The sequence below is a fragment of the Papio anubis genome, chromosome 1 (genome assembly GCF_008728515.1).
Source record: "Papio anubis isolate 15944 chromosome 1, Panubis1.0, whole genome shotgun sequence".
NCBI lineage: Eukaryota > Metazoa > Chordata > Mammalia > Primates > Cercopithecidae > Papio > Papio anubis.
The window spans coordinates 165,217,195-165,788,826 of NC_044976.1; the positions used below are offsets into that span (position 1 = coordinate 165,217,195).

At 34.9% G+C, this 571,632-nt stretch overlaps 1 protein-coding gene across 5 annotated transcripts; it reads left to right on the forward strand.

Annotated features, from left to right (window-relative positions):
* Window positions 1–28,330: 28,330 nt before the first annotated feature.
* KCNT2 (potassium sodium-activated channel subfamily T member 2) lies at window positions 28,331–440,093 on the forward strand. Of its 5 annotated transcripts, none has more exons than XM_009191034.4 (29): window positions 28,331–29,347; window positions 145,664–145,743; window positions 148,027–148,126; window positions 157,247–157,295; window positions 160,373–160,432; window positions 170,210–170,284; window positions 171,484–171,567; window positions 174,588–174,682; window positions 211,244–211,424; window positions 212,753–212,917; window positions 215,036–215,172; window positions 217,886–217,949; window positions 242,095–242,203; window positions 269,701–269,809; window positions 297,138–297,287; window positions 299,307–299,536; window positions 306,135–306,348; window positions 308,918–309,023; window positions 313,289–313,461; window positions 320,669–320,740; window positions 324,205–324,339; window positions 335,112–335,223; window positions 354,701–354,802; window positions 358,098–358,181; window positions 359,488–359,616; window positions 366,832–366,852; window positions 381,759–382,059; window positions 429,567–429,651; window positions 437,563–440,093. In XM_009191034.4, exons 1-29 carry the CDS (start codon window positions 29,253–29,255, stop codon window positions 437,672–437,674), a joined length of 3,429 nt encoding a protein of 1,142 aa, XP_009189298.2. In that variant the 5' UTR covers window positions 28,331–29,252; the 3' UTR covers window positions 437,675–440,093. The 5 variants fall into 5 exon arrangements, with proteins under 5 accessions (XP_009189298.2, XP_009189303.2, XP_009189307.2 ...); XM_021929115.2 differs by lacking the exon at window positions 28,331–29,347 and adding an exon at window positions 57,300–58,374; XM_009191039.4 differs by lacking the exon at window positions 366,832–366,852.
* The last annotated feature ends 131,539 nt before the right edge of the window (window positions 440,094–571,632 follow it).

The window sequence follows — 571,632 nt, forward strand, 5'->3', positions numbered from 1 at the left end:
CAAGCGATTCTCCTGCCTCAGTCTCCCGAGTAGCTAGGATTACAGGCAAGCACTACCACGCCCAGCTAATTTTGTATTTTTGGTAGAGACAGGTTTTCTCCATGTTGGTCAGACTGCCTCTTTTAATGTAAGTCGAACTCCCAACCTCAGGTGATCCACTCACCTCGGCTTCCCGAAGTGCTGGGATTACAGGCATGAGCCACCGTGCCCGGCCTTAGTCCTTTTCAATGTATTAGTTTTCCAGGGCTGTTATCACAAATTACCACTAACTGGGTGGTAAAAAAAAAAACACAGTTTCTCACTTTCTGGAGGTTAGAAATACTAAGTCAAGGTGTCAGCAGGGTCACGCTACCTCCAGAGATGCCAGAGAAGAATCCTTCTAGCATAGGGTGATTGCTGTCAATTCTTGTAATTCCTGGGCTTTCAATTGCATCACTCCAATATCTGCCTTCATCATCACATAGACTTTTTCATTGCCTGTCTCTCTGTTTCTGTGTCTAAATCTCCCTCTTCCTTCTCATAAAATCACCAAATCCAATATGACCTAATGTTAACTTGATTTCATCTGCAAAGACTCTATTTCCAAATAAGTCACATTCATAGTTACTGGGGGTTAGGATTTGAATGTACCTTTGAGGGGACACAATTCGACCTATGATATTCAATAAAAATCTCCCATAATCTTTTTGGTGCATTTGACACCACTGATCATTCCTTTTGAAGTTTCCTTTTGTCTTCTGTGATACTGAGTTCTTCTGTTCTTATTCTTCTATAACCTTGTTTAGCTACATCTTCTTTATTGTTTTGTCTTCTTATTGTTGTTTCCTCTATGGCATTTCCATACCTTGTATTTAGTTCTTTGTTTTCCGTAGTCTCAATCTCCATTCATATAGTCAGCACATATTGGCAACCACATATATTTATGTTTGGTGGGCATTGATTGTGTGGAGAAAAGTTAAGTATAATCCCCGACTTAGGGAGCTTAAGGTAAAACAAAGAGATACATAAAAATATGCCAAAAAGTGCAGAACTGAGTAGAAAAGAAACACAGATAATGGAAGGAGAAAGCTGTCAAGCTAGAGAAGACCAACTGAATTTTGATAAAATGAGTAAGTGTTCAACAGACCGGCTTTGTGGGTTTCTGCTCTGCTATTTTTCCCCTTGTTGGGAAGGTTTTAATCATGAAGTACATTTTATTTAATAGATATAAAATATTCATATTTTAATTTCTGTTTGTGTTAACCTTTTAATACACTTTTTTAGTATAGTTTTCAATGTATAGAACTGTTGCAAATAGAATACAGAGAATCCTTGAATACCTCATATAGAATTTCCCCTATATTTAATATCTTATATTACTATGGTACATTTGTCACAACAAATGAAGCAACGTTATAATTCATTAAAGTTTCTGGTTTACAATTGTTTCCTTATTTTAACCAAATATCTTTGCTCTGTGCCACGATCCCATTCGGGATATCACCTATTTCGGCATCGTGTCTCCTGAGGCTCCTCTAGACTGACCGTTTCTTAGACTTACCTAGTTTCCTTGAAAAATTTGAGGAGTGCTGATTAGGTATTTGAAATAACATCTCTCAGTTGGAGTTGGTCTGAAGTTTTCATCATGATTAAATAAGGGTTATGGGTTTTTGGAGAAGATTACTCACATGAAGTGTCATTTTCATTACATCCCATCAAGGATACATGATACCAACTAATTATGTTAACCTGAATCACTTGGCTGGAGTAGTGCTTGTCAGGTTTATATACTGTTTATTTAACTTATTTCCCCATTTCCATACCATGTTTATTTGGAAGAACATTACTAAGCACACCTTATGTTCAAGAGGTAGGACATTAAGCTTCACTCCTTTGAAAGGGGAATATCTACATATATTCTTTGTAATTCTTTAGTGCTGGAAATTTGTTTCTTCCCTCCCGTTAATTTATGCATTCAATAATTTATGTATATAAATATGGACTCATGGATGTTTAGTTTACATTTTGGGTTATAATCCAAAACTACTTTATTTATTTTGTCTTTCAAATTGTTCCAGATTAGGCCACTGGGAGATCTTTCAGATTGACTCCTGTATACTTTTGGCATGGCCCCATCATTTTATTTTTTTCAGTGCTTCCTTATTTTCTAACACTACCAGATAATCTCTGTTCATCTTGTATATTCCCTGCCTCAGTCCTAGAATCAGCCCTTTCTGCAAGGAGTCTTGTTTCCTTCTATTGGAGGATAGTTTTAGAAACCGAGATCTGGGTGCTGAATGTGCTTGTTGCTCTGTCACTACTGAGGTGTTATTTCTCGTAGGTCCTCTCAGCAAATAGAGAGAGGAAATGTACATATGTATACTAATCTATGTATGCACATATCTATAATAATTTCCATTTGTACCCATCCATATGTATATTAAGTTAACATGAGTTCAGACTAATGCTTCTGACTCTAACCCAATGCTACAAGATTTATTCTAGATTTCCTCCTGTTTTATGCAACCTTCCCTTCCAACAGTGAGAAGCTGACTCCTGCCATGTAACATCTATTTAATTTTGTTTAATAACAGTACACATGTATCGCATTTTGAGAATTATTCATTCTCACCCACATGAGAAATAACTTTGCCAGCTAGAATAGTACTTATGTACAGTTCCTTTTGCCTTCAGACTTACAGTTTCCAATAATCATCAAAGTTACTTAGATGAGCACCTTTTCCCTCTTCTTTAAGTGAGGTGATACCATACATTTAATAGAGTTAATTTTTAAATCTGAATTCCACCCAGAGATCCATCATCTTCCTACTTGATTATTTTTTAATTTGGATACATCAATGTTTACTCTTTGTGCTATGAAGTTTTTAAAATTTTTGTTGAAAGCATAATGTCCCATATTCACCACGATAGTAACATATGGTACTGCCAGCCTATAGAGTTGATCAATTAAAAATAAGAGAAATAGAATATTTTCTTTACCTCCATTTTTTACTTCTCCAACATTCTTTTCTTTATGTAGGTCCAAGTTTCTGACCTATATCATCTTCCTTCTGCCTGAAGTAAATCTTTTCACATTTCTTGCAGGTCTACTGGTGATGAATTCCTTCATTTTTTTGTTTGCATGAGAAAGTCTTTTTATTTCTCCTTTGTTTTTGTAGGATAATTTTTCTGGATATAGAATTCTGTGCTGATAGATCATTCTTTCAACACTTGTGGTATTTTACTCCACTCTGTTCTTGCTTTTGTAGTTTCTGATGAGTCGTCACTGCACTTCTTATCCTTGGTTCTGTAATAGGTAAGGTGTTTTTTCTTCTGGATTTTTTAAGATTTTCTTCTTTTTTTGTCTTTGGTTTTCTTAAATTTGAATATAATATTAGGAGTACTTTTTCAGTATTTATTCTGGGTGTTGTTGTCTAATCTTCCTGGAATTGTGGTTTGGGTTTATCATTAATTTTTTAATGTTCTTGGCCATTATTAATTAAAATTTTCTTCTGCTCCCTTCTCTGTTTTTTCTCCTTCTAATATTCTAATTATACATGGTCACTCCATTTGAATTTTTTCCAGAGTTCTTAAAGGTTCCTGACTGAGTTTTGTTTTTTCTTTACTTTACGTTTTTCTCCTTAAATTTAAGTTTGGAAAGTTTCTATTGACCTCTCTACAACCTCAGTGATGCTTTCCTTACCCTATTCTGGCCTACTTATGAGCTTATCCAAAGCAATCTCCATTTTTGTTACAATGTTTTTGATTTCTAGCACTTCTTTTACATTCTTTCTCAAAATTTCTATTTCTGCTTACATTATCCATCTGTTCTTACATGTTGTCCATTTTTTCCGCTAGAACCCTTAACATATTAATTAGAGTTATTTTAAATATTCTGTCTGAGAAGTCCAAGATTTGTGTCATATAAGTGTGGTTCTGATATTTGTTTTGTCTCTTCAAACTGTTTTTTGTTTTCTTTTGGTGTATATTGTAATTTTTTGTCAAAACGCAAAACATGTTATATCAGGTCATAGGAACTGAGGTAAATAGAGCTCTACTCTGAGGATTTATGATCTGATTAGAAACTGAATTTTATTTAATGCTTGCTGCAGCTATGGATGTCAAATAATTCAAATTCCTCTAGTGCCCTTGACTCTCCCTCCTTGACTTTGGGCGTTCCTAAGTATTTTTTCTCAAGATTCTGTGTCTTGCAGTTCTTTCATCTGTAATCAACAAGAGCTCTGTTGATTTGATGGTAAGGTGTTGGGGGAGGGGGTGTTTTGTATGTTTTGTAATTGTTCAATTAAATCTAATTGTGGGATGGGGGGCTGTATATTTGGCCTGTGATCTTCACAAGTGTTTTTTCTCATATAGTTTTTTTCTTTGTTTGTTTGCTTGTTTTGTTTTCAATTATCCTTCCCAAGGTGAGACAGAAAGAGTAGAAGAGGCTGGAGTGATAAGAATACCCTTCTCCATGGCTCTGGGACAATGCTCTGTTAAGTTATCTCCCTGGAGAGTTGGGATTTGTTATGGAAAAGATTCTGGGCATATTTCACAAGGATTACTCTTCCAATTCCTCATGCCAGAACAAGGTCTTTCTTGGTTCTTCATTTTGAGAACCTGGTGCTATTTCTGGAGGTAAAGCACACAAAAGTGTGTGTATGCTAGGAGGTGTGGGGTCCTGCTGAGTCTGTGGTCTCTGGGGTTTCTCATTTTCATTCTAGTCCACACTTGGTCTCTAGAAATTTGTCAAAATTATCATTTAATTCTTATTAGTTTATGGCTTCAGCTACTTTTGCTTGAGATAAGTGGACCTGGGCTGTGACTCTCTGAATTTACTTCTACAGATTTCAGGATGATGGTTTGCCTGCAAAATCAATTCTTTATTGGGCTCAAGAAAAGTCACTGATTTCCAATTTATCCATCTTTTCCTTGTTGTAAGAATAGGAGTGCCTACTTCTTAGATTTTGACATATGAGAGCTGAAAGTCCTTTATATTATTGACATGAATGTCTCAGTTGCTCAAATACATGGGTATCTTGATTGGGTATAGTCATCATGATCTTTGTCTTTGGCATCTAAAAAAGCTAGAGGAAGGCATGACAGAATGGTCCAAACCTAATATGTTTGCCTAGCTTGCACAATTGAAGCAATGTTTCAGACCAGGAGAATAAATAGTGTTTGGTCTTCTCACAGAAGAGTTAACCTAAGCAGGGGCACTATCAGGTTACTTCCAAGTTTAACAGCCCCAACGAAACAGTATAAGCCATTGAAGACTACAGAGGCTTAGACAAGAAAGTGCCATGTTCTCAAACTGACATAGGAGTGACAAAATGTGGCCCTGGTACGTTGTCTTAAACATTGCAAGTGCTTTTTAAAAATAACCCTTTAAAGGAAAACCAAGTCATGCTAATGACAAATCATCAATGAGTTTATTGACAAATCATCAGTAAATTCTAGAACAATATAAACTCTTTTTTTTTTTTTTTTTTTTGAGACGGAGTCTCGCTCTGTCGCCCAGGCTGGAGTGCAGTGGCCGGATCTCAGCTCACTGCAAGCTCCGCCTCCTGGGTTCCCGCCATTCTCCGGCCTCAGCCTCCCGAGTAGCTGGGACTACAGTCGCTGCCACCTCGCCCGGCTATTTTTTGTATTTCTTAGTAGAGACGGGGTTTCACCGTGTTAGCCAGGATGGTCTCGATCTCCTGACCTCGTGATCCACCCGTCTCGGCCTCCCAAAGTGCTGGGATTACAGGCTTGAGCCACCGCGCCCGGCCCTAGAACAATATAAACTCTTGATGCATGTTCAGATTCTGTTACAATGACGACTTTTGATAATGGCTTCTACTGAGAAAACTGCTTATGTATCACATTGCATATCATCCTAGCACAACTGACAAAACATGCTGACTTTGAATAAAGCCAAAATCCAAGGCATAATTCAAGGTACCTTGTTGGGAACTATTTGGACTATAATTCAAAGAAATTGTAAAGATGAGCTGTTGATTCATCAGCCATTAACTACAAAAAAGGAGCTTCAACACTTGACTGATTGTTTTGGATATTGCAGATAGCACATACCACAATTAAAAATTTTACTACAGCCTCTAGACTAATCAAACAGACTATCAGATTAATATCTACAGTTCATGGCTTTGAAATCAGTCCAAATATTAGTAACTGAAGCCCTGAAGCTCATATCTCCTTCCATGACATTGCAAATAATCTGTTTCTAGCCACAGAGCTGATTGAAACCTATGGCAAAAGACCATGCGTACTCCTCAGCCTCTAGAATTCATACTCAAGGACTTTCTCCTGCTACAGAGAAGTGCTCCTACTATTTCTCTTACAGATTTAGATTATCTCACCTCAAAAAATGTCATTACTGTTTAGCGGAGCCTCCAAATAGAAGCTAGAACTTGGCCATGCTACCAACTCCACCTTTCCACAAAGATTTCATGACTGTCTGTAAAATAGTCTGCATACAGAGAAAACAAAATCAGTGCAATGAAGCAGCCTTCCAACACAATAATAGACTAACAATAATTTATGGCATTGATTGCTCTTCAAAATGAGATGCACATCAAATGGTGTTCCTAGACGTCCCAATATTTACTGAAATTTACCTTTACGTAGACTTCTGGGCCAACACTCATAGCCTGAAAATATACATACTCAGGACTGTGTTTGTATGATAGCATAGGAAAGAGCTGGCCCACTAGGAACGCATGAGTCATGGAGTGGGGAATGATAAAATTTTGAGAAGGAACAGTATCCCTCCCTTCTTTTAATAACAGTATTGTTAAATATATGTGCCATCTCTCATTTCTTTTATTTTTTTGTGGCTACCATGACCTCTGAATATATATAGATTTTTTTTTAGATGCGTTTTTTAACCTCAATATGTGAAAGATCATATTGTTCAAAGTAAGGATACTTGAGCAGACATGAACTTGGACATTGACTGTGCCTCAAGTGGTTTTACACACCCCCGCTTCTGCCACCATGGACTACTATGAGAATAATATGGTGACTTTTGTTTCCCTGTAAAACTCACCACCCTGGAGAAAGGACATTCAGTCTGTCTATTCCCAAGAGAAAATGCAAACTTTAATTGGTTTGGTTTAAAAGTACTCAACCCTGAGAGATGGACGGGAGGATGAGAGCTCTTAAATAATTTTGTCTTTTGCTATTACACATATGTAAAAATAACCTGAAATACTCTTTTACAAATCTTTTGGGCAATGTCCCATAATACAAATCCCTTACAAATTTGGATATATTACATTCCACTTGATCCACCTTGTGGTTTCTCACTGACGCTCCACTCTCAGAAAATACTGTGCAACCCACTCTACTCCCAAACATACTGTGAAACCCACTACGGGTTTGTGTCAACCAGAGCTAAATTACTTACACATAATGAGTGCCCCCAGGGGATGAGAGACAAATATGAATGGTTTGGAGGCTCATTTCCTTCTCTCTCTCTCTTCCCCCACCCCCCCAGACGGAGTCTGGCTCTGTCCCCCAGACTGAAGTGCAGTGGCCCGATCTCGGCTCACTGCAAGCTCCACCTCCCGGGTTCACGCCATTCTCCTGCCTCAGCCTCCCGAGTAGCTGGGATTACAGGCGCCCGCCACCACGCCTGGCTAATTTTTTTTTTGTAATTTTAGTGGAAACGGGGTTTCACTGTGTTAGCCAGGACGGTCTCGATCTCCTGACCTCGTGATCTGGCGGCCTCGGCCTCCCAAAGTGCTGGGATTACAGGCGTGAGCCACCGCGCCCGGCCCCTCTCTCTCTTTTTTTTTTTTTTTGGTAGTATAACAAGGATCTGGCCCAGCTTGAGCCAATCTGGGGAGAAACAAGACGCTTGTCTGACATCAGCATTCTTGTCATTCAAGGTCTTTCCAAGTGCACTTGCTTTACAGATCTTGGCTGTAAGTATGCCTAGTCCCTAGTATTGTTCCTGAGAGTCCCTGAAACACTTTTTGCTAATTAAATTATGCATTTCTATATCCATCCTAAGCTAAGTTAAATATTTGTGACAAGAAAATAGGACACATTCTCTCATTCTCTCTCTCTCTTTTTTTTTTTTTTGTGATTCTCATTTCTACATCCATCCTGTACAGGTAGGCTTCTCCCTCATGGAATATTGGTCGTGGTCCACATAGACCGTCAATGTTTTGCCTATACTGTGAAATGAGAGCTCAGGGGATTGCTTGGAATCAGCTTTTAAGTTTTACCTGAAGATCAAATGTCTTTAATAGTTGCATGATTCTTCAGATTTTCTATTTCTCTTTTAATCAGTTTTCTCAACTTCTAATTTTTCTAGAAATTTGCCTATCTCATATGCATTTTCAAATATGTTGGCATGAATTTGTTCATAATTGTCTCATTGTGTTAATCTTAATATTATTTAATTTTGCCTGTTCTCTTTTTAGTTCTGCTTAGTCTTAATCTTATCTGAGGTTTACCTACTTTATTCGTAATTTCAAAAACATCAATACTCTCATTTAATTGCCAAAGAGGGTTCCATGGGTGTATTTAGTATCAAAACTGTGAAGTATAGTCCTACTGTTAGTCTTAAATACTCTCATTTCATTGTTTCCTATTTTTGTTAGGTTTAACGTTCGTTTTAAGGTTCCAATGCTTACATTCAATTTCATACTTAATTTTTCAATTTTTTTCAAATCTTAGATTTATTTCTAAGTGGATTTATTTTTTGCCACAAGTCTTTCCAAATATGGCTCTTCTGTTATCGAGATCTTAATTTTGATTCATCTTTTTTCTCCCTGTATTTCATCATCAAATTTTTAGGATAAGCTGTTGTTGGACTCTATTCCTTGATTTCCTGCACATTCATAAATTTGTTTCTTTTATACTAAAATGTCAACTTGACCGAATATAAAAAGTATTGAGTCACACTTCTTTTTTCTAAGGACTTTATGAATATTCCACTCATTTTTAGTCTGTGATTACGTGCAAGAGTCATTCAGATTTTTCTCCTTTCCATGACTTTCTCTGAATACCGATAGGGTACTTTTTACTTTGTAACCAATTTTAATTTAATTTCATTTACATTGTTAAAATCACAAAATAAGGTATATTGTCTTACCAAGTCAAATAACACTGACATATAGAAAAGAAAATATCAGTAGCATTTATATACCCCCTCCTTAAGCCAGTTTTCCACTTTTTAAATATAAATATTTATTGCTTACAACACAGTTAGAGAAAATGTAGAAATCATACGTCTAGGATGAATTACTATTTAAAATGTAAATACAATCATGTAAGCAACATGCAGATTAAGAAACACTACAAGAGTAGTAGCATTCCAGAAGTTCCTGCATGCCCCCTTCCATTAGCTTGAGTAACCATTAGCTTGACTTCTAACAGCTGAAATAGTTTTGCCTATCCTTTTTGAATAAAAAACAAGAAGTTATTTGGCAAAAATAAAATATGCATAGTCAGAAATAAAAATGGGATACAATATTGTTTGTATTTTGTGTTAAGGAAAGCATTGTATACAGTGTAGTATCACACAAAAAGGTATGTGTATATTCTTAATAATAATATTTGAATTAAATTTTGTGAGCTATGTGAAGGGAGGCTAAATTTTTTTTTTTTTTTTTTTTTTTTGAGACGGAGTCTCACTCTGTCGCCCAGGCTGGAGTGCAGTGGCTGGATCTCAGCTCACTGCAAGCTCCACCTCCCGGGTTCACGCCATTCTCCTGCCTCAGCCTCCTGAGTAGCTGGGACTACAGATGCCCGCCACCTCGCCCGGCTAGTTTTTTGTATTTTTAGTAGAGACGGGGTTTCACCGTGTTAGCCAAGATGGTCTCGATCTCCTGACCTCGTGATCGCCCGTCTCGGTCTCCCAAAGTGCTGGGATTATAGGCTTGAGCCATTGCGCCCGGCCGGGAGGCTAAATTTTTATACCTGCAGGTATCAGTGGTTGTACTTATGTGAAATCCTGGGCATTGAGAAAGATTTGGAGAAACCAGAACTTTCATATATTGCTAATGGGAATGAACATTGGTACAATTACTTTAAAGAACTCTTTAGCAGAATCTACCAATTTTGAAAATATTCACATGTTGCAGTCTATCAGTTCCATTCCTATGTATATATTTAAAAAATTTATAGGCATGTTCACCAAAAGACATGATACGTATTAAAATTCCAATAGCCCTTATGATGGAATTGGTGCCTTTTTAAGAAGAGATCCAAAAGAGCCTACTTTCTCTTAACCTCTCTCTCTCTGTGTCTCTCTCTCTCTCTCTCTCTTTCTCTGTCTCTCTCCCTTTCTCTCTCTCTCTCCCTTTCTCTCTCTCTCTTACTCTTTCCCTACCACATGAGGATATTGCAAGACGGCAGCCATCTGCGAACCTAAAGGAAGGTACTCACCAAAACCCAGACCATTCTGACATCTTGATCTTAGATTTCAAACCTTCAGAACTGTGAGAATTAAATGTTTGTTATTTAAGCCACACAATTTTTGGTATTCTATTTTAGCAGCCCAAATTGTCTAGGAAAATACATTACCCCAAACTACAATGCTTTATTACCACTCACCCACCCACCCACACACACACACACACACACACACACACACACAAATGCTAAAATGAAAAAAATCCCGTCATAAGGGCTCCACCCCCATGCCCATGACCAAAGGCCCCGTGCACTAATGTCATTCCATTGCAGGGTAGGCTTTCAACATGAATTTCGAGGGACATAATCATGCAGTCCATAGCACTTATTTAACAGTTTTATAATCTTCTACAGCTTTTCTTCTATGTGCATATATAAAGATATAGAGAGGATTTTTTTCTATGTTATCTTCATTTGTTATTTAACATTTAATCATGCAAATAATTATTTATAACATGTGTATAAGGGCATACTGTAAAATAAACCTACATCTGCTTAAGAAATTGAATGTTATCTTTGTAGAATTCTTGATCTATCTTTGAAATTCAATATTTTCAAAAGCATTTTTTTGGCTTTTAATCATCATTTTAAATTTATTATTAATTTTTAATTAATTCAGCTCCAGAAGCAGTGAGTTGAGATAATCATACTCTTCGGTTCAAAAGCACTTTAGTTGTTTTGTTTTATTTTCTTATCCTCTCTTATTGCCACTCCCTCTCTGATTTTTCTTTCCTCCTACCAACTGCCAAACACATTAAAATATTTGATGGATAAACATTAGTCTGCATGTTCTTCCAAAATATATGTTTCACTTTTTCATAGAAATTATTTTTCCTACACATCCTATACTAGCTCTTAAATTTTTTATTCTGTATTATGTTTTAAATACCTGTCATGTTTATATATATGTTGCTGCATAGTTTTCATAATGTACACCAATCACAGATGACTTGTCTATCCCCTCAGTGACAGTCACTTTAACTGCTCCAACTTCTTTCTATCCCAACAATAATGCAGTACATGCCTTTGTACATGTGTCTTTATGGGTGATTGTGAAGACATCTCGGGGTATAGATTTTGAGCTGCATTCCTTTTCCAAAAAGTTTATGTATACTAAATACAATTTTATACTAACTAATTGCTCTCTGGAATATCTACATCAGTCTGTATTCCAATACAGTAGACAAAGGTTCTTATATCCTTATATCTCACTATTGTTTTAAAATTTGTATTTCTGTAGTTACTAATCTATGTAAACATTTCTTCCTAAACTTCAGATAGTTGTTAGCTTTCTTTCCTTTTCTGTAAAATTCCTCTTCATATCCTTCTCTATGAAAAACTATACTTTTAAATTATTGATATAATTGATATGCATAAATTTCTTACGTATTTCTTACTTATTCTCAACTAACCCCTAATTAATTTTATGTATTGTAAAAGTCAGATTTTCCCAATCTGTCATTGGCTTGGTTTGTTAACTTTAACAGTTGTTCCTTTGTTCAGAAAAGGCATTGATTTTCTAAGTTTATTTTGTATCCAGCAATCTTTATGCATTCCTTTTTTTTTTTTTTTTTTTTTTTTCTGAGACAGAGTCTTGCCCTGTCATCAGGCTGGAGTGCAGTGAGGACATCTCCGCTCCCTGCAACCTCTGCCTCCTGTGTTCAAGTGATTCTTCTGCCTCAGTACCCCAAGTAGCTGGGACTGCAGGTGCCCATCACCATGCCCGCTAATTTTTGTATTTTGAGTAGAGATGGGGTTTCACCATGTTGGCTTGGATGGTCTCTATCTCTTGACCTCCTGATCCGACCACCTTGCCCTCCCAAAGTATTGGGATTACCAGCATGAGCCACCATATCCGGCCTTCATGCACACTTTTATCATCTTTAATAGTTTGCCTATGCATTCAGCTCCTCCAGTGTTTTTCTTAGTTTTATTGTTCTATATCATTTTCTTAGAATACAATATGCTGTCTTAACCTATAAAGGATTCTTTTCTTTTCAGAAAAGTATAGTAAATTTTTGAATTTTTTTTTTTTTTTTTTTTTTTGAGACGGAGTCTGGCTCTGTTGCCCAGGCTGCAGTGCAGTGGCCGGATATCAGCTCACTGCAAGCCCCGCCTCCCGGGTTTACGCCATTCTCCTGCCTCAGCCTCCTGAGTAGCTGGGACTACAGGCGCCCGCCACCTCGCCCGGTTAATTTTTTTTGTATTTTAGTAGAGACGGGGTGTCACCGTGTTAGCCAGGATGGTCTCGATCTCCTGAACTCGTGATCCGCCCGTCTCGGCCTCCCAAAGTGCTGGGATTACAGGCTTGAGCCACCGCGCCCGGCCTTGAATTTTTAAAATATGTTTTCTATTATCATATATGGATTACATAATTGGTTTTTCTCATATTCAGTAACAGCAATTATGCATAATTGTATTTTCTTTTTCTTTTATATGTATCTCTAATCTGTCTTATTTATCATTTTTAAGAATTCCACATTGATTCTTTCAAGTCTTTCTTTCATGTCCTAAAATATAGAACAGGGATAAATATATGTTTGTGTGTGTGTGTGTGTGTGTGTGTTCATGGTGGGGGGTGTATGTGTGTTTATATGTACACAACGCTGCTAATGTTGCTTTTATTTTTGTATTTGTTTTGTTTCTCTTATCTTTTTCTGAGCTCTGTGAACGTACTTTTCATTTCTGGTCTTATAACTGGTTTATGTTTTCTTTAAGTCTTTTGAACTCAAGAAGATTTGATTAGAAACGATCTTTTGGTTTTTGGTAATTGTTCTAGTCGTATTTTTAACTCTCTTTTTCTTCCTATATTGCTTTTTTCTTATTTAATTTTTAATCTAGGAGTATGCCATCCATGTTTGTTTCTTTCTGATTATTATTAATTTTGAGTGGGATGCACATATCTGGTTTAAATATCTGCTGAAATAAAATTCAAGATGAGAGATGTAAGCTAAAGCAGTGAACACTTAGGACATATCCTCATCATCTTCGTTTTGTCATCTCCTTGGTAATAGTCTCCACTTTCTTATTTACCTTTCTCATGTCTGCTGAGCAGAAAATCTTTGGAGTTTTCATTTCCACAGTAAAGCCCTATGTTCCAGGTGTCTGTGACATTTTTAGAATCTATTAATTTATTTTCTGCTGGCTTTGATTAGCTGTCACCAAGGTGATTGGGGTGTATGTACTATCATCTTGACTGATTTCTGAAAAGATGGCATATATATCTGGCTTCTTATTCAGCCTTTCTACACTCCTCAGTCTTACTTTATAATACTGTATCCTATTCTCATGTTCCATGTAAGATATCTTTGATCCTTTCAGAGCTGTGCCATCTATTTTGAAGAACCTCTGCACTATTTAAAATATCTCTTAGTGTTTGCACTTACTCTTGACACTTTTTCCCATTTTGGTCCCGATAATTTTTTATTTTTTGGAGTTTGTGATTTAAAATGTGATTGTCTCCTGGTCCCATTGATGACACAGCACTCCATATTTTTTTATACTTGGTGGTTGTTTCAGTTGGCAACACAGAAGGAGATGAATAAAATTGCAAAAGTGAAGAATGCTCAATTCATGCAGTTAAAAATGATGTAAAAGTAATTATTAAAATTATGTAAAACATTGGGCAAAATGTTTTTCATTGTTCAAAACAGAGCCTCACCCTGTTGCCCAGGCTAGAGTGCAGTGGTGTGATCTCAGTTCACTGCAACCTCTGCCTCCCGGGTTCAACCCATTCTCCTACCTCAGCCCCCAGTAGCTGAGATTACAGGCATGCACCACCACATCCTGCTGATTTTTGTATTTCTAGTAGAGACAGGTTTTCACCATGTTGGCCAGGATGATCACAAACTCCTGATCTCAGGTGATCCACCCACTTTGGCCTCTCAAAGTGCTGAGATTACAGGCATGAGTCACCATTCCAGCCCGGTTAAAATATTTTTAATTGCTTATCTTTGAAAGTCTGCTATTATTGGGAAATTTATTTTTCTATGGGATCAGATGGACTGATGATTTGTGGTGGGTGTGTAATCACTGCAGAACAAAATTTGGGACCTGAACATGGAATGTTAGTCCGTGCCAATTATTTGAAAATTAGCATCCAAAAAACAATAACATTTGTTCTGAAAAATTGTAAAGTTCTTTCACTACCTAGTTTTACTAGGAAAAGATTCTGGCATTGGGCCAATGATGACTGATAATTATTCATAGCACTATTGAAGAGATTGATGTATTTTCCTAGGAATTTTTTCAGGTGTAAGTGATAGAAATTCAGTTCTCTTAAGCAAAGAGATAACTTATTGATTCCTATGACTGGGTACTCTAGGAGTGGTGCTTGCTTTAGTCATAGACAGATCCAGAAGCTTAAAAATAAATCTTGTGTTGCTGCAAAGTGTTAGGTATTTTCGGACCATTCACAATATGGACAGACATAGCCCCTAGTTAGAAATCTAGCAGAGCAAGAATTTTTGTCTCCTGATATCCATACATGAAAGATTCCTCTTCACCATTGCTTATACTCTTTGAACCACATTAGATCATATGCCCATGCAAGTATATAGAAAGGGGTGGTAGAATACCACCATGATCTAATTAAAAACATAGGAGTTTTATATATAGGAACAGGATATTGACAGATGAAAATTTATTAATAAGTCCAATGTAATTAATTGGGACAAATATTATAATATCCTGAGTGCAATATGATCTCAGAATAGGCTTCACATTTCTATTTTGAGTACAGTATATGCAGGGACCCTGAAGTCTATTCTACTTTGTTTTGTTCTGAAAAGAACTGGACAAAGACAGACTAGACTATTTTAGTAATCTTTATTCTTTAGTTGTAGATTGGAAAACCAAAGACTTGAGGTATCTGTTCTGGTAGCTCTAGGTTTTGTTGGGAATCCGAGGTTTAAAGATATTCTCTTATTTCTGTTGGAAGTGAATAAACTAAGTCTTCAGAGCTTCTGACAGCTATCTTGAAATCACAAGGAGGGATGTAGAAGGAATGGCAATTGCATGCAGAAGAACTAAGTCCTTTGTGGCATCCATAGGTCACTATATTAAGCTTTTGCTAAAGCTGTACTATGTCCGAATTTCCCCATATGTGACATAATAAATTTATTTAATTTTAAAAATGACATTGTAGATCATATATCTGCTACTTACAATTCAGAACATCCTAAGGGATATACTGGGACATTTTGATCCTTGACCTTTATGAATAGTGGCAAAACCTCCTTGTTTGAGAATTTACAGTCTGCTAATTTGGATAAGTCATATTGACCTGGATGTTATTTGATGTTCCTCTTACGACTCCTCTTGCTCTAACTAACCGATAGAATCTTCCCCTTATATCTGACATCCCCACTTCACATTTGACTTGACTTCTTAACTTGGCTCTTCTTTCACAGTTCAGTTTCTGCACTATCTCTACTAAACAAAAAAGATATCTTTTTTTCCTTCTGGGTTATGATTTGGGCATTTATGTTTTCTCCCCTATTTGATGAATTGCTGCTTATTAGTTCACACATGACTTTAGCGTGAATAACCTGGTTTCTAGATTACTCTTTCTAATAATGGTTGAGCTTCATCTATGCACTTGGAATCGTCCTTCACCTGTGGTTGGCTTTATTAGGAACTTATCCTTAGGAAGAGTTTTAGCAATGAAGGGAATTGAGAATGAAAAATACGTGGGATATTTAAAAACAAGGTTATCTGATTTCCTATAATCACAATCTTAGCCTCATTTGACTCATGTTCTAGTTTAATTAAACTATAAATAAAATATGTTTGAAGAGTTGCCTGAATAAAACAGATAAGCCATCAAAAAATTATGGCCTTAGATAATTTGATCGTCAACTCCTAGGAAAACAGCCTATTCCTGATTCAGGAAATTAGTTGAAAACTCATTTTTGGCCGTCAGGTCATTAACATCTAATGGCATTCAGTATTTCTGTACCACACTGTGCAACCTGGGGATTTTCCCAGGGCTTAAGTACAAGTGAGCTTGTAGGCTTGCAGGCAAAAAGAAAGGAAATAGAAAGTGTAAAGCACAAAATAGAGTTGCTTTTTATTTCTGCTTCTTGATCTGGGTGAATGCCTTGTCAAAAATGTTAATAGTCCTAATATGCTGAAATATCATATCTTTCTGCATATTAATAGGTATTTTAATATGCTTTGCATTGATATTTGAGTGGGAGGTGGTGAATTTTTCTCTTAATTATTGATTTGGTTATGACATTTCCAGATTGCTTTTTTGCCATATCCTTATTTTTTGCAACCGTAAAGCTTGCGTGGACCCAGTGTAAAAATTGCATTACTCATTTAGCTCTGTAGCACATGTTCAGCTTGTTGCATCTGAACTCAATATGGTGCATATATTTTTTTGCTATGCATGTGAATGTAATTCAAGATGCTTGTTTTAATTTTAAATGCCTACATGCTCTGGCTTCTAACTACAGAATATTTAAGGTTTTCTGATTATCCATATTTATTATTTCCAGGGGAGTCCAGAAGAATCACTGAACAGCCAGATTTTTTTTCTTTTTAACTTTAGTACATTTATGTTGTTTCCGTTGCTCTGAGGGTACATATTATAGTTTATCTTTTTGGATATAATCAAAACTGTTCAACCTGTGGAGTAAAACTTGAAAAGCATAATTAAATTCATTAGTTGCTAAATATTGAAGATGAATTTATATTAAGAAAAAAAATTCTAAAAATGTTGATACCTATATTTTGAAAAACACATATAATAACAATAGCAGACAATGTGGTGAGCACCATGGTAAATTATTGATATGTATTAATGTATTTTATTCCCCCAAATAAGTGCTCTACTCCATTTTGCAGATGGGGAAAATGAAGCACAGTGAGTAAATTGTCCAAGGTCAAGCAGCTAGTAAATGCCAGTTTCAGGCTTTAAATCCAAATAGTCCAGATTCATAAGTTGTATATTGCCAAACGATATTGCTTCTCAGGTAGTTGATTAAAGTGAGGCAGAGGGGAACAGTGGACTAGGGAGGCAATGAGCCCAGGGGTGGAGGAAGGTAAAGAGTAAGAGGTAGGCTTTAGACTAAGCTATGCCGATTCTGGAATTCACAGCCCAAATGATGGAACTGCTGAAGAAGCTTTTCTAAGATTTTATGTGTGGGTGTGTTTGTATGTGTAAAAGATAGGATACAATTTTTGTACTCTTCAGGCTGGAGTGATCTGGGGGTGCAAAGGTAGCATTTACATTAAGAAAGAGATGCATGCTGACTCACTACTCTCAAATAATAGACATGCATGTTGAATAAACTAGTCTGATCTCAGATAGCTAAAAAGATGTAAAATCACTAATAATATATAATTTTTTAGATATCAACCTATTCAATTATATACCTACAGCATCTCATGTTCTATAATTTTTTTCTTTTCTTGAGCACCGAATACAGAATGTTCAAATGCAGCTAAACAGTTTCTGCTTGTGGCCTTACCTACTGACTTCCTCCCTTATCTCAATCTGTAAGTATGTGTATTCAATGTCTTGACAAAGCATCACTATTCTTGTTTTTCTGTTTCATTCTTATTTTTATACAATAAAAAATTTACAGGCCGGGCGCGGTGGCTCATGCCTGTAATCCCAGCACTTTGGGAGGCTGAGGCGGGTGGATCATGAGGTCAGGAGATGGAGACCATCCTGGTTAACATGGTAAAACCCCGTGTCTACTAAAAACTAGCCAGGCATGGTGGCGGGCGCCTGTAGTCCCAGCTACTCAGGAGGCTGAGGCAGGAGAATGGCGTGAACCCGGGAGGCAGAGTTTGCAGGGAGCCGAGATTGTGCCATTGCACTCCAGCCTGGGCGACGAGCGAGACTCCGTCTCAAATAAATAGATAAATAAATAAATAAAATAAAATAATTTACAGTAAGCACTCGCATATTTAATTATTTGTACACTGAAACTGCACAAATCAAAGTGTTAATGGAAACGGAGCTACCATTTAGCACTTGGAAGAGGTGAGTTACCTAAAAATAAATAAGAATATAAATTTGGTATATGATGACAATATTATTAATATTTACAATGTATCTTCATGGGAAAAGAAAATATATGAATATTAAACCACATAAGTATTTATATATAGCACACCGATACTCTTGATGTAATACTCTTCTGTATGACAAAGTATGAATTTTCTAATTTCCCGCCAATAAGCAACATTTTTTTCTTTGACTTATTGTCACGTGCTGTGTCTGTACTGTCATAGCACTTGCAATGAAAACTACTGTTAGCTCGTAGCTAAGGAGCATTGCATAATAATCAGGAAAATTTAATTTTCATGTTAATTTAACTAAAATATCCACTAAGTGATTTACTTTGACTTTTTAGTCTTTGTTTAATCGTCTTCAAAATGAAGAAAATATCTATCCTACAAATATAAAATATTTTCAAATTATGATAGATTTTAAACTAATGAATCTGAAGTCATTTTTAATATTGGAATGAATAGATAGTAACTGTATAAGTTGTTGATATATTTTAGACATAATTCAGCAATAATGTTTACAGTTTTCCTCTGTCAAACTTCTCAATACAAAGAATTAATAAAAATAAAAGACAATATTTCACATGTCAGTAAAACTTTCAATTAATAAGATATACTATGTATGTTTCTTCCTTTTTACAAGCATTATCCTACTTCTCAAATCAAATCCTGTATGGGAGAGGACCTAATAGACCTCAATATAAGGCTCTGACAATGTTTTCAAAATTTGCATACCTTAGTTAAGTATGACACATACAAATACATGCAGATACACACATTTAAAAACAATGTCTACATGTGCAATACAATTTTCCCAGATCTGAATTTTAAAATTTACGTGATTATCTTTTTGTTTGAGAGAAGGTCTGACTTCATCACCCAGGCTGGGGTGCAGTGGCGTTGTCTTAGCTCACTGCAACCCCCGCCTTCCAGGCTCAAGCCATCCTCTCACCTCAGCCTCCCGAGTAGCTAGGACCTCAAGCGAGCACCTACATGCCCAGCTAATTTTTGGGTTTGTTTTTGTTTTGTTTTGTTTTGTTTTTTTGTAGACATGGAGTTACCGTGACCACCTCCTCAGGTTTGGTTAATTTGCTAGGACAGCTCACAGTACTCAGGGAAACAGTTTACTTGTGTTTATTGGTCTACTGAAGAGACACTACAAAAGATACAGATGAACAACCAGATGGAAGAGATGCATAGGGCAAAGTACATGAGAAGGGGCGTGAAGCTTCCATGCCCTCCCTGGCACACCACCTTCCAGGCATCTCCATGAGTTTAGCAATCCAGAAGCTCTACAAAACCTGTCCTCTGGGGTTTTTATGTGGGTTTCATTACGTAGGCATGATTGATTACATTACTGACCATTGGTGATCAACTCAATCTTCTGTCTTGCTCCTCTCCCTGAGGTTGGAGATTGGGATAAAAGTTCCAACTGTCTAATCCTGACTTGATCTTTCCAGTGACCAGCCCTCATCCTGAAACTATCCAAGGGTCCCAACCACCAGTCGTTAGCATAAAAAAGACACTCTTCTTACTTCAGACATTTCAAGAGTGTTGGGAGCTGTATGCCAGGAACCAGGGACTGAGACCACATATATATTTCTTATATATCACAATATGAATGAAGGTAGTTGAGACTGGAGCAAAGTAGATGAATAGGATAGTGATAAAGCAATTTTATAATTTTATTTTTTAATTTATATTACCAATTGATAAACACCAATATCTGTTAGTTATTAAATAAAAAACTTCTTTCCTATGTATATTGAGAAGAACATACACTTTGGAGTCAGAAAATTATTTAAATCTTGGCTTAGCATCTTCTAACTGGGTGGTATTTTCTGAGCCTAAATTTTCTCATCTTTCGAATTAGGACAATGTTATTTATTTTTCAGAGTTGTTGTAAAGCTCCTGTAATATAACCTGGCACATAATAGTTATTCACACTGTAGCTACTAATGTTTTACCAATATTATTAGCAATGTTATGTTTTCAATCTTTGATAGTAACAAAGTTTAGCCTTAGTTCATTCGCATTCCCTTAGTATCTATGGGGAATTGGTTTCAGGAGCCCACACAGATACCAACATTTAACTCAATTCTGACACTGTCTACCTAGAGATAGCTTCTGGTCCTCCAATTTCAAATCCAAAATGTGTGAATTTTCAAGCCCCTTATATAAAATAGCATGGTATTTGCATATGACCTATGCACAATCTTCTGTGCACTTATATTGTCTCTAGATTACTTATAATCTAGATTATAAGTAATACAATGTAAATGCTATAGAAATCATTGATATCCTGTGTTTTTATTTATATTGCTTTTTATTTTCATTTTGTTATTTTTGGAATATTTTTGATCCATGGTAGATTGAATCCACAGATGAGGAATCCATGGATGTGCAACTCATGGATGTGAAAGACCAGCAGTATTTAATTTCTCATTCATTCATTAAACAGTTATTGATCATCCACTAATTGCCAGGTACTGTAGTAGCCATTTCTAAACAAGTACAGATACACCAATGCTGGAAGGATGGTCGTGAAGAGAGGTGCACCCTTCAATTTATCCAAGGCAGAATTTGGGACACTAGCAACATAAATATGGGAATATTCAATATTTTAAAACAACAACAACAACTGGAGTTTTCCAAACCTGATGGAGATTTTTTTCTCACAAAGAAAATATGTTTTGTAAGTAGAAGAATAATGTGGATGTGATTTCTTGATTGTTGTAGGAGAACATACTTCAATGTTATCGAATCACATTTGCCACTAAATAATTCCCTCTTTGGTTCTATGTTCTCTCTCCCCACAAAATTCAGTCAATGTGAAGGAGATTTAAAAACAGATAAATGAAGGTGTTATGTGTTATCATTAAGAGTAGTGTTGAATGGCATGTATATTTAGAGAGATACATGAGAAGAGGGAAAGAAACACCAGGAAGATCAGAGGATATTACTGTGAACACAGTAAAACATTAACTGTCTCCTGACAGGTTTTCATCATAAGGTTTGCATACATGTTTAACCTTGGCCACAATTTGTATTTTTAGAATGGCTGACAAAAAAAATACTAGAAGTGTTGGATAAATTATATTATGTATTGTAATATCTTCATACATAAATCTCTAAATGACTTTTCTTTGTATTATTTACCTGTGCTAACAGGGTAAAATTTGTGAATTAAATGTGATATTCTGCCTTTTTTATTTTATCTCTACTCCTTCCTCTTTTCAGTGTTGCTGAAATAAAAATGATTCTGCTCATGTAGCTGGACATGCTTGGAATATAGGACAGGTTTTGTTACATTTTTATTTCTGTAGATAGAATCTATTTTAGCTTGAATCAAGGGTCACAGAATAAAACTAATCAAGAAAATAGAGACACACGTGTCTCTCTGCTCTGGTGGGAGAAGTTGAATTCCCGTCGGTTTTGCTCCCACCTCTCCATTCATCCTTCTCCCTAGTGGTCTTTGGGCTCAGTCTGTACCCTCCTCTTCTTTCATAGTATAAGAACCAGGTGCATTTATCCTTCCTCAATTTCAACAGCCACCTACATGTTGATCCTTTCTAGTTTTGTATCTCTGGAAAAGTGTTTGCTCTTAATATTCAGACCCATATATTCAAACCTTCTAGAATTCTCCATTTGAGCTTCTGCAAATCGTGCAAAGCAAAATCATTTTCTCACTCAAACCTACTTCTGTATTCCCCTTTCATCCAACAGTAATACCCTCCACCTACTTCCTAATCCGAGAAGCCTAGGAATTGTCATTGATTCTTCACTCTTCATTAAATTTTACAATCTCTCCATTACGATCCCATCAATTCTGTCATTTTAATTTGTCATAAATCTGTTGTTTGCTTTCATGTGCATCGTCACCACTGCCTCATTTCAGACAATTGACATATCTGTACTAAAATACTGCATAGCTCATAAATGGTCTCCTTTCTTCCATTCTTGTCCTCCCCACCAATCCGTTATCTACACTGCTACCCCAGTGATCTTTCCAAAGCATGAATTGGGCTTTGCAACTTACCTGCTTAAAATCCTTAAAAGATTCATCATTGTCTTCAAAATAAACCCAACCTTGTTGGTATAGTATACAAGGCTCTTCAGATATGGTCCTTAATAAGTGAAGGTGCCAATCTTGCCATTTTTTCACCCTCCCTCTTTGGCTCTTCCTCATGCAAACCCATGTCCCAGCTCAAAGTCTATGAAGCTCTTGCATTTGCTAGATCCACTCATGCTTTCTCATTGCTGTCATTTGTGCCTGTATACTTTACTTGCTGCTACTATTGCCTCCACCTTACTCACCCAATTTTTTATTCTTCAATATAGATGTCAGCCTCTACAGAAAGCCTTCCCTGATTTTCCAAAACTGGAATCGTGTGTCTTTATGTGCTCATTAGCAGCACAGCAGCATGCACTAATAACTACTGAGGCTTATTACATTCTAGTTTAACTGCTGGATTATCTGTCTCTCAGCAGCTACTTACCCTCACTCATTAGACTACAAAAAGTTCAATTCATAGTAACCATTTAACACATTTTTATTGATAAAAAATAGTAGATTGGTATAAAACAGAATCGGTAAAACAAAAACAAAAACACAACAGATAAACCAACAAAAAGAAACCCATAGTAGAACAGACAACCACCTTCATAGAGATATTATGTAGCTTAATGACGTTATTTGAAGGGATATAGATTTTCAGGTCTTCTGCCTCAAAGATGAAGTATCTATACGTGGGTAGCCTAATATATAGTAAGTTTTTTTTTTATCTTTTTAAATTTTATTTTCAAATAGTAGTTACAGGGCTATGAAGACATAATCATTGACAACTTTAGGAATTTTATCACAAAAATGACAAATGTGATAGACACATATTTTGAGTTTTGGGTAAAAATCCCCATCATATTCTATGAATGCAACTGTATTCATTACACATTTATGAGTTCATCACAACTTAATTATTAACAGGGTGTTAAAATTGTTAATTAAATCATTCTTTACCCTTGGGAATGATTTTCTTTTTGTGTTAAAACATCAGTATAATCAATCAGTGTACTGGAAACCAGAGATTTTCAAAACAAACTTTTTTATTAAAAAGAAAAAAGAGAAATGAGAAGGTATCACATGTGTTTTCTAGAAAATTAAAAGAATAAAATTTCGAAAGCCAGGAAGCCATTCTCCTTAATCTTCATTTTTTTAATACTTACTCTACCTCATTGGCATAATCATTCAGGAAATTTTGGAAAGTTATTTTTTGTTAATGTGGGGAAATTTCCTCTATTGCTCTAACTTACACTAGATGTTGATCAGAAGATTTAAGAACATTAGTGAGTAAGATACAAAATTGCAATGTTCAGAACAAAGTTTAAAATTATTTCCAAAAATCAAATCTCATGTCATAATAGAATAAAAACATTTAAACATAGAGAAAGGAAAAGACTCTATGAGGTAGGCAATTAAAAGAGCACAGTGAAAAAAGGAAACAAAGGTAAAAAGAGTGAAAGAGGAAAACCACTTTTAATAGCAGGAAATGACATGATATGACAAGAAAAAAACAAGAGTAGAAAGACAGATGGGAGAACCAGAACTCAAAATTAATGACAAAAAAGAAGAAGTCCACCTACGGAAGACTGAAAAAAAAATACAAGGAGCAAAATGATCTTCCAATTATAAATGTGTTTCGATGACCAAAAATTGCTATATTTTAAAAAATGTCAGAATAGCTATATTAGTCTGTTTTCATGCTGTTGATAAAGACATAACTGAGATTGGGAAAAAAAAGAGGTTTAATTGGACTTACATTCCACATGGCTGGGGAGGCCTCAGAATCATGACGGGAGGTGAAAGGCACTTACGTGGCAGTGGCAAGAGAAAATGAGGAGGGTGCAAAAGGGGAAACCCCTGATAAAACCGTCAGATCTCGTGAGACTTATTTGCTACCATGAGAACAGCATGGAGGAAACTGCTCCTATGATTTAAATTACCTCTTACTAAGTCCCTCTCACAACACATGGGAATTGTGGGAGTACAATTCAAGATGAGATTTGGGTGGGGACACAGAGCCAAACCATATCATTCCACTCCTGGACCCTCCAAATCTTATGTCCTCACATTTCAAAACCAATCATGCTTTCCCAATAGTCCCCCAATGTCTTAACTCATTTCAGCATTAACCCAAAAGTCCACAGTCCAAGATCTCATCTGAGACAAGGCAAGTCCCTTTCACCTATGAGCCTGTAAAATCAAAAGCAAGCTAGTTACTTCCCAGATACAATGGGGTACATGTATTGGGTAAATACAGCCATTCCAAATGGGATAAATTGGCCAGAACAAAGGGGTTACAGCAAGTCTGAAATCCAGCAGGATACTTAAACTGTAAAGCTTCAAAATGATCTCCTTTGACTCCGTGTCTTACATGCAGGTCACACTGATGTAAGACATAGGTTCCCATAGTTTTGGGCAGCTCTGCCACTGTGACTTTGCAGGGTATAGCTCCCCTCTTGGCTACTTTCATGGGCTGGTGTTGAGTATCTGTCTTTTCCAGGTACACAGTGCGAGCTCTTGGTTGATCTGCCACTCTGGGGTCTGGAGGACAGTGGCCCTCTTCTCACAGCTCCACTAGGTAGTCCTCCAGCAGGGACTCTGTGCGGGGGCTCTGACCCCACATTTCCCTTTCACACTGCCCTAGCAGAGATTCTCCATGAGGGCCCCACCCCTGCAGCAAACTTTTGCGGGGCATCCAGGCGTGTCCACACATCTTCTGAAATCTAGGTGGAGGTTCCCAAAACTCAATTCTTGACCTCTGTGCACCTGCAGACTCAATACCATGTGGAAGCTGCCAAGGTTTGGGGCTTAAAACCATCGGCTGAGCTGTACCTTGGCCCCTTTTGGCAACGGCTGGAGCAGCAGGGCACCAAGTCCCTAGGCTACACACAGCATGGGGAACCTGGGCCCGGCCCATGAAACCATTTTTCCCTTCTAGGCTTCCAGGACTGTGATGGGCGGGGCTGCTATGGAGACCTATGATATGTCCTGGAGGCATTTTTCCCTTTGTCTTGGGGATTAACATTTGACTCCTTGTTACTTATGCAAATTTCTGCAGCCAGCTTGAATTTCTCCTCAAAAAATGGGTTTTGCTTTTCTACTGCATCGTCAGGCTGCAAATTTTCTGAACTTTTATGCTCTGTTTCCCTTTTAAAATTGAATGCCTTTAAAAGCACCCAAGTCACCTTTCAAATGCTTTGCTACTTAGAAATTTATTCTGCCAGATACTCTAAAATCATCTCTCTCAAGTTCAAAGTTCCTCAAATCTCTACGGCAGGGGCAAAATGCTGCCACTCCCTTTGCTAAAACATAACAAGAGTCACCCTTACTCCAGTTCCCAACAAGTTCCTCATCTCTATCTGAGATCACCTCAGTCTGGGCTTTATTGTTCATATCACTATCAATAATTTTGTCAAAGTCATTTAACAAGTCTCTAGGAGCTTCCAAACTTTTCCACATATTCCTGTCTCTTTCTAAGCCCTTCAAAGTGTTCCAGTCTCTGACTGGTACCCAGTTCCAAAGTCGCTTCCATATTTTTGGGTATCTTTTCAGCAATGCCCACTCTACTGGTACCAATTTACTGTATTAGTCTATTTTCACACTGCTGATAAAGACATGCCCGAGACTGTGAAGAAAAAGAGGTTTAACTGGACTTACAGTTGTTCTACATGGTTGAGGAGGCCTCAGAATCATGACGAGAGGCTAAAGGTCCTTCTTACATGGCGGTGACAAGAGAAAATGAGGAGGATGCAAAAGCGGAAACCCTTGATAAAACCATCAGATCTCACAAGACTCATTCACTATGATGAGAACAGTATGGGGTATACTACTGCCATGATTCAGATTATCTCCCACTGGGTCCCTTCCGCAACACATGAGAATTATAGGAGTGTAATTCAAGGTGTGATTTGGGTGGGGACACAGAGCCAAACCATATCAATAGCATTCCCTATATTACATTATTATTCTAATTTTCTTAAGTTAATGGTAAAAAAATTCACTTGGACAACTTCAAGACACACCAGAGAATCAAAATATTGTCAATGCAGTAGTTTCTAATTGGTTGAGCTGAGCACATTACTTTGTATCGTTTGTATGCTTAATGGCACACACTATTAGCTGAGTAGATTTTTTCTTATTTATTTATTTATTTATTTATTTATTTATTTATTTATTTTAATGTACTATTTGTTCTCTCCTAAACTGTTATCTGAGTATTTGGAAGCCAAATGACTAAGATTTTCACAAACGGTAAAATAGAGGCACATAGCTTTCTTTTAAGTAAAATGTTGCTTTATCCTCTAACCTCCAGCATCCCAGGACTAACAACTGATTGCTATTTTTTTCTTTTCTTAGTGTCTTGATTTTTAGTCTGTTAATGATATGTAAATATTTCAGATTTTCTGTTATCCAAATAATACAGTTAGACTATAACAATATAAATATTAACCTGGAACACTAAAAATACAATTAATAGAACAATTTTAATAGGAGATGATAAGATCTAAAATGTAAACCAGATCTCTCTCTCTCTCTCCCTCTCTCTCTCTCTGTATAAACTAATAATGTAGTAATATTACTTTCTTATTTAGCAAAGTAATTACAAAAGTTCATGCTAAATTATGATTTCATAAACAAACACATACCACAGGAGCGCAAGTATGGATGGAAAAAAACCATGCTTAATTTCCTAGGTTTAATAGCTTTTAATACAACTCCACATCTATTTGTTGAAATGTGGCTATTTTGAAGGTCCTGTGCTAGAGGAAGCTAAGCCACAGGGAGAGGGGAAGAGATGTAAGAAAAATGCACAGATAGCAGGTCAGGTTATAGTAAGCACTCCAGGCAAAATACCCACATGGGTTATGAAGGGTTCAAACAAAGGGATTCAAAGGAAGAAGGCATCATAAGCAGCTGGAAAAACCAAGAAATCTAATGGAGGATATGTCATTTGAGATGGGTCTGGAAGAATGAGTAGGATTTTGAAGATAGAGACAAAGGGTATGACTTTTATTTCAACTGCTATTTTTCAGGTTTCAGTAGTTATCATATTTCATTTGATGTTACAAGTTTTAGTGATTTCTTCCTTCATTTCTAGCTTCTTAAATAAACCCTCTGCTACATGACCTCTACGGAGCATTAATCATGCCAAATTAATCACTATTTTCTGGATAAGCCATATATTCTAAAAAAATCACTAAGACTCTACTCATACTATTCTCTCTGCTTGCTTCACGTTTCTTCCTTCCCTAAAGTAGGCTGCGAACGAATATAGAAGGCCTGGTTCATTTTCAATGTCTTCCTTGACCCCCCACCTCGAAGAAGTGTGTATATCTCACAGGTATTTCCAAATCCCTCTATATGTTCTTTGATTATTGTCTCTCATATTTTATCCATTTATCAAGGAACAAACTTGTTCCTTCACACAGAGAGGTTCTTAAGGGCAGGAGAAGCCATATGGGTATCCTCCCGCCTAGGCTGTCAGGTGGTCAGTATTCGGTCTGTATATACTCTGATGCAATCAGTTTTTGAAGGAAGGAACGGTGAGCGCAAATAGAACCAGAGCTTATGTAGCAGGGTTCATATAAGCAGTGGTTCTTACTGAAAAAAAAGAAAAAAAAAGACCCTGGTGAATCGGGATCACTTCTTCCTCCGCGTGAACCGCTAGTAGAAGCGGACCGAAGGCTGAGGCCAGGCCACCTGGAAGCCCACAACGCTGCTAGTAGCAGCAACAGCAGTAATAGCAACTCACTACTGTAAAATCCTCGGTGCGTTTCGATGTGCTTTCCCTGTCATCCAAATGCTTCTCTTCAGCGGCCTAAGGTGGCCCTTCATTTTTTCCCCGAGTTCAGGGAAACACCTCCCTTCTTTCAGAATGTGAGAAAAAAATGGGATTTTCCTGGGGCTGAGAGTGGGGATTCCCTTTCCAGAAACGTGCAATTTTTTCATCCCGCCCACCTGGACTGAAGGCGATCAAAGCGAGGGAGCTGGTGGCATATTGGAACACTCCAAACACCCTGGCCCCCCTCCTTCCAGAGAAGGGTCTGGAGCCCCGCAATCCGCTAATTAGCTCGCCCCCATTGGTTGTCCCCAAGGCACCCCCGTGCCGTCACTGTGCTATGCTAATGAAGGGGAGTCTCATTGGCTGGGCCTCCAGCTCCAGCTCCGCAGGGAGATTGCGGGGAGAGCGGGGTTGGACGCGTCTGGGGCCGAAACCCACCGCCCCCGACTCCCGCCAGCTCGGGGCTGTGCCGGGTGCAAGCCCGCTCGAGAGAACAGCGGCCGGGCGGCTGCCCTCTGGGAGGATCTGCCACCTGCCTTTAAGGAAAGTGCTTCACCATCAAGCGGCGCTCACTCCCACCCCTCTCCCCTCTTTCTAGGCACCGCGCGTCTTTTTCGGCGAAGTAACTTTTTATACTCGCCTCCCCCTGGTCCTGGGGACCAGAGGCGGTGCCGAGCCTGGGGGCGGTTCCTTGGCAGCGTTGATTCTTGTCAGAGCCAGACTTTTGCTCCTGGGTTGGGTTTGCATCATCCCCATTACACCCTCAGGAAAGAGGAGCCAGCCCCCTTTCAAGCCTTAGCTTCCGGCTCCAAGCCGACCCCCTCCCCCTCCCTGTCCCCTTCCCCTTCTCCCATCCCTCTCTCGGCCACAGCGTCTTGTTAGTCCTCTCCCTCTACTCCGCAATATTTTCTTTCTTTCTCCCTCCTCTCCTCCATTTGTTGTTTGATGTTTCCCACTCTTTGAGGAAAGATGGTTGATTTGGAGAGCGAAGTGCCCCCTCTGCCTCCCAGGTACAGGTTTCGAGATTTGCTGCTAGGGGACCAAGGATGGCAAAACGATGACAGGTGAGTGGTGTGGTGGAGGATTGTTCTGTAAATATTGCTGAAAAAGGGACGGAAATGGGAGGGCCGAAGTGGGGAAAGGAGGGAGAAAAGGAAAACGGAGCCAGAGAGGGAGACTAAGGCTGGGGGAGGGAGTAAAAGAGATTCTGATTTGTCTCTCCATTTTGACTCTATAGAACTGTTGCTATAGATAAGGAACTCCTTTCCTTTACACTTTTCTTATTCTTGCAAGGTATTTATTGCATTCATTTGGTGCTTATTTTTTTGTCTATCTATGCTTTTCTAGGATGTGTATAAGGCTGGTATCAGAGGTACAATACACCCAAATGGTATGCAATATCAGTTCCAAAAAATTTGCGTTTTTTCCTTAGGTGTGGTTAATCAAACTCAAAATTGCATGCAAGTTGTTTGAAAACGCACATTAGAAACTTAAAATCTCCTGAGTTTATTTACCTACTCCTTGTCTGTGTTGTCTTGAGTAGGTGTCTACTTGCCACTGGAAATTTTATGCTGTTTAAACATTTGGAGTTTTGGGTAGACAATTGGTTTAAATATGTAACAGGTAGTTAGTGAAAATGACAACCCTTTTAATAGAATATACTCACTTTGAACAGGTAACTCTGACCATTATGAATAATGGTGTTTGTATAACATGATACAACCTTTTCATAACTAGTATATTTTTTAAACTGAAACAGCATATATGTCTCAAAATTACAACTAAGTTTCAAAACTAGGATATTTATTGCTAGCAAAATATTGTTCATGTGTTTTATTTATAGCACTACTGCTTTGCACAAACTTCTGAAATTCCTCTGTCTATTTCTGTCTCAAGCACATTTTGTATTTCAGCGAATTTAGTATTTTCTGGAATAGTCATCCCATATATCACACGCCACATTTCTTTGTTTTAAAATAATACATGTATACTAACTAGGTTCTTAACTCAATTGAAATGTTTCATTGAAGTTTAGTTTAGTATTGATGTTCTATTTTAATTATATAAAAGACCCATTATTGGTCCAATCCAAAATCTGCTTCTCATTCACCACTGACCAATACACTCGGTTTCTTTTCTCCACCTTTTCAGCTCCCCATACCAACTCCTGTCTCTACACACCCAGGATTTTATCTTGAGCATCAATTATGGGCATCTTGTTTGGTCTCATATTAGTAATTTGAAGGGAGATGGATGTTTTGTAGAGGATATTTTGATTCAATCTCTTTTAGGCAAAAGCACACTTATTGGCTAAAAATGTAAAGAAGTAATACCAATTTCTCAGTATTCTTGTAAAGTGTTTGAGTAAACTGAAGATGAAGAAAATTTTTAAGTGAATTTGTAATACAAATTGACATTTAGATAAACTGTATTAGCCTGGTTAAATGGCTTTTTAAGTGTAGCATGGTGTTCCTAGTGACTGAATGTACACTTAGTTCCAGACCTCAGGATCATTATATAGAACAGAAATCCTCTTTGGAGAAAGTGTGAGATAGATTAAACACATAAAGCACATACTTTGGTTATAGTGATGGTATTGTTGCTTGCTTGTTTGTTTTAAATATCATATCCAATATGTTAATTTTCATGTGGTTGCCCTCATTTTTTTAAGGATGCTGCAGAAATATTTTAGTAATTAAGAATTTTGGTTAGTTGAACACTGCCTAAATGGATCACTGCTATATTAAAAAAGTTTTGCAGAATGGTTAAAATGTTATGTTATATTAAAAGTTCATGCTCGGGCCGGGCGCGGTGGCTCAAGCCTGTAATCCCAGCACTTTGGGAGGCCGAGACGGGCGGATCACGAGGTCAGGAGATCGAGACCATCCTGGCGAACACAGTGAAACCCTGTCTCTACTAAAAAATACAAAAAACTAGCCGGGCGAGGTGGCGGGCGCCTGTGGTCCCAGCTACTCGGGAGGCTGAGGCAGGAGAATGGCGTAAGCCCGGGAGGCGCAGCTTGCAGTGAGCCGAGATCGCGCCACTGCACTCCAGCCTGGGCGACAGAGCGAGACTCCGTCTCAAAAAAAAAAAAAAAAAAAAGTTCATGCTAGCCCAACTTTAACTTAAAAAGCAGGCCACATTTGCCACTAAAATGCGTTATTAAACATTTAAGACAATCATTCAACCATTTTTAAGGACTTGGCTAATTTTGTGGCTTCATGGAAAACTATTTTTTGATTTTGGTTCCATTTGTTGTTAATCTTTGAAGGCAAGATACTTGGAATCAGAGAAACCCAGACTTCAGTCCTTGGCTGTTTCCTTCACTAGCTGAGTGGCCTTGGGAAAGTCATTGAGCCATTATGAGATTCAGCAATCTTATTTTTTATAATGGGAATTATACTATTTATCTTATAAAACTGTGACAAGAGGAAGGATGGAGAGGTACAGAACTAACATTTAGTTGGAACTAAGTTCTCCCAGGTTCTTTTAACTGTGTGATATGTTCTCTCTTAGTTAATCCTCAAACTCTGAATAGCAGGTAATTATGTTAGGCACAAAGAAACTGAAATTTTGGTAAATTAAATACTTGTCTTGGATATTATACCTTACCAGTGTAAAGATGACTCTTCAGTTCAGCTCATTGTTATTCAAATCCCTCAAGAAATTCTTAAGTTCTTTTCATTTAATTTATTTGAATTTATAAGAATAATTTACAGCACCTAGCATTGTTTAGGTGCTCATTAAATGTTAGTTCCCTTGTTCACTTCTGATTTGCTGTTTGCAATCCTTTTTTTTTTTCCTTTTCAAAATCCTAAGCCAATATGTGGTAGGTGAAGTCATCTTCCTTGTCTATACTATGGTGACAAATTCCTCTTTGCAATTACACCTGAATAGCAAACTTATTCTACTCAGTTATCTTCTTGGACTTAATTTCTATAGAGTTGAGGAGGAAGCCCTCTTTCATGTAGGAGTAGGTAGGTCATTTCCAGCAACAGATACATTTAGTGCTCTGCCCATATTCTCAAAGCAACTTTCATTGAACACCTCCTGCATGAAGTTTTCTCCCCACTACCAACCTCAGGTGCACATAAGTCCTGCTTGGAGAAAAAGCTAGAGTGTCACTGAGTAAATAGACTACTTCTGAATCAATACTTTTGCTTCCTTGCTCCTCAGCTTGGATAATTCTGAAGCATATTCTACACGGTGTCCAAAGGGACTGAGCTCCATTTGCCCGCAGTGATAACTGGCTTAATACTGAAAGCTTTATTGGCTTCTGTCTCTCTTCTCCCCTACTGGTATTTTATTTGTGATCAATTCCCAAATAAACTGCTTCTGCTGCAATCCTATCTCAAGCTTACCTTCTGGCAGAATCTGAATCAAGATAGCTGTCTTCTGGATCTAGAGAGCCACATCCTTGTAATGATGGGGGAATTGTGTTCCAAATGTAGGAATATAAACACTTCTACCTTGTTCCTCGCTGTAAGAATTTCAAACTCCATCTTAGGTCATAGTTGACTGGCATATGAAAATGAATGAAGCATATCATAGATACTCAAATGGGTGTTAAGACATAATATTGATGGGCCTATTAGGATGTAGGAAGTATGTATTCCATACCATAGATTTTCTGTGAACCAACTTTGGATAAGTAGGTCACCTAAATTTATATTGTGCCACCTTTTGTGTAGGTATAAACACATACACATACACTGGCATAATGTACATGTAATGTATATAGCATATATGTAACAGATCTGCATTGTTTTTGTAATATATGTATTATAAAATATCGCATATGATATGCTAAAATTATATATTGTTATGTAATGCATCATATATTACAAATATATGTGATGAATAATATGTTATAATATATGTAATGAATATATATGTGTTTGTATTATCTTAATGCTATCCTTAGATAATTGCTTCTCTCTCATTTGCACTCTGATATCATTTTCTGAGTAGGACATATGGGAATAGGGTTAGACACAGCAGTGCAGAGAACTTAGCACATGGATAACACTACTTCTGTGAGGCCACAAAATAAATTTGAGAGTTGTTAAATGAGAATATTGCTTGTGTGTAGGGATGTCTTTTGTATATATGATGCACACTTACTTGTTTGACATCCTGAGTAAAAAACAAAAATCTAATTCAAGTGGTTTGTATGATATGTCTTTAATGGCCATGTATTCGTTCAGCTAATATTTGAATGTTTGCTACATCTCAGAGCCCCATTAAGTTAGGTTTTGGGACAACTATGGAAAGGAATATGAAATAGTGCTCAGTCTAGAGGAAGTCACAGATATGATAAGAGGTTAATTCACCCCAGAATATTGACAGTATTGTTTATGTTATGATGATGTCCTTATAGAATTTCCATTTTAAGACTGTCAAGAAGATTCTGTACCATTTGCAGAAAGGATATTCGGCATTTGCTTGAAAATAAAGTAGTTGAAGTCACGTATTAGAGATGGCTCAAGGCATTCAACATTCAATATTCAACTCCTGGCACCAAACCATCTTCCTGCCTTGGCCTCCCAAAGTGCTGGGATTATAGGTGTGAGCCACTGCTCCAAACCTGTTTTCTGTTTTAATATTTCTACGATTCACAAAGCAATAAAGATTTAGGGTATTCTCCTGCAGTTAAAGACTGATAAGTTACAGGTTTTCAAAGTCATCAGACACTTATACAAGCCTTCTCCTGTTTCATCATGATTTAGTAGTTTTAAACTTTGGAACACAATGCACTTAATGTGAATAAATTGTCGCAATTCCAATTACTGTTAATGGAAAATCCTCAGTTGTAGCCATAGAAGAGAAAGTCATTTATTTAATTAAGACCATTCTAGTTTTCAAAAATCAGGTCACTTGTTTCAAATCCAATAATTTCATGTATACCTGTTGTATTTTATAGGTGGCCTTTAGAAGTTATTAAAGGAAGTCAACGAATGCATTGTAGTTGTTAAAACGTTAAAGGATTTTAACACAGTACAAGTCAATCCAATTAACAGTTTAAGAGGTATTTATAAAAATAGAGAAATATTTCAACAGCATTTGGAATATGTGTAATTTTAGATATAAACTGCAAAATATATTGCTTTACATAATCAAATTCAGTTGTGAGAATGGGTTTTGAATTGGCATATTAAACATTTTACAAATTACTAATTTTATCCCCCATAATAAATTATATATTGTTTTGAAAAGCAGCCATTTCTTATAAAATATTTATTCTAAATTTTAAGTTCAGGTTAGTAAAGACAATTTTAAATTTTTGAGTGCTGTTAAAATGAATGACACATTATTTTTACTCTTTAATCAGATAGTGACATCAACTATGCATATACAATGTCTGCAAAAATGATTTAAGCATTTACTTTAGGAAGAGTTTAGACAATCCTGTGTTTCTTATCAGTATCTACTATATTATGAAAAAATCCACAATAGAAAATTAGAAACTTAAACAGGTAATGGTATAAAAAATAGACTTTGAATATATATAGGGTAATACATAAAATGCAGAGAAAAGTGTATTACTTAATAATTATTGTTTTTCAATCACTACTAAGAATTCAGACATCAATATTTTATATAAAACACACAGAGTTCTTTTCTTTTGACCAACTCTTATAAATAAAATTGAAATGTGACTTTTCAAATTACTGACACTTTGTTTTTAAAGTCTGATTCAAGTTAACAGCTATCATATATCCACTTTCTGTACTTGGTTATATATTAGCAGTACTTCTGTGAGTGACTTAATCGCTTCCCCGGGGTTCCACTTCTGAATACTGTCACATTCGGTATTATGTTCCAATATATGAATTTCATGGGGACACCAACATTGAGATCATAGCAATCAATCATTTTAGCATTAATGGTTCATCTGTTTTTATTAGAGTATTCATGTATTGCCTATATCATATTATTTATTATGCACCATGCTTGTCTAAGTTATCTTTAGAAAACAGAGCAAAAAGCAATATTTTTTACAGTGAAATGGTAATTAGTTGCTTTATATACTTATAATTTGAAATTAAGTTAAGTTGGCCTTTTCTGAGCAATATTTAATGTTGATCAGTATCCTTCATCAAGATGTCTTTTTTCTGAGTTTTAAATTTATAATTAAAATTTTCTCTGCAAAAGCAATCAAAACAATAAATAATTATCCAGAAAGACAATTATTTTTAATCTTTGACAATCCTTGATTGGATATGGGATTTTTTTTTTAATGGGTCATAGGAAAAAAACCCTGTTCACAGGATCTTAATCATTAGCAATTGAGTTGTAATTTAAGTAACAGACATCTACCTAAACATTGTGAGATAGTGAATAGGATAAACTGTGTCCACATTGATAACAATATATTATAGTCATCTGCTCAACTTCTTTTTGAAATTAGGATGGTTATGAATGTCAGACATATTACCAAAGAAATAAGACTTTTAGATAAAATATTTAGGAATAAAAATGCAGTATGGGGGCAATTTATCTTTTATATTGCTTTGTAATCTTATGTGGCAATTCTGAAAAAAAAATGAAGTAGGCTAACATACAGGGTCAGAGAATTGGTATGATGGCTATAAAATTGGTGAAACTGGCCGGGAGCGGTGGCTCACACCTGTAATCCCAGCACTTTGGGAGGCCGAGGCGGGCGGATCACAAGGTCAGGAGATTGAGACCACGGTGAAACCCCGTGTCTACTAAAATACAAAAAAGTAGCAGGGCGCGGTGGCGGGCGCCTGTAGTCCCAGCTACTCAGGAAGCTGAGGCAGGAGAATGTCGTGAACCAGGGAGGTGGAGCTTGCAGTGAGCCGAGATCGCGCCACTGCACTCCAGCCTGGGCGACAGAGCGAGACTCTGTCTCAAAAAAATAAAAATAAAAAAAAAATAAAATAAAATTGGTGAAACACCATCATTATAAGCGGATTAAAATAACCACTGTATCAGTAGAGCTACTTATGTTTTTGCTAAATAACATCTCCCTACAGAAACTTCTGACAGATGTGGATATATTGGTCTTCATCATTTCAAAATTTAAATGATAGCCTGCAGAAACCCTTAACAACATTGGCATCATTCTTTCACAGACATTAAACACCTACTAATTATCAAGAAGTACACTAAGCACTAGGGATAAAATTGTGAGCAAAACAGACCTAGTTCAGATGTAAATGATTTTACAGTAGTGGAAACCATATTAGATTTAAAAATACATACACGAACTTTAATTACAGTTGTGCTACGCTATAAAGGAGAATTGCACAATTTTATGAGAGAGCATGATGGAAGATGAGTTTAGTCTGGCAGATGAAATGGTGGTCTGGGGAAAGTTTTCAAAGAAACCTGTGTTGAGATCGAGGTCTAAGGATGAGAAGATGCTGGTAGATTAAATGGGAAATGAGTATTTCAGGCTAAGGAGCAGCTTGCCTAAAAGGCCAGTGTCGGGAGAGAGCAAGGCATTTTCAAGGAACTGAGGAAAGTCAGGAGGCATTTGGAAGTATGGGTCTAGAGTTCAAGAGACCAAACTGGGCCTTACATGTAGCTTGTTACTGAAGCCATCCATAGCTATGGAGAAAATCACTTACGGAAGTGAAGGGTGGGCCTGGAGCACTGACACAATTTCATACTCAGCACAAAGTCAAAATTGGTTGGGTGGGGTTGTAGACGGTAGGATGCAAGTGAAGGTGGGGAACTTTAAGTCCCTTCTCATCTTGAGTTTTCTGCTTATGTAGAGTAGAGATGGATACGCAGGGCCAGAAACTTCTTCAGAAGTAGAAGTGGTGGTGGTGTGTGAAAGTTTAAAGGTATCAGCAAATGATCAAACTTTATGAATAAACAAATTGTCAATATTGAGCATAGATACTGTTTTACTCTTGCAATTAAATAAAATATAGAACACTGTTACTCTGTCAAACATGCAATGTAATCCATATCAAGTATGGATATCTAATATATATGTATTACTATTATTGTGCTCCAGAACATAGAAACCAAGGGATTCACCACACCTGATAACCATGTTTTACTTTGTCAACCAAACTTCATCATTAGTTTTTTATTGACTAAAACAATCACTGATAGTGACAACTTTTCTCATATTATGTGTTTTGTCACTGTAGTTTTCTTAATTAAACACTCATGTAATAAAAACAAAACCTTTGTGCTCTTAGCAGCTGAGGTTCCTTTGCATGCCTTGCAGCCAACCACCCCATCTCTCCAGCTTACAGCTTTGTTTATGTGTATTTGGACTCACAATTTGTCCCAGCACCTGGGTATTGGAAGACCCTAAACCACTGGGATATTTCATTGCATACCTCTCATGTAGAAGAGTGATCATGTACATGCTTGCAGCAGATGAATAGAAAACTAGGCTCCATGGAGGCCAGAAAACACCGTGAAATGACATTGGATTTTCTGTAGCTGGTCGTATAAAAGCAGAGGAGTGAATTAGAAATTTCTGACCCTGACTCCTTAACAACTAGGTACAGCTAGAAAAAGCTAACTCATACATAAAGTCTTATATGTAGTATATTTTCAAATTAAGGAGGAACCACTGTACATACTTGAAAAAATAAATCATTAATATAAATGAAATAAATTAGTTCACCAGTGATATTAAACTTACTTGTCTTTCTTGACTGGGAAGTGGAAATGGCTTTGGAGTTTGGAGGTAAAGAGGTGAGAACCTGGAAAGCCCTTGGATGTGAGGCAGAAGATAATCAGCAAAAGAGGGAGACCAAGGACAGTGAGATTTCTTCCACAATTTTGCCTTGGATTGGACGTATTGATCTTAAGTCTTTTCTGACAAATAGAAGCAGTGAAGGAAAACCGAAACAGAACCCAATTGTCAAGCATGGCTGATGTGTAGGGGACACATCTCCAACTCTTTGACCTCTTTCGTCTTTAAAGTCTCAGCTGTACCTCTCTTCCAATTAGTGTTTCAGTAGTCTCAGCACTACTGCAATCATACCACAGCCTTAAAGGGTGAGAACCATATCCCTCTGTGTATGCATTCCTTGAATTCAGAATTGTATTACTTCCAATTTTCACAGTATATAAATATGGGTAAGAAATGGACTTTGCATATAAAGCCAGAAAACTGTAAATCTAAGAAACAGCGAGTTGGTTGTTCTTGGCTTTCTTGCACTGGACTTACATGGAATCATAATGATGAATTGTTATTACAAGGGCACACTTAGCCATCTTGTAAACCACTGTGTGAATAGGGATAAAAGCGGATTAACACATTTGGACCTCATTTAACTCCCTGTGGGAAAACTTGTAGACTGTCCACATATTACAAACAACTAGTTGTTAACAATGGGGGCCAGATGTCTAGTTTAATAATGGACAAGTCTGTCAAAAATTGAAATACTACTCTGTCCCCTAGGGATCAGATAGGCTGATCAGCAAGCTGCACAGGTTCCGTTAAGGAGTGATGGTAACGACTTCCGTCACTGCCACACTATGTGGTGATTACATTGACAAATTATAGATGGAAGCTGTCAGTATTTTGTTTCTATTTCTTACCTTTCTCTGCTCACAAGAGTTTATGTGCTATTTCATCCATTTCCAATAAAAATGCAAAAGATAAGGTGAAAATATATGATCATATTGAATATAGTATTTATCGTAACATCAGAGAACATTTACCAAGTACTTAGCATATGTCAAACATTTTTTCTAAGCAGTTACATGTATTACTTTATTTAATCTTTATACCAATTCTGAGAAATTCTGTTATTTTTCCCATTTTACAAATGAATCAACCAAGGTACAGAAATATATAACTTGTTCGAAGTCACATAACTTGTAAGAGGTAACTAGAATCTAATTATTATGCCCATTCACAATGCTTACAACATACAAAAATGTGATTTAATGCTATTTAAATAATAGGAAGAACAAAATTCAAACAAATTTAAAGGCTTTTGAAGTCAGAAAAATCACACACCTCTTGCATCTCCATAGGCCAGTGTTATAATGATTTGATTAAAATAAGTGTTAGGGAATTTTTGAAGTTGGTCATACTTTCTGAAAGAAAAACCCCTTTTCCCTCTACATGTACAGCATGGTTCTTCTGACAGTCTGGAGAAAGTAGAATGAAATGGAAAATTAGCAAAACAAAGGCAACGGTTTTATTTATGTGTGTATGGGAGTATAGATTATTATTGATTGATTGATTGAAATCGGGTAAAGGTAATTAGTATCCCAGGAACAAAATAAAAACAGTTGCTTAGCAGAATCGTTAATATGAAAAAGCAAATGAATGATAAATGAATCATGAGCATATATCAATCAAAAAGGCATCATGTAAGATCAAACAGTTAACTTACTGTTTTAAAATGTCCATTTTGAATGTTTTGGCCAGGGTCATTTATTTCTTTGCTACTTTAGTTAATCCACAATTATTATTATTATTTTATAGCTAGGTTTCTTTTTCAATGTTTTTCTCAGTAGGACTTTAGGATTTCCTGTTTATGCTTCTATCTCCTGAAGTATTTGTACCAGTGTGAAATTGATTTTTTTCTCAACACTGTACTGGTAATAATGAAAACACTATGCAGGAATGTTATGAAATTTACATATCATAAGGTGAAGTTACTTGATTTAGGGCTTAACACTTAGGCCTACTTATTAGTGTGTTCTGCCTGTTGTGAAGATTTGCAGTTGTTCACAGAAATTCATGCAATAGCACAGAATAAATAGAAAGTACAACAGAATGAAAAGATAATAAGGAAAAAAACCAAGTTAGGTGTATGTAGGTTCATAGTATGACTTCCATGAATTTGTATGTATTTACTGGAGATGGGTTGCAAAGTTAGCCAGAGCAAAGACAAGGGCATGACCAGTCGCATAAGACGAGGAATGAACTAGTAGTTCAGAAGAAACACAGCTTTCCTTGGGGCTCAAATTTAAAGCAAATTTATTCTGTGGATCTTTGGTTAGTGTACGGTATTCTTATCCACTCTCCTATCATGAAATAGCAAGTTTCATAAGACTCATAATATTCTCACTCCCTGGTGCTGATATAACTAGAGAGAATTATTCTCTTAAAGTAGATCTACAGGACACACCCAGTACTGTGTTTCAGGTATATCCTATAGGACAGTAAAAAAAAAAAAAAAGGACATGAGGTTACTGATTGATTATATTATTGATATATTGTGTACAGTGTACACTGCTCAGTCTTTCAATCTTCCTTAAGAACCTTTTAATCTTCCTTAAAAAAGTTTTTAACCTTCCTTAAAAATCTTTTTTTTTCTTTTTTAAGTGTAGGTGGCTTTGATTAATAAAAAAGAATGCAAAGAGATTGAAGTTACAAAGTTACATTCCTTTTTTGGGGGCAGGGAAGGGCAGAGTCTCCCTCTGTGGCCTAGGCTGGAGTGCAGTGGCGCGATCTTGGCTCACTGCAAGCTCCGCCTCCCGGGTTCACGCCATTCTCCTGCCTCAGCCTCCCCAATGGCTGGGACTACTGGCCCCCGCCACCACGCCTGGCTAATTCTTTGTATTTTTAGTAGAGACGGGGTTTCACCGTGTTAGCCTGGATGGTCTCGATCTCCTGACCTAGTGATCTGCCCGCCTTGGCCTCCCAAAGTGCTGGGATTACAGGCCTGAGCCACCACGCCTGGCAGAAGTTACATTCTTTGTTGAGAACCTGATATGTAAATATAGTCGATAGATACTATAATAGAATGGCTGTTCTTTGGTGGAGAACATACTAGGATTCTAACCAAAACACAAGCCTGAATTATGTTTATTCTCTCCTTTTTACCTATATTGTACTAATTAATTTATTTTCTTTTTCCACTGGTGTCCAAAGTAAATATACAATTTAATGTTCTATTAAGACTTTGTAAGGGCTGGGTGGGGTGGCTCATGCCTGTTATCCCAGCACTCTGGGAAGCCAAGGCAACAGATTGCTTGAGCCCAGGAGTTCTAGATCAGACTGGGAAAAATGGCAAAACCCCATCACTAAAAAAGGACAAAACACTAGCCAGGTGTGGTGGTATGTGCTCTAATCCCAGCTACTCGGGAGGCTGACCTAGGAGGATTGCTTCAGCTTGGGAGGATTGAGGCTGCAGTGAGCCGTGATCACACAGTTGCACTCCAGCACAAGACCTTGTCTCAAACAAACAAACAAACAAAATAAATAAATAAAAAGTCAAGATTTTGTAAGAATCTTGAATTTGGTTATTAATATAGCCCTATACAGCCATCCTTCTCATAGCCATGGGTTTTGCATTGTGGATTTAACCATTCATGGAGGGAAATTATTTTTAAAAAACAAATAATCCCATCAAAAAGTGGGCAAAGGACATGAATAGACAAATCTCAAAACAAGACGCACAAATAGCCAATACACATGAAAAAATGCTCAACATCACTAATTATGAGAGAAATGCAAATTAAAACCACAATGTGATACCACCATACTACCACAAGAATGACCATGATTATGAAGTCAAAAAACAATAAATGTTGGCATGGATGTGGTGAAAAGGGAACACTTTTACACTGCTGGTGGGAATGTAAATTAGTACAACCACTGTGGAAAACAGTATGGAGATTCCTTGAAAAACTAAAACTTGAACTACTATTTGATTTAGCAATCCCACTACTGGGTACCTACTCAAAGGAAAAGAAGTCACTATGTGTTTGAAAACGACACATGCACATGCATATTTATAGGAGCACTACTTGCAGTTGCAGATATATGGAACTGACCTAAGTGCCCATCAACCAACAACTGGATAAAGAAAATGATACACACGTATATATATATGTGTGTGTGTGTGTATATACATATATACATACGTATATATACACGTATATATACACACACACACACCCCCCCCATGGAATACAACTCAGCCATAACAATGAACAAAATAATAATGTCTTTTGGAGCAAATTGGATGGAGCTGGAGGCCATTATTCTAAGTGAAATAACTCAGGAATGGAAAACCAAACACCATATGTTCTCACTTACAAGTGGAAGCTAATCTATGAGGATGCAAAGCCCTAAGAGGGATATAATGGACTTTGGAGACATGGGGGGAAGGTTGGGAGGGAGGGTGGGGAATAGAAGACTATATATTTTGTACAGTGTACACTGCTCAGGTGATGGGTGCACTAAAATCTCAGAAATCACCACTAAAACACTTATCCCCATAACCAAAAACCACCTGTACCCCAAAAACTTATTGAAATAAAAATAAAAATTAAAAACCTACTATAAAAATATGAATGAAAAGCCAGTATAGTATTACAACTATTTATGTAGCATTTACATTGTGCTAGTTATTATAAGTAATCTAGATTTATACTTGTTGGGAGGGTATGATTAAGTTATGTGCAAACGTTATGTCATTTATATCAAAGACTTGAGCATTTGTGGTTTTTAGTATCCCCAGGGGTCCTGGAACCAACCAAAGAATGACTGTTTATACGTACATAGATAGAGATATATATGAAGTGCATGACTATTATAGCCAACTTCTGGTTGCTAAGTAATTCATATCATATGAATAACCTCAAACTAGTGCAGCTTTTTAATTTATCTATCACCTTTAATATCACCATAATTATTTCACTTATAGTGAATTAATATCATTAATTCATTACTATCAATTCCTTAATATCAATATAATTATTTCAATTCTCCATTTCAAAAACTTACAGTAGATTTGTACTATTTTTTCAAATTCCTTCCTCAATTAGGTATTGAGCTCTGCCTATTGTTTCTTGGTACAGTTTCATTCTATCTTATTTAAATTACTACAGCGCTTGCCAGCGTAGCTCTTTATTCCAGGTCTGTTTTATGCACCCTCTCTAAGGTAGTCTTCAATGCTTAACTCAAGCCTCAGTCAACCTATGCATTTTCATCATAGTCTTCTTAAACATGATTTTACCGTGTCATATTCACATTTAAAGACCTATGGTATGTCATTAATGCTATTATTTGAAATTTAAACTGCTCAGCTCAACATTCAAAGCTCTTTATTAATCGACTTTTCTTCCTAAAATGATTTTTGAAATTTGATCTGTGTATTTTTTCACAGAAATCATCTCTCTTTTCACAAGCTGATGTCTGCTTTTTGCTTGTGTCATACCATGATCTGAGGCTATCTGGTATCATGTCACCCCCTTTTTCATTACCAGACTCTTAGTTGGATGCAGTGCCAGAGTTATTAATGACATTTTGAAATCACTCCAATTAATCCATATATTCCACATGCCATTATTTTGTTTTATAATTATGCTTATATTTTTGAAGGTGTAACATAACTTTCTAGGGGTAAAACCAGGTATTTAATTCATTTTGGATCCTCCTACATTATTTAACACAAGTAGTCCATACAAAGTCTCCAAGAATTTTAGTTCTGCAGTATAAAGAAGATATTGCCAAAAGAAAAAGAAGTAAGTCACAGCTATGAATATATAGGCCACCACATATATACATATGTACGTTATTATAATAAAAATGAGTCATTTGAATTAAAATTCATATCCCCCTTAGAAACAAAATAGTTTTCAATGTTCATTCTAAGCCTAGGTATCATAGTTTAAGGTATTTGACTTGAAAATGTCTTCTCCCCATCTAATTTAATATTCACAAGGAGCTTTTCTGTGGAAATAGCAAAGCAGAATGTGCTTCAGTCCATAATTCATACTGTGACAGTTCAAATGACTGTTAAAGTGAATTCTGAAATTTACATAGGGAATTGCTCAGTGAAAACCATCAATCTGCTTGACAGCCAGCAGTGCCATTGTCCAAGGGACATGTGGAGGTGTTGTAAATTATCAACTCCATCTCATACTCACATAGGTAATGATAGTAATACAGAGTTGAGATGAACGGTATTGAATTCGTGTGTGTGTGTGTGTGTGTGTGTGTGTGTTGGTCTTCTGTAAAAATCTTTTTCTTTTCCTTATTGAGAAACAGTGCTTATAATAGTTTAGGGTCTGTTTAGTTTTGCAGTGTTAGTATGAATAAAGAGTGATTTTCTTGAAGAATAAAAAGTATGTGGAATACATCTGTGACCATTATCTAAACAACATGTTCTAAAAATTCAAATAGAAGGTACGTTATTCAAAAACATGCACATTCCTATTATTATATGTGTACAAAGTCAGATCTTTTGTGGGATTTTTTTGTTACATTTAAATTTTTAATTTTTGTGGGTACATGGTAGGTGTACATATTTTGGGGGTTCATAAGATGTTTGGATACAGGCATGCAACGTGTAATAATCACATCATGGAAAATGGGGTATCCATCCCCCCAAGCATTTATCCTTTGTGTTACAAAAAAATCCTATTATACACTTTTAGTTATTTTTAAAACCAATCCCACTACTGGGTATCTACCCAGAGGAAGAAAAGTCATTATACAAAAAGATACTTGCACATGCATGTTCATAGCAGCACAACTCACAATTGAAAAAAAATTGGAATCAGCCCAAATGCCCGTCAATCAAAGAGTGGAAAAAGAAAAAAAAAATATATATATATGTATATATACACATATATATGTATATGTATATATGATGGAATACTACTCAGCCATAAAAAAGAATGAATTAATGGCATTTGCAGCAACCCGGATGGAATTAGAGACTATTATTCTAAGTGAAGTAACTCAGGAATGCAAAACCAAACATCATAGGTTCTCATTCATATGTGGGAGCTAAGCTATGAGGATGCAAAGGCATAAGAATGATACAACGGACTTTGGTGACTTGGCAGGAAAGGGTGGGAGGGGGGTGAGGGATAAAAGACTACAAATTAGGTTCAGTGTATACTACTCGAGTGATGGGTGCACCAAAATCTCACAAATCGCCACTAAAGAACTTACTTATGTAGCCAAATACCACCTGTTCCCCCCAAATTTTATAGAAATAAGAATTATTTTATTAAATTAATTTATTAAATTATCTTAAAATAATTTTTATTAAGTTTAATATAAATTATTTTGTAGAAATAAAAAAAATAAAAAATAAAAGTACATTTAAATTATTATTGACTGTAGACTCCCTCTTGTGTTATCAAATACTAGGTCTTATTCATTCTTTCTGACTCTCTCTCTATGTATTTTTAAATATATATTTTTATATGTGTATATACATAGATATGTATCTGATTATATGTATGTATATATATACATATATGTATTTATAACTGTATATATGGTTAGAAAGCATTTGATAGCACATATATTAATATATAACTAACTATATATAAAATTATAACTATATACATTTATATATTTATATATAGTTAGAAAGTTATATATTAATATGTGCTCTAAATATAAATATATAAATATACAGTTAGAAAGAAAGAATAACATTATATATATAAATATATACATTTCTTTTTTACTTTTGTTACCCATTAACCATCCCCACCTCCTCTCCCAACACCCCCACACTATCCTCCCAGCATCTACTAAACATTGTTCTACTTTCTGTCTCCATGCCTCAGCCTCCAGAGTAGCTGGGAGTACAGGTGCATGCCACTACACCTGGCTAATTTTTTGTACCTTTTTGTAGAGACAGGGTTTCGCCATGTTGCCCAGGCTGGTCTTGAATTCCTGGCCTCAAGTGATGCACCCGCCTCATCCTCCCAAAGTACTGGGATTACAGACGTGAGTCACTGCACCTGGCCTGAGATCTCCTTTCAACATGAGATTTGGAGGTGGTGTAACATCTCAACCATATCAATAAGGAAGAGAACATACCTATGAGTTGTGGTTGAGGTGAACTCGATTTTACTGCCAAGTAACCTGAAAATATCAATTTAGGAACAGGTGGTTTGTTTTACTTAAAATTTTAAAGTAGATCAACCATCAGGATTTTGTGAGTGATGGAGCCCTTGCCTACCCCCAGCTCATCACCAAAAAGTCGTTTTCACCTGGAGGAGCATGTCCTACATTATCTGGAAGGACAGTGAAGAAAAGAACGAGGGTAGTGCCAGGGTCTGTGAGGAAGCAGGAAAGCAAGGCTCTGGAGGAGGAGTGCAGGCTTGGGGCTGTCACCTGAAACCTGGCCTCCACTGCAGTGACCGTTATACTATTTATCTTTCTTATAACAAGCCATCTCATAATTGGAATCTGTTCTGCTTGTTAACAAATATTATCTGTCAGTGGCTGGCATCTGTTGATCACTTGTGGCAAACGTGGGATTTCTATACAGTTCTTTTTTACCCTCACCCTTTTGTATTTTTGCTCACTTGGTATATTTTAAATGCCTTGTGTGAAGAAGAGCTATACTCGGTCAAAAGTGTGGGAAAAGTAAAGATTGACAAGTAGCAGCATTCTTGGCTTTATTCCTTTCAATATGTCCTTTAACATTTTGGTGATTTCCCAAAGACTAGAAGGTCACAGTGTGTTTACTTTGTATTTATTTTTTATTTGTGTAAATTTAAGGGATACAAGTGCAGTTTTGTTACAGGGATATACTATGTAGTGGTAAAGTCTTGGCTTTTAGTGTAGCTAAAACCTGTATAGTGTATGTACTCTACACACTATTTTTAAAACAACAATGGCTACAAAAATGGTTCTCTGGTGTTGGAATGAAGAAAGCAAGAGGAAAGTCAGAGTCACTCTGTTTAAAAAGTAGCATTTAGAAGGTTTAGGAGTACACTGTAGATAATACTTAGTAAAAATTGATTTAGAAATCTATATGCATAAATTGAATAACTCTTAATGAAATGGGATGAGTATGATAGACAGTAGGTTCAATAACTGACAGAATGAATGAAAGGGACAATTCAGTGTATTCAAAACACCTACAGACAGCCAAGAATATCAAGACTGTGGAATAGTAGGTCACATATAATCAGAGTTAATGAATAAATGTCACAAATACACATACTCATGTTGTATACTTTTATAAGAAATGGAACAACTTATTAGATTGATTATGAAGGGTCTGGTATCAGAGGGATTGGTTTTTGGTTTGGTAAACTCCCCAAAGAGAGATGGTTTCAGAATGGAAAAATAAGGAAACATGTTATGCTTAAACTTACAATATTATTTGCTAATAAACTATTCAAATAATTTTATTATTTTATTTTAAAAATACATTTTGAACATTTAATGCCAACACCTCTAGACTACAAATACTATGTTAAATTCTTTCAAGAACACTTAAAAATGTATAGTTGGTACATTTTAATGTGTGGAATTGTTAAAAGAAGAACATGTAAAATACTTTGACTATTCACACGTGCGCACACACACACATGCTGTTTTTTATGTATAGTAACTTTAAGGATTATGTTTATACAAGTGGAGTTATACCATAGAAGATACAGTTATATCAACTGATGTTTTCACTTAACATATTTTATGTAAACCTACTTAAATCCGTTGTTTTGTGACATGTATTTCTAAGTAGATTCCTAAACAAGATTACTTTTGATAGTATAATATTCTATAATATGAATATATCATGTTTATTTAATTGGGTGTTGTTAGATATTTAGGCTGCTTCCATGTTCATATTTTACATTCTTGTCTTTAAATACCTATAGGCTTTTGGGGGGCCTCACTGATGATTTACTAAAATAAATTCTTAAATATGAAATTACTCTCTTGAGGAATAAGAGTATGAACATTTCTATTTTATGGTGTTTAATGCATACTTCCATATCATTACCCTAGAAATATGATTTCATTCCTATATACAAGTAGTAGTCTATGTATTATTGTTTCTTGGTAAAAATTAATTGCTGCCCATAACTATACAACTTTTATAAATCATTGTAAAATGTAAGTTTCTAACATAATTGATTAGAGAAAACTATATTAGTCCTTTGTACTTTCTGGGTATACAATTGTATCGTTGTAGATTTGTATCATTGGCAAAACAAAGACAAACAAGGAAATTTACACAGCTTATGTATTAAGAATAACAATAAAAGTGACTGCTTTTTAAAAATCTCAACAGAATGTTTGCAATAAGACAGTTTTTGTTTTGCTAATAAAATCTTTGTTTTGCTGTGTGCTAGTAAGAAAAGTAAAGGAAAAAGGTTAATAAATCACACTTTGACATTGCCCTCTTGGAGAACCTAATGAGAAAAATAGATACTATTCATGTTTTTATTATTTTAAGTAAATCATCACATTTGTGGTGTACTGCACCCGGGGCATTAGGGCAAAAGCTTTTGCTTTAAACGGTTAATTTCCTTTTTTTTTTTTTTTTTTTCCGTCTATTTAATCCACATTCAGTGCTACAGAATATCACTTTTCAGTCAAATATTACAAATCAAATGTTCATGGACTGCCGACGCTACTAATAGCATGTTCAAATAACCTGCAGAAGTTGAACTGAAAGATTTGAGATATTCAAAAGCCACTCCCTCTTGAAATAGCGGTTCAGGTTAATAGTAAACGAGAATTTGCCCCTTACCTTGCCTCAGCCGATAGAAAAGGTTTTTTAAAGTATTGATTACAGTTATTGTAATTTTTCCACACTATCTTATCGAGGCAAGAATCAGGCAGGCATGGAGCTAGAGAGTGTTACCATTTTTGAAAAGATGAATAAAATTTTCTCTCAAATTAATTAGATATTTGGGAGCGGTGGAGCATGTCAGTATTTAAACAGGAAAATTTGAACTGTCTTAATTTTGCAGTGGACTTTTATTTTACTTTTCATCATGTTACTCTTACCCATGCCATTGTGTAGTCAATTTAATTCTAAAAGCAAATATCAAAGAGTTTGGGTTACATACTCTATGGGTTATTTTTGATACTTCTTTTTCATTAAAATAGAAGATTTAAGTTTAAAAGGGAAGTAATTTTTTTTTTCTATTGAGTGCTTACATAAACTTATGTCTATAAATTATTGTAATCAAAGTCTACAAAGCCAAATCTTATAGCCTTATATCTAAACCAGGACTCTGAAATTAGGACATGATACACAGCAATCTGAATAATTATATGGAATGTTAGTAAATGATAATACTTTGTGAATTCTGGTATTATTACTTTGGTAGCAATTAAATAATATACGTTAAAGGTCATATGCTTCTTTAATGCCATTATGTTAGAGCTGTTAAGGGCATAAAGTCTTAACCAACTCTTTCTGATGAGTTTGGTCCCTCTTCCAGTATTTAGTAATTGTGTAGTCTTGGACAATCATGTAATCTCTCTAGTTGTCTGTGCTCTCATCTGCAAAATGAGGATAATAATTTTACTGCTGTTGGTAGGTAATACGTAATTTATGAAAATTCCTTAGCTCAGTGCTGGGTAATAATTTCTGCTAAATGATACCTTCTTGGTCTTTAGAAGTCATCAATATGTTGTTATTTGATATTTTATGATTTAGAAAAAATAGTTTCGAAAACACATTAAGTGTATAAAGTGCCAGTTCTTGTTAAAATTTTATTCAAATTTTTTCCATGATTCGAATATATTCTATATTTCATTAAGTTGCTTTAAGGAAAGTAGAATCATCACAGCAGAAGTTTATTGCTGCTGTTCACGTTTCATAAACTCAGTCCATTTGAACGATATTATGCTAATTGAGTTTTAGAGAGTCAAGCTTCAAGTCAAATGTTTTTCTCTCATACTTGTGGAAAACAAGAGTTCTGTTCTCCTATTAACACTTATTAAATACTGTTATTATTATTCAATGTGGACACATTTTATCAATACAATAAGAGCTCAGGGGAGGAACATGAATAATATATAGTTTGTAATGGTAAGATACGGTGGAAGAGATTGTAAGTTGTACCACTTAGGGTTGTGTTTTTTTTTTAATGTTGGTAGCCTCTAAATTATTCTTCTCCAACTATTTCTTTCTATTCATGTTTCATAGTAGAAAAGGTGGTTTGATATTGGCTTTGCCAATAGCAGAGTAAGAAAGTGACTCAGTGATAAATCAGGTACTCTTATTAATGATAACAGAAATGAATAACAATGCATGTAAGAATTCTTATTATTCTAGCAGCAGGGGATGTCTAGATTATCAGATGACTAGTATCAAACAAATTTGCCCCCAAATGATTGAATTCTTAATAATATTACTGACAGTTTTAAAATTTTAAATCAAGAGTTTAAAAACCCCATGAGATTTTAAATAAAACAACAAAATGGGGAATTTAGTAGCAAGAAAAGAAGTGAACGGCTTGATTAATCTGCTAATTATATGTATATTAATTAATTAATTTCTTTATTTTGAGACAGAGTCTAACTCCATCACCCAGGCTGGAGTGTAGCAGCAGAATCTCAGCTCACTGCAATCTGTGCCACCCAGGCTCAAGTGATCCTCCTGTCTCAGCCTCCCGAGTAGCTGGGACCACAGGCACTCACCACCATGCCTGGACAATGTTTTGTATTTTTTTAATAGAGATGGGGTTTTGCCATGTTGCGCAGACTGGTCTCAAACTCCTCAATTCAAGGAGCTCAAGAGATCTGCCACTTTGGCCTCCCAAAGTTCTGGGATTGCAGTCATGAATCATCACACTAGACCTGCTAATTTTATCGTTAATAATTCAATAGAGTTGAAATTTATGTGCTTTTAATAAAAAAGTTTTGTTTATGTTTGTTGCCTCTATAAAATGTAACTGATGGGCTATAAAAACTAAAGTACTTGAAAGTATGAGTGTATCTAAAGTTTTAAATCCTGTACTTCTAGATGAGCTATTCCATTTTCAGTCTATGAATTACTAAGACTATGTCCAAGGAATTACACTGGTAAACCTAATGCATGAGTGAGTGAATGCTTTTTTTTTTTTTTTGATTAAAAGAAAAAAATACTCTAAAATAATCCCATTCCTTTTCTTGCTGTTATCTGTGAGTCATCAGATTCATTGTGTGATCTCTATAATAAGTTTTTTAATTAGTTAGCTTCCTATTGGCTGTAATAAATAGTTCAGTTATTTCCACTAAATTGACCTGTCCATTCCATTTATTTGGGCAATTGGATTATCGACTGAGTGGAATGACAAAGATAATCCATTAGTATTAATTGTTTAGATAAATATGTGTGGTCCAATAATCAAAATATAAATTAAATATATGTGTAGAAAACCTTCAAAGGAAACGTTTCTTTTCCTCTCTTCACAGTTTATTTACTCACTGCCTGTTACTTGATGTGTAAGTCAAGTCTTCTCTTTGAAGAGATAATTTGTGTAAAGTGTTTGACACAGAACAGGGTTGTATAGTATCTCGAGGTTATAGCTAATTCTTAACTTTCTGATCTTCCTCTTGCCTCTTCCTCACTGTTGAGCTTTCTTCCTAGTCTAAGATTTTGTGCTTATTATTTTATTTCATTTTTATAACTACTCCCTTGAGTTGTCATTTTTTAAATATCTCCAGTTTCTACAACTAGACTCCAAGTCTCTTCTACATCGTATTGTACTCATACTTGAAAATAATAAATGCTTGGCAAATTCTGAATGATAAGCCTCTACTGCCTGTGAATGGTCCTTGTTCTGAGTAGAACACATGTGTGCTGACTCTCCTTCATGGGGCCCATGCCTACTGGAAGCACCCTCTCCATTCGGAGTTCATCTTTGCAAACCCCACCCCCAAACAAACAAATGAAATGTTTTGCTTGGAACCCTAAGCAGAGTCTCCTGAATATTAGACTGGGTGACAAATCATGAACCATATTTGTACTTGGATAAAATTTAACCCAAATTCCATTTGTAATCTTCAAGCTAATTAACTTCCTCCTGAGTCCCAAGGTTCTTTTTCTGGCAAAGCTTATATATTTGCTATTAAAATAAAATCTGATATAAAAGTTGACGGGAATTTTCTTTTGACAACTTTATTTCTAGTTACTACAATGTTTGACAATATAATTTTCTGAGAATATGTTTATTCATCTGTACTCTTTCTGTCTTATCCTCATACTCTGTTGCTTTAATGGTCCAGGCATGCCCCTCTCTGCTAATCCTTTCTTCTAAGCCTACTGGTATGCATGCACCCTTACAAATAAATTTTCCAACACTTTCAGTTTTTTCAAAGAGAGTTCATCCATTCGTTAATTTGAATAGGACCCAAACTGTAACATTAGAATCTTTTGAATAAAAGCTGATAATTTTCATACTACTCCTCATATATCACAGGTTTGGAAATGTGTTGTCCCTCTTCTTACAAATTATACACCATTATATTTCCCTTTATTTGAGGCGTATGTTATTTGTTACAGCCTTTGCTTTTTTCTTGTCACTGTGTTTTGACCTTTGGTGATTCCTCCACAGTTATGGAGGGTTTGGATGGGAGTTTCTATTCTTTTTATTTTATTTTATTTTAATCCCAGATGCTAGTATCATTGTTTTCACATTCTTTGCCCAGCGAACACCCTGTTCCAGACACTGCCTTTATAATTCCTTTAGTTTGGTGACTTTTATGTCCAATTCTGCCCAGCACCCTCTTGTTAGGCTGGACCTGAGTATGACCAAGATTGTTTTACTTCTGGAAACTTATGTGACAACATCCCACCATGTAACTCTAACTTGTCCTTTCAGTCTTCACACTTCCTTACTAACACTAAACTGATTCATTTTTACATATCATCAAGACCTTCAGTACCCTATATATTTCCATGCTTTCCTGCCATTTTTAACCTGAACTTTTCTTTCCTGCCTCTTATTTACTCTTCTATCTTGTGCTGTCTTTCTTCTGCCCTATGGCTCTACTTATGTTTCTCTTAAAATCTCTGATGATCTTTTTCATGCCAGGTCCAATGAACATTTTTTTTTTCTGACTCTCCTCTTTCTCAAAACTTCCTTCTCTTGATTTCTATGATATCATTCTTCTTTGTTTTATGTCCTACTCATCTTATCTTAGTTCTCCTTTACAGGCTTCCCTTCTTTTATTTAGCACTGAAAACTATGTTTTATCAAGGATTCTTCCTTGGTGCTTTGTTCTTTTCATTTCTAGTTAACTTCATTTAAACTTCAATAAATGTAATTATATGTTGATAATTTCCAAAACACGTACTGTCTTGCTTCTCTGTGTGGAGCTCTAAAACTATACAGACTACTTTCCACTGGGTGTCTTTTCATGTTCAACAGACATTTCAATCCACAGTGTCCAAAATTAATTTTGTCATCTCTTCGAAACTATTTACCCTATGGTATTTTCTGTGTTTAGGTATGGTACCAACATGCAACCAGCCACCCAAGGCTTGATTATTAAATTCTTTTTAAAGCTTGGTTCACTACAGATCTCATTGCTTCAATTCATAGATGGCTCAAATAGCTGTCTTCAAGACTCCATTTTAATTATTACTCTTCTAATTAATGTGCCTGCCTTTCTCATCTGAACTGTAGAGAGGTATTTTAATTTTTCTGCCTCAGGTCTTCTTTCTGGCTGCCACTGGACAATTCCTCTGTCTGGAATGAATAACAACCTCTGAAGACATCCCACTCTACCTCTACACATCACATGATATTCACCTATTTTTTGACCAGTTATCACTTACATAATCTTTATCTCAGCATTTTAGGAAGGCTTTTTCCCTATGCAAATCTCTGTATTTTATAATCCTGTATAATTATATTTTATAATCCTATGTAATCTGTATTATCTTCTGTATTTTATGCTTTTCAAACTTTTATTGTACTCTATTTGTTCTACTTTATTTAGTTTGGACAAGCTGAAGCAGGTGACATGGCTCATCTGTATCCTTGCCTGATGCATCAATGCAATGTAAATGAAGTGGTGGTGAGAGAATAATTCAAAGGACTCAGTGTTTGAACCAAGCCTAGTCAATGCTGCTGTATCTTGGGTGTTTGTGGAGGCACTACATGAGTGGCCAGGCCTGAAGAAATTGGGAACTTGCCCTTATAAGGCAGCTTACACAACTTGCCCTCTATCATTCTCACCAACGCTTCAAAACTTCTAAAAATCTCAGCTCCACTTTGTTTTGCAAGTTTATTTTCCCTGCTTGCATAAAATTATTCATGGATCTTTAGCTCCTTAATAGAACATGCATGTAACATTACTTTTTACTAGCATTCTTCCAAGTACTTTACATGCCCAATGAGAAAGCATAGTATTATCCCCATTGTATAGCTGAAGAAACTGGCATAGAGAAGTTAAGTAACCCGTTGGTGATTACAAAGCTAGAAAGTGGCAGAGTCAGGAGCTTGAATCCTATTTTTCTTGGCCATTAGGCTTGCTGGAAGGGGATACTAAGATGTAGGAAGGGAAAGTGGAGATGAGGGTCTTTGTTGATTTTCCTAAAAAATGTGGTGTTATACTGGCATATGGAGAGAAGTTGATAAATAAATATTAAATACATACATGTTGGTTTTGAAATATATAAGACTTTTTAAAGTGTACCTGAAAAACTGGCAATGTTATTGCTTCTCCCACAGAATTTTCTTATAAGAGATATAATTTTCTTGAATTGTGAACATTGAGGCATTTGTAATGCCTATTATCCAGGTATCATCTGTCTATTCATGTTGTACACATCTACTATAATTTGGGAGAACAACAAAATGAAAGACTTAGTTTTCAAAACATAAGTAATGGAAGAAAGTGAATTTGATATTTTTATGACATGGCTTTTAGTAAATACTTTTAAAATGAATTGAAGTTAATTTATGCTTGAGTGGGATTTCTTTCTCTTTTTGGAAAGTTTTTATAAATAAATGAAAGCAAATATGTTCTTACCACTAACACTTTCCCCTCTGTCTTTCCCCCCATCTCCTTAGGATACTTGTGGAATGTCTTTAGAGTGAGTTGGGACACTGAGAGGACTTTGTATTGTGTTAACTTCATTATATTGAAATTTTGGAATAGACTCAAGGAATAAGGGACAGGAACAAATGGGGCAATACTCACCTGGTGGCATTCATTTTCAGTAAAGAGCAACTTTATTAAATTGAATGTTTTATTTTTGCTTAGTTTGGAATATACGTGTGTATTTCACATATATAAAAATAGAACTTTTTTTTTTTTTTTACTAAACTGGTCCAGATCTAGATATTTCTAGGCATATGGATTTTGGAGGTTACAAAATGAACTACTAAGAATAAGTATTTCCTATTTCCTACTCCTCAAGTATCATGTGAGAATAATTTTTCTATGACAATAAAAATAATGAAACACTACAATCTGACCTATATATTTTCTTGCAACAGATTAGCATTTATGTGATCTTATTCTAAGCCAATGTGATACAAAAAGGTAAAAATGCTAAAATAATGACTATATCACTTACATAATAATGTTTCAATGTTTAATTGTCTGAAAAAAAATGTATGTTTTGTAAATAGCTGTAGCAGCTATAGTCAAGATGATTTCTTGAGAAGAAATTACCTGTTCTTTAAAAAATGTTCTTGTCAAAATAATGCTTATACATAGCTCAAAAAGTCAGCTATTATTAGAAAGCTTACAAGAAAACAAGAACAAGTAAAACAACAATAACAAAAACCATCTGGCCTCTGTCTTCACCTTGTCAGCCTTTCCATGATGTACTTTTCAGAAAGAAACACTTTGAAGCTTTTCGAGATTTTTTTTCCCGGCTTCTGTTCTCTATAGTCAGTTTCTCAGTTTCTCAATTTTGGGGAGTATTCATTGACTTCTTACGGTGAAATACAAGGATTTAGCAGTCTATACCATCACAACACACATCTTCCACTCCCCATTCTTCCAATATAGTCATTATTTTTGTTTAGAGGAATACCATGTATGCATATCATATGACTATTTAAATTTTGCTCAGAACTGAGTAATGAGTATTATGATTATCATTTTCTTATTCAACGATTTTGTTTCTAGGGATTTATGCATTTTCATTTTGTTGTCTGCTAAGTTTTCTAGTTACCTATTGATAGTGTTTCACCAAGCACTGTAGTAGAACTATAAAGCCTTTCTCAGGGTAATCAAACACATCAGACTGTACCTGTAGGGAAGGTCCAGGTTACGCTGTGGAAAGAAGCAGTCTCAGATCCTCCATGGTTCTCTTCTGTGGAGTTACTCAGGAACTCTCTCCCCTCCCACTGAACCATCTTCAAGCTTCATTCTGTGCCCACAGCTCTCTGGGATTGTTTATCACTTTTTCTCTGTTGAGCTGGGGCTTCCATTCTATTAGTTCTTCCATTTAGTATTTCTGGAGCGGGCACTTCCATTCATAGTAAATCCATTATCTTAGGAATGCTCTTCACTTTCTTTACTTGAGTGTCCTATTTCCTGGATTTGTTTATTCTTTTGTATTGGTGAAGCACATTTTCCAGAAGCTTCCCTAGAAGTGGTTTCAGGAGGAAAAGTTTTGAGCTTGTGCATGTCAGAAAATCTTTTTATTCTACCTTTCCACATGAGTGGAAACATTTCTAGGTTGGAAAATTATTTTCTGTCTGAATGTGGAAGGCATTTTTCCATTCTTTTATCTTTCCATGCTTCTGTTGAGAGGACCATGAACATTCTAATGAGACTTGATTCCAGCCAATGAAAGCTGTATCACCACTTTTCTGATATTTCATGATGCCGTAACTTAGTGTAGGTCTTTTTAAAAACTTAACTGGGCTGGAGGTGGTGGCTCATGCCCATAGTCCCAGCACTTTTGGAGGCCAAGGTGGGTGGAGCACATGAGGTCAGGAGTTCCAGACCAGCCTGGCCAACATGGTGAAACCTCGTCTCTACTAAAAATTCAAAAATTAGCCAGGCATGGTGGCGCATGCCTGTAATCCCAGCTACTCAGGAGGCTGAGGCAGGAGAATCACTTGAACCTGGGAGGAGGAGGTTGCAGTGACCTGAGGTCGTGTCATTGCATTCCAACCTGGGTGACAAATGAGACTCTGTCTCTAAAAAAAGAAAAAAAAAAAGATTTTCTACTTTTTTTTTTTTTCACTTTTATTTTAGACTTAGGGGTACATGTGCATGTTTGTTATATAGGTAAACTTGTGTCATGGGGGTTTGCCGTACAGATTATTTCATCACCCAGGTACTAAGCCTAGTACTCAATAGTTATTTTTTCGGGTCCTCTCCCTCCCCCCACCCTCCAACCTCAAGTAGGCCCCAGGGTTTATTGTTCCCTTCTTTGTGTCCATCTGTTGTCATCACTTAGCTCCCACTTATATGTGAGGACATGCTGTATTTGGTTTTCTATCCCTGCGTTATTTTGCTAAGCATAGTGTATACAAAATGGGGGAAAAAAGAAAATAATCTACATGACATGGATAACATGTCATTGTACCTTTGTCCAAACCCATACGTTGTGCAGTACCACGAGTGAACCCTAGGGTAAACTATGGGCTTTGGGTGATTGTGATGTGTCAACGTAGGCTCATCCGTCATAACAACTGTACCTTGATGGAGAGGGATACTGATAATGAGGGAAACTATACTTGTGTAGCTAGGGGTTATAGGAAAAATCTCTGTACTTTCCTTTCCATTTTGCTGTGAACACAAAAGTGGTCTAAAAAAATAAAGTCTTTATAATACGTTCTAAAAAAACGTTAGTTGAATGCTATTTCATTTCTCTCTAATACAGAAAAATAACTGCAAGCTCTTTATGAATCAACAGGATTTGTTGCCTGAGGACTTCACTGTGGGTGACACGAGGAGTAGCTGATTATTTCCTTGTCACTCCCTCTCCTCCCATCCAAATCCCAAATGCCAATATTTTCAGTCTCTTGGGTCAGTCCCTCTAGATTTGATTTCTCTAATGGACCATTTTCTAGAAGCTTAATTGAAAAAGAATTCTTCATACGTTAAGTTGCAATGTGTAGACTTTAACATAGCCCCTGCAGTAGATAGACTTTAACATAAGCGGAAGTGCCAGCTCCCCTCCCTAATTTCTTTCCTTCCTGGCCCATTCTGGTCTACAGCTAGTCTGTTTCATCCTCCGTGCTCTGTGAGGTCAGGGAGTGATATTTGCATAATTCTGTATGATGAAGAAGGAGGGTGTTGGTTCTCAGAGACTTCGCAGCCATTCTGTTTTTTGCACCAATGCTTTCTCCACTCTTAAGGCTCCCAGTTCCCTGAGTGACTTGTCTTTCCAGGTACTGAGGTGCTTCTTCTTGTCCTTCTGTGCTACCTAACATCCTGTCAGTTCCGGGTCTGTTACAACTAATTGGTTTTTCCTCCTAACTATGGAGTATGGTAAGACTGCTGGTTTCCAAATTTTGATTCCAAATGAAAATACTTTAAAAATATCAATAGCACTTTTCTTTGAGCACTGTACTATATCAATGAGCTACGACAGCAGAAAGTGTAGCATTAAGTAAAATCCCATAATGTGCTAAAAGCAGCGCAGATTTCATTTCTCATTACCTGGTTTTCCTAATAAAAAAAGAATTTACGCATTTTAAAATAACATACATGAGAAACAGAGAAAGAGTTTAAAATTTCTGTGTATTACGTTTTTTGCTTCTTTGCATTTCTAATAATTTTTTGGGGTTATGAGTATTATGAATTCTACTTTTGGCAGATATTTTGGATTTCTGTAAATATTCTTGAGCTTTGTTTTAGAATATTAATTGGAGACAGTTTGATCCTTTTGGGTCTTGCTTTTAAGTTAGGCAGTACCAGAGCAACGCTCAGTCTAGCACTTATTCCCCGCTACTGAGGCAAGACCCTTGCGAGGACTCTAGCCAGTGTTCTCTGTTGCCCAGGCTGGAGTGCAGTGTCATAACCATGGCTCACTGCAACCTCTGCCTCCCAGGATAAAGCAATTCTTGTGCCTCAGCCTCCCAAGTAGCTGGGATTACAGGCATGTGCCTCCACACCCAGTTAGTTTTTGTAAGTTTAGTAGAGACAAGGTTTCACCATGTTGGCCAGGTTGGTCTGGAATTCCTGACCTCAGGTAATCTGCCGGCCTTGGCCTCTGAAAGTGCTGGAATTTTACAGGCGTGAGCCACCGCACTCTGCCCTCTTTCTCAATTTAAGCTGAGAAGACAGCTCGAGCTAATGATTCTTAGATTTTATGTATATATAAAATCTAATATATATATTATTTATTATATCTATATTTATATTATTATAAATATATATTAGATCTATCATATGTCCAAGTAATCTGTTGGTTTGCATGATGAATGTCTACATTATAGAAGTCAGCTGAACTGACAAATCTCTTATACTCAGAACAATGGTTGAAATGTTTTCCCATTAGGCATTAGGGGGCTCACAGCTCTGCTAGAGTCAAGGGACATAGTTTAGCTCTATGGACATTTTACTTATGACTCATTCAACATAAAACTGTAGTGTGTCATTATGTCCATTCTCTCAAAAGAAGGGTGTTAAATGAAATGAAAAAAAAGATAGTGTAGATACCATTGAATTATCCAAGTGAATGACACTAGATACAGTAGATACAGAGAATTCTGAACTTAAAAGGGAGTAGTTAAGAGAGTGTTCAATAATTGTATATCGAGAACGGTCAGTCATTGTTAGGGAGTTAAAGCAATGAGGATCATAGATCTTTGAAAATTTCACCTTGTATGATTGATTAATTCATACTATTCGCCCCATTACTTTCTTTGGGAAAATGGCAAACTTTCACTTCTAAAACTCTCCCTTTATACTTTCTTTATACTTTTATAATTTTCAAAAATTACTTAATTATAGACACCATGAAATTTATTTAGTATAGAAATCACTAAATAATGTACTCATATCAATTAATTATGAGTCTTTCTGGAATCTTTGAACTGAAGTCACCCTGTTACTTGTTGAAAACAGGGAGAAATATCTGGGAAAGACAGAGAGAGAGAGACTCAAAACTCTTCTTTATCTGGTATTAGTTTTTAAGAAAAAAGACAAAACCTTTCTTATGTATGTTTTTAAGATTGTAATATTCAATCGTAATAGAATAATGCAAGTAAAATTGTACATAAATCATATATATAATTTCTATAATAGCTTCAAAGTTTTATAGAGTCTATAATTTTAAACATAAATGTATCTCTTTAAATCATAAAATATTTTTGATCTCTGTAAAAAAGTTGTGTTATTATTGAAAAGGCCTCATCAAGAAATAATTTCCCTTAGAAAAACAATTAGAAATTTGGAATATTTAGCTTATTCTGCCTGAGGTTTGTATCTTTATTATGAAATAGGAATTTTGTTGTAAAGTGTAGAAAGTACTGAAATGCATGAGAGCAAATCTGGATTCCAAGTTTTTTAGTCTTCCCTTGCTACCTACTTCCTGGTTAGTTGTTTAACAGCTGTGACTCTCAGTGATTCCCTTCTAAAATGAGACAACTTTCACTCTCTTTCACTCTCTTAAAGGATTGCTGTGATAATCACGCTAGATAGTGTGTTTGAAAATGATTGGTTAAACACTTCACAAATGTATGGATTATTTGGTATGAAGATAGACTCTTAAGTTCATTAACATACAATAAGACACAAAATTTTATTTGTTGGTTTTTATTACCAGGATGCTTTTCATATTTACTCTATTTATGCTTCATAAGAGCCTACCCAAAAATTAGATATTATTTTCTCCTCTCTCCAGATTAAATAATAATATTATCAATAACTGATTCTCAGAAAAAGTAAATGATTTAATTAAGACCATGTAACTATGATGGAGTTGAGATTCAGACCTTGGTCTACTATACTGTATTGTTTCTTTATCAACCAGTTTTGTATACTTAACTGATTTTTCCATATCTTTAAAATCTCTCTCTCTCTCTCTTCCCCTCAGGAAACTAAGTATCTGACACTATTATAAGTTAATTAATGCTATTAACTTATTTGCAGGCCTCTAAGTGACTGAGAAAATAAACAAGAGTAACATACCAAGATAAAGTTATGGGTATGATAAGAGCACAATAAAAGAAAAGACCAAGGGAGGATTTGAAGAGAATGAGATGTTTACGTGAGTCAGGCGGTAGGAACATGCAAAAGGAATAGCATATGCAAAGGTAAAGAACAGTGAGGGAGCCTGGAAAATTTAAGGAACTAAGAAGCAAAGGGTGCAGTTTGGATAATGTCAGGAGATAATATTGCAAAGGTATGTAGGTTTCTGATCAACAAAGCATCCTATACCTCTCTCAAGTTTCTGGACTTTTTATGTTGAATTTGATGGAGAGGGAGAGATTTCTAAATGATTTTAAGCCATGAGGTGACCTGCTGAGATTTCTGTTTGGGGTTATGTCTCTCCTCTGCTTTTACTAAAAGTTAGCTTGACTTGAGTAAAAACTTAGATGATTAAGTTTGGCTGTGATGTGAAATATATGAAAAATAGATATAATTTCCTGTTCAAATTTCTGTTTGGGAAAGTTCTTGAAAGTCAATGAACCGTTCTTTAGAAATAAAAACAAATTGCCTATGCTATTGCACGTTGAACTTTTCATGAGTAATATTTTGCTCTGGTAAGAGTGCATGTGTGCATGTATTTTATTATATACTGTGATTAGAAATATGTAAGGCAAACAAAACAAAACAAAATCTAGGAGGAAGAGAATGGAGGGCATTCCTAGATCTTGTTTAAGATTCAGAGCCCCTGGATTTAAAAAAAAATCTGAGATAAATACTTATGGACATTATTTCCTGGGTTAAAGAATGATTTCACTCATGCAGTGAACATTTGTTGAAGTTTTACCATGTGGCACGCACGTGTTTATGAACTGTAGATACAGTGATGAAAAATATAGCACTCAGCACTCCCAAGTGGGACTAACTTATATTTCAACAACTGTGATGGATTGTGATAAATGTGATGAGGCTTTGCACATTAAGGAGGTTATTCAGACCAGAATAGGCTTGTCAAAATATTAAATTGAAGGAAATAATAGAAATTGCCAAAGTATTTATTCCTCTTAATTTTTTTTTTTTATTTTTTTTTTAAGAGGAAGGGTCTTGCTTTGTCACCCAGACTGGAGTGCTGTGGTGCAATCATAGCTCACTACAGCCTTGAACTCCTGGGCTCAAGCAATCCTCCCACCTCAGCCTCTTGAGTAGTTGGTACTACAGATGCATGCCACAATGCCTGGTTATTTTTTTTTGTAGAGATGGGGATCTCACTATGTTGTCCAATCTGGTCTCAAATATCTGATCTGAATTTAACCTCCCACCTTCGTCTCCCAAGGTCCCCGCCCTGATCTTCTTAATTCTATAATACTCAAGCATGGCACCTTCCTCTTAGTGTCCCACAAAGATGGAAATGTTCTATTAAAAGGAATTTGGACATAGTAGGGTTCAAAAAACAGTTTTCATGTTCATGGATCAGAAGATTTGACGTAGTAAAGAGTCAGTTCTTTCTAAAGTGATCTGGGATGAAGGCACTTTCTGTCAATATTAGCAAAGTTTTTTTGTAGATAAGTTTTATTCTAAAATGTTTATGGAAAAGAAGAGTCTTTGGAATAGCAAAAGCAATTTTCAAAAAGAGCAGTAATGTGGGAGGAATTAATTTTCTCAATATTAAGACTTACTATTTAGCCACAGTTTTTAAGACTTTGTATTTCTGGAGAACGGATGGAAACGCAACTCGGTGGAATCAAATAAGGAACCCAGAAATAGAACCACACTAATATAATGCTCAACTAATAATATGGCTCAATTAATTTTTAACAAACTAGAAAAGGCAGTTGAATGGAGGAGGAATACTTTTTCAATAAATGGCACTAGAGTAATTGGATATTTACAATTAAAAAAATATAAGTCCCACATTTTGCACAAAATTATTCACAATAAATCATGGAGTTAAATGTAAAATAAAAAACAATAAATCTTGCAGCAAAACAAATAAAATAAAATTTTTAGGATCTAGAATAAGCAAATAGTACTCAGATCTGACATCAAAAATATGATCCCTACAAGGAAAAAATAAATAGTACTTCATCAAAATGCAAATATTTTGCTCTGCATAAGACCTTGTAAAGAGGATAAAAAGACAACTTGCAATGTGGGAGAAATGTTTTCAAACCATATATCAACAATGGACTTATATCTAGAATATATAAAGATTTTTCAAAACTCCACAATAAAGAGGAAACAAAAAATATAGCTAGAAAATGAGCGAAAGATATGCGCAAATATTTTGGAAAAGAAGATACACAGATGGAAAATGGGCACATATAAAAGACCATAAGAAATATCATTAACCATGAGAAAAATGTAAGTTCGTATGACAATGTGATATCACTACACACCTATCAGAATACCTGAAGATAACAAAACATAGTGATACCTTGAAATTCTGGGAAGGATGTGGAGAAACCAGATCACTTATGCATTTCTGGTGGGAGTATAAAATGGTACAGCCCCTCTGAAAAATTGTGTGGCAATTCTTTATAAAACTGAAAATGAATATACATGACCTAGCAATTTCACCCTTAGGCATATGTCCCAGGGAAATGAAAACTGATTTTCACACAGAAACCTGTATACAAATGTTCAATGGCAGCTTTATTTGTAATAGCCTGCACCTGATTAAATAAACTGTGGTATATCTATACCATGAAATACTGGTCAGCAATAAAAAGGAAAAAGAAAACATAATTATTAATGCACTCAGCAAATTGGATGACCATCAAGAAAATTATACTAAGGGGAGGAAAAACGCCAGTTTCCAAATAACATACTTAACACTTATTTAACCTTCATGAATAACATACTTATAGGAATGGAGAGCAGATTAGTGATTGTCAGATATTAGGCATGGGGATGATGGTGAATGTGGTTATAGGCAGATAGTTTGAGGAAGTGTTGTTGTGATGGTACAGTTAAGTATCTTGATTGTGGTGGTAGTTACATGAAGCAGCATAGGTGATAAAATTGCATAGAGCTATATATGCACTAGTGAGTGCATATATATGAGTGCATAATATGGGTGTATAAATGCATTGAGTCCATTCATAATTGTTGAAATTTGAATGGGATATTTGGATTGTACCAATTTCAGTTATTCTGGTTTTCATATAGTACTATAGTTGCGTCAGAAGTTAACATTAGTAGGAGCTGGGTGCAGAATGCATAAGACATCCTTGAACACTTCTTTGCCCTACCTATGACTCTGTAGTCATCTCAAAATAAAAAGTTAAAAAAATATGAAATAACTGCCATTTGGGAAAAAAAACATTGTATATCTCCTCCATTAAGGATATTGTGAAAAATAAAATTATTGGAATTTATGAACATTTCAGTCAGTTTTCTGAAGTAGCTCATTCAGATCCCTTCCTTCCTTCCTCTTTCTCTATCCCTCTTCTTCCTCCTTCCCTCTCTTTCTTCCTCCTTTCTCTTCTTTCATATTTTATTTATTAGTTATTTAGTGTTTGAAACACTTTGAAGGATACTGGAGAAATGGCTTAAAGAAAATATGAAGATCATGTAACAAATCTTCAATCTAACTGAGTTCTACAGAGTAACTCATCAAAGTTGTTAAGATCATTTTCTCCTGGCGTGATTAGAAATCAAGACTTCCCATCATGAACTTTAAAAAAAAAACATGATGCAGCAATTAAATGTAGTGCTGGATAAATAAGCCTATCAAAAGCACAGTGTCTGCAAATTCCCATCACAGAAGGTACACTTGATTTTAGATCAAGAAATCCATGAAGTGAATAAACACACACACACATACAAATATCTTTATGAGTTATATTTTGTGCTTTCACAGAATTTTAAATGTGTCTGTCACAATTCTCTCTCTCTTTTTAGTATGTTTTTATTTTATCCTTAAATCTTAAAAATAGCCGTAACTCTCATATTTTTCTGTGTAGATTGTTAGGGCCATTCTTTGCAGTTAAATATAATAGACTGAATTTCTGTGAAGGATAAGCAGATGTTTTCTGTCTCTCTCATTAGGAAAGACATGGCCAAGTATCTGTTGTGTGCCAATTCAAAATCATCCAGTTTTTTTTGAAATCCCGAAGAGACAAGGCCTGCCATGGTTAACAATAGCTTATTTTATCCTAGCATCCATTTAAACCTGAGACACTAGAATCCCTTTCCATTTTCTTCTCTGTGTATACGGAGTAGAACTTATTAAAGTTTTCTGAGAAGCAGGTGTCATCATGCATCAAGAAACAACTGGAAATTATACATTAGACATTCTTACTCCATAAAAGCCTTTGCAGCAACTCTTCCGTTTTGGTTCCTATGTGTTAGTTCATTCTACAAAGTGCCTCAATAAATGTTCTTCTTCTTTTCACCAGATTTTGTTGAAAGTCTACATTAACCTACTATCTAAATGCATCATAGTACTCAATAAAATATAGCAGCCTTTCAATAATAGTATCCATCACCCTTAGAAAGCCTTTGCATTCCATAAAAATGATAACCTACAAATGATCCCACTCAAAGTGGTGATAGTGAATAGGAACTGCTGACAAAATGGCAAAACGTATGCAGTTCTCTCTTTTGAATACTTTTTCCTTAGTCTTTTCTGATTCACTTCATTGCACTCTCTTTATCTCCTAGAAAGCCAAGATTAAGACATCTAAGATTCCTTTTTGTGCATTGTTATCAAAGTCTTCCTTCTTTCCTAGATGCTGAGCGAGATCCTCACTTATTGCTTACAGTGACTAGGTCATCACACCAACATCTACTACTACCCAAACTTAGGCTACTACTCTCAAACTGGAGGATCCTATGCCAGGTGGAGCTTTCCCTGCACTGAGAGAAGTTCCAAGTCTCTAGTGGATCTTTATATTTGATCCAAAACTTGAACTGGCAAGGTTTAATTTTGGTGAGAAGGTTGGATGAATTCTCAGAATATGTCACTACCTTACCCTCTTATTTTATAGTCAAGGTTTGCTTTCATTTGGAAGAGACAAAGTGGTGAACATGAGCATTTCACCATGATTCACGAGCATTTCTGAGTAGAATCTGAGCCTTATGTGAGACAAGAGGACAAAGGTGTCCATAGAACCATTTCTTTCATGGTATTGAGAGATTGCCTTTCAGGTCCTGCTTCTTACTTTTAAAAGCTCTTTTAAGCAGATTTAAACATATGTACAATCAAGGTCCTATTTTTAGAATGGATGCACATTAACAAATATATATACCATTTCTACTGCTAAAATAAAATAATTGATATTTCTGTTTCATGAAATCTCAAGAACTCACATCACTTCTCCATGAACACACCTCATTCTCTGCTGAGCTGACCCTTTCCATGGAGGGATTTCTGCATGTCTAAGGGAATAATGAATCTGCTGGGTGTCTGGAAGCATAGATCTCAGAAGCCCTATACCTTCCCCTGAATTTGCACCATTTGGACTCTAATTTGATATGCATTAGGGAATGAATGATCTGTTGATCACAATTACCTTGTTTATAGACACGTGTTCCACAATAGAAGTAAACTAATCAATATGGTTAGTGACCAGGAATCCAGATGTCTTTTAAGACCAATTTTGACTTGTATTGACAAACTAACTTAACTTCAGTCCCTTGGAGATCAAAAATTGCACATGAAAGGACTTATTTTATTCATTCTCACATTTCCTTTGGCTCTCCATTCCAATTGGATTTCAATGCTATTATATTCTGAGATGTTCCCCGAAGATAGCTTTACCTCTCTCATTCTTTTTGCTTTAGAACATCTTGGGCACAGAAAAGTTTGGGGAATTTTTCAGTTGTTGTCCCATGCTGCCTCAATTCTTCCAACAGATACTGTAAATAGACCCCTAAGCATTTTTTTCTAATTGAACTTATTCTTCTATTTTCTGTTTAATACTCATGTGCCATCCATATCTTTGCAACAATATCTATTCTTAAAACGTCTATTATTTCAACAAATATGTGTTGAGCATGTCTCAGGTACTGTGAGATTACTATTCAATGTGTTGAAGCCATACAAAATAAGTAAATATTTCTGCCTTTATGGGCTTTACATCTTAGTGGGGAGGGGGAGACAAACTAATATAGGTAGTCTACCATATGGGACCATATCAGAACAGTGTGGTAGGAGTAGGCCAGGAGAGTGAGCTGTCTGTTAATGTAACTTACTTGTGCCTTCATGGCACTTATGTTAGAGGAAATAAAGACTTGGTTTTTTAGTGGAATAGGTCAGATGCAGCTATTCAATTGTTTATTAAGATGAACTCTCTGTGTTCTGTGATCAGACCTTTAATCTTCATCAAGATCCAGTAGCAAGTAAGAATCTATCTGGATGTTTCTGAAAAGCACAGTAGTTACTCACCTAAGAAGTGAGACTCCTAGGCATCCCCATTATATTCTTTTGATGAGGGCTTGTCGCATATTCTGTATAGCACCCTAATCTGCTGTATACACTTTGGGTATCATTGCATCTGCCAGTTTATAACATGTACAAAGTATTTTCTTGTTGAGAGAATCCTACTTGTAGGATTCTCTACTCATAAAGCTTTTCAGTTTACTTGGTATTGTGTCAGAGTGTAACACCAATATGTGATATCAAAGTGTTGGGATGAGGTTCCCACAAGTATGTCTAACTTTCTCCCTTTGCACATTTTCAGGTTCTTTTCTTTATATTATGATACAGTTTTTTTCCAATTGTTTTAAAGTCAGGTTTAGTCAGGTGAAATTAAAATTATGTAATCAAATGCACTGTGAAAATCTACCAATGCATATTTTAAAAAATGTAAACAATAAGAATATCAAATTCCAACAATTCTTCAAATTGGGATTATTTCATACTTACTGTACTTCACCCAAAGAGCAGATTATTCTTGCTATTGTTACTGTTCTTGGTTGTTTTTAGTGGAATGAAGTGTTGTCTCAAATGTTCTCGCCTATCGTTACACAAAGCTTCTATACTCAAAGGCCTTTAATTTTTTCTTTTTTTTTTTTACACTCCAGCGCAAGCTTCCTGGACTCAGGAGTCTTTTTGTTGGTTAGAACTTCTTAGCATAGCAGAAATTTCCTCTAGCCCTTGAGTAACTTTGGTTAACTTGGTTGAAGATTTCCCCCAATCTCTACACCTTTCTTCACCCTTGGAAGTTGTTTATCTGCCTCATAATCAAAACAAAAGCATGCCTTTATTTTTAATAGAAATTTCTAGCAGCATACGTAGTCTTAATCTTTTAGCTTTCTTCCCAATCTGGCCATTTTGGGTGAACATGAACCCCAGTTGCTTAAGTATGAATAGGGACTTGCAGTCTGAAGGCTGCCATTCTCTCCCTTCAGCCCTGCCTTTCCTGTTATCCTTTTGAATTAATTTCATTAACAAAATGAATTCATAGGGTTTTTTTTTAGCTCTCTCCAGAAGTCTGAACTCCCTCAGCACTGTTTTGCCATAAATAGCTACAGCAGTAAGTTGTTCCAAATGATCCTGAAGAAATCTATAAAATTTAATTGGTACATATCAAATAGAGACTGAAATAAATGAAATGATAGCTTTATCCTAATGTTGTGACCAAATACCAGATAAATTTAGAGTTGTATTACAATCCCAATAAAATTTAAAGTATTTATTTTATTGAAAATCAACATAGCACTATCAAATTAATCTGAAACATAAATGTCAAGAATATGAGGTCATTTTTTAAAAATAGGAACAGACACTGCCAAATATTAAGGCATATTTTAAAAAGACAACGTATTTTTTAAAAATATTTTATTCAAAAAAAATTTAGAAATTAATAAAACAATATGATCCTGAAATGATAGGAAGTTAACATAAGAATTTTCAATTAGAAGTAATCAATTAACTTGAAAGAAATAAATTTAAAAATATAACATCATAAAAATCAAATCAACTTAAAATTTTCAACAGATTGAGAGGCTAAATTAAAATAAAATCTTAGGAAAAGTAGGAGAAAGTAGAAATTGATATTTAAGATACCAAGAAAAGGATGGAAATCCTTTAGGAATAAAGTTGTAATAGCAATCATTCACACTTCAGTGACTCCTGCTTCATCCATTGTCCTGGATTATTGTTTCTTTAAAGGAAGAGAAAGTTATCACAAGAGAGCACATCAATAGATTTTACTGTACAGAGTTCTTTGACCGAGAGCTATGAATTTTTTGTCTGTGTGCCAAGCATAGTGTCTTTCTGGCATGCATTCAACCAGTATTTACTATTTGCTTTAGCTATGTTGGAACCTGGAGAAAAAAAAAAAACAACTCATTATATGACCTAAAGCAGGGTTCCCCAGCCTCAGGACCACTGACCGATACTGGTCCTGGCCTTTTAGGAACTGGGCCACACAGCAGGAGGTGAGTTGCCAGCAAACGAACATTACCACCTGAGCTCCACCTCCTGTCAGATCGGTGATGGCATTAGATTTTGTTTGTTTGTTTGAGACGGAGTCTTGCTCTGTCGCCCAGGCTGGAGTGCAGTGGCGCAATCTCTGCTCACTGCTAGCTCTGCCTCCCAGGTTCACGCCATTCTCCTGCCTCAGCCTCCCAAGTAGCTGGGACTACAGGCACCCACCAGCACGCTCAGCTAAGTTTTTTGTAGTTTGTTTAGTAGAGACGGGGTTTCACTGTGTTAGCCAGGATGGTCTCGATCTCGTGACCTCGTGATCTGCCCGCCTTGGCCTCCCAAAGTGCTGGGATTACAGGCATGAGCCACCGCCCCAGCCATGGACCTTAGATTTTTATAGAAGGGCGAACCCCGTGTGAACTGCACATGTGAGGGATCTAGGTTGCACGCTCCTTATAAGAATCTAATGCCTGATAATCTAGGGTGGAACAGTTTCATCCCGAAATCATCTCTACCACCATCTGTCTTTCATGAAACTAGTCTTTGGTGCCAAAAAGGTTGGGGACCATTGACATAAATAACACACTTTAATGTGTGGTAAATGCAGATGGAGATTTACTGGGTATTAAGAGAGAGCAGACAAAGGATACTTAACGCAGTCGAGATCAAGTCTCAGGGATTTTTGGTTTTGTTTCATTGCTTCCTTAGAGGTGATGCCTTCTATGCTGCAATATTAGAGCTGCTAAGAATTCTGAAAAAGACCGCAAGCAGATAAATTGAAACCTAACGCTAAAGGTAGAGTGTTATCCTGAACGCTATCAAAGTATTGGATAAAGAAAGGATTCAGTGCTGAGGGATAGTTAGAGATGTAAATGCTGTCCAGCAATTCCTCTGCTGTTTTCTATATCCTATTTCTACATAAGCCCCTTTGAAATGCTCTCCTCTCTCCTCAGCAGTCCTTTACCACCTTTATCTCTTTCTCCACAGAAGATCTAACTTTTCACTTCAGGGATATGACAGAAGCCATCACACAGGAGAACTCCCTTAAGTTCTTGTAACAACATCTAAATGAACATAGTCCCATATGAATTGCTCATGACAAGAGTAAGAGCTGTTCTTCCAGATAATAAATAATATGCCTTCTCTGGAACTCATCTTTTGTACTTACGAATCCCAACCATCAGTTATCCATCCTGTTTCTAAAAATTCTGAAAAAAAAAAAAAAATAGAAGATCCTAGATTTATGCTGACAACAGCACTTGCTATTTAACCTTATCATGCAGGGACTTAAATGCAATGTGATCAGAAGGTTAGACTTCAGGGAGGAGTGGAAATCTGACCTTTGCCCTTGACAGATAAGGAGATTTTGATGAGGTTACACTGACAAGAAAGCATTGTAGTCTAGTAGATGGAAGAGGGCATGGGAAAGAGAGTTGTGTTCAAGAAATGCTATATAGTCTAGTGTAGATTATTTAAAACATTAGTATTCAAGTAGAGGAGTGAGAGATACAGTTGAAATATAGAGTGAACTGTTTCATAATGGACCACTGTAATTAAGGAATTCATATTTAATTTTGTAATTAATATTCATCAAGTTTTTCAGAACTATATAGATTAATAACTTTTAACTGATGTCATATGATTCATGCATTTATTTGTGTTATTTATTGATGCATTTTAGTACATATTTGTGTTTATGGATCTTGTATGTATTCATTGATTGATTTTTCAAGGTACTTTATTTGAAACATTTGAAGTATATAATAAAAACCTAGCAAGATTTTTATCTTGGCTTAAAAAGCAATCTTGCAATATAGTAAAATATTAAATCTAATAATTTATTTATGTGCATTCTATACTTTTCTCCCGGAAGGTACCCATATTAACTTGACATCTTTATCAGGCATTCATTTGCCACATTTTGCTATGGTAATGATATACAATTTCCTTCTTATTTCTCAGGAAATGTCCTTTAAATAACTTTGTTACTTGGTACTAGCATGGTAAAACTAAAAAAAACCAGTTTATTCATTGTGAAACTATGGGTAAACTTCCATTTAGTGTTCATACAATATTCCTTCGTGTCCATTCTCACTCCCACCACCTTAATCTACCTTTTATTACTTCACACCTGCCCTGTGGAGAGGGCCTCCCAAGATAATACTTTCCTTTTCCAACCCATTTGATTAATCTTGCACACAATTGCCATATTCCTACTCATAAATATATCTTTGATTATGTCATTTCTCACTGAAACAAGTTTTATTGTGTATCCCCATTCCTTCTTCATGACTCAAAGGACACAATCTAAACTTTGCAACTTAACATTCAAAGACCACCAGTTATGACATCAAATTGCCTATGAAATCACTCAAACTGCTCTATTCAGGGCACTTTGCTACTTTGTTACTTTTTATGAGCAACTTTCCTGCCAGGAAGGTAATTTTTTCATTGTTTGAATCTGATAAAATTTGACCCAGAAATAGTCTCACTCTCCTTGGCAATAAAGGATTTTTAATGATCTGACTCAAGTAATCTTTTCCTTCACTGACTACTTATTTCTTTTTTACAAATTAACTTTTAAAATTGACAAATACAAATTGTATATATTTGTAGTTTATAAGATGTATACATTATAGAATTGCTAAATACAACTAATTAGCATAATCTCATCTCAAATACTTATCATTTTTATAGTGAGAAAGCTTAAAATCTACTCTCAGTGATTTTCAAGAATATAATACATCTTTATTAACTACAGTTACCATGTTGTACATTAAATCTCTTGAACTTATCCCTCATATCTAATATAAATTTTGTATCACTTGACCAACATCTCTCCAGCCTCCTCCCCACCCACATCCCCTAGTAACCACTCTTCTATTCTCTACTTTCATGGGTTTAACTTTTGTAAATTCCACTTATAATAAATGAGATTATGCAATATTTGGCTTTCGGTGTGTTTGGCTTATTTCACTTAACATCATGCCCTCCAGGTTCATTCATATTGTCCCAAATGATAATATTTCATTTTTTAAATGATGATAATATATATAACATATATATGAATATGTATAATGATTTGCATATATACAACATTTAAAACAGTTTTCATCCATTGGTGGACTCCTTGGTGGATTCCATATCTTGGCTATTGTGATTAATGCTGCATGAATATAGGAGTGCATGTATTTTTTCAACATGCTGATTATATTTTCTTTTGGATATATACCCAGTAATGGGATGACATGGTAGTTCTATTTTTTATTTTTTTGAGGTATCTCTAGACGGTTTTTCCATAATGGCTCTACTAATTCACATTTCCACCAACAGTGTGCAGACGTTCCCCTTTCTCCACATTCTAGCCAACACTTATCTTTTGTCTTTTTGCTAATAACCATTCTAGTCTGCATGAGGTGATATCTCATTGTGGTTTCTCTAATGATTAGTGATGTCGAGAATTTTTTCACATATCTGTTGGACATTTGTATGTTTTTCTTTGAGAAACCCATTTGTAAATTGGGTTATGTTTTGTTGCTATTGGTTTTTTTTCTTATTTATTTTTTGTATGTTAATCCTTTATCAGATATATGGTTTGCAAATATTTTCTTCTATTCTGTTTATTGTCTTTTTACTTTCACTCTGTTGATTGTTTTCTTGGGATGTTTTATATAACCCTATTTGTCTATGTTTTGGTTTTGTTGCCTATGATAGGGGTGATATCCAAAAAATTATTGCCCAAACAAAGGCCATGTAGTTTTTCTTCTATGTTTTCATCTATTACTTTTACAGTTTCAGGTCTATATTTAGGTCTTTAGTTAATGTGTGTTGAATTTTCTGTATAAGAATTCAATTCATTCTTCTGCAAGTTGTCCCAGCACCATTTATTGAAGAGATTGTCCTTTCTGCATTGTGTGTTCTTTTCTTCTTTGCTGAATATCAATTGACTTTTAATGTATCTATTTATTTCTGGGCTGCCTATTCTGTTCCATTGATCTTTGTATCTGCTTTTATACCAGTACTATGCTGTTTAGATTACTGTAGCTTTGTGGTATATTTGAAGTCAGATAGTGTGATACCTTTGACTTTTTTTCTTTTTGCTGAATATTGAGTTGACTCTTTGGGGTCTTTTGTGGCTTCATTCAAATTTTGGAATTGATTTTTCCATTTCTGTGAAAAATGTCATTAGAATTTTAATATGGATCTCATTGAACCTGTAGATCACTGGGTAGTGTGGATGTTTTAACAATATTAATTATTATAATCCATGAACATGCAATATTTTTCTGTTTATTTGTTTCTTCAATTACTTTCATCAGTGTTTTATAATTTGCAAGATACAGGTCTTTTACCTCCTTGGTTAATTTTTTTCCTAAGTATTTTTATAGCTATTATAAACAGGATTAAAATATTTTTTTCAGATAGTTTCTTGTTAGCGTATAGAAATCCTACTAATTTTAGTATGTGAGTTTGTATCCTGCAACTCCACTGAATTCCTTTATTAGTTCTGAGTTCCTTCAGTAGTTTTTTGGTGGGGTCTTTTGTATTTTCTATATATAAGATCATGTTCTCTGCAAACATAGACAGTTTAACTTATTTCTTTCTAATATGGATTAATTCTTTTTCTTGCCTAATTGCTTTGGCTAGGACTTAGAGTACTATGTTGAATATAAGTGGCAAGAATGGTCATTTTTTTTTTTTGTTCCTGATTTGAGAGGAAAAACTTTCAACTTTGCCTCATTGACTATGATGTGTGATGTGGGCTTGTAATAGATGGCCTTTATTGTGTTAAGGTTTATTGTATGTGTACTTTCTTGATACTTTTATTATGAAAGGATGTTGAATTCTTTCAAATTTTTTTCTGTATGTATTGAGATAATCATATGATTTTTGTCTTTCGTTTTGTTGATGTGATGTATCACATTTTTTGATTAGCATATGTTGAATAATTGTTGCATTACATGGATAAATACTGCTTAGTTATGGTAAATGGTCTTATCAATGTGCTATTGAATTTGGCTTACTAGTATTTTGTTGAGAGTTTATATTAACCATACATATTCCCCTAAAATTTTCTTTTCTTGTAGTGTCCTTGTCTATTTTTGATATGAAGGTAATGTTAGTTTCATAAGATGAGTTTAGAAGTATTTGCCCTTCTGTTTTTTGGAAGAGTTTGAAAGTTTTTTGTTTGTTTGTTTGTTTTGTTGTTGCTCTTATTATTGAGGATAAAATGATACAGATGAAGACCACTTCTTTGAAATGACAGACTGTGTTTGCAGGTGGCACCCCAAACAGATGGTTTTAATAACACAGTCACTCCCCAACATCTTGTGAAAATTATACTAAAGCAATCATGGTATTTCTTCATTACTAGTTATTGGAAAAGGAATGGGAGAAAGGTGTTGGAACAAAAATTCTAACTCCTAAAGGAGAATAAACAAAGCAAAAAAATATTCTATCTTTCCCTCATATTTCTAAGGCCTGATTTCCTCTCCTGGCAACTGGCAGGGCTAGGTATTAGGACCTAGAGTAATGTTCCTACATTTTTGGCAATTTTGGGGAAAGACTGAAAGTTAAAGGCATAGAATAATTACTATTCTTGTATCTAGTGTTCAAGTCCTGGATTTTAGAAACCTCAAATTTTGGGACAGTCTCTAAATAATGAAATATTTACTCCTTTATGTTAATTGTCTACACAGAAGGTCAGTGGACAACTAGGATGAGTTTAAACAAAGATTCTGCACTATACTTAGATGGTAGAGTTTAGCTAAATTGAAAAGAAAATATCTGATGTGAAAGAAAATAGTATTTTATTGGGTACTCAGGTGTTTGGTTTGGTTTCCTTGTTTACTTTTGTCAAGACGGCACATTCATTGTTAAAGACATTGAGCTAAAATAGAATTGTCTTTGCAGTAATTAGCAATTCAGGAAAAAAAAAAAGAGAGAGAAGAAAGAAATCAGAACCTTACTGTAATAACCAAAATACAATTCAATTCAAAATCAATGATATAATGACCAATTATTTTTATGATTATGATTATGATTATTTATTTTTTTCGCCCCAGTTCCCTCAAATTCAGTATTCAAATTTCTCAAACCTAGCACATGACTCTCCCCCATCCTTGCTTCTCCTTTCATGTCCAAATTTCTTGGAATACCATCTGCCATGTTATTGTAAACTAAAAAATAAAATTCTAAGCTCTCCTATCATCTGAATGGACCCCTCTTCTTGGCCAAGAGCATTTCAAAGTTAACCTGACAAATTAGTTCAGGCCATGATGGTAAGGAGGTGGACAGACATGTCTCAACATACCCTCCTTCATTTTGAATGCAGGCACAACTGACCAGCGTTAACATTAAAACAGAGATGTTAAGACGTTTTGTAGCAATAAGGTACCACATTCCAGCCTGACACTGGTATAGCATCACGTGACAGATAGCAGGTCCTGAAAGAAATCAAAATATTTTATTCCAAAATGTATTTCTTTGATGTATTTTGAAATGGCCCTGAAAAACTGTCTCTTGTGGGAAAAATCTACATTTTGTAGAGAATTCCTTTCCTTTTCCAGATCTTTTCCCTGATCCAGGAGAGAATTAACTAAGAGTCTGGCACCTTTTTTAAGTCAATAAGAAACATTTGCAATCTATTTTCTCTGAAGCTTGATAAGACTCATCTGCATATTAAGAACTTTGGTCTCTTCATCTCCTGATCTTAACCCAGACACTCCTTTCTATGGATTCCAGGTCTTTAGATAAACTCAACCAGTTGCCAAATCTTTTCATCCCTCTATGACCTGGAGGCTCCTCCTTGACTCCCCGGAGTTGTTCCGTCTCCCTGAAGGGAACCAATATGTGTACATCTTACGTGTATTGATTAATGTCTTATCTCTTGTCTGCCTAAAATATATAAAACCAAGCTGTATTCCAACCACTTTGGACACATGTTGTCAGGATCTCCTGAGTCTGTATCATAAGCATTTATATTCTTTCTTTCTCTCTCTCTCCCTTTCTTTCTTCCTTTCTTTCTTTCTTTCTTTCTTTCTTTCTTTCTTTCTTTCTTTCTTTCTTTCTTTCTTTCTCTCTCTCTCTCTCTCTCTCTTTCTCTCTCTCCTTTCTTCCTTTCTTTTTCTTTTCTTTTTTTTTTTTTTTTTTTGTCACCAGGCTGGAGTGCACTGGCGTGATCTCAGCTCGCTGCAACGTGAGCATTTCTTTAACCTTGGCAAAATAAACTTCTAAATTGATTGAAACTTGTCTCAGATACTTTTTGGTTTACATTATAAACAACTTAGGAGTCATCTCTATGCCTCTCATTGTGATATGCAACTCACCAGCAGATCCTATTGATCTTATATATGAGATATCATAAATACATATATTTCTCTCCTTTATGACGCCCACCCTATTCTAAATTCCTACCATTTCTCACCTGAACCCTTTATTAGTTAGGGGAGACTAGTCCATTCCTCTAATCTCTTTTATCCTTTACAGTCAGAGAGATGATTTTTTTTTTCCTAAAACTTTGACATTTTTTTTCCCCTTTAAACTTAAATGACAAATAGTAATAATATATATTTATGGGATATAATGTGATGTCCTGATATACATATAAGTTGTGGAAGGGTTAAATCAAGCTAATTAACATATCTATTATGACATATACATTTTTGATAATAAGAATATTTCAAAAATACTCTTTTAGCAATTTTGAAATATATAATTCATCATTACATCACTTAAAATATTATCTTAGAATATAAAACTAGCATATTTCCCTGCTTTTCACATTGAAAAACAAAGTCTTCCTACCTAGAAATTCTAACCACAAAGGCAGCAGAAAAAGGAAAACTTCATTACTGAATAAGTATTAAACTGGAATGTGATACACATCACAGGAGATCTATTAAGGTACTACAAAGATGGAAGGAAATTTTGAAGCCAACGAGGTACGGACCTTTATATAAATGTTTTGAAGATACACAACAACCTGTCCTCAAGGAAGAGGACTCGGCAACACCATTTGTCACAAGTAACTGGGGTGACCATGTGATGATTAACTGTCTCAGGAAGTCATTTTGCCACTTGGAGCACGGTACCTACGGAAGTCAGGCTCCTATTTTCCCACAGAGAGTGAGATAGGTAGGGATGTTACCCCTTTTGCTCTTCACATTTCAAAGAGATGGCATTCAGGTTCTTTAGAAAGATATTCATGTATCATAAAGCTGACAAAAAGCCTACCTAGCTTTTCAAAGGACTTATATACATTTCAAAGAGAAGATGATGTACTTTACAATTCTAATTTTTAAAAAGTAAATGAAGAAAAAAGAGGAGAGAGATGTCTCCATATTTTCAACATGGAAAATTAATCATCTTGTTTTTAATTTGCATTTGTCCTTACAACACCAAAATCATTTTAATTTCTTTAATACCTCATTGTTTGAGTGAAAGATTATTTTTCTGCTTCACCGTTCCGTTTACCTAATTTAGATTTCCTCATCTTTTGCATAACATTCCTTTTATTAAGTGCTGTCTCCTGCAGCAAAATTTAAGCTACACAAGCACAGGGCCTGCATCAAGTTTTGTTCACTATTGCTTTATGCCAAGTTTAGTGTAGTTCCTCTGGATGCAAAGCAAGCACTTTACTCATCTTTTTAGATGAAAGAATGTAAAAGAATAACATATGGGGAATTAAATTATTTAAAAAGAAAAATAATTAATCAAATATTTAGAATATTTATCAAATAACATCTGAATGGAGAAAATCTTCCTAAGATTAAAATTAAGACTGTAGAAGCAGTCTTTCTAAGAAAAAGAATGAGAAGTCTTATTTAACGTGTCCCGTGGGCACACACATACATACACATAGAAAATTAAAAGACGGATAATACACTGGGAAAATACAAGAATGGACTGATTGATGTATTCTAAAAAAAATTTCAGAGAATATTTTGTAAAGAACTAAATAGAAAATCCGGAAAAGATGAAATCTAAATATATTCTAACCACAAAAAGATAACCTCACTAAAAAACAGAGAAGTGCACATTAAAATGAAATGCCATATTTAATTGTGCTTTTTACAATTAAGCTGTTTAGTGTGAAAGAGGATATAGTAAAATAGAAACTTTCTTACTTTACTAAAATAGAAACTTTCTTACTTTGCTAATGGGAAGGTAAATTTGTGCAACCCTTTGCAAAATGATTTGTCAATATTTATCAAGAGCATTGAAATGTTCTACTCTTTGACCAAGTAACTCCACTTCTGGCAATCTACCCTAGGAACGTATCTTAAATGATATTCATAGTTCATTTATAATAACATAAAACTAGAAACAATCTAAATATTCAAAATTGGAGGAATGGCTTATTAATTCATGAAATCTATGTGTTCATGGGATGAGTTTCTGTGCAGGCGTAAAATACCATGTATCCCATTTAACATGGGAAATATGCTGTTTTTATTTTTTTTTTAAATTATTGCCAGGTTATGCATATAATATAGAATAAAATGAAAATATAAATTAATAAGAGAAAGAGCATTCCATTTATTTACTATGACTTATATTGAAGTAAACAGATTACATATAAAACACTTGTGGAAAAGACATGTTGTTTTCAAGTAATCTTAAAAAGTTGTACTTTAGATGAGATCAATATAGGACTATATTCAGTGATTTTTTTTTCCCAAGTTAAACAGCTACTGTTTATATACATTTAAAAAAAATTAGGTGTGACTTTCTTATGCATATCTCATTTGTATTTCAAATAAATGTGCCTCTTATGCTATTACTTCTTTTATTAAGATATTACTTGTTTACAAAGATATTACACCTTTGCATAAAAGTTTATATAAACTTGTGTGATGTAATTAAAGATTTATAATCAAATTTTTATACATAATAAAAATTCAAAAGCTCACACATTTGATTTAATGTGTATTTTTCAGGTTTACTACATTTCTGCAAAACAGTAAGAAATGTTTTAACTCTGAGAAAAGGTGTATCCACTTTATAAAAAGAGTAATAAGTAGAATACCTTCAGGAAAACACTTAGAAAAGGCGAGGATAAGTGATGAGTCATAACCTTATTTAAGTCAGCAGTTTGTCTTCTTGCCCTAAGCTCACAGCCTATTTGGTTTTTGTTTTGTTTTCCTGGCAAATTACTGGCCAGGTTTCCGAAGACATTAGACATTCTTGTAAATTACATAATAATTGCCTTGTTGCACTGGCTGTGAAAATATTATTCCTCCCATTTGCTGCAAAAGCTGCAAGCCCAAACAAAAACAAACAAGTAAAAAACACTCCCCATATTAATAAAAACAACAAAACAAAAGAAACAAAAAACTACACACACCCCGCCCCACACACGTTATTCTAGATTTTCAAATTATTATAAGATTGTCAGATATATCCTTACTTTACTTACTTTATCCTTACTTTATGATCTTATTAATTAATGATGTAGATTTTTCTAGATTTAATAATTTGATTCTACTTTCCATTTATGATTTGAATGTGCACATTTTCATGTGATATGAGAGTTACATGCACTTTTTCATGTGACAGATGAGAGTTACATGCATTTTTTCAACAGTGTAAAGCTGCCTTTACTAAAGTTTTTTTTGTTTCATTATATCGTGTAATTTTCTAATTAGAAATAAGAATCAATCACTCAGTCTATCTTAACATCGGCTTACAATTAAAAAGTGCTTTTTGGAAAGTGTACCTCATCCACTTTGGCTGGATGCTAATTTGTAACATTTTGACAACAGTGAGATAAAATATTACAGAACATTCTCTGTCAGGTTGTGCAACTTCTCACATTTTGCCACATAAGGACAATGAGATCTCATTGCTTTTTCTTAGTATTTCTGAAAGGCATTCTTTGATAAGGAAGTTAGATTTAATTTGGAACAAAAGATGCAAGTTAAAATAGTAAATTTCTTTCTAATTTAAAATAATGTAAATAACTGAAAAGTTGGTTTATTGACCTACGTGATCATGGAAATTACATGAGCTTATTCACAAACAAGACTTCAAAAAAATTGATTTTTTTTTTTAATTTACCCTCTTCAATAATCCTATACTTTTCTTTTTGCATACTTATCACTTCGGTGAGATTAGATGCTCAGTGGTAAGTAAAATGGAATAACATTGCTATTAATTAATACACCTTGTGCGCATGACGAATCAGACTGTTATTCTATTGTCAGCCCACCATTTTGTTTTTCTACATGAGATCTTGTTGAGTCATAAACTTTCTAAGAGGAGAATATTCACAGGGGCCATGAAAAATGACATCTTGACTATTAATTAAGACTAAGTTACAGTGTTCACTGAGACCGTTAGATTCCTCAAGAAATGATATGATGGCATTTGTTATGTTTTTAACATCCTCACTCAAAATTAAGATAAAAATCCAAATACTTTGACAATGCTAGAAAAGTTAAATTTTATACCATCCCTTTGTGTCATTCTAAAACAAGGAATGCTTTGTTAAAACAAATACATTTCTAATTTTTATGGGTACATAGTAGGTGTATATATTTCTGGAGTATATGAGATATTTTGGTGCAGGTACATAATGCATAATAATCACATCATGGAAAAGAGGGTATCTATCCCCTCAAGCATTTATTCTTTTTCTTCTGAACAATTCAATTATACTGTCATTATAAAATATACAATTAAATTCTTATTGACTATAGTCCCCCTCTTGTGCTGTCAAATACTAAGTCTTATTCATTTTTCCTAACTATATATTTTTTGTATTTATTAATCATCCCTACTTCCACCCTCTTTTCCCAATACCCCTCACCCCAGCATCCAGTAATCATCCTTCCATTCTTTTTCTCCATGAGTTCAATCGTTTTGATTTTCAGGTCCCACAAATAAGTGAGAACATATGATGTTTGTCTTTCTGTGCCTGGCTTATTTCACTTAACATAATGACCTCTAGTTCCATCCATGTTGTTGCAAATGACAAAATGTCATTCATTTTTATGGTTAAAGAGTACTCCGCTCTCTGTAAGTGCCACATTTTCTTTACCCATTCACCTGTCGATGGATACTTAGGTTTCTTCCAAATCTTGGCTATTGTGAACAGTGCTGCAACAAACAAGAGAGTGCAGATATCTCCGATATACTGATTCCCTTTCTTTTGGGTATATACCCAGCAGTGGGATTGTTGGACTCCATGGTAGCTCTAGTTTTAGTTTTCTGAGGAACTACCAAACTGTTCTCTATACTGCTTGTGCTAATTTACATTCCCACCAACAATTCTTCACATCCTCACCAGCATTTGTTACTGACTGACTTTTGGAAAGAAAGCCATTTTAACTGAGGTGAGAGGATATCTCATTACAGTTTTGATTTGCATTTTTCAGATGATCAGTGATGTTGAGTACCTTTTCATATATCTGTTTACCATTCGTATGTCTTCTTTTGAAAAACGTGTATTCAAATCTTTCACCCAATTTTAGTTGAATTATTAGATTGTTTTCTTATAGATTGTTTGACCTCTTTATATATTTATATATTTTGGTTATTAATCTCTTGTGAAATGAGTAATTAGCAAATACTTTCTCCCATTATGTGTGTTGTGTCTTCACTTTGTTGACTGTTTCTTTTCCAGAGCAGAAGGTTTTTAACTTGATGTTATCTCATTTGTCCATTTTTGCTTGGCTGCCTGTGCTTGTGGGTTATTACTCAAGAAATTTTTGCCCAGATCAACGTTCTGGAGAGTTTCCCCAGTGTTTTACTGTAGTAGTTTCACAGATTGACATCTTCGATTTCAGTCTTTAATTCGTTTTGATTTGATTTTTGTATGAGGTGAGAAATAGGGCTCAAATTTCACTCTTGTGCATATCGATATCCAGTTTTCCCAGCACTATTTATAGAAGAGACTGTCCTTTCCCCAATGAATGGTTTTGACACGTTTGTCAAAAATGAGATCACCATAGGTATGTGGATTTGTTTTGGGGTTCTTTGTTGTTTTCCATTGGTCTGTGTGTCTGTTTTTATGCCAGTACCTATCATGCTGTTTTGGTTACTACAACTTTGCAGTATAATGTGAATTCGGGTCATGTGATTCTTCCAGGTTTGTTGTTTTTGCTCAGGATAGTTTTTGCTAGCCTGGGTCTTTTGTGATTCCATATAAATTTTATGTATTTTTTTTATTTCTGTGAAGAATATCATTGGTATTTTGATTGAGATTGCATTGAATCAGTAGATTGCATTGGGTTGTGTGGACATTTTAACAATATTGATTCTTCCAACCCATGAACATGGAATATTTTTTTCATTCTTTTCATGTCCTCTTTAATTTCTTACATTAGTATTTTATAGTTTTCATTGTAGACATCTTTCACTTCTTTGGTTAATTCCTAGGTATTTAATTATATTTGTGACTATTGTAAATGGAATTGCTTTTTGATTTCTTTTTTAGATTTTTAACAGTTGGAATATAGAAATGCTACTGATTTTTGTTTGTTGATTTTGTATCCTGCGACTTTACTGAATTTATCAGTTCTAATAGTTTTCTGTGTAGTCTTTTAGGTTATTCCAAATGTAATGTTATTCTAAATATAAGTATCATCTGCAAATAAGGATAATGTGACTTCTTCCTTTCCAGTTTGGATGCCCTTTATTTCTTTCTCCTTTCTGAATGCTGTAGCTAGTACTTCCATTACAATGTTGAATAACAGTGGAGAAAGTGGACATTCTTGTTATGCTCCAAATCTTAGAGGGAATGTTGCCAGTTTTTTTTTCCCATGCAGCGTGATACTATCTGTGAGTCTGCCATATATAGCTTTTATTATTTTTCCCTCTGTCCCAAGTTTTTTAAGAGTTTTTATTATGAAAGTATGTTGAACTTTATCCAGTGCTACTTCAGTATCAATTTAAATAATCATATGTTTTTTATTCTTCCTTCTGTTGATATGATGTATTGCATTGATCAATTTGCATATATTGACCCAACTTTGCATCCCTGGGATATATGCCAGTTGGTCATGATAAATGATCTTTTCAATATAATGTTGAATTTTGTTTGCTAGTATTTTGTGCAGGATTTTTGTATCAATATTCATCAGAGACATTGGCCTGTAGTTTTCTTTTTTTGTTGATTCTTGTCTGGTTTTGGTAACAGGGCAATACTGGTCTTGTAGAATGATTTATGAAGTATTCCTTTCTCTCTACTTTTCAGGACAGTTTGAGTAGGACTGGTATTAGTTCTTTAAATGTTTGGTAGAATTCAACAGTGAAGCCATGGGGTCACAAGATTTTCTTGTTATTATGACTTCAATATCATTTCTTGTTATTGGTTTGTTCAGGTTATGGATTTCTTCTCAGTTCAATCTTGTTACTCCTTATATGTCTAAGAAATTATCCAATTCCTCCAGATTTTCCAACTTGTTGACATGTAGTTGATCTTAGTACTCACTAAGGACCCTTTGAATTTCTGTCATATCCGTTGTACTATCTCCTTTTTCATCTCTGATTTGATTTATTTAGTTTTTCTCTCTTTTTTCTTAGTTACTTTGGCACTTGTCAATTTTGTTTATTTCTTCAAGAAACCAACTTTCTGTTCATTAATCTTTTGTATTGTTTTCTTCATTTCAAATTCATTTATTTCTGCTCTGATCTTTATTATTTCTTATCGTCTACTAATTTTGGGTTTGGTTGGCTCTTGCTTTTATAGCTCTTTAAGATGCATTATTAAGTTATTTATTTGATGTTTGGCAAGAATTTCACGTTCATTGTATTTATAACTATTTCTAACGTTTCTTGAAGTAGGCACTTATAACTATAAATTTACCTCTTAGTACTGCTTTTGCTGTATTCCATAGGTTTTGGTATGTTGTTCTTCCGTTATCATTTGTTTCAAGAAAATTTTCAATTTCCTCTTAATTTCTTCATTGACCCATGGTCATTCATGCACATACTGCTTAATATCTATGTGTTTTTACACCTTTCATAATTACTATTGTTATCAATTTATAGTTTTATTCTCTTGTCAGAATCAATGCTTGATATTATTTCAATTTTTTGAATGTTTTAAGAATTGTTTTGTGACATATGGTCTATCCTTGAGAATGACTCATGTGCTGAGGAAAAGAATGCATATTGTGCAGCCATTGGATGAAATATTCTGTAAACATGTATTATGTTCATTTGTTCTGTAGTGCACATCAAGTCCCATGTTTCTTTATTGATTTTCTTTCTGGGAGGTCTGTCCTATGCTGAAAGTGATGTGTTTAAGTCAGCTATTAGTGTATGGAGGTCTGTCCCTCCCTTTAACTCTAGTAATATTTTGCCTTATATATTGGGGTCTTCCAGTGTTGGGTGCATTATATTTACAATCATTATATTGTCTTGCTAAATTTATCCATTATATAATGAGCTTCTTTTTCTCTATAGTTTTTGGCTTGAAATGGATTTTGTCTCATATAAGTATAGTTACTTTTGCTTCTTTTTTGGTTTCTCTTGACATGGGATATATTTTTCTATCTTATTTTCATTATAGAGGAAGTGATTTTTTTTTTTAAGCAGTAGATCATTGGATCTTGTTTCTTCATCTATTCAGTCACTCTATGTCTTTTGATTGGAGAGTTTAGTCCATTTACATTTTGTTATTATTGATAAGTAGGGAGTTATTCCTGCCATTTTCTTCTTTGTTTTATGGTTGTTTTGCATTCTTTTCTTTCTTCTCTCCTATTTTCCTGTCTTTCTTTTAGTGAAGGTGATTTTCTCTGGTAGTATGCTTTAATTTCTTGCCTTTTATTTTTTGCACATCCATTGTATGTTTTCTGATTTGAGTTGACCAAGAGGGTTGCAAATGCTATCTTAAACCCAATATTTTAAAATGCTGACAACTTAACACTGATTGAATAAACAAAGAAACATGAAAAAAAAAAAAACTAATAAAAACTCTACACTTTACATTTCCCTGCTTTTTACCTTTTTATTCTCTTTATATCTTATTGTACTATGTCTTCAAAAGTTGTTGTAGTTATTTTTGATTGGTTCATCATTTAGTTCTTTTGCCTAAGTCAAGCATAGTTACGCACCACAATTACATTTTAACATTATTCTGTGTTTTCTGTGTGCTTACTATTTCCAGTGAGTTTTATACCTTCAGATGATGTTTCCTTGCTCATTAACATCCTTTCCTTTCAGACTGAAGAACTCCCTTTAGCATTTCTTGTAGGAGAGGTCTGGTGTCGATGAAATCCCTCAGCTTTTTGGTTGTCTGAGAAGGTCTTTATTTCTCCTGCATGCTTGAAGGATATATTTGCCAGATATATTATTCTAGGGTAAAAGTAAAGCAGGAATGTTTTAGTTTTTATACACTACTATAAGGACTCCTAGAAAATGAAGAAACTCATGATTTTAAAAGTAAAACAATCAGTAACTCTGCTTTTTAAAAACAAAAATAATGTAGGTATGGGCACATGTATCAAGAGAATTGGGGAGTGTTTTTTAGAATTAGAGTGTGGTTTATTATTTCCCATTGGCATAAAAATATTTACCTTTTTTCTCATTTTTTTCTATTTATTTTATTTAGTTTCAAGAAAAGCGGTTGGAATTTTGTAGGTAACTATGTGATGACTTGATAGAAGAGAATAGGAAGGAGAACAGAATTGTCAAGGGTTTGAGACTCACTGTATTCATAAACATTTCTAACACATCACAAAATCACATTGTGTTTAATATAGTGACCAGATACCTTTTCCATTATATACTCCTTACAATGCATTTCACATTTTGTGTTTAGTTATAGGCACAACAATTCAAGGATACCAACCAGGGCAGGTAGAAGAGTGAATGTTTCTTTTCTTTATAAAAAAAGAAACTTAAGGGTAGAGAGTGTGGTGAAATTAAATGAGCCCACAGTGGATATTCTATAAGTGAATGTAACTGAGAAAGGAAACAATTTTTTCAGGTCATGATTCTTCCATTGAGTTGTAAAAAACTGCAGAAAAACACATCAAAAAAGAGTCGCTCCATATTTCAGAGTGGACTTTATCCTAATGAGATGGATTCTCTCTCACTGATCCCCACTGCAAGTGCCAGATGCTCATCTTTCATGGATGATTTAGAAGGTGTCTCTCTAAGGAATAGAAGAAAGTAGCCTCTAAGGGTATTCACATTTTGACTGTATATCACCCTACTCATGTGTCCCTAGCATACAAAAACTGCAGTCACCAAGATCTCAATGAAACAGCAAAGTAATCAAAGTTTATTTTGGTATTTCTCTTTCTCCACCAAATAATCCCCCTTTACAAAATTCTCTCATATTTAACATCCTCAGAATCCCCACATCTACCTGCCACTGGTTCTTCTATTCCATCTAGTCCTACTCTTTACACAAGCAATTCCAAATGTAAAATTTATGTTTGTTCTTCAAACCAAAACAAATATAGCTGTACTACTTAGTGCCTTTGTGTTACAATCCGATGAAAACAATTGAACAGAAATCACAGATTTAAAACATTTAATGATCCCAGGGGATATCTAAGCATGAGTTAATCATCATCAATCTCAAAGTAGTAGGCATAGAGGAGTCAAGTCCAGGGAACTTCCAACCTTCACTCATCTCCTGGAGGCAAAGTTGAATTTATTCCCTTCCTTCATTGACTCCCCTAGAGGCAGTGATGTAAAAGCATGCACTATGAACTGTGAACTGAGGCAGCATGGTCTGGCACAAATTCTGCAAATATCTCAAATAATGAATCATAAATATATGAATGTGAAGTGTTTTTTTTTTTGTGTGTGTGTGTGTGTGTGTGTGTTTAGAAAAATATCAGGAAAATAATCTCCCAACATTGCCTTTAAATTTTCCATGGAGTCCATCTGAATTTGCTTAGCAATCTCTCTCAGAGCTTCCTGGTATCATTTTTCACCCTTCTACTGCCCCCACAGCCTTTGGTTTAGAGAACAGAAGCATCTGCCTGACGGAAACAGAGGTTCCCATGATAATTGAGCAGAAAGGGAACAGAAGTTAGAAAGAGAGCATGTTCAGTTTTCTGGTGTCTGCTGACTGATTTATTTTAGAACCTCTACAAGTGGTCCTGTGCTTATTTTTAAGCCATTTGTACATGGATAAAATAAAAATATTATTTAGGTTTAACATCCTAAATGGTTTCCTATATGTTAACATAAGAGATATATTAAAGACTACAAAGCTAAAGCTATTTTCTTGATTGTGATAATCATTTATTATAATAGCATATACAACAGATATTACTTAAATGCAATCTAAAAATTTACATTTTTCTGACAGAGTGATCATAAATGTGCCATGGTTAAAATAAGAAATCTTCATTCTGTATATTTTCTTACACATGGTGCTTGAAGCAAAACAGTTAAGAAGAATCTAGACAATCCAAATGTTTGATTTTTCAAATAAATTTGCCAGGATCTTTGGGTTTAAAATTTTTTTCCTCTCACTCGTGCTGAGAAAGTGCACATACATTTTGAAATTTCGTCTATTTGAGCAATGCTTTTTTATCCTTTAAACTGATAATAAGCATATGGGAGTGGGATTGAATTGGAGACAAGCTGTTGATTTTTATTGAACACTCAAAAAATGTAAGGTATCAAAAAAATTTTTAACTATCCAATGATGGGCTAAAATGTATCAGAAGTTTAGTAAAGTGGTATGTCATTCTGATGTGGGGCCAGAGAAAGGAATAGATCTTAAATCATTTGTCAAGCACATGATACCTGTCTTTGGGGCATTCTCATCTCCATTTCCTTGCCACTCAGGCCTCTGTTTCTTTCTCAGCCTATTTCTGCTTAAGGCATCCGAAACTTACAGCCCATGAGTTTTCCTACTGAATTCTTTCCTTCTTGCAAAAGGTTGTGTGTTTTATAGCTTGCTGTTTAACCTCCATCATTATGCTCAGATCCTATTCAAGAAAACTCTGCTTTCAGCTAGCAATAAAAAAGAAATACTCAAATGTATCTGAATAAAAGACCCACATGGCTCATAAAATTTCATGTGCATTGTAAGAATCACCTTGGTTACTTGATGAAAATGCGCTTTTGAAGGCTGGTACCAGAGTTATTTCTTTTCCATGTTTAATAAACACTCCAACAGATTCTGATGCTGGTTGAGAAACATTGTTCTGGGATTTCTGTATATTACTAGAATTTTGGAAGGATTTAACTTAAGTCACAAGCAGACCAGAGATGAAATGTGATACTATGTATCACAGAGATGTTTGTGAAACTATGAGTGTCACATAGGTGAAAAAACAAAATACATAATAACATAATACATAACACATAGTAAAATTATATATGGTTTTACTCTTTAGCTTATTCTTACTCTCTAGTATGAGGGGCCTATTAGCTGTAAAATAATTCTGTGTTACTTTTCCCATGTGAAGTTTCCCACATCATAATTCACTTTGGAATACTTACAGTCAATGTGTAAACAAACAAACAAACAAAACAGGGTCACAATAGAGAAAAATGGAAGAATATAAACTGCCAAAATTATACATTTTATTGAATAGAAATTTCTGCATTTAGTTCTTAAATTCAAAGAGAAATTTTGCTTTATCAGAATATAGCAGCTAAAGGAATATTTTAAAGAACTATAAAAGCAGATCTCCCTTTAGCTACTCAGCACAGAAGTACAATACAAAGAATGTCTTTTTACTATTTTTATTTTTTAGTTATTATTATTTTCTTAAATTCTCCCTCACATCATCATTTTTGCTTATAATGTTCTACTTATTTAATGAGTACCTCCATAAAATTTCTTAAACTTTCCATTACTAAGTGTCCATGGCTCTAGACACTTAGAAATGCTGCATCTGTGGACCCACTATAGATGTACCAAGTCAGAATTGCATTTTAGAGTATCCCTAGTCAATTTGTATCTGAAATACTTTTTTTCTGGATGTTACCATACTGGAGTTTGTTTCTAATCTATAACTTTATGAAATGATTGATTCTTACTAACAATTTTCTAAAAGAAGATGTATTGTTTTTGTTCAAATTATAAATGTCCATTTAAAACTAAAAAATACAGAAAAATATAAATAAGGAAACTCAATCACTCAAAAATATTATTAATGTGATAATTTCAGACATTTCTACATATATGTAGATATAAAGAGAAATATGAATGTATGATGAATGGACTGATGGATGGATAATGAAAGGCTAAGAATTTTACCGAAATGAAATCATTCCATACAAAATATTTTAAAACGAAAAATACTATTTGAGTTGATAAAAACAAAGAAACTTAAGTGAAATTGAAAGTATTGTTGAACTTGAAGTAAATGTTTCTCTACGAGAAGAGCTATTAGATTTTACAAGTCATCTATAATGAGAACATTGTAAGATTAAATGTTTCAACTTTAGACATCCATTCTCTGTCCAATGAAGGATGAGAAAGTAAGTATCCACACTGCCTCACACCTCTACCTCCCAATTTTGTTTTTTTAAATAATGGCAGGATTTTTAATATTCACATTTGATTCCAAAATCATAATTTCAAAAGTTGTTTAAGTTTATTCCTATTTAGGGGTATAATTGTCTTACTAATAGTACTTAGCAACAGTATCTCCCATCTTTAGTTTTTAATTTTGACCCACTTCTTAAGTTCACATATTTAATTACATATTTTAATTTTCTCCACAAGGAAGTGTAATGAGTATTGTTTAACTTCTTGCATGCTTAAGAAAATACGTTGTCTTTTTACTAGAAGGCTAAATCCCATGGGTATATAGTTCTTTTGTTACTCTTTGTTGCATAATGCCGTAGATAATTCCTGTGTTTTCAGGCACTGATTTTTTTTTCCGTGGAAAAATCTCAGATTACTCTAATTTACTTATGCTGTCCTTGTACCTTACCAAATATTTATTACATTCTTTTTCTATGCATTTTAGTACCTCTACCAGAATATGTGTTAGTTTTGCAATCAATGTTTCATGATGTACATTGTGCCTTAAGTTGCTGATGATTCAAGGTTTCTTGATTTCAGTCCAATTTTCTTCAATAATGTCTTCAATGATTATTTTTGACTTTCTAATTTTACTTGTTCTCTTTTTAAGGGAAGTTTATTTATCTGTGTTTAAATTTTTTCTTTACTTCTGTTTCACCACAGTAGAATAGGTTTTGTAACAACTGGGAGATTTCATCATTCATTAGAATCTGATGCTTAGGTTTTTCCTTTTATACTACTACTGCTTTTGAGGAATTAGCACTAATCTTCTGTTTCCAAGACTAAGGCATGTTCTGAGCTGTGATGTCAGTTGCCACAAGGTATAAGCAGGGGTGACTTAGAAAGCACTCAGTGTTATGGGAAGGTGTCCATCTGTTGATAATATAAATGTCAAATTGCTGGCTGCTATCACTAGGAGGCCCATATGTTGCAAAGATAAGAAGAGTAACTAATTACACTCCATCTTTCAGAAGATATATAGTTTCCACTGTGCTAGAGACAAATGATGTAACACCAAATGTATGCATGACCAAAGACAAAAATAGACACATTTGACTTCTTTAAAATTAAAAACTTATGTGCTTCAAAGTACATCATCAAGAAATTATAAAGATAATTCACAGAATAGAAGAAATTTTTTTTTTTTTTTGAGATAGAATCTCGCTCTGTTGCCCAGACTGGAGTGCAGTGGTGCAATCTCGGCTCACAGCAAGCTTTGCCTCCTGGGTTAATGCCATTCTCCTGCCTCAGCCTCCCGCATAGATGGGACTACAGGTGCTGGCCACCATGCTCGGCTAATTTTTTTGTATTTTTGGTAGAGACGGGGTTTCACTGTGTTAACCAGGATGGTCTCTATCTCCTGACCTCATGATCCACCTGCCTCGGCCTCCCAAAGTGCTGGGATTACAGGCGTGAGCCACTGCGCCTGGCCTAGAAGAATAATATTTAACATGTAATAGAACAGACAAATGTTGGTGAGGATTTGAAGAAGTTACAGCTCTCATAAAATTGTTTGGTGCAAATATAAACTGATGAAGCTGCTTTGGAAAATGATCTGGTAATTCTCAAAGGTTAAACATAGATTTACCATATGACGCAGAATACTATTGGGTATATATACTCAAGAGAAATGGAAACATGTGTTCACAGAAGGCTTGTACGTTAATATTTACAGCAGTGTTACTCATAAGAGCCCAAATGTAGAAATGTGGTATGTCCATACAAAGGAATATTATTCAGTAATGAAAAGAAATCAAGTATGATACAAGGTACAATATGGATGAAGTTTGAAAACATTAGGCTCAATGAGAAGAGTCAGACATAAAAATATAATATATTGCATAATTTCATTTACATGAGATATTTATAATAGGCAAATCTATGAAAACACAAATTATATGAATAGTTGTTGGAGCTGGGGGGTGGGTAGGACTGAGAGTTCACTGGGGAAATGGATGCCCTATTTCTTTTGGGGTGCTGAAAATATCCTAAAATTTGCTTTGGTGATGATTGCATGACTCTGTTAATGTACTGAAACCTACTGAATTATACATATTCCATATGTAAATTGTATGCTATGTAAATTATATGGCAATACAGATATTAAAAGGAAAAGGCCAAGTGGAGCACAGTTTGGGGCCTTGCTTTCAGGTTCCTCCTTGGACTTGCTTAGCAATCTCTCCAGCCTGATCCTGTTTCCTCAAGGTCATGTCTTCTGTTCAGTCTCCCCTAAACTATTGGTATGTCCTTGTGAATGCACTTTCTCTTCCCCTCTACTCTGGTGATCTACTTCATAGTGGTGATGAAGAAAGGAGCTAAGCAAACAAAGGTGGTCTTATTCTCTCCTTATTCTCTTTTTAATTTTATAATTATGTTATAACTATATCCTGCTTACTTCTTATGGAAATGTAAATCTGAACCTGGACAATTTAAAAATGTTGGCGGGATTAGACCTGTGGGGAAACTCTCGTAATTTATAGCAATTATGAGAGGTTCCACTAGAAACTTTTAGCATGTATGAAGAAAATATAAATATATTTGAATCAAATTGTCTATTATCCAAATGTTAGGTTTTTGAAAGGTCCACTGGGCTAAGATTTTCAAAAATATTTTGGTAAGAATGAGAATTAATGTTTTTTCCCCTTTTTTCCTGTCCAGAAAATCATTTCATAAGCATTAGTTTTAAATCCAAACTTTTTATTTTTGTGAAAGCAGTCATTATTTCAAAGTTTTTTCTCAACTGCTAACATCCTGACTAAAACCACATAGCTTAGTCTCACAGGAGACATCATTTGTACTATAAAACAAATGTGATCATGTATAACAAGACATGAAAGTGCAAGCTCGTCAGTGTGCCTTTGTGCTGTTCAGGGCTTTCTTTTTCCACTGAACTTTATGTCTGAAAACAAATTAGGATGAAAAGCCTGCTCAGTGAGAATATGGAATCATACCAAAGAAAGTGCCCAAACCATCCAAGCATTTCTAACATCCAGCAACTCAATTTCAAATCAGTTTGTTTGCAGTTTCTAAGTCTAAATTTTCCCATGTTGCCCTTTCATCTTTCTAAATGCAATCCTGTTTAGAAGTAACAACACTTCCTATTTTCAGAAGAGCAATATTAGAAGTTGAAGTATATATTATTATTTTAAAAATATTTATTTGTGAATAGGTAGTACAGTCATGTGGTTTAAATTTTTAAGACTAGTGTAAACAAGAATAAACAGTCATTTGTATCTCTGGCTTCTTCCAGTTTACATTTCTAAAGACCATCAATTTAGGTGGGTTTTCTTTTTCCAATATATGCCTCAAAACATATTCTATACATCTATGATTAAATATATATATATTATTTTGTTTATACAAATGATGGTGATTGTAGTCTGTTTTGTATATTTCTTTTTTCACTTTTCAGGAAGTCATAGAGATATGTCTACAACAGTGCATCAAGTTTGCTTATGGTTTTAAAATTTGTGATGTGAACTTTTGCATGGGAATGCCATAACTTATTGCTATGGTGACCTTTCAAGGATATTTAGGTTGCTTTGGAGAGTCACTTGAGTTGTTGTTGTGTATGAGTGATTCGTTCCTTTCTATCTCTGAGTGGTATTCCATGGTGTAGATGTACTATAATTTAACTATTCAACCAAGGAAGCACACCTGGGCTGTTTCCAGTTTTGAGCTATGACAAGTAAAGCTGCTATGAACATTTATGTTCAGGTTTTTCGTGTAAATATACAATTGTATTTCTGCGGCATAAATGCCTGAGTGTGATTGCTGGATTATGTGGTAGTTCCATGTTTAATTTAAGAAACACCCAAACTGTTTTTTCCAGAGTGGCTGTACCACCTACTTCCCAATCAACAATGTATAAGGGATCCAGGTTTTCTATATCTTCTTAGCATATAGGGTTGTCATTATTTTTATTTTGGCCAACTGATAACTGTAACGGGTTTAATTTTTAAAATATGAAATATTAAATATCCTATTCTTTAAGAACCATCTAGAAAATTATAGAAAATTATTGTAGACATCCATTTTCCTAACATGGTATGATTCTTCAAAGATGAAAATTAGAGTTACAGATTATACTTTATGACTTTTTAATTAAGTTTGGTTCTGTCTGGACTTATTTTATTTCCCAGGATTTTCTTTTCCTCTACATCTACTTTCACAGATTTGAGAGTACTAACATGGAAGTAAGTATGATTTATTGCTTCCCACTCTGACAAAATTTATGTTTCTATTGTTATATAGCAAGAGACTTCAGATTAATAATACTTCATAAGATGTACACAAGACATTTTACTGAGATTAAACTTTAGTATTCTGATTTTAGAATCCTTACAACTGCAATATGTTAAAATGTTAATTCTCTAAGATATTGCTGAGAGACAGATGGGATAATTATCTTCATATCAAATATAATTGTTTGAAAGCTACAAATTAAATCATGAACCAAATTTCTCATGCATAAAGCTTAACTCTAGTAAATTCTGTTTAAGAATTATAAGCCAATAGCTTTCAAGACCAGCACAACTATATTTTAAATTAATATTTTGCTTATACATTTGCTAAATAGTTCATAATTTATAACTTTATATAAAATATCTCACCATATTTATTTATGTTGCTAACTTTACTGTGAACATGTACTATTCCTTAATGTTCCACCAGCGTTTTCTGTAGTTGACTTGTATCCTTCAGACTTCTGTTTCTTGGTCTTTTTCTCAGTAAGAGACTTGACTGAGTTAAATCCTCCTTTTGTATATTTCCTTAACTCTTATTTCGTAACACGTAGACTGACAGTTCTTCAATGCTGATCATGCTTTAACAGAATCACTTGTTTCTTGTCTTCCTGAGGAGGAGCAGGTATCTTATTTATTGCCATTTTCCCATGGTCAAGTTTGGCACCTTACCCCTAATAGGCATTCAATAAATCTATATATTTTTGTTGATTGGTTGAGGAATAAAATAATGGACTTAAAAATACCTCCCAGGCTCCTCAATCCATTTATATGTTAATTATTATTTCTGCAGTGAGTAATGTGCTCCTATTGCCTAGTTCTTTGAGGGCGAGCAGGTGGATGAACTCAGAAGGGGAATTATACAAAAAAGGTGTACTGTAGAAAGTTGTCCTGTGATCTCTTTTCCTCCAGCCACTTTCAGACATACTAGACTTATAGCTCCATCCCCTTATCCAGTATCCTGTCTTTTGGAAATTTAGATCTCTATAAAAATATGTAAGTTTTTACTTCAAATTAATGCGCTCTGAAGTTTTGTGTCCATAGATGCCGTGTCACCAGGTTGCCCCACATTCTTGTCCTGAAAAGACTTGATAGAATTTTCTGACTATGTTTATGGAAGGTAATGCATATTTGGGTCAGTTTGTAAAAAGTAATTAACAAATTCTAATTAGACAAAAAGCTCATTTTGGAAACTATATTTTCTTACTAGACTTTAAGCAGATTTTAGTTTAGTGTAAATGAGTTGGTTATTTAAACCTTTCACATTATGATTTTTTAAATGATAAATATTTTTACATAATTCTTGCTTTTGTAAATTATGTTTTATATACAACTGTTAACTAAATCTCTTAAATAATGATTTTTAAAATTATAAATGCTCTTGTATATTTCATTTTGTAAATGATGTTGTATATTTAATTTTTTAGGTGCTAGACACCTTGTGTTTTATCTGGAAAAGGGAATAATTGTTCTAAAATGTTTGACTACCTCATATCATAAAACATATTTATTTAATTATTGAGTAGGTGGCATATTTAAATATATTAATAATACATAACTATATAATGGTGCATGGGACATTATCTCTCCCAACTTTGTACTCTAATCAATTTTCATCTTTACAGCATATTTCATGTCCTAGTGGTTGAGTATAGAATGTATTATCAGATAATTAATAATAAATCCTGTGTAATCAAAAACTGAGTCTTTTAAGTGACACTCAAGTGTAACACATTAGTAGAATATAAAATATCTTGCTTGTTAGAAAAAAGATCAGCAAAGTTTTTCTGTGTAAACATCAGATAGTAAATATTTTAGGCTATGGGGTCATAAGATCTCTTATTAAATATACTCATTTATGCTGTTGTAACTTAAAAGCATTCTCTGATAATATGCAATGAGTATGTTTGTGCTCCCATAAGACTTTGCATATGGACAATGACATTTGATTTACGAGTAACTTTAACATGCCATAAAATACTACTCTTCCTTAGATTTGTTTTGGGTCATTTAAAAATAGAAAAAAAAAATCTTAATTTATAGGATGTAAAAAAGAGGCAATGGGCAGAATTAGGTCCCTGGATTTCCTGACCTCAGTCCGTAGCAAGTTATATCGTTGGGTTTATATAATGTAATTCATTTCATTTCTATTTTTTTCAAATGTATTCAACATATTGATTTAAAACATATTTACTGATTTCTTTGGTTTTGTATATTCTATTTATTAATTAGGAATTAAGAGATACAATGATTTTGGAGTGATAATTAGATAATAAACGCTTTCTTTTCTTTTTTTTTTCTCAGTATAGTCACCTAAATAGATTTATTTATTTATTTATTTATTTTTTTTGAGATGGAGTCTCACTCTGTCACCCAGGCTGGAGTGCAGTGGCACGATCTCGGCTCACTGCAAATTCCGCCTCCCAGGTTCACACCTTTCTCCTGCCTCAGCCTCCCGAGTAGCTGGGACTACAGGCACCCACCACCACACCTGGCTAATTTTTTGTATTTTTAGTAGAGACAGGGTTTCAGCGTGTTAGCCAGGGTGGTCTCGATCCCCTGACCTTGTGTTCCCTGGCCTCAGCCTCCCAAAGTGCTGGGATTACAGGCGTGAGCCATTGCACCCGGCCTAAATAGATATCTAATTTCTATTTCATAGCTGAAATAATGAGAAAGAGAGGGGATTAGACATATTTTCAAGGTTACATACTTGCTGAGAGTTGGGCTATAATCTTTATACATGGGTTTGTATGATTCTGTGTTTGCAGAGCTGAACAACTATTATTCAGCCACATTATGCTGCTTTCACTTTAGCACAGTATTGTGCTCATGTTTATGTGTTTAAAATTTTGTTGTTTCTTGGTTGGTATTCAATGCGGTTATAGTCTCAAAGACACAAACAGGAAAATTGAATTCATATTTATTTTGCATTGCATAATTTTCAGCTGAGTGATTTTGCTCCATCTAGCTTCCTTTTGAGGAGAATTGGATTGGAACACTGCCACATGAAGTTTGATATACAGATTAGTTTCTTTTTTCCCCAAACATTGTCCCCGATTTGAAATTATATTTACAATTTAAGTTTTAACTTTGCGATTTTAGTCAATTTCCTTTGGAATTCTTGGATTTTCAGAACATTTGATGATGCATCAGTATTAAGAGATTGTTTTTGACAGTGGTTAGAGAAAGAAGGAAATGTTCATATATGGAGATTATAAAATATGTAAAAGTGCATATTCTTTTTTCTGGACTTAAAAACTACTAAGAGTGATCCTTTTACTCAACAACAGCGTAGAACTATATTCATAATGTAGGTAGTATAAAAAATTGAGCTACCCTTAAAAATGGAATTCAACTAAGGCAACACATTTTAATTCACTTTATAATTCTTCAAATTTGATCATGCCTTTGTTGGATATACACTAATTTATTTCAATAAATTATTTCAGAGTGTATAAGACATTTATTCAATGTTTTGAACAGAGTTGTTAAAGTAATAACAACTAACAGCATGCCACTGTAGCTAATATAATCACTCATTTTATATATAATATATATAATTTTATATATATAATATACTTTTACTTAAATGTATTATATTTAATTATTGTTTTGTGGCTAGTAACTAAAAGATTTGCTGAATTACTTTTAGATGTCAGAGAAAATTATTTCATATCTGTTTCCAAAATTCAAAGCAAAATCTAATATTGAGATCATGCCATTGCATTTTATGAGATTGATAAGAGTTGCAATTATTACTTAATGACTGTCAAGATAAGTGAGGGAAATGCCACTTTTTTAGACAAGTAGTTTAATTGAAATAAAAGCTAAGTACTGTGTACCATTACATTGAAAACAGCTGGCAAAATGTGGGATGATGTTGTCCTAACTTGGAAACATTATCATTGTTAAAAACATTATTTGGGCTTATTTTTAAAATTGTGCCTACAGTGTAATATATTCATATTTGGAAATTTATAGAAATGTTGGGAATCTATACTCAAACATCATAAACTGATTGAAATACACCCATAATTTCACTTAATGTATACATAACAGTGATTTAAGAAAACCCATGAGGGCACTGTATTCCCAGCAGCCCATGCAATGCAAACACACATGAAGTACTCAAATATTTATTGAATGAGTTAATGTATGGCATCCACCTGCATGCTTTGTTTTCCCAAAGAAATATATTTTCTTATATTCTTACGTAAATTATCAGTAAAATAGTACTCATTTATTTTTAAAACAGAAAGAACCTAGTTTATCATGGATAATTTCATTAAAATGTATTCATTGCTTTTATTTTTGTGTTCATTTCTGATTTCTGTCTTCAAGAAGGTATTTAATAACACTTGATTAAACTGCATGAAATGCCCGTGTTTAGACAAAATATAAAACCATAACATAACACAAAGAGAAGGGTAACATTATGTTTAAAAAATTCAAAAAAGGATACATTTCATGGAAGTGAATATTTCATTTCTTAAGCTCTAATCTTCTTAGTACATTTCAAAGTTAATTTTCAATTGAGTGGTGCTAGAATAATAAGCAGAAGTTAGAACATTTTAAGAATAATTAGTGTGAGAGAGTCAGATCATCCTTGGAAAACTGAGTTATAATTTAGTAAAACAGAATTTCGGTATGACCTGTGTAAGCGAGATGGCTATGCTTTAGTCAGGAGTAGGCTGAAGTGGCTTTCTAGTGCAGCTTGACTCAGCAGTTTTGGAGCGCAGGCACACAACTCCACACATTTTGTAACCATGCTACATGAGGCACATTACATAACCATGCCATGTTAGGCACATTAGATGATCACCCACCTGAGCTCATCCTTGGTTTGTAGTCATTACAGTCTGTAAAAAGTATAATTACACTGCTAATGCTGTACACACAGCTTGTGGCTTGCACCCATGACTCGCGTCCAGGTCAGCTTGCACACACAGAGAGTAAAAGCCATGTCAAACTGTCTATGATTCTTTGAGTGTTTTTCCAGCTACCCATCACTTCACTGACTCCCCTTAGACCTCAGTTAGAACCTAACAATTAATTTCATGAACAGGATCCCCAGCTGGGTGAGCCTTCGGTCCATGCTGATTCCAGGTTTACCATGTAGCCACAACATGAGTTGTGGTTCCTGATGGCAGCTATACTGCTTGGATGGCCTTTGATGGGAACCTGGGCGGCAGTAGATGGGTCCCCCGTTTGCATGGAGAAGGCACTGAAGCAGCTGGAAGCACAGAACACCGAGATGGAATGAGTCTTTGCCGGCAGAGTTGGATGGGCATTTTTAACTGCACTATGAGAAGTACACACTCAGACCCTGAGAGATTCAGCAGAATTAAGGGTCTTTCAGGCACAGGTGGGGCACCTCGAGGCCTGGCTACACAGCTCAGGAAGAGTTAGAAGCTGCCATGAGTTAGAAGGCACAGGCAGGGCACCTGGAAGCCCAGCTACAGAACTTGGAAAAGGAATTACAGGCTGCTGTGAATGCAGACCTGGGTTCACACCATAAAGAAGAAGGTGCTTCAATTGCAGGCTCCCTCACCCCCACAAGAGATAAGAATGTCCCAAGAAGTGACACACTCACAGATATGGATACATTTGATTTTGGTTGGAGTGAACTGAGAGAAAATTGATAAGCAGCCCAGTGAAGTACTCCTAACTTTGTGGAGACAGTTGTCTTCAGAGAAGCAATTCTAGAAAATGCCGAAGTGGGAGAGGGTCATTGCTGCATGACCCAGTCCTGCCTGGCCATTTCAGTTCAAAGACTATGTGCTGCAACCAGGCAGGGGTGTAAAGCCTTTTAAACTGTTTGATGAAGGAACTGGCCAAGGTTCTCGGCGTGGGGAGACACCAGACTACCAGAGGTCACATGTGAGGTTTACAATCCACTGCTCCCCCACCAACATACCATGAGTGCTGGTGCTGGTAGACAATAGTGCAGATACATTCTGGGGGTGGATATTTTACATGGTTTGGTAGCTGTGCCATCTATCATAGACTCGATACACTGCTTAACAGAATTGGTTCAGTACCGCTATGTAGTGGACATGACTAATGCATTCTTTTCCAGAGAGCCAGGAACAGTTTGCCTTCATGGGAGAGTGACAGTGGACTTTCACAGTGTTGCCACAAGGCTATATGGATAGCCTCACCATATGTTATGGTCTTGTTAATGATACTGTGTTGGCCACTGATTCTCTTGCAGATTTTGAAGTGGCAATGCTCCCCTTGCCTAGAATTAAGATGATGAGGCTGAGACAGGCTTTCTAGCAGCCAAGTGGGCTATTCAGCAGGCACAATCCCCATGGATAATTAACCAGGGGCGCCCATTTGAGCTGGATGTGCACATAGCCACAGGTAGTTTTGGCTGAGGCCTACAGCAGTGCATGGAGCTCTTGAGAATACCAGTAGGCTATTGGTCCCAACTATGGAAAGAAGCTGAGCTCTAGAATTCATTGATAGAGAAGGAGTTAGTAACTGCATATGCTGCCCTTCAGGCTCATGAGAGTGTGGCAGGATGGGCTACAGTCATCATGCAATGAATTACTCAATAGCGGGATCGGTGCATTCATGGATAAGAATCCCCTGGACTGGGAAAGCAGCTAGTAACTGCATATGCTGCCCTTCAGGTTAGTGACAGTGTGACAGGATAGGCTGCAGTTGTCGTGTGGATGACTTACCCAATGGCGAGATGGGTGCGTTCATGGGTAACAACCCCCCAGACTGGAATGGCATAGACATCCACTTTAGCAAAGTGGGGCACCAACTTAGAGCAGTAGAGTATGCTGAGTATAAGCCCCTTAGCAGCAGAGTTGCAAGAGATCTTGGGACCTGTAGCCTTAATGCAAGATAAGGCCATGGTGCCTGAGGCACCCCTAGACATGGGTCTAGCCAAGGTGCTCCTGCTGCCTTGACTGCTGTTGAAGTCCCACCTAGTACTAACACCATATTGTTTGAAACTGGGTGTGGACAGTGTGATCAATGGGCTGAACTCAGAGCAATATGAATGGTGATCACCAAGGAAGGGACATCTATGATAATCTTCACTGTTAGGTGGGCAGTTTATCGAGGCTTAACCTTGTGGTTAACTACCTATAAGTTACAAAAGTGACTAGTTGGTCACCAGTCCATGTGGGGCCAGGTCATATGGCAAGACCTATGGTAGGAAAGATGACCTTCTTCACCAGGTATGGGGCTGAACAGTCACCTGTTGTTGTCTGCCCTAATGCCCATAACGATAGGGAAATAGAAATCTGGCTTAATGTATAAAGCAACATTGGGGTAATATCACGTGGAGTGGTTGGCGCCATAACCTGGAGTTTTTGCTCCCTGTATTATTGCTGTGGCCTTTGAATCCAGGGTTCCGCCCTGTGGGCATGTGTCCCTGCCTGGAGGATGCCCTCAGCTTAGGGGGTGGAGCACAAGGGAGATGGTTGCACTTTAGTCAGGAGTAGGCCAAAGCAGCTTTCTGGCACAGTGTGATTCAGCGGGTTTGGAGTGCAGGCACACAGCTCTGCATAATATGTATCCAACACCATGTGAGGCACATTAGATGATCACCCATGTGTGCTCATGCTTGGCTCGGGGCCACTATTGTCTGTAAAAGATATAATTACCATGCTAACGCTGTACATACGGCTTGTGGCTTGCACCCACAGCTCGCATACAGGCCGCCTCATGCCCAGAGAGTGAGTAAAAGCCGTGTTGAAACTGTCTGCGATTTCTCAAGTGTTTTTCCAGCTACCCGTCACCCCACCAACTCTCCTCAGACCTCAGCACCTAACAAACTGACATTTCATATAGTCATTGGCATCAGATTAGTATTCTCCATGAGCATAAGTACCTATAGTAAAAGGGTGTATTATGTATAACATCCTTATACTATAAAGTAGTAATGTTGGTAAAACCAAGGTTATAAAAATGTGCAAAGAAAATAAGCATGGTTCTAAAAAATGTTTTAGAGAAACTTTTTAAACAGCCTAAACTGGAATACATTTTACTGTGTTTTCTCAAATATTTGTTAGAGTGATTTTCAATTGTCATAATTAATTGGAATTATCATTAGCAGATCCAGGCATCCTGGCTCTCCAATTTCCAATGTGTTACTGATGCTATCTTTAAATTAATATTGTTTATGACAAACACTTTTACAATATGTAACAGAAGAACAACTGAAATTTAATTATTTGACATTTTAAGGATAAAGCCAAATCAAAGACAAAATGAGATGGTGTTGACCACATGGTGAATACATCATAATGACCTTACTTGATGAGGCCCATGGTACAGTCTTAAAATCTTCCTAGAATGTTGGGCCTCTGTTTTTGTGAAAACATCCAGAGTTGTGTAATTTCAGAGCAACTGACCCATACTTAACAAACTAAAGTATAACTGAGAAACAAACCTTAATGTTAGGATAGTGACTTTGTTCACATTAAATAATATGCATGGAAAGGAAAATTGTAATCAAAATTATACCTTGATAACATGGAGCCAAGTAAGTAAAGAAAAGGGAAGTGAGTGATTTTGAAGGATAGTTAGTAAGCAGTCCATCCTGTGGCTAGTCTCTACTAGGAAAATTATATTAGAATTCTCCTCTAGAATTGAGGATGCTGAGAATTCTTTCGCTTTTGTTTCCTTTCATTGAGATGATTCAGCAGAAAGATATCAGTGAAGTTGGGTCATTTCCGCAAAGTTCCGCAAAGTGACCTGCTTTTTCTTGAGTGGATTTTATGATCTATCTAATATATATCAAAAATATATAAATTCAGTTTTCACAGTTTTTGAATTTATTTTCTTTTATTTCTTGGTTTTACCTTTTAATCAAATTTTTAAGAAACAGGCTTCCTTTTTTTGTTCTTTTATGATTTTAAAGGCTAAAGATGAATGCCTTCTTTTAATATGTTTGTTCCACTTAACGCTAAATTAGTTCACAACAGTTTTCTTGGTCTTCCTATTTCCTTCTTATTCTTCATCTGAGAATAATTTCAAGACATAAGCATTTCTGTTGCAGCTCAAATAATTAATCTCCCAAACTCTAGCAAATACTATGTTAATAATAATTTTGTGGTTTGTATATATTTATTGCCTGGAGTAAGGTTTCAAAATGAGCAAATTTAAGGTAATGCACCCGGTCCATTGTGTAGTTTCAATGCAGAAACAATTTTCCACAGAGTCTAGTAGGAAATCAGCTTACTCCATGGAAAAATACACCTATTTAAGATTTTCTCTCAAAGCATAAATATACTGAAAATAGTTATTTTTCAAATGCACTCAACATTGAAATATGGGTAATCATCAGCTATGAGAACAGTCTTTGAATATGTGGTTTCCAAGGTAGTGCATTAATATATCTTAGGTAAAAAAGATTTTTCCTTTTTTTTTTCCCCCACCAATCTATTACCTTCCAAGTTTTTGTGAAATGAATACAAGAATACTGGATCCTGATGACAGGTATCATGCATTATCTTCAACTTGTGAATAAAAGCTAATTTTAAATTAACCAAATTACCTTTGGAGCTGACCATCTACAAGAAGAGAAGGCCTTCAGCCCAGGCTTTATGGTACTAGTGGAGAGGCCATAGTTACCTATCACCCACTCAACATACCCATTCTTTAGTGTCATGGATTTTTCCATTCAGAGCACTTATTCTAATGTGTAAGTAAACATTTATTGTTTTTTATTTACTTTCTGTTGCTTCTGGCTATGGTAAGAGCTCTATGAAACCAAAACCTATTTTCTGTTCCTAGCTTTATATATGATGCCAACCACAATAGAAGACATATGAATTATTGAGTGAATAAATAAATACTTCTGCACCCAAGTTGAGGATTATTTTTCCACATGGATTATTCAAAGAATTCCTTGATTTCTAACCTAGGAGAAAGCTAGTCAAATTTTCTCCAATCTAACATGGGAGAAAGCTAGTTCATATCTCTTGGGAGACTAAGGATTCCAGAAGATTGAAGAACTTGAAAAGTTTCCAAACGCATTTTGGTCTGTAAGAGTGCTGTCAATTAATGCCAGTACAACTAGTTCATATTTATAGTTGCTTCTCTGGAATTATCAGATTTCTCTTTTTAAATGATCCTCATCATTATGAGACATATAGACCTCTCCACAGAGAAATAAGAACAAGGATCTCCTTTTGTGATTGTAATTACCCCTTTTGTAAGGAATAATTTTCTTCTCATATATGCAGTCCTAAGAAGGCCAGTAATTATTGCATATTGGAAGAGAGTTTCATTCACTACATCAATAGCTTTCTCTTAGTCATTCTATCAGAATCACTAAGAAAGCCTGTGCTTCAGAAGATATTAGTAGGTGCAAGTAATACCTATATTGAATTATGATATTCTTTTTTTTTTTTTTTTTGAGACGGAGTCTTGCTCTGTCGCCCAGGCTGGAGTGCAGTGGCGGGATCTCGGCTCACTGCAAGTTCTGCCGCCCGGGTTCACGCCATTCTCCTGCCTCAGCCTCCCGAGTAGCTGGGACTACAGGCGCCCACCACCGCGCCCGGCTAATTTTTTGTATTTTTAGTAGAGACAGGGTTTCACCGCGTCAACCAGGATGGTCTCGATCTCCTGACCTTGTGATCCTCCTGCCTTGGCCTCCCAAAGTGCTGGGATTACAGGAATTATGATATTCTTAATAATCACCTTGATCACTAATGTAAAAATGCAAATTTTATTTCATACATGATTTATATTATTCTTGGTTACCCACAAAAAGATTAAAATTAGATTTAACCAGATAGAGATCTCTGCATGTGCTGATTATTTGAGAATTTTCTTTGCTTTTGAATTGCTGCTGCTTTTCTTTAGAAGGGGTAAATTTTGAATGCCCTAAATTTGCATGAGTGGAAATTATGTTCCCAAGATGATATGGAGAAGTTAGCAGCCTGAGCTCCTTTGTTTCATTGCAGTGTCTTACATTATAGGTTGTATGGTTTATGCCTTGGTTTATAAGAAGAGACTATGAGCTTGATTATTAATCAAAGTATATTAATAAAGTTGAACATTATCAATTAGGCATCCTTTCACATGTGGAAAAGTCACTTGTTTTGACTCAGCAGCAGAGAATCACTAAATACGCTAGAGTTTGTTCCTGGTGATACATTATTGGAGATTACAGTAAAGTCACAATTTTTCTACTCTCTTTTATTTTCATTTTATTTTATTTAATAATTATAATACACATAGAATTAAACTAGGTGTGAAAATTCAAGGCTAGAGTAAGAAACACATAATCTCAAGGATTATATGTAACTTCTCTTGTTTATATCAGTTCTTTTTACCTTTCCTGTTAATAAGACTCATGTTCCAAGTGGGAACTTGGAAATGTTAGAGTTCCAGGATATTAAGGTTAAAAATGAACTTAGCTGTTGAATCTTTCTATTGATGTTACTTCTGGAAACTCAAAATCAGGTCCAAATAAATTACATGGAAATGGTAAATATCACCTACTTTTCCCTGTTTCTTGCTTGGCTAGTGCTGGTGTTTATGAACTATTCAGAATCAGAATGAATTGTTCCTGGCAGTATGTACTGTTATGCCAAACTGATGTTTTGAAAAGATGTCTCATGGACTTAAGTTTTAAATCAGAATATTATTTCTGTTGATCTTCATTTTATTCATTGTGAAATAAATATGAACACGTGATAAGGCATCTCTTTCCTAAGATAGAAAAAGACTGATTAAAAATAAAGACTTTGTTGCTAAAAAAACCCCAACATTTTATTATAGAGTTGAGCAAAGGAAACTAAACTACAAATTAGTGTGTTTTGGTAGCTATAGATAATGGGCGTAAGAGAATCGACTCACAGATAAACCTATTTAGAATACTGAGATCTCCGAATTGCCACTTTCTGTAACTTCCACATGTTAGGAAATGCTGCTTCAGTCATCAGTTCTTCACTTCTACCAGCAGACATTTTAGAGTGTAATTACATTAAATTGCTGAAATAAAGACATCTCTAATTACTTCACGGAGAGACTCTAGTACAGACTGACTAGAGACTCTCCTGAAATAATCACTGAGCTCTTATTTCAGCAAACTTACCACAAATCTACATTTCTCAGTGATAATATTGTGTATCCTTACTGAAAGTCTGTTTCGGTGTGATTTTTTTTTTATTATTTGTGTTTGTCTGATAATAATGGTTATCATAAGAATACCATAAAGATATGAGGCAAAATGGGGAGAAGCTTTGACCTGTGAGTTCTATATTAAGTATTTCATATACATTCTTGTTTTATTCTCATTAATATTAGAAAGTAAGAATCATTACCGCCATATTACTTCAAGGAAACGGAGTCGCAGAACAGTTAAGGTGGTGCCTTCCAAGTCCTGTAGCAAGTCAGTCCATAGCTGGATTTAAATCCAAGTCAGTCTGACTACAAAGTTTGTCTTCTTTTATTCCATGTCATTTTTCTTGATGTTACAATACTCAGGTGGTAACTTGTCCATTTGGAAGTCTGTGAGGGGATTCTGCCATGAGAATGGCAAGAATATATTTTCACTGATGAGGTCAGTAGACATGGATGGGTCTAGCTCAGCTGAGTTGAAGAAAATGTCTCCAAAGCTGTAGATGGCAAAGCCTGCACTTGAAGAAATGGGACAAGTAACTCCCCACAGACTTTTCAGCAGAATAAAAGTTATGAGAATATTAGAGGACATGGTTCTTCATCTCTGGGCAGTGATAAGTTCAAGAATTTATGTTGTGTAAAATTGCTATTTACAGTAAAGCTTTGGCTTCTGATTCATCCTTTTAAGTTTGTGTCTGAAACTAACAAATAATTCTGGGAAATTGTCAGGGGCCGAAGTAATAATTAAATAGTAGTTAGGAAAAGGACATGATGTGATTTCCACTATGGCCTATTGTTAAATGATCTAATGTCATCAGAGAGTAGCTTTTTGAGTCTTCTAATATAACATTCAAAAAGCGGTTTTGAAGGGATAAACATTTTAGGAAGTAAAATCATAGTTAAATCTTGTGATAGAGATGTTATTAAGTATAAATAATGTTTCTTATTTTGTTAGCACTATATATTACATAAACAGTATGTGATCACTATAGGAAAGTGGAAAATACTGATTAGTGACAATTACTAGAAACTTAAAAAAAAACACACACAACATAATTTCAGCAATGCTAATAAGTTGGTGTATAATATTTACCAGTTTTTCTATATTTACATGTATATACTTTACCTAACCAGGATGAAATCAAATGGTATTGATGACCTATTTTTTATTTGTTCCTATATCGGTTTTCCACTTAATAGCACTTTATGAATAGCTGTCTATCATTAGTTGTGATTACAATACTATTTTGTACTGTTGATATACCAAAAATATTTAACTAGTTGTCTTTTACTGAACAGTTAGTTAAAATATTTAACTAATTGTCTGTTATTGCTTTAATTTTTCAATCAAAACAAGGCTGTCATGATTAAGACTTCAAAAAATATTTATATTCTACTTTGCAAAATTGTCATCATCTAAATCTGCTCCTAACATTTTGTTGCCTTTTAATGGGATTTGTATATTTTCTATATTGCTACATTTTAATGGATTTATACGTATATATATTTTCTTTGTGTATTCTGCCATTCCTGTTATGGCCACAATAAACTTCATATTTATTGTGTTTCTAAATGTATCAGTCATTTTGTAGGATGTAGTGTCTTCTTAAAATTTGACATTTCATACTCTTTGCTAGTATGAAATATGATTGCTGCATATTCTTCTGAGTCATCAGTCCTGTGTGTTTGGTGGACATGATCTCCATCTCATGGGAGATGGATGTTAAAATTAACATCTGATTTTGTTTACCAGAGAAAAGATCAAAGGTTATATTTTCTGAAACAAGTGGTATGTTCTGTATTTTGAGCACCGAACATCTTGAGACCAAATAAATGTAAAAGATTTTTAGAAAGAAGCCGAGAGGAATATTATGACAATTTATTTGCTATTAATGAATGCACAGTGTTCTGTAAAATAATCATGTTAACCAGTACACTGGTCTTCCTGCATCATCAACATTTCCTTAATAGTCTGCCAAGCAATGCTGAATCAAAGTTACCATTAAAGAAATTAGAATCAGCTGCTGAAGCTGAAATGTTTACATCCTATAAAATCCTTAAAAAATAATGATAAAAACACAAGCCTCCATTTCTTTGATCATGCTACTGGATGAAAGGAGTTTGTGGCTGTAAATAAATTTCTTTCTCTTGAACAAGTATCTGAGCAGAAGATCATAATGTCTCCACAGCTAGTTCCTTGCGGATCCACATTTGTGCCTTTTCCACGACTTCAGCCATCAATATCTGATTCAAGAAAAAGGTACTGTAGGGTAAGCTGTAACATCAAGGGGTTGAAATGATGAAAACAATGTTTGGATGTTTTTTGCTGACATGGATAAGGCTATAATTATTTGCTCTTATTTATTCATCTAAAATAGAGTGTTTTTCATAATCTGTAATTTCAATGAACTTACATTACGTGGTTTAAATATATTTCTTTTAATGATCAACAAGAGATACATGTTTCAGAAAACTCTCTTAAATATCAGTAATATTCAGTTTCGCGATTTATTTTTAAGTTACTTTGCAAAGTTGAGTACACACGTTATACACTGACTTTAAGCCATTACATTGCTCTCATTTGACCTAAAATCTTTTCTCTACCATTGCTATTTAAATTGAAGATATTTTGAATATGTTTCAATCAGCATTTTTTCCGAAAAGTTGTTCAATCACATTATTTAAGATTCATATTCAGGAGCTAAATATGTATAGCGTAATCATAAGCATGAAAAGTATGGGGCAATCTAATGCACAATCGTATCATGTCTGACTTTGTCTGCCCTTGAATGATTAGAATAGCTTTCTCTCAAAATGCCTACTTCTGTTCCTTTTATCAGTACATTTTAGGCCAGGCTGCCAGCATTGCAGATGGGGTTGTTACAAATATATTGATGTCACCAATCAAGGGAATAATTCTACCTAATGAGCGAGAGAAGTGTTAACCAATTTTTATCACTGACAGTCATAAGCCATCAAGAAGGAAATCTCTACTCCATTAATGATTGTGTTTTTTTACGATCAACACTTAAAACTAAAATGCTTCTTTTTAAAATGGACCATTGCTACAGTAAGTGGGTACGAACCCATGAGTAAAGATTTATTGCATTTCTTAGTAGCCCTTTAGTCACTAGCACCTTCTTTGGCTTAGATATCATCGGAAAATAAGAATTTAGTGCATGCCATTTCTACTTGATTCTAGCTTGAACAATTCTAAGAGAAGCGAGGAAAGGAATCATGTAATTTATTTTTTTCAATGGAAATGGCAGCATGGAATTTTCTGTTTTTCAGAGGAAAAAATAGAATAATAAAACTAGTGTATCAAAAGACCATTTTTCAATCTGTGTAAATACTTGGGACTACCCAGGATTGTAATATTGAGAGTAAAGTATTTGTTCACAATAATTCTACATCTGATTCTAACTTTCTAGAGAATGCTCATATAAAATCAAAAGGATTCATCTTTCTGTGGATTGCCAATGATCACAGCATGAGTGAACTAAACGAATTAGAAAATGGAAAATGAAACAGGATGTTTTGACAGAAAAAACATAACGTTTTAATTCGTGATCTGGAAGCATGTGTAATAAACATGGGACATGGTTCTATAGCACTAATTGTGGAAATTGTTAGATTGGTGACATTGCTGACGTTCCATTACTGACCATTATTCTGTTTATCAAAAATGCTTATTAGAGATAGTTAACTGAAAACAATTTGAGGCTAGAAAGTTGACAATTTAGGATTAAGGAAAAGTGGCAGAAGGAATTTGGTACATTAGCAAGAGTCATGATATAAGACCAGACCTATGTTCAATTCTTGCTCTGTCACTATGTGTGAAAAGGGTGTACCTCTGTTCATAGGAATTATGTTCCTTCTTGTGCACCAGCAAGTTTGCTTCACATTAAATTATTTAAACAAATTGGAACTTTTCAAATGGTAACTCAATATTTTCATTTAAATGAAAGTTTCTGAGTAATTAAGCATATATCCTTCATATGCTAGAAATATAGGCTAATTTCAAAGAGCACATGCTGATTCACAGGCAGAATAATGGTTTCCTATTATTATTGTTCCCCATGAAGGAAATTCAAGCAGCTTTTAAAGTACTTGAAACTGTAAAGATAATGGCCTCATTTTCAGAAAGTTTGTTAGATTATTAATATCATTCATTTTAGGTTACCCTGTTTTGCTAATAAAGTGTCATTACTCACATGTGAATATTTCTGAACATATTTCAGGTAATTTAACCTAACTTCATGTTAGTATAATGCATTTTTATGTCTGTGCTTCAACCTTTGTGTTACTAATACCTTATATTGGACAAACAGAAGACAAATTACTGAAGCTTATTAACAGCTCTCATAAGTTCTATGAAGTCCATCTTTTTACATTAAAATGAATAAAAGAGATAACTTGCCATTTCAAACACTCTTTTGCTTCTTCTACAAGAAGGTTAGAGATATCCTATAGAACAGTGGTCCCCAACCTTTTTGGCACCAGTGACTGGTTCCTTGTAAGACAGTTTGTCCACAGACTGGTGGGGCATGGTTTCGGGATGAAACTGTTCTACTTCAGATCATCAGATATTAGTTAGATTATCATAAGGAGCACACAACATAGATCCTTGCATACACAGTTCACAATAGGGTTTGCAATCCTATAAGAAACTAATGTCGCTGCTGATCTGACAGGAGGCGGAGCTCAGGTGTTAATGCTTGTTCACCTCCTGATGTGGGCCTAACAGGCCACAGACTGGTACTAGTCCAGAACTTGGGGGTTGGCAACCACTGTTACAGAATGAACACACTGAGGAGTATGCAAAAAAGTGCTAGACACAGTGACTGACTTTGTGTTGTTAACATTTAAAGGACAGACAAGAACACATTGGATCATCCAAATAAAACTACATGGTGGCTGGGCGCGGTGGCTCTTGCCTGTAATCCTAGCACTTTAGGAGGCCAAGGCGGGTGGATCACGAGGTCAGGAGATAGAGAGCATCTTGGCCAACATGGTGAAACCCCATCTCTACTAAAAATACAAAAATTAGCTGGGTGTGGCAGCGCGTGTCTGTAATCCCAGCTACTCGAGAGGCTGAGGCAGGAGAATCGCTTGAACCTGGGAGGTGGAGGTTGCAGTGAGCCGAGATCATGCCACTGCACTCCAGCCTGATGACAAAGCAAAACTCTGTCTCAAAAACAAAACAAAACAAAACAAAACAAAACAAAACTGCATGGTTTACATGGTAAGGTTCTAAGACTCAGAGAGAGTAATACTGTATGTATGTAAATTGTATATGTATAATTTATGTATACAATAATGTAACATATAACATTTGAATGAACTGTGTATGTGTGCATTTATATTGTATATGATTTATATATTATAATTTATAAAATATAAGCATTGAACTTGTGTGTAAGTTTATATATATCATAGTATATATAAATTGTACATGAATAATTTTTATATAATTATATGTGTGAAGTTTCACTCATGCTGAGCATTAAGACTCTATCTTGTAGTTTTATTTGAATGACCCACTGCGTTCTTGTCTGTTCCTCAAACGTTAACGCAAAGCCAGGGACTGTGTCTAGCACTCTTTTGCATACCCCTCAGTGTGTTGATTCACACACACACACACACACAAGTTCTCATTATTTGTGCTACTTATGTTCTATAAAGTAGCCATCAACTCTGCATTAGTGAATACTAAACCACTACTTGTAGGTTAGTATAGGAATAGGATTCTATAAACCTTTGGTCACATTTTTGTCAACAAATATATAAACTTGTTTTATGTATATGTCTGTTTAAAGACACCTTTTAAAATATATATTTCTATCACATAATTAAATATATACAGTATTTCCTTATAATAAAACATTGGCCAAGAAAGTTTTCACATTTGCTGATTCTGGGTAACATGACTGTAAACAGTAATGTAAACTTTTTTGGCTTTCAGCCTCATAACAGTACTGCCTACTGTGCTTTTTTTGTTGTTTTTAAATCAGTTATCACCTCATGAATTCACAAATTTAGCTGCCTTCCCATCTCTTCTATAGCCTCTTTATGCACAATAAATGTTAGTTTAGCACTTTCTAGAGCAGGCCCATATACAGATTGGCGGTTATCTGGATGCACATTGAACTCACAGACAGCAGCCCTATAACTCATGACTGAAGAAAGCTCGTCTAACACACATGTTTCTCTGTAAGGTACATCACAGTCTTCTTGCAGTTAGTAACAGTAGCAGAACCTCAACATTACACTTAAGAGCTATTAAACGGGGAAACAAACAAATGCATAAAAATACAAAAAAAAAAAAAAAGTGGCACTATTAAGACCATGAAAAGGACACTGACTTACAGTATGAGAGCTGAAACAAGAAGGCAGAGCATGGCCTGGGTCAACTCCATCTGCGAATTTACTGTGCAGATAACTGATTTTTTTTTTTTTTAGTTTACATAAATCTACAAATAACTGTGAAAATATTACCATTGTGGTCATTTTCTGTCTGTTCACTCACTTTTTTCGACAATCAAAAACCACTGAATAGCTACTTTTTTTTGTGGTGTTGACTATTCTTGAAAATACAGCAAATCACCAAATTTCTTCCCTTTCTATTCTTCAACCATAGCAATATAAAATAGATGAGAAATTGAAGATTCTATAATAAAATACTCATCGTATTTATAAAAGTTGAAACCTAGTGATTTATTAAATTAATATTTTTTAAGCTAGAAGACAGTTCATGGAACATGAAATCTAAATTGATTGACTTTCCTATTTGTTGCTAGAAATAGAAGTAAAATGAAAATTTGATAGCTTGGAACTACAATAGGCAGATATGTCAAATATTAAATTTAATAACTCCACTATCAATATTATTTTTGTATAATGATATCCAGGATATAGGAAAATGAAGATTTTGCTTAACACAAAATGTATCTTATTATATATGACTTTAGTGTGAACTTCACTGTTTTACATCATATTATGTAATGTGTCTTGTATTTACATTTGAAACACGGACATTGACTGATATGGCATGATTTTGATAACCTCACTTATTGTATTTAATGAAATATGGAAAATTATTGTGTAATATGGCATTAGTGATAATTATTTACTTGCCATCCTCTTAAGTGCACATGTTATTTTATACCACTGGACATCCATTCTCTCATTTTTGGTAACAATTCCTGATTCCCCTCTGTAAAACCACTTTTTTTTCCCCCTTATTCTCAATCCAAGGACCTTAGAACCCTTCTCCACCCCATTCTCATTCAAGCTCCCAACAAGAATGTGTGAACCTGAAATAATCAAAATGATAAGAATCCAGTTCTAAAGAATTTACTGAAGTGTGAAGTTTAAGGATGGCTGTCTGGGAAACACAGACTCCGAATGAATGGGGTCAGTGTTCTGAAGTGGAGAACTAGGGTTGTACCTTTATAGGTAGAAAAAAGAAATTAGTAGGATTATAATATTTTTCATATAAAGCTGGTTTATGAATTACAACAATTTGATTAGTCACAGCTCGTTCCTTTTTGGGAAAGGTATACTTAACAGTTCGTCTTGAGCAACTTGATAATCATAGAGTCTTTCGTGCTATCTGATCTGAGTCAGGTGCAAGAGAAAAAAGAAGGAAGTTAACCTATAATGAGGGAAGGGAGCTTATCTCTGGTGTCATTTAATCTTTTACAACATTTTACAGGACAAAGTATGTAAGGAAAAAGTTAATATATAATTAGAGACACAATCACATTTTCTTTAAGACTCAAAATAATTGAAAATTCCAACAGCTTTAATTTGAATTATTTATTTTCACAAATGTTACCAGGCTAAGTCAATTAAGGAACTTTATCCTCTGACCTCAGTTTTTAATTTAAAAGTAGATGCATGGTTCTATCAGATGCTTTGAGACCCAATAGAAGTTTTTCTTGAAATTGTGGTCTAGACTCTCTTTATGGACTCAACAAGAATAAATACAATTTCTGGAGCAGTTGCAGACATCTTGCCACCATGAAGGAAAATCTGCTTCTGAATGAAGCAAGGGAATTGTAACTGGAGATGGAGAAAAATAAAATATTCGTGAATAGATGGGCTCCTGCTTCAATCCATGTCTGTAGGTGTCACCAGTCTAAACTTTTCACTTTTGAGAGGCTTTAAATTCCGTCTTAATTTAAGCTAGTGTGTCTGGAATTGGTTCCTTCCGGCGGGTTCTTGGTCTCACTGACTTCAGGAGTGAATCCGCAGACCTTCGCAGTGTGTTACAACTCTAAAATGTGGTGTGTCTGGAGTTGTTTGTTCCTCCTGGTGGGTTCACGGTTTTGTTGCTTCAGGAGTGAAGCCACAGACCTTAGCGGTGAGTGCTACAGCTCCTAAAGGTAATGCGGACCCAAAAAGGGAGCAGCAGCAAGATTTATTGTGAAGAGGAAAAGAACAAAGCTTCCACAGCCTGGAAGGGGACCTGAGTGGGTTGCGCTGCTGGCTCAGGTGGCCAGCTTTTATTCCTTTATTTGGCCCCACCCATGTCCTGCTGATTGGTTCATTTTACAGAGTGCTGATTGGTGCATTTACAATCCTTTAGCTAGACACAGAGTGCTGATTTACATATGTTTTACAGAGTGCTGATTGATGCATTTACAATCCTTTAGCTAGACACGGAGCGCTGATTGGTGCATTTTTAGAGTGCTGATTGGTGCATTTACAATCCTTTAGCTAGACACAGCATGCTGATTGGTGCTTCTACAATCCTCTAGCTAGACAGAAAAGTTCTCCAAGGGCCTCGCAACCCAAGAAGTTCAGCTGGCTCCACCTCTCACTAGTACAAGTAGCTTCTTTTTCTCAATTGCAAACTGAGGAGTATGAAGTCGTATTATACCCAACAACAACAACAACAAAAACTGTTCAGGCATCCAAAAGTTATTTTAAGAGTTAAAGCCTAAAATCTTAAGGTTTAGTGACTTGATTTCCACAGATTTTACTATTTGTATTAGGACATCATTGTGGTAAATGTATATCTGTTCTTCATCAAAAACTGCTGGTACCTCTACTGGTAATACTTTTCGCATATGTATTATCTTCCATCACTTATATCTAGTTTGTGTTTGGCCTGTAGCTCATTGATGGACACCTAAACTAAATTCATTTTAATTAGTCTTTAATTTTTGTTAACATAAAGAAGTTTACAAGCAATCTAGGATACAAAAAGGACAGAATTTGTAAATATGCATGCAGAAAATGAAAGCAGGTTTGGAATGGAGTTGCCCAGCATAGTGACTCTTTCTGCATAAGCACATTGTTTAAATATAAGTTACAGAGATTATTACATTCTGTGGTGTATTGTTAGACAAAACTATAAGTATTACTGGAATTTAATTAAGTAATTATTTATTTATGAATCTATTTATGAATTCCTGACTTTCATCTTTATTTTAAAATTTAATATGCTTTTAAAAAAACTTTTGTTTTAGATTCAGGGGTACATGTTTGGTTTGTTATATAGGTCATATATATAACATATTGTATATATTATATATATGTGTCATAGGGGTTTGTTATACAGATTATTTTGTCACCCAGGTACTAAGTCTAGTACCCAATAGCTGTTTTTTCTGATCCTCTCCCTCCTCCCGACCTCCACCTTCAAGTATGCTCTAGTGTCTATTATTTCCCTCTTTGTGTCCATGTGTTCTCATCATTTAGCTCCCACTTATAAGTGAGAACATATGGTATTTGGTATTCTGTTTCTGTGTTGGTTTGCTAAGGATGATGCCTTCCAGCTCTATTCATGTTCCTCTAAAGGACATAATCTCATTCTTTTTTATGGCTGAGTAGTATTCCATGGTGTACACATACCACATTTTCTTTTTTCAGTCTTCCACTGATGGACATTTATGTGGATTCCATGTCTTTGCTATTGTGAATGTTGCTGCAATGAGCATGTGGGTGCACGTATCTTCATGGTAGAATGATTTATATTCCTTTAGGGTATATATCCAGTAATGGGATTGTTGGGTCAAATGGTAGTTTTGTTTTTAGCTCTTTGAGGAATCATCACACTGCTTTCCACAATGATTAAACTAACTTACACTCCCACCATCAGTGTATAAGTGTTCTTGTTTCTCCACAACCTCATCAACATCTGTTATTTTTTGACTTCTTAAACATAATAGCCATTCTTACTGGTATGAGATGGTATATCATTGTGGTTTTGATTTGCTTTTCTCTAATGATCAGTGATGTTGAGCTATTTTTTATATGATTGTTTGTTGCATGTATATCTTCTTTTGAAAAGTTGATGTTTATGTAATTTGACCACTTTTTAATGGACTTGCTTGTTTTTTTTCTAATAAATTTATTAAAGTTTCCTATAGATATTAGACTTTTTTCAGATGTATAGTTTGCAAATATTTTCTCCCATTCTGTAGATTGTCTGTTTGCTGTGTTGATAGTTTATTTTGCTGAGCAGAAGCTCTTAAGTTTAATCAGATCAAATTTGTCAATTTTTGCTTTTGTTGTGATTGCTTTTGGTGTCTTTGTCATGAAATCTTTGTCTGTTCCTGTGTCCTAAATGATATTACCTAGTTTGTCTTTCAGGGCTTTTATAGTTTTGGGTTTTACATTTAATTCTTTGATCCATCTTGAGTTGATTTTTGCATATGGTGTAAGAAATATGTCCAGTTTCAATATTCTGCATATGGCTAGCCAGTTATCCCAGCACCGTTTATTGAATAGTGAGTCCCTTCCCCATTGCATGCTTTTGTCAGCTTTGCCAAAGATCAGGTGGTTGTAGGTGTGCGCCATTATTTCTGGGTTCTCTACCATGTTTCAATGGTCTATGTATCTGTTTTCATGCCAAGACCGTGCTTTTTTAGTTGCTGTATCCCTGTAGTATAGTTTGAATTCAGGTAATGTGATGCCTCTAGCTTTGTTCTTTATGCTTAGGATTGCTTTGGCTATCCAGACTCTTTTTTGGTTCCATATGAATTTTAAAATAGCTTTCTCTTAGTTATGTGAAGAATGGCATTGATACTTAGATAGGAATAGTTTTGAATCTGTAAATTGCTTTGGGCAGTATGACCACTTTAATAATATTGATCCTTCCTATCTATGAGCATGAGATTATACTTCATTTCTGGCCTCTCTGATTTCTTTGAGCAGCGTTTTGTAATTCTTGCTGACAGCTTTCACTTCTCTGGTTAGTTGTATTCCCAAGTATTTTGTTCTTTATGTGGTAATTGTGAGTGGGATTGTTTTCCTGATGAGACTCTTGGCTTGACTGTTGGAGTGCTAGGAATTTTTGTATGTTGATTTTGTATCCTAAAACTTTGCTGAATTTGTTTATCAGCTGAAGGAACTTATGGACTGAGACCATGGAGTTTTCTAGATAGAGAATCATGTCATCTACAAACAGGGATCGTTTGACTTCCTGTCTTCCTATTTAGATGCCCATTATTTCTTTCTTGTGCCTGATTGCTCTGGCCAGGACTTTCAATATTGTGTTGAATAGGAGTGGTGAGAGAGGACATCTTTCTCGTGTGCCAGTTTTCAAGGGGAATGCTTCCAGCTTTGCCTATTCAGTATGATATTGGCTGTGAGCTTGTCATATATAGCTCTTATTATTTTGTGATATAGTTTTTCAATACCTGGTTTTTGAGAGTTTTTAAAATCAAAGGATGTTGAATTTTATCAAAAGCCTTTTCTGTATCCATTGAGATGATCATGTGGTTTTTATCTTTAGTTCTGTTTATGTGATGTATGACATTTATTGATTTACATATGTTAAACCAACCTTGAATCCCAGGGATAAAGCCTGCCTGATCATGGTGGATTAGCTCATTGATGTGCTGCTGGATTTTTTTGCCAGTATTTTGTTGACAATTTTTGCATACATGTTCATTGAGGATATTGGCCTGAAGTTTTCTTTTTGTTGTTGTTGTTGTGCCTCTGCCAAGTTTTAGTATCATTTCTTTGATGCTGACCTCATAGAATGAGCTAAGGAGGAGTCACTTCTCTTCAATTTTTTGGAATAGTTTCAATAGGAATGGTACCAGATCTTCCTTGTACACTTGGTAGAATTCAGCTGTAAAGCTGTCTGGTCTTGGGCTTTTTGTGTGTGTTAGTAGGCTATTTATTACTGATTTAATTTCAGAGCTCATTTTTGGTCTGTTCAGGGAATCAATTTCTTCCTGGTTCAGTCTTGGGAGGGTGTATATGTTCAGGAATTTATTCATCTCATCTAGGTTTTCTAGTTTGTGTGCATAGAGGTGTTTGGAGTAGTCTCTGATGGTTATTTGTATTTCTGTGGGGACAGTGGTAATATCTCCTTTGTTGTTTCTGATTGTGTTTATTTGGATCTTACCTCTTTTCTATATTAGTCTAGGTACTATCCTATCTAACTTATTAATTTTTTTCAAAAAAATTAACCTCCAGATTAATGATTTTTTGATTTGTTTTTCTGTATCAATCTCTTTCAGTTCAGCTCTGATTCTGATTACTTCTTGTCTTCTGCTAGCTTTGGGGTTGGTTTGCTTTTGCTACACTAGTTTTTCTAGTTGCGATGTTAGATTGTTAATTTGAGATCTTTCTAACTTTTTGATGTCAGCGTTTAATACTGGAAATTTCCCTCTTAACACTGCCTTAGCTGTGTCCCAGAGATTCCGGTGTGTTGTATCTTTTTTTTCACAAGTTTCAAAAAAACTTCTTGATTTCTGCCTTACTTTCATTATTTACTCCAAAGTCATCAAGGAACATTTAATTTCCATGTAATTGCATGGCTTTGAGTGATGTTTTTCTTTATTCTTGATTTTAATTTTTATTGTGCTGTGGTCTGAGAGTGTGTTTGGTATGATTTTCATTCTTTCAGATGTGCTGAGGACTTTTTTATGTTGGATTGTATGGTCAATTTTAACTTGTGTGCCTTGTGGCAATGAGAAGAATGTATACTCTGTTGTTTTTGGGTAGAAAATTCTGTAGAGGTCTATCATATCCATATGGTCCAATGTTGAGTTCAGGTCCTGAATATCCTTGTTAATTTTCTTCCTCACTGATCTCTCTAAGACTGTCATTGGAGTGTTGATGTCTCCCGCTATTGTTTTGTAGGAGTCTAAGTTTCTTTGTAGGTGTTTAAGAACTTGTTCTATAAATCTGATTGCTCCTGTGTTGATTGCATATATATTTAGGATAGTTAGGCTTTCTTCTTGAATTGAACCCTTTACCATTATGTGATGCCCTTTTTTTTCATCATTTTTGTTCTTTGCTGGTTTAAAATCTGTTTTATCTGAAATTAGCATTGCAACCTCTGCTTTTTTCTGATTTCTATTTGCATGATATATTTTCCTCCATTCCTTTATTTTGATCCTATTGGTGTCATTGCATACAAGATGGGTCTCTTGAAGACAGCATACCATTAGATCTTGCTTTTTTTTTTTTTTTTTAATCCAGTTTGCCACTTTGTACTTTTTAAATGGTGAGATTTAGGCTGTTTCCATTCAGGATTAGTATTGATACATGTGGATTTGATCCTCTCATGTGTTTTTAACCAGTTATTATGCTGACTTTTTTGGGTGGTTGTTTTATATTTCACTGGTCTGTGTACTTAGCTTTGTTTTTATTGGCTGGTAATGGTTTTGGCTTTCCATATTTAGTGCTCTTTCAATGTCTATTCTAAGGTGGATTGATGATAACAAACTCCCTTAGCATTTGATCTGGAAAGGATGATATTTATCCTTTTCTGAGAAAGCTTAGTTTCATTAGATATAAAATTCTTGATTGAAGATTTTTTATTTCTTTAAGAATGTTGAATGCAGGCCAGAATGTCTTCTGGCTAGTAGAGTTTCTGCAGAGAGGTCCACTGTTAGCCTCATGGGGTTTCCTATTGAGAGACAGGACTAGCTGGAATTTCCTAGGCTGACTAAGAATTCCTACTCCTAGCTGGGAAGGTGACCACATCCACCTTTAAACAAGGGGCTTGCAACTTAGCCCACATTCAACCAATCAGAGAGCTCACTAAAATGCTAATTAGGCAAACACAGGAGGTAAAGAAATAACCAATCATCTATTGCCTGAGATCACAGTGGGAGGAACAAGGATAGGGATATAAACCTAGGCATTCGAGTCGGCAATGGCAACCCCCTTTGGGTCCCCTCCCCTTATACGGGAGCTCTGTTTTCACTCTATTTCACTCTATTAAATCTTGCAACTGCACTCTTATGGTCCATGTTTTGTTATGGTTCGAGCTGAGCTTTCGCCTGCCGTCCACCACTGCTGTTTGCTGCCGTCACAGATCCACTGCTGACTTCCATCCCTCCAAATCCGGCAGGGTGTCCATTGTTCTCCTGATCCAGCGAGGTGCCCATTGCCACTCCTGATCAGGCTAAAGGCTTGACATTGTTCCTGCAAGGCTAAGTGCCTGGGTTCATCCTAATCGAGTTGAACACTAGTCACTGGGTTCCACAATTCTCTTCTGTGACCCACGGCTTCTAATAGCACTACAACAGTCACCACATGGCCCAAGATTCCTTGGAATCTGTGAGGCCAAGAACCCCAGGTCAGAGAACACGAGGCTTGCAACCATCTTGGAAGTGGCCTGCTGCCATTTTGGAAGTGGCCCACCACCATCTTAGGAGCTCTGGGAGCAAGGACCACCCCCTCCAGTAACATTTTGGTGACCATGAAGGGACTCGAACCCTCAATCTTCTGAAATCTCAACTGTACAACATCTACTATGCCCCAATTTAGCAGGAAGCAGTTAGAGTGGTTGTTGCCCAACCTCCCCAACAGCACTTTGGTTTTCCTGTTGAGAAGGGGGACTGAGAGACAGGACTAGCTGGAATTTCCTAGGGTGAATAAGAATCCCTAAGCCTAGTTGGGAAGGTGACCACATCCACCTTTAAACATGGGGCTTGCAACTTAGCCCACACCCAACCAATCATAGAGCTCACTAAAATGCTAATTAGGCAAAAACAGGAGGTAAAGAAACAGCCAATCATTTATTTTCTGAGAGCCCAGCGGGAGGGACAAGGATCTGGATATAAACTCAGGCATTTGAACTGGCAATGGCAACCCCCTTTGGGTCCCCTCCCCTTATATGGGATCTCTGTTTTCACTGTATTTCACTCCATTAAATCTTGCAGCTGCACTCTTCTGGTCCATGTTTTGTTACAGTTCGAGCTGAGCTTTCGCTTGCTGTTTGCTGCGAAAGAAAACAGCACCACTGCTGTTTGCTGCTGTCGCAGACCTGCTGCTGACTTCCATCCCTCCAGATCTGGCAGGGTGTCCACTGTTCTCCTGATCCAGTGAGACGCCCTTTGCCACTCCCGATTGGGCTAAAGGCTTGCCATTGTTCCTGCACAGCTAAGTGCCTGGGTTCATCCTAATAGAGCTGAACACTAGTCATTGGGTTCCACGGTTCTCTTCTGTGACCCACGGCTTCTAATAGCACTACAACAGTCACCGCATAGCCCAAGATTCCATTCCTTGGAATCTGTGAGGCCAAGAATCCCAGGTCAGAGAACACGAGGCTTGCCACCATCTTGAAAGTGGCCTGCTGCCATTCTGGAAGTGGCCTACCACCATCTTAGGAGCTCTGGGAGCAAGGACCCCCTATTAACACTATGTATGTGACCTGCCCTTTCTGTCTAGCGGCCTTTAACATTCTTTCCTTTTGACCTTGGAAAATCTGATGATCATGTATCTTAGGGATAATTTGCTTGTGTTTAATCTTGCAGGGGTTCTCTGTATTTCCTGAATTTGACTTTTAGCCTCTGTAGCAAGGTAGGAAAATTTTCATGGACAATATCCTGAAATATGTTTTCCAAGTGGTTTGCTTTCTCCTGTCCCTTTCAGAGATGCCAATGACTCATATATTTAGCCTCTTTACAAAATCCCGTATTTCTTGGAGGTTTTGTTTCTTTGTATTCTTTTTTTTCTTTATTTTCATCTGAGTGTCTTATTTCAGAGAACCAGTCTTCAAGTTCTGAGATTCTTTTCTCAGCTTGTTCTACTGTGCTGTTAATACTTGCGATTGCATTGTGAAATTCTTGTAGTGTGTTTTTCAGCCTTTTCAGATCAGTTAGGTTCTCTCCTACACTGGCTGTTTCATCTGTCAGCTTCTTATCATTTTATTGATTCTTAGTTTCCTCAGATTGCATTTTGCTATTCTCCTGAACCTTGATGATCTTCATTCTTATCCATATTCTGAATTCTATTTCTGTCATTTCAACCAATTCAGACTGGATAAGAACCCTTGTTGGAGACTAGTGCAGTTGTTTGGAGGAGATAAGACGCTCTGGCCACTTGAGTTGCTCAAGTTCTTGCACTGGTTCTTTCTCATCTCTGTGTGTGGGTATTGCTTGAACTGCTGGGCTCCCTCTGATTAAAGTGGTAAAGTGGGGGCAGCACGGTATTGCTGGAGTCATAGGTCAGGTGGCCTTGCCCGGTAGGGAGAAGAGAGTACTGGGACTTGCATGGAGTACCATCTGATCACTTTTCTGTGAGGTAGGTGCTCTGTTCTGGGGGACTGGACCAACCTCTGGTCACCGTGGACTCCCAGACTGTGGAGACAGCAAGCATGAAGACTGTAAGACAGCAAATACGGCAATCCCCGCTCCCATTGGGAGTTCTGTCCCAGGGAGTTGTAGAGCTGCTACTGGCTCAAAAATGCCAGCTGTGGGGTGGTTGGAGAATTAGGCTGGGAGGACCCACCCAATGAGGAGGTATGAGATCAGGGACCCACATAACAAAAAGTCCTGCTGCTTTTCCATAAGGGTGCTGTAGTATGCTGGGGGTCTGCTCCAGTCCCTAGTCACCTTGGATGTTTCAGTACCTGAAGGTATCAACAGTGAAGGCTGCAAAACAGCAAAGATGGCGGCCTGCAGATCTCTCTGGGAGCTCTGTCCCTGAAAAGCTCTGTCCCTGTTGCCATCCCAAACACATTGACAGGGGTGGGTAGGTACCCTGCTTGACAGGTCCCACCCAGTAAGGAGGATAAGATCAGGGACTCACATTAAAAAGCAGTCAGCCTGCTTTGTCATAGAGCAGCTGTGCTGTGTTGGTGGTCTGCTTCAGCCTGTAGTCCCCTGAAACCCTCCAAAGCCCAAAGGCAAGAATAGGTAAGGTGGCAAAATAACAAGGATGGTAGTACACCCCTCCCTCTGGGAGCTCAGTCCCTGGGAGGTCTGGGACTGCTGCTGTCAGCTGGAAAACACTGGCAGGGGTCTTGTAGATCTTGGTGGAGAGATTCCGCCCAGAGAAGAAAAATGGCATCAGGGACTTATGTGAAAAAGCAGTCTAGCTGCCTCTCTATAGAGCTGCTGTGCCATGCTGGGGGACCACCACAGTCCCTAATTGCCCCTGATTCCCCAGATCTCTAAGGCAACAATGATTAAGGTTACAAAACAGCAAAGATGTTGGTCTGCCCCTCCCTCTGGGAGCTCCATCTCAAGGTGATGTGACAATGCTACTCGTGACTGGCTGGAGTTCCAAGCCAGTGGGTCTTATCCTGGGAGGTGCCATGAAAGCAGGGCCTGCAGACCAATGCTGCTCAGCCCCTGGATTTAGCTCCTTTCCCAGGGCACGTCTGACCTTCCACCTCGCTGAAGTTGCAGCTGCCTTTGCTGGGAAGCCTGGGCATCTAATGCTCCCGGGGCTTCGCATGTGCCTGACCAGATGCTCTGCGTGCCAGACTAAAAGCCCTGGTGTAGGGGTTCACCAGGGGATCTCCTGATCTAAGGTTTGCAAAAATCTGTGGGAGAAGCATGGGTCCCTGAGGTCACTGACTCATTTACTCACTAATTCCCTGGGTTGGGGAGGCTGCCCTGGCTCTGCGTTGCTCTAAGGTGGGCAGTCATACTGTCTTGCTTTTCTCCAATATCCTTGGGTCGAGTTGTTTTCTTGATAAATCCCAATGCATGTGCCTGGATGTTTAGTTCAAGGTGCTGTATTTACTTGCCCCTTCACTTTTCTCCATAAGGGTGGCAGGCACTAGCTGCTTCTATTCAGGATCTTGTTCTTAATCTTATTGTTGTTGTTGTTGTTTTTAATGAGGTAAACGTGATCTATTGTTAAAGTAAAATTGCTTTACAATAATTCTCAGTTATTTTCACAAAGTTCTTCTACAGTTAGGCTTTAATTCCATATCAACTTTTTCCTAGTTCTAAAGAACACATCTTCATTGTTAATGTTAAGTCAATGCTTGTTATTTTTTATCAATGCACAAATGAAATACACATATTTTCATAAGTACTGGACTTGCAAGCAAATTTGAATGCTATTAATAGTCTTCAGAGTTTATCATCTATTTTATATAGTGGAATGACTGACTGTTAATGGAAACCTGATAAACTTATATCTGGAGTTGAAAGACTTATTGATAGTGGTGGCAATGTGAGGTGGCAGTCTTCTCAGCTATTTGCAAGCCTCAGGGTCATGGATGGGACCATGCTGTAGTTATTCCCATAACCATGGCTGCTCATAAAGTTATCCTTATCACAGAAATGCTGGAAATCCCTTACAACAGGATCTCATAGTCCTTTTCCATCATTATGGAAATCATAGTGAACTAGGACCTAAAAGTTTCCCAGATATTCTTTTTTAAAACATATTTTACAGTTTTCCTAAATTAGAGACATGGATTATGTCAAGAGGCTGAATGTCTAGAATGTCTAGAACTCATCTGTTGTGGGTTTGTTTCATTTGTTATTTGAAATGAGCTATAATTATTTCTGTTTCTCTCTAAAAATTAATGATTTAAATTCAGACTTGCTTGGTGTGAGAGGTACCTCACCTGTTAAAGTACAAATGGTTTCATGATTCTAAAAGACATGCTTAGCAGAATTAATAAAGTTATGGTTTTAATGATTCATTAATAAGTACATGAAAATCATCCAAAATTAGAAGGAAATGAACTATCTTATATATATATATATATATATATATTTTTTTTTGAGACGGAGTCTCATGCTGTCGCCCAGGCTGGAGTGCAGTGGTGCGATCTCGGCTCACTGCAAGCTCCGCTTCCTGGGTTCACGCCATTCTCCTGCCTCAGCCTCCTGAGTAGCTGGGACTACAGGCGCCCGCCACCGCGCCCGGCTAATTTTTTGTATTTTTAGTAGAGACGGGGTTTCACTGTGGTCTCGATCTCCTGACCTTGTGATCCGCCCACCTCGGCCTCCCAAAGTGCTGGGATTACAGGCGTGAGCCACCGCGCCCGGCCTATCTTATATTTTTATATAGATATAGAAGAGCAATATACTGGTGATTTAAATATGTACATTGGTATATAAATACTGCACATATGTAAATACAAATGCAACACATTTAAATATGTAAGTTGATAGGCAAATACAATACATATTTATTTAAATGTTTAAGTAAATGTTCACATAGTACACATTTTTCCAACATTTTAACTATAATTTTTGTGAAGTACATTAGCTATTCTGAAAGTATCAGTAAGAAAAACACTTTTTTCAGTGGTTTTCCCCATATAGAAGAACATAGTGATACTACTACTGATTCATTTGGTGGACTACTGAGGGGAAGGCTGAAGAAGATTGCAGAGTGGGGATTCCAAATGTTCCAATATTAGCACACAAAAAGAAGGGATGACTGAAAATTAGAAAAAATGGTCAGAAGATATTTATAGTTGTCAACATGATTTTTACAGATAAAAATGTAAATAAGAACAAGAGGAAACAACAAACTTTTATATAGCAAACTTCATTCAGCACTCAGCAAATGTGTTGAGTACTTAACATGTGTATCTGGCCCTGTGTTGGGTTCTGAAAACATGAGCAAAATGAACAAAATAGAAATAATTCCTGCCCTCACAATTTTAGATCTCAGTAAGGCCATTACTGGCAGCTTTGGAGGGACACATAGCAAGAAACATGCCCTTAAATCAACTCTTGATGAGGCTCATATTTAGATGTTATTAATGATGCATTCCATCTGGTAGCTGCCTGTCTATTTCAGACTATTTTTGCTCATTATTTTTGCAAAGCACTAAGTGTAGAGGCTTCTACTTTGCTCAAAAAGAGTATACACCTTCAACATGGAAATATACAAAATATCAAAGTATGGAAATATTTCTAGAATTTACTTTTATTTCCTCTTTTTATACTTCTGTGTTCTATGTAGAACCAGTTATTTGGTCTCTAAGGTCCATTTGGAGGATCTAGATAATTAAAAAACAGTTTCAACACGTTATAATAAGTACTATTGTGAAAAGATTAGAGGGGACTGAGCAAGAACACATGTGTGTCACTTCACTAAGACTGGGGAGGAAGAAGGTTCAGGAAGCATCGAAAGTGAGAGCTGAAGGAAGAAGGACAAGGCCTGGAGGCAAGGCAAAAGAGAGCTTAGTTAATGTAAGAGTTGTTCATTGTTTTCCTTAAAAGTCCAAGTGAATATTCTCGTTGAAAAATTGTACGATAATTAAGTCTGGTTGAGGAAATAAAGAGATATCATAGTATGCTAGATTATTCATGTTATCCCCAGCAAATCAGAAGCATGCATTTTAAAATTAACAAATGTGTTCCTTTTTGGAGCAAGGTTATTTGGGAGTTTCTGTTTCTCAGCATAGATGCCAGATGGCAGAATCCACAGATTGCCAGCCTCTGCATGCTGATAGTTGTCAACTTTGGATGCTAACAGGGTGTTAGAAGTAACTATTGCAGAGTAACTTTTGATTCAGTCTATATTAGTGAGTATTCACTATGAATTAGGTGCTGGGCATACAGTTATAAGCAAAAACTGGTAAGTATCTCATCAGTGGAGCTTGAGGCTTAATCAAACTTTAAGAAGCTTTGTGATGACAAACTTTATTGTGACTTAAAACTAATTTGAAATTTTTATAGAATGCTGGATGCCATAATTAGAATTAATTGGGAGAAGAAAGGATAGGCATAGGGAAATTAGCAGGTAGATCGGAGTACCTCCTTTTTCAGACACAATAAGGTGATGGGGAGAAGAGAGTGGGTGGTTATTTCTTTTCCAGTACTTCCTTCTGTGTCACTATACATCACTCACCCTAGGGATCCAATCTGGCAGTTTTTGCAGTAATATCTAATTAAAGGTCATGCCTTAGAATAGAAGACTTTGCACATCACAGTACTTTCAATGATGTGAAATATTTTGTTGCTATTTTTGTAGATTGATAAATGGATGGAGTTCAGTTTGGGTTCAATATTTCCATTTTTTACTTAAAGTTTTGTTTTGACTTGTTTCACTGTGTCTTGGTTGAAAATAAATTATAATCTGAAGTCAAGTTTAAAAAGTTTAAATATCTTAGGTCACTATTGCTAGTGTCAACTGAACATGTTCATTGCAAGTATTTTTTGTTTTTTCTCTCTTATTCTGTTAAAACATTTTTACTACTTGAAGAACTTTAGATAATAATATTAATATGCACTCAAGTAAAAAGAGGATTCACGTATAACAACATGATTTTGGCTGAACCATGAGAGGAATAGATTTGATATCAGCTAATATGGAAAGGAGTTTTCAGGGAAGAGAACAAGGAATTTAAGTTTGGATATGCTGGGTTGCAGATGTCTGATAGAGATCCAACTAGAAATATTGAGTAGACAGTTTAATGAATATATGAGTTTGGGGAAGTGAATTGAGCTGGAAATATAAATTTGGCAATCCTGGACATATACTTGGATTGCATTTTGAGTGTAGCTAAAAAAAGAGGACTGTTTTAAGAATAGACAAAAAAGAACCAGCTGAGGTTACTTAGAAGGAGTACCCTGGAAGGTAGGAAGAAAATGGAGTGTCTGGAGTGCCCTGGAAGTCAAGTAAAGGTGATTCAAACATAATGAAATGATCAACTGTGCCTAATGCTGATAGAATAAGTACGATGAGCACTGATCACCAATATCTGCATTTTGCTATGTGTAAAGGTCACTGGTGCCTTGAAAAATTGCTGATTTGGTGGAGAGAGAGAATAGGTTAAAGAAAGCATAAGAGATGAGAAATTAGAGTCAGTGATTTCAGACCTATTGCCAACAAGTGTTGTAGCCTGAATTGTGTCTCTCTCCACCCGCTGATATTTATATGTTGAAACACTAGCCCCTAGTACCTCAGAATGTGACTGTATTTAGAGAGAGGGTCTTAAAAGAGGTGATTATGTTAACATGAGATTGTTAGGGTGGGCCTTATTCCAATCGGACTTGTGTTCTTATAAGAAGAGTTAATTTTGAACACATGTAGATATGCACAGAGGAAAGATAATGTGAGGGCACAATGAGTAAGCAGTTATCTGCAAAACAAGGAGAGGTGCCTCAAGAAAAATCAGCCCTACTGCACCTTGATTTTGGACTTCTGGCCTCCAGAACAATGAGAAAATAAGTTTATCTTTAAGCCACCCAGAATCTATGTTATTTTGTTATAGCAGCCCTAGCAAACTAATATTATAAGTCTCATTATGTCTCTCTGTCTCCCCTTCCATACTGCTCTGAACGATGACAAGACAGCTAAGTGCCTGTACCATCTATTTCTGCTGTAAGAAAGACTTTTCTTAGTTCATGCACTGACGATGTTGCCTTTAGGGACCCTGGTTTTGTGGGAGATTTCTGTGGGGAATTTCTGTGGAGCTTTTTGTAGGGGATGTCTTTGAAATGTTTCTGACCTGTCAAAACAGAAATTCCTTATCAGCAAAAATTGACAGATAACACCAGAGTGAACAGTAGCTTCAGTGATAGCTTATTTCTCTGGATTCTTATTTTCTTTTCTGGCTTCTAAGGACTTTCCTTACTTTTTGGCTAAGTCATACATGTTTTAAAAAGTGTGTGTGTGTGTGTATGTGTGTGTGTGTGTATGTGTGTTTATGTGTAATAATTTATTCAACATTTTTAGATGCTTCCTTCAGGGTTGGGGGAAGAGTTTCATGGGACATCTGGTCTACCATATTGCCAGATGCAGAATCCTGAATTACTTTTAAAACTTTCTTTGTGGCTAAGCAATTTCCTCTTATATTTGCCAGTTTAATCATAACTAGTTGCTTGGTTTTGCATCAGGTAGAGTTACTATGAAATTAATAGGCATCTAATAAAAGGTAATTGCTAATGCCTCTGGTTGGATTCTCTAGAAGTGGACACTGATACAAACTTTGTGTTGTAGGCTGTTCTGGGAGAGGTGGCTGTTTGCAGCTAAGGCAGACATTGAAGCAGCTGGCAGCTGGAGAATATCCAGCTGTTATTGATGAAGGAGAATCTGGGTGCCACATTTCCATGTCTATCACATCCACTTATATGATACTTAACACATGATAAAGTCTTAGGAAATAATATTTAACTACTAAATTAGTTGAAACTTAAATTGTTAGCCATTGTTTATTGTGTGAATAAGTTTTATCCAGAAAGTTTCTAAAATGTCTGTTTAGCTATGGTGATACATTTTATAATCTAAAGATGGTTTATAATCAGAAAAATATGTAATAACAAATATAAAGTAAATTTGATGTATATAATATAAGTTAGGGTTAATTGTGTGGGCTCCAGGCTTAGACTGCCTCGAGCAGTTCCATTGTTTATGATTTGCATGACTTTGGGCAAATGCCTCAGTCCCCTAATCGATATAATGGAGGTGGAGATTAAACAAGGCATTATGGCTATGTGCTCTGCATAGTGCCCAGGGGTTATTAGTAAATAGTTCCTCTTGATAAGTTATTCTCACAATTTATTAATATAGTTCTTAGCTTCTATTCAAGTTCTTTTAACTTACATGGGCTTCTTTTTAACTTTCTACATTCATATCTTGCATTTATCTGATTTGCTCCTTTTGTTCCAGCTATTTTTATTTCTTTTACTTCCCTGAGTGTGCTATATATACATATATTTACATATTTTTCTCTTTATATTTGCTATTTGTTAAATAAGAAAATATCTTCCACGTATTTTCTTACCCAAACTTGCCAATCATATTCATCATATTCTATATGGTTCCCTATCAAATGCCTACTAGTGCTAAATATTTGATTAATTTACTTATTGGTAGCATATGGACATTTCTTCTCAGATAGTCCCACGGAATCCTCCTGCCCATTTTTAATCAATACATTTACAATTGCTTTTAATCTCCAGAAGTTCAGAATTAATTTAGTTGCGATTCTTAGTTTGTGGCACACCCGCATCATTGTCATGTGGATAGACTTTATTTCATTCATTTATTACTTCATTATTTTATTAATTAACTTATTAAACATATACAGACAACTATGACACTCGAAGAACCAATATCTTATAAATAACTGAACTATAACTCTGGAATGCTGCACTGTCTTCTCTGGCCTTCCTCGCAGAGATAGTTTCTATCCCGATTTTGGCTTTTCATTCTTTCTGCTTTAAAAAGTATGGCTTAACAGATGTGTATGCATCTGTAAATAAGTTATTGTTTAATTTTTAAAATGTTTTTGAACTTTATAAAAGTGAACACTATGTTACATATAGTCTTAGACTTCCATCTTTCATTCAACATTATGTAACTAAGATTTATTGATACTGTTGCATGTAATCATAAATTACAAACTTTTACTGTAATTTTCCATTATATAAATATGCCACAAGTTATCCCTGTCAATGGATATTTAAGTTTCCTCTGTTTTGTATTTAAATGTGCTCTCATGACATGAGCTGCTTCCTTGAACCTTCTTTCTTTCTTTCTTTGTTTTTTTCAGAGTTTCACTTTTTTTTTTTTGCTCCGGCTGGAGGGCAGTGGTGCAATCTCAGCTCACTGCAACTTGCGCCTCCTGGGTTCAAGTGATTCTCCTGTGTCGATCTCTCCAGTAGCTAGGTTTCCAGGCACATGCCACCACACCCAGCTAATTTTTGTATTTTTAGTAGACATAGGGTTTCACCATGTTGGGCAGGCTGGTCTCGAACTGCTGACCTCAGTTCCACCTGCGTCAGACTCCCAAAGTGCTGGGATTACAGGCGTTAGCAACCACACCAGGTCCTTTGAATCTTCTCATACATGCATCTCAGTGCATGTGTTTAAGTTTATCTAATGCATTTATCTAGGCATGGAGTTGTTAGGTTGTAAATACATAAATATTTGACTAGATAATGCCACACTGTTTACCAAAATGATTGCACTGACTCCACTGATAATAAGAAAACCTTTGATTCACATTGTGCAACATTTGTCTTAATTACATTTTTTGATTTTTGCAATTAAATGGATATAAAATGTTACCTCACTATAGTCTTATGTATATTTCCTGAGTGCTAATGAGGTTTAACATTTCTCACTAAGTTTATTAGCCAATATTATTCTTCTGTGACATGCTAGTTGGCGTCTTTTGGTTACATGTTTGTTCTTAGTTATTTATTAATAATTCTTTATTCTTAATTTTAAATCTTTACCAGATATTTTATTCAAACATCTTCTCCCAGTTATGAACTTATTTTACTTTAAGGTTGTAAATAATTAATGTCTTTTATAAATTTGAGCTTATATAATTTTCTGAACCCATTAGTGAAGTTATTTCTTGGTTTACACTCTTCCTAGAGCAGAAATTTTATACATATTTTCTGTTTCTGTTTTTGTTTTGTTTCTAAAGTACACTTTCACTATTCAAAGTTCAAAAATATTAACCATTATTTTTTCATAAAAGGTTAAAATGTCTTTTAATGTTTCAGGAGGTGATTTAATCTATATCTATATACTGTGAGATAGAGATCCAACTTCTTTTCTGTTTGTTTCTTTACTGTTATTTTTTGCCACATAGGGAACCATTTAAAAAGAATCATTTATTTAATGCTTCTTGTTTTTTACTACTGTTCAGCCATACCACCTCTGTTATGTATTAATACTTATTATATGCATGAGTCAATTTATTGAATCTTTTTAAATTTCATGAATCAATGTATCCTTCTCTGTACTACTTCCGGAATGCCCTAATTACTGCACCACCATTTTTATTTATTTATTTTTTAAATTATACTTTAAGTTCTAGGGTACATGTGCACAACGTGCAGGTTTGTTACATATGTATACATGTGCCATATTAAAAGTCTTAATATCAAGTAGAGAAAATCTCTACTCTTTATTCTTCTCCTCAAACATCCAGTATAGTTTGATCTTTTACTCATTACAGAATCAGATTATCAAGTTCCACAAAATAGTCTATGTGGTTTTGATTGGAAGCTTATGGAATCTATAGATTATTTTATAAGATAATAAATAACATTTATTTTCCAAAGCAGTTACATCATCTTAAATTTTATTGGCCATTAGTAAGAAATTCTTATTAATTTGAGGAGGGGTTGTTATAGCATTTTTTCATATGATTAAAAACATATCCTTTATATAAATATAAAGTGAGAACATGTCAGAAATTTTATATACCTCATTAGTTAATGAAGGTAATAGTAATGCATTAAAACGGGTCCAGGAGCTTTTGTTAAGCTAAGTAATTCTAGGCAATGATAGAATAAGATTGCTGAGTTACCCCTCCACCTGTGCTTCCACAAATACAGTTGCCATCCCACACCAACTCCTAGTTCTACAGGCCCATAAAGAGTAACCTTCGAAATTATCTTTTTTGATTAGGCAGAAATTCTTTGGATGCCTATTAGACAAAACTCCATACATTAATGTCTTTTCCTTCACATTTGTACAGTATCACAGAAAATAGAAAACCACGTCCAGCACTGCATTGAAAGAGCATCTAGTAATTGCCTTCATCTACTTTCAAGTTCTGGATAATTTTTCTGATAGAACTGACAGTGAATTTTTCTTGAGTATAACATTTCCAAATTTTAACTATATTGTAATCAACTTCTCAGATAGTTTAGGGAAGTTGTATTGAGATGGTTTCATCAAAGAGTCTTATTTAAAATTGGCAGAATATGATCACCAGAGTTTTAGATTACTGCTATCTTCTTTGACATATGCATGTATTTAAAAATAACATTTAGATTTCATATTATTTAATAAAATTATAGAAAATAAATTTATTATTTACTCATTCTTTTTTTTATAAAATATAGATGTTTTAATCATTATTTATGAGACCAAATAAAACTTAAAGATCCTTTAGCAGGGGATTTGTGATTAAATGGTGAATATTATTATGGAGAAATGACATAAAGTCATTAAAAATGATGACATAGGCCTCATCTACTTTGACTAAAAATAATTACATTATGGAACAGCAGGTGTAGGAAAGCTCCCTTTATACCGTAAACAACAAATAATTGAAATGTCACTAGAAAGCTCATTAATGAATTAAATTATGTTTGCTCAAACTCACTTCACTTAGTGAGTAAGCTTTAACAGTATTTCAGGAGAGTGATGCTATAATTGAGTTATTTATCAGGCGTTAGGATCAAGGCTCTTGTGGTATTAGGGGGAATCTTTCAAGGTGGAAAACTGATTTAGAATGGTAAAAGTTCTTGACAAAGTGAGGGCTTTGAAGGAAGTCTTAATGAGTAAGCTACTGTTTGATAAGTGATCTGTTTGTGCAGGTGAGCAGATTATTTATTATCTCCAATAAATTGATCTGTAGGCATTTTCTGAAGTAAATAATGAAGTTCTTTATTGTATTATATGCTTATTTTTCCCAAGTAAATGATTATTGTAGGAACCAAACATGTCAAATTGAAATAGATGAACCAGTTTTTGTTTTTCCAATTATACCTTTATTTTAGGAACGTTTTGTATTATCAACACACTATAAAAGTTATGAGTTGTCATTGCCCTGTTGTATGTTTCACATATATGCTATGATTTTTAAATTTCTATAGCAATCCTGTTACATGGAAGTAATATCTGCATTTTACAGAGAATAATAGTTATCAGACCTGGTAATCAAATGCATATCCAAAGCTCGTGCTCATCTTCTTTAGCTCTTACACTATACTACAGAATAAACTAATTAACATACAAATGTTGTGGAAAACATATTTTCCCCAGAAAACCCATTTATATTTCATTTTTATTAAGTGAAATTATATTTGTGACTGTTTTCCCTTCTTCCTTCAAATTTTGTCACTTTGACTTTACATGTATTCCACCTACTACAATTTGCCTATTAAACGTTGTAGGTGTTACTTTAACTTAAGCGAGCGCACTACATACTAAGAGAAATCCTAAAGACATATATGTGTTCCAGTGAGCTGTGCCCATTACTGAATTGTGACTTCTCCGAGTTAAGTGCAAAATGGAAGAGACAATTTGGAGGGTTGATGTAAAATTGTGTGTTTTTGGTGGGAAGTGTTAAGTTAAAAAAAAAAAAGAAAGTGCTTCCTTCACTGCATATTAGTGTGTTCATGTAATTTCCAGTTTCATACAGATAGCTCTCATTGGTTGAACGTAGCCAGACTCTTTGAGACCTATTGGCTCCCTCTCCACAAATATATGTATTTCTGCTCATATTGGACTTTGCTATATTATTTAACTGTGCCATTCCTGGTAATCCTAGACTGTCAGATCATCTTTATATTTTCCTTCAAGATTTTACAGTGACTAGTGAAATATTCCCTTTTGAGTTAGAGATTACATGGTATTTTCTATACTCTTATGTATCGAGAAAAGGAGAAGAGGGTTTATGTGGTGTAGTTATGAAGAGTTGATTGGAAAGCTATTAGGTTTATTGTGGGGTTGTGGGTGCCTGTAGTCATATTATAAGCTTTTAAGTAGTTTCGTGATTAACAGCTTTATATATCTATAATGTATGTAATCATACATATGCGTGTGCTTGTTTACATATGTATATGTACTTATGTATGTATATATATTACCTTTGGGGCCTTTTGTGTGTTCATAAATAATGGGGAGGAGTGGAGGTGGGGTAAGAAGATAAACTTCGAAATAATTTAGGAGCATCTGCTCTTTTTTTTTTTTTCTTTTTTTCCTTTTCTGAGGTGGTAAGGATGTGTAATCCTTACCAAACATAATTTATTACAAGCCTAAATTCTGTATATTTTTCCTGCTCTTTATTATACACTTAATAGAATAAAAATGAATAAACCTTTCATTCTTTGCTTTTTTTTTCTTCTTTCTTTTCTTTTCTCTTTTTAATGGCTTGGCTCAGGCCTGCCCACCTCATACAGATGGGCAGGGGACATGAAGAGATGGAATGTCTTTGCAATTTAAGAATGACAGAATATACCTTTATAATTATTCTGAATTTCTTTATCTTTTGCTTTCCATGCTTAGATTTAAATCAAATTGGGGTTGCTTGGATTTAATTATTTTAAATAAAATGGGGAAGTACAGAGAGTTGACCCAGCAAATGAACATTGAACATAAGGATGTGAGTTTTCTAACTGAAAAGAGAATACTTTTTTGCATTTAAAGAGTGCTTTAATAGAAAAGTACTCTTGGCTGATTTCGTAATGTGTTTTACCATGGAAACCACAAGACTATTTCCAGTTACCTGCAAGTTGTGATTATTAAGGGCTGATAAGGAGAGTCAATGCAGTTATTGAGGGGCTATCGATAATATTTCTAATAAAAGAAATTGATAGTTGTTATTTATCCCATTTTATTTCCTCATTACCATTACACCACATGACATTGCATATGTATATGTAACATATATAAACACATGCATATATGTGCATATACATGTGTGTCTCTGTGTGTGTGTGTAGCTGAGTTCCCTTTCCAAACTGATATTATTTTGAATTGTACTTTAAAAATGCAGACAATGCTACTAAATATCATCAAAATTAATCTTTCCTTCCTTATAAGATGTTACTGACTATATGTGTTGAGTATGTTAGGCTTGAGTAATTATGAAAATAATTGGACGGCAAAAAGAAGTTGGGAAATATCTTAGGGAAAATTGAACAACATTTAAATTGCATTTCTCTGTGTACATAGAGCAGAGTTTGGAAACCAGGTAGAAACTCATTGAAAGCACTTGAGCATGAACTATCTTTTTTTTTTTTTTTTTTTTTGAGATGGAGTCTCATTCTGTTACCTGGGCTGGAGTGCAGTGGTGCAATCTAAACTCACTGCAACCTCCGCCTCCAGGGTTCAAGCAATTCTCCTGCCTCAGATTCCTGAGTCTGGGACTACAGGCACCCACCACTATGCCCGGCTAGTTTTTTGTATTTTAGTAGAGACAAGGTTTCACCGTGTTGCCCAGGCTGGTCTCAAACTCCTGAGCTCAGACAATGTGCTCGCCTCGGCCTCCCAAAGTGCTGGCATTACAAGAGTGAGCCACCACGCCTGGCCCAAAACTATCTTTTTAAAATGAAAAATAGATAGGAGGCTTACTTATTTATTTTTTACAAGCCTTCATTTTTATTTTAATTTTTATAGATTTAGGGGGAACAAGTGCAGTTTTCTTGCATGGGTATATTGTGTAGTGGTGAAATCTGGCCTTTTTGTGTACCCGTCATCTGAATAGTGAACATTGTACCCGTTAGATAATTTTTCAGCCCTTACCTCCATCCCACCTTCCCACCTTTCAAAGTCTTCGATTTCTGGTTTTTCATTCTGTGTGTCCATGTGTACCTATTGTTTAGCTCCCAGTTATAAGTGAGGATATGCAATATTTGACATTCTGTTTCTAGGTTATTTTGCTTAGAATAATGGCCTACAGTTCCATTCATGTTGCTGAAAAAGATATTACTTCATTCCTTTTTTTTATACCCAAGTAGTATTCCATTGTGTTTGTATGTGTGTTTGTGTGTGTATCTATATCTACCCCACATTTTCTTTATCCAATCATCCATTAAGTGGACACTTAGACTGCTTTGCTATTGGTAGTAGTGCTGCAATAAACATACAAGTATTTGTATCTTTTTGATATAATGAATGACTTCTTTCCCTTTGGGTACACACCCAGGAATTGGATTGCTGGATTGGATGGTAGTTTGATTTTCAGTTCTTCGCAAAATCTCCATACTGCTTACCACAGAGATTGTACTAACTTACATTCCTGCCAGTGGTGTTGCGCCCCCTTTTCTCTGCAAACTTTCCAATGTCTGTTGTTTTTTGACTTTTTATAGTACCCATTCATACTGGTGTAAGGTGGGATCTCATTGTGACTTTAATTTGCACTTCTCTGATGATTAGCATTGTTGAGCATGGTGGCATATGTTTGTGGCTGCATACGTTTGTATGCCTTCTTTTTAAAAATGTCTGTTCATATCCTTTCCACACTTTTTAAAGAGTTTATATTTTTTTCTCGCTGGGTTGTTTGAGCTCCTTGTAGATTCTGGATATTAGCCCTTTGTTGGATGCATAGTTTGCAAATATTTTTTGGCATTCTGCATATTATCTGTTTACTCTGTTTGTTTCCTTTGATGTACAGAAGAATTTTCATTTAATTAATTTCTATTTGTCTATTTTTGTTTAGCTGTGTTTGACAGACTTTCATTTGTTGGTTATCAGAAATTAAGTATGAATATTTGGAAATGGATGGGAGTCTGGTTTAGAGTCAATAATCACAGGGCAGACCTTAACAAACATGTCCCACTATTTATGGGTATAGCCCAGTATTTACGGGTGGATCTGTTGTTTACAATGTTCTTTTATAATATTTTACAAATGCTCTAGAATTCTACTACTAATAAAGTCTCAACTTCATAAGAAGGCAAGAAGCAAAAATAGAATAGAAAGACCAATATTCCAACTCTGTCCTAATCCTAGCTGTATGAATTTGGGCCAGTCACTAAAATTATGTGAATCAACCTTTTTTTTTTTTTTTTTTTTTTTTTTTTTTTCATGGAGTCTCACTCTATCACCCAGGCTAGAGTGCAGTTGTATAATCTCGGCTCACTGAAATCTCCACCTCCCAGGTTCAAGTGATTCTTCTGCCTCAGCCTCCCAAGTAGCCGGGATTACAGGCATGCACCACCACACCCAGCTAATTTTTATGTTTTTAGTAGAGATGGGGTTTCACCATTTTAGCCAGGCTGGTCTAGAACTCCTGACCTCAGATGATCCACCCGCCTCGGCCTCCCAAAGTTCTGTTATTACAGGCGTGAGCTACCACGTCCGGCCCAAAGTTTCTTTTTCTATAAAGTTGATATCTACACTACTCAAGTAAAAATCAAATAAATTAATAACTATACTTTATAAACATTTATTGAAATCATAGACAGCTAAAGATACAAATAAATAAACAAATATAAATTCATAAGCTATTTACAAAATCTGTAGGGAAATGACATTAATCATAAGGAAGATTAAGTTGGAATAAGAAAGAGTTCCCAAGGATTCACCTCACCATAAACCCAAGTTTTGCAACATCAGATGTTATAAGGAAGAAAAGTAAGATGAGGCCGGGCGCGGTGGCTCACACCTGTAATCCCAGCACTTTGGGAGGCCGAGGTGGATGGATCACAAGGTCAGGAGATCGAGACCATCCTGGCTAACATGGTAAAACCCCATCTCTACTAAAAAAAAAAAAAAAAAAAAAAACAAATTACACGCCTCCTGTAGTCCCAGCTACTCAGGAGGCTAAGGCAGGAGGATGGCATGAACCTAGGAGGTGGAGCTAGAAGTGAGCAGAGATTGCACCACTGCACTCCAGCCTGGGCAACAGAGTGAGACTCTTTCAAAAAAAAAAAAAAAAAGTAAGACGATTTTATCTCTCCCACCATACTATTGGTTCAGAGTCCTCATGGTTTGTAACAAAGAAAAAATTGGCTACCACACTATACCTTCATTCAGGAATTTATCTCTAAATCTTTAATGTCCAATAGGTCCTAACTAATATGTGGGATGCAAATGATATAAGCATGGACAAAACTCAATATGGCCCTTGCCCTCATGGAGTTTACATTCTAATGAATTAACATGGTGTGACTGAGAACTGGTACTGTCACCATTATAGAAAATGACTGTATTCGGATTGCCACAATGAAGCACCACAAACTTAGTGCTTGAAAACAACAGAAGTCGATTGACTGACAGTAATGGAGACCAGAAATTTGAACATAGGGTGTAGGCAGGGTCATGCTCTTTACTAAGGCTCTAGGAGAGGATCTTTCCTTGCCTTTTCTAGGTTCTAGTAGTCCCAGGTGTTCCTTGAGTTTTGAAAGTATAACTCAATCTCTGCCTTTGTCTTCATATGAACATCTTCCTTCTGTATATGTGTCTGTGTGAAAGTTTTTCTTTTCTTATAAAGACATCTGTCATATTTGATTTAGTGTTCATCCTATTATAGTATACTCTTGTATTAATTTAACTAACTATGTCTGCAATGACCTCATTCCCAAATAAGTTCGAATTCTGAAGTCGTGAGAGCTAGGACTTTTTTTTTTTTTTAGGGGGACATAATTCATCCCATCACAATGACCTTAGAGAAAATAGGATTAAACTTAGAATAATGTGGTACATTTGGAAAGGTATAATTTTTATTTTTGTTAGTAGTAAAAACAGAGTGAGGGAACCTTGGCAGTATACTTTCTCTTTACTGATCAAAGTCAGATCACCAAACCTGGAATTAACGGGATGCCACAATCTAGAAGCACAGAAATAACTCCAGGTGAAAAGTTCTTAGACATGATAGTTGTACTGGGAGCTATGTGTATTAACTCACCATTCAGATGTACATTTTCCAAAGGACAACGAACATCAAATAAATAGAGAACAGGACTTCTGTGCATCCATTGAATCTGCCTGCTGAGACCAGAAGGTCGAGGCAGAAAATCCCTTGTTTGAGATGAGTACAGTAATAAAAATCTCATATATGACTCCATGACCAATATTGCAGAATCAGAAAGAGGAGGGAAATAGCAAGTACCAAGTAGATACAGAGGAAGAACCTTCCTCTGATAATGATCTATATCTACTATAAGATTTAAAAGACTATCCACAAAAGTTTGACATCCTAAATAGGTGTCAAGGCATTAGCACTAGAAAAAAGCAAACTAGTGTTTCGGAAAGAATGGTGCATTGACAGCTTGGATCAGAATTATTTTTCTAGTTATTAAAATGATGAGACCTACTTTAAATTTACTAAAGAAGAATTTTAAGAGTGAATCAGGGAAATTGCACTGTAACAAGACTCCTGGGGAATTTTACATTGAATTCAAGTACCAGAACAAAATAATGAAAGGAAAATGAAAAAAAAGTATCAAATTAAAATCAACATTAAGGTAGTTGATATCATTAGGAAAAAATGATGACAGTTGCAAAAAAGATCTCTGCAGTATCTAAATTGTTTCAGACTATAGAAAAATCTGGAGTTTTTCAATTCATATTAGAAGATACTAGAATAATCTAAAACAGACATCACACCATTATGACTTTAGAAGAAAAACTGCTGAAAAAGTATAGGAAAATGAATCCAGCAGCAAATTACCTGAATAGTTTACCATCACAAAAACAACTTATTCCAGGATAGACAAAAACAATTGCATCATAGAAAAGCTGTTGAAATAATTCATCAAATCAGTACATGAAAAGAAAAGCAACAATATACTATTAACTTGATAGATTCAATACAGGTTTTTTATAACAATCAATACCCATCCATTACTGATATAATTTTTAGTAAAGTGTAAATATTTAAGCAATCCCAAGTTCAACAAAATACAATTGTTCCTCAGTAATCATGGGGATTGGTTCCAAGACTTCTGTGAATACAAAAATCCACAGTGCTTAAGTACCTCATATAAAATAGCATAAGATTTGCATAATAATCTATGCACATCCTCCGGTAAAATTTAAATTATCTCTAGCTTACTTATAATACCTGTATATAGTTGCTATACTGTATTGCATAAGGAATAATGACACGAAAAACAAGTCTGTATCATTAGGAAAATTAGGGGGGGGAAATAGCACTTAGTAGTACCTAAGTAGTACTAAATACTGAATAAAATATAAAAGTTATGTAAATAGTTGTTATACTCTATTGCCTAGCGAATAATGACAAGAAAAACAAGTCTGTACATGTTCAGTACAGATGTTGTTCTTGGTTTTTCCCAAATATTTCCTATCCTCAACTGGTTGAATACATGGATGTGGAACTTAATGGATACAAAGGGTCAAGGGTAATTAATTACTGCCAAAACACTAGAGGTATCCTCTTATAAGAAAGGAACACCACAATTATTTGACTTTCTTTTTCCCCAAAAGTGCTAGTCAATATAGTAAGGCATAAACAATGAACTATAAATACAGTAGTTCCTCAAATAATGCCATTTCATTCAACATTGTTTTGTTATAACATTGTTGAGAGAAAAATCTATTCCTGGTTGGGGTGGTGACTGTCTGTGTGGAGTTTGCACATTCTGTCCATGTCTGCGTGGGTTTTCTTCAGTTACTGCAGTTTCCTCCCATGTGCCAAACATATGCAAGTTAGGTGAATTAGTGTGTCTAAATGATCCTAGCATGAGTGTTGATGTTTGAGTGTGTCTTGCAATGTGATGATGTCTTGTCCAGATGGCGTCCTGTCTGGCTCCTTGAGCTGCTAGGATGGGCTCTGGCCACCTACCACCCTGAACTGGAACAAGTGGGTAAATAACCTTGCTTGTTTTCATTAATCTTTCTTGAATGTATGTATAGTTCACATTTATTTCAACCTTTAATATAAAAAGTATTTGGGTCTTTATTTAGAAGTTTGGTGACATTTTTGTGTCCAGTAGAAACTTAACTGTTGTTTACATCAGTTAGTCGATGGTAAAATTGGATTTGTTATCTATCATTTCTCTTAAAGTCACAAAGAAGCTATGGATGACATTAAGTGAGGTCTTAAAGAACATATCCATGACTGTCTGTCTAGCAAACCCAAGTAATAAATGTGAAAAAAATCACATGTAAAAGAGATCAACAAGGTAGCCATTTCCAATATCAAAACCAAAAAGTTAAAAGATTGGAACAAAACAGTTTTAAAAAGTAACTAAAATTATCAAATAGCCAGGAATAAGTGTCACAAAGAATATGTAAGATCTACCCAAATAAAATGTTGTTGATCAACATAAAAATAACTATTAAATAGGGAGAACATATTTCAATAGAAGATACCACCTAGCAATGATTGGAATTCCAGTATCTTTTAAAATCAAATACAATTGTTATTATTGTATTTGAATAAATGTTACAAAATTACCTTAAATTTTAGCTTTTGTATAAGCCTTTGACAAAAATGACATCTAAAAAACTGATGAGAGCAGATTTGCCCTAATTCAAAACTCTATGGTTCTGGGGAAGGTCCAGAAAGAGTACACTAACTTAGTGTAAGAAGAGTACACTAAAGAGTACACTAACAGAGTCTACTAGATGTAAGTAAATTCAGATAAAGTTAGATGGAGGTAGGGAGGTCAGAAGAAAAGAAGGAAGAGAGGGAGGCAAGATTAAAGGAAGGAAAGGAGGGAGGAAGGAATGGAGGGAGGAGATGAAACAGTGTTTAAACTTGAAAAAGGAAGCAGTGAGATTATATTTAAAACCAGTTAAAATCCTGAAAAACACTGGGAAGGGTAAACACTAAACTCTGAACTAAATATCTGGGTGCTAAAAAACTGTTTGGTGCTGAGGAAGGTCTCAAAAGTATATGCTGTCACTAACATGCCTTGCTGCTGGAAAGAGCAATTTAATACATTAAATCAATTTTTTTTTTAAAAGCTCTACTTTATACCATAACCAGTAAGCCTAAAGGACATTTTTTTGTGTGCCCAAAATAAGTCATGTATCAAAAAACATTTTGCTTGCCTTTTGGCTTTAAAAAAAGTTGTATAATTTCGTGTTTTAATATAATCCATGTTTCTCAATGATTATATTCACTCAGATCGCCAGACTCATTAAGAGTTTTACTTCACATAATTTGATAATTAGATTGGGATTAGGAAATTATTTAATGAGAGACTTCACACCATGCAAAATTGCCTTTGCTCTCAGGAAAGAGAAAGCCAGTGGCTTGCAAGCTGTTGTCCAGCCTTTGGCACATTTATAGGTATTGGAGAGCTCTCCACACTGATGGCCATTGCAAAGTTGGATAATTCTCATTCATAATTTGTGTATTCATCTATTATTAGTTCTATTTAATAGAGAATCACATTATGTGTCATTCCATTTTAATAATGTTGGTCACTGAAATATTTAAAGACAACTGTGACTCCTAACTCTTCATAATTATGAATTCTTTCTAGTTTCTTCAACCTTTCCACATGTGATATGTTTTCCAGATTCCTCATTATTTTAGTTAAGGTTGTAGATGACCTCATTTTAGTTAAAAAATGCTCCTCTCTGCCTGTAATCCCAGCACTTTGGGAGACTGAGGCAGGCGGATCATGAGGTCAGGAGATCAAGACCATCCCGACTAACACGGTGAAACCCCGTCTCTACTAAAAATACAAAAATAAAAATAAAAAATTAGCCAGGCATGGTGGCGGGTGCCTGTAGTCCCAGCTACTCGGGAGGCTGAGGCAGGAGAATGGCGTGAACCCGGGAGGCAGAGCTTGCAGTGAGCCGAGATTGCGTCACTGTACTCCAACCTGGGCAACAGAGCAAGACTCCATCTCAAAAAAAAAAAAAAAAAAAAAAACAACAACAAAAATGGCTCCTCTATTACATACCCAGTACTGAACTCCAATAGTATCTGAAAATGGAATCATTCTTATAAATTTGGTAATTCTAGGAAGCAAATCTGCATGGCCTTTGCTGAATTATTTGTGTAATAGCTGTATGTCCTCTCAAATTTGCTTATGTAGCCATAACAAATTTCAACTAATTTAGCTTTATCTCACTATTTACAGTTACTGTATTTAAAATGAACTGACTTTTCATTTGATAAACAAGGGAAACAGATCCAATAATGCATTTTCAAGACACCGATGAAGTTTTGTTTCTGTATATGTGTGCATGGGCTTTTGTAGCATGTATATGTATGTAGATTTGTAGATGGAAATGTTCTGCTAAAAGATATCATTGCCATTTTAGTGGCTTCTTTAGAAGTTCTTCTTCAACTTCTAATCTGGAGAAGTTATCGACTAAAGAGAATCTTGCTTACTTTAAAACAATTTTATTTAATGTATAAGGTGAAGAAGAAAAAACAAAGTAAGTGAGAATATGATAACAAGGAAATAAAAATAGAAATGTATTCTTTAGAGAGAAGATATAAAAGAACATTCAAGTATTTTAGAAGACACAACACATACAACTTGATTGGTAATTAATTTTAAAAATGCCCTGTTGAGGGGAACATCACACAACTGGAGCCTGGGGAAGGGATAGCATTACGAGAAATACCTAATGTAGATGACGGGTCGATGGATGCAGCAAACCGTACACATGGCACGTGTGTACCTGTGTAACAAACCTGCACGTCCTGCACATGTATCCTGGAACTTAAAGTATAATAATTTTTTTAAATGCCCTGTTGCTTTTGTAACACAAGAAACTACTTTTAAACTATTCATGGTTTTCCTTGAATAAGCAGAGTAATAGAGAGTTTATAGGATAATATAATAGTGAAATATTTCTCAAATGCATGAGTAGCTTTGTAATGTCAGTTGTTTTCTTTTCTGCTAGTTTTCTCTAAGGTATCTACTCTTGCAAAAAACAAAACCAAAAATCTCACCCCCTAAAAATGACCCCCAAACCTTATCTGGCTTACATGAATTACAATTTCAAAATGTTACCATATTAGGAAAAATGAAATTAAATATTTGTTTTTTGTGTAAACATTAAAATCCATTCTTAGCTGTTTTTGAAATTCTAACTCATAATAAATATATTTGAGACTGATTAAGGAAATTGAGTATTATTTATAAGTTACCTTGCACTGAACAAGATTTCTCTTTTCACTTAGTATTTTGAAAGTATTAATTATGCCTTACCAAAGGAAGACTGCTAGAATTTAGAGTATTTATTGTATTTATTAAAGTAATGTTATTATTTTAGACTGTTGATATTTTTGCATAGTGGATCAAGTATATAATATGCACTCTATTAATTTAGTTGTTTGCTTTATAATCTCTGTGGTAACTTTAACAATTCTATTTGCCACTACTACTTCTTGGTTGATCCATAAGTAAGAAGGTAAAGTGTTATAGAGTATGGTGTTCTAAATAAACTCTAGATGTAGTAAGGAACTGATTATTAGGCCCTGTCTTTTAAAATTCTGAATAAGTACATCTGGCATGGTGGTGCCCAGACTGAATTTTTCAAGCATCAGCTAATTCTTACACAGGGAAAAAAATGGGGAAAGCACTTATTCAAAACCCTTTCAAAGACACATATTAAAGACTTTTGCATTACTGCTGTTTTGAATAATCCATACCACTCATTACATTTATTAATACAAATAATTGGATTGACTGTGTATGATATTTAAAATGATTGTATCTTTAAAAGTAGAAAGTAACTGCTCCTCTCTAAATCAGTACTTGACTCAGTTCTCATTTTCCATGGCAGGGAATTTACTAAAATATATAATGCACTAAATCAAATAATTTATTTTAAAAATATATTATTCTTTAAGTTAATTAGAGAACTACAGATCAATTTATATTTGTTGCTCTTCATGAAAATAAATATATGATTGCTTACATACATTTACATGCTTTTATTTTCTGTTTGCAGAGTCCAAGTTGAATTCTATATGAATGAAAATACATTTAAAGAAAGACTAAAATTATTTTTCATAAAAAACCAGAGATCAAGTAAGTTATTCATTTCATTCCCCCTCTCTGTTCGTACATATATTTACTTCAAAATATTTCAACTGTGTAATCTTTTGCAAAATACTTTTTAGATACAGGAATAAAATTGGTTATTTTTTTCTAGCAGGTGGTAACGTTTTAGAAAAATATGGACACTACATATAGTGATATTAAGGCCTCTTGAACATCTTCAATTCTCCAAATTCCATGTCAATAAGTTGACTTCTGAGTAGACTATCTGGATTAGTAGAAACATTGAGGAAAATAATTTAAATGAGGGTCCCTCCATTTTAACTCTAAATATTGTAGTTTCAAAAAGCTCTGGCAGACCACAATGGGAAACAATTGTCTGATTTAGGGAAGGGAACGTTTAATATTTCCTAATCATTCCAAATAATAAGAAACATCTAGATTGCACTGAAATACACAGATTCCTATCTTTCTTAGCCTGGAGATTTTGAGCCAGGAAGTGTAGGGTAGATCTCAGAGTTTAACATCCCAATGATTCTTATCATCATACAAATGTAAGAAAGTAACAAAGTAGAACTTCAAGAATACAAAATTGGCATAGTCACTGTCCTCCTGAGCCTATTCAATGTTAGGAGTGCCTCTGATACTTGTTGCTTCCCAAAATGCCATATATGTTTAAAAAGTCATATGTAATAAGTCAATATGCAATTTTTTTCATGGTCATTGCTTAAAATATCACAAGGAATGGAAAGGCCTGCATTAGTCGGTGTAGACGTTAAGCTCTGTGAATTTGACCGCGAAATCCTGTCAAAATTAAGTTGTGCCTCTGTAGGTAGGATTCAAAGAGAGAAGCTTGACTTGTGGGAAGCTATCCAAATACTGATGATGGAGAATATTTCAATATTTAAGTCATACTGCTCAGATAGTCTTAATGACAGACTGGCCTCAAGGTTGAGACTGTTAGTAACTAACGCTTTTCTAACATGATTGTTCAGAATATCCAAGGAAGCCCCATAAATAGATATTACCTAAAGGGGTCACATCATCTGAATAGTTTCCCTTATTTCAGCACTAAGAGTCCTGTCTTTCCAGGCCAAAAAAGGTGGATGCATTGTTTGAATCCTTCACCCATAGTCAACTGCAACTAAGCAGTTATGAGGAGGCCCATTTCTATAAAACCAGCACAATTTCATTAATAATTTGAAAGATTTTATAAGGAAGTGAATCCATAAAATGTATTCAACATTTTAATTGGAAAACCTAGGAAAAATTTCACAATTGATAAGCATTGACCTTTTAACTGGTAAGAAATGTTACCGCAAGTACACTCACAATGGCAGAGCAGGACAAAAGAAGTGACATTTCATTTCTAGATTTTATTAAGTAATAATTATAAGGAAGTCTTCATCAAAATTTTACTCATAATGCATGAATCAGATATCACAGGTAATTACAGGAAAGATAATGCTCATATTAATCAGACTTTATGCATGTATTTTGCTTAATCTTAAATACTCTTCTTCATCATCATTGAATATTACAGGCTGCATAATTGTGACTTACACAGTTTAGAAGATACATCCATGGCAGTTTTAATTCCCACAAAAGTTTAAGATTTCATGGGTATTTTAAATAGTTAAAAATAGAATTTAATTTATTGAACTTTAAATGTATGTGTGTGTGAGAGAGATGGAGAGATTGTGTGTGTATTTCTCAGTGTATGCTATTCAGATTTCTCTATACTTATTTAATATATATTATTATATAATGAATAAATAACATATAATTATATAATTGGTATGTATTATAATTATATAGTTAATATTAAATATACAACATAGAACTATACAAATATAATTAATTTCTTTATAATCACATCTACAAGATTCTGTGAAGGTATAAGTTTTATAACTTGGCTTGTGAATTTGTAAGCAGCTAGATTTTCTAGCCAGTTAAACTTTATCCCAAAATTTATGGATATATAAAATACTTAAACTTATAAACATACTTTAATCAACCTTGATTGCACATACATTTTGTGGTTTCTGAATGTTCAAATCTAGATTTAGTCTTGGTATAAAATATGCACTCTCATTTGCAGTTCAAGTATTCTGTCAAACTCACTTTTTGTCTCAATATTCAGGTAATTAAAATTCAGCCACCAAGAACTTCAGAGAGTTTAGATAATTATAGTAGTGTAGCTTCTAAATACAATTTAAGTGTTGTATTTAAAGTTGATATTTTTGACAATTCTTTTTAGTCTTTTGTGAACTAAGTTCAAATGAAAATAAAACTTTTATTGTTTGTTTAAAGGTCTAAGGATTCGCCTGTTCAATTTTTCTCTCAAATTACTAAGCTGCTTATTATACATAATCCGAGTACTACTAGAAAACCCTTCACAAGGAAATGAATGGTAAGGTACCTTTTCCTGACCTTCAGCAATATTATTTTGATTCTTTTGGGTTGTATCACATTTTAAATTTAAAGCATGTTGTGTAGAGCTTCATTTTAAAGGATATTTTAGGTGTTTGTCATAAATAAAATTGATCTGATTTACAGGCACTTCATAATTCTTGTAGGTTCTTTGTAGGTATCTTTTATTATTTTTCTGTTTGATGCTAATATTGGACTGCTAGGCATAAAATTTTATTGCTAGCCAAAGTACATGAAGTAGTTTTTGTTTTAAAATGAATGAGTCTCTTTAAAGACTCGAATGCCTTTCTGTTCTTGATTTTCAGATACTCCCAAAAGGTTTACTCTACTGCATGCCAGTTTTATATTTTCATAATAATAAGTAGTTATTAACCTTCAATGGAAACACTCCATTTTATATTGGGAAGGAAAATTATCTTAAGACTCAGTTTTAACCTGTGCAGTTCTTTATCTTATTTGAGTTAAATGACACTGATGTATTAACTTGACTTATTTTGTGCTCATAATCGTGTTGCTCTTATTAAATTATATTTCTAGTCATTTGTGGATTTTTGTTTTTAGGTTCTGCCTTTTGCTGGAAACAGTAGGGAAAGGTATTGGTGTGTAATTGTATGCATAATATTTATCTCATCATCATCCTGGACCCTTGTCCAGCCTACTAAATATACAATGATTTTCAAAGCTGAAAACTTAAATTTGATGACTAACATCTGTACAATTATTTCTTCATGCACAAGTCTGCCTTAAGAAAATTAAAAAAAGGAAAGATAAAAGTAAAATGAAAGTGAGCTCAGAATCTGCATCTAAATGAATTGGTTACCCCTCAGCTTGTTTAGGTAGTAAAATGATTCTGTATTTGTTGAAAGGTTTGTATGTATTTAAAGGTGTCTATATTTATTTAATGTTAAAGATTAATAAGTGAGCTTTTATTTAATAAGCTGTGATAATTCTTTATAAAACTAATGAAATATAATTATGAGTATTTCACTGTATCTTTATTACTTAGCTTGTACCAGTCACATTGCTATTAGCAAATATATAGAGATGCACAGAAACATTCAGTATCCTCAGGAAACTTTTAATCTGTGAAAAAATTGTTTATTTTGGAGTTCCTGCTATTTCTGTCATTAGACTAGTTTTCTTATATGTGGTTTTTTTTTTTTTTTTTCAGTATATACTTCATCTTATTATTCTCACCTTATATATGAAGAAACAGAGGTTTTCTCATATTTGCCACTCTGCTTGGAGACCCTCGGGACTACTTATTATGCTTTTTATCTCTGTGTAACTCAGTGACCACAGGAAACCAGTGGGTTCCCATTCCCCCAAATTCCAACTGCATATTTAACTTTCCTACTTTGATGTCCAGACATTTCAGGCTCACTGTATTCCAATTAGCTTTTTCAGTGCTCTTCCACATCTCAGTGATTAAAAACTCTATCCTTCCCCCAAACCCTGCTATACTCACAGCCTTCCACATTTTAGCTGATAACAATTACATTCTAGAAGTTGCTTGTACCAAAAGCTTTAGAGTCATTTCTTTACTTTTCTGCAGCATATACAAATGCCTTAGAAAATTCTATCATTTCTACTTTGAAGATAAACCTGGCACACAATCACTTCTCAATGCCACCATGTCTGTACAAGCTACCTTCTCACACCTGGAGTGCTGCAGTAGCCTCCTAATTAATTACTCCTGCTAATTCTGCCTTTGTTCCCTTTTGATAGATTCTTAATGTAGAAGCTATTTGTGTAAAATATAAGTCACATCTTGATACGACTCTGCTCTGCTCTGAGTGCCAAAGTACTTACGATGGCCTTATAACTTCACCACCCACTACTCATCCCATACCCATTCTGCTCCAGCCACGTTGGCCCCTCTCTGTTCCTCGATCATACCAGACACACCCAGCTCAGGTCCTTCATAAGGGCATTTCTTTGTGTCCAGGATTCTCTTCCTTCAGATAACATAAGGTGCACTTCCTCAGATAATATGAAGCTTCCTACTTAAAATTGTAATCTCCTCATAAGACTCCCTTAATACCATTCTTCTTTTACTTTTTTTTTCTTTAGATCCTGTTTCTCTTTTACATATTCTACCTAATATTACTCATTTATTTGTTTTCTGTGGTATTCCATGAATACTAGAGAGGATATTCCAGGACAGCAGGGATCATTGCCTGAATCCCCAGAGCCTGGCACAAAGTGGGAAACAATAGTCATTTGTTAAATGAATGAATGGATACATGAGTAAAAGAAGTTCCTTAGTAATCTAACTTTTGCCCACTCCACCTCACCAGCCCCTTACTCCAGCTATGCTGAGCTACTTGAAGTAGCTTATACACTCTTCAGTCTCCCTTCCTCTGGGCTTTTGAACGTTCTTCTCCTTCTTCTGGGAAATTAGGTTTCCTGCCTCTCACAAGCCACACTTTTTTGACTTGCTTCTGGCTTCCAGGGCCTTCAGGAAAACAACTTTTTGGATAACAGTTAATCCAAAATCCTTATGGGTACTGTGCCCTGTAGCCCAGTTCCACTCTGGCTTAGGAGTGTCTTCTGGGTACTCTCCCACATACTTCTCTCACAACAGCCAAAGCATTGCCCTTGATATTGCCATTCACTTATCAGTCCTTTCTATGTGCTCACCAAGGGCAAGAACCATGCCGTGTTTTCCTCTGTAGCTCTCACACTAAGCACAGGACTTGGTAGGTCAGTGAATGCTGCTGAATTAATGAAATGATGCTCAGCAATTTTATTGATAGTGTGTTGTACAATAAAAATGATTGAGGACTACTGATGGAGATGTCAGTGTTATTAAAATGGTTCATGTAACAAATTATTCTACAATCATATCAGAATTATTTTTAAAATGTGGTGATTTATAAATAAAAAGTACACTAGCGAGACCTGAAAATCATAAAACGAGGCATGATGGAATCCTTCTAAGGGTAAAAGGGCATTTGGTGGGTGTTAGCAGAGTAAAATTATATTATTTGAAAACATTAAGAGGAACGAAGTTTCCTACAATTAACTTCTATGTAATATCACTAAAAATATTTGGCCATAATTATAGAGGATATACATTTGAAAAATCAGATTATGGTAATTAAAAAACATTTATGGTTCCATTTTGAATACAATGTTCTGTTTAGTTCCCATTGTCAGTGCAGTATTAGTTAATGAAAAACAGAAGTCGCCTTTATGGGCGCAGGCTCTATTTTAAAATAATGAGGCTAATTAAGCAAAGAGATTTATTTAATTAGAGCTTCTGACATGATAAGTCTGCAGATATTTTGTGCAGCTTTGCTTTGTTTTTAAATCCCTTTTAGGAATCAAAACTGTTATGAAAATGTTATAATATGGAAAACCTGAAGAATATTAAACTAATTTTACTCTTAATATATGATGTGTGAATGGCAAACTGTGATGTACATGCAATGTGTAGTAAATGATTTAAAGATGTTAGCAAAGGAAGCACACCTGCAGCATGTAGTTTATAAATTACATTGAAAGATGAGCCATCAGTATTAACTCATTGCCTGCTGATGCTTGCAGTTCATCGCTGTGTCCAAAGTCATGTATCTGTTTCCAATTTAAAAATTGTTGAAATGATCATTTGTTTTTAACATCAAGTGATAGAGACACAGGTAAGAAGCACATGAACAGGCTCCTATTTTATGGTATTTGGATTCCAGTTAAAATCAAAGCCTAATATAGCAAACAGTGTGTTTAAGTGGAATTCAAATTTTAAATATTATTTCTTCCTCAGGGTAACAACTATTAAAGGAAGAAATGGAATTTTGACAATAGCTCTTAAATATTTAATAATCAATAGGAATGAATATTTTAATGTAGATCTTTTCTTCTTATTTTTTTAGAATAAAGTAGAACTAAGTTCTCTAACAAATCTCAAACATTTAAAAGTATTTTTTTTTTGTTTACTGGAGTCTAATACTGGAGACTAATACTGGTGTTTTTGGTCATTGTGAACTTTTTCTCCATATAATGATTCACATACACAAACATACACACACAGAGACACACACACACACACTCACTCCATAACATGATAGGTGTTATATGTACAAGCCCCCTGCATTCTGTGATTTTGTGTTGTCCTAAGACCAGAATCTTTACATCCAGCTTTCAGAAAGTGAAAGAGAGCTTGGAGAAGGCATATATATTTTTAAAAATTATTGGCCAACAAACAACAAACATCACTTTTACTTGTACTTCATACTCAGATCCCATGTGAGAACCAGTTATATCATCATACCTTGACACAAAGACTGAGAAATGTAGTTGACTGAAGAGTGACTTTTTTGCACTTGACTCTGTGCCATGGAAAGGGGAGAATGAATGTTAATTAAAGCCAACTCTGTCACAGCCAATGTTATGTCTGGTGGAAGGGCCCTTAATGTCCATTCTTTCAAAGAGTTAGTTATTAGTCTTCTCTCTAACATCCTTGATAGTTGGTTGTCTAACCTGGGATTAAATATTTCCAATGTTTTGAAAGGATTCAAACACTGAAAAGTCTTTGTATCATACTGGCAAGACTCATATGCTTTCATATTTTGGTCACCTAGTTTTTGGATGCGTATTACATATTTTATGTTCGTCTTGAAATGTGGGCTTAGTATCATATCTAGTATTCAGATTTCACTGTATATTATGGTCAGGGGAGTTGTATAATTTACCCTCCTGTTTTATTTATTATTTGTTAATACATTACAAACTTATATTAGTTTTTTTTAGTGCTATTGGTCTTTGAGTTCATCTTGGGTTTGTGAGCAACCTGTCCTTTCATATGAATTATGTCCTGCATGTTAACCCTATTACTTTCAAATGCTTTGTTCTTCTGCTAAACATATTCACCCCCTGACTCCCACCTCCTCTGCCAAAGCTGTTCTCACACTTTTACCATCTGTTTTCCTACTTTTAAGACAGTTCATAAGTGTTCTGGGAAAAGTGGCCAAGGCTACATTACTAAGTTCCTGTATTTAACTTTTGCTTTTCCTTACATTGTTTGGTATGGTTCCTTTAGTTTTCATAATAATGCTTCATACATGAATTTTATCAACAGGATAGTCTAATTCAGAATAACTAAATGATATATATTTGAGTTTTGGTTTGCATTTTTTATTTAATTTTTGTATTTTTGAAAAGGGAAATTTGGTTTTATTATTTAAAAATGTTTCATGCATATTACTATATAGATATATATGACAAGGAAGTAAAAATTATCTTATATCACAACACCTAGAATAAGTATTTTTAGCATTTTTAATGACTAATTATTTACAAATTCTCTCTATACACAGACGTATAGATTATAGATAACATACACGTACAGGTATGACCTAAAGCAATATTTTAATGACTTTTTCCTTAGTTGTAATGTTTTTGTTGTTTTACTTGATGATGATGCATCTGCTACTTAAATTCTCTTCTTGTTGGATATTCAGGTAGATTCCAGTTACTCTCTTGCTATAAATCATACCAAAATAAATATTATTGTGCATGTTTTCTTTTCTCCTAGTGTTTTTCTGTCAATGAGATTAAATGTTCATTTGAAATTATCATTTGGCTGTCAGTTTTAGTTTCACTCCTCATTTATTTTGGAGGTTATCTAGGAATGTGCAGATTAGATCCCACATTCTTTTTTTCATGATAAATTCATTTTATGAAGGAGGGCTTGAACACTAGTTTTTACCAAAATGTTTACATTTCCTTCTCTGTATTTATCCAATTTAATGTTAAGGAAACTGATAAAAGTATGTCTTTCAATTGGAGATCTCCTTGAAATTTATATATCAGAGATTTGTAGAACTTTTTTTTTAATAGATTCTGAAGTCGATTTCATAAGACACAGTCTAGCCTGGAAAATAAGTATGTCTTTTTTAAAACTCTTATTTAAATTCTTTATGACATTTCAATTGTCTACCAATATCACAGACCAAAGAAAATGCTATTAGTTTGATGTAAGCAGACTTTTTTCAGAATTTTTAAAATATGAAGTTGATTTTATTACAAATTTCAGATATACACGTTAGAAAATTATTTCATTTGGACCCTTTAAAAAAGTATTAATTTCACCAAATCTGCTATACTGGCAGTGTAAAAGTCTTAAACTAAATTTATTATTATTTTTTCTAAGTTTCCACCTCTGCCCCTCCCCAGCCCCAATAGGCCCTGGTATGTGTTGTTCCCATCTGTGTGTCCATGTGATCTCATTGTTCAACTCCTACTTATGAGTGATAACGTGGTGTTTGATTTTCTGTTCCTGTGTTTGCTGCGGATGATGACTTCTAGCTTCATCCATGTTCCTGAAAAGGACAAGATCTCATTCCTTTTTATGGCTGCATAGTATTCCATGGTGTATATGTACATTTTTTTATCCAGTTTATCATTTTTAGGCATTCTGGTTGGTTCCCTGACTTTGCTATTGTAAATAGTGCTGCAATAAACATACGTTTGCATGTGTCTTTAGAGTAGAATGATGTATACTGCTTTGGTTACATACCCAGCAATGGTATTTGGTTGTATACCCAGGTCAAATGGTATTTCTGGTTCTAGCTTCTTGAGGAATTGTCATACTGTTTCCCACAATGGTTGAACTAATTTACATTCTCACCAACAGTGTAGTGTAAAAGCGTTCCTAACTCTTCATCATCTATTGTTTCTTGACTTTTCAAAAAGCATCTGCTATTCAATAAATGGTACTGGGAAAACTGGCTAGCCGTATGCAGAAAACTGAAACTGGACCCCTTCCTTACACCTTATACAAAAATTAGCTCAAGATTGATTAAAGACTTAAATGTAAAACCCAAAACCATAAAAGCCCTAGAAGAAGCCCCAGGCAATACCATTCAGGAAGTAAGCACGGGCAAAGACTTCATGACAAAAATGCCAAAAGTAATTGCCACAAAAGCCAGAATTGACAAATAGGATCTTATTAAACTAAAGAGCTGGTGCACAGCAAAATAAACTATAATCAAAGTTAACATCAGGCAGCCTACATAATGGGAGAAAATTTTTGCAATCTACCCATCTGACAAAGGTCTAATATCCAGAATTTACAAGGAACTAAAACAAATTTACATGAAAGAAACAAACAACCCCATCAAAAACTGAGCATTGTTTGTTAACATACATTTCTCAAAAGAAGACATTTACGCAGCCAATGAGCATATGAGAAAAAAGCTCAGCATCACTGATCATTAGAGAAATGTAAATCAAAACCACAATGAGATACCATCTCACACCAGTCAGAATGGCGATTATGAAAGTCAAGCAGATTTTACTAAGTCTATGTTAATTACCAATTTTCTTCGAAAATACTCACAGACTTCTGTTTAGCAACTCATTTTATAGGTTTTTTTTCCAGGGATTGCTATCTACTTAACAGTATAGCTTTTTTGGCACATACTTTTTCCATTTACAAAACTGGGGATATATCCCTCTTCACTCTGACACACCTTGTTATTGTCTGATTTCTCAAATGTTACTCAGCATATGAAAATGTTTTAGAAAGGACAGTGATACTGAATTCATAAGTTATATCTTTGCCTTTATTGGCACCATTTATCATTGCTAATTGGTTGCCTAGTTTAATATATGCATGTACTTAGCAAACCATTGGGTTTATAATGGTGAGTAAAAAAGATATGTTATTTTATCTTATGGAGCTTGTAATTGTGAGGAGACAGGCATTAAAGAAACACATTACAAATACATATAAAGCTTCCACTGAGATGAGTGACAGGAAAGGTGTGATGGATGACATGGCCCAGGAGATTAGTTGACAAAGTTGATCAAGTGGAATCCTCAGAGGGAGTTTCCCTGAAACACAGAGGGCTGAGCTGAGTCTTCTAGGATGAGAGGAGAGAATGTAGAAAGGGCTTGTAGAAGGAAGGAGTGTGTCCACTTGAATGTGTCTGAGACTGCCGGGTCAACTGTTTTGATCTTTTTCTAACAAAAGTACAAAGGCAATACACAATAGGGAATAGGGTAATGTGATCTAAAACACATTTTGAAAGAATCAGTGTATTTGCAACTTGAAGAAAAATGGTAGAGGGCAAAATAAGGTGCAGGTTTCCCACTGGTAGGTTTTTGCAAGCATCCAATTGTGAAAAATGATATCTTAGAATAAGGTGATTGTGGTAGTAGACATGAAAAGAAGCAAGTGAATTCTGCAGATATTTGGTTGCAGTGACTGAAAAGGTTTGGTGTCTAGTGAGTTTAGTATTTACAGATGTAGGAGAAGAAAGTATCTAAAAGGATGCTCAAGTTTTGAGTAGCAAAATAAAGTGGGATTTGGTACTATTTTATGAGATGCAGAAAACTACCATTCACCTGATTCTCTTCGGGAAAATGTAATTAGTTTCATCTTTTTCTGAATAGTGTCTATTGCTGTGAGTGACTACCATTGAAATGAACTGTGTACTAAATGATGTAGACAAAGCTAGGTTATAAATTGTGGAAAATTAGAATTAGAAGGATAGTAAGTGTTCTGATGTTCTTTCCAGAGCATAAGCCTTTTTATCATCAGAAAATATATTTTTAGGGAGTAAAGATGATTACTTCTTGTCTTGCCCAATATGTTAACCCCAGTCACACTTTTTTTCATAGTATGTTAAATATTTTATAGAACTTCAAGTCTGAAATATTATTGCCTTGTATACTCTTTTACTGACTTTTTTCTGATTATTTATACTGTTGAATTTTGTTACTCAAATATATGTCCTGTTAAAAATAAGAAAATCTTAGAGTTTACAGAAGACTATTAAGTGACTTTTCAGTGTAAAATTATCCAGTAAAGGGTTTGAGGTTATTCTGCCCTCCCATATCATTCTTTAAATAATGTCACATATTTTAATTTATTAACAGTGACCAAAAATGAAATTCAAAAAGTTTTTATTGGAATAGAAATGAATATTAGCATAAAGAAAGCTAAGGCAGAAACATTTTTTCAAATGTTAATTTTGGTATTTTATCTTTTTTATGCTAGCATTATTTTAATATTTCCAACTTTAACTGAGTTTTAAAAGTGAATAGATTTTTCACATTTAAAAAAATTAACTTACTATTATTCTTTTTATAGGTCTCATATCTTTTGGGTGAACAGAAGTCTACCTTTGTGGGGCTTACAGGTTATGTACAATTTTGTTTTGTCCCTATATCTCTGGGTGTTTTCATATTTCACAGAGAAGTACTATTGGAGAGCTTTTGATGTTCAAAATGAGTTTGTCTTTCTACTTGACTAATCTTCATGTACATCTTGGACTAATATTTTCATTTTTTTTCTCTTGTTTGTCTGAGCCTTGCATTCTACCTCTTGAGGATTTCATCATGATCAGAATTAGATTTTAAAGAGCTTGTGAGAGTTTGGAGAAAACCAAAGTAAACTAGTGCTTTAAGGCTCCACAGATTTTCCCAAACTACATTAAGTATTCTTGTTATACGATTCATTTAAAGTTAATCAAAGCCCATAACTGTGTTTACTTTTTGCCTTGTATTCTTAGTGTCTGCAATATGATAGAATATCAATAAATAATGATTTAATGAATGAACAAATGAAACAATGACTCATACCACCAATAGGGAGAGCTTAGCTCCTAAGCAACTCATCATGTAAATAAAACCAAAAGTATGCCATAGCATAAAAGGAGTCTTTAAGAAAGGCCACGAAAATATGAAAGAGCACATGTCTGATTTATATTGTTGAGGTGTTCCCTAGAGTCTTCGTTATTTCTTTGTTTTGTTTTGTTTTCTGTTGAATTTCATGCCCAGCAAACTTTTTGTAAGTTTCTATCTCCTGTACTTCTGTTTACTTCCTACCGATCCTTTTTATTTTCTGTTACTTTTAAAAATTACAAATTAATCGGAAGAATAGAATCACCAACATCAAAAAGAATTGGAGGTTGGAAGACACTTGAGTCTGGAGGAAAGACTTTAAGACTCACTGCTTAGGAGCAATCTTTAAAATACTTTATTTATTTATTCATAAAGTTGTATACGTTTATGGGGTACAAGTGCAATGTTATTACCTAGCTATTTTGCTTAGTAGTGAAGTCTAGCGTTTTACTGTATCCATCACTCAAATAATGTGTGTTACATTCATCAAGCAATTTCTCATCAGCCACCCCCTTCCTATGTTCTCACACTTCAATTTCTTCAATATCTCTCATTCTACACCCATTCCACATTCCAGATTTTTAAGTCATGCCTTAAAAGTCTGCATATTTGTATGTGATAATGAATTAAAATATGTGTACATTGTGATCATAACCATGAAATCAAGTTTTTTTTTTTTTTTTTTTTTTTTTGAGACGGAGTCTCGCTCTGTCACCCAAGCTGGAGTGCAGTGGCACAATCTCGGCTCATTGCAAGCTCCACCTCCCGAGTTCATGCCATTCTACTGTCTCAGCCTCCCGAGTAGCTGGGACTACAGGCGCCCGCCACCACGCCTGGCTAATTTTTTTTGTATTTTTAGTAGAGACGGGATTTCACTGTGTTACCGAGGATGGTCTCGATCTCCTGCCCTTGTGATCCTCCTGCCTCGGCCTCCCAAAGTGTTGGGATTACAGGCGTGAGCCACCACGCCTGGCCAAAATCAAGTTTTTAATATGGCTGAGTGTTTTATGGTTTGTTAAAGTCAAGTTGTTTTTTACATTGCCTTACTCTGACTTTTGTTGCAATATCATATTAATTTATAAATAACTCTGAAATTGTTGAAATGTTCTTTAAAATGTAGTCTTTTCATCTCTGAGCTATCCTTCAATTAAGTGTACATTTAAAATAAATTGTTTCATGAATAGCCGTACATTATCTTCAAATATATTTTGATCTACTCAAATTGCTTTTTGAAATAGTGATATTTTAAAATAACAACAGTGCTCTTTTTTAAATAGCACTTTGAGTAACATGTTAAAAATGCTCTAGAGATCATCTAATGCTATGTACTTCTACAAAAAAGCATGAGTAATTATGATTTAGCGGATTTATGGAGAAAATGAAAGAATTTGAGTTTTCTCTCATAATAATGCCTGGTTACTACACATACTTCTGAACATATTTTAGTTTACACTGCTAAGCATTTTGTCTGTTTTCTTATTGTTCTCATGTTTTAATATTCTTTTAAATTCAAAGATTTTATCCCAACAGAAGAAAAAATGTAATCTCCAGGGTATCTGCCATTCTCATTCAAATAGTCTTAAATCTCAAAAATCTATAAACATACATATTTACCTGAGTCACTCTTTGTTTATATTTGCTTATTAGATTCTATTTATCCATCCTAAGTTTGTAGAGTATTTAACACAGAATAATTTTATTATCTTTTCTTGTTACTTTTTGTGGCATAGTAATGTATTTTTGGTAGTTAGCAGTAGAGATGATGTATACAATAGAGAATATAGAAAAAGATAGAAGCATACATAGGAAGATAGGACTAACACTTCTATCTGCACAAGGGGAATTGGTTATGAAATTCATTCAGATAAAATCTGAAAGTATTTTGAAGTGCTAGTATGGTCCATTTTATTTAGTATTCAAAGATGTAGTCTTTTTATTTTGTTTGACATGGGTGATAGGATTGAATATACCATTAAACTTGAAGAGTGTATTATTTCTTTTTCTGGATTTTCTGAAGAGAAATGCTGATTTTGGTACAGATGATCATGCTTCTGGGATAGAGCGGTTATCTGTGGTGGAGAGTTATGTGTGATTTTATGTATTAGAAACACACACACGTAGCTGGGCATAGTGGCTCACGCCTGTAATCCTAGCACTTAGGAAGGCTGAGGTGGGTGGATTGCTTGAGCCCAGGGGCTCGAGACCAGCCCGGACAACATTGCAAGACCCCATTTCTATTAAATTTTTTTTTTTTTAAACTAAACACACACATAAAAGAACCTGTTCTTTATATATCATGTAAACTTCAGCCAGTCTATTTCAATACCACCTTTACATTTTGAATAATAAATAAAAATAGTTTATTAAGGAGTATTAGAATTTATGAAAACTAAGCTGTAGTACAGGAGACAGCAAACTCTGGCCAGCAGCCTGTCATGTGTGTATAGATGTTAAAGTTCCACCTAATAAGTCCTATTATACACCCATATATGTATACATGCACATATATTTAAATAAAATTAGTAGTATAGTCAAGAATATATATAATTTAATTGTATTGTGTTTTCTCATTAAGTTGCAATTTATCTTTCAGGTTTCAGTGGCATTGATAAGTCTGTTTGAAACAATATTACTTGGTTATCTTAGTTATAAGGTAAGTTATTTTAATTAGCAGTTTCCCACTGATAGAACACATTGGTAGTGTTTACTCAGTATTCCTTTATTTATAATTTGCACTTGAGGGTAAGGCTGACTCTTCTTGAGCCACTTTGTTTTGAGCCTCTCCAGTAGGTGATAAAAAGCTCTATTAATATGGTAATGTTTTCCTTGATGACTTACAAATGCTTTGCTACTTCCTATGGGTTTACTTACCCATTATATGCATGCATTAGTGAGGCAAGCAAATGGAATGGTTCAGCTTTATTGTATTCAACATTTTTTTTCTGATTTGTACACAAAATATTGAGAAAGTAAAAACATATCTGTTAGGAATTATTTTAATAAATTATCTTATTTTTGATAAAGCTTTGTTTGGCTAACGTGATTTAACAAATATTTATTGAGCTCCTATTTAATGGAGAGCTCTATACTTCACATGATTCTCTTCTCAATGAGTTTACAATCAGGAAAAGGGGGGTTACAGCAGAACATCATACGGATAATAATAATAAAAGCAGAATATAATAGGTGCTTCCAGTGATGTCAAAAAAGTACTGTGGGGTTTTATAGAGAGAGCTCATATCATAGAATGAAAAGGAAACACTAGTCCTTGAACCTCAGTGATTTCAATAAGGCAAGATGAAAAGACAGCACAATAGAGATTGATAAAATTCACAAAGGCATAAAGGAAGGACTTTACATGTAAAATTGGAGGAATAATAAATATATTTGTCTAGAATATGGGCATTGTATAGTAGCGTGTATTTTTAAGTTGATGGGAGATGACTACCACAAGATTCTGTAATTGAAATTCAGTTTTAGGAATATTAGTTCAGAATCTCTATGCAGTTCAGGTCAAATAGACATTATGGTGAAGTTCATGTGCTCAGTTAAGATATGTTGCAGTATGAAAGGAAAACTGACAGTAAGATTTTGGCTGGATGAAAAGATTTGCCAGCTTTAATGAAAGATTAATTATGAAGGTAGAAGCTAAAGAAATCATCAACTGATGGGTTGAGAGAGGCGAAGAGAAGGAAATTCATAACATTCTAACAGTTTCTGAGTTTTAATGACTGGAAATATGGTAGTAAAACTAAGAAACAGTTGTATCAAGAAAAAAGTCAGATTGGGATCCACATAGATTAAATAATGGAATTAGTTCTGGAGGTGATGAATTTCAGGTACTGGTGAACACACAGATAAATAAGGTATGCAATTGAGAATGAAATGCTGGAACTTTTGAGGGAGACATTTATTAAGACTTGACAGTCATGTTCATCATTAAGACTTCTTGATAGTAAAGGAAGCCATGAGAATCCATCATGGATGGATTAATCAACAGGGTGGAAACTAAAGCTTATGTTGATGGAGATGCTTAAATTGAGGGTTTGGGAGGAAGAACAGAACAATTAGGGAAGACAGAGAAGTTAGAAAAGTTAGCAAGTCATTGGAATGGTTGTCATAATCATTACTAATTTTTGTTAATAGCTTTTTCATCTACTCTATCAAGTGTACTCAAGGTTTTGTTTTCAGGGAACTCATATCTAGCACCTCAATTTCTTTCTCACTTTTTTATTATTTTTTGAGAAAAGGTCTTACACTGTCACCCAAGCTGGAGAGCAGTAGCACAATTATGGCTCACTGCACCTTCAACTCCCCCTGGGCTCAAGCAATTCTCCCTACTGTCTTGACTAGCTGAGACTATAGGTGCACACCACCACCTGGCTAATTTTTGTGTGTTTTTTTTGTAGAGACATGATTTTGCCTGTTGCCCAAGCTGGTCTCAAACTCCTCTGGTCAGGTGATCCTCCCACCTCAGCCTCCCAAATGGCTGGGGTTACAGGCGTGAGCCACTGCGTCTGTCCCTGTCTCACTTTTTAAAACATAAGAGTTTTGAAGTTAACGTTCTTCAGACTATTATTTAATTCTAAATTTAGAACAAGAAGTTTTTACAAACACACCCTTTTTTCAGGCTCACTTTTTTTTTCTTTTTAATTCTCATTATTGCCATCTTAAAAAAAAAAAACACCAATTTCTAAGGATGTCAGATTGATGAATAAGAAAGTATAAAAACAAAAGAATGACAGCTTTAAAAAATATAGGTAGATTAATTAAAATTTATGAGAAGACATAGGATGTTAGAAATGTCTGAGGAACAAAAAGTATTATATAAAAGCACGTGTGCTATGTCAAGTGTGAGAAGTCTGAGAAAAGGATATTGAGTTTACAAATTAGGAGGTCATTTGCTATTGGCTTACAGTAGGTCAGCTATAATGGAATACAATTGAGTGTCAAAATTGTTAAATGGAGAATGTTGTTTGACTGGGGCAGGTGCTTACTCAAAGTAGTAGGATGAAGCAAGGATGACTGCTTCGTGATAAAAAAAATCTGCATTGTTTAAAAAAGAGAGAAACTACAAGGCAGGAGTAAAATATTACAGGAAAGTTTGTAATAAGTAAGAAGTAAGTAAGCTGGAATAGAAACCTGAGGTTTAATGATTAGTTTTGGAAAGTCTCCATTCTCTTTGGAGAGTGCAGAAGGTGGAAAGTGGTGGATCAAGAAATAAATTAGAGCTAGGGAAGGGAAATGAAAGAACTTACACATGGTAACCACACATCCCTAAATTACCTAGAAAGTACTAAATCAATAATAAGCAATATAGATGAAGATGCTGAAGAAAGGTCTTTTAAGGGTTTATTAGTATATCTCCTTGTCAAAATACATGCACTATAAATATGTCCTGATTGATGAATCTGGATATTGAGTAACTAGAAAAATAAAACAAAATTAAAAAATCAAATAAATTAATATCCCAGATCTTATCTTTAATGTTCATTAATATACATGCATACATATGTATGATAAATGTCAAATGTAATATATAAATAATGGTATGCTTAAAATTTGGGCCTGCATGTTTTGGAGCAAATTAATCCTATCCCTTCCACTAGTACAGGAGTATATATAGAACTGTAACATGGCCAAAATATTAATCTACATTTGAAGATGCATTTGTTCCAACTTCTGGATAAAATGTAATATGAAATTAAGGTTGATGTTTTGCTAATAGAACTTTTAGCTCTAATTTTAAAAGCCTTTTAAAAACACGTATCCATTCAAGATAATTTTTCATTGCAATCATATGATGATGACATTTATAATCAATTATTGCTTATAATTTATAAAATTAGAGCAGAAAATTATAAGGCCTAGCGTGCAGAGCTAGATGATATATAATATTTCCATTTCAACCCTCATAAACATTAATGGCTTCGATGGAGGAAATGTAGACAGCAGTTAAGTCCAGTGTGTTACAGAGAAAACAGATAGGATAAATAGGAGTTATGTGACAGTAGAAGGATAGGTTGCTGTTAATTATCTTCTTTTTCCTTTCATAAATATAGTCTAATCTGTGAATCTCTTTGGTCCCTTCAATAGAGTGTTCAATAATTTTTTTAGAATGAGTAAACCAAGTAATTGGTAGTCTTTTATGGTCTCTAAATAAGGCATGTTTTGGTAGCAGAATTTAAAACTACTTCTTCCTTCAACATAGATTTTTTTTTTTTTTTTTTTTTTTTGAGACAGGGTTCTCACTCTGTTGCTCAAGCTGGAGTGCAGTGGCATGATTGCCTCTACCTCCTAGGCAGTATAGATCCACTTGCCTCACCTTCCTGAGTGGCTTGGGACTGCAAGTGTGCACCACCACACCTGACTAATATTTGCATTTGTTTTTTTTTTAAGAGATGGGATTTTGTTATGTTGCTTAGGCTGGTCTGGAACTCCTGGGCTCAAGTGATCTGGCTGCCTCCTCAGCCTCCCAAAGTGCTGGGATTATAGGCATGAGCCAACATGCCTGACTAAGTTAGATTTTTTAAAGAAAAGTACTATACAGACACACAGAAATGGATATTGTATTGCACCAGCAATTGTATCCACTGCTGATATTATTCTTTGATACTTATACTTCTGAAATAGTAATATTAATAGCAAATCCATATATAACTTTCTTGTATTTGTTTATTTATGTATATTTATAGAGAGAGATATATATGCCTATATGTGTATATATTATTTAAAAAATACACTTAATACAGCATTATACAAGTACTTTATAATTCTTGAAATTAGACATTCTAAAATAAACATAACTAAATCATTAACAACTAAAATAGTTTTAACTTTCATTGAGACTGTAGGTTTTGAAAACCAGGCTATGTTAAAGTGAAATTAGCTAGAACTATTAAAGTACATGTTGAGTTTAGCAGATAATGAATTAGCATCCATGACATGAACTTATTTTGTCTTCTGTCATACAGAAGTGCAGGTCTGTGCTTAAATCATCATTCCATTCATGTTTATAGCTAGTTGGCAAAACAAACATGGTAATCACCCAAAACTAAAGTTCTTATTCTTTTGTCGTCATAAATACCCTCTAATTCTTTATCAACTGCTTTCAAAATAAAGTTCTATTTATGCACACACATTCATTAAATCAAAAGGAAACAAAAACAAACTCCTGCACAATTTCCAAACCTCCACACATAAAAATTCATCATACCTAGAACCTTTTTGTTAAATCTCCAATTTTTTTTTCCATAATCACATTACAAAAAGCAACAATTTTGAAAGTTTAACACCATACTGGCTTATTTCTGGAAAAGAACAAAGAATTTAGTCCAGGACTCCTGAATACCAGATACTGTTGATTTTGCTTATCTTGCCCTGAAAATGGTAAATCTAAATATTGTTGGGTTTATATGCAGAAATACAAAATAAGACCGCCATAGCGTTACTACACTATTTTAAATTCATCCAAAGAAGACAAATTACCAACCTTGTATTAAATACTTTAAAATACAGTTATACTTAATATTTAAGAGTAAAAAGTATTTACAAGATGTTCCTTGGTCTAATCTGGGCATGCAACAAATAAACTGCTGTAACTAATTTAATTTTTAAAGTGCTCTTTAGGGTTGCACAGATAGTAGTTCCAAGATTCCATGTTTCTTTATGAAAAAAATAAAAGTGTGATGCATTTTAGAAAATCGCATATTTTCCTGCATTATTATTGGTTAAAAATGATGTGTCCATGCTAAATGTAGACTAATTGGATTGAGATTTCTTTATATTTTATTGAATTCTATCAATAAGAAGAGGAACATAGGGAGGACTGGCCACTGAGAGCAGATACAGCTACTACCCAGAAACTAAAGAAGTTACTTTTTGGAAGAAGAATAATGCTTTTAATCTCCTTCATGAAAATAAGATGAAATGAAAATGTATTTAATATAATTTTGAAAGGCATTGTGCTTGCCTTTCAATTTTATTTCTTGGTTTTCTTACATAGTGGCATTGTATGAATGCGTGCTTTTTTTCACCATACTAGCATTTATCCTTAGGTTTTTGTGATTTAGGCTTATTGGGACTCTTTCTTGGCCAATGAAACTTGTAGATCCTTTCTATATTTATGTTTCATTAGCTATTTTTAAGAAAGATAATTTATGGATGTATCTCATAGTTCAGAAGACAACCTGAAATCTTAGAATGAAGCTCAATGCATATAACTGAAAAGAGATGCATTTATTTTTAGCAATAAATACGTTGCCCCACTGTACAATTTTAGACCATGAAAATTAGTCCTCTGTGGGAAGTTCATTCATGTGTCACAAACTTACACAAACACACACATATATGCATACATGTGTTGTGAAGCAACAATCCATGGTTGACATAATGTACCAACAGTTTTTATTTAGGAGATTCAGACTGTCGAGCACTGTGCTAGGAGCAGAGCATGCAATCCTGAAATATACTTGTCCTGACCTTGACCTCACAGAGTTTAAAATGTTGTAATGTATTAAGTATATAAATACAAACTGACGTGAAAAAAAATGACGTGAAAGAAATTGATGGAGGATCAAGAAGCCTAATGTCGGGGGAGATCCTGCCTAGAGGGCATATGATGAAGGGGCAAGGAAAGCCTCTAAAAACTCAGATTTCGGTTGCGAGCTGAAAGGCAGGTATGAGTTAACTTGGCAAAGTGAAGTTGGAAAGAAAGGTAAAGCTTTTCCAAGCCTCTTGAAGAGTTATATGCAAAAGTATACATAAGTCATGTTCTAAGCAGTGAATATACTTTATATATTACATCTATGGAAGGAATGATCTTTAAGGTTGGAGATGTCAACAAGAGACAAATGAAATAGTGTCTTGTATGATATAATCACATTTTTGTCTTTGTCGTGTAAGTGTCTGAATAGTTCTGAAAAGTAGGCCTGTTCTGGGGTGAAGGTGCAGGAGATAGGTAATAGTGCAGTAGATGAATTGGAATGGGGCAAGAATGAAGAGATGGTGGCTAATTAGGCTTAACAAGTCAAAAAGTGAGAACTGAGCTGAAATAAAAACTAGAAAATCTCAAGATCTATTTACAAGTTAGTAGGTCTTATTGATAAATTATAGTGTAAGTATAACTATATTATAATGTGAAAGGAAAATTTAAAAAGTTTCTCCAGGATTTTTGGGTTGTGCTACTGGGAGATAAGTCAGGGAGCAAGTCATAAGTTTTGCTTTAGAAATACTATATGTAAAGTGCTTTTGAGGCATTGATGTGAAGCAGTGGATTAAGCAGTTGATCTGAGTCAGAATCTCAAGAGATAAAATACTGATTCAGGCTATTGATACAATACTGGAAGTCATTACTTATTTCTGCTTATTACTGATTATAAATTGAAGCTGAAACATGGATGAAATTACTTAACATTGGCATATAAACAAGAACTCTTGAATCCTTTCCTCCAGAAAATTTCAGTTGGCTCTGCAATTACAAGTTTGATCATTTCTACGTGATTACTTGAAGTATAAAGGTTTTAAACAATGCCATTCTTTCAAATGAGATCATTTGGATCCAATGGAAAGAAATGCAAATATTTAAGCTCCAAAAATAAAATAACTATATCAAAGAAGGGGAAGAGTATGTATGAAATAGCTGGGAGTATCATTTACTCATTCATGATATTAATTGAGCCCCCACAAGCATGTTAAAAAATTAGTTCACTGAAATGTTGCAGGTGCTTGCCAAGGGGATTAGTATTGAAGGTGTGGAGGTGTAATATTACAGCTAGGGGGACAGATGTGGGCAGAGGTATACAAGCATAAAGTAGCTTAGCTTGTTCAGTGATGGATATAAAATTCAGCATGGATGAATCTTTGGTTGAGTTCAGGATAGGGACAGAAACATCAAAAGTACAAGCCAAGCTAGTAGCCAGAGTTTAAATTGTGAAATTTCATGCAATACAGTGATGAGTTTGGATTTTATTATGTGAGCAATGGGAATTTGGCATTGTAGAAAGATTCTTCTGGCTTTAATGTGGAAGAAAAATCAGAAACAAACTCAACCTAGACAGATAATTAAATAAGAATCATAAAAGTCTAATGTGTTATAAATGGAAATGAAGAGAAGAGAGCCATGAGAGATAAAAGGCTTTTGTTTATATGAACTAAATTATACAGTGTGCCACAGTTCATACTAATTTTGCTGGGCATTAACAGAAATATCCTTCTATATCACTAGTAGAAATTGTTCCCATAACCTTCCTTTCTTGCTACTCAGATCAGTCTCTTCCTGTGCACAATCATTGACACCAAAGAAAAATGTAAAATGAAAAGTGAAAATACAATAAAGGAAGAGTAAGGCAAAGGATAACATTCTGGAAATGATGCCGTGTAAAAACTGATGAAAGAAATCATATTATTACCTACACAATTTCAAAAAAAAACATGGCATAACTATGACTAGTTATAACTCTTTTGTGAAATAGTCCTGATTCAGTGGTAGTAGGAAAAGACCAGTCTTTCTACACTTCTTCAAAACCATGCATCCTCTGTCTGATCCATGCTAATCAGATGACATCTCAGAGAGGTGCCATAGCTTTTCTGGTCTTTTCATTCATACAGCAAATCTCAGTTTAGTATTTAAGAAATTAGGATTGATATATGCAAAAATTTAAAATTCTCCTCTAAGAAAGCTTCTCCCTGTCCTCAATTCAGACCTACATGGAACAGGGAATTATCATGGGAGGCCTATCTGCTGTTTCTACTTCCTTTCTTATTTAATGCCCTTTAAGGCTAAGGAAGAACAGGGAATGAAGTGCAGTCCGTTTCTGGGTTGAAGTTGCCTGACTGGCACAGTTATTGTCTGATTTTTGGTTGTTCCGCATGTCAGACACAAGCTCTGGCTCTTTCTCCCATGTAAAGATTCTGTGGCCTATCTGGGGCCTTTGAATTTCCTGGAGGCCTCAGTGTGTCAGGCTAGCCACTAGTGCTCTGACACAGACCTTGGACTTCTCAGGTCCACCATCTGTTGAAGTCCCATTTCACCTTCAGCTACACAGTCTTATTGAGTGTAAGCCATTTTTAAATAACCATAGGTTCCATTCTTTAGGGTCTATATCTGGTTCCCAGAAAATAGGCACTTTGCCTTAAAATTGGAGAGATTATGTCCTGCTCTTACCCAGTCATCTTTTTCTTTGACTTCTTCATTTTAAAAAGTTTTGGGCAGTAGCCAAATACAGTCTCCATGTTGGAGCCAAGCTAAGTGGTTTGGTTCCCTACAGCCCTTTTCACTTAACTTGAGGTGATAAGATGCACCACAGCACCTGTAGTATCTCTGTAAGGAGGCATTCTCACTGCTTCCCTTTCTTCTAATTTCCCACTCCTTTACTGTTTTTATGTAGCCTGGATGAGAGTGATAAACTATGCTCACAAAACCTATTACTTAATTTCTTAGTACATAGAAACAATAGCTGCTCTAAACCTTTGCTTTGGGATGTGCAAGTATGTTCCATCAATGTAGTTTTAAGCCTTTGGGGCCTTAAGGAAAATTAATAAAAAGAGTCCCAGTTTTATAGTTAGTGTTATAATGGATAATTGGAGATTACAGGGATAGCAGATTTCAAATTGCCTTTCTAATACACAGATCTCTTCATAGAAGAATAAATTGCTTTAAAGGAAAGTCTGTGCTCATTATCATCAGACACCAATCAAGAAAGTTTCAGTGGTGACCTATTAATGTTAGGGTCAGCTTCACAGACATGTATTTTGTGCATAATATCAGGGTCAGCATAGGGTTCCACAACCAGAAGGTCTTCATGATTAGTTGAATGTTCTAATGTTACCTTCTTGAAATTATTAATTTCTTATTAGAAGGCCTTATATTTTTCATTTTGCACTGGGTCCTGCAAATTATATACTCAGTCCTGATTAATATGTTTGTATTATGTGGGTAGGGAGATTAGTCTAGATGATTGAAAAATACCTTCCTTTAAATTGTATTAATGTGAAAGCAATTTTAATACCAATGATTGTTAACAAGGGTATGTTTCACAAACTAATATACTTGATGGTTAGTGAAATCATTATTATAGTAAGTAAAACTTCAGATTGTCACTTTTTAATTGACTCTGTAGGTTTTGTTAGTGTGTTTTATTTTTACTAGTACATTTTCTTCCATGACATATTACTTGATAAAAAATGTTATGTGCAATATTCATGGTTTCTACAAACATTTGTTTTACTTCTTGAACTTACAAAATTGAGAGAGCACAATTACACTAAGAAAAATAATCTCTAAAAGTCATTGCTACATCTCTATACAATATTCAGTATTCTGTTAATGGAAGCATCCTTATTGCTAGAGAAATTCTAAGTGCTGTCTTTTTCCCCCTTTAATAAGATGCAGTATAATTGACTTTCATTTTTATTCATTCTTTCTTGGAAGGGAAACATCTGGGAACAGATTTTACGAATACCCTTCATCTTGGAAATAATTAATGCGGTTCCCTTCATTATCTCAGTAAGTCCTGAAAGAACCTTAAAAAACACTTTTGTAATTAGACTTAAGTAAAATCTTTAAATCTAGATACTGTTAAATAATATGGTAGCTAAGACAAATGGATTTAGACTTTGGTTAGAATCATGATACTAAGCAACAAGATAAAATTGACTGGATAACTGCATTGTGTAACTAAATGGAAACTAATGATTTAGTACAATAGCAAATAAAATATTTTAAAGAGCTATATGCTCTGGGGATGCCATTTGACAAATGTCATTATTGTTTAAAATTACTAGAAATTACTTATCCACTTATTGTTTATATTGTGGATTTTTTTTAAATAAGCCAATTGGAAACTTATTTACAAAAGTTTCTAATATGTTGAAAATATTTATCTGTGGTTTAGCCACAAGATTTATTAAGTCCAATTCTCTTTTTACTGAGGAGATTGCCAAAAGTCAGACACCCAACATTTTACTTCTTTTCAAAGTGCTGTGTGTTATCAGTTCCATGATGATCCTATTCAATTACAGTCCCATAAGTATGTAACTCAACACTTTCCTGTTGCAAAATTATATTTTAATCACAATTTAATAAAGTTGTAATAATGTCTGTTGGGATTATACATTGTAACACTTTATTTGAATTTTATTTGGGAGATTTTGAAAATAAGTAGATATTACCTGGAGCTGTTGCTCTCTTCTGATAATTATTTTAATTTGAGTGATTTATCTAGAGAAGCAACTGGGACTAGATTAAATGACAGGTTAACGAAATATAATTCTAATTGAACATAGCTCCCCAACATCACTTAAAGTGGTTTAACATAAAGAGAATAAGAGGCAACATTGTAAAAAGAGAGAGTACCTTCCCTCTTTGTTCTTACTTAATACCTCAAGTTACAGAGAAAAGAAAGCCAATGTCTATTACAAACCACCACACTAAAAGATTTAATGATAGAATTAGCATAGATATCTGCCATCTGGTGAGAGCTTATTATTTTCTTTTTGCTTCTGCAATAATTTCCCTAAGAAAGATTTAGACAATGAATGAAAGAACATATCAATTTCTTGCATTTTATTAATAGTGAGTTTACATTATTTGTCATGTTTTAAATTATTACACTTTCTTTAATAACTTTTTTTCTATTTCTTTTCAGTCTGCTGGGTATGATTTATCGCTTTGAGATAAAAGTCTAGTTTCGGTTTGTTTTCCAGATATTCTGGCCTTCCTTAAGGAATCTATTTGTCCCAGTCTTTCTGAACTGTTGGCTTGCCAAACATGCCTTGGAAAATATGATTGTAAGTATAGAAGTGAAGTGCAAATATGAAAAGATTTTTAAACCATTTCTTATTTTCAATGTTTAGACTAAACAGAAAGAGATAATTTAGGATCTAGTCTTGAACTTTCTTATTCTGCATTCTCCCATAACGTATAACTCATACTATTGGAATTAATTAAGCTGTAACTAAATTTTCAAGTGTTTCATTGTTAAACATATTTTAAATTAATTTAGGGTCACAGTCAATTGTTTCATTTAAATGTTTTTTTTTTTTTTAAATGAGTCATTTTGGTAAAATACTGTTAAATAATTAAAGAGATACATAGTATAAATTTGTAGGTTAACAGACCTTAAATGAACAGTCTGCTGTATCTTAATCAGAAGGAAAACTTGTAAAATGTCCATATTGCCAAGTTACTACCTTTGTAAGGTCCTATGACTGGTAAACAAAAATGGTTCAGAATTTCTCAATATCACTAAAAACCTTATTGGTTTTTGGACTGGTTCAGCCACGTGGCCAATCTTCAGAGTACAAATATCCTTCCCTCCCAAGGCAGTTTTTTGATGCATAATGGGACTCCTGGCTTTTGAGGGCTCACTTAAGTGATTTTGTTAAACTGCTCTTAATTGTAGGTAGTCTCATATTCAGTGAACATCTGTGGAGCTTCCTAAGATTCTATGTGGGAGCTAGAAGTCCCTCATTTAGAGTCATCCTTCTGGATTTGCTTGAGCGGGGTTCTGAGTGGGACATTAGGGGAAAAGGAAGCAAGAGGTAGAATAAAAGATGGAGAACTCAGAGCTGTGCCACGGTTGCATTTTGCCCAAGGCTGAATCTGCTTGGCGGCATGGTTTATAACTATGACCAAAACATTTTTACCACAGGTTTTAGTACTTCAAAGCTAGCTGTAAGGCATTGCCATTGAATCATTCATACCACAAATGTTAATACATATTCACTATGTGCTGAACAATGTGATAGGCAAATGATCTGACTTCTTTGCTGTTCTCTTTATCTGCAAAGAAAAGCACCTACAAGTTTTGTGATAATCAAATGAAATTATATATACATATATATATACACACAAAATGTACGCACATACATATGTATAATATGTGTGTATAGTATTTTATCTGGCACAACAAAGTAAGGGCTCAATATTATTAATTTTACTGCGTTGAAAATTATACTGGTTTGGAGGCAAACTTATTTTCCATTTAAATGGGTTTTAAACAGACATTATGACTACAGTTTTGGCCAAAGGAATATTTGGATAACATTTTAGTATTCACAACTGGATGAATGTTTCTAAACATTTGTATTGAGTAACCACTGGAGTCTTATGAAAGTACATGGCCAAAGGGTGGGAGAGTGTGGCCTGTGAAATGATTTGCAGAAATATTGGGCTGTCATAATTGCCCCGATGAAATACTGTTTGACTAAATATAGATTGCCTAAATTGCTAATGAATAAAAATATATCAAAAAAAAGTAAACTTATTTATTAATTTCTGTGTTATTAGTTGTTGGAAAAAATAACTCAAACAAGACAGGATACATTAGACAAATATTGACAGTAAAAAAGTCTGTTTTGCATTATTAATTTAAGATTCATTTTCCATTTTATTTCCATATCTCTTCTTGCCGGATGCTAAACTTGTATTTACTTTTCTGTTCATTAATACCTCTGCCATTAGAAACTAAACGGTGAGAGATGAAATCCAAATCAGTCAACTTAGTTATTTGTCTTCAAAACAGTTCTGTTTAAATAAGTGGTAGACACGTTAGTGGTAGATAAATAATGACTCATTGAGATATTTTTATTGGTGAAGTTAGTTATCTCATGCTGTACTGATTTAAGCCTAAGCGTTTATTATTTAAAAATGGAGATAAAAATGATACAAATTACAAAAATCCAGCAATCTACTGCATAGACTAAACACTAGTAATAATTTATATCCTTCAAATATTTTCTATGCAAAAATATGCACACATATCATACATGGAATAATAATGTATGTTTGCATAATTGGAATTTTTTGTCATATACTGGTATGTAGTGGACTAGTTCTTATGTTATTAAAATTTCTCCTTCAAATCAGTTTTAATGGATTTGGCTAAATTTACGTAGCTATCAATTTATGTAACAATTTTTGTATTACATATTTAAGTTATTTTAACATTTATGAACATTCATTATTTTATTTACTAAGTATTATAATTTTGTAATAAAGATGAACGTAAATATTGGTGCCCATCTCTTATGACTTTCATGTGGTTAAGTTTTCGAAATTATATTTTTGAGTAAATACTTAATGATTTAATGCTTGAAATAGATAGGATGTATTTCTGAGTTTTGACTTATATTACCAAATTGCCTTCTAGAAATTTATAACAAAGTACCTGAGGGGTAGTGCATGTGAGTGTTCACTTTTGTACATTAAACAACACTAAAAATTATTTTTTACTGTTTGCTATTGGAAAGATAAAATATAGTATATCATGAATTGACATTTATCATAATGCTAAATAATTTAAACTTAGAAAAAATTTGTTTATTGTCTTTTTCATTTTTTTTTCTTTTCAAGATAAACTATCTGGTCTAATTGATGTTAATTTTTCTGATAATGAGCTTTGTTTGTAGTTTCACTCATCTATTCACTCTTCCTTAATTAAACATACTATTTTCTGATCTTTTGAAATTAGGATTTTCCGTGAGAGGTCATGCTTAACATGTAGGGGTTTTGGGGGAGTAAGTGCAACACCTGTTCAGATGTCTGTAATGCAAGTAAACTGAAATTCAGTGCTTTGGTAGTCTTCCCATACCAATATCTTTGTACTATGCAAGCTTGAGTAAGTTACATTTAGATCTAAGCAAAAATGGAAATATGCTAATATTTCTGTTTGAAATACATGCATTGATTATGTATATATGTTTATGTACAGGAGAGTTGACATGAAATGTATTCTAAGAAATGTAATGAAACTCATGCATATTCAGTATTTATCAAAATTTACAACTTTTTTTCTGTATTATTTTAGAATGATCTACACAGAGCAATTCAGCGAACACAGTCTGCAATGTTTAATCAAGTTTTGATTTTAATATCTACATTACTATGCCTTATCTTCACCTGGTAAGATTGTACATATCAGAATTTGTGTTATGTTTCATTTACTTACAGTTTCTAAAGGAAACCGTATTATAAACTACTTTCATTAATAGCTGTCAATAAATAAATACATAAATATTCACCAAAAAATGTAACAGATCGCCTGCAGAAGTAAAAGCAACACTCTTTGTTCAGTCTTACCAAATAAGAAAGCACATACATCATTGCTATTGACACTCTGCAACTGATACATACTGCAACTCTGACATTTTACCAACTGCTGTAAACAGCCAAACTATGAGAATTTATGTTGCATGCCATAGTTGTCAAACAAGAATTTTTCCTTCAAACTACTGAAATAGAAGTGCCCTCATCTTTCTACATTCTTCAAAGCAGAAACACTGTTGAAAAAACTGTCCTTACGAATCACTGCTTCTGCCTCTGCCTTCTCTGCATGATTTTTAGTGTGCATTCAGGCACACTAAAATCTGCCAGGGCAGATTTATGGCCAGTGCAAGGCAAGACCTGGCCCTTCATTATAAAAACATATAAAATATGCTTTATTATAAAACCAATAATTTCCCTTTCTGGAAGTTCACACTCTGACAATTACAGAGTAATCCAATGTGAAATGTGACACTGGACATATGGATTCATGCAGATCCTTAATGAGAGAAAAAATGTGAACATCAAAAATGAGGTAGAATATTATGTTTGTGTTGCGGGAATCTTAGATATGTGTAATTGTGCTGTGACCTGGAGCTGACCCTACTGAGAAAGAGGAAAAGCTAATTAGGAAGTACTAAAAAAGGAAAAATGCACACATACACTAGTACAACTGAGCTAGGTATAAATATAGCTATACATGTACACATGTAAATATAGATATATAGTTATGACAAGTTTTTGTATCAATAGTATGTGGTTAGTAACTCTATGAAATGGTTTTCAAATATGTTTTATTGCATACTTTTATCATTTAAAAACAGTAGACCTGTTTTAGCATACTTAATGCCTTTAAATATAAAATAGCCTCTAAAATTGATATAGCCATCTTATCGCCTAATGTCTTTTTACCTTTCACAAACTGTTTTATGATTCACCTAGTAATTACCTAACTGCATTAATATGAAAGATTAATTGCAATTATTTCCCTTCTAAAGTCACTAAAAATTCTGAATTTCAATGTAATAACATTATTTGCGCAACTTAGGAGTTTTCTCATCTAACTTAAGGGAATGTACTTACAAATTTTGAAACAATTATGTTTGTATGGTATGCATATGCTAATTTTTCAATTGTTGGAAAATTAAAAATACTAAAATTAATGATTACCAAATATAATGTGGGAGTCTCTTAAAGTAAATTTAGACAAAGGATCATTGATATGTTAATGTGATAAAAAGGAAACTTTTTTTACATGATGACATTTAGCAGTACTTTTGTTCTGGAGGCATCTTCATCACAATTAATCTTCATCTGCAGTAGGCTTTCTATGTGCTCCTACTTTCTGCCTAGTGCTTCTATTTCTCGGGTAGTCTAGGTGGTACCTAGACAGATTTCACCATTTTCTTATGCCAAAGGATGCAGCAGTGCTAGAGAAAAGGTTATTCATTATTTATATGAAATTTCCACTATATAATGTATTCATTATTGAAATGATTTCCATTTCATTGTTTTATTTGGTATAATAGGTGTTTTGTGTATGTCTTGTGTGTGTGTGTTTTAGTTTTAAATAATTAAGTAGTGGTTTTGAGATATTATCTAATATTACAACTGTCACCAGTATGTGGATATGTCTCTTAATTTGCAATGATTATATAACATTAAGTTTAACTATATACAATTTTATTGCTTTTAATCACATGTATCGTAATATGCTCTTAAATTATAACAACTCAAGTGGATAAACTGAGGTTTGATTTCTTTGTGTATTCTCTGCATTACAAGCAAACGTCTTCATAACTTATGATCATCATCATAAGATTGAATACGTTTTGTTCAAGTTCAACATCAAAGGTATAATTACCAAGAAACATAAAAACAATGTTATATATTAGTTATATCTTGGTCATAGTATATCATGTAGGCTGTTTTAACAATGTGTCACACCACACACAACGTAAAATAGAAATATCCATAAAAATACAGCAACTTAAACAAACAGAAATGTCTAGGCAGTCTGTCTAAGACTGTTTCCCCAGCTTGATACTGCTGGGGAATAATTTTCCTTATATCTTGTTTCTCCCATTTTCAAAACGTGGTTTCTATCTATGGCTCAAGATGGCTGCCCTGTTCTTGCAAGTACATCCTAAGTCCAGCCTGTAGTTATGAAAATAAGACACAACTTGTACTTCAGGCTACAATTTGGTTATATATCCACACATGGCTGAAAGGGGGCCTGCGAAAACATTGTCTAGCTGGGTAGTAGTATATCTAACTGAATATTGTACTATCACACAAAAAAGAAAAAAACAACTGGAGACTGGAATAAAAAGAAGTCTCTTGGTACTAAGTGATAAAAGTCCACATGTACATTCGTTGTTTAAAACTTAGGGTTATCCTAGCTTAGAGCCCTTGAACAACTTTTTACATATCATTAAATGAGGATACTAATCACTCATTTTAGTACTTTTAAGGACTAACAGTACTTAAAAGAGTACTTTTAAGGTTGCTTTGAAGTGAGGATTAAATTAGATATAAAGTGTTAAGCATACAGCATGGCATATAATGTGAACACTTCAAAAGTTTTAGTTTTTTTCCATTTCAAATGCCTTCTTCATAAAAGATGATTAAATTCTCACGTGAATCCACAAAAACTAAATTGCTTAAAAATATCTAAACATAATATGTATCCTTTTAATAAAACTATAAGAGGGAACCACTATGCCTAAAATATATTAACAGGAAATATAAGAAAACATCTTTCGCCACTGTATTCAAGTTTTTAGTATTTCCTACCTATTTCTAATACTTGAGTCTCTCATTATCTCCACTAGGTTAAAGATAATGGTAGCATTGCTCTCTTGGTACATTTAATGCTTTCAATGACACATAGCCTTGCGACATGCCCATGGCTCCAGTTTTACTTCATTTAGAGTACTTTTAAATTTTGATCTTAGTGTCACATGACAGGTAAAAACCAGGGGCATGGTAAATAGGGAAATAATTTTAGGCCACAGAGAGGGGAGTAACTGCTCTGTAAAGATAAAAGTAAACTATTTTTGGACTATTTAGGAATTTTTCTCATGTGAATAGATTCCATCATTTATTTTACCACTTTCTGAATATTGAACCACAGGACATGTCAGAAACTAACATTGCCAAATCAGAACTTTTAATATGTGCCTTGTAACTTGAGCCTGAAATATTTGGATAAATTGGCTATATTGTTCAGGAATCTCAGAGTCTTAAAGTTACCTGTGTTGGAAAGCTGTTACATGTTTTTTTTAAAAAAATCTTCCCTTTACCATTGCAAAGAACTGTCATTACGCATCTGTCTACAAGAGGCACATGTTTAGTGCCAAACTGAAATAAAAATTAAGCTGCTGTGCTGACCCACTCTCTTTGGGAAATGTGCTCAGAATTGTTTTTTTCTGTCATTGTAATGGAATTGGACTAATCTGTCCACATATTGGCAGTGTATCCCTCATCATCAATAATACACACTTCCAAGACAGCTGGGAATTGTGATTCATTCTGTGTCTCTAAAACAAAGCAGAGTAAACTGGAACATCCGGGAATTAAATGCATGACTTTAGCTTAATTATCAACATATTGTAACCAATAATAAGCACTATCATTTATAATGAATTTGGTGTTTCTAATTTTACACTGATAGATTTATTTTGCAACTACTTTACTTCAAACTTTAATATTTTAAAATTTACATGTGTTTATATATTTTCATATTATTTCATGGGATTCTAACATAAGGAACTATATTATGTTAATTGATTTCCTGTTTTAGTTCAATGTTATAATTTCCTGTTTTAGTTCAATGTCATAATAATAATTGAATCAATTCACCTTCTCAGTCTTATTTCAAGACAAACTAAACTAATTTATTGTTTAAAACTATGATCATGTTAAACATGATTAACATGCTTAATTCAGAAGTACTTAGAATTTTCCTATGCATTGATTAAAACCTATTTAAACACTGGATGTTTAAGTTCTTGAACTCTATTTACTGGTTGAAGTCTAAAGGCAAGTAGCTGCTTGGGAAGTGGACAGTGAGAAGATAAGTGCTGTAGTTTGGATGAAGAATTACGACATGGTCTAATGGTGTTAATTGCCACTGTCATGATATTAGATTCCTAGTTTTTTTTTTTTTTTTTCCACATTAGTTTTTCTTACGTTATAAATGAATTACTGAAAGTGCTTTTGTCTGAAGATCTGGCAATTGACTAACAACTTTCTTCCTTATTCTTCCTGCTATGGTTTAAATTTTCATAATGGTTATGTATAAGTTTTGAAAACAAACAAAATAAGACAAAATGACAATAAGCGAGAAATGTAAAAGGAAGCAATAAAATTTTATACAAAATATAAAATATAATTATATGTAACATTCAATATAATCTCCATAATTAACCCTTATTCAAATGAGTCTCATATTAAGTTCTACTTCTCCATTTACTCCTACTCATCATTGAAGTCTCAACTTTTAGATTTTAGCTTCTCTATAACACTTTCTTGTAGTCTGTCTAAATTATGGGATATGGTCAAGGTTTATGCTTCTTCAGCATTCTAAAAACTGTGAAATATATAATGGTTCTTTAATTATCAGTGTTTCTTCTAGACTTTTATAATTCATAAGAGCAAAGACTCAATTTACCTTTCTTACCATTTTTTGGCCAGTGTCTCTTATGGTAGTTGGAAAATACTAGATGTTTAACCAATATTTGCAGTTGATAGAAAATAACATTCTGGAATAACAATACCCTTATCAAGTGGAAATACTTAAATATATTATAAGTTAAGCATCCCAAACCATATATTTTAAGAACATTGTTTTAAAACTGTTATTTTCAGTTAAGTTTTGTGTGAGATCATAAGAAGGAATTTTTACAGTTATAAGCCAAAGTGTAAGTCTGTGAAAATGACTTCTGGCAAAAAGATATGACGGAGTAGTAAAACTTTTGCAACTTTTTAATTTGGAAAACTCCCTTGGATATAATTTTTATAAATTACACACACATACCTTATAATTTTGGCCAATTTTGTCTCCATATAACCCCCAAATTTATGCCTTGAACAATTTCCCTTTTTTGCTTTTTTTAGAATTTGTGAGAGCAGAACAATGCAATAAAATTACTGAAACTGTTAGAGAGAAAATGGGCTTGCTGCCTGATGCACAGAGAAGACAATAACTATGGCACTTGATTTTGAGAAAAGAAGGCTTTATTGCAAAATTGGCCATGAAACAGAGAGACAGGTTCAAATCAGTTTCCCTGATTTTGGGCCTGAAGCAAGTTTTAAGGGGTTAGAGGACAACAGAAAGGATTTAGGAATGTTTACTTGACAGAGTTTGATTAGAGGGCTTCAGATGTGGTCATTTACAGTAAGCCATGTTGAGGCAAAGTGTAGCCCTGCAACTTCCAAGTCAAGGAATCCCTCACTTCTGAAAGTTTTCAGCATTCACATTCTAATTTTGTCCCAGTCTTTTGGTTCCAGATGTTGTTAGAGGTCAAAGCTTTTTCTAGGGCACATGCCCTGACTATATGACTTACAGTTTTTGGCTCTGTTTTACCTGAAAGATAACCTGACATTTTGTTATATCAACAGAGCAGGCCCAGTTTGAGCTGGTGCCGTGGTTACAGAACTAGCAACTGTATGGAGCATAAAAACAAATTGGCTAAATACTCACAGCATTGTCATAAGTGCCATCATGTTTTTCTCTTCCCATTATTGTTTAGTATTTTTAACTTTTCTTTTCTGTTTCTTTCTTTGATTTTGTTTTCTTGAAATTTCTATTTTACTTTTGTCTGATCTGAATCCTGATCCTCTCCTGAAAATCTGTTAATCTTCTATTATTTTGAAATAAAGAAAATCCATGTTCATACATTAGGATGCAGGGTAGGGCATGGTCACCTTTTATAAATTATTAAATGGCAAAGTATATTGACCCTGAATTTATGGCTAATGACATGATTTACTAATATCTTTTGCATAGACACAAAGATAGTGCTCAGGAGAGTGAGACATTTCTTTTAACAATAGAAAACCTGGTTTTATCATTATCTCAAAAAAAATTCCCTAGAAAATGTAAAATCCCAACATCTCAAATGATGATATGTTTCATGGGACTCTTAGCTATTAGGTATACAATCTATGGGAAATGGAAATGATTATTTGGGACAATTTAATTGGTATTCACTCAATAAATACCAAAATGCAAGTTGTGGGCTGATTTGAATGCTAATGTTTGAATTACAGGCATGGTTGAAAGTGTTAGATGCTTTCAGCACAGAATGCCATTGCTAATTAAGTTTTTCCAGTAACTGTGCACAGCAATGAGATTCATAGGGAGTATATGGGATATTAAACATTATTTATTCCTGCCATGTGACTATTTTTCTCTGATAACATTTTGTTGTACAAATTGACATTTGCCAGGTGGTAAAAAAGTTTGCAGTCTCAATATTTCCTTTCATTCAAATTAATATTTTCCTTATAAACCATGCCAAAGCTTGAAAAATTTGTACTGCCAAATGTATAGTTAACATTTTAGAAGAAGCGCATTTTAAGAAGCACAGAATAAATAATTTGCAATTAATATGCCTTTGTAATTATATACAGGGCCTATTTAAGTAAGCAAATTAATTATGACTTATAGGTATTTTGAGAAGGTAACATAAGAGTTTGTATTCAACTTCTTAATTAAATTTTGTTTTAGAATTTTGTAACAACAAAATTATTTTGTATGGGTTTGTGTCAAAGATAACACTTGAGAATGTTTTGTAAAGAAGCAAACTCCACAGTAAATTCTTAACTCAAATCCAACATTCTTCATGAGATTATCTTGAAATATTTTTTAAAACAAATGCATTTTTCTAAAAGAAATAATTAATATTGAAGTCTTAAAAATCGTAATTGATTTAAATTCTTTTATATTTGAAATATGTTCTTACCTAATATAATTTTTGTTTTATGTTATTTTCTGTTTTTTAATATTGCTTTTTAATTAAGCAGTCACCCATTCAAGAATGAGAATATTATACACCTATATATTTATTTTGTATATATTAACAAAATTATATATGACATTTTAGTAGGTAGGTTTGACCCACTTGCAAGTGGGGACTGAGATGAAATGTAAAATTGTAAGTCTCATCCTGGACGTTTTTAGTCTCACGCATTATCTGCACTGGGAGCTTTGCCTTTAAAAACTCAAAAGTTCCTATTCCCAGAACCTTATCTTCTAATTCTGGTTTTTATCACTGCAGAGAGCTAAAATCTATCATTGTGAATGGTGCATTTTGAGGCCATGACATACCTGGTGGGGGTTCTCTCACCTGTATTCTCAAGCAGCAATTGAGTGCAATCTCTTCTAGGTCAGGGCAGGCTGTTTGCTAAGTTAACTGCTGACTCCTTCTTATGAAAGATAGGTAAGAAGCCTTCGCTAAAAATAGATAGCTTAACGATCAATAATAAATGGTCTCCATTCTGGTTTAGTTTGTGCTGAACGTTTTCTGTTTACCAAGTGCATGCTATCTAGGTTGTTCTTAATACATTTACCTTATTTTCTTTCACCTCTTATTAACTTCCTTAATTATCCTCTTAATGATAATTGTCGTCACACCAGAGTGACTGCAGGGAGTTGCCTTTTTTTTTTTTTGGTAAGCTTTAAGATGTGATTGCCATTTGGAATAATGATAACAAACTCTGGAACCATGCAGTCCAGGGCTCATATTTTGTCTTTTTCATTAATCAATTCAGTAAGCATAACTTCATATCATTTAACTGCTCTAAGTTCAGTTTACTATCCATAATATGTAGATAATAATACTGTATAGAATTGTTGTGAAAAGACTGAGTTAATATATAAAAAGTAAGTAATAGAGAACACAATTCATTATATGAACCAATAAATTATTGTTATTATTATTTAATTTTTAGTGTGAGAATAGTGTTTTTTTGTGGGTAGGAGGGCTATGCTTGCATAAAAATGGACTTCACTGTTATTTTCTAAATTGTCTACTTTTTAATCAGTTTTATCTTCAGACAGCCTTGAGAAAGCACATAATAATGTGTGTTGAATACATGTGGAATACAAAGTTTGGGAGTAAAAAATTATTTTGTTTGGAAAATAGTTCACTTTTTGATTGGGATATCAGTTGAGAATTAAATTGTTTTGACTGGAAAATACAAAGAATTTTTCTCAGGAAACTTGTATTAAGACCAATCATTGTCATTTTGTGCCTTAACATCCACATGCATACACTAATATGTATTCTTTGGTTTAACTATATCGTGCCTACTCTCTTGAGGACTTTTAGGTAATTTTTCTAGAATATATTTCTGATATGCCTGTGTTATTTATTGATGCCTATTAAACACTTGGCGTATATCAGATTATAATTATGCTTACAGAGATGAACTTTGTTAGTACATAATCTTAGGAATCTTATGATGTTTTGGGAAAGTCATGTATGACACTAGTGGTATGAACAAAGCCAAAATGGACTGCAGAGAATGCACAATTTAATCGCATCTATTACTTTATTCCCCTACTAATAAATCACCAGAAGACACAAGGGGGCATAAATAAGAACTTAAAACTTAGGAATTGTTGAGGGCACTTTGACATCTAAAAACGAGAAGACAAAATCTGGAAGTAGTCAAGAAAGGTATATTTTGTTAATCAGAGAAAGAAGACATATGTAGAAGCAAAATACAATGGTAGCGCAAAAGACAGAATGGAGCAAATAGAATTGTATTGTTTTAATTTTTATGCTATACATAAAATGTTAAGTTCTGGAAACAGTCATTACAAACGCAATAAAATAAAATAAATCAAAGGGACTTTGTCAGTAAACCAATAATGGAGATAAAACGGATCTTTAAACATAATTAATTCAAAGAAAAATTGAGTGTCCTACTTAAAGTGTAGTAGAAAAAAACACGAAGACTTGGCAAAGTGCAAGGAAGACTCCTGGAGGAAGTCTGCTTAACACATCCTTTTCCTCCTCCACTCTGAATACCAGCTTCTACCTGTTCATGCCTCCTGAGACAGGCAAGAAAAGTGCCAAGAAGGAAGCTGTTGGGATATTTTTTGCCATTTGGAAACTGGAGAGCCTGAGACTAGAATAAAGCACTTGAGTGAGGACTGAATGAATCGGAACCAGAGAATTGTTTAAACTTGGAGATCCAGTGTAGGTGGACATCTGCTGGGGTGAATTTTACCAATCTGCCTGGCCTCCAAAGAGTTAAGGATGAACTAAAGAGCTTAGCCGAAGCCTCTTCATCTACTGAGAGTGGGAAATTTGAGAACAGGGTCAGAAAGGTTTCTTGCTGACGCCTCAGCCAGGGTCTCACAGCCAGTGTACTGTCGGCCCCCAGAAGCAAAGACGTCTCTGCTTTCCTGAGAATTGCCACCACTTGCTCAACAAGCAGCTAAAAGAAAATAATCATCTAAGAGGGCCAATAACCAAGGAAGGGAAAAACAAACAATAACCTAGATAGGTCTCTAATTAAATAGACTTGCTCATGGAAATAGAACACATTAGGGAATGGACTTGGAGGATGTATCTGGAACACCTAATCAATACTATAGATATTCATAAGAGAGAAAAAACAAAAGATAGAAAAACGATAATAAACAAATAGTAGGAAAAATGGTAGGCTGTTTTGCGGAAAGATGTGAGTCTGGAGATTAAAATATTAGAAAAAAACAATCATCTCAGCATATAGTGCTAAAATTATTTCACTCCAAAGACAAAGAGAAACTTGTCCAAGCTTCCAGTAGGAAAACAAAAGATTACTGACTGTTTTACTTATAAATTATGTACTGCTTATTTCCAAAAGGTAGGCAGATTGGCCTTCAAAGATGTCCATGTTCTAATCCTTGTAACTTGTGAATATGTTACGTTAGATGGTAAAAGGGATTTCAAAGATGTAATTAGGGTTACAGACATTAAACTAAGGAAATTATCCTGGGTTATCCAAGTGACCTAGTCTGAAATCATATGAGCTCTTACAAGAAGAAAACTCTGGGGCTGGAGTCAAATAAATGCACTGTAAGGAGAGATGAGGCAGAAGGGAAAGAGAGATGAAGTATGGGAAGGACCCAACCAGCCATTTCCAGCTCTGAATCTGAAGAAGACTACATGCTAGGGAATGTAGGAGTCCACTAGAAGGTGAAATTGACTCCTGGTTAGGAGCCAGGGAGGAAACAGTACTTTAGTCCAACAATCTCATAGAACTGAACTGCACACAACATGAGTGGTCTTGGAAGCAGATTCTCCCCTGGAGCTTCTAGTAGTGAGCCAGGGCTGGTCAACACCTTGATTTCTGCCTTGGGAAACTCACAGAGAAGAAACCGGCTGAGACCACCTAGACTTCTGGACTCTAGAATTGTGAGAAAATAAATTTGTGTTATTTTAAATGCTGTTTGTGGTACATTTTTTAAGTGCTGTTTGTGATTTTTTTTTTTTTTTCCTGCAGCAATAAAAAACGAGTACAGTTTTAATGGAAAATAATTCAACCCAGTAATTCCATTACTGGGTATATACTCAAGAGAAAATAAATCATTCTACAAAATGGGCACAGATGGGTGCCCATCTGTGGTAGATTGGATAAAGAAAATATGGTACAGATACACCGTGAAATACTACACAGTCATAGAAAAGAATGAAATCATGTCTTTTGCAGCAACACAGATGCAGCTGAAGGCCATAATCCTAAGTGAATTAATGTAGAAACAGACAACCAAATACTGCATGTTCTCACTTATAAGTGAGAGGTAAACACTGGACACATAAGGATGGCAACAACAGGCACTGGGGACTACTAGAGGAGGAAGAAGGGAAGGAGGACAAGGGCTGAAAACTACCTGTTAGATACTATGCTAACTATCTGGATGATGGGATCATTTGTACCCCAGACCTTAGCATCATGCAATGTACTGATGTGACAAATGTGCACATGTACCCTCAGAATCTAAAATAAAAATTTAAATTATATAAACAATAAAATTAATACATTTGCAACAACTGTTGTATCTGCTATACTGGAAATTCCAAGATGGTTCAAAAATAAGTATAGACATCAGAGAGAAAAGCCTGAGATCAAGAATCCCATACCCACTTCTCTAGATGTAAGAAAATTATTTCAGGAAATGTAAGGATTAAAAGAGTACACATTCTGTCTGAGAAAAAAATACTCAGGGAAGAATAATAAAAAAAAATGGAAAGATGACAAAATATGAAATTGGCTGTGCATTATGCAATGCATTTGTTTAATCAACATTTATTGAGAAACTAACACATTTCAGAACTTCTAGAGGGCTAAAGATAGAGAAATGAGCAAGTAGACAAAGATAATGCTTTCAGATAGCTTATATTGCATTCGCGATGGGCACAGATGGGAGACAAATAATAAATGTTTATCTTTTCTATGTTGAGTACAGATAAAAACTATAGGGAAAGATAGGGAGGTAAATTTCAGATAGTTTGGTGAAAGAAAGCTCTAAGGAGTAACCTTTGTGGCGACACGTGAATTATCCCCTCATTGGATGTGGCATGATCTAAGATATGACTATAGAGGTTGAGTGACCAAGAAGTGGAGGAAGGAAAGATTGTTTAATGTGAAAATGTTAAAACAACAATCTCAGAAGTCAGACTGTTTCAGAAGCATCCAGTCAAGAAAACAAAAATTGCTGTCTATTGGAAGGGGGAATTGGTGGCAAAATTATGAAAGTACTCAAGGAACACAAATAAGAATGTGAGATTGTTCCACTCCTGAACAGGAGGAATTAAGGTGAAATGATGAAGTTGTAAGTATCATGGCGCTGCCTTACAAGAATTTAGAAGCCACACAATCACTGACTTTGGAGATCCAAGGATTCAAAAAGCATCCCTCAATGTTGCTGCCACCACCTGAGTCAAAGTCCTCAAGTGCCATAGTGTTGAGGCTATGGAAAATCCACTATTGTGATTGGATTGCAGTCTCTGGCGTGCCTTCTGCTGATATACTCCACAGAAGCCCGGCTTCCACATGCATCAGCTGTTGGTGCTGTTACTTAAAAGGCCAGAAGAAGATAAAAAACAAAAACAATAACACAAACTGAAAAAGAAAAAATAAAACAAAAGCGGAACAAAACAAAAATAACAGGCCAAAACAGCTTCTCAGTTACTGTGATCGTTAGTTTTATGTCAGCCTCACTGGGTGACAGAGTTCCCAGATAGTTGATGAAACATTCTGAGTGTTTCTGTTAGGGTGAATTTGATGAGACTAACATTTTAATTGGTAGAGTAGGGCAGACTGCCCTCCATAATGTGGGTGGACCTCATCAGGGTGGACCTCACCCTCCTCAGTCTTTCTACTAGACTGACTTCAGACTCCAACACTGGCTTTCCCTGGGTCTCTCACACCATCAGTCTTCATAGTTTAGTAAGTCAATTCCTTATAATACATCTCTTTAAATATGTAACATACTGGTTCTATTTCTCTGGAGAATTCGGACTAACACTCTTCCTTCTGTATTCCAATCTGCCAATAGTGCCTCTTTGCTGACAGAATCTAACCTGAAGTCAAATGACAAGAGAGACAGAAAATTTCAGTTTGCAGACATAGTTTCCAAAACATAGCTGAGCCGTAAAAAGCTGATATGGAACTGAGTGCATACACAAGATTGCCTGTACATAGGTTGTTGAGGGAGTCATTTACATGAATGGAGATTCAGGCCATATAAGAGAGTTAGTGAAAGAGGGAGCTTAGTGGGCTATAGAATAAGGATAATGATTGGGGTTATAATCTGTAATTTTAGACTTTCTTGGTGACTAAAGAGAATGAGAGGCATATGGCATTAATCATCAATATATTTCACATAAAGGTGGGTTATTAGTTCTCACAGTTTCTTTGGATTCATCTAATAGGCAGCTTATAGCAATGAAGTGGTAATGTGATAGTGGCTGGGATTGGTGATATTACTGGAAACATGAAGAGCTTTATGTGCCTTTTAAAAACCTTGCAGATAGAACGCATGACTAAAGGATGTACAAGCATCTTTACAGAAAACAAGGGGAGTTATGGAGGGATCTCTTAAGTTTGTGTGAATTTGAACTTAAGAGGATATTATATTATTGGATAATGCAAATACTGTGCGGGAATACTTGTCTATTGCCCAGTTCTAATAACTATCTTGAGCAAAAGAACTAAATTATCTGAGCAAACCTAGGAGAGGGGAGAAGGAAAGCTAGGAAAAGTGTAATAGCATTCCAAAATTTTATTTGGGAATATTTATATTGTATGGTACAGAAAGGACCATATCTCCTTGGTCAATCTCCCCAAAAGAGGGGAAAATGAGTAACAACAAAGTAAAAAAACAAAAAGAAAAACAAAAAAAACAGTAAAAACAAATGATATTTAAATGACAAATACAAACAGATTAGTTCCTTCATTCCCCTAAACATAAAGGAACTAAATTTTTCTATTGAAGAAAAGAAAGTGTCTCACTGAGTAAAAACATTAATGCTCCATATAAGAAGTATATTAATGCTCCTTATAAGAAGTAGATTTTAGTATATTTAAGGTGGTAAAGAAACTTTGCAAAGGGATAACAAAAAAGTACAAATGAAAAGAAATAAGACTGACTGGCACGGTGGCTCATGCCTGTAATCCTAGCACTTTGGGAGGCCGAGGCAAGCAGAGCTCAGGAATTTGAGACCAGCCTGGGCAACACGGTGAAACCCCATCCTACTAAAATACAAAACAAAACAAAACAAAACAACAAAATTGGTTCAGTGTGGTGGTGTGCGTCTGTAGTTCTAGCTACTCAGAAGGCTGGGGCATAAGAATTACCTGAACCTGGGATTCAGAGGTTGCAGTGAGCTGAGATCGTATCTGTACTCCAGCCTGGGCAACAGAGTGAGATGATGGAGTCTCAAAAAAAAAAAAAAAAAAAAAAAAAAAAAAAAAAAAAAAAGAAAGATAGAGCACTAAAAATACAAATATTTATTAATTCAGTCAACGTAATTTTGCATTTCCTTCAGGTGCTAGAGCTGGAGCAGTAATTAAAATGATCAAAATCTTTTTTAACTTAGGGATAATGACAATAATCATTAGCTGACATTACATAATGTCAGCTAATAAAAAAATGAGAAAATAAATCTGTGGCAAGGATGGAGGCAGATGGGCTGCTTTTTTAGGTAGGGTGTTCAGGGAACTGCTCTCTAAAGAAGTGGAATTTGAATAGGGAAATAAATGAAGTATTCAAATAAACCATGCATATGTCTAGTTAAAGTGTGCTAGGCAGAAGAGGAGTCAGTGCAAAGCTCTGGGACAGAAGCTTTATTTACTTATTTGAAGAACACACTCAGAGAGACATTTTAATAAAAATGCTGTGGATACTATATGGAGAACAGGCCGTGTGGAGACAAGAGCTGTAGCAGAAATAATGGCTGGGAGGTTATTGTGGGACTCCAGGAAAGAGGTTATGAATTCTTGACCTAGAATGGTAGCAAGGAAGTAGGCAGTGATTGGAATTGCAATCTGCTTTAAAGAAAGAAGTGACACACTTTTGATTACAAACTGGATATAAGGTGTGAGGACAAAAAATCAAGAAAAACTTTGAGGTTTGTATTCTGGAAAACTGTGTGAATGATGGTGCCACATACATACAAGGATGAGAAAATCTGATAAGGAACCTGAAAAGGAAGGGAAATAAGGAGTTCATCATATTCTACATAACTTTTAGAAATCCAAGGGAAGATGTCTAATAGCCATTTAGCTATAGGATCCTGGAGTTCAGTAGAGGGGTTGGGATTAGTGTGTAAATCTGGTAATCATCAACATATAAATGATCACTAAAATCACAGGATTAGAAGAGAACACCTAGGCAATGACAAAGTGGAATCTCTGATTAAAAGTAAAACAAAACAAAAACCTTAACAGGGCAGTGGGAGGCATTATATAGGGATAAATGACACAAAGTATTAGTAGACAAGGTCTTCACCTGTGGTATCCAAAACACTTGGCCTTTAAATATACAAAGTAAAAATGAGTGAAAATGCAATAAGAATTTGATAAAAAATATAATTATAGCAGAAGATTTTTATAAAGAATCATATTACTAAAATGGATTTGAGAATATTTTTTATTTTCCACTTCTCCAAACACAGCCCTTTCTATACCATCCTACCCAGATGGTTCTCTATTTTAAACTATAGTCAACGTCAGAGCTTTTATAGTACATTTTTATTATTATAAAAGCATTTTCCTACCCTCAAGCAACTAAACTTATGCTGAATTCATACATCTTTTTGAAACATCATAAACTGTATTTTTCTTTTAAAATTCCTCATTTTTTATTCTTTTTTTCTTTATTAGTGCCTTTTCTATTACCTAACTCCTGAAATTATGTAGACATTTTTACATTTCAACTGAGTATAGAATCCTTATAATGAAGATTGTGATTCATTGCTTTTCTTCTCATGATTTCCTATTAGTACATTGTCTAAATTATTTCATCATGGATGATGAAATAGCCTTTTTCTTGTCCATGATCTTTCCCAGGATATTTTAAAGTATTTTGATTCAGAGTATGTCAAAATACTTATTTTAGCAATGTCTTCTTTTTCTACATGAATTGCTTAAACTGATGATATCTCTTACCCAGGTTAATATACCAGGGTTACATTATCTTCCACTAACATCTTGCTTTGCAAATATTATATAGAATATTTCTGATTTTCCCTAATAATCCAGGTTCATTTGGACACTTAATACTCTTTTATAGAGGCTGTCTGTTAGCCCATTGAATTACATTTATTATAGGTCTTTGTTAGGTCTTTATGTACAAGTTTTGGGTATTTATTTTTAGGTTCCTGGTTTGCTAGCAAATTGATTTTAGGATGTTCTAAATATCTCATTAGAATTTCATATGAGCTTGTTCCCTCTAGTATGCCTACTGTGAAGGTGGAAAACCACTTTCAATTCTCTGCTTTATAATTATATCTAATATTGACAATTGAGAGTGCTCGGTCTTCTTTTCTACAAGCCAAATATTCCCCAAATGCTTAAACTGTTCTCCCCAGGATTTGTTTGTTTGTTTGTTTGCCTTTCTCTAAATTTTTCCTATTTTATGATTATAAATTCAAATAGGGCCCAGTGCTGAATAACTGCAAAGATGCAGCTCGTCTATATAAAAGCGTTTTGTAATTTCTAAAGTGCTATTCAAACATGAAGTAGTATTTTTATTGCTGCAATTTAGGGGAAATATTTTTAGTTTAAAAAAATGATTGTTCTTCTTAGGTTTTATTTTTCACAGGGGCATATTTATATACAGCTATCTAGTGTGTCATTAGGTAGAAAACAAACAAACAAAAAGTCATGAGATTTGAAGATATCTTGGTGTACCTCTTTCTTGCTGTGTGACTTTAGTTGAATGACAGGTTTCCTGAGCCTCAATCTACTTATTTGTCAAACGGAGAAAAAAGAATATTATATAAATTTCAGCAATAGGATTTGGGGCAGCTTTTAAAATAGACATGAAATTGGATTATTATAACAGAAACAGAAAAAACTACAAGTCAACAGAGTAGGGATTAAGTATAAACATTGTATAAACATTATAAGAAGCTTCCAGGCCACACAGTAGAGGGCAAGTATGTAATTTTACCTAGCTCTCATTAGAAAGAGTAAATACATAGTTAGAGAAAAACAAAACGCACGTTTCTCAATGAAATTAATACTTTCCCTCTTGCAGAACTCAGGAATTTCATTATGTAGACAAAATAATACAGAAATGTTATATATAATAATACAATATGTTTTATATAAAATTTTTTATAATGTGCAAATAGCATTGGCTCCCTGCCTATTGCCTTAGAGTTTTGCTTGCGTTATCTCTTTTAATTCCTATAATAGCTCTGTAACACTGGGATACTTCTTATCTCTTGTCTATAGAGGAGACAGATAAGGTCGGAGGGAGTTAAGTGAGTGTTTAAGTAAGTTGGACATCAGAAGTGAGTCCGGGTTTCTCTGACCATACTCTGCCTTCTTTTTCATGCATTTAAGCCTTATCGGTAGTTTGAAAGCAATTCTTTTTTCAGGGGATGACATGTTGTGGTTAAAAAATTATGGTGCTTTACAAGATTCAACTTTATCCTAGGAGATCCATTAGAAAACGTAGAGCAGTGGAAGAATAATTTATACTTTCATTTAACTTTTCCTAATATCATTCTCTTTCCAGGCCTTTGGTAAGAGTTAGAGAGAAGGCTACCAAGGCTCTTCTTGCTCCCAATGACCTGCCTTCTCTATCTGCCTAGATGTTTATAGAGGTAGACGGATTTCAAGATCATCTAGAAGCTGATAACTGCAGCAGTCCATAACAACGTTGTTGATTCTTCTGTCTTTCCAGACAACTTTTTTTTTGGTCTATCTTCTCTGTCAGTTACTCCACTATTCACCTTATCCCCTAAAAGAAGTGAAAAATACTCGGCGTATCTGGAGTCCTCCCCTTTCTTCACATTGAGTATTCAATCCATTGACAAGCCCTATTGGCTCTACCTTCCAAATCTTTCCATGCAGCTCTGCACTGTCACTACTCCTTTTATGCTCCATTATCTCTTGCTTGGATGATCTGGTCTGTCTGCAGCATAATTGCTCCCTTATGTTTACCTCTCTGACCCCAACTTACATTGTACTTATTGTACTTTCTCTCTTTCAGTAGGCATCCTCACCACAGTTTTCTTTTTGTTCCTTGATGATATTATGGTGATTCCTGACGTGTGGGTTTTGAACTAAGTGTTTCCGATTCCTTGTATGTTCTTTACTTAGCTTTTGGCCTCCTTTAGGTCTTGGCTCATATGTCAAATACTTAAAGGAACTTTTCTTGACAATTCAGTTCAGGGTCTTAAAAATGTTGCTACACCATCTACCACCAACTACTCTGTAATACATTAGCTTTTTGTTATCTTCAATCATTTGCTTGTATCACAATTTTTTTCTTCTGCTAACATAAAATATGTTCTGGAAATGGAACTGAGTTTTTATTGTACATTTGAGGCAAATTATTTCATTGAAGATGGAAAGAAAGAGAAAGGAAAAATGAAACAGTGAAGCAGTGATTTTACTTTAAGTTCAATTTCATCCAAAGTGATTAATGATGAAGACCAATTAATGCACTGTATTATTCTTTTCATACTAGCCATGTTTTGAACCTTGTGACAAATATTTACAACAGGGATCAAAACTTTAGAGATCTACATTTCTAATGGGTAAAGACAGATGGTAGTAAAGAGAACGATATTAAGTGAGTTCTTTTACATTACATAAGTGGAAGGAAGACACTGTAGACAAATTTTTCACTTAGGAAAGGCAGCATAGCTTAGTTAAATTTCATATGATTTGGAACATTTGTCTTAGTTAATTAGTAGCTTAATAACTATCAGTGGTTTAGTTCACTAGATTATAAATGTGGTCTCCTTTCGATACAGAGAAGGACTCAGAATACAGTCCCTGAATAAACAAAGTACTTTTAGGTAACTTGCTCTCTTCCTAATTGATTTCTCTCAAAAATTAAGATATGTCTAATTTTGAAGATTTCACAGAGAAGGCTTATTTAACTTCCACAAAGTTGGGGGTAATTGATGAAAAGCTTTATTATATTTCTAGGGCTACCTCTTATGAGTAGAGTGAACCTTGGTCAAGATTTTTACCCTTACTGCCCTAAGATGCTACTTCTGTAGAGAAATGAGTTGGACTAGATCAATCAGTTGTTCCCAACCAGTAAGCTGAGATTCTGTAGTTTGCTCCATACCTATCATCAGTGTCGTCAGGGCTTTGTTATTCTATGACACTGATAATTGCTAAGAATGAGGATAAAGGTGATTAAAATAATGACCGTTAAATGATATTTTTAGTTGAATGAGTCTCCTGGAGTGAAAAAGTATAGAGAAAGGTATATTTATTGTACATGTTGGATTTTAAAAAAATCTATCTTTTGCTTATTTTTTTGTCATGTAATTTGAAAATAAAATACAGAATAAAAGCTTTTACTGAATGGTAGCATCTTAATTGCAATATTATTGCCTACTTTAATCTCCTTGAGTTTAAATAATCTGATATGGTAAGTCTCTTACAAATTTTCTAAAAATTAAAGTCATAGGAGCAATGTCCATTAGGTTAATGCTAACACGGACTATGTTTTCCAGTAACTCTCTTTAGTTTAGAATGTGTCATTGACCTTCCGACACTGCTCTTTGAACAAATATCATTGATCAGGAAAACAGTTGTAGTTTGCGGTAATTTTTTTTTTTTTTTTTTTTGGCTTAAGAGGCCATTCTGTATAGATACTGATGTATTTGATACTAGCTTACAAGCAATTAAATATACCATTGATAGAAAGGTTAGCTGAGTGCTCAAATGGACTGCTCAGCTTCCTTTCAACAGTGTTGTTTCTCACATATGGTTATGTTTGTATATTACAGAATTATCTGTGAATATTATAGTCCATGAAATGGATATAAGTTCATTAACTGTCTCTTAGAAGGGAGAAATTTTTTAGTTGATTTTAAGCAGAGATTATTATGAAACTGAAAGAGCTATCATTATGACAAAGTTTCTCTGTTGATGTACATGATATTTTAATATTACACTTTAATAACTGAATTTAAATAAGTAGTTACATAAAAATAAGAGTCAGTTTTACTGTGAGAGTAATTCTCATAGCTTACAATGTAAAGAGACATGTTAAGTTGTACTTTCTGTTTTAGTTTTAATGGTTAAGTTCAAACCATTTCTGTTAGAATAAAACAAAGCTTATTTTGTGCCTCATTTAATTTCCAGAAAATGTTGACTAGAGACTATTTGGTCTTGTTATCTGGCAGTAGCCAGCAAGATATTCTTGTGGAAATGCAATAAATGAGTACAAATCAGTTTAAATTAGCTGGTATTTATTTGGTCTTATTTCATATTTCACATGTGCAAGGACATTTAAATTGAGTGTTCATCTTACTAACTTCTTGATAGTAAAGAAGATGGGGTGTGTACATATTTTATTTTTATCAACTCTGTGAACATATCTTTAAACATATAATGGAAATTAATAGTGTGTAAGCTAATATTTCTATATTATTTCTTGGATATACACTTTACTTTTGAGGACTGAATGAGATAAGTAAAATAAATTTAAGCAAAAAGCAAAGTAGGTTGTAGAGAATAAAGGGCTCACAACTTAGAAAATCCTTTTACACTGAATTTAGTAGCATTTCTATATCTATTATTTGCTCTGGTCAGAGCTATAAATTCACTTGGGTGATTTTCATGGGCAGTCTTAAAAGTGATTTTCAACCTGAGACTAATAGTTTAGTGTAAATATATTTGCTTCTTGGGGCAGTAGAAACCACTCACAATATCAGTAGCTATTGATTTACTGATGACCTCAAACACTACCCAAATGATTTCATTCTGTGGCTTAAAATTCTTCATTTGTGCTGTTAGAGTCTTCAGGTTAATGCAAATATCTTAGTGTTGTATATGAAATAATTTATAATTTGTCCCTGCTTTCTTCACTGACCTCATCTACTCATATTTGCCCTACTCAAAATGCTTTTGTTTATAGTCATATTGCACCATAGTAATGCATTTTACAGTTGAGTTTTTAATGGAAAATTTTATTATATCTTCTTTATAGCCTTTTTTTAAAGTAAACTAATGAGAGGAAGACGAAACATAAATTCAAAGGAAAGCAGAACAGGCATTATGCTTGTTTGTTTTTGAAAGTTAAGCCTTAAAAAAAAGGAAAAGGGGAAACGTAATTCTTAGAACGATTGACCTTTTGTATTATTGTATTACTGGGAAGGGAGTAAAGGTATATTTAGAAAGGGATCTCTGCTATCACAGTGGGGTTCAGAAAAGCAGTGTAAGTTCTTTCTAATATTAAAGTCAGAAAAGTTTATTTGAAGAAATATTTACATGTGCATGGAGGCTATGAACATGCATGTGGACATGTGATACATACCTGTAGACCCACACGTATACTCCATAGGTAAACACACACACACACTCTCTCTCTCTCTTATTTATTTATTTTTTTTTCAAGCTCATTTCTTCTGTGAGCCATCATCAAATGATGTAGTTCCTCAGGGATCAGTTCTAGGTCCTTTTTAAGTTTCATCATTTCTTCTTATATTTTTCTTTCAGGAATATATCTTACATTTTAGTTATATTATCTGTAATTCTATAAATATAGCAGTATGGATAGTGTGTTATGATATGTGTCCATACAAATTAATATCTAGGGATGGCTAATGAGCTTGTGAAGGACTTTGATCAGGAACTGGTACCGACTATTGCCAGTTTCAAGCGTCAATAGTTCTGTGCCCAAATCCTTTCGAATTAACATAAGATGAATTAGAAATATTTTTCAAGACATATGGTTGGCAAGAAAATATTGTTTGTTTGCCTCTGCCCTTGTGTAATTGGATTATAAGAACATGGTGAGCACAGTAGCCCTTAGGGAACCTTTTCAAACCTATTTCCATTTAACAGCACCTTCGGTCACCTGATTCCACAAGCTGGTTATTGAACCTGCCTTTAGTACATTTTCATACTTTTGTGGTATGAACTTTTTTTTTTCCCCCCATGTGTTTGTTCCCATATGTTTGTTGATATGTAATCCTCTTTGATCTTACAAAATAGGGATTAATAACTATTTTATGTGACGGAGTTTCATGTAAGATTTGCTCTCAATGTATAATGTTTGGCTACAAGGCTGTGGAGGGCAAGGAGAATCAAGCTGAAGCCTCAATTTTTCCTCTTTACATTCGTGGTTACAAATATGCCCCCCAAATAACTTGAAAATGATGACCAAATAAATAGTCTTAGGTCAGTTTCTATGACTTTAATTACAACTTTTAAATGCAACTGTTTCTGTTACATTTCCTCTTAGACTCCTCAAACTAAATATGTCCAAAAGAAAATTTATATTTCTTTCCAAAATGTCCCCATCTCTGAGATAGCAATTACTGCTCATTCTTTTGAGCAATCCAGATACATAGGAGGCATTCTTAACACTTCCTGCTTTGTTACAGAATACACAATCAACAAATCCCATAGATTTTACCTTCTAAACATCCTGCAAATCTATCCACTTCTGTACTTCTTAGTCACCACCTTATTTATCTAAATGACCATAACCTCTTTATAGCAACAGCTATATATGTGGCTTACCTATATGCCCTCTGGCTCTATTCCAAACCATTCATCTCATGATGACCAAATGACCTTTGTGATATACAAATATGACTGTGTTGCCACATACTTAATACTTGTTAAAATATTCCATGTGTCTTGGGGTATAGGTAAAGCTTAATTTGTTCTGAATTTCTTTCATGAACAGTGTTCTCCCTATGTTTTTATTTTCACCCCACATCTTTATTTTTTCTCTGCTTAGGAGTCCTATTTTTGTTGTTTTGTTTTTACTTCCTCCATCATGATAACCTCCCTTCTACCTAGAATGCTCTGCCTTCTCTACTGAATAAAAGTTGAAAGCCTGATATCCTTTTTTATTTTAAGCATGACTCTTGCACTGAAGTCCGAACCACCTGCTTAGGTCAAATTTCACTATGAACGGAAATCATAACTCTGGAACCTCTCTTTCTATAGTTGTATACATATACATTAGTCATTATTTTCTATCTCTTCCACTAAAATCTAAGTTCCATCAAGGAAACAGTCATGCTGGTTTTTACATACCAGCTTCTTTGCCAGTACTAAGTACTGTGACTGACATTTAGTAGTACTCAATAAATAGAATGGAGAACAAAACTTTTTCAAATGCATGTGATCTGCAACAGAGCAAATATAAAAGCATAAGCACTTATATCTCACATTTTTCAGGAGAAGCAAATCCTATAAGTTTTCCAAGAAGCGAGAAGTAATAAATTAAAAGTGTTCTCATTTATTAGTAGAAAGGTAAAATGATTAAGTACTAGGTTGCCTTTATTTACTGTCTTATGTGATTTTGTTTTAAAAACATGAAAATAATTATAATAGCTTTTCTGTCAGTGGTACAGCAGAACTATTCTTTTTCTCAATAAGGGTTTAACCTCTTAATGTTGGAGTTTCATAGAATGGGAGTTTCCAGACGAACATGATGAATTTTCTTGATTATTGACTGTACCGTGCAATTGCCTTGACCATAATGGTTTTGTCTCCTATTTTCACCTGGTTTGATTTACTTTAATCATCCTTCTTATTCCATTGTTTTGTCTCTTTATTTGTCTAGTTCCTTCACAATTCACAGTGGGAAATACATTTTACATTAAGGCACAGTACGTATTTCTTAATAAATGTTTATGAATGAATATGAATAGATACTTTATATAGCATATGACCTAAGGATTCAACAGAACAACACACTACATGATTAAAAGCTCCATCTTTCCTACTAATGACAGAACCCCCCCCAATTTCATTTGTATACATAATAGTAATGACCCACAGGCTGAGTCTATAAAAAAATCTACAAAGATGGTTTAGCAGATGCTTTTATATTCTTTAAATCATTAATGATGAAAGAAGATAAAATGTAATAAATTGCAATTTAACATAATTTTGTTTAAAGAAGTATATTCTATAGGACTGACAATGGACAATGTGGAGTCCATTTAATTGAAATGTTTAATATAAGAAAGAACACTTAGCAGTCTGGTTGGTAAAGCCTTAGATAATTTCTGTCATATGCCTTGGTGATTCTTCTTTCATTAGATGAAAGAAAAAAGGGGGAAAAAAAAGTAGATTTTAAAATATATAAATTAAGAGAGCATTCAAAATGGAGGAATATTTTGTTAAAATGAGATTTAAGAAGTGAATACTTTTTAAATATTTATTTTTTTACTTCTAAGGGTAATCTGAAATGAGAGGCCAGCTATGATATATGTCATAAATCTTGATACTGCAAAATGGGTCCTAATACTTTTCAGTTAATGTGTTAAGATGTTTCATAGAGGTGTTTAGTTTCTTTAACTAAAATTATTCTTAATAAGATTGAACACTATTTCAGTTAACAAAAAGGTGGAATGTTAATTTTTTTAATGAGTTACAGTTTTGAGTCTTCCTTTCCATATGGCATGCTCAATTTGGTGAGCCACATTTCAAAATAATTGCAGTACTTAGGAAAAAAATCTGTCTTCTCCCAGCTTCTTTCTGAGCAGGATGAGGAAGCTTCTGTGCTTATCTAGTGCTTTGTTTGGCTGCTGTGGGGCTGTATGTATAGACTGTACCTTGTCAGAAATCTCAAGGTTCAGATTTGTAGAAACTCAGTAAAAGAGATGCTGAGTGAGGCATATTGATTTTTTTTTTTGGATCTGCGGAAGGAATGGTAGGTCATGCCAAAATGCATACTTACGGGTTTTTAAGTGGAATCAAATTAAGATGAAGGGTAGAGATGGAGAATTTTTAAAATGTTGTATTTTTAAGTTATATATTTGGATATCCATGAAAAAACAAAAAAAAAATTAGGGACTGGCAGTTTCATTATTAAATTCCTTTATGGAACAGTACTCCAGGGATGTGTAATCCACATCATAGACAAAGATGAAAGTTACTCAAGTCATTTTATGATTAAGGTAAACTGCGCTTCTAAAATACTAAGACAAAGCACAAACTATAAGCTCACATTCTCAAAGTTTATTCCATAAAACCCTAACTCTTTGAAATATTCGGTATAAACCGAAATATTTGGCAGATATGTTTGGTAAATCCTATAAAATTAATCCATCCTCAGAGATCCACAATAAATATTAGCTCACTAAAAAAATCTGAAAAGTCATTTGATAAAAAACTATACTTAACCCAGAGTTGCCAAATGTATTTGACTGCAGAATCTTTTATCTGCTTAATATTTACCGCCAAATTGGATTGTCAAGGAACATATACATACAATGAAATACAGAACTGAAGACAAAGTTCACTTTAAAATGATGGATTTAAAAATCCTGTGGTAATAAATTGCCAGGATAAAATTGTAAGTTCATTTAAATTAAAAATTAAAACCAAACAAAATATTAAACAAATAAAAAGACGCCAAACATTACTTCCCAAAGTGCATTTGAGGTAATGCACTTCCCAAAGTTTATGCACTTCCCAAAGTGCATAAACTTTTAATAAATGGGTATACTTAACATTCACAAAATATAAAATCCATAAGTCATATAAAATTAAATATCTGTTTAAATCTTAATAGTGAGTATGAATATATGTTTTAAGTAATATAAAAAGAGAAAATTCTATGGGAATTTTTTTCAAAATGTTACTCTTTTAAAATTTAGGTCTTAAATGTTAACATATCATGCTATTACTTACATAACTTAGTGACTTGTATAAATATACACATCTAGGATATATAGATATACTGTCTTTTATATAATCACAAATGAAATCCTTTCATTCAGTTAATCTCAGTGATAAGTAATCCTTTAAAACAAGTCACTAGCCTGATGTTGACATACTGGCACTAAAATAGTGCTTAATCTTTTTTCCCTTACTGCTTTTCCAAGAATTCGTTGTCAGTTTCTGTAAATGATGGCAGTCAACCCTCCAAAGGTCAACTAATCTCAGCATGACTATTCTTTGTAAATAGTTAAAGATTATGGGTTTACCTTGCAAATTGCCTAACTTTTCTTTTTTTTTTCTTTTTTTTTTTGGAGCCTTCTATGATGACCCATATTTCCACTTCCATAACCCTTGGGACTCGCAGCATTGAGAAAGGACACAATTATAGCTACTCATTAATCCGTGGATGGTGTCCTGCTGCTAATAAATTTGTTAGTGAATCCCTAGGAAGAGGGATAAATACTGTTTTCTTATCACCACTTTCTCTCTCTTCAATCCCCGACCCTATTGTTAGCAGTAGCATTTTATTTTTTTATAAAATAGAAACAAAAGCTTTATAACACTTTTGTGTATATATTTGATTCATTTTTATTATTCCATTTCTCTTATGCTGGGGCTATAAATAAATAACAAAATTACTACTGAATTCACTGAACATTATTCTATCCCAGACATTTCACAGAGCATTAGCTCATTTATTTATCATTATAGCCAATGAGAAGTTAATATTATTGTTAATACATTTGGTTTTCAATTGAGGAGCATGAAGCTTGAATAACTTACCTAGGTTAGCACTGTATTAGAAAGTAAAACTGTTTATTAATTTATGATATTATTAGTAATAGTAAAGTGAAGTCATAATCATTCACTTTAGATTTTAGAGGCTCTTTTTTCACACAGACTGGGTGAAAGACCTTTGTCCTATTGATGTCTGCATCTGCAACATCCAGTACAATACTTGGCTAGTAAACCATTAATAAATTTATTTGTATGAATAAATGTGACTAACTTTTATAATGTTAGGTAGCTTTTTTCCATTATAAAACATTTAAGTAAAATTTTATAGCATGTGTTAGTATTTATAAATGATTTTATTATTAGTTAAAATCTATAGGTATTTTTGCAATAGAGAAATTCTAATAAAAAGATATTCATTTGCAATTTTTTATTTGAAAGTAAATGACTATAAGTGAATTAGAGTAACTTTGATATATATTAGCTAAGCAAAAATTATAAATAGAACATGGTGTGATATTGGTTTATTTTTTATATTTTAGATTGCAATAAATTTTTTAATTTAAAATGTTTAGACAGGGGATATAGGACAATAAACAAAATGTGTGTTATAATTAGATAACTACCAAAACCAAGTATTTTAAGAAAGCTAATATATATATACACATATATAGTTCCCAGTCACGAAACAATACTAAATTTGATTGCTAGAATATATAAACATACCAAAGTATTTACTAAAATCCACCAACCATGATCATTTTTGCTTTAATGAGACATTATTAAATTCTCCTGCTACTTTTAATTTAATATGGCATTTAAATTGTTTAACTTGGTTTTAACTGACTGAAAAGATGCATCTCTTTTATGATAAGGCAAAATAGAATATTATGCTTATGAATGTGCTGTATTTGAGTACATTTTGTATTTAATTTATCAGAAAATCTCTGCTTATCATTAAAATTATTTCTGGATACAGACACAAAATAAGAACTCACCAAAATTCATTAATTATGATGAAAGAGAGGAGACAGTTTTCATTTAATAATAGCTCCAAAAACATGTGTGAATGAAACAAGATAACAATCTATATTACAATGCCTAATTATCACGTATTGCTTCAAATCTTTATGTAACATGTTTTAGGATTCAGAGATCTAGATAAAATAACTAATATGTCTTATTGAAATATTAATGTTTGTGCATAATGCAAATCCAATACGTTTTCAATTCTAAAACTGTCTTTGGTTTAATTATTATATAATATATAAGTAACAGTGAACTGTCTGTGTATCCACCTGTCCTGAAGGCACACTTTCTTCTCTTCCTTCCTACAATTAGCTGAATTATTTTTTGAAGAGATGGTTTATATATAAGGATATATCTTACTTGAATGATTACCACAGAGCAGTAAAATAAGTCTTTATATTTATTATCTTTGAAACATTTCGAGTTGTGTTGCCGGTAACCAAAATAATATGCAATTAAACAATGTTTTACACATGTTGTGTATAGGTACTCTATAATGGGTATCAGAAAATGATGCTATGACTATATAATGTGAATCAGAGCAGTCTATTTTCTGTTTTTTTTTTCCCCCCCCGAGACGGAGTCTCTCTCGTCGCCCAGGCTGGAGTGCAGTGGCCGGATCTTGGCGCACTGCAAGCTCCGTCTCCCGGGTTCCCTCCGTTCTCCTGCCTCAGCCTCCCGAGTAGCTGGGACCACAGGCGCCCGCCGCCACGCCCGGCTAATTTTTTGTATTTTTAGTAGAGATGGGGTTTCACCGTGTTAGCCAGGATGGTCTCCATCTCCTGACCTCGTGATCTGCCCGCCTCGGCCTCCCAAGTGCTGGGATTACAGGCGCCCAGCCTAATCTCTGTTTTTAAATCAAACTTCTCCATATCTTTGTATCATTTTGTAAAAAAACTCTGAACAAGTAATTTTAAAAATACTCTTTAAATGAAATGTTTAGGATTTGGTGAGGCTTGAAGACAGTTTTTTCTTAAATAATGTGAACATTCTACCTTTAGGATTTGATAAGCTAGTGAAAATTTCTGCAAAATTCCCTTCTAAACAATTTCAACTCTTTCAGGAGGTGATTTTTTTTTTTTTTTTTTTTACATAAAAACAAGATAACAAAAAGGGAAGTAGTTGCAAAAGTTAATGGGAAAGTGACAATGGAGTCCAGATTGTATACCTATCACAGGCAATTCTGTCTCTAATATGGAGTAATTTGTTTCTTCCATAAAACATAGCCTAGACAGTTGTCTGAATGTTTTAGTATGTACTGAACTGATTGACTGAACTTTTATCAGAGTATGCAGTATTCACTGAAACATAACAGGATTATGAGTCAAGCATTTGATTTGTAAGTCTACATGGTAGCAAAGTTAATCATAAAAACTTTTGAAATACGTTATTGGCATAGACTTTTCAGAATGAAATGTGACTAAAATAAATATATCTTATATTGGAATATGCAATTTTTTTATAAAAGATAAATTTTTAGTTTATTATTTACTTGTACATTACATATGTAGAATGAATTTCAATAAGTAAATCAAATGCATTTCAAATTCCCCAATTTTTCATTTATTATATTTAAATATTACTACCTGAAACAAAAGCTGGAGTTATAAATGCTAGTTACTAGGAAAAGTAAAGCCTATTTTACTTACTTTTAGTACTTGACTATTTCAAATGATATTACGTTAAGTAAACAGTCCAAATAGTGAAGGTGAGATAAATGAGACAAAAGTTTAAGAAAGAAACAAATTAGATCCAGATGCTGTATTCCATAATCATATATATATATGGAATATGTATATATATATATATATATATATATATATATATATATATATAGAGAGAGAGAGAGAGAGAGAGAGAGAGAGAGAGAGAGATAGTATCTACTGCTGAATAACAAAGCACCCCTAAACTTAGTGGCTTAAAATAGCTAGTTGGTTATTTCTCAAAATTCTGTGGTTGATTTCCAGGGCTGATTTTCTGCCAGTCTCACCTTAATTACTCTTTCAACTTAAACAATCTGATGGCATGAGAGGAAATGGAAGATATAGCACGGCCCTACTATCATGTCTGGCAATTGGAAGAGAACCAAGTAGGACATCTTAGTTCTTTTCCACATGGCCTCTCATCCTCTAGTAGACTGTACCACCATCTTCACAGTGTTGTGGTCTCGGGGTATCAAGAAAATGAGAAAAAGAGCTGCAATGTCTCTTAAGACTTAGCATCTGCAACCACATGATGTCACTTCCATCATATTTATTGGTCAAAGCAAGTCGTTAGTCCAGTTCAGATTCAAGGACCTGAAGACATAGACTTCATATCTTGATGGGTGGTACAGGAATATTATATTGCAAAAGAAGGGTTTGTTGAACATATGAAGACTTGATTTGTTGGCAGCTATTATAATATTCTATCAAACTACAGACTATAGAGGTTTCTTTAAACAGTGAGAATCCCGCAGCTTTTTGAACCTGAGGTTGAGCTGTGTTTAAAGAATATGAATACTGCCCTTATGAGTACATTATGTTAAAAGGACAGACAAAAGACCTGAAAGCACAGTAGGAGACTTTTCTGATAATTTAGGTCTGGAAAATAAATGTTTGAATTAGGAAATACATATTTTAACTATAATCAGAGATTGGCTTTTAATGCATATTCAAGCAAAAGTAAGCATTCATTATTTGAATCTTTAAAAATATGTAAGTTATCTTCCTTTTCTATTTTCTAGTGAAGTATAAAGAATTTAAGCAAAAATTGTTTACACTGTCAAACATATGTTATTTTAAATAAAATTTTAAAACCTGACTTTACAGAAGTATTATACAATTCCATTTTTGGTAATACTAGGCTACATCTGAATATTCTCATAATTAGTTTGGCAATATTCCATAGGGGCAGCTGTGCCAATAAACTGATATGAATCAATTCCTTGGTTTAAGTGTGCTTACAATCTGGCAACTCACACAAAATTTGTAAGCATAAAACGAAGGCGATTTTGCTGGGCCATTTTGGAGACCTGAAGTGAAAAAAGGAAAAGGAAAAAAAGCAAATAAACTCACACAAAAGTTGTAAACAATTAAAATGATGATGTATATCTTCCTTTCTCTCGTCTGTCTCTTGATCCTTTTATTTATGTACCTACCCATCTACATAACCATTCATAAACTTATTCTTGACTGTACCAAAATATGTGTGTATGTATATATACATATATATATGCATAAACACAATAGAATATGTATGCTACGTAATTTAGACAAATAAGGAGATTATCTTAAAAGGCTGGGAAAGGAACTTCTGGAAAGTAAACATTGAATATTTATTTCTTCATGGTTGTCATAATTGAGCCATGTGCTTAGTGTACCCGTAAGCCATAGTGAGAGTTCACAAATATACACTGATTTTTAAAATAACTTTATAGGGGTATAATACATGTATCATAAAATTTACTCATTTTAAGTGTAAATTCAATATTTTTTTCATGTATATTCAAAGTTATATATATAAAGTGATATATGCCATCACCTCAATTCAGTTTTAGAACATTTTCACCACCACATTCCCACCAACAGTCCCAGGCAACCACTAATTTGCTGGCTGTTCTCTGGATATTTCGTATAAACAGAATCATACAACATGTGGTCTTTTATATCTGACTTCTTTCATTCAACATGTTTTTGCAGTTTATCCAGAACTTGACCTCTTTTAATTTTTATTTATTTATTTGTTTACTGAGTAGTATTCCATGATTGTATTAGTCTATGCTGCTATAACCAAATTCCTGAGGCTGGGTAATATGTAAACAATAGAAATTTCTTTCTCACAATCTTGAAGGCTGTGAAGGCCAAGATCAAGGTGTTGGAAATTTAACATCTGTTAAGGGCCTTCTCTCTGCTTTCCAGAAGAGGACTTAATACTGCATCCTCCCAAGGCAGAAGGGCAAAAAGGGCCTAGCTGGTTCTGACCTACAATTTGATAAGGTTGCTAATTCCATTCATGAGTGCTCTACCCTCATGACTTTTCATCACCTCCTAAAGGCCCCAATTCTTAATAACGTTGCATTGTGAAATTTAAGTGTCAATGTGAATTTTGAAGGGGACACAAACATTCACATCATAGCCTTCTGCTCCTGGCCCATCAAAATGCATGTCCTGCTCATATAGAAAATACATTTTATTTCATCCCAGTAGCCCCTAATGTCTTAAGTTGTTCCAACACCAATTCCAAGTCCAAAGTCTCATCTAAATATCACCTAAATTAGATATGGGTGAGACTCAAGGCATGATTCATCCTGAGGCAAATTACTCTTCAGCTGTGAGCCTGTGAAATTAAACAAGTTTTGTGCTTCCAAAATACAATGGCGAGACAGGCATAGGATAGATTCTTATTCTAAAGGGGAGAAATAGGCAAGAAGAAATGAGTAACAGGTCCCAATTAAGTTTGAAATCCAACAAGGAAAAAACATTAAATCCTGAGGTTTGAGATTAATTTTTGCCTCCATGTCTTGACTTCTGGTCACACTGGGGAGGAGTTGGCCCCCATCAGGCCATGGGAAGCCCCATCTTCTAGGCTTTGCTTGGCATAGACCACACAGCAGCACCTATAGGGTTGGGGTCTAGTATCCCCAGCTCTCCCACACTGTCATTTCATGCTGGTGACTACAGCTATGGGGTTTCAGGGATAGCTCCACCCCTATGGCTCTACCAGGCATTGCTCTAGTGGGGACTCTCTGTGTGGCCATATCCCTGCAGTAGTTCTCTTTCTTGACCCCAAGTTCTCCAAGGCATCCTTTGAAATCTGGGGAAAGGTAACCATGCCTTCACAGCTTGTGCCCTTTGTGCACCTGCAAAATTAGCACCACATGGATGCCACCAAAGTTTACCATCTCCGACTCCCATAGCAGCATCCTGAGTCACTCTTGCACCTGCTTGACCAGCACTTGGGGTGGCCGAAGAGCACTGCACCGAAATGAAGAAAGCCAACTCTTGAGGCCCCAAAGGTGTCCTGGTTTCCTCTGTTGAAACTGTTCTGCCCTCAAAGTTTTCACACTCTAGAGCTGTGATGAGAGTGACAGTCTGGAAGAGCTCCAAAATGCCTTCAGGGTTATTCTTCCATTGTCTTGATGAAGACCACCTGGCTTCTTTTTATCTCACAAGAGTCTCCTTATCACATGGTTGCTTGGACAAACTGTTGGTGTTTTTTCTGGAGCACAATTTTTATTTACAATCTGACTAGGCTGACTATTTTCCAAATTATTAGGTTTTGCTTCTCTTTTGATTATAAATTTCATCTTTAATCCATTTCTCCCTTCTGGCATTTTACTAAAAGAAGTCAAGAACCACAATACATCAACCTGAACACTTTGCTTAGAGATGTCTTCTGCCGCATATTCTAGTTCACCACCTTTAAACTGTGCCTTCCACAGACATAATTACCCAGTTTTACCAGTTTGTAATAAGGATGACTTTTCCTCCAGTTTCCAATTAGATATTCTTCATTTCTGTCTAAGAACTCATCAGAAAGGTCTTTACTGTAAGTATTTCCCCCAATATTCTGGTCATGATTGTTTAAATAATCTATAAGAAGAGGTAGGCTACTCTCCTCTTCTGAACCTTCACCAAAATTGCCCTTAAACGCTGGAAATGTAGGCTTTTTTTCTGGCATGTACCCTAAAATTTTTCCTGCCTCTATCCATTACCTAATTCCAAAGCTGCTTTCACATTTTTAGGTATTTGATATAGCAACACCCTATTTCTCAGTGTCGATTTCTGTATTAGTTCATTTGTGCTGCTGTAATAAAATACTTGAGACGGTAATTTGTGAACAACAGAAATATATTTCTCACAATTCCAGAAGAAAGGGAATTCACGATCAAGGGCTCACAGATTTGGTATCTGGTGAGAGCCTTCTCTCTCACCAAGATGAGGCATTGTTGCTATGTCTTCACACGGCAGAAGGCATAAGAGCAAAAAGAGGACTAGCTAGTTCCCTCCAACACTTTTATAAGATTTCTAATCCCATTCTTGAGAGCTCCAGATTTAATCACCTCCTAAAGCCCACCTCTAAATAATGTTGCATTGTGAATTTAAGTTTCAACATGAATTTTGGAGGAGACACAGACATTCAAACCATATCAATTATACACTGATTGCTGTGTTGCAAATCTTACATCTTCCTCCAACATTGCACAATATATTTTATTATTCGTAGTCTCACTTTACTGTTTTTTGCTAATAGCAGCATTATTCTTAATGTTACTTTAACACATTTCTAATTTGAGGACATTTAACAACTTTTACACTGCTCCCTTCCTGTCACCTCATCAATAGCTTTGTACAAATGATTGATTCATTTAAGGACTTGTTTTAAGAATGGTTTGGTGTCTTAGTCCATTTTGTGCTGCCGTAAGATAATACCTAAAACTGGGTAATTTATAAGAAATGGAAATGTATTGGCTCATATTGGTTTTGGATGCTGGGAATCCAAGATCAAGGTGCTGGCAACTGGTGAGGGTCTTCCTGCTATCTCATAACATGGTAGAAGGGCAAAGAGAGAGAGGAAGCACACATGAGACAGAGAGAGAGAGAGAGAGAGAGAGAGAGCATGTGAGGGAGCCCATTCCCAGGATACCAACATTAGTTCATTCATGTTGGTGGAGCCCTCCTGACCTAAACACCTCTTAACGGTCTCACCTCTTAGTATGGTACAATGGCAATCAATTGTTTTTTTTCCTCTGATAGCATTTTATTGGATATGCTTGAATTATGCACATTCATAGCAATATATCATAATGAAGTCAGTGTATTCCTTTTTGGGGGGAAGCTTCTTAATGTTAAAAGCTTCCTAAGCATTATTTGCTAGAACACAGTTTGAATAACAGTGTAACTATGTAGTCTGATTTTATATATATATATATATTTTAATATACTTTAAGTTCTAGGGTACATGTGCACAACGTACAGGTTTGTTACATATGTACACATGTGCCATGTTGGTGTGCTGCACCTATTAACTCATCATTTACATTACATTAAGTATATCTCCTAATGTTATCCCTCCCCCCTCCCCACTCCCCACTTCATAATAGGTCCTGGTATGTGATGTTCCCCTTCCTGTGTCCAAGTGATCTCATTGTTCAATTCCCACCTATGAGTGAGAACATGCAGTATTTGATTTTCTGTTCTTGTGATAGTTTGCTGAGAATGATGGTTTCCAGCTGCATCCATGTGCCTACAAAGGACATGAACTCATCCTTTTTTATAGCTGCATAGTATTCCATGGTGTATACGTGCCACATTTTCTTAATCCAATCTGTCACTGATGGACATTTGGGTTGATTCCAAGTCTTTGCTATTGTGAATAGTGCCGCAATAAACATACGTGCACATATGTCTTTATAGCAGCATGACTTATAATCTTTTGGGTATATCCCCAGTAATGGGATGACTGGGTCAAATGGTATTTCTAATTCTAGATCCTTGAGGAATCGCCACACTGTTTTCCACAATGGTTGAACTAGTTTACAGTCCCATCAACAGTGTAAAAGTGTTCCTATTTCTCCACATCCTCTCCAGCACCTGTTGTTTCCTGATTTTTTAATGATTGCAAAGTTGCTTATCAGCTTATGGAGATTTTGGGCTGAGATGATGGTGTTTTCTAAATATACAATAATGTTGTCTGCAAACAGGGACAATTTGACTTCTTCTTTTCCTAACTGAATTCCCTTGATTTCTTTCTCTTGCCTGATTGCCCTAGCCAGAACTTCCAACACTATGTTGAATGGGAGTGGTGAGAGAGGGGATCCGTCTTGTGCCAGTTTTCAAAGGGAATGCTTCCAGTTTTTGCCCATTCAGTATGATATTGATTATGGATTTGTCATAAGTAGCTCTTATTATTTTGAGAAATGTTCCATCAATACCGAATTTATTGAGAGTTTTTAGCATGAAGGGCTGTTGAATTTTGTCAAAGGCCTTTTCTGCATCTATTGAGATAATCATGTGGTTTTTGTCTTTGGTTCTGTTTATATGCTGGATTACATTTATTGATTTGCATATGTTGAACCAGCCTTGCATCCCAGGGATGAAGCCCACTTGATCATGGTGGATAAGCTTTTTGATGTGCTGCTGGATTCGGTTTGCCAGTATTTTATTGAGGATTTCTGCATTGATGTTCATCAGGGATATTGGTCTAAAATTCTCTTTTTTGGTTGTATCTCTGTCAGGTTTTGGTATCAGGATGATGTTGGCCTCGTAAAATGAGTTAGGGAGGATTCCCTCTTTTTCTATGGATTGGAATAGTTTCAGAAGGAATGGTACCAACTCCTCCTTGTGCCTCTGGTAGAATTTGGCTGTGAATCCGTCTGGTCCTGGACGTTTTTTGGTTGGTAGGCTATTAATTATTGCCTCAATCTCAGAGCCTGCTATTGGTCTATTCAGGGATTCAACTTCTTCCTGGTTTAGTCTTGAGAGAGTGTAAGTGTCCAGGAAATTATCCATTTCTTCTAGGTTTTCTAGTTTATTTGCATAGAGGTGTTTATAGTATTCTCTGATGGTAGTTTGTATTTCTGTGGGGTCAGTGGTGATATCCCCTTTATCATTTTTTATTGCATCTATTTGATTCTTTTCTCTTTTCTTCTTTATTAGTCTTGCTAGCGGTCTATCAATTTTATTGATTTTTTCAAAAAACCAGTTCCTGGTTTCACTGATTTTTGGAGGGTTTTTTATGTCACTATCTCCTTCGATTCTGCTCTGATCTTAGTTATTTCTTGCCTTCTGCTAGCTTTTGAATGTGTTTCCTCTTGACATGAGTTTTGGAGGGGACAACATTCAAACCATAGCACTTGGAAATTGTTAACTCCTCAAGCCTTTTACTGTCTCTTCTTCCTAAATTATAAAAAAAGAAAAAGAAAAGACTTGGTATTTTGGTAGGGATTCAGTGTAGCGATTTCTGATCTCAATGTTCATTCGGTGTCTTTGTGTATCACCCATGAAATTGTCTGTCCGTTTTACAAGTTACTCAAATATACTATGTGATAAATTAACTACCATATTTGGTCACTAATCAAAATAAGAGCATATCTGGTCAATGTAGGAAAATAACTTACTAATTATGTTTTTCTTAGAAAAATATATTATAAAATATAAGAGCCTGACTATTAAATCGCTTTATGAAATGTGCTTTGGCTTTCAACAGAATAATGATGAGAACTTTTATGTCCCATTTGAAAGATTTAAGTTTAATTCATATTTGTTTCTTTAGCATTTGTGGGATCCAACATCTGGAACGAATAGGAAAGAAGCTGAATCTCTTTGACTCCCTTTATTTCTGCATTGTGACGTTTTCTACTGTGGGCTTTGGGGATGTCACTCCTGAAACATGGTCCTCCAAGCTTTTTGTCGTTGCTATGATTTGTGTTGCTCTTGTGGTTCTACCCATACAGGTAAACATAACCATCTTACATTGTATAAAAATGTACAGAGACATGAAATTGAATCCTCCACATTTAATAAGAAATGGAAAGTGGCTTATCTATCTAACAATAATTTACTAACACATATTATCATTACATTTAAGCATTTACATAAATTACTGCAGAAATGTCATTTTACATTTTATTAGAAACACCAAGTTGTTTCTTTTATCCTTCTAGTCATAATTGATGGCGCTCATCTTATTTCAATCCTTCAAGATTTTTTTTAAATATAGAGTACTTAATTATATTAAATATAGAATAATGTAGTTTTAAATTATAGGATGTTAGATCAAAGAAATAAAGTTGTGAAGGGTTGATTTATCTTGGTTCTTCAAAATAAACCACAAAATCATACAGTGCAATGAAGACAAATCGATTACTTGTGTTGGCCAAATAAAACAAAATCTGGGCCAGGTACAGTGGCTCATGCCTATAATCCCAGTATTTTGGGAGGCTGAGGCAGATGGATGACTTGAGCCCAGGAGTTCAAGATGAGCTTGGGCTATAAGGTAAAATCCCATCTCCACAAAAAAAAAAAAAAAAAAGAAAAAAGAAAAAGTCTGAACATGGTATGTAAATATTATGTGGCACTTTGGGGAATGAGTAAGGAGGTTGCAAAGGGACAGATATATAAATGAAATTAAAAATAAGTAGATGCAATCTCTAACTCTTTCCTATAATAAGCCCTGGGTGTCCATGTGTGGGCAGATCAGAAGCAGGCTATGGGGAAATGCAAATCAAACTTGCATATTCCGTTGCAAAACTTTGGCTGCAATGTTTCTGAATAGAATACCTACAAAAATGGCCTTCCTACTCCAATAAATCCATGCATGTCTTTCTTCCTGACATCCCTCCCTTGCACCTTTCACTTTCCTCAGTTGCTGGCTACTATACAGCTAGAATGTGGCCTTGTGTGTTGTGGTAAGAGTAACTCCTATTGCATGAGATGTGGTTAGAACTTGACAGAGAATGTCGGAAAATAGCAATGAGGCTTTTCTGTTTCACTCAGCTCTACTGGACATAAAGCAGAGGTACAAACCTCTTTGTGGCCTGTTATTATGTAATAGCAAAATCATGTTAATATGTTTCCTTAGAGACCTGAAGCCCCTGGGAGGCATTTGCAGCCCTGTAGAAATTATATGAAAAGTCTGTTGTTGAAGGGGAACACTGACAATTAGAATCTCAATGAGTTCCGTCTGGGAAATTGAAAGTACTTAATAAACAATAGATGTATTGCATTGATTAATTTATTTCCTTACCTTGTTTTTCATTCATATGTGGAAAATATATTACAGTTTGAACAGCTGGCTTATTTGTGGATGGAGAGACAAAAGTCAGGTGGAAACTATAGTCGACATAGAGCTCAAACTGAAAAGCATGTCGTCCTGTGTGTCAGCTCACTGAAGATTGATTTACTTATGGATTTTTTAAATGAATTCTATGCTCATCCTCGACTCCAGGTACATTTGGCTTACGTTATGTACTATACTGGATTGTACCTACTAACATATTGTCAAAGTCAATTAACTGATGGTGCAGCCTGCTTTGTGGAGGATTTTTATTTATACAACCAAATATAGAAAGAGTAAATGAAGAACCACAAATATAACCAGGAACATAGAAAAAAATGCTGGAGGAATACACAGTATTTTAAGTTTCCTTCTGTATCTACGCTAAAAGACAGATGGAATAATGTTAATGGTACAAAGAAGATTTTTCTTTGAATTAAAAGATTGCTTTTTCTCCCTTGGGTAGAGCATAAATGATATTTTTATGAAACAGTGAATTTTAAGATAAAATATGATAAAACAAGAAGGAAACCATTTCAATATCATCTGCTCAGTTAAATACTGCAGAATTTTATCAAGGATTGCTAATGGAAATGTGGAAGTCTGGGACTTTCATTTTTTTTCTTCTGTTTCCTGAAGTATAAATAGGTCCTATTTGTATAGCAATACATGATCAAAAATTGGACAATAACTAGGTGAATTGAGAATATGAATTAAGAAGAAACTTTTTTTCTGTCTATGCAGATGAAATTCTTGAATATTTCCACTTTCTGCTATGGGCCACGGCATTAATCTCCTTTCCTGATTACTGCACTTAATATATTTGAAGGTCTTGTATTAACTCAACCAATTTGTGTTAAGAAGTTGAATGACTCTAGACTTCAAGACAATGCTTAGTATATCTAATTATCCTTTCCTTACAAAACATAGAAATATTGATTTGTGAATATTTTGGAGACCTTTATAAATACTATATTTTTGTGTTTTAAAACACCTAATTTACAATTGATTCTTAAATGGTAGAATCATTTTGTTCTGTCTTAAATGACAGAATCATTTTGTTCTTATTCTTTTCTTTTGTTTTCATTTCACTCTTTTCATGTTAACTTGAATTTTTAATAGCAACTCCATACTTACTTGTTTTTTAAAATTATTTATATTTAATTAATTTCAAGCTTACTTATTATAACCCATAAAGAAAATCCATTTGGGGGAAAATTCTGATCCCATGGTTTATTAGCCTGTTCTCACACTGCTATAAAGAAATACCTGACAGTGGGCAATGTACAAAGAAGAGATTTAATTGACTTATGATTCCACCGGCTATACTGGAAACATGGTTGGAGAGGCCTAAGGAAACTTACAGTCATATGTAATATGAAAGGGAAGCAGGTGTGTCCTCACATGGCCAGAGCAGGAGGAAGAGGGTGTGATATACACTCACTATCAGGAGAACAGCAAGGGAGAAATCTGCCACCGTGATTCAGTCAACTCCCAGCAGGCCCCTCCCTTAACATTTGGGATTACAGTTTAACATGAGGTTTGGGCAGGGACAAATATCCAAGCCATATCACACAGTCATTAACTTTGTCTAGTATCAATGTAGAGAATTATTTAAACTCCAGAAATTCCTAGTAGATATATTTCACAGCGGTAAAATGGTGAAAGTTTACCAGAGAATTTTAATTTCTATAGATCATTGTTTTAAACCGTTTCACCACTCAGATGTAATTTTCTCCAAATGACCATATATTTATAATATTTTGATATAATGTTCTTTTAATTTATTTTGTCAGTATTTTCAGTGTTTTTATGGATCCTTATTCATTCAAATATCCACCAGAAACTGTTTAAAATTATTGTATCATAATTATATAGCCAAATGATATAAATCGCTACCACAGTTTTGATCCTAAAAGTAATGAAGTAAATGTTTCTGCCTGGTGTTCGATGTATATTTTAGGATCAGTCTGTGGATAGAACTAAATCTTCACAATGTGAAAGTGTGTGCCAGGTATAACCACTGATTACCTTCCCTTATGCTCTTAGTAAGATTGAAATAAGTTGAGATGAACTTATTGGTTTATGAGATTTGTGTATGTCCCAGTTGTATTTATTATGGTGTAATGCTATTTAATATATGCACAGGTTTTAAATGTGAAATTTTATTAGCAAAAGTTCATTTCAGTTTTATCATATTTCAGGTTTTTCTTAGATATTTTATTTTTCAATGTAGCATAGCATAAAACATTATTTTTTCTATTCCATTGCCCATTTTGTTTTGAATAGGATTATTATGTGGTGATTTTGTGTCCTACTGAAATGGATGTACAAGTTCGAAGGGTACTGCAGATTCCAATGTGGTCCCAAAGAGTTATCTACCTTCAAGGTTCAGCCCTTAAAGATCAAGACTTATTGAGAGCAAAGTAAGTATCCCTGCCTTTCATCTTGCAGCTTACAGTTTTGAGTGACTTAATATTTTCTCTTTCCTCCAAATTTTAGCAATTTTCGGTGTTGCAAGATGTGTTAATGTTTGAGTGTAGACTTTTGCCTTAGCCCCTCTGCTGGCCAAACTAAAAGGTTAAAAATGTATCATGAAATCAGTGTGTTTACTCCTCTTTTTCAGCCTCATCTCAAGGCAGAATTGTTCAGCAGACTGTGACCACACAACACAATGAGAAAAGTGGCCCAGTATAATTATCTTAAGCTGTCAGAGATTCACAGAGGCATCTAGACTCACTGTTAGAGTAGTCTCCAAATCCCTGGATACTGTTTTTATCCCACATATAAAAATTGTGGGCTAAATATGATGTGACATACCAGTGCAGTGTGAGTTAGGGTTTACGTTTTAAAGACCTTGCACTATGTATTGGACAGAGAGCACTTGTGTTCCCTGGGGTCAGAGACAAAATGGTTGCTGTGGACTAGAGGAATCAGAAAGGTGACAGGTCTTACTTAGCTATCCTCTTCTTTTTGTGCATGTACCAGGCAATTTGTCTTAAAGGTGACATGGTCTTAAACATTTGTCACAAGTTAACGAGTTATATCATATGAGCAGAGTGTGAGTATTATTGAGCAGAGTGTGGACACCAGGGAAACAGAGTTTCTGCAAAACAATGTCCTTAGTTTCAGATGCCGGAAGGTGTCTTCAACAAAAGTGGTTTTGCTCAATATTTTCTGCTGTTTTTAAAGTTTTAAACATGTCTTCATGTTTATCCTTGAGTTGCCCTACATGCCCTTCTAGATTTAAAAGTCTCCCCACTGAATTGAATATCATAAGTGCTTTATACTTTTTTTTTCTTTCCTGGATAACCTGAGTGTGCACGAGTGGGTGTGTGTTTGTGCCTGTCTTCACCGTGTTTGCAAGTGTGTGTGTGTGTGTGTGTGTGTGTGTGTGTCTAGTGGGTGTTGGAAAAGAACAGAAGAAAAGTCAACTGTTTTGTGGAACAGACTTCCAGACTCCTTTGTGCTGCATAATCCTTCAAATGATGACTGGATACCTAGTCAGGAACTCTGATGTTACCTTTGATTTATATATAATGAAGTCAATTTAATGGAGTATTTTTTCACTGATTTAACTTCTGAAACAAAAACATCACGAAAAACTAGCAGGATATAATGAGTGTTACCTAATTGGAAAGTTACATTTCTTTGAGAGTATATTCATCTTTTAGGTGGATTAAATATATTTGTGGTCAGTGTACATGTGACAGTTCTATAAGTCATCAGATTTTCCCAGCACATCAGGTAAACCCTGGCTTTAGGTGTTTAGAGTTTGCTATCTATACTCATTATTTGGGTGTGCTAGAGAAATAGACGCTTAGATACTACTATAATCTAGATCTTTGTATTAATTGGCGTAGATAATCAATATTCCTTATTTATTGTATGATAACTAAGTTCTTCACACAGTAAGCATGAGTAATATTCATATTATGTCCAATATGAATTTGTGTAATATATGGTGGCTTCTTTCTATCTAACAAATTTATCTGAGTTATTGGTATAGCTATTAGTATCTAAGCTATATACTATTTAGGATTAATATAACTAATTTATTACTAATAGTCTTAAAATGATCTCTTGGTAAAAGCAATCATATTTACAAGAAGAATTCCTCCATGGGAATAAAGGAAAAGTGAAGGGAATGAAGGAGAGAGAGAGGTAGCTGGCTGGTCATACTCAAAAAGCTATTTTAAAAAATAAGAGTGACGCAGTATCCATTTTTATGTTCATTTCCAATCTTAGCTTCCTATAAAAGATTTGGGATTTAATATAAACTAATACATTTTTCAGTGCAATTCCTTATGCATAGAGCATGGAGTAGGATTCTCCAAACAAGTTTCATAGGTTAGTTGCATGAGTTTTGAATTGCTTCGTTGAAAATGGTATTTAGAGAAAGTTATCCAACACTCATATTATCTTAATAACCATGGCACAACATCTTCCCACAACTGTTTGGTTTGGTCTTATTTCAAAGACTTTTATATTTCCTCTCCATAGAAATTTTTTTTTTGGAAAATATTTACTTTATTACAGTGAACCACAGAGATAAATCATTCCTCATTTTGAAAATAAACATTCCTGTGCTTTTGGAACATCATGTATCAAACACTAAAATATACTGTGTCTTCATCACTAAACTTAGGAAATATTGAACCCTAGCATGAGGGGAAGGGGCTTGGGAAAGGATGAATGATCTCCAGGAAGTATAAATACAGAGTAGAGTTTGACTTATGAATACAGAGAAGCTGTATTCCACCCCTCTTAGTTTGATTCAGACATTACAGTTAAAATACGATTAGTCATAAAATAAAGACCATTATATCCCCTTAATTTACTCAAAGCATGCATATAAAATACATTTAATAGTAAAAAGGAATAAAGTTTGACTTTTATTAACTTTTGTCATAAAACATTGAGTTATAATAGACAACCCAGTAGCAGATTTTTTTTTTTTCTTCAGAGTCAGATATAGTTAAGATCTACTAGAAATTCAACTTTCATTTAAGCTTAAGGATACACATGGTCTACATGTACATTTTGTGCAATATATGGACTAAAGACTTAAATTCTATTTTTCAGAAAACGTGTAGATATTTCAGTGTGTGATTATTTTGTTTTTCCGTCTGTATTTAGGATGGATGACGCCGAGGCCTGTTTTATTCTCAGTAGCCGTTGTGAAGTGGATAGGACATCATCTGTAAGTTTCTAAAATCTCTTTTAGTAAGTTGTGCTTTCCATTTTAAAATATTTTTTTTAAATTTGAATTTTTAAAAATCTGCCAACATTAAGTATTGGTGACCTTAAAGTTTTACTAAAAGGAAACAAGTATTACAGAGCTGCCTTTTCCTTAAGAACAGTTGTATCGATTGTATTAACAAAAGTGTTTTTCAAATAGTTTCTACAAATACTCTCATAATCTGTTGGTCAAAATGAATCATATATAAACAGAACTAGACCCCTTTTTTAAATTAAATATGTCTTATGAGTTGTAGTTTTGTTAAAGTGGCCTCAGTTTTTTCAACCTTAAGACAAAACAGATGGAACACGCATTAGAACCAATTGGAGAGTTTCTTAAAAATATGCATTTGAGAACCTTCTATTCAAGATATTTGGGTGCTAATCAACAACTTTATATTTTTAAAAGCTCCCCAGGTAATTCTGAAACACATTTCAGTTTGGTAACTTTTGCTTATATGATATTTATGATGCAATTTGTAGTTCCACAGTTCTATTAAACTTATAACTAAATTAAATTGTATAAAGCAAATAATGGTATAAACTGTATTTTAAAATTTTTCATTTTATTACTTTTAAAAGTGCTTCATTATTTTATGTTCAGTAAATTCTACTATCTCCTGTGTTTATAAGCCATTGACTCCATCTGTAGCCATTATCTGTGGTGTGTGGACATATGAGAACAATTGGTGGTTTTTATAGCAACTGGGAAAAGGCAAAATGTGCATAAGTCTTTCAGGTATATGTTTTATTCTCTTCTGGAGCACTTAATAGGCATACTCTTTTACATTAATCTAGGACTGTAAGTTCTGAATGGGCAGGCTCTGTGTTGTCCTCATTCTAATTTACCTAAACTTCTTATCCATGTCTAAGATTTTAAACTGATTTTCTCATCTTTCATTTGGAGTGACAGCTATTAGCTGAATTGTGGCCGTGCAAAATTCTTATGTTGAAGTCCCAACCCTTAGTACCTCAGCATGTGAACTTATGTGGTGATAAGGTGTTGAAAGAAGTAATAAATTTATAATGAGACCATTAGCATAGGCACTAATCTAATATGACCAGTGTCCTTATAAAAAGAGAAAATTTGAAGGCAGCCATATATACAGGGAAAACACCATGTAAACATGAATTTGGCAATATACATGCCAAGGAGAGAGGTCTGGAGCAGATCCTTCCCTCACAGCTCTCAGGAAGACCCAACCCTGCCAACACCTTGATTTCTGATTTCTAGTCTGTAGAACTGTGAGACAATAAAATTCTGTTGTTTAAGCCATCCAGCTTGTGGTATTTTGTTTGGCAGCCCTAGAAGCTAATAGAAGAGTGTAGACCAAAAAATGATTGGAAAACTTTAAAAATATTTTTTGAAATATATATATATAAGAAAAAGTATCTGCTCCCCGCTTTCTTCACAATTACTACCTGAATTCAGATCAGACTGATTCATCAGTTCATTTAAGCACTACTTTAATCGTCTTTTAATTGGTTCAACGTCGTAGGTACTCCAAACATGTTTACCGAAGAAATGAATTTGAACGGAAGATAATCAAGTGTTTCTATAATTGATTGACTTATGTCATTGTGAGTGTTGTGCCCGTTCGAGTGGTAATTTGGCTTTAAAATATTTTCAGTTTTTCAGTATGTGTACTATCTTTGTGTAACAAGGGAGGTGTAAGCATTAGGAAATAAATACATAATACCTTCTAGGGTACCCTTTATAATGTGAATTTGGAAGCTTTTAGTTAATCAAATGTATTCTATTTTTTTTTTTTCCTGACACTACTAAATTGGAAGAAATGAGTAAGAAGATTTACACCTATAGGGACAACAGATTTGGTAGATGAGAAAATACTAATTTTATATTAATAATAATTTTGCAAGCTGCAAAGCAGATGGATGAGTGGCAACAGTGAAGGAAGTAAAAATTTAAGTTGAGACAGGAAACAAATTAGAAGCAAGCTGCTTTTTGCAACGGAACCTCAACAGTCTCAGAAAATAGAGGTACCAGATGTCTCTGAATGTAGGGTTATATGTATGACTAAATATATGAATACTGGTTATAAGTCTGTAAGAAAAGTAAGTTCTCTGAACCCCTCTACATATCCATTGCAGGTTACTTTCCTCATCCTGGTAAAAGAGTTTTGGAGAATTTGATCCAGGGATACTCTCTACTCAGAAACACCACCTACAGTTAAGAGTCTAGGTACCATGCTAAAATTAAGGGAATTAAGAGTAAGTTGCCTCAGTGAATGCCTCTGAGAACTGTTACAGCCTGATCCGTATCTCTATTGATGTTGACACAAGATTGGAGGAGTTTCCTCAGGGGAAATGATTCAACACAAGATAAAATGCCTTATATCAATCAATCAAAAGTGTGTGCGTCTCTGTGTGTGTGTGTGTGTGTGCGCGCGCAGAGATATGAAACCTGGTGTTCCCTAGTGCAATATTAAAAATTGATAACTCTAAAATAAAATCTATTTGAAAAAAGCTCTCTGCCTACACTCAAATACTAACCTCTTTTGAGTGCTTAACTCCTACTTGTATTCAGACACCAGACACAGGGCTTTGAGGACATTTCTAACAAGAACAAGAAGGAATAAGCAACAAACAAAAAACACATGCACAAAAAGAGAAACTCAGAGGAAACAAACAATACCATATAGTTCTGGGAAAATAAATCAATCTTAAAATATATATTTAATAAATATTCCTAGTTATATGAGAATATCGTACATACATAAAACAAGTATAGTAGACTAGATCACAAAACAAAACAAGACATTCAGTGAACCTGAAAGAGCTCCTGAAAATTAAATCTAGCATAACAAATGAATAATTTAATAAAAAGCCTAGAAGGTAAACCTAAGGACATTGAAGAATGAAGAATAATAAAATAAGCAATAAAACCAAATAGTGTAAAAGAAGAATTTAAAAGGTGAGAAAATTATGGTAGCTAAGGAGAAGCAATATCAATATAGTAGGAATTTAAGAAAGGGATTTTATGAAACACTGGGGTAGAATATTATGAAAGACATAATGCACTCAAATTTTCCACACAGAAATTGTCAAATTGAGAGGGCCCAGTCATTATACAATTAGGACTAGAGAAGTTCTGTGCTGGTCAAGAAGAAGGAAACAAAAGAAAAGCCAAAGTAAAAAGGAAAAGGCATATGAGGAAGAGGAAAAATAGGAGAAAAAAGAAAATATTCAAAACTAAGGGTGGAAAGTTAGAATGTCTTCAGACCTCTCATCAGTAATGGCAGAAGACAGTGGGACAATGCTTTCAACATTCTGAAAGGAAATATTTTTTCACTTAGAATTTTGTATCCTGGCAAAAGTTTGGTCTAGTAAGAAGGTAAAAAGAAGTTATTTATATAAACTAAAGATTTTAAAGAATGCACAACTCTCTGGAAGCTGCTGGAAGATGTGTTTACCAAAAACAAGGAGTGAGTGAAAGAGAAGTAGCCTCAGGGGATCCAGCACAGGAGAGGATGAAAATTTCCATACTAATGGTGGAAGTGGACCCTAAACAGCAGGCTCTCAGTGCCAGCAGTCAGACCATTGTGGGGAGTGGAGAACTTCGGGAAGGCCACTTCTGGGGAGGAGACCAAGCTGGTGTTACCTGATGTGGTTGAGTGTATTGAGAACAGCTTTCCACTTCTGGTCAGGTGTTTTGGATTGCAATGCGTCTCCCCTTTTATTTTCACTTGTTGGAGCCCTAACTCCTAGCTCTTCACAATTTTACTGTATTTGGATATAGGGCTTTTAAAGAGATAATTAAGTTAAAATGAAGCCATTAGGGTAGACTATAATCTAATATGGCTGATGTCCTTAAAAGAGGAGAATAAAATAATAGGATATACAGAGATATCAGGGGTGCATGTGCACATAGAGTAACCAGGTGAAGAGGCCAATGTCACAGGCCTCAGAGGAAACCAGCTATGATGGGACCTTGTCCTAGAACTTCCAGTTGCCAGAACTGTGAGAAAATAAATGTCTTTTGTTTAAGTCATAGAATCTGGGTTGTTTTTGTAGTTGTTGTTGTTGTTTTTGAGACTCGAGTTTTGCTTTTCTTGCCCAGGCTAGAGTGGAATGGCTCGATCTCAGCTCACTGCAACCTCCACCTTCCAGGTACCATTCCTGGCCAATTTTAAAATATTTATTCATCTATTTATTTTTATTTTTATTTTATTTATTTATTTTTGTAGTTTTAGTAGAGATGGGGTTTCTCCATGTTGGTCAGGCTGATCTCGAACTCCTGACCTCAGGTGATCTGCCCGCCTTGGCCTCCCAAAGTGCTGGGATTACAGGTGTGAGCCACCATGCCCAGCCAAATCTGGGGTATATTTTTAATGGTAGCCCAAGCAGACTAATGCATGCCAGATTCTAAATTAGTAACGAGTGGTTAGAAAACTAACAAAGGTCAAAAGAGACAGTTAGAAAGGAAAACAGATCACTCAAGATTGGAAATATAATTATAGCACTCAACATGCCATATTATGAAAAACAGCCATAATAATGCAAACACTGAAGATTAGTTTTAAAAAAATTATTGAACTACAGTCATGCACCGCATAACATTTCAGTGACAGACTGAATATACAATGGTAGTCCTATAGGATTGTAATGGAGCTGAAAAAATCCTATTGCTTAGTGACATCATAGCTGTTGTAACTTAGCAGTGCAGAGCTTACGTGTCGGTGATGATGTTGACGAAGATCAATAGGTTATACCCTATAGCGTAGTACGTGCTAGGCTGTGCCATTTAGGTTCTGTAAGTCCAGTCTATGCCCAATGACAAAATCATCTAATGATGCATTTCTCAGAATTTATCCCCATCGCTAAGTGACTCATGACTTGTATATTCAAAGGATGGGAAAAGGGAAATTCAGAATGAGGGATGAGAAGAAAGATATACCCTTTTGTTTCATAATAGAAAGCTAGTAGATAATAATTTAAATTGAAAAGCAGGAAATAATAATAAAATCAGTTAGAAATATGGAAGGAGGTTAAGAGAATACCTAGTTTTGGGGCTGTAAAGGGACTGCCTCTGCGGAGTGGAAATATGGTGTGAGAGTAGGAAGGAGAGAGGAGGCTGCACTTACATGTTATGGAACTTGTCTTTTTGGACTATGTACGTGTATGGGTTTGATAGTATTTTTAATTAAATGTGATTTAGAATATGCCTTGGTCTAGGAAAAATTCATTAATCTGAAAAATGCGCCATTAGTTGTGAGGAGGTAAGCAGGCTTCTTGTCACATAAGCTTCATGTAACCCTTGAGATGTCAGTATAAACATGGGTAAATTTGCAGTTGAACTGCCTGTATTTTTTATATATGTACTTTTTTTGTATTTCAATAAAAATCTATTTACAAGAAAAAGTGGCAAGCTGGATTTGTTCTCCAGGCCCTCATAGTTTGCTGACCTCTGCTATAGATAATTAATATTGTTTTAAATTTTCTTCTGTGGGTATATAATAGATGTATTTAGTTACGTTAAGTGAAATAAGCCAGGCACAGGAAGGCACACATTGCATGGGATCTAAAAATCAAAGCAATTGAACTCATGGATAAAGAGAATAGAAGGATGGTTACCAGAAGCTGGGAAGGGTAGTGGGGCAGTGGTGATGAGGAGATTGGCTTGGTTAATGGGTATAAAATAAAATAGAAAGAATGAATAAGACCTACTATTTGATAGCACAACAGTGACTATAGTCAATAATAATTCAATTGTACATTTAAAAATAACTAAGAGTATAAGTGGATTATGTGTAACACAAAGGATAGATGATTGAGGGGATGGATACTTATATATTTTTTAATTCAACTTTCATCTAAACTTCTAATTAAATTATTCTGTCTTACTTTTACTTATGAATCAGGAGAAGATATAAGGCATGCCAAGTGAAGCTTCATAAAATAGGTAGAACTCAACAGCTGTTATACTTTCGCAAAAACTGTTTAGTAAAACAGGTAGCATATATAGCTATGAAAAGTTTAGCAGAATAGAGAGGGGTCAGTAGGTAGAGTAGTAGCCCCCTTATCCACGGGGAATAATTTCCAACATCCCCAATTGATGCTAATTATTGGTATAATTACCGATAGTACCAAACCCTATATATAGTATGAACAAATTTCTTTTTTCTTCTTTACAATTTCATGGATACAGGATTCGGTCTTATTATAGATCTTAGCAACCTCATCATATGATATTTTTCTTTCCTTAACTTGAGAACTTTCACCTTTTCACTTCAAGGAGGCACTTGACGGCTTCTTTTTGGCATATCCAAATTGGCAGCATCGCTACTCTTGCACTTGGGGCCACTAAGTAAAATAAGGGCCACATGAACACAAGCACTGCAATACTTCAAGAGCCAATGTGATAGCTAAGACGGCTAGTAAGTGGCTAATGGGTGGGAAGCATATATAGTGTGAACATACTGGACAAAGGGATGATTCATGTCCTGGGTGGGACAGGGTGGGAGGGAGTGAAATTTTGTGCTACTTAGTATGGCATGTAACTTAAAACATATAACTTGTTTATTTCTAGAATTTTCCTTTTAATATTATTCTGTCAAAGTTGACCTTGGGTAACTGAAACTGTGGGAAGGCAAAACTGTAAAACTGTGGATAGGGGGACTATTATAAAAGGAAAACAAGTAAATTTTTAAAAACCTACCAGGGAAGTCAGTGTCAGAATTGGGGCATCTTGAACAAAGGGACAACAAGAGAGTGCCTTTGAGTCCTGGCAACTGGGTAGAGTTTTAGGTCTTGATAGACAGAAAGGGTAAGGAAGAAAAACTCATGTTCATGAGCGGTACAATATCTCTGCTACTTTGGCAAAGACTGGAATCTCTTTTAATTGTTTTATGTTTGGATGTACAGGGACTCATGGAAGTGTCTACAGCCCTTGGAGAGATAGAAGGTTTGAGGGACTTGGTTATAAAATAGAAAGCAGACTATTCCTAATGTGCTTATATCTGGACACAACAATAGGCTGTATCATTCACCTCTTTTTTAAACCATTTATATGTATATTGGTGAGCACAATGATTCAAATAAAGAAGTATAAAAATTACGCATTATGCTAAGTAGCTAACAGTGTTAGCATAGAGGACACCACATTGCTTGGTAATTAACATTCTCCCATTTAATATATTGTTTCTTAGGAAGGATCTGGCATAGTTGCTGATGCAAACACTACATTATGTCTTATACAGAGGTTGATTAAACAATTCTCTCAAACGCCACTACTCCTCCTCCAGCATTTGGTGTAAACTCAATCAGGGTAGTAGAAATCTTTGCTCTTTGATTCCTCAAAAGTTAATAAATGCATGTTTTTTCCAATTTTCACAATGTCGAGGTCTGCTTGTTTTGTTTGTATCATTCTCTAGGGACTGTATGGTGAATACAGGAGAGCTTGGTCCAGATAATTTCTTTTAGTTGCCTCTCCCCAAGTAAGTTGTTCTTGAAGAGAATAAACAATTCCTCCTTTGTGATTAAACAGTACTGCTACAATTGAATCATTTCACATGCAGTAAACTTTTCTTGGATATTCATTTAGAAGAAAATGAAATGTTTTGACGTTGGCCCTTAATATGATCAAGCCAGTGTCACTGTCATTTTATGTGCTTCCAGTACACAGCCAGTGTGTTGGGAGGGTCAGAAGGCCTGGAATCATAGTATGTTCTTACCTTATGTAAAATACTCTGACTTGTCTAAAGACTGTCAGGTCTCCCTTTTCTTAAACTCACTCACACTAAATAGTTGAACCATATGGAAAAATTATGGATAATTATTTAGGTGAAATTCTCTTTCCATCTTACAAGGTATAACAATCAAAGCTTATTCATAGGCTCCATACTCTTCAATATGGTTGAAAATTGTGTTTAAACCACTAGTAAGTAGTGAGAATAAACAGGAACATTTTACACTTTACCAACACAGTTAAGGAGAACAACAACAACAAACTTTTACTTTGTTTGCAAAAGTAATACACAACATCAGGTCAATTACATGGAATCTTGGGGAAATATTTGTTAGGTTGATAAGATTGAGCAAATTTCTTTTTCTTCCCATAGCCTCTATTCTAAGAATAACATTGTAAAATTAATTAGTGAAATGTTTATGATTCCTTAAGAAAGACAGATTTAGAATAAATTTTAAAATGTTTATTTCTGGTTAGAGCATTTCCAAAAATTACTTTTAATTGATTAATCTTGCAGTATTTTCTGACTATTAGAAAATACTGCAAGTCTTAGAATTGTAATGTACAGAGTATAACGTAGTTTTTTATAGTATTTTGAATTAGAATAATCTGTTACATGTAAAACTATATTTTTTAAATCTGTATAATTGAATTGTTAATATTAAGCATAACTTTGAAGCAATTTTCCTCAATGTTGTTCTAAATCAATCCGACACATTATGAAATCTTTTTTTACATATATTATGATCCTTGGCATGGTACAGCTTTTGAAAAACATTGATTGCACACTATTTTTAAAAAGTACATATTGAATTATTATTGCTGAATTTGTAAAATTAACTGAATAAGTTATTTTGTTGTTTTAATGACAACAATGTTAAAATTAGGCAAACACTGCCAGTCCTAGAATTGGTCTGTGTATATTTTTCTGATTGGAGAGGGGAATTTCTGAATAACATTAAAATGCAAAATTAATAAGTATTACAAATATTCTGCTGTGGAATTAGCAATATTTTACAAAAAATAAATGTATATCTACATAAAATTTTGTATTCTTTATTAGAAAAACAGTAGATAATCATGAATTTGAAAGTGCCATAGCAAATGACTCAGTAAATTTTTCTTTTTTCTTTGAATGGCCAAAATTATTTAGAAAAATTATTAAGTGTAATTTCACTGTGATCAAAATGCTTTCTGACTACTCTAGATTAATGTTATTTAAAAACAATAAAGCACATGACATATGCTTTTTAAAGAAGATGCCCAGTTTTTTTTATACGATGATTACATTTAAAGATTTGGCAATCATTAAAAAGTCAGGAAACAACAGGTGCTGGAGAGGATGTGGAGAAATAGGAACACTTTTACACTGTTGGTGGGATTGCAAACTAGTTCAACCATTGTGGAAAATAGGATGGCGATTCCTCAGGGATCTAGAACTAGAAATATCATATGACCCAGCCATCCCATTACTGGGTGTATACCCAAAGGAATATAAATCATGCTGCTATAAAGACACATGCACACGTATGTTTACTGTGGCACTATTCACAATAGCAAAGACTTGGAATCAGCCCAAATGTCCATCAGTGACAGACTGGATTAAGAAAATGTGGCACATATACACCATGGAATACTATGCAGCCATAAAAAAGGATGAGTTTGTGTCCTTTGTAGGGACATGGATGCAGCTGGAAACCATCATTCTCAGCAAACTATCACAAGAACAGAAAACCAAACACCGCATGTTCTCACTCATAGGTGGGAATTAAACAATGAGATCACTTAGACTCGGAAAGGGGAACATCACACACCGGGCCCTATTATGGGGAGGCGGGAAGGGGGAGAGATGGCATTGGAAGTTATACCTGATGTAAATGACGAGTTGATGGGTGCTGACAAGTTGATGGATGCAACACACCAACATGGCACAAGTATACATATGTAACAAACCTACATGTTGTGCACATGTACACTAGAACTTACAATAATAAAAAAAAGAAAAAAAATAAAGATTTATAACATCATAATGCTAATTACCTGCAAAAATCTTGCAATTTTTTAGAGTTGTAGTTTTAGTCAACATTTCTATTATTAGTATACATATTTTAGCTCATTTTTCTTCAAGTCCAATTAATAAAAAATTGAAAAAAATGATCCTTTTTTTTGACATTTAATAAGTCACTTTCATGTGGTCAAGCATTTTGTGCATATTATGTCATTTAATACCACAATTTGTTCATACATGAGAAAACCAAGTCTCAGAGATGTTCAATAGATTTCCCAGAGTGACAGTCTAAATTTTACCCAGTTTAGTCCAAATCCCAAACCTCTACCTTTACAACAAACTTCTCCCCATGTTGATAATAGCTTAGCTTATTATTCAAATGGCATACATATTTGAAAATAAAAGTGGTACTACTGTTTAAATATTATAATAAGAATGACATATGTACATAGTTTCTGGTATCAGCTCTCTGTTCTACTCCTTTCCATCCTAGTTTATCCCTTAAAAAATATATATTAACTTTGTATCTATTAAATTATTAATCTACTTTACATCCTTGCCCTGTAAGAAAATGACATTTTCTGACCTCTTTTTTCCTCTGACTTTCAGTCTCAATTTTTCATTTCCCAATTTTCATTTTTGAAGTTACATTTGTGCATTTGAAGACTGATACCGTTTACCTTTTGTTCTCTAAACAAAATGAGGACGTCTGCCATTATTTGATGACTCTAAGTGACGAACCCAATAAACATTTAGAATTGCATGAGTATGAACATATTGTTTATTGAAGACCCAGTGATCATTTTGATTACATTTTCTTTTTCCTTTTTTGTGTTGCTTTACTCAAAATTTTCAAAATCAGCTATATATTTTATGTGTTGATTACCATACTGTACATTTGTGTGTGCTGGGGATAGGGGGCTGCTAACTTATTTGTAAAGCTCCTTTTTACCACTCACTATTTTATTGTCTTGTCATATGTTTACAGGTCTTAGTTTATCTAGCTTCAAATTTCTAGGAGGCTAACTGATGTAATCTGTTGCCACCCACTCCAAATTGAGCATAGTATTCTGTACAAGGAAGAAAAAGCACCCCAGTATAACATTATCTCCATTTTCAAATATGATTCCTTCTTTTCCAGTATTCATTCAACAAATATTTATTGAGTATTCTGTACCCCAAACACTGACATACTAGCTGAACATACAGTTATTAACAAAACAGTAAAACATTTTCATTCTCATGGAGCTTATCTACTAGTAGAAGTGACATTAAGTCCTAAGTGACATCTTATGTACTAGTAAGAATAGACATTAAATAAATGTGTACAATGTTAGTGAAAAGTATTAAATATGCTGGGGAGAGAGCATATCAAATGTTCAGAAAGACAGACATTATAAATTGAATCATGAATTAAAAATCATTTAGGATTAACCTAAGATAATCATAAAGTTCACTATTTATAGAACACATCAACACAACAGCATATTAGAGAGCTCATACATCATATCAGAGAGCTCGTACATCATCGTCAAGTATAATTTATCCATGGAATGCAAAAATAGTTCAACATACTAAAATTAATAACTGTGATAAACCACATTAATGGAATAAAGAACTTAAAAATATATTCCCATCTCAATATACTCAGAAAAATCATGTAACAAAATTTTCCATAAGAGTGTATCTTTAGTAAAAAACACAGTATATACAGGGATTGGTAATATCCACAATTTCAGGCATCCACTGAAGGTCGTGGAATATATCCCCCACCCCTGTGGATAAGGGGTAAATATTTTATGTAGAAAACTATAAAGATTCCAGAAAAAAAAACTAACTGTTAGAACTAATAAATCAATTTAGTAAAATTACTTGCATTCCTATATACTAACAATGAACCATTAGAAGGAAATTCAGAAAATAACTCCTTTTACAATAGCCTTCAAAAAGAATAAAATACTTATAATTAAACTTAATCAAGAAGGTGAAAGACTAGTACACTGAAAACTACAAAACATTGTTGCAAGAAATTGAAGGAGACATAAATAAATGGAAAATGGAAAGACATCCTGTGTTCACTATTTCCATCAGAATCTCACTGGCCTTTTTTTTTTTTTTTTTTTTTTTTTAACTGGAATAGTTAAAAACAATCCTGAAATTAATATAGCACCACAAAAGGTCCAGAATAGCCAAAACGATCCTAAGAACAAAGAAGAGAACAGGAGGTATCACACTCCGTGATTTAAAAATATGTTTCAAAGCTATAGTTATTAAAACCATATGATACCAGCATAAATACATGCATATAGACTAATAAAGAGCCTAAAAATAACTCTATGCATATATAATCAACTGATCTTTAACAAGGTTGTCAAGAATACACAATGTGGAAAGGATAGTCTCTTCAACAGAAGGAAAAAAGGAAGGAAGGGAGGAAGGAAGGAAGGAAGGAAGGAAGGAAGGAAGGAAGGAAGGAAGGAAGGAAGGAAGGAAAAACAGAAGGTGGGAAGAGAAGGAGGAAGAGAGCAATGAGGAAGGAAGGGAGGAAGGAAGGAAGGAAGGAAGGAAGGAAGGAAGGAAGGAAGGAAGGAAGAGAGGGAAGGAAGAAGGGAGGGATGAAGGGAAAGGAAGAAGGGAAAGGAAGGAAGGAAGAGACGGAGGGAAGAAGGGAGGGAGGAAGGGAAAGGAAGAAGGGAAAGGAAGGAAGGAAAAGAAGGAAGGAAGGAAGCAACAAAATAAAAAATAGACAGGTGGTATTATGTCCAACTAAACAAAATGAAAAACTTATGCATAGCAAAGGAAAAAATCAAAGTGAAAAGACAACCCGAAGAATGGGAGAAAATATTTGCAAACCATATATCTAATAAGGGATAAATTTCAAGACTATATAGGGAACTTCTATAGCTTAGTAGCAAAAACTGAAACCAAACACACACACACACACACACAAAAGGAAATAAGCTGATTAAGAAGTAGGCAAATGACTTGAATGGAAATATCTCCAAAGAAGACATACAAGTGGCCAAAAAGTACCATGTTTGAACAGATGATCAACATCATTAATTATCAGGGAGAGGAAATCAAAACAGCAAAGAGATATCACCTTATATCTCTTAGGATTGTTGTCAAAATCAAGATACAAAGAGTTGATGGTGATGTGGAGAAATTCAAAACATTGTCCACTGGTTGTGGATATATAAAATAGTGAAGCAGCTATGAAAAACAATATGGTGGTTTTTCAAAAACCTAAAATAGAATTGCCATATGACTCAGAAATCCCACTTCCTGTGATACATCCAAAGGAATTGAAATCAACATGCCGAAGAGATGTCTGTACCCCTATGTTCATTGTAGTATTATTCACAATAGCCAAGAAATCAAAATAAACAGTGTCCAATAACAGATGAATAGAAAAGGAGATTTGGTTTATACTGCCAACAGATCTACATTAGAAAAAAGTTGAAGAAAGTTCTTTAGCAAATAGAAATGATGTCTTATGACACTCTGGATTCACATGAAAAAATTAAGAAAGCTAGAAATGATAAATATGTTGGTAAATATAACTTGAAATTTAAAAAATATTATTTATTGTTTCAAGCAAAAATAATGACAATATTGTGGGATTTATAACAAACAAGTAAAATGAATGACATTCTAGCATGATGACTGAAAAAACGGAACATAATGTAGTGAGATTCTTTATGCATTATTTGAAAGATGGGTGTAATATATACTGGTGTATGTTAGAAACCTTAGGGTGGCCCTTAATAAAGATTTTAAAAACCTATATGATTAAGTGGAACAATAAATGTATTTAATGCAAAAGGCAGCAGTAAAAGGGAACAAAGAATAGATGGGATAAATAGAAAAATAAGAGGATGAAAATGATACACTGCACAAATACTAATCATACATAAGTGGAAGGTAGCTATATTAAGCAAAGAAAACTCATAGACAAGAACTCATACCAAAGATGAAGAGGAATACTTTGTATTGAGTAAAGGATCAGTGCATTAAATAAATAACACTCCTAAATGTGTGTGTGTGCTATATATATAAAGAAAACTCTCAAAATACATGAAGTATAAAATGGCATAACTGAAAGGAGGGGTAAAAAGCTACAGTTTGTCTTATAATTTTCAACACTTCTGTCTTATCAATCAATATAAAAAGGCGGGAGATCAGTAGATTTATAACAAACTTGAACACACTGTCACCAGCTTGATCTAATTGACATATGGAATATTATACTAAAAAATGGAATTCCAGTGTTCAAGCACACATGAAACATTCACAGAGATACATCATCTTCTGAACCATAAAAGATATGGCAGAGAATTTAAAACCTGCAGAATATGTTCTCTGATTATAATTGAATTAAATGAGGCATTAATAATAAAAACACAGCTGAAAAATACCCAAATACTTGGAAATAAAACAAAACATCCATAAGCAACCCATGAGTAAAAGATAAAATAAGAAGAACTATGATGAAAATGCAACACATTAAATTGTATGGAATGCAGCTTTACAAGCATCTGAAGAGAAATTTGTATCTTTAAATTTTTATATTGGAAAGGTTCAAAATTTAATAGGAAAAAGGAATTGGAGGCAACAATTATGGACTTTGAAAGTGTTTTCTGTACATGAGCGCGATGAAATCGGGCAGTAACTGATGGGTAATGTTTGATCAATGAAAGCTTTGTTTCCTCCTTTTCCTTTTTTCATTTTTTTTTTTTAGTGGGAAAGATTTCGGTGAGTAAATATGGTAAATATCTACCAAAATTGGCAAAATTGGTCATGAAAGAATATAATAGGAGGTGATCTTATGCAGGAATGGAAGGTTTTTCTTGGATAAGGGTGTAAAACTTTCATCCATTTTAACAAACGGGAAAAGAGTATATATAGATAGAGATGAAGGTATATTTGTGGCCCCATGGAAAAGAGCTTGTGGAAGTTGATTTTTCTTGTTTCCATTTGCTTAGTGAAATAACAGTTGAGATTATCAGGGCAGAGGGAGGCTCCGGGCCCTTGAGAAACACTGGCAAGTGGCAGAGGGAAGATTCACATCCCAAAGGAGCAGAGAAAGAATTTATAATGGAAAATCTTCTACAATAAACGTTCTAAGTAAAGAAAGGTCAGAGGCCTACAGTCTGGAGGAAATCTGTCTAATGTTTATTCACGCTGAGGGGAGAAACTTTGAGGCATCTTAGGTATTTGACTCCCAAGGCTTTAAGTTGTAACTCTGAAAAAAAAATGTTTTTATTCCCGGCTCATGCTGCTGACTTTCCTCTTAAATGTCAAAGACATATTTATTCTTGATTATTACATGCATTTTTGAACATATGGTATCTTAGAAAAGAAAGCAAACAATCACCAAGCACTCAGTGATTTCCCTTCATGTACCCTTCTGACAGCATGAGAAAAGAGCTGAAATAAAATGTTTGCTACGGAAACTTTTTCACTGTTTTTTTCAATTATGTTTTGTTTTAAGAAGATCCACCTCAGGCACTGAAACAAGCACACAATCATCTATACTATGTCATTCCCTGATGAAATGTACCTTAGATTCTTTTGGGAGATTTTGCAATTTTATTTATGTCTTTAGTCAACCCAGTGGTTAGTGACTTGTTTTCGAAAATATTTTCCTTACCATTCTCAAAAATCACAGAATTTTAAACTTGAAAAGATACCTTGATATCCTTAATATAACTGAGTTTTCAGTACACTCAGAAATAATTTTTGGTAAATTTTTGACAGATGTACATCACTGGACTTCAGTTACACGCTGTCAAGATAATCTGACCTCTTTACGAATCCCTTTATTATTCATTTGACATTTGTATACCAGTGAGTTTCAAGAGGTTTTTGGATAGTGTGGTCATGACTGTGTTAAATTGAGTAACTAGATCAGGGAAAATTCAAGAGGCTTAAGATCTGGAATTGGATTTGGTGTTGAGGGAAGTTTTCTTCAAAACCTGGGAGAGGATTTAAGTAAGTAGAACATACAATTTAAGGTATGTATCATTCTGGATGAATTACTCTAACTCAGACCAAGGACTAGGAAACACTACAGTGCTTCAGCTTTCAGAAAGAGTACAAAATGAGTTTAGCTACTCTACAAGGAAAAACAAAAAGTAAGCTTTTGAATTGGCAATAATATTGACTTGTTGCTGAGTCCCAAAATTTCTGGTAAGATTTTGATAATATATATGGAGATTCCGACAGGCAAGCAGGTTTTTATCATTAAGTATCTGTAAGGAGTGGTACATTTTCAGTCACAAGAGTGGGAATCAAAATCAGAATTACAGTCCCTGAGAGATCATTGAAAAAGCAAGGACATTTTTTCCTAAAACTAGAAGCCAAGGTAATGTTTCAGTCCCAGATACACTGTTAAATCCCTTCTGCTGAAACTTGGCAGGAGGACAAAATTATATTTACAGCCATACAAGTTTGAATGCTGAGGCCCAGAATGCTAGACCAAGTCTTCTTTTAATTTTTTGGTTTTTGACTTTAGTGTAGATTGTTCATGAAGACTAGGTCATTGTCGAGTCTATAGGTTTGGGTGAGTGATATAGTTTAATTAGACTACAACTAGTTGGCCTGATGTTCTACTTTCTAATAGCCAGCTATTCTATTGTAAAATGCAGCAACATATTTTAATGGTAGAGTATTTTTTAGTGATTTTGGCTGTTTTCTTTTAAAGTATTTTTATTTAAGAGCACTTTTGAATTATTTTTGTATTTAAAATAAAGATGTACCATATTTGAAACCTACTTCTCTGAAGACATCAATTACAATTAATCACAATGAAATGTACCATTTTCTTAATTCAGTCATAAAGTTAGGTCAATTAGTTATAGATGATAGATACTATGGATCCTCTGTATCAGAATTACCTTCAGTTTTTGATATTACCTGATATATGTATATGTAATCTAACCTTATACTTTTTAACAGTCTACATATGAGACCTGGATGTTCTAATTATGAACAAAATAGACCGTGAACTGAAGGTGCTTTTGAGTCCAATCTACTGTGAGGCCTTCATAGGGATTTCTGTGAAGAAATTGCTCTCTGGGCAAGGAATACATTTGGCAAGAATTGTTTATACAACAATACATTCGAATGTTTTCAAGATAGGTTTGTTTTCCAGATTGCCATAAGACTTTTTTTGTTCTTTATAAGTGTTTGTGATTAGTTTGTTCAATCACCTATACATTTTGGACAAATCTATCTACATGTATTATTTTAAGTTTTACAATTCAGTTTCACTTTATATACTAGTAATCTTAAAAAATAAAGTGTCCAATGAATAAGTTAGCAAGATATACTCAAAGTAGTGTGGTAAATACATCAATTTTCAAGTGCTGCAGATGGATTTTATAAATTAAAAATTGAAAGGAAACTGATGCCTTTGATCAAACCAATGTTTTATCACTTTTAGGTGACAGACTCTAATTGAGAGTCCAATAAAAATTATAAATTTATGGATAGGTAAATAATTCATGTATAAAATTTCATCTAAAATGTCTGAGTTCTTTAATGGGTTCTTGGATTTCAGTAAAATAATTCCTGCCATAGGTAAAGTTATTTATTGTAAGTCCTCAGAACAACAATCAATATCTTTTAGATAGTACAATTTATTAAGTTGAATTTTATGGAGACATTCTTCACTAATTTAATTTTTAGGCAAACTGACTTTTTGTAAAATGTTCTGTTTCACAGTAGCAATAAACATCCAGATGATGTGATAGTGTCCCAAATTACCTACCTTTATTATTACAGCATTTTTATTCTAAAGTTATCACAATAAACATTTTACTCTATGGTTAGAAATATGGAGCACTTTACTTAAGGATGAATTTGTCCCCAAGAAAATTAAAAAAAAAAAAAAAAATCAATCTTATCCTCTGCTTTTAGAAAAAAATGAAGTGAAATCGTGTTTCTTTGCTAGTTTCATTATCTGTATTAGGAAAATTTTTCTTTTGTATTTCTCATGTGATATTTATGCCATGTTATATAGCTCTTTTCCTTTTTCCTCACTTAATGATCCACTCGAAATTATTGACATTTGTTCTGTTTTGTGAGGGCATAAATTACAAATAAAACAAGGATTTCAGAATAGGTACTTTATCCCATGTATTCAGGCATTGAATTGAAATATTTACTGAATGCTTTCTATATGCCTAATGCTCATTGTATTATCACATTTAATGTTCAAACTATCGATATGAAGTAAATATTGTTTTTCTTATTCACCTGTGATATGCAAATGAATGTTAGGTTCTGGGAATAAGCTAGGGTGAGCAAAATGTAGACATGGCCCTTGCCTTCACAAAGCTTATAGTTTACTGAGGACCAACTTTTAAAAATGTTAAACGTTAGATGGGGTTAATTGTTTACAGAATACAATGGGATCAAGTAGCATCATCTATCCTAGTGTACCAGCAGTCAGAAGAAAAGGCTTCCTAGATAAGTGACGTTTTAGCTGGGATGAGAGGCATTAGTAGGGCTGAACCAGTAAAGAATGTTCTTGGCAAATGGTCCTAGGTGAGAAATGCTGGTTATCTGAGTGGAGAATGTGCATTATCACTAGGTGGAAGAATGCAAAGACTGAGGAAATAGTTTGGGAAAAGTTTAATAAAGGTTGTTGTACGCCTTGTTAAGAAGTTTGAATTTGATGCCGAAACAAAGGAAACCACTATAGGATTTTAACAATAAGAATTTTGGTTGGAAAAAAACTTCATCTGATAACATTACAGAATTAGTGAAAAAATGTTATAAAGCTTGAGATAGGCTGACTGGGGGGCTGTTGCCCTTACTCCAAGCCAGAAGTGATAAGTTTTTAGATCAGGTTATGGCACTGGTGCTGGAGAAAAGTGGAATCTATTAGATCAATATTTAGAGGCATAATCAACAAGATTTGAGAACTCACTAAATGTAAGGTAAGTGAGACAGAGAAGCTGATGATTTAGCATCTGGTAGTATTTTCCTTTGGGAAAAGGGAGGACTACCAGTAGCAAGATGGTTTCGGTTTGGGATAAGAATGTCAAAGGACAACCAAGTGTGTGATGTCAGATAAGCCAAAGGAGGATGTTTTAGGGAGCCAGTGGTCTACAAGTCAACTGTTGCCAAGGGTTAAGATAAAGAAGAAAAGCAAGTTGCACACATCCACTATACAATAACCAAAACTTCTGTAAGAAAAATCAGATCCATGGTAAGTTCCCTGTACTCATGTGTTTTGTAAGCTCTGAAGTGAAGATTAGAGCCCAATGTTGGTGACTCTACAGATCATGCTTTTCTCACTTACTTTTTAAAAAACAAACTAGACTTTTTGTTGTTATTGTTAAGCCATTTTAGGTTTACAGAGAAAATGGAACAAAAAATATAGAGAATGTCCATATCTTACCCCTTACACTCCTCTCCCCCTACGCCCCATTTTCCCATTTTTATCTTCCAGTATTGTGGCATATTTGTTGAAACTAATGAACCAATATTGATAAATTATTTAACTAAAAACCATAATTTACATTAGAGTTCACTCTTTGTATTGTATATTCTGTGGGTTTTGATAAATGTAATATGACATGCATTCACCATTATCATATCACAAAGAATATTTTTAGGGTCTTAAAACTATTCTCTGCTTTACCTATACATCCTTCCGTCCTTTCTTTTCCCCAACCTGGCAACCACTGACCTCTGTACTATCTCCATAATTTTGCATTACTACAATGACATATAGTTGAAATCATGCATTATGCAGCCTTTTCAGATTGTCTTTTTTTCACTTAGCAATATTCATTTGAGATTTTGCATGTCTTTTCTTGGCTTGATAGTGTATTTCTTGCATTGCCGAATATTCCATTGTATGGATGTAGCACGGTTTATCCATTCATTTTTTGAAGTTCATCTTGGTTACCTCCAAGTGTTTGTAATTATAAATTAAGTTATTTTAAGCATGTGCATGCAGGTTTTTGTAGAGACCTACATTTTCTATTCACTTAAGTAAATACTAAGTATCCCAACTGCTGGATTATTTGGTTAGAGTACATTTACTTTTGTAAGAAATTGTCAAACTGTATTCCAAAATTGATGTATCATTTTGCATTTCTTCCCAGCAATGAATGCAACTTCCTGTTGATCTATGTCCTCTCTAGTATTTGGTGTCTTCAGCATTTTAGATTTTAGCTATTATGAAAAGTGTTTACTGATATCTTACTGTTTTAATTTGCAACTCTCTAATGACATGTGTTGAATGTCTTTTCATTCTTCTAATCTGTATATGTTCTTTGGTCGGATGTCTGTTCAGATCTCTTGCCCATTTTAAATTCAGTTGTTTGTTTTCTTGCTATCTACGTCTTTGTGTTTCAACATGTTTAGTCCATTAGCATTTGATGTCATTATTAATATGGTTAGATATAGCTCTATCTAAATTGTTTTCTGTTTGTTTCCTCTGATTTTGGTTCCTGTTTTTCCTTTCCCACATTTTTTATTATTTGGTTTTGTAAAGTATTGAATGTAGTATACCTATTGGCTTTTTAGATATGCCTTTTGAATTTTTTTTTCTTTTTTGTGAGTGCTGTAGGGATTACAATACACATTCTTACTGCTTCATATCAGATTTGTGTCATTGTTATACCACTTGTTAAAATTATAAACTTGCATTTATTCCTTTTCTACTATCCCATGTTATTGTTGTTAGATGTAATAATTTATCCATAGGTTAGAAACTACACTAAACAATATTATACATTTTGCTTTATTCAGATTATATATTTTATGGAAATTAAGAGGAAATGTTTTTTATAGTCGCTACAACATTAAGCATTTGTTACTCTTGTTTTATTTCTGAAGTTCTTTCTCCCTGCTATCATTTTCCTTGAGCTTACATAGTTTTCATAAACTTTTCTTGTAGTATGATTCCAATGGCAGTACATATCCTTAGATTTCTTTATTTTAAAAAGTCCTTTATTTCACCTTCCTGTTTGAAGGAGTTTTTGCTAGATACAAAGTTCTGGTTTCATAGCTTTTTTTCCTTCATTCTAAACTTCAGAATTTTTTCCAGGGTGGTTTGGCTTTAATGATTTTTGATGAGAGTCCTTGGCCATATGACTCTTTCTTTGGGTGCTATCAAGATTTTGTCTTCATTTTTGTTTTTTAACAGTTTTAATACAGTGTGGCTAGGCGTGATTATCTTTTTGTGTATATAGTTTAGATTTTGCTAATTTTCTTGAACTTATAAGTGTATGTCTTCTACAAAATTAAAAAGTTTCTAGTCATTATTTCTTCAAATCATTTTCTGCTATTTTTTCTCTTTTGTTTTCTTTTTGTGAATTCAATTATATTATGTAAGACCTTTTTACCGTGTTACACAAGTTCCTGAACTCTGTTACCTTTTCCTTACCTCTTCTCTTTGTTTTTCAAATTGGGTAAATTCTATTGATCTATGTTCAAGTTCACTGACTCCTTTCTTCTGTCATTCCCAATCTATTTCAAAGCCCATATAGTGAATATGTTTTTTCATAAACTTCAGCTTTTTAATCTAAAAATACTTTCTATTACTCTGCTGAAATTTTCTTTTTTAATTACAAGCATGTTTTTCATTACGTTACTGATCATAGTTCTAGTAGAAGCTTTAATTCCTTCTCTGCTCATTCTAACATCTCAGACTGTCTAGTAGCTACCATCTATTGATTATCATTTTGTTTGTTTCCCATTCAAATAGGTCACATTTTTCTGGAAAGTCACGAATTAAATAATATTGCATTGTATTTTGTATATTGTGTTATGTTGCGGAGCCTTGGATTCTACTGTATTCTTCCAAAGAATGTTAATGCTCTCAATTTAGCACAGGCTAAGTTGCTTAAACTCAAAATAAAGAAAACTCCATCACCATTGGGGTTGGTAATGCTTCACAAATGTCAGCTCGGATTGTTTTTATGCTTCCCCATGCATTCATGGTTCAGAGGTCAGCCAAAGTTGTTTACACTCATTCACAGAATTTGTGGTTTCTCTTTGCTGCCTCTCCCTTTTCCTGTCTCTGGTGGCTCTGGTTGCTCCAGGCTCCATTCTCTTGTTGTTCTGGCAGGTTTTCTCTGGAGTTTTAGCCCACTTGTGAGGTTGTGGTAAGCAAAGCTGCCCTCAGGTCACAGCAGCAAAAACATGGAAATTATGACATGCAAGATACTTCCTCCAAGTTTTAATTTTCCTCTAAATTCTGCCTACTTTAGTTGATTTACTAGGGCCTTTATATGCTTGTTCTACAGATTTTTTAATAGTTGTCATATGCAAGGACAATTTACTGGGAGCTTATTCTTTCATATTGATAAGGCTCCTGACCTCCTCTATTTCTTCTTTTATTATTAATGTTACATTTTTTGCTGGTGTCAGCAGATAAGTCTCACTTTAAATTTTTTCTAAGAAATTCATTTTTCTTCTTTACCTTTTATCCTTAATGATATTACTTCTGCTACTACTAAGATGATACACATAATAAGAAAAACAACTTATGTTTTTTCAATAACTGACTGCCAACCTCTAATAAAAGGTGTATGTGTGTTGTCTATTTCACCACAGAAATCCTGTAAGATACAGAATATCTACAGTTTACTAATGAGGAACTTTAACTTGTCCAAGTCTAATTAGATATTGAGGGATGAAGTAGGGTTAAAAACCCTACAATAGCCCATTATCTTCAGCACAATGCTAAACATAATGAAATAAAATAAGATAAAAATCATAACTTGGCATCCACTTATATAGTGGTTTACTTTCTATTTTTTTTCCTTCTCCTTTAAAATTGTGTACTTCTAGTGAAAGAGAAATAACAGTAATCCTCCACTAAATTATCTATAATCCTCAAACCTCAGATTTAAAAGCATGTAAAATGGATTAACAATTATTCACTTGATGAATCTTAGTAGAATTATTAGGCTCATTCTGATATTTGAACATTTGCCTGTAAGGTGCATAAGGTCCATGTAAACCATGCTGGACTACCATTCATCAACTTTCATGTAACTTAAAGTTACTATCATATTTTGGGTTGCTATAACAAAATAGCATATACTGGGTGGATTATAGACAACAGAAATGTATTGCTCACAATTCTGGGGGTGGGAAAGTCCAAGATCAAGGAGCCAGCAGACCTAATGTCTGATAAAGACTGGCTTCCTGGTTCCTAGATAGTTGTCTTCTTGCAACATCCTTACGTGGCTAAAGAAGTGAGGGAGCTCTCTCTTGGATGTCTTTTATATGGGCATTAATTCCATTCATGATGACTGCCCTCATGATGAGGTCTATCAGAGGCCTCATCTCCTAGTGCCTTCACAATGTGGGGTAGGATTTCAACGTGTAAATCTGGGGAGGAAGTGATCATTCTGTCTATAGCAGTTTCCAACCATAAAAAAACAGCTTCTTCTGTCTGCATTTGGATAAACAGTCCCTTGTGCCTATCTGTATTTTGGATCTTCCTTTCCTTCCACTAATAGTGCTGTCAGATAGAACTTTCTGTGGTGATGAAAAATTTACATACCTCTGCTTTCTAACATGGCATCCACTAGCCATGTGCAGCCTTGAGTATTTGAAATGTGGCTAGTGTGATTGAGTAATTACATTCTTAACTTTAAGTTTAGACACTTCAAATTTAAATAGCCTTATGTGCCTGGTGGCTGTTATATGGACAGTGCTACCCTAGAGCATTTCCGTGCTTCCTTTTCAAAAATGTATTAGCTAACTCTGTGGCATATTTCTTTAATAATCTTCCTTGATTTTTTTCAATTCATTGAATTTATTGGGTGACTACTATGTAAAGGAGTTCGTGTTAAGCATGGTTTTGATTCCCTTCCTTAGTCTAAATGTCTTTTTAAAAACTTTTTTGATATATTTTATTATATCTAAGAGTTTTTTATGTCTTCAAACGTACCACACAGGTACACACACACACACACACACACACACACACGCACACAAGTCAAATTTCTTTTACCTTTACTATTATATTTTAAAAAGTAATTTTCTAAGCATGTTATTATTATACATATGTTTTTTATTTCTCCTTGGAAATTCCTATTACAAATTATTAGTTTTGCTACATGTCTGAAAACTTCTGACTGCTGGAATTTTCTAGGAAAATTATTTATAAGTCTGTCTAGCTATTTTTTCTCTTAATCTTTTCTAATATTCTAAGTGCTAGCAATTAGCTATGATTAAATTAGCTATTACTATCTTCTTCTATGGGAATAATAGGTATTCTTAACAAGTCTTCACAGTACTTTTTATGTTTAAGTTTTAACTATGAATGTGACAAAGCAAACTGATTGCTTATTTTTACTTTATATATTATAAAAATTGTAACTTATGATATTTTTATTTTGATCACTTCAGGATCACCAAACAATTTTGAGAGCATGGGCTGTGAAAGATTTTGCTCCAAATTGTCCTTTGTATGTCCAGATATTAAAGCCTGAAAATAAATTTCACATCAAATTTGCTGGTAAGTTTTTATCTTGCATGAGATCCATTGAATTTCCTGAAACTCCTATAGTGGTTTAAGAGTTAAGTCTCTGAACTAAGTGGCAACTTAAAATATTCAAGATTCTAAAGAACTGAAAATGATTATTAAAACTAATTTACTTGATATGAGAAGATTTATCCACTTTAATATGTTACAAGGTAACATTTTCGCTTGAGTCTTAATTTTTTTATGTAACTTGGTGATTTTAGTACCTTAACGTACTGGATACCTTACTAAGCCTAAATATATTAGCAGTAGTAGATTTATGCATAATATAGACACAAATTTCAAGTGCCATATCTACTCATTTATACATAGGTTTACACATAGATGGGTAATACTTGGCTATCGTTGGTTGTTTAATACACACATAAGCTGACCATGCAATAGACTAATACATTGAAATGTATTCAGGTATATTCAAATAGAGTTAATTTAGGGAGTAGATTTTGAAAAGATTTCAGAAAAAGATGCATGTGAATTTTTTGAAGGTACTGCTTTAAAAATGATAGATCACATGAGACTAGACTTTGAATTGTTAGAAAATTGAACAGCAAAATTGCATTTTTTTTCTTAAATGCTTCTATAAAAGCAAACGCTAATGTTGATTTAAGCAGTAAATTCATGTGCATGTATGTTTTCCCCCCAATCACAAATACCCCATGTTTTATATTATATTCTATCTTAAAATTCTAAAGCTTCAGAAGTCATTAAAATGTAATTCATTTTAGCAATGTGTCAGCAAAACGTATTTCCTTCAGAAAATGTGTTTATATATCTTAAAATTCTTACCTATTAGTGTATGACTTTGAAATGAAAAATTGTAAATACTAGGGAATTTTGATGTAATGATAAGAAAATTATGAAATGGTTGCTATTCAGTTTGCTCTAGCCTTCCCCAAATTTATGTCATCATTTTTTTTTTTTCCTAGCAATGTATAGCAAACAATTTAAAGTAATAACTTCCAACTCTGGTTGCACATTAGTAAGTTTTTGGAAGAATTTCTAAAATACTGATCATAGAGATTCTGATTTATACAGTATGATAGGTGCTAGGGCCTCTCGAAGACTATTTCTTAAGTGAAATTTGAAAATAACATTGGCTATTGTATAGAAGGCTTTGGGAAATTAAATGGAAAAATATGTGTAAAGTACTCCATCTACAACCTGTTACCTATATTGTTAGCATTCATCAAATGCCAATTGCTTCTTAAAAAGACCTTTGTAACTAGGCTATCTTATTTGTACTATTATTTAAGAAAAGAAATATTTTTGAAAAATTTTAAATATACATGGTTATGACTTGCTATGACAAAAGTTTTGAATGGCAGTAATGACATTAGCACTAAGTAAAATCTTAAAATGATGACTTTAAATTGGAGTGCCACCACTTAAGACAGGTAGATTAATATTTTGAGCCTTATTTCCTGTCTATTAAAAGGCCACAAGGATTATGTCTCTGTTTTATTGGGGTTAATAGTAAGGATTTAATAAATAATGTCTGAAACATATTAAGTGTTCTATAAATGGATATTGTATCAAGACCTTAAAACAATATGTATTTTAGAAAAACAATTTGTGATTTTGAATGTATTTTGACAAAAATTCAGAGCAGACTTCAGTTCTTTCTCCCTTCTTTAGCATGCCATTGGTATGTTTCCACAGAAAGATCAACTTTGCTGAAAAAGTCTACTGCTAAAAAAAAAAAAAACAAAAAACTATTTGCATTAATCTATTTTCTAATACTCATTTTGTCATTAGTTTAATAATACCATCAAAATGAATGAATTATTTACAAATTCTATCCCAACCATTTGTCTCAATATTTCTCACTGTGACACCTGATGAAATTCTTTTTGTTAGTGCCTACATTCTTTTATGACTGAGATTACAACATTTCAGAGGATCTCTTTTTATATTGTGTAAAGATGAAGGCAACCTAGTTTCATTAAAATGCCACAAAAAGAGTTTGGAGTGATGTATGAAGCTCTCAAAACAAAATCATATATTTTACATCTCAGCATGATGTCAAAAATTATGGACTTTTCCTTTCAAAAGGCAGTGTATCAAGCTGTCACTTAGTTTGTGTAAGAGATTGTTTAAATAATGGTCCTCAAGAAACCATGCTGTATGTGTCTGTGCCCTGTTGCTATGAGATTTTGCAGCTTTTTACCATGAAGAGGTGAAATCTATTTCCCCATCTTTGTATATAGAGTTTGCTTTGTGATTTGCTTTGACCAATATAATGTAACAAAACTTACACTGTGTAACAACAGAAGCTAAGACTTAAAAGGCTGTACTGGTTCTGCTTTTGCTGTTTTGGGAACATTGCTCAGGGACTACATATAAAGAAACTCATTTTAGCCTCTCTAAGAATGAAAAATCACTTGGAAAGTGAGGCTCATCCATACCAGCACCTCACCTGTCCAGCTCCCAACTTACTTACCAGCCAACCCAAGGAATGATGCTGACCCACAGAATTTTGAGAAATAAAATGGTGGTTAAGTCACTGAAGTTTGGAGGTTACTAGTCATGTGGCAGTAGATAACTAATACTGTTGGTGATAAAATAATAATTACTTTAATTTTAAATCATATTTACTTGACAATATTTATTATATTCCTGTCCTTGTACTCTCATATGTATGAAGTAAACAGATTCCAATATTCACAAGATATGAAATGAGACATTTGCATTTCCATTTATGTAAATAGTTCCTTTGGTTTACCCTAAACTGTGGAAATATAATCATGATTATAATTTTTGTTTAAAAAGTAAGCAAAGTTTACTTTCAGCAAATTGTCCTTTTTATAATAAATTTGTCAAAATAACATGATTGAAACTGCAAATTCAGGAGTGAGACATTTCATGGTGATGTAGTTGCTGTACTGTGTACTGACTGCATGACCTCAAGCTTCTTCAAATCTTTAAGCTCGAGTTTTTCAAGTTGTAAAATGGGGATGATATGAGAAGCAACCCCTTCATGTCATTATAATACTAAAAAGGATACTTGGAAGTATCTTTTTAATTTTTAAGCTACCAGTAAGTGATGCTTATTTAAGCAATTGGGATAATTTATATCCTGAGTGCCTATTTGTAATCTTCATGACAAATTTATATTATACTTGTATAGAGGAAAACTAGCTGGGCTTTCCCATAATGTATTACAAACAGTTTATGAGAGATACTTCAAAAGCATATAATTCTGAGCTTACACACATTTTCTCAGAGAATAGAAAATATAAGATACCTTCTCAACTCATTTAATGGGAATAACATAGCCTTGATACAAAACTCAGTGAGGATAGTTTTGGAAATGACACTTAGAGTCTAACTTAATTGGTTAACAGAGTTGAAAAATCATATAAAATATTTTAGCAAAACAAACCGAGTAATATATTTATAAAAGAATATATAATCACCAAGTTGAAATTATTCCAGAAATAGATCATTATATTAAAAGAGAATAACCATATCACAATTTTAATGAATGTAGTAAAGTATTTGAGACAGACATCAACATTCATTCACAATTAAAACTTAAAAAAAAATAAATAAATAAAAGCTATTGGAAAGCTAGGACCAAAGAACTTCTTATCCTAAGGCAAGTTATCTTTAAAATAACCAAGAAAAAAAATTATATTTAGTAATCACATATTGAAAAGCTGTCATTTAGGTACAAACATAGGTGTCTACTAAAACAACTTTTATTCAGTATTTTTCTGAAAATCATAAAAATGGCAGTGAAGCTGGAAAAAAGTAAAAGATATAAGCATTGGAACACAAGAAATAAAATTGTCATTGTCCACGTATCATCAAATTCTCTACAGGGAAATTGAAAAAGAATTTATTTCTTTCTATTCACGTTTTCCTTAGAGTAACTCATCTATTTGTATAATTTGCAAAATTAAAACTCTTCTTCAGTATCCACTATGAGCTTCAGTTTTGAATCTTGAACTGCATGGTCAATATCTCTTATTAGGTTTCTAACAGCCCTCTTAAAATTAAGATGTTGAAAAATAGTTATTGATTTTTCTCTGACCTAAAACCTGTTTCTCACCCATTATTCCCAGCACCATCTGTTTAGAACTCAATCAAAAACCTGTGAGTCATATTTTCCTTCTCTGCATCCAATCCCACATCTTGTCCTATGGGTTATATTACCTAATCCACAGTGGCATCACAACCCTACGCCATTATCATCTCTCACTTAGGCTATTTCAAAAAAGTCCCTTTTCATCTTTTTCCAGGTATTCACAAGTTGTATCTGTAAGCTTACTGCTGCACTTCATGTCCCCCAGAACATTTGCAACAGTGATTGCTGTTTGTGTATCACAGCAGGCAGCTCCATCTTCATACCTCCATTGTCAACCTAAACTCGTTTTCTTTTACCAGGACACAATGCCAATACCCTTTCCCCATATCATTATTTTTTAAAGATTCTTTCTTGTGAATAATTTGTGTCACCTTTTATGGTTCAAAAGTCAGATGGTAGTATAGCTTTGGTTATGTCAAATCATTTTTTTTCCAGTGAGAGACTTTTTTTACCAATATAATATTTTTGTTGGAAGTGGCAATTGGTACTGAAACATATGACAGAGGCAATGGCAGCGTGCCATAGACATGACTAATACAAAAATGTGTTTTTGTAACATCTTGTATTCTCTGTCAAACTCTTGTGGGTGCAGCAATTCTAGTAAAGCTTCTCTGGGGTCAAATATCTGATCTATAATCACCTGGGGAAACCTTATGCCTCCATGTTGTGGAACCCTTCGTAAATTCGCCTCCTCAGTTGCAAAACCAAGATTAAAGGGCACAATATTATGGGGAAGTTTAGTTATCAGACATGTTTCTGTAGCTCAACATTTAATCAGACTGAAATCAGCTTCATATTTTCTTCTCTACTGTGCATTTCCCAATCATTTAATGCACGCACAGACACACACACACATACACACACATGCACACACTCCAAACCATAAAAGAAAAAATATGTACTTTACTAGGAAGATAACTTCTTCATTGAAAAACCTTGAATGAACTTTAAAAATAAACCGTGCTTTCCAATTAATCAATTTCAGCTAAATGAAGTTTGCTGTTTGTCTCCTAGTCAGATGAAGTTACTCAGAAAATCAGTGGGAGGTGAATTATGTTTTAAGAGTAAATTAATAGCTAAATTTAGATAAACACAGTATCTCTATCTTCCTAATAAAGTGTTATGTCGTCTGTGAATATTCAGTTCCCTTAGGTTCCTTATCCAACTTTGTTTCAACTGTTCAGTCCTACTAAAATCTCCCACTTCATTTGAACAGATATGAGAAGAAATAAAAATCAAATCGGCAAATTTTCACCCACAAGTAGGAGTAAAGAATGTAAAAACAAAGGAGTAAATGAAAGTGTGAATTATCTATTTTCCATGCTTCCTTTTTAGTCCAAAGGCTACCCTTGAGATATTTTCCATACTTTGCTTATGGTATTTCATATATAACAGAATTTGATTGCAATTTGTTCATGAAAAATAGAACCATATCTCAACAGTAAAGTGTTGACTGAATGAAATACTTTGTACTTCACAATTCAAACCTGCCTAGAAGAATGCATCGATACTAGAACAGTAGGAGTTAGTTCTTCTAACAATTAAAAAACATTTTTAATTGCAATAAGAAGTTAAAAGTCCAAGCAGAAGTAAATGTGTTTTTAGCAATGTCATAGACAATATTGTTTAAACATGTGTCTTTCATAGAGCTTGATTCCCATTATAAAAATAATAATATTTAAAGTGCACACGCATATATGCACATATCTTGGAGAAATGATTTGACCACAAAATGAAGGTTTTCCTCAGCTTAGCCATCATCTATTTTGTACTAAATCACTAGATATTCCAATGCATCACTTTTTCCTACCCAAGAAAGAGAGTGGGAAAATATTTCCAAGCAATATAAATATTGGAAATCATCTTAGCTGTTTCTAAATAACATATGGATGTTCAGGCTTGACTTTCACCAAATGGTAAAGTGTGAGTTTTTCATGCTGAATGATTTCTTCATTTCCCATATAACACCCACATAGACATCATTTTAAACTTCATTTTTACAACCTACTTAAGAACATAATGCTTAGAGTTGTTATATTTTCAAAATATAAAACATTAAACCTTTGAAAATTCTCAATTTTTTGGATGGAAACCTTTTCTCTTTGACTTTTTTTATTATTGTGGAGATCATCAGAAACCACTTAACATAAGGCCATGTTCAAACCCAGCACTGTCTGGAGAATCTTTAACTTTTTATGCCATTCCTCACTATTTTTTACTTTCAAAAAATCAAACTTACACTGTTTAAAACAGTTATACAATTAAAAAAAAAAGTATTCTCTCCATCTACATTCAGAAACTGTGAACATTTTGCCACTTTTGACTAATCTTCTCTTTGTACGCATACACAAATACACACATATTTTTATTTCAGCAGAGCTCTCTTAAGTATAAGGAAATTCTGCTACATAACAATGCTAAAATTTTTACCCCTAAAATGGTCAATAATAATTTTATGAATCCAGTTTATATGCAAATGTTATCAATTGTCCCTCAGATTTTCCTTAAATCTGTATTTTAAAATTCAGTATTAAATCAAAATTTTATTTTTACTACTTTTTTAATTTCTTTTTAAACATTTTTATGAAATAGATTTAGATTTATGGAAAAGCAGTATAGATAGTACAAAGAGTTCTATATGCCCTCTACATCCCACAGCTTCTCCTAATGTTAATGTGGTATATATAACCATTGTCCATTTAATCAAAACAAGAAATTAACATTGGTATTGATTATTTTTAAGTTAAAATTTAAAAATTTAAATACTGCAAAAGATGTCCAAGCCATCTTTCCTGTTTATTTTCCTTGACATTTGATTAAATTGACACTGGACATTAGGTATTTCAAGCCATTTTCTTGTGGGCCACTTATGACTTTAATTAACTAAAATAATCTTTTTGTTTCTCTCTATTAATGTTTTTATAGTTGTATATTTTCAATAACCCAATTTCTTGGTTCTGAGTACCAGAGTAAAATAACGCTTATTTTTTTAGAAAGTGCCAGACATATTCTATCATATCCTAGGCCTATGATATTTAGTCTGCCAAGTATTTCCTTGATACAAATGTCTTATGAAAAAGACCAGGTATGCTCTCTTTCACTCTTGAATACTTCTTCAGAGCATTTTCTAGAGTTGTGCTATGATCAATGTGTTGTTCTAGGCACTAGTGACATAATGATGAACTAGATGTAATAAATGTTAATTCCAGTGGCAGCTTTTCTCATTGCCTTTACCTGTCACTTTTTAAAAAAGTCAATGCACTTTTGTATACTTCCCAAGAATACCCCTCACTGCTTATCCTTACTACAAAGAGCTTTAATTGAAGCCTTACAACCCCCCATTTCCTGCCCTTCACAACCTCCATGTATATCAAACCAATGATTCCAGTTATGCTCTAGTCTCACTGTATACTGCTTGATGAATTTAGTCAATCTCGTAGACCTACAATAGATAGTTAAGGCTTTCAGGATTTAGTTTCCCCATCCCAGAAGTAATTGGTTTTGCTTTGAAAAGAGTCTCCTAACATTTTTTTTTTTTTTTTAAATAAAAGAATGAATGAGATCTTAACAGTAGGATGGTCAGCAAGTGGAGATGACAGTTCTTATAATGGGATGTTAAAACTGTCATTGCCTCAAATCACCTTGCCTTGGAACTTCATATTGTGCATATACACACACACAAATGCGTATGCATCCGTGTGTGTACGTGTGATTGTGAATTAAATTTTACTAAGCTTTTGTTGGAGAAGTAATGTGAGAATAATGCAAGTATTAGGTAAAGACATAACATTTTAACTAGATAAAAAAATAACTCTAGGGGAGATGTTGAGTGCAGTGAGGAGGACAAAAAGAACCTCATAGGAGTGATTATTTAGGAAGCTATTATAGTTGTCCAGGTGAGAGATACAGAGAGAGCTATCATAATGGAAATGGAGAGTGAGAACATATTCATAAAACGTTTCATATATTTTCTGTACACTTAAAAGTCAGCTGACTGCAGCAACTAACGGAGATTGAGAAAATCATTTTATCTTTGCTACTCTCACTTTTTCATATATGTTCACATTTAATATGAATTCTGTTACAGTACTGAACTAATTGATTTATAGTCATTTCAATGTCTATTTAGCACCAGAATATGAGTTTAAGTGCCTTATATGTTCAGTGATTGTACAGTGCTTGACACATAACATCTAATTACTGTACTATAGAGAATATATGATTTAAAAGATCCACTTAAAAATGTGATGATATAACCTAGTAAAATAAAAAGTATGCCAAAATAAATGAAATAGTTTGTAAGCACACAAGTAATGTTCCATCATGTTATGGAAAAAAAATAAAAAAATTCTAGAGTAGAGAGTGACACAGAAAAAGAATACCAGAAATCTAAAAACAGCTCCTTGTAGTTTTTTTCTGAGTATTAGGTCACACATGTACAAAATGAAACTCTAAAAGCCAGTCTAAAAAAAACCGAAGAATCGTAAGTAGAACAATTCCCAGTGCTCAAATAGGGTGAGGAGATATTCACACTCTGAGCAGACATAGTAGAATGACCTTGGCGATCAGCAGGGCATTTGAAGTCTTATGAGATACATGGTTGCTAGTAAGGTTGACTTCCCAGATTAAAGGGTACTCTAAATAGAACAGTATCAGTTTTCAGTAATAAAAGCTTACCACTAACTTTTCAGTTTACAATGACACAAACCTATTATCTGTGTTTCTGTGGGTCAGGATTCCTGGGATGGGTTATGTAGCTCCCCTGGTCAAGGTCTCACCAGTCTGCAATGAAGATATCCACTTCATCTATAATCTCATTTGAGGTTTGACTTCTTAGAATTTTGTCTACTAACACTGCCCTTGAAAGCTTAAAAATCCAGCAGGCCTTCAAGATATCAAACCAATTCTACCAAAATGAAGCACCCCATTTTAAACATTTGTATAAAGTAACATTCACGTTGGCCAGTATCAATTGAAATGACTAGACATATCAATAAATGGGAAATTCTGACTGTGATTAAGGTAGAAATAAAACCTGTTCTGTACAAGCTTATATCCAGAAAATAAAGGAAAGGAGAAAAAAATTTATACTGATTTTGTAAGGCCAGCATTATTTGATTAGGCCAAAGCCAAAAACATCGTGAGAAAAGAAAACCACAAGCTGTTATGTTTTATGAACACAGATGCAAAAATCTTCCAACAAATCAGTAGCAAATCCAATTCAGTAACATACAGAAAGAACATACTGTTACCTCGTTGGGTTTATCCCAAGGCTACAGTAGTCATATAACATTTAAAATCAGAGCAGTTCACCATATTAATACATTAAAGGGGAAAATAAGCTATATGATCATATCAACAGATGCAACAACAGCATTTTAAAAATCAGTAATGTTTCTGACAAAAATTTGTGCATACTGGAAATAGAAGAAAAGCAACATCATATTTTTGTTATACTTGATGCTTATAGGCTGAGTACTAAACTCTAATATTGAAACATCAAAGCTGTGTGCTGTACTTCTATTCACACTGTACTGAAGGTCCTAACCTGTGCAATAAGGCAAATTATATAAATGTTAATGTACACGTTAGAAAGGAAATAGTAAAAATAGCTTTATTCATAAACTAAGTGAACATTTCTTTAAAAATGGTAATGAATCTATAATAAAGCTAGTAGTACTAATGAATGAGTTAGGAACATCAAAATGATTTTCCTTATACAGAAATCAATTTTATTTTTCTATGCTTGTAAAGATAATTTAGGAATTTAAATTAAATATAACCTTTAAAATTCTTCAAAAGTATTAAATAGATATGGGAGAACTTAATAAAATATGTGCAAGTCTCATATAAAGAAACATAAACATTGCTGAGAGAAATTTTTAAAGAGCTAAATAAACTGAGAATGAAGTTTATTTCAAGGGTTAAAAGATTCAATATTTTAACATGTTAATTATATCCAAATTAACCTATAGATTCAATACATATTTCAACTGACATTATGGCTGACACTTTGAAATATTAATAAACTTATTTTAAATAATATAAAAATATAAAGAAATGATCATCATAACTATGAAAAAGAACATTCATGTCAGAATATCTGTAGTACCTCTGTTTTGAAGCTTTATTGTAATACTAAAGTATTAAAGACAGCATGGAATTATCATAATGATAGAAAAATAGATCAATGGAACAGAATACAACCCAGAAGTAGATCAACTTCTACATTTTCAATGACGATGCCAAGTTAATTACCTTGGAGAGGAGATAATCTTCAATAGATAGTTCAGGATCAACTTTATATCCTTCTGGTGTGAGCCTTACCTCACACCACACACTGAATATTAAGTTGAAACAAATTATACACTTAAATGTAAAAAGTGAGACTACGAAATATCTAAAATAAAACACAGAGGAATGTTTTCACAGTCTTGACCGGCAAATATTTCTTAGCTAGGACACAGAAAAACCACAAGTCATAAGAGGAAAAAAAAAAGAAAAATTGGCTGTCATCAAAATTAAACCTTCCGCACTTCACAAGACAATTTCAAAGAATGGCGAGCCCCAGACTGGGATTAAAATATTCTTGGTGAATATATCTGAGTAAAGTTTGAATCCAAACATATGTAAAGAACTCTTACAATTCAATGTTAAGAGTCCAAACAAACCAATAAAAATAAGTAGCAGAATTGAACAGACATTTTATACACACACAAGGACAGACATACCAATGACCACTAAGCATATCAAAAGATTGTCAATATCACTAATCATCAGCAAAATGAAGATTGGAAAGCAATACCATTACACACACAGAATGCCAAACATTAAAAGGATTCTTAGTATCATGTGACTGAAGCTCTCATGCCCTCTTGAAGCTTACATTCTAGTGGGAAAGATGGTTTGAGCAAGAAAGTACTTAGATGGCTCCTAAGGGAAAAATGCAAGCATCAAGGAAAGCTTAAAATAGGGTGGACATACAGATATGATAGATGAATTTTGGCAAAGGGACATGTAAGTTATACACTGACACAGGAATGGGTTAGTTATATTTAAATGAATGCAGATATGAATGATTCCTGAATGTTGCCATACAGTAAGAAACCAAGGTAGAAAATGGTGTGGTGAATTAACAGGAACTGAAAATACTTAATATGACTGCACCAAGATAGAGGATAGTAAGAACTGGGATTGGAAAAAAGGTAGCGATAAGATTAGGAATAACTTTATAATTCACTTTATAAAGAAATATATAGTACTAGGTAGAAGATGGGTTTGTGGAAGATGATTATTTTTAATTTACTTATAGATTTTTGCGTATTCTCATTTTTCTAACAAAATCCAAATAATCAAGCATAATTAATACCATGATAAAATTTGTGAATGGTTATATCTAAGCAGTGAAATTGTTATTCACCTAATTATAACTATAGGTTATGTTTATGTAGACTATAATACTCCTTTTACATGAAGTAAAATATCATTGTTACTGTTAGCAAAATATATATAAATTTATGAATATGTGTTAGCCTATTGCTACATTTTATAATCCATGATCAATCTAATTTAATATTTTCGTAAAGCCACTTTCATTCATGCCAAATTCTCACTTAAGCCATCAAGCTATTCTGTATAATCAATCATAAGGACTAAATTGATAAATCTGCCAATAGCTATATCCTTCTTGAGAATGCTAGCTCTGCTTCAAATAAGGAATGAGAAATAAGGCAACTTAAAAAGTGGTAGCTATTTGTAAATATTGCCAAGGTGAATATGATTAGTGGAATTTCTAGGTTAAATGGTATTTGTACTTTCATGGTTTTTAATACACAATACCAATTTGCTCTCCAGAAATATATAACTTACCCTTGAACAAATGGGCAATATTAACTTTTGCCCTTTGATAGAAAGAAAAATAACATAAGAACTAAAATAATTATTATAATAATAGTGGTGGTCAACACATGTAGTACTTCCTGTGCAAGGGTTACTGTTCTAAGGCACTACTTATAGATTAACTCAATTCTCATTACAATTTCATAAGCTAGTATATTGGTTATATATTGCTGCATAACTACCCCAAAAGTTTGTGGTATAAACAACAATGTAAATTTGTTACCTCAGTTTCTGTGGGTCAGGAATTTGGGAGAAGTAATAATCTGGATATTTATGATGTTACAATGAAGATGCAAGTTATTTAGGGTAGTTGCAATTATCAAATAACTGCAGGTATTTGAAGGCTTCACTTGGGTAGAATATCTCTTTTTGAAGTGGTTTACTTACATGGCTCCCAAGTTGGTGCTGGCTGTTGGTAGGAGATCTTGGTTTCTTACATGTGGACCTTTCCTCTGGGCTGTTCGAACCTCCACATGATGTGAGAGCTGGCTTTTCCCAGGGCAGATGATTCAAGAGAGAGCAAGGCAAAGCCACAATGCCTTTTATGGCGTAGCCTTAGATATCAAACTTTGTTATTCTGCAATACCCTAATGGTTATATGGTTCAGCCCTAGTCTGCTGTGTAGGAGGGAACAGCACAGGCATGAATACCAACATGTAAGAGTTATTTGGGGCAATCCTGGAGGCTGGCTACCACAGACAGATTATATTATTATTACAATTTTACAGATGAGGAAACAGATCCATATATATATATATATATATATATATATATATATATATTTTTTAATGCTGAAATGGTGCCATACTAAATGATTGAGACAGGACTTGAATCCACATTCTCTGTCTCCAGAATGTGTGCTTTTAACAGATGTGTGGTATTGCCTTTAATTATTCATTTTAATTTTCAATCTTTATTTATTACACAGAGTTGTACATTCTTGTGTTTTTTGTCTAATTTTTGCATTTGTATGTAAAATTTATTCCAGTGACCTTATTTTCTGTTTGGCTATTTTTCCATCAGTTATAGGGATTTTTTATATTCTGAAATTAGTAGCAATTTGGTTTTTTATATACAGTCATGTGCTGCATAACGTCTCAGTCAACAATATACTGCATATACAGTGGTGGTTCCATAGACTGTAATACCATACCTTTTTCTATGTTTAGACATGTTTAGTTACACAAATGCTAACCATTGTGTCGCAATTGCCTACAGTATTCAGTACATTAACGTGCTGTACAGGTCAAAAATAGTGTGTGGATAGTACATGATTGGAATGTTAAAGTCATTTTATTTTGGAATCTGCTGATGTGAATACAGTATTGAAGAGTTGCATGGGCTGTTTTGGGGTAGTTGAAGTTGGTGATGTTGAAGAAGGGAAATTCAGAGTAGGTAAGGACCCCAACAAGACAAAGCATTTGGCTCAAGTGTCTCATAAAATAAGACTCCCTTTGCATTAAGAATTCCTTTTAAAGTGCATATTCTTCTTGGTGAAACTGAAATTTCAATCTTTTTAATATGTTACTTTATTCAGATTATTAGGTGAATATCTAGTTGATAGTAGCATCGACCTATTTGTCTGTCTGTCTGAATGTCTTTCAATCTCTTATTCTATAAGAATAGACATTTTGGGGGAAGAGGGAATGAAGATTAGGTTGTTATGGGAGATTTCCAAAAGATAACCAGTGGCCAAAAAGTGGGTTCTAAATACCTAATTCGAGGGATGATTTAATTTATTTTATTTTTTTACAGTTTTGTCCAGAGTAATGTTTGCCAAAAAACTGTTGTAACATATTGTTTTTTCTTTTCTTTTCTTTTTTTTTTTTTTTAAGATGGAGTCTCACTCTGTCACCCAGGCTGCAGGCTGGAGTGCGGTGGCACTATCTCAGCTCACTGCAACTTCCGCCTCCCAGGTTCAAGAGATTCTCCTACCTCAGCCTCCCAAGTAGCTGGGATTACAGGCATGAACCACCATGCCCAGCTAATTTTTTATTTTTATTTTTAGTAGAGGTGGGCTTTCACCATGATGGCCAAGCTGGTTTTGAACTCCTGACCTCAAGTGATCCGCCCACCTTGGCCTCCCAAAGTGCTAGGATTTCAGGCGTGAGATTATACGTTACAATCATACATTTGGCTGTGGGTTGTTGTTTGTCTGGGAGGATGAGGCAAACTTTAGCATCTTTCCTCATTGGTAAGGGAAGAATATGGGTGGGCTCACATAAATGCGTATTTCTATGTATTATTTATTGTTATTAAACAAAACTTTACTTGTTATGGGGCTATATAGCTTACTGTATGCTTTCCTGAGTCACTGCAATTGAAGTTAACAGCTTTAGTTTCTTCCTACTTTATTGTGGTATATTTGATAAATAAAATTACATAAATTCAAGGTGTACAATGTGATGATTTGGTATTCATATGTATTATGAACTTATTTACACAATGAAGTTAGCACATCCATCACCTCACATAGTTCCCTTTTTAATGTGTGTGGTTAGAATATTGAAGGTCTACTTTCAGCACATTTCAACTATAAAATACAGTATTGTTAACTACATAAGAATTACAGCTTTTTGTGATTGATAAAAATAACTATGCATTTTTATCTAATTTGATACCAAGTATAGCTAGCCAAAGACTTAACATACTTACAGGCGAGGGATTCAGACTCATGCCTTGTGACTCCAAATTCAATGATTCTTTAAATCAAGCACAGGGCAACACTGAATACATTTTCCAACTTCATGTTGCATTTCTGCAAGTTCTGGGGTTGCATTTTAGTCTTCATAGAATGCTTGATTCAAAAGTTTCTTTTTTGATTTAATGACAAGAATTTCCTGAGAGTTACAGTAAAAATGATATATAATAGAAGATATACTTGGACCCTGTCATCACTCCCGATGATTCCTGTCTTATTTATACTATTCAGCCCATAAAGTACCCAAATTCAATCTTCTTTCCATTTTGCTTATTCAATCACCCAGTGCTATAAACACTCTCCTTCCACCTCATCAACTCTTCTAATGCAGTGCTATTCAAAGTGTGGTCCAAAGACCAGTTTCATTCCACATACTTTTATCAAGCTACAACAAGATTAATACAGCAATTGAGAGCAGCATTTTAGAAATTTTGCTAGTGATTTGACATTGCCATGACATCCAAATGCATAATTAGTGGACTATCTCTTTGGAAAGCATACAGACTACTAAGCATATAGACTAATTTGGTCTTTCTCAAAATCATAGGTTAATCACATATGGCATGAGCTGCCCGTGTGCTTGCAATGGGTTACAACCCATTCTTTCTTTTTATTTTACAATTAAAAAGAAAAAGAAAACTGGCCCTTCATCACAAATAGCTTGAGAACCATTATTCCATCGCATCATCAGTCTAGTCTTCCTGTGCCTCAGTTCCATTTCTTCTCTTTTTCTCTCTTTAAGGAGCCTGAACTCTGTAGTCTGCCATTTCATTCAGTCAGCCTCATGTCAGTGTTCTGACTTCCTTTGTTTTTCATTTTTTTCCCCATAGCTTTTGATCAAAAATAAACACACATGCAAACAAACAAAATTCCATGTACATTGATCTTTTTTTTTATTCCTTGACTGCACTCCTGGAAAAACAATAACACCCAGTGGGTCAGATTTGTGTCATCATAAACTCACGGTCAGGCAGCTCAAAGCGGCCCTTAACGTTGTGGTTTTTTGTTTTTTTTCTTTTAATCAAACTATTCTCTTGCTCTTGTAATTACTATTTCGTATCTATCTCATTTTATAATACACAGAGATATGAGAAGCCAATACATGAAAATTTCCTTAAATTTTGCAACTTATTTTCCAAATGTTAATTTATGTTCACTTATTGCTTCCTGCTTTTTCCTATTATAATTGAAGGATTTCCTTTCCATATATTTGCTGAGTGCCCCATTGCCTCATACCGTATCAGCAACCTCAGCAATATTTTTCCTTCCTTAATCTTCAGATTTCTTTCTTTGTTAATATATTTCTATAAACACTTCCGTTTCTTCCTACCCCTCCAATTTTATTTTTAAGAAATTCTGCATGCTTTCCTTGCCTTTCAAACAACTTTTCTTAATTATCCTTAAAATATTTGGTTAAACAGTCCGGGCGCAGTGGCTTATGTCTGTAATCCCAGCCCTTTGGGAGGCCGAGGTGGGCAGATCACGAGGTCAGGAGATTGAGACCATTCTGGCTAACATGGTGAAACCCTGTCTCTACTAAAAATGCAAAAAAAAAAAAAAAAAAAAAATTAGCCGAGTGTGGTGGTGGGCACCTGTAGTCCCAGCTACTCAGGAGGCTGAGGCAGGAGAATGGCGTGAACTGGGGAGGCGGAGCTTGCAGTGAGCCGAGATCGCGTCACTGCACTCCAGTCTGGGCGACAGAGTGTCACTCCGTCTCAAAAAAACAAACAAAAAAAATTGGTTAAACATCGTTTCCTTAAGTGATGCTTTTTTCATTCCCTCAAAGCAGGCAAAGTATCCTTATATCCTCTTAACACATATGCATTTATTTTCTTTTTACCATTTATTGCAGTATTTATTTGCTACTAATAAATCTTCCAGAGATCTTCCAAAATATTTTTGAATCAGTTACTCAAATGATTTCAGTTTAGCTACAATATTGTGTTTTGTGGTTGAAAAGGAATGAAACTGATCTCAAGGGCAAACTTGCCTACCTTCCCTCAAACTTCACTATTACATGATAGGTGTTTGGGGAGCTCGGTGGTTGTATTTTCTCAGCCATCAGTTCAGTGTAATGGCTGCTCCAGCCATTTGTTCATCTGGTAGCAAGTGGTAATCTTTAAGTGGTTTCTAGAGAAGGCAACACTGCTACATTATGTTACCTATTTTAAGTGCCGGTTAATCAATTTTAGAGTTGTATAGCTTTTGTAGAGTTCTTTGTAGATAGTTTGAATTTAATAAGTAATACATTTAGCTAAGTTACTTCACTGTTCTGAGTATCTGATTGCTTATCTGAAAACTACTTTACACAATATGTATCATAGAACTTTTGTGAGGTTTAATAATATATATATCACTTAGCATGAAAGCATAAATATTATTTGGTATTATTATTTTATTACTAAAAAGAATCTTCAGTAAGTATCTTTTATACTATCAGAAGCTGATAAAGAATACTCTTGGTTAGAACCTAAACAAATTGGAATTCTGAGGAAAATAATTTTTCAAAAATTATTAAGACTGCTGTGTATTTGTGAAAGGTATAAAAGAAAAGGAGGTTAATGAAATTAAAACTGTTTTGCACTAGATGGAGGAAATTTGACCCCCCTTTTGAGCATTTAATAGCTTGAAACATCAAAAAAGATTATATTTATTGTACTAAAATAAGTATTGAAGCAATTGGAAAAACAGAAACATGTTTTTACTTGTATTATTGAAACGAAATAAATCTGTTTTACAGAGAATTGCAAATCTCAAATTGGGTTAGATTCTATGCATTTAATAAGCATTCTTATATTTAGATCTGGTGAAACTAAGTGACTTTTAAAGATTTACTTAAATCTATTCTTAGCCACTTAGTGGTTGAATGCCTCACAATCTTTGAATTGGTAAAGTTTCTGACATGTTCATATGCGCACGCACACACACACACACACACACACACACACACACGAGTGGTTATTTTATTGATTAAAGTAACAGGATCAAAATAAAACTCACTTGATTGCAAGATATTATCCATTCTTGTATAAGAAAAAGATACATTTTTTTGTAGCAATAAACCCACTCTTGCTTGTAAACAGAATCTAATAAGCAAAGGATATGGGAAAGATTTTATAATGCAATTTAATCAGTTGGTCTATTTAATAAACTTTTTCCCCATAAAATAAAAATGACTAACATTTAGATTTTAAAATTCACCCTGGTTCATTTTTTCTGTTTAAAAGCCATTTTCCAAAGGATATTTGATTTCCGTAAATTAAAACCCAGCACTAGATTGGTTTACTGCACTTTCCACTATTTACTGTTTTCCAAAGAGCTGTTACCTAGCAACTGCATGGAAGAGGTTTCTGGTACTTTAAATCATACAAGAGCTCAGAATATAAGGTGATGTAGACTTTTAAGAAAATATTCTGACTTGTTTTAATTATCAATTTTATTTTTCATAAGGTAAAAGGGACTTGAAGACAATTTTGATTCTTATCTATCAATAAATTTGCATCACAATTGTAATTTTTTATTTTAGAAGCTTTTAAACTGAAAATGACAGAAATTAGAATAACAAAGAAGAAATCAAGAATCTTACATAATACTACTATTTTGAAAGTCATATGCTTCTAAAACTCTTTCCCACCTGTTGAGGTAGTTTATATTGACAGTTTGATGCTTATCTTTACACACTATTTTCTGTGCATATCCAGAAACACATACAGGCATACACATGAGCATTCTTGCAGAATTCAGCATTTTTACAAAAGTGAGACCATGTTTTAATTGCATAACAATGGAATTATGCTATATTGTTTTGCCACTTACATTTAAAAAATATACTGTTGGCATTTGTTTCAAGATAGTTTACTGAAATCGTCTTTTTATTTTAATAACACAGGATTGTGATGATCCATAATATTTGTTTAGAATTCTGATTAGCTTTTTTTTTTGAGAGGGAGTCTCGCTCTGTCGCCCAGGCTGGAGTGCAGTGGCACGATCCCGGCTCACTACAAGCTCCACCTCCCGGATTCACACCATTCTCTTGCCTCAGCCTCCCGAGTAGCTGGGACTACGGGCTCCCGCCACCACACCCGGCTAATTTTTTTTTGTATTTTTAGTAGAGATGGAGTTTCACCACGTTAGGCAGGATGATCTCGAACTCCTGACCTTGCGAGCTGCCCGCCTCGGCCTCCCAAAGTGCTGGGATTACAGGCGTGAGCCACCACGCCCGGCCCTGATTAGCATTTTATACTCATTTTCTATTTTTTTCCTCAGATAATTCTATGAGGTAAACACTATTGTAATTCACATTTTAGATATAAGGCCAGTTAGGCCTAGGGATTAAGAAATTTGCCCATGGCCTGGCACACTCACTGGTGATACCACTTGATCACTTGATCTCATGTGCTTATGTCTTATCAAGCAATAGTGAAGAAAGATCTAAGTCCGAATAAACAGAAACCCTTAATGGATGAGAAGAAAATACAAGATAAGATACACATATGTATATCTTGTATTTTATTATATCTCTCCATATATACAGAGAGAGAGAGAGAAAGTCTCACTCTGTTACCCAGGCTGGAGTGTAGTGGCACGATCTTGGCTCACTGTAGCCACTACCTCCCAAGTTCAAGCAATTCTCCTGCCTCAGCCTCCCAAGTAGCTGGTATTACAGGCATGGACCACCACACCTAACTAACTTTTTGTATTTTTTTTTTTTTTTTGAGACAGAGTGTCGCTCTGTCACCCAGGCTGGAGTGCAGTGGCCAGATCTCAGCTCACTGCAAGCTCCGCCTCCTGGGTTCACGCCATTCTCCTGCCTCAGCCTCCTGAGTAGCTGGGACTACAGGCGCCTGCCACCTCGCCCGGCTAGTTTTTTGTATTTTTTAGTAGAGACGGGGTTTCACCGTGTTAGCCAGGATGGTCTCGATCTCCTGACCTCGTGATCCGCCCGCCTCGGCCTCCCAAAGTGCTGGGATTACAGGCTTGAGCCACCGCGCCCGGCCACTTTTTGTATTTTTGATAGACACTGGGTTTTGCCATGTTGGCCAGATTGGTCTCAAACTTCTGACCTCAGATGATGTGCCCGCCTCGAGCTCCCAAAGTTCTGGGATTTCAGGCATGAACAACCATGCCCTGCCACATATAATTTTTGAATAGGAAACACTTTCTTCAACAAAGGAGGGGAATTAGAAGCTAGATGGAAAAAAATGACAGATTTATATTTGATAAAGAGGTATCTTTGTATAATCAAAGCTGTGCCTTTGTCATATATGTTGTCTCACCAACAAGAAGAAAACAGGTTAGGAAAAGTAGTTTTGTATACAAAAAGTAATCCAGAGTCTGTACATTCCTGCACATTGTCCCATCAGACAAACCCTGGTAATGTGGCCATATCTATCTAAAAGGGAAACTGAGATATGTAACTTCTACCAGAGCAGCCATGAATCCAGGTAAAATATAGAAGTGGGGTGAGGGGAAATAAGAGTCTCTATTACTAAAAAGAAAGAAATAGAAAATGAATACTGGGGGCGACAGTAATTTTAGCCATGGTTCAAGTCTTTAGGCACCCAAGTAACCATACATAACATTTTATATATATATATATATATATATATAATGTTGTTTATATATTATATATAATGTAGTTTATATATTATATATAAATTATTATATATTATATATTAAATTGTATATATTATATTGCTGTTATATATGTTAATTACACATATAATGTTGTTTATCTATATAAATGTTTATTTATACAGATAAATAATGTTGTACATCTATATAAACAACATTATACGTAATGTTGTACATGGTTACTTGAGTGCCTAAAGGCTTGAACCATGGCTAAAACTACTCTCTCCCCTAGTATCCACTTTCTCTTTCTTTCTTTTTAGAATGGCATTTATATAGCGCCACTAAAACTTGGAGTATTTGACATAGGGAATAAATGAGAAAACTCTCATCCATTCCCTACGACAAATAATCCAAGTTTCATCAAATGCCATATGCAGCTCAAAGTTCAGGATATCTGGACAATGCAGAGTCAGATCTAGATGTGGCTCCTAATAATCTAGCAATATACACATTAATAAATTTTCTAGGTGTTCCCAGGACCACTACCCCATATAGATACACAATAGTAGAGGAAGAAAGCTGTAATAAAATAATAGTTTTTGGAAAACAGAAGAAGAAAATGCACAGTAGTCATTAGTCCATAGCATATCCTGTGGCACGTGAATTAAGAAACCTCCAAAGAAACATGTAAAGTTCCTTAATGAAACCTTGATTTTGCTCTTTAGAGAGTAATTCCTTTGTCCATTCATATGCATGGCTCACTATTCTCTGTGGTCACGCTTGAAGTTGAAATTTGGGTGGATTTCTTCTAGGCCTCTCTGCGTGTCAGTAACTGCGTTCAAAGTTCTTTTCTAAGAACTTTGTTAAACCTGACTTACTGGATTTTGTTGCCCTGTCCACATCGCCATCTTTCTTGTAATGGTGGATACCGTGTTATTATCTGAAACAAGTTTGAATGTGAAGGCAGCACTGCACTTTAATCTGATTTTGTCACAGGTCTGTCTTTATTGGTCTGGCTGGGAAGTCTAAATTAGAGGCCTCTGATAAAGGCTCTGAAAGGGAATGTCATCTCCTGATATTTAGGATACAGTTCACTTTTTCAATTCTGCAAGTATCCATTTTTATACATTTTTAAAATTTTTGATCATAAGAAAACAATGTACTACTTAAGAGAGTTCTATTCCCTTCTCTTTCTGCTTGCAAAGTGATCAGTTCTTACCTCATATCAGCTCTCTATGTATTGCTGACTAAAATCAGCAAGGTACTGTGAACAAACATTAGTATACTTGCCCTTTTCAACCACCTCTTCTAAACGTCTCTCTGTTGAGAGGTGGTTTTTGGATACAAAGGGGAAAATGGGTCGTAGGGGAAAATAGTAGTTACTGTTACTGATGTATTTCTACATTATGCATTTCTATATTATCTAAATTTTATAACTTTGTCTTCTATTTTTAACTAGAAAATTATTTGATAAAAATTGGCAATTTATGACTTGAAATTCTCCCCCCTACACACACCAAAAAAATGTGTATCTGATAAACTGAAAATGTGCTCGATCTCCCAACACACTGTCACTCTCTCCAACATTGCTTGGTCATACTATCTGATGATGTTTATGCCTATGAAAATGATTCTTTCGATGTTCTAGACTAATGTTTCTGTAATTTCTATTCTTTCAGTGTTATTGCTCAGCTCATCCTAGCTCAGCAAAAATTTCTAGGGTCGTAACTTAGATCATATCATTACCAATAAACGTGACTCTTCTGTCATCTCTAATCCTAGCGTCTCCTTCTCTGACCACCACTTCCTATCTTTGTAGTTCACTCCCTCTAATGAAGAACTTCAACATTCTTTTGACCATACAAGACTTACAATTCATTGTTCTTGCCAAATCTTCCCTGCCATTTACACCCAGAGGTCTTGTCTTCCTTTCTTAGCCTGCTTGAATGTCATGGTACATTATTAATGACCTACATCTTCAATTCACCATCAATGACTTGACCCTCTACATTAGTTGGACTTGTTTGTCAAAAGCCAGCCTTAAGTCTCACTCTCTATCTTCTTGGTGTAAACTTCCATGCATTTTAAATGTAGCTAAAGGAAACAAAATAAACAAGCAAAAGGCAACCTGCAACCTCTAAACTCCAAGCTCTTCCTTAATCATCATTTCCACTTATTTTGCTAAAAAAAAAAAAATCACAGGAAGAAAACCAGAACTTTTATAAACTTCCACCAACAAATCTACCCACCCACCTGCATTTATACTAATATGTTCTGCCGTCTCTCCTCTTATTTCAGATAAAAAAATTTAGCACTAATATGAGAAGGGGCATGGAAAAGGTGTTAGTATGATTACCCAAATTCTGACTCTCTATGAATCATATTTTAAGGATATATATATACACATATATATGTATATATATACGCATATATATACATATATATATGCATATATATATGCATGTATGTGTGTGTGTGTATGTGTATATATATCCTTTATGTTTTAGAATTTACAAAAAGCCTCTAAACCATTTGGCAGATCAAACAGCACTGTTCAACAGAACTATTTGTAATAATGGAAATGTCTATGTATGAACTATCCCATACTGTAGCTAGTAGCCACAAGTGTCATTGTGCTATTAGGATGTGACCCGTATGATGGAGGAATTGAAATTTTATTTGTATTTACTTTTAATTTATTTAAATTTAAATAACCACATATGACTGGTGTCTACTGTATTGGATAGCATAGTTTAGAAGGGTAGAAGGGTAATAAGTTGTTGAAGTCAAAAAAAGTTGCAAATTTAAAATTTTATTTGAGAATCACATAATTGCAATTCAGGGCATACACACAGGCTGGAGTGGTCTTTGGTATGTCTGAAAAATAAATAGAAGGTTGGGGGCGTTATTTTTAAAATAAATGTTCTATATTATTTTGAAAAAATGGCCATTGGCACTGAAGAAGCTTTTGGGAACTGGCAATCTTTGGTGAGTAAAGGTGGTAGGTAAAATTAGTTTCAGAATCATGGCAGCTATTAACTAAAATTGGTCTTAGGGTTACATCAGGCTGTTTTAGCAGCTGTGCTTGTGGCAGTTTAATTCTTGGAATTGTTGTTAATGTGCCCTGACTGCTTTTTCCCCTTGGCCTCTCGACTCTGAATTTGTTACAGGACCAAAGGGTTCATATGCCCACTACACAATTACATACCAATACGCTGAGACAAGAGGGTTAGCAGCAAAGAAAGAGTTTAGTGATTACAGTAGACCCAAGCAAGGAGACAGGAGACCCTCAAATTCATCTCCCTGAGGAGATAGAGTTTTTAAGTACATGGTGGAGGTCAGGGGGATATTGGGATCATTGACTGGATGGAGTAAGAGGCATGAAATAATCAGAATGTGGAAACAGTCTTCTTTGGTGAGTCAGCTCTTCTTGGGGTCATAAAGAGTAGCTAGCATCAATGGGGGTCCTTCAGACCAGCTGATGTCAGTAGTTTCACCAGTATGCAGAACCTTAAAGAATATCTCAAATGGAAAAGTTAATATCTTACAATGCTTAAGTTGTAATCTCTAGAGCACTTAAGGGATGCTATAGCCTTGCGACAGTGTTTATGTGGTTTGTGGACAATAGGGAAACAACTACGAGGAAGTGGGTCAGAAAGTAAGCTGACCTAATGATTCATGCTGAATGGTGCTGCAAGCTTGTTTTATTTTCATTTCTCCTCCTTCTTTCTTTTTAAATTAGTTTTATAAAATTTATAGGAATGTTTTTATTTTAGTTGGATGTGTCAAGAGTAACCCAATTTACATAATCAAATCTTACAAGGTAGAATGCTGAAGAGCTGGAAAACATGAAAACCAATTAGGAAGTTGTTAGCCTAGAGGAAAGAACACCAGAGTTTGAATAACAGTTCCCAATTCCTTACCTGTAGTTCCAAAACAAGGAATCTCTGAAACATGAAAATATTTTCTGTATTCTTGGTGATAAAACATGAAATTATCTGAAATTATTTGGTGGTAGTTCCTGCACTGAACTGCCATGAAGCTATTTAACCCTTTATTTTTTCTACTTAGTATGAATATTCACACATTTAGCTGTAGAAACAATTATATTTTTAGGAATAGGTTGTTCCTTGGATATGTTATATAGTGTCTGGTAGATGAAACACATTGCCTTTCTAAAATCTGAAATTTGATATCTCAGTCATAAGAATTATGGATGTATTAGAAACCCGTAGTAAGTAGTGAGAATGACAATGGGGAAAAAAGAGAGAGAGGGGAATTTGATTATATAATCCATAAACTTTAGCTGTTATAATGTATTGGGAAATGAGGGGCAATTAGTATGAAGGAATATTTTCAGTATTTTAATTCAGGCTAAGGATTAGTGGTTAGTTCTAAAAAATGTCCCAAGAGGAAGGATGGATTTGGACCTGAGAGGACAAGTCTAGATATACAAGCAGTTCTATTTTGCAGATTGAATTTTAACCCTCTGTGATACATGCAAATATTTTTATCCAGTTGAATAGTCTATCATATCTTTTTCCTTGTATTTTCCATTCATAGAAATTAAATAGCTTTTTTAATGAAAAGAATACTGAATTTACATTTTGTCTAACAAAGGCTTTCATGATAATTATATATTAACTCATTTATCTAAAAAATGATTATTTTCTCTGATCCAATACTCTCTTTTTATAATAAATATTTTGCAACACTTCCTACACTATTTTGAAGTGAAATTCAGAGTAAGTATAACTATCTATACACATAAAGTATAAAAAATTAGTATAATATTCTAAATCTAATATGAAAGAAAAAATGGAAATAATAATAAAAAGCATGTTTTTTAAATATGTAAACACTCAGGCATGAATACACAAGAAGATATTGGGAAAAAAAGACACTTTTACCAATGACAAGGTGCTAGCTTTTGACTGATATGTAACATATATTAATTTTTATTAATGAGTCACATACAATGCTAAATGTAATAAAGTAAATTTTCTCTTAATTTACACCGCGGTGCATCCCTAGATAATTCAGCGTACAATGGAACAGTGCACACATACTTTGTGTTTATGTGTAAAATTACCACCATTGATGGTACTACATATATTTTTTGTTGAAAGGGCTGATGGACACTGTAAAACTTTTACCAAATGTAGAAAAAAGACATATGCAAACACAAAAATGACTACCTGAAATTTAGGAGTCTTTTGCTTCCTTCTAATTTTCTCTGATTAGTACATTTTTTGAAACGTTAGCCAGTGCATCAAAATATTCCTACAGCCATTGTCCTCCAAACTCAGATGCACACATTTATTGAAGAAAAGGGAGGAGACCATTTTTTTTTTTTTTTTTTTTGCTTTTTCAACTATTGAAGGAAAATACAATGAGATATTTTCAAAGTATCACACATCCATCACGTTTTCTCACATTTCCCTACTGAAAGAAATAGGGTTTGTGCACTGTAGTAAGGAAAAGTTAATAACTGCATATGCTACATTGCATATATGGTAATCATACCTTCCAAATTTTCTGTTACAGTTTGAAATTTTAAAAATTCTGTGTCATAATAAATGTACATATTTTTTCTCAGATCATCTGTTTTAATTTTTGAATTGAAATTTATGGGTCCTCTATGTATTGATATCATATGATTCTACAGTAATAACATTCCGGGTTTAGCAGTTTTGTCGCTCTGTTTTCACACATTGGGCATGCACACTGAAAATTATTTTGAGATAATATTGAAATGATAGTTTAAAGACACTGTTCTTTTGCAAATTTTATGTACACTTCTCTGCATTCAAAATTGTATCTAGAATCTGCTTGCAGATTCTTTCCGGCAAAGCAATAAATAATCTGGTTATGTATTTTAAAAACATTTTAAGTTAATTATAATATATTGACAAGTGGGTGTGGAGAGAGAGATTATTAGTAGAAACTTGATATTTTTAGAGTAAATCCTGACATATATTCATAGTATGTATTTTCTTCCATAAAATGTGAAAGAGAAACAATAAAAAATGAAAACAAAATAAAAAAGTAGTATGCTTTCTCATGTACTAAATCATATTATAAAGATAGGACAGAACTAAGGTCAGTGTTTGTCCAGTGCATGTGCTAAACCATTTCCCTCGTCACCTTTTCATCTTTCTTCATAAATTGTATGGTGTTAATGGGTTCATTTTATAGATCTGGCTCACTGAAAAATTTGATCTTCTATTTCTTAATTTTGTTAAAACTGCTATTTTTCTGCCTGAGAATATTTATTTTCTTAGAACTTTAAACCTTCTCTTTATTTTTAATACCAGCTCTACTTGTTTATTTGGGAAAGCAGATTTTTGTTTTTTCCAAAATAAACACTATTTACTCACTTTTTAAAAACCCAACTTCTGTAGAAAATAGAATATCTGGCCTCTGGACCCTCTTTCCTGCATAACAATGCTTGGCCTGAGTAGCGTCATTCTCTTTAGATGTGGCCTGCACCTTCTCATGTGCTCTCATTTCTAACACTATTATTTTTATGTGATTGAATTTCAGCAGCCATTTATTATGTTTTCTGGCTGGACCCTATCATCTTTTGAGTGTATGACTTTTAGGTATTTGGAGTTAAAGTACAATTTCAAGTTCAATTTATTTTAACGAATTCTATTGCTTGATATTACTGTTATTTTCATAGTATCAAATCTATTTCTTCTATACTAGGCACATATTATCTGCTAAATCTTTAAATAATTATTTTCTAAAATTTATGCTGTGTTATTATGAATTTGATATATCAATACTCTTCTAAATCAGTACTGTTGTGTTTTATACCATAGAATGATCAGAACAAAAGGAGACTTTATAAAGTATTTGATATATTTTAGAACACACCTCAAACCCACCTGCTAGGCATAGGAAGATTAAGCATTTTACCAAAAGTTGCCAATTTTGTTAAGACAGGGTTAAGCATCTTAGCAAAGGTTGCTAAATTTGTTGAGACAGGAGTGACCCCCACGCCAGTCACTTAACTCATACTCCAGTGCTCTCTCTGAGGAGATATATTTCCTGGGAATAAAATTGCACTTGTAAAAACATCTCTAAAATAAGTATGTTTATATTGAGACTTTTGCCATTTTATTCATTTTGTTTTATTTTCTATACTTTATTACTCTCCAAAGGTAAATTATTCTAATTTACCTATTTTATTTCAAACAGATCATGTTGTTTGTGAAGAAGAGTTTAAATACGCCATGTTAGCTTTAAACTGTATATGCCCAGCAACATCTACACTTATTACACTACTGGTTCATACCTCTAGAGGGCAGTAAGTATATTTTTTCTTTAAGATAACCTTTTAAATTATATAAAAAACAATAAGAGCAGTTATGTGATTTAGAAATATAGAAGGCCAACGTATACAGCTAGATATGTACCTATATTTGAATTTGTGTGAGTTATCTTTATCTGATAGATGAATACAGACATATTAAGGAATCCAAGACATAGAAAATTGACAGTGGTTTGCTGTCTTTTCTCAGTAGTCTTGAGATAGTTTGTTGCAATTTATTAATAAATTCTAAGTGCCTGCATCATTTGTTAGGCCTAGGATTAGGACATGATTTTTATCTTAAAGATGAATACTTATGCAGCAAATGAAACATTTAATTAAAGGATTCTGACGGTTATTAGTATAAGAACTTAAAGTCAAATTTTTCTGTTCCTGAGGTAAGTTTTACCTGAAAGCTTAATGTACACAATTGATGTCAAAATGGCAATTTTATAATAGAATAATAACAAAATAGTTGTATAAAATTAGCTAATGCAGTATAAATCACTTTTTATATGCATTTCAAGGTTGGAGAAAGTTATACCATTAGAACCTTTTCTGTTCTTCTTTATTTTGATAGAGTTTTATGAAACACAGAAGTTGTTTTTGACTAAGATGATCAAAGAAAATATAACTAGTGAACATAGTCATTGCTCTTAAAGAGACAAATGTACTTCATTTCATACCTTGTCATATTTCTAATCTTATATTTCAGACAAAATGTTGATTTTCTAAGTAAATTCCACTTATACTAGTGGTTATGATTACTCATATTAAATATTAAGTAAGTTAATTGATAATTGTTTAAGTGTCAAATCAAATAAATCCAGAAAAAGGAAAATTCTTTCTTGAGATTTATTTATAGATGGATAAGTTGTTAATTTAAAAGTAGTAAATGCTCAGTGGTATTCTAAATTAGATTTTACTGTCTTACTTCTAATTACCTAATTGGGATGGTAAGATTTTCTTAGGAGCCATTTTCTCAAAGTTGTGAATACGAATATTTTTATTCTGTACACTAACAAGCCTTTAATCTGTGCAATGTAACAGGATTAGGAATGACATTTATTTTCTTTGCAGAAAGGATTTGTCATTTGGATGCAATTAAATAAAGTACTAAAAATTATTTTAACACCAATTAAGTGAACATTCATAGAACTCATCAAGTGTCTTCATTATTTTTCTGTAATATCTTTAATATCTTTGTACAGATTCATACAACTATAATGATGACTATTTAGGCAACTGCATTGTTGTATACTTGAATGATAAAATAAGTTCCATAAACACTATATAACACAGCTCATGACTCATGACTGAAGTTAAATTGCCTTGTGCATCTCCTAGTAAATATTATTTATTGACAAACAGTATTGCCTGGTGAAAAAGAATTATACTTCACGTAAGTTAAAAAAGGATTTTAGTGATCCTTAGAATAAGACTTTTCCCAATGTACTCTAATGAATTTTACCTTATTAAAAAAGAAAGCAATGTTGTTGAAAACATTGTTATATAATTAAGGATTTCCTTTAAATAAGAGTGACTTGCAAAATTATTTCACAACTGTGTCACAGTAAATGTTATCATCCACCATAATAACTTTTTATAGCAGATTTACTGAAATAAAGCTTACATACTATACAATTCACTCATTTAAAGTATACAGTTCAGTATGTTAAAAGTATATTCATAGAATTATCCAACCGTCACCACTAAATGATTTCAGAACCCTATAAAGAAATTATCTACCCTTTATCATCACCCTGCATTTCTCCCCGCTAATTCTTGCAGCCTTAGGCAACCACAATCTACTTCTGTTTTTATAGATTTACTGCAACCTCCACGGTAGCTAGGACTATAGTCATGCACTATCATGCACAGGTTTTTTTTTTTTTTTTTTTTTAGGGACAGGGTTTTGCCATGTTGCCCAGCCTAGTTTCATACTCCTGGACTCAAGTGATCCATCTACCTTGGCCTTCCAAAGTGCTAGGATTACAGACCTGAGCCATCATGCTCAGCTGAAATCATTTTAGTATATTTTGCAATACAGTAAAGAAATGAACATAAATAATGTTAAATAATTTGGTTTTGCTTTAGATTCAGGGGATATGTGTGCATGTTGGTTCTTGGGTACATTGCCTAATGGTAGAGACTGGGCTTCTAGTGTGCTGGTCACCCAACTGTTGAATATTGTACATAATGTTTTTCAAGGTTTATTCATATTGTAATATGCATCAGCACTGTATTCCTTTTTACAACTGAATAATATTCCTTTGCATGGATATATCACTATTTTTCCACTCATCAGTTGGAGGGCATTTGGGTTGCTTCTAACATTTTCACAATGCTGTTATTAACATTTGTGAAAAGGCTTTTGTGTGACATAGGCTTTCATTTTCCTGGTCTATATCTAGGAGTAGAATTGCTGGGTCATATGGTCACTCTGTTTAGCTTCTTTAGGAACTGTCAGAATATTTTTCCAACGGCACTTCGATTATCATCATCAATATATCAGGATGCTACTTTATTTACATCATCAGCAATATTCGTAATTATCCGCTTTTTTTTTTTTTTAACCATAACCATCCTAGTGGGTATGAAGTGGTCTCTCCAGCAACTTAGGCAGTACTCTAATACAGTTCCCAAGGCTGATTAAAACTCTTATGATATATCATTTTCTTTTTATATTTTTTATTATGTTAATTTCAGTTCTAGCTGACCTGTCAGTCATAAAATAACTTATATTACTTCAGATAACTGTGTTCTTTATATTTTTAGAGAGTTCATTCTGTATTTTAATGCTTCTCAATTTTTTCCTCATTTTTCACACCTGTGTTCACTTTATTTACATTTGTGTGTTCAGTGCTCGTGGCAGTGGCGTGTCTTGTTGTTGATTAAATTAGCATTTTGATTTATTTGGCAATCTTGTCAAAAATAAGTTTATTCTCAATGAACATAAATTTGTTCTTTAGAAAAAAATCACCTTTGAACATGGACCATAATGATTTCCACAAGGAGATGCTGGATTATCAGTCCAGTTTGTTAACATTCAACTGGCCCATCCTAATGACATTTCATCTTTACCAGAATTTTAAAAATTTAGCAATTCATTTTCTTTCTCTTTCAATTTGCTTTCACGAGAATATTTAATTAGTCCCATCCACGAGGTAATCTTTTTCACCTCAGTAAAAATCGAGGGGTAAGAAAAAGAGAGAATTGATAAGAAAAATACTGCTTAGTTAGAATTTACAGAAGTTTGCCACTGATTAGATATGAGTGTAGAAAAGAGAGAGGGGGAAAAAAAGAAAATCTCCTCACTTATTGACACTGGACAGTAGAAAATAATGAAGTACATAGTTGGCAGAAAGGAAAGTGGTTTGTTATTGGATGTATTTGCTTTCTAATGAAGACATAATGTGGTAGACATTGCTGCACACTCGGTTCCTGAGGCGGTGGATCATGCCAGTCAGGCTCACAAAGGTGAAGGAGGAAGTAGTAGGGATTTGGGAGAAATGACAACTTGAGACTATTTTCTAGGAATTTATTATTTCTAGGAAATAGAGTGAAGAAAAGGAAAGCAATCATAGTATAGCATAATAAAATAAAACTGAGATAGGATTTCTAAAAGGAACTGGATTGTTAATAATATAGATGATTCCAGATTAAGACTGAGCAAGCTTTTTGGAGGCTGTTCTCTGAGGACTTGTGAAAAAACAATTTCGACAATGGGGATTTTCTTATTGTGCGAAAGTATGAACAAATTAAGGGATGATAAGAAATGAAGTGTGGTTGGAGATTGGTACTTCATTAGGTTTGCTCGTTAATCGAAGAAAGAAAAATAATGAAAGCCCTATTGCACAGAAATGTTAAGGAAAGCTTTTTCTATGTACACAAGTATTTCTCTATTTTTGTTTGCTTTTAATGTTTAAATTTTAAGTACCACTAAAGAAAAAGAGATTGAAAACGCAATGAGGGAGTAAAGGATGGGCTCCAGAGACTGGAATGTTTCTTCCTGATAAAGGGAAAATCATTTATTCCTTAGGAAGTAATGGGGGAGGCAAACGGTAATTTACACTAATTTTATTTCTGTACAATAAGGAATACTGCATTAGTTAAAAATGTGTTCTGCCCCACGTGATGTAATATCTCACTGAAAGTAGGAGTGGTGTTTAGTTTACACCTTAAAAACTATGGGTTCAGCATCCAGAGCAGGCTATCTGACTCAATGACGTCATCAGAGCACTTTGTTCTATTTTCTTATTCCAACATCTTTACCCTATAGTCTTTACCCTTCAGGGTTCTCTTATTGTAATCATAAAATGCATTCTCTGCTTCAGGCTAGTCTTCTAGGTAGGAAGATGGAAGAATGACAAAGGGGCAGATTACTGCCAGCTGAGGCTATATTGAAGGCTTTCCATGAGTCCCACTCATTGTCTTTTAACATATAATTGGTCTGAGCCCTGTCACATGTTTCCAGACATATCTCCAGCATCCTGAAACATTAAGTATTTTAGATTTATAGCTTTTTAATAGAGAAAGGCAAGAGGAGAGTGGTTTATAAAACATTTTGGAGTAGTCAATACAGTTTCTGTCATTTTGTCACAGATTTGTGATTATCATTAAAAATTATGCATGGCAAAGAAACTATGTTTTCTTATTTTGCTTAAAGAATATAAGTATATTTCACATATTCAAATGTGGGCTTGATTCTAGTTGTATCTGTTAGCTATGTAAATAGTTATAAATTATAAAATCTATATACATCTACACATGTATTTACATACAAATACATACATACATTTATTTAGAATTGGATGTTATTTTTTAAAAATTGTTAGGTTAAATATCATAGGAATGAAATGGTAAATCAGAAGCTCTTAGAAGGGGATATATTGAATCATACAAACAACTGAGATCACCTAAGTTTTACATGTGAAGTGCCACGAAGGTCATTGACAGTCATTAAAGAGAGAGCTCAAATCTGGTGACGCAATCATTCTACTGAAATAAACATTATGTATACCCATGGTACAGTTACTACATGATTTTTTTTATAGATATTTACCTGAATTTTAATGTTTCCTGTCAAAAACCAAAACCAGTCATATTATTATTATTATAAAATGTGTTATACATAAATTTATCTCATTAAAACTGCAGCTAAAATTATACTCTTCAGGAATCAGAAATCCTAATCACAAACAAAATTCTTTCTGTTTTGTAGTAGGCATACTGTAGCCTCAGGAAGGAAATGTGGCGTAGAGGAAAGAACACTGGTTTTGGCAGACAGAAATGGTTGACTCATTAACTGCCAAACCCAATTAACATTGAACCAACCTGCTCCATTTAATTTTCAGTCATATTATATGGAAAGTTGAGATAATTGTTATCTAATCCATTTACTTATTCACTTATTTAGTAATTAGTCATTGAATATTTACTGTGTGACAGAACGATTTCAGGTGTTCTTTAAAAACCAACGGAAAAAATCTCTGCTCTTGGGGAGCTTTTATTCCAATCGGAGAGACAAAACAAACAATAATAAACAAGTAAAATATAAATATTTCTGCCAGAAATAGTGCTATGGAGAAAGATTAAGTAGGGAAGGGCAATGAAGAGCACAAGGATGTAGCAATGGGTTCAATTTAAATGATACAGTCATTATATGACTTCATCAAGGAGTTGATATTTAATCAATGACCTGAGCAAATTAAAGTAATAACTATGCACATATCTGAGATAAGAGTTTTCCAGGCAAAAGGAAAAGCAGTGACTCTGAGATGCAAGCACATCTGATGACTTGAGGAACAGTAAGAAGACAAGCATAAGCCGGGCGTGGTGGCTCACGCCTGTAATTCCAACACTTTGGGAGGCCAAAGCAGGCAGATCACGTGGTTTCGGGAGTTTGAGACCAGCCTGATCAACATGGAAAAACCCCATCTCCACTAAAAATACAAGATTAGCCAGGCATGGTGGTGCATGCCTGTAATCCCAGCTAATCAGGAGACTGAGGCAGGAGAATCACTTGAACTCGGGAGGCAGAGTTTGTAGAGAGCCGAGATGGCCCCATTGGACTCCAGCCTGGGCAACAAGAGCAAAACTCTGTCTCAAAAATGAATAAATAAATAAATAAGACAATAAAGAAGATATGCATAAATAGAGCAGAGTGAAGGAAGAGAAAGGTAGTAAAAGTTGAGATCTGAAAATAAAGCATGGGTCAGGTCATGTAACATCTCCTAGGCCATTATAAGAATGTTGATGAACATACAAATTTGGCTATCATGAGCATATAAACACCGTTTAAAGCCTTGAAATTGGATGAAGTCAACTCACAGGATTACTTTGAAAATTATGTAGCCACGCCCAGCCATAGCAATTGGTCTTTAGTTGTCTCATTGGCTTTGTTAATTATCAGTCAGAATCTATAAAAGTAAAAGTCAGTCTTTTAATTTGGTATCAATATTGGCAGTTTGAGAGAGACAGGAGAAGACAAAACAGGATACCCAGAAAGACATGCTGTATTTGTGATGGAGTAGAAAAAAAGTCCCACACCTTGCATGTTTGTATTTTATATCTAAATCAGAATATTCCTAGGCCTATACCAAAACATCACAGTTCCATGACTATAAGAGAATAAATGTTCATAATTTTATGTAGTTTTTTTTGAACAATGACATTAATGAACAAGAGTAGATATTAGAGTGTAAGAACAGCAATGGCGTGCTTTTAACCATGACCAATCTTTTGATTCACTGTCTTAAATATTATGGAAATTAGAATTAAATGTATTTTGAGAAAAAAGTGATTTAAATACCTATAATATTGAACCTTTTTATTTTCAAGTGATACATTATTCAGTCATAGATTTTTATAGAAGAAAGCCACCATGAGTTACAGGAAGTATAACATTCTTTTGTCTGCTTAAAAGGTGTATGTTTTTAGTGACCATTTGAAAGTGTATGTGGAGGAAATGAACTATATAAAGAATTGAAGAGGCCTTAAATAAGAAAAATGCATTTGAAAATAAAGCAGAAGACATAAATATTAAAAATATAGATATCAGAGAAAATCATCGTTAACTTCTATAAGTTTAAGCAAATAATAGTTGCTATTAAAATACTGACAACATATTATGACAAGGATATTTTGAAATAACGTTATTTTGATTTATGAGACCAAAGAAAGAGAAGGTTTCAAATACTAATCAGTTGGTATATGATACGAATGTATATTTGAAGTACTTTGAATGGATGAAAATATTTAAGAATTCCAATGCTATATTTTATAAATACATTAAAAGTAAGGGGAAGCTAATTTGCTTTTACATTGCTGCAGAATTATTTTTAAAAAGTTGCAGTATTGTAAATATGCTCCTCAGAGGGTTATTTCATAGGAAGTTCTTCATTAACTTACGGGGAAAGTATGTTATTTTCACAAACAAGTTCAAACAGCAGATCTAGATATTGCCACAATGCTCCTTGTGAAATGAAAATTCTTATAAACATTAGCTGTCAAGTTTATCTGTTGTGTTCAAAGTAATTGGTGTCTTTAAAAATAGAAAAGAAAAACAGAATACCTGATTTACATTTTTTTCTTAGCTTTCAAGATTTCATTATGCCTGTATTCAATTGCTAAGTTTAAAATTATAGAAAGATAGTTTTGTTCAGTTTTCTCTCATGAGCATTTAAGCTTAAGGGAATTTTAGGATTCCTCAAGTAACTATTTCAACAGAGACTGCTTAATAATTTTGCAAAATCTACAGCCACAGTGGAAACACATTAAGCCAAAACGCAATGTAATTAATTTGTGTGTATGCTGTATAAAAAGTGATTCTGTAATTTCATATGGCTGCCAAATTTGTGTTCCAAGGCAAAATTAATGTTTTTGGGTGGACGTTAATACTTTTCCTGAAAAATAAAATCACATATTCAAGGGAGTTCGGAAATATTAGGTTAAACATATTTTTAATGACATTTTAAAAACCTTTTAATTTGAACCAAATTTTTTTTTCTTTTTTCTTTTTTTTTTTTTTTTTTTTTTGAGACGGAGTCTCGCTCTGTCACCCAGGCTGGAGTGCAGTGGTGCAATCTTGGCTCACTGCAAGCTCCGCCTCCCAGTTCATGCCATTCTCCTACCTCAGCCTCCCGAGTAGCTGAGACTACAGGCACCCACCACCACACCTGGCTAATTTTTTGGATTTTTAGTAGAGACGGTGTTTCACCGTGTTAGCCAGGATGGTGTCAATCTCCTGACCTGGTGATCCTCCCGTCTTGGCGTCCCAAAGTGCTGGGATTACAGGCGTGAGCCACCACGCATGGCCTAATTTGAACCAATTTTAAACTTACACAAAAGTTGGAAAGCCAGCAGAGTTCACACATACCCTTCCCAAACATAAACTTCCCTTAACATTTACCTTTTATAATCATAGTGCAGTTATCAAAAGAAGGGGTTAACATTGGTACAATACCATTGACTAAATTATAGGCCTTATTTGAATTTTATTTTTTTCATTAATGTCTATTTTCTGTTCCAGAACTCTAAGGTCCTGCATTGCCTTTAGCTGTTATTTCTCCTTAACCTCCTCCAATTTGTAACACTTCTTGTGGATGAGATTGGAATCAGTATAAACTCATGATTTTCTATGTATATAAACAAAAAAGATAGATACAGAAATACAGATGTGCCTCCCATGTATATCTGCTAGTATATATACTTACAATTCCTGACTGTGTCTCCGAGACAGAATAGAGGCAATGACATCTCAGTAGCAATGAGCAAACATGTCTTAGTAAATTTGTGATGCTATAGAAGAATACCCGAGACTGGGTAATTTATAAAGACAGATTTATTTTCTTGGGAAGTCCAAAATTCAGGGCCGGAATCTTGTGAGGGCCTCCTAACTGTGTCATCCCATGGCAGAAGGCGGAAGGGCAAGAGAGTATATGTAAAAGGGAGCTAATGGGGAGGATGAACTCGTGTTTATAACAAACCCATTCTCCAGCCATAGGATGTTAATCCATTCTATGAAGCAGAGTCCTATGAACTAATAAGGCCTTATTAGGCCCCACTTCCCAACACTGTTGCGTTGGACATTAAGTTTCCAGCGCACGAACTTTAGGGAACATATTCAAATCCTAGCAGCACTTAAGGCTCAGCTCTTGATTGGTAAACATCATCCTCCAATATAAACATCCAGGGCTCCTTGGAGTATTGGTTGATTCCAGGAATGGGGCAGGGAAAATACAAAATAAGCCTGAAAAATGTTGTCGTGGCAGAAAGTAAGGAATTGCTCAGAATATGGGGACTGGTCAAAAGAAACAACATGAAAGAGGTCCTAATGGGCTAAGGTGGAATCTTTGGGCAACAAAATAAATAATGATATTAGATTTTAACCCATAAAATAAAATAAATATCCAGTAGTCCATTCTAATATAAATAAGTAAATAGGGGATGAGGCATAACTCTTTCTTACTGAAGAATTCTGGTTAATAAATGTAGAAGGAAAGAGAAAAATATGAAGTCACTATTAGGCAAACACTACAGTAATAATTGTGATCCTCAATGAGTACTAATATTACAGGTGAAAGTTTGAGGAGAACTAATATAATTGTGTGCTTTTGATATGTCTCCCTAAGATAGTTAATAACTATGAAGGGAAAATTTGTAACTTTATCATGGAGAAACCTGGGAGGCACCATCTTAATTTAACCAAGGGATCAAGTAACCATAATCAATAAAGATGTTTTCATGCTGCCTTTCCTATGATGCACTAAGAAGTTACTTTGGTATTCCTGGCAACATTTTCTAATCATGTAAAAACATCAAAACACATCCATATTGAGAACATCTTGCAAAATAACTGCCTGAATCTCTTTAAAATTTCAAGTCTTTAACAAAGAAAGACTGAGGAATTAAAAATTTATTTTAAAACCTTTAGTCAGCTTAACTTGAGGGGTTTTAAATATTTGGAGATAGTATTTTGACTGGAGGACTTTCCCCCTCAAAACCTTTACAAAAATATGTACTTGGAAGAAAAGAAAGGCCAACAAATGTCAAATAAAGCAATGCTTTGTTCTGTCTTACTGCCTTGAACCCCAATTCAAAGCAGAACTCTTAAGCATCTGAACTACACCAGACAGAAGCCTTCAATGTTTCTCTGACCATTAGGCTAATGAACTCGGATGAAAATTAGCCATGAGATCTTCCTTGTCTGTTATGCTCCGGCATCCAGAATCTCCAAACACTGTGATAAGGGAAAATAAAAAATCCATTGTCATTTACCATCACCAGAAAAGAAGGACTGAGAAAGACCACAAGACAGGAGGAAAGCAAGGAAGGAGGCAGAGACAGGAAGATAGGAAGACTTTGTTTCCCTTGAATCCTGAGCTCCTCACAGAGGCCCCAGCGAATCAGCTGTCATGTGAAAGGAGGAGAAAGTTTCTTAAAAGTAATAGGGATTACAATTACCACAATGACTGCAAGAAAAAAAAAAAAAAAAAAAAAAAAGATTGGGGTAGCATGCTCAAATAAACTATTTTTAGTTCCCTTGGAAGTTTCACACTCAAAAACTGTGACAGAGAACTATATAACTATATTTTGTAACCTGGCAAATCTAGTTCAGTCACCCTCCTCCTTAGGGGAAAGAATAAAGTACCAGTGAGGATGAGAGGCATTTTGATTTCCTTTTAGAGTGAAACACACACACACACACACACACACACACACACAGTTTAAAGTCTTAATGTGTTTGATTGCTATAAATTTGCTAATTATTAGTTGGCATATAAAACTTGAACTTTATTTGATATAACTTTCTTAAAACTGAGCCTCTATTTTCATTAACAGATTAAAGTATGTTTTTGAGTGGTTTCAGTCAGATTTGAAGGTATTAACAGACTTGTTTTCCAAACCCCACTTCTCCTTCCCACTCCTACTACCCCACACCACCAGCTACCTGGTGACTTTCGGACTACAACAAGGTAGGGAAACGCCCTTTATCAATGGGTGTGTAATGGATCCATGACTCATTCTGGTCTCATAAACTTCTCAGGTAGACAGTGTAGCTACTCATTATCTAGCTGCTGACAGCAGCTAATGTCATCTTCTGGCAAGCTTCCTGGTGAGCCATAAGTCTCATGCCTACTTCTTGTTTTGAGGACACACATCTGCCCTACTTACTACTTCACAGAGCTTTTTTATGAATGGGCTCCTGGGATCCAACTACTTCTCAGTCATCTCTGATTGGTTGTCTAGTTGCATCATTCTGGTGTCTCCTTAGGCTTCCTCAGGTAACCTTTGGGGCATATCCATTACCTCATCAATGGATGTATGAGAAAGATATGTATATAAAGCCTCTATCTATGGCAAACTCTCATCTTCCTCTAGGTGTGTGTGTCTGTGTGTGTGTATGTGTGTGTGTGTGTGTGTGTGTATGTGTGTGGTGGGGGGGTGGGATGCTTGTGGTGACTCTTATCTGGAAAACTCAACCAATTCTCTTAACCTACTTCATGCCCCTGCATATCCCCTTCATAGGCTGCTGTTCAGCTAACTATGTCCTGGGAAAAAATGTGAAACTTTCTGCTGCGTAGATTTCCAAACGTGGAAAGGCCTTTTTCTTATTTCCATCCCATATCCTTTCCTTTCTTTCCTCTCTAGGATATGTATTTCACTTCATCAGGATACTACATAATGGTTAATACTTGCTCTTCTAAAACTCTCCCACCTTGCACTATTCTGCTCTAACTTACATGGATCTTCGTGGCTATAGGATTAGTTTGCTAGTTCTGCCATAGTAAACTACCACAGACTGGGTGACTTAAACAATAGAAGTTTATTTTTTCACTGTTCTGGAGGCTAGGAGTCCTAGATCGATGTTTGGTTTCTCCCGAGTCCTCTCTCCTTGGCTTGCAGATGGCTGTATTTTCGCTGTGTCCTCACATGGGGTTTCCTCTGTTGCGCCCACATTCCTGATGTCTTTCGTGTGTCCAAATTTCCTCTTCTTAGGAGGACACCAGTCAGATTGTAATAGGGCCCACATCAACAGTCTCAATTTAATCACCTCTCAAAGGGCCCAATTCCAAATACAGTCATATTCTGACATACTGGGCATTGGGCTTCAACATATGAATTGTTGGGGGATACGCTTGGCTGAAGAACACCCTGGAGGTGGGGACACCATGGGTTCTAATAAAACACATTTACCAACTGCTATTGTTGTCACTATGCAAATAATTCTGCCAGTTCCACAGAAGCCTGCTTCTTTAATCATGGGAACTAAGTAAGATGATACGTAATCCCCAATTGTCCTTTCTCCATTTGTCCTATGGCAACAAACAAACAAGAACAACAAAACCTACAACACGGCTGGAGATCTGAGTGGAGGTAATCACAGGAAAGGAAAATAATGGTAATAGTAAATAATAGAAAATTGGGTTCTTAAACTTACTTTTTTAAAAATATAAGGCAATGTGTATTGAAAATCTATACAGAAAGGCATTTTATTAGATGTATCCCAAAATCTATTTGACTGAGAAATGTTTTCTTAAGCAGACTCATTAAAATGTCAACAGGAATAAGTATTCTATTACATATTTTGAGGAATCTGGATGTCGACCTTTGTCTGGCAGTCCCATGCTTGGAAAGTGTTTAATAGCTCAGCATTCATTATTCAATTAGATCTAAATATATCTGCTTTATTTCTTTAAGACTCTCTATGCTCTAGTACTAATTTATTTTTGTATCCTTATCTCTTGTGATTCTCTTATATATAGCATGTACTCCAAATTACATGATCCTAAATATACTTTGTGGTTTCCGCCTTCTACATCTTTTTTTTAATGCTATTTCCTCTGCCTTCCTAGAAGGTTTTGCTAAATCAAAAATTCCATCTCTTCATGAATATTTTTAATCTCCCTAATTCAGTGTGATTTCTTCCTTCTATGAACCTGCATAGATGTTACTACATTCTGCCAGAGCAGGTATCACGCACTTTTTTTCTTTACTTATGAGGTTGTAATTTTGTTCAATGTGGAGAACATATCTTGCTTATCTTTAAACCTTCCATAATGTTTTTCACAACATAAATCTTCAATAAATATTAGTTAAATAAATGAAATGAAAGATGCACTAAAGGATTGAGATCATTTTTTTTCTTTGGTTCTATGCCCTGGTTCCAAGTAGTTTAGGAACCATATGCATTTATCTGCTCTCTCTCATGAGACTCCATTGATACAATGAAAAAGAAATTTTTAATAAATTGTAATCTTTTATCAATGAAAAATAAGTAGAAAGAGTGAGAGTTGAATGAATTTCTGGGAGATGGAAAGTAAGCAAAGCAATATTTTCTGTTGGAAATCGCAGCCCAGACTTTCTTTAAAGGGTGATATAGTAAGACAAAATGCCAGTCCCCAGTGAAGCTTTGGGGTACAAGGTGCCTAGAAAAAGAGGGCAAATATTAATTCAAGTTATGTATATTGAACGAGGACTTACACCTCTTTCATGAATCACAGTACTATTTCCCTGCAGTTAAGTCTAGCCAGACATTTACCATCAGGAAAAATAAAATTTTTCCTAGAATAATTTAAAGAAAATGAAGTCCACCTTAGCAGATAATTTGGAACTGGGTTCCAGTTCTCTATAATCTGGTATTTGAGAGGCTCCAGACTGAGTAGTCTAATTTCTTCGTGCTTACTATAAGGTAAAACCTACCATTTTACAAATCATGTTCACAGATAAAGGAATCCATTTAATGTCCGTATGCCTTGTACTCGAAATTTGAAATACGGCTCTTGTTATTTGCTGAATATCAACATGCAGGATGAGATGAGAGAAATATATCCAGCCAAAGGATGGCAACTACTTCTGTTTGTACTGAAATTGTCTGGGGTCTATAGCGAAGGTTGGGCGTTACTTACACTCTTAGTAAACATAGAGTTTTAAAAAAAAAATGACTATAATATTTAAAAGGAAAGTCAAATATATATTTTGGAAACAAGGAGAGTTTCATTAAGTGAAAACAAAAGTACATTAATAAGAGATTCAAAGATGTATTTGAAAAGTAGAATAGTACAAATAATAATTTAGAAGACTATATTGAAGTATCATAAAGGGTGGTGATGATTGTTCAAAGGAATAAAATCTTATAGGTTTTGTTTTTGTACAGGCTTAAATACTTAACTTAAATTTCTGTTGACTATGATTCTGGAGGTGCCGATTTTCTCTTCAGTATTAAGGGGATAAAAGGGCCATAACAAATAAATACGCAACTCCAAAAGAACTTAAAATGATGATTATTATTCCCAGGAAGATTCAAACAGAAGAGCAGTTGTGGTGCAGAAATGGAGAGGAAAGACCCGTTGAAATTAAAGTGATTGCTGAAATTAAAAAGAAAAATTTGTTTTGGAAGATAATCTCACAGAAATATTGAGGATTTTAGATAAAAATGCAGAATTGGAATATATAAGCAAAAAGACTAGAAGCACAGGAGATCAATCCAGAAGATATGATATCTGCTTTGGTAGCAGTTCCACCAAGAGAGGATAGAGAAAATGGTAGTTAGAAATTATAAGAGAAGAGGAGAGACTCAAGGCTGTAAATTGAGTGTGAGTCATAATAAGTGAAAAAAAAAAAAAACCACTCTTAGATTCTTAGCATTGCCAAATTATAAAACACTAATGATGAAGAAAATTTTCTGAAAAGCAAAGAGGAAAAAAAAATAGTATTGATAAGAGTTTTTAAACTTTAGACAAGACTACACATAGCCTAGTTTTAAGTGTAAAGAGAAATATAAAGGAATATGGAGAGTCACAGAGTCATTGGGAAAGCAAGGAAGTTACTCTTTATGTTAAACTTGCGTAAACAATTCTCACTACCACACCAAGCAACTAACCAGATAAAGGAGCTTTGGTCTCTAAAAGCCCCCAGAACAATACTACCTCTACTAGCCATTCACTGCAACACAATGGATGCCTCCTACCCTGCCTGTTTCCTCTCTTAGCTCAATTCCAAAACAAATACCTACATTGGTATCTGTTTGATGGAACCCAGGCCACATGTCTGCACCACAGCTAGAACCAATGATTCCTAAAATTTACCACTAAAAAGGGGTCTAAATTAGAAAAATCAGGCCCTCAGTCTCAACAAGAGATTGGAATAAATTGAAAACAACATATAGAATGGAATGCATCTGTTTATTCTCCCAGCTGGAAAACAAAATCGTAAACTCCAAGAAATAAAGAGTTTACGGTAAAGCAAATTAAAACACGCCATAATACAGAGCAATAAGTAGTCAGTCAGTCAGGGAAATTATTTGAACATTCTTTCTGGATGACTCAGGGAACTGCAGATAAGGTCATATAATTGAAGCCCTCCATTTGACTCTACAGTGAACTCTATTGCAATCCACATAATCATGTAATCACTGCTCACAGGCTCTCTACTTTAAATCTGAAGTCATAGGCTTATAGCTAATAAACAAAATACAAATATTTACAACTTCAACAGTGTTCACGATTTAACAAAGACATCTTGAAATAAAAGTGAGGAGAAGATATGGAAACGAAGAGGGTAGCTAATATCATCCCCAGGTTCCGAAATAGAAAATCAAGACTCTGTCTATAGTTAGTGAAACAGAATTTTAAGTATGGTAAGTTAAAAAATACCTAGTAAATCAGAGATTGCATATGAAATAAATTCTACCAGTAGATAGGTTTTATTTGGCCACCAACATGGTGTCAACACTTTTTTTTCTTTTTGAATTGTTTCTTCGAATTTGCAGTTCAATAGACATCCAACAACAAATTCACCACAAGTTTGAACACTACTTATTGTCCTGTATCTGACCTGATTCGTGTATTTACTTTACTAAATGTGCTCTGTAGACACTAGAGTCAGAACATTGGAAAATAGAAATGAAAAATAGCAATATGATTATATAAGCAACTCTGGGGAAATTCACTGTGAAAAACACTATTTTCTCTTATATCTTACAGGAGGAGGTCAATAAGTAGTACCTACAATAATAGGGTATTAAATGTGGTAACATATTATTAAGAAATGTCTTAAAACTCTTTGAAGTAAGTTTAGGATTTGGAAGCATGTGTTTTTAATTTTTTTTTTTTTTTTTTTGGTCAAAATTTAAGCTATGAATGAGAAAATAGCATTTAATTAAGAGTTAAAACATTATCATAGTTTGGTCATTTATTTAGTCATTTTATAAATAATCATCATATGCATCCATACTATGTAAGGTACCATGTTAGGACTTTGGGGAATATAAACTTGAATACATTGTGATCACAAATCAGACAGTAGTCTGATTAACAGGTGATTACTCAGACTAAGTGCAGGGCAGGATACAATTTAACATTGCTTTTATACGTATTTGGAATGTATTGCAAATTTCTCCTAATGGATTTATTTTGCTAATAAAGATTCTTTTTAGTTATGGTAAGATTAATTACTCGAGAAGAAGTCAAATGACAACATGGAGAGACAGCAAAAGTGTCCTAGTTACAATTATTTTTAAAAGTGCAAATGATAAAATGTAAATAACAGCAATAGGAGCTTCCTAAGTTCCTATATGTCTATGTATTAATATTGATGGAATATATCTTTCCTAGAAAATTCACTACAATGTTTTAAAGTAAAGGTACAGATATAGCAAATGCACGACTTGAAGCACTTGAACAGAAGCAAAGCATATGGTATTCACTAAGCAAGCAGGCTGTGATCTGTGCGAGACAGGGGAAAGTACAATGTAGCCATAAAATTTTATTAATGCTGAAATAGAACAGTTTAAAATCAGTGAGATATAACTTATTTAATAATGGAATTAAAGAGCTGAGGATGCAACTCCAGTATTGCAAGTGAATTTATTTTTTCACCTGACAGTTTAAAGAGTAGATGAAAAGTCTTAACGCAATTTTAGGATATTTTTTGTGTGTGGTGATAATGGGAATTAAATGAACACTTCAAAAAACCCATTGGAGTTATTGAAGGAGAAACCAACATTAAGGGCAGTGAATTTAAGCTAATTTCATGTACAATCAACCTTTTAAATCTAACTTTTGCACTCTTTTTTATTTCTCATTGAAGTAGATGCCTTTCAAAATGGTGTTCATTGTTTATGATCAGTGTCAATAATGCTTGAAAACCATTTAGCATTTTCCTATTCTCTCCACTTTTGACGGCCATTTTTCTTATCCTGAAAATGGCAAACAGCTTTCTGGTTCCATCTGGTGGTAGAAAATTGATTACCATGCTTTATATTGTGTCTGCAACTTTTAATCTTAGAACTCAGATTTCTAATTTGATGCTTGGTGACCTACAATGTTGGGGCAGCTCCACTATTCAAGAACTGGAATTCATAAGCATCTTCCTAGTAGATTAAGGTGTCTTAATTTTTTTTTTTTTTTTTTTGTTACTTCTATCTGGAGTTCTCAAGTACTTTTCTTTCTAAATATTCTGCATCTATACAGTCAGTTCTATCTGCAGACTGACAAGAATAAATGTTCATATAATATAAAGTTATGTGTTAGCTGTTTATTTTGTAAACTCACCTATTTTGGAAGCTTCTGTGTACCCCACATACCCCTGTACCGTAAATTATATTTATCTTTCCAATGGCACAGGCTACGATTTGTCAGAATTATTTATTTGACCTACAGTGGCTAAACTGTAGAGTCCTAACATTGCTAGTAAAAGCACAATTATAATACCATTTAAATATTTTAATTTTTAAATAAAGTTTGCAATAATTGTGAAATAATGTAATTCATGAGTGCAGAAAAGCACCCTGGGAAGTATACAAACAAAAAATGGTTGCAACCAAACTGACATTATTTCCATAGATTATGGAATTAAATGAAGTACATTAATTTTAATTATATTTAAACCTTTTGGTGACTTATTTTAGACCTTTAAAATCTCCTTGCAATCAATATAGTGAGTTAGTATATTATCTTCTTCAAAATAGAGTATCGATAAAGAAATTTATATTTAACTCATTTGTTAATCTTATTCAAGTACAAACTTGAATGAAATTCTTTCCTAAAAATGTCAAAATATTTCTATAGTTACATATATGCAAAAATTTCCGTAGTTATATATATGTAAACACTTTTACTACATAGTGAAGAATGAATTATATATCAAACTTATCTTGTGACAAGGTGCTCTTTATTACAGTTCATGCAAAGATAACTTAGTTTGATAATAAATATAAATATATAAAAGTAACTGGTATGACAATTTGTGTCAATTTTGGTGAATCTGAAGTAAATTATGTATCATCTGTTTAGCTACATTATATAGGATCAAAGAGAACAAAATGTACCAGCAAACTAAATCCAAGGATTACAATGTAGATAGAGGCGCTTAAAACAGCACATATGATGCTGTGAAAGAGGTACACTCCCTCTGATGATTACATTTTACAACTTTAAAGGCAGTGCTTCATAACACCAAGGCTGTTCTTTAGTTTATCTCTAGTGTGGTGGCATTCTTATATGCATAAAGAAAATATGAAAATTAAAAAATAAATTCTACTTCGTAACATCTATTAATATGAATTTCACAAAAACATACAGCTTCATAAAAACATACGAAGTCACCAGTATAATAAGATTTTGTGCTATTTTATTAAAATTGGGACTACTTTACTGAGCAGGGTAGTATGGCATATCCTGAAATAAGAAAAGAGTAAGGCCGGGCGCGGTGGCTCAAGCCTGTAATCCCTGCACTTTGGGAGGCCGAGACGGGCGGATCACAAGGTCAGGAGATCGAGACCATCCTGGCTAACCCGGTGAAACCCTGTCTCTACTAAAAAATACAAAAAACTAGCCGGGCGAGGTGGCGGGCGCCTGTAGTCCCAGCTACTCTGGAGGCTGAGGCAGGAGAATGGCGTGAACCCGGGAGGCGGAGCTTGCAGTGAGCTGAGATCCGGCCACTGCACTCCAGCCTGGGCGACAGAGCGAGACTCCGTCTCAAAAAAAAAAAAAAAAAAAAAAAAGAAAAGAGTATGCAACATATTAAGACTTCAATATATTGTATCTGGGACAGGAAATTTCAATTAAATCCTGTATTTCTCCCTTTGGAAAAACTGATATGAGGAAACTCTTAAAAACAAAACTATATAAGGTTCTTTTACTGCATTCAGAGGTCTGTGTTGAAATACATTTCTGCAAAGAGCAGATCCAACTACTTATTAGCTAACAGCCCTTATTCCACTTGGTTGATTATGTTGAAGTGCAGGAGACTAATATGTGAGTTAGTACTTTCTGCCAATAAATAACCATTTGCCTTGAAGATGCAATCATGGGTAAGCGAGAAATATGCAACTTGTATTTAAAAAAAAAAATTGTCCAAATTGATTTACACACAATCCAAAAGTAAATGGAGCAAATAATATCTTTACCTTGGAAACAATAAACAGAATGGAATAAACATATCTTTTTTGTGGTTTGTGTTTTCTAACCAATACTTACTATGCTGAGAGAACTGTCATGTTGCCCCTGGTTTGGTGATTATAACCCAAAATTGAGGACAAAAAATGAGTCAAGTATTTTATTTGCTAATCTTCTTACCCTTCTATAAAAAGAGATGATCGGAGAGGGTGACAGATAGAAGAGCACAGTGGTTATGCATCCACTTCCAGCCAAGTGAGGTGAGGTCCAAAAAAATTACTTATTACTCATGGAAAATAGGATGTCTGCCTGCAGTAGGAGCTAACATCTCATTTGCCAGTTAGACATCTGCTTATGTAGTTTCCTGAGATTATTTGAACATGAGAGAAAAAAGAGAAGGAGATGGCAAGTCAGGGAGATGACAAGTCAGGGAGTAGAGACTGCTGTAGAGCAGCCCATACTATTGTGCATGAGTTTCCTGAAGCACAACAGATAGTTTACAAAGGTTTGACCTATCTTTCTAGTACCCTGCCTACTCCACCAAGTGAGGCAGCTCAAGAAGCTAGAGTCTATAGGGTGTACTGCTAGGAAATAACAAAGAGTGGAATGCAGTTTCTTGCTTACCAGTGATGTTATACAGAGGCCCAACTCTCACTCCCCAAAAAACATTTTCATGTCTCTATAATATAGGCATCACATGGTTACCATCTTCATAGAGAACAAAGATGACAGTTAGAATTAGCCTAGAGAGCAGAGACATCCCAGGGAGAACAAACCTGAGCTAGTAAGATTGGAGCTTCAAATTTGATAGGCCTGGGTTGGGTTTAAATGGAGTTCCAACATGATTTTAAAGAAATGGGATCTGCCTAAAATATTATTACATGATAGGAATGGGAGATCTGAAATTGCATGGCTGAAGGTTACAAAGTCATGGAATTTGTAATTTATTTACTTCACTAGACTTCTTTTTTCCTTTTTCCCAAGCAATCAACTTGTCTTCCAATATCCTTTCCTTCTAATTTTTTTTTTCCATTAAGACATTTGTTTAGGGTATAAAAATGTAAAGAATAATAGACACAAGCTTCTTTTCTTTCCAAGATGTCTCATCAAAAATTTTCTAAGGCTCTCATGACTGGTATTGGGTATTAGGTGCATGAACTCTACAGCATGCCCCTTTATTCAGAGGGACTAGAGACCTAAGGGATTCTTTCTTTCTTTTCTTTCCTTTGTTGCTCAGGCTGGAGTAGCTGGGATTACAGGCATGCGCCACCACACCTAGTTATTTTTTTATTTATTTAATTTTTTTTTATTTTTGTATTTTTCGTAGAGACAGGGTTTCTTCATGTTGGTCAGACTGGTCTCAAACCCCCGACCTCAGATTATCCACCTGCCTTGGCCTCCCAAAGTGTTGGGATTACAGGTGTGAGTCACCGCACCCGGCCAGGATTCTTTCAAATATTAAATGTATACTGTTCTTCTGTACTCCATTTGTTTTTTTAATATCATATTTCATCTCCATATTCTATTATTTTTTCCCTTTTTTTAAAAATCCAAGATCATTAAAAATAGCTGTAGCTAGCAATGATTTTGAAAACAAATGTGGACATAAAGTTTACTAGGAAGGATTCTTTACTATTCAATTATCAGTCAATATAGTAGAACAGCCTCACAACAGTATGAAATAGATAACAGATTATACTATTTTAGAGGTTGGAGTGTACCTCAAGGTTAACAGTTAGTAAATACACAAGCCTCTTATTTCCCCTGAATGTTCATTTAATTGCTGTAAACACATCTCAAATCTTTATTAAATGGTTTTTCATAATTTTCAGTGAGCTTCCCATTCTATACTTTTTGTCCATAATATTTATTGTGTTTTTACTGCTGCTATTTTAATCTAATTATAACATTAAATTGATATAATATTAAATTCACTTCATGTCTATTAGTGATTATGAAATTCCGTGTTTTTTTTTAAATTCTAATGACACATTTATTATAGAGAAAGTAATTCGTTAGACCTAAAAATTATTCTAGTGAAGGCAAAAGGAATTATTTAATTAGAAAAGCAGAACATTTAGTAATTGAGCATTGTTAGATTATTCTTTGTTCATTTAACAAAACATATATTAAGCTCTTCCTCTGTGTCAGAACTGATGTTGCATCTTGGGTATATAGTGGTAAACAATACATGCTCCCTTTTCTCATAAAGCTTATTTCACAGGGAAACAAGATATGAAGAATTAATTAACACAATCTAATGTTACAGTATTATGAAAGGAGAAGTACACTACAACAAAACTGAGGAAGTAATGATTAAGCTGAGGGTCAAGAATGGATAGGCCATAGGAGGTAGAGAGAAAAGTATTGTGGAAAATCCTAGACATAAGAGAGAGTGTCTTGTTCAGGATGAATTAAAGACTTCTAATGGCTGATGTGCGCAACAGAAAGCAGACAGAAGTAATAGATGAAACCTGAAAGAGTCATAGAACAGGTCAGCAGGGCTTTGTAATGACAATTTTTCAAAGTTTAACTTTATCAAATGGAAGACGGAAGCCCTTTAGCATTTTCAATGGGAGAGTGACATGAAATAATTTGAGATTTTGAAATTTACTCTTATTACCTTACTATAAAAGGATTTGTGAAAGCATTCACTGGAAACAAGGAAGTGAGTTAGGACTGTTTTAAAGGTGTAAGAATTGATGATGGAGAAAGGAATAAACAAATAGGTGAGTACAAGTCACACCTGGGTGATAGAATTAAAGGATTTGCTGCTATAAGAAGTTTGGAAAGGCACTATTTATTTATGTAATTATTTCCCCTCATTCAAAATCAATTTTGAATTAAGTCGACCCAGATACAAAAAGTAAGAGAATAAGAAAAATAGAAAATTGGGATAGTACAGTAAGCTGAAGACGAATGATTTTTGGACTTACAGGACGTAAAATGTCTTGCATTACTAATAAAGGTACAAAAACTTGGCTTTTAATATCCTAGTAGCCTGAAGAATGGAAACAAAACAGCAGAAACATTCACACTGAATATTGGAGTTCCTCAGAACTGACGTTCCTGAACAAAGTGCTGACTTTTAAGCTGGAGTGTCTGAATTGAATTATTATTTGATCTACCTATGCTGGCAAGATCATCAAAGCCATTGAACCTCAGTTTTTTTATCTGCGAAATGGGGATAATAGCATATATCTCACAGATTACCAGGACAATAAAATTCTTTCATTAAGTAAATATTTTTGAACATCTACTGTGTCTTAGAAAATGTTCTAGTCACCAGAAATCCTCCAGAAAACAGGGTAAACACCAGGGCTCAGTGATTCCACTGCTACGTTCTGCTGAGATTAGTGTTGGGTGAGATGTTGTGGCAGAAATAGAGGGTAATTAGCATACAAATGAAGATATAATATGTCGCTAACATAAAGATGTCAATTTCATCCAAATTTATTATTTGAATTCCATCCCAACAATCATACCAACACAACATTCTTTTTTAAAACAGATAAGCTGATTCTAAGTTTACATGACAAAATGAAGCAATCAGAGAAGCGAGGAAAATTTTGAAGGACAATAATAATGAGAGAGGATTACCTTATATACCTAAAAATAATGCACAGTTACAATAATTGAAATAGTGTGCTATTAGTGAATGCATAGAGAAGAATCAATTAACAGGCTACAAATTATATGTACTTCTAATACAGGCACAGATAATTAGGAATTTGGTATTTGATAAAGGAGTTATTTTAAATTAGTGAGTAAAAAGATAGATTATTCAATACATTGAGTCATAGAAATGGAAAAATGATTACTTTGTGCCTAGGTAAAATATTAGTCCTAAAATATTAATAAGTGGGGGCTAGGGGAAGCTCATATCATGTAGACCAAATGCTACCCTGAAACACTGCAAGGAAGCAGTGAAAAATATACAAACAAAAAGCTAAAATTATTAGTACCAATCATGGTGGTTTTTTTTTTTTTTTTTTTTGCCTTTTTGTGATGCATTTTATTTTTTATTTATTAGAAAATATTTCAGGCACTCAAAAGGCCTAAGAATATTATCATGGACACCAATGTACCTAGCATTCCAGATTTAAAAAAAAATAAACATTCCAAATGTTTGTGAAACCTCACATACACCATGTCTGTTTGACATCTTCTCTCTTTTTGTAAGACTTAGTTTGCTGTAAAGCTGAATCTACAGACTATTCTTTTATCTAACATTTTGTATTTAAGATTTCCCCATGATGTTTTGTAAGCACTGGGACTTGCATTTTCACTCTTATCTATATGGATATTTATTTGTTTGTTTATCTATCCATATTTCTTTTCACTGTTATCTATATGGATATTTGTTTGTTTATCTGTATTTCTTGTGGCTAAGAAAATTTAAGATTGTTATATATTTTTCTCTTCCATTAGCAAATTTTTCAAGTCTACCTTCAGAACATACCCAGAATCTAACATAATCCAAACCATTATCATCTAGGTGGATCATTGCAAGAAGAAGGGATCATTGTCCCTTCTTCAGTCTGTTTTCAACACAATGACCAAAGGGATTTTATAAAATATGAATCGGACCTTTTGTACTAGTCTTAAAAAATCTCCGATGATTGCCAAGTCATCCCAATGAAAGGTCAAAGCCATAGCACAACTATTTATAAAGTCCTACATGATCCCTCCTCCCATTTACTTACTTGTGGACCCATTTTCTCCCCCTCCCTGAATTCCAGCTAAACTCGCTTCCCTGCTCTTCCTTAGCCACATCAAGCATTAACTCTGTCTCAGGGAAGTGCTTGTAGCTCCTTCTGGCTGTAATGGTGTTCTCCAAGACCTCTCTTGCCTTCTTCAAGATTGTTACTCAAATATCATATTTTCCCCAGTCACACTATTTACATTTTATTCTACCTGCTAAAATGTTAGCTCCCTTCCTGCTTTATTTTTCTCCCCACCATTATCATCTCTAAACACAACACAATTTGCTTTTTCTTGTTTATTGTTGGCCTTCTCTTACTAGTGATTCTATGAGACAAGACATTTTTACCTTTTTTGTTAACTGCTCTAACCTTTGAATCTAAAGCCTTTCCTGACATTTCACAGGTGCTCAATAAATATTTTGTGTATTAGTTAATGAGTGGAGACTGGATATACACACCAGCATTACATGTTATATTGATGTCTAGCATTTCTCAAGCAAATAACATGAGCTGAAAATAACAAAACGTGTATATTGAAAATTAGATGAATTTAGAGATTCAAGGTTAACTATCAGAGGTTTTGAAGAAATCATAAAGAAAAAAAGTTCCAACAAAATGACATCCTAAAAAATGATGCTGCCTGAGGGGCAATGTGCCAGTATAAAATAGCAAGGCAATAAGCAAATTATTTAAGAAAATTTATCTGAACTGTCTTTGTCCGATTCCATCCCTTTCTGTTCCCTTCCAAGTTACCACATTGTGTTCCCCTGTCAGCTTCTGGAATTAGAGTTCTAATTCTCTTGAATAGCTTTTAGTACCCTTGCATGACAATTAGTTGACCTCATGCTGGCTTTTGAATCTCAAACAAATACTGATGAATTACCAGCACCATCTCATACATTTTCAGCCTTTCAGATAGATTCTGTTCTTGCCAAGTATCATCTTGCCAAATAGTAATGTGGTACATAACAAAAATAACTTTATTTTTGTTTGCCAAAGGGAACATTTTTTTCCACCAGGGACAATCATTCTTAGGAAGTAGTAGCTAGATGTAGTCATATGCAATCAAAAATCAAAACTGTTTTATATTGTTTTCCTATTTTCAAAAATACATTAACGTTATGGAAGAATGGGTACAGGTTTTAAAAGCATTATTGTTTAGTAAGTCGACTAGGTTTATTTAAAATGGCTCTGGAATTTAGCAATAAGGAAGATGTAACATCAGAGTAATATTGGCAGCTTACATTTACTAAATGTTTTCTCTGATCCCAACATCTCCCAAATGAGTTCTTTGTATTACCTCATTTTATCTAACCCAATGAAGCTGATACTGTTTTTCACTGAAAAGATAATCACTGAAAAGTTAAATAACTCACAAAAGATTGTAGAGTTTGGCCAGGGCCAATGGCTCAAGCCTGTAATCCTAGCACTTTGGGAGGCCCACGCGGGTGGATTGCCTGAGGTCGGGAGGTCAAGACCAGCCTGGCCAGCATGGTGAAATCCCATCTCTACTAAAAAATATAAAAATTAGCCGGGCATGGTGGCAGGTGCCTGTAATCCCAGCTACTCGGGAAGCTGAGGCAGGAGAATCGCTTGAACCCAGGAGGGAGAGGTTGCAGTGAGCTGAGATCGTGCCATTGTTCTCCAGCCTGATGACAAAGCAAGACTCCATCTCAAAAAACAAACAAACAAACAAATAAGATTATAGAGTTTATAGAGTTGGGACTCTGATTAGACAATCAAACTCCAGGGACCGGGCTCTTAACTCTTTAAGCATACTTAAGAAGGAATGAGGCAGAAATGAGGCATACTTAGAAAATACAGATATTTTTTAAAGCTTATTGACAATTTGAAAATATTGATAAATGTTACCTTCCTAATAAACACTTTAGAAAATACTCAGTTCAAAATGGCTTTTAAAGTCCTAAACATGGCTGTAATGCCTTGTGATCTGTTTTTGATCCATTAAGAATCTATTAGAGATTATGATAAATTATTTTGATTTTTATATATGTATCATATTGCTTCTAAACTGTGCTTTTTTGTAGAGTTCATAAGCTTCATTCAGCAAAGGTAAATTAATTTATTATATAAAATGAGAAATAAGCTACTTATATATCCATTATAAATTTCTCATACATTGAATTTTTAATATATTTCTAAAGCCACTGAGTTAGGCGGGCAGTGCAGAATGTTCCAGAACAAAAGACAGTGCACTTTTTGTGGTAAACTTATCTTTTTTGTAAAAATACTTTTGTGGGATGTCTTTTGGAGATTTAGTCAGTTCAGGCTGTTATTACAAATTACCACAGCTTGGGCATTTTATAAACAACAGAAATTCATTTCTTACAGTTCTGAAGGCTGGAAATCCAAGATCTAGGTGCCAACATGATTCAGTGCTGGTGAGGGCCGCCTTCTGAGTTTTAAACAGCTGACTTGTATTCTCACATGGAAGGAAGATAGCTCTTTAGCATCTTTTTAAAATGCACTAATTCCATTCCTGAGGGCTCTACCCTCATGACCTAATTGCCTCTCAAAGGCCCCACCCCCAAATACGTTAATAATGGGATTAGGATTCCAACATGAATTTGGTGGTTACAAAAATATTCAGTTAGTGGGAGAGACCCTTACATTTATCACAGAAAACTGTCTTTTCTTGACTGCTATAGAATTGGAAGAAAGTTATTGCTATGATATGAACAAAAAATAAAGGTAGATATTCTATAAAATCAAATTGATAAATTGAGATACATTTGTAATTTTAGGTATAAAGCAAAATAAAATACCTACAGCAGCCACGCAGGTATCATAGGTAAGATAACCTTGGCCATATTATGGAGACTGTACAATAAATTTTAGAATATATGCATGATAGGATATGTATAAAGAGAGACTGAAAGTTAAGTCCTGTATCTCAATGATTCATTATGAGAGTAAAGCTCTTCATTAGCTGGATCTTGAAAAGCTCCCACTTTCTAGAAAACTACCATTTCTCAATCATATATATATATATACACACTATTAATTTCAAATTTTTTGTAGAAACTCTTGCATATAATGTCATCTTCAGAGTTCAAAGCATTACTCAGCTGCTTCTTTGGATTGTGCTTGCCAGTTCTTATACAGTTGAGAAACAGCTCTATGACAACTGTTTTTTAACCACATTCACTGTGTTTTCTTTTTGTGTGTGTGTATGTGTGTGTGCTTGTGTTGCAGAGAAGGCCAGCAATCGCCAGAACAATGGCAGAAGATGTACGGTAGATGCTCTGGGAATGAAGTCTACCACATTGTTTTGGAAGAAAGTACATTTTTTGCTGAATATGAAGGAAAGAGTTTTACATATGCCTCTTTCCATGCACACAAAAAGTATGTCTCTGCCTCAGAGAAAAATTAAAATATCAATCAGTCAAGCATACCATGTGGAAACTGTTTTCAAAAATAGAATGCATATTGTGCTCATGTGTTTAGGCATTCCGAAATTTTTGTCACAATATTACCCAATGTTGAAACATTTGAACCCTGGTGGCTGTATGGTCTCTATAAGACTGTCAGGAGTAAATTATAATTTATTAGGAATATTTCATTTAGCAACTTTTAAAGTCTTTTTAAAATATATATATATATATATATATTTTTTTTTTTTTTTTTTTTTTTTTGAGACGGAGTCTCGCTCTGTCGCCCAGGCTGGAGTGCAGTGGCGCAATCTCGGCTCACTGCGAGCTCCGACTCCCGGGTTCACGCCATTCTCCTGCCTCAGCCTCCCGAGTAGCCGGGACTACAGGCGCCGGCCACTGCGCCCGGCTAATTTTTTCTATTTTTAGTAGAGACGGGGTTTCACCATGGTCTCGATCTCCTGACCTTGTGATCCGCCCGCCTCGGCCTCCCAAAGTGCTGGGATTACAGGCGTGAGCCACCGCGCCCAGCTAAAATATTTTAATCCATTAAGAATTTACAAACACATGAAAATCTTCTTCACAGACCTGAATTTTAAGATGTTGATTAGGAACCAAAACAAAATAACACTAATATTTCTAAAAACTATACATTAAAAAAAAAAAAAAATCTCTGATGGTGGCCCTTGTTTTGACCTGAGAAATAAGTTAAAAAATAAATAAAACTACCTTCCAATTTAAACGTAGAACTTTTTTTGCTTTTCCTTTTTGGAAAAAAAAAAAAAAGGATTTACTTAAGAAATAAAAATGTATGTATATAATGAAAATAACATATTATCTGTATTAAATGTTTTAATGTAACACATTTTGGAGGATTTACAATATACCTATATAGTCTACTAATCTATTTTGTAATATACAGGAACCCCCAACTTATGATGCTTTGACTTACGATTTTTTGACCATGATGGTACAAAACAATAGCCATTTGGAAGAAACCATACTTCCTGTATCCATACAATCATTCTATTTTTCACTTTCAATAGAATATTCAATAAATTACATAAGATATTTAACACTTTATCATAAAACAGGCTTGGTATTAGATAATTTTGCCCAACTGTAGGCAACATTAAGTGTTACGAGTATCTTTAAGGTTGGCTAGGTTAAAACTATGATATTTGTTAGGCTAACTGTATAAAAAGCATTTTTTATTTAATAATATTTTCAACTTATGCTGGGTTTATCAAGGTATAACTTTATCATAAATCAAGGAGCTTCTGTATTCTACTTTACTTCTCAATGTAATTCTATTGATACATATACTTTTATTGCTTAAAAATATCTTTAAACTTGATTTAATTTGTAACACTTTAAGGCATGTTGAAATAAAAAGATTCAGGATAATTTGTGCTTTCAGGAAGCCCCCAAAAATACATAAGACATTTTTTGAGGATCCTGTTACATTTAAAGATTGCTATTTTTTTCTGACTAAGTGCATACCTATTTTAGACTGTTTAAAAATATATAAATTTTTTCCTAAAATTTAAAGTAAACCAACTATGATAAATTCAGGGACCCTGGTTCTCTTTTAGGTGATCACGGGTAAGTTTCTTTCCTTTGGCCAACAGTTTTAAGCTTTTTATTTTATTTTTTTACCAAAGTAAGAAATGCTGTTTATGTTTTTTGACCAAAGTAAAATTGTTGTAAAAATTTGCAGAATAATATTGCCCTTAGTGTATACATGCACTCATGTTGCTTATGTTCTTCCATTCATTTTCATTAAAATGTAAATTTATAGTGGTCATAATCAGCTAAATTAGTTTTACAACACACTAAGCACATAGTTTATTTTTCTGTAAAAATGAGGATCTTGAACTTCTAGGATCATTTCAAACTTCAAAATGCTATGATTTAAAACTTTTATTTTCCTCAGTCTTAATAATCATTTACTAATTTTCTTACAAACTCTTTTTTTTTTTTTTTAATTAAGGTTTGGCGTCTGCTTGATTGGTGTTAGGAGGGAGGATAATAAAAACATTTTGCTGAATCCAGGTCCTCGATATATTATGAATTCTACAGACATATGTTTTTATATTAATATTACCAAAGAAGAGAATTCAGCATTTAAAAACCAAGACCAGCAAAGAAAAAGCAATGTGTCCAGGTCATTTTATCATGGACCTTCCAGATTACCTGTACATAGCATAATTGCCAGCATGGGTAAGTATAAATGAATTTGAAAATATCATTAATTTATTCCAAAAATAAAAAATAATGATAGATACAAATGTGTTTCGATTTTTGTTAGAAGTTTAAAGCAAATTTCAAGCATGCTGCATTTTGCAAACTAGGTATGATTAGGTATACAGAACATTTCTAAGTTGTGAATTTTTTAAACAATAAGATATTAGCCTACTGTGGTGGCATGGGCCTATAATACCATCTATTGCAGAGGCTGAGATGGAAGAATTTTTGAGGCAGGAGTTTGAGAACAGCCTAGACAACATAGAAAGACCCTGTGTCCAAAAAAAAAAAAAAATTTAAGATATTACACAAACACAACCAACAATCATTTTATATTTCCCATAAGCTCCATACACTTTTTTTTTTTTTTTTTTTTTTGAGACAGAGTCTCACTCTGTAGCCCAGGCTGAAGTGCAGTGGCACAATCTCGGCTCACCTCAAGCTCCGCCTCCCGGGTTCACGCCATTCTCCTGCCTCAGCCTCCCCAGTAGCTGAGACTACAGGCGCCTGCCACCACACCCAGCTGTTTTCGTATTTTTTTTTTTTATAGAGATGGGGTTTCACTGTGTTAGTCAGGATGGTGTCGATCTCCTGAGCTCGTGATCCACCCGCCTGGGCCTCCCAAAGTGCTGAAATTACAGGCATGAGCCACCGCGCCCGGCCAGCTCCATACACTTTTATATTTCTTTTTTAAATTCTCTTTGTAATTATCATCAGCAAAGGTTATTTCAAATATGCTTCATTTTCTCAAAATTCTCTTTCCATCTCCACCTCATTCTCACCATTGAACTCGGCTTCTATGACACAGAAGAAAAAAGATAAAATAAAAAAATATCTTCATGCAAATAAGAATTTCCTTACGGTTTGGCTACCAAACCATCTACAAACCTACGAACGTTTAGTATCTGTCACAAGGAAAATGTGCCCTTTTTAACATACTGATACATTCATTTATTCCATGAACCATGCTCTTGTTCCTCCTCAGAGACTTTACTCTGTAATCTATCCTCATTACCTAACTTCATTTTCTATTCAGAATCACTGGCTGGTCTCTCTCTCTCTGTCTCTCTCTCTCCCTTTCTCTCTCTCTCTCTTTCTCTGTGTGTGTGTGTGTGTCTTCATATCTCTGTGTGCACCTACACATGTAATTTTGAACCTTCTGTGATAACAACTTCAGAGACAAATTTCTCCAAAGTGTTGTGTTTAGTGGCAGACTTTAGATTTTATTGTTGTCCTATATCCATGATTCTATCCAGTTCAATCTGACACCTGCAGTCATATCACTGAAACTATTCAGGCAAGATCACCACTCTCCTCTTTGTCACTACATCTAATGATTGTCTTCACAGTATATGACAAGAATATTGACCATGTTCTTCCTGAAACACTCTAATGACTTGTTTTCTGCATTGTGCACATTCATTTTCCTTGTGTGGTCACGTCTGTTCTCATGGATTCAGTTGTCCAAAAACTGATTATTCCTTTACCTAAAGCATTAACTCAACATCTATTTACAGCAACAGGAACTGTCTACTGGTTATTTCTATTTGAGTATTGCGGGAAAAACTAGCACAGCATATTCAAATTAAACTGATCTCTACACTCTCATTCAACACCATTTTCTCCTTCTCCTTCTCCTTTTTTTCTTCTAAAAAACAGATGACAACATTATCCTTTGATTTATAAAGTCACAATTTTGACTTTTCATACCTCATAGTTAACCAAATTCTATGAAATCTGACCAGTAGATAGCCCCTAGAATCATTCAGGTTTTTTTTCCATGTCCACCACCAACATCATCGTGGTCTGTGCCTCCATCCTCCTCTCCCTGAACTGCAGGATCAACAACCTTGTCTTCTTTCCATGTCTCCAGCCTTGCCACCCTACACTCAATTCTCCACCCTGCCACCAGAGTATAAAAATTTAAATACAATTTTGATAATATTTTCCTGAATAAATCACCTGCTTTATACTACCCATTGGAAAAAAAGTCTAAATTCTATAGTGTGACTTATCAGTAGGTTTATAAGTTCTTGTTTGCATTATGCAATCCTAGTTTTCTTAAGTTCTTGTTTGCATTATGCAAATCTAGTTTTCTTAAGAATGTTCCAGTTTCTTAGGATTGTTCCAGTGTATATAATTGTCCTGATGTAATTATTAAAAGAACCCCCTTTTACTCTGCAGTATCCTAGTTTAGAAAATAAATTACTTAGTCATTTTCTTTATAGGCTTTTTATTAATGATATTTTCTGACTTTTCTAGCCCCACATTTTACCACACCTTTGCTGCTCTCCTAAGCTCCAAACATGCTCACTTTCTTTCAGTCTTCACTAATTTTTTTTTCACCAATGGGCCTTAAAACATTAAGTTTCCTCTGGCAGGAGCTATTCCTCACACCCCAACATTGCCTAAGTAAATATCACTCCCTCCAAACACAATGGTTCTACCTAGACTTTCTTAGGTAATTCTATTTGTCATTTACATATGTTTATTCTACAGTAACAATATTCATTTTTTAATGTATTCAAAAAGTACTTATTGTGTGCCTAATATGTACCCAAAAAGGTATTTATTGAGTACCTAACATGTACCAAGAACTCTCGTAAGTATTTGTGATAAAACCTTAGTGAAGAAACAAAGATCCTTCATTCATAGAGCTTACATTCTATTATGGAGAAGACAGGAAATAAGCAAAGTATATATAAAAAATAAATATGTTACTTAATATGTTAGTGGGTTATAAGTTATAAAGGAAAAACTAAAAGAAGAAAACAGAGCTAGTATAGGAGATAATTAATTTTGGGAGAAGCAGAGTTTTAAATGAAGTGGCTAGTAGGCCAGAAGGTGATGTTTGAGCAGATACCCGAAGGAAATGAGGAATTAGTTCTGAGGAGGTCTGGAGAAAGAGCATTCCTGGCAGAGATAACAGCTGGCACAAAGGCCCTAAAGTGGGAGCCTGGCTGGGGTGCCCCAGGAACAGAAAAAGGGCCCTTGTGCCTCAAGCACAGTAAATGCTGGAAGAGTAGTAGGAGATGAGGAGGAACAAGTAGAAAGAGGCCAGATCCTGTAAGGATTATTTAAGTCCATATGAGGATTGCAGCTTCTACCCTCAGTGAAGTGGGAATTATTGCGAGGTTTTATGCAGAGCCATTGACCTGATCTCACCTATGCTGACTTGTTTTCGTACTCAACTCAGGCTGCTGTTGAAAATAAATGGTTTGGAGCAAGGATCAGACTATTTTCAAGTGGAAGTAGTAAGAAGGAGAAAATTCTGGATGTACTTTAGGATAATCAGGATTCCTTAACAAATGCAATTGAACTGTGAGAAAAAGAGAAGTGTGAATAAACGTAAGGTTTTTGGATTAAGCAACTGGAGAAAGGGAATGGTCATAAATTGAGAGGAAAGCCTAGGGGGAATGCAGGTTTTGGCGGAGCGGGGGGAGGTCCAGGGAAGATAAAAGAGTATTTTGGAACACCTTGAAGATGTCTAACAGGAAGTTAATGTAAGAGTCTAGATTTCAGGAAAGAGAGAGAGGCTGAAAAAGTAAATTTTTTATTTCTGAGCTTATGTATACATTTAAAGCCATAAGACTGAATGAAGTCATTGAGGAAATAAGTACAGGCAGGAAAAAAATAAAAGACAAAGAACAGACCTCTGCAGTATACTAAGATTAAGTGTCAGGGGGATGAGAAGAAACCAGCAAAGGAGACCAAAGAGGAGCTACTGGCAGGATAGTAGGGAAACCCAATGAGTCTGGTGTCCTGGAATCCAAGTGAGCTAAGTGCATCAAGAGAACACCATGGTAAGCCATGTCAAATGTTACCAATGGGTAATATAACGTAAGGACTGAGAAGTGTCAATTGACTTTAGCAATGCAATGATCATTGTTCACCCTCATGAGAATTGTTTCAATGGAGTGGTGGTGGACAATGCTAGATTGGAGTGCACTTGAGAAAGAATGGTAGAAGATAAATTAGAAACCATAGGTCTGGACAGCTCTTAAAACGTCTCACTGCAAAACGGAGAAAATAAATGGAATTGTAGCTTGTGTTGAAAGTACAAGCAAGTAAGAAAGGCAGAGAGATTGAGGGTTTGTATAATAGATTGTATGTAATTATAGGCCATGGAACTTAATTTAAGTAAAGAAGTGAAAAGATGTATTTTGGTTAAAAAAAGACTGAAAGGATAGTGGATTAATTAATTCTAATTCCAGTGAAAATCAAGAGGGAAAGAGCTGGAAAGTCAAGGTATAGGTGTCAAAGAGTGAGATGCCAGAAGGAGAGATGATGTGCAGCAAGTAATAATTACAAAAGCTAAGATGTGACCATGAGAGTGAATGACTGAAGAGTGATAGTAAAAAGAAAGCCATTACTAGAGAGCAGGACAAGGAGCTGAGTCTGGAATGTTGGAAGAATCATCTATGTGTATGGTGAAACTGCCAAAAATCAGGACAGACATTGTGGAGAGACTACTAATGATGCAAGAGCTAAACTGTCTGGGTGTATTCAGTTGCATAGGTATAGATATGGGGAATATGGAGAGTTTAACTTAACCAGGGTTCTATTTTGTCAAGAGGGTGGAATGAATCAAAAGTGTATCAAGGGATCCAAGGGTATATGCAAGAAAATAAATCATAATGCTTACACATGGAATTTAAGATAGGTAAGAAGAGAAGAGAGAACATCGAGGGAATGAGAGAGACAAACTCTGGTATCATTAGTAGAATTGAAATTCCATCTTGGTAAATCATAGCTAGTGTTGGAAAATCAGTGAGAATGACCTGAACAAACAAGAAATAGTGGTGGTCAAAGAGTGAATTTATAAAAATGTGTGCAACATTGTTTTTATTGGTTATAACAAAGTCTAATAAACTACTATGGAAGTGAAGGGCTGAGATAAGGTAAACATTTCTTCAGTTCATGTTATTATAATGAGGAAGAAGGTTGGAAGGTCAGAGATTTGAGGAAAGAGGAATTTTAAATAGTCGTGTGCTGCATAAAGACAATTCAGTCAATGATGGATGACATATACAATGTTGGTCTCATAAGATTATAATACCATATTTTTACTGTACTTTTTCTATATTGAGATTACCATTGTGTTAGAATTGACTGCACCACTCAGTATAGTAACATGCTGTACAGATTTGCAGTCTAGGAGCAGTAGGCTATACCATATAGCCTAGGGGCAGTAGGCTATACCTATACCAAATAGTAATAGGCTATACCATACAGCCTATGCACCATATAGCCTAGAATAGTGCTACCTCCTCTAGGTTTGTGTAAGTATACTCTATGATGTTTGAATATCGAATAAATCACCAAATGGTAGATTTCTCAGAACATATCCCCCCTTTTAAGCAACGCATGACTGTAATTTTTTCAAAGAATGGGACAGAGCAAAGACAACTTTTAGAAGGATGACCAGGTGCCACTGAGTGCATAAATGAAATGAGTAATTATGAAATATGATATCTTTCATCATTATTGTCTCCAGAAGGAGAGGAACCTCAATTTTTCATAAATGGATATTAAAATTAATTTTTAAATTTCAATAAAATTCACAAAGGGAATTGCTTCTTCCTCCTTCTATGCCTTGAGTGCCTCAACTATTCAATATCCTTAAGCCACTTGGGCTTGGGCTTGCCATTCTTACTACCTCCAGGTATTTCCATGACTTGTGTGTTCGTTATTGTATTTCAGGTCAAAAATCAAATGTCCTAACTTCATAGTGGCCTTCTTTCCTACCAAATAAAAATTCCATTCCTCTCCCTGCATGCTATTGATCATTATCTACAATTATCCATTTATTGGTCTACTTGCTACATACAGCTTTCATCTCGTAGAAACTTTTTGTCTTCTCTACAGATCTCAAGTACCTGGAACAGTGCTCCCCATATGTGGCACTCAATAAATATTCATTTAATAAAAAATAAGTGTAACACATTAGTAATTCCGATATTTTAAAAAGTGGTCACAAATCAATTACAAAAAGATAGCTCGATAGAAAAGGAAACTCTTGAACCCGGGAGGCGGAGGTTGCAGTGAGACGAGATTCTGCCACTGCACTCCAGCCTGCAGGATTGAGCGAGACTCTGTCTTCAAAAAGAAAGAAAAAAAAAAAGAAAAGAAAAGAAAAAAAGAAAAGGGGGGAAGACATAATGAAACATTCGCAAAATGGACATGGTCAGCAACAAAAGAATACATTTTAAATAAATATAAATTGAAACATCAGGATGTACTTTTTCACTTTAAGTTTTTATATACTTCAGGATTTTACAAATCTTATGTTTCATGATGTAGAACAACACTCTGCAAATACACTTTTGTGCAAATAGAGATTTTTTTGTCCAGGAAAATGCCCGCATGCAAAAGAAATACTTAGCTATTAGAACTAAAAATACACACACATAAATGTGTGTGTGTGTATATATATCTGTGTGTGTGGTGTGTGTGTGTGTGTGTATATATATATATCGATTATGTTCATTATATTTCATATTTCATTTAACCTTCAACACTAGTGATCAATATGGCAAACGCCTTGATAAATTTTCATGTTTTATTGTTTTAGGTACCGTGGCTATAGACTTGCAAGACACAAGCTGTAGATCAGCAAGTGGCCCTACCCTGTCTCTTCCTACAGAGGGAAGCAAAGAAGTAAGAAGACCTAGCATTGCTCCCGTTTTAGAGGTTGCAGATACATCATCGATTCAAACATGTGATCTTCTAAGTGACCAATCAGAAGATGAAACTACGCCAGATGAAGAAATTTCTTCAAATTTAGAGTATGTTCAGATACTCTGAGGAGTAAGATTACTGGGCTTTGTGCTAATGTCTTTAAGTATTTTCTTTAGGTACCTTCCCACTAGGTAAGGAGCTAATGATCTTTCCTTCTGAACATCATAGTATCATGCCTATATACTTCTACCAAAACACACTGCTAGTAGCCAGTATCTCAAGTTTCTGGCTTCAATATATATTTCCAGTCTCTTTTTGCTCTTAATGTTTTATTCTCAAGGAGGAAAAAAAGATATAAATCAGTGTTCTCAAGATATAAACTTCATTTTCATAATTGTATGCTTTTTATAGCATATTGTACTTTATACTTTGAATTTACTTTATTACACATTTGTATTGAAGTTCAATTATTCAATGAAATGAAAATGCAGCCCCCTCCATTAAGCTTTCCTTACTTATCTCAGCGTTCAGCACTTTCATACACTATGCATTAATTAATATTTTAAATGTATGTTAAAAAGGAGTACTGTTTCCCTTTTCTAAACTTCAATAATAATAGAGTATCAATCTATATAGTATTAATCACATTGTAGCCTTCAGTAGAGTTTGTTTACAGGTCTTATTCCACATATTAAATTGTCATTCTTCAGGAAAACACAGCAGTCCACAGCCTTGACTGTGGAGTCCTAAGGACATTGTTTGCCATGCCAGTTCCATTTGATATTGGTTATGTACAAGTGACTTTAATTAAAACAAAACAAAACAAAACAAACAAACAAACAAAAAAAACACTGGTGGCTGGGCACAGTGGCTCACACCTGTAATCCCAGCACTTTGGGAGACTGAGATGGGTGGATCATTTGAGGTCACGAGATTGAGACCAGCCTGACCAACATGGTGAAACTCCATCTCTACTAAAAATATAAAAATTAGCTAGGAGTGGTGGTGCATGCCTATAATCCCACCTACTTGGAAGGCTGAGACAGGAGAATCCCTTGAACTCAGGAGGTGGAGGTTGCAGTGAGCTGAGATCCTGCCACTACAGTCTAGCCAGGGTGACAGTGTAAGACTCTGTCAAACAAAACAAAACAAAAAAACTGGCCAATAATTCACCTGTAAACTCAGTGTAATTACTACTTCATAAAGCTATGAAGTGATTACTTGAGGTAATAGAGAACAAGTGCTTATGCCAAATCAATGTTTTGTGCAGAGTAAGTATTCAATTACTATTAATTACTATTAGTCGTAGTATGGTAGTATGGGTATTAGTGGCATTGGTAATATAATCTCTAACATTTCTTCCAGTATCTTTAAGTAATATTGAATTGAACTAAAAAGAACTTAAATATCATTGATGCTTGAAAATATTCTTTGTTTTAATTTCTCCCACTTAAAAAATTATTGTAAGAAAAGTTGATGTACCCACAAAACCAAATCTATTCTCCAAAGAAATTAATGGATAGAGTCCTCAAATATATTTGGAATCTAGGATGGGAACAGGGAGAGGTTTGGCAACCAGTGTCTTCACAGGAAACGGTGTTTTGGAATGCGATTGAAATTCTTTCTTTACACTTCTTAAAAATTGAGAGGTAATTTTTTTTTTAATTCTAGAAAAATGAAAGAGATGTTGCAGTAATTGCAGAGATTACCAACTTCTAAATTTACAAAATTTTACCCTCTAATTTTATCTCTCAGTCAATGAAGTTTATTTCCTGAAAACACTGATTTGCATATCTTCTTTAAGATAAAACAGTTTTAACTAGGTCTGAAATTTTATGACTTAGCAGGTAAATTTGTTAAAACCAAACACTCTTATTGGATAAGGGAATATTCACTAAATTTTATTTTGTTGCCTAATTTTCATTTATGCTGCTGCGTTTTAGAAGTTTCATTCTGAAAGTCAGTATAGCCGAAATATGCAGTTGGCTGTTTTTTAAAAGTCGGCAAGCTAAATGTCTCTGATAATGTTTTAAGCATGATTCTAACAGAAACCATGTTTTTAACCAATTAACTCAGTTATTGATCCTTTTCAGTTATGCATTTATGTCTACTGAATACAGATAGAGCAAATCATAATAATGCATTTTGCTTTAAATGTATGTTGTAAAAATTAACATTACTTTTTTTTTTTTTTTTTTTTTAATAAAAATCTTCTAAGCTGTGAGTTAGCAAACTTTTTCTGGAAAGGAACAACCAGTAAATATTTCAGGCTTTTTGACCCCTGTTGCAACTACTAACTCTGTTATCAAAGCACAAAAACACCTATACACAATACATACGTGAGTGAGAGTGGCTGAATTACAATAAACCTTTATTTATACATTCTGAAATTTGAAATTCATATAATTTTCACATGACATGAAATACTAGTTTGACTTTTTCCAACCATTTAAAAATACAAAAACAACCCTCAGCTTGCACAACCATGTGGTGGGTCATGTTTGACCCTGGGGCCACAGCTTGCCTACCTCTCTTCTTAACTACCTCTTTATCAAAATATAATTGCAACACAGAGTTATTGATTATAATGTTATTAAAACAGAGGAACATGTCAGTAACTTAATTTGCCAAATTTGCATGCCTTATCCAAGGGTAATATTTTGTGTTGTTTTACAGATATGCTAAAGGTTACCCACCTTATTCTCCATATATAGGAAGTTCACCCACTTTTTGTCATCTCCTTCATGAAAAAGTACCATTTTGCTGCTTAAGATTAGACAAGGTAAGTACTTGTTGCTGCTATTTTGTTCACAAAATAAAATTATAGCATTTTATAATGACATAATGTAAGTAATTTATACAGCATTTTGATTACAATATGTTTAAGGGGTATTGGTATTATCTTTTCCATTGTAAATTTACATAAAGTGGTCAGTTTTACTTTTTTAACTGCACTGATGATTACCCAAATGCTTTAGTCTTCTACTGAATTAGCCTAATGGATCTGCTAGTCATGTTGTTAAAGAGGAAAATAAGGTACCAAATCTCATCCCTACGAACCCTCAACATCCAAAATCTCCAAAAATCATTGTGGCCAAATGTGCATTATTTATTTTACCATTATTACTTTATATCTTGCTATGGAACCCCTTGACATGATGGGAAGAGTAAGTCCATGTGTTAGACACAAAGATTCGTTTATGACTAAAGTGAAAGCTCATATTAGAGTCTTGCCTAATATTTCCTTTCTCAAAGTTTTACTGTCATTTTTGGACCAAGAGAAACTGTCCAAAAGGTAAAAATTCTAAGAATGCTAGAGGTTTTATCTTTTTTCACAGTGCAACTATTGGGCTTGACTGGTATGAGTTTATTCTCTTGAAGAATAACAACACTGATAAAAGGAAGAACCTTATATTCACAGCCCCTAGAGATTCAGGTGTGCCACTAATTCTAACTAGGAACTTTTTCTTTTACGTTACATTTTGAAGTTACAGTTAAAATCTCAGCTCTCCACCTAGAAGTCATGTAAAATGGGCAACTAACTTCACCAAGTTTCAGTTTCCTCACCCATAAAGTGGGTATTATTTTAATATGAACCTCATAGGGCTCTTATAGGGATTATATAATTTAGTACATCTTTAATAAAGTGCAAGAAACTTAATAACTGAGTTGGTGCTTAATACATTTTGTTAATATTCTTGCTATTATTTTTTATATGATAAATATTATAAATTTTGACTGTTACTATCAATCTTGAGGCAGAAGACTTAGAGAACATTAGAAAATTCTTGACTTTATTTCCCTGAAGTTGCTTTAAGAATCTTTGTCATTACTCTGAAATATTCATCTGGGCCCATTGAGATGGATGATTCTGTCCTTCGAGACCATATTATATATATATAGGTTTCATTGTATATATATAGGTTTATATATATATATACATAGTGTGTATATATAGTGTGTGTATATATATAGGTTTCCGTATATGTATATAGGTTTCAGTCGAATGATATTCTGTCCCTCAAGACTGAATATATACATAGGTCTGGTTCAAAATATATATATATATATATATATATTGATCTTGAGGGACAGAATCATCCATCTCAGTGGACCCAGATGAATACATATATTTATATATTTACTTTAATATTATGAAGCACTTGACATTTCTGGCCAGCTATGCATTTTCAGTAACATTAACAAACCCTAAATTCAAGGCCCTTCCCCCACATTGACTCCTTTTAAGACTAATATTATTTATAATATTTTTGTTATTTTCTTTATGGATAAATCTTAATATATGCTTCAGTCACGACAAAACTTGGATTCACTTCTGGTTTTATTTCTTTTAATACACAGTTAAAATAGAAAAAATATTACGAGACAAAAAAAGTGGAAATAATTTATCTCCAAACAGGGATCCCATTCTAACTGAAAGGCTAAACTTTCAGAGAACAGGATTGGTGGAGGCACAATAAGAGGATCTTTTAATATCAAAATATTAAAATGCTTCATTTACCATATTAATGAAGCAAAATTTCTGGGTGTTGCTGATTGACTAGTAATACCTGGAATTATTGGTTACTTAGGTACCATTAGACTGATAGAAGGTGGTCTGCTATGTAAATGAGCACCCACTTTGGGATTATAGGAACAGTATGGGATTATGCAGCTGACTCTACTGTGTCTGTGAAGTGTGTGAGTTGGGATCGCGTTATCCAATTTATTCTGTGTCAGTATCAGTGGGGCTGGTGTCCTGGTCAGTGTTTATGAACACTAAATTCTCTGTTCTCTGCTCTTTGTTTCCCTATTAATTAAACTATTTCTAAATCTCCTTAGGGAAAGTTATTTTTTCCTTTGTTGCTCTCATAAATATTGACATCCTGTTGACCCAAACATCAGCTTAACACTATTCTTGTTGCATGCGTGATCTCTTTCTGAGTGACTTTATATTACTCCAGATTCTGCTTATAGTTCTCCAAGAACCCTTTCAATAAAGACTTGTTGCCCTTGTTCTTACCATTTCCTTTGTTCTCCATTCTTTCTTATACCTTAGAAGTTCCTTCTGGATTCATTTTCCTGCTTCCTAGATTACCATCTTTAGAAATTCTGTTAAAGAGATGCTATTGGTGGTGAATCCTTTTAATTATGGTTTCCCTTCAAATGTTCTTATTTTGTGCTCATTCTTGAAAGACGGTTTACTTTGTGTCCAAGTCCAGGCTACTAGTTTAGTTTTTTTTTTTCTTTTTTCTTTTAGCACTTTAAGGACTTTACTTACTGCCTTCTGTGCTCCAAATAATGGCTGAAAAGTCAGCTACCATTACAATTGTTTTTTTGTTTGTTTGTTTGTTTGTTTTTGCTGTTGTTTTTGTTGTTGATGTGGCTCTTTTCTCTGCATCTGCTTTTAAGATCGCATTTGGTTTTTCATCACATCTCAAAAACTCTCAGTCAATATTTGCTTGAATAAGGTATCTTTGATTCTCTCTTAGCTCTTTTTCAGATATTCTGATTAAGTAAATGTTAGATATTCTCACGATAGCTTCCAAGTCTGAATTTTTTCACCCTAGGTTCTGTTTCTTTTCTTCTCTACCTTTTGTTTTGGTTTCTATCTTCCATTCTGTCCTTCACATGATCCCTTTGGCTTTAAATAATCTTTTGAGTTACACTCTTTAGTTGGAGAAGATACAGAGAAATAGATTTAGATATTATTTTTAACATCTACCTGCTAGATGTTATTTTAAATAGACTCTTGTTCTTTTCTCATGCTTTAAATGCTTTCTTTTATTTCTTTGAACATGTTAAATGTGCACATTTTGTATTCTGAATTTAATCACAAAATTCATAGTCTTTGTGGGTCTAGTTATCTTGTTATGATTGTTTCTGTTTACTCATGGTGCCTTGTTTTCACCAGTGTTTTTTATTTTTTTTTATTAAAGAATAATGGCAAAGAATATTCCAGAAGTGTCTGAGTATGGTGGCTCATGCCTGTAATCCCAGCATTTGGGGAGGCTGAGGTGGGTGGATTGCTTGAGCCCAGGACCCCATATCTACAAAAATACAAAAGCAGTTGAGCGTGCTGGTGCCCACCTGTAGTCCCAGCTACTCGGGAGGCTGAGGTGGGAGAATCACCTGAGCCTGGAAAGTTGAGGTTTCAGTGAGCAATGATTGTGCCACCTCACTCCAGCCTGGGTGACAGGAGTGACGCCCTGTCTCAAAAAAAAAAAAAAAAAAAAATCAGAATATTCCAGAGAATTAACTAATCTCAACCCACATGAAGAGATCAGAATATTCCAGAGATTTAACTAATCTCAACCCACATAAATAAGAAATGCACATAAAGACATGTAAAAGTAAAATAGCAGAACATCAAAACAGTTCTCCATGCGTATCATTTAGCTGAAAATAATATTGGGTTAACAATGGTAATTCTGTCAAATTCTAGACTCCATGAAGTAGCAAAACGCCCTTAGCCCAACGATGAGTTTTTGATAATGCTTTGTTCTTGTTTTTCTTGGTGTTATTGGGTATTTTACTTTAGAGTATTTGCATCATTACCTTGCCAGCTCAACTATGTATGTAGACAGTTAGGGTTTTTGTTTGTTTGTTTGTTTCGTTTTGTTTTTCACTGTTTTCTTTTCTTCATCACTTTAAGCATTCGGTACTGGGAATGTTCCCCAAGTTATGTAATTATGATATTACTATATTTCTGGAAATGAAAGTCAGAGAAAATAAATTTGTAAAAGTGTATACCTCAATGTCTTCTAGCAGCAAGCTTTAGTTTACGATAGAACAAGCACACACACAAAATGTTGGCACTTTCAGCATCAAGCTACAAACCTGCAGTTCGTTTTCCTTGGCCATGCATACTTTTATTTCTTGCTGCAGGCTGCAGGAATGAGCACAGAGAAATGTAACTATTTTCAAAATTATTAGAAAATAAGGATTTACATGGTTAAATTTTACATTTTCATACAAATTAATTTTTTTTCCAAATTTTAATGGAGTATAAAAATGACATTTCAATGTATACTTTTTCTTCTGTAGAGTTGCCAGCATAACTATTATGAGGATGCAAAAGCCTATGGATTCAAAAATAAACTAATTATAGTTGCAGCTGAAACAGCTGGAAATGGATTATATAACTTTATTGTTCCTCTCAGGGCATACTATAGACCAAAGAAAGAACTTAATCCCATAGTACTGCTGTTGGATAACCCGTAAGTATATTTTAATATACACAAACAAGATAAACTGTATTTAATAGTATATTAATGTATATCAAAAATAATTGCCTGTAATATGCTGGTAGTATTTTAAATCAGATACATTATGGTACATGATTCATTGGGAGTTATATTCTGTGCTGTGATACAAAATGTATCATTGAATATGATTTTGTTTCATAAATACTACTTAAAACTGGGATATTCTGAGAATTTTATTTAAAACTGTTTTGCAAGTGGTCATCTACTCATAATACCACAGGAAACAGTCCACTGAAATAATTACTGCAATTTTCCTTAAATTAATCAACTAGCCTGACAAATCTCTGCCAAAACTGGACAATTTTTTTTTTGTCTTTCTAGAGAACCATTAATTATCAGAGAAGCATTTACTGATCCATTTTTATATGTTTTAACACAAAGCATCATCAGAGGTTATTATGATCGGACCATTGTTAAACCATACATTCTATGACATAGTGGAAGTAATGCTATACCATGTGCATTTATTTTGAAAATATTGGATTGGTTTACTTTTGTTAAATGGGACTACTTAAGCATTTCAAAATTCTTATGCAAATATAAATATGGGTCACTGAATGCGACGGTCAAAGCCATTTTATTCTAAAATTATAATATCCGTCTCTGTGACTGGAAATTAGTAGCAGGTGGTCTTCAGATTAATACCATATTTTAGGATTGTCTCACTCTCCTCATCCATTCTAATGTGATGCAAATGTCAAGATGAACTATTAATAAATGAGGCCAAATTCTGTTGCCTTGTCTCTGCCTTTCAAAATTATCAAAGTTCTCCTTAAGAGAGACATCTCCCCAATACATTATAACTTTATAGTGTTGCTTATTCTCACTATACCAATATCAAAATGCTTATTAATGCAACTTTCTTAGCATCATCATTATAAGAATAATCGACTGCAAAAATTTATCACACTTGTAGAATTTTCATTTGAAGAATTTTTAGATATGACTACTCAATGACGTTTTCTATACTTCTTTGGCATCTAAGGAAAGTTGAGGCATATTTAGGGTAAATGTAGGGGAACAGAAACTTGGACCAAATTTCAGAAGAAATAAAAGCTTGTTAAAATAAATTTCAGAACAATCAAAGTTGTGTTGTGGGACGGCCATGGCAATGCAGTGTTTGTAAATCACTTCTTTCAAACATAACCTTAATTCTGACGCATCTCTGGTAGGAAGCTCCAAGGAATTGGCTGAGCTGCCACACAAGAGATGCCTAACGATGTGAGTTCAAATGTGTCAGCTTTTGCCTTCTTTTGCTTATGATGAGTCCATTGTCCTGAGAGTGGAAGTTAAGACAACGGCATTTGCAAACATTGCGTTAGAGTAGCTCCATGTTGTATGGCTTGGATCAAACTGGATCAATTCAGGTACCAGGTTACAGACAGGAATATAGAAAGTGGATTGAGAAGAAAGTGGAACTGTGCTTACAGCATTGTTCTGATAGGACTAAGGACAAAACTGTACATTCCTCCTGTTTACACAGTTTCAAGATAAAGTTGTGTAACTTTATCTTGATAGATGTGTAAACCTCCCTACCAAAAATCAGTCTCTTCATATTTGGGACTGGAGTTCACTCTATGAACAGAGATGGACTCCTCATTTTCAATCTTCAGTCTTGCTAGGTAATCTTATCTCAAATCTCTTAAGTCTCCATTTTCACCATCACACAGGTGACAGGAGCTAAGCAGTGTTTTACTTGTATGTTTTATGTAGATTTTAGAGTCGCTATAACCAAATCAATCCCTTTCTGTTTGGTTTTGAATAAACAGGTTACAGAAATGTCTGATTATTGAATGACTGATTTATTTGTATATTAAGATTAAAAAATCAATTCTGTGTTGTTCAAGATTGATCAATGATCAATCAGATTGATCAATGATTGATCAATCACAGAACAATCTGAATACTCCGCCTCTGTTAATTACTGACAACCAGTTAGTATTTCTCTATAAACATATATGTGGCTTTTATCAGAGAATAATTCATATGAATAAGACCATAAAGATTATTCAATAAAGTTAATACTATTTACCTTTATCCTCTGTTCATAATTATAATGACTATTGGTCATTTACTACATGTCAGTCTTCATACTACACACTTTAATTTACATTTAGTTGCACAAGTCACATATTGACATTACAGTGATGATTTAGTCTTAGAGAGATGTGCCAAACAGTTTAAAATCTCAAATTACGATGTAAACATTTAAATAAATCAAAAGCTGTGTGAGGTGGCTACAACGCTGTCTCTTATTTTAAGAGGATGTAAAAGAGACACAAAGAATGTGAATGACCTTTTTCACGGTCAATTCTTGGATTAGACCTTTCTACGAAATTTCTGTTTTATTTTTCTTTCAACTTACAGGCTTTTGATATATGAAAAATACATGTTGCTTGCTCATACTTTCTGAAAACAAGAATATATCTTAACTTTGGATTATTTTTGCATTGAAAGTTCCCTTTGCCTTCCTAATGGCTTACATTTGGAAATCGCCAACAATCCACATTATATTGTTATTAAATCATTCTTGTAGGGTTTGACTTTATTTCAAAGGGTTAGATTGAAAGTGCATGCTGGAAAATCTATGAGCTTTCTGTGTACTTCCCGAAAGTAGTGTCAAACATTCTTATTTGTTGTCCTCTGTTCCTTTGGTTAAGAGTGAGGAAACTAAAACTAAACACCAATTAACAATGTTCCAGTAAGTTTTATGCAATTCTTTTTTTTTTTCTTTCTTTTTTTTTTTTTTTTAAAACAATGAGATGCCCATTGCTCTGAAATGGAGAACATTTTGCAATCTATTCTACAATATTACCAAAAAAACGAGGCTTTCTTCTTTACAATACTTCCATGTTATGGGAATTCCTACAATGATGATCGCATACACTTCTAGAATTATTAGTTAGTTTTGAAGGTTTGACTTGGCTTTAATTTCACATGCTTACAGCTGAAAATCAGTACATGGCTATTTTTAAAAATTAGTTGAAAGTCCAATTAATTCAATATAACAGAAATAAATAATAGCAGATGTAATAAGCAAGGAATTTTAAAATGTAAATTAAATTTATAATATTCATACACATAATATGCCAAAATAAGTGTTCACAATGTTTTCAAATATAAAGCTTTCTAGATCTCAATGTAATTAAATAAAACTCAGTCATATTGAAAAGCATCTTTCAGTTGGTACTGGTTCATTAGAGCTGGTGTCAGTTCTGATCGGTTGGCCATCTGTTCTGTTTGGTCTGTTGTGCCATACTGATTTTAAATATTTTGATTACCACCCCAACCTTAAAGGTCATCTAGTCATTTTTAACATCATGTCATGTGAAAGACAGAAAAGCAAGTCAAAAGCTAGAATATATTATCCAAAGCTACATAAGGATGAAGTGAAAGATCCAGGCTTTTGCTCTTAATATTTATCAAAGTCTTGTTCACACTCTCCATTTATTAAATCAATCTTCTTTCCACATATGGTGCCAAGTAAACTTCAGCTTATTTTAAAAGTAATGATAAAATGTCTGATGTCAGTGTTCTTATTTTTAAAATTCAAACTTTAGACTCATTCAGATCTGAGATAAGTTCTAAATTTATTCTCTTGATAGGTCTGTTAAATGTTACTGAGTCTTTTTCAGCCACATTTTTCTGATTTGTAAAATGGTTAAAACATTTCTTTAAAAGCTATTGTGAGATGAGGTAGATAATGTATATAAAATCCTAGTGCAATATCTGATTCATAAAAGGAAGATGCGAAACATCATTGTTTTCTTCTGTCAATCAAGAAAATAACACTGTTACTATTCAAACTGATGGAAAGATTTATATGAAAACCCAATTAATGGAAAAGCACACTTATTTAAGTAGTTAAAATTAAACTACTTTCATATTGTCTAGCAAGGGATAAACTACGTAAAAATGGAATTAGGAAATGTTAAAATAAACTATGCTCATAAAAGCATACTATACTCATTTCTTGAACTTGAAATAAAGAAATTAAATTTGTATTGTTATTAGTTAAATGGGAACAAAATAATGGTCTTAAATTTTACTAATTCATACAAATTTGCAAATCTTTTTTAATTCCTAACAGTCACTGACTAATATTTGAATGACAACTTTTACTATGAGAATTTCTATAAGAATATGAGGCTTTTGGCTCATAAGTAGTCATCTTTTCTGGTAGAATTGCAGTTAAGACTCATTAATGAATGTGCTCATTTTTCTTCTGTTTACTAACATCAGTTACTTTTTGTGTTTGTTGAATTTTTATTTTGTTTATTACCAGTTAGTTTCAGCCTGTGTTGTTTTGCTTTGTTTCGGTTCATGTATATTTATTCCTCCCTGAATCTATTTTTTTTTTGTCATGTTTACCTTTTTAATTGATTATAAAATACTTCTTTATATATTAAGCAACTTTGGTCTACAAATTTTGTATAAGTAACAATTTTTCGACATTTACTTCTTATTAATCTGTTTGTAATGAGCTATATACTTAAATCTGTCAATCATTGTCACCACTTCTCCTTAATGTAATTCCTAACGTAAATAAGCCTTCTCTGTTTAGCAGTCAGATTTTAAAAAATGCATACATTTTAATCTACTGCATAATATTTTTAAATATAAAACTCTTCATCAGTACTTTGAGGACATAATATAGGAAAAGGACATCTAGTTTTAGGAATATTTTGTTTTTGTTTAATGTTTTTCAATAATAATGCTTCCCAATGTAAAGGTTGTGCTTGCCAATTAGCTGCCTTCTAATGATTAAAAAATTGTTTTATTATGAGCCTATGATATCATTTATGTTACTCACTTACTAAGCAGGTCGGTGCCATGAAAACTGTTGACAATGTATTTAGGTGAGCTGGCATGATACATGCAAATGCAGAATTTATTTATTCTTTATGTTTCAGATTTCCTTTTAAGCCACCTTTTTTTAATAGCTATAGTAGATAAATCTATCTGTTATACAAAATTAAATTTTGCAAAAAATACGGCATAGTAGACCACTTACCTTAGGTATCTTTCATCAGGATTATATATTTAGCATGGTTCAGGTGCCTTCATTTACCTTGTAACATAGCTGCTCTAATTCATGTAAGGATGAACCATGCTACCACAATACAGATGTTAAAGCAATTTCCAAGGATTTGGAACATTGCTTGCCCATTGTAAGTACGTATTTGTGGTAAAATTGCATGTGACTGAAATTCATGAGTCTCTTAAAGAATAACAATGATTAAATTTGATGGCCAGTTAGCTTTTATATTCTCTGTTAGACAAAGCAACAAAATAGAAAGGCCTTATCTTCATTTTTAACTCTAGTAGAAGGGTTGGCATAAAATCAAGACTTACTTTGTCCACAGTGACCTCAACACACAGGCGAAGGAATTTTTCAGATCACCACAACAGCTCAGTGTTGCCCCACTCTTGTGGTACCTGCATCCTCCTATGTGCTTCTCCAATTACAAGACAGGGTGAGAGAGATGTGGAGGGTTTTGAATCAGCAATTAAAATAGCCCTGCTAATTTTAAGAAGCAGGACAGTGCCTAGAAAGAGTATAACTAGAAATCTCTACCATAAGGCACTATCAGAGACTGCTACTGGAGTTTATATTTGGTTATAATATTTGTTGAAAACATATATCAGGATCTTTAAAACTGTATATAGGCTGTGATCCACTAATATCTCTTCTATAAATGTTTTGGGATAATGATAAAATATCAATACTTAAAAAAAAAAGAAAAGAAAGTCTTCGGAAGATGTGAACACCAGTGTTAAATACAATAGCAAGGTACTGCAAAGAACTGATAACTGCAGTATTTCACATCAAAAAGTGAAAATAACTTACAAAATAAGTAAGTGAGGATTTTAAGAATGAAGTGTGGTACATTTGTAAGATGTAATAATATTGGGTCATTTTAATGACTACAAAGAAAATTAATGATAGGAGAAATTGAATCAAAATTAAAATAATGGTATTCTTTACAAGTTTTTTTTTTTCTTTTAATGTTTTGCTGTATTGAGCATTCATTTTCTTCAGACTGTAAAGAGCTAGAAGGATGACCAACAGGAGAGAAATAAGTCAGGGAGAGAAAAAAAGTTCATCTAGCCAGGGAGGCTTGTAGGTACTATAGTTTCCTTGGCCTAGTATTTTCCTCTCCTCCTCTTACGCTGAACAAACTCCTACTAATCCTTTAACATTCAAATTAAATATCAGCTCTATGAAATGTTCCTCAATTCTGCCTCCTAAATATAACATATTGTTTGTTTTTTACAGATTAAAATATGTAATAGAATTGTATGATTTTGTACAAGAATTTTTAAAATTCTGTATTTCTTATAAGTTAACAGGATATTCTTTTGCGTAAGCCTGAATGTATTAAAATGTCTATTAAATAAAATTTTTGGATACATATATGCTGAGTCAATAGATACCTGAAGAAATTAATAACTTTGTGAAATGAATACAATAGATTAAGCAATTTCTAAGGAAGCTTTCTGGTTTATGGTTCTTTCCTCAAATATGTATATAAGAAAAGATTTCAGTCATAAATGTTTCCTCAATAATATATATTGAGTATACTAATAAATTTTTAAATGCATTACTTTCATTATGATTTTATATAATACGTATTTTGCATGAGCATATATACTATATTTATTTGACAAACTGATATATTATATAGGGCGTGTTGTGATTATACATCTATCCCTTAGAGAAAGTGGTTCTTAATAGACATGCTTAATAGTTGCTCACTAATAGGCATTAGTACCTATTGCTTTAAATCATCTAAAAAAAGTATTAATTTTTTATTTTACAAGGCCTCCTCTGCGTAGATAACTTTTAAATTTATATATAAGATTTCTTAGTCATAATTAAGAATATCAATTCTGTATTTTTGTAGAATTATGCCATAATGTTTCTGATTTAGAAAGCTGAAATACAACTTGTTTTTATAATTCTGAGGCATTTTATGATTCATAACAAGTGCAAATGACATTTTCTAGTTAATGTTAAGAAAAAAAGCACTAAAATTAATTTTGTCAGCAGTGTTGAGTTTTGGAAATACAAACTAAGTCAACTTACTTCCTTTCCCTAGAAGTGCTGCCACTGTTGTGACATTGTGTTTCATTTTGTAACCCATCTACTACTTAGGCCAGATATGCATTTTCTGGATGCAATCTGTTGGTTTCCAATGGTTTACTACATGGTGGGCTCTATTGACAAGTAGGTGACAAAATCTTTGGCACACTAACTAGTGTAGTGTCCTGTGGTTTGTCATGTGCTGTGCCTTGTTACTGCATGATGAGTGTAATTTGCCGTGTCAGTATTGCAAATATGATATATTTTGCATGTAGAGCTTATGTTCTCGTGTTATACATCTTGTATTAAACTTTCTAAGCAGTAATCTATTGTTGAATTAAAACAAATCTTGCTGCATGTCAATTTTGTCAGTTTTGCTCAGTTTCTAATGCTATTTTTAGTTTTGTGTCATCTATAACAACGTTATTACTATTGACATAGTGTTAGAGAAAACTAAAGTTGCAATATTGTGATGCATTGATAGCATTACGATAACTTCTGGAAACTGAAATAATTTAGAAATGCTCATTTTAACTTAGATTTATAAATTAGAGCAATTCCTTTAGAGTTTACTTTGGTCACATGTCAGAGTTTATAATTTCTAAAATATTTGTTAATTAAAAGGTCATATGTGTTTAACACATTAGTAGTTAAATACAAATTCTTATACATGTATCATGGTGACATTAAAATATATATATAAAAATAAAAGATCAAAAAGCTAATATACTTGAAATAATATGTTACTTTTCCACCTCTAAATAATGTCGGCCAGAGCCTTCAAAATAAAATGCTAAAATTTACCAGTTAAGAACTTTAATGCTTACATTTTATCCTGTAGATGTTGAAGAAAACAAAGTTTTGTAACTTTGAAAGTATTTAGTGCTGTGGATACGTTAAAGGTCAACCAGTCTAAAATATGTTTAGCCTCCATTCTATATTAATATAATTTACATCATCAGGTATGATAATACTAACCAAGTAAATAAACTGTAGTTAGATGCACTAAAATTGCTATTTAAATTCTACACATGTTTTATAACCAGTCATCTTTTTTGAAATCTTTTGAGATGATAGTGTTCTGTTAAAACTTATCAGAAAAACAGTATATCTAAAAGCTAAAGAATAAACGTCCCATCTATCTTTTCTGATGTAAACTATGAAGTGGATTCTTCCTCCGTAAAAGTATTTATGATGAGAGAATAAAGAATTGAGAGGATCAAATTACTAGGGACAGAAATAAAACAGAATTGGCTACAAACAGCTAATTATTGGTCTGGGGACTGTTATGTTCATGTAACAGTTCTCCTCTTTTGCTTGTGTTTGAAATATTTCTTTAAAAATACCTCTTTGAATGGATTAAAACACATTCATGAACACTTCTTTACACTTACACATTTTACATTCTAGTCCTTGCAAAAAGGGGTCTTAGAAAGAGATAGAAAGGGAGGCTTTGCCAATTATTCCTATAACTTGTTTTCTGTCTAGATTGACTTTCTTGTGCTGCCATCTGCTGGCCACGCTGTGTAAAGCATCCATGCTGAGGAAAAAATAAGGCAATGGCCTTGCACAAATTATGATGGACAGGAGTTATAAGAATAAGTTGGCAGCCTACTTTAAAAAAAAAAAAGTGCAGCAGTAAATAGGAAAAGAATAATATAATCTTAAAACATAAAAAATGAAAAAACTTCTACATAGTTCAGAAATATTATTCCAAATTTATTTATTTTCTATGTAGATTTAAATTCATAATTAATGATAATTTGCCAAAGTTATGAGTAAACTGTAACAGCCAGTATTTTTGAGACTGGAATTAATTGATACATGTGGGTATAGGTAACAGTTAGCTATGTAGCACGGGTACTCTCAAAGTGAACTTTTGGTCAAGTGTTCACTTCAACGTCATTGAATTATTGATGGTTAAATATTCATCTTTCCTATCTTCACTTCTATGCATATATACTTATCCAGTCACTCTTATCCTCGACTACCCTATCCTTTCCTTTTCCTATATAGATAATTATAATGGAGATATTTATTAATGAAGAAAAAAGATTGTAAAAACTGAAATATGAGAAAGTGATGTAAAATTATAATAAGGTGATGTGAAGACATATGACTTAAGCGTCATTTTGATGGTCCATAAGGGCCATACCACATTCATTTTCCATCTAACTCTTTCTTTTTTAATGTATTTAATAAATTAAGAAAAATTATGATACATTTCCTGAATAAAAGAAAGACCCAAGTATCCCTAGGCATTTAAACTTGAAGGTCATCATAGTGGTTGGATGTTATGGTCCTGGCCCCTCTTATCATAGGAAATTTATTTGGAATAACATTCTGTTTCCACAGTTTTAGCCATAAAATCTCTGCCACAGACCATTGTTCCTGATTCAAGCGAAATATTTTTTCTGGACTACTCCTGGGGATCTTGGACTCAAGGCTTTGGTAATACCCTCTCGCCTAATAACAGAGTAAGAAATCCTGCCTCCCACCTTCCCATAAAAGGAAAATAATTCCCTCTAACGTGACATGGCTAACTCAACCAATCATGCACTTGGAAAAGATCCTCAGGGACTTCACTCTTCAATTTTAAAACCTAAGAGAAACTACTGCTCTTTAAGCTTTAAACATCCTGTTATAAATCAGAAGATACGGAAATCAATTAACCTATCTTTTCTTATCTGTCTTCAATCAACTCTGTACCTAGAACATTCTTGTACTCATTCAAGTGTAGTCTCCATTATCCAATTCAGTTCTACTTTTCTAGTTTGCATGAAGCAGAGGCAATGAGAGTAATGGTTCCCTGTTTCAGCTTTAACGGTAAACATTTTCTTTTAATTCATTGGGAGAATGATAGGTAAGATTTTTTTTTTTTTTTTTTTTTTTTTTGGTCAGTGATAGGAAAGAAGACTGACTCTATTTTAGCTCACAGGTATGTGTTTCCTACTTTAGCAATTACTTCACCCAGCCAAAGAAATCAGGTTACTCAAACACTTGCTCAAAAATTTAGGCTGGCTAAACAGTAGCCTTGCATACAACAGAATTTGTATATTTTACATGCTCTTGGTTGTGTAGAACCAATCTATAACACATAGGTCTTACGTAAAGGAATAATAAACATTTAAAAATAAACATTTCATAGTTTTATATTTTTTCATTAGGCTTACCATCTAAATTAACATAACACTTATTTATTTCTCTCTTGCCAAAATTACTTTAGATGTAAAAAAATGTAAATGTCGTGTCTTCGAAGTAGTATGTAACTGTAAAAAGAAATTTCTAACATGCTCTATTTTATTGCAAAATGGATGTATTCCATATTTCATGGATATAATTAATAAAATTATTAAAGAAAACATTTTAACACACGTTTTGAAACAGTTGAGATCTAATGATGTGTAAACTACCCAATATAAAAATTATTTCATATTAGTAGATAATATTGTATCATAATTCCCATTAATAGCTACCTGTGCACACTCTGTAAAAGCCACCTCTAAAGGCAACTTATGTAAGCACAGGGGATAGTGCTAGACTTTAGCACTGATTATAACCTTATGATTTATTCAATGTTTGTTTTTCTCTGTTGATTTTTATCAAAGCCTAGATGACTTACTCAGGTGTGGAGTGACCTTTGCTGCTAATATGGTGGTTGTGGATAAAGAGAGCACCATGAGTGCTGAGGAAGACTACATGGCAGATGCCAAAACCATTGTGAATGTGCAGACACTTTTCAGGTAAGTGGCTGAATCATCCAACCCTGCCACTTACTTTGTGCTAAACATTGGTAAAATATTTGACACTGACTCTGTGTGAGGAATGAACATGAGACACATCGACTTTATGTTCATTTATTCATTTGCTTTTCATAAAGTAAATGTTTATTGAGCACGTCATGTATGACTGGCACTGCGTAAAGTTAAATTTTTAGCACCAGATCAGTAATGCTTCTCATAAAATAAATTGAATGATATATCAGTTTTCTCAGATAGTTTAACAGTAGCAAATTCTTGAAAATCATGTGTACTAGTAGTCATGAGTTTTGACAAGCAGCCCATGTTCTCATATTGGTATTATGCCTAGCAGTGACCAAATATTTACATTTACATACTGAATAACTAAGACTGAAAGACTGCACAGCTGGGAACAGGTAATTTACCCATGTTAAGAGCAAAGTCATGACATCATTTTCACTATTTTCTTGTCTTTTATTAATTAAATGTACCCATTGAGTTCATTCATTGAATTTAATTTAATGGGGATATGAAAGCCCAATATGGTTATCTTTGGGTAAGAGTAAACAATCGCGACCAGCGAAAGATCTGTGCTATAACTAAAGTCAAACTCCTCTGTCATTCAAGTCATCAGTTTCACTTGGAACAATTCTCCCTAAAATCATATGAAAATTTAAATATCAAAAAGATCATTTTTTTAAGTTGTATGAGTTTTGGCGAAGCCTGAAGGAAATATGTGAGCTACCAAATTACAGAGGTAAATGAAACAATATCAATTTTCTCATCATCCATGTTCCCTCCACTTTCATATTGTAGCAAAGCGTATATTGAGGTTAATTATTTCACTTTCTAGTTTGAGTTCAAAATTCAAAGGAGAGAGCCTAGATGTGTGTCTGTGTTAAGTTGCCTATTTGTACTATGATTTTAGGCAAATTACTTTTCTTCTCTACCTCTCAATATATTAATCACAATATTATTAAAGATTTAGACATATGCAATACCTTACTTAGCATATGCCTGGTCATTTTTCATTACTTAATAAATATTAGCTATTAATATTACTAGCAGTATAATTATCACTTCCATGTGGCAGAGTGGAAAAGCCACTGACCTTGGACTACATAGCAGCAAACTTTATCTGGTACAACATATATCCTAGAGGTTCCAGCTGACAGTCACTAACTTTGTGACCTTCCTAACCTCATTTAGATTCAGTTTTCCTCATCTCTAAAATGCTGCAGAAAATAACCCACTTTGCAGTGTTAATGTAAAGATTAGAGGTCAGTTATTTAAAGAATCTGTCATAGCAGCTGGAAAATCTACAATGAATTTGCATAAGAACCTCTTGTTCCAGAAGAAGAAATACACGCTTTAAAGTTATTATAATGCAGCAGTTCACTTAGAATATACCTAACTAGTTAACTAGTGAGCTGTATTAAACAGCACATTTTTAAAAGACACTATATAAAACTCGTTTAAAATATTACATATATATAAACATTCTTTTCTCTAGAGAATATAAAAGAAAATTACAAGGTAGAAAATTAATTCAAGGATGAGATTTATAGCCAGCGAGTAGGGTAAAAATCATACTTTTTGATTCCATGCTTGGCAAAAGCTAATTATATAAAAGAAGATCCCAGGTCTTTTTAATTAAACATGTTATTTAAACTTTCAATTTACCATGAATTTTATTTCTATTATGGTGATGTTTCTATTGATTTAACTTTTATTATATATTCTCAGGATGAATTATTTTGATTCCAAGATAATAATAAATCTCTGTCTTACTGAGAGGTTCAAAGGCTGTAATTAGTAATTAAAAAAAATTAACTCACCATAGTAATTATGGACAGATACACACATGGCGACTAGTTGTTCAAAGGCTATGCTTCTCTAAGTACCTAGCTGAAGATGTGATTACCACTTGTTGAATGAATGAATGGATGTATGAATGAACTAATTAATAACTTTGGATACCTTGACTATTAGGCTTATCTGTCTTCAGCAGTATATTTTAGAAATTATATAGTTTTTATGGTATATATAGTGATCTAGACTGAATAGTTTTGAGCAGAATTTTTCAAAAGAACTATTAAAAACACAAATTGCAAAGAAATTACCTCTGTTCTCTCCTTTCTTATGCCCTATCATGACATTACTATTATTTCTCCAAGTATATGACAGTATTTTTTAGGAAAAAAACCATATAAAACTTTTCTGTGTGTTGTATGTTAAGCTGCTAATCTGTGTGTGCTAAGCTAGGCTAGTTTTACATTATAAAAAAGTAAGACAGACATTTATAGATTTCTATGATATAAGAAGTATCACTTATGCAGATAAATGACCAAAATTATTCAGACTTGGGAGTTGCATTTTATAGATGTAGTTAATTATCGTCCTCCAGATCACTCTTATGCATTCCTTGGAGATTTTAGTTCCTGATTTACTATGACTTTTGGCAACCCTGATTATCATAATTATTGATGATTTCAACAATCTTACATAGATAATCCTTTGAATATCTGACTTTCACCACCCATTCTCATGGTCATAGCCTAAACCTTGAACAATGAATAATTTTACACTCCACATTCTCAGTTTCTAGCATTCAACACTCTGAGTAGTGCTACTTATTTTCTATCTAATTTCTTCTAATAGCCCCAACTCTTAATAGTCCTTTGACCACACTGGATCCTGTCATCCACTGATCCTACTACCATTTTACTTACCCTTATCACCTTAGGGCTTTTTCCCTTCCTTACCCAGATTCAAGTCTACGATCAATCATGATAATCACTGCTGCACTGAAACACTCAGTGGATAATTACTGATTATCTGCTACACACTGACACTGATCTCAGCTCTCTCCCTTTTCTCTCTTCCTCCTACTCCCAGTTTTCTCTCCTTTTAGGTTCTCTACCCACCACCTTGCATGAAATTCCTTAGAGGCAGATGACAACATTCCAGAGGTAGGATCCAGTTACCCTCATCAGTAAGCATCAGACAACTAGAAATCCAATCACAATGGCTGGATATCAGAGTATTTAGGATTCAAGTTTTGGACCCCATCCCTAAGAGAACTAAATTCTTATACATTAATTATGCATGCGGAAATAGTATCTTTAAAATATTTCAGCCAATCCTTATATCTTAGAGAACACCATTCGTACTCTCAATTGAGAGCCAATTTCTAATTCGTTGATTGGTAAGGCCTATGACATTGATAGAAGCACAGATAACAGAAGTAATGTTGTGTGAACATTCAGATTAAAAACCAAAGTTGGCCACCTTAGATGATGAAATAGAATGCCAGCCACACCTGGTGTTTAACTTAAACCGATGCATCCACCTATCACATTGTTTATTTTGAAGTGTTTAGAAAAGTAAATTACAGACATCATGAGAGTACTAGAACGACCTAGACAAGCCTTTTATTTATCACTTACCCTGATTTGTTCTTTCTCTCATGATGAGTTTTATTGTTTCTTTTTTTCTAATTAATCATTTTTTTTCCTCAGGGAGGGGGTGCTCTTAGTAGGCCTTTAAAGCAGCAAACTTTCTCTGGGACTACCTCTACTGCAGAGGTTCCACATTCTCTAGAGGAGTAGTGTATCTCCACTCCTTTACTCGGAAAAGACTTCTTGAATCCTGAGCAATTGGCTCATTACCTCCCCAGACGCCATTGCCATTTCTGCATACAAAAGACAATAAGGAGATAAGATCTTCCTGGGGTTAGATCCTGTTGTACCTCTCTCCAAAAAAGGGTTTGTATTTACACATCTAATAGAAGACACTCAAGTAAGCCATCCCAGTATAAAGAGCTCCTCAAAAGTGAAAAAAAAAGCAAGTCCTCAATTTCAAATTGAAATGTACCCTTCTAAAGATAACAGGACAATCATTACCATTAGAAAACATTGCACGTTTTCATGTTTGTATGAACAAGTACTAATATCTAAACAAAGTTTAAACTCGCAAATTAAAATGTGCTTTGGATTAGAAACAACAACAGTAAAAAGTCTATGTCAAATTGATCTACCAAAATATCCTACTTGGTGGCTGTTTGGCATGTCACTGGCATCTGTCATTACTTTCATTTTACTGAGAAAGAAAGAAACATTTAGAGAAATGTAGTATCTCATCCTAGCCCATCTAGGAAAACAATGACAGATTCAGGCCTATGACCAGAGTGCCAAGAAAGACAAGAGAACTTTATCTAGGAGCTGGAAAAAAAAAAAAAAAAAAAAAAAAACATCTCTTTGGAGAGCACACAGAATAATGTTTAGGGCGGAATGGGTAGAGAATTTGTATGGTAAAAGTCCAGGTGTGACCTAGTTGAGAAGTTCCCTTGGGTTGATTTTGTTTTAATACAAAGATTTTTGGTTGCTGTGTTTGCTGTTGTTTTCTAAATGTAAGCTGACCACACTTGTAAGATAATGAGCAATGTCAATGAAACAGTCATGGATTGTCATCTGTTTGGAATGGAGCAACTCCCGCATTAGATCTATAGTAGGACAGGATCTATAGTAGGACAGGATCTATGGCCATGCCTGCAATTGTGATTTGTTCATGTATCATGCTTGGCCCCTATGTTTATTGGATATCTAGTAAGTGTCAGGACTAGACAGGATGCTGTGGCGGCAGTAATGAACAAGCTGGACATAGCTGGTGGCCTTAGAATGCTAATAGTCTAACAGGGAAGATATTAAGCCAGTCATTTAAATTTTTAATTAGAGAATTATAACTGTGGCAATTATTGGAGAAAATATATAGAATTGTATATAGACCCAGATAACAAGAATATTTGCTCTAGTCCCATGGGTCAGAGAATGTCTTCCTGAGGAATTGATAATCTTTTACCTAAAAGTGAAGAGAGACTAAATGGGCAAAAGGATGGGTAGAGCACATTCCATATGGGGCAGCATATAGGAAGCTCTGAGATCCCGATAGTGACTATTCAAGGACTTGGAGCAGAGCAAGGGGAAGACTGGTGCGAGGAGGCTGAAATGTAATTTAGAAGTCATATTTTCATGGCTTTGTAAAGTATGTTCATAAGTTGGTCTGAATTTTAAGAATAACAGAAAGTCATTGAAGGATAGAGAAGTTTAAAAGATAACTGCAGGTGCAAGGTAGAGAATCGTTTCCGGAAAAGAAGGAGTGGGTAAGAGCAGACCAGTTAAGAGACTTTGGCATTGCCACGACTATAAAGGCATAGAAGGGCAAGTTTTGTTTATTTGTTTTTGTTTTTTAAAAGAAAAGAATATTGTCTTTAGATTAGCACAAGTAGTCATAATCTTACTAAGGAAACAACACATACCTGCATATGGAAAATGACAGATTTCAAAATAATATGACCGTAAGTATAAGTAAACAATTTAAAATACTCGACGTGTATAAATACAAGAGTGATGCCTTTATACAGCGAAAACTACTTTTAATGTTTAGATTGGTGATGGTTTACATGGATAAGATTTTTGAGGATTCAGAGGATTCCTGATATTTATCATACTGTCATTTATTACTAACTCAGACTTCCTGAAGTATTTTTAAATTATTTATGAAAGATTACATACATTTTTACTTGTTTTAGTGTTGATAGTCAATTGCAGTCCAAAAATTCCAATTAGTGTTTTATGTGTATCTAAGTGTGTCTGTATACCTCCTATTAATGTATACCCCTGTTATTTAAAAACATTATTTCCAGCTACCATGGCAAATTAGAATTTGTAGTGTAACATATAGCTCAGTATGTAATATTTTGAATAAAATGTCATAAACATTTTCCAATGTTCTTATATTTGTGTGTTTTGCTTTATGATACAATACATCTAGTTTCAGAGTTCCCCCAGTAGCCTGTGAAATAGAATATATGGTATATTTTTCATCTTTATATTGGTTAGTAAAAATATGTATTGAATAAATTAATGCAGGGAGAGAACTCTTCCATAGATATTTTATACAGCTCCACAATTATATTTGCATCACTGAGTCAGAACACGAAGTAATTGTAGAAAAGTTTTAAATAGAACAAACTATATCTTTTTTTTTAATTACAGTGTTGCTCTATTATGTTCCTAGTGCCCAGGGAAAAGAGACTTATTATTTCATTTTAATTCTAAAATGTTCTACATGCAAAATGTATTTAGCTCATATTAAGACACGGAAATAGGTTTACGTTATTAGTGTTTCAAAGGAGCCTAAATAAATCTATTAGACAACCAAATTTGTAAATATAAAATATTATAACTGAATACAAGTAATAGTCTATGGATATAAAGGGCGTTAACATACTGTTTCATTATATAAGTATTAGTTCTAGATTTTTCACTAGGTGGCAGGCTTAGCTAATACTTTCAGTTTCTCAGTCCAAAATAACATAAATGTTACAGGTTCATTTATGTAGAACAGAAATGGGAGCCACATCAAGTAAATTATGTTGTCCTGTTTAATTTCAACTCCAGAAGTCACTCAAATACAATGACTGGGTCAATCAATCGTATTTTCACTCACTCTTATTAAGACCCTAAATATTTCTAGCTACATATATGTGTATATTTCTATTTGATAGGATGTGTCATAAAAGGATAATAAACAAAAGAATCCAGGTAACCACAACTTGATTCAAAGTGAAAATACTGATTTATATCAAAGATAAAATACATATTATTTAAGGGAAATAAAAATGTTTCAAAAGTTAAACTCGATTTTCATTAGTTTGTAACTACATTTTCCTCATAAATTCTATCTCTAGCCTGATATCTCAACACTGTTCTAAATGTTCTTCATAATTTATTCATTCACTAGTGTCTTAATGCTACTTAATCTAGGAGTGTTGAGTCAGCCACAATTTATCACCCCTAGAAAAAATACATATATCCTTATAATTTGTGAATTTGGCCGAGACGGGCGGATCACGAGGTCAGGAGATCGAGACCATCCTGGCTAACGCGGTGAAACCCCGTCTCTACTAAAAAAATACAAAAAACTAGCCGGGCGCGGTGGCCGGCGCCTGTAGTCCCAGCTACTCGGGAGGCTGAGGCAGGAGAATGGCGTAAACCCGGGAGGCGGAGCTTGCAGTGAGCTGAGATCCGGCCACTGCATTCCAGCCTGGGCGACAGAGCGAGACTCCGTCTCAAAAAAAAAAAAAATAAAAATAAAAAAAAAAAATATTGTTTCATCTATTATATTATAGTGTTTAAAGTCAGGAATCTTACTTTATGTATTTATCTATCTACTGGAGATCAGAACTTTCTGATAGTAAAAAGTTGATAATTATTCATTAAGGCTAAATGAAACTATAAAATGTTATTTTTTTAAAGAGTTGATTTTTAATATATGAAACATGAATCTATTGCTAGATATTGTTAATAATTTATTTTGTTTGGATCATCTGTGTTTCCTTACACTGCTCTATCTTCCTCTTTATTATAATGGTGAGTGGAAGCTTCAGCACCTAATGCTGTGGTGTGACCCAGGCCCTGCCACCTACTAGAATGTTACCTTGAACATACTATTTTGTCTCTTTGGGCCTCAGTTTCCTCACCTATAAACTAATAATTGGAGGTAAATCATAGAGTACTTTTTGCAGTTTGAAGAGGTAACGTGACCCTCTCGATTTCTAACACAAATTGAAAACTATTGAGATCCAAAGAAGTCAGGCAGATAGAGTTAAAAATATTAGGCAAGAGGATGTGACTTTGGTGTAGGCAAAAGTGGGCTTTTAAAATCCACCCTTGAGAACCTTGGTCAGGAGCCATACTGGACAACCACAAGACTTGTCCTATAGGGCTTATCTCTCCTCACAGCTTGGCACAGACCAGCACACATCTAAAGACACTGAAAAGATAGAGTCAGGGTTGAGACACACACCCTCAGCTCTTCCTAGGGAAAGAGAGGATACAGATAGAAACACACGAGGGTTCCTACCTGATGTGAAGATTACATGAGTTAACACATGGACAACTCTTAGAGTAGTACTTTATAGTTATTGTTCTATGGACATATGTTACCCATCGGAGAGAAAAAAAAAAAAGGAAAAGACAAAGAGGAGAACCTTAGATCCATTAATTTTTCTTTTTAAAGTTTAGTACATGAATGTGGGATCTATTATCTGCATGAGTCCATAGGGCTTTGTGTTCATTGATTCATTTTTGTCCTATTTTTCATTTTAGTTTCTGTTTCCCCAGATGATTGAATTTTGTCTGTGACAACCATATATGGTGAATATCTTTAGTGACATTGTTATTTTAAAATATTTCTTAAATAAATACTTTTAAACTCCCAGATGGTATGAAATTTGGCAGTTGGTGGCATTTCCCAGGCCTACCAGATGGAGTTTGCCAGCCAAAAGTCAACAGACATTTTTTTCCATCAGGCCACTTTTCTAATTTTTAACGAGTTTTTGAGAAAATAACTTTTATTTATTGAATGTACCATCATGGATGACTTTTGAGTGAGAATAGAGCTGCTGAAAGAAAGTCCTGTGAAATATGGATACTATAGTGTTTCTCCGTAAGCTCATCTAATTAAATTTCGTGCCCTGTTCATCAAGATTTCATCTCAAATGCACAAACATGAATTGAGAAATTGTTTACTTTCACAAAGATTTGTTAATTAAAGGAATATAAGGTCATAGGCACTGAGAGGGAAACCTTGCTTTCTTGGTGTGACAATTTATTAAGATAACTAAGGCATGAATAAAACCAACCAGGAAGCTTGAGAGGCCAACAGGTAGTTTAATCAATAAATCAAACACTGGGGAGCCGAAGTGGAGGGGATGATTCTGACTTTAAAAATTGTTTAAGTTTCATCTTGAATGGATTTGAGAGCCACTTTAAATATTGGTTGTGATTTTGTAGTATAGAGATTCAGGAGAAAAGGAAACAGAAAAGAAATGGCATTTCAGGCAGAAATAACAACATGAGAAAAATAAAAAAACCTAAGAAAATAGTAATAACCATTCTAACTAGGAAACAGTACCTTTCGTATATAGCCACTAGCTTCATGCTTTGCTACATCCTTTCTTTGCAGAATCTGATATTTAGAGTTTCTGTAATGAATTTAAGGTCACAGAACTATTGAAAAAGGTATCAGTTGCACAAATAAAATTACTGTATTTTTAACATTAGAAGTCAGCAAAAGAAATTATATCCTGGTTATTGTTTTGCTGATATTATTTTAATAACGATTATTACAATTTACCTAAATCAAGAACTACAATACTATTTATTATCAAAATGAAGATTAAGCCATATATTACTGGCTATATTTCTTCCTTTTATTAAAAGATTTCACAAAATACCCAAAGATATCCTAGCTCTCAAAGGCCTTGATTGTGTAAGACCCAATGTTAGTCCATTTGGGCTCACGGCCAAGAGGGCGTGTTAAGTTTCGCAGATAACTCTGAGGAAAAAAACAAAAAAACTCTTCGTAAGGATGAGTTAGTGTCTTAACTAGAATGGTGACTAAAGCCCAGTGGAAACACGCCTGAGAGGCAGGTAATCAGAGAAGCCTGGTCTGAAGGCTGAGAAAGGCCTTGCTGGCTGCAGAGCAGTAGGGTGGGCCCACTCTCCCCAGCAGGAGGGAGCAGTCCTAGCAAATCATCCATCAACCTGCCGGAGTTAGACCTGAGGAAAGGTAAAAACTCATCTGTAACACTGGGGTTCAGGGACAGGGCTCCCATCTGAAAAGAAGGATGTACCACATCAAGCACTCAGGCACACGGAAGTAATAGCACCCTCATGACTGAATGAGCATACATTCATAAAATGAGAGCAGCAGGAGTTGTTTGTTCCTGAGCCACACAAACAGGCGGTTTATATTCTGCATATCTGCAGTCAGTTCTAGTCCCTGAGTTCAAGGGATGGTTCAGCCTAGTGATGGGAATTGTCAGTGGTCATAACTTGGTTTAAAGACATATCATATGGAAAACAAAGCTGATTATCACAGAAGTGGCTGCCACAGAGAATATCAAAATATTTAAACAAGGAAAGCTACCAGGGATGCATAGATATCAGGTAAGGATCAGATCATGAACAACAGCAAAAATAAAAAGCATTTATTGTGGTATCATCCTGCCTCTTTTCTCTGGGGGGAGTCAATCTTGTGTGAGCGTATATGTATGTGTGCTCGTTTTGGTGTATATTTGAGAGTGTCAAATGGGAAGAAAGCTAATGTGAAGCCATGGGACCTGTGAAAAAAATTCTCAGGAGACTTTTGGGGAACACTATCAGTGCTTTAGCTTTGGCCCCGATTCATTACAATGAAATTTTATATAAATGATTTCCTCGTCTCAGAAGTTTGTTATAGCAAGATTTGACATATAAAAACTGCACACTATGAGAATAAGGGGCCATAGGACATGAAAGAGCTCACATAATAGATGAGAAGCTCATTATGTGAAATTTTTGCCCATCAGCTTATTTATCTTTACAAATTTCTGTTTCAATGCCATCGCAAAGTAACCTTGTAACTTCTTAAATCACCTTTATGAGTTTCTCTTCTATGCTGTTCCATAATTGTAAAGAGAAAATGTCTAATAAAAGCCAAATTACTTTATTTTTCTTATTGTGCTAAAATGTCTGTTAAAATATTCTTTGGGAAATATTGTTTCATTTTTCCTGCATTGTACAGAAGATTTTATGTGGCACTGCCTGCTGTTGTAATTGGATATAGTTTTATGCTTAAGGCTAGGAATCACTCACTCATAAATATGTTGTTATAAAAAATACCATATTGGATTGTTAGTGTAATGCAAATGTTCTTTTGAAATGTAGGTTGTTTTCCAGTCTCAGTATTATCACAGAGCTAACTCACCCAGCCAACATGAGATTCATGCAATTCAGAGCCAAAGACTGTTATTCTCTTGCTCTTTCAAAACTGGAAAAGGTAAGACCCCACATTATCAAGTAAATTAGATGTAACTATCTTTATTCAAAAATTAACTCTGTAAATATATAAATAAAAATGCCATGAGATAGTAAAAATAAAATGCTGTTTTGAATTTCTGTTTGGGAGATGAAATTCTAGTTTACAATTTTTTAAAAAATGTGAATTGACAGATTTGAACAATTTATATCACAGGTAAATATGATGGAGATATTTTGTTCTATTATTATTAAGTATTAAACACATGATTTGTGAAAGAATGCAACAGAAATGTGTATACTCACTTATTTGCTATGTCATGAAATCTATCTTTACACAGGGCTTTTCAGTTTCCAAAAAATCCTTAAGGTCTTAAAAAACTATAGGCTTTGTTGAAAACTGGCTTCCCAGATGTCACCAACACAACCTGACGTAAAGCTAAGTTTATTGCTTACCTAGGTAGGGGAGACTGCCTCCCCAACAGAAGTTTGGCGAGGTCTCAGAGGGAGGAAAACAAGGTCAAAATTTAGTGAGAACTGGAATTTAATTTAATGATGATATTTCAAAACAGAGACTTGATCGGGACTGGGAAGAGATCCGGATAATGCTAATAGAGACAATGGAATTGCAAAGTAATGTTATATAGTCAGAAAGATTTGGTTTCCATTTTCAGTATACAGGCTGAGTGTGGGTGTAGATGGTTTTTGCACTCAATTTTTACTTACTACCAAATTGTAGTGTACTGAGAGAACTAGATGTGAAAGGAAAAAAAAAAAAAAAAAAGATCCAGTCTTACACACGTAAAATGTGTTAACCTGGGTGTAGTGGCTTGTGCCTATAATCAGAGTGATTTGGGAAGCTGAGACAGGAGGATCCCTTGAGCCCAAAAGTTCAACGCTGCAGTGAGCTACGATCATGGCAGTGCATGCCAGCCTGGGTGGCAGAGTGAGATCCTGTTTCTAAAAATAAATAAATAGTTAAATCTAGGCTGTTTTCATTTCTTATAACAATATAAGAGGTAGAGAAAATGATGCCTTATATTTTTTTGGTTAGTTATTTCTGTTATGACAGACCAGACGCTGTCCTAATTCCTGGGAAACATATTGTTGAGTAAGGTGGTGTCTGTACCCTTATCTACTGATTTCTCCAAAACTAGTCATACACGTAATGTTTATAGAGCCTTACCCTGCTTTTTCATGGCCATAGGGAAATTGTTGTGCCCTGCTTCCAGATGTGGAACTCAGTTTGAGGCTAGATAGATACCTCTCCCAAGATTATACAGCTACCAGTCCAATTCAGTAAGGGAAATGTAAGGCTATTAATATTCAGGACAGAGAATTTCCACTATGCCACATCACTTTAGCAACATAAAAAAAGATGGCAAGCTGGGCTAAATTGACTCCGATTCAAAAGCAAACTAAATAATCAGAAATCCAGCAGGAATCCGTGCTGGCATGATGGAGTACAGCCTCCCTCATGGTAAATGAGGTAGAATCACCTCGTGCTAAAGAAGCCGGGCTCTGGAGTCAGATTGGTCCAACTCGCCACTACTTTTGAGGAATGGAAACTGGATAAATTATTTCATAGCCTTGGGATTCTTATATGGAAAATAGTGGTAGGAACTATTTTAAATAGTAGGGTCATTTTAGAGATTACAGCACGTAATCTATGCAAAACACTTCGCCCTGCATTTGATATATAATTAGTACTCAAATAAATGGTACTAAAATCTTAATGATAGATTTTATATTTGTTGATATTGTCACCAATAAGAATTTTATTCTGTGTATTCAGATTGTTGACGAGTCAGTTGATGTAGCAAGGTCATAATTGTGGAAGATATTTTCAGTATTTGTTAGCATTTGTGTTGACATGGTTGTGTGCTTATTGCATTAGAGGAAAAGAAGAAAACTATGAGATATATATGCCAGTCAGTTACATACATCTCCTTATCCAAAGGAAAAATAAAACTTAATATCTTCGCAGCAAACAAGAAAGTACAATTAAGACCCAGGTACCTAGGCTAAACTCCCAAAGAGAGAGACACAAGTTGCCTTCCTCCTTGATGTTCACATTTCAAAAAGATACCCCCAAGGCCCACAAGAAAAACATTCCTGGAATGCAAAACTGACTACAGGTTTATTTAACTTTCCAGAGATTTGCATCTATCTCACTGACAGAGAAAGGATTTCCAGTTACAAGTTTTTGACAGGGAAAGAATTTACAATTACAAGTTTTCTAAAGAAAATGCTCCAAGGAAAGGGGAAGGAACTTTGGTCATCAGGGTAATTTTTTTTTATTTTTTATTTTTTTTGAGATTTGTATTTGCTCTCATACCTTTTAGATTTTTCCCACGAAGAAAAAAGAAACTCAATACATCAACATATTTCCAAAGTATTCAAGGATAGAAAGATTAGAGGAAGTGGGATTGAAATCAGTAGTTTGAATGTTATAAAGCCGTGGAAAATTATTTGATCCACTTGTTACCACATTATGTTAAAGTTAGGATTTTAGAAACTTAAAAATTTAAAAATGTAGAAACTTTTTAGTCTTTTATATTCTCGTGGGTTGAATCTCATGCCCATCCAAAAAAAAAAAAAAAAAAAAAAAAATGCTGTCCTGGGGTCCTAACTCTTACAGATGTGGTCTTTAGAGAAAGGCAGTCAACTTCAAAGGAAACCATAGGGTGGTTTCTAATTTGTAGCTCACTGACAGTTTTATTAAAAGGACGAATTTAGATACAGAGACAGACACACATTAAAGGAAGGCAATGTGAAGGGAATCAGAAGACAGTCCTCCATAAGCCAAGGAGAAAGGCCTGGAAGAGATCTTTCATTTACAGTCCTCAGAAGGAACCAATCTTGACAATATCTTTATTTCAGATTTCTTGCCTCCACGACTGTAAGACAATACATTTATACTGTTCAAAAAGCCCAGGCAATATTACTTTATTATGGTAGCGCTATCAAACAATGTTCCATGAATGATATGATAAATCTTCCAATCAAGTTTTTTTTTTTTTTTAAATCATGACTATTTACTGGTATGACAGCTAACACAGTATTTAATTATCTCTCCGTATTTGTATTCTGGGTGCAAGAAGATTTTTAGGATTAGAAAACTGATCTCTATTTCCAATATTTAAATAATCAGTAGCTTTTTCTATGGTTATTGTTGGCTGAGGGATACATGGATTTTTATTCTTCCAAACAATTATGAATATTGTTTCCATCTATCTATAAGTAGATGCCCTTGCACCTTCACAGGTGAGACCTTCACCTTTAGAAACACAATTAAGATTTTATATCCTGGCTGGGTATGGTGAATCACACCTGTAATCCCAGCACTTTGGGAGGTCAAGGCAGGTGGATGACTTGAGGTCAGGAGTTCGAGACCAGTGTCGCCAACATGGTGAAATCCCGCCTCCACGAATAATAGAAAAATTAGCCAGGCGTGGTTGTGTGCACCTGTAGTCCCAGCTACTCAGGAGGCTGAGGCATGAGAATCGCTTGAACCCAGGAGGCAGAAGTTGTAGTGAGCCAAGATTGAGCTATTGCACTCCAGCCTGGGTGACAGAGAGAGACTCTGTCTCTGAATAAATAAATAAATAAATAAATAAATCAGAAATAAACAACAACTTGGCTGCTGACACAGTTTTTTTGCTACTAAGTGGTCTTCATTCATGTTTTAGAAGTGGCAGGATTTATAGGGATAGGTGTGGAATGTTAAACTGTATTATTCCCAATTACTTTACTTTTGTGATGATTAAGCTTTGATGTTTTCCTTATAGATCTTGCATTCTAATAAATATTAATATATGGTTTCTATTGGTATCAGAAATAATATTCTGTAAAGATTTACTGAAAGTAGCTATGTAGTGAAGAATATCTACTGTAAGGGGATATAGGGGTGAAGATAAAATTATCCCTTTGCCCTCCAAAGGTTTACTGAAACTCACAAAAGGCAGATGAATAGCAGAAGTGGCATGCAAATTTATTAGCACCCATGCGGGAGAATCACCAAGTAATTGCCCCACCATGCAATGGGGTGCACATGGTTATATACTTTTTTCCTAGAAGAAAGGGAGATGAGAGGTATGAATGATTTGGTGGGGACACATAGTAAATGATCTTCAGGAAAATTCAGTAGACTTGAGGAACATATAATATGGCCTGGGACAAAATCTGTTGGGCCCACAGAGCAGACAATGGTTTGTGACAAAAGTCTGTTCAGATGTGTTGACAGACTTCAATCTTGCTTCCTGTGATGTGAGTTCAGTTAATTAAAACTCAAGGAAGAGACCAGAGTAATTGTTTTCTTCTTTGGCAGGTCCAGACTTTAGGCCAATAAGGGAACTGCAGAGAACAACTTCATCCTGTGCTTTGGGAGAGAAAGGATTGAGAGGAGGTTGTAGGGCGGTGGGGAGTCAGAGAGATCTTGAGAGGCTTCTTATTCTGTTCAGCATGTCAAGGCACTATATTTTGGGGTATTAGTTTCTGAGCTCCAATAGGGAGAAAAAAATTCTCACCCATTATTATAGGGGCAGAGGCCCCTATAACAAAAAACAGATTAACAAGAGAGAAATATAACACATTTATTGAACATAAATAATATGTGACAGATGTCTTCAGAAACAAAGACTCAAAGAAACAGGGAAATCTGTGTATTTATATATCTAAGCATGGACAGCTGTACAGCATTATGACTGTCCAGCATTATGATTGGACAAAGTGGGTATCATGATAATAAATTAGGGAGGTGACTTAGCAAGGCCTATTTTTCAGATCTTCTTGGCGTCTCTTTGTCTTCAGATATGAGGACATTGCCCTCCTCTGAGTACAGGGGGAACCCTCTGGAATGAGGATCTGATGACCTACTTTCAGTGGAAGGTCAGCTAAGTTTTATGGCCTGCTTCAGGGAAGGAGGGGTGAGAGAAGGTTAGAGAATCCATCCTGCTGCTGCTATTTTCTCACATGTCAAGCTGACATATTTTGGAGTAGCATATCCTGAATCCCATCACCACAACACTGTCTTTCAATGAGAAATGGAAAGAGCTAAAAACGTGGAAGGATAACTAGTTCATAACAACAACATGAAAAAATATTGTGAAATTCATTGATTATTCCTTGCTATCTTGAGGAACTCCCTTTTCCACTGTCTTCTGTCGTCCCTGTCTTTCCACTCAAGCTTCTTCTCAAGCCATCATTACCTATGTGACTTCAGAAACATACCCTCCTTGCAGCCTGTGTAATTTTTGTAGTCTACTACTTGCTTACGCAGGTTTGAGAAAGTTTGAAGATTTTCATGCTTATGAAAACTTACAAAGACTAAAGGTTTTTCAGAATATATTTGTCTTTCTGTGCCTGACTTATTTTTCTTAACATAATGACTATTATGTTAAGAGAAATGATACATGTTGCTGCAAATAACACTATATCATTATTTTTGCAGATCCATAATATTCTGTTGTGTATACATATCACATTTTCTTTAGCCAGTCATCTGTTGATAAACACTTAGGTGAATTCCATATCTTGGCTGTTCTAAATGATGCTGTTATAAACTGGAATTGTAGATACCTCTCTGAAATACTACTTTTCTTTCTTTTGGATGTATACCCAGCAGTGGGATTGCTGGATCATGTGGCAGTTCTATTAGTTTTTCGAAAAAATCTTCATATTGCTGTCCATAATTGCTGTACCACTCTGCATTCTTATACAGTCATAAGCGTTCCCATTTCTCTGCATCCTTGCCAGCATTTGTTATGTTTTGTCTTTTTGATATTTTGATAATAGGCATTCTAACTGGGGTGAGATGATGTCTCATTGTGGCCTTGATTTACATTTCCCTCATGATTAGTAATGTTGAACATTTTGTTGTTTTGGGGAGAAATGAGCAGGTTACCTTCTATTCTGCCATCTTGGTAACAGTATTTGTGCCCATTTTCTTTTTCATCTGACCTTTCGTTTATGTTTTGTCCACTTTTTTGCTGATTTTTTTTATGTTATCCTTGTCTTGGATATTCACATCACCATTACAATTTTCTCAGTGATGCTTTTTGTGTTTGAATGTCATTGACACTTCTCCCAACAAAGTAGGTGTAACAAGTGTAACAGGCAACAGTAGAAGAGCTACATAGAGATGGAGAAGGCAAGGAGAAAAAGAAATGGAAAAGAAGAAAACAGCAATAGAATAAAAGGGAAATGTTTGTCTCATTTTCTTCCAAAGGCTTATTTCTTTTCTCTTGCTTTGATGTATTTCACAAAACCTTTTATTAATGTGTGTATCTGTGCACAATTTGCTTCAAGACTGCTTTCTTTAAATTTGCTTTTGAGTGATCACCATTCCCAAATGATGATCGTAATCACAATATACAATCATATGATAATTACACCCCATGTAAGAAGCAAAATAATGAAAATCTGAGATGACTAGGTGGTACAATAAAAATAAATACTTGGTCTTTGTCCCTGGTTTCTGACTCAGACCTTCAAAACTCCTTGTAATTTCCTGTGTGATAGGAGTGTTTTTTGTCATTCATACTTTTCAACCATACTAGATGCTATGGCAACAAAGGGACTTATGGAGGGGCACCTCTATAGGCTGGGGTGGGCACCAGAAAAAGGAAGCTCTGATTAAAAGGTTGAAACTTTTAGCCTTTACCCTCAACTCCAGGGAGGGGAGAAGGGCTAGGGGCTGAGTTTCAGCACATGACTAATGATTTAGTTAATCTTCCCTGCATAATGAAGCCTGAATAAAAACTCTGAAAAATGAGGCTTGGATTGCTTCCTGGTTGGTGAACATGTTGACATCCTGAGACAATGGGGCACCCCAACATCACAGTCATGGAAGTTCGTGTGTTTGGGAGACCCTTTAAGACTTTCCCCCACATACTTTTTCATCTACTGTTCATTTGTATTCTTCAAATCATATGTATAGTGCTTTTGTTGTTCTGTGATTTATTTCAGCTAATTATTGAATCTGAGGGTTTTTGGGAAGCCCTATATATGTAGCTGGCTGGGTAGGAATACAGTTGGCTTGAGGGCACCTAGGCCTTATGGTTGGTGTTTAAATTGGGCACAGTCTTCTGGGACTGAGCGCCTTAACTTGTGGAGTCTTTGCCAACTCCGGGTAGTTAGTGTCACAATTGAACTCAATTGTAGGATGCACACTTGATACCAGAGAATTGGTGTCAGAATGCAGTCATGTCTGTAAGTTATATATTACTTTTGTAGTCAGTGGTAGAACAAAAGATAAGAATTTCTACCAGTGATTGGAGATACCTTCTGGGAGAAATACAATAAAAATGTCATTTTTTTCCGATATATTTTTACTATAGAATAGCAAGAAGGCAAAATTTACACATTCTCAATTTAAACTCAAGTGAATAAATATTTACTGAGCACATACTATGAGCCAAATGCCTTGCTGAATGCTAGGCGTTGCAACATTGAAGAAACCACATAGAATTTATAATATGATGGGTGACACAGATATATGAAAACAAACAAAAGCACATCGTCTTACTAATTTGTTCTGTCCAGACAACTTAAGCTACATTTTATTCATAATCTAGGTTCTGGAACAGCTGAGTGGGAGTTTGGTGCTACCTGCCAACACTGAGTTTGATTCATTAAGAAAGATTCTTATCCTGTTTTTAAGAAAATATTTACCTTGTCTCTATATTCATCCAAAAAGAATTTGAAAAGAATACTAATCAATCTCTGTTTCTTTAAATGAGGAAAAACATTGCCCTACCTATTCTAGAAAAGTTATAAGTACAATTTATATGGATAACAATTTTAATGTACAAACGTGTCTATTAATAATATTTATAGGATTGTGATTTTACGTAATAAGCCTAAAGTCTTCACATTATACCACGAAGACAGTGCAGTGCATAGCCAGGGAGGACATTCACTTCAAATTCAATGAAATTAGCTCCCAATGGAAGAATGCAACACAACTTCTGTATATGTGTCTATTGTGAAGAGGAAAATGTACAACGAATTGTTAAAACTATTAAAATCAAAATAGTAAATGCAGAAAAATAATGAATTTATGTAGCTAAGTTAATTAAATTGTTTGAATGTGGAGATCTTACAAAGTTAATTATTTTATGAAATAAATAACTTATAATACAGTAGTTAACTGTTTATTATTCTTAGGAAGTCCAACAATTGTCTTTTCATAAACTTATACACACACACACACACACACACACAAACACATATCTATAGAAAGAGAGAGAGAGAGATTGCAGAATTTATTTAACTTCTTGATAAATGAAAGAAACAAAAATGCTTGTAAATCACAAAAAAGAAAGTATCATCTAGGATGACAAAGGTTACTTTTGGGTGTGCTTTCTTTTTGAGATGTTAAAATAGTATCACATTAGATAAGGACATTAAACCAACGATTTTCCTACTTATTACTTCTCCCTCTACATTAAGAAGTGTGTCCATCACTACTTGATTCTGTTTTGCTAGTCTGCAAGGCACTACTCATTTTTGAATTCACAGTCAAAGAGAGTACAGTACATTTATTCAGCCTTCCATTTGAAGGTACAGAGAACTGCAGCAGGAACCCTTGATTCACAGCCCAAGTTGAATAAAAGAACATTTCAAAACATTAAAACCAACAGAGTACCAGATTTATTATACTGGGAAAATGAACATTTATTTTGAGTTTATTTTAAGTATCTTTCTTGTTGCTATAACCTGTAGACGAATTACTTGAGAGATTCTGTGCTGAATGCTGTCATTATATTTAGCTTGAACTAATTGGATACAGGCTCAGAAAATGTTCAAATAATTCGTTACTATTTTCAGTGAATAATTTCTCCACAAGATGTAGAATTTGTATTATTTGTATTTAAAGTCCTTCCAAATTCCTTCCAGTAATATATTAGGAATCTAAAATTATAGTCTCCATATACTTATTCATATTTGTAATATATTCATTATCATAATCAAACTCAGTTTAATTGAATAGGGACATACTTAAATTACTGTTAACTCTTTTTGGAAAAAAGTTTGTTCTTAGCATCTTTGACTATTATTTCATTTTTTATAACTTCTATAACTATCATATTTTCTTATTTATTTATGTAATATTTGTAAACTTAATTCTTGGGGCTTCAAACTGTCCTCAAATCATAAAGTTAAACTTAGGAAAGTTTATCTTTAATACATCAAACAGATAATAGTATATTTATATATAATTTCATTCTTTAGTTTGAAAATGATTTTGATCTGTGGGACCCATTACTGAATGCAATTCATCATGTGCTCCTGTGATTATAACAAGTCATCATGTACTCAGGTGATTATAACTGATTTAAGCAATATTTTAGAAGTGTAACATATGGAACAGTTTTGATATATCAAACCAACAAAATAGTCTAGACTCAGCAATGGGTCATTCATATGCACTCCTGTTAATCTTTCAAAGTCATGATATAATTTACATTGACAGCCCTCCATGTCATAAAACTTACACAAAAGATGTATGCATCCTTTGTTTATTTTCTAAGGACTCAGATATTTAAATATTATCTTTAAATTTACAGCCTCCCTAACTTAAAACTGATCTCTTGAATTATGATTTTTATGTTCAAAAAAAGACTTCCTAACTTAACGCTCATCTCTTGAATGATGGTTTTGATGCTCAATAAAAATATTCTTTTTAAATGTTTTTGCCTTACTCAAAACGTAGCTTTTGCACTTATGCTGTAGCTAAAAGGAGTGGAATATCCTGCTTAATTCTTATATGAAGACTATTTTCTAACCTTTTCTGTTCCAAAATTTTACCCAATGGGGATTGCCAAATGTTTCTGTAGACATTTTGAGTGGTTCAAATTCTCCATCTCTTTCCTTGCATTTAACAATTTTTTTTTTGTTTTTGGTTTTCAGATTTTCCCTTATCGTGAATATTACTGTTGACTTTCCCTGTTTTTGTTATTTTTAGATTTATAGTTGTATCTTAAGAGTTACAATTTTTGAACAACAATAAATCATACAGAACTTACCTTTATTTGTGTTTTTAAGTATTATAGGTACATATAGCTTATTTTATAGTTTATAAAAGCACAAGAAAGAACACTGGTTTTAACTTCTCCAAATTATCATTTTAAAAAGTACCAATGTTTTATTCTTTTATTTTATATTTTTATTTTTAATTGACAAATAATTAGTACAGTGTGACATTTATATATCTACATACATACACACACACACACACACACATATGTATATATTTACAACAAGGTATGATTAGATTAAACTAATTAACAAATCCAGGACCTCACATACTTACTACTTTTGTAGTGAAAAGATTTAAAATCAACTCTTTAAGCAATTTTGAAATATACAATACATTATTATTTATTGAAGTTAGCTTTTTTTTTTTTTTTTTTTGCAATAGATCACTAAGCTTTTTCCTCTTAACTGAAACATTGCACTCTTTTGATCCACATCCCCTTATGCCCTTCCACCAGTCTCTGGTAACCATCATTCTACTCTCTACTATGAATTCAACTTTATGACATAATTCTTTTCTTTTTTTAGGCAAAATGGTATTCCACTGTGTATATATACACATTTTCTTTATCCATTAATCTGATGATGGACGCTAGATTGCTTCCATATCTTCGCTATTGTGAATAAGGCTGCCATGAACATAGGAGTGCAGACATCTCTTCAACATACTTTTTCAGTTTATTCGAATATATACCCAGAAGTGAGATTACTGTATTGCATGTCTATTTTTAGTTTTCTGAGGAAACTCCATATTTTTTTTCATAATGGCTCTTGGCCGGGCACAGTAACTCACGCCTGTCATCCCAGCACTTTTGAGAAGCCGAGGCGGGCGGATCACGAGGTCAGGAATCAAGACATCCTGGCCAACATGATGAAACCCTGCCTCTATTGAAAATACAAAAATTATCTGGGTGTGGCAGCGTGTGTCTGTAATCCCAGCTACACCGGAGGCTGAGACAGGAGAATCGCTTGAACCAGGGAGTCGGCGGTTGCAATAAGCTGAGATCGCGCCACTGCACTCTAGCCTGGCGACAGAGCGAGATTCAGTCTCAAAAAACAAAAAGCAAAACATAATGGCTGCCTTAATTTACATTCCCACCAACGGTGCAAAAAGTTCTCTTTGCTCCACTCCACTGGCTAACACTTACATTTTGTCTTTTTGATAGTAGCCATTCTAACAGGTATGAGGTGATATCTTATTGTAGTTTTAATTTGCATTTCCCTGATGATCAGTGATGTTGATCAGCTTTTCCTATACGTGTTGGCCGGTTGTTTACGTCCTTTTGAGAAGTGTCTCTGTAGGTCCTTTGTCTTTTTTGTGACTCGGTTATTTGCTTTATTGCTGTTGAGTTGTTTGAGACCTTATATATTTTGGATATTAGCCCCTTATCAAATGTATTATTTGCAGATATTTTCTCCTAATTTTCTCCTACTCTATAGGATGTCTGTTCATTCCATCATTATTATTATTATTATTATTATTATTATTATTATTATTATTTTGAATGTGCAGAAGCCTTTTAGTTTGATACAATCCCAAATGTTTGTATATGTTCTTGCTGCCTGCGTGCTTTTGGGTTCCTAGACAATAAATTATTGCCCAGAGCAATGTTGTGGAATACTTCTTCTATGTTTTCTTCTAATAGTTTGACAATTTCTGGCCTTACATTTAAGTCTTTGAGTTGATTTTTGTATATAGCATGAGATAAGGGTCCAATTTCATGCCTTTGCTTGCAGATATCCAGTTTTCCCAGCACAGTTTAGTGAAGAGATGATCTTTTCTCCATGGTGTTGCCTTGGTATCTTTGTTAAAAAAAAAAATCAATTGACCATTAATTCATGGGTTTATTTCTGGGCTCTTTATCCTGTTCTATTGGTCAATCTTCCTGTCTGCTTTTATGCCAGTGCCATTCTAGTTGGATTACTATAGCTTTGTAATAGATTTTGAAGTCAGATACTGTGATGTCTCCAGCTTTGTTTTTTGTTTTGTTTTGTTTTTTTCTCTCAAGATTGCTTTGGCTGTTTGAGGTCTTTTGTGATTCAATTCAAATTTTAGGACTGTTTTATCTAAATTCTGTGAAAAATGACATTGATATTTCAATCAGGATTGCAGTAAATCTGAAGATCACTTTGAGTAGTATGGATATTTTAACAATATTGTTTCTTCCAGTTTATGACCACAATATCACTTTAGATTTGTGTCTTCTACAATTTCTTGTATTACTGTTTAATAATTTACAGTATAAAGATCTTTTACCTCCTTGATTACATTTATTCCTAAGTACATTTTTTTTATGCTATTGTGAATGGGACTGATTCATTAATTATTTTTTCAGGTCATTTGTTTTTAGGGTAAAGAAACACTGTTGACTTTTATGTGTTGATTTTGTACCCTGCACATTTGCTGAATTTACTTATCACTTCTGATAGCTTTTTGGTGGAGTAGTTAAAGTTTTCATATATTATAAGTTCATGGCATTGGCAGAGACAATTCTACTTCTTCCTTTTCTATTTAGATGCCTTTTACTTCTTTTTCTTGTCTAATTGCTCTGGCCAGAACTTCTAATACTGTGTTGAGCAAAAGTTGTTTGCATGGGCAACGTTGACTTGCCCCTGATCTTAGAAGAAAAGCTTTTCACTTTCTACCACTGAGTGTAATGATAGATGTGAACTTTTTATACATGGCCTATATTATGTTGAGGTACATTTCTTCTATGCCTTATTTATTGAGAGTTTTCCATCATAAAAGGATGTTGAATTTTGTCAAGTGCTTTTTATACTTGACCTTGCAATATTTGATTTTTAAGTGTGTCCTCAATAAAATCATATATCCCTGTAAAATTGGAAAGTTTTGTTAATTATTTTTGTATGCTAAGAACCTAGTTCAGTGCCTGATTCATAAAAGTAAATTGAGAAATATTTCTTGGTTGTATTACTTAGAATTGTCTCCTAAGCCATAGAATATTTTGTAGTCAATTAGAAATGTTCTATTTTTTAAGACACATTTAAAGTGTATATTTAGATTACTTACTATGTTATTTTCTGATATAATTACTATTCACCCAAGTACTTTTAAGCAGGGTTTGAGTTAGTAGATCTCTAGACTCATTTCTAAATATTTTATCTTCCAAAGTGTAAAATAAGAGCCTTTTAATGGAAGTAATGAATGGAAACCAGTAAAGTGAAAAATTCTGGCCAGGTACTGCCATGATCTATGATATCTGATTCTCCTAATTTAAAATAAGTCAGAAATGCAGATTTTTATATTAAATGTTAAATGTTGGAACTTACTAAACTTCAATAAATTTAGCCAGTCCAAATGAAACTTCTCTGTAGTTGAGATTTGGACTAATTGCTGCCAGATCGTAACTTCTAGCCATATGTTGTTTTTTTGAGACACAGAGAGGTAGGTTAATGATAGTGTCACAAAAATCTAACTGGATAGGAAAGACTAAGTATTAATCATCCCTAATTCTTATTTTTCATATGTAAAGTCAGCATGATAAAGTGCAATTAGTAAAATTAATCCAAATTCTTCATTGTCCAGAAGTAAAAGAGAAAGTAATTGTGTAATGTATTCTTATCAGGATGGAATCAGATGCTTGGAATCTTACTTTTTTTTACATAACTTTAAAGTCAATAGGTTTTGAAAATAGTGTCATAAAAATCTTCTTTTTTTTCTCTGTAATGAAAGTTAATAACAAAAGGACAGGAAATCGTACATGCAAAGTGATTCTCACAAGCAGAAGGGCAGCATCACTGTGTTTGTCTGAAAGGATTTCATAGGGTGGGTAGAATGATACGTATTTTGAAGGATGAGGAGGACCTGTAGAGATGGTTTTGAAACAGAGTTTTGACCTACAGAGATTGTTTTGATATCTCTTATATGAGATTGTTACCCACAGTGAGTTGGAACCCAAATATGAGGAAGACATTTTTGGTATTTAACTAAATAGTCAATCATCTGACTGATAGTCTGTGCTGGGAAATACTGAAAAGTTATCCTGGAAAGCAGTTTGGGAGCTAAACCTTAGAATGCCCTGAATGCTAAGTCTTTGGAGTTTTTGATGCAGTGAATGGGAGTCATGGCAAGTGTTTTTTTGTTTTGTTTTTGTTTTTTTAATTATACTTTCAGTTCTAGGGTACATGTGCATAACGTGCAGGTTTGTTACATATGTATACTTGTGCCATGTTGGTGTGCTGCACCCATCAACTCGTCATTTACATCAGGTATAACTTACAATGCAATCCCTCCCCCCTCCCCCCTCCCCATAATAGGCCCTAGTGTGTGATGTTCCCCTTCCCGAGTCCAAGTGGTCTCATTGTTCAGTTCCCACCTATGAGTGAGAACCCATGGCAAGTTTTTAAATGAGGACATGGGGGAGGTGACATCGTCAGACCTATACTTTTATGAAATTGATGTGAAATTTTTATGTTTATCTGAAAAGAGACATTATGGGGAAAAGGGAAAGAGTAAGTTATTTCAATAAATCAGGCATGAGATAATAAAGGCCTGGTCTAGGACTGTCGGGGTGAATATACTGATTAAAACTAAAGAGAGAATTCTGGGAAATAACTGACCTTAATGAGATAGATGATATATTTATTTAAGTATATTAAAATTACAGTACGTAAGTAAAAAAAAAAGTTGTGATATACAAATGAAGCTCAGGAACAGGATGAAATATATATATATATACATACACACACACACACATAGATATATGCATGCATAGATATATTCAAAGGTTGTACACATAAATGTATAATTGTAAAGCCTTAAGAAATATAAGGATTAGAGAGCCACACGGAAGGTAAAAAGAGCCACGAGGAAGGTGAGTTTAACCAAGGACTTTATCCTACGGTTCATAAAGGAGAGTCTAGAAAGGAGACAAGTCAGAGAAAATGAGCGAGAGGTCCAAGAGTATTCTGGAAGCTGAGGTAGAGTGATGTGAAAAGACAGAGCTCCAGAATTAGAACGTAGTTTGTCAAACACTGTAAGAAAGTTCAAGTAGGATGAACGCTGACAAAAACCACTAGATTTAGGAATTACATTATGATTGGGTCCAGAGGAAAGAATGAAGGAATGTAAAAGAATTATAATTGAGAAAGTAGGAGATGGAAACCAGTAATTTGTGCCAATAAAATTCTTGAATTTTTAACCTACCACACGGTTCTGTTAAATCCAATAATTTTATCATCTCATTCCATATGGTATTGATGGACACAGATTAAAGGAAACAAAATTTCTGCCAGAAACAGATGCCTTCTTCCAAGAAAGGCACATGTTCATGATAATAAAACAAATGGAAAAGTAAGTAAGACCAAACATTTAAAAATGTCTGATATATTTATTGATTTAAATGTCACTGGAATTCTTTTAGATATTTATATAAATATTTGTTAGGAAAAAATATCATCAGTAAAACTTCAATTGAATTCAGAATTCTACTAGGAAAGAAATATGATAAGTTTAACAAAAAGGAATCATAGTGTATGTTTGTACTAGCCACAATAGCAGAAACATTTATTGTAAAATGCAATAACTAAACACAGTAAAGTAAAAAAGCTTTGCATATTGTGAACATTACAATTCTTTATATTCTCAAACCTCCGTTAAAGAACCAAAGTGAGAAGAGAGAGGTATTGAGTGAACCTCAAATGTTTGTTTCTTGCTTCCAGTATATGAATGTTCTAAGCATAAAATTATACAATAAATTGTCTCTTGATGTAGGCTGCTAACATAAGTAGAAAAAAATTATTTATTTTTCCAACCAAATGTCACTAACTGTGTGCCAGGCATTGTTTTAGGCATTGTATAAGTAACAGAAAGCAAACTCAAGGTGCCTGCCCTCTTGATACATAGGATCTAGCTGAGATAGATTATTAATAAATTAAAAACATAAACAAGATGTAATAGGTTTCAAAAAAGCTATGAAAGTAATAACAGGTTATATTCAAGAGTAACTGCAGGAAGACATGTTTTAAATAAGGTGATAAGGAAATGCCTCTTTGGGGAAGTAATATTTGAGCTATAATGATAACACCAGCCTAGTCCAGTAAAAACCAGGGAAGTAGCATTATAGGAATAATAAAAAAATACAAAGTTCTTGAGGTAATATATAATTTAGCATATTCAAACAACTGATAATAAAAAATAGCTTTTAAATTGCTTACTATATACAGTACTTTTAGAGGTTTTATTATGTTTATTTTTTGTAATCACAGTGGGATGTAGATGTCAGTATGAATCCCAACGCACCATTATAAAACTGAGCAACAGAAAGCTTAAGTAACTTGCAAAAGATCATACAACTAGTAGGCGGAAACACTTGACTGAAACTATTGTATGTATTTTCAGAATCCAAGCTCCAAACGATTGTATGTTATATTGCCTGTATGATCCATATTTTTGGCAGGTAGACCTGTCCACCGGCGTCAAAACCCAAGTCCAAATCAACTTGTGATCTGATCTTCCTCCACACTTTCTATTTTACAGACGTCGCCAATATCTGCCTCATTATCTAGAGACCTGTGTATCATCCTCATTTTCTCTCTACTTTAGTTCCAAATTCAATCATCATATCCTCTTAAAATTTAATGTCTGAATGCATTCTGAATAAGACCTGTTTCTGCAAATATCACAGTAGAATGTACATTCATCTTTCACTAGCATTGCTGCATTAACACTATAGTTTATCTTGCTCAGTTTTCCCATGTCACTTCCTCATTCACAAGCCATTTTCCATATTGTCATCAAAGTGAGCATCCTAAAAACATGATCAGGTCACTCCTCTTCTTAAAAACACTTTAGTTTTTCCCCATTGCCCTAAAGATGAAATTCAAAATACTTAACATGGTTTCAAAGTAGGGTAACCATATGTTTTGTTATTTCTTAGACAGTCTCAATTTATATCATTATTTTTCAGTGTAATTCTCAATTACATCCCCACTATTCTAAAACATATCCTGGTACTTTAAGACCTAGTCCAAAGTTATTGCTCCAGTCTCATTTCTGACCTCTCCATTCAACCCATACACTTAAACTCTATGGTATATTCATATTGGATTGTTTGTAGTTCCTGAAGTCTCTCAAGCTTTTTTTTTTTTTTACTTCCACTAGAACATGCTAGGCATTCTGCTTATAGCTTTCTACTTATCATTCACTCTTCCCAAATTTACTGGCTAATTTCTACTCAGTTTTAGGTCTCAACTTAGACATCCTTCTAATTCAGCTCTCTGGCTTTTCTACCAAAAGAATAAGCTAGGTACCCTTCCTAAGTATGTACTACTACCTAATTATTACATATATTCACCCAAGTATTTTTGCCTATTTTGCTATTGGTACCATTCACAGCAGTGTAAGTTCTTGCAGACAAGGAAAATATCCCCGTTTGTTTAACTAGCTCCTGGTCCATATTCAACATATAATACTTCCATTAACTGGTAAGATTCTTTTAGTTCTATATAGGAGCTCTGTATTCCTAGCACTGAGGATGATTGATGCCCTACACAAAGTACGTTCTCAACACATATTTTTTAAGTGACTACTTTAATGCACAAATGAATACATTGGTGTTTGGGGCCTTTAATAGTGAATGGAACTAATTTTAATTAGTGTTGCTGTTTAAGGTGATATCAATAGGATTCAGATGTGTGGAGATGGGAAGAGTTCATTTCCCACAGGATAAGCACTGTAGGTTACAAAACAGTTCTGTATTTGAAAATATAGTGTGTCAAATGGTAATGTAATTGAACCAAGGAATGTTTGTTTGTTTGCTTGCTTGTTTTGAAGAGTAAACATAGCATCAAATTATCAGGGGTTCCAACACTTTATTCTGGCTACTCCCTTTAACTTGGATTTAACATATCATGGCTTGGTCTTCTCCAGAATACTTCTTACACCTTGAGAACTAGATTTGCCCTCAGATTCACAGGAAAACCTACCTATCTCACAATAAGAACAGCTAATTCCAGTCATCTCCAAGCCACTCACATGAGCTGTTCAAGTTAAGCATTCATAACACCTAGGTTTGTAAATTAGAGAATATATTATGATTTCATAAACATAGACAAAAATGTGGAAACACTTTCCTATGCTTTGCCTTACCTTCTCCCTATATCTCAAGTGAAGATGCTCTTATAGTGATAGTCATCTCAACTAGATAGACACTATAGATGCACGTGAGATGGATGGCTTCCATTCCATGAGATCTCACAGATTTGTTACATTAGAAACAGGAGCTTGCTTCTGTTGCCTCAAGAGGTGAAGGTTGATTTCTTATTTTCTCAGCTGTATAAGTATTCCTAGTAAAGAGAATTTGTCAACAAAAGAAACTAGAATTTTTGAGGTTGCCATTTGTTAAATAGAAGCTTAACTTACATTCTCAAGAAACTCTTCAAAACTTAAACAGATTTGACATTTGCTCTCATACCTTCATTTATTAAATGAAAAAAAAATGCAACAGAATTTTTAAAAAGAAACCATCATACATCATAACACCCCCCAACTCATAAGCATTCAAAAATACATAAACAATTTAGATGTGTGTGTGTGTGTGTGTGTGTGTGTGTGTGTGTGTGTGTGTGTATGATACACAGAAGATTGGTTGCAAACTGATATAGCAAATGCAATTTATCAGTTAGGTGGAGAAATGAAACTAAGATGATGAACAGCTAGAGACTACTGGATGTACAAAGCCTGTTTTAGTCTGTTAGGGCTCCTAGAACAGAGTACTGTAGACTGGGTGGCTTATAGACTCCAGATGTTTATTTCTCACAGTCTGGAGGCTGGGGATTCCACATTCAAGGTGCTGGGAGATTGGTGTCTGGTGAGGGCCCATTTCCTAGTTCATAGATGGCACGTGGTAGAAGGGGCAAAGAGTTTCTCTTTTTTAAAAGGGCATTAATTGCATTCATGAGGGTTCCACCTCCATGACCTAATCACCTCCCAAAGGCTTCACTTCCTAATACTATTACCTTGGGGATTAGAATTTCAATGTATGAATTTTGAGGGGACACAAACATTCAGACCATAACAGGTGCCTGTCTCCCTATTTTTTTGTTCTCACCCATGAGAATATGTAAAAGCAGGTCTTCTTTGCAGTGTTATGGTACATTGTGTGACCTTAGGGTTTTTTTTTTTTTTTAACATTTGATTCAATGATTTTTATTTGTTTCCATTATGATGTCTCTTCTTGTGTGAAGAGTAAATACATGCTTAACGCACAAAAAAATATTAACCCTTCTTCACTGTTGGGTATTTTAACTGAGAAAATGTGGTTGTGAAAACAAAAGGGCAATTTGAAAAATATAATTATCAGTGAAGTAACGACACATTTATAGCCAAGAACCGTATGGTAAGATTTTTTTTTACATATGTCAACACAATTTACTGAGGCAGAAATGAATGAAATATGGAATGCTCACAAATTTTTCTATCTCAAATTTCTGAACAGAAAGAACGGGAGAGAGGCTCTAACTTGGCCTTTATGTTTCGACTGCCTTTTGCTGCTGGGAGGGTATTTAGCATCAGTATGTTGGACACTCTGCTATATCAGGTATACAATATTTCTTTTTTTTCTCTCTAAAATGGTGGTTGTTTTCTGTTTTATTTAGATTTTATTTAAATGAGTAGTACTTCTAGTGTTTCACATGCAGCTATTAACTTAAAATTGGCTCCAGAAGTAATTCAGTATTTTATTTCATGTACATAATTGACATAAATGCTCCTATGAAACATTTTGTAAGAAAAAATATTATTTTTAACAGTGACCTATGGAAATTATTTCAGGCATTCTTTTGTGCCAGTGTTCTATAATTTTAATATATTTAATACATTTTAGTACATTTTGCATGTTACTCCAAGCATATTACTGGATTTAAAAAAGTTAAAAGATAATTACTGACTTAAGACAAACAGCAGTCCTTATGGTATACATTTTTTTCAGGTTTGATATAAAATACCAAATTGATGTCAATAAAGTGATAAACTAAGGACATTTTAAGAATCCACTGATTCTTGTCTATTTTAGAAAAATATGAAAAGACCGCAACAACTAACAACGATTGAGTTTGTTCCTGAATGCCAAGTTAACTTTTTTGTTTTATCATAGCTAAGAGGTTTGCAGAGATGTTTGTTCATACTAATACCATCTTTTTTGTCTCTGCCAGAAACTGAACAGCAGTACTATTTCATTTTCTCTGATTCAAGTAATCAATCTCTTAATATTTCCATTAAGAAGAAAGATATATTCGTAGAGTTTTAAATTATTTGATAACATTAATCTCAAATTAAGCATTTCAGCATTTTATTGTACCTATTCTTTTTGCTTATTTATGTACTGTCTTCTATAATTGCTTGACTGAACAAACTAATCCAAAGAGAGTTAAAGCTTTTCTGCAGACCTTTGGGCTAATTTTGCCTATGAGTATGCCTCTAGCAATGTCAGGAACCATCTGCTCATGTCAGTTGAGTGCCGGAGCAAACACAGCAAAGTAGAATAAATACACCCCTATTATCCCTAAAGTTTCCAGACATATTATCTGGGTACTACAGGAGGCAGGCCTCCCACTCCAAACGCTGTTACCACACACACATACTTCTGATCTCTCAAAGAGATTAAATTGCAGGGGATGGTTTATTTGAAGAGCAGTGTTGAAACTAAAGATTTTATATCAATAGGAGCCAAATGCTTGGGTGCAAATATGCACCAGTAGTTTTAAGATTTTTTTAGCCACAGTATCCTCTGTTTAAATAAAATCTTGTAACAAAATCTAATGTATAAGTTAAATAGAAGAAAAACTGTTCTAAAAACTGTTCTATAGAAATAGAAAGCAGTAGTTTTTTCTTTCTCTTTATTTTTGCCTCACGTTTATGTTATAAATAGAGATACAGGAAATTGCATGACTTTCTGAAACTTCTAAAGAAAGAGTGAACTAGAACTATATATATATATATATATATATATCTCTTTATATATATATATATAGACAGAGTCTCACTCTGTCGTCCAGTCTGGAGGGCAATGGTGCGATCTCAGCTCACTGCAACCTCCACCTCCCATGTTCAAGCAATTCTCTTGCCTCAGGCTCCCAAATAGCTGAGATTACAGGCATGCACCATCACATCTGACTAATTTTTGTATTTTTAATAGAGACGAGTTTCACCATGTTGGTCAGGCTGGTCTTGAACTTCTGACCTCAGGTCATCCGCCAACCTTGGCCTCCCAAAGTGCTGAGATTACAGGCGTGAGCCACGGGGCTCAGCCTAAAGTCTTAAATTTTAATACAGTAAACATATTATGCATTTCAATACATACCAGCATTTGTGTGTGTGTATGTATGTATGTATGTATAACTGAACAACATTTACCCTTTCTGCTTGTAATTTGCTGTATTATTTTCTACCTTACTGAATATACTCTTTTATTTTTTAAAAAATTGCTGGCATAATTCATAACTATTTTGTGACTTTTTTGAAAAACACTTAAGCAAAGGACTTCTGAATTAGTAAAATCCAGAGCATAATTTTTCTTCAGTGGGACTTTTGATCTATTGTCAATGGTTCTTGAACGATTGGAAATTATTTTCAGTCACGTTTTCTTTAATTGCTTACTAACAAAATGGGCCGTGTCTATAAAGACTATTCTAGCTTTCAAACTTTCCAATAATATAAGAGATGCACGTCACCCCAGGGAAATGTGATGATTCTATTTATTTATTTCATTTTGTTTATTTTTTGTTTGTTTTTTTTTTTGAGACGGAGTCTCGCTCTGTCACCCAGGCTGGAGTGCAATGGCACGATCTTGGCTCACTGCAAGCTCTGCCTGCCCGGTTCATGCCATTCTCCTGCCTCAGCCTCCCAAGTAGCTGGGACTACAGGCGCCCGCCACCACGCCCAGCTAATTTTTTATATTTTTAGTGGAGATGGGGTTTCACCATGTTAGCCAGGATGGTCTCAATCTCCTGACCTTGTGATCCGCCTGCCTCGGCCTCCCAAAGTGCTGAGATTATAGGCGTAAGCTACTGCCTTTATGTTTTAAAGACTCAATTTTAGTCCTGGTGTGTTGGCTCATGCCAGTAATCTCAGCATTTTGGGGTGGCCAAGGCAGGCTATCACTTGAGGTCAGGATTTTGAGACTAGCCTGGCCAATATGGGAAATCTTGTCTCTACTAAAAATACAAAAATCAGCCAGACTCCATGGCGCATGCCTGTCGTCTCAGTTACTTGGGAGACTGAGACAGGAGAATCACTTGAACCTGGGAAGTGGAGGCTGCAGTGAGCCAAGATCATGCCACTGCACTCCAGCCTGGATGACACAACGAGACTCTGTCTCAAATAAATAAATAAATAAATAAATAAATAAATAAATAAATAAAAAACCCTATCATGAATGTGGAAAGAGAATATGCAATAATGAATAATAAATGTAGTTTAGAAATTTATTTCACTAGCTTAGAGCTTAATTCTAAAAAAAAAGACTGAAATTTTTCATTGAAAATTTATTTTAATTGTTTCAATTTTTATGATAGTCACCATTTCATTTGGGGTTTTTGCTTTAAAAATTCTAAAAATGTTTTTATCATGCCTAATAACACACATAAAATATATGCATAGTTAGATATTTCTAGATAAAAATGATTTCCTGTGTTTCCTTATGAACAGCTTAACTATACATGTCTATCTAAGATGCTAACAAGATAGACTAAATTTACTTTTGTATGGAAGGTTAATAATTTGATATAAGAAATAATGTTTTAGAAGATGTTCACACTTCTAGCTGTTCTACACATCTCATACACATTTTATATATAGATATAGATTTATATATTGTTCATTTGTTTATATTGCAGTCATTTGTGAAGGATTATATGATTTCTATCACGAGACTTCTGTTGGGACTGGATACTACACCAGGATCTGGGTTTCTTTGTTCTGTAAGTTAAGAATCTCTATAATAGAAGATTGTTGTGATAGAAGGTTCTCAAATCTGTCTACCATGTACTTTGCTAATTCTTCCATGTCATATGTTATTTTTTGTATTGTGAATGAATCCAGAGTTGTATTTCAATTTTTTAAATTCCTTTAAAAATTTCAGGGAAAACATATTATTTTTACTTAATAGTCATAATAAATAGCCATTTTGTGTAAAATGTTGAATGAATTTGGCTGGTTGAGGTGGCTCACGCCTGTAATCCCAGCACTTTGGGAGGCTGAGGCAGACGGATCACAAGGTCAGGAGATCGAGACCATTTTGACTAACACGGTGAAACCCCATCTCTACTAAAAATACAAAAACTTAGCTGGGCATGGTGGTGGGCACCTGTAGTCCCAGCTACTTAGGAGGCTGAGAATGACGTGAACCCGGGGAGGGGGGAGCGGAGCTTGCAGTGAGCTGAGATCGCTTCACTGCATTCTAGCCTGGGCAACAGACCAAGACTCTGTCTCAAAAAAAAAAAAAAAACAAATAAGTTGAATGAATTTTTTTTTTTTAAACTGGCAATTTGAGACTGCCATAGGATACTATACTATCCAGGAAAATGGTGATCATGCTGTTTAACTCCTTTGTTTTATAAATAAGTATACTTTGTCCAAGTATACTGAATGAAATGATTTGGTAACAGTTCAGATTTACAAGAAGAAAAGGGGGACTACAATTTTTGTTTCCTGTCTTCTATCACTATGTTTATTCTACTATTCATCTTTCTCAATATGGATATTATTAGAACATTGGGTGGAACAAGTCATTATGGTACTAGGGTGTCTTTTGCACTTTATATTTGGTAACATCAGCAGACGCTGTACATTCAATACCAGTGGCAGCCTCCAGTTATTGCAGCATGCAGAATAGTTTCCATATGCTTTACATTTCCCAGTCAATTACCAGTGCTCTATTGCCTACTGATATCGAACTAATATAATGTCATACTGTCCTAAATTGAGTACTTGGATTTCTTAAGTTTGGTGATGCATAATAAATAAATTTAATACATGGATAAGCATGAAATATTACTTGGAGATTTCCAAATACTAATAATTTCTGCCTTTAAGAAGTGAAAAATGCTTGAGCCAGGGATGTCAGTTGCGGCTGCAGTGAGCTGTGGTTGCACCGTTGCATTATAGCCTGAGTGACAGAGTGAGACCTTGCCCCCTATAAAAATAAATAAATAAAGAAGTGAAAAGGTACCACTAGGTTTCTATTTCTGACACATTTAATATGTAAATAATTTGTGTGTATTATAGATGAAAATCACTGCGGATGACTTATGGATCAGAACTTACGCCAGACTTTATCAGAAGTTGTGTTCTTCTACTGGAGATGTTCCCATTGGAATCTACAGGACTGAGTCTCAGAAACTTACTACATCTGAGGTTTGGACATAACAATATATTCTTGTTTTGATGTTTAATCTGATGAGTGCAATCATTCATAAGCTTATAAACTGATATCTAAAAAATGCAATGAAAGTGAAAAAGAATGCTACCTGAATACGTAGTGTTAAATCTCAGAAGCAAATTTTTTTCAACTATGTGTTTTACTAAACTATGTCAGTATTCCAAAAAATATTGTTGGCTAAGCGGCTGTTCTAAGTCTATGGATGTTAGGCTTTAGATGACTTTTGTAGATCTAGGATTAGCTGTTTCTGGAAGATTATCAGGAAGCAAATTAACTATAAATAACCTTGAGATTCTGACAAATAAGAAAAGTGCTCAGGGCAAGCAACCTGGATTTCTAATATATGCCCCTACTACATATATTATCATTTTGAAGGAAGCAAAACAAATAATTTAGTAAGTGTTCAAATTCTCATTTCTCAATCTGTAGATGGATGACCACTCTAAAGCCAAAAGAAAACTCTAAGAGTAGTGTCAGATCTTCCTAAAGTAAACCTCAGTAAATTTAACAGCAAACTTGATCCTGCTAGTATGGAAGGAGAATCTCTGATAAGTTTATGAAGCTGAAAACATATTTGCATTTTGATTTGGTCACTTCATGTGGTTCATGTTGTTCAAAGCAGTTTTTATAGCCTTAGTATAATATCACCTTTTAGGTTAGACTCTTTTCTGAAATAAAGATTTTGGATGAATGCATCATTCTATCAATATCTATAAAATTATTTAACGTAAATTATGGTTTGTATTCTCAACAATTTTTTTTCTTCAGACACTCCAAAGTTATTACAAATTAAAAAGAAATTTTGGTTAGCCATTTCTTTTTTGGTATGATACAAAATTACCTCAACTATGTGGCTCAGATCAGACACATGCATTTCAGTAATTTATATGATCATTAAACCACCTCGTGACAAAATTAACAAATCCCTGTATAGAAAAGAACTTTATAGAAGGCATAAGAATAATGGGGTAGATTCTCGTTGTTGCTGTTAAAATTTATAGTTTGACACTTATATAAGTTACCAGCAGAAAATAGGTTAGTTTTTCTCAGGTGCTTCTTGGTGGTTTTACTGTAGCTTCCTTCAGGAGTGTTAAATGGAGCTTTGTGGCCAGGCACAGTGGCTCACGCCTGTAATCCCAGCACTTTTGGAGGCCTAGGCAGGTGGATCACGAAGTCAGGAGTTCGAGATCAGCCTGGACAATCTGATGAAACCGCATTTCTACTAAAAAACATACAAAAATAAGCTGGATGTGGTGGTGTGCACCTGTAGTCCCAGCTACTCAAGAGACTGAGGCAGAAGAATTGCTTGAACCTGGGAGGCAGAGGTTGCCATGAGCCAAGATCGTGCCACTGCACTCCAGCCTGGGTGGCAGAGCGAGACTTCGTCCCCAATATTAATAATAATAATTTTTTTTAAATGAATTTTTGCTGCTATCTCTCCTGCTGAGTCTGAGTTTTTCTTTTCCTGTGGTGGTTGTGGTTCACATTGCAAAGAATGAGATGAATCAAGACAAAATTAGGAATGATTGACTGGAAAAACAAACCAGACAGTTAAATATGTAAGATGTTTGTCTAGATAGGCCTAAATTTTTAAGGATACTGGATTCAAAACAATATTATTTAATTAAAGATTAAGAGAAGATCAAGTGCTTTCATACCCAAGCAATTAAGCACGATCATGATCTATTCAGGCTGCTATAACAAAGAACCATGGACTGGGTGGCTTGTAAACAATAGAAATTTAACTCTCACAGTTTTGAAGGCTGGGAAGTCCAAGATCAGGGGACCAGTTGATTACATGTCTGATGAGGACCTGCTTCCTGGTTCTCAGATGGCCATCTTCTCACTGAATTCTCACCTGGTGGAAAGGGAAGGGGATCTCTCTGAGTCTTCTTTTATAAGGCTCTCTCATGATCAAATCACCTTCCCAAAGCCCCACCTTCAAATATCATCAATACTGAGGATTAGGTTTTCACATATGCATTGTATGGTGATGGAGAACAAATATTCAGTCTATACAAATAATTTCTTATTTGACCACAGCAAGTACAAAGAAGATTTTCATGCGGTAGAGTGTTGCCATGTTTTGTTTTTTTTTTTAATCTCACATACATGCTTTGGGAATTGCAATGCAGTAAATTTCTGGCCTTGGTCAACTCCATGTCCATGTCAGTATTATGTATTATAATAATGTGCATATATTATGAAAAGACTTTTTTGTGCTATTGGCATTGAAGATAGGAAAAGGATAACTGGGTATTTGAATTGTCATCAAGGAGCATTTAACTACATTTAGTCAACTCTGCCCATACCAAGTAAAGATCATCTCTTTAAAATGCTTGTAATTTCTCAAATATCTAGATTATATTAAAAACATATATCATTGGGATGATAAAAAGGACACTGTTTTTAAATAAAAATAATACCTCTTGTTTTTCTGTACTGAATTCAGTCCATCTTCTGGCACTCATATTTTTATTAAAATTAAATTCTACCTATTGTAGAAAGAATTGAGGCAACTAACAAAGATAAACAATAGAAACATTAAGCACTTTTTACAACAAAATATTTTAAAAGGAACAGAGAAATTATGTTACTCTACTAGTATACCCTGAGTGCTACAGTTGAGCCTGACTTCTATTTTTAATTTCCTGGTAAATAAGGTAAAAAATAGCGATATGTTGACCTATATGGTAATCATGGTCCGAAACATGAAAGGATAAAATTCATCTTGCAAAAGATTTGTTTTTCTTGGTCATTTGTTAAAAGAATGAATATATTATTTGCTTCCTGAATTTGGAGATTTTACATACATGATGAGTAATATCTATCTTTGCAAGATGTACTTTTGCAAGATGAAAAAGTACCATTAAAGTGCATATCTCTTACATTAATCTTAAACGAAAAAAGTAGAAAGGAACATCAATTAAATCTTAACCCAATAAAGACATTGAGATTTTTTTGTATTTAAAGAAGAAAACATTTTTTTTTTTTTCAGATTGTATAAAAACACAGAAAAAGAGCTTAGTGGATCTAACAAAATAAAATTGACTCTGACAATTCACCATGTCTCTCAAATACCAGATGATTCGAAAACAAAGTTTTGAAATTTAAATAGCCATCAGTATTCAAAATGGCCCTGTTCTCTTACTTGAATTTAAAGAAAGACACTAGATTTCAGGAAGTAGAAACTTCATTCAGTAATTACTATCGGAGAGTCTATATTTTTGCTTAGTTTTCTGTCAGATCTCGATTTTCCTCAACAGTTCAGAAATCTTGCTTCTGTCACTCTCTCCTAAATGAACATATATTAAAGGTTTAGTCTATGGAAGTGGTCTGTGGCCTGTGGACCCCGGAAAGAGTTGAGGGCTAGGAGTGTCACACTGAATTCTGAATGCTAAGTTAAAAGATATATTCTGTACACTTTACACTTCAGCAGATTGGAAGACTCTCTCCTAGAAAAACTGACCAATCCAAGTGGAAGGGCCTAAAAATACAGATGGGGGAGATTCTTTAAGTTTAGTAATCCAGCCAGATCACCATGAAATGCAGCAATAAAAAGAATCTCACCCAGACCTTTCAGATAAATTATTAGTCATTTACTCTAAGAAGACAACTAAAAATTCCCAACAGAAGTGAAAAAGCTTATAATATGAAGTTCAGGAAGTTATTGATAAACTAGAGCAAGAATTCAAAACATGGACAAAGAGTAAAGAAAAGATAAAATTAGAGAACTAATCTAGAAGTTCTAAGATTTTAATCATAAGATTTCAAGAAAGAGGAAATGCACACAAATTGAAGAAATATTACTGTAATAATTCTAGAAAAATCAGTAATGTGTTAGTTTCCAATTGGTAAGGGTTACCATGTGTCCACAACAGTGAGTTAAACAGTGAATCACATCATCACCTTTCAAAACACTGAAGGTAAGGAGAGGATCCTAAAATCTTTCAGAGAGATGAGCAGGAAACCATAGGATAGGTCACATGCAAGGTCCTATTTGGGTTTTCTCAACAGCAATATCACGAACCAGAAGAAAATGGAACAATTCTCTCAAGATTTTAAAAGAGTATTATTTTCAAATTAGAATTTTTTATCCAGTCAAAGCAAACTTGTGTAAGGGTTGAATAAATCAGATGTCGATTATATGTATTCTCCAAAAATATCCTTCCCATGTCTGCTCTCTAAGGAAACTACTACCACCAAAATGAATAAGTAAAATGAGGGAGAAATAATGATCTTCAGGAAACCAGACATTTTATGGAAACCAGTGACAATAATGAAGTAAAGGGGATCAACAGGATGGGGATGAAAAGACCCCCAAGCACAAAAGGAGACCTAGAGCAGGTCAGAAGGCTTCAGAGAGAATTCTTTAGGAAGATTAAATCTATAGACTTCCTGATGCATCTCAATGTTTTAAATTAATATTAGACAGTAGTCAAAGAGTTCAGGATAAATTATTGCATGTATCTAAGTACATATCAAAGCAATTAATACAATAAAGCAATTATTGACTTTAGGAATATAACATCATTATCAACAATAAAGAATGTGTACAAGAAATGAATACTAACCACATACCTATATATCTCATCTGTAAAGTATACTTAATCATAGTATGTCCTGAATTTTGATCCAATAAAAATTGTGTTAAACTATTTTGAGATGATGAGGGCAAACGTAGTGGATTATATGGAAAAGATTGTTTATGACTCTCCTTGCAGAATGAGAAGTCAATAGATAAAAGCGGAAACTGAAAAAAGCATGAAATAATAGTCAGGCACATTCTATAGAAACAGAGAGAAAGAACAATATATCCAACTAAGAGGCAAAAGTAGATGGGTCTTATGAGAGGAAATTAAGAGAGATTATGCTATAAGCTGCTATTTTTGTAAACAAGCTATAACATTTTCTGACTGTTCAAACCATGCATGTATAACTAACAAAAACACTAATAGATATATAGGCATAATGTAGTGATGTCATACCCATTCATTAATTATTTGTTTAGTATATACACATTTAAGTGCTAAATTCTACTCTGTACTATGAAGAACTTTTATTAAATATCAACATCTTATATAAGGATAAACACATAATGTAAAGACTTCAGGCTTTGCTTTCTGGTTTATTCATGAAATTAAAAAAAAAAAAAAAAACTTTTAAAGGCAGGTGCAAGTTTTCATGCCACATCATTTTCTAGCCTGTCTTTAATATCTTCCCATGGTCTGAGTAGAGAAAACAAAAGTTATCATTTGTTACATCTCTAATATAACTGCTTTGGCTGTGGGGGTGGGAGAAGCACTGCCTAATGTTTAGCTGACATTTTTAAAAACACAAATGTTGGTAAAGAACATTGATAATCAAAACTAGTAACATTTATAGAAGGCCTGGAATACTATCTCATTTTTTTCTTACGTGGTGTAGATTAGTGAAAGGAGAAGTCACATAAACACAAGCAGAGAATAAAGTGAGGATGCACACAGTGGCTGGAAAACCAGCCTGTGGAAAACAGAGTAGAGATGGAACTGCCCATTCTTGATTAATCATATGTCCTCCGTGCCAGGAGAACTTCTACCACCATCTATATGTTTCTAGTTCAGGGAATTTCAACAAACATCAGATACTCCTGGCTTGAAAAACATATACAGGAAGGACAGGGACACATACTACTCTTAGTGGACAAAAAGGATCAGTATTTTCCTTCTCAATCCATAATACAAAATTATAAAATGCAAAAAGGCTCCCTGAAGTCATTTAGTGGCAAAACCTCACCTTAATTTTCATGAGATTATTTATAATGTTTATTTATTTCATTTAGAGTGAATATTTATACTTTTCATTGCAGAAATATTAATTTTTGAAAAAAAAGGATGCCCAGGTTCCACTGGGGGTATTATCTACCATACAGCATATAACATAGTATTAACTTTCCAAAATCTGAACAATTCTGAATTATTAAGCATATTTGTCCTTTGGTTAAGAAAAGGTAAACCTAAGTTTGCCTCCAGTTTTTCAGTGTGCAGAAAATCTCATTTGTTTGAAGTATACTACAACCAGTGAACATTTTACTAGAAACCAGAAAAACATCTTTTAAAGCATATTAATATACCAACATCATTTATAGTGTATGCAGTAAATTTGTGGAATGTGTTACCCTGAATTTTGGCCACTTTTATAGTGAATAAATCTTGTAGCTTCCAAAAATGTGCGTAGTGGAATAAGCATTGTCCCATCTGCCAATCATTAACACTTTACTATTAGAATGGGAAGTAGCATTTAAAATATATTATTAAGATAAGAATTTACCTACTATAAAATCTTATTAAGATTATTTTAATAAGGTTTAAGATTGATTGGTTTTAAAATTCTACCTGTCCATTCTTTGCTATTATTCTCTCAAACAACATTTATTCCATTGTGTCACATATAAAGAAACCTGAAATAGTTTCAAGAAACCCACAATCAAATGTTTATTATGCATTTCTTATATTTTCAATTATAGATAATACCATTATAATCTTATAATAGTAATACCACATGAGTTATATTACAAGTTATATTACATCAAATAATATACTTGAAAATGTTACTTTCAACTATTCAAAAATGAATAGACTATTGTTCTTTAAACTTGTAGACTAAGACAGCATGATTTTTATTTATAACCCCTACTTAGCTATGAAACATTGATTAAGGAAATCAATTATTTTAGATTCCATAGCCAATCTGAAAGCTCAGAATATTTCTGTCAACTAACTTAATTACATGTATATGTAGGAAAAAAAATCAATCTTACTGTAAGATCTGAAATTAAAAAATAGTACAAATATTAACACCAATAATGATTATTGAATGTCAATAATTATATCAAGTATTCTGTTATGACTATAGTAGCTTTATAAACTACTACTGATTATTTTATTCTTCTACAAGCACCACTTTTTCTATCAAACTTAGGAAGACAATTTCAGACAAAAACAATCTAACAAGACTGAATATTTAAAAATAATAGCTTATTCTTTAGCTAATTTGGTTCAAAAGCCCTATGACAAATACGCATGAAATTGGATTTTGTTATGTTGGTATATGTTACATTTTGTCCTTGTTGCTGATTGTTACATGTATGTATTGTTTAGTCATTGTTTAAACTGTGTTTTGTGTGTTTCTTTTTCCCTCCCGTGTGTCAGTCTCGAAAAATACCATCACAAGTAAGTATTTCCTGTTTGTTTCCCTTTCCTCAAATGGTGTAATACATTAATTCAGAGCTATTAAAGAAAAATAATATAAAATATTGAATTCAATACTCAGATTTTAAAATGAAATAAATCAATTAAACTTAAATGCGTATAAATGCTTTATTTTCAAATTAATGTACTTATATTTCCCCAGTAAATTTCCTGGAATTTGCCATTGTAAAGATTAAATTCTAAGGAGTGTTTATGTTTTAATATTTTTGTACTAATTAAAGTTAATAATGAAAGATATTTCAAGATATTATCGTGGTTTTTAAAGTGATTAGAAAACTAGTTTTCTTTTGCTTTTCAATTTTTTAGAGTAGGCCTCCTTCATCTACTATACAGGAGAACCCTTATGTTATTCTTAGTACATTCTCTAATTAGACATAAAAGGTTATAGATTTTAGACTGATTTATTTCAGAAGCTGTTTTACTTAACAAAGGTGTATGTAAATACTCTTAAGAATATTACTTATGTAATGTTTTACTTAACACAAGTTTTACTTAACAATGTTTTACTTAACAAAGGTGTATGTAAATATTCTTAAGAATATTATAGTGAGACTACTTAAGATCTCTCTTAGCAAATTTCAAGCACGTGATACATTAACTGTAGTTACCATGCTGTACTTTAGGTCTCCAGAACTTATGCACTTTATAATAGAAGGTTATCTTTAACCATCATCTTCCCAGTTCCCCCATCCTCTGGCCAATGGTAACCACCCTCCTACTCTTTTTCCATGAATTTGACTTTTTGAGAGAAGAACAACATGGATGAACCTGGACAAGATTACACTAAGTGAAATAAACCACATGTTTACAAAAGCTGTTTATAGTTTTTTTGGTCTTTTCTACACATCACCTTGGGGCGTTAATTGCTTCCTGTGGTTTCAACAATTCGTCTATGTTGATAGATGGCAAAGTTGAGTTTGTAGCTCTATCTGTTCTAATTCCTTAACATGAAACACGAATACTTAATCTTTATCTGGAAGATCCTCTCCATCTTGTTATCTACCAGAATTACAAATATTTGAGTAGCACTAGGCACCAAATGCATCCAGGTAAGTACTTAAAATGCATAAGTAAACAAAAGGTTTTTCAGAGGGTTGACAGAAAAACTTCATGGCTTTTCTTCGATTTAATTAATTTTGGTGGATTTAATATACCAAAACTCTCTTCTCTTCAATATCTTGCATAGTGAAGCCAGATTGATGTTCATTTTTCTTTATTCACATGATGAAGAATCTGTAACATATGTCTGATGCCTACTATTTCAAATAGAAATTTTTATTGCTGATTTTAAGCTCTTCTATCCCCCTGTCCCATTCCTGGACAAGTCACTTACCCAGTTATTTTGCCTGACCAATTAGCACTGAGCTTGGAACACATTGATCTGAGTTTAAATCTTGCCCTCTCTTTTACTAGCTGTGCCTGAACTTTGGCTATATGTAGCAGAGTGAAGATTAAGTAAAAAACATATTCTTATTTCACAAGGTAGAAAAAGGCAGAAATGTGTGCAGTGAGTTGATCAGAGTTAAAGGCAAATAATTCTGTGGCAAAGCACATAGAGTAACATAGATCTTACTTCATCATTCCTCATTGGTGCATTGTTTTGGGGTGCATGATACCACCTCAGAAAACGTTCATGTCAATTCACTTGAGGTTATAAATAAAATATATAAAGTAAATACTCCTGTGATTAAGTACTTTAATATTAGTCAAGCATAGCTGTGTTCACTAACCTTCCATGCATCCTAATTCACACATATGAACACACAAACACAAACTCACAGGCATATTATAAGTCTGAGCTCATCTATAATTTTGTTTCACTTTCTCTCTAACAAAAACTTTACTCTTAAATCTTTCTCTTACCTTATTTTATAATTTTTTTCTAATATTTTCTAGTTCTACTGATTCTTAATCTCATTCATTCTCAAACCCAGGAAAGCATTTCTTACTTTCATTATTTACTTACTTTAACTTAATAAGAGTCTCACTGGCACACTTACTAACAAGAGGCTATTTAATGCATCCAATTTATTTGACTTAATTTAACTACATAGTCATGGCTTTCTGTCCACTTAACGTCTTAAACTGCCTAAAGATCATTCTTCTACTTAGCAATGCCACAGAAAGTAAATTAAGCTTTTAATCACAGTTCCCTGTCAAATGGCTGCTAGTCTACAAAATGAAAACTGAAGAGAAAATTATAAAATTGATTTAGGTTCCCTAGGTCTTCATAAGGAAGTCATGATCTGTAAGCAGTGGTGTATTTAGATCCAAAGTATATTTTAGATAGACTATTTACTTAAGAATACAAATATTTGTATTTACCAGGTCTTATATTATTCTTTTCTTTAATTAAAGCATTGCATGTAACATAGAAATTTTCTTTCCACAGGCTCATTTATCCATTGGTTCTTAGATGCTGCAAAGGATAAGGGAATTATGCATGTGTGTGTGTGTGTGGTTGTGTGTGTGTTTAAAATGTTTTGTGTGTGGTTGGGGAGGTGCTGTACTCACGTTAGAACCACTATACTGGCTTTTGAAAACTTCATAGTTAGGTCTTTTCTTCTGGACTATAATATACTGAAGGTGATAGAGTGATAGCCCCTCTGGCCTACCTTATAGTGTGTAGGCTTTACACATACATGCACACACACACACACACACACACACACACACACACACACACCCGCATGTTGAAACCATTGCTTTAGTCTATATATTTCGGTAACTGGCCTACCTTATAGTGTATAGGTTCTACACTTACATGCACACACACATACACACACACTCACATATATACACATGCATGTTGAAACCATTGCTTTAGACTATGTATTTTGGTAATTCTGAAAAAGTACAAATTGCACTGCTAAGTTAACAGAGCTAGCAATAAAACCGTGATTCTGATGATGCAAACCATTTGACTGCCTGTATGCGTATGTTGAATTTGTGTGTTTATACAATGCTTTTCTCTTTGTTGATTTTGTTTGTAAGTCAATTATAGAGTCTAACATGATTCAGCAGTCTAGCAATACTCTTTACAAATATATATAAATATGCATAATATATACAAACATAAGCATACATACTTAATTTTGTTTGTGTGTAGAAATCAAATATGTTTTTATATTTGGCGATTTCTAGACATCTAGACATAAAATGAACCCTTTGGTTAGGGAAACCATTCCTTAGATTTCTAATAAATGAAAAGTTAATTATAATGAAATCAGTCTTGATTTGGGCCAGTCTGATTTAGACATTGGGTCACTATAGCCCATAACAAATAAATAGTAGATGGGTAAAGACATGTCTTGAGATCCAAAAACATAGTTACCAAATTTACAGCAATAATAATTTTGGTGCTAATAATATTATTTTAAAAGTTTGCATTCACTTTTAAAAGAAAAGCAATTCTGTACCTTCAGAAAAGATAAAAAAAAAAATTCCACTACTGCACAGTGAAGGAAACAGAAGTAGTCTGATTTCATAAGAAAAACAGCTAAAAAATAGTCATAGTGACATAAATGGAGCCATATGATGGAGAAACATGAGAAAAATAGGGCAATTTTATTAAGCATTTAAAATAAATTTCTGAACAGCACAACTGAAAAATTATGAGTACTTTAGAGAAAGATCATAAACCTTAAATATGGGAAATTGTTATTTGGAAAATTTGTTTCTCAGGGTCACCGGTAACCTCTGTAGCATACTTGTATGAATGCAAGATGCATGACCTGTATTTGAAACTCCCACCATAAGCATTGCTAAATAAACTAATAACGTTTTCTCAATTCTCCTCTTCTTCAGTGTCTTTATGATGATAGATATTTTTTATGGCACATAGATTAGAAGGAAAAAAAAGTTGTAGTAAGAGCTAGTTGATAATACCCAACACCTCATTTCATTCCAAGAAAAATACATCTTCCTTGACCTCCATGATAGTTAATTTTTGTATACATTCCCATATTCTTAATTTCTCATTTCTCTTCTGCTTACTGCTCACTGCTCCACAGCTGAGAATACTGAGATATAAAACTTGAAATAGCTTACCTCTAAACTATGCCTATGTTTTTATTACTGTATCCCATGTGCTTTGCATAAGTGCTCAATATATATTTACTAAAGTCAGTCACAGATATCTTTCTTAACATAGAATCATTCTTTCAAATCTGTTCACACTTACATTAATTCCATCTTTATACAATTTTATTTGTACCACCTCTGTCATTAATTTTGGTACCTATTATTTTACCCTTAATTATTATGTAATTGTTTATGATTGTATACCTTTGATTTTTTCACAGATTACAAGGTGCTAAGGGGATGAGACATGTATAGCATTATTTCTTTATTATTATTATTTACCTAGAACTGATGATGGTCTACATAAACTGGATATAGTTCTGAGGAGAATTTTTACCACTCCACAGAGGCAGTATGGAGAATTCACCCAAAATATGGTTTAGATGTTAAAACTGAGGATGCCACACATGCCCCAATAGTGTTTGATGAGTTTTCTTTGTTTGATTTTTGTTTGTTTGTTTGTTTGTTTGTTTGTTTGTTTGTTTTTTGTGAGGAGAGCAAGATGGACTCCTAAGTAGGTCTGAGGGAGCAGATCATTTTTGTTTTGGCCTTTATCATGATTAGAGGTTGGGTTTTGGGTGAGATTTCTCATGCATAAGGAGCGTAAACTTCCTGCTAGGGAAAAAGTAAGAAGTGCTCAGGCTTTCTTATCAACTTGCTTAAATATGGGGCAGAAGATTGTATAAGAGCTTGAAAGCTGTTACCAGTCAAGTATCAAAAATGGAGTCAGACACCGTTGCAGTGTACCCCTGATGCTGGATGGGTGACTGAAATGTGCCTTGTTTCATTTAATAAAATGCTCCATGAAGCTTGTAGCCTGTGGATAGTAGGGAGATGAAAGTTATCTTAAATGCCTTGTTCAAAAGCACAGCGTTGTGTATTTTGGAAAAGTGAAATTCATATCTTAGTCACTTACAATGATGTCTAGAACATAGAAGGTGGTGAGAATTGTTTTGATGAGCCTTGTATTATGGTCTTAAATGTGTATGTGTAAAGACACGTGTGACCTTGATTATTATTTTGTGTATGTATAAGGCAAGAGATTCCCAGAGTTCTTCACCCTGCAGAGGGCAACCTTGGATAAGGAATTGTTTCTACCATTGGCTGGACCAGATGGCCAAATCACAGGCAGTGACCCAAGAGTTTGTAGAAATGTGCAAGTGGGAACTGTTATTATCCAGGGTGTCTAGTGCTCAAATGACTCCCTGCTAACCTTTGGGTCCTGTCCTTTGTTAGGTCTGTCATTTTAAGGGATCAAAAGCAGCAGTTCTCGAGTGAGCTTCATCACATTTAACACAATACCACCATCCATGCACTGTTCACTTGATTAATCCAAGGGGCTCCCTAGGTTGCCAAGGGATTTAGGATAGGAGTGACATGCTCAAGTACCATGGCATATGACAGGTGAAACTTTCCCCTCTTGCAGGTGGCATATATCCAAGTTTGACCCTTTCCTATAGAGTCTTTGGTGGGTATGTCAGACTTGCAGGGTGATGCTTTCATAACCAAAGGCACAATGGGCCACTGAGTGCAGACTCCTGAACACAGGACATCTGATTTCAGTAGAGCTCAGTATGCAACCAGCAGTTGCCATTCTAATGGTCTATAGCATGTAACCCAGGAGGAAAGTTTTTGCTACCAGAAGCCCACGAGCACCATTATGGTTGATGCAGCAGGCAGTAGAAGAGGCGAACAATGTGATCGCCTGTTGTAACTGCAATTTGGAGAGATTCTAGAGCCTTTTGTTTTAAGGGGTCTCATTCAGTGTGAGCCAATTTGTGAGTAGGAGCATAAATGGACTTAAGTAAAATGTAATACTTTTTAATGAGGAATATCTTCCATCTGAAACCCCAAAAGGCCTTAAAATGTTAGCTTTGTCTTAACGTTGTGGATACTGACAGGTCATTGTTTCTTGAGACTGTCAATGATGAAGTAGCCTTTGATCAAGTAATGTTCAGAAATTTGACTACACTTGGGAACCTTGCAGTTTGTATAAGGCAATGGTCTATTCTTTTGTGTGAGTTCCTTTTTGAATGTTTATTCATCCTGAATGAGTGTGCCAAAGGAATCTCCTTGGAAGAGAATGGCATCAATGTAATATCATACCTATTTTCCCACGGAAACCTGGATGCGGTAGAGATCTGCTTACAGAGGGATTGTTTGTGACTGCAGAACTGTTTAAATATCCTATGTGTAGTCAGGTAGAGAAGTTTGAGTTCTTTTGAAGGTAAAGAAAAACTACAAGCCTTTTCCTGTAACTGTGGGGATCGGCATCTGTGTTGTTACGGAGGCATAGGCAGCAACAGCAACAGAAGCATTTTTGCTGGGGGCCAAAAGAGCTATCTCCTTTTAGGAGTGTAAGAGGCTATCAAAAGAGGCACTTAATAGAACATATTTGTCAAATCCTTATGACTTTATGACTGCAAAGTATTTACAAATTGATGATTGAATGGAGTCAGTAATGTCACCGAGTGATGGTAGCCTTAATATGTGGAACCACAGCGTTAAGCTTAGGATGATCTACTCTCCACTTTTTTTTTTTTTTCAGTTTTGAAAACAGGCCAAATTTGACTATTAAATGGAGAAGAGGTGGTGACTATTACCCCTTCTGTAAATAGTTCTCTGGTAAGGGATTCCAATCTTTGAAGGACTTGTTCCAATTATTGTAGTCCTTATTAACTACTTACATTGAGCAGACAGAATGTGCATGAGGTTTTCTATTGCCAAACTACTTGTATGTGTCAAAGATCTGATTTGATTTACTTTAATTTGCCATTAATTGAATCAGAGCATCCATGTCTACTATGGGACACTTTCATACAATATCTGTTATGACCATGGAGAATTTAGGCCAGAAAGTAATTCTGATAGTTAAGATAAGGTATGTTTATTTGCCCTGTATTTTATATGTGATAATCACCTCCACAAGAGTAAGGGGAGGTACCTTTATTTTAGTGAATCCCCATATTTAGGGTACTTTGTTTGAATTTAGTGTCATCTCCAGTGATAACTATAGTTCAATCCTCAACTTTGATTAAGGTTCTGAAGTTTTGCCAATGGGTACATCTCAGGAAACATACAAGTTAATTTGGAGCTTGTGTTGTAGAGGCACAACACCATTCACCAAACTTACCTGTCTTTATAAATTCTTCAAGTAATTTAAGAATTTCCAAGTGGAACAAATTTTAGACTTCTGTTTACATTTTTGTTTTCTCCTGTGTATCCAGTTTTCTGTTTATTCCTCCTATATCCAGTTTTGTTTTTGTTGTTGGGGCTGGTGTTGTTTTTTTGTTTGTTTGTTTTCTATCCTGCTCATATTTACAAGCCTTCTCCTTCAGAGTCTCAAGTAAGTATCATCACGGTTATGGGCCTCCCTGATGGCAGTGGTTGCTTCATCACATTTTAAGTTCCCTAGGTTGAAGCTGGGTTTGAATTAACCTCTTGGGTATGCCACAGAGGCCCGTTTTTAGTTTTCTCTATAACTGTGGGGATCAGGAACTGTGTTGTCATGGAGGCATAGACAGCAACAGCAGCAGAAGCATTTTTTGGGGTGGCATGTACTCCTTTTAGGAGTATGTAGCTCAGCATTCCACATGGTAACTGTTCTTCTTCCATATAAGGAACCAGCCAATGGAACTGTATAATGCACAAAGTAACAGGTATTTTTCCCAGGACACACTGTAGAATGGGGGCTGATGCATGGTTGAAACATACAACCAGTGATCACACAGTAGGAATTATTCCCCTGGGTCTAGTGTCAGTCACATTTCTTACTGGATCCCAACCACATGATTCAGTATGAGACACAAAGATAGGTCTGGGCAAAGACACATGACATGGGGTTATTGCCAAACTCCTGTTCCTAAATATTACTGATGCTTCCAGGCATTAAGATCATTTAATTCTGAACAGAAACTTGGAAAGACTCAGCAAATACAGCATAAAGTTGCTCCGGTTAAAGTATCAGCTTTCCAGGAGGCAGAAAAAAACCCAAACAGCATAATTGTCTCCATACAACACAACAAATTAACAAGGCAAAACATAAGAAGAAAGACCCCCAGCAGTTGTGGTCATTGCCTAGATACCCCTTGCTGTGCCGATTGTTAAGCCTAGCTTTCATAGATGGGATAATACCTAACCACCATCCCAAATCCGGTCCTGTTGAGACTGATGATTGCACACCTGCACCAAGAGGATATTGAAAAGGGTACAACTCGTATAATGAGGCTTTCTATGGAGAGTGAGGCAGGCTTCCAACCAGGTCAAAAAATGGCTTGGGCTGGAAAGAGCAAGGAAAAGAAACTGGCTTGGCTTTCATCACGATTAAAGATTGGGGCTGGGCTGGGCATGGTGGCTCACACCTGTAATCCCAGCACTTTGAGAGGTGAACATGGGAGGATAGCTTGAGCTCAGGAGTTCTAGACCAGCCAGGTCAACATGGTGAAACCCCATCTCTACAAAAATACAAAAATTAGCCAGGCGTGGTGGTCCACGCCTGTGGTCCCAGCTACTCGGGAGACTGAGGCAGGAGGATTGCTTGAGCTGGGAGGTGGAAGTCACAGTGAGCAGAGATCCTGCCACTGCCCTCCAGTCTAGGCAACAGAGCAGGACCCTATCTTAAAATAAATAAATAAATACATACATACATACATACTTTTTAAAATTAAAAAATATATACATTGGGGCTGGAATGAGGTCCTACACATAGACTGGGACTTACCAACCTCCCCATCTATAGGGCAGAAGGGAAAGGAAGAGTGTTGGCACTTGAAAGCAGTCAGCAGTCTAACGTCAAAAATGGAGGCAGACTATTTATGATGAGAAGAATATGGTAAATGAATGTCTCCATATCTTGAGCTGATGGGGAAGACTTAAATTTCTAAATAAGTAATGAAAAATCAGTAAATAATGTATATACCTTCTGCTTGTTATCCACACATTTATGAATTGCATCACTAGAATTCCTAGTATAATAAGACAAACCGTTAAACACAATGACAAAGTCCCCTCTCAATTTGTTCTTTTTAACACAGATACATTATTTAAGTTCTAAGAGCAGGCAGCCATCAAGTGGTTAGCAGTTACATGATATTAATATTCAATGTTATAAAATGGGAACAAAAACATAAGATTTTTCTGGGCTTAAAGCAATAAGAAAAGCATTAAGAAATTGAAGCCTTATAAACCAGCTGTTTCCAAATGACAGCTTTGAAAGTTCAGGAAAAAAAAATCACCAGCAGGATGAGAAAGAATGCCAATATAATAAATTAGCTAGATTCCAAATTCCACAGATACCATAGTATAAGTAGAAAGTAGAGATTGGATTAAAAACACACACACATACTTATATACACACAATGCAGTAAAACCAAGTCATCAAAGAGGTGTAAATGTGCAAGTTAATGTGTAAACTTAAAAATGTATCATAAAAAAAAGATGGAAATAACCAGAAATATAACAGTAACTATATTTGATTTTTCTTTTAGAGATAATAACCAAAATGTAGATGAAGTTGGGTGGAGAAAGAGGGGCTTCATTTGATAGTAGTGAAAAATCACTAGCATGAATTTGTGGATTATTTAATATTATTTCTTAATAGAGAATTTGGTTTTTTTTCACTTGGACATATACATAAATTTTGCCTTTTGAAGTTATAGAATTGGAATGCTGAGGTAATAGAGGTTCTACCTACTCCGAGTATATTTTATATTCATATAATTATATATAGGTGGTTTGCTGCACCCATCAACCCATAATCTACATTAGGTATTTCTCCTAATGCTCTCCCTCCCTAACCCCCCACCCCGTGACAGGCCCCAGTGTGTGATGTTCCCCTCCCTGTGTCCATGTGTTCTCATTATTTAACTCCTGATTATGAGTGAGAGCATGCAGTGTTTGGTTTTCTGTTCTTGTGTTAGTTTGCTGAGAATAATGGTTTTCAGCTTCATCCATGTCCCTGCAAAGGACATAAACTCATCCTTTTTATGGCTGCATAAGATTCCATGGTATAAATCTGCCACATTTTCAAAACCACCTGTGCAACAAACTTGCACGTTCTGCACATGTACCCCAGAGCTTAAAATAAAATAAAATAAAGAATTATATATAGGTGGAACTGAAAGATACCTAAGAGACCACACAGATGAAATAACTTATTTTTATGTGTGAAAAAGAAAATCAAAGATTAAAATAATTTTCATCATTCCATCAAATTATTGGCTTTAAAAATGTTATTTGAACATGAATTTATTTAGTAAATATTTGGCTTTAAATTTACTTTAGAGTTTAAATACTAGGTTCTTACAAATTTTGTGTTTTCTTGTCATGAAGACAGGGCATTTTCCTGTCTAAAATTAGATTATTTTCTAAGAATGTCAGTGATTTGCTTAAGGTCATAAAATATTTTCCTGAGGTGGTTGAAAATACAGCCTATTTATTTGATTCTAAATTCAACATTTTTTACACTATAAGATTGTTTGTTTTATAATTGTGTTTTTGATTCCAAAATTAATTTGGAAATGCATCAATATACAGTGTAACTAGCTATTTTCTCTCTCTGCATAGATCGCAGACCACATGTACATATTAAATTGAGCTTTGGAAATTGGTGAAACATCTTTCTTTAGATTATTTTTTAAATAAAAATAAGCTTTCAGTGGACTCAGAGTCACTAGCCTTGGTGCTTATATATTTAAATTTCGATGATCTCTCAAGTATTCTTATAATTTAACCTTTATTTAATGGAAAATATCAGATAAGGATTCTTTGAGAAAATGTTAAACTAGCACATTTTAGTGATTTCATTTTCTTTTCTTCTTTGGCAACAGTTCTGACTTCAATCATAAATCAAATAACACAGTTTAGAGTATTATGAAGTCTGTAAAACTATCCTTAAGGGAGTCATGAGTCCAGATTACAAACACTCATTTTTCAAACTACTGAGTGAATTGGTTTATTTAAAATATTACATTGTTCTATAGATTGCTCAATAACCTATGACGTGAATAACTGTTCAGTAAAAAATCAGGAGGAAGTTGAACTGAGTCACTTTGATGTGTGTGTGAAGAGTGTGGAAAATAGTGATGTATTTAGTGTATCTGACATTTTCTACTTTCTTGAAAACAATAACATAATCAGCTATTTTAGGCATAAGAAACATTTTCTTATTTATTACGTTTTTAATTATTATTCATGTGAAGAAATACTTTTACTCTTAAAAATCATATTAAGTATGATAAATATTTCGGAAGTAATATAAGTTTTAGAAAATGATAATATTTTAAATTTGTATAGAAATTGTTGTAGTAGTCATCAATTTTTCACTTATTCATTGAACTGTATATATTACCAGGAGAATTTCATTTACATATGCAAATATATTTTCATCTTTCTCACAAACATTAGTATTAAATTTTGATTTTTCAAGTTAATGATTATATTATGTGCCTGACAAAAAAGTTAGAGTTCTCTATTTATTCCATGGAAAAGTACAAAATAATTCATAGAAACTGTGCAGAATGAAAAATACTCACCTTCACTTTAAAATTTGTTCTCTTGTTTAAATTTACTAAACTTTAACGAAGAAATCTTTATCCCCAAGAATGTGTTTTTAGCACCTTGATTTATTCAGAAGTCTAATGATAGAGAAAAGTGCACCAAAAATGTGAATGATTCCCTCTCTTTTTCATCCCCATTTTTCACTTTTTGCATACCCATCATAATTATTTCATATTATTTTCTCCCTTTTACTCTCCTTTTATACAAGGTCATAAGCCATAAAATATGAATATTTATTGGGGGTTTTCTAAGACAGACATCTTACAATGCCTTTTCATGCATTATCTCTTTTATGTCTTCAGAAAAATTTGGTAGGCAAAGTAATAATGTAATAATAGATTGACAATTTTTTAGAGAGGGAAATAGAAATAGTGTTAGAGAGCTTAGATTACATAACCAAGAAGGCAAACTGGTAAGTGGTAGAACTGTTATTTAAACTCAAGTCTATCTGATGCTAAAACCTTGCATTTTACCATTCTATTATTGTGACACTGAGTTCAGGAGAAGGTCCTACTATAAAGGCACTGTTATCTGTCCAGCACTATATTATTCCCACTAGATTATGATACTATGTTTAAAACACAAGAGAGTTGCCACTAGAAGAAGAAATGACATAAGGAAAGTATATTTGTAAATGGACCTCCTATTAAAACATGGAAACACACACACACAAGCACACACACATTCAGTATCCAAGGAATAGAGTAACAAATGTTTATTGCTAATGTTATTGATATTGTGGATAATTTTACAAGGATCTATTAATGGTATTACTGTATATGTGAAAGTTTACGGTTGACAGATGTTTTCTTTATATATTAATGTCATATGAATTTTCACATTTCTGTCAAATAGAAGATGGTTATCATTATCCTCACTTTTTTATAAGGGCTGTGCAGTATTATTGTAGGGACAGAGTTAGGAATCATTCAAAATAGAACTCAAATTTGTGTATATTATACACATAAACTTAATGTACTTTTTATTATGTCCTGTTGGAAGAATGAGAGAAAGGAATGCAAATTCCAAACATGTAAAGAACAACTTATGTGTTTTGGGTTTGGATTTCCTAAAATTAACCCTCAAATTCTTCTCATTTCTTTTTACTGTGGTTAAAGTGAGGTTAGTAAAGAAATGTTACTTATTTTATGGAATTATTGAAAAAATGACTTGAGATTCTTATGTATTTTTATGTACAAGTTATAATAGTTTCTTTTTGGGGAATTCAAAATAATGCTGAATAGGCTATTAAATATTGCTTAACTAATGTATACATAGGTTTCAGTTCATCTCGTAGATACATACTTTACGTGATGCCTGATACACATGGCTAAGGAAAAGCATTCACAAAATCAGTGTTTCATCTCCTACCTGGAAAAGAAGTGAATCCCTATGCTCCTCTTTAAAATTTTTTATTAATTTATGGTTTTGTGATTTGAATTATAAGTGGTATTAGATGAACATAGTATCTTTAATATTTGGTTTGGCAAGATTATTATTTCCACATATTTGTAGGAAATCAAACTATCACTCATAGGGACTTATGACTAGAAAGAGGAACAAAAAGATCCCTTCAAATAAATTTAAGATTATGATTAAATTCTGCAAGCAAGTCTCTAAATATGACTGAAATAGTATATTTTCATTGTTGCTACAAAGTATAACTATACTACTAAATACATATTGATATTCTTGTTGGTGGTAGACATTACTTAAGAACTTATGTGTTTTACTTCCACAGAAGTGAATTTTCTGTATATTATCAAGTAGGTGAGAGTAGAGTTAAAACTTTATTAAAATGTTCATTATTGTTAAACCATGGTACTAAAAACTTTTAATGCTTAGAAATTAAGTTCTGGTAGATAAAATATGGTTTCCAAAAATCATTTAATCTCAATTATTTTATAATGAAGAGATGAAGATTTTTTGGATCTCCCTCTGATATAGCACTGAAACAGATGTGGATTAGTATTTGAATTTTTGGATGAAATTAAGTGTGAGAGAATTTCATAGCTTGCCACTGGGAATTGTATATAAAGCATTGACTGAGCCTGTATAATTTATATTCACTTTTAAAGGATTTTATTGGATCTACTTCCTGACGTTACTTAAATTGGTAATTTAAATTCTATTACTTTAAAAGCCAGCAACACATGCATGTTGTAACTGAAGTTCAAGCTTCCATCTGTAGAAAGGAAACACAGTTAACAGATTCATGAATGCTGCTCTTAGGTACAATGGTATTCAGGAAATTGTTCATTTGCACGTGCATGTTTTTAGAAAGTAAGACTTCCTTCTTTGATCAGTGTTGCATTTCATATGACTTCCTAGTATGAAAAGCAACAATTTTGAAACAGTAAGCATTTGCTTATTAAAGGCATAAAATCAAAGGAGAGCATCTTACTTTAAAAATCAGATTGGGTCATAAAAGTTTAAGTCGTAATAGGCTTTGTGAGTTTGTTCATTGTTTTTCCCTCCTATGGAGAACAACCTGTTTTAAATTTGAGTTGTGATTCTACAGTACATTTGTGAAACATTAATATTTACAACATATTTTCTCTCAGAATACTTAAAACATTTCCTGAAATATGTTTTAATTTTAGTCAGAAAAGCATTTTATACGGTGAATAATAAATGCATGATTTAAAAAGTGAGTTTTGTTTTCTTCTGGGGCATACGAGAGAATTTTTAAAATTCACATATTATAATGTTCATGCCAGTGTTGTCTTTAGAAAGAGCAATAATTTAAAATCCTTTAAAAACATTATTAATTCCAAATCTAAGATAATTATCTTAATTATTTAAATTGAGTGTGAAATACTTGTAATAGATTTAGAAAAGTCCATTACATGGATTTTATTTGAATAAAGTTATAAAATGTCTGTTTTTGTATGTTTCAAACAACTGTGTGCTAGTAATATCATAAATAACTATTTATGATAAGTAAACTTTTATGCATAAAAATTAAATACTTTCATTAAGAAATTGTACCAGAGGATACAGATATTTATTTTGCCTGATTTATATGTAAGTTCAAGGAAACATAGATTTTAATATTCTCAGTACTGGAAAACCAGAATCCAAGACTGTGATTTTGCTCTTTCTGTGAAAACTCTCATGAGTAGAAATATAACTATGCCAATATATTGGCAAATAAAATATTATTTCAACTTCAGGCCACATTTATTTCTAAAGTATCTAATTATCGATATCCATTTCCTTTTAAGTCTCAAATATCTATCAGTGTAGAAGAGTGGGAAGACACCAAAGACTCCAGAGAACAAGGGCACCACCGCGGCAATCACCGCAACTCCACATCCAGTGATCAGTCGGACCATCCCTTGCTGCGGAGAAAAAGCATGCAGTGGGCCCGAAGACTGAGCAGAAAAGGCCCAAAACACTCTGGTAAAACAGCTGAAAAAATAACCCAGCAGCGACTGAACCTCTACAGGAGGTCAGAAAGACAAGAGCTTGCTGAACTTGTGAAAAATAGAATGAAACACTTGGGTCTTTCTACAGTGGGATATGGTATGCTCTTTAAAAACTACTGTATATATGGACTCATGATTTCTTGCCATTAGTAGTGATATAGTGGGTTCTAATTTAGTAAAGAATTGCATTTTTGCTTCACAGGTCAATTAGTAGAAACTAGTGATACATCTAATCTCCTATAGAAAATTTAAATGATGATGATAAGATAAAATGCTAAAAATTTTCAGCGTTTGCTGAATCTGCTAGATACTGTGCTAAACCCATTACACAAATTATCTTAATTTTAATTTTCACAAAAACTCTGGGCCAGACCCTGTGTTTTCATGTTAGAAGTAAAAAACCTAAGTCAGGTAGCCTTGTAATTATCATCTTATTCTAGTGCCTGAGATAAAATGAATTTGAGGCATTGACAAGTAACTGGTTCTACTGACCATAGGTAAACCAAAATGTTCTTACAAAATTTGTTTACTTTATGTGGTTTAGAAACAAAGTCTTCAAAAGCTTTAATTCTGAAGCTCAAATAGTGCTTTGTCTCATATAGTGCAAATCTGTCTGAATAATTGTTCAGTTCCTATATTAATCCATAACTGCCATATAGACACTATAGACACAGCTTAAATAAATAATGCAAAGCTTAAATAAATAATGCAAAGATACATTTAAAATGTATCATTTATCAGCGTATGAATTTTACTTTAAAAAGATATTTAGTCCATTCAAATGAAAACCAAATTATAAACAAGGTGTTTTATTTTATGTATATAAATATGTAACATGGGTAAACCAGGAACTCAGATAGTGTTAGTATCATGCAAGTTAAGAATCCAATAGAAGGTATTCCATATTTACCCTTTTCTCTTGTTTATTATTGAAATCTCAACATGAGGCAATGTTCTTAGGAAGAAATTTTAGTCATTGAATTAGAGTTTAAAAGAAGTTGCCTCTGCTTCTTTGAATAAGGAAAAAACCCACATATTAATTTAGCACTACTCTATGCATAGCATGCTATGCGTGCTACTCCAGAAACTATGCTAGGTGCTTTATGTGAGTTTTCTCGTTACTCTTTATAACCCTGATTTGATAGGTATCTCATTTTACCCTTCAGAATTTTGACTCTTAGAATTGAAGACTTTGCTCAAAGACATACAGTTAAAATGTGTTGTAGTCAGAACTCCATATATAGTTGAAGTTCATAATTATATGATACTTACTTAACCGTAGCCCAGATTCATCTGTGACAAGTAATTTTAATATAACCACATTTAATGCCTTACATTAAGAAGCAAATTAAAAGAAAAAGTAAGATCGTCATTGTAGAAATCCACTAATAGCTATCTACCAATTAACTGACATGGAATGTGATTATATTCTTAAAGGATTATAGTCCCATATATGTGTACTTTTATTAGTTATTATTCAGCTATTTTTGCTTTTAATAATAAGTCCCAGTGAATGGTTACTTATCTAAGTTCCAGCTGTTTTTCCTGAACATTATAACCCCAGGGTGGTCCTGGAAGCGGTGTGGCAGGTAAGTTTGACTGTCAGAAACTCAAAAGTGCGTAAGCTGACTGCATGAGAGAAATATTAGAAAATGTATTGTTTTTGCTAATGAAATGTCTATCACGTATCTTGCATTTAGATATTCTCTCTGGTTTATTTTTATTATAATTTTTTAATTTAATTTTCACACTTACAGAAAAAAAGAACAAATTCTGTTCACCTTGTTTTTATTTTTCATTTCTTTCTTCCTCTCTCTCTTCATTCTTTCAATGTATTTGCCCATAGATCCATCAGTCCATTCCAAAACCTTGTATTGGCTATCTCTAATAGCATAGTAATTATGAAAACAGATTTGGAATCTAATACATCATGGGCTTCTGGTATTTTCCATTTATTTCTAACTCACATTAATTCATCCACTCAGCCCTTACTATTGGACTGCCCTCTCTGTGCCAGGGCACTGGGAATAGAAAAACGACCTCCTCAGACAAGACCTCTGTATTTATAAACTCATATTCTAGTGTCAGCCAATAGATTTGTTAAATTATTTAACCTCTCAGCTTATTTTCTTATCTGTGAAATGAAAATAATAATGATACCTATATCATAGATTTGTTGTGAGAGACAAATTAGATCATGAATAACAAAGTTCTTAGCCCAGAACTATCATTTGACTAGTGCCATAGTTATACTGCATGTCTGTTTGAGTATTGTACGTATGTGTGTACTTCATACATAAAAAAGTAAGATTTTTTTGCACATTTACAAAAAGAATAAAACAATACATTTTGCCTCTTTAGGGATAGATAATGGATATTGTCTCCGTTGAGGATGAATCATTTAAAGCAATTATTGTTTTGCCTGTTGATTGATTTAATGACAAGTCATAGTCTGATTTTTTTTTTCAGTAGATTTGGGTGCTCTGAAAGAATTAAACAGAGTACAAGATTTACTTACTGGATAAAGGATGTAAAGGAGAGGGAAAAAGAAGAGTCAGAAGATGACTCTTGAGGGGTCTAGTACGAGCAACTGAATCTATGATGGTGGCATTCACTGAGCTTAGAAGAACACATATGGGTGAAGATAATTTATCTCTTGTGAGTGCCTGGAAGACTTCTAATGGGTGATGCGCTGTACGAAGTTGAATTTCTTTTGTCTAATGCTCAAGAAAAAAAAGTGAGTTGTGTACATAGACTTGAGTCATTAGCTTAAATAAATTTTAATTAAAGCCACTGGAGTAGACGAAATAACCCTCAGGTGAAGAATTAGTGGGTGAATCACAAGGTCAGGAGTACGAGACCACCCTGGCCAACATGGTGAAACCCCATCTCTGCAAAAAATATTAAAAATTAGCTGGACATAGTGGTGGGCACCCATAATCCCAGCTACTCAGGAGGCTGAGGCAGGAAAATTGCTTGAACCTGGGAGGCAGAGGTTGCAGTGAGTCAAGATTGCGCCACTGCACTCTAGCCCAGGTGACAGAGTGAGACTCCATTCAAAAACAAAAATTTTTCACATTTCCGGAATGTTTAGGTTAAAGTCTTGAAAACAATAAGTAAGAGGCTGAGGAGTCTAGAACTGAGCACAATAGTATGTTGTCAATTGCTTATATTTTTTTTTACCATAGCATTGACCCCTTCTGCATTCATAAGGTGTGGGGCCTGGGGTGATCCTCTAAGCACCTCAAGTTGATTTTCTCCAGTCTTAAGCAGTTTTGCCTATTACCTCAATACACTGAACAAAAGGCGTTTCCTCTATGGTCTGTGAGGTGAAAAAAAATATTAAAAATTGTTGAACTAGAGAAATAGAAAACTAGAAAAATAGAGAATGACTAATAGTGCCAAATTGTATTGAAGATATAGTTATATGTCATTTGTGACCTTGAAGAGGAAAATATCAGTTGAATGATAAATGTGAAAATTACATATTGAAAGCTACATATCCAATAGTTTGAAGTAAGAATTTGGATACAGTGAATTTACACATATCAGTTAGGATTAAGAGGACTGACTATAAGTAAGTATAGATTAGGAAGACTGACTATAAGTAAGTAAACAGTTTAAAAAAAAAAAAAAAGAAGGCATGTTGCATGTTTTAAACAAAATTGAAGGATTTATTTCTCTCCCAGATTATGATATTGGAGATATTCCAAGATGGTAGGATGCCGGGTTATTGGAAATTCAGTTTTCTATCTTGTTGTTCCACCATCTAATATTTCCATTGCCAAGGTCATATCATTGTACACTATAGCTATTGGAACTCCAATCATTTTTTCCACATTCCACCAGAAGGAAGGAAGGAAGGAGGGACCAGCAAAGAAATTACTGTCTCAGTGGAAAGATATTACCAAGGGGTTGCACACACCATTTCCACTATATCCCATTGTCTAGAATGTGTTTTTTATTTTTGGTGGCTCAGATCTCTATTAAGGAAGAAAATAATGGATACCAGGTGACAACTCTGCCATGGCAGGTATTTTTTTTTTTTAAAGAAGCTTTATTGTGAAAGAGAAATGAAAACTGTGCAAACAGCTGGATGAAAAGTGGAGAATAAAGAGAAACTACTTCTTTTTGAAGACCAAAGAGAGATGAGCATGTTTAAATGTTAAGATTGATCCATTAGCGCAAAAGTTAGAAATATAGAAATTGAACACATTTGGAACTCTTTGCTTAGGTATTTGGAAATGAGGGAAAAATACATGCTTTTAAATGTGGTAAACTTGTAGTTACTTTAACAGGAAGTTGAGTCATCATTCATATGATACTAGGAGTTAAAATCATGAGCTGAGATTGATGGCAAGAATGTCAGGTTAAAGAATGTTTATATTCCCCGAGAAAAAGGTGTCCTTTTGTACAATTCTACCTAAATCTTTTGACTTAGGTGATAAAGAAAATTTTAAACAAGAATAAATGTAGAAAGAGTAGTATAATGAAACAATATTTACCCACTATCCTGTTTCAGCAGTTATCAACTCATGGCCTAGTCTAGGCAACAAACATCAGATCCTGTCTCTACCAAAACAAATAAACAAAAAATTAGCCAGATGTGGTAGCACACGCCTGTAGTCCCAGCTACTCAGGAGGCTGAGTGAGAGGATTGCATGAACACTGGAGTTTAAGGCTGCAGTGAGCCATAATCATGCCATTGCACTCCAGCATGGGCAGTAGAGACCCTGTCTTAAAACAAAACAAAACAAAAGACTCAAAGGCCTGTCTTGCTTCATGTGTACTCACACCAATTTCACCCATTTCTCTCACCTCTTGCATTATTTTTAGGTAAATTTCAGACATTACGTAGTTTAGTTTTTACCTCTATAATTTAAGAAATAGTTTCCTTTTCTTTTCTTTTTTTTTTTTTTTTTGAGCCTGAGTCTCACTGTGTCACCCAGGCTGGAATCCAATGGCACCATCTCAGATCACTGCAACCTCTGACTCCCGGGATCAAGTGATTCTCCTCCCTCAGCTTCCCAGATAGGTGGGATTACAGGCATGTGCCACCATGCCTGCCTAATTTTGGTACTTTTAGTAGAAACGAGGTTTTGCCATGTTGATCAGACTAGTATTTAATTCTTGACCTCAGGTGATTCACCAGCCTCAGCCTCCCAAAGTCCTGGAATTACAGGTGTGAACCACTGTGCCGGCAAGAACTAGTTTTAAGAACACAACCACTGGGGATTTTCACAATTAAAAGTAGTTATTTATTGTCATCAAATATTCACTTGGTTTTTAAATATTCACTTATTTCAGCAAATGTCATAATGTTTAGTTTATTTAAATTAGAATCAATTAAGATCCATGCATTGACATGGGAGACAGCTTTATTTAGTTGTTTTTATTTATTTTCATTTATTTTCTATTATACTTTAAGTTCTAGGGTACATGTGCACAATGTGCAGGTTTGTTACATATGTAAACATGTGCCATGTTGGTGTGCTGCACCCATTAACTTGTCATTTACATTAGGCATATCTCCTAATGCTATCCCTCCCTGCTCCCCACACCCCACAACAAGCCCCAGTGTGTGATGTTCCACTTCCTGTGTCCAAGTGTTCTCATTGTTCGAGTCCTACCTATGAGTGAGAACATACGGTGTTTGGTTTTCTGTTCTTGTGATAGTTTGCTGAGAATGATGGTTTCCAGCTGCATCCATGCCCCTACAAAGGACATGAACTCATCGTTTTTATGGCTGCATAGTATTCCATGTTGTATATGTGCCACATTTTCTTTCTTTCTTTTTTTTTTTTTTTTTGAGACGGAGTCTCGCTCTGTTGTCCGGGCTGGAGTGCAGTGGCCGGATCTCAGCTCACTGCAAGCTCCGCCTCCCGGGTTTACGCCATTCTCCTGCCTCAGCCTCCCGAGTAGCTGGGACTACAGGCGTCCGCCACCTCGCCTGGCTAGTTTTTTGTATTTTTTAGTAGAGACGGGGTTTCACCGTGTTAGCCAGGATGGTCTCGATCTCCTGACCTCGTGATCCACCCGTCTCGGCCTCCCAAAGTGCTGGGATTACAGGCTTGAGCCACCGCGCCTGGCCTGTGCCACATTTTCTTAATCAAGTCTGTCATTGATGGACATTTGGGTGGGTTCCAAGTCTTTGCTATTGTGAATAGTGTCGCAGTAAATATACATGTGCATGTGTCTTTAGAGCAGCATGATTTATAATCCTTTGGGTATATACCCAATAATGGGATAGCTGGGTCAAATGGTACTTATAGTTCTAGATCCTTGAGGAATCGCCACACTGTCTTCCACAATGGTTGAACTAGTTTACAGTCCTACCAACAGTGTAAAAGTGTGTCTATTTCTCCACATCCTCTCCAGTACCTGTTGGTTCCTGGCTTTTTAATGATTGCCATTCTAATTGGTGTGAGATGGTATCTCATTGTGGTTTTGATTTGCATTTATCTGATGGCGAGTAATGATGAGCATTTTTTCATTTGTCTATTGGCTGCATAAATGTTTTCTTTTGAGAAGTGTCTGTTCATATCCTTCGCCCACTTTTTGATTCGGTAGTTTGATTTTTTCTTGTAAATTTGTAGATTCTTTGTAGAATCTGAATATTAGTCCTTTGTCAGACAGGTAGATTGCAAAAATTTTCTCCCATTCTGTAGGTTGCCTGTTCACTCTGATAGTAATTTCTTTTGCTGTGCAGAAGCTCTTTAGTTTACTTGGATCCCATTTGTCAATTTTGGCTTTTGTTGCCATTGCTTTTGGTGTTTTAGTCATGAAGTCCTTGCCCAAGCCTATATCCTGAATGGTATTGCCTAGGTTTTCTTCTAGGGTTTTTATGGTTTTAGGGCTAACATTTAAGTCTTTAATTCATCTTGAATTAATGTTTGTATAAGGTGTAAGGAAGAGATCCAGTTTCAGCTTTCTACATATGGCTAGCAAGTTTTCCCAGTACCATTTATTAAATAGGGAATCTTTTCCAATTTCTTGTGTTTGTCAGATTTGTCAAAGACATGATGGTTGTAGACTTGTAGTATTATTTCTGAGGGCTCTGTTCTGTTCCATTGGTCTGTATCTCTATGTTGGTACCAGTACCATGCTGTTTTGGTTACTGTAGCCTTGTAGTGTAGTTTGAAGTCAGGTAGCGCGATGCCTCCAGCTTTGTTCTTTTGGCTTAGATTTGTCTTGGCAATGTGTGCTCTTTTTTGGTTCCATATGAACTTTAAAGTAGATTTTCCCAATTCTGTGAAGAAAGTCATTGGTAGCTTGATGGGGTTGGCATTGAATCTATAAATTACCTGGGGAAGTATGGCCATTTTCATGATATTGATTCTTCCTATCCATGAGCATGGACTGTTCTTCCATTTGTTTGTGTCCTCTTTTATTTCGTTGAGCAGTGGTTTGTAGTTCTCCTTGAAGAGTTCCTTCACATCCCTTGTAACTTGGATTCCTAGGTATTTTATTCTCTTTGAAACCATTATGAATGGAAGTTCACTCATGATTTTGCTCTCTGTTTGTCGGTTATTGGTGTAGAAGAATGCTTGTGATTTTTGCACATTGATTTTGTATCCTGAGACTTTGCTGAAGTTGCTTATCAGCTTAAGGAGATTCTGGACTGAGACAATGGGGTTTTCTAAATATACAATTATGTCATCTGCAAACAGGGACAATTTGACTTCCTCTTTTCCTAATTGAATACCCTTGATTTCTTTCTCTTGCCTAATTGCCCTAGCCAGAACTTCCAACACTATGTTGAATAGGAGTGGTGAGAGAGGGCATCCCTGTCTTATGCCAGTTTTCAAAGGGAATGCTTCCAGTGTTTGCGCATTCAGTATGATATTGGCTGTGGGTTTGTCATAAATAGCTCTTATTATTTTGAGATATGTCCCATCAATACCGAATTTATTGAGAGTTTTTAGCATGAAGGGCTGTTGAATTTTGTTGAAGGCCTTTTCTTCATCTGTTGAGATAATCAAGTGGTTTTTGTCTTTGGTTCTGTTTATATGTTGGATTACATTTATTGATTTGTGTATTTTGAACCAACCTTGCATCCCAGGGATGAAGCCCACTTGATCATGGTGGATAAGCTTTTTGATGTGCTGCTGGATTCAATTTGCCAGAATTTTATTGACGATTTTTCCATCGACGTTCATCAGAGATATTGGTCTAAAATTCTTTTTTTTGTTGTTGTGTCTCTGCCAGGCTTTTTTATCAGGATGATGCTGGCCTCATAAAATGAGATAGAGAGGATCCCCTCTTTTTCTATTGATTGAAATAGTTTCAGAGGAATGGTACCAGCTCCTCCTTATACCTCTGGTAGAATTTGGCTGTGAATCCTTCTGGTCCTGGACTGTTTTTGGTTGGTAGGCTATTAATTATTGCCTCAATTTTAAAGCCTGTTATTGATCTATTCAGGTATTCAACTTCTTCCTGGTTTAGTCTTGGGAGGGTGTATGCATCCAAGAATTTATCCATTTCTTGTAAATTTTCCAATTTATTTGCATAGAAGTGTTTATAATATTCTCTGATGGTAGTTTGTATTTCTATGGGGTCAGTGGTGATATCCCCTTTATCATTTGTTATTGTGTCTATTTGATTCTTCTCTCTTTTCTTCTTTATTAATCTTGCTAGCAGTCTATCAATTTTGTTGATCTTTTCAAAAATCCAGCTCCTGGATTCATTGATTTTTTGGAGGGTTTTTTGTGTCTCTGTCTCCTTCAGTTCTGCTCTGATCTTATTTATGTCTTGCCTTCTGCTAGCTTTTGAATGTGTTTGCTCTTCCTTCTCTAGTTCTTTTAATTGTGATATTAGGGTGTCAATTTTATATCTTTCTTCCTCTTTCTTTCTCTTGTGGGCATTTATTGCTATAAATTTCCTTCTACACACTGCTTTAAATGTGTCCCAGAGATTCTGGTACATTGTGTCTTTTTTCTCATTGTTTTCAAAGAACATGTTTATTTCTGCCTTCATTTCATTATGCACCCAGTAGTCATTCAGGAGCAGGTTGTTCAGTTTCCATGTAGTTGAGCAGTTTTGAATGAGTTTCTTAACCCTGAGTTCTAGTTTGTTTGTGGTCTGAGAGACAGTCTGTTATAATTTCTGTTCTTTTACATTTGCTGAAGAGTGCTTCACTTCCTTTGTGATCAATTTTGGAATAAGTGCAATGTGGTGCTAAGAAGAACGTATGTTCTGTTGATTTGGGGTGGAGAGTTCTGTAGATGTCTATTAGGTCCGCTTGGTGAGGAGGTGAGTTCAATTCCTGGATATCCTTGTTAACTTTCTGTCTCATTTATCTGTCTAATGTTGACAGTGGGGTGTTAAAGTCTCCCATTATTATTGTGTGGGAGTATAAGTCTCTTTGTAGGTCTCTAAGGACTTGCTTTATGAATGTGAGTGTTCTGGTATTGGGTGCATATATATTTACGATAGTTAGCTCTTCTTGTTGAATTGATCCCTTTACCATTATGTAATGGTCTTCTTTGTCTCTTTTGATCTTTGTTGGTTTAAAGTCTGTTTTATCAGAGACTAGGATTGCAACCTCTGCTTTCTTGTTGTTTTCCATTTGCTTGGTAGATCTTCCTCCATCCCTTTATTTTGAGCCTATGTGTGTCCCTGCACGTGAGATGGGTCTCCTGAATACTGCACACTGATGGGTCTTGACTCTTTATCCATTTTGCCAGTCTGTGTCTTTTAATTGGACCATTTAGTCCATTTACATTGAAGGCTAATATTGTTATATGTGAATTTGATCCTGTCATTATGATGTTAGCTGGTTCTTTGGCTCATTAGTTGATTCAGTTTCTTCCTAGCATTGATGGTCTTTATATTTGGGCATGTTTTTTCAGTGGCTGGTACTGGTTATTCCTTTCCATGTTCAGTGCTTCCTTCAGGAGCTCTTGTAAGGCAGGCCTGGTGGTGACAAAATCTCTCAGCATTTGCTTGTCTGTAAAGGATTTTATTTCTCCTTCACTTATTAAGCTTAGTTTGACGGGATATGAAATTCTAGATTGAAATTCTTTTCTTTAAGAATGTTGAATATTGTCCTCCACTATCTTCTGGCTTGTAGAGTTTCAGCCGAGAGATCAGCTGTTAATCTGATGGACTTCCTTTTGTGGGTAACCCAACCTTTCTCTCTGGCTGCCTTAACATTTTTTCCTTCATTTCAACTTTGGTGAATCTGACAATTGTGTGTGTTGGAGTTGCTCTTCTCAAGGAATATCTTTGTGGTTTTCTCTGTATTTCCTTAATTTGAATGTTGGCCTGCCTTGCTACGTTGGGGAAGTTCTCCTGGATGATATCCTGGAGAGTGTTTTCCAACTTGGTTCCATTCTCCCTGTCACTTTCAGGTACACCAATCAGACGTAGATTTGGTCTTTTCACAGAGTCCCATATTTCTTGGAGGCTTTGTTTGTTTCTTATTACTCTTTTTGCTCTAAACTTCTCTTCTCACTTCATTTCATTCATCTTATCTTCAATCACTGATACTCTTTCTTCCAGTTGATGGAATTGACTACTGAAGCTCGTGCATTTGTCACATAGTTCTCGTGCCATGGTTTTCAGCTCCTTCAGGTCATTTAAGGTCTTCTCTACCCTGGTTATTCTAGTTAGCTGTTCGTCTAATCTTTTTTCAACATTTTTAACTTCTTTGCTATGGGTTCAAACATCCTCCTTTAGCTCAGAGAAGTTTGATCATCTGAAGCCTTCACCTCTCAACTCGTCAAAGTCATTCTCCGTCCAGCTTTGTTCCATTGCTGGTGAGGAACTGCACTCCTTTGGAGGAGAAGAGGCCCTCTGATTTTTAGAATTTTCAGCTTTCCTGCTCTGGTTTCTCCCCATTTTTGTGGTTTTATCTACCTTTGATCTTTGATGATGGTGATGTACAGATGGGGTTATGGTGTGGATGTCCTTTCTGTTTGTTAGTTTTCCTTCCAACAGTCAGGACCCTCAGCTGCAGGTCTGTTGGAGTTTGCTAGAGGTCCACTCCAGACCCTGTTTGCCTGGGTATCACTAGCGGAGGCTGCAGAACAGCAAATATTGCAGAACAGCAAATGTTGCTGCCTGATCCTCCCTCTCGAAGCTTTGTCTCAAAGGAGCACCTAGCCATGTGAGGTGTCAGTCGGCCCCTACTGGGAGGTGCCTCCCAGTTAGGCTACTCTGGGGCCATGGACACACTTGAGGAGGCAGTCTGACCATTCTCAGATCTCAAACTCCATAATGGGAGAACCACTACTGTCTTCAAAGCTGTCAGACAGGGGCATTTAATTTTGCAGAAGTGTCTGCTGCGTTTTGTTCAGCTATGCCCTACCCCTAGAGGTGGAGTCTACAGAGGCAGGCAGACTTTTTTGAGCTGCAGTGGGCTCCACCTAGTTCGAGCTTCTGGGCTGCTTTGTTCATGTACTCAAGTCTCAGCAATGGCGGGTGCCCCTCCCCCAGCCTCTGAGCCAGGCGTGGGATATAATCTCCTGGTGTGCCCTTTGCTAAGACTGTTGGGAAAGCGCTGTATTAGGGTGGGAGTGATCCAATTTTCCAGGTGCCATCTGTCACAGCTTCCCTTGGCTAGGAAATGGAATTCCCTGTCCCCTTGTGCTTCCCGGGTGAGGTGATGCCTTGTCCTGCTTCAGCTCATGCTTGGTGTTGCACCCCCTGTCCTGCACCCACTGTCCGACAAGCCCCAGGGACACACGTTACCTCAGTTGGAAATGCAGAAATCACTCGTCTTCTGCTTCACTCACGCAGGGAGCTGTAGACTGGAGCTGTTCCTATTCGGCCATCTTGCTATTTAGTTGTTTTTAATATATGTATCCCCCAACTCATAGTTTTTTATTGCAGCTTATTTTGTAACAAAGTTGTCTTTGTCCTCTGGCATTTCCCATACTCTAAATTTCTAATCTGAACTTGTCCAATACATTCTTCCCTTTTGTTTTTTTAACCATATTTTGTGTTATTATGAACTCATATATTTAAACATATTTGATATGTTTTAATGCATTGCAGTTACTGTATTATTCATTAGACTGTCCTAAATTTGCCCAGTAGGTTTCTCTTTAAATGTCTCTGGAGTTATTTTCTCACATCAGCAATCATCTTTGATAGACTTTTCTTGCTTTCTGTAGGACTACATACTTCTACCTTGGAATATGTCATCTCTTCAGGTATCCCAATTTTCTTGTAGTGGAAAATAACATTTCAAAACATAGTCAAGATTTAGATGCCAGGCACAGTGGCTCACGCTTGTAATCCTAGCACTTTGGGAGGCCGAGGCAGGCAGATCACAAGGTCAGGAGATTGAGACCATCCTGGCTAACATGGTGAAACCCCGTCTCTACTAAAAATACAAAAAAATTAGCTGGGAGTGGTGGCAGGTGCCTGTAGTCCCAGCTACTGGGGAGGCTGAGGCAGGAGGATGGCATGAACCCAGGAGGCAGAGCTTGCAGTGAGCCGAGATCATGCCACTGCACTCTAGCCTGGTGACAGAGACTCCATCTCAAAAAAATATATATATATATGTGTGTGTGTGTGTGTGTGTATATATATGCATATATATGTATATATATGCATATATATGTATATATGCATATATATACACATATATATTTAGAGATGCTCATTTTTACCGGGTTGTCTTTGTTTCTAGAGAGACAGATGAGAGAGAGAATATCTCGTGAGTTTACATAGATACTACAATTGAAATCCAGGGTTACAGAATTTTTATTTAATTTTTTTCTATCTATATTTCCTTTCTCTTAAACTGATATTTGTGGTTGTAAACAACATAAATGATAGCATTATATGCTAATATCAAAACTGGAATTGTTAAGGAATCATACATTTCTTTCATTTTATGACTTTTATGTGTTCGTCAATCTAGGGTATAGCCTGATAGGAATGTGTAGTAAAAATATTCCATTTTAAGGCTTGGAATAGTTGTTCTTGGTATGGTTATAACAGCAACTGAATATAAATTTAAGTTCAGTTTTGTTTCCAATGTTTTGGAACATCTTTTTTTTTTTTTTTTTCTGTTAATGGTTATGTAAACTATTTACATAGTTCCACAAGGTATATTTAAAGAAATTTTACACCTAGTTCTGTTGCTACCCCACAATCTTCTCCTTTCTTTATGGATAACCTGTTTTTTTTGTTTGTTTGTTTTGTTTTGCTTTATACATATATATATATACACACACACACATACATACACACACACATATATATACACACACACACATACAGTTTGTACTTTATTTTTTAAATAGAAATTTTAAAACATAAATGGTGACGTATGTTCATATTTTCCCCTGTTGTGTCTTTCACTTAACAGTACATCCTGGAGATTACTAGGTTATTAGAATATAGAATAGTCCTTGTGTTTCTTAATAGCTGCCTACACCCCATTGTGGAGATGTACTTGCCTGTTTAACTAGTCTCTTAAGTCTTTTGTGATTACAAATAGCTCTGCAATGAATAGGCTTATGCATACATTTTTTAAACATTTTTCCCAGTGTATCCATGGGATGAATTTCTGAAAGTGAGATTACTAGATTAACAATTAGGTGTATACATAATTTTGCTAATGGCCAGATTTCCTGACTTAGGTGTGTATAGCTTTATATTTCTATTAGCAAAGTATGAGAGAGTCTGTTTTTCCAAAATTTTGTCATTAGAATATGTTGTCAGACTTTTGGATGTTTCAAATATTCTTAAATATTCTTTAAATATTTTATCAACCTGATAGGTAAAAACAATTATATCTCAGTGACCTTCTTATTATGATGATGTTAAGCATCTTTTCATATGGTTATAAGCCCTTTTCAGTGAACTACTTATTTCTCTATCCAATTTTACAGACGTTCTGTAATACTTTGAGAAATTGCTTATATGTTAGCTATACTAATATTGCCAGAAAGGGCCCCAATACAAGCCCAGAAAAGAGGATTATTGGATCTTGTGCAAGAATTTGGGGCAAGTCCACAGTGCAAAGTGAAAGTAAGTTTATTAAGAAAGAAAAGGAATAAAGAATGACTACCCCATAGGCAAAGCAGCCCTGAGGGCTGCTGATGGTCCATTTTTATGGTTATTTCTTGATTATATGTTAAGCAAGGGGCGGATTATTCATGAGTTTTCTGGGAAAGGGGTGGCCAGTTCCCTGAACTGAGGGTTCCTCCCATTTTAGACCATATAGGGTAACTTCCTGACATTACCATGGCATTTGTAAACTGTCATGGTGCTGGTGAGAGTGTAGCAGTGAAGGCTACCAGAGGTCACTCTCATCACCATTGGTTTTGGTGCGTCTTTACTGCAACCTGTTTAATCAACAAGGTCTGTATGACATGTATCTTGTGCTAACCTGTTTCATACTGTGACTTAGAATGCCTAATTAACTGAGAATGCAGTCCAGTGGGTCACAGCCCTATTTTGCCCAGCCCCTCTTCAAGATGGGATTGCTCTGGTTTAAACGCCTCTGACACTAACACTATTTTTGATATATATACAACAGATAAAAGGATTAATATAATATAATATAACATGATATAATATGACAAAAACCTGTGAAATTGTCAAACTTGAGGACAATGGTGCTTTACAAGTGACATATTTTATTTTTATACTGGCTAAAGAAAAGTAATTCTATATCAAATAACACAAAAAATCATAAGGAAATGTTGAAAAATATTTAAAAATGTAAGTCACTAAATTGCTAATTTCCTTCAAAGAATTAGCAAACACTGTAAAATACACATTGTCAGTAATATCATAGAGCAGTAGATACTATGGTAACTGCTAAATTAAGTTTTTTCAGATTATCTTTGTTAAAATTAAATAATGTGAAATTATAATTTATACAAATTTATAATTTATATAAATTTATAATTATAATTATAATTTATGGAAAATGCTGTCATGGACCACAGCTTACATGGATGTCATTTTTTTTGGTTTAATTTTTTCGTGATTGATTTCAGGGTTTAAATTTTGGCAAAAGTGTTAGCCATTTTTTTAGTAGTAAAAGGATATGCCAGGCTTAAAAACTGGCTCAGTGGTAACAGGTTTATAAACTCCACTTCAGAAAATTTTGAAAATTTGATGCTTGAGGCTATATAAATTATTGCCTTGTGATCATGGAGGAATTGACAACTGTTGAGGAAAAATATGAAAATAAGTTCTGAAAGGAAATATTAAGACTGAGGGCAGGATTTTATACTTGTGTTTATGCTTATATAATACTATGTGAAAACTCAACTGTGAAATAGTGGAGGCACATTTTGTTTGCCATTTGAGAAATTAAAACAAAGTTATGAGACATTAAATGCCTTGCCCAGAGTGATTAACATGGAGGAGGAACTGAAACTCTGACCTTATCTGCAAATGTATAGCACTGTTAAAATTGTTAATATTTTCTGATATACAGGTTAGATTGAAATAATCAAAAGTCATACAAATTCTCATGCATTTATTATCTGAGATATACATATACCTACTCCCAAAAGATTCTGCATTAGAATACAGGTACACAATATTTCGCTTGTAATTCCAAAATTCATAATTTCTGAAACCAAGGTTTTAAGTAAGTTTGACACTAAAACGTGTTTGGATATGGAAACTGATCCAAGCTACCTGAAACCATTAGTATCTTTTATTTATCCTATTTATTGTGAACATGTATGTTTTACTGCAGAATTGTTAATTTCTCTGCTGCTTCAAACCCTACTGATGATACTACATATTATGCATTATATGCTCAGTAATATTTTCTAAATCTGAAAAATTTAGTTATGAAACACATCTAGCTTCAAGGAATTGAGATGTGGAGTATGAGAACCCATATGCTTTGGGGAAACAGCTAAAGTGACAATCTACAAATTCTGCTATTTCCCAGGGGTGTGATGTGTTAGTTATAATTGTCAAATAGTAGAATGCAAGTGAAAAGATTTTTTAACCTACAAACTATATTGCAAATGTGAATAATTTTTTTCTGTTCATAACTAGCGTTATCCCTCAATAATCTGTTTAGATTGACTCTCATGCTCACCAAAATTATTCTTTTTTATCTATTGATGGATTTTTATGATTAGCCCATAAAATGATATTTTTAGTAGTATATATCGGCAAGTAAATCTTCCTGATGTGACTGCTGATCTCAGGTACTAGCTGATTTTGACGTGTATTATTATAAATTTCATATTGTTCGTAAAAGACAGAAAGCCAAAGAAACAATAAAAAAAAAAACCTTTTAAATAACACAAGATAACTAACGGTGTCTGGACTTGTCTTTTATTATATTCAAGATAAATTCCTATTTTTTGTCAAGTAAATTATAATTTGCGTAAAATAATGAATAGAATAACCAAGAACTCTTTTATAGGTAACATGGTGACTTAGTTCTTAGTCATTGTCTTTCTTATGCAAAATAAATACGCAAACTTAACAAGAAAGAATTGTTATTCCTACTCAAACTATGATAGATTTAACAGCAGTAGTAATAGTAGTGGTGATGGTGGTAGTAGTAATGATAAGACCATCATCTTCCGTTTTCAGCTCATAAGTTTTCATATTTTTTAACGAATAAATCAAATACGTTTCTCTAGTACAGATTTTTCACAGATTTATCCTAAAACATATTACCAATTGGGAGAAAGGAACTATGGCTAGCTATTTCTTTTATAAACTTTTTGCAATATTTAATAATTAGAAGGAATAATACAAGTATCTGAGATCATGCTAATGACTTCACTAACAATTTACTATTTCAGAAGGAATTGGCACTGGATTTTTATTGTTTTTTGAGACATATCATTTAGCTTTTCCTAATATAAATGAGTATGTGTATATTTTCCCCAGAAAATTGATTGTATTCTATATACTTCTATATTTCCAGAACTCTCCGGGCTGACCCTCAAAAACACAAGAATTAATACATGGGATTTGATTTATGTTCATCTCATTCTGTTCTTAGAACTTTATTAGGATTAAACTAAAAATTTTTTCTTAATAGATAAATCAATAAAGTGTTCAAAATGGGTAATTGATGAGTTGAGGATAGGTAGTAAATGAAAATATTTGAGCAACAAATTGTTCCTATCTCCTTAAATTAAAATATAAAGTTTTACTTTATAGAATTGTATCATGTCCTTCCTAGAGCATTAATTTTTCAATGATACAAATTTTTTACATAATTTCTCACCATACTTAACTGCAACTATACATATATTTAATGTTTACAACCAGAAATTCATCTGTTGTGTTTTGGCACATGTGTAGGAAAAATGAGGCCAATTTGAATCAAATAATTGTTTTTTGTTATTGAGATTAGTTAGTTGGTTGCATGAACTTTTTACTTTTAACAGTTTATTATGGATTGAGTGGTTGAGTATAGATAATCAAAAAAAGTACAAAGAAAGAGCTTTCTAAATGCACGAAAACAACAGAGAGAAACTTCTGATTTTGACAATCTCAATTGAGAGCATAAATCTCAAACTGAAATAACACAAAAAATGTGAAACAATAGTGTGCAGACTTTGGACGAAGGAAGCATGTAACTTTATTCCCCAGGGAAAGGGAAATAGATGAATTAACTCCTTTACAAATCAAGGACTAGGATGCAAAATAAGAAAATATGACCCATAACCAGTAGAAAAAAAAATCAACAGAAACAGATTTGGAAAACACAGATCTTATAAAATAGTTATTATAATATATTCTGTATGTTCAAGGTGGCAGAGGAAAACAAGAACATGATAAGGAAATAAACTGAAGATAGAAAAGAGATCAAATTGAACATTCTAAAAATGCATAATACAGTATTCCAAGTAAAATACTGGATGGAGGTAACATCAGAATAGCTATCACAGAAAAAAATATCAATGTGCATAAAGCCATAGAAATAGACTATCCAAAATAGAGTATAGAGAGAAGGAGGGAAAATAAAACTTTGGAACTCACATAGAATGTTACCAGTGGGACAATATCAACTAATGTAACATACGTGTAATTGGACTCCAAAAAGGAGAGAAGAGAATGAATATTTGAAGAAACAACGGCCAAAATTTCTTCAAATTCGATGAGAACTCTACCTAAAATTTAAGAAACTAGTTGAAACCCAAAGCAATATAAATATTTAAAAATATAAATACTAATAAATACATATTAATAACTAATGCCAAGAAACAATATACAAAACTGCTGAAAATATTTCAGAAGGACTAGAGGAAAAAACCACTTTATGAATAAAGAATAAATGTAAAATGTCAACAGACTTCTTGTTAGAAACTTTACAAATCAAAAAAATAGAAAGGCATCTTACACTTTTATTTATTTATTATTATTCACTAAGTTGTAGGGTACATGTGCATAACATGCAGGGTTTGTTATGCCGAAATTGCCATGTTGGTCTGCTGCACCCATCAATCGTCATTTACATCAGTTATAACCCAGTACAGGCCTCCCTCCGCCACCATGATAGGCCCACGATTGTGATGTTCCCTTCCGCGGGTGAGTGATCTTAATTGTTCCAGTTCCACCTATGTTGAGAACTGCGGTGTTTGGTTTTCTGTTCTTGTGATGAAAGTTTGCTAAGAATGATGGTTTCCAGCTGCATCCATGTCCCTACAAGGGCCTTAAACTCATCCTCCTTTTTACTGGCTGCATAGTATTCCATGGTGTATATATTGCCACATTTTCTTAATCAATCTGTCACTGATGGACATTTGGGTTGATTCAAGTCTTTGCTATTGTGAATAGTGCTGCAATAAACATCACATTATTGCATGTGTCTTTATAGCAACAATTTGCAAAATCCCTTTAGGTATATCTGAGTAATGGGATGGTACAGGTCATATGGTACATCTAGTTCTAGATCCTTGAGGAATTTGCCATACTATTTTCCATAATAAGTTGAACTAGTTTACAATCCACACCAACAGTGTCAAAGTGTTCCCTATTTCTCCACATCCTCTCAGCACCTGTTTCCTGACTTTGAATGATTGCCATTCTAACTGGTTTCAGATGGTATCTCATTGTGGTTTTGGTGCATTTCTCTGATGGCCAGTGATGATGAGCGTTTTCATATGTCTGTTGGCTGTATGAATGTCTTCTCTTGAAATGTCTGTTCATATCCTTTGCCCTTTTAGGTAGGGGTTGTTTGCTTTTTCTTGTAAATTTGTTTTGAGGTTCTTTTTGTAGATTCTGGATATTAGCCCTTTGTCAGATAGGTAGATTGCAAAAATTTTCTCTCCATTCTGGGTTGCTATTTCACTCTCATGGTAGTTTCTTTTTGCTGTGCAGAGCTCTTTAGTTTAATTAGATCCCATTTGTCAATTTTGGCTTTGCTGCGGGTGCTTTTGGTGTTTTAGACATGTGAAGTCTTTGCCCATGCCTATGTCCACAGATTAATTTTCCCTAGGTTTTCCTCTAAGTTTCTATGAATTAGGTCTAACATTTAAGTCTCTAATCCATCTTGATTAATTTTAAGTATAGGAGTAAGGAAAAGGGATCAGTTTCAACTTTCTACTTATGGCTATGTAATTTCCCAGCACCATTTATTAAATGGGGAATCAACACATTTCTTGTTTTCTCAGGTTTGTCAAAGATCAGATGGCTGTAAGATGTGTAGTATTATTTCTGAGGGACTCTGTTCTGTTTCCATTGGTCTATAATATCTCTGTTTGGTACCAGTACCATGCTGTTTTGGTTACTGTAGCCTTGTAGTATAGTTTGAAGTCAGGTGGCAGTGCCTCCAGCTTTGTTCTTTTGACTTGGGATTGTCTTGGAGATGGGCTCTTTTGGTTCCATATGAACTTTAAAGCAGTTTTTCAATTCTGTGAAGAAGCTCATTGGTAGCTTGATGGGGATGGCATTGAATCCTATAAATTTTACTTGGGCAGTATGGCCATTTCCGATATTGATTCTTCCTATCCATGCATAGTATGTTCTTCCATTTGTTTGTGTCCTCTTTGATTTCACTGAGCAGTGGTTGTAGTTCTCCTTGAAGGTCCTTTACATCCCTTGTAAGTTTAGTTCCTGGTATTTTTATTCTCTTTGAAGCAATTGTGAATGGAAGTTCATTTCATGATTTGGCTCTGTGTTTGTCTTGTTATTGGTGTATAAGAATGCTTGTGATTTTTGCACATTAATTTTGTATCCTGAGACTTTGCTGAAGTTGCTTATCAGCAGGAGATTTTGGGCTGAGATAATGGGGTTTCCTAAATATACAATCATATAAATCTGCAAACCCAGGAGGACGTTGACTTCTTCTTTTCCTAACTGAATACCCCTGATTTCTTTCTGTGCCTAATCTTTCAGCAGAACTTCAACACTATGTTGAATAGAATTGGTGAGAGAGGGCATCCTATCTTAATGCCAATTTTTCAAAGGGAATTTTTTCCAGTTTTGCCCATTCAATTATGATATTGGCCATTAGGTTTTGTCATAAATAAGCTCTTATACCTTTGGGGAATTTACATTCCATCAATGCAAGGTGTGGCGTTTTTAGCATGAAGGGCTGTTGAATTTTGTCAAAAGCCTTTTTTAAGCCGGGGCGTCATGTGGTTTAGCGTGTTTGGTTTACTTGTTTGTAACGGATTGTGTTGGTGATTTTGCGAGATGTTGAACCGGCAGCACAGGATGACCCGCTTGATCATGGTGGATGAAATGGTCGGGACGGTATTTAAGGCTATGGGGATGACTGATCCATTCACATTATCATCCGCAGCAATATCAGAATGATAACTCCAAAGAAAAACAAAATGAGGAATCTTCCAGCAATGAGAGCAAATTTCAAAGCCATTATCCTCCATCCTCAATAAATTCAATATCATCCTCAATCATCGCCCCGGTGACCGGGCTGGTGGCCAGTTTAAATTTTGTTTGATTATTTCAGGAACAATATTAATCCACAGAAAATTATCAGTATCAAGTATCCTTTCAGCGATTTTCAGGCCTTCATCGAGAAATGAACATTAGCTCTGACGATGAATTCCGGCTTTCGCCGGTTGATGAAGTAACCCATCCTTCTATCGGCCCTAAACTGTATCGATACCCATTTCCTCTTTCTCACCTTCGTCCGGCGGTGGTCACGTCAATTAACGAAAGATATCGGATTGGTGCCATACCATCGTTCGAATACGGATTCGCGGGTCGTAAAACCGTTGCTTCATTGCGTGTGATAGGTAATATTTTGATACTCGCCAGACGCGTGCCAACCCTCAGCATCAAGACTCCAGTATATTGTATCATTAATTCAAAAGCCTCTCAGCTTTCCTCCAACTCCTTCTGTATCAATCAGCCTAAAGGTTGTTCCGGTTTTCCATGTAGTTGGCTTCGGTTTTGATTGAGTTTCTTAGTCCTGAGTTCCTAGACGTTGCATGTGGTCTGAGACAGTTTGTTATAATTTCTGTTCTTGTACATTTGCTGAGGTGCTTTACTTTGGTGCTATGGTCAATTTTGGGTAAAGTACGATGTGGTGCTGAGAAGAATGTATATTCTGTTGATTTGGGGTGGAGAGTTGCATAAGTGTCTATTAGGTCACCCCTTGCTGCAGAGGAGTGAGTTCAATTCCTGGATATCCTTGTTAACTTCTGTCTTGTTGATCTGTCTAATGTTGACAGTGGAGTGTTGAAGTCTCAGTATTATTGTATGGGAGTCTAAAGTCTCTTTAATGAAGTCTCTAAGGACTTGCTTTATGAATCTAGGTGCTCCTGTGGTGAATTTTTCTTCATTTAGGATAGTTAGCTCTTCCTGTTGAATTGATCCCTTTGCCATTATGTAATGGCCTTCTTTGTCTCTTTTGATCTTTGATGGTTTAAAGTCCTGTTTTATCAGAGACTAGGATTGCAACCCTGCTCTTTTTGTTCTCCATTTGTAGTAAATCTTCCTCCATCCCGCTGTTTTGAGCCTATGTATGTCTCTGCGTGTGAGATGGGTCTCCTGAATACAGCAGACTGATGGATCTTGACTCTTTATCAGTTTGCCAGTCTGTATAACTTGGTAAGATTTAGTGGTACATTTAAAATTTAGATTGTTATGTGTGAACTTGATCCTGCCATTTATGATATTAACTGGTTATTTTGCTCGTTAGTTGATGCAGTTTCTTCCCTAGCCTCGATGAATGTGCTGTTTGTGTTTTTTGCAATTAAGCAGTACGGTTGTTCCTTTCAATGTTGATTGCTTCCTTCAGGGTCTCTTGCGAGGCAGGCCTAGTGGTGACAAAATCTCTAAGCATTTGCTTATCTGTAAAGGATTTTGTTTCTCCTTCACTTATGGAAACTTAGTTTGGCTGGATATGGTGGGTTTAAAATTCTTTCTTTAAGAATGTTGAATATTATTTTATACTTCTGGCTTGGAGAGTTTCTGCCGAGATCTGCTGTTGATCTGATGGGCTTCCTTTGTGGGTAACCGACCTTTCTCTCTGGCTGCCCTTAGATTTTTTCCTTCATTTCAGCTTTGGAGTGTTATATGTAGGGTGCTTCTTTACCAGAACTTATCTTTGTGGTGTTCTCTGTATTTCCTGGATTTGAATGTTGGCCCTGCCCTACTAGGTTGGGAAGTTCTCTGGATGATATCCCTGAAGAGTGTTTTCCAACCCAGTTCCATTTTCCCCCCTCACTTTCAGGCACCCAAATAGGCAGTTTGAGATGCACACATAATCCATACTTCTTGCAGGCTTTGTTCATTTCTTTTTCTTCTTTTTCTTTTGGTTTCTCTTCTCGCTTCATTTCATTCATTTTGATCCTCGTCCTGATGCTGCTGGATGGTCAAGTCTTGGTTACTGAAGCATTGCATTTATCCGTATTTCTTGCTTGTGTCATGGTTTTCATCTCTTTCATTTTGTTTATGACCTTCTCTGCATTAATTACTCTAGCGTCAATTCTTCCACTTGTTTCAAAGTTTTTTTGATTTTCTTTGTGCTGGAGTACGTAATTCCTCCGCGCTCCAGAAGTCCCGATGGACTGAAGCCTTCTTCTCTCAATCTCGTCAAAATCATTCTCTTTCCAGCTTGATCCGTTGCTGGTGGTAGGCTGCAGCTCCTTTGCCGGGGGAGATGTGCTCTTATTTTTTGAATTTCAGCTTTTCTGCCCTACTTTTTATCTGTGGTTTTGCTCCTGCCTCTGGTCTTTGATGGTGATTCTTACTGATGGGGTTTTTGGTGTAAAGGTGTCCTTCCTGTTTGGTAGTTTTCCTTCCTAACGATCCAGGACCCTCAGCTAATAGGTATGTTGGAGATTGCTTGAGGTCCACTCCAGACCCTGTTGCCTGGAATTTATCCAGCAGCAGAGGCTGCAGAAGATAGAATATTTCTGAACGGTATGAGGCACTGCCGATTCTTGCTTTGGAAGCTTTCTCTCTCAGGGGTGTGCCTCCACCCTGTGTGGTGTGGGGTGTCAGACTTTGCCCCAGGTGGGGATGGCGTAATGTCTCCCAGTTGAGCCACTCAGGGTCAGGGACCCACTTGAGCAGGCAGTCTGTCCCGTTCTCAGATCTCCCAGCCTCCGTGTTGGGAGATCCACTGCTTTCTGTAGAAGCTGTCAGACAGAGTGGATTTCGCACGTCTGCAGAGAGGTTTCTGCTGCTTTGTTGTTGTTGTTGTTGTTGTGCAGCTGTGCCCTGTCCCCAGGGTGGGAACCACAGGGCAGGCAGGACTGCAGGCACTGTGGAGCTCCCACCAGTTGGAGCTTCCCAGCAGCTTTGTTCACTTAAGCCTCAGCAATGCGGTGCTTCCTCCCTATTTCGCTGCTGCCTTGCGGTAGATCTGGAGCTACTGCTGTGCTACAGCCATGAGGGGGAGGCTCGATGGGCGTGGGACCCTCCCGGCCAGGTGTGGGATATGATCTCCTCCTGGTGTGCCTGTTTGCTTAAAGCATGGGGTGGGGAGTTACCCGATTTTCCAGGTGTTGTGTGTCTCAGTTCCCTGGCTAGGAAAGGGATTCCCTTGCTAGCTGGGTGAGAAGTGATGCCTCTCCTGAAAGCACAAATACAGCTGGTCCGGGCTGCAGCAGCTGAGCATGATAGAGGCACTCCCCAGTGGGGAGGATGAACCCAGTACCTCAGTTGAAAATGCAGAAATCACCCGGTCTTGTCTATGGCTGGCCAGGGGTTGGAGCCTGAGGCTGGCTGTGCAGCCATGCGCTCCAGCCCCAGAGAGCATCTTGAGAGTAGTAAAATGGTCACCTACAGCATTGTACATTGGTGTCTTTTAAAATGAAAGAATGATAATGATATTTTTAGACAAACAAATGTTGAATTTGTTTTATACTACGTAACGGCAAAATGCTTAAAGGCATTCCCCAAAACGGAAAATGATGCCGGGTGGAATTGGATCTGGTGACCGTAAAATTGCGTATATAGGTAGGCTTATGGCTATGTTTTTATTTTGTTAAAAGATAATTTACTGTTGGAAGCAAGTTTATAACATTGTGTGATTTATAGTACATGTAGAAGCAAAAATGTCTGACTATAATAACTCAAATAACAGGAAAGAAAAAACTGACATATAATGTAGTAAGGTTGTTCTACTACATGTGAAATGGTATTATATTATTTCAGAGTAGTGAGTAATAACTTAAAGCTGTATATTGTAAACTGTATAACATGGGAAATAATAGCACACTAGTTTTGCTAAATAAAGCAACCATCCTTTCTTGTTTGTGTATTGTACATGGCCTCTTTCAATCTACAATGCAAGAATTTGGTGGATGCAACAGTTATCATATGGTCTGAAAAGTCTAAAATATTTACTATCTGACTCTTTACAGAACAGAAGTTTGCCAACCTATGACCTAGAGGAACTACAAAATAACTAAATCAAAATGATATAACTAATAGCCAATATTACAAATAAAATGGAATGATTAAAAGAAGAAAAATTTTAAAAACTCACTTCAAAGAAGGAAGAGATAATAAAACAATAAGAAAGAACACAACTAGCAAAATGAAACATCTAAACCCTAATATATTAACAATTATATTAAATATAAGGGGACTGCACAGTTTAGTTGAAATGCAGAGGTCATCTGGTAGCATTAAAGAAAGCAAAATGCCATATATGTAGTCTGAAAGAAACCTACTTAAATTAAAAAAAAAAAAAAACTGGTTAAAAGGAAAATACACTTTAAAATTTTTTAATTTTGAGTAAGCACATAGTAGCAGTATATATTTACGTGGCGCATGAGGTATTTTGATAAAGGCAAATAATGCATAATAATCACATCAGGGTTAATAAGGTTTCTATTACCTCAAGCATTTATTATTTCTTTGTGTTATAACCAATCCACTTATACTCTTTTAGTTATTTTTAAATGCACAATAAATTATTATTGACTGTCGTCACCATGTTTTGCTATCAAATACTAGGTCTTATTTATTCTATCTAATTATACTTTTGTACCCAATAACTATCCCCTCTTCTCCCATCCCCACTACCATTCCCAGCCTCTGGTAACTATCATTTTACTCTCTGTATCCATGAGTTCAATTGTTTTAATGTTTAGCTCCCACAAATAAATGAGAACATGTGAAGTTTTTATTTCTGTGCCTGGCTTATTTTACCTAACATAATGACCTCCAGTTCCATCACATTGTTTCACATTACAGTATCTCATTCTTTTTTCGTCTCAGAAAAACAAACAACAACAACAAAAACTGTTGAACACACTTTGGAAGGGCTAGAGGGAAAAAGCACTTTATGAATGAGGAATAGATGTAAAATGACAACAGACTTCTTAGAAACTTTGCAAATAAAAAAAATAGAAAGGCATCTTTACTCCGTTGTATATATGTATCATATTTTCTTAATCCATCCATCTCTTGATGGAACTTAAGTTGCTTTCAAATCTTGGCTAGTGTGAATACAGCTGCAATAAACATGGGAGTGCAGATATCCTTTCTTTTGGGTACATACCTAGAAGTGAGATTGCTGGATCATATGGTAGTTATGTTTTTAGTTTTTTGAGGAAGCTCTAAACTATTCTCCTCATAGTGATTGTACTAATTTACTTCCCGCCAGCAGTGTACAAGGGTTCCCTTTATTCCACATCTTCGTCAGGATTAGTCATTGCCTGTATTTTGGATAAAAGCATTTAATTGTGGTGAGATGATACATCATTGTAGTTTTGATTTGTCTTTTTCTGATGATCAGTGACTTTGAGGAACTTTACATATACCTGTTTTTCATTTATGTGTCTTCTTTTCATCAATGTCTATTCATCTCTTTTGCCCATTTTTAAATTGAATACTAGATGATTTCCCATAAAGTTGTTTGAGCTCCTTACATATTGTGGTTATTAATCACTTGTCAGATACACAGTTTGCAGATAGTTTCTCCCGTATTGTGGGTTGTCACTTCACTTTGTTGATTGTTCCCTTTGCTGTGAACAAGCTTTTTAACTTGATGTGATCCCATTTGTCAATTTTTGCATTGGTTGTCTGTGCTTGTGGGGTATCAATAAGTCATTACCCAGTCCAATGTCCTGAAGAGTTTTCCCAATGTTTTCTCTTAGTACTTTCAGAGTTAATAGTCTTAAATTTAACTCTTGAATGTTGATTTATTTTTGTAAAAGGTGAAAGATAAGGGTCTAGAGCTTCATTCTTCTGCATATAGATATCCAGTTTTCCTAGAATTATTTATTGCAATTCCTTTCACCAATATATGTTCTTGGCACCTTTGTGGAAAATGAATTCACTGTTGATATCTGATTTTGTTTCTGGGTTCTCTATTCTGTTCCATTGGTCTATATGTCTGTACCATCCTGTACCATGCCAGTACCATGTTTCATTCTGTGTTTTTATGCCAGTATCATGCTGTTCTAGTTACTATAGCTCTGTAGTACAATATGAAGTCAGGTAATGTGATTCTGCCAGTTTTGTTCTTTTTTGCTCAGAGTAGCTATACTGGGTCTTTGTGGTAACACATACATTTTAGAATAGCTTTTTTTATTTGTGTGAAGAATATCATTGGCATTTTCATAGGGATTACATTGAATCTGTAGATTGCTTTGCATAGCATGGGCATTTTAACAATATTGATTCTTCCAATCCATGAACATGAAATATCATTCTAATTTTTGTGTTCTCTTCAAATTCTTTCATCAATGTTTTTAGTTTACATTGTATAGCTTTTTCACTTCTTTAAGTTAGTTCCTAGGTATTTCGTTTTATTTGTGGCTATTCTAAATGGGATTAGCTTCTTGGTTTAATCAGATTGTTCACTGTTGGCATATAAAAATACTCCTTTTTTTTTTTAGACAGAGTCTCACTTTTGTCATCCAGGCTGGAGTACAGTGGCATGATGTCAGCTCACTGTAACCTTCGCCTCCTGGGTTCAAGTGATTCTCCTGCCTCAGCCTCCCGAGTAACTGGAATTACAGAAATGAGCCACCAGGCCCTGCTAATTTTTGTATTTTTGGTAGAGACAGGGTTTCACTATGTTGGCCAGGCTGGTCTCAAACTCCTGACATTGGGTGATCCTCCCACCTTGGCCTCCCAAAGTGCTGGGATTACTGGCGTGAGCCACCATGTCTGGCCACGGAGTTTTGTATGTTGATTTTGTACTCCGCAACTTTGCTGAATTTGTTTATCATTTCTAATACTCTTGGTTGAATCCTTAGGTTTTTCCAAACAGAACAGCATATCTTCTGCAAACAAGGATAATTTGATTCCTTCTTTTCCAATTCGAATGTCCTTTCTTTCCTTCTCTCTCTTGCTTGTCTATTCTAGATAGAACTTCCAGTATTATGTTGAATGATGTTGTTGAAAGTGGGCATTCTTAACACGTTCCAGATCTTAGAGAAAAGGCTTTCAGTTTTTCCCACTCAGTATGATGCCAACTGTGCATGTTGTATATGGTTTTATTGTGTTGAGGTTTGTTACCCTTATACCCAATTTTTTGAGGGTTTTTTTTTTTAATCGTGAAAGGATTTTGAATTTTTCCAAATCCTTTTCTTAGCACCAATTGAAATGATCATTTGGTTTTTGTCCTTCATTCTGTTGATACGATTGACTGATTTGCACATGTTGAATCATTCCTGCATCCCTGGGATAAATCCCACTTGGTCATGATGAATACTCTTTTTAATGTGCTGTTGAATTCAGTCTGCTAATACTGTGTTGAGGATTTTTGCATCAATGTTCATCAGAGATATTGGCCTGTAGTTTTGTTTCTTTGTTGATGTATCTTTATTTGGTTTTCGTATCAGGGTAATACTGGCTTCCTAGAAAGATTTTGGAAGTATTCCTTTCTCTTCTATTTTTTGGAATAGGTTGAGTAGTATTGTTGTTAATCCTTCTCTAGATGTTTGGTAAAAATCAGAAGTGTAGCCATAGAGTCCGAGGCTTTTCTTTGCTGGGACATTTCTTATTATGGCTTTCATGTCATTATTTGTTATTGATCTGTTTAGGTTTCTGATTTCTTCATGTTTCAATCTTGGTAGGTTTTGTGTGTCTAGGAGTTTATCAATTTATTCCAGGTTCCTATTCATTTCCATATAGTTGTTCATAGTAGCATAGCCTCTAAATGATCCTTTGTATTTCTGCAGTATCAGTTGTAATGTTTCATTTTCATCTCTTATTTTATTTATTTGGGTCTTTCCTCTTTTTTTCCTTAGTCTGGATAAAAGTTTGTCAATTTTGTTTATCTTATCAAAAAACAACTTTTTCTTTTGTTGATCTTTTGTATTTTTTTCTTCATTTCAATGTCATTTATTTCTGCTCATATCTTTATTGTTTCTTTTTTTCTACTATTTTTGGTTTAGCTTGCTCTTGCCTTTCTAGTTCTTTAAGATGCATCATTGAGTTGTTTATTTGAAGTTTTACTGCTTGTCTGATGTAGGCAATTTTAGCTATAAATTTTCCTCTACGTACCTCTTTCATTGTACCCCATAGGCTTTGGTATGTTGTGTTTCCATTCATTTTTTTAAAGAAATTTTTCGATTTCCTTCTTAATATCTTCATTGACCCATTGGTCATTCAAGATTATCTTGTTTAATTTCCACGTGTTTGGATAGTTTTCGTAGTTCTCTTGTTGATTTGTAGTTTTATTCCATTGTAGTCAGAGAAGATACTTGCTACAATTTTTTTAAAAAAATAAATTATTAAGACTTGTTTTGTGGCCTAACATATGGCCTGTCCTTGAGAACAATCCATATACTAAGGAGAAGAATGTGTATTGTGTAACCATTGGATAAAATGTAATATGGATTTTGGCTGTGCCCCCACCCATATCTCATCTTGAATTGTAGTTTCCATAATCCCTACCTGTTGTGGGAGGGACTTGGTGGGAGGTAATTGAATCATGGGGGTGGTTATTTCTATGCTGTTCTTATGATAGTGAGTTCTCACAAATCTGATGGTTTTATAAGGGACTTTTCTGCCTTTGGCTCAGCCCTTCTCCTTCATGCCATCATGTGAAGAAGGATATGTTTGCTTCCACTTCTGCCGTGATTGTAAGTTTCCTGAGGTCTCCCCAGTCATGCAGAACTGTGAGTCAATTTCTCTTTTAAAATTACCCAGTCTCTGGCAGTTCTTCATAGCAGTGTGAGAACAGACTAATACACAATGTTTTGCCAATATCTTAATAGATATTTGGTCTATGGCAAGGATTAAGTTTGACATTTCTTTGCTGATTTTCTGTCTGGATGATCTGTTCCACATTGAAGAGGGTGTTGAAGTCTCCAGTTATTATTTTATCAGAGTCTGTCTCTCTCTTTAGTTCTTATAATATTTTCTTTGTATATCTGGGTGATCCAATGTTGGTTGCAAGTACATTTTCAATTGTTATATCCTTTTTTCTGTGTGTGTGTGTTTTTTTCTTTTTCTTTTGATGTAGAGTCTCTCCCTCTGTCACACCCGGGCTGGGTACGTGGCCAGATCAGCTCACTGCAAGCTCCGCACTTGCCTCCTGGGTTTACGCCATTCTCCTGCCTCAGCCTCCCGAGTAGCTGGGACTACAGGCACCCACCACCTCGCCTGGCTAGTTTCTTTTTGTATTTTTTAGTAGAGACAGGGTTTCACCGTGTTAGCCAGGATGGTCTCGATCTCCTGACCTCGTGATCCGCCAGTCTCGGCCTCCCAAAGTGCTGGGATTACAGGCTTGAGCCACCGCGCCCGGCCTATATCCTTTTTCTAAATTTACCCCTTAATCATTTTATAATGACCTTTGTCTCTTTTTATAGTTTTTGCCTTGAAGTCTATTTTTTCTGATATAAATACAGCTACTCCTAGTCGTTTTTGGTTTCTACCACATGGAATGTCTTTTTCCGTACCATTTTTTTTGGTCTATGTGTGTCTTTTGAGTGGAAGTGTGTTTCTTGTAGGCAAGAGATCATTAAGTCTTATTTTTCTAATTCATTCAGGTGCTCTATGTGTTTTGATTGGGGGGGTTTAGTCCATTTACATTCAATGTTTTCATTTATAAGTAATAACTTACTCCAGACATTTTGTTATTTTGTTGTTGTTGTTGTTGTTTTGTTTGTTTGTTTGTTTTGCTTGTTGTTTTGTGGTCTTCTCTTCCTTCTCATCTTCCTGTTAGTGAAGGTGATTTTCTCTGGTGGTATACTTTAATTTCTTCCCTTTTATTTATTGTGTATCTGTTGTATGTTTTTTGATTTGAGATACCATGAGGCTGGCAAAATATCTTACAATCCATTTTATTAAACTGATGACAACATAACACTGATTTCATAAACAAACAAGCAAGTAAGAGAAAACTAACCAAAACTCTACCCTTTAACTTTATCCTCCACTTTTTAACTTTTTGTTGTTTATATTCATATCTTATTATACTATGTCCTGAAAACTTGAAAAGTTGTAGTTATTATTTTTGATCAGTTTATCTTTCTGTCTTTCTACTGAAAATACAAGTAATTTACACACCACTATTACAATGTTATAACATTTTGTGGGTTTTTTGTGTATTTACTACTGTCAATGAGTTTTGTATCTTCAGATGATTTCTTATCGTTTTAACATCCTTTTCTTTCGGATTGAAAAACTCTCTTCAGCATTTCTTATAGGCGGGTCTGGTGTTGATGAAGTCTCTCAGATTTGTCTGACTAGCAGTCTTTATTTCTCCTTTATGTTTAAAGAATAGTTTCAATGGGTTGAAAATACAAGGATAAAAGGATACAACTATTATTCCTATTCTAGGATACAAGTATTTTTCCTTCAGCACTTTAAATATATCATGCCACTCTCTCCTGGCCTGTAAGGTTTCCACTGAGAAGTCTGCTCCCAGATATATTAGAGCACCATTATTTGTTGTCTCTTTTCTCTTGCTACTTTTCATATCCTTTCTTTATTCTTGATCTTTGGGAGTCTGATTATTAAATGTCTTAAAGTAGTCTTATTTTGTTTAATCTGTTTGATGTTCTATTACCATCTTGTATTCATATATTGACATATTTCTCTAGGCTTGAGAACTTCTCTGTTACTATCCTGTTGAATAAACTTTCTAAACCTATCTTTCAACCTCCTCTTTAAAGCCAGTAACTCTTAGATTTGCCCTTTTGGTGCTATTTTCTAGATTCTGTAGGCATGTTTCATTTTTTTAAAATTGTGCTTTCCTTTTTCTCCTCTGACTGTGTACTTTCAAATAGCCAATTTTCAAGCTCACTAATTCTTCTGTTAAGGGATGGATGCATTCTTCATTATGCCAGTCGCATTTTTCAACTCTAGAATTTGTGCTTGCTTCTTTTTAATTAGTTCAACCTCTTTGTTAAATTTTTTGTTAGGATTCTGAATTCCTTCTCTGTGTTATCTTGAATTTTGTGGAGTTTCTTCAAAACAGCTATGTTGAGTAATTCATCTAAACAATCACATATCTCTGTCTCCCCATAATTGGTCACCGATTCCTTATTTTGTTTGGTGAGGACATGTTTTCCAAGACGGTCTTGATGCTTCTGGGTGTTCGTCGGTGTCTGGGCATTGAAGAGTTAGGTATTTATTGTATTCTTTGCAATCTGGGCTTGTGTGTACTCATCTTTCTTGGAAGGCTTTTCAGGTGTTCAGACTTGGGCTTTGTTATTTTTTGGTTTTGCTTTGCCTTTTTTAGAGAGAGGGTCTTGCTATGTTGCCCAGGCTGGTCTCAAACTCCTGGGCTCAAGCAGTCCTCCCACCTCAGCTTCCCAAAGTTCTGGGATTACAGGCATGAGACACCACACCCTGCCTGAGACTTGGACTTTGTGTTCAAAGTTTTTGGTCACTGCAGCCATATCTACACAGGGGGGCACCCCAAGCCCTGTAATGCTGTGGCTCTTATAGACTTGTAAAAGTACTACGTTGTTGGTATTGCATAAGATCTTGAAGCATTCTCTGGATTACCAGGCAGAGACTCTTGCTCTCTTTCTTTACTTTCTCCCAAACAGAGTCTCTCTGTGCTAGCTGCCTGGAGCTGGGGGAGGGATAACATAAGCACCCCTCTGGCCACCACAACTGGGACTGCAATGGGTCAGATCTGAAGCCAACACACTATGGGGCCTTGCCCAAGGCTTGTGGTAACAACTGCCTGGCTACCACCTATGCTAGCTGAAAACCCTAGAGCTCTACAATCAGAAGGTGGCAAAGCCAGCCCATCTGTTTTTCTCCCTTCAGGGTGGTAAGTTCCCTGCTTCTTCTGGGCAAGTCCAGAGGTGCCTTTCAGGAGCCAGGGCCTAGAGTCAGAAACTTTAGGACTCTAACTGTATCCCTATCCTACTGCAGCTGACCTGGCACCCAACCCACAGACAAAGTCCATCCCTCTCTTCCCTCCCCTTCCTATAAGCAAAGAAGTCTCTCCCTGTGACCACCACCACTCCGGGCCAATGTTGGGTACTACCTGGTTACTGTCTATGTTCATTCAAGGCCCACATGCTCTTCAGCCAGATTTGGTGAATGTTGCCAGGCATCAATCTCTCTCCTCAGGACAGCAGGCACCCCTTTGGCCCAGGGAAGGTCCAGAAATGCTGACCAAGGGCCAAGACCTAGGATTGAGGACCCTAAGAGCCCACTTGGTGCTCTATCCCACTGTGACCAAGCTGGTACCTGGGGCCACAAGACAAAGTCCCCTTTACTCATCCGTCTTTTTCTCTAGCATAAAGAATCTCTTGCTGTAACCACCACAGCTGGAAATGTTCTGGGTCATACCTGATGCCAGTACATCTCTGAGTCTCACTTAAGGCCCACAGCAATCACTGCTGATTATTCAGGGTCCAAGGGCTCTTTAGTTGGCAGGTAATAAATGATGCCAGGACTGAATCCTTCTGTTTAAGGAAGCAGGTTCCTTTCTGGCCCAGGGTCTGTCTAGAAATATCATCTAGGAGCTAGAGCCTGGAATGGGGGCCTCAGGACTTTGCCTGGTGCCCTGTCATACTATGGCTGAGCTGGTACCCAAGTTGCAACACAAAGTCCTCTTTACTCTTTCCTCCCCTCAAGCAGAAAGGAGGAGCCTCTCTTGGACCTGTGAACTGCACTACCTGGGGTTGGGGGAGGGGAGGCACAAGCACTCCCTTGGCCATCCCAGCTGATATCTCACTGGGTCTTGTGCCCCATCAAGTCCATTGTCTTTGATTCCAACACAGCTCCAGGACTTACCCAGGAATTTCAGTGCTTATGGCCTAGACTTCCTTTCAAGTTTATTTAGAATCCCAGAGCACTTTAGCCCACAGTGACAAGGCTTGCCAGAACTCAGGTTCTGACTGCTGGAATAGGCAGCTCTTCTCTGGTTAGAACTTGTCTAAGTGTTCCTTCTGTGGGCGTTGGCTGAGTTTTGCTCAGTGTTGCTTACCACTGTTTCAGGGCAGTACTGAGTTCCAATGCAGTCTCACAGTCACTGTGTTCTCCATTCCCCGAGTGCACAGACTCCCTGCACCATGCAGCCACTGCCAAAAATAGGGGAGGGTTGGTGTTGGAAATTCAAGAGGGTCTCTCCTACACTCCTTAGTGCCCCTTTCAGTGACATAAAGTTAAAAACAGATGCTGTAATTGCTCACCTGATCTGAGGTTTTTATGAAGGTGCTTTTTATGCATGGATAGTTGTTCAATTTGGTGTTCTTTCAGAAATTATGATCAGTGGAAGCTTCTGTTTGGTCCTCTTGCCTCAACTCCTCTGTGGAAAAGCACTTCTTAAAACAGGTTTTTTATGCAATAAAAAAAGAAAGCTAGAGTGGCTATATTAGCGTCAAAGTAGATCCATGCAATAACATGGATTCAACACAAAAATATAGCTAAGAGAAAAATAGAAACACATTTTTATTACTCCTAGAAAACTGATTGCTTCTTGAAATCAGTGATTGCTAGAAGTTGAGAGGAGAAAATTGACTATAAAAGGGGCATGAGAGATCGTTCTGGCATTATGAAAATATTTGACAACATAATTATGGTAGTCGTTGCCACACTATGCTATTGTCAAAACTCAATGTGCACTTGGGATTAGTTAATTTCTCATTTCATTTTTACCTAACACACCTATGTGATAATCAAAACAATGATGGTGATCCTAAAATAACTTCAATGATATGTTTAAAGTTCTTTTTTTTTTTTTGAGACGGAGTCTCGCTCTGTCACCCAGGCTGGAGTGCAGTGGCCGGATCTCAGCTCACTGCAAGCTCCGCCTCCCGGGTTCATGCCATTCTCCTGCCTCAGCCTCCCCAGTAGCTGGGACTACAGGCGCCTGCCACCTCGCCCGGCTAAGTTTTTGTATTTTTAGTAGAGACGGGGTTACACTGTGTTAGCCAGGATGGTCTCGATCTCCTGACCTCGTGATCCACCCGTCTCGGCCTCCCAAAGTGCTGGGATTACAGGCTTGAGCCACCGCGCCCGGCCATGTTTAAAGTTCTATAGGAAGCTTACAGTACCTTACAGTAAACCTATCACTAAAGATTCCTGACACTTATCCTGAAGATATGTATTATACAGTAAGAAACCATTTTAAGAAAATTGCTAAAAGAATGTGTGAAGGCAAAAACTTTGCCTGTCTTGTTCATTGGTGTGTCCTCAGAATTAGAATTATCTGTGATTCATATAATCATGCTGTTATCATTATGAATGACTTAATTGAAGAAGAAACTAATGAACACCATGTGATAAATTACAATTATTAACTAATCGTAAAAATGTTCTGTAAGTCAAATGAAAGTACTGCAGTATAGATGCAAAACTGGAAAACTTGGTGTGTACTTATTTTTAAATTATTTAAGTAATATGTTTAGTATAGTTTTATTCAATCCTCAGCTATTACGCCAGTAGTAGTACCTTTAAATCAGTGGGGCCAATTATTAAAATAAAATTACCTAATAAATATGCTATTTGTGTTTCCAAAATTTTTTTGGCTTTCTGTAATGTCTTGATTTTACATTTTCAGATTATCAATTAGATTCATCACTACATTTTGAAGTACTTCACCTGAACACATGTAAAACCTTTTATTTGACATGCAATGAATATTCTATTTAAACCTAAATGTACACTATGTTCCTTACTATGAAAACAATCTGTATAGTTTTGTTCCATATTATTTAATATAAAATAGCTTTCATCATAGTATTTTGAAAGAAACTAGCACTTATTGAGAGCTTCCATTTACCAGGGCTCCCAGTAGCATTGAAGATTATGATGGGGCAAGGGATGTGAGACAATGCAGAAACATCCTGACAAAAAAAAAAAAAAAACAGGACTTTACACTATTGAAGAAATCATATATGTTTAGACTAATTGTTCATGTTTGCTTTCTTTTGAATTCTTTATCATGTTAAAAAATATAGCAAGGTGGTTTTGGTCTTTCAATATTTATAAAACGTAACATTGGGTTTTAAAAGAAAATCTATGTTTTCTTTTAAACACAGGTAGGGTACTGACATAGGTTTTTTTTGTTTTGTTTTGTTTTGTTTATTATACTTCAACTTCTAGGATACATGAGCATAACATGCAGGTTTGTTACATATGTATACTTGTGCCATGTTGGTGTGCTGCACCCATCAACTCGTCAGCACCCATCAACTCGTCATTTACATCAGGTATAACTCCCAATGCAATCTCCTCCCCTCCCTCCCCCCCTCCCCATGATAGGCCCGGTGTGATGTTCACCTTCGAGGCCAAGTGATCCTCATTGTTCAGTTTCCACCTATGTGTGAGAACATCGCGGTGTTTGGTTTCTGTTCTTGCAATAGTTTGCTGAGAATGATGGTTTCCAGCTGTATCCATGTCCCTACAAAGGACACAAACTCATCCCTTTTATGGCTGCATAGTATTCCATGCGGTATATATGTGCTTTTGTTTCTTTAATACAGTCTGTGTCATGATGGACATTTAAGGTTGATTCCGTCTTTGCTATTTGAATGGTACCACAATAAGTATGAGTAGCATGCTTTATAAGCATGATTTGTAATCCTTTGGGTATATACCCAGAAGCAATGGAATGTGGGGTCATAGGCACTGGTTCTAGATCCTTGAGGAATCCATGCATACTGTTTTCATAATGGTTGGATTAGTTTACAATCCCACCAACAGTGTAAAAGATGTTCCCTGGCTATTTCTCCATCCTCTCCAGCACCTGTTGTTTCCTGACTTTTAATGATTAAGCCATTCTAACTGGTGTGAGATGATCTGTTGTGGTTTTGATTTGCATTTCTCTGATGGCCAGTGATGATGAGCATTTTTTTCGTTTCATCTGTTGGCTATGTAGATGTCACTTTTAGAAGTATCTATTTCATGTCACTTTGCCCCCCTTTTTTGATGGGGTTGTTTGCTTTTCTTGTAAATTTGTTTGGAGTTCTTTGTAGGTTCTGGATATTAGCCTTGTGGTGGTAGGTGCAAAGAATTTCTGTTCAGGGTTTTATTCACTCTGATGGTAGTTTCTTTTGCTGTGCAGAGCTCTTTGAGTTGGAAAACTAAGATCCCATTTGTCAATTTTAGCTTGTGTTATGCGTTGCTTTTTTGTTGTTTTAATTTGTAAAGTCCTTGCCCATACCTATGTCCCTCAGATGATAAGGTATTACCTAGGTTTTCTTCTAGAGGGTTTTTATGTTATTAGGTCTAACGTTTGAATCTCAGAAGAAATCCATCTTGAATTAATTTTCATATAAGGGGTAAAGGAAGGATCAGTTTCAGCTTTCTACTTATGGCTAGCCAATTTCCAAGCACCATTTATTAAATAGGGAATCAACACAAAACTGCGCATTTCTCAGGTTTGTCAAAGATCAGATGGCTGTAGATGTGTGGTATTATTATTTTCTGAAGGACTCTGTTCTGTTCCATTAGTCTATATCTGTTTGGTACCATTACTGTTTTAGTTACTGTAGCCAACAGCGGAAAGGTATAGTTTGGGAATAAGAATGGCGTGATGCCTCCAACATTCTTTGACTTAGGACCTTCAGCAGTAGTAATGACCACTCTTTTTAGTTATGGGCTTTAAGCAGTTTTCCCAATTCATGAAGAGCTTCAGTGGCTGATGGGGTTGAATAATGGACTGCAGGGCGTGTTTCTGACGTCATGGTTGGCACTATCAGGAGGCATGTTGGCTGTTTGTTTGTTTTATCGCCGGGGTCGACATCGCTGCGGTTGGGTTCGGTGTGCCATTGCTGGAAAGACGAATTAGACCGCCGATTTGTTCGTCATTGCCGGTATCGGATAACGTGGACGCATTGGGTAACTCCGGGACTGGAGTTTGCTGTTGGAATCTTCGGCGTGGGCTGAGATGATGAACGCTGGGCCGCCGTGGTATATCCGAAGCAGGATGGTGACCACAACCGGTGCGGGCTGCGCCGCTGGACGCCAGTTCGGCTGCTGGCGGATGGGTGGGCGGGGAGAATATCGCGGTTCGCGAGGAATGCTAGTTGCCAAATTCAGTGCTCAGTAATGGCTGTGGATTTATCCTCACGTAAACTCTGTGCCCAGAATACATTCTATCAATACAAATTTATTAGCGTTTTAGCATGAAGGAGCTTTGTGCAATTTTGTCAAAACTTTTCTGCATCTATTGAGATAATTATGTGGTTTTGTCTTTGGTTCTTTGTTTATATGCTGGATTACATTTAAGTATGTTGAATGAGCCTTGCATCCCCAGGCATGAAGCCTACTTGGTCTGGTGGATAAGCTTTTGATGTGCTGCTGGATCTGGTTTGCCAGTATTTTATTGAGGATTTTGCATCGATGTTCCTCAGGGATATTGGTCCTAAATTATCTTTTTTGTGTTTCTGCCAGGCTTTTGTTGTTATCCAGGATGATGTTGGCCTCATAAAATGAATTAGGGAGGATTCCCTCTTTTTCTATTGATTGGAGTAGTTTCAGAAGGAATGGTAACATCAAAGCTCCTCCTTGTACCTCTGGTAAATTCAATGTGAATCCATCTGGTCCTGTACTTTTGGTTGGTAGGCTATTAATTATTGCCTCAATTTCAAGGAGCCTGCTATTGGTCTATTCAGGGATTCAGCTTCTTCTGGTTGAGTCAGGAGTGTAAGGAGTGTCAGGAAATTATCCATTTCTTCTAGATTTTTCCTAGTTTATTTGCATAGAGGTGTTTGTAGTATTCTCTGATGTAGTTTGTATTTTGGTTGGTGGTGATATCCCTTTATCAGTTTTTATTGTGTCCATTTGATTCTTCTCTCTTTTCTTCTTTATTAGCAAATGCTTGCTAGTGGTCTGTCAATTTTGTTGATCTTTACAAAAACCAACTCCTGGATTCATTAGTCCTTTTTGGAGGGATTTTTTGTCCACATCTCCTTCAGTTCTGCTCTGATCTTAGTTATTTCTTGCCTTCCTGCTAGCATGTGTTTGCTCTTGCTTCTCCTAGTTCTTTAATTTGTGATGTTAGAGTGTCAATTTTAGATCTTTTCCAGCTTTCTCTTGTGGGCATTTAGTGCTATAAATTTCCTCTATACACTGCTTCAAATGTGTCCCAGAGATTCTGGTATGTTGTATCTTTGTTCTCATTGGTTTCAAGAACATCTTTATTTCTGCCTTCATTTTGTAGTAATTTCAGGTTAATCAGGACATGGTTGAGTGGTTTTGATTGGGTTTCTTCATCCTGAGTTCTAGCCCAGTTGCACTGTGGTCTGAGAGACAGTTTGTTATAATTTCTGTTCTTGTATATTTGCTGAGGGAGTGTTTGCTTCCAATTGCATTGGTCAATTTGGAACAAGTGTGATGTGGTATGTATATTCTGTTGATTTAGGGTGGAGAATTCTGGCAGATGTCTAGTAGGTCTGGCATGCATTGAAGATTTGATCCTGGATATCTTGTAGCTTTTCTGTCTGGATTGATCTGTCTAATGTTGATGGTGGGGTGTGAAGTCTCCATTATTGTGTGTGAGTCTAAAGGTCTCTTTGTAAGAGTCTCAGGGTTGCTTTATGAGATCCCTGGGTGCTCCTGTATTGAGGTGCATATGTCATTTAGGATAATTAGCTCTTCCCTGTTGAGATTACGCTACCATTATGTAATGGTCTTCTTTGTCTCTTTTGATCTTTGACAGGTTTTGAAGTCTGTTTTTAGGGCTTCAGTATTTGCAACCTCCACTTTTTTATTTCTCCATTTTGCTTGGTAGATCTTCCTCCATCCCTTTATTTTTGAGCCTATGTATGTCTCTGCATGTAGGTGGAACCTCTGAATACAACAAACTGATGAACCGACTCTTTCTCCAGGTTGCAGTATTTCTTAATTTGGACATTTAGTCCATTTGCATTTTGGGGACTAATGGCTGGTATGTGTGAGGAAAAAGTCCTGCCATTATGATATTAACTGGTTATTTTATCATTAAAGTTGTTGCAGTTTCTTCCTAGCCTTGATGGTCTTTACATTTTATGTTTGGCAATGGCTGGTACGGTTGTTCACTTTCCATGTTGAGTGCTTCCTTCCAGGGTCTCTTGTAAAGGCAGGCCTGAGTGGTGACAAAATCTCTAAGCATTTGCTTATCTGTAAAAAGTTTGTTTCTCCTTCACTTATGAAACTTAGTTTGGCTGGATATAGAGACTGGTTGAGAATTCTTTGGAAACAATTAGAATATTGGCCCCGACTCTCTTCGACATGGTTTTGCCGAGATCCTGTGTCTGTTAGGCTTCCTTTGTAGGTATGCGACCTTTCTCTCTAAACACACAGATTTCTTCCCTTCATTTCAGCTACTGTGAATCACAGCAATTATGTGTCTTGGAGTTGCTCTTCTCGAGGAGTATCTTTGTGGTGTTCCTGCATGTATTTCCTGAATTTGAATGTTAGCTGCCCTACTAAGGTTGGGGAAGTTCTCCTGGATGATATCCGAAGAGTGTTTTCCAACGGTTCCATTTTCCCTCACTTTCCAAGGCACCCGATTAGATGTAGATTTGGTCTTTTATAGTCCCATACTTCTTGCAGGCTTTGTTCATTTTCTTTTTCTTCTTCTTTTTCTTTTGGTTTCTCTTCTGCTTCATTTTTGTTCATTTGATCCTCAATCCATGATGCTCTTCCTTCAATTTAGGTCCAGTGGGTTATTGAAGCTTGCATTGCATTTGTCGCGTATTTCTTTGCCTTCATGGTTTTCATCTCTGTCAGTTCATTTATAAGCTTTTCCATTGTTATTCTAGTTATCAATCTTCCACTCTTTTTCAAGATTTTTAGTTTCTTTGTGCACAGATTCGTAATTCCTCCGCTGGCTCAGGGGTTTGATGGACTGAAGCCAGCCTCTTCTCTCACATCTCGTCAAAGTCATTCTCTTTCCAGCTTTGATCCGTTGCTGGCGATGAGCTGCGGCTCCTTTGCCGGGGAGATGCGGCTCTTAGCTGGAACAGCTTTTCTGCCCACCTTTCCCCATCTTTGTGGTTTTATCTGCCTTTTCGATGCTGTTGATGGTTGACGTACTAATGGGGTTTTGGGGCATGGTATGCTTCTGTTTGTTGGTTCCTTCCTAACAGTCCAGGACAGCCTCAGCTGTAAGGTCTGTTGGAACGCTTGAGGAGTCCACTCAGGGAAAGCCTTGTTTTGGTGTTAGCATAGAGATTGCGAGAGAACAGAATATTGCTGGAGCAAGGCAGTGTACCTGTCTGATTCTTGCTTTGGAAAGCTTTCTCTCAGGGTGTACTCCACCATGCTTAAAGTGTGGGGTGTCGGTCTATACTAATAGTGGGGATGTCTCCCAGTTAGGCTACTCAGGGTGAGGATGCCCGGTGACGACCGTAAAATTCTCAGAATCTAACCTCTGTGTTGGGGGAGGTCACCATAACTGGCTGTAAAGACAGAGTTGTTTATGTCTGCAGAGGTTTCTACTGCTTTTATTTGTTGTTGTTATTCATTTATTTGCTGTTTTGGCTGTGCCCTGTCCCCAGGTGGAGTCACAGAGAGGCAGAGCTCCGCCCAGGCTGCTGTAGGCTCCCACCCAGTTCAAGCTTCCCAGAGTTCTTTGTTTACCTGCAAGCCTCAGCAGTGGTGGGCCTCCCAGCCCTGGCTGCTGCCTTGCTGTTAGATCACAGACTGCTGTGCTAGCAATGAGGGAGGCTCCGTGGGCATGGGACCCTCCCGGCCAGGTGTGGGATATAATCTCCTGGTGTGCTCGTTTGCTAAGATCCTTGGTAAAGCTCAGTGTTGGGGTGGGAGTTACCCAATTTTCCAGGTGTTGTGTGTCTCAGTTCCCCTGGCTAGGAAAAGGGATTCCCTTCCCTTTTGTGCTTCCCAGGTGAGGCGATGCCTCGCCCTGCTTCAGCTCTCGCTGGTCGGGCTGCAGCAGCTGACCAGCACCGATTGTCTGGCACTCCCTAGTGAGATGAACCCAGTACCTCAGTTGAAAATGCAGAAATCACCTGTCTTCTGTGTCCCTTGTGCTGGGAGCTGGAGACTGGAGCTGTTCCTATTCGACCATCTTGCTCCACCCCCCCGACATAGGTTTTTAATAAATATTGAATACTCTATTTTGAAAGTAAAATTAGGTATCAAGTAACTAGTATTATTTGCCGGAAGCTAGTAAGTGATGGAGTGGCTCATGGCAAGTTGAAATGTAGCTTGTTCTGAAAATCTATTTACTCGTTTTGCTCATAGTTTCATATAATCTTGAATACACTGAATATTGATATGAAGATAAATTAAGACAGTCCAAACATTATTAATAATTTTATCTTGCCTATCATGAAATGATTAAAAATCTTTGAATGGTAATAAAAGTAACTTTAAATAGAAGTCAGTTAAATGGAATTATTCTTCTTTTATTCTTATCTTTAAGCACCTTTCACATCCCCCAAATATACTGGTCAGTTCACTAAAAATAGACAAAATAGTTGTACTCATAAACATAATTTGGCACTAAACTGGAATACATGAGCAAATTGAGTCAGCACTGTAAAACTAGCCAGTTTTATAGGTGGATAACACGTAATGTGTATATAAGTTCAGGTGAAGGAAAATGAAATCATCACTAGGTTATGCTATTACCAACTATGTAGAAGAAGTAAGTACTGTACAACCGAGATTATCTTCCCTAATAAGGTGTTTGTTGTACTGACTAAAGGAAAACACACTGTCTTTCTCATATAGCACCAATTTATTTTACTTGTTTTCTCCCGTTGGCATTCAAACATACTGTGGTATCTCCAGCTTAACATTCTCTCTCTCCTTCTCTCAGTCTCTTTCTCTGTCTTCCTTCCTCTCTCTCTCTGTCTCTCTCTTTCCTCTTTCTGTCTCCCACATCATTTCTAACTCTCTTCCCCTCCCTTTTTACTAATTTATTCAATTTCTGTTGTTCTCATGCTACCAATATTTCTCACATGGGTTTCTGTTTCACAATGACCACCTAATAGTCCTGAGTTTAAACCACACAGTTAATTTCCCACAAAGCAATCAAAGTGATATATTTAATATAAAATTGTTTCATACCACCAATCTTCCCCTTGACCCTTACAAGTTTTCAAACTTTTTTTCATTACACTTAGAATAAAATTCAAACTGCTGACCAAGGGAAAAGCCCTTCTAGAATCTGGTCCTAGCTTGCCTGTTCAACATCATCTCAAATTAATCTTCTCCTCTCTCACTTTAGTCCATTCCCTGGTGCCTACTTTCTACAAATTAAACCAAGCCATCTCTTGTTTTGCCATTTGCCCTTCTATTTGTTCAAAACACTCTTTCTCTATTTATGCATGCCAACACCTTCATATAGCAATACATATATAATTTTTTTTGTAATTTACTGCTTGATTTTGCCTGCTACAATAATAATAATCTTTATGTTGCACTTAATATCAATAAGGCACTAAGTACAAGAACTATAAATCAATGTAAACATATTAATTTTAAATTATATTTCTTATTTATTTTTTAGAATTTAATTCTAACAACAACCTGTGAAATTGCACTGTTGCTATCCTAATTTTTCATGCCAGGATGCTAATCTCAGAGATTAAGAGAAATTAAATAATTTGCCTAAGATCTCAGAGTGAGCAATTGGCAGACCCAGAATTTCAATGCATGTAGTCTGGTTTCAGAGCCTTTGTTCTTAACTGGGCCTCTAAGTGATATGGTTATATTATATAGAATGTTCCTCTGACTATACATGATACAATGGATGTGTGTTTTCAGAAGTTATATTCGTGTACTAGGGCTGCCATAACAAAATATCACAGAGTGAATGGTTTAAACACTGGAAGTTTATTTTCTTACAATTCTGGAAGATGGAAGTCCAACATCAAGGTGCCCAAAATTTGATTTCTTCTGAGTCCTCTCATGTTGGCTGACAGATGGCTGCCTTCTTTCTGTGTCCTCATACAGTCTTGTCTCTGTGTGTATTTATGCCTGGTATCTCTTCCTCTTCTTATGAGGACACCAGTCTATTGGATTAGGGAACAACTCTGTTGACCCCATTTAAACTTAATTAGTTTTTGAGGGTCTATCTCCAAATACAGTAATCTTGGTGGTTAGCTTTTCAATACTGGAGTTTGTGGAGGAACACACAATTCAGTCTATAACAGAAGTATTATTTAATGGTAACCTATACAAATATAAATGATATTTAAATTTCTCATCCTCTTTCAAAAATCCTCTTAAAATACTTCAACATGAAAATTTAAAACAAAACAAAAATATTAAATTAATGTGTATGGAATAGGACTCATTAATCAACTATTTTGTAAGAATCATAGGAATATGATTCTGTCTCTTTTCTAATGTGATCTATTTATACAAACTACTCTAAGCAAAATATTTGCCATTTGAAGATTTTTATTTAATAATTTTATATGCTAGTTAATATAGCAAAATAAGTTTCTTTGTAAATACTAGTAGCAATCTTTAACTTTTTCTCCATATAATTTATTTTAAAGTTTACAATATTCAAAAATACTATTTTCAGTTTTTATGAGTAGTTTTATTAAAAGAATTATGTCACTGATGAAAAAGTAATTTTAATGAAAATAATTTAAACTATATAATTTTTTTTAATTTTGCCAATATCATATTTTGGTTATCAGGAACACAGTAAATATATTCGCTGCAAATTCCCTTCATAGATACTTGTATTTGGTAAGAAATAGATTATGTTGTTCGTAAAGCTAATTTACCAAACAAAATTTATTTTATTCAGTAAATATGGTATTCTTGTTGCAGAGCCATATTTTAATTAATTTGTATCTTTGCCATAGTCATTGATAATTATCATGATATGATCCTGAAGATCCCACAAATCTACCACATTTTCACCTCCAGAATGAAAGAATGTCTAGAAAATAACCATAGAGAAAGAGTGATGGAGACAAAATATTCCAGGATTATGGCTAATAAAAACTATTGTTGAGTGCGGTTTTGATGTGTGACTGCAATACGCTTTTAGAAAATCTCACTCCTTAATTCTTTATTATTCTTATTATTATACTTTAAGTTCTAGGGTACATGTGTACAACACGCAGGTTTGTTACATATGTATACATGTGCTGTGTTGGTTTGCTGCACCCATTAACTCGTCATTTATATTAGCATTATATAATGCTTCTTAAACACAAAGTCACAAAAAAGAGGGGCAACTGCAGGCCTTCTCCACAAAGCAGCATGGAAGAGAACAAGCAGACAAAATGTACCCTATAGCAAGGCACACATGAAAGAAAAAGAGAATAGCTTTGAAGTCAGTAAATTATTTTAACCTAATTTTAAAATATAAGTCATTCCTTCTCCCTGAGGAAAAGTCGGTGAGGGGTGAGGAAAGAAGCCAGGGGTGATTATTTCTGATTGTGATGTTTTCTATGTCACAATAAGCCATATATAATAATTGAATTGAAAACATTAGCAAAATGCTTGCTCCAGTTTCTGTGGTTTGTGGGAAAATAAAAATCTTCAGTAGGAAAAATAATACAGGCTACTTAAGCAGAAAAAATAATATTGGCACAAAAATAATATCTCCTGCTGGAAATTTCTCAATTATCTACACAATTTTTACATTTTTAACAGATAAACCAGGTCACCAATAGAATTTGGCTTGATTCTAGAACCAAAAATTAGTATAATATCCTGTTAATAATCAAGGATAAAGGTTAGGTGTTGATACTGATAAGTTATCTGTTAAATTGTTTTTCTTGTATCACAGTTCAATAATGTCATTGTTTATAAAAGAAACGGAGTTATATATAGTCAAATAAGATGGAGATTTTCTAGTCCACCTCTTTTAGAATATTACAGTTTAGTCTCCACAATGCACTATCAATCTGTACCTTTACACAACAGTTGTAGAAATTCAAACAAGAGGGCATTTCTCAAAGAGCACATATGAATCAAAATTTCTTTTCACATGGAGAAATAATCCAAGTAATCTCATGCCAGTAAAATATGTTTTGAGTTGGAATTATACCTTATTTGTAGTAAGCTTCAATATATATTCATTGGAATTTTAATCTTCAGACAGTTAACCTAGCCATCTAACACTAGATGTGACCACCAGATTTAGCAATAAAAATACAGGATTCCCAATGGAACTTAAATTTCTGATAAGCAACAAAAATATTTTAATATAAGTATATCACATGCAATATTTGGCATACATTTATTCTAAAAAAAATTAGTTGTATGATCAAGCCACTGTACTGCAGCCTGGGTGACAGAGTGAGATCCCAACAACAGCAACAAAAATGGTAGTTGTTTTTCTAAAATTCAGATTTCATGGGCATTCTCTATTTTTCCTGGCAACCCTAACACTATGGCATGATACAATTCCTTGTATGTATACCATAGATGTGGAACTGAAAATGCTAATTTATTTGATTATGAATTTGGTGAGCTATTGGTCGTAATAATTTTACTGGCAAACTCGTAGTGGGTTTAATTATTTTATGATTTATCTGCCTCATAAGATAAGGATTTTTGTTTTTACACTTTAAAAATAGTGCACATCTCCATATCAACTTCAAATACCATAGCTGAAAATAGTGTCTTTCATATTAAAGTGACAAGTTTCTCATTAGAGGGACACAGTAGTCAACATTATTTTATGAAAGTAATTTATATTCCAGTGCAACAAATTGTTCATCAGGGTCACCTATGTTGGCCTTAAAATATCTTGATTTTAGTTTAATGCAGTTATTTGAGTATGCACTAAATACTGTTGGTATTGGTATGAAATTGATTCTTAGATTGGTATGAAACTTATTCTTAGACTTTGGGTCAACCTGAAAAAATTAGTTCTTTCTTCAGGAGCCATTCTTGTCTGCAGCTTTAGTGGCTGGAATACTATAGCTCAAGAACAGGATTTTTGAGAGAATTCTCATAGATTGAAAATTTTGCCCATGGGAGGAATTACATTTATTGAAGTATACATCCACATAACTTTGTATTTACATCTTACGATAATCTTGAAATCTAAAAAATTGAGACCCCAAATCTCTTTGCCATTTTGTTTTTCCTAAAGCTATATATATATATATATTCATTGGAATTTTAATCTCCAGACAGTTAACCTAGCCATCTAACACTAGATGTGACCACCAGATTTAGCAATAAAAATACAGGATATATATATAGCTTTAGGAAAAACAAAGAATTTATATATATATATATAGCTTTATATATGTGTATATATATTCATATAAAGCTATATATATAGCTTTAGGAAAAACAAATGATTCAGGAGTACACTTCCCTTAAAATTCATGGTTAAATTCTGTTCCACAGAATTATTTGCATTCTCCAAAAGCATTAAGATGAGTTACATGAGACGTGTCATGTAGCAAAGCCAAACACATATTTAGGGTCTTCAAGCTTTTTTGACACATTTCTATCATGTTTTCTAAACATAATGTAATTATATTATTTTTCCCAAGAATTTCCTGTGTGGATATTCTTTTCTAGGATTGTTATCTATAGCCATAATTATTTTTTATAATTGATAAAGCATAATAAATCAAGTAAATGTCTTATCCAGTCATTTATTAAAGAAAAATACTTTTTCAGTGTAATAAAAGGTAGATTATAACTGTGGTTATTCTGAACAGAATTAGATACTTTATTTTATCATCTATTGGAACAAAAAATAAGTACCCATCAGATATTTTCAATGACAGTAATTTGAAAACAGCCAAACTTATATGCACAATCATGCTGTGGACAAAACTAAATAAGTTCTTGTTGACAGCTATATGGTTTGAATATAAGCTGTTTGATAGTAATTCCTGTAATTTTCTATAAGTAGTGTAACAAACTTGTCACTTATTTATCTTCTAGATGAAATGAATGATCATCAAAGTACCCTCTCCTACATCCTGATTAACCCATCTCCAGATACCAGAATAGAACTGAATGATGTTGTGTAAGTTGATCTCATATCTCATATAACACATATATTTTTAGAAAACTACTATTTATTTTTGTACTTTCATTTAGGCCATAATAGCCTCTTATTTTTCTTATAAGTGCTTAAATAGTCTATACCTAATTTTGTAAACAAACAAATGCATTTGATGTGTTTCATGTAATATAAAAATTATGATTGTTTAAAAGGAGTATAAAATAAAGAAATAGCATGAATTCTGTATTCTGTGAGCTAAAAAATATTTGGAAAAATGAGGGAAAACCTGGAAGAATAAAAGAGCAACTCAACAGAAAACCTGAAATATCCCACACTGTCTAGTTCTAAATACTTTCAAGTTCCCAAAAGCCAAATTACGATTGGTCAAGCACTTATAGGTCTATGGTACTAATTTTATTTCTCAAAAAATAATTATTGAACATATACAGTTGTAGCACTCACCTAAATATGTGAGATAGAAAGACTAAGGCATTTTCTGCGACTTCAAAGTCCTTACACTCTAATTAACAAAGCTACAATTTACACATGAAAAATTTAATAGCAATACATAATATGACTTTGTCGCTAACAAACTAAATAAGTTAAATGAGATAGACAGTGCTTTTCTGAATTAATAGAGGGAGACTTTATTGAGTGGTTGAGCAATTATAAAGAATGTAAAACTAGACTCTGAAGGATAGATAGAATTTGTGATGGTGGAGAAGAGAGGACAGTCCAGAACAGGAAGAATGGCTTGGAAAATGCACTATACAGGAATTGCATAAAATGTTTCAGTGGCAATTTGACTGGAGTAGAAGTTTTGTGTAGTTAGCATTTCCGTTGAAAGGTAAATGCAATACTGGAAAAATAAATTATATTTGCCTCTGGAAAGGTCTTAGATGACAAAATGGATTTAAATTTGGTCTTATAGATGATGGACAGTACTTAGACATATATGAGCAAGCATGTAGCAAGACTTTAGAAAAGGCACTTTGACAACTGTTGGTATAAGCCTAGGAAAGAAATTCCTTACAAGATTCCCTTGAGATACACGACCTGTCCTGGGGTAGATCAAGTGATGTTTAGCCAAGGTAGCTAACTATAGATTGTATTGCTGACATAAAACGAGTGCCAAAGATCCACATGTTTTGTTGGATATTAGATCCACAGGATGTGTTTGCTCCTGTAATCCAGAAAGCAAGTGATAAGGTCAGAGACTAGCAGAACTGAGAACATTTTGTGATGCTGAGTATAATATGGATCCATGCAAGAGGTTTAGAACTAAATGTAATAATGTGCAAAAATTTAGAAGACTCTTTGATATGTTGTCAGTTTTGTGAAAGATTTTGACTGGAGTGGAAAGGGTATGATTTTTTTAAAGGAGTTCTGCAGAAAACAATAGAATTGATTGATAGGATGGGTTAGGGTTGGGGTGAACATGAATGCAGGGTAAACAATTAAAAAGCAGGTGTGAGAAAACCAACCATCTGTCATAGCATCAAGATAAAGCATTGCAAAGGCAAGCCCCTATCTAAATAGATTTATGAAGGCAGAAAATGAGACTTGATGATTGATTTGGGAATTGAAAAAGAAATCTAACATAGCTTTAGGGTTTCAAAACTGTGTGATTACAAAAATAAAAATAAAAATGTTGTTTCATCAAAACAAGTCAGAATGGGAAGACAATTTTCCAGGCTGAAAAGAGGGGTTGTTGGGTAGTAAAAAAAAGAGAGATGATATGTGGGTCCAAGTATATGTGTATTTTTAATAAATATTGACTTTCTAATTAATTAATTTTTATTGATACATACTAGTGCATTTTATGGGGCACATGTGATATTTTGATACATGCATAAAATATGTAATGATCAATCAGGGTAATTGGGATAGCCATTACCCCAAAAATTTATAATTTCTTTGTGTTAGGAATATCCCAAATCTTCTTTTCCAGCTATTTTGAAATATACAATAAAGTCTTGTTAAGCATAGTTGCCCTACTGTGCTTTGAAGCACTGGAATTTATTTCTTCTGTGTAACTGTATTTTGGTTACTAATAAACCAATCTCTCCCCATCTTCCCCTCCTCATCACCCTTCCCAGCCTCTGGTAACATTCTACCTACTATCTCCATGAGATCAGTTATTTCAGCTCACACGTTTGAATGAAAACATATAATATTTGTTTTGCTGTGGCTTATTTCACTTAACATAATATTTTCCAGTTCTGACTATGTTGCTGCAAATGACAGAATGTCATCTTTTTTATGGATGAATGATATTCTACTTTGCCTGTATATCACAAATTTTCTTCATCCATCCATTCAAATATACTATTTAAAGTACAAAGAGGAAATGTATAGAAAGCATTGAGATACATAGTATTGGAACTTTGAAGATAAGCCCGTTTTCTATAGAAAACAAAAATATTTCTTATCTTCCAGCTGAAAAAGGCAAATAGGGAATGTTTTTCCCAAAAATATAAATACAGAAGAAAAAGTAGAAGAATGAGTGTTGAACTACTGAGGAGTGTTTTGTTTTAGGGCAGAAACAGGAAGCATTTCAAAAACTTATTAGGAAAATACAACAGCAAGAGTAAATCTGACCCCAAATAAGTGTGAAGAGATTCCTAAATTGCACCTAAGATAGAACTATGTAGTATAATATTGCTTTATTTTACCATCTGATAATACTGGTTAGAATACAGGAGCATTGGGGAAACAGATGAATAACAATTTAAGCTAGTAGAATTCTTAAGTCACTGTCAAAAATTGTATCTGATGGTGGTATTGAATTTATAAAGGACTTCAATTAGAGGAAAACTTCTTATTTATGATGCATTTGGATTTTAATTGCTCATCGTGGACCCTTCACATGGTATATTATGATAATAAAATAAAGCTGTCCTTTTTTCTTAGCATCCACATTTATACATGTCTTTTTTCTTTTAAGTCCATAGTATAGATAATTTTATTAAATATCTAATCTACCCATATTAATTCCAGCCTTCTTATACCTCTTTTTCAATAAGTATAATTGGGTTAATTATACAGAATTTTTAAAATTATGCTTACCTTATTTGTATTTTGTAATAAATTATATTTCTTTAGCTTAATACAATCATTTCCCTAATTATTTTTGACAGAATGTTCAAAGAAAATGCTGTCAACATTTTGAATCTAAGAACATGTCCTTTTGTCAAATATTTATGTTTATAATTTCAAATAATGTTTAATCTTTTTACTTATGAATAAAATATGTATGTCACAATGTGAACAGGTAAAGTAGACATATTTTAGAGAATTTTCTGCCTTTTAGATACTCTTATTTTTTATTAGTTTTAAGCTAAAACATCAACATGACTGCTATTAAAAAAAAATAAAAAAGCTTTACTTACACCATTGCAGTAATCTGTATTTGTGGCACTGAGATAATTAAATTTCAGCAGAACCAGAGCAATGATAAATTATCATTTGAAAGATGTCTACCATGACAAGTAATATATAAAAACACAGTTTAAGAAATTTGCTTTATTGGACTCACAGGTTTTGTAATGATAATAGTAAGAAAAGGAACTTTTGCTACTACATCAATGAACGTAGAGGATAATGGATTATACTGGTTTCTTTTATGTTTTTCTAAAAATTCACTTTCAGAAGTTCATTTTAAATGAAGAAGCAACATTAATTTGATACAAACAATAATAAATCACTAGATGATATGGTATTAAAAAGTATAATTTGCACTATTAGTTTTCTTCATCAATCTACAATGCTATTGATATTTAAAGTAATTATAAAGCAGTGTGCATAGATGGCAAAATCCAGTTAATAGGTCCAGGAACACTAATCTCAACTTTTTTTGGTCAAAGAAAATAGACTCAATGTTTTTGATTGCCTTTTCTCATTTTCATTAAGGAGTATATTTTATGAACTTTTTCCTTCAGTCTTTAAGAAAACAGTGCAATCTTTATTAGAGTTCTCACTTTTTAATTAGTTTCCCTGTTCATTTTATATACTGCCTCTAAAAAATATTATAGAAGTATGAAATACTTCTTTCATTTGGACTTGGAACCTGGCTTTCTTAGAATGCTATGTTGCATATATTTATTTTCTTTCTCTCCTTTTCAAACCCTTAGTGGCTTCCTACGGCCTTTGGAACACAATTGAAACTACTTATTCTGAAACTTAAGGTCTTTCATTACCTGTTTCCTACCTTTGTTTCTGAATTTACCTACCATGATTTACCAGTTTTCTAAAGTCAAATCCTTTCTAAGCACATCAGAAACATCCATCCTCTGTAGTCTCCAATGACAACGTTTGGGGTCACCTCCTGTTCCTTCCTCCTAAATCTTCTCTGAAGCTTGGAGAGGCAAGTTCAACCCAACTCCTCAATAAAGTAGTTCCTAATTCTCTCTGTTGTTCTTTTTCACTTTGTATGACATTTGGAATTTCTTTTTTCTTTCCATTATATCTACTTCATAAATTATGCTTTTATCTTCTGCCGGACAGGGGTAAGTTTTGTGATTTTTTTAAATTCTAAGGTGTTAGCACAGTTTCCTACAGGTGCTCAAGAAGCAGTCACTGAAGATACTCAGGCATATTTCAGAGATACTGCAGGATTGTTCCAGACTACCACGATAGAGTGAATATTGCAATCGAGCGAGTCACTTGAATTTTTTGGTCCCAGTGCATACAAAATTTATATTTGCATTATACTTTAGTCTACTAAGTGTGCAAAGCAAAGCATTATGTCTAAAAATGTACTTAATTAAAAATAGCTTATTGCTAAAAAATGCTAGCAATCATCTGAGCCTTCAGGGAGTCATAATCTTTTTTTGCTGGTAAAGAGTCTTGCCTCAATGTTGATGGCTGCTGACAGATTGGGGTAGTGGTTGCTGAAGGTTTGAATGGTGTGGCAATTTCTTAAAATCAGACAATGAAGTAGTATGCTGCATTGATTGACTTTCTTTCATGCAAGATTTATCTGTAGCATGTGCTACCCTTTGATAACATTTTACCCAAAGTGGAACTTCTTTCAAAACTGGAGTCAATCCTTTCAAACCCTGCTGCTATCTGTCAACTAAGTTTATGTAATAATATAAATTCTTTATAGTCATTTCAACAATGTTCATAGCATCTTCACCAGAAGATTTCATCTCAAGAAACCAATTTATTTGATCATAAATAAGAAGCAACTCCTCATTCATTCAAGTTTTGGTCAGAGATTGCAGAAATTGAATCACATCTTTGGGCTCCGCTTCTAATTCTAGTTCTCTTGCTATTTCTACCACAACTGCAGTTACTTCCTCCACTGAAGTCTTGAACCCCTCAAAGTCATCAATAAGGGTTAGAGTCAACTTCTTCCAAACTTCTGTTAATGTTGATATTTCTACCTCATCCCATGAATCATGAACATTGAAATGACTCTTTGATCCATGGACTGCAGAATAGATGTTGGGTTAGCAAGAGTGATACAATGCTAATCTCATTGTACATCTCCATCAGAGCTCTTGGGTGACCAGGTGCCTTATCAAGGGGCAGTGATATTTTGAAAACAGTTTTTTTTTTAAAAGCGTTAAGTCTCAACAATGGACCTAACATATTCAGTCAACTATGCTTTAAACAGATGTGCTGCCAGTCAGGCTTTGCTTTTCCATTTCTAGAGCACAGGCAGAGCAGATTTAGCAGAATTCTTAAGTGCCCTAGGATTTCCAGAATGGTAAATGAGCACTGGCTTCAACTGAAAGTCACCAGATGCATTAGCCCCTACCAAAAGAGTCAGCCTGTCACTGAAGCTTTGAAACCAGGCTTTGTCTTCACCACTCTAGCTATGAAAGTACTAGATGGCACCTTTTTCCAATAGAAGTCTGTCTTCCAAATTGAAAATCTGTTGTTTAATTTAGCCACCTTCATCAACGATCTTATTAATAGTTTGATTTTTTGGATAACTTGCTGTAACCTCTCCATTGGCACTGTCTGTTTCACCTTGCACGTTTATGAGGAGACTTACTTCCTTAAGCTTCATGAGCTAACCTCTGCTAGCTTCCTCTTCTGTAGCTAACCTCTTCTATAGCTTCTTCACCTCCCTCACCTTTCAGAGAACTGAAAAGAAGTAGAGCATCGCTCTGGATTTGGCTTTGGATTAAGGGAATGTTGTAGCAGGTTTGATCTTTTTTCCAGACCACTCATACTTTTGCCATCTCTGCAATAAGGCTGTTTACCTTTCTTATCAGTTGTGTATTCACTGAAGTAGCACTTTTAATTTCCTTAGGAACTTTTCCTTTGCATTTACAACTTGGCTAACTGGCACAAAAGACCTAACTTCCAACTTATGTAAGCTTTTGATGTGCCTTCCTCACTAAGCATAATCATTTCTAGCTTTTGATTTAAAGTGAGAGACATAAGACTCTTCCTGGCCGGGCGCGGTGGCTCAAGCCTGTAATCCCAGCACTTTGGGAGGCCGAGACGGGCGGATCACGAGGTCAGGAGATCGAGACCATCCTGGCTAACACAATGAAACCCCGTCTCTACTAAAAATACAAAAAAATTAGCCGGGCGTGGTGGCGGCGCCTGTAGTCCCAGCTACTTGGGAGGCTGAGGCAGGAGAATGGCGGGAACCCGGGAGGCAGAGCTTGCAGTGAGCCGAGATCGCGCCACTGCACTCCAGCCTGGGCGACAGAGCGAGACTCCGCCTCAAAAAAAAAAAAAAAAAAAGAGTCTTCCTTTCACTTGAACAATTACAAGTCATTTTGGGGTTATTAACTGATCTAACTTTAATATTCTTGTGTCTTGGGGAATACAGATGGTGGAGGAGAGGGAGAGAAAGTCAAAGGAACAGCCAGTTGATGAAGTGACCAGAACACACATATTTTATTGGTTAAAATTGCCTTCTTATATGGGTGCGAATAATGTTATCCCAAAACAATTACAATAGGAACATCAAAGATTACTGAGCACAGATCACCATAACAGATATAATTACAATGGAAAAAGTTCAAGTTACCAAATCTGACACAGAGACCCTAAGTGAGCACATGTTGTTGGAAAAAAAGTCTCCAACGGACTTGCTTGATGCGGGGTTGCCACAAAGCTTCCGTTTATAAATAATGCAATATTGGCAAAGTACAATCAAGTAAAAAGCAATAAAAAAGGTATGCCTGTACATCATTTGACAGTCTGAAGGAAGACAACTCTCTTAAAACAAATTCTCACATTAATGAAATGTTTGAGTTTGGCAGATAAACATTTTTGTATTTACTAGTAGAATTAGTTAAGAATGATTCTCCATACTTTAATATTATCACTTACTATACCATAACCTGAATTTTAGATAAATATTTTTTCAGCTAATTTAAACATTATGCATTATATTCACTATAAACATTTGTTAAATTGTTAATTTTATAGATTCATAAAATATTTAAATTGAAAAGACTACAGCAACCCCTTACATCAATCTCCTAATTTTTTTAAGTCATAAAAATAAGACAAAGAACAGTTAAGTAATGGAAGAATAATGGCTAAAATGTAGGTCTCCTTCATAGAAAAATGGCCAAAGTAAGGGATAATAAGTCAACAGCATACTAAATCATAAAACTGTGATGAGATGAAGGTGCTGAAATTGATTATAATTGAAAAATAATGGTGCCTGACAGCCAACATGCACAGGGAAAAAGAGGAAGAAGAAGAAACATAATAGTGCTTGATTCATCAGCATTCATCATCATAATCTTCTCAGGTATGAAAATGATAATGTTAACCATGCCAAATTGTAAAGGCCAACTTAAACAGTGAGTTCTGCCACCAATGTTGTATATAGACAGTTTAGATTATCTGAAAACTGAACAAATAAAGTAGAAATATAAAGTGTTAGTGTGAATCAATGTTGCCTGTATTTACTATTGCAAAGTTATTTATTTTGTTTTCTTTTATTAGATACTTAATTCGACCAGATCCATTGGCCTACCTTCCAAACAGTGAGCCTAGTAGAAGAAACAGCATCTGCAATGTCACTGGTCAAGATTCTCGGGAGGAAACTCAACTTTGATAAAAAATAAAATGAGAAACTTTTTTCCTACAGGGACCTTCCTTGGAACCACAGAAGTTTTGCTGGCACGAAAGAAACTAGATGGAAATACTTGTAATTCTCTCATATTTAAAAACATAATCTCTTCTCTTAGAAGTATAGATCATTTTGAAATTTAATGTACTACTTACTGGTACTCTCCCTGTTAATAGTTGAAGGACATCAATGGAATAGATTTGAAAAGCTATATTAAAATACAAAACTTTAAATCTAACATTTAATTATTTTATAATAATCCAAACTATATGAAACCAATTTTAAAAATTATTAAGGTTTTATGAAATTGACAAAATCTAACTCTATTTGGTGCATCACAATGGACACAGAATGTTGCTGCTCCTCTTAAAAATTAAATGTGTCATATCATATTCTTTAAACTTACTGTTTTACAAAACTGAGTTCATCATAATTGTCTAGTCTTCTCTACATAGAGATTAACCAACAAACTTGTGTGGCTGACTTTTGTGTAAGAATCATAGTTTGCTTTAGAATACAAATCTTTAAGTCATTTTAACTTTTTTTCTCTGCCTTATGATATAAAAATATTTATCTTAGAATTTGAGATGTTCATAGCATGTTTTACACTGAAGAAACTAAAACTTAAATAAAAAGAAACACTAGGTTCCTGCACTTTTTGGTAATTTTATGTCTAGCAAACATTTTATGCCAAGAAAAGCATACTATAAAGCAAATATCTATTATTCTCCTAAATGAATGCCTAGCATAGAGAAAATACTTAATACACATTTGTTGACTTAAATTTAATTCAAGGATTGAAACATTAACTGGATTTCTTGAAATATACAGTAATGATTGTCCTTAGGCTCTTGGGCTTTACCATTTTTCATATATCTATATAGTAAATTTCATTAGAAAAATTCTTTTAAAATTGACAGAAGATAATTTACACCTTTTATGGAATCTGAAGACACTTCAAAACATTAAAAGTCCTTCTTATGTCTTTGGTAATGAAACAATAACACTCGATGAAGGGTGTATTAAAAATTTTGGCTTAACTTTGAAATCATATATATGAACTATATGAGAGAAAAGCATAAAACAAAAATAGGTAGTTTTGGCTTTTAACATTAATGCAAATCATGCAGAATTTGAGTCATAAATTTAAATATAAATTGACCATTTATGACACCCATTTTTTACCTGTACTGCATTTACCCCCTAGAGAAATAGATCAAAAAAGCACAAGAGTATGTGTACATAGTTTACCAGGTAGTGGAAGTGTGTTAAAATGTTCCTATAGAAGAAACATTGGTAAATTTAATTATATACTATTCTAATTTTGTATTTTTTAATTTTTGAATTTGACATTGATTTTAATTCAACAACAACAAAAAATGAATATAAAACTAGAAAGGGAAATTTTTTCTTTTCATAATGAAGCAGATCAACTTAAAGGATAATACATTTTTTTAAGAAAAGATATTCTAATGTTCTCTCAATAATTCTACAGAAATAAAAGTATAAAGTGCAACGTGAAATCAAAGATTATAGTCATTATATAATTTGGCTTGGAGACTATGAAATGTCTTTTTTTCTTTTTGGTATTTTACATTATTCACATTTTAGAATAACAAGAACACCAAGAATTACCCCTAAAACAGAGACCCTGCATTTACTCTACTTTGATCAGAGAAGTAGAATGTATAACACGTTACCTAAAATTGGGAGCATGCCTTAAAACTTAAAGATTGTATGCATATATGTGTATATGTTATAAACATGTGAAATATATTTGACATACACATTCACATATAAATTGTTAAAAACTGAAGGCAGAATGGAACTCATATATGTAACAGAGAAAAACAATAAATTTAATGAACTTATTTTATATTTGCATATCAAGAGTCAAGTACGATGTTTCTTTAAGTTGACTTTTTTTACTTCATTATTTTTAGGAATAAATGTAAGATTTTACAAATCTTTTATTTCCCCACAAGATCTGAAGTTTGGTATTTTTGCACTATGACAGTTGTTGAGACTAGGATTTTAAGCTAGGATATGATTATATTTCCTATATAACTAAAAATTTTGTTTCATAAATTTTAAAATAATTATTTTTGACTATGAACATTAGTCCAAATTTAATATTTGACACAGTTCATACCAGCTTGCTACAATAATGATAATTTATTAGTCTTTCTGTTATTTAAAGAATAAAAACATGCTTATACAAGACTTTTAATGAACTGTTGCCTTTTTAAAATAATTATACTTGCACATGCAAATAAAATGTAAAGTCAATAATAGTCCTTGTAGCCCAATGGGAATTGATTCTGTTTATTGTCTGTACCATTTTGCTACCAGTTACATTGAACTGCTTTAAAATAAATAATAAAATTATTTCTAATGATGAAAACTCTTGATGTTTTTTGCCTAAACTTCAGTTGCTTAGATAAATTATGTGTTGGACTTATAAAAATCATTTTTCAGTTTTATATTTTAAACCCAAAATAACTATGGAGGTGATCTCATTGGAAAATATAGTGATAAATAAAGTTCTTTTGAATTATGTCTTAATATAATAGATTCTGAATAGTTGCACCATTTCAGAAAAGGAGAAGTGAGGATGGAAGGAGAGTTGAGATGGGAGGAAATGAACTTTAGGAAAAAAGGGGGCAAGAAGAAAAGAGAAGATAAGAAAAAAATAAACCTTAGTGAAGACGTCAGGAGAGAAAAGTATTTTACGACACAGAATCATGTCACAATACACTCATTTAAGAATCAGAAAAGCTCTGGTTAGAGAAAAGAAAAAATAGTTTTTAATGTAAAGATGGACTTCCAGTTCCAGGAAAATGGAATACTCCCATTTCTCCCTGTTCCTCCTGCTAAACACAGCTAAACCCCCTAGATATTATATGTAAAACAGACGTAAGAAGGTTCTGAACGGTGGAAAGAAGGAGGAAGACAGATTAGGGAATTGGGACTTGAAGAAAGACATGGTGGTGAATTCTGTGGGATTTTTCTTGGCTTCCTGTATATCCTGATCTTGACAGTGAGAAACATCAATGAGCACAGATGAAAAAGTTCCAAGAAAAGCCTGCTCTCTCCTTCAAAAGGGCTGGCTCCTGTGACAGATGAGGCTTCTGCAGCACCAGACTGCTGACAGTTCAGTATGGATGGCTTCTCCTGAGATGGGCTCCACACCTGGCAGCCTGATGCTTTCCTCAGCACCCTGTTAGATGATTTTCTAGTGGCGTGCTTCCAGTGAGATGCTTTCCCATAAAAAACTTCCTCTGGCACCCTAGAGGGTGGAATTCCAGCAAAATCTGCCAGTGCAGCACCATAATGACTTTTCTGCTGTTCTGTAAGCCACAGCTGTGCTATCTTGATTTCCAGGGCAGTCCTGGAATCTCTTCCTGGAGCACTTTATCTTGGTCTTGAAAATAATGTATGCTCCTTACGTCTGCTATTGCTTTGTTATTTTCAAGTTCTCTTTACTATTACTAACCAATCTGATATTACTCTATTGCTCTGTTATACTTTAAAAATCTCAGTATAAAATGTTCTCTGTCCAAATCACTGTGTCCAAACAGAACCCCGACTGATAAATTATGCACAAATCAGCAGTTCTCTGTTTAATGAAATAATGGTGATATCAAATTCTACAAACCTGAGAGACAGACTTTGGGCAAATGCAACAAATTAAATAACACCTGCTGGGAAACTTTGCAGACAGACAATGCACTCATCCTGTGGAGCATTAGACACTTTTCATTTCATTTTGATCTTCTCTACTGTTTTTTATGGGACTGCCTCCAGTCCTATAGTTTATAGGACTAACTCATTTGTGGGAAGGGAGAAATAGACATGCCAGCTTTAATCATGTAGGTCGATCTAAAAGTATAGCAAATTGTTCTTAAAAATAGTAATTTTGCTTATAATTAAACAATATGCTTATATTATTATCCAATAGAATTGTATTTTATTACTTAATCTAAACATGTGTTTGTAAAAACAAAACAAAGACCTGTTTTTCTAAAAATAAATAATAGAAATCTTTCACAAATTGCACTATAATTAGTCACACTCCAAGAAAATATAATATAGTTCCACTTCAAGATTTGTATTTTCTTCTTTTTGTATATTACACAAAATACATTTCATTCTAGTGACACCAAGCTGGATATCTTTGTACTTGATAATTAAACGCCATTCCAGAAAGAAACATTTCCAAATTTATTGACTTCCACTCTCTGATCCGTATTTTATTCATATAGACTAAGAAAGAGTGAGTAGTTCATCAGAATACATTTTTTTTTCTCTGAAAATTCTCGACTTTCAAAAAACAGGAGCTACGAGACACTTTCATTAAAGAAATGAGGTTGGCACTAAAGTCGATGTTTGTAAATACACTGCATAGCTGTATAGGCACAATTAAGTTATATATCGCTAAAGTATTATTTGACAGCTTTAAGTTCTTTTAATTACTGATTATTATCGTACACAAGAAATCCATCAAAAAAGGTAATAGATTCCAAATTTTAACTGAGACCACAGAATGAAAGCCTCCAAAAGATTTATCAATCTGTCATAAGATTTCAAAAAAAACCTGACATTTTGTGGTACCTACTAGGCAGGACAGATTCAGCTACAGTGCAGTAATAGATTAAACTCCATACATAATCTCAAGTGGTTTAATATAATAAATATTCCATTTTATATGGAATAATGTCTAATGCAGAAAATGATTTGAAGTTTTAAGATAAAAGATTTTACAAATGTACATTCATTGAAACAATATAAAAATACAAATCATCACAGCAATAGAAAATATAACTAGAGTATTTATTACCTTTATTAAAAATTCAAACTTGAAAATAAAATATGGAGAAAATCATAATTATTATAAAATTTTAGATGTTCTTATGCCAAGTTATAAATGACTTGATTTTGAAAACAAAGTATAATCACTTTTTAATTAAAAATAATTGATTTCTAATGTTTCTGGCAAAAAGCATACTGTGAAATGACTACAAAATAACTGACATTTCCACTGGGAAACATGTTGGTAAAAATAATTAAGTAGCTGTGCTTGATTTATTATCAGTAACTACAGGAGAGAAGTTCTTACTTTGAAGCATTCAGCATCCTCCAAGTTAGTTAATGTGGGCAATCCTCATTTCTCAGTTTAGTGATGTTAAGATTTATTCTTATACTAGAATCAAGTTGCAATCTAATTTAAGAAAACAAAGTAATCAGTTACTTCTGAGTCACTGTTACAAACTCAGAAGCCTAAATTAGCCAAAGAGGAGATGATCCTTTGATCATTTTGAAATGTAAAATTTTAAGGTCACATATTTTTAAGATAAGAAATCTGTCTGGTGAAAATGTATTACCTAGTTATCAATATAGATGTGACATTTATTACTAAAATTTAAAATCACTTAATAAAATAATTTTATTTTGTTAAAATATTATTTTGGGATTTGGGGGCTATACTGCCATTTTTTTTTCTTGAGTTTGACTGAAAGACTGATATCCACCTACTGTAGATAAGAAACTATTGAAAATGTATTATTAGGAATCTACATGAATGATGGTTTAGTACTTTGAAGTAGTTCCTGTAATATTGTTAAAGTTTTTCTTAGGCAACCATTATTAAAAGATATTGACAAGATCTGCCCTCATAATCATTTAAACTCATAATAATTTAAACTTTCAGAGCAATTTTTCAATATTAAAAGCATCAAGCTTCCCTGATATCTTTTAGTATTCTCTAACACCCTCCATTTGTTTACTTCTTTATATCAAATAACCACCAAAGCAATTACCAAATCCATATAGCCTTGAAGCAACTTAGTGAAGTAATTTAACATCTTTTTGTATCATAGATAGAAACCAATTTTCATCACAGTCTAAAATCAATTGTTTCTCTGAAACTCTTCCAATATCATCATAGAATAAACTACAGGATACAGATGATGATCAAGGGTGAGAGATTTTTTTCGTGTATACAATATTGACCACCTCTTTAGACATGTCTGTGTTGTAATTGGCACACCTTGCATCCTGTGATGCTGCATTGCACTCACTTCTACAGAGATGGCTACTTGACCCTCAAGCATTCAGGAGCTAAATGGTGGGGCATGTTGACCATATGGAAAGGTAGCTGGTCACTCAGCAGCAACTCCCCTGTCTTGTGACATGGCAGGAATGGTGCTCGGAGAGCCAAGACAAATGAATTGTGTCTGTGTCCATTTTTTAACAAGATGATGCACAGGAACCTTTGCTGAAGGAAACCAGTTATTGAGCTTGTCCTTGGAACACGGATTCATTCCAACTGACCTTGAGGCACGTGAAACAACTGACAATGGTAACTGAGTGATGAAATTGGAAATTACTTCTGCAGGAGAAAAATTACTGTAGATATAGACACCCCAGATGTGGACACCCACAATTATTATGTGGCAACTTTATGTGGTTTTATGTGTTCATGAACTACAAAAAAAAAAAAAAAAAAAAAAAATTGTCACGAGGCCTTTAGCAGCTCAAAAATAAGCCTCTGCCAAAAAATTTTAAAAGTTTATTCAGCTAACAAAACCTATTGTTGTTCATCACACCAATCAGATTGCCACATGCTCACAGGATATAAACACAAAGCTATTCTTTTATCCTACTAGAGAAAGAAATTCCCCAAAGGGCAAACCTGAGGTTCATCTTGAATTTTCCTCTTCTCCTTTACCACACCTTCTATCCATCAATTAGTTGTCATTTCTTGTGATTTTCCTTCCTAAATGTTTCTCACATCCAGTCACACCATTGCCTTCCTGGACCAGTGAACTCAGATGTTAGCCTACTTCTGCACTACTCTGGTAAGGCTCCTAAACCCCATTTTTTCCTCTTCCGTTCCTTTCTCCAAATTATGCTCAGAAAGATTGTTCAAAGGTTTAAATGTATTAGTTAAAATCATCCACAGGCCTCTTATTACTCTTAGAATAAGAACCGAAGTGATTATCAGTCCTAATAAATAGGTATGATCTTCTTGTCATTCTAACTATTCATTCAGTTGGGCAAAAATATATATCAAGAACCACTGTTGAAATAAATAAGTATTTTTCAAGGAAGGTCTCAAATGTCTTCACTAATGATAATATACAAGTAAATATTTCCTTTACATACCCTCATAATATCCTATGCCCCTTCACAGCTTCTTGCTCCCAAATGTACTTATGTTATTAGTAACAGTATTATAATCTAATATTTGATCAATAGAGAAGAAACAAAAATTTTAAAATCTGGTTGGAAAGACTTTCTCAGGGAGAGATGTATGTTTTGTTTAGAAAAACACTATTGGGCAAGTCTGGCCAAAAGAGAAGTTCATATGGAAACAGCGTGAAGGGGCTAAGGTAAGACAAGTGACAGCTAAACTGCACATAAGATTATAGGAGAGATTTGAAGAGTAGAAAGAGGACTAAGTCCAGTGAGAAGTTATCATGAGACTAGCACCATTTCCCAGGTGGTATGTGAGGAGTCTAGTGAACTCTAAAGGAGCTTTGACTAGAGAAGCTTTTAATGCCGGGGGTGGTAAAATAACTTTTTATGAAAAGCAAAAAAAAAAAAAAAAATGCTAATTGTTTTTGAGACAGAGTTTCACTCTTTTTGTCCAGGCTGGAGTGCAATGGCACAATCTCGGCTCACTGCAACCTCCGCCTCCCAGATTCAAGCAATTCTCCTGCCTCAGCCTCCTGAGTGGCTGAGACTACAGGTATGTGCCACCATGCCTGGCTAATTTTGTATTTTTAGTAGAGACGGGGTTTCTTCATGTTGGTCAGGCTGGTCTCAAACTCCTGACCTCAGGTGATCTACCCGCCTTGGAATCCCAAAGTGCTGGGATTACAGGCGTGAGTTGCCGTGCCTGGCTGATTAATTGTTTTTGTTTATGTGCTGTGGTATACTTCAGGGTACCTGCTTCCTCCCCTCTTATCAACTTAAACCTTCAATAAATTCTATTATTTACAGAATCCTGTCTAATTGATATTTGGAGAATAAAGAGATGCTTAGCAATAAAATAGTCAGTGTCTCAAGGCAGAACAGACAGCTGAGAAAGAACGGATGACATGAACAAAGCAGCTCCCAGGTGAAGGACTTAACATCATATTTAGCACATTTTGATTTTCCTCTAACTTAAAGTAATCCTGGTAGGGGAAATGGAGAAACTGCTATACCCACCTACATCTGTTTACTGCTAGTTTTTCTTGATAGACTATAATTCCTGAAGTCAGGGACCATGACTCTACACACGAAGCCCTAGATTATTTTATTTATTTATTTATTTATTTATTTATTTATTTATTTATTTGGGACAGAGTCTCATTCTCTTGCCCAGACCGGAGTGCAGTAGTGCGAACTTGGCTAACTGCAACCTCTGCCTCCTGAGTTCAAGTGATTCTCCTGCCTCATTCTCCTGAGTTGCTGGTATGACCACACTCAGCTAATTTTTTGTATTTTTATTAGAGACAAGGTTTCGCCATGTTGGGCAAGTTTTACTAAAAGAGAAGCCTATATGGAAACAGAGTGAAGGGTCTAAGGTAAGACAAGTGACAGCTAAACTGCGCCACATAAGATTATAGACTGGTCTCGAACTCCTGATCTCAAGTGATCCACCCACCTCAACCTCCCAAAGTGCTGGGATTACAGGCATGAGCCACCACACCCATCCTCCTAGATTATCGATCTTGGGAAATAGTTGTTGATTACCAAATAGGCATTGCATTATAAACTCTAGATACCAAAGAATACCTAACAATTCAGAAATTAGGCCTTATAAACTAGTTATATTCCATGTGTCTACATATTATTTAGGAAATGCAACTTTCTAATTTCTTTTCTCAAACACATTTGTGTGCCAATCAGCATGGAGAGAAAGCATTGAGGGATAGGAATAGGGGAGAAAAAGTAAGAACGTTATTTTACTTTAAAGGTATTTTCAATTTGGATTAACAAACTGCAGCTTAGAGAACAGGGACAAGCCATTAGGTAGAAAGGGAAACGTTTGAAACCAAAATCTATTGGTTCTGTCCTAATACAAATGACATCACTGATGTGCATGTGCAGAACAAAGTGAACAATGGCAGAGAATGCAAATCTCATTAATTCTACACATTTAATTGACTTGCTGTCTTTCTACTTCAGTTTCTGTATAAGATCATGGGTTGCAAAATGTATTTACATGCATAGCTAACCATAGCTAAGGAAAATCTAATAAAGCAAACTTCTGAGAAGTCAGGAATCTCTTTCCATGATGCAAAAGTGGTATTTAAAAAAAAAAAAAAAAAAAGATACAATTTTTTGGTCCACCTTGTGCTACTATTCTCAAGATATTAATTTCTAGACCTAAAGATTGAATCGTTTTAATACAATGCAAATGAACACACTATTCCTTGTTATGCACATTATATGTATGTGTGTTTTGAAAGTGTGTGTGAGTGGCATTTCAGTGTCTGCCCTTCCTGTTATAGAGTAATTTTCTATTAATTGTTAGAATTAATGGCATGCAATTTCCTGCCTCCACTACAGAAAATGAAGACAGAAAATCCTCACTCATTTATTTTCAATGATCTAGGCTTACCTACATCTAAGCTTTTAATCTGGAGCTGATAAAGTGAAGATGAAGAGGTGGTTCAAATTGATTTATGATGTGTTACAAAGCATCAGTGATGGCCATTTTTGGTATTCAACAAAATAAGACAGCTAGCAGTGGATGCAGTATATAATAGTACTATTCTGGCTAGATCATTTTCCTACCAAACTTCAGGATCCTCATTGATTCTTGCCTGTTTTCCAGGCCTGCCTCTTTATTATTAAGTTTGAAGTGTAAGCCCCCATATCTATCTAAAAATTCCTCTCTTGTATAAGAAAAATGTGTTTTTATGAGTTTAAAAAAAAAGGTGGAAGATTTTTTGTTTGTTTGCAAAAAGAACCATAGTAACTCTTTTTGTATTCACATCATTCGGTGGTTCCCTCTGTATTGAGTCTCCCCTCTCTGTTAGCTGTTTTGACCAATGGGACAATAGCAAATGAGATGGAAGTAGAGGTTGTGAAAAGGCTTATTTGTTGTGACTTAGACTTTTTGCTCTCTGTGAGACCTGGGCTGACTGATCTTGAGAATTTGAGATCACATGAAAAGAGACCAAACATCTTACCAAACAAGTTATTTAGGCTGTTATAGACCACTGGATATCAACCAATCTTCCAAGTGACCACAGAAATTATCTAAGACAGTTGAGACCATAATAACCACCAACTGTCCTACATAATGAGAAAAAAATAATAAACATCTGTTGTTTCAAGCTATGAAGTTTTGAACTGACTTTTTATATAGCAAAAGGTAATTGATACACCAAGAATTAATTTATATGCCCAAAGAGAACACACTTTTCTAATTCACTCATCCAACTCCAAATTTGGGATCTCTGGATGATATCTATTTATTCTCTAGTTTCACCCCTCAGATGCTAAAGTCTCTAAACCAGGAAAGCCTAGATAAAATAGAAAGAAAAACTATTTTACCTTTCTGGTCCTCTCTCTTTCTTTTTTCAAAAGTGTGTCATTACATGTAATTCTGAAAAGAACCACCTTTTCTTGGTATTCAATAATGCCATTTCTTGGTATTCAAAGCAACGTTTTCTGGCTATAGTAGAAATAGAATCATATATTGGCTACTGATTGACATGATATATCACATTTTCCAGCACTCAAAATTTGAAAGACATTACTGTCAATGTGACCCTATATCTGAATATCCAGTATACAATCCATAGCTCTCTATTGCCTGTGGTTCTGGGCTACAAGGTATGTAATACCAGTAAACATTATAGATACCAGACTACTTTACTGGATTTAATAATATCTCCCAAACCCATATCCACAGAAAACCTGTGAATGTGACCTTGTTTGAAAATAGGGTATTTATAATGTAATCAAGTTAAGATGAAGTCATACTGTATTAGGGTGGGCCCCAAATCTGATAGGACTATTGTCTTTTTAAGAAGAGACATATTTGGACACAGAGACACACAATGAGAAACTCGTGACAATAAAGGCAGTGATTGGAGTTATTCAGAAAAAAGCAAGGAAACGTCAAGGACTGCCAGCAACCACCAGAAGCTGGGAGAGAGCCATGGAACAGATTCTCCCATGGATTCTCCAGAAGGAGTGCATCTCGCTGACAACTTGATTTCTCACTTGTGGCCTCCAGAACTATGAGAATAAATGTCACTTGTCATAAACCTCCATGTTTGTGGTCATTTGCTGTGACAGTCCAAGGAAACAAATATACTTATCATCTTAATTTTTTTACTTTGAAGTAAGTTGCTTGGTCAGTGTTGTTAACGGGGGATTCCAAGATAGTAATGGCAAGTAAAATAAATTAAAAGTACTTTAACCAGACAGCCTAACAGTAGGAGATAATAAACATTCCATTATTCCCATGTTCCACTGAGCTAATAATGATGTAGGCTCTGGGTGGAAATTTGTTTTGCCATCTGATTTCCAGTGTAACAACAATAACCTTCCTCAAGGTGCCCTGGGCCTCTCTTTCATTTAAGGAACTCTGATGATTCTATAATTTCCTTCAGATATGAGAGTGGAATAAAGTAGATGACTCTCATGGTTATGTGACTCAGGTTCTACAAATCAAGGAAAATGTTGATGTGTTGCCTATCAACTAGTTTTATTCCTTTATAAAACATAATTAATTTAACAACTGCCAGTGAAATTTTATTTGAGAGCAGATCCTGACATCCATCTGATGTCTTTGAGGGTAACCATAGCAACCTTACTTGAGACATTGAGAGCTGATACCTGGTCCTGCCACCTTGGATATCCTCCCATCCCAGCTGAGATCACAGCACTTGACACCATTCTCAGCCATTGATGGTTTGGCTGAGAAAAATTTGGCCCCATGTACCCACCCAAATCTCATCTCGAATTGTAATCCCCATGTGTCGAGGGAGGGATCTGATGGGACGTGATGGGATCATGAGGGCAGTTTCCCCCATGCTGTTCTCATGATAGTGAGTGAGTTCTCATGAGATCTGATGGTTTTAAAGTGTGGAACTTACCTCATTCTCCTTCTCCTGCCACCATGTAAGATGTGTCTGGCTTCCCCTTCACCTTCCACGATGATTATAAGTTTCCTGAGGCCTTTCAGCCATCTGAACTGTGAGTCAATTAAACCTTTTTTCTGCATAAATTACCCAGTCTCAGGTAGTTCTCTATAGCAGTGTGAAAATGAACGAATACAGTCACATTCCAGGCTTAGACAGAACAGTAATATAGTGCTAGTATGATTTAGATATTAAAAACTTTGGTAAGGCACGTGAGTTGTAACTATAGCCCAGTGGATCACATTCTTGTTGCTGGTTAGAATTACCTAGGGAGCTTTTTAAAAATATCGATGCTCAGGCCTCATTCTAAACTAATTAAATCAGAATCTCTGAAGCGAGAGCTTGGATGTTTATATATATTTAAGGATCTTTAAATCATTCTAATGTGCAACCAGTATTATTTTTCCCTTAAATATGGAATTAACTTGCCACTGTCTCTGAAAATGAAGTTTCTTTGTGGGATACTGATATTCACTGGTATGTGTTTGCCTGTGGGTGCCTGTTGAGGAGTTAATCCAAGGGTCAGGAATATCCCATGTGCCCTTTCCTCTTCTTTATCTCAGTCACCACATTTAATCCCAGGTTAGTCCTCTGTTTCCACACTCAAATCTACCTCTGACTCTGCATATAAGCATCCGCCTCCCATTACCCTCAACTTCTGAATCCATTTGACTGTGCATGCCCTTGGCAATGATTTCTCCAGTATCAGCAAAAACTTATATGTTTTCAACTTTTCTGCAAATTCTCTTACTTTCTTTCTTTAAAATGAACTCAAATCTTTCCTTACGAAACCATATTTCCTGTAGCCTGAATATTGAATAATGTCTCATTTCTCCTCCCACATTTCTTATTCCACTAAGCCTAAAGGGGAGGTTGGTCCTCTCCTTGATACTCTTGGCTGCTTCTAGGTAGGTTTTTCCTCCCTCTTTACTGAATCACTCCCTCCAATTTTGAATCTCATGTGATCAGATGAATGCAATCCATCAACTATTTTTCCTGGGGTTTTTTTTGTTTGTTTGTTTGTTTGCCACACATCATTTACAAACCCTGCCTCCATTTCTTAAATATTTTAGCTTCTGGATTACTATCAGATTCCCCAACAAAATTCCTGTTTAATTCTTGGTGATCTAAATGTGCAGCAGATGAATCTTCCAACACTGTGACTGCATAATTTTTAGATCTCCTCTCTTAAAATGACCGTATCCTACACCACTCCTCAGCCGCTCATTCTTATGATTATATCTTAGAAATGTCCAATATTAATAAGTGAAAAAAGCCTTCAGAATCTCATTTCTGTTGAAAGATAATTTTCTGAAAAAGATAAAGTTATGATTTTCAAAGAGATATGAAAATAAACATGTGAACATGTGTTAAAGAATTTATTTTACTTCTATGCTGTGAGGAAGTCAGGCAGATGTTATAAATGGTTCAAAGGAAAAGTCAAAATAAAACATGTATGTGGAGTAAAGGAATGCTGAGATAAATTTGCAAATGAAAAAGAAATTTTTTTCCACAGAAGAGACGAAATCAACCAAATCAATATCAAACAAGAGTTAATGTATGTGTCTCTCAGTTGCATACAACTTTTACAAACAGTTACAAAACAGTTTAAAGACAATGAAGAGGACCAGAATCAGACAACCTGTAAGGGCATGTTATAGATGGTGCAAAGTTTTCAACTGAGACACAAGAAACTATAGTTTACATGGATTCCATACTGTAATTGACCCTCAATCTTTCTAGCTTTCTCGCTCTAGAAATATGTACACAGCAACTCCTTGACCACCCCCACCCCAACCCCCTAGCTGCTATGTATTCACCATCCCTCACATCCCTTATGACATCTATTTCTTTTCTATGCTTATTTACACTTAATCATTTTAATAACCCTCTCATACGTATCTTTAAATTTCTTGTCAATTTTCTCTTTATTATACTCAATTGAAAATCCTTCGTAATGCTAGTTACATTCAACTCTCCATCTGTGACTATGCTATATGGTGACAGATACATACAGATACAGAGGGATTTTCTGCTCGTTGTCCATTCATGTGCTCTCCCATATTTTCCAGCCTCTTTGTAGTTTATTCAGGACAAGGGACTAGTTTTGTCAATGCTCTGTGACCATGTATTATTTCCTAGATGAAGCATTTAAGATCCTGTGCATAAGCCTCAGTACTCTTTCCCAGCCTCATAGTTAGAAAGAGGCTTCATCAGTCCAGGTCCCTGAATAACCATGTGGAGAAGAGCACACACACAACCACACCACCACCACACCCAATACCACCAACCTAAAGACATATAAAATGAGTGAGAAATCAACTTGGTTGCTTAAGGCTAGTGAGAACAGGGGTTTGTTTATTACTGCTGCAGAGACTAGTTTATCCTATGTAAAATATGTATTGACTGGGTTCACTTTAAATTTGTAATTCCAAATTTCAAGTATTTCTTTAATGTTCCCAGAAATGATACTATAATTCTCTAGTGTTTTTATTTCCTATTCTCCTAAAGGACTATATCAGAGTCTGTTTTCAATGCTCTAGTGCTTTCTCCCTCATCCTCAGACCCAACTGATGACGTTGCATCTTATTTAACTGAAAGAAGCCCACAACATATAACTTTCAAAGTATCTCAGGTGCATATCTATTATAATATATATTTGTACACTCCGTCCATTTATCTTTTGTAGTGGATAAAGTATATCTTCTCCCAATTCAGATCATGCCTTTATTTTTATGTTGTATTCCTTTTTTTTTTTTTTTTTTAACTTCTATTCAGGAACATTTCTCCAGTGGTATTTTTATTATCTACTTAACTTTTCCTATTAGCATATAAAATATGTTATTTATAAAAGTGGCAGAACACTTTTATAAATTCAAAAAAACACTTTTCAACTTAATTACTTATTTAGTTAATGTCTAATTTCTCTACACTCTCTGACAACAAAACTCTTTGAAAAAGTTATCCATACATCCTGTTCTCAGTTCTTCTCCTTTCATTTTCTGTTCAACCTATTCTTCTTTTGCTTCTACCACTAAAATAGCTCTTGGTATGACACCTTTGCTCTCTGCATTGATAAATTAAAAATCAGTGTGCAACCCTCATCTTGATCTGTCAGCAAGCAGCATTTGACAGATAATTTCTCCTTCATCACTTGTCTGAGACAACACACTAGTCTCTCTCTCATCTCACTGACCACTCAGTGATCTAAGTGGTTCGAAGACACCTTTCTTCCCAGTGAAAAAAATTCTTTGTACTTAATTCTAGTATAAAACATGTTACGAATAACACTGAAGTGTGTGAATTGGACAACGTTCTCACCCCTGAAACCCTATTATTCAGAGCTGGAATGAAAAGAAACGTTGGAGTGAAGAAAAAAAACCTTCAAAAGAGGGAAAGTGCTATATGTAGAAGTGAGGGATGCTAGATAAACATGCAACATATTCCAAGAGGACACAGAATTCCTATGATTACAAAAAACTAAATACATGTATAGAAATAATAAATATTATTTTATTGATATGTTAATATGGTACTACTTTAGTGCTTAAAATGATGATGTAGATATATGTCTAATAACTAGAGTTTAATGTAGAGATACATGCTATTCTACTAAATGAAAGTTAACATAATACAGTATGAAAATATGGGAGAAACTTTTTACAAGCTACTCATCTGATGAAGGTCTAATATCCAGACTCTATAAGGAACTTTAACAAATTTACAAGAAAAAAAAATCCATCAAAAAGTGGCCAAAGCATATGAACCAGGCACTTCTTGGCACAATCTCGACTCACAGAAACTTGTGTCTCCTGGGTTCAAGCAATTCTTGTGCCTCAGCCTCCCAAGTAGCTGGGGTCATAGGCATGCACCACCAACACCCGGCTAATTTTGTATTTTTAGTTGAGACGGGGTTTCTCCATGTTGGTCAGACTGGTCTTGAATTCCCGACCTCAGGTGATCCTCCCGCCTCGGCCTCCCAAACTGCTGGGGTTACAGGCATGAGCCACCATGCCGGGCCTGAACAGACACTTCTTAAAAGAAGACATTTTTGTGACCAACAAACATATGAAAAAAAGCTCATCATCACTGGTCATTAGAGAAATGCAAATCCAAAGCACAATGAGATATCATCTCACACCAGTTAGAACGGCGATTTTCAAAAAGTCAGGAAACAACAGATGCTGGATAGGCTGTGGAGAAGTAGGAACACTTTTACACTGTTGGTGAGAGTGTAAATTAGTTCAACCATTGTGGAAGACAGTGTGGCGATTCCTCAGGGATCCAGAACCAGAAATATCATTTGACCCAGCAATACCATTACTGGGTGTATACCCAAAGGATTATAAATCATTCTACTCTAAAGACACATGCACACATATGTTTATTGCAGCACTATTTACAATAGCAAAGACTTGGAGCCAACCGAAATGCCCATCAACGATAGACTGGATAAAGAAAATGTGGCACATATACACCATGGAAAACTATGCAGCCATAAAAAAAGAATGAATTTATGTCCTTTGCAGGGACATGGATGAAGCGGGAATCATCATCCTCAGCAAACTAACACAGGAACAGAAAACCAAACATCACATGTTCTCACTCACAAGTGGGAGTTGAAAAATGAGAACACAGGGACACAGAGAGGGGAACAACACACACTGGGACCTCTCAGGGGGGCGGGGGGAGAGGGGAGGGAGAACGCCAGTACAAATAGCTAATGAATGTGGGGCTCAAAACTTAGATGATGGGTTGACAGGTGCAGCAAACCACCATGGCACATGTATACTTTTGTAACAAACCTGCACATTCTGCACATGTATCCCAGAAATTAGAGTTAAAAAAAAAAAAAGGAAAGAAAAAAAAGAAAGAAATGAAAAAAGAAAATATCTGCTTGATTTCTCTTTCTTCTAAAGTTATAGGAACTAGCAATAAAGCTGGTTTGTTTATAATTGTTAGAGAATAATTTTCACAAAAGTAAAATCACGACTCTCACACAAATATAAAATGAACAAAGATTTTATTGAACTAATTAATTCATGAGGAAAATGGTAGGATTTTAATAACTACTTCAAAGAGCATCTGCAAAACTAGAAAATATATGAAAAAATGCAATGCCTCTGTTAGACAGAATACTAGTTATTGTCTCACAGGTTAATTAATCTGTAGGACAATTTATTCCACTGTTCAGAAATTATTTACATTTCACCAAAGATACACTATTTTTAAAAACTTTACAATTGAAGCCTGGGAGGCTTGCCTATATAACACGACCCCATGTGACTTTGAAAGGATATGCTGCCTAGCTTTTTGACTTATGTCCAAGTTTACCAAATTTTTGAACATACTCAAACTTGAAAAAAATGCACCATGTTAGTTAGAAATGAGTGATTAAAGACAGTGAGATTAATTTTTTTCCCATTCAATTTCCAGGAATCCTTGAATTCAATCCACAGTTGAACTCCAGAACTGTAACTATCTCATAAAGCTGTTATGCAGGAAAGGGATTATCCAGCAGGTCTGGATTGCTCAGATTTTGCACATTTTCAAGGAAGGACATTCTTTAGGAACAGTCCTGGGCCTGCTGCTGGTAGATGAGCACTGAGTTCTTGGAATATTATGCTTGGTAAGATATTTTATATGTGTGAGGCCTTGGGCCACTTTGTACCTGATGGCTTAGATAGTTTTTGCAAACTAATACAATTTATAGTGAATTCCTGTTTTTGCTTTGGTGTGTTAGAGTATTAGTAGTTGAGGTCAGTCACGCAGGTGGTGTGTTCCTACAGGACTGACCCCAGGAAAACTCTAAATACCAAGGTTCAGGTGGGATTCCCTACTTGGCAACACATTGCATTATGTAGTCACAGGTCAGTAATGGAGGAATGAAACATCTGTATGACTTCACTGGGAGAGGGCTTTTAGAAACTTGTACTTTGTTTCTTCTTCACATTGTCCCATGTAACTTTTCCCTTTGCTGATTTTAATCCATTTGTACCCTTTCACAATAATAAACCATAACCAAGAGTATACCAGCATCTGAATCTTGTGAGTCCTTCTAGCAAATCACCGAGTCTAAGTATAATCTTTGGAACCCCCGACACAGTTGTAGTGAGTAACCAAAGAGATAATGCATGTAGAGTGTTTGGGCAAATAAAAGATTTTATGGGCTCACTTTCAGACCACAGAAAATGCCAATTATAAGACAACTCCTCTCTAGCACACCTTGACATAATTGATTGGATTTAAGATGGAGCCCCAGACATCTTCCCCACACTCTTCCCCAAACTAAGAGCCATGGCCCCATTATCTGACTTGAGACGATCAGGGCAAATCCTACTCTGTCCTTTATTCTTGGTTATCTCAGTCACTACTTGTTACTTAAGTACTATAATCTTTTAATAAAGTTCTAAACCTGATGTTACTTTTTTGCATCATTAGTGACTCTTTAGTATGAGACAAATAGTCTGGCCATAATTTGCTCATAATTTGGCTAAAGTATACAATTAAACCTACCATTGGTTTTGTACTCACTTTCCTTTGAATGTCACCCATCTTCCTTTGATCCAGTTCTTTGTAAAAATCATTTGGTTTCCTGAATAGATGAACTCAATCACTAAGTGACTTTTCAGATGATACAAAAAATAAATAGGTCAGAAATATGAACACTGAATCAAATTGTACCCCAAAAGAGAGTTCCCTGTCTCCACAGAAACAACTGGGTACATTTTATATGAACTAGATTTGCAACCAAACTTTCAGAGAAATGGACCTGGATGAAGAGTTAGGGAACATATGATGCATTATCAGAGGCTAATGTTTAGACTTTAAAACAAAGTCAAACTAACTAGGTACAACCAAAAGCAGTTTTTTGTTAGATTTACACAATGATCCCTCTAGTATAAATTTCAGCAACTGACACTGGACTATTCTTCATATTTGATAGCAAAACATTGAAAAAATATTTGAAAATCTCATAGGGATAACTTTACCAAAAATAAATAATTGAATTGCCTCTGAACACTGGTATTACATTTGTATGTGGGAGGGGAATTTATTTTACCTACTTCTACAAATTGGGGAGTAATGTGTAAATTTTATTGAACTGATTGCCTGCTTTAGAGATAGTCCCTATTGTAATGGAGACTCATTTTGCCTCACCAAATCTCAAATAATTTAACTTAAGGTATTTGTATAGTTTGATTCAAGAAGATAAAAACTTAAAGTGTAAATTCAAAATTTTAACCACCAAAGAGGAATTTTGGACTCTTGTCTTCTGTTCTAAGTATCTTCATTTCAAAAATTACAGAAGACCAAAACATAGGAAGAGTTTTACATACTATGATTTAAAAAATAACAGGAGGATTGGACAATGTAATTAAGGCCATAGAACTTCATGCTTGAAAGAATTTAATGTAATAGAGCAGGTGGTTCAAAATAGAGTCATTTTACATATAATACAAGCCATTTAAAGTGGAATATTAACAATTTTAGGAAAAGGATTATAAGCTTGTCTGGAATGCTTAGTATTGCTAAAAATGTCTGTGAAACAAACAATAAAATTATGGAATTAATAATTAGACTTATGTCCTATACATGGGTCGGCAGATTTTTTTCATATCAAAATTCTTTTTGCTTAATTTATTTCAGTATCTTGGCATCTGGATTAGAAGCAAACTGCAAGATCTGTTCACATCTTAGTACTAGTCTGTTTCACTGCTCAAATGTTTGATCTCCAGATTTTTTAATTCAGTACATAGCTGCTATTTCATAACATGATCTAATAAATGTACTCAAAACAAAAGAAAAAAGAGAAGTAAAAGAAAACCTAACATTACGCTTAGAGATGTTGGAACAATTACCACTAGGAACTCTACATGTGACCATAACACATTAAAACCAGTGTAGATCTGGATTGATTATATCCCCAGGTGATAATGATTTCCCCTCCTTTCTAGGCTAAAGGATAACCAAAGAGGAGATTGAGAACTAAAACCAGTATATTTTTCTATTCCTCTGCTCAGAAATTCTAACTCAGAGATACTTTACTATTTCTCTACTAAGTAATTCTAGCACATAGCATGCTTTTCTTTTTGTGTCAGGCAATATAGGCCTTAGGTAAAAATTACTTATATGCTTGCTCCAGAAAATATTTACTTTTCAAAGGTAAGATTGTGAACCAACCTAAACAATTTTCTTATCAAAATTAGCAGCCTGCTCATCAAACTCACAAGACTCTTACCTTTCTGCGCCTAACAAACAATACAAAATTTGATACCATAAACTTCACCTGATCCAAATAATTCCTTGCTTGGCAAGACTACCTTATATCATCCAGTCCAGGCCTTAAATCTGACTTCTCTTTTCTGAGACACTGCTTAAGTTCTGTCAAAGCAGTATCTTCAGTAAGTTTGATAAATAAAATCGCTGGCTAAACATCAATATCTACTTTTCTGGCAGATGTTTGGGAAAGTCAAAAGTTGACAGAATATACTTATTTTCCCTTCTTAATCTCCTGATATGTATTAGAATCTCCTAATATGTGTTAGAATCTCTTGGTTCCTTTAGCATAACTTTAAATAACATACACAAATTGTTGTTTCATAGTTTACTAAATTCAATGCCGTTTGAATCCTCATTAACACAGAGATGGAGAATATCTAATTAATAAAGACATGGAAAAAATGTATATATTTTTCCCATTCGCCTTTCCTAATTTTTACATTTTTATTTTGGAATTTGTCAACATATGTAACATTTATCTTCCTGCATTAGTTTAATTTTGGCTTTAGAAATAAATCCTTATTGGCAGCGAGTAAAAGTGCCCTACTATGGTTTTTCTGATCAGCATTTGGTTGGCTGGATTTTTTCAAACATAGAATAAGTATAATGTAGATTTTTTTTTTTTTACCTCTGTGCCTAGATCCTTCATTGAGTCTCACTAGTTTTATGATATATATGAAAATGTCTGCTAGTGGCTTTCAATTTGAATGACAGCTTCTATAATAAACATTCTTGCATTGCTCTTTATTTTTCTCAGAACTTTGTGTCTATTGCTCTATCACATTCTAGCACTGGATGTGTCAATGAAAAAAGTTTAAAAGTCTGAGGCTGGCCTGATGATATTTTTAATCTTTATTTGTTAGAAGCATGATATTTCTGTTAAAATGTGTCAAGAATCCTTTATCTTTGAAGTGTAGTAACTTCACTAGCATATGTTTGGGTATTTCTTTATTATTATTATTTTTGTGTGTGTGAAACAGTGCATACCATTTCAATCAGCAGATTTGTATTTTTTCTTTCAGAAAAACATTATGTCATCTGATGGATACATTTCTGTTCTATTTTTATAATTTTATTTTTTCTCTTCTCTAGGGAGTAAGTTATTATGTACAGCATCCTTTTTGTTATATATTCTTTTTTCTTTTTTATAAAATCAGTTTCTTCACACTTTTGCCCTGAATTCAAAATGATTTTCTTAGACTTTCCTCTAAGTCACTAATTTAGACTTTGAGCCTCTCTTTTCTTTTCTGTTCCACTAATTATTATTTATAATTTCTTTTGGTTCTCAGTTGACATCCTTCTACTGCAGTCTCACATTATAATCCTTTTGTTTTCACAACTCATTATTTTTCAAAAAGTTTATCTCACAGAACAATTTTCTCTTTAAAGTACTTTCTTATAATGAGCACTTTCAGATTATTCTTATTTGATTCCTCTCTTGTTTTCTTCTAGATTAGATTATTCCATCATTTTGCAGGCTGTATTCTCTTCATCTTCCCACCATCTCTTCCTCATTCTTATTCATCGGTGACCATATACTAGACTTCCTTTTAGCTCTTTTTCCTCCTGCACATATTCCTTTTGCTTTTGCTTCATCTTCCTCATCTTCCTTCCATGGCTTCCTATTTCTTTTTCCTTCCAATTCACTTTTGTGTAGTGGCCGTTTCATTTATTTTCTTCTTGCTCCTACTTAATGTGGGAAAGTTTGTTGGGACTTTCTCTTTGTTCCGATAGTGGATAAGTTCTTTCTGACTGTTTTCCCACTTTATTTGTGATTTATTTATGCTTACACATAATAATTAAGCCCTATTATTATTAATTCTACAGCCTGAGGACATCAGATGAAAGTGAAGTTAACTGAGCCTCTGTACTAAAAAGAAAATAGTAATTATTATGCCTTCACATCTGTCCATGTTTACTCTACTAACTCAAGTTTGTCTTCTTCCCATGAGACTGAAGAGGTTCTTGGATAAGAAAAAAAAAATTATCAATGACATGATAATTTACCAGTGATGGGTCAAATATAATGAGGACCAATAATTGACCATTGGAATTGGCTACAAAGAGGTCATTGTTAATCCTGATGGAGAAACTTCAGTGTGAACCCTTTCTTCTTTGAAACACTCATTCACTTGACTTATGGACAGTAAAAATCTTTCAGCTTGATTTACTTCTGTGGCCTCCACTTGTCTTTTTTTTTTTTTAATTTTTAATTTTTTTTTTCTATGCTGGTTCTTCCTCATCTCCCTCATCTTTTAAAATTGGGCTCCAGAGGGCTTGTCTTTATATGTCTTCTCTTCTCTGGGGACATACATTCAATTTTGTAGTCTCATATTATCTTTTAGCTTTAAACATTATCTACTGTTGATGAAATCTAAATTTATGTTTCTAACTTAGATGTGCCCCTTAAACTTTAGATTCATATTTAATCGCTTTCTTGATAATTCCAATTAAATATATAATAGGAACCTAAATTTTAAGTTTAAAACTCCTTCCTCTATAATCTTCTATTTTTAACAATGAGTAGTGTCACATTGTCAATTGTATAGGTTAGGAACCTCATAGTCATCCTTGTTTCCTGGATTTTTTTTCTCATACTTTGAATTAACATCATCAGCAAATCCTGTTAGTTCCTTCTTCAAAGTATATGCAGCATTTCACCAAATCTTCTTCTATAGAATTTCACCACTTCTATACCCTGGTCAAAGCCACCATCTTCACTATCTGAGATAATTGTATTACCCTCCCAACTAATCACTCTGTATTTCATCTTCCACCTCCAATAATCCACTCTCAATACAAATGCCTGAATCTTTCTATTAAAATATGTTGAATGCTGCCACTCAAAAGCTTCTAATGGCTTTCCAACTTATTCACAATAAAACTCAAGTTTGTAATGCCCCATATATCTGGACTCCTGTTACCTCCATGTCTTAATCTTCCTACTGTTTCCTCTGTCATCACTCAGCTCTAGCCAAAGTTAGTCTTATTGTTCTTTTCTTAAAAATTAAATAGATACGTTCCTTCCTCAGAGACATGGCATTTCTTGTTTCCTTTCCTTGGAATAGTCTTCCTTCAGATACCTGAATAACTTTCTGTTCTATTATTACTTCTGTTAGGCTCTCCTTGAATACCATATACAAAAATTCAAACTCTTTCTTAGCTTTACCTCTTACACTGCAACTTTATCTCACTTCCTTGATGTATTTCATGTAGCAAATTTATCACCACCTGATATACCACGTATCTACTTCGTTTACATGTTGACTTCCTCTTGAGTTCCATGTATTTAGAATTTTGTTTGTTTATTTTGTTTGCCTTTGCATCACCAGTATCTTGTTCATAGTAGGTAATCAATAATTATTTGTTAAATTAATGCATGTCTGAAATAAATTCTGTCTCACCTCTATTCTCTCTTCCTACATCTACTCTCACCATATCTCCAGTCAGAGGAGAAAATTATAAAGATAACCATTACTAGAGGATATTTTATATTGTTTTCTGATAGTATGAATCATACTTTCAGCTGGAAATTATTAAATATAAATATTTCCTGTCTCACCTTTGGCTTGCTTCCTAGTCTCTTAAATGAAAATGCTTAATTTCCCCCTACATTTCTACCATATTACGTAATTCATTTATTTATTATGTGATTGTCATTGACCTCCCCCAGATGTCATTGTTGAAAGAGCAATGCTTTCTGTCTGTTTTGCGTTCTGCAGTGTCTTATGTTTGCAGCACCATGACCAGCACAGTGTAGATGCTCAATAAAATTTTGTCTAATGAATCAAGCGAACACTAATCATTCTTTTGGCTGTATAATATCTATGCATCACCTGTCTTGTGTAGCTATTAATTACTTTACTTATTTTTAGCTATATTTAATGTTAGCATTGTGAAAATAATAAAGGTAAAAAATATAGGGAAGAGAAAATTGAGTTAGTGTAAATAAGCATGGCTCTTATAATGCTATTTTACCATCAGTATCCAAAAAAATTAAGAGGAAAGGTATCTAAAACCACCCTGAAATATTCTAGGGTCATTTTTCAGTGAAATTTCCTGTAATAAAACAGGTATCACTGAACTTTAGTTCATAGATACGCAGAGTGCAAAAATATTGCATTTAATTTTGTGTAGAGTTCATTTTAACTGACAAAAACACATTCATTTGCTGACAAATGAGTTTGTGAATTGAATCTTCCTAACTGAATCTCTTGTGTGCTCCTGGCAGAGTGAAATTTAAATCAGCCTCCCACCTTTTGCTCTGCATTCTTAGATTTTCTTCTAGAGTTAATTGGGTTCTTCCTGGTGACAAGCAACTTGATTTCTAAGAGAATATACAAATGCACATAGGCTAGTATGCATTTAATCACTTTCATTAATAACAATAAGTCCTTTCTGTAGATTCTAAAGTATACAGAAGGATTGACTAAAGAACAGAAAAATATATTGTAAAAGTATTAGATATTAGAATAGACCCAATTAAAAATATTTTTTAGAGTACACACTGGAGGCATCACTGATCCATAACTTGATTAGACATATTGATTTATGTTTATCATTTTTTCCTACAAATTTGCAGTAACATGTCAATCAGTAGCTCTGAAATGAAAAAAATATATACATAGCCAATTAAAAGAGTTACATATGTTTTAATGTTTGTAAGTATAGTGTGAGGTTGTAAAGTGAAATATATGAAGCATTATACCTTAGAGAGCATTCTTAGGGGGTAATTCGAGAACTAAAAACATTTTTTAAAGGAAAGAAACTATACTTGTCTAGCAATACATCATATGCCATATTTGTAGATTATCTGTTCTATGTTATATTAAAAATGAAATGCTCTAAATTTTCTAGTAAAATCTAGAGAAGAATATCCATATATTATCTTCATATATTTATCTTTCTTCAATTTAAGTGTTTGTAGAGAAGTGATAGCAAATGTTTATAAAGCACTTGCTATTTTTCATTATTAGGTACGAAGGATATGGTAAAATTCCATTATTTTCATATTTAATCATCAGAACTATTGAAATATTGGATCCAAAATGAATTTTACTGTGGTTGAAAAATATGTCCATGAGTCAGGAACATCTCTGATATTTACAGAAAAAGACTACATTCACATTCACATACACAAATACACACATACACAGTATGGTTATAGTATGCTCCCAATTTAATTAACCAAGGGTATGTAATTTTAGCAATGATAAACTGGCTACAATAAGCAGGAACAGTTGCATCTATCTCAGTACCACAGAAACCTTGAAAGGGGTAGGCAGATGCTGGCAACACTGTCCAATCACGTGATTATATTAGCAGGTCTGGAGTTCCAGTTTATGAGGATGCTTCATCAAAATTCTAAACATTTTATATAAATAGTCAGCTCTCATTTAAGCTTTCTGTCTCTTTTCTTTCTTTTCTTTTCTTTGTTTCTTTCTCCTTTCTTTTCTTTCTTCTTTCTTTCTCTCCTTCTCTCCTTCCTTCCTTCTTCTTTTTGTCTTTTCTTTTTCTTTCTTTCTCTTTCTTTCTCTTTCTCTTTCTTTCTTTCTTTCTTTCTTTCTTTCTTTCTCTCTTTCTTTCTCTCTCTTTCTTTCTTTCTTTCTTTCTTTCTTTCTTTCTTTCTTTCCTTCCTTCCTTCCTTCCTTCCTTCCTTCCTTCCTTCCTTCCTTCCTTCCTTCCTTCCTTCCTTCCTCCCTCCCTCCCTTCCTTCTTTCTTCCCTGGTGTCTTTCTTTTCTTTTATCTTTCACAATGATTTCTTCTAGATCTGACTCAAATTCAGCAATGACAAGGTATATCCTTTTCTGGAGGAGCAGAATCAGTGCCCGGATGTCCCTGACTAACACTGTTGTAGTTTGCTGCATGACGGTGATTTAATCTTCTTATATCTCAGGAATTTCAGGCCTGAGTTTAAAGAAAAGTACAAATATCACAAGTGATTCTTCCCCTAATAGCAAATTTTATTTAAAAAATTGTGTAGTCTTAGCATTTTAGCATATAACACAAACTTACTCTTCTTGTATTCTAAGCAATTTTGTCTTTCAGTTTTAAATTACACTAAATTCCAAGTCTCATATACATGTCAATGGAGAGCTATTTATACTAAATAGTAATGTTTGCACATGCACAAAAAAGAAGTAAAAGAAATAAAATATTCATGGTCATAAGACCTTCGTGATTTTTTTTTTTTCTTCATGAGCATAGATAGAGCAGAAAAATTAATTACCTGGCTATCATGTAGCTGCTCCTGTTCTGAGTGTTCAGTTTACTGAGAATTTACTGTAATCTTACAGTGTGTATTCATGTGCGTGTGTGTTTGTGTGGATGTATGTGTGGTCTCTTCCTGCAAATTTATAACCTATCTGAAATGTGGCAAACCTTGTGTGAATGATTATGGATCCTTTTTTTCTGTTATACAGTGTCTCCATTTTTCTGTGACACAGTGCACAAAGCAATATTTCAAAACATCTCACTCTGGTCCACTTCTACAAGGCTTTAGGTATCTTTCAGGTAAGAGCAATGTATTACCTATTACTATGTAGTAAGTCACCTGGAAACTTACAGGCTTAAAACCAAACATATGTATTATCATACAGAGTTTCTGAGGGTCAGAAATCTAGAAGCAATTTATCTGAGTCTCTCATGAGGTTATAGTCCTCATGAGATTAGTTGAGGTTGAAATTATCTGAAGGTTTGACTGGGGTTGGAAGATCTGCTTCTAAGGTCACTTAATTGGCTGTCACCAGAAGGCCTCAGTTCTTCAGCACGTGGTCCTCTCATAACATGGCATCTGGCTTCCCCGAGAGCAAGTGATTCCACAGAAAGAGACAGAGAAACAGAGAGAGAGAGAGAGACAGAGAGAGAGAGAGAGAGAGAGAGAGAGACCAAGACAGAAATTATATGGGTTTTATGTCTTAGTTTTAAAGTCACATAGTATTACTTCTGCATTTTTCTATTTGATAGAAATGAGTCATCAATTCCAACCCACATGCAAGGAGAAAGGAATTAAGCTTCATCTCTTGAAGGGAGCAGTTAAAAAAATAACGTTGGACATTATAAAGCCACTGGAATAGTTTCTTATTCATTATTGCATTACCATAGAGAAACTAATACTCTTCCTATGGTCAATTAATATTTGTTGATCTTAATGCACTTTCATTACATTCATCCAACTAATTCCCAAAAAACTGTACCCATACAATAAATGTTAGTCAGCCAATATCTTCAGATAATAAATCAATTAAAAATTTTCATTGGTATATGTGTCTTTTGATATAAAAAGTAAAATTAAGTCAAATTTGGGTCATACAAGTTATCATACACTTTAAGTTCCATAGTCAACACAAATGCCCAGAAAAGTCCAGATCATTTTTTTTTTTGAGATGGAGTCTCGCACTGTCACACAGGCTGGAGTGCAGTCACATGATCTCAGATCACTGCAACCGCCACCTCCAAGGTTCAAGGGATTCTCCTCCTAAGCCTCCCAAGTAGCTGGGATTACAGGTGCCTGCCACCATGCCCGGCTAATTTTTTGTATTTTTACTAGAGACGGGGTTTCACTATGTTGACCAGGTTGATCTTAAACTCCTGACCTTGTGATCTGCCCACCTCAGCCTCCCAAGTGCTAGGATTATGCAGAGAATTTTTTTTTGGATTGAATCACTTCTCTAGTCAGAGCCAAAATATTTACCTAATTTTAATGGTTTCCAAATTATAACAATTTCAATAGAAAAGACACAATGGCAAGCAATAAGATTAATATAAACATTTAGAGAAAATTTAGCTTTACATAAAAGATGATATTCTAGGTGCTAATTTGTATGGAAACTCCTAAAATCTGAAGAAATAAACCTATGTACATATCTTCTAAGTGTGTGTCTCTGGGTGTATATGTGTCTGTGTTTAAGAGAGAGGATCTCGCTATGTTGCCCAGGCTGGCCTTAAACTCCTGGGTTCAAGCAATTCTCCTGCCTCAGCCTCTTGAGTAGCTAGAACTCACCTTGTACTCTAAATGTGTGTTTCCAATGCTTAAAGAAGCATAGATTTCTTGAGATTAAGAATCCAAACAGCACACATCCAGCTTTAGAACAAAAGACATCCATTAGCATGGACCATTTGTTAGCAGAATGTCATGTGGATGGATCTTTTCTCATAGGAAAGCCACTGAGAAGGCTCTGAAAGTAAGATTTCACCCAAGGCTATTGTACCAGAGTCTGCATCAGAGTCCTAGCAATGATCGAGTCTGTTTTCATGACAAAATGTATATCAGGGAAATAAAAAGTAACTTGTTTCACAAGCATAAGAACTTTATGGGTCATATTTTGTATGTATCCTGAAAGATCTGTTGAATACTATCATGATTCTGTCTACTTTCATTATACCTTAAGCAGAATATTCTTTCTCAACAGTCAGTGTAAATAGATGAACCATATAATATCCCAGTACTACAGTTTCAGTTCTTGAAGTTTTTCTGATACTAGTTCCATCTGACTTTTTATATAGCTGGAGATAGATTAAAACACCAAAACAGGTAATTTTTTACATGTGTTTTCTTCTTTAATAATAAATTCATATGGCCAAGGATACTTGTTTTTCTCATGGGCTTTCTGAGATAGTCTAGTACTATTATATATTTTTTTATGCTAAACAAACCACTGGTAGGAGCATGTACTGTGATATTTCTTTATTTAATTTCCTTAAGGGCTGAAGTTTTCTTGGTAAATATTTTTTTGAAAATTAAAATCAAATTATTTTGTGACCATAATTGATGATAAACGAGTCCTGGGTTTTGACTCCACAAGTATGAAAAGTAAATAGTTCATTCCTAAGCAGATGGTACCTATTAAGAAAGATTTGTGCAAAATGCAGAGAAGAGATAATTATTGTTTGTGCAAGAACCCTGTTTTATACTTTTTAAAGTGTCTTTAAAAATATGATATATTACAGGGGGAGGTTCTGAGATGGCCAAATAGGAACAGCTCCAGTCTACAGCTCCCAGTGTGAGCAATGTAGAAGATGGATCATTTCTGCATTTCCAACTGAGGTACCAGGTTCATCTCACCAGAACTTGATAGACAATGGGTGCAGTTGATGGAGAAGGGCAGGGCATTGCCTCACCTGGGAAGCACAAGGGGAAGCCGTGACAGAAGGTACCTGGAAAATCGGGACACTCCCACCCTAATACTGTGCTTTTCCAATGGTCTTAGCAAACAACACACCAGGAGATTTTATCCCGCACCTGGCTCAGAGAGTCTCTCACCCACAGAACCTCACTCACTGCTAGCACAGCAGTCTGAGATTGAACTGCAAGGTGGCAGCGAGGCTGTGGGAGGGGTGTCTGCCATTGCTGAGGCTTGAGTAGGTAAACAAAGTGGCCCAGAAGCTCGAACTGGGTGGAGCCCACACAGCTCAAGGAGTCCTGCCTGCCTCTGTAGACTCCACCTCTCGGGGCAGGGCATAGCTGAACAAAAGGCAGCAGAAACTTCTGCAGACTTAAACGTCCCTGTCTGACAGCTTTGAAGAGAGTAGTAGGTCTCCCAGCACAGAGTTTGAGATCTGAGAACGAACAGACTGCCTCCTCAAGTGGGTCCCTCACCCTCAAGTAGCATAACTGGGAGATATCTCCCAGTAGGGGCCAACTGACACCTCATACAGCTGAGTGCCCCTCTGAGACGAAGCTTCCAGAAGAAGGATCAGGCAGCAACATTTGCTGTTCTGCAATAATTGCTGTTCTGCACCTTCTGCTGGTGATACCCAGGCAAACAGTGTCTGAAGTAGACCTCCAGCAGACTCCAACAGACCTGAATAATTGCTGTTCTGCACCTTCTGCTGGTGATACCCAGGCAAACAAGGTCTGAAGTGGACCTCCAGCAAACTCCAACAGACCTGCAGCTGAGGGTCCTGACTGTTAGAAGGAAAGCTAACAAGCAGAAAGGACATCCACACCACAGCCCCATCTGTACATCACCATCATCAAAGACCAAAGGTAGATAAAAACCACAAAGATGAGGAGAAACCAGAGCAGAAAAGCTAACAATTCTAAAAATCAGAGTGCCTCTTCTTCTCTAAAGGAATGCAGCTCCTCACCAGTAACGGAACAAAGCTGGATAGAGAATGACTTTGACAAGTTGGGAGAAGAAGGCTTCAGATGCTCAGTAATAACAAACTTCTCCGAGCTAAAGGAGGATGTTGGAACCCATCACAAAGAAGCTGAAAACCTTGAAAAAAGATTAGGTGAATGGCTATCTAGAGTAAACAGTGTAGAAAAGACCTTAAATGACCTAATGGAGCTGAAAATTATGGCACAACAACTATGTGACACATGCACAAGCTTCAGTAGCTAATTCGATCAAGTGAAAGAAAGAGTATCAGTGATTGAAGAGGAAATGAATGAAGTGAAGCAAGAAGTTTAGAGAAAAAAGAGTAAAAAGAAATAAACAAAGCCTCCAAGAAACAGGGGGATTATGTGAAAAGACCAAATATATGTCTGATTGGTGTACCTGAAAGTGCCCAGGAGAATGAAACCAAGTTGGAAAACGCTTTCCAGGATATCATCCAGGAGAACTTCCCCAACCTAGAAAAGGAAGCCAACATTCAAATTCAGGAAATACAGAGAACCCCACAAAGATACTCCTTGAGAAGAGCAGCTCCAACACACATAATTGTCAGATTCACCAAAGCTGAAAGACAAAAACCACATGATTATCTCCATAGATGCAGAAAAGGCCTTCAACAAAATTCAACAGTCCTTCATGCTAAAACTTCTCAATAAGCTAGGTGTTAATGGGATGTATCTCAAAATAATAAGAGCTATTTATGATAAAACCACAGCCAATAGCATACTGAATGGGCAAAAACTGGAAGCATCCACTTTGAAAACTGGCACGAGACAAGGATGCCCTCTCTCACCACTCCTATTCAACATAGTATTGGAAGTTCTGGCCAGGGTTATCAAGCAGGAGAAAGAAATAAAAGGTATTCAGTTAGGAAAAGAGGAACTCAACTTGTTCCTGTTTATAGATGACATGATTGTATATTTAGAAAACCCTATCATCTAAGCCCAAATTCTCCTTAAGCTGATAAGCAACTTCAGCAGTCTCAGGATTCAAAATCAATGTGCAAAATTAACAAGTATTTCTCTACACCAATAACAGAGAGCCAAATCATGAGTGAACTCCCATTCACAATAGCTTCAAAGAGAATACAATACGTAGGAATCCAACTTACAAGGGACCTCTTGAAGGAGAACTACAAACCACTGCTCAACGAAATAAAAGAGGACACAAACAAATGGAAGAACATTCCATGCTCATGGATAGGAAAAATCAATATCATGAAAATGGCCATACTGCCTAAGGTAATTTATAGATTCAATGCCATCCCCATCAAGCTACCAATTACTTTCTTCACAGAATTGGAAAAAACTACTTTAAAGTTCATATGGATCCAAAAAAAGAGCTCGCATTGCAACTGCAATCCTAAGCCAAAAGAACAAAGCTGGAGGCATCACACTACCTGGCTTCAAACTACACTACAAGGCTACAGTAAGTAAAACAGTATGGTACTGGTACCAAAACAGAGATATAGACTAATGGAATAGAACAGAGCCCTCAGAAACAATACCACACCTCTACAACCATCTGATCTTTGACAAACTTGACAAAAACAAGCAATGGGGAAAGGATTCCTTATTTAATAAATGGTGCTGGGAAAACTGACTAGCCATACGTAGAAAGCTGAAACTGGATCCCTTCCTTACACCTTATACGAAAATTAATTCAAGATGGATTAAAGACTTAAATGTTAGGCCTAAAACCATAAAAACCCTAGAACAAAACCTAGGCAATACCATTCAGGACACAGGCATGGGCAAGGACTTCATGACTAAAACACCAAAAGCAATGGCAACAAAAGCCAAAATTGACAAATGGGATCTAATTAAACTAAAGAGCTCCTGCACAGCAAAAGAAACTACCATCAGAGTGAATAGGCAACCTACAGAATGGGAGAAAACTTTTACAATCTACCCATCTGACAAAGGGCTAATATCCAGAATCTATAAAGAACTTAAACAAATTTATAAGAAAAAAATCAAACTACCCCATCAAAAAGTGGGCAAAAGATATGAACAGATACTTCTCAAAAGAAGACATTTATGCAGCCAACAGACACAAGAAAGAATGCTCATCATCACTGGTCATCAGAGAAATGCAAATCAAAACCACAATGAGAGACCATCTCACACCAGTTACAATGGTAATCATCAAAAAGTCAGGAAACAACAGGTGCTGGAGAGGATGTGGAGAAATAGGAACACCTTTACACTGTTGGTGGGACTGTAAACTAGTTCAACCATTGTGGAAGACAGCATGGTGATGCCTCAAGGATCTAGAACTAGAAATACCATTTGACCCAACCATCCCATTACTGGGTATATACGCAAAGGATTATAAATCATGTTGCTACAAAGACACATGCACACGTATGTTTATGTGGCACTATTCACAATAGCAAAGACTTGGAACCAACCCAAATGTCCATCAATGATAGACTGGATTAAGAAAATTTGGCACACATACACCATGGAATACTATGCAGCCATAAAAAAGGATGAGTTCATGCCCTTTGTAGGGACATGGATGAAGCTGGAAACCATCATTCTGAGCAAACTATTGCAAGGACAGAAAACCAAACACCACATGTTCTCACTTATAGATGGGAATTGAACAATGCGAACACTTGGACACAGGAAGGGGAACATCACATACCCGGGCCCATTGTTGGTTGGGGGGCTGGGGGAGGGATAACATTAAGAGATATACCTAATGTAAATTATGAGTTAAAGGGTGCAGCACACCAACATGGCACATGTATACATATGTAACAAACCTGCACGTTATGCACATGTACCCTAGAACTTAAAGTATAATAAAATAAAAAAAAAAAAAAATTTGATATATTACATTAGAGAAAGTATATATGGCTCCAAGACACTGATCTTTCCTACTTAGTAAGAATTTTTTTCTTCTTTTTCTGCTTCTCTTAATCCTTTGATATTTCAGGTAAAATAAGGTGAAGTTTGTGTCTGAAAATAATAATATAACTTAACTTTCATATTGTTGAAACAAATGATGCTGGAAAATAAATGTTTCACCAGCAAACTTTTTTTTGGATGACATTAGTTCATTAGTCTTCTTGATTTAAAACAAGAATGCAATGAATTAAGGACCAAAGGCAATATATAGTTCATGGCACAGAACATACTAATATCATTCATATCAATAGAAAACAAAATGCCAATACACCATTGTATTTCTTTAAATGAGGATATAACACCAGTTCCCATGGGAAAAACCTACTTTTTCCATTCTACCTTTCTATTTCTTTCCAAGTGATAGAAAATCTAATGTATTATGCCAAAGTCCAAGACTCTGTTTCATCTAGTTTCACTAGTGATAGTAGTTTAAAACATCTGGCATGGCCAGGCATGGTGGCTCATGCCTGTAATCCAAACACTTTGGGGGACCAAGGTGGGAAGATCACCAGGTCAGGAGTTTGAGACCAGCTTGACAAAAATGTTGAAACTCCATCTCTACAGAAAAATATAAAAATTAGCTGGGTGCGATGGCAGGTGCCTGTAATCCCAGCTATTGGAGGCTGAGGCAGGAGAAGCATTTGAACCCGAGAGGTGGAGTTTGCAATGAGCCAAGATAGCACCACTGCACCCTAGCCTGGGCAACAGAGCAAGACTCCATCTCAAACAACAGCAACAACAAAATCTATCTAGCAGATATGTACCTCTGTCTTTTTACTTACTTATTTTTGTGATTGTGAAACAATAACATGATTTAGGCTCATCTTGCAGTCCATTCTTTTCCTCTGATCAAGTAGTGGAATCTGGAAACTGAATCAGAGCAGTAATCCCTGACTAACTTACTCTCCCTCTTAGATTTTGCATTTCCATGTTTGTAGAAATATGAGAGTGAGAATTTGATGTGATTGTTCTATCTTCTCTCTGTTCCCTCTTTTTGGCACATGACACCAGGATGGTTCTAATACTGGAGCTGGAGGCAGGCAGCTCAGCTGAGCTTGACAACAGGCATCAGGAAAAACTGTGAACTGAGAGAGATGCTTCAGATTCAAGGTTCTCGTACTTATATACTAAATATCTCACAATTTAACAGTGTCATGTAGGAAACATCTTAGGAATCTGAACCAGTACATGGAAGGAGTCTATTACTTGAGGATAAAAGTGTTAGTATTATGCAGAAGAATAGAGTTTTTAATCGTTAGATGAGAATCCATAAAAGATTATAAATCATTAACACTTTGTGTTTTCAGCTTTTGAATTACTGGTATTTTTCATTGTTATTAAATTCAAGTATTTGCATTAGTAGGTAGACCTAAACTCTATTCTTTATCATGTTTTGGACTTCATGCAGTAATAAAGGGCAAACCCTGAAAAAATTAACTTGGAGATTCCTATAGGTTTTCCACCAACTCTTTCACACTGTCCCTACCATGTGCTTTTAAATTGGTTCTCATTTGTTTAGTTGATAAGCTCAGCCAAAGCTGTAGATGTCATAGGTACAGATGATGGCCTATTCACCTTCCAGGTAATGTAATCAATAATAGATGAAAAACAATAAGGCCCTTTATTATATATAAATATGTCATCTTCTGGGTTGGGGAAAAAAGCACAAAGGAATTGTTTAAAACGCAAGGCTTCTTGGTATACTCTAGCCATCAGATTTTATTAAAATCTATGAGAAAATTATAGTGAAAGGGCTAAACATCTTCTAAATAGAATATATTGGCAGAAATACGTTAACGAAAATTTAGAAAAAGAATATATGAAATTTATAAAATGCACATACTAATCTTGCAGTTAATAAGTAGAACAGTAGAAATGCATAACCTGTGTAAAAACTAGTTTTGACCCTATAGAAACGCAGGATGATTTATTTCTTTATTTTACTTTGTCCAGAGGTATTGCATTAAAGTAGTTAGGATTTTTTTTTCAATCTTTTTGAGACAAAATGAAACATTAGAGGAAACATACCAAGGAGACAGGTAAAGGCAACATGGAAAGGAAAGCATATGCTGTAACTGAAATAGTTATTCAAGGATTGGAAAGTGGAAGTGCCAAAGGAAGGAAATCTAATAGGTTTATATTACTGAAGAAATATCGATCCTTGCTATTATCCTAAGTATACCAACAATGGAATCAATTACCAGAAGTTTATCTTCAGGAATCTATTGAGTGTGATTCTTCAGCCAGAGCAAACTTAGGAAAGAGGTAGATATGTGCCATGTATGTGAGAATTTCTAGAACAACTACAGCTCCAGATAGCCTGAGAATTCTAAATATAGGGATTTAAACAGAAAATAGGGATTGTGGTTAACGCAAAGTCAATAACCTTTCTTGAAGACTTACTTCCAACAAATGTGGTATTTCTCATTCTCTCCTAAGGGAAGTCAAGATTATATGCCTAAGGATGATCCACACTCAACTTTGCACTGGAATATCTGGTAAGAAAGATTCAAAAAAGAAGTGAAACTAAGACATTTTAAATATATTGGGTAGGTACTAAAAAACGAAGTAGTGACTTTGAGGATATATATTATAAAACTATTTTTTTCTGTAAGACAGGTTATTTCAAATAGTCTCTATTAAAAATAATGTATGGCTGGGCGCGGTGGCTCATGCCTGTAATCCCAGCACTTTGGGATCACTTGAGGTCAGGAGTTCGAGACCAGCCTGGCCAACATGGTGAAACCCCATCTCTACTAAAAATACAAAAAATTAGCTGGGTGTGGTGGTGGTCGCCTATAATCCCAGTTACTCCGGAGGCTGAGTGAAACAGGGGAATCACTTGAACTCAGAGGCGGAGGTTGCAGTGAGCCGAGGTCGTGCCACTGCACTCCAGTCTGGGTGACAAGAGCAAAACCCTGTCTCAAAAAAAAAAATGTATTTATGAGTGACTTTCTCCCAAATATATAAGCATCATAAAGCCATAACTGACATTTTAATGGAAAATTTCTTCCACTTGAGTCATATTCACTTGTGGTAAACCTTGATAGTGAGCTTGCACTAGCTTTCATTCTGGTGAAGCTGAAACCAGGATTTTTGTCTACTCTGTATCTTCTTCCCATGGTAGAGAGGATAGTGTGGATTCTCTGGTAGGCTTCATGACGGACAATAGCAAAGTGAGGCATTCCTTCTGTTTAATGAATATTAAGTTAGTTATAATGTTGGTTATATATTAGATAGAACTAGCCTGTGCTACTTTCATGTGTACCATTGCTTCTCTCCCAAGGAACGTTTGAACAGTTTCTATCTTTGGGAGTTGCTGAAAGAGCTCTATCAATTTCAGTGGTGGAAAGCACAGGCTCTAGGCATTGAAGAAACAACATAATACATCTAAGCACTTCATTGTATCCCATCTTTGTGGATAAAATGAGTAAAGACAATTTTGAGAAGAGATTCAAATACTTGAATAAGTGTTTTAACGTGGGGATGGTTTTTTCAGTATTAAAACTTTTGATTATTTACAATTTATTTTGGAAAACTAAACCAAAGAATTATTGAGCAACAAGGCATTTAACTAAAACTGTGGTGAAGGGAGAAACAAATTCATATTGTGATTTAAAACTAGTCCATTTCCTTTCCAAATAGAAGGCAATAGCTATCTTACGGACAATATTCCTATATATTGCTATCTTATGTACAATATTCCAGGACACAAATGAGTCCCAGTTACTGATCCATCGTTAACTTTCCCCTTTCAAGGTCTCTGTGAACAAGAGATGTATTCAGATAGTGTCTATCTGCTCCTGATTTGTGTGGCCAGCTTTCCACTGCTGGGATTATACATCCTTGCTAACTAAATTGGGAACTTACTATAGCTTACAGAGAGGGTGTATGTGAACTTGTGCACACGTGTGTTTGTGTGTGTGTGTTCTTTTCCTGGAAACATATAACTTATCTGAAATGTTGTAGCCCCCATATAACTTACTGATGGACCCATTATTTCTATTAAACAAGTTCCCCATATTTCTATTACACAAATAGGCAGGAAGGAGATGATGAAGAGTTTCAATTTTTTTCTAAATGTAGGTGATTAGAATTCACTGATGTGTTTTCAGTAGAAGAGGGATATGATAATCTGATTTCTACTTTTGTGAAGTTACTTTAGATATTGAGTAGAGAATAGACTGGAGGGAGGCAAGTGTTAAAGTTAGAAGGTTATTGAAATTTTTTAAAATAATTTTTTTTAAACTTACAAGAATACAGAAGCCATGTTAGGTGACCAAAGAAATCTCTAGTTACTATGAAGCTGGCTGACGTACCAAAATGATACATTTGCTTTCATAAAATTAATCTCAAAACTAGAAATGCTCCTTGATTCTTTTAACATTCTCTTGTAGTTATAATTGCACTGAATTTATCTAAACACTTTTGGAAAACTATGTATATTTTCATACAACTCTATAGCTAAGGAATTATACAATTCTATATATTTCAACTTATTTTTTAATGTCCCTTTTCCAGGAGTGATACCGACAAGATGGTGGAGTAGAAGACAGCAGCCTTCATTCCGTCCCCCTGCAAAGTAACAATTCATTAGATATCGATGAATGAAACACTAAGAGGGTAAAAGATTCCAATTAAAAACCTTCAGCAGCACCATGGAACAAGGAAACATGGACAAAATCTGTACACAAAAGAACACTGAGGAGATCAGCATACCTGAGACTCCTGGAGATGACAAGCAACCTCCTAATGGCTAGTTTTTCGACCCACAGCCAGGGTCCCTCACATGTGAAGCTTGTTTATTCTAGAAGACTCCCTTGTATCTGATTTCTGATCAATTACACCTGTCTGACCATTGCTCTGTGCCGCAGCTGGGAGCTTGAACAACAACAAAATGGCATGGATATCGGTACCAGCCACATGGTGAGTGCCAACATGGTTCCCAGTGGCCTTTTCTGCAGAGCACCTTGGCAGACTGCTACTGAAGATTACAACAGCCCATATGGCATCTGCAGATTCCCCATAGCCTTCACAGCAAAGGTGCTATTAGTGTTCATTGGCATGGACCCCAGCAGCCTGCTCTGCAGAGGTTACTGGCAGCTTTTGCCACTGAGCTAACCAACAGCCATCATTGAAACAAACCTCCTTGGAAAGGGAGATGCTCCTGGTATCCCTCCCCCAAGAAGAAGCTACTGCTGTGCCACACAGAGATCAGTGTTTTTTAAGTCCCAGCTACTTTGGGCTTTTGGTACTAAAGAGGCTAATAATGCTGTTTTAATGGGAAATAAAGGGAAGCTGGATATGGGTGTTTTATAGTGTGACTTTCACATGACACTACTTTTACCTGGCAGACAGCCTAATGGCTGGTTGTCCCACCCACAGACAGGGTTCTCTCACATGTGAAACTTGTTTATACTGGAAGACTTCCTTGTGTCTGGTTCCTGACCTGTTATGACTGGCTGACCATTGCTCTGTGCTGCAGATGGAAAATTGATCTCATGTTCTCCCTGGCATCCCAGGGAAAGTGGGGTCTGGGGAAACCCCTAATTCTTCAGATGGAAGGTGCAAATTCTATAAGTACCACAATAGAAAATGAATTCAAAGATTTTTACAAAGATTTTTACTTACAGATCCTAGACAAGGAAAGTGTGATGAGTTCAAGAAAGCAATCATCCATCCTCGGATCTTGTGTGGCAGGAATGAAGAGTTTGACAGAGACAGCAGTGGCAACTAGCAGTATAAATAAGGAAATAGGATGTGGGTCATTTTAAGCTAAAAGGCAAATACCTGAATGGTTCATTTAAAGGATAGCAGTGGGAAAGCAAGGATCCCAATTACATAGCACTTTGTGGTCACCTGCACCTTGGTAATTGGAGCCGCCCCTACAACAAGCTAGCCTCCATCCAGACTCCAGGGGTGCTGTAGCTTGGTGTATACTTGAGTTCTGCACTCCAGCTCCATGGCCACACCACAGGCGTCATGCATCAAACATGAATGACTATCACGAAGAGCATGTACATGACCTGGACCTGATGCCAAGGGAGATTCCCTCCCCCATTAGAAAAAAAAAAAGAACAGGAGGACACCGGCAGGCTTCACCAACCAAAACCTCAACAGCTTTTATCACGTTTATAGACATCCATAATGCTAGTTGCTGAGGGCCCTTGCAATCTTTTTTGTTTATTTGTTTGTTTTTTTGAGACAGAGTCTTGCTCTGTTGCCCAGGCTGGAGTACAGTGGCACGATCTTGTCTCACTGCAACCTCTGCCTCCCAGGTTCATGCCATTCTCTGGCCTCAGACTCCCAAGTAGCTGGGACTACAGGCGCCCACCACCACACCCTGCTAATTTGTGTGTGTGTGTGTGTATTTTTAGTAGAGACAGGGTTTCACCGTGTTAACTAGGATGGTCTCGATCTCCTGACCTCGTGATCTGCCCGCCTCAGCCTCCCAAAGTGTTGGGATTACAGGCGTGAGCCACCACACCGGCCGCCCCTGCAGTCTTAACAAACGCTGACCTCAGTTGACAGATCTGCAGAGAGGCAGTGCTCACACCAGAACTGGAACCATCCCACCCTACACAGCCAGAGAGAACCCTTACACTCACACATGGGTGAAGGTCTTTCTCCACTAAAACTAGTTGATAAAGTCCAGAAGAGATGATGGTCCGTTACATACACAGACATTAACTTAAAGCAACAAGAAACACACACACGCACACATGCTCCACCACCAACACGTACACTAACAACAAGAAAAAAAATGACACCACCAAATAATAAGGAAGAAAATAATTTTCTAGTAACAGACGTCAAAGAAATAGAAATTTACAAATTTTCTGATAAAAAAAATCCAAAATTGTTTTTGAAAAACTCAGTTGAACTACAAAAAAATATAGGTTTAAAAAAATCAACAATATCAGAAAACAAAATGAAGAGAGGCCCCTTGGTACCAATGGGAAACTGGTTCCAAGACTCCCTGTGGATGCAAAAATCTGTGCATACTCGTGTTCTGCAGTTTGCCCTGTGAAACTCAGGAATATGAAAAGTCAGCACTCCATACACGTTGGTTTTGCATCTTACAAATGCTGTATTTTTAATTCACTATTGGTTGTGGAGTCAGAATCCATGGATAGGAAAGGTCCTCTGTATTTATTTTTAATCTGTGTATAAGTGGACCTGTATTGTTCAAACTTGTGTTGTTCAAGAGTCAACTGTATTAAAAAAATAAAAAACTCGATGAAGAAATAAAAAATTATAAAAAGAACACAAATTCTGAAGCTGAAGAAGACAATGAGCTAAATTAAAAACACTTTATGTATGTAACATATGCAGCAGATTTGATCACATGTGAGAAAGAATATGTGAATTTGAAGACAGGTAATTAGATAATATCTTGTAAGAGGAGAAAAAAAAAGAATAAAAAAATGAAGAAAGTCTATGGGATATATGGGACATGAGCAAGAGAACTAATTTTTGCATAATAGATCTATAGAAGGAAAAGAGAAAAAGGAGCAGAAAGTTTACTTAAATAATTAATGAATAAATCTGGGAATACATATGGGCATCCAGGTACATGATGCTGAAAAGTCTCCAATAACGTTCAATCCAAAAAAGAGCTCGTCAACAGCTGTCATCATCAAATTGTCAGAAATCAAAGATGAAGAAATAAATGTGGAAAGTGGCATGAGAAAAGAGATTCCTCACAGAAAAGGGGACCTCCAAGAGGCTATCAGCTGATTTTGTAGAACAAAAAAATGAAATGTGGTAGGTCAGGAAAGAGTAGGATGGTGTATTTAAAGTACAAAAAAGAAGAAGAAGAAGGAGGAGGAGGAGGAGGAGGAGGAGGAGGAGGAGGAGAAAATTAGCAAGCAAAAATACTTTATCTGACAAATATGTCTTTCAGAACTGAAGGAAAGATAAAAACTTCCCAGACAAACAAAATTTGAGGAAGTTCATCACAACTGCACCTCCTTATAAGACATGCTAAAGGGGGTGCTTCAAGCTGAAGCAAAAGGATGCTAATTATTTTCTCATGAAAATATTTCTCATGAAAACATGAGAAATAAAGCTCACTGGTAAAGCAAATATATAGCCAAATTCTGAATACTCTGATACTATAATGGCAGTATGTAAATCACTTTTAACTACAATTTAAAGGTTAAAAGGCAAAATATTAAAAATAACTAATGGTTAGTAGATATACAATATAAAAATGTAAATTGTGACATTAAAAGCATCAAATACGGGGGAAGGAGAATAAAAGGGCAGAATTTTTGTATGAGATTAAAATTCTGTTGTTAGCTTAAAATAGAGTAAATACAGGAGGCTTTATTTAAGCCTTATGGTAATCACAAAGCAAAAACTTAGAGTAGACACACATAAGATAACGGGAAAGGAATCAAAACATGCTGCTACAGACAATCATCAAATCACAAAGGAAGACAACAAGAGATGCAGAACACAAAACAGACAGAAATTGATTAATAAAATGGCAAAAGTAAGTTCATGTCTATCTATAATTACCTTCAACGTGAACAGATTAAAGCCTCTAATCAAAATACATATGGTGGCTCAACCCATCAAAAGCAAGGTCCAATTATATCCTTCTGCATTAGTTTGCTTTGGTTGCCATAACAAAATACCATACATTGGGTGGCTTAAACAGAAATTTATGTCTTATAGTTCTGCAGTCTTGGAAGTAAAATATTAATGTTTTGGGTGATTCAATTTCTGATGAGAGCTTGCCCTTTCTCTCCACTATGTGAGAATACAAGTCTGGCTGCCTTCTCCCTGTGTCTTCACATGGTAGAGAGAGGGAACACTCTTCTGCTCTTATAAGGGTGCTAATCTCATCATGAGTTCCTTACCCTTATTACCTCATCTAACTCTATCTCCCAAAGGCTCTGTCTCAGATACTGTCTCATTGGAAATTAGGGTTGTAATGTATAAACTTTTGGGAGACACAAATATTCAGTCCTTAACAACTGACATCTCTGGACTTTTTCAAAATTTATTGTATCTTTCTTTACATTTGGTTCTCCGAGCTGTCCATGTGATTATTGACACATCATTTATAAATGAGTAGAGCAATGCTACTCATCGTGTTTCATAGACCTGTACAATGTCATTTGTTACTCACCGACCGAAATTATCAGTCATATACCAAAGCATAGATTAGGCTTTAGTTGTTTTCACTGGGAGAAATCTCAGGGGAAAAAAGTGACTTTTCAGAAATTTCAAAATACTACAAACTCACATCATAGTCATTAAGTCTAACATGCAAAGACAACAGAAGAACACAAAGTTCAGATTTTTAAAATATTGCTATTTCAGTGGTCAACTGTGAGACTTAAAGATATGGCAGTCAAAACTTCATGACTTTATAATATGATTATTTCTTCATTAATAAGCACCAAAGGTCCATTTTTCCCCAATTTAAAATTTGACTACTGTTTGGTATTATATATTGGAGAGCAAAACATCCCTTGTCTTGTGCTGTGAATGTGATAAAGGTATGTTATATGATTTTTATGGTCAGGTGCAGTGGCTCATGCCTGTAATCCCAGCACTTTGTGAGGCCAAGGCGGGTGGATCACTTGAAGTCAAGAGTTCAAGACAAGCCGCCCAACATGGTAAAATTCCATTTCTACTAAAAATGTAAAAATTAGCCAGACATGGTGCTATGTGCCAGTAGTCCCAGTTACTTGGGAGGCTGAGGCTTGAGAATCGCTTGAACCCACAAGGCCTCACCACTGCCCTCCAGCCTGGGGGACAGAGATCCTGTCTCCAAAAAAAAAAGAAAGAAAAAAGAAAGAAGGAAGGAAGGAAGGAAAGAGAAAGAAGAAAGAAAAAGAAAGGGAAAGAAAGAAGAAAGAAAAAAAGAAAGAAAGAAAGAGAGAGAGAGAAAGAAAGAAAGAGAAAGAAAGAGAAAGAGAAAAGAAGAAAGAAAAATTTGTGTGGTTATGTATTATTTATTATAACAATCAATTTAAGAATTTTAAATAACATTTATCAAAGCTGAAAGTTTACATAAACAATATTTGTATGAATGTATGATGCCCCCTGTAAATTTCCTAATCCTAGCAGCTATTAGTTTGGTGTGAAGAGCTTTCTGTATGATGTCACATGTATCGTTATCCCATTCCCTGACCCCTCTGTGGCTTATCTGTATCATAGTAGTTAGCCTGATTACTCATTTACTGTTTTTTTTTTTTTTTTTTTTTAGATGGAGTCTCACTCTGTTGCCCAAACTGGAGTGCAGTGGCATCATCTCAACTCACTGCAAGATCTGCCTCCCAGGTTCACGCCATTCTCCTGCCTCAACCTCCCGAGAAGCTGGGACTACAGGCATGAACCACCATGCCCAGCTGATTTTTTGTATTTTTACTAGAGACAGGATTTCACCGTGTTAGCCAGGATGGTCTCGATCTCCTGACCTCATGATCCGCCCACCTCGGCCTCCCAAAGTGCTGGGATTACAGGCATGAGCCACCACTCCTGGCCTACTTGTTTATTCTCACCTTTCTTCATGGAAATCTAAATAAAGACCAAAATACTTCTAATTTTAGACATTGAAACAAAGGTGAGCTCTACATTTATTAAAGAAATGTTAATAAAACAAGAACACTTACCTAATTTTTGGTGAGTCAGTGAGTGACAGTGGTCATAGCGATGTTGAGTTAAATCAAGAAATAAATGTTTGCAAAGTGAAAATTGTAAAGAGCACCTCCTACCACCACACAGTTTAAAAACAGACAATGAAAAATATGGTGAGCTCACTGAGCGCTTTCCTACAGAATTGCTCCTTGTTGTGCATCTGTATGATTACTGTATATCTTATGAATTTTTATTTTACAATTATTTATATTCATTCATTTATTTATTTTCCAACTCATTTATTCCAGTTCAGGGTCATGGATGGTCAGAGCCTATCCCAGCAGTTCAGAGCTCAAGGTGAGAACCAACCTTGGACAGAGTGCCATCCATTGAAGGACATATTTACACATATATCTATACTCACGCAGACTGGGACAACTTAAACACACAAATTAACCTAATATGCACATCTTTGGGATGTGAGAGAAACCTGGAGTACTGGGAGAAAACCCATACAGACATAGGAAGAACATCCACATTCAACACAGCAGTTGATCACGCTCAGGCAGTAATCAATTTTTTCTCATTTACCTAATAAAATGACATTGAATGAAATGGAATTATTCAAGGACCTGCTGTATCCTACTCTCCTTGGTTAGTTTCCTTAGAATTTACTCCTACACATGTTCCCCAGGTTTCTGTGAATATATATTAGCAAAATCCTGCAATTCTTCTTGTTTCTAAGCTCCTTTCTTCAGAAGTCTAGTATAAAAAGTTCACTCTTGAATAATTGAGGGTTAGGGATTTTTACCCAACTCCTTTCACCCTCCCTTAGTTGAAAATCCACTTATAACTTTTGACTCCTCCAAAATTTAACTACTAGTAGCCTACTGTTGATGAGAAGCCTTGCTGATAACATAAACAGTTGATTAACACATATTTTATATGTTACATGTATTATTATATATACGGTATTCTTACAATAAAGTAAGCTAGAGAAAAGAAAATTTTATTAGGAAAAGTATAAGAGAGAAATATATTAACTGTTCATTAAGTGGAAGTGGATCATCATAAAGGTCTTCATCTTCATAGTTTTCACACTGAGTAGGCTGAGGAGGAGAAGAGAGGGCTCAGGAATAAGGAGACGGAAGAGGTGGAGGAGGTATAAGAGTGAGCAGGAGAGGCAGGGACACTTGGTATAACTTTACAGAAGTACATGATAATTTCTGCCTGACATTTTTTTGGTTTTTCATTTCTCAAGCAATGTTTCTATACAGTACCAATCCTTCCACCATTTGCTTTAGTTCCAGTGCCCATGTCATAGATGGGTCCATGTTATAAAAGAAGTCAAAAGCAATCTTAAATACTTGGAATCCTTCTGCCAGGTTGTCTGTCAATTGATTTTCTGGCACTGCTTCTTCTCTTTTTTTTCTGATCATCTGGCACTGGCTCAGATTCACTCATCTTCATCAAGTTGTCTTCTGTTAATTCTGCCACTCTGGTCTTTATTAACTCTCTACTTTCCCCAAGATTTATATCTTAAAACCCTCCCCCCACTCCGATCTTTTTTTGCCATATCCACAATGTCTTTTATGATATCCTTGATGGCCTCTGTCGTAAATACAGGAAGCCATGCACAGCATTTGAACACAGTTACTCCAGCAGGAATGTATTGTTTTGGGCTTGATGGCATTTGTGGCATTCTCTATAACAATGACATTTTCCATGGTGTAACCGTTCCAGACATTCCTCATGTTCTCTCTATCAGAATTATGTTCCATAGCACTGACAATCTTTTTCATAGAGTACTGTGTGTAGTGAACCTTAAAAATCCTTATGACTCCCTGATATAGAGGTTCAATTAGAGATATTGTGTTTGAGGGCAAGTAAACAATTTTGATGCCTTTGGTGTTGAATTCGTGGGGTTCTGGGTGATCAGGGGCATTTTTCAATATGAAAAGAACTTTAAAAGTCAGTCCCTCACTGGCAAGATACATCCTGACTTCAGGGACTAAGCATCAATGCAAAAAAGTGTTCTTGTTTTTCAGGCCTTCTTATTGCAGAACCAAAAGTTTGACAACTTGTGTTTATCTTTTCCCTTTAGGGCTTGGAAAGATGGGAGCAGTCCTGATCATAGACCTGAGGGCTTGTAGCAATCCTGCAATCAAATAAAAGCTGCATTTTCATTAGGAGAAATAACTAATGTAGATGACGAGTTGAGGGGTGCAGCAAACCACCATGGCACATGTATACCTATGTAACAAGCCTGAACGTTCTGCACATGTATCACAGAACTTAAAGTATAATTAAAAAAAAAAAAAAAAACCTTTTCTACTGCATCATTTCTTTCGCTACATTTTCCCAACTGACTAAGGTTTTATTCTATTCACAAATTTCTAACTACTGGAACAAGTACAAATCTAAACAAGCATAGCAAGTCTGACTAAAGAGAGTATTCTAACACCTAAAATACCTCAAGATTCATTTTGTTTGTTATAAATCCAGTTACTCTAGCTTTCTTTGGCTAATAATTAAATTAAACCTTATATTTAGTTGTATTTATGGTAAAAAGCATATGCTGAATTTTCTTCTGTTATTCATGATAATACCTAAATTTAACCCGTGTATTTTCTCCATTTGCATTTATTGTGATTACTAATATACCTAAATTTATTTTTACTATATTATTTAATGCTATTAACCTTGTTTTTTCTATGAATTTTTATTTCCTCCTTTCTGGCATTTATTGCTTGCTTATTCTATCTTGAAGGCTATATACAATATTTCTATGTTTTAAGTGACGACCTTTAAAAGTCAACATGCATATCTGACTTATTCCCTCACAAAAACAGTTGCATTTTCAATATGATATAAAAGAGTATTTTGCAAAACGTGTAAGGATATTGGGCCTGCTGGGGTAGCTGCAGTGATGTCTTTGTGAACTCCCTTTTCTTCTTTCACAACGGACCTTAGGCTGGATTCATTTATCTTGAAATGGCGGGAAACTGCAGCTGTAGACTTCAATCTGTAGTACATATCAAGCATTTCAACTTTTTTCTTGTAATGTCATGACTTTTCTCTGCTTCTTGGGAGCACTTCCAGCGTCACAAGTGGCATTTCATATGGATCTCATGGTGTCACTCAAGGTTTACAGTATTATAGTAAACATGATGAAAAATGCACAAGAACAAGGAAAGATCACTTTTTACTGAGATACACAATTTACTTGGAGAGGCAAACTACTCATTAGGAATTGGTCATTGTCACAGGACATTTTAAGCCTGTACCTACAACATTTGAGCTCCCCACAATAGCATTGGGAGTTTGCTATGAAATTACTACAGATGTAGTTATGATTTAATACTGCGCCTTTAGGTTTCTCCCAGCTGTGAATAGCAGCATGTATGATCTGTATATTTTTGTGTAAGTGTTGATAAATTTCAACTTTTTATAATAGATTTGTGTATATTTTATGGTAGTAAATGACAAAATGAACTAGCATCTACATATATTTTTACTTATGCCATACCTAAATTTTTCTGAATTGTCTTTGATATTTCTGGGTTATACAGTTGATTTACGAGTACTTCTCAATTGTTGCAAAATCTCCAAACATGTTTCCAAGATATTTATTTAAAAAAATTCTCAAGTAAGTGGATTCACAGTTCAAACTCATGTTGTTCAAGGGTCAATTGTACTTATCTCCTTGGAGGATGCTGAGAGTTGGTTGATATTAGTCAAGTCAAGAGGAAACAGCAAGTAACTGTGATGTGTCTTGAAGAAATTGAGTGTCCCCTTTTGTATTAACATTCTTCAGAGAAATGGAACCAATAAAAGATAAATATATATATAAAACTATGTCTATATTTATACCTTTCTATAGAAAAAGTGCAAGATCTCCAGATTGGGTGGTCAGGCTGGAGACCCAGGAAGAAGTGCACATGCAATTTAATCCAACGGCTCTCTGCTGCAGAATTACCTTATGTTCAGGGGACATCAGTCTTTTCTTCAATCCTTCAACTGATTGGATTAGGCCTACCCACATTATGAAGAGCAATCTGCTTTACTCAGAATCCACTGACATAAATACAAATCTCATCTAAAAATACTCTTCAAATTGACACAAAAACTAACCATCATATCTTTCTAGGCATCTGCTAATCAAAGAATTTTAAAAGTCTATGATTTGAAGGAAGAGCAGCATGCTCAGACTCACAACAGCATGCTACTTCCACTAGTAAGGGGAGATCAGAGTGATGTGAGTACAAAATTGTCAGTTTCATCTATAGTAAATGAGATTTCCCCATTCCATGTTTCAGGTTTCATCTTTTTCCAACTAATGACCAATGTTCACAAGTGAAACTCAGTGAGACTAAGCCTTCCCCTGTTGCTGTAGTTTAGCCAGTCAGAACTAAATTTTACATTTGATTCTCAGCAATATTAGCCAAGTAGCTACAAAAATTAAGATATTCTCTTAAGCCTGCACAGAAGCTCTCTGGTTCCCACAACATGACTTGAGCTGGTTCTGAAAAACTCTGAGCTTGTCATTTCTATTCTGTAAGCTTCGAATGGGCTCAAAATCTCATCTTGTATCATAGTCATCATTACTGTGATGAACCTTAATTACAGTAAACTTTCCAGCTCCCAAAGCAGTGTGCTTTAGTCTTTATCACACTCAATCCAGATAATAGTTTGATTAATTGTGATGATACTGCATACCATAGATTACTAGCATCTGATTTCAACTTGGCAAGAAAGCCGAGTTTGAGAGCAGGATTAAACCAACAGCAAAATCCCATCTTGGCAATTCTAGTTCTGGGAACACCTTCCACTACCAATTCTAGGTATCAGTATCAGTCTGGGTCCAACCATGGGAGAGAAACCACACCATGGTATGAACAGAAAATTTTAATATGAAAAGTATTTAATAATAACAGAAATTGGAGAATACAAGATTTATTTATTTAATAAGAAATAAAAAGAACTGTTAAGAATATAGACTCATAGGTATAAGTAGCTATTACTTGTAGGGTTAAGATAAGGAATCTAACGGAGAGATACTCCCCAAAACGTAGTTAGAGCCTTGTTGGGGAGTGAAGCAACATGGCTTCCTACATGGCAGAAAAGTTGCTGTGGTGTCTGAAATGTCAGAAGTTGCTGTAAATCTGTTCTCCGGGGTACCTGGGGAAGCTAACTACAGAGAGGTGCTGTGCTTTGCAACTTGCTGCAAAGTGAAATGTGAGAAGCCTCAGAAGCTATTCATATGAGATGCTTTGCTGATGGAACTCTTCTATAAAGTTTCCCAAGGTGGGTGTCTGAGGAAGTTATTGGCTGCTGCGCACTGCAGAAGCCTGTTCCCGGAGGAGCTGTTCACTGCAGAAGTAGGAAACTGGGGAAGCCACTCACTGGGGCATCCAGAGCTGTAGAAACTGCATGCTAAAGCAGCCTAGTAAGGGGAGCACAATAGAACCTGGAAAAAAGATAATCAAACCAAACTAAACCAAATTCTTTCTCCTCCAGTGTTTCCGTAGTAGTACTCTCTACTGAAAAAAAAATCAACCTCATGTTGCCAGCTGGCAAAAGTGTTTAAAGGGTCCAGACTCAGGTCCATTTTCACAGAACAGGCCAAGATAACTCTTGGATAGTAAAGGAAGTGTTGATCATTTCCTTCGCTGTGCAGAAGCTTTATGTTTGATGTAGTCTTGTCTGTTTTTGCTTTTGTAGCTTACACTTTTCATATCACGTCCGGGAAATTTTGCTTTAGTTTAAGCAAACATTAGTTTATGTCATAAAGGTTTTCCTCTGTTTTCTTTTGGGAGTTTTATAGATTTAAGTCTTGACTTTGATTCTTTAATGCATTTTTGAGTTGATGTGTATGTATGGTGTAATATAAAGATCTAGTTTCATTCTTTTGTATTTCGATATCCTGTTTTCCTATCACCCTTCATGAAAGACTGTCCTTTCCCTACTGTGTATTCTTGGAACTGTTGTTGAAAGTCGGTTTATCACATATGTGTGGGTTTATTTCCTTTATGGAGAGGAATGGTCCACACCAATGTCTTTGTCCTTTACTTGAGTTATAATTCATCACTCGGAGGTCATCATTCTGAATTATTTTTTGAAACCCACCCTCCTCCTAATAAAAGTATGAGATAAAGGATCATTTACAAAACTACTGACAAGTTTTAGTGTAATTCAGTGCCTTTAGCTTAGCTTTTCACCATGTGGCCATTTTATTGTACTTGTTAAACTGAACCATATGACGAAGCTATTTTAGTAGATCCAAATAGTCAAATATTAGCTATTTTATCATGGTTGAAACTAACAAAATTTGAAAATTTTGTCTGCACATTGTTTTTATTATTTATAAAGCTATTGACTGTATCTAGGTCTAAAATTTAAAAGCGAAAACCTGTATTTTCCTAGATTTATGTTATTTCTCAGCTTACTGAACAGAATAGATGCCACACTTACCATTTGGTTTATTCAAGGAAATATCACTAGCAGTAAGTTGACTTATATAACATGCAACTAATTTTTTAAAATAATATAATTAAAATACAGCTTTTTGTAGGAATTTACATTACAGACAGATGCATATTCCTAACAATCTACTAGTGAACAAGAAAACTTAGACTAAATTGAACATTACAGTGCTAAATCTTATACCAGAGGTCACAGAAACCTTTGTTCCAGCTAACTAAAATCATTTAACATAACTGAAACCTACTTTAACTCTTCTTTCATTATTTTATTCATAGCTACATAATTGTTTACTTGAAATAAAATTTAAATTGCATATTTTTACATTGAAAAAAATAACAAAAAGTCATGTTATCCTGTGACTTAAGTAATGTATCATGGCTTATGCTTATGCTAGTCCTATAAGCTAATGAGCATCATAGTTCTCTTTAAAAACCTAAACACACAATCTTTTAAAAAATTAAGCATACTGTGATTATACCTTACTGTTCTTTGCCTTCTATTATTTAATGAGTGAGATGAATAGACATGACAAAAATAATCTTCAAAAAGAGTAAAGAAATTTTAAGGATAGTAAACTTTTTCTCATTAGAATAAATATTAACAAAATACATGTTATCAAGACAAATTCTAAATGACTGAATTTTTCCAGAAGAATTTCTAAGGTCTGAAAAAATTTGTCCCTATTAGATATTTAGACAAATATTTCATAGAGAAATCACAAATAATTTTCAGACTAAAGATTACTCTCAATCAAGACAATTTTATTTACAATTTCATAAAGGATGACTTTGCTTTTAATTTTACATTTTTATTTCTTAAAAAAGCAGAACATTGGGTGGCTTTGCTGATTTCTAATCTATGTAAGAAGATAATATGTGTGAGTGATGAACAGGACATGCTTGATCACCTTTTCCATACCTAATGTCTACCTGCACATCTTCTACTTTGGGAGCTGAAGAAAGCATATTCACTGTTTCATAGATTACTCTCCATAAAGAATAACTCTTCCAGATAATTTGAATTCTAATATCACCATTCAGTTGTGAGACAAAAATGATTTTTTAACCTCCCTCTAGTTGAGGAAAACTAGTGGTTGGGATCGGAAAGATTCTAGAGGTGAATATAAGTTTTGCTGATACCCTTGAAACTAAGACCTGGGGTAGGAGTAAAGTTTGGAGCAATAGGATCTTCCTTTCCATTTGTAGAACTGTGAGAAGAGAGGCCCTGAGTTTCATTTTTCTCTGGAGAAACTATGATAGAAGCCAATCCTCCAGCATTGTCTGTTACAGGGTAGACCTTGGTGCTAGGTCAGGGATGAGCAAAGACAGCCCTCTGATGTTGCAGAGAAAGTAACTGAAATCATCTGGCCTAACTGAGGCATAGAATTAAACAGAAGGTGGGTTCCCCAGACATATGCTCCAGAAGGGATTTGTCACAGAGCTGAGAAAATGCACATTCTGGAGTGGTAAATGTGGTGAAATCAGTTTTTATTCCTGTGACTGGTAGATGAATGAAGGACAAATGATAATGAACAAACTATCTACTTATAAGTAAAAAAATGCAGCTTTTACCACCTATAACATGAAAATACTCTTTGTTTAATTTGAGAAATTCAGCAAAGAAGGAAAAAAGAAAATGATATATCATTATTGTTTACATTTATGGGGTGCAATACGACATACATGCAATGTGAAATGATTGAATCAAGCTAATTAACATATGCAGCACTTCACTTACTTATTTTTTGTCCTGATATATTTGAAATGTAATCTTAATTATTTTGAAATATACAATAAATTATTATTGTCTCTAGTCACCTTGTTGTGCAATAGATCTCAAAACTTATTTTTCTTGTCTATCTAAAACCTTGTATCTTTTGATCAACAACCTCCCATTCCTTTCGTCCCAACATCACCACCCCAGCTTGCAGTACCCATCATTCTACTCTCTACTTCTATGAGTTAAGCTATTTTAGATTCCGCATTTAAGTGAGATCATGCAGTATCTGTCTTTCTGTGCCTCGCTTATTTTACTTAACATGTCCTCCAGTTTTCATCCATGTTGTCTCAAATAACAAGAATTCCTCATTTTTTAAGACTGAATATTATTCCATTGTGTGTATATATACACTACATTTTCTTTATTCACCCATTGATAAGCACTTAGGTTGATTTCAAATCTTGGCGATTATGAATAATGCTGTAATGAACATGGGAGAGCAGAATTTTTTTGACATACTGAATTCAATTCCTTTGTATACATACACAGCAGGCAGTGGGATTGCTGGATCATATGGTAGTTCTATTTTTAATTTTTTTTTAGAAAAGAAAATACAGCTTTCCACAATAGCTATACTATTACATTCCCTCTAGCAGTGAAAATAACCCTTTTCTTCTCATCCTCATCAACACTTATCTTTTATCTTTTTGATAAAAGCCATTCTAATAAGTGTGAGGTAATTTATTATTGTGGTTTTAACCTATATTTACCTAATAATCAGTGATTTTGAGCATTTCTTAATGTACCCATGACCTTTTGTATGTCTGCTTTGAGAAGTGTCTGTTCAGGTCCTTTGCCCATTTTAAAATCAGGTTATTTGTTTTCTTGCTACTGAGCTGAGTTCCTGATATATTTTGAATATTGACCCCTTATCAGATGGTGTACAAATATTTTCTTCTAATCTGTCTTTTCACTTTATTGTTTGCTTTGCTGTGCAGAAGATTTTTAGTTTGACGCCATCCAATGTATCTGTTTTTTGTTTGTTTGTTTGTTTTGTTTTTTGTTTTTTTGGCTGGTTGGTTTGTTTGTTTTTGTATTTGTTTTTGTTTTTGTTTTTTGTCTGAACTTTCATGATCATATCCAAAAACAAAAAAACAAAAACAAAATTATTATTCAGACCAATGTCATGGAGTTTTTTCCTTATGTTCTCTTCTAGTACTTTCATGGTTTCAGGTTCCACATGTAAGTGTTCAATCCATTTTGAGTTTAATGTTGTATGTGGTGTGAGATAGGATCTAATTACACTCTTCTGCATGTGGTTATCCAGTTTTTCCAATACATTTAATGAGGAGACCATCCGTTTCCCATTATGCCATTATGTGTTCTTGGCACCTTTGTAAAACATCAGTTGACCATAAATGTGTGGATTATTTCTGGGCTTTCTACCCTTTTTCATTGGTTATGTGTCTGTTTTTATGCCAGTACTATTCGGTTTTAATTACAATCTCTTTATAATGTGTTTTGAAACAAGGGAGTATGATGCTGCCAGCTTTGTTCTTTTTGTTCAAGATTGTTTTTGCTGTTCAGGATCTTTTGTGGTGCCATTCACATTAAAAGACTATTTCTTTCTATTTTGTAAAAAATGGCACTGGAATTTTGATAGTGATTTCATTGAGTCTGTAGATCACTTCGTATTGTATAGACATTTTTACAATATTAATTCTTCTAATATATGAATATAAAATGTCTTTCTATTTATTTGTGGGTTTTTTTTTTTCACTTTCTTTCTTCAGCGTCTTACAGTTTTTAATATATAGGCCTTTCACTTCCGTAGTTAAATTTAAACCTAAGTACTTATTTTTATTGCTGTTATTTTAAAAGGGGTTGTTTTCTTAATTGTTTCTCAATTTCGTTTTAGCAACACCAAAAGTCTATTATTGGTATAAAGAAATGATACTAATTTTTGTATGCTGATATTGTTCCAACACATTTACTTAATTCATTGAGTTATTAGTTCTAACAACTTTTGGTGGAGTCTTTAGCAAATGGAGACAATTTTACTTCCTTCTCTTCTACTAAGATGTCTTTTGTTTCTTTCTCTTGCTTAATTGCTCTGGCTAGGACTTCCAGTACTATGTCCAATAGAGATAGTGAAAGTGGGCATCCTTATCTTTTCCATGTTCTTAGAAGAAAAACTTTCAACTTTTTCCCATGGAAAATGGAGTTAGCTACAAATTTGCCATATATGACCTTCATTTTGTTGAGGTACATTCCTTATATGCCTAATCTATTGAGAGTTTTCTTTATGAAGGGATATTGAATTTCGTCAAATGCCTTTTAAAAATCTGTTTAGATTAATTGTATGTTTGTTTGTTTTTTTATTTTCTTAATGTGGTATATCACAAGTACTAACTTGAGTATGTTAAACCATCCTTGCATCACATGAATAAATCCCACTTGACTACAGTAAATGATTCTTTTAATATCTTATTGAATTTGGTTTACTAATATTTTGCTGAAGGTTTTTACATCTATGTTTATCTGGGCTTTATAATTCTAATGCAGTTTGGGAATCTCCAGCCAGGAGACATAGCATTAAAAATGTAGTATATTCCCAACCTTATTTATCTTTATAATCCATTTTCATGCATACTTATTAACATCTCCCAGAACACTGTTCAGTAAAAGCATTTTTGAAAACAATGCTTTATATAAAAAAATAAAAAACTTTGGTTTTTACTGCACATATAGGATATTTAGACCAAATAGATATTTTCCTATTATTTATTTGGTGAGTATAATTAATGGCTGCCACACACACCTAGACACATAGTAAGATGTAAGGCCATTAGTCATAAAAATAACAAGCCAAAAGTTTCCAAAAGGACACTAAAACCAGACACACACACACAAAATAGGCCATCTAAAAAAACATGAATTTCATATTAGCAGCTGATTTATCTGTAACACACTCTGTGCTAGAAGACAATGAACTTCTGCCTTTAATGTTCTAAAGGGAATCATTTTCCATTTTGACTCTCTATGAAATAAAATGATCAATCTCTTCATTGTAGAATAAAGTCATTCTTCAGAAGTAGGAGTTCTCAAATAATATATCTCCCCCTCATCTTTTCATGTGAGGTTTCTTCTCACTATGCATACATAAAAGGAAGGCAGCAATGGAAGGAAGCACCAGAATGGCAAGCAGGCTTAGAGAGTGTATTAGCCAGGGTTCTCTAGAGGGGCAGAACTAATAGGGTAGACTTATATATAAAAGAGAGTAAGTTTATTAAGTATTAACTCCCACAATCACAAGGTCCCACAATAAGCTGTCGCAGGCTGAGGAGCAAGGAGAGCCAGCCTGAGTTCCCAAACTGAAGAAGTTGGAGTCCAATGTTCGAGGGCAAGAAGCATCCAGCATGGGAGAAAAATGTATGCTGGGAAGCTAGGCCAGGCTTCCTTTTCACATTTTTCTGCCTGCTTATATTCTAGACATGCTGGCAGCTGATTTGATTATGCCCATCCAGATTAAGGGTGGGTCCACCTTTCCCAGTCCACTAACTCAAATGTTAATCTCCTTTGGCGTCACCCTCAGAGACATGTCCAGCATCTATACTTTGCATCCTTCAATCCAATTAAGTTGACACTCAGTATTAACCATCACAAGTCTACCCCTTATCAACCTGAACTCATACGCATCTCCTGAGATCAAACATAATCTTCAAATGAAGACAATAATAAGGTCATAATTCTGCCTAACATAATACAACTATCTTTTGTACAACTGGAAATGCACCAATCCTCAACCCAAATACTGTGACATAAAGTTAACAATACTTAAATGTTGATGTGAAGTCAATAAATCATATGTCACATGATGACAAAGAAAGAAAAAAATGAAGATATTTTCTTAGTACAAGTGTATACATGCACAAACATGTTTTTAACAAAAGAAGGAGGAAATACTAATGACATTTACAATCCTGGTTTCTGCAGCTGGTCACGTAGTTGTAGTTGGTATTGACGACTACCTTCTTCTACCACCCATTCTGTATTCCATTTGCCTTCAACAATCACCTCAGCAGGTCATGATTTTTTTCCTGGTGGAGTGACTCAGATCTTCATTCATGAAGGGTCTGGGTCATTTGTACTCCTGCCTGGATTGGGCTGTTGTAGTTTCCCATTGACCTTATTGGAGAGCATGGTAATATTAAGAAACACACTAATGAATCTTCTGTATTCCATGCATACTCTTCCTTAACTCCAATGTGGAGTAGAAGACTGATTTCATCTTGGTAGTCTGGGTCAATCACCCCAGCTAACATTGTGACTTCCTTCTTAGTCTGTTGACTTAAAGGTAGGAGGAACCTAAAGTGTCCAGGTGACAATCTTAACTTCCAGTTAAATAGAATTGTTGCTAGGTCTCCTGGTGGCAGCATTCTTCCCTCTGGAACTATGACCTCTATGCCAGGAGAACGTTGCATAGAATGTTGTGGGAACAGAAAGCAAAAATTTTGCCAGTGGATCACTAGGGGTGATGGTGAGTGGTACCACCTCCACTTCCACCTATTGATTCCTGGACCCATGAATCCTGGCTATGGGAGAAACAGTACCATATATTGGATGCTGAGTCAGAGCACACGCGGCCTTCTGGAGAACTGGCCCTAGGCCTGGAAAGTAGCGTCAACTAGTTGGCATTGGAGTTGTGACTTCAAAAGGCCATTCCACTGTTCTATCAATCCAATTACTTCAGGAAGATGGGGAACATGGTAAGACCAGTGAATTCCATGAGCATGAGCCCACTGCCATACTTCTTTATCCCTAAAGTGAGTGCCACGAATGGTAGTCTTGACAGAAGCATTGCGTACAGGATAAGCAAACCCATATCTGGAGTAATTGTCTATTCAGTGAGGATAAACCTCTTCCCTTTCCATGATGGAAGAGGTCCAATATAGTCAACCTACCACCAAGTAGCTGGCTGACCACCCTGAGGAATGGTGCCATATCAAGGGCTCAGAGTTGGTCTCTGCTGTGGCAAACTGGGAACTCAGTGGTGTCTGTAGCCAGATCAACCTTGGTGAGTCGAAGTCCATATTGCTGAGCCCATGCGTAACCTCCATCTCTGCCATCATGGACCCTTTGTTCATGGGCCCAGGGGGCGACAGCAAGGGTGGCTGGGGAAGGTGGCTGAGTGGTGAGGGTCAATACTTTCCATCCTTCAATCCAATCAAGTTGACATTCAGTATTAACGATCACAGAAGGCAATCATTTGCCATATTGTAGAAGGTGGATGGAGACTTCCATAAAAGAGGTGTCTTTAACAATATGAGTCCAAGAGAATGAATCACACGCTACATAAGAAAAACATTCTATCGCAGGGCTACTATATATGATTCTGCCTTTAAAGGGGTGCCTTTCATAATGTGCACATTGTAGATTTCTAGATTTCTACAGTGTGCACAGATGACAGTGAAAACCATGTAATAGAACAATTTTATGTCAGATGAAAGTATATATGTTAAAGAAGAGATTTTTTTTTCAAAAACAGTGGCAAAGCTGAATTAAATTTAAAGAGAAATAGTTCAAGGGAAAAAATAAACCCTCTAAATAGATAGAAATAAAATAAAGGAAATGTAATGAGGATTACATTAGAAATGACATCAATAAAGTCTTCCCAGAGTTTCCATTACATAAGTTATTCTGCAGGTTGTGATGTTCTCATAATTTTTACCAATTTCCTCTATAATATAATCCCAAATGGAAACTTTTAAGTTCTCATTTTACATGAACTCTGAACAGATTCTGGCATTATTTTGACTCTACTTGTTTTCTACAGCATCATATGCCTTCTTCCCTGACTTGGTCCCTACGTCTCATGCCATGCCTTCATTTTATGCCTTACATGCAGCTTTCCTTTGTATTCTGTCCTTGCTAGCCTCATTACTGCACATTCTTTCCTAAGGCAATTAAATTTGCTTCTGTAATGTAATACATATATATATATATATATATATATATATATATATTTTTTTTTTTTTTTTTTTTTTTTTTTTTTTTTGAGACGGAGTCTCACTCTGTCACCCAGGCTGGAGTGCAGTGGCATAATCTCGGCTCACTGCAAGCTCCACCTCCCGGGTTCACGCCGTTCTTCTGCCTCAGCCTCCCCAGTAGCTGAGACTACATGTGCCCACCACAACGCCTGGCTAATTGTTTGTATTTTTAGTAGTAACAGGGTCTCACTGTGTTAGCCAGGGTGGTCTCGATCTCCTGACCTCATGATCCACCCGCCTCGGCCTCCCAAAGTACTGGGATTACAGGCTTGAGCCACCTCGCCCAGCCTGAAATAATAAATTTATAAAAATTTCACTCCGTTGATTACCAAGTTTAAATGCATTAGATCTCAGCATCAATGTCCCTTATTCAGAATCCCTTCTTATTCTCCTAATCTACAATGCAACACCCATTATACTTACAATACCCATTATACTGTCACCATGTGTATGATATAGCCACTGCTATGGGCTGAATATTTGTGTCCTCCCCATGAAAATCGTGTGTTGAAATTCTCACTCATAAGGTGATGATATTAGGAAGTAAGGCTTTGGGAGGTGATTAGGTTCTCAGAGTGGAGACCTCATGATTGGGATTACTGCCTTTGTAAAAGACTGCAGAACACTAGCTAGTCCCTTCTGTCATATGAAGACAGTGAAAAGGTACCATCTATGAGGCATAAAGCAGGTCCTCACCATATATGTAATCTGCTGGTGGCTTGATCTTGAACCTCCCAGGCTTCAGAACTGTGAGAAATAATTTTTTTTGGTTTATAAACCATCCAGTTTACAGTATTTTGTTATAGCCGCCCAAATAGATTAAGTCATTACATTGTACCTATTTGTTTAATGTCTCTTTTTCCATTAGATTGACAGAAATTATTGTGTATTTTAATGATAATTGTATCCCCTGCCTAGAATATTGTGTAAAATGTGTGTATGTGTGTATCTGTGCATACATATACCTATTTTTGAAACCAATAATGACTACTTTCTGTTCTGTCTTCAGTGATCTTGGTATGTGAAAGAGATTTGTAAACTGTAAGTGTTATGCACTGTAAGAAAAATATACTTTTGAATTTACTGAGGCTCAATTTATAATCTAAAGTGTGGTCAAGAATTTAAATTTGAAAAAGAAATGCTCTGTGGTATCTAATAGGTGTGTGAAAACTTGAGATATCCTACAGTAAAAATGATCAATAAAAGGCTTTCTTACTCATGTAGTTATTGTACTGGGTTTTTACAGAATGTAAAGCTAGATATGCATAAGTTAATGCAAGATGTGAAGATAAATTATCCAATATCAGTGGATCTAATACCCACTGTTAAAGAAAGCTAAAATGACCGGGGAAGGATTTTGTCCTTCTATATTCCAGTCCTTGTGGGTGAAGTGCAACCTAACTTAATAGGTAGACAGGATTGAATATAGGAGTATACTCCTGCAGCAATCACTGAGTCTTGGCCAATCCCAGCAGCCATCCTTCAACCAGTCATACACTTCTGAGTGTCCAAACTGTGTTCAGATAAGGCAAATGCCGACCCGTAATAACCAATCCAGCTGTTTCTGTACCTCACTTCCAATTTCTGTACGTCACTTTACTTTTTTTGTCTATAAATGTGTTCTAACCACAAAGCACTCCTGGAGTCTCTCTGAATCTGCTATGATTCTGGGGACTGCCTGATTCGTGAATCATTCATTGCTCAATTAAACTTCTTTAAATTAATTCAGCCAAGTTTCTCTTTTAATAGATGATGTCAGAAGTGGGGTGCAAAGTAGAGCTTCTGACAATCCCCAGGAGTACTGAGTGAACAAGCAAGGTACCTGCAGAACCCACTTGTATCCATTGATCTCTCAGAGTGCCTGGAGATCATGGGTAAGTTCTCTGTCAGATTTTGGAGCTCCACCTCTTTGTGTTTTGAGCTTTCTGACTTTCTTAGAGCAAATTTTTGATCCAAACTGTGTTTGGAAATTGCAACAGAAACTGGATTGGGTCCAGCAATGGATTTGATCTGGTCATTAACCAGTTTGGATCCAGTTAGAGGCCTCTTACATCTGACTGGGTCAGAAAGAAACTGGTAGCAAATGGTAATATTGTAGGGTTGTAAAATTTGGCTTTAAAAAATTTGTGGAGATTCTTGTGTTCTACACCTTTGTTTCATTTTACTTGTGCAATTAGGCAGGAAAAATCATTAGACAAGTTAATCAAGGGAACCTGAGAGCAAAGCCAATATTAGGTAAAAATGAGATTCTTAATATCTGAAAAACTGAGTCATTTCTGGCTTATACATTAGGCATAGGAAAAAGCAAAGTGTTACAGAAATGGCAAAATCTTACTTTTAAGTAACTTACAGTGAAACATTCTGAATAAACAACAATGCATTGAAGTGCATTTAAAAATGAGGGCTCTCAAAAATTAAATCTGCCAATCTTTCAGCTTAATTATTATCCTAATCCAAAGGAAATATGCTGCAGCACCAAGTGGCTGACTTTGGATAGGTAATGGGGTGCATTTTACCTGAACAAAAGATTGGGTTAGAGGCTCTCCCCTCAATAAAGTCCCTCTTGGTTAAAAACGGATTAAAGATGACAAGGCCCAACCAAGGGCAAGTTTGACCTTTGCCAGTTCAATGTTGGGTGCTAAGCAGAGTGGCTAATGTCATGTATTTTGCTCTGGCCAGAATGAAAAATGTTAATTGGGTTAGTCCCCATACAACCCCATGGGCAGCAACTTGCAAAACCGAGAGGCTTTTACCTATGGTTCCATGAAACAAAAATTCCATTGTCCAAGTCAAATTACTGATGATAACCCATCAGTTGTCAGTGCTATGCACCAAATTTGGAGAAACAACTAGTATTAAAGAGGATAGAAGTCTGATGTTAATTAAGCACGTACTCATGGAGAACCAGGATGGCCATCTTGTCCTTCCTGAGTCCATAAGCTTTTATTATTAAAAGTTCTGTATTCCATAACTCATCATGGAAAAGATAAAATGATCCTAATTGAATATATTGGTGCGGTGACATACATTGCTAAAGTAGTTTATAACTAATGTTTGGTCCCATATTCCTGGGAAAACAATCAAACCTTCTAGATTGTGAAGGGATTGATTATCTTCTGTGAACCATATCTCTGTGAACCATAAAAAGCTTTCTTTACTGGTGAAAATACACTGTGGCATAATAACTTAGTGTTATAATACCAGGCCTCTTCCGTGGGAGAGCTTTTATACAACCAGAAGACATGCTTTGAAAATAACATGTGAGTGAACTCCCTTCATAAAATGTTAAAATGGCCCATCAGATGACCAAACGTATATCTATGGATGATCATGGATAAACTTATACTTTGACAGGTAAAAGATGAGAGCCCAATGTAGATAGGAGACTGTTTAGTTAAGTGAACAGACTCTTTATCTAGCTCATTCTTTGATCTATTTGATTGTAGGTGGTTTGGTTTATGGGGGCCCTGGGTAAGAAGCATACTCTACACTCTTGGTATTATTCTCCAGAGAGTCATACAATTAGTCTCCCTGTTGTGCTGCATTCTCTCAAACATTATAAATGTTTTCATGCAGCCATCTCTAGAATGTCAAATGGTCTCTCTTCAATTGGAATTATAAGAGCTGAAAGAAATGTGTGACCATGAGGACTCTGTAACCTATGAATGGCATGCTAAGACCAGAAACCCAAAATGATGGTAACTGAGAGTGGTGCTAAGACCCTAAGTTTTGGTAAAACTCTTAACTAAGTGAGAACCTGGCCAAGAAGGGGGAAATTTTTGAAACAAAATTATTAGAGGCCATTATTTTGGACTGAGCTCATGCACTAGGCCCCAACAAACCAAACCAAACAAAAATGGAGTTGTTCATGCTAAATGTGACATAATCAAACTAAGACTTTAAAGACACACATAGATTTTAGATTAGAAAAGACTTGGTTTTGTTTTCTCCTATAAACAGGACATTCCAGCATAAGGAGTCCTTGTTTCTACCTTTGCAGTACTCACTGTTTTGTTTTCCAGTGGATTTCAAGACCACATATGTACATTTACAAAGGTGATAGTGACATCAATGTCTAAAGTTTTAGTCAATCTCTCAAAATTGAGAAAATGACCAAAAGGGAGGAACTGTTAACAAAAACCAAATATGGTTGTACTTCTATATTTGAGTTCTTGTTGATGAACTGAAACATAACTTAATAGGTAGACAAGACTGAAAACCTAACTTAGAAGTATGTGCCTGCAACAATTGCTGCATCTCGGCCAATCCCAGCAACCACACTTCAATCATTCATACACTGCTGAGTGTTCAAACTGTTTTCAAATAAGGCAAACGCCACGCTGTAATCAATCCAGCTGTTTCTGTACCTCACTTCCAGTTTCTGTATGTCACTTTACTTTTTTTAGTCTATACATTTGTTCTCACCATGAGGCGCCCCTGGAGTCTCTCTGAATCTGCTGTGATTCTGGGGCTGCTCGATTCATGAATTGTTCATTGCTCAATTAAACTCCTTTAAATTTAATTCAGCTGAAGTTTTATTTTTAACATCACAAAGAGGAAATGTTACAAAAAAAAACCTGAGCATATTTCGTCAGTAAGGCTTATTTTCAACAGTGTTTTCATTTGAATAAGGTAAATGCACACAATACATCTAAATAAACTGTGCTGTTATCAATTAATTGTACACATGCTTCTAGAAATTGCAGAATATAAATAAAACTATAGAAAAGCATTATAATTCACAATACCAGTACCCAAACATTTGTCATTAATACACTTCTGGTTTTTTTTTTTTAGGGCTATCTCAATGTAGTGTGTGTTTTACATATTACACTAGACTGCATAAGCACTTCTGTGTCTTAGTTTTTAAACTTAGTATTATACTGTGATAGTTATCAAAGCTGTTAAGAATTTTTCAAAACATAATTTCCATAGTTGCACAATATCTCATTATTTATATATACTAAAATGTAACTATTTTCATGTGATCAGTTTTTAAGTTATTACCTGTGAACTCTAAACCCACCCTCCTATATTCCACATGATTTCTGTCTGAGATACTATATAATGTACCATGAAGTGGAATATGGGAGGAATATTTAGATCCTCTGTTTTATATGACACTATAATTAAAATTTTGATTTATACTTTTAGGATGTACATGTTTGTATCTATGATTATAGTTAAAGATTTATTTTAGGTATATGTTAGAACACCTACTCCAGACTCCTGATTCTTCCCAAGCGGTAGACAGTGATTAGAGCAATATTCTTGGCCTCTCAGAATGAAACATTTGGGAGCAGGAACTAGGAAGTTAAACCTCAACCCTGCCCTTCTCTTCTTTATTTGAGACCTGTAATCCTGTAGAGAACATGTGCCCCAGTGCACTTTTGTGCCTTAAGTTTATCAATGAAAGCTCTATCTTAGTAGGAAGGCCTGCAGTTCTTCAGAGCAGTCTGTGATCAGATGGGCAAGTTTCTGGACTTTAGTATTAGAAACACCAGGTTGTCGCATAACTAAGGCATGTTCTCTTAAAGCTCTACCTGTGGCTCCATTTTCAGGCAGAAAAAAAGGTTGCTGTCTACAGGAATTCTGTGTCAAAGGTTCTGAACATTGTAATAGTTTTAAAATAAATTGTCAAACAAGGTAATGCTAACTTACACTCTCAGTAACGGCACCCTGACCAGAGCTAAATATTATTATTTTGATAAAAATGTTTTGATGGGTAAAATTCTATATAAATTGTTTAGTATTTTAAAATAATCACTTAGAATGCTATAGCTTATTAAAATGAATACTGACAGAGTAATGCTTAAATGATAGTCACCATTGGTAACACATTTTAAACATAACTGAGAACACTGTACTGATTTGAACTTTTATGCCCATTTTTCTCATCAAATTTAAAAGCAAAGAAAAAAGAAGAAATGGAGATGTGAACTTGAAGCAATATTTACTGAATAGAGAATAACTTCTATAAATCTACCATAGCATTGATTATACAAAGACCAATAAAATAACTGTCAGAAACTCTCAACAACATAGATACAGGAGTATACCTCAACATGATGAAGACCATATACCACAGGCTCCCACCTACCATTATATATTTAATTGTGAAAAGCTGAAAGCTTTTCCGTGAGATCAGGAAGAAGACAGGATGCCCACTCTCCTCATTTCTGTTCAGCATAGTACTAGAAATTCTAACCAGAGCAATTAGGCAAGAAAAAAAAAAAAAAAAGCCACCCAAATTAGAAAAGGATTTCAAATGATCTCTGTTTGCTGACGATTTGATCTTATGTAGAAAACCCCCAAGACTTCATTAAAAAAAATCGTTAGAACTAATACATTCAGTAAAGTTATGTAACACAAAATCAATATACAAAATTCAGTTATGTTTCTATATAATAAAAAATAACTATCTGAAAAAGAAATTAAGAAAATAATCTCATTCACAGTATATCAAAAAATATAAAGAAATAAATTTTACTAAAATGTTGAAAGATCTAACCACTGAAAACTATAAAGCACTGATGAAAGAAATTAAGGAAAACACAAATAAATGAAAAGATATACTGTAGATAGAAAAAGATAATATTGTCAAAATATGCATATTACTCAAAGTGATCTACATATTTAATGCCATCTCTATCAAAATTTAAATTGCACTTTTCACAGAATTAGAAAAATCAATTCTATAACTTATATGAAGCTACAAAAGCTCCAGAATAGCTGAAGCAATCGTAAGTGAGAAGAAACCTTGGGGGATCACATTTTCTGATTTCAAATTATATTGCAAAGCAGAAATTTAAGTTAGTTATTAATAACTTAATCCTTATATTTCCAATAGCATCAAAATACTGAGATACTGGTATAAAAACAAGCACACAGACCAATGGAACAGCATCAAGGGCTCAGAAATAAAGGTAAAAGATAGTCTCTTTGATAGGGTTGGGAAAACCGGATATTCATATGCAAAATATTAAATTGGATCATTATCTTACACTATACATAAAAATAAGCTCCAAATATGTTGATAATTTACACATAATACTTAAAACTATAAACTCTTGGAGAAAAACATTGATAAAAGCTCTACAACATTGTTCTTGGCAATAATTTTTTGGATATGACACCAAAACTATAGACAACAAAAGTAAAAATAAACTAGAACTGCATTAAATTAAAAATTTTCTGCACAGTAAAGACAACATCAAATGAGATGGCAAACCAGGGAATGGAAGAAAATGTTTGCAAGCATATATCTGACAAGAGGTTGTTATAAAAATATATAAGGAATTTATACAATTCAATAGCAAAGCAAAGCAAAACAAAACCTATTTAAAAGTAGGCAAAGGACTTGAATAACCCGAAAAGATATTTTTCCAAAGACATACAATGGGTAAATGGCTATTTTAAAAGATGCTCAATATCACAAATAATCAGGGAAATCCAAATCAAAACAAAAATGAGATATCGTGTCCGGAATTGGTGGGTTCTTGCTCTCACTGACTTCAAGAATGAAGCCGAGGACCCTCGCGGTGAGTGTTACAGTTATTAAAGATGGTGTGTCTGGAGTTTGTTCCTTCAGACGTTCAGATGTGTCTAGAGCTTCTTCCTTCTGGTGGGTTCGTGGTCTCGCTGTCAGGAGTGAAGCTGCAGACCTTGGCGGTGAGTGTTACAGCTCTTAAAGGCAGCGTCTGGAGTTGTTCATTCTTCCCGGTGGGTTTGTGGTCTTGCTGGCTTCAGGAGTGAAGCTGCAGACTTTCCCCGTGAGTGTTATAGCTCATAAAGGAGGCGCAAACCCAAAGAGTGAGCTGCAGCCAGATTTATTGCAAAGAGCAAAAAAAACAAAGCTCCTACAGTGCGGAAACGGACTCCAGCCAGTTGCGGCTGGCTGGCTCTGGCATCTTGTTTCCACTCCCTAATCTGGCCCCACCCACATCCTGCTGATTGGTCCATTTTACAGAGAGCTGATTGGTCCACTTTACAGAGAGCTGATTGGTCCATTTTGACAGAATGCTGATTGGTGCATTTACAATCCTTGAACTAGACACGGAGCCACATAGTGCTAGTTAGCTAGATACAGAGTACCAACTGGTGTATTTACAAACCTTGAGCTAGACACAGAGTATTAATTGGTGTATTTACAAACCCTGAGCTAGACACAGAGTGATGATTGTTGTATTTACAATCCTTGAGCTAGACACAGAGTCACACAGTGCTAGTCCTCCAAGTCTCCACTAGGTTAGCTAGATACAGAGTGCTGACTGGTGCACATACAATCCTCTGGCTACATATGTTATCCAAGTCCCCATCCAAAACAAAACCTATTTAAAAGTAGGCAAAGGACTTGAATAACCTGAATAGATATTTTTCCAAAGACATACAATGGGTAAATGTGTATTTTAAAAGATGCTCAAATTCAGGAGCCCAGCTGGCTTCACTCAGTGGATCCTGCACCAGGGCTGCAGGCTGAGCTGCTCGCCAGCCCCTGGCCGTGCCTGCACTCCTCAGCCCTTGGGCTGTCCATGGGACCTGGCCCCATGGAGCCGGAGGCGGTGCCCGTGGGGGAGGCTCCCGCCGTGAGGGAGCCCACCGCAGGGGGAGGAGCTCAGACATGGCGGGCTGCAGGTCCCGATCCCTGCCCGCAGGGAGGCAGCTAAACCTGGTGAGAATTTGAGTGCAGCCCCTGCAGGCAGGCCCGCACTGCTGGGGGACCCAGCCCAACCTCCACAGCTGCTAGCCTGGGTGCTAAGCCCCTCACTGCCCTGGGCTGGCGGTGCCGGCAGGCTGCTACGTGTGCGGCCTGCCGAGCCTGCGCCCGTGCCCACCGGAACTCACACCTGCCGCGGAGCACAGCCCCGGTTTCCAACCGCGCCTCTCCCTCCACACCTCCCGGCAAGCAGAGGGAGGAGGCGCTGGCCTCAGCCAGCCCAGAGAGGGGCTCCCAAGGTGCTGTGGCAGGCTGGAGGGCTCCTCAAGCTTCCCTAGAGTGGACGCGGAGGCAGGAGACCGAGGAGGTGCTGAGAGTGAGGGCTGCTAGCACATTGCCACCTCTCAATAAGAAGAATATGCCCGAACTAGGCCACTGTGTCAGTAAGGATGAGAGTAACAAGGCCAATCCTGGGCTCTAATCTGCAGTTTGGGGTCAAGCCCAGCTATGCTCAGGCTAGATCAGCTGACCCCCAGATGGCCAACAGCAAGGAGCAAAAATACATGCATCTTGTTTGAAGCCATTGCATTCTGAGGCAATTTGTTACACAAAATTATTGACATTTGTAAATTGACACTTTCACGTCTATTCTTAGTTAAGGCTCCGAATGCTCATATGAAGTCGGTTTTATTATCCGTGTTTCACACACGGAAACTGAGCACTAGATAAATTAAGAAATGTGTCCAAAGAAACATAGCTAGGAAGCAAAAATGGAGAAATCTATTTCCAGTGTAGAAAGTTCAATTCTCCCGTTAGTAAAAGTATGTTGTAACTAGACTGTTCTTAGTAAGAATTAGCTGCTTTTCTTTGCGGGTGCCACAGTTATATTTTATTTTGATTTTGACTTATGGGACTGAGTTAGCATTATGGTAAAGTGATTAAGAGTGTGGGCTCTGAAATCAGACTGCCTGGGTTTATATTTTGGCCCCCAACTTACTATTTATGTGCAAGTTATTTAAGTTGATTTTTCTATTTCTTCATCATGATGTGGTCATAAAGTTTTATAGTTCATATGGTTGTTGTGAGATGTATATATGTTAATACATTTAATAGGCACTCAATAAATATTATTATTTTGGAAAAATGGCCAATTTTTATATTCTAAATTTATATATGTGCTGAGTAAATTGTCATTTGTTAGATTTTGTATGCAGGAGATCAGTTTCAACATCTACTATGCAAGAGGAGTGAGAGAAAATCAATCCATTAATTAACAGCAGTCACCAAATATGCCTAATGTGCAAAGAGTTTGTTAACTCTGAGATGGTCTGAGAAACTTACTAAAATCTGTACCTACGAATTGTAAGAATGTTCAAGTCAGTAAAATATTATGAACAAAGACATACATCGGCTACAAAACTTCACAGCCTATATGGCAAATGAAATATCCTCATTTGTTGAAGAAAAAAATAAACATTCATGAGACGTAATAAGAGACATGGGACTAGAGACGGGTTGGGGTCAAATTGATGGAGATTTATAATATAATAACAAGAACTCTTTCTCTTTTGGGGTTAGGAGGAAGTTAAAAATGAACAGAAGATTGACCTTACCAGATTTCTGTTTGATGAGAAAATTCATCTAGTTGCAATGTTTAAGATGTATCAGTTTGAGTAAAGGTTGAAAATACAAAGTATGAGGTGTAAAAATACGTAAGGCATTTCCCATAGACATTATTTATTGTCAAGGGTAACCTTCCATAGCACCAAGTACCTTTCAGTTAGCCTGTGTCTCAGGTGTAATTGTGTATTAATTAAATTTGATTAATATCTGTTTATGCTGTTGGTTTAAAACTCCCCAATAGCAGACATTATGTTTGTATGTTTGTTATGTTTGTTTAACATTTTGTCCTCAGAACCTGCAGCAGTGATTGGCCCACAGTTGTTGCTTGGTATTTGTTAAATCAGTAGAGATAAATGATAAATGAGAAAATGAGGCAATCAAGATAAATGGAACATTTTTTAGATTAAATATTATTTAATCAAAATCTGTAATTTTATAATTGAACAAAGTATAAGTGTTTCAACCAAGATTATGTAAATTAAATAAATTTAATTTTTAAAACTACTTTTTCATTGAAATGCAAAGTTTCACTGAACTTTAAATATCAGGAATATTTGAATCCAAATATGGGAAAATGTTTTCCATTCTACTCTCTTCTGAAATACAATAATATAATGTGTGTTGTGTGTTTGTGTGTGTGTGTGTATGCACGCATGCATGTGCATATGTGATATTTGAAGTAACAATTCTTGGTAGTTTGTCATGGGAGATTGTCAGGGTTATTTAACTATAATACTTTCAAAGGTAATTCACACATTGAAATAGTGAATATGTTGGCTTGAATTTTGTGTTTTTCCCAAGAGATTGTGAACTCTTTAAGAGTAGAAACTTTGCCTTTTTAAGCTCTCTGCTTCACAAAGTGCTTGGTGCATCATTGGTGATCATCATGTATGTAAAGGAATGAATTTTCCTAATGTTAATCTGGAATTAAAGATGTAAATATGCTCTGAGTTCCAGAACTAGTGACCGTTTTGCTCAGTTTTATCTTCCCGGGGACTGACTATGTCTGTATTTACATTAATACCATGCTCTCTTGATTCTGTAGCTTTGTATTAAGTTTTAAATTGGGAAGTGTGAATGCTCCAACTTCCTTTTCAAAAAAGTTTTGGCTGTTCTGGTCCTTCTCATTTCCACATACATTTTAGAATTAGCTTGTCTATTATTGAAGATAAAGCAGCTAGGCTATTGATAGGAATTGCACTGAATCTATAGATTATTTTGGGGAGTACTGCCATCTTAACAATATTAAGTTTTCTTATCCATGGACCAGGGATAGCTTTCATTTTTATTTAGGTCTTCTTTAATTTATTTCAACAATGTTTTGTAGTTTTCAGTGTACAAACCTTGCACTTCTTTTGTTTAATTTATTCCCAAGTATTTAATTCTGCCACTTTGGTGGAAACAGTCATGCTTATTTACTTACCTACTGTCTATAGCTGCTTTCACTACAATAGGAGAGTAGGTACAATAAAAAAAAGTTTGCTCACCCCTTGTCTAGAAGTCTCCTGATTGTACTCTCTACTAACAAATACAGCAGGAATTATTTTCCATAAACACTCTGAGAAATTTAAGTTTTCTCTCTAAAGTTGCAATAAAGTAATTTTTACAGTGCATAGAAATGTCTCAACTCTTATCTTTGGGCCGTTAGCCTCTGCAATTTCTAGTATAATTTATTGTCTGCTTCAACAAATCCTCAAATTACTATCGTCTGAATGACACAATGAGGGTCTCTAGGACCTTCAAATATTATCCTTAGATTCCAGATAAACTGCAGCATTACAATCTGGATCGTTTGAGCTTCATAATATAGGAATATTAAATAAGTATCCTTGCTCTTTTGACACAAGACAACAGAATGCAGTGTGAGGATGTCAAGTCATCTGGGAACACTTTCTTAAGATTTCCTCTCAATTTCTGTGTATTTTGGAAAGGTCCTTAATTGTTTGCTGCCTCTGCAAGCTAGACATCTCTTTCAACAAATGGAGACCCAGATGGTGAGGAAAGAGAAGGAACAATCGAATTAATGAAAATGTTCTTTCAGCTTGTTATTGAACTTGTTATTCTCCTGAGTGCTTGCTCTGTGACTATTATACTAACTGACCCTGTGGGTAGAGGAGAAGGAAATATCTCTTCTGTTAAATTAAAAAAAAAATAACAATCAGAAATACAAGTAGAATTATATTATTTCTTATTTTTGAAAGATACTTGTGCCAACATCTCATATAGTTTTCAACAAAATAGATTTAATTGATCTCCTTTGAGGTGTAGCCAATCAACAATAGGTGGGAGGGACAAAAATTCAAAATCTTAGACCTGAAACACATCTCGTAATACAAGAAAAATTGGAAGAAGACATTCACTAATGAGAATTTTAAAATTTAAAGGCTTGACTTAGAAAGAAATGCAAGTACAAATGATGTGGACTGTATTATTGGTTTATCTTTGAAATTGCTTTGTGACAGCACCATCTTGTGGCTAAATTTAAAATAGTTTTCCTCTCTAATCAAAGGTTGGCTTAAGCTAAATATATAGTTTCTTATGATTAGTCTAACATATATTATACTTATAAACTATTGTCTTTATTTAATTATACTGTAATTTTAAGGATATGTTTTTTTATTGTTTAAAATTCAGAAGTGTTTTCATTTTATAAATTATTTTGAAAGATCTCACTGTACTCCTCAGGGCTAATTTAATACTTTAAAAAGTACATAATACTTTTTAATACCAAAAGTCATATTTGAGCAAAGAGAAAGGTAAATATATCATGAATTATACATAAGAACTTTTAAAAAATCAGAAATATTTTTATCTTTGAACTTTTTAAACATTCTTGAAAAGTTAAAGAAATTATATCATTAAACTTTTAACAAATGTTAGAATCTAAGGGATAGATAAGGCGATAATCTTCAGTTTACAAGACAAGCATGATAAATGTGGACACTGTAATACTAAAAAGATCATCAAAATTTGTGTTATTTATATTGTGTTACTAGAGAGCATGAACCAAATGTTTATGAATTTAGACTGCTTGTGGTCTACTCTTTACGCTGTGATAAGAGCTATTCTCAATCAATTTTTTTTTTTCGGAAACCTCTCATAGTAGCTAATTTTCACCCCTTCCCAACTTTATAAATTCCATTTTAAATCTCCTTTATAATGCAAAATTCCTAATTACTGATGATGGTCATTGTTTGCAAAGAATATGGCTTCATTTCAATCTTCTTCAGAATGTATTTCCTGTGACCATTTAATTTAGATTGTGTGTTTATCACCTTGAGGATCATGTCCAACCTCCCTGACTGTAGGTGCAAAGTATGCTGAGAATGAATAGAACCTAAATTCTTCAATCTCGAAGGCAATTTTGGTAACACCAGTTCAGTTCGCCAAGAAGGAAGTTTAGACCCCAAAAGTGAAGCACGTTTTCTAAAATCAAACTAGTGTAGGCTGATTAACCAAGGGGAAAATAAAATGCTTTAGGCTTTGAGATATAAGGTTTTTTTTTTTAGTGCAAATTATGATTTATGAAGGTTTTTAAAATACATACACAGAGCCAATCTTGTGATTATGTATTTAATATTTAGTTTTTTATAGAAGAACATGTTTCTAATGATGATAATAACACAAGTATGATTTAGTTAAAAATAACTTCTAGTTTGTTTTTAGACTTTTTATTTTACCCATGAGTTATTTAGAAATATGTTATTTAGATTCCAAATACTTGGAAATTTCTTAGCTATTTTTCCATTATTGTTTTCCATTTAAATTCTGTTAGGTTATCAGAATACATATCACAATATATAATATGAAATATTAATTTCTACTTTTTAATTTTGGTAAGGTCAGTGTTAAGACCCAGAAATAAGTCTGTGTATTATGTGCACTTGAAAAGAATGTGTATTCTGCAGTTTGAGTTTGGACGTTCTATACATAACAGTTGGGCCACATTAGTTGATAGTATTGCTCAAGTCATCGGTATTCTTACTGCTATTTTTGCTGACTTGTCTTACAATTTAATAAAGGAAGACTATTGAAGTCTCCAACTGCAATAGTGGATTTGCGGATTTCTCCTTTCAGTTCTATCTATTTTCGTTTCATGTATTTGAAGGTATTTTACTAGAGGCAAATCTATTTAAGATTGTTTTATGTCTTCTTGTAGAATTATGCCCTTTGCCACATGTAATGTCTCTCTTTATCCCTGATAATATTCCTTGTCCTAAAATTTGCTTTTTCTGAAATTAATACAATTATTCCACCTTTCTTTTGTTAGTGTTTTCATGGTATATATTTCATTCTTTGCATTAACCTTTTAAGTGTTTATATTTGAAGTGAGATTCTTGTAGACAGTATAAAATTGAGTCTAGATTTTAAAATCTAATTTAATGATTTATATCATTTAACTAATATGCTTAAATCATTCACATGGAAAGTGATTATTGATATGAGTGTTTCAATCTAAGATCTTCTAGAGATTTTCTATTGTTCCACTTGTTCTTTGCTCTTATTTTCCATCATTGCATTCTCTGAGTTTGAGTCTTTTTATGATTCTATTTTATCTCCTTTCTTGATTTATTATTTATTTCTCTTTTTTACTTAGTAGTTTCCTAGTCTTTACAATATTCATTTTTAAGTAATCTGAGTCTATAATCAAAAAACATTATACCACTTCCCAAGTACTATGAGGAAGTATCACAGAATATACTCATTTTCTCCCTCCCATCTTTTGTGTTATTTTGCCATAATTTCACTATTACATATTTTATAAACATACTAGCTTTCACTTACAGTCAGGTCTCTTTTAGCATGAAGAGAAAACAAATACATTATATTTTACTTTTATTTATTTATTTTCAGAATTTTAATTTTGTTCCGTAGATCCAAGTTTCTGATCTGTATCAGTCTGTCTTAAAAATAACTTTCTTTAACACTTCTCCTATGGTAGGTCTGCAAGCAAGAAATATCTTTAGTTATTGTTTTAATCAGAAAATATTAATTGTCTATCTCTTTTGTAGGATATTTTGGGATACAGAATTCTGAGTTTACAGTTTTTTTTAACTTTTTTTTTTTTTTTTTTTTTTTTTGCATTTTAAAGATGCCACTCTATTCCTTGCTTGCATGGAATGTGACCAAAAAAAAAAAAAATCTGCTAAATTCTTTTGTTTTTCACTGTAGTTAACATTTTTTTATTTGACTGCCTTCAATATTTTCCTTTTGTTTTTTAAAACTAGTTTTAATATGATATATTAAGGTTTATAAAATCATTATTCATAGTTCTTAGTGTTCACTGAGCTCTTTGGATCTGTAGTTTTGTATCTATCACTCAGCCATTATTTTTCAAATAGTTTTTTCTGTTCTTTTCTCTATCTCCTCTTTTTGGAATTTCAGTTATACATATATCAGGTCATTTGATATCGCCCCACAGTTCTTGGATACTTTGCTCATTTTTCCCACCCGCCACTCTCTCTTCCTGCTTCAGTTATGTATCCGTGTGTGTAATTTTTATTAACCTATCTCACAGGTCACCAGTTTACATTAGATTCTTTATTATAGTTTCCACCTTTAATGAAAATATTCATCTAATCTTGGATGTTCATTACCTTTTTTTTTGGTATCTTTACATATTATTTTTTATTTTTGAAAGACATATTATGTGAGATAGTTGATACTAAGTTAAATATCTCTTATGTCTGAAGGTGAGTCTGAGTCCTTCTCCATTCTAATAGGCCCTTAAACATAGGAATTTGTTTCAATCTCTTTAGGAGTTGAGCTGACTCTGAAGAGTTTTCTTGTTGCTATAGTTGCTCTCACTATACAAGAGACTTCAGATTACTCTAGTGATACCTTGTATTTACGATGGGCTAATTCGCCAGTGTTTTATTCCTGAATGTTTTTTCTCTTCTTGTCTTTGAGCTTTCTCTTTACTCTGTTCCTGCCCCCATTTCAGGTCTTCCAGGTTTATTTCACTTTTATTTTTACCTCATGCTTGTTCATGTGGTGGGTGGAAGGGAGAATGGGAGCATTCTCTGATGTTTTGATTAAGCCTCAATCTTACGAAGGCACTTGGAACTTGAGCTTTGTAGATGTGGCTTTCACAAATTTTCTTGCTTCTCCTACACATATAAAGTAGATAAAAAGTTGAGCCTAATATGCACTACTGCTCTTTCATAGGTGTAGAGCTTTCTTCCTTCCTTCACTTCTCATACCTGAGCTGCTCTAGGTCTCCACCAGTGCTCCCTCAGGGTGCAACACAGGTAAGCCTTTCTAAGGAATTTCCACATATTTCCTTGTGGATACCTGGTGATGTTCCTGGAGGAAAAGTCTACAAAAGAGTGTGACTCTCCCTATGCCTACAACCATCAGGAGATTTACTCACACAATTCCCCACACTCAGTTTTTACCTATCATTTAAATATTTCTAGCTCAATCAGCTTACCAGCTTATGTGTAATTTTTAGTGGCATCTATCCTAGGTAAGCAAATACTTGGGTCCTGTTTTTGCCTGCAGACCCTGTCTCTCTCTAGATAATTGGTGTTAGTTTTTTGCCCTGTGACTTAACTTACCTAATAGGTTCCAGAAACGTTGCTATTTCATAATTATTTGTTAGCTGTAAGAATGGGAGCAATGTCATTTTACTTTCATTTCTAAATAGCATTATCTGGCCGGGCACAGTGGCTCATGCCTGTAATCCCAGCACATTGGGAGGCCGAGGCAGGCAGATCTCTTGAGGTCAGGAATTTGATACCAGCTGGGGCAACATGGTGAGATCCCGCCTCTACTAAAAATACAAAAATTAGCTGTGCATGGTGGTGGGTGCCTGTAGTCCCAGCTACTCGGGAGCCTGAGGCAGTAGAATTGCTTGAACCTTGGAGGCGGAGGTTGCAGTGAGCTGTGACGGTGCCATTGCACTCCAACCTGGGAAACAGAGCAAGACCCTGTCTCAAAAATAAATAAATAAATATTGTTCTCTAATAAGAGCAATGAGGCAAGATGGCTTGTTTTAGGGCTGGCACAATGCACAATAAGATGAGCATTTAACATCTTGTAGACCCAGGAAATAAGGGGAGGGGGAGAAAGGAGTGATGTCAAAAGGACACAGAAAACAAGTTGAATGAGCTCCCTTTTCCAAAGTTGGATCTATTCCAGCAACATAATAAATAATAATAGCGGCCGGGCGCGGTGGCTCAAGCCTGTAATCCCAGCAATTTGGGAGGCCGAGACGGGCGGATCACGAGGTCAGGAGATCGAGACCATCCTGGCTAACACGGTGAAACCCCGTCTCTACTAAAAAAACTAGCCGGGCGAGGTGGCGGGCGCCTGTAGTCCCAGCTACTCGGGAGGCTGAGGCAGGAGAATGGCGTGAACCCGGGAGGCGGAGCTTGCAGTGAGCTGAGATCCGGCCACAGCACTCCAGCCTGGGCGACAGAGCGAGACTCCGTCTCAAAAAAAATAAAAAAATAAAAAAATAAATAATAATAGCAATAGATTGTAACTCAAGGAATGGAATAAATATTTATAAATAAATAGCTGTAACTTATAAATGAATAAATATATTTTCTGAATATATAAGTAGGGGAGAAGGGGCATATCTTTTAAGCAGAAGGGGACAAATGATAAATGTAGGAAGGATGAGGCATCGAAAATCACCATTAGAACACTGTAGTAATTGTCCCTGCAGGGAAGATCCACCAAGGCATGCTGAAAGTGGTCAGCAAAATTTTAAGGAGAAACAAGATATTTGTATAATTTTAACATATTTCCCTCAAATCTTTAATAATTTCTGTATTCATTTTAACATCCAAAATTATTTGATATTATTCCATCTAGGAGGTGGAACTTAATTTGCCTCCCATTGAATGTGGCATGGACTTAGTGACATGCTCCTAACAAATAGAATATGGAAGGGAACAATAACAACTTTAGAGGGGAGAAACCCAGAAGACAGACATCACCTCTTCTAAGTGATCAACATTAGCATCATGAGTAAGAAGTCAGGTTGATAGCATGTCACACTGACATGATGTGGTAAGAAGGACACTGCTGACCAGGTGCGGTGGCTCACATCTGTAATCCTAGCACTTTGAGAGGCCGAGGTGGGTGGATCACCTGAGTTCAGGAGTTAGAGACCAGTCTGACCGACATGGAGAAACCCTGTCTCTACTAAAAAGACAATATTAGCCAGGTGTGGTGGTGCATGCCTGTAATCTCAGCTACTCAGGAGGCTGAGGCAGGAGAATCACTTGAACCTGGGAGGCATGGGTTGCAGTGAGCCAAGATGGCGCCATTGCACTCCAGTCTTGGTGACAGAGCGAGGCTCCGTCTCAAAAAAAAATAAAAATAAAAATTAAAAAAATTAAAAACACTACTGTGATTGTCTTCTCTCAAATCCAAAACTCCAATCAAATTATGAGATACATTAGACAAATTCAAATTGAAACCAATATTTCTTCAAAGGTGACAAAGTTATGGAAATACAGTCATAAAAAAGAAACAAAACAGATAAGCGTGTGTAAAGTCACTAATTCCAGGGGACTAAGGAGACATACTGACTAAATGCAATGTGGTATCCTGGTTTGATTTCAGGCATTAGTGGAAAAACTAGTGAAATCTGAGTAAAATATGTAATATAATTAATAGTATTTACCAATATTAAATTCTTAATATTTATAAACATTATATAGTAAAGTTAGATGTTAACATTTAGAGGAAGTTAGGTGAAAAGTATATGGGGATGCACTGTACTATCTATATTTGCAACTTCTCTGTAAATCTAAAATTGTTTTAAAATAAAATGTTTTACAAAAAGAATAAAAGTGTAGTTTTGAACCCACTTGTGTTTTTCTTGAGTCACCATGTGTCTATTCATCTAAACTCTAGAGGGAGTACAATGGGTTTTCTGGTCAGAAGGATTTCCATCATCAGGACATCTTATGGCATGAATACGAACAACTTGAGTTGAAGTTTAAAAGCATATAGTATTTCCATAAGTTCTGTCACTAAACTGGGAAATGATTAGTCTGATCCCTGGTGGCCGAATATCTAAATAATTGGCTTTAGCTGCAGAGTCAAGGGAATCAATTGTTGTCTACCTTGTATTTTCTTTGGCTCATCAATCTGATTTAGCAGAGCCTTTCTGTTGGCTAGTTTGAAATTTGTAGTCTTTTAGCTACCCGTATTAGTTATTTGCATACTGCCATTGATAATAATGACATAATATCTCATTCATGTTCTTATAAAATCAAAGACTCACACAGAGGATTCCCAATTTCTATTGCTAGAGATGCGTCTCCCAGGGCTGTGACTGTTCACAGAGTCTTAGTACACCTCCCATGACAACCTCTTTTCCATATTCCTAAACATGATATTAGTATGAAATTAGTGAATTAAAAAAAAAAAATCTGTTCCTTCTATATTTACGTGTTTTTCTAACAAAATACATAGGCACCAAAATCTCTGGGCTCAGAATTTTTTGTTGTCTTCAGTAGCACGTCTAGCAAAAAACAGTGCCCCCTAGGAGGTTTCCAAATGTCTGTGAAAGTGTGAGTAGTGAGCAATTGCATCAGATAGTCATCTCATCCAAAAGGCCAATGATTGATGCTATGTAACTCCTTCTGACATCTGCCCAAGGCTGCACTCAGCATGGGTCTCTGCAGCCACAATTGCAATAACAGAGAGGCAAGGTTCTCACATGGCCCCAGAGGAGCTGTCTATCCTTTAGTTTTTTTAAATCTCTGTCAATACCTGCTGCTACTCTTTTTTGAAAACACTTCTTATGTGTCTGCTGGTATATAGACTCCCAAATGTGCATCTACAAGTAGAGTATCATTCTTTCAGAATCCAAATAATCAGACCTCTGCCAGAAGACTGAACAACTATCATGTCAATAGTTTGTTTGGAATGATGGTAAGAGTGGCCTTAGAAACAACTTCAACAAATCAAGCAAGGAACATTTATTTAAAGAATGCACAGGGAAGTCAGTGCCATCCACTCCTGGGAGAACAATTAGAAAGACAGTTCAGGTCACTCAGCATTTCAGGCTTTTGCTCTCAAAGTTCTTACCAGAGTTTTTAAGATTTCAGAGGACACCATCTGAATGGAGGGCCATTTCAGAACGCCTTCAGTCCTGGTATTTTATTGAGTAGCTTGAAAAGTTTCACACGTAGATTGATCTGAGCCAGATGAATCTCAGTGATCTTAGGTTTAATTAATAGTCAGTGTGACTGCTAGGGTACAGGACATAACACACTCAGACCCATTTATATTACGAAGAGCATGCTATTCAGGTCAACGCATTCATAATCCATGGTTTTTTTTTTAAGTTGGCTAGTAGACTCTAAGGTCATAAACTTCTTTATTTGTATTTTCTTCCTAGGGCCAAGTCCACCTCTTACTCCCAATACACACACACACACACACAAACACACCCCATATTTATCCAAATAAATGGAGTTTGGGATATATTGTTTATGGCTGGGCAACATCCTTCTTTGGTGAAAAGATTCAAAATAGTTGTTGAACATGGAAAATCATTACAAAATATATGAAATATTTTTGTGAGAAACCCCAAAGTAGTGTAATTTTAGGGAGAACATTTTATGCCAAAATACCCTGATATAGCCTGATGGTAGACTTCTGATTTTCAGGGAGTGACAGGTCATGCCAACTCGAATTCATCCTTGAATCTCACAAAATCACATTTTATAGAATAAAAAGCAGCAGACAGTTAAATAATACAAGCAAACACTCTCAAAACCTGCTGCTGAATACTTCCATGCGAGCTTGTTTTGTGTTTGGGCTTCAGGAAGGATCATAGGGAGGGCTGACAATTTGGGCTTCTTTGCTTCTTGGACAATCTAATTTAGGTAAGGAGTTTTGCAGGGTTCAGCTGAGTATAACTAGACTAGAGCTATCACCCCCAAGCCTTCCTTCTTCTATGGATTTTTTTCAAACAATATATCCTCCTCATTACCTCTAGGGAGATTTTTGTAAAATGCAAGTTGCATCATATTATTCCCTTAAGTAATAGATCTCAAACACCTTTAGACAATAGCTAAAACCAAAAAGCGCTTTGCCAGGTAAGAATGAGTTTGCCCTAGCCTTCCTCTGAAAAATTCTTATGTCACTCTCTCAGTCTTTATACTAGACATATGAAACACCTAGTGTCTCATGCTTTTTTCTCACCCCGAGACCTTTGAAGAGGAAGTGCCTTTTCATTCCTTTCTCCATATGGCTAATTTCTATACAACCTTCAATTCTTAGCTTAATTGCAACTCCTCAGGGGAATACCCCTTAGCCCTCCACAGTGAATGAGGTCCATTATTAGACACTCTCATGCCCTCTGTCCACATCACTTGGCATGCTTTGAATTATTCAATTAATGGTTTGAGGTGATTTTTTTTGATCTGTGGGTTTCCTGTTAGATTATAAGTCAAGAAGGCAGGTGTCATGCTGATTTCTAATTTCATTATACCTAGCATTGACTACAATGAACAGAAAACAGAGGTTACAAAATATTTTGGGGTTCATTAACTCATTAGAATTCTACTTTGGTGATGTGATACTAAAGTCCCACTTAATGACAAAGTGTTATTTTCGTTGCTTCATTCTCTGTGCAAAAATTTCCCTTAGGGAACTCTGAAGGAACTTGCAGGGCAGAACATTGTTATTTGTTCCTCAGCCAAATAGCATCATAATTTAATGTTAATTGTGCACCATTCATCACCATCTCTTAAAATTCCTGCTCATTTTTCTTCCCTTTCTTTGTAACATTTTTGCTCAGAATTTAAAGTCTGTTTCACTAATGACAAAAGTCATTGTTTTATAAAGAAATGAAGATTATTTAGAGACTTTTTCCTTCAGGTTTCCTCATGAAATAACTTTAAAAACCTTTAAAGTATATTATATATATTATGAACAGATTACTTTATTCTTATTCAACATAGTATTTATTGCATATGCTTGAATACATGACACTAGTTTCGGTTTTCATTTTTTTAAATTGTATATGTGTTTTATACATTGTATTGAAGATAGAATAAGATGTGCAATGAGCAATTTAAACATGCTATTAGAAATTGCAGTTTGACTTGAATGTATAACCAAACCCATTATAGACCACAGATTTAAACAGTAAAGTCTGAAACAGATGCATAAATATACACAGATTTTGCAGATAGTATTGAGAACTTTTTCTGTTTATTTCTATTAATAGCTACTTTAGTAAATCATAATGTATCTACAAAAATACAACAAAAATTGTGGATTTTAAACCCTACACATGAAACAAAAAGGAATTTTAAAATTACGACCTCACCTCAGTTCTACTGAAATATTTTATTCATAATTACATTGGAATAGAGAAAGAACGTACGAAACTCCTAAAGAACTGACATGTTCACAAATATCAAGCAAAGCAAGAATTAACTAAATGGACTGCACTCAGAAAGTTAAAGCAAGCCTTTTAACTTTTGCTTGGAATACTGCTGATCCTTGGTCTGTTTTACAAAGTGAAGGAAATTTATTTTAAACTATTTATGGCCTTTAATAATTGAGTAAGGTGTACTTCTACGAACAAAATTTGGAGCATGTTTATTTCTCCTTCTGGTTCCTCTAGAATTTGGAAACTGTGAGTCCTTTTAACTTTGGCAATATAGTTGTTTGCATCAGTGCAATAAGAATCCATTTTGCTTTGTCAACAGTACACAATTGGAAAAACTTGTTATTTTACCAAGGTTTTAACTGAAAGGGTGTGTTTCCCCTTAAGGAATCAAGCTTGACGTGCAGAGCCAATAAAAGCCTCTTGGGGAGAACTGGCCTCATACCTTGTCTACACAGTCTCTGCAAACGGTTCCTAACCTGCTGTCAGTAAAGTATGTCACTTTCTAACAGGTCTAGGAGCTCCAAGTTTACCTGGGGACCTCAAGAGGAGAGGATCACCCGGCTTACAGATATTTGAGCATACAAACCAATGGCTGGGTTCACCTTTAATTGTCTTATCTGAAATTCCTTGTGAAACAGTTTCATCAAAGCCAATCCAAAAGGCCTATAGAAATAACCATTCTTGCTGCACTTTATGCAAATAATCAGGCCAGGTATAAGACTACAGTTTATTCATAATTTGTTTTTACCAAAAAGAGGACTAGAGAGAAAAATTGTGCTTCAAAACTTATCATACATTTATCATTAAGTCCTAGTCTCATTAATTGTTTTTAAGCTTTTTTCCTACATTTTAGACTAACCCTGCTTATTCCTGTGAATCAAGTAGTAATTTCCTGCAGCCTGGAAGAAAAGATAAGGGATGGGTAATGTAAAAATCTGGATCAATATGCTAGTTCTGGGCAATTATCCTGCAAATTCTGCCAGGTAATAAAAGTGAGTAGGGTGCTCATAACCCGGAGGTTCCTTTGTTTAGGAAAATAAAACGAAGGCACTTCAGAGACCCCCAAAGGGGAATTCTATATCTTGTCAAGTTAAATTTTAAATGGAAATTATCTACCACACCACACTTGTGGAAAGTGCTGTACTTACTGTATTATTTGCAGTAGGGTTATACATGGTAGCACCTTCTAACTGAAATATCAAAGTTTCCATTGCTACTGTATTTTGTTTAATTATTATCCTTATAGAAGGGATAATAGTTACTAACAGCAACAACCCCCCCAAAAAAACATGGAAGTTTTACTATCACTGAGTTTGCTGGGATTTTTTTTATCAGGTTTAGTAACGCAGTTTTTTTTTTTTTTCTTTGAGACGGAGTCTTGCTCTGTCTTCCAGGCTGGAGTGCAGTGGCGCCATCTCGGCTCACTGCAAGCTCCGCCTCCCGGGTTCAGGCCATTCTCCTGTCTCAGACTCCTGACTAGCTGGAACTACAGGCGCCCAACACCACTCCCGGCTAATTTTTTGTATTTTTAGTGGAGACGGGGTTTCACCGTGTTAGCTAGGATGGTCTCCATCTCCTGACCTCCTGATCCTCCTACTTCGGCCTCCCAAAGTGCTGGGATTACAGGCGTGAGCCACTGCGCCCGGCCAGTGATGCAGTTTTCAATGAAACATGCTGCTTTTGGATTAACACCTCTAGTAAAGTAAAGGAAAATCTAAAGGTACTTAAAAATCGAATCAAAATTATTGACAGGCTCAGGGAAAATGCCGGTTTCAGCCCTGAGTGACCGCAATCCCTGTCTGACAAATTCCAGTCTTGTTTATGGAATTGGTTAACCCCGTGTTAAGCCTTCTCTTGCTTATATGTCTTGTATTGATATTTGGACCCTGTGCATACAGTACTATAACTCGAATTGTTTCTTCTTGCCTAGAAGCTATCAAACTCCAAATGGTGCTGTAAACTGAACCGCACATGGACACGCCATTCTTCTGAGGACCCTTAGATGGACTCCGGAAGGAACCCTCGCTGCTGTTCCCCATTTGGCACCCCTTTTCAGCAGGAAGTAGCCAGGAGTGGTCGCCTAAAACCCCCTAACATCCGTTAGTGTGGCATCTCCACAGGGAGACTGTTGTAGGAGTTAAGCAACTATTTTAGATAGTTAGAGAGGAAAAGGGGTCCCTGGGAAATTTTCATTTTTTAAAGCATCTCCAGAAAAGATTCCTGTAAAGCCCCGGCTCTTAGAGCCAGGCCGGCAACCTTTGATATGCAAATGCAAGCCATTACAAACTGGGTCCTCTCAAACATTGCTATTCCCGTGGCCTTCTTGCCCTTTCTCCACATCTTCCTGGCAAGATGGCCACCCCCAAGTATCACCAGGTGTGTAGAACATCATGGTGCCCTGCATGGGCATTTTAATATGCAAATGCCCTGCAGATCAGCGCATTTGCATATTAAATCAGACACTGCCTCCTCCAGCCTCTGTATTCATACCTAGCTGGTATCTGCGGCATGTGGAGTTCCCTCTCTCAGCTTTGGAGCCACCCCCTCTCTCTGTCTCTGTACAAGGGAGCTTCTTCCTTCTGTCTTCCTCCTTGCCCCTTCTTGCCTTTTAACTCTCTGCTCCTTAAAACTCAAAAAAAAAAAAAAAGGGAAAAACATTTCTTTCGACCTTGAAAATATATACAGCAATGTGTCAATGTAATCAGTGTACACTTTTAAACTATAACATAAATGTATAGTTAATTTATACTATTATTTTTCCATAAATTTTGGAATGGTGATAAGCATAAATGTTTCTGTCATCCTGTAATTGATGTTTATTTGTTTTTGTTGACTTTGAGTCTGAACTCCACATCTATATTTAGGAACTCCCACAATTTATAAATGTGGGTAGAAGGAAGAGGCCACTGAAGCTGAAAACACCAAATATTTGCTTTTGCAGCACCATTTGAGCTTCGGTGTGTGGCTTACACTCAGCCAATCCAGTGTATTTGCTCAAGACATTGAACCTGGCTCTAGAGACAAAAAATAGTAAGGAATAAGGGAAAGTAAATTCTGTTGGTGAGGGAGCAACTTCAGCATCACCAGGTCTTTAAATGCAGCAAAAGTAGTGGTGGTGCCCTGCAAAGAGAGTTACAGGAACCATGGTCCAAGTCCTGGCAAAGCAGAACTCAGTCAACACGGTTTTGTGATAAAATCGTACCACATGCTCACTGTGCAACATTCCTGGGAATTCTATGAATGACTGATGTGTATGAATTATTCAATATCCACTTAAGACTTTTCGGCTTTAATGAGTCACACTTAGTTGCTGTTGTTTTGAATCCATATTCCTCATGAAAGCAGTGTCTACACTTCACAAAATGCACATCTATCTACACTGATTAGCAATAAATGTAGTTCCAAAATTCTAATATATTTTAAACCTTGGTATAGAAAAATGGTGTTTCTAGTATTCTAGCTTATGAAACTATAAAAAAGGTTATATGTAGTTTTTTTCATAGTAAAATGGGTTGTCTTTAAGCAAGCATTTATAACTAACTCACCACTTTTAGAAATGGTATAGATTTGGTTTGTTGTTGTTCTAAATAGTGAACTTCTTTGTGTTATCATACGATATAACTTTTAGACTGTTAAAATAATATAACAGATGACCTCCTGGATAACTTATGATATTCCTAAGGGAGTTGAATTACTTTATACAAAGAGCATCATGTCACAAATGTTTGGCATATCTTTTATCAAAAAAAGGAGATGAAGTCTTAGAGAGTTAAGTAAATAGTACAACGTTACAGAATACTAAGTGGAGCCAGAGTGCCAGCTTAGGCAGTCTGGCATATTTTGAAACATCATGCAATTATACACCACATGCTTTACCTCTTTAAATCTGGGTTAGCCCTATGGCCAATTTGACCAATTAAATACAAGCATAGCCCTTATTTGGCCTGGAAGCTTTCACTTTATGCCTTGTAAGGGCCAATTGTGTAGAGTCCTCAAGTAGTCCCAAGGGAGTGATCCCACAGCTCCTGGCTGACAGTCCCAGCAGAGATCCTACGTGACAGCCAGTACCAACTTGCCACTCTGTTAGTGAAGAGGAGGCAGCCATCTTTCATATTTCACCCTCAGTTTTTGTAGTATCTCATCTGAGGCCCCAGACATTATGTAACAGATTTTGATCTGATGCCATAATTGGATGAGACTTTGGGAATGTTGGTTATGGTGTGAGTGCATTTCTCATTTGAATTGTGGCCGAAGGCCAACTGTGAACTGAATGTATTTGCTGAAAATGCTGGAACAACATTTCTCATCATACATATTCTTCTTCATTATAATCTTGCCACAGCTCCATCAGGAGGTGAAGCCTTTTTCCTTGTATCCCCCTTGACTGGCCTATGACTTCTTTGACCAACAGAATAAAGTAGAAGTAAGTTCTGGGTGTAGCTATTTACCTGACTGGCAGTCCTCTTTTGCTTTCTCTGGGAACCAAGCTTCTCCGCTATGTGGAAGCCTTAGAGAAGAACACATAGAGAAGAAACAAGGCCTCCAAATGATGTTCTTGAATTATGATGTTAATGAAGAAAACGTCTTGAATATTCCATCCAGACATTTGATCTATTCCAACTGAGACTTCAATCCTTGGGGAATAAGAAGAGATCATCTCTACTATTGCCCTGTTGGAATTGCTGAACCCCAAAAACCACAAGATTGCTTTATGCTTCTAACTTTTGGGATTTTATGCAGCATTAAATAACGATACCATTTTTACTGAATACCAATTCTCTTTCAGGTGTTGGACATATAACAATGAATAAAATAGGCTATATCCTGCTTATATTTGAGTGAAGAGAGACATAAAAAATAAATGTTTAGTAGTAAGAAGAAAAGATTTTACATAGTGATACATTTTGTAATAGAATACATACATGCATAAAAGTGGAGACAAACCAAAGTCATGTTACGTTGAGTGCCTCAAGATGAAATTGGTAACTTTAGACAGAAAGATTATGAAAAAAAAATTCTGAAGAGGTGAATAAGCTGGGATTCAAATGATGAAAGTAGTCATCCATGAGATATCTTGAAGGTTGTACACCCTGAGCTGGAAATGATTTTGGCATAATCAAATACGATAATGGAGGCCAGAAAAGCTAGAGAGCAATAAAGGCAAGGGAGTGTATGAGATGTTCCTAGGTCCTCTGGAACACAGACGTGTCCAGGAACATTGTAAGCTAAGACAGGAGCTTAGATTTCATTGTATGAACAATAGGAACATACAGGAACAATAGGAAACCATTGAATGGGTCAAATGAAAGGAATAATATGGTTCAATTTAATTTCATTTATACTTTAAATTTTGGAATAATTTTAGATTTATGGAAAAGTTGCAAGACTAGAGTTTCTTTGTATCCTAATCCAGTTTCTCTTATTGTTAAAGGCTTTCATTACCATGATTTGCCAAAAATAAGAAACTAATATTAGTACATTATTATTAACTAAATTACAGACTTAATTTTAATTTCAATTGGAAGGAAAGGGTAAGGAATAGTGGTTGAGCAGATAATCTAGCTTCAGTATTTAAAATCCCTGGTTGGTGGGAGGGACAAACTTTGAGACAAGATCCACAGGATCCAAGGACATGAGGAAGACAAATGGTAGAGGGTTCAGACTGGTACCAGGGAAGAGTGCCTTCATGTCCTGTACAACTGAGGATACCCTGCATTTCCTGTTCTAAACATTCTTCCTTCAGGGGATTAGCAAATATAGGTCACTGCATTTAAAATCTAGTTAGGCAGGACTTTGCTGCACGTATCTGTCATAGTTGAATATATTTAAGCTCAAAGGGTGGTGTGATGAATCTGTACCCACAGGGAATCACATTAATCGTGTTACAGTAGAAAGTAGTAAAGAAGTAAAATGACACAAATGGAATCAGGTTATAGCGAGTGATCCACCAAGAGAAGAAAATCTAAAATAGCAGTTCCAAACCCTTTTTATCTCAAGCCCCCTTTACACTAGTAAAATTATTGAAGACCCTTCAAAGTTATGTGTTTTTGAATGATCTCAGTTAGCATATTAAAAATTAAAAATTAAAAATATAAAATATTATTAAATAATTTATTTAAAAGTAACTGAAATTTAAAAGTAACTCCTTACATTTTCACATGAATAACATTTATATGACAAATAACTATATTTTTCAAAAAACATAAGATGAAGAGTGGCATTGCTTTACAATTTTGTAAATTTCTTAAAGATTGGCTTAATAGGAGACAGCTAGAATTTCATATTTTCTTCTTCCTTTACTCTGTTGCAATACCTTCTGTACCTTCTGGAAAATTCCACTGAACTCTTGTAAAGAATGAGAGCGGAAAAGCAAATACTGTTTTACTATTAATTTGAAAATGTTTTTGACCTCATAGACCCTCTGCAAAGGACTTCCAGGGGTCCCAAAGCACATTTTGAGAACCACAGGGCTAAAGGAATCACATGTTTGGGATGGATGCTTGTAGGTGCTGTTGCTGCTATTGCTGGATAAGACATTGCCAAAAATAAATATAATCTTCTTTAGTATTTTGGCTAGGGCTTGCTCTGTTTTCATGATACCAATATTCTTAGAAATGTGGCATTTATTTATTAGATGCTTTCGTGTACTTTATCTGATTTACTTCCTGTAAACACTAAATTGTCCTTTATCCTGACAGAAATTGTTGAAACCCATTTTGATACAGAAGGAATATTAAGTTCAGCATGGCAAGTAACTTGTCTTGACATGCACAACCAAATAATAGCAGAGATTGTCTCCCAAGGCTATGTGCTTTCCAGAACACCTATGCTTTCCCTTTAAGCAATAATTTCTCAATACAGCAATAATTAGGACTTATGGGAAAATGAAGATTATTGTAAATATAGTACAAAGAAAGGACTTAAATAAAGCCTTATGTGGGGAACTTGAAAATGAACAGAAGCCGTAGGTCAAATGTGAGGAAAACAGATTTTTGTTTTATTAGCATAACAGTAATCACAACAAAAATTATGACATCTACTGAATAAAATTAAAGCTTACATGGAGAGCATCTTTTGGGATGGGCCGTTCACTTAAGCACCCCTGATAGGCATTCTATGAAGAAAAAATCAGTTGTATTTTGGAGGAATTGAGGGAAAGGAAAAACTCAGGGGTAGTTAGCCTGAAGCACCTATGCTAGAAGACATGAGTCATGCAGATATTTTGGGGAGCCATAATTGGAGATGTTACAAGGACTTCAGAGTCAGCTCTCTGGCTTATCATCTACACAATTTATGTAAATTCTATTTCAGTAAACCTATATATCCACAGAAAGAGTTTTTATAAAGTTTTTTTTTAATGTGGCATATAAGATTTCAAGTGTGTAGCTTACCTCATTTCATTATTCTTGCTGCCAGATTCACTTTATTTCTGCATAAAATGGTGACATCTTGGGTTATTGGGTTAGCTTTTCCTTTGTAAATAACTCCAGCACTTTCCTCTGATAGGCAATTCAGATTATTACTTATGAGGGCCATCAAGCTGCAGATACATTTAGCTGCATCAAAAATAAAATACCCATTGCCTTACAATTCATGATATGTCCAGAAAGCTTAAATATTTTAGAATATGTAATATATTTTGTCACTGTAAGTCACTTTCACAACTGACTGTGCAAAAAGTTATCAGATGGTTGCCAATATTTTCTCAAATTTGAATCTACCTGCATGTCATTTGCTAAACAGTTTCCAAGCCTAAATCACATAAAGAATTGCTATAATGTGTATAAGAATGGAGGTGCATCTAATGTTATCCACAACTAAAATGAAACATGTCCATACTACTGGGGCTTTTGTCATCATCTTATAACCATGTCTGGCATGAAGCTATAACCATGTCACACTTATCTGTCATTATAATGAAATTTATTTAATTTTCTATCTTGAAGTTCAAATGATGCGGTAGTAAGAGGCAGAGGAAAGTTATCTTAATGTTTATGTGTGAGTGAGACACACATCCCACCCTCATGTCAATGATGTCTTCTACACAGAGGTAAGGAATGTATTATTTATAGTCCAAGAAAATAATCCATTTAATTACTGTGTGCATTAGTTTCCTCCTGGTGCTGCAACAAATTGCCACAAATTTTGTGGCTTCAAACAACATCAATTTTTTATCTTACAGTTCTGAAAGGCAGAAATTTGAAAAGCATCTAAAGAGGTTAAAATCAATGTGTCAACAAAGCCATGCCCCTTCTCAAGGCTCCAAAGGAGAATCCTTTTCTTTGACTTTCCTAGTTTCTTGAAGCCATACACGTCTCTTGGCTCATGGTCTTTTTCTCCAGAGGAAATTACTCCAACTTCTGCTTCCGTTCTCCCACCTCATTTTGTATCCCTCCTATCAAGCCTTATGGTTACATTGAACCCACCCATACAATCCAGGATAATCTCTCTCAAGAACCCTATTCTAATTAAATCTATAAAGTCCCTTTTGCCATGGAAGGTAACATAATCACTGGTTCTGGGAATTAGGAGTTAGGTGTTTTTGTTTATTATTATTTTGTTTATCAGACAAAGATACTTGATTACTGATTCGCTCATGTACCTGCCCAGATTGCAAATGCTTACCAAATAATTGCAAATTATCCTACCAGATAATTTGCCAGCAGAGATTCTGCCATCAGTTCACTTACAGTCAAGCCTGATATGATGAGTCTGATATGATGAGTCTGATACAGTGACTTTATTGGACCACGGTTAAAAATCATACAGCATTATAAGAGCAAGTTAGATGAAAAGTCAAACTATACTGTGGGGCTCACAGCAGGTTTTCTGGAGGAGGCAACAGTGCAAAGAAGATAAGAAAAGTGAGTGGTAAGTGAGTGGTAGGTAGCCAGTTAAGCTGCATGTGGTGTGAGGAAGAAGGAAGAGAATCACATGAATTCCATCATGTGCCTAGTTGGCTTTCTATACCACCTGTACCTGCAATCCATTGGTCCTACTCCATTACACTCCCCCTCATTTTCTTCACTAACTTATAAACCACCTTAAAGCCAATGGATCACCTTTATAATCATTCTTCCATGCCCACTCACAATTCCTTTATTTTTCTTCTACATTTTCACCAAATCCAGAACACACTAATTTATCCCAACTCTTTGACATCTCTATACCTGCATCTATGCAGCTGAGTGAAGCAAGGGAAAAGCAGACATATATTATCTGGTTTCACTTTACCTTTATAACCTTGAATATCAGAGGAGCTCATAATGTTACCTAGAAATCCTAATAGAGTCCCCTAGGCCAGTTATTCTCTCACAGCCCTAGGCAGCTATTGCACATCTCCCGCTCTCTCCTCAAATCACCATCAACTTCTCTTTTCTTGGCTGATAATTCTGCCTTCTATCTCATTGTGTAAACAAAATGACTGGAAATGAAATTATGCAATCTTGCCCTACCATATCTGTCCACCTATCCATCTATCTATCTGTCTATCCTAGTGCCTCAAATTTACAGAAATAATCTCTTTGCTTTTTTTTTTTTATCACTGAACTGTACTTCTAGTCCAGTCTTCCCACCTGTACACCAGTTCCCATGTGTTTTTCAGTTCCTCATAGATAATATTTCAATAATTCTGCTTTCTCATGCACTGAATTTTTTTCTTTTTCTCTATGAAACATGTCATTAGCATACAAGCATGTTGTTATTTCGTGATCTTGAAAATAAAACCCCTCTCCATTTAATATTGCTCTCCAGTGATTAGCTCATTTTTCTGCTTCCCTTTGTAGTAACATTTCTCAAAATAATACACACACTCCTGTCTCTCTTTTAAATATCTCTTAAACTTATTTCACATAAGATTTTATTCTCTACACTCTAGTGAAACTGCTTATGCAAAAATGCTACATATAATAGTTCACACTATTATAATACTATGTTCCAGATACTTTATAAAAGCACTTTATGAGACTATCTAATCCTTACCACAACATGCAGGGTAGCTAGTAAGAAGTGTAGGTGGCAACAAAAATCTAGGTAGATATTGCCTAAATCCATACTTTTGGCCCCTACACTATACTGCCTCTCTAACACACAATAACCTCTACATTTGTAAACCTCATTTTCAATTCTTAGTCCTCATCTTCTTTAACCTATCAGTAGCAGTTAACAAATTGATTATTTTTGTACTTTTAAAAAATCAATTTTCATTGGCTTTTGGGACCCCACATTTCTCTGATTTTCCTTCCACTTCATTGCTTATCGGTCTCAGAAGGAACAGAGTAGATAAACGTAAGAAATATATGGTTCCTTGTGCTTAAGGATGTGGTATTTAGTTACGCGGAAGGTACATTGGTGAGCAAGCAGTCTTTCAGCAAAGTTTTAAAACGGATACACTCGAAGTGCTGTGGTGTTTAGAAACAGAAGTTACTAACTTTCCTGTGACATTGTGTTTATTTCAAGAGGAGTAGTACTTAGGCTACATTTTCAGACATAAATAGGAGGATGTTAGATTGAGAAAATGCAAAAGAATGTTCCAAGTAAACTGAAAGCAAATGTGAACACAGGATGCTTGAGAAATCATTTAAGAAGCTAATGTGGCTATTTTCATCTGCAATTCAATGTCTTTATTTGATTTTGAATCAGTATGCTTGAGAATTAGGCTAAATTACCCAGAGACACAGCAACATGCAGTAGTGGTAGTTTCACTTTTTAGCCACATCCACATTAGATTCCTTTATAGAAATTTTAATAAATATCACTGCCCAGCCTGTGCCCTCAGGGCGTATGATTAGTTTTTCTGGGATGCAACCTGAGCATTGGTGTTTTAAAAAGTTCCCCAGGTAAATGCAATGTGTAGCCTGAGTTGAGAACTACTGGGCTATAACATAAACAATGCTGAGGAGAATTAGCTAGAAATCAAGTCTGGAGGTCAACTCCAAGCTAGATTGTAAAGGTCTTTTAGGCTTTGCTGGAGCGTTTGAATATTGTCTTATAAATAATATAAGACTGAAGAGGGTTTTATGGAGGATCATGATGTAATGTAATCAGTGTTCTCAAAACAAAAATAACTTTAGAGAATGGTATGAGTTGGGGAATGGAATATTGTTGCAATAACATCGGCACAGGTTATGTGGTGAGCCTCTTATCTTAATTCTGCCTGTACTTAGTATAGTGTTGGGTATGTCTGTCAGATGCCAAAGAAGAGAGATATGCAGGCTAGTAAATGTGATTCGCTGGTTGGGTAAACTATTGAGGGGGAGGGTTCAACATTTCTCTTTTGTTTCAATATAAAGGTCTCAGGTATTTTTTTTTTCAAAAATTAAATTTGTTAAATTTATAAATTATTTAATAAGCCTGGAAATGAGTGAGGGGAGCAAAGGCAAGCATATCTGAGTGGTCTGAAGCAATCAATTTACCTTTAAGGATGCAAGATTACTTTTGTGTTGAACATTAGCCTGTCTCTTAGTTCTCTGCAAAGTCATGCACAATTACAGCTTGAAAATCTTGATCAAGATCCATTGTGATCTACTCATAGCATCTGAGACTTTTGTTAAAAAAAGGAAGGGAGGCCGGGCGCGGTGGCTCAAGCCTGTAATACCAGCACTTTGGGAGGCCGAGACGGGCGGATCACAAGGTCAGGAGATCAAGACTATCCTGGCTAACACGGTAAAACCCCGTCTCTACTTAAAAAAAAAAAAAAAAAAAAAAAAAATTACAAAAAAACTAGCCGGGCAAGGTGGCGGGCGCCTGTAGTCCCAGCTACTCGGGGGGGCTGAGGCAGGAGAATGGCGTAAACCCGGGAGGTGGAGCTTGCAGTGAGCTGAGATCTGGCCACTGCACTCCAGCCTGGGTGACAGAGCGAGACTCTGTCTCAAAAAAAAAAAAAAAAAAAAAGGAAGGGAGATTATTTCAAGAGGTTTTCAACATGATCTAGGGTGAAGTTGAAGTCAAAGGAGAGGGTGAGGATGGAGAGGAATGAACAGCTTTTCATTTCATCAACTAATGTGGTTCATTCCACACTGGTCTTCTTGAAGCTCCTGAAAGAGATCAACATTCTCACCTCAGTGCCTTTGTATTCTTTTTCTTTTGCTCAGAACATTATAGATCCAGATTATAGCATAACTTACTCCTTCTCTTGTTCCATGTTTCTGCTCACATATCACCACATCAGAGAAACATTTTATATACCCAACTCTCCACTCCACCTTGTTAGTGACTTCATCTTCTTTCTCTGCTTCTTTTTTTTCTCTCATGAGACCCATTACTGCCATAAATGAATGAATTCTTCCTAGAAAGTAAAACAGTGTAGGCATGGAAGGAAGTATTTATGCCAGGAATGAAGCAAAGAAGGCAGGACATTATCTTAATAGGAAAGTTTTTCTTGTGAAAGATGACTATTTCTGCGTTTAAGTCCCAAACTCCATACTGAAGAGTGGATGCTACCAATTTCTTTCTCAATACAGTAGAAATAGAAAATAAAAAAGCAAGAATAACCTGAAACAACATGAGCATATTGGTTGTATAATGAAGAAAATAAAGGTAAAAATGTTGAAATTTAAATTTTCAGAGCTTTCATATCCTCAATTCATAGACAGTTCTGATAGCATCATGAGCACCTTCTCACTTTTATACAGTGGACATTTCATCTGTGAAAACTGCTAGCATTCAGGTCACTGTGAGAGAGAGGCTTTGTTAAGGAATAGAAAATGCAAAGCTCTTTGAAATCAAGATTGAAATCAAGAATCATATCCATAGTGTTTGGCACAATGTTCCAGGGAACTAGAATGATAACAATTATTTATTTCACTTACTAAGGTATTTTCTGAGAACCATCCACATCCCAGTTATAGCACTAGGCCCTGGCCATGCAGGGGTGAACAAAACAAGCTTACTGCCTTCACAAAGCTTAAAGTTTATTAGGGGCAGATAAATTTTAAATAAATTATTAAAGAATTAATAGATAACACATTGTTATATAATTTATGTTTTAAAAGTGAAAAAAAAAAAAGACAAAGACAGTTCAAACTTTCTGGATATAAATGATCATAAGTATTTGAAAAGTCATATATGTTATCTGTAAAGATCATAATCAAATGAATAAAATTATCCCACATTTTCCACCAAGTTTGGCATAGAAATACAATCAGGAACAGACAAGGATAAAAGGATCAGGCATATTTCCTGTAGAACTAGATGAGGAACATATCTTGGGATTGGATTTGAGTCAGAATTAGGGTTTCTCTGTCTTTTTCCAGTCCAGACCTCAGGATTTAGTTACTTGGAGAATGAGGCTTACACGGACTGACAGTGCCAGGAAGCATAGCTTGTAAATTTGTAGCCTCTTGTAGTCATGAAGCCTCCCCTATTAATGGAACACTACAAGTCGAACACTGATGCAGGGGAAGGGCTATCCCTTAAAAGGAAATGTCTCAGACTGGTTGATCCATGTGTACTCAGAACTTTTGCAGATCTCTCCAATCAAACAACTGGGCATGTTACTGGTGCCATTGTGAGGAGTGTGCAAGAAAAAGAAGGAAGCGTCAAATCTATTTGTCCAATACATCTAAGAAGGCACAAATCTCTATCTTCTAACCTTCCAGAAAAGGAGATGAAATGGATGATTGTCCCCACGTTACAGGTCACTTGTCATTTTAGGTTTAAATTATCTACATGATTTTTAATTATCAGTTTACCTTTTGCCCTTTCTTGCCATAGATGAAATCCTTTCAGTGGATAAAGACACTTTATTTGATGAATTACCTTCCGCTGCATGCATATTATGTCATTTCAGTAAACATTTATTAATTGAGCTGATACTTTTACCAGTGGGAATTCTTTGTGTTGCTTTAAAACAACAGCTTATAAATTTTATTTCCTACCTTCTTAAGCTGCATTACTATATAAATGTATTTTACATTAGTTATATCTACAAAAACTCATTTTCTCTATCAAATGATGCATTCAAGTTTGAATTGCCATAATTTACTCTGGTAAGCTGTCTAATCACTCTATATATCAAAACCAATAAAAATTTGCACTGGGTTCATATATTGGCTCAGCGTACTTTTATCCTTCTGAATGGCCAAAGTCAAAGCTATCAAGACAAATTCCTCAACTTACTCCTTTTTTCTCTTTTATGTATACATTATCTGCATTTTCACAACCATATTTTTTGCCACTCTTCTCCAGTTCTGTGTCTTAAGATTGTTTTTCAGCATTTTCAGTTACAATGATATTCCAGATATACTTCTCCAAAGAAAAGCGTAGCGCATTCTAGATCTTTCTCCTTTCTTCTAAACCTAACACTCCTTTGACTTATCTCCTTAGGGTCTATTATTCATAATTTAACCTGATATATTGTTTTTTTTCTAAGGCAATGACATTTGCTTGGTCCAAAAATTAAATACACGTTTGCTTGGGAATTGTCATCATGTTAGATAACAGGAATGTCTAATAGAATTTCAGATATAAAGACAAGGCCAGTGACAGACATATACTGGACCTGGGATCCTTTTAATACCCCTTAAATATGTAACCACCTTCAAGACCATCCTGAAACCAGTCAGCCCTCCTCTTCCTATAGTTGAAGTTGTATTCATCTTTGATATGTAATGATACCAATTCTCCAGGAGTATCTAATATTCCTGTTGCACCAGCCTTCTCTCCACTTAAATTGCATGTTGAGTGTAGACTGAACTAGAGATATGAAGCAATTTTTCATACGGACTAAGAGTTAAAGTTCTCAAATTCCACATATCTGGATTCGGATTCTAGTACCATCAATGATAAATAACTCAGGTACATTTCTCAAACATTCTTAGGTTCAATTTCCTTGTTTGTGAATTTGAAATAACAGTAGGTCGGGTATGGTGGCTCATGCCTCCCAGCACTTTGTAAGGCTGAAGTTGGCAGATTGCTCAAGCCCAGGAGCTCGAGGTCAGTCTGGACAACATAGTGAAACACTGTCTCTACAAATAATAAGAAGAAGAATAAGAAAGAATAAGAATAAGAAGAAGAAGAAGAAGAAGAAGAAGAAGAAGAAGAAGAGGAAGAAGAATAATTAGCATGGCGCAGGGCACGGGGGCCTGCAGTCCCAGCTACGTGGGAGGATGAGGTGGGAGGCTGAAGTGGGAGGTTTGAACTGGGGAGGTGGAGGTTGCAACGAGCCAAGATCACACCACTGCACTCCAACCTGAGTGACAGAGTGAGATACTGTCTTAAAAAAAAAAAAATAGAGAAAAGAAACAATAGTATCTACTTGCTTAAATGGTGTATTGACTAGTATAGAGGATACAGGCAGTACATGCTAGATAATTAGCTTCTACTTATCCCTCTGGAATAAGCTTCATTTCTACTTCTCCTGAGACATTTTTCTTAATCTCCAGACAAGGTTAAATCCTTGTTTTATAGACTTTCATTGCACACTTCTGTTCCTACAGCTCATCGTAATACACTGAATAAGCAACATTCATGATATAGAATATTAATAAAGTTTTTGCCCTATCTGTTTTCAAACCGCTCCACAGGGTGAATCTTTTCTCTGACATTTGGATACATCTTAGGCCAAGTACTACTGGGACTTTCTTGGTCACTTGGTCATTTTTCAATAGTAAAGTCTCCTTAGTTAACTCTAGTCACAAAATCATCAGTTTAGCAATTAATGTATCTATTTTAGCATACTAATAATTTTTAAAAATCAAATTTCATATGCAGTTAAGACTTCTTCTCTGTTTGGGACCCAAGAGAAGGAGGAGCCACAGTTAATTTGTTCTCTTTTTTTGCATCTAATGGGTCTGCCCTTCCTCTTTCAACTTCTTAACCACAGAATTTTTTTCTCTCCCAAGTTCTGAGCTAGAAGGGAAGAAAATAAGAAGACTGTAAAAGTTTCACTGCATCACTGCATTGGTACTCTTAAAATTATTTAGCATCCATCTTTTCAGGACAGAGTAAGTTTTTCTCTCTTTCTTTTACTTATTTAGCTTCCTCCAAAAAAGTCATTATTTTTTTCACCTTACATTGGCTCGAATTTTGTCATTGCTTCAACAGAAAATGAGATATAAATATATTCATTGAGTATCCTATTACACTTAATACTATTTATTTATTATCCACCTTCTCCATCAACAGTTTTACTCAATGAAAGCATATTTATCTATCTTCTTACTGCATATAATATCCTTGTGCCTAATATATATTAGACACTCAAAACATGGATGTGAACAAGAACTGAAACAAGATTTTAGATATACACAATGCTTATGGGGCCATCTTTGCCACTCTGAATGTGTATTTATGTTTGTTATCTGGTTCTATACTGAAGTGTATTAAATATCCAATTTTATCAGTCTAGTTTTGGCATGCTTCTATCAAACCTTAGTTCATAATGAAATTGGGGGACTGAGGAAGTATCAATTTCAGCTAATTTCAGATTTGACATTAGATGAGAGTATTCTTTGTTTTCTAAGTTTAAGTGAGGAGTCATATGTCGGCATAATAAATGCTTCCTCAGATTCTGTTATAGTCTAAATCGACATATATTTTTATAAAAATAAAGCAGGACATACTTTAGAACCATTTATAGAATGAAGAAGTATTTTTCCAACATGATCTAATTCTCCAAGATGAAATTCCTTCTCTTCATAATTACACTTTTAGAGTCCTTTGATAGTTTAACAGTGTTGGTTCTAGAGGGACTAGAAAAGCAAGAACAAACCAACATCTATGCTTGCAGAAGAAAGAGAAAGAACAAAACCGGAACTGAACTGAATAAACTGCGATGCCAAAAGATCCTACAAAAATCAACACAACCAAGTTGGTTATTTGAAATAATAAATAATATTCACAGATGACTAGTTAGACTAATAAAGAAAAAAGAGAGATTCAAATATAGACAACTACAAATGACAAAGGGGACTTTACCATGGACCCAACAAAAATACAAAAAATCCTCAGAGACTATGAGGAACACCTCTATGCACAAACTAGAAAATCTAGCTGAAATGGATAAATTCCTAGATACAACCTTCCAAAATTGAACCTGGAAAAAATTAAAGCCCTGAACAGACCAATAATGAATTCTGAAATGGAGTCAGTAATAAAAAGTCTACCAACAAGAAAAAAACGCAGACCATATGGATTTCCAGCTGAATTCTACCAGAAGTATAAAGCAGAGCTGGTACCAATCCTACTAAAACTCTTCCAAAAATTTGAGAGGGGACTCCTTCCTAACTCATTGTATGAGGTTAACATCATCCTGAAACCAAAACCTGGCAAGGACACACAAAAAAAGAAAACTTTATGCCAATATCCATGATGATCATAGATGTAAAAAATCCTCAACAAAATACTAGCAAACTAAATCCAGCAGCACATCATAAAGCTAATACATCTTGATCAAGCAAGCTTTATTCCTGGGATTCAAGGTTGGTTCAATGTATACATATCAATAAATGTGATTAATCACATAAACAGAACTGAAAACAAAAAACACATTCTCATCTCAACAGTTGCAGAAAAGGCTTTCAATAAAATTCAACATTCCTTCATGTTAAAAACCCTCAACAAACTAGGCATTGAAGGAACATACCTCAAAATAAGAAGCATCCATGACAAACCCAGAGCCAATACATAGTGAATAGGTAAAAGCTAGAAACATTCCGCTTGAAAACCAGAATAAAAGACGAAAGCCCACTCTCACCACTTCTATTCAACATAGTAATAGAACTTTTAGTCAGAGAAACCAGGCAAAAGAAAGAAATAAAAACATCCAAATAGAAAGAGAGGAAGTAAAAGTGTCTTTCTTTGCAGATGATATAATTTATATCCAGAAAATGCCATCATATCTTCCCCAAAGCTTAAAACCTGATAAACAACTTCAGCAAAGTTTCAGGGTACAAAATCAATGTACAAAAATAAAATTGGTTGCATTTCTATACACCAACATCCAAGCTGAGAATCAAATCAAGAACACAATTTCATTCACAATAGCCAAACAAAAATAAAATGCCTAGATATAAAACTAACCAAGGAGGTGAAAGATCTCTACAATGAGACTTACAAAACAATGCTGAAATAAATCAGAGACAACAGAGCAAATTGAAAAACATTCCATGCTCATGGATAGGAAGAGTCAATACTGTTAAAATGGCCACACTGTCCAAAGCAGTGTGTGATTTACATATTCAATGTTATTTCTATCAAACTGCCAGTGATATTTTTCATAAAATTAGAAAAACAACTGTTCTAAAATTCATATGGAATGCAAGAAGAGCCCAAATAGCCAACACAATCCTAAGTGAAAAGAACAAAGCCAAAGTCATAGCACTACCCGACGTCACACTATACTACAAGGCTCTATTAAAAAAACAGCATGGTACTGGTACAAAAACAGACACATAAACCAACGGAACAGGTTAAAGAACCTAGAAATAAAGCCACCCACCTACAATCATCTAATTTTCAGCAGAGTCGACCAAAATCAGCAATGTGGGAACAAGTTCCTCTTCAATAAATGGTGCTGGGATAACTGGCTAGCAATATGCAGAAGATTGAAACTGGACCCCTTCTTTTCACCATATATGAAAACTCCAAAACCAATTGCAACACAACCAAAAATTGACAAAGGGGACCTAATTAAACTGAAGAGCTTCTACACAGCAAGAGAAATTATCAACAAATAGACAGCCTATTCAATGGGAAAAAATATTTGCAAACTCTATGTGCAGCAAAGGTCTAATACCTAGAATCTATAAGGAACTTAAACAAATTAACAAGGAAAAAAAAAAAAAAACTCCATTAAGAAGTGGATAAATGACATGAACAGACACATCCTAAAGAAAGACATACAAGCAATCAACAAATACATGCAAAAATGCTCAACATCACTAATCATTAGAGAAAAACAAATCAAAACCACAAAGAGATACCATCTCACACAAATTAGAATGTCTTTTTTTTTAAAAAGTCTAGAAATAATAGATGCTGGTGAGGTTGCAAAGAAAAATAAACATTTACGCACCTTGGCAAGACTGTAAATTAGTTCAGCTACTGTGAAAAGCAGTTTGGACATTTCTCAGATAACTTCAAATTGGGCCACCATTTGACCTGGCAATCCTATTAGTGGGAATATTCTCAAAGGAATGTAAATCATTCTACCATAAAGACACATACACACATATGTTTATTGCAGTACTCTTTGCAATAGCAAAGACATGGGATTAACCTAATTGCCCATACATGTTATGTTGGACAATGGAAATGTGGCACATATACAATATGGAATACTATGCAGCCATAAAAAGAATGAAATCATGTCCTTTGCATCAACAAGAATGGAGCTGGAGGCCATTATCATAAGTGAATTAACACAGGAACAGAAAGCCAAATATCACATGCTCTCACTTGTAAGTGGGAACTAAACATTGAGTACACATGTACACAAAGAAGGGAACAGTAGACACTGTGGCCTACTTGAGGGTGGAGGGTGGAAGGAGGGTGAAGATTAAAAAATTACCTATTGGGTACTATGCTTATTACCTGGGTGACAAAATAATCTGTACACCTAACCCCTGTCACACGCAATTTACTCATGTAACAAACTTGCACATGTACCGCCGAACCTAAAAATTGGGAGAAAAAAGTATTTGAAAATGTGTCCTAAAGCATTCAAAATGCAACATGTTAACCATCACTTTGAAAGAAAAATTACAGATTAAAATAAAAAGATTAAATTTAAAGTTTAGAGTGGTATGAGAATACCACTGCTCACTGTTGTGAGGAGATTAATTTGTGTTTCACAAACACAAGAGGTGGCAATCTTAGAGTGTCAAAGCCTACACTCAGTGATCATTTGAAGCACAGCGGGAATACATAATTTTTCTGATCACAGCAGAAGCTAATAGCAAAGCAAACACTAGAGCCTGGATCTTCCAAGGGTAAGTCCATTTATCCCGTGTTAGGTCAACTATGCCATGCTTATTTATTTTTAGCTTAGAATATTCCAGTTGCCTGTTCATTATTTTTTGAACTTCTGGATATCTATCATAGAATACAATTTTACCTACTCCATGATTAAAAATATGTTAATATTTTTCAAATTTGCTTCACATCCCTTTAAGTAAATAGACAGATGAAGAAATGAAGCAGATACAATTAAAAAATTGAAACCCTTTACCACAAACTGCCCGATTTCTCTACTCACTCCTTCCTTCCTCAGAGGAGTATGTGTTCTTTTTCTTTTTCCTTTTTCTTTCTTTCTTTTTTTTCTTTTTTTTTTTTTGAGCCGAATCTGCTCTGTGGCCAGGCTGGATACAGTGGTGTGATCTCGGCTTACCGTAACCTCCGCCTCCCGGGTTCAAGCGACTGTTCAGCCTCATCCTCCTGAGTAGCTGGGATTGCCAGCACCCACCACCACAGCGCTTTTTTAGTAGAGATAGGGTTTCACCATCTTGGCCAGGCTGGTCTCAAACTCCTGACCTCGTGATCCACCCGCCTCGGCCTCCCAAAGTGCTGGGATTACAGGCATGAGCCACCGTGCCCGGGTGGAATTCTTTTTATTTCCATTTGTGTAGTATGTAGCTGTATTTGCTTCAATTTTTTTTTCATAAACTATTTTACTCTGTATATCTTTTTCAACTTGTTTCTTTTCTTCAGGGTTTTAGTTTTGAAATTTATCTGTGGTACCACATATAGATTTCACTCCGTCATGTTACATGTACGATTATTTTTTATAAATTAGCAATAATTTATCTATTCTCATAATGGAAGACAATTTAGTTAACCAATTTCATTGTTAGAAACAATGTTACAACAAACATCCTTGTACACACGTATAAATGGCATTATCATATGGTAGTGTATATGCATATTCTAATTTATAGATTTGTCCAATTGCCCTCTAAAATGATTAAACCAATATACTGTTGTAGCAGCAGCAAAAGTCCTTATTTGCCTATATCCTTGACAACAATGGATAGTATTAAATTTTGTCAGTCTAGGTGAATAAATGGTATTTCATTGTTTCAATTTGCATTTTATTGATTACTAATGAGGCTGAAAATATTACTATATATTTATTATCAGGCATATTCTTATATATCTTGATAATATTTTCTATTGGGTTATTATTATTATCTTTTCTTAATGTCAGAGTTATTTATATATTCCCGTAACGAATCCTTTGCTGACAATAAGTGTTGCAAATATTCTCTCCTGATCTTCTAGTCATTGGGTTGTCTGTACTTAAACGTTTTATTATTATTACTATAGAGTTAATTTTTAGTGAGCCTGTGCCTCTGGACTATGGACTTCACAGATGTTTCTCACCTTTTTACTCCCCAACTTAGGTGAAATAGAATGGCTACAGTGGGATAGAGTAGGATATGTCCCTTTCTCCAGATCAGTTAGACTCTGTAAAATCCCAGCAGGCATGGTATAAGGTGGGATTATCCCTAAGTACTTTTTTGGGGGTCACTTAAAGTTTTTTGTGTTTGGGTAAAAAGCAAGGATAGAACAGATTTCAAATACAACCTCAATCAAACCACTACCTTCAAGATTACCACCAACTTCTGCTTCTGCTTTTGATAACTACATACTAAATATTGTGTTTTTTTTTAAAGACAAACAAAAATGGTGCCTTTGATATGCTATGGTGGGATATGATATGATATGACATGACAAGACATGTATATGAATAATGCCTGTACCCTTAAGTGGCATGAGTGGCCACTGAAAATGCTCTTAATTTCTTTCATCCTTGAGAGTCCTTATCTGTAAAGTGATGTTATCAAGAGCTGTATCATTGGATGTAATGACTAAATGAAATAAATGTAAAGTGTGTGCTCCTTGGCACAGAATGAAGAAAAAAAAAAAAAAATCCCAGCAGGTTAGGCTCCGGTTAACTAGTTTTTCCTGAGGGCAGGTCTTGTTAATAAGAACAGAATATTCTGTAGTATTTCAGTACAGTTCCCCTACCCCCGCAGGAAGCATGGGGGAATTTTTCTGTGACATTTAGTGTGAGAACCTGGTTGAGCTCTCGGAGGTAAAGTTCACAAAAGCATGGGACACCCCACTATGACTGGGTCTCCCTGGAGTTTTTAACTCTCAGACTCCTTCACACCTAGCTTCTAGTAATCTGTCAAATAAAGTTCAGATTTTCCTACCACACACTGGTTCCTGGACTTTCTTCTCTGATAATTTGTAATTCTCTGTATCCACGTGTCTGTCTCTCCAGTTTTAGGAACACCAGTTTGCCCTGTGACCTTACTTCTCTTACAGATCTAAAGAGCGTTTTCGATGTGTCAGTGTGTTCATCTTTTTATTCTTTAGAGCAAAGTGATGACTTCCAAACTCCTTACATGGGAATTGGAAACTAAAAGCCCCTATGGTTAATTTTTATATGACCATTAATTGGTTCCTTAATATAAGGTTAAATTCTTCAGTCTTTACAGTTTATGCTTTTTGAGACTACTTCAGAAGTCTTGTTTGATCCTGTTGTCTTAAAAGCAGTCTCTGTCCTTACTGTTTTTCGCGGGGAGGTGTAAATTCAGGGGGTACAAGTGCAGCTTTGTTACATAGATAAATTGCAGAGTTGTGAAGTTTGGGCGTTTAGTGTAACCATCACCCGAATTAGTATACATTGTACCCATTAAGTAATTTCTCATCCCTCACTCATTCCTGCCCTCCTACCTTTCAGAGTCTCCAATGATTTATATGCCACACTCTATGTAAATGTATACACTTTATGCAGCTCCTACTTATAAGTGAGAACATGCAGTATCTGACTTTCTAATTTTGAGTCATTTCATTTATCCACACTTACTCTTTTAGTTTGATTTTTTCACATTTGATATTTTTCCATCTGCATTTTGTTTTTGTATATCATTTGAGGTGGGAATATAACATAGCTTTTTCATATAGTTAGTTGTAATTTGTAAATACATACATGTATATATTTAATATATGTATTTAAATATACATATTTTATTAGTCCATCTTTTCTTCTTTAATATTTAATATTACTTTTGTCACATAGTTACTTTGTCTATTCCTGTGAAATTTAAAAGATATCTGGTAGAATGAGTTACCCACTCATTCTTCACAATTTTTCTCAGACATTTTGGGTCCTTTATTTTTCCATATGAAATTTTGCATCAATGTTTCTAGATCTCTAAAAAAGTTCTATGGCATTTTTTTTGTTGGAATTGCATTGAAATTATTATTTTTATTTACAAACTGGGACAAAATAAGTTTAGGTTTCTGTATATATTATAATCACATTATAGCTGTCTTTTGATTTGAGGTAATACCCAGGTCACCTTAACTGAAGTTTTGTGTTTTCCTAAAACTCTTCATTCATGGATGTAGTCTTTAGGTTTAGTCTTCAAATGGCTAATCACATGTAATGTGTGTGATATTTTACCAGTTTACCTCTCAAAGGGAATTCTCATTTTTAAATCTGTGTCAAGCACATCACTGAATCTTTAGGTTTTATTCACATTGGCTTATGAGACTTGCAGTGATCTTACTGCTACCTCTGATATCTTCAGTGATTACCTGTGTTTATCATAATCATTATGTTTACGAAGTTACCTCTTTCTCCTTTGATACTCTGTATACGCAGAAACTTTGCCTAAAAAGAGCTTCCCAAGTTCTGACCCATTTTTCAGTGTGAAATTCTTGACAGCTTTCTAATACCGTGCAACCTAGTTTTAAAGGACATAATAAAACGATTATGGCGACTTAGAGTGATATGTTTTCTCCCTCATGGAGCCACAGGATACAAGGTTAATATTAAATAAGTATGTATCAGCTATCCACTGATGACACTTGAAAACCGGTGGTATAATTCAGTCTGAGTCTGAAGGCCTGAGAACTAGAGGAGCCTGTGTAACTCCCAGTTTAAGGCCAAAGGTCTGAGAATCAGAGAAACTGCTGGTATAAATCCTGGGTGCTGAAGTCCTAAGAACTAGGAGCCCTATGTCCCAGGGCAGGAGGAAATGAATCTCCCATCTCAAAAAGAGAGAGAGTGAATTCACCCTTCCTCTGCCTGTTTGTTTAGGCCCTCAAAGAATTGGATGATGCCCACACACCTTAGTGAGGGCAGATCTTCTTTACCCAGTCTATTGATTCAAATGCTAGTATCTCTTCTGTAGACATCCACACAGACACAGCCAGAAATATCATTTTACCAGCTATCTGTGTATCCCTTAGACCAGTCAAATTGACTAATAAAATTAACCATCACAAATGCTTTTACTGCATCATCCTGTCATGGAACTAATTTTAATTCATATGATTTGAAAAAAAAAAAAATGTATGCAGCTGCACAGCCATTAACAAGACTAACTCAAAAATGATACAAACTATCTAGGTTCCATAAATGTGACCCTCCAATCTATGCACCTGCAATATTTAAAAAAAAAATAGGAATGATGTGAACTAACATAGATTTGAGTTCTAAAATGTTGTTAGGATACTCACTGGAAAATGAAATATTACAGTGAAATCTATGTATTTTAACTCTATCCAAACTTTTCTGTTGGTGGATGACTTACAGAGTAATTTATGCTTTAAGAGTAATTTAGTTTATAAAAACAAATGTTTTTTTAAGATATCATGATTTCTTCTAATGTTTCACTTATTTTAAGCCACTTTTTTTTTTTCTTTCCTTGAGGAAAATTTTATTAGAATTCAGACTGCTTTTTGCCTCTACCGGCTTGAGCTTCTGTGAAATGGCACTGCTCAAATTACTTAAATGTATATTCATTTTCCTTTGCAGCTCCACTAATGGTTTTATTATATGCACATAAATATTTGTATTTTATTTCAATTTGGTGAATAGAAATATGATTTAAACAAAAAAGGATGCTTATTTGATCTTGACGAAAAGTGCAAAAGGAAAGATTTTTTTAAAAACTATTTGCATGATTTAAGATAGTCAGAAAAATTGATTCCCAAATGCTGGTGCCAATGGAGCCAAACATAATACCACCATTCCAGAAAACCGTGTTTATGAGCATTCAGCTCACAGGTGAAGCAGCAAGAGAAAGAAGAGTCTGTGCTGGGGAAAATGCTGACAGATGGCAGATTTGCTGATTCCTTTCTCTCATAATGAAGCAGGATGCTCAGCTAGAGTTGCAAGCCAGATATTAATGCATTTTTCATTTACTCAGGCCAATAAGGTTTTATCACTGTAATGGATAATGTTTTTAGCTGCTGTAAGACAGCAGACAATTTATTCAAATATTAAATTAGATTACTAAAGGTAAAGCAACATTGCCAGAAAAACAAAATTAAAATAAATCCCCAAATAGTGCAACATTAAAAAAAGGTCTAAAGATAAAGGACAAAGGCTTTTAATTACACCCTAGAGGAGGTCTTTATAATAAATTCATTGTGTGTGTGTGTGTGTGTGTACACACACACCATCACACATATAAAATTACTTAAAAGAGATTTTTCTTTTAAGAAAAGGGTATTCAGGTATATTTTATATACTGTAAATAATTCATATTGTGCTGGTTACTAAACTATTGTCTCTCAATTCTAACCTACCTTTCTATACTCTGCTTTGTGATACTGGGTCTAGGATTCTGAAGTTCAAATCTATGCTTTGCCGCAGTCTCCCATTAAACTTCATGAATAGAGGCTGCTAGAGGGAGATTAGGAGGCTAGGGACTCATTTTCTTTCATTTTACTTCTAGTTGGCTTTGTGTTCCTATGAGAATCACCCTACTGGCAATTTTTTCTTTCTTTTTCTTTTTTCTTTTTTCTTTTTTTCACAGCAGCAACAGTGCCTTCTCATGGCAACATTTGAATTCAGTACTCACAAGACAATTTTCAATGTAGCTTCCTCAGACACTTCAACTCTCACGTTTGATTCCCAGACCTATAGGGCCCCTTCCTCAAATTCCAAAACACCTGTGCCAGCTGAGCAGCTTACTTTTCTCAGAAGTCTACATTCCAGCTCCCTAGGACTTCCCCAAGCTTCTAAGATTAATAGCTCTAGCCTCTTTCATTCTGTTTGTTCAGATCTAAGTGTGGTAGCTGCTTCCTGAATTTGCTCCCACCATGATAACTTTTCTTTTTGCCTTTTCAGTTACTAAGTTAATAACTTTGTATGAAGCAGTTTTTTAAAATATTAAATTACTTCTGTTAAAATAACTGGTATAATTGAACTGAACGCTGATGGATACTGATATTACACAGAACAATCAGAAATTTTATAGGTAGGGCTGGGCGTGGTGGCTCATGCCTAAAATCCCAGCACTTTGGGAGGCCAAGGCAGGAGGATCACTTGAGGTCAGAAGTTTGAGACCAGCCTGGGCAAAATAGTGAGATCTTGTCTCTACAAACAAACAAACAAACAAACAAACAAAAACTAGCCAGGTGCAGTGTTATGTGTCTATAGTCCAACCTGCTTGGGAGGCTGAGGTGGGAGGGTCACTTGAGACTGGGAGTTCAAGGCTATAGTGAGTCATGATCGTACCGCTGCACCCCAGTTTAGACAACAGAGTGAGACCCTGACTTAAAAAAAAAAAAGATGGAAAATGCGGTTATATTTTTGCATGTATAGAAAATCAAATGTTTCTTAACCCTCTACTGTTATCTGAGATGATCTAGCTACTTTTTTAATAATTAAAGTAAGGAGGCCAGGTGCCGTGGCTCATGCCTGTAATCCCAGCACTCTGGGAGGCCGAGGCGGGCAGATCACGAGGTCAGGAGATCCAGACCACAGTGAAACCTCATCTCTACTGAAAATAAAAATAAAAATTTAAAAAAATCAGCCGGGCGCCTTGGCGGGCGCCTGTAGTCCCAGCTACTCCGGAGGCTGAGGGAGCAAGAATGGCGTGAACTGGTGAGGTGGAGCTTGCTCCAGCTACATTCATATTTCTGCAAAGGACATGATTGCCTTCTTCTTTATGGCTGCATAGTATTCCATGGTGTACATGTACCACCTTTTCTTTATTCAGTCCACTGCTGATGGTCATCTATGTTGATTTCATTTCTTTGCTATTGTGAACAGTGCTGTGACAAACATATGAGTGTGGATATTTGTTTGACAGAATTATTTCTTTTTCTTTGTGTGTATACCGAGTAATGAGATTTTTGGGTCAAATAGTAGTTCATTTTTAGTTCTTTGAGAAATCTCCAAACTGCTTTCCACAGTGGCTGAACTAATTTACATTCCCAGTAACAGTGTATAAGCCTTCTCTTTTCTCTTGATCCTTGCCAACATCTGTTATTTTTTTACTTTTTAGTAGTAGCCATTCTGACTAGTATGAGATGGTATCTCATTGTGATTTTGATTTGCATTTCTCTGATACTTCGTGATGTTGAGCATTTTTGCATATGTTTGTTGGTTGCTTGTATGTCTTCTTTTAAGGCGTTTCTGTTCATGTTGATTGCTTGCTTTTTAACAGTTATTTGTTATTTCTTATTGATTTGTTTAAGAACCTTATACATTCTGGATATTAGTCCTTTGTTGGATGCATAGTTTTTGAATATTTTTTTCTCATTCTGTAGGTTGTCTGTTTGTTGATAGTTTCTTTTGCTGTGCAAAGCTCTTTAGTTAGGTCCCACTTGTCAATTTTGTGTGTGTGTTTATGTGTGTGTGTGTGTGTGTGTATGTGTGTGTGTGTTTGCTTTTGAGGACTTAGTGATAAATTATTTGTCTAGGCCAAGGTCCAGAAGAGTATTTCCTAGATTTTCTTCCACGATTTTTTAAAATTTAAGCTCTTACATTTAAGACTTTAACGCATCTTGAGTTAATTTTTGTATATGGTGATAGATAGGGGTCCAGTTTCATTCTTCTGCAAACAGTTAACCAGTTTTCCCAGCACAATTTATTGAATGGGTGTTCTTTCCTATTTTTGTCAACATTGTCAAACCTCAGATGGTTGTAGGTATGTGGCTTTATTTTTGTGTTCTTCACCCTGTTTCGTTGGTCTATGTGTCTGTTTTTATTCTAGCACCATGTTGTCTTGGCTACTGCAGCCTTGTAGTATAGTTTGAAGTCTGGTGATGTGGTGCCTCTGGCTTCTTTTTGTTTAGGATTGCTTTGGCTATCCGGGCTCCTTTTTAGTTCTATATGAATTTTAGAATAGTTTTTTCTAGTTATGTGGAAAATGATGGTAATTTAATAGGAATTTCAGTGATTCTGTAGATTGCTTTGGGCAGTATGAATAATTTATCTATATTTATTTTGATCCATGAGCATGGAATGTTTTCCCTTTCATTCATATCATCTTTGATAGCTGATTTCTGCAATAGATGATGCTCAATACCTCAGTCCAGGTATTAACCTGTTTCTCAATTCTGAATTAGGTAACTTCTTGTGTGCACCTGTATACTGTTCTGTATAACTACATACCCCATATACCATCTAGTCTGGGGCAGTTTCATATTCTTGTTTTGAAAGCCACTTCCAGACTATTTGAGATGTTTAAACTCCTACATTGCAAGTAAGTGCTGTCTGGTTTGCATGGTCATCACTGACCTTTGCCTCACTCCTCATATTTAGTCCTTTATGATTTTGTACCTGCATTTTTACAGCCACCAATTTGGTGCTGCTCCAATTCATTCTCCAGTCTTTACCAAATTAATGTTTTGTTCCTAAAATGCATAACTCTTTCAGTCACTTGGATATTTAGAATCGCTTAGGGAATCTGAGTGTAAACTCCAGGATTCTAAACTTTCATTTCTCTCTCCAGTTCATTTCTCACAAAACCCACTTTCATATTTGATGTAGAACTCTAGTTCCAAGACTGCTTACATTTCTTAAATTAAAAGTATATTTTCATTTACATTTTTTAAAGATGTATTTTCTTGACTTTGAGCCTCAACAAGTGCTATCCTTATTTGAATGAATGCCCTCCCTCGATTATTTTACTGGTTAAGTTTTATTTAACTGTCAAGATTCATCTTTAGTAAAATTTTCATGTTTCCTCAATTTTGAGTTTGGTAATTTCCCATGTGCTCCTATATATTGTTATGTACAACTATTGTATGAATCATTATTCTATTTTAATTGCCTTTGTACAACACTGTAATTCTTCTGTGGGAATAAGTTCATATTAAAATTTGTATCTCTAGTGGTGAGGAGACAAAAAAAGACTAACATATACTAATAAAATGTAAAAATGAGAAATGAGCAAATTAAGTGTACAAATTAGGCTAATTCATATAGATATTCATGAATCAAGGCACACACCTTCACAGGTATTTTAAAACATCTGAGAAAACTACACAGATTTTTATAAGAATTCAAATTCAATCACTGGTATTAAGCAGCAAATAACCAAGGAATATTCAAAGGTAATAAATGAAAATACAGTTGGTTATTAAACACATGAAAAGTTGTTCAGCCACATTTATTTATTCAAACCAAATTGAAACATTATTTTTTACCTGTCATATTTACAAAATTCAAAAATTAGATTAAATGTTTTAGACCAAGGGTATGGATAATCAAGATGCTCATTTTTTTGCTGGAAGTATAAATTGGTACAAGAGATCATAAAAATGTTTCAATATCCTTAAAAATTATAAAGTTATATAACCCTTTTGCTATGCTAATCAAATACTAGAAATCTATTCTGCAGATACAGTCTTAAATACAACATTGCTTACTAAACAAAAAGTATGTAGAGAGATGGATGATTGTCCACTATAGAGATTATGCAGTTATAAAACATAATTAAGCTGTTTATGAACTAACAGAAAATGACAAAATGATCTACATCATATTGAATGCCTTAAAAGGGAGGGAGGTGCAGAAGAATGTGTCAAGTATGTCATACTAAATAGTATGTGAAAAAATAGGTTGATTGTAGTAGTGGCATCAATCATTCACGCTTTTCTGTATGCATGTCTATTGCAATATGACTTTGAAACTTCTCCCATAAAGAAGTAGATCCCTACTTCCAGATGGCTTGCTTTGGCAAACAGCATATGACAGACACGAAAGTTTACTGCTTTTGAGCCCATGCCTCAGAGGTACTTGCATGTTTCTGCTCTCTTTCTTGGAACCCTGCCACTGCCATGTGAACATTCCCGTGCTTAGTCACCCCTGGGCCCAGCTGATAGCCTGCCAAACACCAGTATGTAAATGAGGCTATTTTAGGCAGCTGGGCCTTGGCAAGCCATCAGCTGACCCAAATATGTGAGTGAGAACCCACCTGAGATCAGCCTAGTGAGACCCAGAGCAAAAACATTCTAATGTTCTGTAAACTTATCATAATAAATGTGTATTGTTTGAAGTCACTGAGTTTTGAGGTGCTTTTCTAAGCATAATAGTTAACTGATATCGAACAGAATAAAGAACATATGTATTTTACCCCCGTAAGCATAGGATATCTCTGGAAATATGCACAGGTAACTGATAGTATTGACGGAATCCAGAAAAAAGATCGTTTTTGGTGGACACAGGATGGCAGGCAGACTTTTCATTGTTATCCTTTTGATGTTTTAACATAAACTTGTATCATATAATTTTAAAAACAAATTGTAATTATGTAGCTAAATTACCAAAATAAGGCCAAGCAAAGCAACAAAAACAGTAGAAAAAGAACAGGGACTCTGGTGTCAGACACACCTGAGTTAAAATTTTGTTCTACCAAATTATTCATTTTGTGACTTAGGCCAATTTACTCAAATGCTCTCTGAGACTGTAAAATGGAGTTAATGTATCACTTTTGTTTTGTTTTATGAGGATTAGCACTTAGAGGGTCTTGTAAGAAGAAAAATATTTTAGTGACATTAGAAATATAATCATCTGCAAGATACCATCTCACACCAGTTAGAATGGCAATCATTAAAAAGTCAGGAAACAACAGGTGCTGGAGAGGATGTGGAGAAATAGGAACACTTTTACACTGTTGGTGGGATTGTATGCTATAGAGATTATGCAGTTATAAAACCATTCAACCACTGTGGAAAACAAGATTCCTCAAGGATCTAGAACTAGAAATACCATATGACCCAGCCATCCCATTACTGGGTATATATCCAAAGGATTATAAATCATGCTGCTATAAAGACACATGCACACGTATGTTTATTGTGGCACTATTCACAATAGTAAAGACTTGGAACCAACCCAAATGTCCATCAGTGACAGACTGGATTAAGAAAATGTGGCACATATACACCATGGAATACTATGCAGCCATAAAAATGGATGAGTTCATGTCCTTTGTAGGGACATGGATGCAGCTGGAAACCATCATTCTCAGCAAACTATCGCAAGAACAGAAAACCAAACACTGCATGTTCTCACTCATAGCTGGGAATTGAACAATGAGATCACTTGCACTCCGGAAGGGGAACATCACACACCGGGGCCTATTATGGGGAGCGGGGAGGAGGGAGGGATGGCATTGGGAGTTATACCTGATGTAAATGACAAGTTGATGGGTGCAGCACACCAACATGGCACATGTATACATATGTAACAAACCTGCACGTTGTGCACATGTACCCTAGAACTTAAAGTATAATAAAAAATAAATAAATAAATAAATAAATAAATTTTAAAAATAAAAAAAGTGTCCTGTCCAATGGTAAAAAAAAAAAAAAAAATAGAAAAGAAATATAATCATCTGGAGCACTCTCTTTTGTGCACTGGGCCATTTGGCTGTCAGCAGGAGCCTCTGTGCCAATGAGAAGGGGAATAAAATGGAGGAACATGCATAGATTAAATTTCCTTCATAATTTCTGTTCCTGGGTCTGATCTTTATATTTTTGATTATCTAAAAATTATGTTAATTAATTGTTGTGATCTTGGGATCATAATATCATGGAAATCAGTAGTGTTAAAAAACAGACAAAAATAAAAACAAAAAAAATGAGTTAAAAAAACAAAATATCAGGAACTTTTCAAAAATAAAAATAAAGCTGTTTTACTTTTAGAAACAGTAAAATTGCAAACACTTCCATAAGTTCAAATGAGAGGAGAAATAAATTGTTGAATATACTTAATAAAGGAAAACAAATATCATTACCCATTCTTAAGTATTTCTTCCATCATGCATTTCTCTTATAATTTGGCCACCATCATCTTGTTTTTAATATCCTGTTTTTTAGAAGAGTCTGATTATTAACTTGCTGTGGAATCTATATCTATCTATATCTATGCATATGTATGTGTATATATATGTTTGTGTGTGTGTGTGTAACATATATATGCAATTTTTAGAAGTAAACATTTTACTTTAGTCCCAGAGTATCCAGTTGTTGTTTCACAATCAGATGGTTTTCTTACAAATATGAGCTAAGACATAGGTATCCTGAGTCTGCTCCCTCTTCAGTGGTGACATGACCAGGCGATGCACTCAATGCAATCCAGCCAGTTCGGATTCTGCTCTTTACTAGCTGGTTTATCTTGGGAAAATTGCATAAATACTATGAATCACCATTCCACAGTTTTTAATTAATATTTTAAAAACTACCTCATAGAGTTGGGAGAGTTACTGAGAAAATGTCTATAATATCTCAGTAAATCCAAGAGCAAGGATGAAGCTGGGCCTTAGAGAGAAATTGACTAGGATTAGGAACAGAGGCTTTGTGAGCTGGCCGGTTAGTTCGTGCTTTCTCTCTCCTGTTGTATCTACTTTGTTCTGTATACATCCTTTACTCTTGGTTGCTAAAGCTTAACTTTCTTAATATGGCCAGGAAGATCACTTTTGATAGATCTCTAAGTAAGCCTTTTTTTCTCTTTCTTTTTTCTTTTTTTTTTTTTTTAATTAGAGACGGAGTCTCACTCTATTGCCCAGGCTGGAGTGCAGTGGTGAGATCTCTGCACACTGCAACCTCCGCCTCTTGATTCAAGCGATTCTCCTGCCTCAGCCTCCTGAGTAGCTGGGATTACAGGCAGGCACCACCAACCCGAGTTAATTTTTGTATTTTTAGGAAAGACAGGGTTTCACCATGTTGGTTAGGCTGGTCTCGAACTCCTGACTTCATGATTCTCCCACCTCAGCCTCCAAAGCGCTGGGATTACAGGCATGAGCCACTGTGCCTGGCCTCTGTAGTAAAACTTTATAACACATTAACACATGGAGAAAGTGATTTCCCTCTCTAATTTGCTGATCTAAAACTCTCAGTAAAGGAACCTATTAGCATAACTTGGTTTAAAGTTTATCCCTGGAATGATCAACTTTGATCAGGGGGCTGGGACACAGTTTAGGAACACGGCAGGTTTCAAGGGAACCATGTGCTGAGAAGAAATAACAGTATAGTCCTAGAAATGTAGTGCCTGCCAGCAAATTCATTAGGGGTCTATTTTTTTTTTAATGTGTAAAGTTATGCATTTTATTGTTTTTAACTGAAATTCTTGGATGTATAAGAAATATAGTCAATTTTACAAAAATGACCAATGATGGATTATCTTTAAATAATCTAAGATAGTGATAATTAAACATTGAGTTCAAAAATGAATATTCTAACTTATATTTAAATAATGGTATATGTGTCTAATATCTGGGCACTTACTAAAACATGACTCATGTTTCCAGGTGATGAAAACAGAATTAGCATCTTTAATTGTTTGTTTTTCACACATTTTTATTGTATGGGGCCTCTTAATTTTTTTTAGTTTTAAACAAGTACAAAATACATTCTTTTGTATAAAGTTACTACTAAGTGTTAAGGAAATGTTGGAAAAATATTTGCTATAAGTGACCCTGGAACTAATTGTGAATACAGTAGCCCTTCTTCTCAGAAGTTTTGCTTTCTGGAGTTTTAATTACTGGTGGTGAACTGATTATAAAAATAGGTGAGTACAGCACAATAAGATATTTTTAGAGAGAGGCAGAGAACAGATAGAAAGAGGGGTCACATTTACATAACTTTTATTACAGTATATTATTATAATTGTTCTATTTTATGATTAATTATTATTGTTTATCTCTTAATGTGCCCAGTTTATAAACTAAACTTCTTTATAGATATGTGTATGTAGGAAAAATCATAGTCCGTGTAAGATTCAGTACTATTTGTGGTTTCAGGCAACTACTGGGAGTCTTGGAACATATTTCCCAAGGACAAGATGGGCCTACTGTAGTTAAATACACCTGAATTTATTTTGTATACATGGATTTACAGTACAGATAAAATGTTTCACTTCCCTATATAAAATTGAATTCAAGAAATAATATGAATATTCAGAGATTATAAACCAGTTATAACATTTACCATCTCTTGTGGCCATTAGTCCTGAGTGGAGAAAGCAGTCAATGAATCTTTCACTAGTATTCTTAACTGTGTGTGTGACTCAAATGATAACATATGTACTTATGGGAAAAAAGCAAAAAACAAAAAACAGAAGCACAAGATTCACTTGTATTCCCTTTAATGTACACATATTGGCTAATATCCAGAATACATGTTCAGGGAGTGGAATGGAAAGTGTGGCCTCAGTACTTTCAGGCTTCCCTGGAATTTTGCTAATATTACAAGCATAAAGCTCTAGTTATATCAACACTTTTCATAATTTTATAACTATGAAATGAATATTTGGATTACTAAGGCTATTTAAGCCTTCCTGTTCTCTGGGAAAAACTAGCATTTTGAAGTTGCAAGGCAATTATTTAACATCTTTCTCCACCATGATAGTGTTCTAATAAACTTGTGTTAGTAATAAAGAATATAGACTTTGAAACTTCTCTTAAGTCAAATACTCACATCCCAAACCTACTATATCCATTTTGTTCTCTTGGATCCACAACCCCTCATACAAAAAGTGATAATAAGAACTCCATATATTTGTTGACTATTTAATGAAATTATAAAACATCTACTCATGTGCTGTCCAATATACCAAAGGCAAACAAATTTCCCACATTTGCTCACGTTATTTAACCAGTGTCTGGAAACTTCCATCTAGTCGCCTCACCCTAATTAAGATCTGTCCATAGAGACTGAAATCAATTTATATCTCACTTTCCCAACTTTCTTAGTGAACATTCATCATCATATTGGTCATCCCATATATTTTGAGGATCATTTTAAAAATTAATCATACAATTGCATAAAAGGGACTTATGTAAGTGTACTTCTTCTTAGCTAGATTATTTAGCTCATTGAGCCCAGCTACTCTGTCTAAATTGACTCTTTCTTTCAAATATTTACTCCAGAGTCTTTCTTATAGAAGATATTCACTTATGTCACAGCATTTTCTGAAGAAATACATTTTCTTCCATTAGTTTTGACCATCTATAGGATGCAAGGTGGTCTAACTATTGGACACCAGGATATCCACACAGTTTCTTTAAGACACAGCTTTGTTTCCAGACATAAACAAAAAACATTAAATAAGTTTTATCCTTTGCTTTTTTTTAAAAAAAAAATTATATTTTAAGTTCTTGGATACATGTGCAGAACTTGCAGGTTTGTTACATAGGTACACATGTGACATGGTGGTTTGCTGCACCCATCAACCCGTTGTCTACATTAGGTATCGCTCCTAATGTAGACAACATTGCTACATTACATACATAACATTGCTCCATTATGTATATGCTATCCCTCATAGCCCCCCACTGCCCAACAGGTCCCAGTGTGTGATATTCCCCTCCCTGGGTCCATGTGTTCTGATTGTTCTACTCTCACTTATGAGTGAGATTGTGCAGTGTTTGTTTTTCTGATCCTGTGTTAGTTTGCTGAGAATGATGATTTCCAGCTTCATCCATATCCCTGAAAAGGACATGAACTCATCCGTTTATAATGGCTGCATAGTATTCCATGGTGTATATGTGCCACTTTTTCTTTATCCAGTCTATTGCTGATGGACATTTCAGTTGGTTCCAAGTCTTTGCTATTGTGAATATTGCTGCATTAAACATACATGTGCATGTGTATTTATAGAAGAATGATTTATAATCCTTTGGGTATATACCCAGGATTGCTGGATCAAATGGTATTTCTGGTTCTAGATCCTTGAGGAATCGCCACATTGTCTTCCACAATGGTTGAACTAATTCACACTCCCACCAACAGTGTAAAAGCTTTCCTATTTTTCCACATCCTCTCCAGCATCTGTTATTTCCTGACTTTTTAATGATTGTCATTCCAACTGTCTTGAGATGGTATATCATTGTGGTTTTGATTTGCATTTCTCTAATGATCAGAGATGATGAGCTTTTTTTCATGTTTGTTGTACACAAAAATGTCTTCTTTTGAGGAGTTTCTGATAATATCCTTCACCCACTTTTTGATGGGATTTTTTTTCTTGTTAAATTGTTTAAGTTCTTTGTAAATTCTGGATATTAGCCCTTTGTCAGATGAATAGATTGCAAAAAATGTTCTCCCATTCTGTAAGTTGGCTGTTCACTCCGATGATTGTTTCTCTTGCTGTGCAGAATCTCTTTAGTTTAATTAGATCCCATTTGTTGATTTTGGCTTTTGTTGTTATTGCTTTTGTTGTTTTAGTCATGAAGCCCTGCCCATGGCTATGTCCTGAATGGTATTGCCTAGGTTTTCTTCTAGAGCTTTTATGATTTTAGGTCTTATGTGTAAGTTTTTAATCCACCTTGAGTTAATTTTTGTACAAAGTTTAAGGAAAGTGTCCAGTTTCATTTTTCTGCATATAGCTAGCCAGTTTTCCCAACATTTAATAAATTTCCCCATTTATTAAATAGGGAATCCTTTCCCCATTGCTTGTTTTTGTCAGGTTGTCAAAGATCAGATGGTTATAGATGTGTGGCATTATTTCTGAGGCCTCTGTTTTGTTCTGTTGGTACATGTATATTGAAGACAGTTAACTCTTCTTGTTGCATTGATCCCTTTACCATTATGTAATGCCCTTCTTTGTCTCTTTTGATCTTTGTTGGTTTAAAATCTGTTTTATCAGAGACTAGCATTGCAAAGAAGATAGCCTTTGCTTTTTTTAGATAGCATTTTTCTTTGTAACAGAAAAGGTTTCTTAAACTTCTCCATAATTTACAAATCTTAAAAATGTTGCAGTTTGACAATTCTTAGTAAAAATTCGTTAAGTTGTCAACTTGGATAACAGAAGCTATTGTTTATCAGTTTATTATACAAAGCCTTTTCAGCATCATGTGACATACTATCATGTGACTAATTGTATATAATGAAAGTGGAATCTTTTCTGGTTTTTTTCTAGCACATCTTGATCTAGATTGCTGGCATTCTAGATTCTCACCAACTATGTGCTTTGGCTTTTCAGGCAATAACTTTTTCAAAATAACTGCCTTCTTTATCTGTTAATCATCTAATTGTTTTAAAAAGCCTTACTCTGTTTTGAGATTTCAGTGTTTGGCTAAAATATTTAGCAACTTTGCTCTTCAAATGTTGTGATCTTTAATAAGCTTGCTTTACAACTTTGCTGGAATCATTGCTCCATATCCTAGTTGTATGCAACAAACAACAAACAATAAAACAGGACAACATGGATCAGCAGCCCACGTAAGGCTCAGTAATATGTGATTTTCCTTGTAACAGAAAGCTTGTTTCGTGTCCTGTGTTACACTGGTGTAGTAAAAGAACTTGAAATTTGTAATTATTAATTACTAATATTAGCAAAATTATTTTTCATCTTAGATCTAGAATTCTCTTCTATCTCACACATTATATTCAAAATAAGCAAATTGAAACATCAGACTTGTTTGTAAAATGTAAACCCTAATGAATATAAATCAGAAGGGCAAACAAGTGAGAAAATTAAAAATATGAAACTTCACAATACAATGTACTTCTATTCTACACAATCATAATTTGTAGCACCCAGAACAACAGCAAAATGACACAGCAGCTGGATCACAATATGTAAACATTCCTTCTTTAGGATTAAAATTTTCATCTGGTTTTTTATTGTAGGAGCTGTATTGGTCCATTTTCATGCTGCTGATAAAAGCATACCTGAGACTGGGAAGAATAATAGTTTTAATGGACTCGCAGTTCCACGTGGCTGAGGAGACCTTACATCATGGAGGAAGGTGAAAGACACTTCTTACATGGTGGTAGCAAGACAGAATGAGAAAGAAGTGAAAGCAGAAACCCCTTATAGAACCATCAGATTGTGTGAGACTTATTCACTATCACGAGAACGGTATGGAGGAAACCACCACCATGATTCAATTATCTCCCATTGGGTCCCTCTCACAACACGTGAGAATTATGGGAGTACAATTCAAGATGAGATTTAGGTGGGGACACAGAGCCAAACCATATCAGGAGTAGAGCATGCTTTCTTCTGTAATTAAGTGAACTGTATGCAAGAAAACTCAAGGGAGCTAACTGAAGATGGAATAGCATCATGAGTCATTGGTTCCTCTTTACAATAAAGTACTCATAAGTTATCAAGTCTCTTCCATTGTGCCTCAAAAACAAGAAATGGACTCAGCCAAAGGAACACAGTCTTATATGCAGCCAAATGGGAGCTTAATATCCTCTACTACAATTGCTAAATAGGCTATTCAGTCAGTGTCTATCATTATGAGAACTAGCATTAAGTGGCAAGTAAATATATGTTTTTGTTTGATCATATTCTCTAATGAAATCACTAGTGACATCTTGCTGAAACTAGGGTCCAGTGGAACCCTGGTTGAAAAACACTAGTTGCTGAAAAATAATGCTTTTAAATTTTGTCATTCCATATAAACTTTTAGAGATATTTTTCAGTAAGTGTTTAAAATTGAAAGAGTAAAATAGTGTGAAATAAGATATGCAATATTTTTTCTTGGTATTTGCATATTTGAATACATACATGAAGTATTTTACTGAATTTGAGTAATGTGTCTAAACTTGATAATTATTCTTTAAAACAGATATTTATTTTAAAATAAAATGAGTAAAGAATAATTATTACTGATGATTGCATCTTAACTTTTTAAAAATTCATTTTAAATGTATTTTTTGAAAACATGTTGAATATAGCAAAACATTCTGATAATATATTGAACTAAGCTAATCATTTTTAACTTATCTTGTTTCCAGGATTTATCTTGTTTTTGGGTTACTATAGATAGAAATTCCAAAGACATAACATACAGTTATTTTATTTTTAATTTTTTGGGGGTACATAGTAAGTGTATTTATCTATGGAGTACACGAGATGTTTTGATACAGGCATTCAATGTGAAATAAGCACATCATGGAGAATGGGGTAGCCATCCCCTCAGGCATTTATCCTTTGAGTTACAACCAATTCAATTACACTTTTTAAGTTATTTTAAAATGTACAATTAAGTTATTGGCTATGATCACCCTGTTTTGCTATAAAGTAGTGGGTCTTATTTGTTCTATTTTTTTTTTTTGTACCCATTAACCATCCTCACTTCTCCCAAGTCACCCACTGCTCTTCCTAGCCTATGGCAACCATCCTTCTACTCTGTAAATCCATGAATTCAACTGTTTTGATTTTTAAATATCACAAATAAGTGAGAACATGTAATGTTTATCTTTCCATGCCTGGCTTATTTCAGTTAACATAATGATTTCTAGTTCATCCAAGTTGTTGCAAATGACTAGACCTCATTGTTTTCTATGACTTAATAGTACTCCCTTGTGCATATGTACCGCATTTTCTTTATCCGTTAATCTGTTGATAGACACTTAGATTGCTTACAAATATTTGCTATTGTAAACAGTACTTCAACAAATGTAGGAGTGCAGATATATCTTTGTTGTAATGATTCCCTTTCTTTTGGGTATATATGCAATAGTGGGCTGACTGAATCATATGGTATCTCAAGTTTTAGTTTTTTGAGGAACCTCCAAACTGTTCTCCATAGTAGTTGTACTAATTTACATTCACATCAACAGCGTACAAGGAGCATTCCCTTTTCTCCACATCTTTGCCAGCATTTGTTATTGCCTGTCTTTTGGATATAAGCCTTTTTAACTGTGTTGAGATGATATCCTATTGTACTTTTGATGTGCATTTCTCTGATCATCAACAATGTTGAGCACCTTTTCATATGCCTCTTTGCCATTTGTATGTCTTCTTTTGAGAAATGTCTATTCAAATCTTCTGCCCATATTTTGATTGAATTATTAGAATGTTTCTATATTTTTTGAACTCTTTATATATTCTGGTTATTATTTCCTGCCAGGTGGATAATTAGCAAATATTTTCTTCCATTTCCTTGATAGTCTCTTCATTTTGTTGACTGTGTCTTTTACAGTGCAGAAACTTTTTAACGTGATGTGATTCCACTTGTCCATGTTTGCTTTCGTTGCCTGTGCTTGTGGGGTATTTCTCAATAAGTCTTTGCCCAGATCAATGTCCTGAAGAATTATCTCAATGTTTTCTTTTCGTAGTTTTATAGTTTGAGGCCTTAGGTTTAAGTCTTTAATCCATTTTGATTGGATTTTTATGTATGGTGAGAGATAGGGGTCTAGTTTCATTGTTCTTCATATGGATATCGAGTTTTCCTAGCATCATATATTGAAAAGACTATCTTTTCCCCAGTGTTTGTTCTTGACACCTTTGTCAAAAATGAGTTCACTGTAGGTTTGTGGATTTGTTTCTGGGATATCTATTCCCTTTCATTGGTCTCTGTGTGTATTTTTATGGCAGTACCATGCTGTTTTGTTTACCATAGCACTGTAGTATAATTTGAAGTCAAGTAATGTAATTCCTCCAGTTCTGTGTGTTTTGGGTTAGGATAGCTTTGGTTATTATTATTTTTTTTTTTGTGTGGTTCAATAAAAATATTAGGATTGTTTTTTCTATTTCTAGAATGTCATTGGTATTTTGATAGAGATTGCATTGAATCTGTAGATTGCTTTGGATAATATGGACATTTTAATAATATTGATTCTTCCAACTCACGAACATGGAGTTATTTTCCATTCTTTTTTGTACTTTTCAATTTTTTCAGTGTTTTATAGTTTTCATTATAGAGTTTTTACTTCTCTCATTAAGTTAATCCATAGGTATTTAATTTTATGTGTGGCTATTGTAAATGGGATTACTTTAATTTTTTTTTTCACATTGTTCATTCTTGGCATACAGAAATGCTACTGATTTTTACATGTTGATTTTGTGTTCTGCAACTTTACTGGGTTTGTTTATCAGTTCCAATTGTTGTTGTGTTGGAGTCTTTAGGTTTTTCCAAATGTAAGTTCATATTATCTTCACACAGGGATAATTTGGTTTCTTCCTTTCCAATTTGGATGCCTTTTCTATCTTTCTCTTGTCTAATTGTTCAAGCTAAGACTTCCAGTACCATGTTGAAAAACAGTGGTAACAATGGGCATTCTTGTTGTGTTTCAGATCTTAGAGGAAAGGCTTTCATGTTTTCTCCTTCAGCATAATACTAGCTGTGGGTCTGTTGTATATGGCTTTTCTTATATTGGCATATGTTCCTTCTATCCCCAGTTTCTTCTACAAGCCTGTAGCCTTGAGTTAGGCAATTATAACCTCTTAAACTGGAGTCTCCATGGCTATTTGCAGGGTGACCTTACTGACGTCTTCATCCATCATCGCATCAATCACAGTTTCGTAGCCACATCCTGTTCCCCTATGATTTGGGCCAATGCGGGGATGGGGTATCACGGACTCCAAGTAAAGTGCTTGCCACCCCAAGACACTTTATGGTGTCTGGGACATCTTAGCACCTCTCTTAACACCTGGCATGGGACATATCATAATTCCAGTCACAATTGTACTATAACCTTTATTCATAATCACACTGACCAGTGCCTAATTTGCACTACCCATCCATATGTTTCCTTATGGGAACTAATATATCCATTACACCCCAAAGCTCCACATTTGTGACCCAGGTGCAGGGACAGGCTTGGTTCACCTCATGCATCACTAATTACAATATATCTAATTTAAATATTACTAGTGTCATGGTATTAAAAAGACAATCCATGGCATTCCTACCAGTCAATTTGACATGTGATTGGCAAGGTTCCTCTGTTCTTGCCACCTTAGAATGTACCCTATCCCAGATCAGACGCAAAAGATTCATAGGCACACTTTTAGCTTTTATAGTCTCCACTAAAGTCATCCTAGCAACTGCTAGTGCTGCTGTAGCATCTATTACTGAATCAGTACAAACAGCTACTTTTGTAATTTGGCCAGAAATGTATGTAATGAACTTCTCTTACAGCACGGTATAAATGAAGACATTCTTGCACATCTGCAGGCCCTCGATGCTATCTTGGAATATGTTGGGGAGTGACAAAATGCACTGGTATTCTGACAGCAATTAAACTGCGACTGGGGGCATAAACATATCTGTGTCACTTCTCTGCCATGGAATCAATCAATACATCGTTGGGATTAGGTGAAACAACAACTTTGAGGAACCTGTCATGACAATTTAACAGCAGACATGAAACAACTTAAAACTAAAATTTTAGAATCCCTTCACATCATAGATCTACACACCCAACAAACAGCCATATTGAAGGGTGTGCAAGATCATCTCTCCTGGACAGGACCCCACTCTTGAGGGTCACACCTTGATTGGAAAAGAATGTTGCTGATTATACTCATGTATCCTAATTCTAGGATGCAAAGCTGGAATACCAGCAGTGACCACCATGCCTGACTGACATGTTGCTGCACACTTCTGTACTCTTCAATCAACAAAACCTGATGCAAAAAACAGAAAAGGTCTGGAGGTTCGCACAGCTTCAGTAAAAGATTTGGCTTATGGCAGTCTAATCCTCTTACCTTGAGTTAATAACTTAAAGTAGGTATATAAGAATATAAGGAAGTTTATCCAAAGAGCTTGTTTACTCATGTGGTCCTAAGACCAACCTTTGATTATTTGTAGGACTGCTCTCTCGAGGGGAGGGCGAAGAGATTAATTTCCCACAAATTTAGTCACAAATTTAGGTTTGTGACTAAAAGCCTTTGTCATTAAATCTATGCTGAATAAATGACGGCAAGGCCGGCTAGTCAGTGCGCAGCTGCCACAACTCTTTCTGTGAGTGGCCCAGCCCCCTGGCCTGCTCTTTCACTGAATATCTGTATCTGAGTACATTATTCATCTGTCATGCAGCCTGAGTCTGCGGGTCAGACCCCGCCACTATGATGCATTCTTCAGTATGCTAACTGCATTTTCAGCTCTAGAATTTCTGCTTATTTTTAATCATTTCAATTTCTTTGTTAAATTTCTTTGGTGGCATTCTAAATTCCTTCTCTATGTTATCTTTAATTTCTTTGAATTTCCCCACGACAGCTATTTTGAATTCTCTATCTGAAAAGTCACATATATGTGTTTCTCTAGAATTAGTATCTGGTGCCTTATTTAGTTCATTTGGTGAGGTCTTATCTTCCTGGATGGTGTTGATGCTGGTAGATGTCCTACAGTGTCTGGGCACTGAAGAGTCAGGTATATGTTACAGTCTTCACTGTCTGGACTTCTTTGTAGCCATACTTCTTGGGAAGGCTTTCCAGATATTTGAAAGAGCTTGAGAGTTGTCATCTAAGTTGTATCTGCTTTAGGGGGCTCCCCAGGTCCAGTAACACTGTGATTCTTGTAGACTTTAGAGGTACTGCCTTGATGGTCTTGAACAAGATCCAGAAGAATTTTCTGGATTGCTAGGCAGGGACTCTTGTCCTCTTCTCTCACTTTCTCCAAAACAGAGTTGCATTCTCTGTTCTCAACCACTTAAAGCAAGACATGGAGTGACATGAGCATCCCTGTGGCCACCACTATGACTGCACTGGGTGAGATGTAAAGCCAGCACAGTACTGGGCCTTACCCAAGGCCTGCTGTAACTGCTCCCTGGCTACTGTCTAAGTTTGCTTAAGGTCCTGGGGCTCTACAATCAGCAGGTGGCAAAGCCAGTCCAGCCTTCATCCTTCCCTTCAGTGAATTTACATTCCCCAGGCCTTAGGTGGTTCCAGAAGTGCCATCTGGTAGTCAAGGACTAAATTTAAAAACCTTAGAAGTCTACTTGGTACTTTCCTGTACTGTGGCTGAGCCAACACTCAAATCACAAGATGCAGTTCTTCTTACTCCTTTCTTCTTTTTCCAAAGGCAGAGGAGGCTCACCCCACAAGCCACAAGGAGTATTGCCAGACTACTGCTGATGTTCTCCTAAGGCCCAAGGTCTGTTAAGTCTCTTGTGAATGCTGCCTGGCCTGGGACTTCATGGCAGTGGGATCCCATCTGGCCCAGTGTAAGTCCAGAAATGTCATCCAAGTGTCAAGTCTTGGAATCAGAGAACCCAAGCGCCCACTTGGTGCTCTACCTGCCTGTGGACATGCTGGTACCTAAGGTGCAAGATGAAGTCCCCTTTACTTTTTCTTCTGCTTTTCTCAAGCAGAAGGAGACCCTCCCCTTAAACCACAGCTAGTAATGTGCTGAGTCTCACCTGAAGCCAGCTTTTCTGAGGCTCACCCAAGGTTCTTGATGTAGTACCTGCGTATTTCTGCTGGTTATTCAAGAACCAAAAGCTCTTCAGTTAACAGGTGACAAATGCTGGCATGACTGGGTCTTTCCTTCAAGGCAGTGGCTTTCCTTCTGCCCAGTGGATGTCTAGAAATTTAATCTGGGAGCTAGGACCTGGAACAGGGGACTCATGGTTCTGACAGGTATCCTATCCTGCTGTGGCTGAGCTGCTCTCCAAGATACAAGACAAAGTACTCTCCACTCTTCCCTCTCCTCCCCTAAGCAGAAGGAAGAAGTCTCTGTTGGCGTGTTGAGCTGTGCAGCCTGGGGTTAGGGGATGGGTGATTCCAGCACTATTTTGGCTTCCCCAGGTGGTATCTCAGAATATCACATGCTGACCCAGTCTACTGTCTCTGAGCAAGGTTCAGTGCTAGGACTTCCATAAGTGTTGCAGTCCTTATGCCCTAGATTGCCTTTCAAATGTACTTGGAGACACAGAGTGCTATAGCCCTTGGGGACAGGGTTTGCAGGAACTCAATTTTGGACCACTGGGATGGTTGATTCCCCTCTGGCTAGGGCTGGTTCCCTCCATGGGTGGGCATCAGCTGAGTTTGCTTCTGTCTTCCTTTGTGCTCCAACAGGACAGCACTGAGTTCAATGTTTCTCAATTGCTGAATTCTTCTCCTGCAATACTCAGCATGCTCTCTCACCACTCCCTGCTGCCAGGGTAGAGAAGGCGTGGTGTCAGTGATTCAGGACTTTTGTTTTGTTTTCTATCCCTTCAATTCCTCTTTTAATCATTTGAAGTTACAGACAGGTAATATGGGTGCTTACCTGATTTTTGGTTCCAATAAGGTGTTTTTTCTTGTGAATACTTGTTCACGCGTTGTCCTTGTAGGGGGCTAGGATAATGATCACTGGAGCCTTGTATTCCACCATCTTGCTCTGCTTCTTCCCCAGAAGTAACATGCAATTGGCACTCGAAGAATATGAGCTCGTACTGCATTGGTCCACTAATACGTGCTTTTTTTTTTTTTTTTTCAGTAAAAATATTGGAAAATGTTTTAAAGAATTTTTTAAAAACTAAAAAAACTAGCACATGAACTACATAGCCCAGAAATGTCAAAAATATTAAGAAAAAGCTGCCATGAATGCACAAAATATATGTGGATGCTAGTCTATAATTTACTACCATAAAATATACACAAATATATTTTAAAAATTAAAGTTGATCAAAACTTAGACACGCGAATACCTAAAGATGATACTTACCACCAGTCAAGAGAAATGTAAACAAATGTAAAGATTCAATATTAAATTATAACTGTATAAAATTGACTGTAGTATATACTGTATGGCTAACAATTTTGTAGTTACTCCCTGTTGCTATTGCAGTGAGCTAAAGTGTTGTGAATATCCCATAAAACACTGTGTGACACCAATCATCTCCATGTGAAAAGTTTGTCTCTCAGTAAATTGCAGATCACAAGCAAAAAGTGGTCTCTTGTGTGTCTTGCATATTTTTCATCATGTTTAGTGCCTATAAAACCTGAATAACATTACGGGGCCCATACAAAGTGCCACTAGTGAGACTAGAAGTGCTTCAAAGAAGCAAAGTCATGACATTACAAAAGAAAGTTGAATTGTTTGATATGTACTGTAGATTGAGGTCTACAGCTGCAACTGCCTGCCATTTCAAGATAAATAAATCCAGCATAAGGGCCCTTGTAAAAGAAGAAAAGGAAATTCATGAAGCTGTCACTGCAGCTATGCCAGTAAGCACAAAAATCTTGCACTTTTTGTAAAATGCCTTCTTATCTTATACTGAAAATACAGCTTTTATGTGGGTGCAAAACTGCTATAAGAAAGGCATACCTATAGACTCTAATATAATTTGAGAAAAAGTTAAGTAATTGCATGAAAACTTAAAGGAAAAGGAAGATGAAGGATCTACATCTGCAGAACTTACCACCAGCAAAGGATGATTTGATAAATTTAGAAATTTAGATGATTTGATCATTTAAGCCTAGCCAGAGGGATTTAGCTTAAAATATGTCAAGATAACAGGAGAAGCAGCTTCTGCTGACCAAGAGGCAGCAAAGTTATCAGAAACCATTAGGAAAATCACAGAGGAGAAAGGGCATCCTTCCGAAAGGTTTTAAATGCAGTCAATAGTTGACTGTTCCGGGGGCAAAAGCCACAAGAACATTTATTAGTAAGGAAGAGAAGTAAGTATCACTATTTAAGGCAGGAAGGGATATAGGCTAACCCTACAATTTTGTGAAAATGTAGTCGGGCTTACGATCAGGATATAAAGCTGCTAACCCCTGAACCTTGAAGGGAAAGATAAACACAAGCTGAAAGTGTTTTGTCTCCATACCAAGAAGGCCTGAACAGTAAGAATCCTTTTTTTTTCTGCATTGGTTTCAATGATACTTTGTCCCTTAAGTCAGGATGTACCTTGCCAGTAAGGGGTTGCTTTTTAAAGTTCTTTTGATGTTGGACAATGCCCCTAGCAACCCAGAACCTCACGAGTTCGTGTCAAAGTGGTCTACTTGACCCCAAACACACCTCTAATTCAGTCTCTAGATCAGAAGTTCAATGGTACCATTAAGGCTCATTACACACTGTACTTTTTGGAAAGAATTATTAATGCTATGGAAGAGAACTTCAATAGAAAGAATATTATGAAAGACTGGAAGGGTTACATCATGAAGAAGTCATCATTGTTAGAGAAAGAGCTGTGAAAGCCATCAAGCCTGAGATAATAAATTCCTGCAGGAAAAATCTATGTTCAAATGTGGCTATGACTTCCCAGGATTTAGGACAGAACCAATCCAGCAGAACATAAAAGAGATTGTGGATATGGCAGGAAAAGGAAAAAAAAAAAAGCTGTGTGGGGGTTGGCGGGAGTGCTAACGGCTTTCTAGATATGAATCTTGGAGGAATTTAAGAACAGATAGACACTGCAATGGAGGAATTAACAGAAGATTACTCCGTGGAGGTGACTGCTTTCAGGTCAGTGCCAGATGATGAGAAAGAAGAGGTGCCAGAGAAAAAAAAATGACATTATCTGTCAGAAGAGTTCCAATTATTCACAACTGTTTTTGACATCTTTTACAAGATGAACCCTTCTATGATAAGAGCACTGAAACAAAACAAAACAAAACAAAACAAAATAATGCAATAAGGATCGGTACTGTGTAGAAACATTTTTGGAGAAATGTGAAAGCAAAATGTCAGAAATTACGATGTTTTCCAGTTACATGTGTGCCTGCCTCTCCTGTTTTCCCTTTCAGCTTATTTCCTCTTCTACCTCTGCCACCTCTGAGACAGAGACACCAACTTTTGTTTCTCCTCCTCCTCCTCAGTCTGCTGAACATGAAGCCAGTGAGGATGAAGCTTTGAATAATGATCCAATTCCACTTAATGACCAGTAATTATGTTTTCTCTTCGTTATGGTTTTCTTACTAACATTTTTTTCCTCTAGCCTACTTTATTATAATAGTGTATATCTATATAACATAGAAAATATTTGCTGACTTCTGGAAATACATAGAAAAATAGGAAACAGTACCCATTTTTTAAGACATTTCAATGCAGAAAAGAAACTGATTATTTATACTGAGATGTGATATCCTATATTAAAGGTATAAACAAAAGGTTATGGAATGTAAAGAAGGGGATAATACAGATTTCAAGTTAAGGGGAAGGGATTATTTTAAGAATTAGAGACTAGCTTAGAGTTTTCAAAAAATTAAGGGCTGCTGAGAACCCCTCTCTGCCACACTGTTATTACGTATACCAGTAACAGGAATATTATTCATTTATAAGTTAATTATTTTGAAGATGTTCAAATAAGGACTTATTTCCTCCTAATTATAGAGGTAACTAATTTAAAAATTCTGAGTATTTCTATATGGTTTTGTGCTTAAAGAGCCAAGATATATAATTCAACAAATTCTAACAGTGATACTTTTACATTTGGCTAGAGATACTTGGCAATTTGCAGAATTTATCTAACTTGAAATAAAATCTGATTGCAACTTACCCTCATTCTTATATATCCATTAATATTAATAGAAATCTTTAAAGTAGTATTTAGAAACTAAATGCAAATTAATCAAGGCTATCACTTATGAACCACTTCAAATTGAATCTCTTTCATATGCCCTTTCTCCTCTACAGTGAGCAATTTCTACCCTTTCTAACCATTCAGCATTCACTTTTTGGGGCTACATTATGGTAATATTTTATCCTATGTAGAATCTACTTTTCCTTGATTGGGACAGTCTTTTTCTCTTTTTAATGTGTGTTGTTTCATTTTTCTTGGCTTCAGAAAATTCAACCTTGAGCATAATAAGAACTCATATTCCTTTTTTAACATTTTATTTTGAAAAAAACTCAGACTTACTGAAAAGTTGAAAAATAATACAAAGAATCCCCATGCAAATCACAGATATTCTCCCAAAGTTAGCATTTTACTGTATTTGCTTTATTATTTTCTCTTTATTTCTATTCTCTCTCCAAGTGAGTACTTGTGTGTACGTGTGTGTGCGTGTGTACTTTCTTCTGTAATGTTTAAGTGTAAGTTGTCAAGCTGATGACATATTGCTAAATAATTTAATGCATATTTACTAGAGTCAAGAAATTCTATTCCATAACTTCAGTTAAATTTTCGAAATCAGAAAAGTAATGTTAATACACTATTAATACCTAATATATAGGCATTCTAATTTTGTAATTGTTTCACTATTTTTCTTTATAGAAAGAGAAAGAAAGATTCTCTGGTTGAGGATCCAATCCAAATGAAGATTGCATTTCATTTGGACTTTCTGTAGTCTCCTTACTTCAGAATAGAAGTCTTTCTTTGACATTCATTACTTGACTGTTTAGAAGATTAGAGGCCATTTGGTGAAAGGTCCCTTTATTTGCATTTATTTGGTGTTTCCTCATGATTACATTAACTTGATGCAATTTTGTCTAGACTATCACAGAACTGATCCTCTGGTTTTTTCTTCAGTGAATCCTATCAGGAAGTTTAAGATGTCAGTCAAAAGTCATAGTCTCTTATTTGTGTTACAAATAGATGAACATTCCCCCAGTCCCCAGAAAATTGGACATAATTAGATTAGAATAGTACAAATCAGGATATCTAGTATTGGCATAATTTTATTTTTTTACTTTTTAAATTTGTTTATTTTTATTTTACTTTAAGTTCTGGGATACATGTGCAGAACATGCAGGTTTGTTACATAGGTACACATGTGCCATTGTGGTTTGCTGCACCTATCAAACCATCATCTAGGTTTTAAGCTCTTCATGCATTAGATATTTGCCCTAATGCTCTCCCCACCCTTTCTCCTCACCGCCTGACAGGCCCTGGTGTGTGATGTTCCCCTCCCTGCGTCCATGTGTTCTCACTGCTCAACTCCCACTTATGAGTGAGAACATGCGGTTTTTGGTTTTCTGTTCCTGTTAGTTTGCTGATAATGATAGTTTCCAGCTTCATCCATGTCCCTGCAAAGGACGTGAACACATTCTTTTGTATGGTCGCATAGTATTTCATGCTGTATATGTGCCACATTTTCTTTATCCAGTCTATCACTGACGGGCATTTGGGTTGGTTCCAAGTCTTTGCTATTTTGAATAATGCTGCAAGAAACACACGTCTGCATATGTCTTTATAGTAGAATGACCTATAATTCTTTGGGTATACACCCAGTAATGGGATTGCTGGGTCAAATGGTATTTCTAGTTCTAGATCCTTTAGGAACTGCCACACTGTCTTTCACAATGGTTGAACTAATTTACATTCCCAGCAACAGTGGAAAAGCACTCCTATTTCTCCACAGCCTGTCCAGCATCTGTTGTTTCCTGACTTTTTAATGATCGCCATTCTAACTGGCGTGAGATGGTATCTCATTGGGGTTTTGATTTGCATTTCTCCAATGACCAGTAATGATGAGCTTCTTTTTTATGTTTGCTGGTCACATAAATGTCTTCTTTTGAGAAGTGTCTGTTTATATCCTTCGCTCACTTTTTGATATTTTGTTGTTGATGTTTGTTTGTTTGTTGTAAATTTAAGTTCCTTGTAGATTCTGGATATTAGAACTCAGTCAGATGGATTAGATTGCAAAATTTTTCTTCCATTCTCTAGGTTGCCTGTTCACTCTGATGATAGTTTCTTTTGCTGTGTAGAAGCTCTTTAGTTTAATTAGATCCCATTTGTAATCTTAACTTTAATTTGACATTGAATTTTTAACTTTCATTTGGTTTCCTAAAGAACAATTTATAAATAATTAGGATTTGTTTTATATATGCTGAATTAATTCATTGCATAGAAATACTGACAAATACATAATGAATCTTTGTGGAGATATATATATATATAAACACATATATGTAGTTTTTTGAAGTGTATGTATTTCACAGGGGTAAAACACTTCAAGATCTGTAAATATGTTGGGCATAGGCATGAAATAGAATATCACTGAAATAATTTTGATCATATGTTTTATTAGTGATAACATATGTATTTTAATTCAGGAGAACTGGTATCAATTCTGGGTATCAGGATTCTTAGGTTCTAACATCTGTGCTGACTTTACAATGACTGTAAAACTTTGTGTAAGTTAACAAATTCATCTAGGTAGCACGTTCCACAATTATTTAGCGAAGATAATAGAATAGAATATTATGCCTTTTTTCCCTCTCAGGGAGTTTTAAGGTTAAAATTAAGCTAATACATAATATTGACTTTAATTAAAATTACTATTGGAACATAGTATTAGTTTATAAATCAATAGTTCACAAGGGAAGAAATTGTGCTAATATAACTGAGAGAAATGTTATCCCATTTATTTTGTTCATCAGTAAGTGGATGTGGTGTTTCATTAAAAAATGATTGTCTACCTACCATAAAAATATTAGATCATTCTTTGAGAGAAATAGACCAGTAAAACTCTGGGATTTTGACATGAGTTCACTTTTTAATATTTCAGTTATCAAAAGTCACTGCCTAGATGAGAAAACAGTAGAATGTTTATGAAGGTTTATAGCTGGCTCATTTATAAATACCCAAAACTCTTTGCAGACAATAAAACTGCATGCCAGGTTAATCATAAACCCCACCTGCCTCTCATATATTTTTGGTAATTAAACTTACAGAGCTTTCAGAGAATTTTCAGTCGTCTCTTAATATGCAAGGCTGCTGCAAATGCCTTTCCCGTAATGCTTATATTTTCGCTTTTGGTAATGTTGGTTGTTGGTTATTTTTACAGTTGATTTTTAAAAAAACTTCATCAATACCTCAGAGAGCACATATAGCTTCAAGTGTCTTCCCTGACTAAATCTATACTAATCTTTTGTCCAATTGTTGACCCCTCCACTTTCTACATATCTCATACACATTTGTACTGTCTGTTGTTGGGTCTTACGTTAAGTGTGTAAGTTCCTTTAAATCTGCTCCCTGTTCTCTAATTTCTTTGCCCGGACATAATTTCAGGTCTCACCCTTCTTGTAATGGAGTATGTTAGTGACCACAGGATGGCATCCCTACCTTCTCTCGGTTCTTTCTTCAAGCCACTCAAATGTTTCCAAAGTGCAATTAAAATCATTGTACCTTCTTGTCCACATCCTTCTAGGAATATCCACTAAATACCAAATCAAATACTAGACCTTTGTTTAAAAAGAAGCATTTGGTGAAGTGTATAATATATGGGCTTTTGAATAGGATATGGATTGACTCTTCGTTTTTCCCTGAGCAAGGTTTTGAAACTCTGAAAGCCCCACCTTTCTTATTTGTTTTAAAACCTACCAGATGACTATGAAGATTTATATCAGTTAATTTATATAAGGCATCCAGATCACTGCTTGATGTACTGCCTGCACTCAAATAAATGCATCCTTCCCACTGCCCTAAAATAGTCACATACTTCTCCTTTTCGGCTTCCTGTATATACAATGTTCTTTCTTGTCTCCTACAAAGAAGCCAAAAGAGGGGTGTGTGTATGTGTGTGTTTCTTCTTCTCCATTTTTTGTTGTTTTTACTTCTCTCTTTCCACAACTTAGAATATTCACTGACTGTTATGTGTCTTCTTGTTTTCTCACCTATAAAAATGTTATCTGATCTTCAAGGTTCATTTCACATTCCAACTACTGCGTGCATTATTTTTCAATTTCTTTCCACTGAAATGTTGATTACTTTCTTTTGAAACTCCATAGTTCTATATTCTTTGCTTATGATATCTGGCACATTCAACCTTGTATTATACTATTTGAATTTTTGTTGCTGAACTCCACTCCAGATGGTTAGCAGATTCAGGGACAACGTATCTTAAGGCTTCCAGCAATTTCACAAGCTAGAAAGCCAATAAATATTTATGTGACAGATTATACTTTCCAAAGATGGCTGCAACAATAACTCCCATTGCACATATGTTATGTAATGTAACATTGGCTATTCCCCATCAAGAAGTAGAGTATCTCTCTTCTCTCTCTTGAACCTGGGCAGAAATTTCGACTATTTGGGGTAATTAGAATAGGACAGAAGTGAGGCTGTTCCTCTTGGTAGCTTTCACTTCCTGACTCTTAGAATGTTTGCTCTTAAGATTCTCCCTTTCTGGAACTCCTTTTT

Bases quoted from the DNA above. Each gene is read 5' to 3' on its own strand.
- KCNT2 (XM_009191034.4), top strand. From the start codon at position 29,253: ATGGTTGATTTGGAGAGCGAAGTGCCCCCTCTGCCTCCCAGGTACAGG. The intron at 170,285-171,483 runs GTAAGTCCTGAA...TTTGTTTTCCAG, and splicing joins CGGTTCCCTTCATTATCTCA to ATATTCTGGCCTTCCTTAAG. The intron at 358,182-359,487 runs GTAAGTTAAGAA...TGTGTATTATAG, and splicing joins GATCTGGGTTTCTTTGTTCT to ATGAAAATCACTGCGGATGA.